This window comes from Pelophylax lessonae (assembly GCF_965119305.1).
Source record: "Pelophylax lessonae genome assembly, chromosome: 5".
NCBI classification, from domain to species: domain Eukaryota; kingdom Metazoa; phylum Chordata; class Amphibia; order Anura; family Ranidae; genus Pelophylax; species Pelophylax lessonae.
In genome coordinates, this window is record NC_138772.1 from 111,207,243 (window position 1) to 111,712,967 (window position 505,725).

At 43.7% G+C, this 505,725-nt stretch overlaps 1 protein-coding gene across 9 annotated transcripts; it reads left to right on the forward strand.

The window, feature by feature from the left end:
* Positions 1-11,879: 11,879 nt before the first annotated feature.
* Positions 11,880-460,408, forward strand: KMT2C (lysine methyltransferase 2C). Of its 9 annotated transcripts, none has more exons than XM_082258361.1 (61): positions 11,880-12,335; positions 106,363-106,451; positions 119,144-119,282; positions 134,344-134,529; positions 181,743-181,888; positions 184,532-184,641; positions 222,710-222,872; positions 230,238-230,409; positions 233,119-233,233; positions 234,072-234,244; positions 236,841-236,989; positions 240,010-240,120; positions 241,414-242,138; positions 261,892-262,011; positions 268,418-268,531; positions 279,201-279,302; positions 280,626-280,730; positions 284,100-284,281; positions 286,248-286,412; positions 286,986-287,095; positions 291,593-291,646; positions 292,893-293,105; positions 296,270-296,398; positions 298,014-298,133; positions 298,845-298,975; positions 307,341-307,518; positions 309,275-309,331; positions 318,506-318,610; positions 318,887-318,934; positions 332,285-332,422; positions 334,651-334,683; positions 334,790-334,933; positions 349,005-349,143; positions 349,398-349,612; positions 350,079-350,152; positions 351,817-352,005; positions 354,790-357,156; positions 357,777-358,105; positions 359,374-361,058; positions 370,039-370,147; positions 374,477-374,555; positions 374,694-374,757; positions 375,121-375,353; positions 377,258-378,796; positions 381,106-381,321; positions 382,961-383,125; positions 391,393-391,531; positions 391,625-391,772; positions 403,816-403,994; positions 405,620-405,756; positions 411,787-412,033; positions 412,382-412,521; positions 412,730-412,834; positions 414,899-416,021; positions 421,273-421,409; positions 423,292-423,434; positions 423,664-423,832; positions 425,032-425,148; positions 427,476-427,549; positions 449,686-449,794; positions 458,489-460,408. In XM_082258361.1, exons 1-61 carry the CDS (start codon positions 12,208-12,210, stop codon positions 458,579-458,581), a joined length of 15,117 nt encoding a protein of 5,038 aa, XP_082114487.1. In that variant the 5' UTR covers positions 11,880-12,207; the 3' UTR covers positions 458,582-460,408. The 9 variants fall into 9 exon arrangements, with proteins under 9 accessions (XP_082114487.1, XP_082114489.1, XP_082114488.1 ...); XM_082258363.1 differs by having other exon boundaries at positions 351,817-351,996; XM_082258362.1 differs by having other exon boundaries at positions 291,596-291,646.
* The last annotated feature ends 45,317 nt before the right edge of the window (positions 460,409-505,725 follow it).

Genomic DNA, 505,725 nt, shown 5'->3' on the forward strand with positions numbered 1-505,725 from the left:
AGGCCTTAGAATCGCACCAAACCGCAGTTTCCTGCCTTGTTATGTGTTTTGGTGGCCGCAAACTTGCCCGGGGTCACCTGAAAAACAAATGGATAATCGCAATTTTTTATTTTTTTTTTACTTACCTGGTTTAGAAGAAAATATACTTACCTTACTTCCTCCCCTCGGCGGCCACGGCGATTCATCACTTCCTGGCTTGCAATGATTCCTGGGAGCTGAACGTCATCGCTCCCAGGAATCAATGCGCCTGCACCGGCCCCAACGTCAGTTCCGGTGCGGGCGCCGTCATACCTTGCTTAACAGCTTCTGGGCTGCGGCACCGGAAGTGACGGCGGGCCGTTGCAGTGCATCGTGGGACCGAAGAAGACGGAAGAGGACACAGAAGAGGATCGCGCTGGCTTCAAGCTGCCCACACCTGAGATGGCAGCGCTGGACAATACTTTTTCAAGGTAAGTATTTCTTCTTGCAGGTAAGTGCAACCCGGGACAGATCAGAGGCTATCCATTGTGGAATGTACTAGCCCTAACTGTCCCAGGGGTATTTTTATTAAAAAAAAGCTTTCCCAAGGTGGAACTCCGCTTTAACAATTAACATCACCGTCACGCGTCCTAAACCTAGTACACGCGGTGACGCGGGCCCAATGTCGGGCGGCATCCGTGTGTACTGGAGTCAGTCCAACAAAAGCCGGCTTCTGTAGACGGTGCATGACCGAAAAAGGACTGCCAATTGGCTCCTGATTAATGCTCTCTGCCAATGGCTGGGGGGCATCCCCCCCTGTCAGGACACCAAAGCACAGCAGGGGAGATCGCTGTACTAACGTGGGGTTGTTGGTACAGCAGCTCCTCCTGAGCTGTCAGTTTTTTGGGCTGTTCAAAACTGTAAATGCCAAACTACTTGCTTATTGCACATACGGACTGCACGTTGGAAGCATGCCTCCACCTTTATAACACTGTAGTCACTTTATATACAAGATATTATATGGGTATAAACTCAATAATTTATATATATATTGCATACTAAGGGTAATAGCGCCTCACTATAACACATCATCTTATTTAAGCATACACTTAACTTGACGGCGAAATTACCAAAATGAAACATTAGAGCTGAAGGGTAGAGCCCTGTATTTCATAGCACATCCCATACTTCAGTGCGACTACAAAACGACTATCAGTGTGATCTCATGTGCGGCTTGCTAACATTTCTGTAACTTCATTTAACAGATGTCAATGCAATTCACACAGAAATTGTGCAGGACCTTTTTCAAAGTCACTGCAGCTTGAGTCGCAGCAATTTGATTGGTTCTGTTGCCACAAATGGGGTGCGACTTGTCATGCAAATTTAAACTGTCAAGTTGTATGACAAGTCAGACTGGTGTGAACCAGGGCTTGGGCTCCATTCACATTAGCACATTTCCAAAGTGGCACGATTTCCAGTGAGACTTTGGAGCGTGACTTTAATCCAAGTTTACTTTCTAAGGTCGCATCAAAAGTCGCACCAAAGTAGTGCAGGCACCTTTTCCAAGTCACTGCAACGTTAAGTCGCACTGATTTAAATGAGTGCCATTGAAAAGAATAGGCTGCAACTAGTCATGCGACTTTGATGTCTTTCATTGATGTGTGCAAGCCTCCTGTGCATGGCTAATCAGGAACACCTATCCATACCCACCACAGAAGTGCTCTAAACTGGTGACGTACAGCCCTCATCTGCTGTGTACACGAGTCTTTACAATGAATATATCATTCACCTGAGTTTTACAAAGTAACATTTGAATTGCCCTTCCAGTTACATGGCAAGTGTGGATGAATAAAGTCTTCATGTGTCACAATGTAGATGAGTTGTATCATTATTGTATAACTTTGTATCATGAATGTTCTGGTAAATCAGCTAAATACATTCCACATCTGGACTTTCATCTTTGAGGCTAGGTTCACACCTGTGCTGGAGGTTGCGGGTGCGGGACAGCGTGTAAATCGCACTTGTTCCCACACCTTCAACCACCCACAACCAAAGTTTGCAGGTCCTTTGTAGATGTGCAGAGCTGCCATCCATTCTTAATTGCAGCCCCACGCATCTGAAAACACAGCTAGTTTTTGGTTGCAGGAAATCGCATGGTGCACCATGTAATTTCCCTCCGGCTGCATTTTAAGAAAAGTGCAGGAACCTTTTTGAAACGCGAATGAAATATATAGGCTGCTGTGCCCAGACAGACGCGGCTCACAGAGCCAGTTAGGTGTGAACCTAACCTGAACACACAGGGCCCTAAACTCCGGTACCTGCCATAGCCTACCATAAGCTTTGACAAGCTTCCTGTAGTGGGGATGGACGTTGCACCCGTTCCTTCTGGGTGCGCTAAAACAGCTAAAATGAAGCACTGTAGTTGGACTGCCTTGTATGCAAGGGGCCTAAAGCAGTCACAACCTGATTAGCAATGCCTGGACTGTGCCTGAACATCTCACAACATTCAGGATACTCAGCGTTCCCAGGATCTCACCAGAAGGAACTTGACATCACCTTCACTTAGTGCCATTGGGGGGCACTATTGCTTCCACTGATATAAACAATGGGCACTATTTCTCCTAATGATATAAAGGACGGCATTACTCCTCCCACTGATATAAACGGTGGGCACTATTCCTCCAAATGATGCACACTATTCTTCCCACGGATATAAACCATGGGCACTATTCCTCCCACTGATATAAACAATGGGCACTATTCCTCCCACTGATATAAATGGTGGGCACTATTCCTCCCACTGATATAAATGGTGGGCACTATTCCTCCCACTGATATAAATGGTGGGCACTATTCCTCCAACTGATATAAACAATGGGCACTATTCCTCCCACTGATATAAATGGTGGGCACTATTCCTGCCATGGATATTAACAGTGCGCACCATTCCTCCCACTGATATAAACAATGAACATTATTCCTTCCACTGATATAAACAATGGGCACTATTCCTCCCACTGATATAAATGGTGGGCACTATTCCTCCCACTAATATAAATGGTGGGCACTATTCCTCCCACTGATATAAATGGTGGGCACTATTCCTCCCACTGATATAAATGGTGGGCACTATTCCTCCCACTGACATAAACAATGGGCACTATTCCTCACACTGATATAAATGGTGGGCACTATTCCTACCATGGATATTAACAGTGGGCACCATTCCTCCCACTGATATAAACAATGAACATTATTCCTTCCACTGATATAAACAATGGGCACTATTCCTCCCACTGATATAAATGGTGGGCACTATTCCTCCCACTGATATAAACAATGGGCACTATTCCTCCCTCATATTTAACTGGTGGGCACTATTCCTCCCACTGATATAAATGGTGGGCACTTTTCCTGCTATGGATATTAACAGTGGGCACCATTCCTCCCACTGATATAAACAATGAACATTATTCCTTCCACTGAAATAAATAATAGCCACTATTCCTCCCACTGATGTAAACAATGGGCACTATACCTCCCACTGATATAAATGATGGTCACTATTCCTCCCACTGATATTATTATCATTATACAGGATTTATATAGTGCCAACAGTTTGCACAGTGCTTTACAACATGAAGGCACGATGTAAACGATGGGCACTATTCTTCCCACTGATATAAACGATGGCCACTATTCCTCTCAGTGAGATAAACGATAACCACTATTCCTCCCACTGATATAAAAAATGGTCACTATTCCTCCCACTGATATTATACAGGATTTACTGTATATAGCAGCAACAGTTTGTGCAGCGCTTTACAACATGAAGGCACAATATAAAAGATGGCCACTATTCCTCCCACTGATATAAACGATGGCCACTATTCCTCCCACTGACATAAACAATGAGCATTTTTCCTCCCACTGATGTAAATGATAGCCACTATCCCTCCCAGTGGTATAAATGATAGCCACTACTCATCCCACTGATATAAATGATAGCCACTATCCCTCCCCTGATATAAACAATGGGCACTATTCCTCCCACTGATATAAACAATGGGCACTATTCCTCCCACTGATATAAACAATGTGGATTATTCCTCCCACTGATATAAACAGTGGGCACTAGCCCTCCCACTGTTATAAATGATAGCCTCTATCCCTCCCAGTGATATAAATGATAGCCACTATTCATCCCACTTTTTTAAATGAAGGGCACTATCCCTCCCACTGTTATAAATGATAGGCATTATTCCTCCCGCTGATATAAACGGTGGGCACTATCCCTTCCACTGATATAAATGATTGGCATTATCCCTCTCACTGATATAAATGGTGGGCACTATCCCTCCCACTGTTATAAATGAAGGGCACTATACCTCCCACTGTTATAAATGAAGGGCACTATACCTCCCACTGTTATAAATGAAGGGCACTATACCTCCCACTGTTATAAATGAAGGGCACTATACCTCCCATTGTTACCAATGGGAACTTCATCCTCCTACTGACCCATACTGAGCCATTTTCTACTTCCTCTGGGCACAGTCTGCCCCCCTTAAGGTCTGAAGGACAGTAAATCCTTATGCCTCATACACACGATCAGATAATCAGAAGAAAAAAACGCTTTCGAATTGATCACACGATACACTGATCGTTAGTACACAGCTTTCGACAGCTGATCACGACAGTTCGTCCAACATTATTCGAAGGGACGACTATGAAAACTTTTTTTGTACAATAGCCTAGCCATAGCAAGAGGGGATTACGAGTGTACCACTATCTGGATGACATCCTTCTCCTAGCCAACAGTCCGGCTCAACTCATGTCCCACAGGGAGGTGCTCCTGCAGTCCCTAACGGAACTGGGTGGGCTCATAAACCACGGCAAGAGTCAACTATCTCCCCCTCAGCAGATGGTCTGCCTAGGTGTACTTTTCAACACACAGCTGGGAACTGTGTCATTGAGATCATTATTCAGAGGATGATGAGGGTCATGAAATCTTCCCATCTGATGGCATTCCAATGCCTGAGCCTCATAGGCACAATGTTGTCATGCATTCCCATAGTCCCTTGGTCCCATTGGCACTTGAGATACTTCCATATGGGCTTCTTGTCACAATGGAGAAGGCAACGACTCTCCCAGAGGATCCTGCTGACCGCTTGATGCGCAGAAGCCTGCATTGGTGGACGGATCTGAGGAACCGTCCCAACCCTCGTCATCTAGGCTCATTTTCCTGGATCACAGTTACATCTCACCCCAGTGGCCTAGGCTGGGGTGCCCATTGCGAAGGAACCAGGGTACAAGGAAGATGGTCATGTCCCATAAGAGGAGTGGTCTCCAATATCCTGGAGATGAGACCAGCCTTCCTGGCCCTGACTTCGTTAGCACTGTTGGTGCAGGGACAAAGAGTGATTCTCCATCTGGACAACAGGGCGGCGGTCCCCTACTTGCAAAGGCAAGGCGGAACACGCAGCAAATCTCTCCTCAGGGAGGTGGAACCAGTTATGCTGTGGGCAGAGAGGAATCTCCTGAACCTAAGAGCAGTATACCTCCCGAGCAGCTCGAACACGGAAGCAGACCGGTTGTCCAGATCATTTGTGAACAACAACAAGTGGTCCCTTTCTCCCCATATTTTCGACCAGATCGCCAGACTTTGGGATCCCCCTCAGGAAGATATGTTTGCCAGAAAACACAGGGTTAACACAGGGCTAACAAGGTTTTTCTCTCACCTTCCCAATCCTCAGGCAGAGGCAGTGGATGCTCTATCATGCCCCTGGACTTTCACCACAGCCTATGCCTTCCCTCCCTGTTCTCTGATGTTGAGGTTCCTTCAAAGACTCCTCAGAGAACCTGTTCAAGTTCTGGCGATACTACCATTTTGGCCGAAAAGGCCATGGTTTCTTTTGGCTATGGACCTCTCTGTGAGCCCTCCGGTCAGAATCCCCCTCTTTCCTTATCTCCTGTCCCAAGGGGGGGCTGACCCACCTGAGTCCCCAGAAACTGGACCTCCGAATCTGGAGATTGAGGTTTCAGGCCCTAGGCTGTTCCTCTGAAGTTTTATCTACTTTATTGAAGGCTAGAAAGCCTACTACAAATGCAGTATATTCGAAGATTTGGAAGTCCTTGTCATTTGCGGCAGGTCACGGTGTGGACCAAGGCTCCCCTTCCATATCTAATGTACTTAGTTTTCTTTAGACAGGCCTTGGCCTGGGACTTGGTCTAAGCTCTCTCAAGGTGCAAGTGGCAGCCATTTCCACCTCAACTAATAAAAGATGGGCTGAGGACCCTCTAGTGATCACCTTTTTCAAAGGAATTTTGAAAATCAGACCACATGTCAGACGCCCCTTTCCTCAGTGGGACTTGGCCTTTGTACTCCAAGCTCTATCTAGTCAGCCGTTTTCCCTATCAGAGGAAGCATCAGTCTGGAATCTAACCCTTAAAACTGCATTACTTTTAGCCAACTATTCTGGAAAAAGGATCTCAGAACTTATGCCTTAGGGATAGGTGATGACTACATTTCCTTTTTCCCCAGAGTGGAACTTCGTCCTCTTTGCAGTTTTACACACAAAATTACAAATCCGAGTCATCTTTTGGAACCTTGGGAGTTGCCAGTATTCTTGGATTCAGACTCCGGCTCCTGTCATGACTTGGACATCTCTAGGGTACTTTGAGCCTACCTGGAGTCTACCAAACCATTCACAAGCTCTGAGATACTTTTTTGTGGTTCCCTTTGGCAGAAACAGGGGTAAGGAGGCAACCAGCAGGACTTTGGCCTCTTGGGTCATGAAGCTGATTCAGAAGGCCTACAAGATGAAAAACATGGTCCCTCCTTCATGAGGGAATGCTCATTTGGCAATCTCAGCTTCTTGGGTAGCAAGGACTAATGTTTCCTTGGAGACGGTATGCAGGGCCGCCACCTGGTCTTCACGCCATACGTTCCTTAGACACTACCATATTGATCCAGGTGCTCTCACGACTGTGGAATTCTGTAGAGGCAATCCAAGCGGCTATGTCTTTACCTAATTAAAATACTTATTTTCAGCATTAACCCACCCATCGGAGCTAGTTATTTATCACCTGTATGCTGCCATGGAGGCACCAGGAAAACAGAAAATTGTATCATACTTACCGTAATTTTCCTTACCTAGTACCTATCCATGGAAGCATACGCTCCCTCCCTTGGTATACTATATTACTGAGAATGATGTGATAGGGGGCTGGCGTTTCTTTTATGCTATTCACTAGTCCTGGGGGAGGAGTCAAGGCGGAGCTCTTTCACCTGTATGCTGCCATGGATAGGCACCAGGAAAGGAAAATTACGGTAATTATGATACAATTTTCCGTTTTTTTTTAAATTTTTATTTCCGATAGGGTGGAGAGGGATTAGAACACCTCTTAGGTTTTTACTGCTGTTTGTACCCCTGTTAGGGAGAATCACCCTTTCTGTTTCTCCTGTTTACCATTATCGTTATAAGTGAAAGTAAAAGAAAACCCCATATTTTGGGTTGTCCCCAGAAAAGTAATAGAGGGGAAATCTTCCAATGGGGACACTAGATCTGGTGACCTGGGGGTCCCCAAGGAATTCCCTTGCAGGCATTTCCTCTCACTTCCTGTTTGGTTATAGGACAGGAAGTGAAGGGAAATCTCCTCAAAGGGACAAAATCTGACAGGGGTAATAACCTTCCCGTACTCAATCCAAAATGAAAAAAAAGTTTTGCCTATAGTTCTACTTTAAATCTCAATTTAAGTAACAGCAGCTCAATATAACTGTATATTACTTCATTTTTCCATTTGGCACAGATCCTGCTTTTCTTTTAAAAAAAAATTATAAATAGTGCATTTTATATACAACTATAAAGACCAGACCAAAAATGGGGGACAAATGAGGAGGAAAGAGGGACAGAGAAACATTGTTCCAAATCAAGGACAGGTGAGAGCTATGGATGAGAAAAGCCTCCCATCTGTGTCATTGTATTCTGACAACAGAAAGACGACCCTGCCATCAGAATACACTGATCAGTGCTTAGGTTTATAACCAGCAGTGCTGATTGAGAAGAAGTTTTCCTACAGATAGGTTGCACAGAAGTCGATTTGTACATCCACCTCTGTACAACCACAGTGCCCATACATCGATGAAAATTCAGCCAATCCCTCCTGAACTGCCCAAATTTTCGATCCATAAATGGGTAGCTTAAAAGAGAAGTATGGGATTTTTTTTTTAAAATGATACTTACCTAAGTGTTCCCCGCTGGCTCTAAGGTGGAGACCTGAGCGATCAAACACCAATGAACGCTTGGTTCTCACAGCTCCATGAGTAGAGAGAGAGCTGGTCTGTCAGTCACCGGCTCTCTACTATAACCGCCCCCCACGGGGGGCTGTACTTCCTTAACCACTTTACCACCGGAGGATTTTGCTGTCTTCCGTCCAGGCCACTTTTTGCGATTCGGCGCTGTGCGACTTCAACTGACAATTGCGCGGTCGTGCGACGCCGTACCCAAACGAAATTTACGTCCTTTTTTTCCCACAAACAGAGCTTTCTTTTGGTGGTATTTGATCACCTGTGCGATTTTTACTTTTTGCGCTATAAACAAAAAAAGAGCGTTTATTTTGAAAAAATAACAATATTTTTAACATTTTTTTATATGAAATTCCCCCCAAAAAAGATGTAAAAACCAATTTTTTAAAAAATTTTTGGCCAATTTGTTTTCTGCTACCTATGTTTGGTAAAAAAAATCGCAATAAGCGTATTTTGATTGGTTTGCGCAAAAGTTATTGCGTTTACTAACAAAGGGAAAGATTTCTGTCATTTTTGGTGTTTTTTTTTTAACGCGTAATGGCGGCGATCTGCGATTTTTTTTGTGGGACTGCGACATTGCGGCGGACAGATCGGACCCTTGACTGACATTTTTGACACTTTTGGGGGTACCAGTGACATTACTGCAGTAATCAGTGCTATATATATGCACTGTTACTGTAAAAATGACACTGGCAGGGAAGGGTTAATTTTATTGGAGAGGGAGGGGTTAATGTATGCCTGGTGCTTACTGACGTGTAGGGGGGGAGGTGACTGAGTGAGTCATGGACAGATCGGATGTCCAGCTATGCTGAACAGTCCGATCTGTCACTCCCTGTCACTATGGAGATCCGCCCGCTTGTGTTTACACAGGCGGGCGGATCTCCACACTAGATCCCCGGCGATCGGGGCAGAGCAGCGGCGATCGCCGCTGCTCCTCCCCTGGCCCGACTCCCGCTGTGAATGAAAACAGCGGGAGCGAGCCTCCGGCGGCGCGCAAGCGCCGCCCAGAAGGGGGAGTGTCTGACGACGTTAATACTACGTCGTCAGACGATAACGAACCACTTTGCCGCAGTAGTATTACCGTACTCAGACGGCAAGTGGTTAACTGTACAGACCATGTACAGGTTTCACAAAGCCAGGCTAAACAGGTATCATTGTGAGTGATCAGTGCCATCCTGTGTATATAATTGGATGGTTGGTACAGTAAGCACCTCCCCATCATCATAGCGCATAGCTCATGTAACAATTGTCCACAATTCCTTACATGTGCATGTTTAAAATGTGCAGTTTTATCACACAGAACAATGCCACAGATGTCGCAAGTTTTGAGGGAGCGTGCAATTGGCATGCTGACTGCAGGAATGTCCACCAGAGCTGTTTCCCGTGAATTTAATGTTCATTTCTCTACCATGAGCCGTCTCCAAAGTTGTGTTAGAGAATTTGGCATTACATCCAACCGGCCTCACAACCGCAGACCACATGTAGCCATACCAGCCCAGGACCTCCACATCCAGCATCTTCACCTCCAAGATCGTCTGAGAGCAGCCACCTGGACAGCTGATGCAACAATCGGTTTGCATAACCAAAGAATTTCTGCACAAACTGTCAGAAAGCGTCTCAGGGAAGCTCATCTGCATGCTCATCGTCCTCATCGGGGTCTCAACCTGACTGCAGTTCATCGTCGTAACCAATTTGAGTGGGCAAATGCTCACATTCGATGCCACTTTGGTGAGGTGTTCTCTTCACGGATGAATCCCGGGTTTCTTAGATCTTTGAGTTCAGCTCATGAAAAATGGGGGCAAAAACAAGTGTTGGGTTTATAATTTTGTTTAGTATATATACCTAGTATATAATCCTGCATATCCAGGTCTTGGGCACGCGTGATTAGACTCAGCGGCAGCTGATTGGCGGATATGGCGGACTCATTGCCCACCGGCACCTGCCCGATGCTTTGGTACACAGACAAAACGGTCTGTCAGAACAGAAGGCATTGATCCTGTATCTCTGCTAAGCAGGAACACTGATCTATGCCTTCCCCTAGTATTAGCACCTCCCCCACAATACACAAGCACTACTCAGGCACACATTTTGCCCTTTCATTGCCCCTGACGTTAACCTTTTCCCTGCCAGTGTCATTAGTACAGTGACAATGCATATTTTTTAGCACTTAACACTGTATTAGTGTCACTTGTCCCCAAAAAGTATCAGTTAGGCCCCTTTCACACTTGTGCGACTTGTCCTGCGATTTTGGACCGCAAAATTGCATGACAAGTCGTTTTCCATTATTTTCAATGAGCCCCATTCATATCTGTGCGTTTTGAAGTCGCACAGACTTCAAAGTAGTTACTACTTTGGGCTGATTTTAATGCGTTTTGAGGTATATAGCCATAGGCAATGCTTTCAAAATCGTGTCAAAATCGCGTCGCAAAATCGTGTCGCATAAGTGTGAAAGGGGCCTTAGTTGTGCAATTTTGCTGTAACTTTGATGCAATTTTGACTGGATTCGAAGAAATGCCTGTGTAATCCTGAGGTCTATGGACCTCAAGTTACATCAAAGTCGGACCAAAGTAGTGCAGGGACTACTTTGAAGTTGCTGCGACTTGAAGTTGCACAGATATGAAGGGTACTCATTGGAAATTATAGGGTATTACTTGTCATGCAACTTTGCAGTCCCAAGACGCAGAACTATGAAAGGGGCCTTTGTGTCCCATTTATCTGCTGCAACATCGCAGTCTCGCAATAAGTCGTTGATCGCCGCCATTACTAGTAAAATAAATAAATACATAAATAAATCTATTCCCTAGTTTGTAGACGCGATAACTTTTGTGCAAACCAATCAATATACGCTTTTTGCGATTTTTTTTACCAAACATATGTAGCATAAAACAAATTGGCCGAAAATGTTAAAAAATTTTGATTTTTACATTTTTTTTTTGGGGAATTTCATATAAAAAAATGTGAAAAATATTGTTATTTTTGCAAAATTGACGCTCTTTTTTTGTTTATAGTGCGTGATTAAAAAATCGCACAGGTGATCAAATACCACCAAAAGAAAGCTCTATTTGTGGGAAAAAAGGACATCAATTTTATTTGGGTACAGCGTCGCCTGACTGCGCAATTATCCGTTAAAGTAACGCAGTGCCGAATGGCCTGGTCATGGGGGGGGGTAAATATTCTGGAGGGCGAGTGGTTATACAGGTTTAGTAAATTTTAATAAAGATTGCACAATGAAATGTCATGGTGTACGACCAGCAGGGAGACGATTGTGCAATCAGATTGTATTATTCCGGGGTTCAGCGGTAGGTCGGCATGTGTGTAAGGACAGGACGGGGGTGAATGGTGAACAGACATCTGATCGCCTTCCCCGTCTCCCTTCTGCTGACAGGAGATCGGATGGGACGGCTCGGCTCTACGTGACGTATTTCGCAATCCACAGAGGAGATTCCTCTCCTCCGGCTTCCCCCGATCCCGTGACGTCCATTTATCCGGCTCTCCGGGTTTTCCGGCTCGCCGAAGCCTCCCACCTTCTGCTGTCAGTGTGAGGGGCGGGTTGATGGGGTAATGGCGTCACTAGTCGCGCGCCCTCCCTCCCCCTCCCGGGTGCGCGCATGCGCGGAGGCAGAACGGGAGCCCGCAGGGAGGGGGAAGTGAGTCACACGCAGCTTGTCGCACATCCAGTGACTCGGCTCGGGATTGGCGCTGACCGGACAGCCTCAGAGAGTGAGAGCCTGGTGAGGCCGCGGTGTACGGTGTGAGGAGAGGCCCCGGGAGGGGCGCTTCACCCTTCTCCTCCTCCTTTGTTGTTGTTGTTATTGTCCCCGGGGGGTGAGCCTGGCCTCCTCCGCCTCCGCCACTCCGTCCCTCCCCGCCCCCCACTGTCACCCGAACGATGCACCGGCCTGAGCCCGGGGACGATCCATGCGGCCCCCACCTTCCCTAGGATGTCATCCGAGGACAAGAGCCTAGAGTCCGCCTGTGAGCAGCCCGGGCCCCCGGCCCCAGCCAGCCCGCCGGCCGCCGCCGACAAAAGACCCCGGGGCCGCCCCCGCAAAGATGGAGCCCGCAAGAAGTAAGTGTGCTGGGGGAAGGGGGGCTACATACTGCACCCTGTGTATTGTATACTGCCCACTGCACCCTGAGTACTGAATACTGCCCACTGCACCCCAAGTACTGAATACTGCCCACTGCACCCCAAGTACTGAATACTGCCCACTGCACCCTGTGTACTGCCCACTGCACCCTGTGTACTGCCCACTGCACCCTGCACACTAAGTACTGAATACTGCGCCCTGTATACTGCCCACTGCACCCTGAGTACTGAATACTGCACCCCGAGTACTGAATACTGCCCACTGCACCCTGTGTACTGCCCACTGCACCCTGTGTACTGCCCACTGCACCCTGTATACTGAATACTGCCCACTGCACCCCGTATACTGCCAACTGCACCCTGTATACTGAATACTGCCCACTGCACCCCAAGTACTGCCCACTGCACCCCAAGTACTGAATACTGCCCACTGCGCCCTGTATACTGCCCACTGCGCCCTGTATACTGCCCACTGCGCCCTGTATACTGCCCACTGCGCCCTGTATACTGCCCACTGCGCCCTGTATACTGAATACTGCCCACTGCACCCCAAGTACTGCCCACTGCACCCCAAGTACTGTATACTGCCCACTGCGCCCTGTATACTGCCCACTGCGCCCTGTATACTGCCCACTGCGCCCTGTATACTGCCCACTGCGCCCTGTATACTGCCCACTGCGCCCTGTATACTGCCCACTGCACCCTGTATACTGCCCACTGCACCCTGTATACTGAATACTGCCCACTGCACCCTGTGTACTGCCCACTGCACCCCAAGTACTGTATACTGCCCACTGCGCCCTGTGTACTGCCCACTGCGCCCTGTGTACTGCCCACTGCGCCCTGTGTACTGCCCACTGCACCCTGTGTACTGCCCACTGCACCCTGTGTACTGCCCACTGCACCCTGTGTACTGCCCACTGCACCCTGTGTACTGCCCACTGCACCCTGTGTACTGCCCACTGCACCCTGTATACTGAGTACTGCCCACTGCACCCTGTATACTGAGTACTGCCCACTGCACCCCAAGTACTGCCCACTGCACCCCAAGTACTGAATACTGCCCACTGCGCCCTGTATACTGCCCACTGCGCCCTGTATACTGCCCACTGCGCCCTGTATACTGCCCATTGCGCCCTGTATACTGAATACTGCCCACTGCACCCCAAGTACTGCCCACTGCACCCCAAGTACTGCCCACTGCACCCCAAGTACTGAATACTGCCCACTGCACCCTGTATACTGCCCACTGCACCCTGTATACTGCCCACTGCACCCTGTATACTGAATACTGCCCACTGCACCCTAAGTACTGAATACTGCCCACTGCACCCTGTATACTGCCCACTGCACCCTAAGTACTGAATACTGCTCACTGCACCCTAAGTACTGAATACTGCTCACTGCACCCTAAGTACTGAATACTGCCCACTGCACCCTGTATACTGCCCACTGCACCCTAAATACTGAATACTGCTCACTGCACCCTAAGTACTGAATACTGCCCACTGCACCCTGTATACTGTATACTGCCCACTGTACCCTGTATACTGTATACTGCCCACTGCACACTGTATACTGCCCACTGCACCCTAAGTACTGAATACTGCTCACTGCACCCTAAGTACTGAATACTGCTCACTGCACCCTAAGTACTGAATACTGCTCACTGCACCCTAAGTACTGAATACTGCTCACTGCACCCTAAGTACTGAATACTGCCCACTGCACCCTGTATACTGCCCACTGCACCCTAAGTATTGTATACTGCCCACTGCACCCTGTATACTGCCCACTGCACCCTAAGTACTGAATACTGCCCACTGCACCCTGTATACTGCCCACTGCACCCTAAGTACTGAATACTGCACCCTGTATACTGCCCACTGCACCCTAAGTACTGAATACTGCCCACTGCACCCTGTATACTGCCCACTGCACCCTAAGTACTGAATACTGCCCACTGCACCCTAAGTACTGAATACTACCCACTGCACCCTGTATACTGCCCACTGCACCCTAAGTATTGTATACTGCCCACTGCACCCTAAGTATTGTATACTGCCCACTGCACCCTAAGTATTGTATACTGCCCACTGCACCCTAAGTATTGTATACTGCCCACTGCACCCTAAGTATTGTATACTGCCCACTGCACCCTAAGTACTGAATACTGCCCACTGCACCCTGTATACTGCCCACTGCACCCTAAGTACTGAATACTGCCCACTGCACCCTAAGTACTGAATACTGCACCCTGTATACTGCCCACTGCACCCTAAGTACTGAATGCTGCCCACGGCACCCTGTATACTGCCCACGGCACCCTGTATAATGAATACTGCCCACTGCACCCTAAGTACTGAGTACTGCCCACTGCACCCTGTATACTGCCCACTGCACCCTGTATACTGCCCACTGCACCCTGTATACTGCCCACTGCCCCCTAAGTACTGAATACTTCTCACTGCACCTTGTATACTGCACCCTGTATACTGAATACATCCCACTGCATCCTAAGTACTGAATAATGCCCACTGCACCCTGAATAATGCCCACTGCACCCTGAATACTGCCCACTGCACCCTGTGTACTGAATACTGCCCACTGCACCCTGTGTACTGAATACTGCCCACTGCACCCTGTGTACTGCCCACTGCACCCTGTGTACTGCCCACTGCACCCTGTGTACTGCCCACTGCACCCTGTGTACTGCCCACTGCACCCTGTATACTGCCCACTGCAGCCTGTGTACTGTATACTGCCCACTGCACCCTGTATACTGCCCACTGCAGCCTGTATACTGAATACTGCCCACTGCACCCTGTATGCTGCCCACTGCACCCTGTGTACTGAATATTGCCCACTGCACCCTGTGTACTGAATATTGCCCACTGCACCCTGTGTACTGAATACTGCCCACTGCACCCTGTATACTGAGTACTGCCCACTGCCCCCTAAGTACTGTATACTGCCCACTGCGTACTGTATACTGCCCACTGCGTACTGTATACTGCACCCTGTGTACTGAATACTGCCCTCTACACCCTGTATACTGCCCACTGCACCCTGTGTACCGAATACGGCCCACTGCACCCTGTATACTGTATACTGCCCACTGCACCCGGTGTACTGAATACTGCCCACTGCACCCTGTGTACTGCCCACTGCACCGTGTGTACTGTATACTGCCCACTGCACCATGTATACTGCCCACTGCACCCTGTGTACTGTATACTCATACTGCCCACTGCCCCCTGAGTATTGCCCACTGCCCCCTGTGTACTGCGTTCTACGTAGTGTATTCTGCCCACTGCACTGTATACTGCCCATGGCACCCTGACTATGGTATACTGCCTACTGCACCCTGAGTACTGCCCACTGTAAACTGCCCACTTGCCTCCCCGAGTACTGAATACTGCCTGCTGCACCTTGAGTACTGCCCACTGCACCCCTGAGTACTGAATACTACCTACTTCACCACTGAGTACTGTACACTGTTGACTTCCCACCTAATACTGCCCATTGTACCCTGTGTACTGAATACTCTACACTGAGTACTACCCACTGTACCATAAATACTGTACACTACCCGCTGTATACTGCCTTCTGCACCCTGAGTACTGTATACTGCCCACTGCCCCCTGAGTACTGTATACTGGCCATTGTATACTGCCCACTGCACCCTGAGTACTGTACACTGTATACTAACCACTGCATACTACACCCTGAGTACTGTATACTACCCGCTGTATTCTGCATACTGTAGCCTGAGTATTGCACACTGTATACTGCCCCCGATTACTACCCTGTGTACTGAATACTGACCACTGTATACTGCCAACTGTACCCTGTGAACTGAATACTCCACACTACCTACTTAGTACTGCACTCTGTGTACTACCCATTGTATACTGCCCACTGCACCCTGAATACTGTACACTACCCACTGCATACTGCACCCTGAGTACTGTACACTGTATACTACCCACTGCATCCTGAGTACTGTATCCTACCCACTATATACTGCACCCTGAGTACTGTATACTGCCCACTGTACCTTGTGTACTGAATACTACACGCTGAACTATACTGCTCACTGCACCACGTGTACTACACGCTGCATACTGTCCACTGCACCCGAGTACTGCACGGTTTACTGCCCACTGCACCCCGAGTATTTTCCACTGTACACTGCACACTATGTACTGTATACTGCCCACTGCACCCTGAGTATTTTCCACTGTACACTGCACACTATGTACTGTATACTGCCCACTGCACCCTGAGTATTTTCCACTGTGTACTGCATACTGCACCCTGAGAATTTTCCACTGTATGCTGCCCACTACACTCTGTGTACTACCCATTGTATACTGCCCACTGCACCCTAAATATTGTACACTACTTACTGTATACTGCCCACTGCATTCTGAGTACTGTACACTGCCCACTGCACCCCTAAATACTGTTCACTGTGTACTTCCACTGCACCCCGTGTACTGTCCACTATATACTGTCCCCTGCACCCTGAGTATTGCCCCTGTCATACACCCCCCCCCACACACACACACACCCCCCTCACCTGTCATATATATATACACACACCTGTCCTTTATACACCCACCCACACCTGTCCTTTATACACACACCCCACCTCACCTGTCATATATACACACCCACACCTCACCTGTCATATACACACACCCAGACACACTTCACCTGTCATACACACACATGCACCTCACCTGTCATACACACACACACACACACACACACACACACACACACACACACCTGCACCTCACCTGTCATACACACACCCACACCTCACCTGTCATATACACACACACACCCACACCTCACCTGTCATATACACACACACACACACACTTCACCTGTCATACACACAAACACACTTCACCTGTCATACACACACACACACACTTCACCTGTCATACACACACACACACACACACACACACTTCACCTGTCATACACACACACACACACTTCACCTGTCATACACACACACACACACGCACACTTCACCTGTCATACACACACACACACACGCACACTTCACCTGTCATACACACACACACACACGCACACTTCACCTGTCATACACACACACGCACACTTCACCTGTCATACACACACACTCACCTCACCTGTCATACACACACACACACACACACACACACACACACACACACACTTCACCTGTCCTGTCCTACACACACCTCACCTGTCACACACACACACACACACACACACACACACACACACACACACACACACACACACTTCACCTGTCATACACACACACTTCACCTGTCCTGTCCTACACATACACTCCCCTCACCTGTCATACACACACACCTCACCTGTCATATACACACACACACACGCACACTTCACCTGTCATACACACACACACACACGCACACTTCACCTGTCATACACACACACGCACACTTCACCTGTCATACACACACACTCACCTCACCTGTCATACACACACACACACACACACACACACACACACACACACACTTCACCTGTCCTGTCCTACACACACCTCACCTGTCACACACACACACACACACACACACACACACACACACACACACACACACACTTCACCTGTCATACACACACACTTCACCTGTCCTGTCCTACACATACACTCCCCTCACCTGTCATACACACACACCTCACCTGTCATATACACACACACACACACACACCTCACCTGTCATACACACCTCACCTGTCATACACACACACACACCAACCATACCTGTCATACACAGCACACCTATCACACATACAACACATTGCACACTCCTCACCTCTCACACATTGTACACACATCACATATTAGGCACAGAAGGAAACCTGTGGCAAAGAACACACAAGTGGCCTTGTAAGCATGGCTCCCCTATCCTAGCACTGTCTAGCACAGATGTCATCCAGTGTATACAGTATATAGTGAAAGAGCGGGGTGCATGTCACTGCACAAGTTTGGGTTCTTGCATAACCTTTCATCTGTCATGTGGGTATATGCACACCGTATGTGTATGCATCATACTTGTCACACACACAGTGTCACACCCATCCTTGTCCACTGCAGATCACCTGTCATGATACATGTCTTATCACATACACAGCACATATTGCACCTCCATATTTTCTGCACCATTTCTGTTGCGTGCGGTGCTCTCTATTCCTCTACACCGGCCACATCTAGGAGAACACCTTTCAGACATATGCTGGCTCAACGGGCTGTACTTTTCCCTGAAGTTGGTAAAGTGAATGTGTAGCGTAACATTTTTTTATTGTTCAATTGTTGATAGAGTTAAACTTGTACTGCATTTCACCTGCAAGATTATTTTTTACTGTCTGTGTATAAGTGGGGAAATTTGCCGTCACTTGTCCCAAGGATGCATCAGGAACGTGGGTGAAGCCTATAAAAGTGAGGGGAATCCCCCAGAACAGGTGTCCCTTGTAAAAGATTTGCCTTCACCTCTTGTTTTGGAGACAGCTGTAACATGTTGGATTTCCTCTTGCTTTTTCTGTGATTATGGTCACCACTCCGAATAAAGGGTTCTATTTCCCCAGTAGGAGAAACAAACTGCAATAAAAAACTTCTCTGTTCTATCCAGAACTATAAAAAGGCGTTATATTCTCATATATACTTAGGGGCTTATTTATAAAGCAGTGAATACAACATTCACCAAGCATTCACTGCAGGTGAGTCTTCCATTTTGCATGTGCCAATGTCTGAGCAGCAGAGAATCTTTATTGAAAGTCACATTCACTGCTTTATGTAGACCCCATGTTGTCCTGTCTGCTGCATGAGTTTTTTCCTTCCGTTCAGTTTGAATGTTGAAGAAATAGAAATATTCTTTACAAGTTTGTTTTCAGGTGCTTTTTGTTTGCTTTATTGATGTCCTTGTTTTTGTGGATTATTGGCTATAAATGATACGTCTGTCTGCACAATTCTTTCCTGAATACTTCTGTCATTTCCGAATGCAATCTTAGAAGACAGGTGTTGACTTTTGTGTCAGATTTGTGCTGACTTCATCCTTGTTTAGTGATCATTGACACTTCAGCAGGATGCTGACATAACGGCTGATTCTTCAACCAAACACCTTGGTCATTTGTTAACACAGGTCCTTTTGACCCCTGTGCTTATGCGGGCCAACTCTATCCAACGCAACAGTCTCTCCATTGTACTAGAACAGACTATTCTGTTAGCTTTCAACACTGATCTCCTTGTACTAAGATTAGGCCTCCGAGACCCCCCTGTTTCTGTAAGTCTTGTGTTTCCAGGATCCTCTATGTGCCACTATTACATGCCTTTATGTTATCGGAATCATTTGAAACAAGTGGCCTAATTGAAGAAATGATGTCCTGCTCTGTGCATTGATACTTCTAATTTCTGTCATACTTTTACAGAATCACAGTTTGCAGTGCGATTTAAACCCAAAAACAAAAATAGTAATGCGTTGCAGTTTACCAATCATTGAATGGGGGTGGCTGCATTACTTTTTCAGTATTATTTCTTTTATTTTTCCCTGGTGAACTGATCAGTAACACACTTCTGTTTTGCGGTGGCTTCTTTACTCCTCTACTGTATTTATAAAGAAGAAATGTGGCCACCCTTGGCAACAAAATCACCAACCTTTGTAGAGGGGAGTGTTAGATGGGCGATTTTGCTTCTAGGGAAAAATGGCAAGCAGTGGGATTGCCAAGAGGCTGCCTGTCTGTCCCGGTGGAACTGCGGTCTCTGCAGTTGAGATAGCGAGAATGTCGCTCAAAATTCATCGGCGTTGGGGCCAGTACATCACTACCTCAGCTACTGAGGGAGCGAATCCATAGACACACCAGCAGTATCATTCAATTCTGCTAGCGGTAGAATCCCTCATTTGATATCAGCCATAGACCTAAATATCTAACAAACTACAGCCTAGTTCCAGCTAACACTGCAGTTACAGAAACTTTGTTTTCCTTTTTTGGATAAAAGTTTGAACAAAATGAATGAAAACTGGCTGTTGTAAGCACCCCTGTCACTGTTGAAGTGAAAGTAAACCCTGCAAATACTCCCCTCTTCTCCAATAAACTGACGTTTATGAGGTCCCCTGCCGGGGCTGTCATCTTTTTTCCCCAACTCCTTCAGGTTGGCTTTTTTGATTGCCAGGCGTGCGGTGATGTAACTCCAGCGTATAAGGGGATTTCATTCATCCCGACGCACAGCCTCTGTGTTGAGAATGTACCCTGACCTGCGCATATATATATATATATATATATATATATATATATATATATATATATATATATATATAAACAGTAAAACCTTGGTTTGAGAGCGCTTTGCAAGACAAGCATATTTTTTTTTAAATTTTGACTTGGTATACAAACGATGTCTTGATATACAAGTAGCGTAATGTCACAACTGGGTATAAAAGAGAAGAGAGGCGCCTCTAAGTGTAGCAATATGGTTACATTTAATGAAGGTTCAATATTTAGCAACTGACATGGTTGATGATTAAAACAGGCACATCTAAGTATGCAGGCATCCAGGGGAAAAGCTGTCCACATAGACCATCCTCCGCACTGCCATCTTCATCATCCCTTCCCCGCTGCGCTCCACGAGCGATTCAGTCTCGCTTTCAGATCACTCTACTGCAGGGTAGTCTTCCCAATCACAATTGCAGACTGACATCGGTGGTGAGAGCCAGTGGTTCAGAAGATGGTCTATGTGGAAAGCTTTACATCGGATGCCTGCATACTTAGTTGTGCCTCTTTAATCATCAACCATATGAGTTGCTAAATGTTGTACCTTCATTAAATATAACCATATTGCTACACTTAGAGGCGCCTCTCTTCTCTTTTATACTCTGTAGCTCCTGCTGGATTTTGCTTATAATCCCCTTGTGGAGGCGCCATTTGTGGATGGACATTTTATGATGACACAACCTATCACATTGCTATAATCTTTGTATGTAGACTATAAACTGAAAGACGTAAGAATAATTGGTTGTGGAACTAATCATCTGAGTTTCCATTATTTCTTATGGGAAAATTCGCTTTGATATAAGAGTGCTTTGGATTACAAGCATGTTTCCGGAACGAATTATGCTCGCAATCCAAGGTTTTACTGTGTGTATGTATATATATATAATATATATATATATATATATATATATAATATGTATGAGTGTGTGTGTGTGTGTATATATATAATATATATATATCACACCACTTTCTCTTCAAGCTATAAAACGCTGAGGTGTGAATGGGGCCTAACTCACCAGATCACCAGGTGAAAAAAGCATAAAAAGGAAATCTAATTGTTTGGCTGCAATCATTTTCATTTTTTGGGGGGTATTTATTGTGTTTTATACTTGTTTTAGATTTGCATGGTCTGAAAGCTACATTGGGTACTATGCTGCATGTTCATATAGCGTTGTCTTTGATTAAAAAAATGTTGGTTGCTTTTACTAGCTTCTTGTATTTTTTTATATCCTGTGGTTTTTATTTGTGTTATATTTAAATTTTGATAGCGTCAGTTGTCATGTTTACTAGCATGTGTTTAAAAATATTGCTTTAGTCAGTAAACCTGGCCACATTGTGAGAATTGTAGTGGATTTTAGCATAATGTTTAACAGACTTTGTTGGTGGCAGTTTATTAGGTTTATGCTTAATTATTCATATCCTATTTTCGAGATGGCTTTTGATGTGATTAAAAAATAAGTAAATGAGTAAACAAAGAATATTCTACCTCTTTCAAACAACCATACATATTTACTGGAAATCTGCAATAATTAGCTGTACAAATGATTAGGTTCTACTGTGATCTCGTTGGAAGGGTTTGAATTTCTTTGATTAAAAGTTTTTGATGATATTTAGTCGCCTAGTGTGCAGGTTATGTACTAACAAGATTTTAATTTAGAATGGTTCAAACATTATATTTCCATGTTTTTTTACACAGAATTTTCAGTGTTCAAAAACTTTTGTTTAATGTGTCTGATGACCGTTTTATACTGACGCTTTCACTAAGGTTCTATTTGCCTATTAATGTGATGAGTAAAGTTTTAGATATTTGGGTGATGTAAAGAGTACCTTTTGCATCTTCATTTGTTTTACATACATCTGTAAAGCTAAGTGGTGTCTGGATTTTTTTAGTAGGAGGTTTCCCCATACATAAGCTGATTGTTGCACTTGATGATGGATGAAAATCGCAGCCATATTCTGTCACTTTCTTGCTCTCATTCATATGCAGAAATACATGTGTTTGACATTCATTAGTGCATGCAGTTATGTGCATTTTTGTGTGTTTTGTATACTTGTAGAGTAGGTTTGTTTTTTTTTTTTGTAAGTACACTAAGTCCCCGTTCACACTAAGGCGACCTGTGAGGCGACCTGGTCGCCTCACAGGTCACCTTCCATAGGGAAGCTGCGGACCCGTTCTAATAGGAGCGACACAAGTCGCTCCGACTTAGAAAAAGGGTCCGGAGCTTCTTTGGGGCGACCCGGAGGCGACCGCCATAGACTTCAATGTTGTGAACGGGGCCTTATTCAGTGTGAGGGGGAAACATAAAAAATATGGATTATTAACTTTGTCAAAAATGTACAAAACTGTGTTATAGTTGTTTTTCATGCATTTACCATCGTTTCAGTTGGTATCCTAAATGTCCATTAATACATACAAATTCAGTCTATCCTACTCAATGTGATAACCAGCAGCACATATTTGTGAATTGGCCATTATAAGAATTATTATACCTACCTAAATTTTTAAGTTGTTTTATGCAGTGAAATGCAAAAATTAAATTGCAGAAACCCAGAAAAGGGTGAACCGGCCCCTAAAGGGCCTTACACACTTGACGAAAATCGGACGAAATATCCTCCGATTTTTTTTCTCTTCTCAGCGTTCATTACCGTTTTTAGTCGACAGTGCATAAATGGTCACAAAATTTCTCGTCCGATTTTTCTTTTTTTTTTGGGACATTTGTCCCTAGACTTCCGGGTTGTCAGCAACTTCAGATCATGCGCGGTCTTTCGTATCCGATTTTTCACGGACGTACTGCATACACATTAAACGAAAATCAGTCGTTGGACGGACGAAAAAAATTTTGGTGTTTGTCCCTCCGTTTTTTTTTTTCGTTGAAAATGTCGGCATCAGCTCCTGAAAGTTGTGTACATACTAGCCGAAAATCGGATTTCACATCGGGCGGGAATTTTCGGCAGATTTTCTACTAGTGTGTACCCTGCTTAAGCAGGCCTTAGATTATGCAATTTTCTTTCTTGCAACCACAGTCGGTGTTGATGAGGTACCGTAATCCCTCTCGCAGAGCTATTGTGTTCTCCAAGTGGGGGGTTGGAGGGGGGACATCCATCCCTGCCGGGAGAACACAATATTTGTTGCTAGTGGTTATAGCTGTTGGCAATAATCGCATGCTAAGAAATCTCACCTATCTCAGGCTGCAGGGCTCACAGGTGGGCAAGTTAGAAAATGTTCCTTTTAAATGTCTATTCCTAGGCAACGCTTTCATTTTCCCATCCCCCTCTCATACTCACTGCTTGCCCATTCAACAGATTTAAAAAAAAAAAAAAAAAAAAAAAAAAAAAAAAATGGACCTTGTGACACACCATGGAAATAATGATTAGTGGACCCGGCGTTGTCAGCCGGTGTTCATCATGTGCATTGTCCATGTTCCCCCCCCCCCCCCCCTTGTCCTTGTTTCCCTGTTGTCACTTTTAGCACTTTGAGATATGCATGGTGAAATGACTGCTTTGGTGCTTGGGGTTTGGCCCACAAAGGTGCGGGAGAGTCCACAGTTGAGTGTATGCTTTGACTCCATGTTACACCGGGCTTTCTTCCTTCACTTCGGGGCAGCGGCATTTCAGTGAAGCTGTTCTGTTTTTATTTTGTTTTCCTGCATGGTTCGCTGCAAACTAATAAAAAAAAAAAAAAAATATATATATATATATATATATATATATATATATGGTTTTAAAGAGGAAGTAAAGCTTCCTTTGTAACCTGTACCTATAGGTAAGCCTTATCATAGGCTTACCTATAGGTACTGTAAATATCTCCTAAACTTGCATCGTTTAGGAGATATTTACTTTGTATGCCGTCACTGACACATGCTTTCTGAAGGAACGGCCGCCCTGTGCCCCGCGTGCATGCAAACCTGGAAGGAAGACCGGGTATAGATGGACCATGGACGCCATGTGAACGGTGAACTGGCCATTCTGTGGGGGCTTTGTTTTAAGGTATTTCATAATGAGCTAGTATGCGATGCATACTAGTAATGTAAAAATGTTAACCGCGCTAAAGGAAAAATACAGTGAACAGCAGCAACTTCTAGTGTGACCACACCCTGTAGAATATTGTAAAAATAAGTCGCGCTATAATATGATCAATGGAGATGTAAAGTCCATACAGTCCAAACATAAAGTAAAGATGTAATCCAGGACCAGGAACCCCAAAGGGTATATGCTTACCAGATTGAGGTAAGGTAAAGGCAGTTTCTTTAGATAAACTTGTCACCTTGATAGTAGATCCAGGTCCACGTGAACGGTTTGCTCAATGGTCATAGGATCATGGAAGTAAAGGTAAAAGCGCAATAGCGTAAAACCTTACAAACTAAATTATTTGGACACCACAGTGTTCGTGAAAAATGAATTCAATTGTGTAAAAGAATGAACCTCCACCAATAAAATTGATCACTGATGACAGTGAATAAAAAAACATGCAAAAAATAAATAAAAATAAAATGATGGGTACCCCTTACCAGAGGTGATAGAGGTAAACACCAAAATTAATAAACGTGTTATGGCTGAAGTCGCCTCTTACCGGACAACGTTAAAAGGAAGGCAAAAGTGTGAGATTTGCGTGTTGAACCACCACCTTTTATACCTAGATTCGCCTCTTACCAAATGGGATAAGGATTAAAACAAACGTGCAGATCACAATTCAGTGTGAACCCGGAGCCAATAATAAGATATACCAATAGGGGTCGCCTCTTACCAAAAACAAATATTGTTGAGCCTGTATGGTGATCAAGCATCCAAGGACCCGACCCTTAATCTGGGGTGCTGTTTTCCTCAAATGGCGGAGGTATTGTAAGTGTTCACCCACGTAAAGAAAAGAGAGGCTCCCATAGCGTAAAACCATAAAAAATTTATTCACAAATAAAATCGAAAAAACTTACAGCAAGACCAGGAATGAGGAGCAATGTTTGTCAGCCGCCGGCCGGACGGCTTCGCTCGCCCGCACTCTCCGGTCGCAATCCGATGACGTCAGTACGCCGTGACCCGACGACGTTTCGTCACAGATGACGTTTTCACCTTTGGACCTGGATCTACTATCAAGGTGACAAGTTTATCTAAAGAAACTGCCTTTACCTTACCTCAATCTGGTAAGCATATACCCTTTGGGGTTCCTGGTCCTGGATTACATCTTTACTTTGTTTGGACTGTATGGACTTTACATCTCCATTGATCATATTATAGCGCGACTTATTTTTGCGATGCATACTAGCTCATTATAATTTTTGGTTTTTATTTTTTACATTTTTTTTTTTTTTTTTGGGGGGGAGGTTTACAACCTTTTTAAGCTTTATTCCAGAACAAGAAAAATTTTCAGCAGAGTATAGGAATTTTACATTTCAAAATTATATATAGGTGGAGATTTACTAAAACTGGTGCACTCAGAATGTGGTGGGTGCAGCTGTGCATGGAACCCAATCAGCTGTGCGTGGAACCCAATCAGCTGTGCGTGGAACCCAATCAGCTGTGCGTGGAACCCAATCAGCTGTGCGTGGAACCCAATCAGCTGTGCGTGGAACCCAATCAGCTGTGCGTGGAACCCAATCAGCTGTGCGTGGAACCCAATCAGCTTGTAACCTCAGCTTGTTCAATTAAGCTTTTGCAATAAAACCTGGGAGCTTATTGGTTTCTATGCTGAAGTGAACCCTATTTTTCACTCCCGCTTTAGTAAATCCCATAATGTGTTACAAACAAGGTGCTGTAATACAGGTTGATAATGGGCTTGAGGAACACCTTAGCAGCCAAGTAGTCTGTGTCTTTCTGGGTTATTCCAGAATGTGTCTTGAGATTGAGTTTGTGGGATACAGGTGTCCTGTAGAAAAGAACAGAACTAGAGGAGCAAGAAAGGAAAGGGGGTTATTGGGGAGGTTGGTAGACAGAACCAGGCATGGGTTAAGGAGAAGAGGAAAAGGCGTTAAAGGGAAAGAGGATGAGGGAGAAAATAGATGGGCAAACTTTCAGGAGGGCACTTCCATTGCTATACTGAAAACTTGTCGAAATTGATCAGATGACAATCCTACACAGTAATGTGCACAATTGTACTGAAGTGCAGAAATATGCACTGTGTATGTGTTTTTGTTTTTTATTAAAGGATAAGTTCATCTTTGTAAAAATGCTCATCTTTTTTTGCAGGTAAAAAATGTGCATTTTTTTTTTTTTTTTTTACTTTATACCTGCAAAGCATTGCAACCATGATCAGCAGATCATGGGTGCAATGCAGGGCTCCTGCAGACTGCCTGTGTAAGCTGTAGGCAGACAATTCCACTCTGATAGACTCTATGAACTACCTAGAGAGCTTAACAGCGCTCTGGTAGTTGTTTGAGAACTACAAGCTGATGGGTGCAAAGGCTGTCAGTATTTGGTAGTTTTCACATTTACAGAACACTGTGAATGATGCGGGCAGAGCCCACAGCGAGCAGGGGTAGAAGATCCCTCACTCGTTGTCAAAAAGGGGGATTGGGGGAGGAAGGGGTGGGGCGCTGGTACATCTGTAACATGTTACACTCTGAATATGAGTGTAACATGTTACAAAAGGTGAACTTATCCTTTAAGCATTGGTTCACACTACGGCAATCCGACTTAGGGGGCGACCTGTGAAGTCGCGTGCTCCGCGACTTCAACACGACTTGCACGGACTCCATGAAATGTAAGTCTATGCAAGTCGCTCCAGGTCGCCCCAAAGTAGTACAGGACCCTTTTTCTAAGTCGGAGCGACTTGTGTCGCTCCTATTAGAACCGGTCCTGTACTACACTATGGGACGCGACGGTGCGTGACTTGTCAGGCTGACCAAGTCGCTTGACAAGTCGTACCAGTGTGAATGGAGTCCTATGCCTCGTACACACTCATCGATAGTTGGCCGTGAATTTTCGGCCAACGTCCGATCGGCCGATTGTCGGCTTGTTAGTATGATGCTTCCGACAATCGACTGCGACTTTTCGGCCGAACAAAATCTGGTGTGCATGCTATAAAATTTTTGTTGGCCGTCAACAGAACGGCCGATTTTCCGTCAGTCAGTGCAGATTTCGTCAGACAAAAATCAGATGAGCAAGACTGGGCATGCTCAGAGAAGAAAAAACACAGGGAAAGTAAACCAGAACATGACATCACTTCTGCAGTTGGTTGTTGTTGGCCGAGAAAATTTGTGTGCAGTCTAGAGCACATTTCAACCAACACAACAACACTGGACAAAAGTCGGCCGATCGGTCGGCCGATAATCGTTGCGTGTGTACGAGGCTTTAGTCTCTTCTTCTCAGACCATTTACTTGTTTATAAGCAGAATCTTGCTGGCAGAGGCCCGCAGAAAGATCCTGAGTAAAAATTGTAATGTAATCCTTGCATTTATGGGTGAATTACTGCACTGAAACCTAAAATATTCAATTGTTTTACAGCTCTGAAAACATCACTCTCTATTACGGATTTTTACTCCGTTGTGTGCATTGTCCCATAGATGACAATTAACCTGTGTGCAGATTCATAAAAATAAATGCTACATGGCTCCAAACGTGGCACTAGGGCTCCTTTACACCACAATCCTTGCATTCACTGTCTTTCTGCGTGTGCGTTTTACATGCATTTGCAATGTTTCCCTAATGTGTTTACTTGCGGTTGAATTGCTCTTCTTTTTTTTCGTTATTTTTTGTCTTTTTATGAGTTTTATTTACATGCCTTTGCAGTGCATAAAAATGCAGAATGCTACCCCCCCCCTCCCCCACATCTCTTTACCCCTCCTGTGTGCTGAACCTGGTTACAGTTTTTGCAACATCACCTTAAAACGCTATTTTTGTTTAAAGCGTTGTTCACATACTGGCCTATCAAAACGCGGGCAGAATCGCCACGATTCTGCCTGCGATCCTGAATCGTTGCAAATTGCGGGACGCCCGATGGATTCTCGTGACTTGCAATGGCAGCCCACGTGCGGCGCGATTTTTGCCACGATTGTCGTCTCGACGAATCGTGGTAAAATCGTGCAAACAGAATCGCGGGATGCCTGTCACCCAAAAAAGTACAAGAACTTCTTTTGGGCGACCGGCATCGTGTGTTCTGTTTCCACGTTTTTACAATGATTCGTTAGGCGGCAAAATTGTGCCACAATTTGGCTGCCATTGCAAGTAACGGGAATCGCACTGATCGCACTGATTGCAATGATGAACGGAGCCTTCTAGTTGATTTGTAACATGTTCTAACATCCTAGTGAATACTCGGATATATTGTATTTATATTTTTATTTTATGTTTTTTGTTTTTTCACAATGCTTACATTTTAACAGCTTGCAGAAAATTGTGTTTTTAGAAGTACCCAACAGGTTTCCTTTTCTGATCTCAGCAAGTAAACCCATTAAAAATCCATATCTATTGCAATATTCTGGCCTTAGCTACGCAGCAAATAACCAACACAGCCTGAACAAAACCTAAGCCCCGGTTCACACTTCTGCGTGTGCGGGGTTCGCATGTAATGTCGGAGCGCACTGCTCCGACATTACATGCGATCAGCTGTGCGGTGCGAGTTTAGCCATACAGTATGTATGGCTAAATTCGCATCGCACCCGCAGCAAACACGCACAGGAGGCATTTTTGCTGCCGCATCAGGATCGGATCGCACAGTGGTTCACACTTGTGCGATCCGCTCCTGTGCGAAATGCACGATCGCACTGAGATATGCGATCAAACTGGGGGTGTCGTTAAGATTACATTGACACCCCCAGCGTATCGCATATGGCAGTGTGAACTGCCGGGGGTGCGTGTGCGATGCGGGAAAAGGCTGCGAATTCGCAGCCTTCCCGCATCGCATATATGTGAACCGAGCCTTAATCTAGCTAGTAGATTATCAAACAAAAGTTTGTACAAAGTTTGTACATGGAGGAGAGGGTGAGGTCAGTGTGTGTGGAGGGGGGGGGGGGGGCACTCTCTGAGCTCATACTGCAACCCTCCACACACTCACTACTAAAGTGGAATATCTTGAGACCAGGGCTGAAGGCGCTAAATACAGAAACAATCTTTGCATCTTGGGCCCCACTGAGGGGGCTGAAGATTGTGACAGTTCCGTTTTTTGCTGAGCAGCAATTTAGATCACTAGTTCCCTACTACGGAGTTCTCCAAGGACTTTGCTGTTGAGAGGGTCCATCATATGACACCACAGTCTGGCCCTCCTACAGTTATTCGCCACCCCCTTTTATACTTAGAATTCTCAAGTTCAGAAACGGGGATCTTCTTCCCTTGGAAGAAAGGCTTAAGGAAGACCTCCACCATGAGAATGCAAAGCTGATGATCTATCTAGATTAGACTGTGCATACCCAGTGTCAACGGCGATCCCTCCAAAACTTTAAAGTGCCAAAATATTAAGTATGGCATGCTGCTCCCTGCCAGATTGTGAGGTCAGGATTGAGAACGGGTTCTTTCCGGTTCCAGAGTCTGCTTCCACCTGGCTGGACTCACAAGGCTGCATTTGCTGAACTCTTATCATCTTGAATCTGCCTCCCCTCTGCATCTGCATAATTTCTGGCATTTATTTCTCCCCTGCATGCTGATACCTGGATTTGTTCCTTTACTACCTTCTCCCCCCCACAGAGGTGACCCAACATGCTCCTCCTGCTGTGTACTATATGAGAGCAGTCAGCCATGCCCCACCTCTCTCTCTCTTATGGAGGGGGAGGACTAATATGGCACTTTTCCACTGCATGGAACCGAACGGTACGACTCTCTAAAACATTACCACCTCGATTGTGGTTCCAAGAGGTACCATACCCGATACCATATCCCACAATCCTTTGCATGCAGTCACTACTAGCCACTGATTGGTCAGAGAATCGTTGTTATCCCACCCACTTAACTTTAGTACTACTTTAGTGGAAAACCAAACCATACCAAACCATACCAAATCGTACCGAACCGTTCCAACACCGTACCATGCGGTACCAGCAGTGGAAAAGCAAGCAGGGCCGAGTAGATCCGAGCCGGTGCTTGCAGTGGAAAAGTGCCAATAGTTGCTGCTTTTTTCTGCATGTGATAAGTGGCGTACCAATTAGTCTATTTACTGCTGTTAAAGTGTTTGTAACTTTACCTATATGATGTACACCAATTTTTTTTTTTCCTCTTGTTTGCTGATAGGCTGCATCTTCCTCACATACTTTTATTTTTATAACCCTTTTTTTCTATTGCTGAATTGTTGATTCTGGTAGGTTTATGGGTTATACTCCTCCAGGCACATCTGGTACCATGTTTTTTTTGTTCTGTGGATTGAAGCATCCTCCAGTTCCCCAGAGGATGCCAGGTACTTCTCTGGGTATACCATCAGGCTTTTTGTTGTCTAGTTGTATCAATTTTTTTGTCTATCTGTTCCTGCTCTGTACCACATTTCAAAATGTTATTTCATTTTCATGAGTTCAGCTACAGGACTTTACTCCTTTATCCCCTTCCCCTTTTTCATATTTATTTTTAAGTGAACTTATCCTTTAACACAGCACAGTGTTTCTCAATCTTTTTTTCAGTTGTGGCACCCTTTTAAAATTCTGCACAATCTCAAGGCACCCCATTCTAAAATTCTAAAAAAACTAAACTAATAGTTTTACATATAGCAGCAACATCCAAACACATGGGCCATCCAACATTAGAAGTGATTTATTCTTCCACAATTGCAAACTGGTACTGACTAGTATTCTAGTGTTTCTCCTCTCCATCAGCTTCTCTTTCTCTACTTGCCAATGTGACCCCAGCGCTGATGGAGAGGGGAAGAGTAAACTAGGATGCTATGCAAGCACCCGTCGTTCTCCCCATCAACCAGTAATGTAATTGGTTGTCAGGATGCCAGTGGCTTGATCTACAAGGTGCCCAGGGTTGTAAAACTGCAAAGTTAAAATCTGTGTGCAATTTATAGGCATTTTGGCAAGCCCAAAGAACCCATTCTGGCACCCCTGAAGAACCCAGGAAGCACACCAGGGTGCCACGGCACCCTGGTTTAAAAAGGCTTCTTTAACCACTTACTGCAAAGTAACGTATATTTACATCGGCAGACTTTGCGGGGTTATACCAGGATGATGCCTCTAGCTAGAGGCACCATCCCAGTACCGTGGTTTAGAGCCGACGGTCGGCTTTCCATCAGTAACGACCGATGCGGCTCGGGAGCCGCTCGATCGTTACCCGGGTGAGCGTTACCCTCCCGCCGCCTCCCGTGACTTTGCCTGGGTCTCCTGTCCCACCGGGAGACCCGAGCACCCAGCCGGCGCGTCCGCCGGCTGGATGGAGTCCCGATCTAAGCCGGAAGCGGCTTAGATCGGGTCTCCGATGACGTCCCTTCTGGGTTACTCTGCTGCAAAAGGCGACAGATTTAAAAAATGACTGTATGCAAAAATGCAGTTTTTGGCGTTTTCATACATGAAAGTGTAGTGGAGGGGTCTAGGGTGTTTTAGACCCTCAATCCTTCCATAAAGAGTACCTGTCACTGCATGTTGCTGTCACAAGGGATGTTTACATCGCTTGTGACAGCAATAAAAGTGATCAGATTTTTTTTTTTTTTAAAAACCTGTAATAAAGTTAAAAAATAAAATAAATGGGGGGGGAAAAAATTCGAGCCGCGAATGAAACCACTGTTCAAACCACACATGTGAGGTATTGCCGCGATCGCCAGAGTGTGAGCAATAATTTAAAAAAAAAAGAGCTACACTCCAACTCTAAACTGGTAACCGTTAAAATGTTTTAAACTGTTGCCTATTGAGATTTCTATTGACCGTAGTTTGTCGCCATTCCACGGGTGTGCGCAATTTTAAACAGTAACATGTTGGGTATCTATTTACCCGGCGTGACATCATCTTTCACAATCTACAAAAAAATGGGCTAACTTTACTGTTTAGTATTTTTTAAATGCAGTGAAATGTGATTTTTCGTAATTTTTCCAGAAAAAAATTGTGTTTTTAAAGACCGCTGCGCAAATACCGCATGACAAAAAATATTGCAATGACCGACATTTTATTCTCCAGAGTCTTTGCTAAAAAAAAAAAAAAAAAAATATATATATATGTTTAGGGGTTTTAAGTAGTTATCTAGGAAAAAATACTGATTTTAATTTGTAAACAAAAAGTGTCTGAAATAGGCCTGGGGCTTAAGTGGTTAACAAATGTAATTTGAAAGCAGTTCAAAATTTCGATTACATTTAACATTCAATTTTGGAATGAATGGATTTTACCTGAACAAAAATCACGTTCGCTGTTAGGAATTTGTGCATTTGAGAGAGATTTTCTGTCCTGCTCTTTTAAACGTTTTCATCACTAGTCAAAAGCGAACGTTCATTTGACCCCATTAATGAATTAAGAGTCGGTTCACACTGAGGCGACACGACTCCTTACTACTTTGGGGGCGACTTGTGCATTACCATGCACCATGACTTCGGAGCGACTTGCATGGACTTCACATAATGGAAGTCTATGCAAGTCGCTCCGAGGTCGCCCCGAAGTAGTACAGGACCCTTTTTCTATGTCAAAGCGACTTATGTCGCTCCTATTAGAACGGGTCCTGTAGCAGTCAATGGACCGCGAGGGAGCGCGACTTGTCAGGCTGACAAGTCGCGCTAGTGTGAATCGAGGCTTAATGTTCCTAAAATGAATGGGATCTTCTTCCCCCGCTAGCTGTTACAGTCTGAGTACAGATGTAAACAAAAGCTGATTATTGCCATTGCTAAGTTATGACTTTCTACAGAGGCTGGGGAAAGTCTGTTATAAAAGTGTAGTAGTCTGACAGCTCAGGTTATTTAGTGTAGTGCACCCAAAATATGTTTTTTTTTGGTTTAATACGTTTTTATTGAAAAGAACCGACAAAGATATTACAGGTACACTGTAAAAAGATGCTATAAAAAGGTAGCAAGCATAGGAATCAATTAACATAACATTTGAATGAACACGGAATAGGGAACGGTCCCAGCAGAACAACTTTGTAGGTTCTAGGTAAACATGCAATGGACACACAGTGAGTATGTAGAGTTTTGAATCATAGAGCAGAGGAAGGGGAGTGAGTATAAAGATGGATAGATAGTAAGAAGAACCTAGAAGGGATGGAAAAGTGTGAGTGAAGAGGAGAGAAACAAAATATGTGTTAGATTATAATAAATAATCAGCAGTTTGTGGCTCTGAGATTTTTAACCCATGGGGTTGTGCTGGCCTGGTTGCTGTTGCCAGATATCTGATGTACATGGTTCCTGTGGTGACTACATTATCTTATAAAAAGGGAGTGATAGCCTTCTAGCTTTTTATATTTTCTTTTAGTCATGCCTGTTCAGATAGGCTACTCAGCTGAACAATGTATGTTGCATTTCGGAGTGCACAGGAATGCACATAATGTGTGAAAGGTAAACTGCAAGGGAGATGTATAAAATGTACATATGGAGGTATACTGGTGACTGTCACCCAACAGCCTTTCTCAACTTGGTCCTCAGGGCACACTAATGCCCCGTACACACGTTCCGATAATCGTACGATAAAACTCGCTTTCGACCTGATCGCACGATAATCTGATCGTTAGTACACAGCTTTCGACAGCCGATCACGACAGTTGGTCCAACAAAATCTGAAGGGACAAACAGGAAAACTTCTGTTGTACGATAGCCCCGCGAACGACAAATACCGCGCATGATCAGAAACACTAAAATAGCACGGAAAAAGCCTGGCTGCCATTGTTTTGTTTTGCACCATCTGATACGTAGCTAAGCAACCAGGTAGCTTTTCCCGAATCGTTTGACAAAAATCATACGGTTTGTACGCATTGTTGAATTCGATGTTAGTATCATGCAACAAAATGCGAACGATAAGTCGTCCGATTATCTGAACGTGTGTACGGGGCTTAACAGGCCAGATTTTAGGTATTACCTTGGGGAGATGCAGACTAGAATACTGCAATCACTGAGCAGCAAATGAGATCACCCGTGATGTATTTGTTTTCTTGCAAACCTGGCCTGTTATGCCCCGTACACACGTTCCGATAATCGTGCAAATTGTTGCATGGTACTAAAATCTAAACCAACTCTGCGTACAAACCATCAGATTTTCTTTGTTCGATTCACTGACCAAGTGTTTTTTTTTCGTAGCTGTTCGGTGGGTATTGTTTACTTTCTGCCATCTCCTTCCGGATTATTTTACTGTTTCCGATCATGCGTGGTATTTGTCGATTGATTTTTAGTGGACGCATACTGTCGTTCGATAAGCTGTCGTACGACAGAAGTTTTCCTGTTTGTCCCTTTTGGATTTTGTTGGACCAACTGTCGTGATCGGCTGTCGAAAGCTGTGTACTAACGATCAGATTATCGTGCGATCAGGTCGAAAGCGAGTTTTGTCGTAAGATCATCGGAAACGTGTGTACGGGGCCCTGAGGACCGGAGTTGAGAAAAAGAATTACACCTTTTTATTATTTTTTTTAGGATAAGTTTAGGCCTTCATTGGTAGTAAACGTAAATGGATCTCTCCTGATTTGTATATTTATTATATATTTATACATTTAATTATGGCTGTATACTTTCATGCCATTTCCATTACTTCCCACCAAAACGTGCCTGTAAAGTGCAGAATGTGCGAGTAAATTAGGACTGGTAAACCTGGACACACAAGCTTTTTATTTACTATATAATGTATGTTTTAACAGGGTCTCGTTTGCTGTAATGTGATTTTTGGAAGGGTTTATTTGACTCTTTGGGACCTGTGATTACCACTATTTTAATGCAAGGGAGTAAGAATAACCATAGACAGAGTGATTGTCATGTGATCATGTCAGTTGCAGTTGAACTGAGCTATTTATTTATTCATTACAGGTACTTAAATAGTGCCGTCAATATACATAGTATTGTACATTCACATCGGTCCCTGCTCTCAAGCAGCTTACAATCTTAAGGTCCCTAACTCACATTAATACTTGGGTCAATTTATACATGAACCCGTTAACCACCAGAGTGTGGGAGGAAAACCCACACAGGCATATGAAAGGGATGTATGGGATGTGTCTGTATTGTGCCAGGAAAATCTATGGGTTGTGACTAAATCAGCTGTACACTGATTGCTTTTGTGCTGTGTAGTGAGCCCGTTTTGGGCTCAGTGAGGGTTAAGAAGCTCAGGTGTAACAGATAAGGCACTTTGGGCTCTATAAAACCCCCAGGCCGCTTGAGCAAGGGGCTCCATCCTGGAACCAGGGCATGGCAGGCTGGGGAGCAGCAAGACCTCTGAGTGGTGAGATTAAAGCAGAAGTACAGCCTAATACCTTAAATTCTCCCCTGCAATCATTGTGAGCGGAGTTCAGCTTTGTGTCAAAATGAAAAAAAAAATCCCAGTTTTTCTACCTGAATTCTGCAGTTTTCAGTGCGGTCACATGACTTCAGTTCCTCCTGTGTCCAAGAGAAGCAAGTGGGTGTGGTTACTGAAAGCTATTCACATCCCTTCCAGGGAGGGACACTGTTCCGGTGTCGCTGGTGGGGGGGGGAACGGTCAGTGTAGATGGGAGTACTCTGGGGTCTCAGCTCAGCCTACAATGATCATAGTACAGGCAACCACACCAAGTCAATGTTTCCACTAGTGCGAATCAATGACACAGATTCCCATCTATGCGACTTAGAAAATCAGCGACCTTGAAAAGGTACCTGCACTACTTTGATGCAATCTTTGATGCGACTTTGATCCTGAAAGTGTAAAGCTGGATCAAAGTTGCATCAGTTGCGCTCTAAATTGCAATAGTGGAAAAGTGGACTAAAGCTCAGTTTCCACCAGTGCAAGTTATCATGCGACTTTGGACACATTCGTTACACAGGCAGAAAGGCAGTCTGCCTATGTAAACAAGGCAGATTGCTGTTCTGTCAGTAGGGAAAGCATTGATCCTGTTTTCCTGCAAAGGAGGGACACAGATCTATGCCTTCCCCAAGTAAAAGCACCTTCCGTTTTACACCGAAACGCTAGCTAGGCACACAACCCTTTGATCCCCCCCGATGTTAACCCCTTCCCAGCCAGTGTCATTAGTACAGTGACAGTGCATATTTTTTAGCACTGATCACTGTATTTGTGTCACTGATCCCCAAAAAGTATCAATTAGTGTCAGTATGTCTGTAACAGTATAGCAGTCCCTCTATAAGTTTCTTTTTGCCACCATTACTAGTAAAAAAATAAATAAAAAATATTCCATAGTTTGTAGACGTCTTTTGCGCAAACCAATATACGCTTATTGGGATTTTTTTTTTTTTTTTAACCAAAAATATGTAGCAGAATACATATTGGCCAAAATTTATGAAGAAATTGTTTTTTTTTTTTTCAATTTTTTTTTTTTTAATGGATAGGTTTTATAGCAGCAAGGAAAAAATATATATTTTTTTTAAATTCTGTCATTTTTCTTGTTTATAGCGCAAAGAACAAAAATCGCACAGGCGATCAAATACCACCAATAGAAAGCTTTATTTGTTGGATAAAAGGACATTACATTTTGTTTGGGTACAGCGTCGCATGTGCAAGTCAGGAAGGGGGAGGGGGTAAATCTCCCAGGTGTCAAGTGGTTAACTTTGCTAGTTTTGGTCACAATTTTGAGGAGCACATCTCTCTAGGTGTATGTAAAATATATTTGTGTCTTTCACTTAAAAAGTAATATGTTAAATGGTTTCATTCATTTCTGTGGCTCTGTGTCCACCTCAGCTCTGTAGTTTGGGGATTTTTTTAACACACAAACAAAATTGAATTAGTTTTCACTTCTACTGGGATGGATTGAAAGCTGCATGTCTGTCATGTTCTGTGTGGTTTTTCTTTTTCAGTGTGAATAGTCTTAAAGTAATATTAAACCTTCGTTTTTTTTTTTTTTAAAACTAAAATATCAAACTTGTTATACTTACCACCACCTCTGTGCAATGGTTTTGCACAGAGCAGTCCTGATCCTCCTTTTCTGGGGTCTCCCGCCAGCGCTCCTGGCCCCGCCTCTTCGATGAGTGCCTTTCCCTGGGGCACCCATGCGTTCTCGCTCCTGAGCCGCCCAGTTTGTGTCCATTAACACGGACCGGACGATTCGGCCCTGCTCCCTTGTCACAACATTTGATTGACCGCAGCTGATGCCAATGGCTGCTGCTGCTACCAGTCTGCCAAATGAAGAGGGAGACGGTGCCAACAGCTGCTGCTCTCATGCACATCGCTGGTTAGGGCAGGTAGGAATAAGGTGTGTGTGGGGTGGCTGGGGGGTTCTTGCAGCACAGAAAGTATTTTTTTTTTTTTTTTTCTCTTGAGGAAGTAAACTTTTTTTTTTTTTTTTTCCCCTTACCTGCAAAGTAAAGGCATAATGCATTGCATACTAGCACATTCTGTGACACTTACCTACAAATTAAGCCCTCATTGTTTCCGCTGGGGGCCGCATCCATCTTCCCCCATCTTCCTTCCGGGTTCGCGGACTCTGGCTTAGGGCTGCAACTAACGATTAATTTGTCTGTCGACTAATCTATCCAATTTTTTTTACGATTAGTCGACTAATCTAACGATTATTTAAATTTTTTGTTTTTTTGCTTAATTTAGTGTTTTTTTGATTAGCTAATTAATCCTGTAATTAATACAGACCCCTCAGTAAGCCTCCCTCCCAGTACAGACCCCTCAGTAAGCCCCCCTCCCAGTACAGACCCCCACAGTAAGCCCTCCCACCCAGTACAGACCACTCAGTAAGCCCTCCCATCTAGTACAGACCACCTACTAAGCCCCCCCTCCCAGTACAGACCCCTCAGTAAGCCCTCCCACCTAGTACATACCACTTACTAAGCCCCCCCCAGTACAGACCCCTCAGTAAGCCCTCCCACCCAGTACAGACCACTTAGTAAGCCCCCCTCCCAGTGCAGACCCCTCAGTAAGCCCTCCCACCTAGTACAGTATGTACTGGGTGGGAGGGCTTACTGAGGGGTCTGCACTGGGAGGGGGGGCTTACTAAGGGGTCTGTACTAGGTGGGAGGGCTTACTGAGGGGTCTGTACTGGAAGGGGGGCTTACTAATGGCGCTTTTCCACTGCATGGAACCGTACCGGTTCGGCACCCTTTTGTGCATTTCCACTGCTGGTACCGCATGGTATAGGGTCGGAACGGTTCGGTACGGTACGGTATAGGTTTGCTTTTCCACTGCATAGAACCGAACGGTACGGTACGGTACGGCTCTGAAAAAACAGTACCTACTCGATTGTGGTTCCAACAGGTACCAAACTGGTACCATATCCCACAATCCTTTGCATGCAGTCACTACTAGCCACTGATTGGTCAGAGAATCCCACCCACCCCGTTGTTATCCCACCCACTTAACTTAGTACTACTTTAGTGGAAAAGCAAACCTATACCGTACCGTACCGAACCGTTCCGACCCTATACCATGCGGTACCAGCAGTGGAAAAGCAAACCGGGCCAAGCAGGGCCGAGTAGAGCCGAGCCGGTACTAGCCGGTACTTGCAGTGGAAAAGTGCCATAAGTGGTCTGTACTGTACAGACCACTTAGTAAGCCCCCCTCCCAGTACACTAGTACAGACCCCTCAGTAAGCCCTCCAACCTAGTACAGACCCCTTAGTAAGCCCCCCCTCCCAGTACAGACACCCCAGTAAGCCCTCCCACCCAGTACAGACCCCTTAGTAAGCCCCCCTCCCAGTGCAGACCCCTCAGTAAGCCCTCCCACCTAGTACAGGGCTTACTGAGGGGTCTGCACTGGGAGGGGGGCTTACTAAGGGGTCTGTACTGGGTGGAAGGGCTTACTGAGGTTTGCACTGGGAGGGGGGGGCTTACTAAGTGGTCTGTACTGGGAGGGGGGGCTTACTAAGTGGTCTGTACTGGGAGGGGGGGGCTTACTAAGGGGTCTGTACTGGGTGGGAGGGCTTACTGAGGGGTCTGCACTGGAAGGGGGGCTTACTAAGTGGTCTGTACTGTACTTAGTAAGCCCCCCTCCCAGTACACTAGTACAGACCCCTCAGTAAGCCCTCCCACCCAGTACAGACCCCTTAGTAAGCCCCCCTCCCAGTGCAGACCCTCAGTAAGCCCTCCCACCTAGTACAGACTGTACTAGGTGGGAGGGCTTACTGAGGGGTCTGCACTGGGAAGGGGGCTTACTAAGGGGTCTGTACTGGGTGGGAGGGCTTACTGGGGGGGGTCTGTACTGGGAGGGGGGCTTACTAAGTGGTCTGTACTGTACAGACCACTTAGTAAGCCCCCCTTCCAGTGCAGACCCCCCAGTAAGCCCTCCCACCTAGTACAGACCATTACAAGCCGGTGTAGCGCCGCAAATGTGACATGTCTAAGTAGCTGGGTGATCGGGGGAGGATGGCGAATGTGTGTTGCGGCAGAAGCTGTGGCAGTACAGGGGTGCTGGAGACGGGTCAGCGCTCACCTCTCGTCTCCGACGGAGCCCGGCGGGGGAATTTCACCCGGCCGGCAATGCTTCAAGCGGCGCGGCGGCCGGCCGGGGGCGTGTGACGTCACGCGTTGACGCGTCGACGCATTTTCCGCATGTCGACAATTTTTGTAGTCTACTACGTCGACAAGTCGTGGCAGCCCTACTCTGGCTGTGTGACTGGCCAGGGCTGCGTGACGTCACTCCTGCACATGGGAATCATCTTTCACAGTACAGGGCTCCGAAGAAACGATATGGGTGGCCATTCCTTCAGAGTGCATGCCCCAATTTTGTCATTGCCGCAGTATACAGTAAATATTATCTCCTAAACGGTGCAAGTTTAGGAGATCTATTTACTGTACCTATAGGCAATCCTTATTTATAGGCTTACCTATAGGTACAACAATAGGACGTTTACATGCTCTTTAATGTATAGAATGCATTAAGGTAAAAAAAAAAAAAAAATACCTTGACACTTTAGGACCACTTTAAAGTGATTCTGTCATGAGAAAAATGTAGGGTCTTCCATTGCTGGTCCTCCTTTTAAAAATGTTATTTCCCTGTATGAGCCTGGCCCCAATATTTGAGTGGCAGACCCCAAACAATGCTGTAAATAAGTGTCAGAAAAAATATTTCCTTATCTCTAGTCCTATATTGCTTCAGGCCAGTGACTCAGAAAGCCAATGCATCAGCATGTCAGCCTGTCAAAGCATATATTGGTAGCACACATAGATCTTCAAAATGGCATCCAAAAATCTATTAAAGCAATCACATCATGGCAGTAAATTGCAGTGTTTCGGGGCCATGCAGGTCCCCTTTATCAGGCATGTGTACATTTCTGCAAGCTATTTTGAAGATCCACGGTGTGCCGGCGATTTTATATGCTTTGAGTTGGTAAGTTGCTACAACACCCATTTGCTTCAAGAGATTTCCAGGAATGAGTGTGTATTCTACTTAGCATGACAGTCAGGAAACTAAGATTCTCAAAGCAGAAGTTAGTGATGGCAACTCCCAAACTTCTCATGGCGGGGTTTTGCTTTCCATGAAATCTGTTAGCAGATAAATACAGGAACTACTCTAGATGACTTGTTTTTGAAGGTGTTTGCTCCAGGGCTGCCACCCTGACTCTGGCTCCACCACTTTCAAAGCCTCTGACCTGGAGTAAAAATGTGCATTTCAGGTGTCCAAGTAGTTAGGAATAAGAATGACAGCCCTCATTTTTCTAGTATGCTAAATGGGGTATCTATGCTGAAGGTATTTTTAGCTTATGAATTTATTAGATGTTGACAATTTTTAAAGCTACATGTTTTCTATAGACCGATATGAAGGCTTTTTTTCTATGTATAAATATATTTCATTTCAAATGCTATTAAGTGGCCCAAATATAAATATAATTTTGTGGTAAAAAAAGTTATACCAGGTACTTAGGATGTTCCAAAGATCAAAAGTTTGTATTGTATCTACAAGAGAGCATTTTCCACCCTGTAGACCATGGGTGTCCAACTTTTTGGCCTCTCTGGGCCACATTGAGTGTAGAGAAATTTTCTCGGGCCGCATATAAAATGTATACTATAGTTAAGGCATTTAATAAAATGCCGCCGCACCCCCCACACTAATTAAACACAACTAGGGGATGATCAAATTAAATGGAATCATTATACAGAGGTTTACTTCTTCTGAGAGACCATAAAGGAACACTCTAACAACCATGACCATTTCAGTGATTTGAAGTGGTCATGGTGGTAGGAGTCAGAAACACTGCACATGATCGCCTCCCCCCCCTCTCCGGCAGGTCCCATGCTGCATCCTAGGTAAGTAGGATTAAAAAAACAAAAATATCTCTTAATTTTTAGTTTGATCCCAGTCTCTGTATTTCATGGATTAGTTGTGGAATGTCTGGCCTGTAGGATGTTGATTTCAGCTGCACACACTTCTGAATTATCTGTTGTAAATTGGCCCTACAGCTTCATTTACAGATCCAAATCAGCCCTGGATTCTTTACCTTCAGACCTGATCAGCCCAAATACAATGCTAGAAACCAATAAGCAAAATAAACGATTGCAATGTGTCCGCCGCTCCTCTCTGTCAAGCCCTCCACTGGCTTCCGCTCACCCAACAAATTAACCACTTGCCTTCTGTGCACTTAAACACCCTTCCCATCCAGGCCAATTTTCAGCTTTCAGCGCTGTCACACTTTGAATGACAAAAGCGCGGTCATGCTACACTGTACCCATTTGAAATTTTTATCATTTTTTTCACACAAATAGAGCTTTCTTTTGGTGGTATTTAATCATCTCTGGGTTTTTTATTTTTTACAAAAAAAAAGAATAAAGACAAAAAATTTTGAAAAAAAAAAAAGTTTTTCTTATTTTCTGCGAGTAAATTTTGAAAATAAATTTTTCTCCTTCACTGATGTGCGCTGATGAGGCGGCACTGATGGGCACTGATAGGCTGCACTGATGGGCACTGATGAGGTGGCACTTATGGGCACTGATGAGGTGGCACTTATGGGCACTGATGAGGAGGTACTAATATGCCGCACTGATAGGCGGCACTGATAGCCGGCACTGAGAGGCGGCACTGATGAGCACTGATAGGCGGCACTGCTGGGCACTGAGAGGCGGCACTGCTGGGCACTGAGAGGCGGCACTGCAATGGTGGCACTGCTGGGCACTGACAGGCGGCACTGATGGGCACTGAGAGGCGGCACTGATGGGCACTGAGAGGCGGCACTGATGGGCACTGGCGGATGGCATTGGACACTGACGGGTGGCACTGATGAGCGGCACTGATAGGGAGCACCATCAGTGCCCACACTCAGTGCCCATAGTGCTGCCAGTCAGTGCTCATCAGTGCCTAGATGAGCAGGCACTGATGGGCACTGACTAGCAGCACTATGGGCACTGATTGTGGGCATTGATGGGGGCACTGATGGCGGGCACTGTGGGCACTGATGGGGGGGCACTGTGTGTGTGTTTTTACCTTGCAGTAATCAGGGCACTGGTGATCGGTGCCCTGATTACATTGCTGTGTGTCCCCGGCGCTGTGAGGCTCCCCCTCCTTCCTCACACTGCAGGCTCCGTGTGAGGAAGGAGCGCCGGCGATGAGAGATGATCTCATATGTTTACATATGAGATCATCGCTCATTGGACGGCCAGATCACGTGGTGAATGGCCGCTGTGATTGGCCATTCACCACGATCTGTGATCGGCCGTGTCCAAGGGACACGGCCGACACAGATTTTCCCCACAGCGCGCTCGCGGGAGCGCGCTGGGGGCGTGTCACTGGGAGGCCGTTTAAAAACGGCCTCCCGAAAATTCGAGTCCGCGCTGCAGCCGTATATAGGCTGTAGCGCGGACGGGGGGAGGTTAAATTCAAAATACTTACAACATCTTACAAAGCCATCCACAGCCTAGCCCCCAGCTACATCACTAGCCTCATCTCAAAATACCAACCTAATTGCTCTCTTCGTTCTTCTCAAAACCTCCTGCTCTCTAGCTCACTCATCACCTCCTCCCATGCTCGCCTCCAGGACTTTTCCAGAGCCTCTCCAATCTTATGGAACTCCTTACCCTTATCTGTCCGATTATCCCCCACTCTATTAGCTTTTAGGCGATCTCTGAAAACCCTCCTCTTCAGAGAAGCCTATCCTCCCAACCCCTAACAAATGTACCTCCTTTTTCTCCATCAACCCATCCCCCACAGTTATTGCCTTTTTGTTTCACTTGACCCTCCCTTCTAGATAGTAAGCTCTAACGAGCAGGGCCCTCTAGTTCCTCCTGTTTTGAACTGTATTGTAACTGTATTATCTTCCTTCACATTGTAAAGCGCTGCGCAAACTGTTGGCGCTATATAAATCCTGTATAATAATAATAATAATAATACCATGACATAAAATATACCAGACTGGACTGTGGCAGGAGGAGTGGATATAGCAAGGCAAGAATCCTTTGCCTTGATCTGTCTCCGTTTCTACAGTAGCAGCAGACTACACCATCATCTTGCCTGCTTCATTGCCTCTGCACAATGCACTGGGGCTGTGTGCCTGCCATTCCTGCATCCTGCTTCTCTCGCTCCCCCCTTAGAGACTTATCGCCACCCTCTCCCGTCACATGCTGTCTCCCTGTTCCATCTCAATGTACTGTACACATGCTGCTGTTCTCAGGGAGATTCTGATGGAAGGGGGAATGGTCCCTGACAGGTAGGCTGTAGGGGTGCTGGCTGGCCAGTGAATGGGCTTCCTCGGTGCAAAAGGTGGCATTGCCATGTCTTCATAGGATTTTCACTATGTTGCACTGTGGTTTTGGTTACTAAATTGTGTCTACAGTATATGGTACTTTAGGGTAAGTTCACCTTAAAAAAAAAAAAATATAATAATAATAAATGCACATATTTTTTTTTTCTTTTTTTTTTTTTTGGGGCCTGCAGAGCCAGGATCCTGCAGAATCTCATTATAGCGGTCTGCCTGTTCCTCCTGTATGGGTAGACAGTTACCGTTTGAGAACTACAAGCCGTCTACAGCGGTGGAAGACGGTAGTTGTTCATTCACAGATCGCTGTGAATGAATGACGTGGCTGTGTGGGTGGATTCGCAAACGAGCACGCTCTTTTTAAATTGTGGCAGCGGGGTGTGGAGAGAACCCTTGCCCGCTGTCACAGTGAGGGATTTGGAGGGGTGCAGGCAGGTGCTCTTTGGTCATTTTTTATATTGGGAGAGTGCATGTGATCAGCACAGGGCCAATCAGCACTGTCCAGACAGTCAGGGGAGAATAAAAACTCCTCCTACAAACTTTGAGCAGACACTGATAGAAGTCACAAGGCTGCTATATACTGCTGATGAGAAAAGGTATTTAGCAGTTATATTTGCTAAAACTATTGCATTTCCATGTTCTGTGCACTGTGGGAGACCAAACATCGTCTGGTGCATTATTTTTTTTTTTTTTTCGAGCCTGTAAAGCATTACACCTGCGATCAGTAGATCGCTGGTGCCATGCAGGTCCCCAGCAGATTTACCAGTGTATCTGCTTCCTTGTTATACATCCCATATCTGACAGGAAGAAAGAATGAACTACCATGTCCCTCAACAGCGCCATTGAAAACTACAAGCCGACAGCTGCAAAGGCTGAGGGACCTTTTTGTTTTTTCATTCACAGAACACTGTAAATGGATGACACGGCTGGGTGGGCGGAGCCCCTCATGGCTGTGTTGTTGCAGAGTATGACAGCTAGCAGGGGGGGAGAGGATTGCCTGATGGCTGTCAGATCAGGGGGAGGGCCGTGCATCTGTAACATGTTACACCGTAAACATGGGTGTAACCTTTTACAAAAGGTGAACTTCTCCTTTAAGGAGGGATATCCATACACCTTGAAGTATGGGGCATGATCCTCTGAGTAATTACAAAAATAAAATGAAATGGAATTCTCTGCCACATTTAGAGGATAAGTTCACTTTTTACAAAAAAATTATAAATGCACATTTTTTTTTAATTAAAAAAAAAAAAAAAAAGTGCATTTAGTTATATTTTTGGAGCCTGGAAAGCATTGCACCAGCGATCAGCAGATTGCTGGTGCCATGCAGGTCTCCTGCATATCTTTCTGTGTATCAGTGTGCCTGTACATCCCGTATGGGCAAGCAGATGCACTGACAGGATGAATCCGTGAACACAGAGCTACAAACCGACAGGCACAAAGTGTTGGGACTTGTAGTTCATTCACACACACGGCTGTGCTGATTTCCAAAAGTGACAGCTAGTACAGGGAACTTCTCCCTGTCACAGGGAGGGGGGAGGGATCGGGCAGCATTGGGAACGTGCCACATGCAGGTGGAGCAGGTAACATGTTCCCAAAGGTGAACTTCTCTTTAACCTTAACCTGCAATCAAAGAGGAGAATGTGTGAGTAATTATTAGATAAAAACAGCAGCAAAATCTTACTATTTGTAACTAGCTTGTGTGTTTGTGATTAGCAAATACTGTATAGATGTATAAAAGGAAACGTTTATGAATTTCTTGGAGCTGTTCTGTTTCTAGCTACCCAAATATAAAGAAGCCAAGGGAGTGAAGTCATTTGAAGGCATACTGGTACCTAATAGAACAGTCAATGATCAATTTGACAATATAGCGGAAGGGCTATGCATACATGTTGAGAAATACAATGGCGGTCCCTGGCTGTAAAAATTTAACTCCTGAAAAGGTCAAGGATGACAACTCAAACTGGCCAATCAACAGCCAGATTTCACTTTTCTTGCTGTTCACAACTGACTACGCAGATTTATGATTGGGTAAAGGATAGAACTTCATCTCTGTTCTTGGTAAATAGTTACAATGATGTAACTGGACCACTGTTTGTTGTGTACAGTGTTCTCTCCTAGTTTCAGTGGTTCAGTAAGAATTAAGCCTTTTCTATCATTAACAGGCATGGTGTGAGTCTCCATTAATGTTCTGCTGCATAGTTTTGGGTTTAGATACACTGAATTCTAAGTGTAGTGAAAGATGCATTCCTCATCCTCCTTCCATGGCTATAGAGAAAGCAGGGACAGAGCGTTTTTTTCTTCCTAGCAGCAGCCTGGCTGGAACAGTGATGTGTGTGGGGAGGAGGGTGATGGTGGGGGTGGGGTGGAGGTCGGTCCCACCCCATCACATCACACAGAGCTGAGCAAACATGGTGCCTCAGCCAGCTGAAGTACGCACATTATTCTCTAATCAAACTACAAATGTGTTTCTTATATTTAGTATATTTAAAAGTCATTGTCATATGTTCATGTAGTATAGATGCAAAGAAACTGTCAAATACATTACAGTTGACCGGCTGGATTCATACTATTGGAAAAGCAAACAAAAGCAAAGGATTCAGGAAGTAGTAAGAGAAGTCTGTGTACAATAGTAGCCAAGAGTTAACAAAAGCTTTGATACTCGTTCCATTTTAAATAGTTTGTGCATCAGATTAAATTGAAAATGAAACAATAAGGCGGCAGCTCATAGACTAGTAGTTTTTTTTGCATTCAACCAGTAGGTTGGATGCTAATAAATGATTTGATTTACCCATTCATACATTCAGTGTTGATGGGGAATCCTTGCTGAGCTATTGTATTCTGACATCGGGAAGACTGGCTATATAACCTGCAGCGCTGATCAAGTCAATCGGTAGAGGGACTTCTGTACAACTTCCCTGTCCATTCATGGATTTAAATTGGGCCGGTCTCTGCAGTACCTGCCTAATCTCAATTTATAGTGGAACTAAAATTCATCTAAAATAAGGCAAACTCCCCCGTTCATCCATGTCTCCATGCTTTATTTTGCTGATAAATTGACTTTGAAAGACACCCCTCTAGCAGATGATTTGTGTAGCATTTACTTCCTGGAATCCATCTGCACTTGGCTCAGGCGTGCAGACAGGTATGCTTAGCTGAGAAAACCCCTCCTCCTCTCCTGAAGTCTCCTGGGATATATGACCTCATTGGTCTAGGCCTGGAAACCAGGAAATAGCTGTTGAAATAAAAAAAAAATAAAATTAAAAAAAAAAATCACTATAACGTGCCATCCTATCAGTTTACTAATGCTAGCAGCATAAGGATTAAAAATAGTTATGTTAAATAGTAAATGTTGATTGAAAGAGTAAAATTGCGCTTTAAAAGGTTCTGTTCCACCTCCTGTATGGGGGTAAAACGTTTCTACTCCTTTCCACGTTCCCCCATGTTATCCTCGCCGGTCCTCTTCTGTGGTATGGCGCTTATCGTCATTCCGCTATTTCCTGTGAGCCCAGGCTGTCCTAATGCAGCCCGGGCTCACTGTAGAATTATGCAATGAAATCTGTGTCCAGTCACACACGGGTTCACCAGTCCACTACACTCTGTTTACGTTGTTAAACTGGCAATTTTGGATTATGCCTGTTGGCGTATATATAGAACTGTTGGTACACCCTGTTAAAGTGGAATTCTATCCTAATCCTAACTAACCTTCAAAATGTCACCTCTCCACTCTTGGCATTTAAACACGGTTAACACTACTGCGGGTGCGCTGATCGCATGTAATTCAGAGCACACTGCTCCTTCATTAAATGCGATCTCCTGTGCGCATGCGAATTCAGCCATACACTTTGTATGGCTGAAATTCGCACTGCACCCGCACCAAAGACGCACAGTACCCTTTTTTTTCAGCCGCATCAGGATCGGATCGCGTTCACACTTGTGCGATCCGATTCTGTGCGAACTGTCAGATCGCACTGCGATATGCGATCAAACTGGGGGTGTCGTTATCATTTAATTGACACCCCCTGCATATCGCATATGGCAGTGTGAATTGCCAGATGTGCGGATGCGATGCGGGATCACGCTGCATATTCGCAGCCTTCCCGCATCTCACAAGTGTGAACCGGCACTTATGCTGACTAAGGTGTAAATATTATGTATATACTTCCCTGTTTTTAGCCCACTGCAGTCCGGTCATGTGATCTGGTTCCCCTGTGTCAGCCAGCAGCAGCTGCAGGGTAGAGGACAGAGTGGCAACAACGGAGCCTATGAGTGACCCCACCACTCCAGGCTTTACCAGCTGTTGTCAGGCTCTCTTCTCTCCCCTGGGGCAGCTGCCTGACCTAGGCAATCACGTGACCGTAGCGGGCTGAAAATGGGGAAAGTATATGCATCTTCTATACACAGGTTAGTCAGCATAGGTGTTAAGAGGGGGAGGGGCTATTTTAAGGCTGGTAAACTGTCTCACAACCAAGTCTGTACATTATTGGGACCTGACAGCGGGGGGGAGGGGGCAGTTTACACAAAATCTGGTGGCTGCAGCCACTGGGATTGTGTGTAAAACTAACAGGCAGACTTCTTCCTGTCAGGTGAAAGTATTCGGGCTTCCACATACCCCAGGTAACTGCACGCCCCCGCCATGTATTCCAGGCTGCGCTTGCCCATCTGTGACCCGGGACCAACATGGTGGGTGGATGAAGGGAGGAGAGCAGAGCGGGCACAGGTCCACTCTCCTCCTCTTCTTGTTGGTGACCCGGAAAGCGACGTGTATGACATCAATTCCGGGGCACCCTGTCACTTTGCTTGGCTATCGTAGCTGGGATTTGCATTGCAGTACATTTAGTGGGGCCCAGAGGAGCTCCACATAAAATCCTCTCCTGCCCCGAATAGTTTTGAGGCTCTTGACATGTATGCATGTATGCACGTAAACACGCATGAAAACGTCGAATGCAATACACATATTACATATCGCTGCGCACGCTGGAGTGAGCAATATTTCTAGCAGAAGACCTCCTCCGTAACACTAAACTAATGACTTCTAGGGGACTTTTGAAGCGTTGCCTATAGAAAATGTAGAGTACTGAAGTTTCGTCTTTGTCCTGTTTTTTTTTTTTTTTTTTTACTGAAATTTTGCATTCCTAGACCCTTGTGGTAATACAGTGTGAGATAAAAAATTGGAACCATCACTTTTTTATTCTCTAGGGTGTCTGCTTATAGCCAATTATATAATGTTTTGGGGGTTTTGTCTAATCATCAGGCCTAAAATTATTTTTTTAAATGTGTGCAAAAAATGCAAAAATGGCTCTGGCATCAAAGTTTTAACTGTTTAACAGCCACAAATTAGATTAAAGGCTGGTTCTCACCAGAATGCAATGCTGGAAAGGTGCATTACCTGCACCACTTTCTGCTATACTGCATTCCCCATGATTAAGTGGCCAGAATGCTAACCACTGTAACTGAAGACCCATCAACCGGTTGACAGGCTGCAGATAAGCTTTCCATTTTAGCCTGTGGTGTTTAGGTTGTGCATTTGTTGGTAACACAACGACTGGATTCCAGAATAGGCTTTGTGTCCCAGTATAGACTCTTCTCATTGCTACATTGGAGCATATCGTTCTGCACTCCAGTGACCCGTTTTCAGTCAAAGTCCTCTGTCGGCTGACGTCACTCAGCCGAGCCAGTTTCGGGAAAGATCCTGACTTTACAGTCGGGATTAACCCAGATGCCTGGACCAGCAGCTGGCTCAGCCTCTCAGTGAGCCACTGAGAAGCGAAGCCAGCTGCTTCCACCCCTTCCACAGCCCAGCTCTCCAGTGAGCACTGGAGGGGCAGGCAGAGACTAGGAGATTGATAGTCACCAGCTCACTGAAGGCTAAGAATCGAGCGGTCAGCAGTGTTTGATCGCTTGGTTTTCAGTCTTAAAGCTGGTGGGGGGTCGATGCTTCATCCATCTAGGCGAGCATAAATATCTTTTTTTTTTTTTTTTTTTTTAACAAGCCTATACTTCTCTTTGAATCAAAAATAGACCCTTCTATTTAGCATATGCATTGTAGGTACAGAACCAGGTTCTAAGAGTTTTGAGATAAACATTTACATATGGATGGAGGAATCTCCTCTGCCAGCTATTGTATTAGCAGTCGTTACAATGCAGCTGTCTGAATACCAGAACAGCGACTGCACTGGATAGGATGCAATCGCCATTTGGCTGATAACTTTCCATCTAGCTCAGTCAATTTTTTAATTGACTTTTGACCATTCTTGCAGGGCCACTCTCAGCTCAAATGTTGCTGTATTTAGCAGGAACACAACAAAGTTCAAGCCGTGTATGGCCAGCAGCTTGGGTGCTTGTAGAACTGTCTATTTATGAGGCTAAAAGTAAACAAAATAAAAGTACGTTCAGAAGGGGAGAATTAACTTAACGTAATCCTACATAATTAAAAAAAAAAAAAAACACAAGTTATGTGCAACAGTACTTGAAAACAGCTTTTTTCATTAATTCCAGAACTTTCGATGCACTTATCTCCCACTCAAGCCAGATGAACAACTCCTTCCTGCGCCTATACATACTGCACATCCTCCCAGAAGGAACAGATTGTACACCAAGAGATTGATTCATTTTACACAACTCCGATATAGCTATGTATTGAAACTAAAAGTGATGTTCTATAAAAGGAAAGAATAGGTAAAGTCAAAGTAAACTAAAGCATACAGTGCCTTGCGAAAATATTTGGCCCCCTTGAACTTTGCAACCTTTTGCCACATTTCAGGCTTCAAACATAAAGATATAAAACTGTAATTTTTTGTGAAGAATCAACAACAAGTGGGACACAGTCATGAAGTGGAATGAAATTTATTGGATATTTCAAACTTTAACAAATAAACTGAAAAATTGGGTGTGCAAAATTATCCAGCCCCTTTACTTTCAGTGCAGCAAACTCTCTCCAGAAGTTCAGTGAGGATCTCTGAATGATCTAATGTTGACCTAAATTACTAATGATAAATAGAATCCACCTTTGTGTAATCAAGTCTCTGTATAAATGCACCTGCACTGTGATAGTCTCAGAGGTCCATTTAAAGCGCAGAGAGCATCATGAAGAACAAGGAACGCACCAGGTTGGTCCGAGATACTGTTGTGGAGAAGTTTAAAGCATGATTTGCATACAAAAGATTTCCCAAGCTTAAAACATCCCAAGGAGCACTGTGCAAGCGATAATATTGAAATGGAAGGAGTATCAGACCACTGCAAATCTACAAAGACCTGGCCGTCCTTCTAAACTTTCAGCTCATACAAGGAGAAGACTGATGAGAGATGCAGACAAGAGGCCCATGATCACTCTGGATGAACTGCAGAGATCTACAGCTGAGGTGGGAGACTCTGTCCATAGGACAACAATACTGCACAAATCTGGCCTTTATGGAACATTGGCAAGAACAAAGCCATTTCTTTAAAGATATTCATAAAAAGTGTCGTTTAAAGTTTGCCACAAGCCACCTGGGAGACACACCAAACATGTGGAAGAAGGTGCTCTGGTCAGATGAAACCAAAATCGAACTTTTTGGCAACAATGCAAAACGTTATGTTTGGCGTAAAAGCAACACAGCTCATCACCCTGAACACAGCATCCCCACTGTCAAACATGGTGGTGGCGGCATCATGGTTTGGGCCTGCTTTTCTTCAGCAGGGACAAGGAAGATGGATGGAGCCAAATACAGGACCATTCTGGAAGAAAACCTGATGGAATGTGCAAAAGACCTGAGACTGGGACGGAGATTTGTCTTCCAACAAGACTGATCCAAAACATAAAGCAAAATCTACAATGGAATGGTTCACAAATAAACATATCCAGGTGTTAGAATGGCCAAGTCAAAGTCCAGACCTGAATCCAATCGAGAATCTGTGGAAAGAACTGAAAACTGCTGTTCACAAACGCTCTCCATCCAACTTCACTGAGGTCGAGCTGTTTTGCAAGGAGGAATGGGCAAATATTTCAGTCTCTTGATGTGCAAAACTGATAGAGACATACCCCAAGCGACTTACAGCTGTAATGGCAGCAAAAGGTGGCGCTACAAAGTATTAACTTAAGGGGGCTGAATAATTTTGCACGCCCAATTTTTCAGTTTATTTAACAAAGTTTGAAATCTCCAATACATTTCGTTGCACTTCATGATTGTGTCCCACTTGTTGATTCTTCACAAAAAGTTAGTTTTATATCTTATTGTTTGAAGCCTGAAATGTGGCAAAAGGTTGCAAAGTTCAAGGGGGCCGAATACTTTTGCAAGGCACTGTATGTCATCCAGATTCCAGCTTTCAAACCTGCCCAGGTAATCTGCAATCCTAATGTTCCTATTGGCATCTAACATACGTCTCTACCTAACCCAATAAGGTGGCACAAGTGCACCATCCTTAGTTCCGGTGTTGAGCAGTTTTGTAACTGGTTCTATATACCAGATCTGTAGCGCCAATGAAAAATGACATGCTTAAAATATATTTTTGTGCAAAGAATCAGTTGATCACTATGGTGGCCCCTTTGTTGTATTTACGTTCTGAGATTTTCTTGGTCGACACTGGATCTGCAGTTAAGAAATGTGATTTCTGTCCCAATACTTCTGAAGTATTTGCTCTTTTATCATGTGAACATAGTAGTGTCTGAATTGTCTGACTAAAGAACTGTCTATTTTCCGGATAAAAACAAGTCCTCTTTGCTTTTCTTCTACTAGGCAGAAAATAGACATTGCTTCAGTCCAAAACTCTTCGTATGTGAGATCCTAGTTATATAAGCATCATTCATTTTCTTAAATTACTGAGGAATTGCACATCCATCCTGGTGGTGAACCTTGCTTTTAGCTACTCCCAAAATATATCTTGCAAGTGAACTGTAAATTGACCCAGTTATAATTAATGCATGGATTAAGCTCCAAGTGATACTTATGACAGTATAGGTGAGCTGTCTGACCTGTGTAAAGTGTCACAGCTTGATGCAGAAGGGCTATATGTGATCTAGATAGAGGGTGCATGTCGGACGTACTAGCTTTTCCATCCTTGTCAAAGTGAATAAATTCCAGTCTTTTATTAGGCCGTGTATAATAATGCATGTATATTTACATTTTTTGCATAAAGATTATTCATGTAAAAAATAGAAATTATTTTCAGTTTTGTTGTTTGTACTGAGAATAGTCTAGTCAGTTTGTGCTTTTTCCTAGAAAAAAAAAACTAGTTAAAATGCTTATTGTAAAAGTATTGGCCCCCTTGGACTTTACCACATTTTTATAGTATTAAATCCTGGAAGTGATTTTATGCCACTAATCCACACAAACTAGCTTTGTAATATGGAGAGAGAGAGAACATTTTCTAACTTGTTTATAAATAAAATGCCAAAAGGTCCTTTATTCCAGGTGTTTCCCCCATTTTTATCAAATCCATAAAATTTGTTAAATATACCTTGATGTCTATAGGGCTCCTTTATATTAAAAAAAAGTCCACAAGTAGAACTGTTTGTGTTGCCAAAGCAACCAGTTTCTACAACCCTAATTAAAAAAATAAGTTGGGACGCTAGAGCTGCACGATTAAATAAATATTACAGCGCTTGCTACACGAATAAATATAAAGTGACCAAAGTGCTAAAAATAAGGTGCCAAGTAAATACAATCCATATATTAACAAGATCTAGAGACTGTGCAAAGATGCAAAAAGTGAATCAAAATATCCTCAATTCATAATAAAATATACAGTAAAAAATAATCAAAAAGTCCATAAATAGTCAAAGAACGAGTGCAATGGTGCTCAAAACTGTTAGTGCTCCTTTGATTTCTTTTAAATAAAGTGCTCATCAGTGCCAAGGTGCCACACTCTCCTCATGTATCCCTTTTCACCAGAAATTAAGACCCTCTTTTGGTTCAGATGTGGCTAAGTAGAGGTGAGTGTAGAGTCCTGGATAACTTGTGAGGGTATCGTCCAAACGACCTGCTTGCTTCTAGTGGCGAATGCTACTTCCTTGGTGGGCTCAGCCCATTTGAAATTAAGAGATCATAGCATAATACTGTATGGATTGTTTATTGTAAAAACCTAATTGCATATACTCACCAGTGAGTGTAAATATAGGCAGTATATCTACAATAGAATACTTCCTGAAATGCTGGCTCACGTGCGCTCCACCGAGGAACAGGAAATTAGATGGTTAGGGTACATCGGAAATTACGTCTACGCGTTTCGCCCGCCTCCCCGAGCATCATCAATGGATCCATACAATATTATGCTATGATCTCTTCATAGCTGAGCCCACCAAGGAAGCAGCATTCGCCAGTTTTGAGCACCATTGCACTGGTTATTGAACTATTTATGGACTTTTTTTATATGTTTTTATTGAATTTTCTATTGTATTTTTTAATTGAACTTTTTTATAATTATTGATGAATTTTGATACACTTTTTGCATCTTTAGATTTGGGTAATATATGAATTTACTTGGCACTTTATTTTTAGCACTTTTGTCACTTTATATTTATTCATGTAGCAAGCTCTGTAATTTATTTATTTACTTTCCCTTTGGGTGAACAGCAGCTGCTTTTTGTTTTGTTTTCCTTATTAGTCATAGCGCAGGCTTTACAACAATATCTGGAGCTGCACGATTATTTGTTAAAAAAAAAAAAAAAACCTCTCCCATCCCTCACGATTTTAAAACTGCATGTCCTCGATTCTTACAGAGCCGTTCTTTGCTCACTCACAGCTGTCAAATGTCAAAATAAAATAAAAAAGACCCCCCCCCCCCCCGCTGTAAAGGAGGGCAGTTCAACCTCTTAAAGACCCAGCCTTTTTTCTGACAATTGCTGCTTACATGTTAAAATCAGTATTTTTTTGCTAGAAAATTACTTGGAACGTAAGTGAGTGATAGAAATTGCTCAAGGAACCACTAGCAACCTCTGGAGGAACCCTAGTTGAGAAACCCTGCCCTAGAGAATAAAATGGCGATTGTTGCAATCTTTTATGTCACACTATATTTGCGCAGAAGTCTTTCAAAAACAGTTTTTGGGGGAAAATTTACACTTTAATGAATTTAAAAAAAAACTAAACAGTAAAGATGGCCCAATTGTAGTATAATGTGAAAGATGATGTTACATGGAGAATCGTGATCTTTATTCTAAGCAAAAAATCGTGATTCTCATTTTAACCAGAATCGTGTAGCTCTATGGGACGCTGTGTAAAATCGACATAAATAAATGCGATGTTTTGAAAATCTCATAAACCCATATTTTATTCACAATAAAAAACATATTTAAACTGAGAAAATGTACCATTTTACGAAAATAATTTGGTAATTTCGAAAATTGATGGCAGCAACACGTCTCAAAAAGGTTGGGACAACGCTAAAAAAAAATTGGCAAAGTAAGTGGTACCAACAAGGAAGAGCTGTAAGAACGTTTTTCAACTAATTAGGTTAGGTTAATTGGCAGCAGGTCAGTAACATGATTGGATATATAAAAAGAGCTTCTTAGTGAGTCTCAGAAGTAAAGATGGGCAGGGTCTCGCCACTGAAAAGCGGCATCTAAAAATTGTCTAACAATTTCAGAATAATGACCATCAATGTAATATTGCAAAGACTTTAAATATATCATCTACAGTATATAATATCAAGAGAATCTGGAGAAATCTGTGCATTTGATATATTTTCTATTGTGAATAAAATTTGGGTTTATGAGATTTGCAAACCATTGCATTTTGTTTTTATGTAGGTTTTACACAATGCCCCAACTTTTTCGGAATTGGTTGTAGTTTAATTTTTTTTTTTCCCACCGTAACATGAACGGGAAAATCGTGTTGCTGTGGATGACACACTGTTGTACATTTTGTGGACTTAACAACTGCTCCGGAAGGTTGTACCCCCTTCAAGACCAGAGCATTTTCTGCTGTTCAGCACTGCTCTACTTTAACTGGCAATTGCGCGGTCATACAAACACTGTACGCAAATTTACTTTTTTTTTCCATAAATAGAGCTTTCTTTTGGTGGTATTTGATAATCTTTATGGTTTTTTATTTTTTTTGCGATATAAATGGAAAAAAGGCCAAAAATATATATATATATATATATATATATATATATATATATATATATATATATATATATATATATATATATGTGTAAATATATTCAATTTTTTGTTATAAAATATATAAAAAAAAAAAAATGTTCTTTATACATTGAGGCCAAAATGTATTTTGCTACTGGTCTTTGATTTAAAAAAAAAAAAAAACCCAATATGTGTATAATAATTGGGTTCCGCGAAAGTTATAGCATCTACAAACTGTGGTGTATATACAGTATCTCAAAAAAGTGAGTACACCCCTCACATTTTGGTAAATATTTAATTATATCTTTTCATGTGACAACACTGAGGAAATGACAATTTGCTACAATGTAAAGTAGTGAGTGTACAGCTTGTACATTTAATATCCCCTCAAAATAACTCAACACACACCCATTAATGTTTAAACCACTGGCAACAAAAGTGAGTACACCCTCAAGTGAAAATGTCCAAATTGGACCCAATTAGCCATTTTCCCTCCCCGGTGTCATGTGACTCGTTAGTGTTACAAGGTCTCAGGTGTGAATGGGGAGCAGGTGTTAAATTTGGTGTCATCGCACTCTCTCTCATACTGGTCACTGGAAGTTCAACATGGCACCTCATGGCAAAGAACTCTCTGAGGATCTGAAAAAAAGAATTGTTGCTCTACGTAAATATAGCCTAGGCTATAAAAAGACTGCCAAGACCCTGAAACTGAGCTGCAGCACGGTGTCCAAGACCAAAGAAGTTGAGTGCATGTGCTCAGCGTCATATCCAGAGGTTGTCTTTGGGAAAGAGACGTATGAGTGCTGCCAGCATTGCTGTAGAGGTTGAAGGGGTGGGGGGTCAGCCTGTCAGTGCTCAGACCATACGCTGCACACTGCATCAAACTGGTCTGCATGGCTGTCATCCCAGAAGGAAGCCTCTTCTAAAGATGATGCACAAGAAAGCCCGCAAACTGTTTACTGAAGACAAGCAGACTAAGGACATGGATTACTAGAACCATGCCCTGTGGTCTGATGAGACCAAGATAAACTTATTAGGTTCAGATGGTGTCAAGCGTGTGTGGTGGCAACCAGGTGAGGAGTACAAAGACAAGTATGTCTTGCCTACAGTCAAGCATGGTGGTGGGGGTGTCATGGTCTTGGGCTGCATGAGTGCTGCCAGCACTGGGGAGCTACAGTTCATTGAGGGAACCACGAATGCCAACATGTTCTGTGACATAATGAAGCAGAGCATGATCCCATAACCTTTTGGGGGGCAGTATTCCAACATAACCCCAAACACACCTCCAAGACGACCACTGCCTTGCTAAAGAAGCTGAGGGTAAAAGTGATGGACTGGCCAAGCATGTCTCAACCTAAACCCTATTGAGCATCTGTTGGGTATCCTCAAATGGAAGGTGGAGGCGCGCAAGGTCTCTAACAACCACCAGCCCTGTGATGTCGTCATGGAGGAGTGGAAGAGGATTCCAGTGGCAACCTAGGAAGCTCTGGTGAACTCCATGCCCAAGAGGGTTAAGGCAGTGCTGGAAAATAATGGCGGCCACACAAAATATTGACACTTTGCGCCCCAAATTGGACATTTTAGGGGTGTACTCATGTTTCTTGCCAGCGGTTTAGACATTAATGGCTGTGTTGAGTTATTTTGAGGGGACAGCAAATTTACACTGTTATACAAGCTGTAGACTCACTACTTTACATTGTAGCAAAGTGTAATTTCTTCAGTGTTGTCACATGAAAAGATAGAATAAAATATTTACAGAAATGTGAGGGGTGTACTGACTTTTGTGAGATACTGTATACTGAAATTTACGCAGCTTTGACACTATACTAGTAATTTTGGTGATCAGCGACTTTTAGTGGGACTTTGATAGTGTGGCAGGCAATCTGGCTTTAGCGGACTGTTGCTGGGAGGTACACTAACTGCCACTATTACATAGATCAGTGCTAATACTGTACACTAACACTGTAGTAAGGACACTAGCAGGGAAAGGTTAACATCTAGGGGCAATCAAAGGGTTAACTGTGTGCCAAAGGATGTGAAATGTGTGCTGTTTTTACTTTTCTTTTTTTCCCCCCTCACTGCGCCGGGAGAAGAAACAAGCAGATCGCTGTACACAGTTTTGTGTTTTTATTGACCGAATTTTGTGTGATTGGCTCTCAGATGACTTTACAAAAACCATTGGCTGAAATTAGCTGCCAATCACAGCACAGATCGGCAGGGGGTGCACACATGCGTGCCCCAAACGTAGCAGCCTGCAGCTGCCGCCCGCTCGTAGTACAGCTACTGTGGGTGGGGGGCAAGCCAATAAACGTGACGCCCACTCTGTTTAGCATGTTTTACTGGAGCGATCAGATTGACAGATGGGATGATAGTGGGATGTAGTTTGCTCACATGATTCCATGTATCTCTCAGCCGGTACGGTTTCCTGGCCTCTGAAATGTTGTTCTCCTCAGCATCTCTTTGTATAATAGTACAATGATCAGAACATGGATGATGTATTTTTTCTGAAATAACATTGAGGGGAGTGGCGCAAGTTTTTGCAACCTGTTCATTGCATAACACGTTCTGTGGAACTGTGTATTACTGGGAAGCCTCTGAAGCTGTACAGCAACTCTGATGTTCTCTTGTGCTACAAGTAAGCTTGGAGAGCTTCACAATTTTCTTCACCAAGTACTATATTTAAGCCGCTTAACCGCAATAGTAAATGGGCTAGTGTGGAGCCGTTAATAAAAGATTATAGGAGGAATGTTGGTTCTTGTGTTATTTTGCATACCCTGCTGGGTGCTGCTGTCACTTTAATTTCATATGAAAGGTGCAGGCTCAGCTGTGGGGTGGCTCCGGCCCTCCTCCTTCACAATGACGCTCTTCTACTGTATCCGAAAGTGAAAGGCACTGCATTGTTTCACGGGAGCTCACATTGTCTGCTAATCAAATGATGTATACTTTCCAGGGGTCACCGGAGTCCAGAGTGCATGCTGACTGAATATTTTCTTGCAGGGAATTTAAGGCTAATTATATCGTCTTTCGCATATAGAACCCTGCATTCAGGCAGGTGCTACTCCTGAAAGCGTGACCCTTCTAAGATGACTTTCACTATTTTAGGAACGTTAACCACTTAAGCCCCGGAAGATTTTACCCCCTTCCTGACCAGGGGGTATTTTGCGATTCGGCACTGCGTGACTTTAACGGACAATTGCGCGGTCGTGCGATGCTGTACCTAAACGAATTTGACGTCCTTTTTCCCCACAGAGCTTTCTTTTGGTGGTATTTGATCACCTGTGTGATTTTTTTTTTTTTTTTTTTTGATCATGCGCTATAAACAAAGAGCGTCAATTTTGCAAAAATAACAATATTTTCACATTTTTTTAATATGAAATTCCCCCCCCCCCAAAAAAATGTAAAAATCAAAATTTTTTTTAACGTTTTCGGCCAATTTGTTTTCTGCTACATATGTTTGGTAAAAAAAAATCGCAAAAAGCGTATTTTGATTGGTTTGCGCAAAAGTTATCGCGTTTACTAACAAAGGGAAAGATTTTTGTCTTTTTTTTTTTTTTTTTTTTTTAACGCATAATGGCGGCGATCTGCGGTTTTTTTTTTTTTTTTTTTTTTTGAGGGACTGCGACATTGGGACGGACAGATCGGACCCTTGACTGACATTTTTGACACTTTTGGGGTTACCAGTGACATTACTACAGTAATCAGTGCTATACATATGCACTGTTACTGTAAAATGACACTGGTAGTGAAGGGGTTAACTTTATTTGAGAGGGAGGGGTGGTGTGTGTCCCTAGGGTCGTGATTCTAACTGTGATTGGCTGTGGCTTGAGCTGTAGGAACAGTGATCAACGGTCCTACATAGTAGAACCGTATGATCATTGTTTCTACACAGGGGAGAATGACAGGCGGCTTGTTTACATCAGCCGCCTGCCTTTCTTCCTCTGTCACGGACGATCGTGAGTGCCCGGCGGACATCGGGTCCGCCGGGCAAACGCACGGGGGGGTCCGTGACCGAGCGGGAGCGCTCCTCCGGCGGCGCGCGCTCGCTCCCCGGAGCCTCACAGGCTAGTGACGTACCCATACGTCACTTTGCCTGTGAGGGGCTGACCGCCGCAGTATATGTACTTGCGGCGGTCGGCAAGTGGTTAAACAGAAGCTTCTTGTTTCAAAAATAAGTTAACGTGGACCATGTTAAAGCGGTAGTAAACTTTGAGGGAGAAAAAGAAAAAAACTCTCTCCCTGAAAGGTAAATTCATATTGTGCCTTGCATACTAGCACATTATGAAAGACTTGCCTTGAAACGAAGCCCTCCAGTGGCGTGCTGTCACTGCTGCAGAGGCTTCCATCTACACCTGTTCTTCCTTCCAGGTCCCTGGGCTGCGGCTGTTTGAATGGCCGGGCCATGATATTGTCATTCCCGCGAGTCTCAACCACAGCACACAGGTATGCCATTCTTTCAGAGGGCATGTGCCAGTGACGTCAACGGCTGCCGCTAACTAGAAAATATCCTAAATGGTACAAGTTTAGGAGATATTAATTTAATCTACAGGTAAGCTTTATTTATAAGCTTACCTGTAGGTAAAAATAAAATAATGGTTTCCTTTTGGGTTAAATTTTACTTTAAGCATGTTCATTATCTAACTGGACAAGAAAAGACTGCAGTTCAGACCCTTTTACTGAAGTAATCAATGGTTTCTTTCAAGCAAATATGATGTCCCCCCCCCCCCCCCCCCCAGAAATTAAAGATGAATTCCAGGTGTGAATATTTTTACGAAGGTACATTGGTCCAATAGAGAACTATACATATACCATACCTGGCTGATCCCTCTGAAAGCTGGAATCCTTGTCGTAGGCACAAACTACCCTTAGTGATCTCTACTAGCTTTGGGTCCCATTCCATTAGTGAACACGGTATTGCTCCCTCTACATGGGCGGCCATTCAAAGAGCGCTTTGCATTTTCTCATTGCATGCAAAGCGTTTTCGGTGAGGTGGAGACACTGATTCTCCGCCCTTCCTCTCCACCCCTTCAAATCGGAGAATTTGCATTTAATGAGAGAATACGATCTCTGAATGGCACCCATGCTAACTAGGTGACCCCCTGTGTTTACAATGCAGCCGCGTAGCTGCTCCGCAAGGGACCCAGAAGCCAGTGGAAGATCACTGTAGTCGAGGTACTTACTAATTTCTAGCTTCCACAGGTATGGCATACACATATAATATTACATTGGACCAAAGTAAATAGGTAAAAATTGCGCACATCTTGATCGAGTGTCGGCACTTCAGTTAAATCCACAAGCAAGAATCCTTTGAGAGTAACAAAGCAAAAATCTACACAAAATGACCAACGTGTTTTGGCCTTAATCATGGCTAAAAATATTCATATGTGAAAATTCTTTTAGTAGAATCTCTTGCTGCAGGTACCCTTTTCCTTGGCAAAAAAAAAAAAAAAAACATGGGGTTCGGTTATTGAAATGGCTTGTCAGTATACCAGTTTTATTACTAGTGTTTGTTGCATCTCTTTATCATGATCCTGGTTGTATGTAACAATGATAGGCAGCTTAACCACATGGTGTGTAACACCCCTCATCCCTCCCCAACTGCAAGGGGAAACGAGCCCTTTGTCCCCCATTTTTATTTTTATTTTACAGAACAAATTCTGTTGAAATGGCAAATTACCTATGAAAAGAACTGTTACTTTTGGCATATTTTTAGAAGCACTAATTGGAAGACAGTGGGAAAATTGGTATTTTTCAAGGGAATTTTTCCTTGACTCCGTGATTGATGTGAAACTTTTCTGACTCCCATGATCAAAACGTGCAAACATGTTTTTTTCCTTGCACTTGATTTGGTTCTTTGTATAGTGAAATTTCACCACATTCGCTAAGCTCTGGGATAAAAGTCCTTGCAAAATGAACCCATTTGTCTTTAGTAAATCAAAACCAGTGCACTGATTTATGCTGTGCTTTGTCTTTTATCTTTCTTTCTTTTTATTTCAATACTGCTAAAAGCATAAAAGTTGAACAAACCTTTCTCTTTGCATTGCAACACTGTTATCCAATGCAGACTGGTGAGCATGCTCAGTTGGTCAGATTAGAGCCAAGTACTTGTGATGATCACATACAAGTATTGGGTAAGTTTACAGCAATCTTCCTTAGACTTTTTATTTGTGTTCCATTATATATTTAAGTTGCTACATTAGTGCTAGATTGCTGTACACCCGGTACCAGTGTCACAATTGTCCAAGTACATGAAATTATTTGTTGCAGCATGGATTTACAGATTTGATGTGTATGAGGTGGAATAGTGGTTGACATAAATTCTAGAATTTAGGAGGCACTTAGCCTATTCTCTTCAATATGTCACTTCACTGATGTCCATGGAACGGACTCCCAAATTTCCGGAAAATATAGTCAAGAGGTGCACTGAGAATGCGCAGTGCGCCATGGCCGCAAATCGTATTTGTTTACTAAAATCAGGTTGTTAAATGTTTTTTTTTTTTGTAATGGGCTATAGCTTTATTGAAATGACTATACAGATGTTGGTTTTGTGTGGTCCAGAGACTGGAGTATGTTACCCCTAAGCTGTATTGATGGGCACAAGCCACCATGCCCTGTATGATCATCTATTCTATAGGAACTGGTTCCCTCTAGCAGTGGCGTCGGCAGGGGGGGGCTGACCGGGGCTATAGCCCCGAGTGTGCCCGCAAAAAGCCCCGGGTCTCCTGTTGCTTATATAAAATGATTAGCCCCGAGTCCCAAAGCCTGGAACTCGGGGATAAATATCTCAGCAGTCCATCCACCATCCAGTGATTGGAGGGCAAGCCAGGGGCGCAGGACTCCGGCAATGATGAGAGTGAGTGGAGCTGTCAAAATGATGTCGGGGTGGGCGGGGCCGCACGCCCGGCGTCAGCATAAGGAGCGGTAAAATCTGACACCCAATTCCGCAGGAGGAGTGCCGAGGACTGTATAGCCCCTGGGACCGCCCCTCTCCGTTCTGCAGTTCAGTTAGGGAGAGGGGCGGTGCATGCTTCCTGGACACTTTTCGGCTTCTTCATAGGTTCCAAAGAGTTCCTGTACAAAGTAATCACACGTGGGCGGGCTTAAACCCTCTAGGTCCGCCCTCAGTGTGCACTGCTGTCTGTCCTCTGATACACACCAGGTAAGAAGATGAGGGAGGATAATATTTTCACAGGTGTGCTGGATGGGGGGGGGTGATTGGAGGCATAGGTGGGTGTGCTGGATGGGGGGGGGGGGGGGTTTGGAGGCATAGGTGGGTGTGCTGGATGGGGGGGGGGGGTTGGAGGCATAGGTGGGTGTGCTGGATGGGGGGGGGGGGGTTTGGAGGCATAGGTGGGTGTGCTGGATGGGGGGGTTTGGAGGCACAGGTGGGTGTGCTGGGTGGGGGGGAGGGGGTGATTGGAGGCATAGGTGGGTGTGCTGGATGGGGGGGGGTGATTGGAGGCATAGGTGAGTGTGCTGGATTGGGGGGGGGGTGATTGGAGGCATAGGTGGGTGTGCTGGATTGGGGGGGGGGTGATTGGAGGCATAGGTGGGTGTGCTGGATGGGGGGGGGGTTTGGAGGCATAGGTGGGTGTGCTGGATGGGGGGTGATTGGAGGCACAGGTGGGTGTGCTGGGTGGGGGGGAGGGGGTGATTGGAGGCATAGGTGGGTGTGCTGGATTGGGGGGGGGGTGATTGGAGGCATAGGTGGGTGTGCTGGATGGGGGGGTGATTGGAGGCATAGGTGGGTGTGCTGGATTGGGGGGGGGTGATTGGAGGCATAGGTGGGTGTGCTGGATGGGGGGGGGGGGTGATTGGAGGCATAGGTGGGTGTGCTGGATGGGGGGGGTGATTGGAGGCATAGGTGGGTGTGCTGGATGGGGGGGGGGTGATTGGAGGCATAGGTGGGTGTGCTGGATGGGGGGTGATTGGAGGCATAGGTGGGTGTGCTGGATGGGGGGTGATTGGAGGCATAGGTGGGTGTGCTGGATGGGGGGGTGATTGGAGGCACAGGTGGGTGTGCTGGATGGGGGGGAGGGGGTGATTGGAGGCATAGGTGGGTGTGCTGGATGGGGGGAGGCCCTCCACCTGATCCCTGTTCTCCTCTCCTCTTCTCTCCTCCTGACCCCCTGTTCTCCTCTCCTCTTCTCTCCTCCTGACCCCTGTTCTCCTCTTCTCTCCTCCTGACCCCCTGTTCTCCTCTTCTCTCCTCCTGACCCCCTGTTCTCCTCTTCTCTCCTCCCCTCTCCTCCTGACCCCTGTTCTCCTCTCCTCTTCTCTCCTCTCCTCTCCTCCTGACCCCCTGTTCTCCTCTCCTCTTCTCTCCTCCTGACCCCCTGTTCTCCTCTTCTCTCCTCCTGACCCCCTGTTCTCCTCTCCTCTTCTTCTCTCCTCCTGACCCCCTGTTCTCCTCTCCTCTTCTCTCCTCCTGACCCCCTGTTCTTCTCTCCTCTTGACCCCCTGTGCTCCTCTCCTCCTGACCCCCTGTGCTCCTCTCCTCTGTTCTCTCCTCTCCACCTGACCCCCTGTTCTCCTCTCCACTCCTCCTGACCCCCTGTTCTCCTCTCCACTCCTCCTGACCCCCTGTTCTCCTCTTCTCTCCTCCTGACCCCCTGTTCTTCTCTTCTCTCCTCCTGATCCCCTGTTCTCCTCCTCTTCTCTCCTCCTGATCCCCTGTTCTCCTCCTCTTCTCTCCTCCTGATCCCCTGTTCTCCTCCTTCTCTCCTCCTGACCCCCTGTTCTCTCCTCCTGACCCCCTGTTCTCCTCTCCTCATCTCCTCTCCTCCTGACCCCCTGTTCTCCTCTTCTCTTCTCTCCTCTCCACCTGACCCCCTGTTCCCCTCTCCACCTGACCCCCTGTTCCCCTCTCCACCTGACCCCCTGTTCTCCTCTCCTCTTGACTCACTGTTCTCCTCTCCTCCTGACCCACTGTTCTCCTCTCCTCCTGACCCACTGTTCTCCTCTCCTCCTGACCCCTGTTCTCCTCTCCTCTTCTCTCCTCCTGACCCCCTGTTCTCCTCTCCTCTTCTTCTCTCCTCCTGACCCCCTGTTCTCCTCTCCTCTTCTTCTCTCCTCCTGACCCCCTGTTCTCCTCTCCTCTTCTTCTCTCCTCCTGACCCCCTGTTCTTCTCTCCTCTTGACCCCCTGTGCTCCTCTCCTCTCCTCCTGACCCCCTGTGCTCCTCTCCTCTGTTCTCTCCTCTCCTGACCCCCTGTACTCCGCTCCATAGCACCCCATGACTGACCCTTGACTGAGGGGGGCGTTGGGTGGCGGTCATTTTTAAATGTAGGAGGAGCTTGGGCGGGACTTTAAAATGTGGGAGGGGTTATCAAATTTATCTTCGGGCTGAAGCCCCTGGTCTTTTTCCCACCTAGCAACGCCCCTGCCCTCTAGACAGGCTATACACACAAGCTGCGGTCCCAGGGTCCAGTGCACATGACAGCTCCTCTGCACCTTATGAACTCAGGGCACAGTCATATTGTACTGGTGACATTGATACATTCCATCTATTCTTCCTCTTACTGTAGTGGATTTGGTAATGAATGTTGTGTTCAGTAGCTGTATGGATGATTTGTGGGCACATAGCTCACATGGATGGGGTAGAAATCTTTCCTGACATTACTGAAAGGCAAGTAAACCCATCTGTGATAGGAATACAACTGTGTTCTCCACCCCAAGCCTGGTGGGATCTGCTCGCTCTGCTCTCTCCTCCTGCCTGGTGGGATCTGCTCGCTCTGCTCTCTCCTCCCCGCTGGTGGGATCTGCTCGCTCTGCTCTCTCCTCCAGCCTGGTGGGATCTGCTCGCTCTGCTCTCTCCTCCTGCCTGGTGGGATCTGCTCGCTCTGCTCTCTCCACCAGCCTGGTGAGATCTGCTCGCTCTGCTCTCTCCTCCCGCCTGGTGGGATCTGCTCGCTCTGCTCTCTCCTCCCGCCTGGTGGGATCTCCTCGCTCTGCTCTCTCCTCCAGCGTGGTGGGAGGTGCATGGTGGATATCGCCCCCCCCCCCTCCCATGGTGGATATCGCCCCCCCCCTCCCATGGTGGATATCGCCCCCCCCCCCTCCCATGGTGGATATCGCCCCCCCCTCCCATGGTGGATATCGCCCCCCCCCTCCCATGGTGGATATCGCCCCCCCCCTCCCATGGTGGATATCGCCCCCCCCCCTCCCATGGTGGATATCGCGCCCCCCCCCTCCCATGGTGGATATCGCGCCCCCCCCCCTCCCATGGTGGATATCGCGCCCCCCCCTCCCATGGTGGATATCGCCCCCCCCCCTCCCATGGTGGATATCGCCCCCCTCCCATGGTGCTGAATGGTGGACCCCCCCCCTCCCATGGTGCTGAATGGTGGACCCCCCCCTCCCATGGTGGATATCCCCCCCCCCCTCCCCTCCCATGGTGGTGAATGGTGGACCCCCCCCTCCCATGGTGGTGAATGGTGGACCCCCCCTCCCTCCCATGGTGGACCCCCCTCCCATGGTGGTGAATGGTGGACCCCCCCCTCCCATGGTGGGGTGCACGATGGATCCCCTGTCCATGGAGGTGGATGTGTCTCCGGTCACTGTGTGTAGTTTATGTTTAATAATAAAAAACAAAGCGAAGTCCCGGCTAGGTGATGTGTAGTGTGGTCCCCTCCCCCTCGGTCTTTGTGTATAGCGGGGATCAGGTCGGGGTCCCCTATGGGGGGTATTGTGTGTGTGAGTTCTCCGGGAGCGGAGCGATCCGGACCAGGATTTGGAGGCAGCTCTTGCCGGATCTACTTCCCTTTGCTGGGGGTGGGGCTGCGGTCCTGTTGCTCGGAGGGATCTGCTGGGGCTGCGAGTTGTCGGCGGCGGTGGAGAGTGCGGGGGACAGCGGCGGCGGAGCACTACAAGTGTCCTGGGGCCCGGAGGATCGGCGGAAGTGGATGGTGGTGGAGCCGGAGCGGAGGTCATGTGACCAGAGCCTGGCACACAGGTGAGCGCTGCCACGTCCATGGAGTGTGTCACTCCGCGCCCAGCTGACACTGACAGCCAGAGGGAGAGGAGTGATGTCACCGGGGTTAACCCGTCATGTGCTCCCTCCCTCCCATTCCCGTACACACGGCACCGTCCCGCGGATTAACCCCTTATCTTCCCGCCTCCGATCAGCACTACTCTTCTCACTGATATCTCCAGGACTCTCCCCCTCCCCCCACTAGGTCCAGACACAAAGTTACAGTGTGTGTAATCCCACAACAATCCACTGCACAGCACCGGTCCCTGGATAGGGGGCGCTGTTCCCGATCAGTCCTCTGCTCATCCTGCCAGTGATAGAATGACACCTTTCTGTATTTCTATAGAGGAGCACAGGGAAGGAAATGTTAGGACTACAGGACACCCCCCCCCCAATAACACAAGGGGGAGGTGATCTGTATGTTCTGTAGAGATGGAGGGGATCAGCGCACAGGATTTCTGGCAGAATCCACAGGTACTCTTCCCTGTCCTAGTCAGCAGATCACTAAGCAAGGCGTACTACTATGGCCGTTCACACTGAGCTGGCAGTGTGACACACACTTCCTTTATTTTTCTTTTTACACAACTATTTGAAGTGTTCCGAGTGACACTGTACTCCTTTCCCTGTACAGCAGCAGCGTGGTGCATTGCTGTGACATGCGATCCAATGCTGCATGTCTGCGTTTTATCACCGCTCAGTGCAGCTCCAGGCTGTTTTGCAGTGTCAATAGGACTCATAGAATGCAATTGTTTTCTGTGTGTCCTAGCGGTGACTGGCATTCCAGTGCAGAAAAATGCCCTTCACTCCACTGTATGAGAGCTGACCCATAGGATTTCTTCTCTCTGAGGGGGGAGAAAGGTCAGAAGCTACAAATTCTTTAGCTGCTGACTTTTATTAAAAGGACACTTACCTGTCCAGAGGTCCAACACTGCCCTCACCTGGGCTAGGCCTTCACTAGCCTTCAGGTTCCTGGCACCGACATCTTAACTGTGGGCAGCCAGCCGTGCTGCTTGTGGCTTAACAGCCAGCTGCCCACTGTGCATGCTTCGGCCGAGCAGGCAATCTGAGTGGGAGTGGGAGTGGGTACCCACTCCTCCCCCCACCCCCAAAAAATGACATGCAATATGTGGCAGAGGAGGGGGGGGTGAGGAGGACTTAAAGGGGAACTTCCCCTTTTGGAAGAAGCTCCTTTTTTTAAAGCAAACCTTCGCCCTCTGCCTAAACTTTTTGTAATATCCATCTCTTCCCCCCCTTACTTTTTCAGAGAAAATAATTGTTTTTGTTGTGTGTGTAAATACCTTTTATTTTTTAATGCAGCCCCGCACTCCCTTGTTTTCTTGCCCAGGCGATGATGATGTCCCCATGCTGCCTGCAGCCTCCTGAGATACGATTGTCACATCCCAGGAGGCTTTAGGGCCATGCACAGTAGTTTTTCACCAGGGGGCTGGCTGTAAGAACCCAGAAGAAACAGTCTGCTCAGTGACATCATAAATGAAGACTGGCAGTAAAAGCAGATGGTTGAGCTGCAGTTTTACCTCTCCCTGCCCACCTAAACAAAGACACGCAGCTGCAGCAAAGATGGAATTCCCTGTTGCATTTAGCCAGCAGTACCCCACTGAAAATGTCCTATTAGGGTAATGGGGCCACGCCACAGTATCCTTGCAACTACATGCAATGCAGGTGGTTGTGGTGCTGTAGTTTGTACTATTCATAGTTAAACAAGAGGTGAGGAGGCAAATGTGTGAATGAGCCCTAAGTGTAGTCCTTGTAGAATGAGCCCTAAATGTAGTCCTTGTAGAATGAGCCCTAAGTGTAGTCCTTGTAGAATGAGCCCTAAGTGTAGTCCTTGTAGAATGAGCCCTAAGTGTAGTCCTTGTAGAATGAGCCCTAAGTGTAGTCCTTGTAGAATGAGCCCTAAGTGTAGTCCTTGTAGAATGAGCCCTAAGTGTAGTCCTTGTAGAATGAGCCCTAAGTGTAGTCCTTGTAGAATGAGCCCTTGGTGTGTAGTTCTTGTAGAATGAGCCCTCGGTGTGTAGTTCTTGTAGAATGAGCCCTCGGTGTAGTCCTTGTAGAATGAGCCCTCGGTGTAGTCCTTGTAGAATGAGCCCTCGGTGTATAGTCCTTGTAGAATGAGCCCTCGGTGTATAGTCCTTGTAGAATGAGCCCTCGGTGTATAGTCCTTGTAGAATGAGCCCTCGGTGTATAGTCCTTGTAGAATGAGCCCTCGGTGTATAGTCCTTGTAGAATGAGCCCTAAGTGTAGTCCTTGTAGAATGAGCCCTCGGTGTATAGTCCTTGTAGAATGAGCCCTCGGTGTATAGTCCTTGTAGAATGAGCCCTCGGTGTATAGTCCTTGTAGAATGAGCCCTCGGTGTATAGTCCTTGTAGAATGAGCCCTCGGTGTAGTCCTTGTAGAATGAGCCCTCGGTGTATAGTCCTTGTAGAATGAGCCCTCGGTGTATAGTCCTTGTAGAATGAGCCCTCGGTGTATAGTCCTTGTAGAATGAGCCCTCGGTGTAGTCCTTGTAGAATGAGCCCTCGGTGTATAGTCCTTGTAGAATGAGCCCTCGGTGTATAGTCCTTGTAGAATGAGCCCTCGGTGTAGTCCTTGTAGAATGAGCCCTCGGTGTATAGTCCTTGTAGAATGAGCCCTCGGTGTATAGTCCTTGTAGAATGAGCCCTAAGTGTAGTCCTTGTAGAATGAGCCCTCGGTGTGTAGTCCGTGTAGAATGAGCCCTCGGTGTGTAGTCCTTGTAGAATGAGCCCTCGGTGTATAGTCCTTGTAGAATGAGCCCTCGGTGTATAGTCCTTGTAGAATGAGCCCTCGGTGTGTAGTCCTTGTAGAATGAGCCCTCGGTGTGTAGTTCTTGTAGAATGAGCCCTCGGTGTGTAGTCCTTGTAGAATGAGCCCTCGGTGTGTAGTCCTTGTAGAATGAGCCCTCGGTGTGTAGTCCTTGTAGAATGAGCCCTCGGTGTGTAGTTCTTGTAGAATGAGCCCTCGGTGTGTAGTCCTTGTAGAATGAGCCCTCGGTGTGTAGTCCTTGTAGAATGAGCCCTCGGTGTGTAGTCCTTGTAGAATGAGCCCTCGGTGTATAGTCCTTGTAGAATGAGCCCTCGGTGTGTAGTCCTTGTAGAATGAGCCCTCGGTGTGTAGTCCTTGTTGATCCAGTTAATCACATTTTGTTGCTTCCAGGTGGATTGGCCACACAAGTAATACATTGGCCTTCTGTAGGGGCTGTGACAGTCGTGTCTTGTGGTGTTTTTTTTTATTTTGTAATTTAAGGAAAGTTGTTTAAATATTTCTTGCACTGCCCTCTGTATGTGCTGCTTTAGTTATGTGCTCCTCAAACTGGAATTAGTAAACTTTCTTCATTCACTTGGCTTCTAGCTGCTGCTACATGTTATCTCCATTCCCAGAAATGTGTCCTCATATCCTGAAGCATGGCCGGGTTTTGTGCTGTTCTCTGTTGATGGGCTGCCAGGTCAGACTGGTGATGGGTGCTTATCATGGATTTTGTCAGCACCCAGGTACCAGAAATAGTGCAGAGCTGTAAAGTGTGAATTGAGAATATAGAGGGAGTGATCTACATCATGCTATAGTGCAGCGCTGTGTTATCCTCCATGAACCTAGTTGCTTTCTCACATTGTACTCATTTCTTATTGCAGTTTGGTAAATGTATCTATTATAGGCATTTATATAATGCTGACAGTTTCTGCAGTTCTTCGTGTGTGTGTGTGTGTGTATGTATATATATATATATATATATATATATATATATATATATATATATATATGTGTGTATATATACACATACATTTACATCAGTCCCTGCGCACTAGGAGCTCACAATCTAAAGCTCCTGTGTGTGTCTCTCGCTCCTACGCATGCGTTTACACACCCAAAAAGAAAAAAAATGATAGTGTGTACTAGGTTTTACACACACACACTCTCACACACACAGACTCACACGCTTACACACTCACCCATACACCTACCTGCATGTCTATGGAGTGTGGAAGGAAACCCACCACTAAGCCACTGTGCTGCATTCAGAATTTGTGATCTTTCAATGTACATTTGGGGTAATAACTTGGCTGGATGGTGTTCAATGTAATTGTTGTACCCAAGATGATATGCATTTGATTTATAAGAAAAGTACAAAAAATAGCAGACCCTCATTGTATAAGTTGAAAACAGACGGGGTTAATCATGTCAAACTATAGTAAATATCATTTGAATAAACTGGCAGTGGATTGCTAGGATGAAGTTAACCCTTCATGTCCAATTGTTTTCAGATTGGAAAGTTCATCTGCATTTTCCTAATTTGAAGATGTATTACAGATGAGCTCAGGTTATATCTTCTATGTCATCTGCACTCTACACATTATTCCATCCTACTGACTTGTGTCTTTTTTTCTGCCTCAGATAGGAAATGATGGGGAGGTTTGTTCAGTACTTTGCTCTTTCCCTCTGTCAGCCAGTTCACACCAAAGAAACGCAGTCTGGATGCACATTTTTGACTTGTGCATTTTTTCCTCTCTCTTTTATTCTTAACCTTAAATAAGGACAGGCGTTCCAGTACGTTTTTGATGCATTTTACAGTGTTCCAGTAGAGTCCAGTGCAGGAAAAATGCAACATGTTCTGCTTTTTTTTTTTTTTTCTGGAACTGCAAGCACTGGTGTGAACTATACCATTTGAAATCATATGACCTACTTTCCATGTGTTTTTGATGCAGAAAAAAAATGCACTGGACTGCATGTGGTGTGAACTTGCCCTTAAAGAGGAAGTAAACCCTCCTCTGACACTTTTACCTATAGGTAAGCCTATGATAAGGCTTACCTATAGGTACTGTAAATATCTCCTAAACATGAACCGTTTAGGAGATATTTACCTTACATGCAGCCAGTGACGTCACTGGCGCATGCGCTCTGAAGGAACAGCCGCTGGTGGCGTTTCTTCAGAGCCCCGTGCTGTGACTGTCACTCCCGCGCGCGCGACGTCACCGCGGCTCCAGCCAATCAGATGGCCAGAAGACGGGCGACTGGACATGTCACCCGTCATACAGGTGAGCGGGCGGCACAGCGCGGGCTCGTTCTAAGGTAAGTATTTCATAATGACCTAGTATGGGATGCATACTAGGTCATTATGTGTTTCTCTTACAGGTTGCAAAAAAAAAAAAAGTAATGTGGGTTTACAACCTCTTTAATCATCAGCTGTAATTAGGAGTGTGCAGTTGGGTTTATTTCTGTGTATAATGTAGCTTTCTTGTTGGTAAATGTAAAACAAACTTGCTAAAATGTTTTTAAAAATGACAACCTCCACAGAATACATAACGTTCCACCATGTGACTTGTCCTAAAGGCAAGACCTGCATTTTGAGCTCACCTGACGTTCTGACTGATATACAGAATGAAGGAGGACTGGATGGCTGCCAGCCTTGCAGCTGTTTTAAAGGCAAGGGGGCAGGGCTGCTTTAGTCATCAGCCCCCCTTAGGGCACAATCCTTTTGTGGGTTTAGTTTCCCCCTGCCACCCACCTTTAGGGCCCATTTCCCTTTGTACTGTAATACACGTGTGTAGGCTGCTTTAATGCTGCCCATTGAAATCAATGGGCTTCCAAAGCATCAACCTTAAAAAAAAAAAAATGGAACGTTACAAGATTTTTATCGCAACACACAATGGTGCTTTGCAGCATATATTCGTTGCCCTAGTTTGTTGAAGTACTATTCAAAATAACTGATACCACACAGTAATTGGTGTTTTCTACCCTGCATTAAATACTCTGAACCCTTTGTAATGGCTGCTGTAGGTGTTTAGTACTGCAGACTCTCCACCAAAGTCCCTACGATTGACAGAAACAATTTATGGCATGCATTCCTACAGGCAGCTAGTTTTTTTTTTTTTTTTTTTATCAGTAAAAAGTTTTTTTTTTTTATTATTTTTAGGATTTTTTTTTCTTTCTCAAAAAATGTGCTATTTTGGATGTGAATATCATATTACAAAGTTGATCACACTTGTTTTTCTAGCTTTTCCTAGCTGCCGGCTGACTTTAATGACTTTGTTGGGACTTTTTTTTACAGCAACTGCCAAAAACTGAAATTTAAATTCACAATTTAAATTTTATCACACACAATAAAATTCTGATATTTTGTACTTTGCTTGTTGGACAATGTGGTGTGTCCTTGCTGCGTACGTCCATGTTGAGGCTAAAACTGAGAATTTGTAATCAGACATTTCTGAACCCTTTTCAATCAGTTTTATTGTTGTTTTTTGTTATGTCCCTTAGACACGAGGGTGTTGCTAGCAATGCTGCCAGTATCTGCTCAGCAAGTTACACACAGGCTGGATGTACTTCTTAACCAGGAGAGCTTTATCACTCACTCAGACATGCTGACATGACGAGTCATAATATAACAGCTTCTGTTCCTAACAGATGTAATTTCTTCTCTGTACCTTGCTGCTGCTTCCAGGCTCCACACACTGTGTCTGACTTCCTGGTACAGCCCCTTCCCCATCATGCATCAGGAGAAAAGGGGAAAGGTCACAGTTATACTGCACAAACATCACATTTTTTCAATAAGATGATTTGTCCTTCCTGTCCTAGTGACCATCTAAAGCTGGTCATAGACGGATCAATTCGCAGGCTGGTTGTACTGAAGTCAATCCATTCAGTACAACCAGCCTATTGGTTTTCTTCTTATGATTGTTGCGGGCAATGATCATTGAATTCTGATGGCATGGAAACCTCCTACTGTCAGAATACAATAGCGCAGTGGGAGGGATTCCCCCATCACCACTGACTGTTGATGGGGGAATCAAGCAATTTTCTTTCCTTCAGCCTGTGATTGAGGGAGAGAAAATTGCCTAATCTGTGGCGATCCTTAGGGACACCGCAGCAGTAGAAGGCTGAGGTTCTTGTTGGGTCTCTTTTGGAGATTTCTCTTGTCTTTTTCCCAAGATAAACATTTTCACTGGGAGGCGAAAACCTTCCCAAAGGGACCACAGAGCGCAGAAAGGAGTGGCAGAGTCTTTGCAGCACCTGGGCACAGATCTGTGTTGATAATTTCATCATGCAATTTCTGTACTGCTAAGGATTTATTCACATGTGCGTTCAAAATTGTGCGGACAGATGCGTACAGCATGTAGCTCTGTATCTGCAGCAATACAGATCTATGGATCTAGTCTGACAACTGCATTTGGCAGTGTAATGTTGCACTGCATTCAACGGCATTAATGCACCCTATTGGCAGCTGCCGCTGTGTAGCCAGCGGCGCTGATCACATGCTGTTGATGTTGATCCTGAATGAGCCTTCCATGCGGCAGCCACATGTGCAAAGAATACCCTTGGTTGATTGTGAATGACCAGAGGCCCAGTTAATTTTGTGCATGTGCCTGCACCGCTGCTGCATGAATGACTCAGGGCTTACATGCCAACATCGGTAGAGCCTGATCCGCAGCACTGGCTACACATTGTTGACATAGACTTGTTAACCTTGAGCAGCGGTAGCACAAAACGGTGCATTATAGCATTATATAACAAACATTACATGCATACAGTTTTAAATGCAGGATTCTCCTTCTGAAGGCATCTACCAGCAAGATACTGCATTTAAAAAGAGTTCAGTAATTACGTACGCTCGTCTGCATGACCCCATAATGTAATGTCTGTGCAGCTAGTTTCTGTAATGTGTTAGGGATTCAAAAGACACTAGCACTGCTGAACTTTTTTACTTCTGATTATACAGAAATTTAAAGGATAACGCCACTTTTGTGTGAAAAAATACCAAATATATATAATCTCACAAAAGTGAGTACACCCCTCACATTTTTGTAAATATATTATTTTATTCTATCTTTTCATGTGACAACACTGAAGAAATGACACTTTGCTATAATATAAAGTAGTGAGTGTACAGCTTGTATAAAAGTGTAAATTTGCTGTCCCCTCAAAATAACTCAACACACAGCCATTTAACGTCCTAAACCGCTGGCAACAAAAGTGAGTACACCCCTAAATGAACATGTCCAAATTGTGCCAATTAGCCATTTTCCCTCCCCGGTGTAATGTGACTCATTAGTGTTACAAGGTCTCAGGTGTGAATGGGGAGCAGCAGGTGCTCTACATAAAGATGGCCTGGGCTATAGGAGGAGTGCCAAGACCCTGAAACTGAGCTGTAACACAGTGACCAAGACCATACAGCGGTTTCCCAAGACAGGTTCCACTCAGAACAGGACTCGCCATGGTCAACCAAAGAAGTTGAGTGCACGTGCTCAGCGTCCTATCCAGAGGTTGTCTTTGGGAAATAAACATATGAGTGCTGCCAGCATTGCTGCAGAGGTTGAAGGGGTGGGTGGGGGGGTGGGGGGTCAGCCTGTCAGTGCTCAGACCATACGCTGCACACTTCATCAAATTGGTCTACATGGCTGTCATCCCAGAAGGAAGCTTCTTCTAAAGATGATGCACAAGAAAGCCTGCAAACAGTTTTCTGAAAACAAGCTGCCTAAGGACATGGATTACTGGAACCATGTCCTAATGTCTGATGAGACCAAAGCAAACTTATTTGGTTCAGATGGTGTCAACGGTGTGTGGCAGTAGCCAGGTGAGGAGTACAAAGACAAGTGTGTCTTGCCTACAGTCAAGCATGGTGGTGGGAGTGTCATGGTCTGGGGCTGCATGAGTGCTTCCGGCACTGGGGAGCTACAGTTCATTGAGGGAACCATGAATGCCAACATGTACTGTGACATACTGAAGCAGAGCATGATCCTCTCCCTTCAGAGACTGGGCCCTAGGGCAGTATTCCAACATAACGACCCCAAACACACCTCCAATACGACCACTGCCTTGCTAAAGAAGCTGAGGGTAAAGGTGATGGACTGGCCAAGCATGTCTCCAGACCTAAACCCTATTGAGCATCTGTGGGGCATCCTAAAACAAAGTGGAGGAGCGCAAGGTCTCTAACATCCACCAGCCCTGTCATGTTGTCATGGAGGAGTGGAAGAGGACTCCAGTGGCAACCTGTGAAGCTCTGGTGAACTCCATGCCCAAGAGGGTTAAGGCAGTGCTGAAAAATAATGGTGGCCACACAAAATATTGACACTTTGGGCTCAATTTGGACATTTTGACTTAGGGGTGTACTCACGTTTGTTACCAGCGTTTTTGGCCATTAATGGCTGTGTGTTGAGGTATTTTGAGGGGACAGCAAATTTACACTGTTATACAAGCTGTACAATCACTGACTTTTTCTGTAAAATGCAATATGGTATCTGAAGGTGTTCTATAAACAGATGGTGTACAGAACACCCCCTGAACATGTCATTACCGGCTTCTGTGATTGGTTTACTGATTTTCCTAGAAGTCTGCACTCAGATACAAGTCATATTTTGAGCATCCCCTGCAACAAAAATGTCATTTTTGGTGAGATCCTCCCAAAGGGAAACCACGTTTATAGGGATGCAGACCCTGACACTCTCTCATTAAAGCCCTGTAGGTGCAGCAGCTGTTTGCTTGTTTTGTCTGTCTGTATTTATACAAATGGCTATTCAGACTAACAAAAAGTAGGAATCTGGATGATCGATGTACATTGCAGGGATAACAAACTTTACTGCCGAGGGAAATGTTTTTTTTTTCTTTCTCAACAAAAGGAGTTACTTTTTAAACTCTGCCGTATATCATGTATGTTAGAATACATTTCAAACATCTTTGGACCCAGGTAAAGATAAAATGAATGTATATAGTGTTCATTTGAATCCAGTAAGAAATATTTGAGTACTTTTTCCATGTTGAGAAAGCAAGGCTTTGTACACATGACACTGGATGTGGGCAAAAATCTTGTCAGTTTTGTGTGTTTTGGTGTTCCAAAGTTCATCTCGGTGAGGGAGGTCAGTAAACAGGACCTGTAGTATACAAGGGTCATGATTGTCTGAGCGTCCATGTTCATGCCTATGCTAGCAGGAAAGTGAAATGCAACCAGGCGCCCCCCCTCCCCGCTTATCTGGGGGAAAACAGTAGGGACTGACCGAGAATGCCCAGTACAGACGGTCCCCGGGTTACAAACAATATGGGGACTGTAGGTTTGTTCTTAAGTCGAATTTGTAAGTCGGAACAGGTAAATTTTTTAAGTGTAGCCCTGGCCAAAAGAATAATTATTTATTGTATTATTTTTTGGATAGCATAGGGCAGTGATTGCAAACCTTGGCACCCCAGATGTTTTGGAACTACATTTCCCATGATGCTCATGCACTCTGCAGTGTAGTTGAGCATCATGGGAAATGTAGTTCCAAAACATCTGGGGTGCCAAGGTTCGCCATCACTGGCATAGGGAATGGTTAACACCCCTGTACCATTTGTTTTGCTGTCTGTGCCCCTGTTAAGATTTCCCCTCACTTTCTGTCCATATGACAATTGGATTTTGAAAATTTTGGGTTGTTGTGGAAACAATGATTTGTGATAAATCTTCAGTGGGGAACTCTTTCCCTTTCTAGGGAGAGATTTTTCCTTCCTTCCGGTTATCTCCCTCCGTTTGTAAGTAGGAGTCGCTTGTAACCCCGGGACCTCCTATATAACTGCCATTTTGTCTGAGGTTGTTTGGGTGGGGTGCAAGCAACCCATAGGCTTAAAGATCATATAAGGATCCTGGAAAATCTGTCTGCATTGGGTATTGATTATTTTATGTCTGTGGCTACCTTTAGAGTTGAAATCCATGTTCACTGATATGTTACAGTTGAAATAAATGTGAGCTGTTTTACCTTTCAAAATGTAAAAATTCCTTCCTCTTCGGATTCACAGACCTGCCGCATCTATTTCCTGATTTAGCTTTGCAGCTCCCATTCACCTCTCCACCTCCAGGCTGCTCACTTCTGTTTAATGAGTAGAGAGGTGATCATGGAATCTGTGAAGGCCCATTCACACGTGTGCTTTGTGACCGTGTGCGGCGCGCTATGCTATGATGCAAGATGCATTGCCACAACGCAGGACAATGGACAATATACATGCTAGTGAGTTGCTGTACCATTCATTGGGATTTGCACTCCAACTCACTTTCCGGTATTGTGCAGTACACAGCACACATACTATGTATTGTGGTGTGCTGCGTTTTTGAAATGGGTCATACATATTTTTTTTATCTGCTATGGTGCATTGACAGCCCATTCATAATGTATGGACTAAACAAAAAATTAAAAATGCTGCGCAACACCTTTTGTGTCTCAAACTTATTACCCCTACTTGGCTATTGTGGGGGCCCCAATGATTAAATAAAAAGTAAATAACACTACTTCAAGAGCCGGTTCACACTGCCGCGACCATATGTCGTCCCATGTCGGAGCGTCTTTTTACCGCGACTTGTGAATTATTTTGCGCGACTTATGACAGACGACTTTGTGTTTGGCCAATCAGAATATGATGTGTTGGGACCTAATTCCCCTTTTCTGTTTTTTTTTTACTAATTTCCTCATTGCCCACCAGTGCCACATATCAGTGTCCACCAGTGCCACTGCCCACCAGTGCCACGTATGTGCCCACCAGTGCCACTGCCCACCAGTGCCACAAATCAGTGCCACATATCAGTGCCACGAATCGGTGTCCATCAGTTCCACATATCAGTGCCACGAATCGGTGTCCACCAGTGCCACGTATCAGTGCAACGTATCGGTGTCCACCAGTGCCACGAATCAGTGTCCACTAGTGCCACATATCAGTGCAACGTATCAGTGTTCACCAGTGCCACGTATCAGTGCCACAAATCAGTGTCTATCAGTGTCCATCAGTGCCACGAATTAGTGTCCATCAGTGCCACGAATTAGTGTCCATCAGTGCCACGAATTAGTGTCCATCAGTGCCACGAATTAGTGTCCATCAGTGCCACGAATTAGTGTCCATCAGTGCCACGAATTAGTGTCCATCAGTGCCATGAATCAGTGTCCACCAGTGCCACTTATCTGTGTCCACCAGTGCCACTCACACAGACCAAGCAGAGATAATGGAATATATATACCATTACATATACCATATAGGCATGGCTGCAATGTGGGGAATGCCTGGCTAATCTTTCTTCTTCCTGGAAAGTCTGATAACAAGTCGCTTCAATTAAGATAAGGAGGCGACTCCCATTGAAGTATATGGGACAGTCGGATCACAGGTCGCCTCAAAGTAGTACAGGACCCTTTTCTGAAGTCGGAGCGACTTCAGTAGTGCCAATTAAGACGGCACTGATTGATTAACATTGCTTTTGTTATGTCAAGCGACCTGGGGCAACACAAGTCGCCTCACAAGTCGCGCTAGTGTGAATGGGCTCTAAATGTACAACAAAATGCTCCAAACAGCCAATCTCATTGCTGTATTTATCAAATAATGATACAGGCACCCATTTACATTGATGAGTGACAACACTGATCTTTCAAGTGACAAAAACAATAAAAATCACATAAAGATGTCCATCACATATGTCTCCAATTGTACCTTCTCTGAAGTGATAAAAAATGCTACTACTTTAAGGCCTCATGCACACAGGGCATTTGAAAAAAACGAGCTGCAAAGCCAGTTCTGATGTCAGGAAAAAGCAGCTGTAAAAACGTGCTTTTAGAAGTGTTTTGTATTGGCATTAATACACATTTTACCCATGTTTAGCAGCCTTTCTCTGCCCTCTTCTATTTTTCAGAGGTGGGGGACTTGAGTCACATGACTTGACTTGAGTCAGACTTAAGTCACCAGTTTGAGGACTTGAGACTTGCTTGACTAAGATTAATAAAAGACTCGACTTGACTTTGACTTGAGACATATTACTCAAAATGACTTCACTTTTTTAATTCATTAAATATTTGCATTTTCTCAAGATGTGTTAGAGCAAAATGAATGTGCTGTTATGTTTCTGACACCACAGTCACTTAAAACACCTCAGTGTGTTCTGATTTTTAGGACACTGGCTATTTAACAATGGAAAAACATGTTTTTAGTGACTGTGGTGTTGAAACATGACCGGACGAAGGATTTTGGGCTGTTTTGGCTTTCAAATTGTTTCTTTAATATGCCAAGAAAAAAGCACTAAGCAGTTTTGTTAATGTTGAAAATAAAACAAAACCTTTTCTGACCACTGACTTTTAACTGATTTAAAGGTGAAAATTGGGGTAGATCAGTATTTTGACTTGACTTCTAGCAGGGACTCGACTTGACTTGCTTGCTTTTCGCCACAGTAACTTGGGACTTGCGTGAGACTTGAAGGTTAAGACTTGAGACTTTCTTGTGACTAATGCCCCGTACACACGTGCAGATTATCTGAAGACTTTTGTCTGCAGACTTACCAAAACCATATAATATGAGGTCAAACCTAAACACTTTCAATTTGTGTGCAATCCGGCAGGCCCTTGCACTACATAGAAAAGGTAAATCTGAAGACAAAAGTCTTCAGATAATCTGCACGTGTGTACAGGGCATTACTCCCATGTCTGCTATTTTCCAACCTCAAATCCAACTACTATGGCTTAAAAACTTCTGACGTAGCCTAACGCTGTATGTAGTAAGCAGCCTTTAGCAGCATCAGGTGTTTTTACAGCTTAACGCTGCTGCTGCTCCAGAACATGCTGGCCCTGTGTGTGCATGAGGCCATAGAATAATATGGAGGGCATTTTTAAGCTGCAAAAAAAAAAAAGGAAATCCTCATGCTCCTGATACAAGTCACAAGATTGCTCAAACTGCTAAAGAGAAAAGTCCTTTTTGAAAGTACCTTTATCAGGAGAGGTGTCTCTGGCTTGGATATCCTATACTGAAGGTCTTAGCGGAAAGAGGTTCCCTTATTTCCCCCAGGAGGGTACAACGCTTTATACCCCTGTAGGGGTGTGAGCTAGATCGTGAGGGGAGCACATTGTATTCCTCACCTGCACCCCTGGAAATAGACCACCCTAAGATCGATTCAGTTTTTGGGAAACAGAATCCACAGCACCGAATGTACTTTTTACCCATCACCTAGTCACCATTAATTGTATGATTTATGTTTGGTTCATATAGCACCATTCACCTTATCCATATCCATATTGTTTATGGAAGACCACTTGGCTCTATTTATTGATTTTGTCACTTGCTAATTTATATTTTTAATTTTATAATTTATAACTACAGTCACTATCTCACAGTGTTTCTATTTTATTAGATTCACTTGTTCATTGGCATTGCTTTTCCAATATACCAATTAGGTGTTCACCTTGCACCTTATATATTCCTTTTGCACTTTTTTGGTCAAATTTGAGTACCACTTCTATATATTTATCACGCATTATTCATTCTTTGACTTTTCATCCATGCTAGTCACTTTATTTAGTGACACCCATTTGCCAAATACTTATTCAGCGTTCATTTTGCACTTTATATTTATTCCTTCACACTTTGCACATTTTTGTGTTTATATTTATTGCTGTGCAACTGTATACTGTACAATATCATTATCTATTTCCGTTATTACTTACCAATTGTTTATTTAAGATATACTATCTATTATAGGCAGCGCCATCTACCTCACCTTCCCCTATATATTAAAAGTAATACAAACTGCGCTGTTTCTGAGATATTACCGTTGTTTGTGTCCGCGACGTCACTCGCGCATGCACGTTTTGTCCCTCATTTACGGCACACTCAGCAAGACGTCAGTCTGTGCATTTATGTGTCTTGCCTCTGATTGCAAAGGTACACGTCATTACAATCCCACGAGATACCGGTGTTCTTGAAACACCCCATGTGACTAGCTACGTCACAGGGGGTGTGAACAATGACATTCATGGTTAACACAGGGAGGATATTTACATGTGTACTCTTATTGGTTTGCTGGGCTTTGTCGCCAAGGTAACGGTATACTAAAATTAGGCTTGGTTAATTTTTACTGAGCATGCACGGGATTCTGGCTGTGACAAAGAGGAAAGGGCAGAAGTACAGATGAGGCTTGAATCGGAAGGCAACCACAAACATGGCGCTGGCTTCACCCGGAAAAGATAAAAAAGTAACTAAGCTGCACAATCAGTAAAAAAGATCCTGTAAGGCTAATTCATATCCTGGTGAGTTTTAGAAATGATATACATGGTGGCCATATGATTACTGGGAAACTTTCTTCCTCTTTAAGACTAGAATACCTCAGCAGCATTACCTATTTCCTGCAATCCAGTGGCATTTCCGGGTTGACGGAATCAAAAAATAGGCCATGCCCTGGCATGTTTCGTCACCCTCTGGTGACTTTATCAAAGGGTTATGTGTAGGCTGCCTTGATGTAATGCAGGCCATAAAAGTATATTCAAGCAGAGCTCCACCCAAAAGGGGAAGCTCCGCTTGTTTGCACCCCCCCTCCCTCCACTGCCACACATTTGGCGCTTTTTGGGGTAGCTGGTACCTGGATTTGACAACATTTCTGGCCCCTTCTCCTTTCTTGGCGTCCTTCTGGGACCTGTGTGATACCCAGAAGATGGCGGGACCATTCAGAAACCGCAGCGCAACTCGCCGGTTTCCTTTACTCGCAATGCCGACACCCGAAGCCGATGGACACCCGAAGCCAGCTTGGGGTGCCGACGTTGCGGGATCCCTGGACAGGTAAGTGTCCTTATATTAAGTCAGCAGCTATAGTATTTGTAGCTGCTGACTTTTTAATTGTTTTTGTTCAGACGGAGCTCCGCTTTAACACATTGCAATGGATCACTTTAGAGTGAATGGGGTCTGAAACTGAACCTAAAATAATTTTTTATTGAAGTGATGTGTCGAGCCTAAAACTGGTCAATCTGAATTACATCTCCATTGGAAGGTTATAAACAGTATAGCTATCAGTTTGGAATCTGTAAAGAAAAGAAAAAAACCTAAATCGTGGAACTTGTCTTCATTGTTTACATCCTGCAATGTTTCAGCATCCTTTTGGAGTGTTGCATGTGTGGGCCTGGACAAATGCCTGTATTGGTTACACGTACAGGATCAGAATGAACAGAATTTCTTTGTTTGGACCCAACTGAATTGTCTTCTCAGAATGCAAAAACACTGCTAAGTGCAGGATATTCTGCAGCAAAAATTCCGACTTGTTTTTACCTAAAGCTTGTATTTTTACTTTCCAGATTGGTGTTCTTATAATATTTAGAGCCGGTTCACATAGGCACGACCCGACTTGCCGGGACGACCTGTGTAGTCGCGGTGCGCAGCTCGCACCGCGACCTCGGAGCGGCCGGAACGGACTTCATATCATTGAAGTCAATGCAGGTCGCTCCAGGTCGCCCCAAAGTAGTACAGGACCCTTTTTCTAAGTTGGAGCGACTTGTGTCGCTCCTATTAGAACGGGTCCTGTGCTAATCTATGGTAGGCGACCCACCTCGCCTGACAAGTCGCCCCCAGTGTGAACCGGCTCTCAAGGGGACCCATCGGTAAATTTGCAAGTCTGCATATATAAATTCATGACCTGCCACAATATATAACTGTAGCTTATACATAGCAAAAATGATTTTATGTAACAATAAGTTGGTGTACAGGGTATCCTTTTGGGAGAATGGTTTAATCCAAGTCTGCTGCAAGCAAGAGGAAGTATTTCTTTAGTGTGCCTCTTCTCTATTGATCTCTTACTAGGACTGTTCATTGTAATTTGTTGGCAAGTCAGAGTGAGGAGTTGATCGTAGTCTGTTGATTTTTGCACTGGCTAAAAGTATATCTAAAGGCAAACTTTATTTATTTTTTTGGATGGAGAGGGATTAGAACACCTGTTAGAGAGAGAGAGAGAGATTCCCCTTCTCTTGTTGTCCTGTTTACCCCTATCATTGAAAGTGAAAGAAAATCCAAGATTTGGGATGTCGCCAAAAAAATAATATAGAGGAAATCTTCCAATGGGTACACTAGGTCTGGTGACCTGGGGGACCCCAAGGGATTCCCTTAATTTGCAGGGATTTCCTCTCACTTTATGCTTGGTTTTGGGACAGGAAGTGAAGCAAAATCTCCATAATGGGACACATATGGCAACTAAAAACCTGACACGGGTTATAACCCTCCCTTGCTCTATCTAAAATGGAAAAAAATGTTTTGTCTATAGCTCCTCTTTTAAATGTGAGGTGAACCATGTGACACGGCTTTTACACACCCAGCCAGCAAGATAAAGGTTACTTTGCAGAAAACAGGTTTTACATGTATATAACCTCTAGAGCTTTTATCTGGGACCCTGGGGGGATGACTGAACAAAGATGGTACCGGTCTTCCAGGGTGAAATAAGGCCCATGTCACATACCGTTTGTAGCAGCTAAACAAGGACTCTCCTAATGGCCCGGTACAGGATAAGACTATGGAATGAATGATCGTCTGTTTTTTTTTTATTTGCATGTTAGTCTGATATAGCAAATGAAGAGTTTACTAAAAATTTTCATACGGCAGAATAAGAATTGTGTATTTTCGACCAACAACTGTACCAATAAATGAAAATTGTACAATCTGGTATCTTGTTGAAAAAATGTTGTGCTTGTCCCATCGAATAATTTTGCATGAATTGTGCCGTGTACTAACGATCTGATTATTGCACCATGGTTTCAAAAGCAGGATTTTGTGGGATCTCCTAAGGCTGATTGATACCAACTCAGTTTCTGAGCTGTGTGTGTGTTTGTATTATATATGCGTGGAGTTCACCTTTCAAGTGAAACATTACCCCCCCCCCCCTTTTCTATTTCTTGGGTAGTTCACAAAACACATCCAGCAATGTTCTGTTGGGATCCACTGCATTGCTGCTGTGTAGTCCCACTCCGCCATCTTCATCTGTGACCTCATTAGGAGGCCAGCTATGTCTTCTGTGTTCCTACAGCTAACCCCCCCCCCCCTCCACTGTACATCATCAGGGCGGTGGTAGGGGTGCTGTCAGGGAAATTGCATCCAGATTAGAACCAGGTGGCCAGTGGATAAATTGCAAATATTGCCTCGTTGCTTTGAAAGCGAACATGTCATGACCTGGCGGTACAACATAAATGTGCTGTTTGCATGTACATTTCAGGTGATTTTGGTCTGTTTGGGATGGGTGAAGCTTCCCCTCTTGTTCAGCATGTTGTATAAATCCCCTGAATATATGTGATGCATAGTTAGCAGAAACAAACATATTTTAGCAACAAAGCCCTAAGGGCTCTTTCACACGGGCGTTCCGATCAGATCCACCTGTCAGTTTTTTAGGCGGATCTGATCCGTGAAATCCGGACGGATGGAAACCCTATTTTCCATTTCCATCCGTCCTGGGAATCGGATCGCATGGGATTGGATGAGAGCGGACAGGCGGTCCCCTCTCATCCGATCCCCCCATAGATAGCAGCGGGGGCTGTGACATCTCCCTCTCCGCACTGCAAGCGGAGATGGAGCTGTCATCCGCCGGCTCAGCGGGGATCGCGGATCGATCCCCGCTGAGCAGCACGGATCCGCCTACGGAGGCGGACCGTGTTAAAGAGCCCTTAGACACCACACTACTCACAATAAATGCCCCCCAAAACACCTTAATGTCTGGTATGGTAGAATGGTAGGACTGCTGATCTCTGCAGACTATTTCCAAAACCGATGCATTGTGTATGAGTGAATCACAGCCACATTGTCAGTATGTGAGCAACTCGCCTCCTTTAACTGTATACAGCAAGTTTTTGTGTCTGTGATGTCACACCTTCTCCTGGCTGAATTTGAAAGTGATATGACTTCCTGCTTCCTTTTCCTTGCCAGTCCTTATACTAAATCTCCCATGATTCTTTGAACTTCTGTAGTTTCAGGGCTGGTTGTGGGAGTCGAGTCCCTTGATGTGGGTGGGTCCTAGGGTTACTGTGGGTGTATCTAGGCCTTCATGTGGGTAGTGAATGGGAAGGAATGGAATTGAGTTATTCCTGCCCACACTCCATTCCTCTGTACAGTAAAGCGTGTGCTGTTCAGCAGGTAGGGAACACGCAGGAAATATAACTATCTGTAGGTGTGACTGGGAGGGATTAAATGTTAGGATGTATTCAATCCCACCCACTATCAGAGCTATGAGAGAAATGACATTTACAGAGTATGAAAGACTGCAAAGGGCACAGTACAGACTCTGGGCACTGCAGGAAGTGGCAGTGGAGGAAACAGGATACGCAGGGTGTCACATGACACAAAGCAACAACCAAATCCAGAATATCAGGGGATCACATGATAGAGATATGATCTATGCTGATATTGATCATTCAATTCTAGTGAAAAAAACATTGGAATTCGGCTTTAAGCCTGGTACACGTGGGCCGAATATTGGCTGTACTTGCATTGCATAGCTAGCACAGCAAGTTCACCTTTAGTACCCTGTTACACTTTTGTATATAGGGTGTGATCTGTTACTATGCAGCATCTCCACTCATCCCACTACACACACACGCACGACAGACCCCATCTACACATACGTATACCATATGAATTCCCTCAGCCACCCCTCCCTTCCCCAAGTCAGCTTTTGGCCTGAACTCAAAAAGTGAAGCTTTGCCTTATTCTAAGGAACATCTAGAAAAGTTTACCTGTGTCCTGAACAATATATGTTTTGTACAGATCTATGCTATGTATAGGTGTTTTTTTTTTTACAAGTCTATACATTTACTTTTAAATTCTTTGCTAATATCAAAAGTGGACGATAAACAAATACAAATATATTATAGAATATACATTGTTTTTTGCATGAATCTCGTTTTTTTATGCAAGGACATCTGTCTGCTTTCAGGGCATTGGGTGTGAGTAGGTGTGTCAGGATCCTATTATAGTATAGTGACCACATTATTTATTATGTTACAAATATTGGTTTACTTATCGCCCGGAAACCTCTGGTTCAGGAAATTATTCAGCTTGTTTGAGTGCTGAGTAGTGAGCGTTTAAAGGGTCTCTAGCTCCACTTAGTTTTTTTTCCTAGTTCCCCTTTGTCGGTTATTTATTATACTGATCATCCTTGCTTTTTTTATGCAGGAATTTTCTGCCATGAATCTGTTGTTCATACATCAGTACCGGGTGCAAGTACCCCAATATGTAACAAGAAGAGTAAAGGCCTGTACATACGCTAAGAAAATTGGAAGGAAAATTTCGTCCGACGAACGATCTGCCGATTTTCGAATTGTTAGTATAGTGCTTTCAACAGCCGATTTAAGAATTTTCAGATGACAAAATCTGGATGTGCAGGCTATAACATTATTATCGTATGGGTGTTTATACAAGGACTTGTAATAGGAATGTTCTTTTTTGTGAAGGCGCATGTTTACATTGAGATCTCATTGGCACAGCAGAAGTTTTGTCATTATTTTACCTTTCCTCATATCGGCTATAAAGCTGCTGCCAGTCTTTTTTTTCTGTTCGTTCTTTCCTGTTACAGTAGGGTGAAGGTGTGATAAACGTTCTGGCACATAATCCATAGAGAACTGTTCATTTGGAAAATGGCGGAGAAAAGGTGATGTATGTGATTGTGTTGTCACCTACATTCCCTATAAAAACTGGGGAATAGTTTTTAATGTCATGTGGAAGGCAAGGGTCTACATTGTGTATATTTGTATTTCCTTGTGCTCCATTTTGCAGGATTTCTTACATAAAAGGCCTGTATTTTATGTATGCACACATCCTTGGTACAATTAAAATTTGTTTTGGATAGTCTTAAGCCTCGTACACACGATCAGATTTTCGAACGATCTTGCATCCGATTTTTGTTGCATGCTAGTCTCGTATAGAAAATGAAGAGGTTACTTTGATACGAAATTTCCCATACAACAGAATTCAATTTCAGAAGTGATGTCATGTGTTGAATTGTTTTGTATGTGTTCTTTCATTTCTGAGCATGCCTAGTCTTGCTCTTACGAAAACTACTAATTAAACGAAAATCGGACATTGTGTTGACATACGATAAAAATTTTATAGCCTGCACATCCAGATTTTGTCATCTGAAAGATCTTAATCAGCTGTCGAAAGCACCATACTAACAATCCGAAAATCGGCAGATCGTTCGTCGGATGAAATTTTCCTTCCGATTTTCTTAGCGTATGTACAGGCCTTTTCTCTTCTTGTTACATATTGGGGTACTTGCACCCGGTACTGATGTATGAACAACAGATTCATGGCAGAAAATTCCTGCATAAAACAGCAAGGATGATCAGTATAATAAATGCCCATTTTTGTGCATTCACGCACACACGTGTGATACATGTCATACGCATGTATGCACATATTTACTGTTCTATAGGCTGCACATCGTTAATGGGCTTGTATACACACAGGGGAATAAAGTGGAACTTCACTCTCCCAATTACCATTGATTATTTTTTAATCCTTTATGCTGCTAGCAATAGTAAATCGATAGGAAAGTATATCATATTTACTTTTTTTTTTTTTTTCACATTTCTTTAGTTACTTCCTGGTTTCGAATGATGTCACGTCAAATGTCCTAAATCCCAGGAGTCTTTAGGAGGGGAGGGGGTTTCTCAGCTAAGCACACCCTCGTGCATGCCTGAGCTAGGAGCGTATGGCTTCCAGGAAGTAAATGCTACATGAATCATTTGCCCTTATAAAGAGGACCACTGGCAGAAATGCTAGGGGGGTGTTTTTCAAAGTGATTTACCAAAATAAAGCATGGAGACATGGGTGGATGGGAGCATTTGCTTTGAATATTAAAAGTGAATTAAATCGTGTTTTTGGTTTGTGGTGCTTCGATGCAGTGAAGATTAACTTTAAAAACAATTTGTATTTACATCTGTAAAAGAAAAAGCCAGTATGCCTAAAAAGATTGCGTTTTTTGGCGTCGGTGTGCAAGAGGCCTTGGCATATAAGAATAGGGGAAGGTATTCCTTGCTCTGTTCATTTTTCTTTTTATCTTATGGGGAGAGTTTCACCATTTCTCAGGATCTCTTTATGTAGTTCCACTTTTAGTTTTCGGCATTTCACCTATAGCCATTATGATCATGGGCTTTTCTAACCTAAAAAAATAAATCTTAAAGTGGTTGTAAACTCCTACATACCCAGTGAAGTCATACAGAGATGAAAAAAAATCCTCCTACATACATTTTTACCTGGTTATCTGCAGTCTTCTCCTCTTTACATCTGTTCAAAGTGCAGAATTTATAAACATTGTCTCAGCTGGTCAGATCTGGGAGCTGATTGCATGGAAAGGACTCACCCTCTTCATACAATACATTGGAACAGAGCTGAGGCTGTCAGTCACAGGCTGTGTCTGGAGATCCCTCCCCTGTCACCTTTTGTCTGTGTCAGGAAAACCTGTCCATAGAGACTAATGCTGATAACAGAGGAAAAGCCGCAAACGGAAATGACTCAGTGCTCTGGATTGAAGTACACACTATAGAGGGGTTCATAATTCATGTCTGAGTATTACAACCACTTTAAAGCGGTGTTCCAGCCTTTTCTGTGTTTACTAAAAGTCAGAAACTACAAAAAGTGTAGCTGCTAACTTTTAATAAACACACACTCACCTGTCCATGATCCAGCGATGCGGCCACCCGAAGCCTTGATCCTCTCTCTTGATCACTGATGTGACAGCTTACGGCTTCACAGCCGGGTGTGCATTGCGCATGTTGGAGTTGTGCTGCGCGTCTTGATTGGCCGGCAATCTTCTGGGACCTCTGACGTTTCCCAGAAGATTGCAGGGAGGGAGGGGGAGAGAACTTTTGCTTGGGCACCGTGGCGCTCTGAGCGGCAGTTAAGTGCGGGTACCTGTCAAAACTAGGTATCCGCTCCCCCCCAAAAAAAATGACATGCCAAATGTGACATGTCAGGGGGTTAGGAGTACTTAAAGCGGAAGATCCACTTTTTTAGTTTAGGATACAGCAAGAAAGTGGGCGGTTATTTTCCTGATTAGGAGACTCCCTCTTTCTTCCTATTCTGGTGATCACATTGGGGTTTATTTACTAAAGCTTGAGAGTGAAAAATCAAGCTCACATCTGCATAGAAACCAATCAGCTTCCAGATTTCATTGCCAAAGCTTAATTGAACAAGCTAAGGTTAGAAGCTGATTGGTTTCTATGCAGAAAAAGGCAGAAGTGAGCCTGATTTTGCACTCTTAGGCCCCTTTCACACATACTCCGTTATCGGTTCAGCATTGTCAAAATGTATCAGTGTTTCATCCATTTTTTTTTTTTTTTCCAACCGTTTATTTTTTACATCCACTACTAATGCAAAAACGGATGAAAAACGGACCGTTTGTCCGTTATACATCCGTTTTTCGTCCGATCCGTTTTTTTGACGGATGAAAAATAGGGCATTCATCCGTTCCAAAAAACAGACATTGATAGAAGCGGATGAAAACGGATGTTAACAGATGATCATCCGTTTTTACATAGAGATGCATTGATGTCCGTTTTTCATCCGTCAACGGATGGATGAAAAACGGACCGTATGTGTGAAAGGGGCCAAAAGCTTTAGTAAATGAACCCCACTGTGACCAGAATTGAGGGAAGATCTCAGATTAAAAAATGCAAAATGCATCAAAATTGCAGAAAAAATGCACTATATGCTTTTCTGCAGCTTCTTCATTGAAGTCTAGTGAACAAAAAAAACAAACCGTTTTGCATTTAAAAAAAGTCCCATTCCAAATGCGCAGCAGCTGAATAAAGCACAATATGAACATGTCCCGTAGAAAACTATGTTAAAGCGTTTGTTACCCTAGAAAAAAAAAAAAAAGATCCTGTCCCCTTAAAGCAGTGCTTGTGCTGTGTCATTTGGTCCCCTGTATCACCTAAAAAATAAAAACTTGGCTGATCCTGCCAGTTTCTACCCTCTCCTCTGTAAACTGACCACGGTATATCATAGCTGCTGAGCCCTGACACTGTGGTCAGTTTACATACCTCCGTCATCCGCATTCCTGCACTGTCCTCCTCTCTGCTCCTCTCCCCTCCCTGCCTGTCTGCTCATCAGTTCCCGCCCCTCCACTCCTGCTGCTCTTATGTAATTTAAAATGGCCCCATCCCCTCTGTAATAGAACAATAGGCGCTCCTGTGTTTGTGTTCTAGAAAAAATATGTGATCGGTACCTACATCGGAGCGGCTCCCGGCAATCACGTGACCGCTCGGCTCTCCCTCTTCCCCTCCTTCCCTACTGACGTCAGCGGCAGTGCTTGGGCCTGCCCACTGGAACTGTGAGCCGGGTAGAGACGAGAGCTGAGGTGGTCAGCTGAACATCGGGAGCCGCTCTGAATAAGGTAGCGATCTGCATATTTTTTTCTAGAACACAGGCACAGGGACACTGACTGTTCTTTTACAGAGGGGATTAGATCATTTTATATACAATATCTCACAAAAGTGTGTACACCCCTCACATTTTTGTAAATGTTTTATTATACCTTTTCATGTGACAACACTAAAGAAATGACTCTTTGCTACAATGTAAAGTAGTGAGTGTACAACTTGTATAACAGTGTAAATTTGCTGTCCCCTCAATAACTCAACACACAGCCATTAATGTCTAAACTGCTGGCAACAAAAGTGAGTACACTCTTAAGTGAAAATGTCCAAATTTGGTCCAAAGTGTCAATATTTTGTGTGGCCATCATTATTTTCCAGCACTGCCTTAACCCTCTTCGGCATGGAGTTCACCAAAGCTTTACAGGTTGCCACTGGAGTTCTCTTCCACTCCATGACGACATCACGGAGCTGGTGGATGTTAGAGACCTTGCGCTCCTCCACCTTCTGTTTGAGGATACCTCACAGATACTCAATAGGGTTTAGCTCTGGAGACATGCTTGGCCAGTACATCACCTTTACCCTCAGCTTCTTTAGCAAAGCAGTGGTCGTCTTGGAGGTGTGTTTGGGGTTCTTATGTTGGAATACTGCCCTGTGGCCCAGTCTCCAAAAGGGAGGGGATCATGCTCTACTTCAGTATGTCACAGTACATGTTGGCATTCATGGTTCCCTCAATGAACTGTAGCTCCCAGTGTCAGCAGCGCTCATGCAGCCCCCACTCTTGTTTGTGGGCTTCCTTCTGGGAAGACCGCACTGCAGACCAATTTGATGCAGTATGCAGCGTATGGTCTTAGCACTGACAGGCTGACCCCCCACCACTTCAACCTCTGCAGTCATGCTGGCAGCACTCATACGTCTATTTCCCAAAGACTGCAACTGGATATGACTCTGAGCATGTGCACTCAACTTCTTTGGTCGACCATGGTGAGGCCTGTTCTGAGTGGAACCTGTCCTGTTAAACCGCTGTATAGTCTTGGCCACAGTGCTGCAGCTCAGTTTCAGGGTTTTGGCAATCTTCTTATAGCCTAGGCCAGGGCTTGACAAATTTGCCTGAAATCTAGGAGCCAGCTAAAGTTAGGAGCCAGTTTTTTTTTTTTTTTAAACTAACAACCAAGCTATATTTAATAAAACGGATACTAAATTTACACATAAATACGACTAGAACCCCACTCTCCTCTATAGCGCAATTGGATGGAAACAGACTGTCTGTCTCTTTCCATCCGATGCCATCTGATCCGATCCACGGGATGGATAGAAAATAGAACCACCATCAATCTGTTTTTGGAGGACAGGATCAGATGGCGGCAGATTACCGCTCCATAGAGGAGAATGAAGGGTCCGATCAGGTCTGCCTGAAAAACTGACAGGCGGACCCAATCAGACAGCCCGTGTGAAAGGGGCCTTCGGCTGTGGCATGGCGATGAGAACATTTTTTTTTTTTTTTATATAATATAATATATATATATATATATATATATATATATATATATATATATATATATATATATATATATATATATATATATATATATATATATATATATATATATATATATAGAAAAAGGATGTTTTATTTTTTTTTTTTAATAATTAAAAAGAAAAAATTATTTAACTTTTTTTTTTTTTTAAATTTAAAAAATAAATTAATAATAATAACCACACTCCCTCTCCACTTACCTTTAAGCAAAGGTAACTGGACAGAGAGATGAAGCCTGCAAAAACTTCCCATCTCCTTCCAAAGAGCAGATGAGAAGGAAGGCATTGAGAACATGCATTACTCCCGGCCACCACAAGAGGGCGCCAGTTCCCCTAGCCTCTCATCTCACAGAAGAAGGCCGAAAAGCCGGGGCCTCAATTTATGGACGGCGTGGAAGTCCGTGCACTCGGGAAAGAAGGTGGGGGCGCAAAAGGGACAGGACACCTCCTGCAGGGCACCCCAGTTGCCAGGTCGCTAATTCTAGTCGCAAATGCGACCTGGCGCCCGGGGTTTGTTGAAGCCTGGCCTAGGCCATCTAGCAACAATTCTTTTTTTCAGATCCTCAGAGTTCTTTGCCCTGTTGAACTTCCAGTGACCAGTATGAGAGAGTGAGAGCGATAACACCAAATTTACCACACCTGCTCCCCATTCACACCTGAGACCTTGTAACACTAACGAGTCACATGTCACTGAGGAGGGAAAATGGCTAATTGGGCCCAATTTGGACATTTTTACTTAGGGGTGTACTCACTTTTGTTACCAGCGGTTTAGACATTCATGGCTGTGTGTTATTTTGAGGGGACAGCAAATATACACTGTTCTACAAACTGTACACTCATTACTTTACATTGTAGCAAAATGTCATTTCTTCAGTGTTGTCACATGGAAAGGTATAATAAAATATTTACAAAAATGCGAGGGGTGTACTCACTTTTGTGAGAGATTGCAAGTGGCTTAACAACCACTTTAAATGGACTGAGTGCATTTCTGCAAAAAGCACTAGAAAACGGATAGTTGTAAACCAGGCCTTCTTGCTGAGCAGAGAAGAGATTAAAGTGTAGGTAAATGTTGCCTGGGTACGGACTGTTTTCTCAGTCTCTTGTTACATACAAGTTGCTTTTTCCACAGAACGCTTTCCATGGTTGTATTACCCATTTTTGTTTAAAAAAGTGAGTGTATGATTTCCCCCCCCCTTTTTTATGAATGTTTTGGTAAAAAGTGATTGTCTTATTGAACATAGATGAAAGTAATATGTGAATAGGCAGAAAAAGACGTTTCTCTTTAATGGCTGGCTGCAAGTTAATAAAGGATGAGTGGTTCAGTAGTAGTTGCTCTTTCCCATAACTTTTCATGTGAAGACTCGTACGATAAGTAATCAGATGTGGCAGCTCGCACCTCTGCCAAAGGCTGCGACAGATGACCACAGTCTCGTGTTTATACAAATAACTCCCCAGCAACTCATATTGGCCTACATTGTGGTTAGGCAGAACTCTGCTGTATGTGTGTGTCTGCTAAGAAACGAAAACGCCAGCATTCACAGAAATACTCACATGGAGTTCAGTTATGAAAAGCTTTGGCCTCCTGGGGTTTGTGAATAGTTGTTGTAAATGTAGATATTAAAGTATATGTCTGGGCAAAACAAAAAAGAAAACAAAAACCCATGTAGTACACGCTCATTTGCCCATGTTTGGCATTGGTTGTCTTGGATGCACCCCAGCATTGTGAGTGAACAAAGAAAAGAGAAGCAGTGCAGTGATGATCTCCCCTCTGTCGCTCTCTCTCCTCCTCCTATCGGCATGCTTCTTCTCAGCACGTGAACAGATTGGTTTCTGCTGCATCATCTCACACTCCAGCTCTGCTGTACAGGGACTGCAAGAAGCTGATATCGGTCAAATTCAAGTACTCACATGACTTGTATTTAGAAAAAACAAGATCAAAACACTTTGTGTATTATTGCTTAGAGTTGTGTAAAATTGTGTCCTAGATCTGCCTTTTTGATGCACTTATAGGTTATTAGCAATCTGCAAACTGATACTTATAGATTATTGCAGGCTTCAGGCTTTTTGTGTACATAATTAGGGCTGCAACTAATTATTTTTGATCAAAACTTCAAAAAAAGTTTTTGGTTTATAATTTAGTTAATACAGTATGTAAAGTTTAAAAAAAAAAAAAAAAGACAAAACATATGTCTATGTAGTGGTAAATATTATTAGTTATATGGTTAGGGAACAAAATATCTAATCCACTCTGAGAATAACAGAAGAGATTATACAGTATTCACTATTGGTGTCGGTTCACACTATGGCGATCCGACTTAGGGGGCGACCTGTGAAGTCGCATGAACCGCGACTTCGGCACGACTTGCACGGACTTCATTATAAATCAATCTCTATGCAAGTCGCTCCAGGTCGCCCCGAAGTAGTACAGGAACCTTTTTCTAAGTCGGAGCGACTTATGTCGCTCCTATTAGAACGGGTCCCATACCACACAATGGACCGCGGTGCACGACTTGTCAGGCTGACCAAGTCGTACTAGTGTGAACCAGCACTTAGAGGTTGAATCTGGTACAAATCCTCAGACTCCAAGATTATACATTTTATTTAAAGAAACAAACTATGACCTGTTTTGCAGATTTTCAGAGAGGACTATAATATAATATTCTACATGACAGACTCCCTCGTCCTAGGCAGGTAGCTTGATACAACCTGCGCCTGCTGTCACTTATGCTGACCATATACAAACAATTTTTTCCTTCGAAAATTTTCATTTTAAAAACGTTCTTTCAATTTTCTAGTCATTCTGCAGCATCTCCATTGAAATCAATTGAACCAAAAAAGCAAAGAAAGCACGACTTAAGTCCCTCACCCTTTCCAAAAAACTACTGGTTGAAGAAAGCATAAATATGAGCCTGTCTTATAGGAAATAATGTTAAACTGTAGTGCGTTTCTGCAAAAGGCACCAAAAAACCCATAGATGTGAACCAAGCCTTAGGTCCTGTTCACACCTGAGCGTATTTCAGCTCGTAAAACGCACTTCTCTGAAGTTTCAGAATGCCCAACAAGCAAAATCCTATTCATTTTAATGGCTCCTGTTTACATCTGAGCATTTTGTCGCCCGAAGCTCAAAAAAAGTACATGAGCGTCTTCTTTGACAGATTACAAGCGTTTTTGATAGAGGTCAATGCCTGCCTCCAAACACCTGCAAAAAACGCCTGACAAAAACACCCAAAAAAAAAAAAACGCCTAAAAGCGATATGCTCAGGTGTGACTGGAGCCTTAAATAGAAGAGGAAGCTCTAGTGCATGGATTGCGTAGATTTGCATAGTCGTTACATTTTTGTAATGAGATCTGCAGCACATATTCTGGGGTATCTTTCTATGTTCTGGTGCATAATTATAAAAGTAACCGCTTCCATGTGATTTGTTATTGTGGTCAACAAAAAATTCAGCCTTAGTGTACGTTTACACCACAATCTCCGCATTCAAGGTGTAGTTTCACAAGTACTGTTACACGCATTTGAAATGTGTTTGTGGTGCATTTTTAGGCATTATTTATGCCTAAATGTATTTTTGGTTTGTGTTTTGTGGTGTGTGTATGTGCATTCACATGTGTTCTGGTATATTTATGTGTGTAAAAACAAAACATGAAATCACCACTATGGGCTTAGTGCAATACATTTATTTTATTTGCAAATGCATTCATAATGTGTTTTAAAAATGCATTCAACGGTATCTGGTGTAAATAACCCCTTAGAAAGATGGCTGAAATATATTGATGTATTAACAAGGTATTTTCTTTTCCATTATTTTTTTTTTTTGGGTCATCTTGAACAAGGCTTGTTAGTAATAGTATATACGGTATATTCTTTGAAAATTGTTTATTTTCTATGCAATCTAAAGACAAAAAGATGCAACAAACTGCACTTTTTTCTTCTAACTGGTGTTTTAAAACAATCGGGAGCATATTTATAAAACAGCTTGTATGACATTCTTGCAGGTGAATCTTCCCGGTACAGTTTTTTTTCTCTCTAATGACCGTGATTGATTCACCAGTGAATGTTTAGTATGAGTTTTTAACAATTATGTTTTAAGATTATGCCCTGTAGTATTATTGTATTAAAAAAAGTGCACATATTTGTGATTTTTGTCCTATTTATATAGTGGTTCTATCTACAAGTGAGAAACTGATGTTTTTTTTTTTTTTTAATTGTTTTTTTTTTAAATTGCTTTTTTAATGTGAAAGTAAAAAAAAAAAAAAAAAGCATACATGCTTTTCTTATTTGTTTTTCATTGTTCAGAGTTCCTCCATCTTATATAGTGTGGCCTTGCCAGTCCTCCACATGTGCACCCAGCAGTGCTTATTGCAGGGCTTGACAATTTGCTTTGAATCTAGGAACCAGCTAAAAAAGGAGCCAGCTGTTTTTTTTTTTTTTTTTAAACTAACAAAGCTTTATTTTCAATGACCAAACTCTTCTCTAACCCTGATGTGTATCTTTACAAATGCGTGACACAGGTTTACACAGAGTTATGCCTCTCAGCTTTTGCCTATTACCTTTCTTAGGATCCCTAAGATCTTAGTAAATTTAAATTCATAATAAGTGAGATACAGCACATGCTGGGACTTGTAGTCCTTTCATGGTCTGCAATGGAGGTACAGCACATGCTGGGACTTGTAGCCCCATAGCAGCCCCTGACCCAAGTGTACAAACTCCCAGGAGGTATCCCTGTACTATTGGCAGCACACAGGTGTGTATTACTCCATGATGGATAATAGAACACCCCTCCAGCCCAGTGCCTGGACCCCTGCCCAACTGTGTGCCACTCGCTCCCTTGTCAGAGACTCGGCTTCACTAATGACACCCAGGCGGAAGTGAGCGTCAGGCTCAGTCACCCCTGCCTCAGCCATTCCCTGCTTGGTTACTCCAGACTGGCCAAGTGTTCAGCCAATGGCGAGGTGCAGTGGGTGGGGGGAGCTGGCAGCAGCCTTAGTGCCAGGCTTGAAGCGTGTGAGGTGGTGTCAGCTCAGGCTGTGTGATTCCAGTGAATGGGCTGACAAACATCCCAGGCATCAGGATGCACTGTCTAGTGACCATGGCGACCTGGCGCCTGGGATTTGTCAAGCCTTGCCTTGCCTTATGGTACTGTGTTACAATGGCATTGTTTAAACAAAATGATTCTCCAATAGAGCGCTAGATGTACATGAGTGGGATTGTCAGCCCATCCAGTGCTCTAGTGGGGAATCAGTTTGTTTACAAGGTGCGCTAGTATAGGCAACAGAAGTGCCACTGGATTGGCTGTGCATTACTATGCTGTTACTATGGCAAAAGAAAACCAAATGCTAGGTGTGCTATGTAAGCTCTGCAAATCCCAACCATGCACACCCAGTACAGGTGATGTCATTTTCACCTAGGCAAGATATATGGAAACAAAAAGACATAAAATATGTGATTCTGTCAGAGGGCATACAAAATTGTATTTGGAATTTTGTAGGAAGGGTGAAGGTGTTCTTTAACTCTCAGGGCTCTTTCACACGGGCGTTCCGATCAGATCCGCCTGTCTGTTTTTTAGGCGGATCTGATCGGATCCTCCATGCAGCTCTATGGGGCAGCGGATGTCAGCGGAGACACCTCCGCTGTCACCCGCTGCCATCTGTATCCGATCCGGTCCGTGTAATCTGGACGGATGGAAACCCTATTTTTCCATCCGTTCAGGGATCGAATCGGATGAGCGCAGACAGGTGGTCCGCTCTCATCCGATGCCCCATAGAGAGCAGCGGGAGCTGTGACACCTCCCTCTCTGCACTGCAAGCGGAGACGGAGCTGTCATCCACTGGCTCAGCGGGGATCAGTGGATCGATCCACGCTGAGCAGCACGGATCCGCCTACGGAGGTGGACCGTGTGAAAGAGCCCTTAGTGCCAGAAAATTGTATCCCTTTAAATTTTGTGTGTTCACACTGGTTGGTTGCGCTTCCGTTGTGGTGTTAAAATCCTGCATTCTGAAATTGTGGACAGTTAAAAAAAAAAAAAAAAAAAAAGTACCAAAAACGCATCTCCCCGTTGAAATGCATTGAAAATGTAGCAAGAACGCATCACTAATGCACCTGTTAGGCTTTTGATGTGGTTTTTGAGTCACATGACCGATGAAAAACGCACCATAAGCTCAGTAAAATTGTGGTAAAATTGCAGCTTTTTCTTTGCCATTATCGGCAACTTTTTCGCTTATCTCAAAACGCTAACGATTTTCATCCTAAATTTCGGTGCATATCTAGATTTATCTTAGATTAATCCTAACAATCCTGTAAAAATGTGTGGATTTTATTTTTTTTGGGTGCAAGCACGTTCTTTTGCGATGTGTTTTCGGTGCAGCTAAAGAAAGCCAAATACAGCTTTTTCTGTGGTTTGCGTTCTGGAAAGAATAGTAATGGGGGGAGGGTAACCAATGTGTTCACCCTTCCTTACCTTCCCTATAGATGTGGAGGATTCAGAAAAGGTGATCAGGTGCTGTATAGGAAAAAATAATCAAAGTGCTCGGTGCTTTATCCTCCACCTATGTGATCAAGCTCTCGCCTTACATATTGACCCCTGTATCACCACAGGGGCAGATATAGCAGTTCCCCCTTATGGGATATATAAGGTCTGGTGATAGTGTCTGGTGAAAACACAGCTTGTGTTTTCAATGGCCAACTCCACTGCACTCAATCCCAATCAGCAATGTATAAAAGACACATCTAGTGCTCACAGATCTGTCCATATCTCCATTTGCACTGCAGGGATGCGGCCATTGCAGTTCACATGGTACATGCTGGAACAGCTCTCACTGCTCAAGTGCTATCTTTGTGGGTCATTTTCGATACATTGCTGATCGGGATTGAGTGCAGTGGAGTTGGCCATAGGAAACACAACCTGAGATATCACCAGACCTTATATATCCCATAAGGGGAACTGCTATATCTGACCCTCTGGTGACAGGGGTCAGAATGTAAAGGGAACGGCTTGATCACATAGGTGGAGAATAAAGCACCGTACATTTTTTTTTTTTTTTTGCACAGATGGTGGATGAAATTTGAATTCATTTTATATTAGCTTGGATTATTTATGGATGTTTTTTCACAATTTTTATGTACTTTTGGATTTATGTACTAAGATTTATGGTAATGATTTCTGGCGCAGCACTATTATTTGGTTTTAAGCCTCGTACACACGCAACGAATTTTCGCCTACCGGTCGTCCGTCTTTTCTCCAGAGTGGTGTTTGTTGGTTGGAATGTGCTTTAGACTGCACACGAATTTTCCCGCACGTCAGAATTCTACTTCAGAAGTGATGTCATGTGTTGGATTGCTTTCTTTGTGTTCTTTCATCTCTGAGCATGCCTAGTCTTGCTCATAAGATTTTTCCCCATCGAAATCTGTACAAATGAGACGAAAATCAGACGTGTGTTGACGGTCGACAAAAATTTTATAGCCTGCACACCAGGATTTTTCGGCCGAAAAGTCGGAGTCGGTTGTATCATACTAACAAGCCGAAAATCAGCAGATCGGTCGTCGGACGAAATTTCCCGGCAGAATTTCTACTCGTGTGTATGGGGCTTTATTAATATTTAGGTGTAGTGAACACACTTTAGTGAAACCAACCAGTCCTATAGTATTTTTGAATGTTTTGATTGGCGCTGATTATCTTTTGGTTATTAGGTGCTGTGTAGGATCTAAGATCTATATAATTGACTGGTTTCCCTTTATCTATACTTTGTTAACAATATATAATAGTGAGCAGACATTAGGAATTGGTTGTAGGGCTGCTAAGTGAGTGTTCTTTTTTGGAGATGATTTGCCTTTAAAAGGCTTTATAGATACCAGTGGCAGATGTGTGAGATCAAAAACAATTTTTTATAGAAAAATGTAATAATTTCCTAGTGACTCTTTGAGACCAAGGAGTATTGATAAAGTAATAAAGGTCACATTCTCTGCAGGTGAATCATTTAAAACACAACCCAGGATGATAAACCTTCATTTAGTTTTTAGTCAATGTTATATTCCCGTTTAAAAAAAAAAACCCCAAATGTATTTATGCTGGTATTATGATTTGGGATCTTGCATGCATTGCTAAATCTCCTTGATCTTTGGGCACAAGTGTCACCAGAGATTAATAAATGCAGGATGGGACCTTAGGGAAGGTGCCCCTTAAAACCCCCCCTTCCCCTTCACTTCAATTGATACTGATAAGGATTGTCATAGACATGGTAAAGTCACTCAGGTTGTATTTTCTGGCATATTTTACTGGCATGGCATTCCCCCTCAGACCACAACTGCCTATTAGTCCATCCTCCCTTTTGATGTGACCGACAGGTGCGAAAATTTGACAAAATTGTGCAATTCCTCTTTACTGAAAGAGAAGAAAGGTTGTAGCTTGGCCCCCTGGACATCCACTGGGTTTAAGGATCCTTGCTAGATCACCTTGTGAATGATTGGGCTCTGTGTTAACAGAACACCTTCTGGGCCTCAAATGATCTTTTTGGCCTTTTTTGCACCCCCAATATGTGTTCTAAATACACGTCTTTTAATATAAATGTTAACGCTTTGTGAATCACAGTAACGTACGTAATCTCAATCTGCCATTTGGGGTCCTGACTCCCAGGTTACCTATTTACGTTTCATCTCTGCTGCTGAACAGTGCCATTTAACATGCACTCTGCCTTCATTATTTTGCCATAAAGTGTGTTTTTTTTATAGCGGATAAAGGTAATCCTGCTTAATTATATCTGTTTTACTGCTGGAAACCCTGGTAAATGCTGGTTGCCTGGGATTTTTTACTGGGAAGTTGTTTTGCCTATATAGTGCAAACAGTGTTGTACGTTAATGGACGTGCTGTTTTTGTTCCTGTAGCCCTGTTTGTAGATCCTTACATCATGTTTAATGACCTATTACAAAGATGTAGTGGGAAAGCAGAAAACTCCAGTAGGTAAAACCAGCTTATATTGGGCAACGGTGCTTGCCTACCATTTGACAGCACAGCTTGCATTTTTTTTAGTTTTTCTGAAAAATGCAATGTCTGCTAATTATATTTCATGGCGCCATGTTTTTTCCCTCATAATATGCGAAGCGGGAAGGCTGCGAATTTGCAGCCTGTTCCCGAATCGCAAACGCACCCCTGGCAGTTCACACTGCCATATGCGATACGCTGGGGGTGTCAATGAAATGTTAACGACACCCCCAGTTTGATCGCATATCGCAGTGCGATCTTTACAGTTCGCACAGGATCGAATCGCACAAGTGTGAACCGCTGTGCGATACGATCCTGATGCGGCTGCAAAAAAGGGTCCTGTGCATCTTTGCTGCGGGTGCAGTGCGAATTTCAGCCATACAAAGTGTATGGCTAAACTCGCACCGCACAGCCGATCGCATGTAATGAAGGAGCAGTGCGCTCAGACATTACATGCGATCGCTGCAGCCGCACATATGTGAACCGGCACTTATGCATAGAAGGTGGCCTGGCTGTCAGTATTTCCCTCTATTTTATAGACCCCGTTTTTAGGCATATTAGTAGTTAAAACGGAACTGAACTGTATCTGAGCACCACAAAGTGAAAATGGTATATATGCTAAACATGGTGGTCTTAAAAATCAAGCTCTTTGGCATCAACTCAACTCACCCCAATAACACTATTCCAACTGTCAAACATGGAGGTGGAAACATTATGCTTTGGGGGTGTTTATCTTCTAAGGGGACAAGACAACTTCACCGCATCAAAGGGACGATGGGTGGGGCCATGTACCATAAACTCTTTGGTGAGAACCTCCTTCCCTCAGCCTGGGCATTAAAAATGGGTTGTGGATGGGTATTCCAGCATGACAAGGACCCAAAACACACGGCCAAGACAACAAAGGAGTGGCTCAAGAAGAAGCCCATTAAGGTTCTGGTTTGGCCTAGCCAGTCTCTAGATCGTAATCCCTTGGAAATTATGTGGAGGGAGCTGAAGGTTCGAGTTACCAAACATCAGCCTCAAAACCTTAATGACTTGGAGAGGATCTGCACAGAGGAGTGGGACAGAATCCCTCCTGAGTTATGTGCAAACCTGGTGGCCAACTACAAGAAATTTCTAATTTCTGTGATTGCCAACAAGGGTTTTGCCCCCAAATACGAAGTCATGTTTTGTGAAGGGGTCAAATACTTATTTCACTCATTAAAATGCAAATCAATTTATAACTTTTTTTGAAATGCATCTTTCCGGATTTTTTTTTGTGGCTATTCTGTCTGTGACTGTTAAAATAAATCTACCATTAAAATTATAGACTGATCATTTCTTTGTCAGTGGGCAAACCTACAAAATGAGCAGGGGATCAACTACTTTTTTTCCCTCACTGTATATGACTCCTGTATCAATCCAGCTCTGTGCCTGGCTGCAGATCGTCTTTCCCTCTCTTCTTTGTCTCTCAGACTTTGCTGAGAACAATGGAAGTCATTGGTTCCTGCTGCTGTCAGTCAAATCCAGGGGGGGGGGAGCGCTTATCCACATTGTGTGTCTATGTACACACACAGCCCAGCTCGGGAGCAGGCCCACTTGTCTGCCCTCATAGCAAGCGGCTTGCTATTGCGGAAGACACAGAAGTATTTATTTATTTATTTTTTTTTAAACAAAATCACTAGTTTATTTTCAGTGTGGCTCATCAGATCATTGATTACCAGTGCAGACCCGGGGGGGGGGGGGGTGCCACTAGAACCACCAGGCATGCCCACCCATGAACCCAGGGATGCCAACTATGGCAACCAGAGATGGCAATCAGTGCTGCCCGCCAGTGCCCTCCCTATTAGTGCTGCCCACCAGTGCCCATCAATGCCATCTATCAGTGTCGCCCACCAGTGCCCATTATTGCCCACCAGTGCCGCCTATCAGTGCCCATCAGTTTCCCGCCCGTCAATGCCGATAAGTGCTGCCTATCAGTGCCCATTAGTGCCCATCAGTGCCGCCTATCAGTGCCCACCAATGCTGCATATCAGTGCTGCCTATCAGTGCCACCCCATCAGTGCCACCTCATCAGTGCCTGTCTGTGCAGTCTCATCAGTGCAGGAAAAAACGTATTTATTTACAAAATTGTGTAACATAAACAAAAAAACCTTTTTTTTTTCTTCAAACTTTTCGGTCTTTTTTTATTTGTTTAGCAAAAAGGAAAAACCCAGAGGTGATCAAATACCACCAAAAGAAAGCTCTATTTGTGTGGGGAAAATGACATAAATTTGGTGTAGGTACAGTGTTGCATGACCGTGCAATTGTCATTCAAAATGCAACAGCGCTAAAAGGGGAAAATTGGCCTGAGCAGGAAGGGGGTGAAAGTGCCCGGTATTGAAGTGGTTAATTAGACATGCCCCCTCTGTTATAAGCTTTTATCATAGTAACATGCATGGCATTTTAGCAAATGTGTCTAAGACAGCAGAATGCCTCTCTGCAACTTTAGTGGAGCTTTTTTACAAAAAATTATCAGAAATATCTTTATATATACTTTGCTGTGTATGTTGTTGGATTTTTCTTTTTTTTAATTTGAAGGAAGTGCTATCTTTTTATCATTTGTAGGATCCTCTCTTGTTCCACTGTTTAGTCAGTTATGTCTATTATATAAAAAATACCTGCAGTGCATTGTATATTCCTGGACACATTAATAGGACCAAGAAACACACCATCTAAAACAGAGTCAATTATTTTACTTGGTGGTTAAAAACCCTTGCATATACCCAGTGAAGTGACTGGCCTCAGGTGATACACAGAGATGAAAAGAATATATAAAGAGTGTTTGTGCGCTCCCACCTAACCAAAAAACGCGACCATTCCATATTGCATGACAGGTTGCACCCCATAGTCGGCAATAGAACCATTCAAATTGCTGTAACTCAGAAAAGGGTTCCCTTCACTACTTTTTGCCGATTTTCATTGCGACTTGCATAGACTTCTGTTGTATTAAGTCGCAAGCCGCAATGAAAATGGCAGTGCAAATCGCACTGATGTGCGACTTTTAAATCGTGCTGAAACAGCGCAATTTCAAAGCTGCGCCGGTGTGAATGGGGGCTTGGTGCTTTTGAGACAAATACACAACGTAGATGGATATGCTTTTCTATTCATAATTGCTGCTCTGCTTTTAACCACTTGCCGACCGCCGCACGACTATCTACGGCGGCGGTCAGCCCCTCACAGGCAAAGTGACGTAGGTCTACGTCGCTCGCCTGTGAGGGTTTAGGGAGCGAGCGCGCGCCGCCGGAGGCGCGCTCCCGCGTGGTCACGGACCCCCCCGCGCGTGTGACCGGCGGACCCGATCGCCGCCGGCCACTCTGCGATCGGCGGGGGAGAGGGAGAAAGTCAGGCAGCTTGTGTAAACAAGCTGCCTGTCATTCTCCTCTCTGTATGAGAGCTGATCACATGGATCTACTATGTAGATCCATTGATCACTCTGCATACAGTTGAAGCCACAGCCAATCACAGTTAGAATCACGCCCCTAGGGACACACACAGCCCCTCCCTCTCAAATAAAGTTAACCCCTTCACTACCAGTGTATTTTTACAGTAACAGTGCATATATATAGCACTGATTACTGTAGAAATGTCACTGGTAACCCCAAAAGTGTCAAAAATGTCAGTCAAGGGTCCGATCTTTCCGCCGCAATGTCGCAGTACCGCAAAAAAAATCGCAGATCGCCGCCATTACGCGTTAAAAAAAAAAACAACAAAAATGACAAAAATCTTTCCCTTTGTTAGTAAACGCAATAACTTTTGCGCAAACCAATCAAAATACGCTTTTTGCGATTTTTTTTACCAAACATAGGTAGCATAAAACAAATTGGCCGAAAATATAAAAAAATTTTGATTTTTACATTTTTTTTGGGGGGAATTTCATATAAAAAAAAGGGAAAAATATTGCTATTTTTGCAAAATTTACGCTCTTTTTTTGTTTATAGCGCGTGATCAAAAAATCGCACAGGTGATCAAATACCGCCAAAAGAAAGCTCTGTTTGTGGGAAAAAAAGGACGCCAAATTCGTTTAGGTACAGCATCGCACGACCGCGCAATTGTCCGTTAAAGTCACGCAGTGCCGAATCGCAAAATACCCTCTGGTCGTTTAGCAGCCAAATCCTCCGGGGCTTAAGTGGTTAAAGGACAGGTTCACTTTTTTGCCCCTTTTTAAAACTACGCTCTATAAAACTGTCCACCTTTTAAGTAGCCAGTCCTTTGGTTCTGATGCTGTAGCTGACCTGGGGGATTGGTTGATTGGAGGTAGCCACCATTCTAGAATATATATCTGGTCATGCAAGAAACCACATATTAAAAGAAAAGCTTTCTGTGTTTATTACTAATTATTTTATCAAGTCCACACACAATCAGGGATTTATATTCTTTATTTTTTCTCTTGTAGGCCTCGGAGTAGAGGAAAAACAGCGTTGGAGGATGAAGATAGTATGGATGGACTTGAGGCAGCAGAACCAGAAAACACTGCAGACACAGGTTAATATCCAAATGATGCTTCATGATACTGAGTTATTACTACTAGCTTTTTCACACTAGCCCAGTCTGCTGTGGTGCATAAATGCATGCGGCTTGTCACACGTGTCATTGCACTAGGCCTGCAGATTCATTTGAGTTGGCTGCTTAAAGCACCACAACACATCAAAAAGCAAGCATGCATAATTTTTGGTATTGCAGTGCACTACATTGTGACACAGAGGTGCTGCACTGGAAAGGTGTGTTGGGTGCCATTTAGAATTAATGGCACAGCAGCGCACCAATGTGCATAACACTTGTTAACACACTGCAGTGGTGTAAAGGGGTCCCAGATTAGTGGGATTTTTTTTTTTTAAAGGAATTGTAGAAACCTGAACACTGCAGTGTGCGGGTATGCACCTCAGTAGTTAAGATTTCACGTGCTACATACTTTTACCAGGTTATTGACTGAGAAGGTATTGATCCCAGAGAGCCAGATAACTAGCATTTCTCAACATTTCTCTCATGATTGGTTTTTAGTAAAATATATATTTGTCTGACCTTAGATTGCTATTTTAAGATATCTGACTGGGGATTCACAAAAAATGACATAACTATGCTGTAAATATGTGTTAAAATTTTGTAGTAATTATCTTTAAATCTGTGAGATCTTCCTTTCATTAAGCAGATGAGCTACCCTACAGGCCCAACGAGCAGAATGGCTTCTTTCTGGAGTGATGGACTATGTGAATTTCTGCTTTACAGCATTACTATTAGGCTTCTTTCACACGGTCCGCCTCCATAGGCGGATCCATGCTGCTCAGCGGGGGATCGATACACAGATCCCCCGCTGAGCAGGCCAGTGTTAATTTTGGCAGCAAATTTCAATTTAGTTTTAGTTTTAGTCTTAGTCTTAGGACTAAAATGGCATTTTAGTTTTAGTCCCATTTTAGTCTTCTGCAAGTGTTTTAGTCGTATTTAGTCGACTAAAACTCCAGTACATTTTAGTCGACTAAAACGTCCTACATTTTAGTCGACTAAAACTCATTTTAGTCATCTATAATCGAATGGGTGTAGTTCAATTGTAATTTGTAATGCATTATTTAAGCATTTCTCTACAATTTCCAAACTCATTATATACTACTGCTGGTCCTGGAGTGAAAAATCTAATATGTTATTATTTATGGTATTAAGCTTTGAGCATGCACCAGTGTTAATTTTGGCAGCAAATTTCGATTTAGTTTGACTAAAATGCCATTTTAGTTTTAGTTGTATTTTAGTCTTAAGACTAAAATGCCATTTTAGTTTTAGTCGTATTTTAGTCATCTGAATTGTTTTAGTTTAGTCATATATTAGTCGATTAAAATTGTGTTCGTTTAGTCGACGAAAACGTTTTAGTCGGTTTTAGTCGACGAAATTAACACTGGAGCAGGCAGGTGACAGCTCCCTCTCCGCTCTCTGTGCGGAGAGGGAGGTGTCAGAGTCCCATGCATCTCTATGGGGGAATCGGATGAGAGCGGACCGCCTGTCCGCTCTCATCTGATCCGATCCCCTGTGCGGATGGAAAATAGGGTTTCGAATCCGTCCGGACCTGGTGGGGGGCCCCCATTGCGGTCTAAATGAACCTGGGAGTCCCAGGAGCCGCATGTAGCCACCATTTTGCTGTGGATGGCTGCTGTTTGTGTCGGCTGCCATGTTTGTGTAGTCCGGTGGCCATTTTCTTGTAGTTTCCCATTGCTATCAAAGGCGGCCGTTTGTTTGAAACCTATGGAGTGGTGAATCGGCGGTGTGCCTCAAGTGTCAGTTCCTGAACTTTTTTTTCTTTCTCTCCGATTGCTGCAAGGCATGCATCCTGGCACTCTGTCTCGGTACCTGAGAAGGGGGTGGTGAGTCCCTTTTGGGTGCTAAATGACTCCTTCTTTCTGCTATAGCGCTAACTGATATGCTCAGACTTGTGGTGCCGCTGGTGCAGCAGTGGGGGGGTACTTTACAGCATTTTCAAGATTTTTGTTGGTAGCCCCCAGGTTAACCAACGGAGTCCCATGAGCATGTGTCACCACCTGACCCCCTCTCAGAGGCTGTGGGGTCCACTGAGTCCCAGTCTGCTATGATGGCCGTCTTGCAGTCACTAGTGTCCAGGGTAGATATGGCCCTCCAAAATAGGACGAGCAAAAAGTGTCCTCCGCCTTCACCTGCATCCTCTGTCTCCTCAGATTCTGAGGTTGATTTGGCTGCCGTGGATGCGAGTCACCCTACTGGGTCTGTGTCCACGCATCCAGAGTGCTCTGATATTGAGGATAAAGTCTCTTCCACTACAGCCGCGCGTGAAAAGGCGCTAATGGATGCGCTGATTGTATCCGTGCAGGAAACTTGAAAATTGGAGGACACGGCTACTGCTGCGTTGGCTGCGCAGGTGCAATTTGGTAGCCGCAGAGCCTCTAAGGCAGCAAAGGTATTCCTCTTTCCCGCCTATTTCGACAGCATTGTCACAAGTCAGTGAGGTTCCCCAAAACGCATTGTCGGGGTAGCTAAGTGTTTCGCTAGAAGGTATCCTTTTAAGGAGTCCCTGTTAAACTGATATTACCACCTGTGGTGGTTTCCAGGTTGAGCAAAGCCACCCTTCTCCCGGTGGAGGACTTTCCGTCCTTTAAGGATCCTTTTGACAAGAAAGCTCAATCTATGGTCCAATACCTTTTTACCGTGGCCGGTTCCATTCTGCAGTCGGTTTTTTCCATAACCTTGGTTTCCCAGACCTTAACGGAATGGTCTAAGCTCCTGAGCCAGGATTTGGAAGGGGGACAGCTTCTTCCTGATCTGGCTGAGCTGGCGGATAAGTTGGTCCAGGGGTTACAGTATATCTGTGATGCCTCTCTGGATGCGGCTCCCTTAGCTTGCAGGGTGTGCGTGACAGCGGTGACTCTTTGCCGCTTGATAATGCTGAAATACTGGTCTGCGGACCAGACTTCCAAGAAGGTGCTGACTGATCTCCCCTTTGTAGGAGACCGCCTGTTCGAAGCTTCCATGGAGGAGATCATTAAGGGTCTTACAGGAGGTAAGAGTACTCTGCTTCCGCAAACTACCAGTAGCAGAGAGTCTTGTCGCAAACATGGCCCTTTCTTCTCGGCCCATAAGCGGTCCTTTCGTCCCTCGGGATCTAAGGACCAGGGATCAAAATCCACCCGTAACTCCGCAGGAGGTTCCAAGAGGCCCTGACCTGGTAAGCTGAGAGCGGGTTCCTCCGGGACCACAGACTAGCCCACTTCTGCCTGAAGGGGGGCGCCCTCACCCGTATCTGGCGTGGGGGGACATCTTTGATTTTTTCCGGATCAGTGGACCTCCTTGATTCAAGACAAATGGGTCCACGAGTTGATTCGGTCAAGTTACAAGATTGAGTTTCGGTCCTTGCTTCAGGCAAAGTTCTTCCCTTCCAACCTGCGCTTGTCCCCAGATTACCTACGAGGTCTTCTTGGGGCTGTACAGGATCTGCTCTCACAAGGGGTCATTGTATTGGTTCCAGAATCAAAGCGCTTTCAGGGGTTTTATTCAGACTTATTTACTGTTCCCAGGAGGGAAGGCAAGGTCCGTCCAATCGTGGACCTCAAGGCCTTGGACTGCTTTGTGCGGGTTCAGAAATTTTGGATGGAGTCCATTTGCACGATAGTGGCATCCCTTTATTAAGGGGATTTTCTGGCCTCTATCGACATGAGGGACGTTTGCCTTCATATCCCAATATGTGTCGGGCATCAGCATTTCCTTCGCTTTGCCGAGGAACACTACCAATTAGTGGCATTACCCTTTGGTCTCGCTTTGGCTCCTCGGGTGTTCACAAAAGTTTTGGGCATGGTGTTAGCGCTGCTAGGTCTCGGGATCCTCTGGCCGACGCCAACGGCGCTCCGGTGGCCAGTATCATCTGATATAGGCATTTCCTCCGATAACTCTTCTGCCAAGACACCTGCGAAGAATCAAGGCAGAGGGGATTCCGGTCATCCTAGTGGCTCTGGACTGGCCTCGCAGGTCTTGGTACACAGACCTGGTATGGCTGGTCACCAATGTCCCTTGGAGACTCCCTCTCAAGATCTTTGATCTCAATGGCCGATCTTCAATTCTGCTTTAACGGCTTGGCTATTGGAAGCCATGTGCTGATTATTGAGGGGTGTCTGAATCAGTGATTCCTACGCTGTTAAAAGCCAGAAAATCTACTTCTAGGAAGATTAATCATCGAGTCTGGAGGGCATACATTGGTTGTTGTGCGTCTCGGGGGGTTTCCCCTTGTTCCTTTTCGGTGTCTTGTGTCTTGGAGTTTCTCTAAAGAGGTGTAGATCAGCATTTGTTCTTGGGCACCATCAAAGGCCAGATTTCAGCCCTGGCGATTTTTCTTTCAGCACCCATTGGCCACTAATTCCTTGGTTCACACCTTTGTTCAGGGGGGGGTCCGCCACCTGGCTCCCCGGGTGAGGTCTGCTTTACCTCCATGGGACCTTAATTTGGTGCTTTTTGTTCTTCAGAAACCACCTTTTGAAAATATTTGTGAGCTTCCTATGCTTACTTTGTCACAGAAGGTAGCATTCTTGGTGGCTATTACTTATGCACGCAGGGTGTCGGAGTTAGCTGCGTTGTCTTGTCGTTCCCCTTACCTGGTGGTTCACAGAGATAAAGTTGTGCTTCGTCCCAGCCAGTCTTTCCTTTCTAAGGTTGTATCTGGTTTCCATTTAAATGAAGACATTGTGTTGCCTTCCTTGTGTCCTAAGCCTAAGCACCCAAAAGAGAATACCTTGCATTCTTTGGATGTGGTTCAGGCAATCAGGGTTTACCTGGCGGTAATTGAGTCGTTCCGAAAGTCGTATTCCCTATTCGTCCTTACAGATGGACCCCGTAAAGGGGTTGGCCGCATCTGCTATGACCATTTCCAGATGGATCAGGCAGACAGTGGTTCAGGACTACTCCATTAAGAGTCAGGATCCTCCTTTCCCTGTTAAGGTTCATTCTACGAGGGCACTTAGTGCCTCTTGGGCCTTCCGTCATCAGGCGTCAGTGGCACAGGTTTGCAAGGTGGCCACCTGGTCGTCCGTGCACACTTTCACAAAATCTATCAGCACACATCAATAAAGGAGAAAAGTTACCGGTTTGCAAAATTTTATAACTAACTATAAAAACTTTTTTTTTTTTTCCCCTCAAAATTTTGTCTTTTTTTGTTTGTTCAGCAAAAAAAATAAAAACCCTGGTAGTGATTAAATGCCACCAAAAGAACACTATTTGTTTGGAAAAAAAAGATAAAAAATTAATTTGGGTACAGTGTTGCATGACCGAGCAATTGTCATTCAAATTGCGACAGCGCTGAAAGCTGGGAATTGGCCTGGGCAGGAAGGGGGTTTAAGTGCCCAATAGGCAAGTGGTTAAAGGTATATTTAAAAGTTCAAAAGGACCATGTTAATTTCGTCGCTGAGAACATTTTCGTCAAAATTTTTTCGCCAGAGTCCTTTTTGCAGTGATAAAAACTAAAGAAAAGTTTATCACATTTCCCTCCCGATGACAAACTATGATGAAAATCAATACCGTTTTTGTCAACGAATGAAAACGAAAACGTAAGGGAGGGACTTTCACCCACCTGATCTTCCGGTTTCCCCTTAGCTCCGCCTGTGTGGAGCCCATGCGTGCTTCTGCTTCCAGCAAGCAAATCCGTAGCGTGCTTGCAGTTAGCACTTTGCAGCATTACAGGCCTCCTCAGACCACTGTCAAGAGCAGCACTGTGCATTACAGCTCACCCCGAGAGTCCCGACTCGTGACCATCCAAAGCAGAGCACTGTGAGCGTGTCCATTACAGGCCTCCCCTCAGACCACTGTCCGGAGCACTGTCCGCAATGCATTACCGGTCTCCTCCTCAGAATGTCCATGTCTAGAACGCTGTGTGCATTATAGGCCTCCTCAGAGTGCTGTGTGCATTATAGGCCTCCTCAGAGAGCTGTGTGCATTATAGGCCTCCTCAGAGCGCTGTGTGCATTACAGGCCTCCTCAGAGCGCTGTGTGCATTACAGGCCTCCTCAGAGCGCTGTGTGCATTACAGGCCTCCTCAGAGCGCTGTGTGCATTACAGGCCTCCTCAGAGCGCTGTGTGCATTACAGGCCTCCTCAGAGCGCTGTGTGCATTACAGGCCTCCTCAGAGCGCTGTGTGCATTACAGGCCTCCTCAGAGCGCTGTGTGCATTACAGGCCTCCTCAGAGCGCTGTGTGCATTACAGGCCTCCTCAGAGCGCTGTGTGCATTACAGGCCTCCTCAGAGCGCTGTGTGCATTACAGGCCTCCTCAGAGCGCTGTGTGCATTACAGGCCTCCTCAGAGCGCTGTGTGCATTACAGGCCTCCTCAGAGCGCTGTGTGCATTACAGGCCTCCTCAGAGCGCTGTGTGCATTACAGGCCTCCTCAGAGCGCTGTGTGCATTACAGGCCTCCTCAGAGCGCTGTGTGCATTACAGGCCTCCTCCAGAGCGCTGTGTGCATTACAGGCCTCCTCCAGAGCGCTGTGTGCATTACAGGCCTCCTCCAGAGCGCTGTGTGCATTAGAGGCCTCCTCAGAGCGCTGTGTGCATTAGAGGCCTCCTCAGAGCGCTGTGTGCATTAGAGGCCTCCTCAGAGCGCTGTGTGCATTAGAGGCCTCCTCAGAGCGCTGTGTGCATTAGAGGCCTCCTTGGACCATCCAGCAGCTACACCTGTGTCTGGTAGAGCATGTTCAAACCTTAATACCACAAATAATAATATGATTAGATATTTTTAATCCAGAAGTATTTAATGTGTTTGGAAATTCTGGAGAAATGCTTAAATAATGCGTTACAATGTAACTAAACTCAACGACTTCAGTTGACTAATGTCCTGGAGATTTTAGTCAACTAAATACTACTAAAACAATTGCAGATGACCAAAATGGGACTAAAACTAAATTTGCATTTTAGTCAAAAGACTAAGACTTAAACTAAATCAAAATTGTACTGTCTCCTTAAAGTGATTCCAAAGGATTTATTGTTTTAAGTAATAAACGTGTCATACTGACCCGCTCTGTATAATGGGTATGTACAGAGCAGCACTGATCATTCTCTTCTGGGGTCCCCACCGGAACTCCTGGCTCTTCCTCCCCCACCCCAATACCATCCAAGTACCCCCATAGCAAGTCACTTTCTATAGGGGCACTCATGCAGGTTCGCCCCCGAGCTGGGCTCTGTGTGTCCATTGACACACACAGAGTGGCTTGGCCCCACCCTATGCTCTCATTGTCTCTTCTTGACCGCAGCAGAAGCCAGTGTCTTCCGCTGCGTCATCGATCTCCAGTGAAGAGTGAGAGGAGTTGCTGCTCTCTGGCACAGTGCCGGAAAGAGACAGGGCTTAGGTAAGTATAAGAAGGTTTGCCACAATTGGCATGTCATTTTTTTGTGTACCTAGTTTTGACAAGTACCCGCTCCCACTTCCGCTCGGGCCGCCTAGGCGGCTTCGACTGGAGTTATCCTCTTATCCCCCCCTTGCAATATTCTGGGACAAGTCACAGGTCCCAGAAGATTGACCATCCATTCCAGAAGATTGCCCGTCCATTCGGGATGCGCAGCGCGACTTGCGCAGGTGAGTGTGTGTTTATTAAAAGTCTGCAGCTACACTTTTTGTAGCTGCTGACTTTTAATAAACACAAAAGCCAGTGGAACTCTGCTTTAAGAATATTCCAATATTTTCTTCTTAGACGTTCTTGGGTGTTTTTTAGGTGTGTTTTGGGTCATTCTGTTGTAGAATCCTGTGATTGTGACAGAGCTTTTGGACACTGGGTAGTACATTTTTCTCCAGAAATTCTGCAATGTTCTTGAGATTTCATTGTGCCCTGCACAGATTCAAGGCACCCCTTGACAAATGCAGCAAGGCACTTCCAAAACCAAGTCTTCTCCATGTTTCACGTTCATTTCTTTGAAAACTTCATTTTTCATCTGTGAACATAGAGCTGATGTGACTTGCCAGAAAGCTCCAGTTTTGTCTGATCTGTTGAAGATAAATTCTTGCAGAAGCATTGAGGCTTGTCAATATACATTTTACTAAATTCCAGTTGGGCTTTTTTATATTTTTCTTTAAACAGTAAAGTCCCCCCTGGGCCATCTTTCTTTAAGAACACAGCTCAAAAAGTGTTGGATGGTATGATCAGAAACTGATGTACCTTGACCTTGGTGTTCAGCTTGGATCTCTTTGGAAGTTTGCCTCCGTTCTTCATCTACCAATTTGCACTTTTCTTTTCAATCTCGGGGTTGACTTTATTCTTGCGGCCATGTTTGGGGCAGTTGGCTACACTCCAGGGGTCTTAAGGGAGTTCTACAATCACAGCATACGCGTTCATTCTATAACCTCCGCATTGTAATAGCAGAACAAACAATAGTTAGATTTGACAATTTCATATTTTATCTTTCAATTGCTGCCTGTCTGCTGGCCATCCAGTACTTCTTGGACAGACTGCATGCTCTGCAGCTTGTCCTCTGCTGTTCACATTTAATTTCTAAGGACTACATATCCTATGGTACCTTACTACCTGCATGGAGTGATTCCTGTACAGCCTCCTGTAACTCCTCCTCTCAGCACCTCTAGATTAGAAGGAAGGCTCTGTGAAATATGTAACACAGTATTACCTACTCACATACATATCACATAATAAATGCGTGGGGATCTTCACAAAGCAAGTCTACAGACTTCAAGATCATTCCGTTTAACAGGAGTAAGGTAGACATAATTGAAATGAATATATGATGCTACATTTTGACCTAGATAAACTTTTACATTTTTTAATCTACAGTGATTCATAAAGCAGAACTTCACTCTCTAAATCAGTGTTTCTCAACCTTTTTTCAGTTGTGGCACCCTTTAAAATTCTGCATCTCAAGGCACCCCGTTCTAAAATGTAAAAAAAAACTAAACTAATAGTTTTACATAACACAGCAACATCCATACACATGGCCATCCAACATTAGAAGTGATTTATTCCTCCACTATTGCAAACTTGTACAGACTAGTATTCTAGGGTTTCTCTTCTCCCTCAGTTTCTCTTCTAATTTGACCCCAGTGCTGATGGAGAGGGGATGAGGAAGAGTAAACAAGGATGCTGTGCAAGCACCCATCATTCTCCTTATCAGCCAGTGATGTCACTGGTTGTCAGGGTGCCAGTGGCTTGACCCGCACAGTGCCCAGGGTTGTCAGGGTGCCATTGGCTTGACCCGCACAGTGCCCAGGGTTGTCAGGGTGCCAGTGGCTTGACCCGCACAGGGTCCAGGGTTGTAATTCTACAAAGTTAAAACCTGTGGCAATTTGTTGACATTTTTGCCAAGGCACCCCTGAAGAACCCAGGAGGCACACCAGGGTGCCACGGCACCCTGGTTGAAAAAGACTGCTCTAAATTAACACTGACAATTTTTAATCCTTATACTGCTAACATTGGTAAATGTTTAGAGAAGGTACATAATCTTTACTTTTTTTTGTTTATATTTCTTTAGTTATTTTCTGGTTTCCAAGCATAGGCATCCAAGTGTCTTCAGGATAGGAAGGGGGAGGGTTTTTCTCTGCTAAGCATACCCATCTGCCTCCATGCGTGCGTGCGTTAAGGGCAGATGAATTTCAGGAAGCAAATGATTCATCTATCCTTACTCAAGATGACCACAGCAAGAAATGCTTGGGGTGTAGTTCAAAGTAATTTCTAAAGATAATAAAGCATGGAGACGTGGATGGATGGATGAGTTTGCTTTGAATATAAATCACTTGACCACCGGAAGGTTTTACCTCCTTTTTGACCAGACCATTTTTTGCTATTCAGCACTGTGCTACATTAACCTCTTGCTGACTGCCTACCACAATTTTACTGCAGCAGGTCCAATGTCCGCGGTCATTCCTCTTTAGGCAGAACGGCGATCTGCCTGGGTAAACAAGGCAGATCGCCGTTCTGACAGGGGAGAAGATAGAGATCTTGTGTTCTTGCTAAGCAGAAACACAGATCTTTCTTCATCCAGATCAGAGCAACCCCCACACAGTTGGCAAGCACCAGCTAGGCACACAGATAACCTTTAAAAGCACTGATCACTGTAATAATGTCACTGGTTCCCAAACAAATCTCAGGTATCCGATTTGTCCGCCGCAATGTAGCAGCCCCGCTAAAAATCACTGATCGCCACCATTACTAGTAAAAAAAATAAAGAAAATGCAATAAAAATAGCCTATAGTTTGCAGACACAATAACTTTTGTGCAGGCCAATCAATATAAGCTTATTGGAGTTGTTTTAATAAAAAATATGTAGTAGAATACATATTGGTCTAAATTCTACGAAGAAATTACATTTTTTAATTTTTTTTATTTTATTGGATATGTTTTATAGCAGAAAGCTATAGCATTTTTCTTCAAAAATTACGCTTTTTTTTTTCTAGCGCAAAAAATAAAAAACGCAGAGGTGATCAAACACCACCAAAAGAAAGCTCTATTTGTGGGGGAAAAAAAAGACATTTCTTTATTTGGGTACAGCATTGCACGTCTGGGCAATTGTCAAAGTACTGCTGCGCCATACCGCAGCACCGTATCACAAAAAATGGCCTGGTCATTAAGGGGGGTGAAATCTTCCAAGGCTAAAGTGGTTAACTGACAGTTGCTTGGTCATATAACACTGTACCCCCAATGACATTTTTATAATTTTTTTCACACAAATAGAGCTTTCTTTTGGTGGTATTTGATCACCACTGGGTTTTTTATTTTTCATTAAACGAAAAAATACAAAATATTTTGGAAAAAAAAAAACAATATTCTCTCCTTTGTTATAAAACATATCTACTAAAATCAAATTTTCCCATAAATTTAGGCCAAAATGTATTCTACATGTTGCAAATGCTGGCAGTGATTGGGGGCTGATCATGCTAATGCTTTTTTTTTGGGGACACTTTAATTTTGGGGGCTCTAGTATAGTTCTCATCATGATCAAGAACCTGATCTGTACACATACTATATACTAGTAAGGGCGGTGATCAGCGACTTGTAGTGTGGCAGGCAATCTGGCGCTAACTTACACTGGCTGGGAAGGACACTGACCTCGCTAGTGACACTAATACAGTGATAACACTGTCCACTGGCACTGTACTAATTGCACTGGCTGGGTGACGGGAGTGATCAGGAGGGCAATCAAGGGGTTAACTGTGTGCCCAAGAAGTGTATGGTCTGTTTTTACAAATGCTGAGATCTGTGCCGTGATTGGAGCCGCAACTTCCTGTATAAGCCCGGCTCACAGGCGGAGTGATATCAGATGCACTCCGCCTGTGACAGGAGGAGCCATACACAGGAAGCAGCGGCTTTGCTCTATACTGCAGCCGCATGCTTCCCAGGCTCAGCCACAGACACAGTGCCACTGCCTACTACAAGCAAATCTCTGCAGGCACCTACCTACCCACTATATATTGTCACTGTGTGTGTGTGTGTGTGTGTGTGTGTGTGTGTGTGTATATATATATATATATATATATATATATATATATATATATATATATATATATATATATATATATATAGCCTTAACCAGACACTGATAGAAGTCACAAGACTGCTATATGCTGCTGATGAAAAAAGGTTTTTAGCAGTTAATATATACTAAAATAATTGCGTGTACTGTGGGAGACCAGATATAATGAATGTAGAGTCCTGGGTTTAGTAACACTTTTCAGGAGAAATGCATCCTTGTTTCAGTGAGCTAGTAAGTATAGCAACAAATTTGTCCACTTCTGTCTGTATGTGTATGTCTGTTTATCTATCTCAGTCTTGTTTTAGACCCAATAATGAGCTACAAAATAGACTGGATATTTTAAATGAGTATTCTGCATGTAGATGGTTTCAGTTAATAATGAAAAGTTAAAGGTGTAATTTATTACAGTACCAGGTTTTCATTCAAACACTAGTACTTGTTCAACCTCTGTATATTTTACCCGTTTTGTGTGTGTGGGGCAATTTCATATAGAGCAGTACCTGTGCTGTGGTAGACTGCCACCAAACAGCAGAACCACATGACCAATGATCATGATTTTGTCACAAACTGCACCAAATCCATATTGCTAGACAATCGGGGTCTTTTATCTCTCTACATGTGTCATGGAGCAAAGTGAAATCAAGGCTGAAACAAACAAGTTCATAGCTTATAATCGACCTTTTAAAGTGGTTCTAAAGTCTATTCTATGCATGAAGGTAATAAACCTTGTGTGCAGCAGCCCCCCTAATACTTACCTGGGCCCTATCTCGATCCATCGATGTGCACGAAAGCCCCGGCTCTTCAGTGATTATCCCTCCTCATTGGCTGAGACAGTAGAGGGAGCCATTGGCTCCCACTGATGTCTATCTCAGTCAGTGAGCCAAAGAGGAGAGAGGGGGTGGGGGGGCGAGCTGTGGCTCGGGAGAGCCTGCTATTGCAAGCTGCTTGCTCTGCGGGCACTCGACAGAAGGGAGGGCCAGGAGCGCCGGTGAGGGATCTGAGAAGAGGAGGATCGAGGCTGCTCTGTGCAAAACTGCTGCACAGACCAGGCGAGTATAACGTTTGTTATTTTTAATATATAATTTTTTTTTTTTTTTAAAAAAAACCTTAATATAACTTTAAATTTCAATACAATTTCATTTGCGTATCAAAATACTTAAAAAAAATAAATAAATAAATAAAATAAAAAAGGCAAACCGCTAAATCTTTTATTTTTTTCAGATATTAAAGAAAAACCTGTGGAAGAGGGTGCCCAGAACGAAGCACCGGACGCTGATCAGCTAACACCCATCCTTCAGCGCTCTTTATCCGAGGAGTCTGAGCACTCCACTGCCTCTGTGGGAGTTGAAGCCAAAAGCAGGTCTGTGTGCACTGAGTCGGGGCTGGAGGAAGGGCCTCTGTATAGGGGTAATAATTGGGCAGGGAATGCTGGGAGTGGGATCTGAAGCATTAGCAGGCTGCAAAGAGCAGCTGCCAAACTAGATCCTGGATGTCTTAATTATTGAAAAAGAGGGTGATAGAGAATGATGCATTCAGTGTCCTTTAGATAACAGTTGGATAAAAGGTTCCTAGGGTATGAACATGTAAAACTGCTTTTTTACTGGCTCCTGACATATTGCTTTAAATTGACAGGCAGCAGTTTCCTTTTTTTTTCTTTAAGCAATTGTTACGGCTTAATTAACTTTAATAGTCTTTCAAATCTGGCCTGGAATCCTCTAATACTTTGGCTTGTGTGATATATCGCAGAAACAAGAAGAAGAATGGTGTAAAGACTTGTTTTGTAGAAAATGTTAAGAATACTCAGCTTTTTGTAAAAATATTTTAGCAAAAATGATACAGCGCTACAATGATTTTAGTAGATTTTTACATCTATTATTAGACTATACTGCAGTATCTCTCCTGCTTTTAAATCAATTGAATTTGTCTTTATGTAATATAACATTTGACGGTATAACAAGAGTAGTGTAATTTACTGCCAACTGTCAGATGTCTCTAGTAACAGAAAGAAGGAAGTAGCAGAAGTTTCAGTGTTTGACGTCATTTACCTTTTATGGTTTTCTCACTCTGCTAAGAAACACACATGATTAATGATGCAAAATATGTAGCGATTGCATTTAGAATGAAACTCAGCTAGCATGATTTCCGAAAGACAAATAGTACAGGTGGATATTTACTATGGATTTTCTTATATATCATTTCAGCTCTTGCCCTTTTTATTCCAATTCCCAGCCTAATTTGTGAATCGCATCAGAAATTCATGTAGCTATGAGATTGTAATGAGTATTTGCAGTCACACTCGTTTCCTATTGGAAAATTTAGATCCTTTTAGAGAGATGTGCCCACATTTGTTAGTTGACTACAGGTAGTCCCCGGGTTACAAACAAGATAGGGACAGTAGGTTTGTTCTTACGTTGAGTTTGTTTGCAAGTTGGAACAGGTACTTTAAGTGTAGCTCCAGCCAAAAAAATAATTTTGTTGTTTGGATAGCATAGGGAAGGGTTAACACCTCTGTACCATTTGTTTTGCTGTCTGTACCCCATTCAGAAGATTTCACCTCACTTTTTCTATCCCTATAACAATTGGATTTTGAAAGTTTTGGGTTGTTGTGGAAACAAGGATTAGTGACAAAGCTTCAGTGGTGACACCTTTTTCCCATGAGAACTCTAACAGGAGTGAATTTTCCTTCCTAGGGGGAGATTTCTCCTCACTTCCTTTTGTCTTCCTCTGTTTATAATTAGGAGTCGTTTGTAAGTCGGATTTTTGTAACCCGGAGATCGCCTGTATTTAGAAAGATTTAGTCAACTGTAATGTCCAAGTCTCTAAGGCCCCTTTCACACTTGTGTGACTTTAAAGTCGCACGCTTTTACCGCGATTTTGTTGCAGCAGTTTTGATGCTAGTTTGACTGGGCTTGAATGTCTTTGCACTTCAAAACGCATCAAAATCGTGCCAAAGTATTGCAGGGACTACTTTTGAAGTCAGTGCGACTTCAAGTCGCACAGATATGAATGGTACTCATTGGAAATAATGGAGAACGACTTGTCATGCGATTTTGCAGTCTTGAATAACAGGATAAGTCGCACTAGTGTGAAAGGGGCCTTACAAACTGTTTTCCACCCTGCAAATGCCGTTTTAGGCTTTGTCACATTGCTGAAAGGTGATCTTGTGTCCCAGTTTCAACATTGTTCTTCGTTCATTTTCATCCTGATTTGCCATGTACCAGTTTTAGCTGAAGTGTCTCCTGACTTGGGCTCATGTTAGGCCTATTGAAAAATAATGGATTTGTCATATTAAGGCTTTTTAATTAGCAGATTGTTCCTTACAGTCTTAGAATCCTTGACCTTATAGTGAGCTGTGCAGAGAAATGCTGTTTATTACACCTGCAGTGAATCTATCACCTGAAATGAACTGTGTACTGGCTGAGATTCCAACTGTGTGTGGGCAAGTTGATTGATCAGGCAGCTTGGGTACAATCAGCCTGTTGGATTTTACATGCGAATTTTGCCAGCAGCTATTAATTCCCCCCCCCCCCCCACGCGCACGCACACACACACACACACACACACACACACACACACACACACACACACACACACACACACACACACACACCTACCTTCCAAGGTACATTTCTCTTTATTAATTATTCTGGTAGTCACACAGGCAGACAATCTCATTGCATTGGGCATGTGAATGTGCTGTGATATAGCGCAGGGCATGGGTTCCCAGGTGATATCTGTAGTGTAGACCTGATTTGGGGCCTCCCATGGAGGAACAAGTCTGAAAAAAATATTTTATGTACATGCAGATACTTTGGGAATGAAAATGTGTAAATTACTCCTGTGCTGACACCCTGTAATTTAAAGCGGTAGTAAACCGTAGCAAAAAAAAAAAAACCTGGGCCCCCGGGCAGTTTAAGTTGCATAGTAGCACCACATACTAGCATATTATGACAGACTTGCATAAAAACAAAGCCTTTTGAGTTTGTGGGCTTTGGCGGTATGAATGGCTGAGCCGTGATGATGTCACTCCCATGCATGCATGTGGCAGTCATGGCAAAGGGCTCTGAATGAACTGTGCGGGTATGATGATCCTCCAGAGAGCATGCATAGTCACCGGCTGCTGCCAGAGTAAATATCTTCTAAACGGTGCATGTTTAGGAGCTATTTTCCTTATCTATAGGTTAGCCTTATTAACGACTTGCCTATAGGTAAAAATCATACAAGGGAGTTTACTCCCACTTTAAATCTTCAAAGGCAAAATGTTGTTCATAAATGTCACTGGGTAAATAAGCTGTTTGCTAAACAATAACAGGACTTGGATACCTGTGTTTTATATCTTTGGGTGTCTGATAATTCCTATAGACTTTGCTGAGAAGGGGATACAAGCCAGTGTGACTGTAAGGCTGGTCATACACAAAGCGCATTTCTTTCCCGCAACCATAGGTTGCAGGAAAGAAATTTGCTCGATTCCCCCATCAACAGAGATGGTGTTGATGTGGGAATCTCTCCTGCCAAGTCACTGTCCTAATCGCAGGTAAAACCCAGCAGTCTGGTTGTACCCAAGTTGATCGATCGATCAACTTGGTACATTCAGCCTGCCCACACACTGTTGGAGATTCAAACTGTGTATGGCCTGCCTAAGTTGGCAATTCGTTTTTTAAACTCTACAATTATCTGGTTCAAAGATCCCAGTTTGGTGGATTTATCCTTTTAAGGGGCCCTGAGATAATATTTTATTTGCTCAGTAAGCAGCATAAACCCAGAATATCCTTATCTTAATTTTTAAGTTCGGCCCCAACATTTAGCTTGTATTTTCCTGGAATTCCAAAAATAACAGAGCTGAATATTACTCACAAGCCCCGAGGAATTGTGCTTTAAAGGGATTAAAAAAAAAATATATTGGATCATGAAAAGAAAATTGCATTCTGGTATCTGTATGCAGTTATTACATGTAAAGATTGCATTCAATTTATTAATTCTGTTTTGATTTTATATGCTGTTCCTTATCTTAAGCAGTTACAGCTATTTTTTTATTTAGTTAAGATTTTAATAACCAGAATAAAAGGTAACTGATGTAATTTATGCACATTGATAGATTTTTTTTGTCTCATCCCTTGTCCCTGTCACTTTATCTGGGCAGTTTGGCTTTGCAGTATAAATTATTCTTTTAACTGAGGGCTTTATAACCAGATTTAAATGGAACTCTCACTCTTTATGAAAGCCAACCTCGCCAATTCATTGGGCAAACTGAAGATCCGAGACCCCAGTCAGTCCCCTCTGCAGATGCGGCAGTATAGCCACTGACAGTTTTTAAGCCACCCTATTTGACTCCTCTCTAAGGATGTAGGTTGTTTCATGCTAAATGCATTGTGAATAGTTGCAGCATATTTGCAGTATAGGCTTTGTACTTCCACACTTCTATTGCCGTATTAACATCGTATCTACTGTCATTAAGTAGACCTAGCACTTAATGCGCATCTTAATTTTCCTTGTGATTTCATTACTTGTAGTTCAGGCAACTATGTAGTGTAAGGGCCGACTGATTGATTTCAAATTAAAAGTGTTTAGGGTTGACCTCCATAAGGTTTTGGTAAAGCTTACGGAAAATTGTAGAAGGAAATTGTGTAATATATGGCCAGCCTAATGCCGGGTACACATGGGCATTTCAAGAACTTGTTTTCTTCAGTCAATCCAGCGAACTGAACGAAAAAGACAGACGAGGAGCTGTAGACACAGGTTGAAAGTCAGCAGGGTAACTGCCAACTGACTGTTTTCAGCCTGTGTGTGTTCCGCTTTAGCCTCTGTCCACTTTGTATTATTTTGATAATTAATAAAAATTTGTTGAGGGGAAAAAAAATGATTTACTGGATCTGCTTTGCAGTATTGTTTGTTCTAGATTAGTGTTCTCCAATCCTTTTAGTAGAAGGAGCACATTGTATATGATACAAATATTCCCAACCCGAAAAAAATTAGTTTTGTAAATGCATAATTTAAAATATTGGGTTTGATGTGGCCCACAGTCTCTAGCTTGGAGACCCCTCTTCTAGATATGAGCAGTCAATATAGAAGAAATGGCCGCACTCCAAGATCCATCAAAATTCGTGTTTAATGAACGAACATCCCAAATGTACAAACGGTGCAAAGAAGGTAGACGCATTTCACACACTAACAGGTGCTCTTAATCATTACTTGGTGGGGGGCGTGCAGAGCAGCGATCGGTGCTGCGGTTTGTCACTGACGTTGGCTCTTTACCATGTGACCAGCTGTGTCCAATCTTTCTGCACTGGCAATAAGAGCATTAATTACCATGACCCCAGGGATGCCCACCATGGCCACCAGGGATGGCAATCAGGGCTCAGGGAGCTCGCCAGTGCCATCCCCATCAGTGCTGCCCACCAGTGCCCATTATTGCCCATCAGTGCTGCCTATCAGTGCCACCCCATCAGTGCCTGTCAGTGTGGCCTCATCAGTGCTCATCAGTGCAGGAAAAAACGTATCTATTTACAAAATGTTATAACCTAAACAAACTTTTTTTTTTTTTTTCAAACTTTTCGGTCTTTTTTTATTTGTTTAGCAAAAAAGAAAAAACCTTGCGGTGATCAAATGCCACCAAAAAAAAGCTCTATTTGTGGGGAAAAAAATGACATAAATTTGGTTTAGGTACAGTGTTGTATGACTGCGCAATTGTCATTCAATATGCAACAGTGCTAAAAGCTATAAATTGGCCTCGGCGGGAAGGGGGAAAAGTGCCCGGTATTGAAGTGGTTAAGCAGTGGTCAGCCACCCTTGCTTGTGAAATAGATATATCCTCAACTAGAGTCCTCATGCACAGACTGCTTACCCGATAGATTTGACCCCTATTACAGGTAGTCCAATCAGGCACCAGATATACAGATTTCGATTTCCCTCAACAGGTCCACACATCAAAGCCAGCAATCAGAAGAATTCATTTAGTGGATGTAAGAGATAAAGAAACTTCTCATGGTGTAGTAGATCAAATATACGGTTTATATAAACCTATATAAACTTACAGTTAAAATTTCCTCATTCAGCCGGCTGGCTAGGCTGAAAAACTATTCTCAAGCAGGGGACACCGTTCCGTGTTCCACCTGCGTACCAAGTAACCAGAAGTGACGTATAGCGTTTCGTCAGCATGTATCTGATTTCCTCAGGGGTAAATACACTTTAATGAATTAAAAAAAAAAAAACTAAACCCCAAAGTTACCCCATTTTTTTTGTAGAATATAAAAGATTATGTTACGCAGAGAATTGTAATCATTATTCTAAGCAAAAAAAACGTAATTCTCATTTTATACAGAATCCTGCAGCTCTAATTAGCACTGTAGTGGCACTGATGGGCACTGTAGTGGCACCGTAGGGTACTGATGAGCACTGTAGTGGCACCGTAGGGCACCAATGAGCACTGTAGTGCCACAGTATGGGCACTGATGAGCACTGTAGTGCCACAGTATGGGCACTGATGAGCACTGTAGTGCCTCAGTATGGGCACTGATGAGCACTGTAGTGCCTCAGTATGGGCACTGATGAGCACTGTGGTGCCACAGTATGGGCACTGATGAGCACTGTGGTGCCACAGTATGGGCACTGTGGTGCCACAGTATGGGCACTGTAGTGCCACAGTATGAGCACTGTAGTGCCACAGTATGAGCACTGTAGTGCCACAGTATGAGCACTGTAGTGCCACAGTATGAGCACTGATGAGCACCAATGGTGCTGAGGGCACTGATGAGCACCAATTGCACTGATGAGCACCAATTGCACTGATGAGCACCAATTGCACTGATGTGGCACTGATGTGGCACTGTATGGGCACTGAGGGTCCTGCCAGCTTGCACTGCTGCAGTGTTTCTATCTCCTCTCCTTACTATGATACAGCGTGTAGGTAGAGAGAAACCACGCAGCAGTGTGAGCTGAACCGGCTATGAAGCCCGTTTGTTGACAAGTGATCTCTCCTTCATTGGACGGATCGATTACGTGGTAAAGGACTGCTGTGATTATCCTTTTACCCCAATCCGTGATGCGCTGTGTCCTGAGGACCCAGCCAGCACAGACAATTTCGGCTTTGCGCCCCCTGGGGTGCACGAGAAGTGCAAACTCGGGAGGCCATCATATGACGGCCTCCCAGAACTAACTGGCCACACTGCAGCCGTCATTCGGCTATAGCGAAATCAGCTGTGGTTAAAATGGTTGTAAACCTCAGACATGAAAAATGAACAAAGCATGTCCCTCTATAGTGTGTGCTTGTCTTGATCCAGAGCACTAAGTGTAATTTCTGTCCGTTTTCTTGTTCATCTACTATAAGCCCGAATCACTTCTGACAAATTTTCCTGACACCAAGGGAAAAATGGTGATGGAGAGGGAACGCCAGTAGATTGACAACCTCAGTTCTGTTTCTGTGAGCTCTGTGAAGGGGGTGTGTCCCCTCTCTCCAATCCGCTCTCCTTCAGCTCTCCGGGCCGCCCTTTTCAGAGATGAGATCCTGTTTAAGTTTTGCACTTTGGATGTAGGGGAATGATGGCTATAAATAAACGGGTACAACCTACCTTCACTGGATTTATGTAATTGTTTACAACCACTTTAACATGATCCTCAAGGACTTCAACACCTCAGGCTTTGCTAATTATATACTAATGCTGGCCATACACTAGCCAAAATATTGTTTGAAAATCTGTCAATTGGTTTGTTCATTCGTATTTCGTCCAGTTAAACCAGTCCAGGGCACAAATAGAAAATCGGTTTTATCTTTTCAGAGCTGAAAAATTGAATGAACAGTTTGGAAAATTCTGCAGAAGGAACGATAAATTGAAAGGTTAATGTGTTCCTCGCCTGAACTGTTTGCACTAGGCATATGTGATAAAATCAGGGCTTGACCAATTTGCCTGAAATCTAGGAGCCAGCTAAAAAAGTTAGGAGCCAGTTTTCTTTTTTTTTTTTAAACAACCAAGCTTTAGTTAATAAAACGGATACTAAATTTACACATAAATACGACTAGAACCCCACTCTCCTCTATAGCGCAATTGGATGGAAACAGACTGTCTCTTTCCATCCACTGCCATCTGATCTGATCCACGGTCGGGATGGATAGAAAATAGAACAACCATCCGTCTGTTTTTGGCGGACAGGATCAGAAGGCGGCAGATTACTGCTCCATAGAGGAGAATGAAGGGTCCGATCAGGTCTGCCTGAAAAACTGACAGGCGGACCTGATCAGACAGCCCGTGTGAAAGGGGCCTTCGGCTGTGGCATTGCGATGAGGGGGAAAAAAAAAGATATATATAATTTGTTTTTAATAATAATAATTGAAAAAAAAATACATTTTTTATTTTTTTTTAATTTAAAAAATAAATTAATAATAACCACACTCCCTGTCCACTTACCTTTAAGCAAAGGTAACTGGATAGGGAGATGAAGCCTGCAAAAACTTCCTTCTCATTGCATTGAGAACAGGCAGTGGAAAGTCATTACTCCCGGCCACCACAAGAGGGCGCCAGTTCCCCATTGGAAGCCTCTCTCACTCACAGAAGAATGCCGAAAGCCGGGGCCTCAATTTTTGGACGGCGCAGAAGTCCGTGCACTCTGGGAGGAGGAGGTGGGGACGCAAAAGGGACAGGACACCTCCTGCAGGGCACCCCAGGTGCCAAGTTGCTAATTCTAGTCGCAAATGCGACCTGGTGCCCGGGGTTTGTCGAGCCCTGGATAAAATGAAAGAAAAACTGATTCATTTAGGTTCATTGCACGATTTATCGATCAGAATTCGGTCATTACATGATGGCGTGATTGCTCTCATTTCCGAGCATTTGTTTTTTGAAAAATGATTTTTCATATACTGTATGGCCAGCATAAGGATTAGTGATGAGAGAATTTCTGTTGAAATGCAGGGAATTGCTGAATTGCACGTATTTTCAGTTTTAGTTGAATATGTGTACAGTTTTGTCAAACATGTCATGCGTTGAGTGTCTGCATTCCTAAATTGTGCAGTTTGTTGCAGATAGTTCTGAACTCCGTATTATGGAATATTAGTATTAGTCTCTCTTGATTGGTCATCACTATCGCCTTCTCTCCTTTCCAACAGTCGGATATGGCTTCATTAGACCACACTAATAATTTTGTCCATATTTCTTTGATAAAGGCTGGAAATTGCGGTGTTGACTTGAAGTTAAACAAAAACATTGTTTTAGACGTGAGCATTTTTCAAAATGTAGCTTTGCAGTTATTGCCCAAAAAAAGGTAAAGAAAAGGCATGATCAGTAGGAGAACCTTGCTGCCGATATTGTGTTTAAAGCCCTGGGTTAGCTTTGACCTTTTATATTCAGTTGGGGGAATTTTCCATGACTGGAGCAGCCAGAATCTGAAGCAGTTTTGTATAGCAATAAATGTTTCTGTCGTTCAATTTCAGAGCTTAACTGAGCAAGCTGCAGCTGGAAGCTGATTGGTTACATTGCCCAGCTGCTTGGATTCTGTCTGCTCCAGTTTTTAGCTTATTCCCCCCAGTGTGTTTTGGGCAAAAAAAACAAACAGTTGTGTTGTCACAACAGGAACCGGTTATTTACAGCTGTGGGCTGCTCCTATGCTGTGGTGGCTAGGTCCATCGTAGAGCCAGTACATTCATTTTTTATGTTTTTATTCAGCCATTCTAGACTATGCCACCATGTGTTCTGGGTTGGCCACAATGTGACACGGCTAGGCAAGAGTTCTTGCAGTGATAGCAGCTTACCTAGTACATGCACAAAGATGTTTTCCCTGAACTAAAACAATAAGAAATCAATAGTAATTACTCTGCCATCGCCATTCTTCAGCTCCTATGATTTGTTTTAAATCATATGAGTCACGATGCAGGTCACTGAGCCAGTACTGAATGCTGCCGCCTCATTTACTGGTGACTAAGATTGGATCTCCGAAAATGTACACATCGTTCTATGCTTAATGACCATATTTAATGGAAATGTAGTTAAAGGCGCACTGTTGCTTTGTAATAAATATATATATATATATATATATACACGTTTTTCCGCGATTTCACAGTGATTTTACTGTGATTTTGTTGTGATTTTTACCAAGATTTTACTGTGCTTATGGTGTGTGATTCATAGGTCATGTGACTCACAAACTGCATCAAAAACTTAACAGGGGTGCGATATTGATGTGTTCTTGCTACGTTTTCAATGCATTTCATTGGGAAGGTGCGTTTTTTTTTTAAATGACCGGAAATGCAGCAAGCAGGATTTTTAACACCACAACGGAAGCACAATGGACCAGTGTGAGGACATGCGTAAATGTAAACACTTCCCGCCCGCCCTATACGCAAAAGGCGGCGGGAAGATGGTTACATTATCCTGACCGGGCATCATATGACAGCAGCAGGATAATGCGCTCTGCGTGCCCCCTGGCGGCGATCAGTGCTGCGGTGTGCCCACCCATGACCCTAGAGATGCCCACCATGGTCACCAGGGATTGGCAATCAGGGCTCAGGGAGCCCACCAGTGCCCTCCCCATCAGTGCTGCCTATCAGTGCCCATCATTGCCATCTATCAGTGCTGCCTATCAGTGCCCATCATTGCCGCATATCAGTGCTACCTATCAGTGCCGCATATTAGTGCCTTTCAGTGCGGCCTCATCAGTGCAGGAAAAAACATATATATTTACAAAATTTTATAACTTAAACAAAAAACTTTTTTTTTTTTCTCAAAACTTTTCGCTCTTTTTTTATTTGTTTAGCAAAAAAGAAAAAACCTTGCGGTGATGAAATACCACCAAAAGAAAGCTCCATTTGTGGGAAAAAAAATGACATAAATTTGGTTTAGGTACAGTGTTGCATGACCGCGCAATTGTCATTCAAAATGCAACAGCGCTAAAAGCTATAAATTGGCCTGGGCGGGAAGGGAGAAAAGTGCCCGGTATTGAAGTGGTTAAAGGGTTACACTTTTCTTGAGATTTCTTGCGCTAAAGGTGCCAGTAATTCATATTCATTTAAATTCATGACAATAATTAAAAAGTTGAATATAATACAATTATATATAAAAATATATATATATTTTAAAAACTGTCATTTTCAGTTTTGGTTTTCTGGCCAAGTGCATCCCTAGAGCCTCACAGGCTAGCGACGTAGTACTGCCTCACTTTGCCTGTGAGGGGCTGACTGCTGACGTAAATCGTCGTTCGGCAGTTGGCAAGTGGTTAAAATCAATACCAAACCCAAAGTGTCTCTGGATTGTGGGGGACCCTCAAGCCGTTTTGCTTTGCTCATTTTTGACATTCTGCTGACAGCTGGGAGGAGTCATTGGTTGTAAGGATGCCGGCTCCTAACAACCAACACAACGCAGGCAAAAATCATACCAAAAACGCATGTACGTGTGTTTGGTGTGATATGGAAGGCAAAATCTTGCTGCATCTCACTAAAGTAGCACACGTACCTTCCATAAAGTTGCATTGCAGCTTCGTAGCATTGATGTGAACAGGCACCATAGAAAATCATGTGATTTCCTTCCTTGTAAAATCACACAAGTGTGAACCAGACCTTACGGAACATAAGCAAACGTGTTGATTTAAAAATGTGGGATATCCCGTGCTAACTTATAGATAATGATAAATGGCTTGTCTTGTGATGGGTGGCTGCATACAACCGAATTGTGTTCCCACAATGTGAATCAAATAATGAGTGTGTTGTTGCGCCTAATGCTCTTCATGGTGTCGGTAAAAGTTTTGTGTTTATAAAACCTACCTCATTCGTGTCCATGGTAAATGGTATTGGTGAATTCACAAATATAAGTGGATTATTATAAATATCGATGTAAAGTCAAACGCTAGTTCCTAGATAGACTCTAATAAAGTGATTATAAATGTGAAACACAATATGTACTGTGAAAAAATCGCAAAAAATCTCCTAATTACAATATCGCAATATAATCGTATAAACGGGAAAAGTCCTTATGAATTGCATATACATGTTGCACTTTTAAGTGAGTCCATAATTTTGCCAAGTACAAGTGACGGTGATGACACGCGTAGGGTGAGTCAGGTGACACTGCTGCACAGAGGAAGAGCTACGAGAACCTTGGTAGTCTACTGTCCATTACAGAAGCTGGTTGTTTTCAATTTAAATGTAAGTTACTACTTTTAAATAAATATCTACTTTGAAGTTACTACAGCATGAGGACCCTTTTTTGTATGAATCTTTATATGGAGGAAAATCTGCTGTTTTTAAATGGCCACGCATGGAGGAGGACGACTCCAGAGGAGCTCACCATGTATATCCCAGCACATAGGGCAAGGCGTATTATGACCTAGTAAGAGAGGTCACACATAGAGGTGAGCGCATTAGTTGAGATGTAGTGGGTATTACCGAAGCACTAGCACTTTTCTGATTACCGATTAATATTATTATGAACTCACTTATGAATTGCATATACATGTTGCACTTTTAAGGACTTTTTGAGTTTGTGATTATATTGCGACATTGTGAAAAACATGCAAAATCACATTACACATTGTGTTTCACTTTATTTGCACTATTAATCACTGTATTAGAGTATATCTAAGAACCAGGGTTTGATTTTTTTTTTATATCAATATATGATCCACTCATATTTCTGTATTCACCAGTACTACGGTATTTAAAAAGGACATTAGGGAGGAAGGCTTTAAACTTTGTTTGCTCTTATGCTTTGTAGTATTATGGACTCACTTATAGCATATACATATTGCACTCTTAAGGACTTTTTCAGTGTATGCGATTGTATTGCGATATTGTGATTTTGGGATTACGCCATTCAGTTGCAATTTTTTTTTTTCCACAGTACATATTGTGTTGCACATTTATAATTACTTAGAGTCTATCTAGGAACCAGTGTCTGATTTTATGATATCGATATTTATATATGATCCACTTATATTTGTGTATTCACCAATACTGTTTACCAAGGACACTAAGGGCTCTTTCACACGGTCCGCTCCGTAGGCGGATCCGTGTTGCTTGCAGAGCTGAGAGGGAGGTGTCTCAGCCCCCGCTGCCCTCTATGGGGGATCGGATGAGAGCGGACCGCTTGTCCGCTCTCATCAGATCCGATCCGCTCCGATTACTGAACGGATGGAAAAATAGGGTTTCCATCCGTACAGATTTCAAGCACAGGATCGGATGCGGATGGCAGCGGGTGTCAGCGGAGGTGTCTCCGCTGACACCCGCTGCCCCATAGAGCTGCATGGAGGATCCGATCAGATCCGCCTAAAAAACTGACAGGCGGATCTGATCGGATCGCCGTGTGAAAGAGCCCTAAGGAGGAAAGTTTTAGACTTTGTTTGCACTTTTTAATTAAACACAATTCTTTTGCTGCCTCCATTAAGGGCCTTGGGCGCAACAATGTACACTCTCAAACGTGTTGATTACTGGCTTTACAGTAATTGAAAAGAAACAAGTTTTTCTTTCTGTTATTAAATTTTGCAAATACTTTTTTTCATATATTTAGGCCAACATCTATTCTGCTTTATTTCTTTGGGAAAAATAACCCAAATTAGTGTATAATATTTAGTCTGATTGAAAGTTAGTCTTCAAACTATGGTGTGTGTGTGTGTGTGTGTATATATATATATATATATATGTGTGTGTATGTGTGCCCATTCACACTAGGACCTCCATGTGAATTGCAAAGGAATGCACGACAATGCCTCATCACTACCTGTCAAATGTTCTCTGAGGAGCAAGGATGTATAGTGACACAATGACTGCGTGGTCAAGGACACTAACTAAGTGCATTGGTGATTAATGACACTATAAAATGGGTGGCAGTGACTAGGAACATTAACTGGTTAGAGTATGTAAAGGGAAAAAAAAACCAACAAATTAATATATGTGTATGGTCGAGAGTGTGTATACATATACATACATTTTTTTTCTTTTTTTCCTAATTTCTTTTTATATACTGTCGCCAGACTAGTGCAGTGTCACCATAGTGACACTGTACTACTCTGGAAAGGTGATCGGGTTTTATTTTTGACTATGACACTATTGGCAGTATGATTGCCTTTAACAGTGATTATCACTTCAAAAGCAATTGTTTTAACTGTCATAAATGGCTTTTATTTGTTTTTTTATGCTTACACTTCTGATTGGTCACAGCTATCCCATGGTAAAGGGCCGCTGTGATGGGCCTTGTATCATGTGATCACTATGACCATTGACAGATATTACAATAATTATCAATGCTATCCTGAATGAAAGTCATTCATGATAGTTATTTACCTGTGATCACTGTGATCGATCACAGCAATCGCATTGTACCTGTGCTAATCAGTGTCCCGGTACTGAGCACCATGAGCTCATGTCCGGTAGACACAGCGGTCACGGGACGTGCCACTGCCCACACCTTGAGACGTGCGAAGCTGGAGGATGTATGTTTATCTACATCGGCTGGGGGGGAAACAGTTAAAGAATGGTGAACTGATAGCACAGGCTAAATCTCTTGGTTTTCTGGAAATGTAATGTCATCATTATCCCCTCTTCCCTTGCTCTGGGGATTCCCTTCTTCTTGGAATGTGATTTAACGGGGAAACGATTTGTCTTTTTGCTAATTTTGGCCCCTTTCACACTTATGCAACACGATTTTACTCTGCGATTTTGACGTGACTTTGCCGCGATTTTGAAAGCTATGGCTCAAAACGCAATCAAATAATGGCAAAGTAGTGCAGGAACTACTTTGAAGTCGATGCGACTTCAAAACGAACTGATATGAATGGGGCTCATTGAAAATAATGGAAAACGACTTGTCATGCGATTTTGCGGTCCTAAATCGCGGGACAAGTCGCACAAGTGTGAAAGGGGCCTTAAGCTGTATGTGTAAAAGAAAACAACAAAAAAAAAAAAAAAAACAGCTTGATGTAAAGATGTGAAATGAAAAATGTGAAATGAAAAAGCCAGCAGATAGGTTGCATTAACAACATGAGATTTTTCCAGTAAGCAATTATTGGATTGTGCTAATCTGACAAGCCCTGGTAGTGTGAGACCAGGGTCTGCTTTCTGAAGATATAGAGTGTTTGGAGGTTTTAACGAATCTTCAGGCCTAAAATGTTTTTTTTTTAAATGTGTGCAAGAAGTGGTTTGGCAACGAATGTGTCAATGCCATTTGTTGTAGAGATGAGAAAAGTGGGAGTTTTTTAAGTAGTTCAGAAAAATGGAGCAGGACTGGCACCATTAAAAACACAACATTGTTGAGCGTTGGCATCCCACAACAAGAACTTAGTTACTGAGTGCATTTCTGGAAGATCAACAGGAATTTGCTTTACTTGCAGGGTCTTCAAAGAGATAAAAAAACATGGTGGGGATGTGTGTGTGTGGCATACTGCAAATGTTTTTTTTTTTTTTTCTTTTTTAAAATATAATTTGTCCTGACATACACTTTTTTTTGTTGCAGTGAACAACTTTGTGCGTTCTGTTACTGTGGTGAAAGAAGTCTCTTGGGGCAAGGGGAATTAAAACATTTCAGTCCATCTCCTGACTTTATCCTGCCATGGAAAACACTGACTGAGAATAAAGATCCTGATGGCAGTGATGAGATTTTAAAAGCCGCCGAAAAGACCACAAAACGAGGGCATCGAAAGTGAGTATGCATGACAATTGTGTATGTGTTAGGGTTGTCTTTGACATGTATGCCCCCCCCCCCCCCATATATTCAATAAATGTTGTTTAAATGCTGTTGACTGAATGTTGACATTAAATAAGACTTATTTTGCAATAAAATGTTCATATTTAGAACTGTTGCAGTTGCTACCTTATATATTGAAATGTAAAACCATATGAAAGGGGGGAAAATATTTTTTTTTCTTAAAGTTTTTGTAAAGACTTTTTTTTTTTTTTTGTAAAGAACAAACATTTTATACTTACCTGCTCCGTATAATGGGTTTGCACACAATAGCCCCAACCTCCTCCTCTTTTTTATGTTTGGGGCTCTTGGCTTTTCCTCTTCTCCATATGCCCCAATAGCAAGCTGCTTGCTATAGGACCGCTAGTGCGGGCTCAATCCTGAAACAGGCTCCCTACTCACATGTCGCGGACATTGACTGACAGCAGCATTCCGGCAGCCAATGACTTCCACTGCTGTTATGTCTCCTGTGAGAAGAGAGAGCGGGCCTAAGAGCTGCTGCAGACAGGAACAGAGCTAGATTAAGTTCAGGCTCAGGTAAGTGTTAAGGGTGGGGGAAAGCTTTTGAAAACATTTTCCCCTTATTCAGAGAATGCATTAGGGTAAAGAACAAAACCTTTTACCTTTTTACAACCTACTTAAAAATTAAAAAAGATCCACTTAATGCAAAAACTTGTTTGATTTGTTAATGTATGAAAAACTGTTCCTGTGTATAGTTTTTAGGTATGTATGGTAGGCAACCGGTTTACTTGCATATGCAGGTGTGGCTTGTATCTCGCTTGGTCCATTTATATCCGCAAATGTTACAGAAAGAATCTCCCTAAAACAATAGACTTTTTGCCATCTTTAATCGTTTGAAATAACCCAAATGCTTCTGCTAGTCAGAGGGGTTTAGATTACTGAATGTTCCTCGCCCAATAAAATATTTACTGTGCAAAGTAAATGTTAGTCAATAACTTGAACCTGTGTTTTCTTTAAAATACCCAATCATATGTGGGAGATAAAAAAAAAAACAGGATATTTGCTATCACAGGGCTCGACAAAGCCCAAGCGCTAGGTCTCCATGGTGACTAGAAATTCTGTCCTGGCGCCCTCCCTCGAGGTTTTGCTGGAGCAGGCTGAGGGAGTCAGCGGCCCGGCTCAGGGATGTTGGGGCTCCGGAGTCCGTTCTTTCCCGGCACCAGAACGCCCTACTCCAGTGGCATAGCATGGCGGATGTCAGCCACAGAAGGCAGCGGAGGGAATGGAAAGAGAGCAGGCACTGGGAGTGGAGTTTGCTGTTCATGCTATTCAGATAATCAGAGCCAGGGGGCCGAGTGGAGAGATCATTGTCGCATCCATCATCCCTCCTCTACAAAAGTTGTGTTGTGAGTGGGAAATTACCTGAGCTCCAGTGACTGGGGGTAGGTTAGGAGATTTAATGTTGGTAAAGGTTCCATCTGTGTTATTGTGGTTGCTACTGTGAAGGAAGGAAGGGTGTGTGGGGGGTGTGGGCTCATCTCCCAGTTAAGATCTGATGGGGGGGTGGGGGAGAGGAGTGCCACTATCTAAATCCTACCATCCTGGGGGGGGGGCGGGTGAGGAGATGACTGGCAGGATTGTCTGTCCGATGTTTTGTGCCAAGGGGTGCAGCTCCACCTGCGCCTTTCCAGCTTGCTCACCTGAGATCTCCTCTCTGCTTCTTCTCTCTGCCACAGCATGGATCATATTATGAGATTCTGAGCTTGACCAGCTCACTGGAGCAGGATCCCAGTATGACAGGGTCCCCCCGAGCCTGTGATCTTCAAAAGGTCCTGTGCTGAGCAGATTGGATCTCCGACATTTATATAATATAGGACCAGTCTGTATACTAGCAGCTATCACAATGTCCTTAACTAGATGCATGTCTCATTCGGAGATCTTGCATGGAGCCTAGAGGAAAAGGTAGGGAGGCATTCTGGCGGCGTGAATGGAGTGTTGAGGGTGTGTGGTCATTGAAGAAGAGCGTGAGCAAAACCAATAGGAAAAAACTATTTCTAAAGCCACAAGGACTTTGAGAAGGAGGTGACAATGGAGAATTGGCAATCCCGGAAGTCAGAAGAGTGGAAATTCAGGTGACATTAAAGCGGAAGTGAAAGAAGTATAAGAGACCTAAATGTGAGGTAATGAGCAATGTAGTTAGGAGGAAATATCTCCAGAGATCAACACAAGTGTATGAGACCAATGGTAAGAGGACTAAACTGAGAAGGAGAGATGCACTATATCTGGACTTGGGGCTCTGCTTACTGCTTGTGAGCTGTGGATGCTATTTACGCCCACAGTGGGGGAGTGCAGACAAAGAGGGGGAGCACGAGTGAAGACACTGCCACACCGAATGTCTTTTCAGGAACGCACAGGAATAAAAGCACAAAAATGGCACTTTATTTATGGACTTATGAACTATATTTTTTACTGCTATTAATTGTTTGCAGTAGGGATTGTAACAAGCACTTGGTGCTTTACTAAAATTTAGCACTTTTTAGATATGCGTCTTTTAAGTCTAATTTTAACATTGAATAAATTTACTCTATTGTTAAGATTTTGTATTTATTAGTTGTATTTGTGTTTTTTTTTTGCACTTTATCACTCAACATAATTAGTAGGTTGACAATATTGAGTATGTAAGATGCAGTCCAAAAGGGCTTCACAACCAGAACCATCTTTGTTTAGATTAATCATATTTGCTCACTTTATGTACAGTAAAGGAAGATAACTGCACTATAATACACCACAGACACTAGCCCATTAAAAGCAGTGCCAATTTACTCCCAATTATCATTAGTTCTGCATCCTACCTATAGTAGAAAACGAAGTGGAGGAAGCAGCGGTATAGTTTGTTCTTGGCCTTAGCGCAAAACTATTTTCCATAATTTTTAACTTTGTATCCATTTACTAATGCTAGCAGTAAAAGGATTAGAAATAGTTAATGTTGACTGAGCGAGTTTATATCAGTTTTATGTCAAGACAAAGTGAAGGAAAACCTAAGCAGGTCATCTTTACAATGCTTGAAAAAAATCCTTGTGCTTTTCCCCCCCTTTAAAGACCCTGCATGTACAGATAAATACCTGTTGATCCCCCTGAAATGTGCTCAGCTCCTAATTTTCTATTGTGGCCTGAAAACACACAGCTTTATTTTGAGTGTAGACAGCCCTGCCCAGTTCTCTTATGCTAAACAACTTAATCCATCCAACTATCTTTTATTTCAAAGCTTAGGCCCCATGCACACGGGACGTTTTTAACGCCGCTGTAAGCAGCGTCAGGCGTTTTCTTTTTGCAGCCTAAAAACGCCCCTCCATGTTATTCTATGGCCTCATGCACACTCAGACGTTTTTGAGCTGTAAGTGGCTTAGACGTTTTTAGGCTGCAACAAGAACCCACCACCTGCGCGTTCTGAGGACCAGCGTTACAGCGTTAAAAACGCCTGACGCTGCTAAAAGCTGAATAACTTTGCTATAACGTTGCTTAACGTGCGTTAAGCCACGTTATACGTTTTTTTTTCTTCTATTCAAAATCAATGGTTCCCTATGGGATCCTATTGATTTGAATGGAGGTCGCACCGCAACACCGCAAGTCGGATCCGACTTGCGGGGTGACTTGCGCTGTGGGAATCTTGAGGGGGAACGCCACGCCAAAATGGGAAAAAAACGGCGTGGGGTCCCCCCCAGGGTTCCAAACCAGGCCCTTCGGGTCTGTTATGGAATTTGAGGGTAGCCCCATGCCGAAAAAACGGCATGGGGTCCCCCCCCAAAATCCATACCAGACCCTTAACCGAGCATGCAGCCCGGCAGGCCAGGAAAGGGGAGGGGACGAGCGAGCGGCCCCACCCCCCCTGGACCACACCAGGCCACATGCCCTCAACATGGGGGGGTGTTGGTGCTTTGGGGCAGGGGGAGCTCTGCACCCCCCACCTCAAAGCACCTTGCCCCCATGTTGATGAGGTCAAGGGCCTCATCCCCACAACCCTGGCCGGTGGTTGTGGGGGTCTGCGGGCAGGGGGCTCATCGGAATCTGGAAGCCCCCTTTAACAAGGGGGCACCCCAGATCCCGGACCCCCTCCCTATGTGAATGGGTATGGGGTACACTGTACCCCTACCCATTCACCCCATAAAAGGCAGTGTATGGAAATAACGACAAGAGACGTTTTGGAAAGTTTATTAAAAATCTTCATCCGACTCTTCTTGTCTTCTCCTCTCCGGGGTCTTCTCCGGGGTCTTCTGCTCTTTTGCTGTCCGCCCTTCTTGTCTTCTCCTCTCCGGGGTCTTCTCCGGGGTCTTCTGCTCTTTTGCTGTCCCCCTCTTCTTGTGTTCTTCTCTCCGGGGTCTTCTGCTGTCCCCTCTTCTGCTGTCCTCTCTTCTTTTCTTCTCCTCTCCGGTCTTCTGCTCTTTTGCTGTCGGCTGTCGGCTGTCTTCTTCCTCCGGTCCTCCTCCGACGACGTCTCCGCTGATTATGCCTATCTCCGGTCTCTTCAGCTTATTATATAGCCATTAGGGGCGTGGCCCCGATGACGTCATCTGGAGGCCCCGCCCCCTCATGTCACATATGACGTCATCTGTGACATGAGGGGGCGGGGTCTCCAGATGACGTCATCGGGGCCACGACTTGCGGTGTTGCGGTGCGACCTCCATTCAAATCAATAGGCTCCCATAGGGAACCATTGATTTTGAATGGAAGAAAAAAAAACGCTGCTAAAAGCAACGTGTCAAAACGTGCTATAACGCCAATGGAAAAAGCTACTGAAAGCACGTTTTTACAGCTGCTTTTTCCGGCGTCAGAACTAACTTTGACGTACGTTTTTTCTAACGCCCCGTGTGCATGGGGCCTTAGGCACTAGTTAACTTGTGGCACTTTTCCACTGCAAGTACCGTCTCGGCTCTACTCGGCCCTGCTTAGCCCGGTTTGGTTTTCCACTGCATGGTACGGTGTTGGAACGGTTCGGTACGGTTTGATATGGTTTGCTTTTCCACTAAAGTAGTACTAAAGTAAGTGGGTGGGATAACGATTCTCTGACCAATCAGTGGCTAGTAGTGACTGCATGCAAAGGATTGTGGGATAGGGTACCGGTATAGTACCTCTTGGAACCACAATCGAGGTGGTACTGTTTTAGAGAGACGTACCGTTCGGTTCCATGTAGTGGAATAGCGCCGCCGCACTGTACCGAACCATTCCAACACCATACCATGCGGTACCAGCAGTGGAAAAGCACAAAAGCGATCCGAACCATTCGGTTCCATGCAGTGGAAAAGCCCCATAGTAGTACCAAGAAAAGAATTGGGGAAGCTCTATAGACGCTCTGAGATGACACAAAGTGTGAAGAGTACACTGGACATCTCTGCATTTTAAACAAGGTCAACCAGTATATTTTCTTATATAGCATAACAAAATGCATTCAATGGCATATTAACAGACCATAATTTAGCTGATAAAAGAAGGCCATTGTTGAGGTTTACCTAACATTTTTGAAGAATAAAATAATGTTCCTAACATTGATTTAGCTTTTCAGTTACTGACAGGAGATGAGAGAAAATCAGCAGCAAGGGCCATGTCACACTAGCAAAAACTTGCCAGCAACAGAACCACCATGAAGAGCAGAGAAAACACCACCTACCCACCTCTGTGTCCCTCCATCGCTGACTGGATGAACAAGTTGTCACCGGGATGTGACATTCTGCAGCATTTCCCTCAACAGCCAAATGTTGGCTCGCTTATCTGGATAGCGAGGGAGGGAACAACGCATTCTGTTGCTAGTGAGTGGTCATCAGTGTGACATGGTGAGAAATATTTTTTTGTAATGTGGGGGGACACTGGAACACCGGTCGTCATTTAGTTTTTTTTTTTTTTTTCTTCCCCTGTGTTCCTGTTGTGGATTTTTCCTCACCATGCCCGTTTAGTATAACCTTTGTCACCATGATGGGAAGCAAGGGTAAATCTCTAACTAAGCCCTGGATATAGAAGATAAGAATGTTGGCTTGTCTTACACTTTGACATACCTTTTTTCCTTTTTTTCATGTATACATGCATTGTGACAAGCTAGAACAAAGATATTCTTTTATTTATTTTGCAAGTTGAGAATTTATTTTGTTACATTTACAAGTTAAATAATAAACAGAAGACAATATTTTTTTCTAAGTGAAGTTCCAGTTTTGAAAAGTGAAATCCTTTCTCAAAATATCTTGAAAGTATTATCTACCTTAATACATAAAAATCCCCTGGTGGTTCGTGATAAGTGGCAAGTCCTTATACCTGATTTATCATGTGAAGACTGGGATGAGGCATGGTCTTCCCATTTTATTTGTCTGACCGGCAATTAACCATAAACATATTCAACTCTACATGTTCCATTAGTCCTATCTTACTCCTGTATGGTTACATGCCATGCATCGTATACCAACTTCTGCGTGCACTAGATGTACCTACTAACGAGGAGATTATGCTCACGTAATGTGGTCATGTTCTGTGATAGATGAACAGTGGCCTAGATGCACCGGAATTTTACTTTGGGGGAAACGTTTTTTCTGGCCCGTAAAGCCATCACACTTAAATGAAATCAGTCTGTTCCCCCGTCTGTTCGTCAATGGATACAGATGGTGAACCAGATACTCCCTTATGAAAAACTCTTTGTTGAGCATAGGGGTTTTCCACACAAATATAACAAAGTGTGGGACATTTGGTGCTCCTTGTCCCTTAATATCACCAATACTTGAGAGGTATATTGTGTACAACTATTGTATGGGGTTTTTAACATGTAAATGTTTGTATATATGTGGGCTTATACAGTTAATAACCTGGCTCTAAACGATTGGAAAGTACGGTCTTTATTTCCTTTGCCACATTTGCTCAGTTTAAATAGTTCATATGTACAGTTAGGCTCCTTTCACATGGTCCGCTGTCCGGTGTGGACCGTTTCACTGAGCAGGTGGATGACCGCTCCGTCTCTGCACTGTGTGCGGAGAGGGAGTTGTCAGAGCCCTGCTGCTCTCTATGGGGGAATCAGATGAGAGCGGACCGCCTGTCCGCTTTCATCCGATCCCATCCCCTGGACGGATGGAAAAAGGGTTTCCATCCGTCCAGATTTCACGGACAGGATCGGATGTGGATGGCAGCGGGTGTCAGCTGACATCCGCTGCTCCATAGGGATGCATGGAGGATCCGATCAGATCCGCCTAAAAAACGGACAGGCGGATCTGATCGGATCGTTCGTGTGAAAGGAGCCTTATGCTCATAAGTTTACATAGCCTGGCAGAATTTGATTTCTTGGCCATTTTTCAAAGAGAATGAATCATAACACAAAAACTTTTCTTTCACTCATGGGTAGTGTTTGGCCGAAGCCATTTATTATCAGTCAACTGTGTTTACTCTTTTTAAATCATAATGACAACAGAAGCTACCCAAATGACCCTGATCAAAAGTTTATATACCCCAGTTCTTAATACCGTGTATTGCCCCCTTTAACATCAATGACAGCTTGAAGTCTTTTGTGGTATTTGTAGATGAGGCTCTTTATCTTCTCAGATGGTAAAGCTGCCCATTCTTCCTGGCAAAAAGCCTCCAGTTCCTGTAAATTCTTGGGCTGTCTTGCATGAACTGCACATTTGAGATCTCCCCAGGGTGGCTCAATGATATTAATGTCAGGAGACTGAGATGGCCACTCCAGAACCTTCACTTTATTCTGCTGTAGCCAATGACTGGTCAACTTAGCCTTGTGTTATCATTAATAAAAGTTTAGCAAAGGCGCCTAGCCCTTTAAAAAAAGATGTTAAAACCTGCTGCCCTTTTAATTGTTAAAAACAATAAATAGGTGTATATAATTGGTAAAAAGGAGCTGGTAATCTTTTTATAGTGCTAAATACAAATACTAAATTATTTTCATAAAAATCCAATAAAATTATAACCTATATAATCAATATTATAGTAAAAGTGCACGTGCTATACTGTACTTAGTGCAAAAGAGTTATTGCAAATCAAAGTGCTTACTAGTGCATCAACATAATAAATTAAGGTGCAAGTGCTAACCTTTACTTGTGCAAAGATTATTGCAAATCAAAAAGTGCTTCCTAGTGCATCCACAAATAAATTAATAAATTAAATCACAAATGATATATATCCTTAAATTATATCAACATTAGATTATTCATGCTCACTATTACAGTGCTCCAAAAAATGTGATTAAAGTGTCTATAATATTTGATAGTCCTGAGCAATTCATGCAACAAAGGAGTGCTTGTGTAAACTTGATTGCTTAGATCTATAGTGCTCCAGGTGATGGGGTGTGCCACACGTTGCCTCTTACCAGATTACGGCAGGTCACAAGGACCCCCAACGCCTGTGATCCCTTTAAATGGGTGGATCAGACCGCTCCTCGGCTTCTTTTCCAGAATATCCTGCTCCTACGTTACTCGTACATGGACAATACAGTCCGCACATATAAAGATATGGAAGATAGCCACCAATAGTGAAATACTGTTTATTGTATTAAAATTACACAATAAAGTAACAATTGGTTTCTTACATTTCGTTGTGCCCTCCTGGCACTGGGCAATTCGGCAGTTAATATCGTGCGGGTATTAGGAAGACACCGTCCGAAGATCTGCAGTACCCTCCTGTATCTCCTTTCCCCTGTTTACTTTCAGCGGTCGGCGTGCGTCCCAGCCACTGCTCCGAATGCCTCTACTTCCGGGTTTAGCAGAGACCACAAACCCGGAAGTAGAGGCAAGTAAACAGGGGAAAGGAGATACAGGAGGGTACTGCAGATCCTCGGTGTCTTCCTAATACCCTGCACGATATTAACTGCCGAATTGCCCAGCGCCAGGAGGGCATAATGAAATGTAAGAAGCCAATTGTTACTTTATTGTGTAATTTTAATACAATAAACAGTATTTCACTATTGGTGGCTATCTTCCATATCTTTATATGTGCGGACTGTATTGTCCATGTACGAGTAACGTAGGAGCAGGATATTCTGGAAAAGAAGCCGAGGAGCGGTCTGATCCACCCATTTAAAGGGATCACAGGCGTTGGGGGTCCTTGTGACCTGCCGTAATCTGGTAAGAGGCAACGTGTGGCACACCCCATCACCTGGAGCACTATAGATCTAAGCAATCAAGTTTACACAAGCACTCCTTTGTTGCATGAATTGCTCAGGACTATCAAATATTATAGACACTTTAATCACATTTTTTGGAGCACTGTAATAGTGAGCACGAATAATCTAATGTTGATATAATTTAAGGATATATATCATTTGTTATTTAATTTATTAATTTATTTGTGGATGCACTAGGAAGCACTTTTTGATTTGCAATAATCTTTGCACAAGTAAAGGTTAGCACTTGCACCTTAATTTATTATGTTGATGCACTAGTAAGCACTTTGAATTGCAATAACTCTTTTGCACTAAGTACAGTATAGCACGTGCACTTTTACTATAATATTGATTATATATGTTATAATTTTATTGGGTTTTTATGAAAATAATTTAGTATTTGTTTTTAGCACTATAAAAAGATTACCAGCGCCTTTTTACCAATTATATACACTTGTGTTATCATTGTCATGTTGGAATGTCCCAAGTACGTCCCATGCGCAGCTTCCGTGCTGATGAATGAAAATTTTCCTCCAGTATCTTTTGATAACATACTGCATTCACCTTGCCATCAATTCTGATCAAATTTCCTGTGCCTTTTTGTAGCTTACACATCCCCAAAACATCAGCGATCCACCTCCGTGTTTCACAGTAGGAATGTGGTGTACCTTTCATCATAGGCCCTGTTGACTCCTCTCCAAATGTAGCTTTTATGGTTGTGACCAAAAAGCTCAATTTTGGTCTCATCACTCCTAATGACTTTGTGTAAGAAGGTTTGAGGCTTGTCTATGTGCTGTTTGGCGCATTGTAAGCGGGATACTTTGTGGCATTTGCGTAGGAATGGCTTTCTTCTGGTGATTCGACCATGCAGCCCATCTTTCTTCAAGTGCCTCCTTATTGTGCATCTTGAAACAGCCACACCACATGTTTTCAGAGAGTCCTGTATTTCACCTGAAGTTATTTGTGGGTTTTTCTTTGCATCCCAAACAATTTTCCTGGCAGTTGTGGCTGAACTTTTAGTTGGTCTACCTGACCGTGGTGTGGTTTCAACAGAACCCCTCAATTTCCACTTTTTTTTTTTTTTCCTTTGAAAAATAATTTTTATTCGTTTTTTAAAGAAGACAATAACAGTGTAACGGTGTATGTTTAGGAGATATTTATAGCACCTATAGGTAAGCCTGAATATAGGCTTATCTATAGGTAAATGTCAACAAAGTGGGTTTACAACCACTTTAAGGGTAAGCTGCATATCCGTTACATAGGCAGGGCGTAAGATGTATTGTTTCTGTTAACAAACCGTGTGTTCAATGCTTTTAAAAGCAACAATTGTAGCAGTTTTAGGCCCCTTTTACCCAGAGCGAAGCCTGCTTCAATCAGCAGGGGATGAGCAGATCCCATGCTGATCAGAGCCAAGTGGGACGGATGTCTCATCAATGCCTGTTTATGTAGAGTGGACATGGGCAGAACCCTCTGAGCTCTATGGGTGGCCAGGTGTTAAAGGACTCAACTGTCCATTTATATCAGTCTGCCTTTGATTCGTTCTGCCAAGTGAAAAAGTTTGCAGTCCTTTTTCTGTTTTTTTTAATAGATCTGATCAAATCTGTAGGCTCCTTGTACCTTCCGATGAGGTCTGCATGAAAAATTGACAGACAAACCTGATTAAAATGCCCGTGTGAAAGGGACCTAAGGCCCCCTTCACAGCAGCGGACTGATTGGTTCTGCCTGTCCATTTTTCTGGTGGACCCGATTGGGCCACGCTTTGTTCTCAATGGGGCGTAGGATGTCAGTGGACTTGTCTGCTGTCAACTGCTGCCATCCGATCTGGTCCGCTAAAAACAGATGGATAGGAATCAGTCTGCCGTTTGTTGGATCGGATGAGAATCGGATGGAAACAAATAGGCAGTCCGTTTCCATCCAACTGCCCCATAGAAAACAGCGGGCTGTGTCTGTCTGTCTGGACCTGTCATCAACCTACTCAGCGGAGAGATCCCCCAGCTGAGCAGGTGGATCTGCTTGGATGGATTCTGCTTTGTGTGAAAGGGTCCTTAGAAAAGTGTGACAGCAGCAGATTGAAATTGTTACTTTAAAATACAATTGCAGAATGGCTGGTGTAACAATTATATATTAACCACTTGAGCTTCCAGTGCGGTTTTAAATGAACACTGGGAACAGCTTCTGTTTGCAGGCCCCTGCCAACACTAGTACTTTATTCACTGGCGGCCAGTGGCAGCCAGGGTCCAGCACTAAGCCCAGGAGGGAAAACTTTCCGGTGCTTCAAAATGTAAGTAGAAGTGGGTACATATGCAGTGTTTGTGTTTTCTTTACATCAGGAGTGTAGCCATGTTGTGGCATTTCTTGTCAACCCAGAATCTTGGGCAGAGCTGTTGCAGCAGTATATCACAACTTTGTATAGTTATCTTTTGCTGGCTGTATTTCTACTTTTGATGACAAATTAACCCAGTCTGTACTGTGTTCACAGTTCCTCACTATCCGCTTTAAACTAGATTTAAAAGCTCTCCTAACAAAGGGTTAAAAATTTAGACACATCCCTCCTGCGTTGTATGGTATTGAGGGATAATGTGGGGACAAATACACTTGAGACTGTTCAAAAATGTTTCATTTCCACTATGACACCTTTTATTTAGGCTAAAAGGTAAGACATTTTTATCGTTTTTTTAGGTATGCGATTTGAATGTGAACATATAATAAATAATGTAGGGTTTTTTTAAAATTTGACTGCAAAAGTGGAAATACAATTTAATGGATTGGTGCGAAATCTGTTAACCATTCAGATTCTCCTATTGTTAGAGCAGGCCAGGATTTGTAAGGGAGACACTAGTTGGTTGCACCCTTAGTAAGAAAAAATTAAAGGTCCAGAGCTACAAATACTGCAGCTGCTGACTTTTAATAAAAGGACATCACCTGTCCAAGAATCCAGCACTGCCCTCCCCTGGGCCAGTTCTTTGCCAGTCTTTGGGCCCCCGGCATGTTTAGTGGGTGAAGCTGTAATACTTTGTGGCTTTTTCGGCTTCAGTGTCAGTCTCTCCACCGGCGAAAAAGGCAAAGGTTGAATGGGGGGGGGGGGATGCTGAAAAACTTAACTTCCCCTTTTGGGGGAAGTGCCACTTTAAGTGTGTGTTTTTTTTTTTTTTCTCGCAGAGATGTCTTTCTGAAATCACACTGGTGAAACCGTGTACTTCCCATTTACATGCATGTTTGATCTTAATTTTTGTTCATGCAAAAGCTGCACTGTCAATTCAGTGGTAAAAAATGAATTGTTTAAATCAAGTCCTTGAGCAGTGATAAATGAAGAGAGTAAATGTAATCTTTTTCTTGGTTTTGTGTCAACATAGATATTTACCATTGTTTCCTGTGCAGTCCCATGCTTTATGAAATTACTTTCCCCCTTGTGTTGGTGGTCAGTTGAAGAAGGGCCCACTTACATTAGTGTTCAATATTAGAAGGAACTACTTTCATTTCATTTCAGAATGCCCCCTTAAGGACCGCTGACGAGATAATTGGTGCCATTGATTGTTTATCTGGGACATAAGAGTAGAAGTTATATTGGTAATAGAATGCTGGCTCTGCCAAATGACATTGGTACTTGAGCTGCCATCAAGGCATGAAGTGGACTCCTCTCTTCTCAAGGAAGCCAGGGGAACGCTAGAGTACCATTCAAATATGGTTGAAGAAGATCACAACATCCATAGGGGGATTCTGTACAGTTTGGCAGTAACATCCATAGGGGGATTCTGTATGGTTTAGCAGTCACATCCATAGGGGGATTCTGTATGGCTTAGCAGTCACATCCATAGGGGGGTTCTGTATGGTTTAGCAGTCACATCCATAGGGATATTCTGTATGGTTTAGCAGTCACACCCATAGGGGGGTTCTGTATGGTTTAGCAGTCACATCCATAGGGGGGTTCTGTATGGTTTAGCAGTCACATCCATAGGGGGATTCTGTATGGTTTAGCAGTCACATCCATAGGGGGATTCTGTATGGTTTAGCAGTAACATCCATAGGGGGGTTCTGTACAGTTTAGCAGTCACATCCATAGTGGGGTTCTGTATGGTTTAGCAGTCGCATCCATAGGGGGATTCTGTATGGTTTAGCAGTCACTTCCATAGTGGGGTTCTGTATGGTTTAGCAGTCACATCCATAGGGGGGTTCTGTATGGTTTAGCAGTCACTTCCATAGGGGGATTCTGTATGGTTTAGCAATAAATTACCATCTTGCTGGTAGTCAGAGCCAATTTGTCAAAAACACTTTCACAAATTAAAAAAACAAAACACTAAAGTTCGCCCCAATTTTTTTGTATAATGTGAAAGATGATGTTACGCCAAGCTAATTTTTCACAAAGTGAGATAATAAAGTATTCCATTGATCATATCTATTTATGATAACTCACAAATACATTTGTAATAATAAAGTGCAAATTCTTCATCTCTTTAATTGTTCTTGGTCAATTAATCTGTATTGAAGCCAAAGCTTCAGCATGACGACCAAGTAACCTATTGATATCGATCAGAAATGGCGGCCCACATTTTTCTCATGACAAGTATACTTTAATCTAAAATGATGTACCCAAAGTGTTGGAGTGCCCTGGTGTAGGCCTCGTATATCTCAGAAGAAAGTGTTTATATGAGGACAAATAAAAAAGCTTCATCACATTATCACATGTATTCATGTATTGGCATAAGGATAGTTCTCTAACATTTAAAAAAATAAAAAATAAATATGGTTGTAATGGAATATAAGGCATACAATACAACTTTGTGAGTTTGATAAAGCCAGTCAGCTCCTATCAAGGTTGAATTTGTCTTTTCTGTCATTTCTTTATTACATTCTTAACAATCGGGGTGTTTGTACTATTTGTTTTCTGTCCTGTTAAAGTGGTTGTAAACCGCGGCTGGTGTAAAAACAAAACAAACAACCTGTATGTAAATTGTGTAATGTGCTAGTATGCATCGCATTATGGGATACTTACCTTAGAAAGAAGCCCTCCCGTGGCACGCTGTCACTGCTGAGAGGGATGGCATTTTCCCCGGTATTTCTTCTGGGTTTGCACAATTGGGCTGTGTGACTGACTAAAGCCATTAAGGCGTCCCTCCCGCCCATGGTTCTGGCATGAAACTCTAAAGTTCCAGCACCTTCAGGGCTCATGTGCCAGTGATGTCTCTGGCTGCATGCAGGGTGAAAATCTCCTAAACTGTGCGTTTTTTAGGAAATTTTCATTTTACCTGCAGGTAAGCCTTATTATAGGCAAAAATCACAGAGCGGTCTTTACTACTGCTTTAGGTGTCTGTATGTTACATTTGATGAAAATGTCAGGTTTTCATTTTGTTGGGGGGCCTTACAAAAAATTGGAGGTTTCTGTTTTAAACCAATAACAAATCAGAGAATCTCAAGGACTGAGATCCCACCCTGCAAGTTGTGCACCAGTGGTGTAGATTGGGCTAGTAAGAGGCAATATTCCTTTCTTTACACTGTCTAGTTGACATCAAGCTGTTCAGACAGTACACACCATAAGATTAATCCAGCCAATACAGAAGCTGAAATTTGCCTCTGGCTAATCCACCTGCTAATAAAACCCCAGAGGCGTAACATGAGGCCGCTGGGATCAGATGTAAGAGGTTTGTGTATTTGGCAGCTGTTTCAGCCTCTTCACCATAGGGAGTGGTGAGGTATTGGGATTTGCCAAGAAAGTGTCACGGTTTTTCTTGCTCACCTGATGTGTCAGCGTTTCTGCATTGTGCTGCTGATCCTGTGACAGGTTATTGCTAGAGGATAGGTGGGACTCCTTTATGTCGACCTTATAATGAAACGCTTTGATATCTATCTGTATACTGATGCTAGTCTTGGTCTAGATGCTGCTTCACCATAAAGTGACTAAAAACTGATCTATCCCATTTAATATCAGAATTGGCTGGATACATCTTTGTGCTCCAAAATAGTTAGGTCCATAAACATTTGGACACAGGCACCGTTTTCATACTTTGGCTCTGTAAGCCACCTAAATAAAACGAATAAAACTAAGACGAAACAATCTAAATGAATTTGAAGTGAAGACTTTCAGCTGTTAATTCAAGGGGTTGAACATATCAAGTACACATTTTAGGCACTGCAACCATTTTTATACACAGTCCCCCCATTTTCAGGTGCTCAAATGTAATTGGACAAATTAATGGAATCATAAATAAAATGTTTATTTTTTAATATTTTGTTGAGGATCCTTTACTGGCAATGACGGCCTGAAGTTTGGAACCCATTGACATTACCAAAAACTGGGTTTCCTTCTTTCTGATGCTTTGGCAGGCTCTAACTGCAGCTGTTTTCAGTTGTTCTTTGTGGGTCTTTCTACCTTTTAGTTTTTCTTTCAGCAAGTGAAATGCATGCTCAATTGGGTTGAGATCAGGTTATTGACTCGGCCATTGTGGATTATTCCACTTCTTTTCCTTAAACCACTTAAGCCCCGGAAGATTTTACCCCCTTCCTGACCAGGGCCTATTTTGCGATTCGGCACTGCGTGATTTTAACGGACAATTGTACGGTCGTGCGTAGACATATGCCGGTTTTCGGTAATTCGATATATCGCGGTATTGCATAGCCACGGTATTGTTATTGTGGCATTTTTAAAATACCGAGTTTCTCTGTCAAGTCTGCCTGACTTGTGAATTGATACATTTCAGTGAGCTGGATGACTCATTCACTCACACAGCTAACCCCTTTCAGCATTAAGTCTCCCAGTTAACTATAAACAAAAATGATTACATTTGTATCTTTTCCTTCCCTCTGCCAGGGAGAAAGGAAGTTTAACCTCTTAAAGACTGGATCTTTTTCTGACACTTGTTGCTTGCAAGTTAAAATCAGTTTTTTTTTGCTAGAAAAGTACTTAGAACCCCCAAACATTTTATATATTTTTTTAGCAGAGACCCTACAGAATAAAATGGCGATTGTTGTAATATTTTATGTCACACTGTATTTGCGCAGCAGTCTTTCAAACGCAATGATTAGACTTTAATGAATAAAAAAAAAAAAAAAAAAACGTAACAGTAAAGTTATCCCAATTTTTTTTTTTTGTTACACAGAGAATCGTGAGAGAATCGTGATCTTTATTCCAAGCTAAAAAATCGTGATTCTCATTTTGGCCAGAATCGTGCAGCTCTAATAAATATATATATATACACACACACACACACGCATAGCAGCCCACATTACATTATTATATAGCCATCAAGCAGTGTCTAAAAAAAATGCAGAAAGCTTGCCAGAGCAGGAACTGCAGGTTAGTCGCATGGTGCAAAAGCAGGATGGATTTCAAGGCCACTGAATTTTAAAAAAATGCTGCATGCACCTTTTTTCTGCGGAAAATGAGGGCATAGCAGCCCATTCAAATCAATGGGCTGCTATGCCTGTGCAAATGTGGGCCGCCAACCCGCATACATGTGAACCACCAACCCGCATACATGTGAACCAGGCCTAAAGCAATAGTAAAGTCATTTATAAACAACACCTCCTTCAGGCTTAACCACTTCTTGACCACAAGGATTTGCCCTCTTAATGACCAGGCCATCGGATCGGAGCCGAGCGCCAGGACCAGTTATCACCAGTTAGGCCAGACACTGCTTGATGACCTATTTTAGGCCTGGTTCACAGAGTCTGTACTGACTGACTATATAATAATGTGCATAAGTGAACCAAAGCCCCTAAATTCAGCAATGAAATTGAAGTGAGGTGGAAATTTAATAATTTAAATTTAATAATAGAATACCGTGATAATACCGTATACCGTGGCAAAACCTTAATCAATTAATCGCAGCATGAAAATCTGATACCGTCACAAGCCTAGTCGTGCGATGCTGTACCTAAACAAATTTGACGTCCATTTTTTCCCACAAACAGAGCTTTCTTTTGGTGGTATTTGATCACCCGTGCGATTTTTTTTTTTTGATCATGCGCTATGAACAAAAAAATTTTTTTTTTGCAAAAATAATATTTTTCACATTTTTTTTTTTAAATGAAATTCCCCTCCAAAAAAATGTAAAAATCAAAATTTTTTAACATTTTAGGCCAATTTGTTTTATGCTACATATGTTTGGTAAAAAAAATCACAAAAAGCGTATTTTGATTGGTTTGCGCAAAGGTTATTGCGTTTACTAACTAAGGGAAAGATTTTTGTCATTTTTGTTGTTTTTTTTTTTTTTTAAACGAGTAATGGTGGCGATCTGCGATTTTTTTTTTTTTTTTTTTGCGGGACTGCGACATTGCGGTGGACAGATCGGACTCTTGACTGACATTTTTTACACTTCTGGGGTTACCAGTGACATTACTACAGTAATCGGTGCTATACATATGCACTGTTACTATAAAAATGACATTGGCAGGGAAGGAGTTAACTTTTTTTGAGAAGGAGGGGTTAAGTGTGTCCCTAGGGGCGTGCTTCTAACTGTAATTGGATGTGGCTACTGGTGTAAGAACAGAGATCAACGGTCCTACATAGCAGAACCGTATGATCTCCATTCTTACACAGGGGAGAATGACAGGCGGCTGTGTTTACATTAGCCGCCTGCCTTTCTCCCGCTGTAACGGTTTTTCTTTACCATAGTAAGGATTCTGCAATCATCTACCACTGTTGTCTTCTGTAGACCTCCGGGCCTTTTTTATGTTGCTGAGCTCACCAGTGCGTTCTTCTTTCCTCAGAATATACCAAACTGGATTTGGGCACTCCTAATGTTGCTGCTATCTCTCTTATGGATTTGTTTCATTTTTGAAGTCTTACAATGGCTTGTTTCACTTGCATGGACAGCTCCTCTTAAAATGTTACTAAATCCACAACAGTAAAATCTGTCTGTGAATGCAGAATAGCACGCTTGTTATACTCGCTGTGTAACTTACGTGAATAATTCTCTGCATTGTGTAAAAAGGCTGTGTGATCCTTTTATGCACAGATCCTCCCCCTCCTGCACGTTCACTCTGGGCAAGTTCAGATAAGACAAAGTATGTGTAGTTTAGCGGCACATGCTCAGTTTGGTCTCTATTGCTGGAAAGAAAGCTTCCTGGTTTGAGTTAAACTATTCAGGTCACATGGTTTTAACATCACACATGTGGGCATGTATACAGATCCTAAATGACCGCTCAGTTCCTCCCTCCTCCATTTCCAGTAACTTAAAAAGAACACAGTGGGTCACATCTTGATTGATATTTGATCCGTCTCCCATAAAAGCATGAGGACACAGGCTATAGAGGATTTCAACAAGAGAGAAAGGAGAGCAGCGCCATCTTAGTGCAGTATAAAAGAGGTCTTCAATAACGACAGACAAAAGGTGCAACAATGTTATCAACTTATAACACAAAATCAACTTATAACACAAAATTATAATCAACTTATAACACAAAATTTTGCACCTCCCACTCCACCTTCTACTTAGAAGTGAAGTTAGCGGCTCTGAGGGACACCGCATACCTGGAAGTGCTGGGAGCCATCAGCACAGCTGGAACCAGCTAAGATTCTCTGGATTCCCACTGCTCATCCTCCCACTGGAGTGGATGAACCCTTTATATGCCGGTTTGTCATGCCCATCTTGTGAGTTTGCATTTGTCTGTTATTGAACACATTTTTTATACTGCACTTAGATGGCGCTGCTCTAGTTTCTCTCTTGTACATTTCCACAGAATTCCTTCTAGCTCTTATCAGAGCCTAAAGCCTTCTACAGCCAGTATTTCTCCATTGTCCAGCAATCCGCCCATGCATGAACTTTGTGGACATTTCAACCAGAACCTACTCTTGCATATGCCCTCCTCTTCTCAGCCTATAGAGTGCTTATGTCTTTGTTGTTTGTGCTATAGAGGATTTCAAGAGGCAGTGAAATCTCCTCCTACATGAACATTGTGGAACTGGGAGGAACCAGAGTATCACATGACCGGGGTATACAGATCAGCTAACCAGGTATATAGCTGGGGGGGGGGGGGCTGATGAACATTTATCATTTTTTATATTATTGTGTTTGATAACACTTTAAGAACTGTAATTCCTAAACCCTTGCTCCGATTTTGATGATTTTGATGTACATACCCTCAAATTAAACCTGAGTGTGTGCACTTTGAATCCATGTCCAAATCCATTCATAACTATAACTTGAATATGCTTTGTTAAATACCTGAAAAAATCTAAAATTGTGCTTGTCCAAATAAATATATATGTGGACCTAACTGTATACACAATGTACTTTGGCATAGAATCCTTTCTTCAGGTATGGTTGTTGCTGTATAGTGACATTGGTCCAGAGTGCACCAATGTAAGTATACATTTTCCATACCTTAGGGACTGCTTTAGAAGCAGAGAATCACTGTAGTGATCATTGCTGTCTTCCAGGTCTTGGCTGCCCTTTTGCATAGTGAACACAGGGGAGACTTACCCAGCTTGACGCAGCTGCCATTCATAGAACATCTTGTATTTTTCAGTGAATATGAAATTTTTTTGATTGGACAAGCTGTCCACCTCAGTTCAGAGATTTCCATTCAGGAGAGGAGCCTTGTGAGCATAAACGCCTGACGCACATAAACAAGGGTAAATGCGTGAAAAAGCATCTAAACATACGTTTTTTTCACTTCAGTGGCCAGAATAAATAATAATCTGGCCAATGAAATACCCAAGCGCTTGATGTACCTAAAGGCATGAAAATGTGACTTAAGAACATGTTTGCAGTTGCTCTTCTCAAGGAGAAACCAGTTTAGAACATGGGGCTTCATTCTGTTTTTAGTGGCATAAAGTGGTTTTCATTGCAGACCTTCAAATAGTGCTCATAGTGAGATTACATTGTCAAGTGTTTATATATAGTTGATAAACAGTGTAAGATAGAATTTGGCCCCAGCTAATATGGGACGGCGGCATAAACAACATGACTGACTTGGGTAAACAGTCATTTTCTCAGCAGATGATTAGGTAAATGGCGCTGTTATTTTCCACCAAGTACAACCAAGTAAAAAAGGGAAGAAAAGATGAAGGAGTTGCGGCCTATTTTAGCTGTGTGATTTGTTACTATAGAGGAGGCGGCTGTGGTGTATTTCATCTCCTTGCAGCAACTATAACTGTGCACCAGTAATAGGGCTTCTCTCTACCCACGGGCACCAACACTACTTCAGTCCCTTCATTTACTTAACACCAGTTCCTTTAGTGATATCCAGGTAGAACTTTATTCTTATTTAAAAAAAAAAAAAAGTGAATTTGAAAAATGATTAGTGCTGAGATTTTGACTTTGCATGATTAGAGGAAAACCAAATCCTCATTCACACTTGCCTGTGTATTTTTTACCAGATACGGTTCCTCTTGAAGTAAATGTAGACCAATGAAATCCTGCATCGACACACAATTAAAGTGATATTAAAGGCAATCTTTTTTTTTTTTTTTTTAATAAACGTAGATGATTTCCCCTCTATTACTTTACTGGGAATAAGTCAAAATTCTGGATTTTGTTTACTTTTACTTTTGCTTTCACTTTCAATGATGGTAAATAGGACAGAGAGAGGGGGGTATCTCCTTAGTGCCGGTTCACACTAGGGCGACCTGTGAGGCGACCTGGTCGCCTCTCATAGGGAAGCTACGGACCCGTTCTAATAGGAGCGACACAAGTCGCTCCGACCTAGAAAAAGGGTCCGGAGCTTCTTTGGGGCGACCAGGAGGCGACCGCCATAGACTTCAATGTTATGAAGTCCGTGGCGGCCGCTCCGAGGTCGCGGCGCACTGCTCGCACCGCGACCTCGGAGGTCGCCACCCAAAGTAGCGTCGCGGTAGTGTGAACCGGCGCTTAATGGGGGGACAGACAGCAATAAAAACCTAAAAAGTATTCTTATCCATCTCCACTCTATCCAAAACGTAAAAAAAAATGTTGCCTTTAGTTATACTAACGTATATATAAACTCAAGAACTAAAATGCAATAAGGACAGTTTACTAGTCCTTAGATGTGGTGGATGCTGTAGTTTTCTTTTTTCGGGCTAAGAGTATTTTCTGCAAGCACAGATTATACCCATTAAATCCCGGTAGAGAATGAATGTCTTTATAATTCCGTGTGTACTCAGAAGTTGATAACATTGTTGGAGATTTCAGCTAACAAAATCAGCTGCACTTAGTCATATAGCACTCGTATACAAACTAGCTACCAGCACAAGTATGCAGGAATAATAGCATAAAAGATACAAATAATACAGACAAGTGCAGCGCTGCATTCTTCTGTATTATTTGTATCTTTTATGCTATTATTCCTGCATACTTGTGCTGGCAGCTAGTTTGTATACGAGTGCTTTATGACTAAGCGCAGCTAATTTTGTGTTATGTTATACGGTTTTGGGAATTTATTTTGTGTTGCAGCTTGGTTTGTTTGGGAATGGACATTTTCGTTTTTAGATCCTCTTATAGGATCAATACGGAGGATGTATTGGTTGAGACGATTACTTCTCAGGATGATCGAAGTGGCATGTTTTTGAGGTTGAAAAATTGTTAACTATGTCAATTGGGATATAGCCTTTTTTGAGAGATATCTGATGGATGGTATGATACCTCGTAGTTTGAGGTGGGAGGTGGCTTCTCAAAGCGACATCCCAGATCTCTCTAAATGATTTCAGTATTTTAAAAAGGCAGGTCTGGCATTACTAAAAAAAAATAGAGCTGCACTTCTCTGTTTTAAATGTTATCAACTTGCCAAGATATCGTGTATGAAGTACAAAACTCTTATGATGTAATAAAGAAGAGTGGAAGGCGGGTGTTCTGCAGTCCTGACTTAAGCCTCGTACACACGCACCGATTGTTGGCCGACCGATCGGCCGTCTTTTGTCCATTGTTGTGTTGGTTGAAATGTGCTCTAGACTGCACATGAATTTTGTCGGCCAACAACAATCAACTGCAGAAGTGATGTCATGTTCTGGTTTACTTTCCATGTGTTTTTTCTTCTCTGAGCATGCCCAGTCTCGCTCATCTGATTTTTGTCGGCCGAAATCTGTACTGACTGACGAACAATCGGCCGTTCTGTTGACGGCCCACAAAAATTTTATAGCATGCACACCAGATTTTGTTCGGCCGAAAAGTCGCAGTCGGTTGTCGGAAGCATCATACTAACAAGCCGACAATCGGCCGATCGGACGTTGCCCGAAAATTCACGGCCAACAATCGGTGTGTGTGTACGAGGCATTAGGGTAACAATTGTTGCTCTTGCATAGATATAGTACAATGAGTGTGTATGTAATTTTTCTTTCCATTGTATGAAGTAGCCAGGTAGTTGGTTGTCTTGTTTTGGCAGGTCCACAGTTTTTCATGTCTTCATCGAATATAATCCTACTTAGCGGCATAGTACTCCTACCCCAAACAAATCCATTCCTATTTTCTGAGCACCAATTATTTAGCCTACTGAGGTCTATACCTCTGTTTTCTCTCATATATGATAGCTTGTATACAGTTGTTATGGTTTTGCAATTTGTCGTCAACCACCTTACTAGCCACTGGCACTTGTCAGTGATTGGATTTTTCTGCTCTATTTGCGGTGTACTGTCCAGGCCCCTGTAAATGTAATCATTCTGCTGTATTTTTTTAAAACCCTTCAATAAAAAAAATATTCAAACATAATATAATCTTACTTACAAGGTGACATTTATGAGTATTATGGCGTGCAGGGACCACTTGATAATTTCAATTCATTTTGATCCTTTGATTTTGTTCTTCCTAGATGTGATGAATACTACATCATACAATCGACTAATTATTTGAGATCTGTTCCCTTTGTGAAATCCTCTGCTTATGTGTGGCAGCATTTCCAAATAATTTACTCCTAAGCTGGCTATGCATTAGAGCTGCACGATTCTGGCCAAAATGAGAATCACGATTTTTTTGCTTGGAATAAAGATCACGATTCTCTCACGATTCTCTGTGTAACATCTTTTACATTATGAAAAAAATTGGGATAACTTTACGGTTTTGTTTTTTTTATTTTTTTATTCATTAAAGTGTATTAATTGCGTTTGAAAGACTGCTGCACAAATACAGTGTGACATAAAATAAAAATTTACAACAATCACCATTTTATTCTGCAGGGTCTCTGCTAAAAAAAAAAATATATATATATAAATGTTTGGGGGTTCTAACTACTTTTCTAGGAAAAATAAACTGATTTAACTTGCAAGCAACAAGTGTAGGAAAAAGGTTTAGTCTTTAAGAGGTTAAACTTCCTTCCTCCGGCAGAGGGAAAGAAAAGATACAATGTAATCATTTGTGTTTACAGTTCAGTGGGAGGCTAATGCTGATAGGCTTTTGCGGGAGGCTTTTTTTTTTTTTGACAGCTGCTCCCTCACAGCTATGTAAAGAATCGAGCAAGTGTCATGTTAAGATCGTCAGGGGGAGTGAATCGCGATCTCAATTCTGTTATGATTAATCGTGCAGCTCTACTATGCATTGATCAAAATTTGGCTGCTTCGGCAGGGACCAGCTGAATTTCAATTCATGTAAGGGCAGGCGGATTGTACCCAAGTCAATCTGTTGATCGACTTGGATACAACCAGCTTGTTTGATTTTTCTACATATGGTTACTGTAAGTGGCTTTAGCCGCTATCATTATTCATTGTATTTGGCTGAGCCAGTGTATCTCTGGATCGAGCCCACACAAGTGCCCCCACAGGAAAGGAAGCCCACCTTCTCCAGCGAGATGTTTAGTGATGGTGCTTGAAATGCTGCTTGACTGTAACACCATAAATCCTCATCCAGGGCATGGATTAACCAAATAACATTACTGGTGAAAATATGATTAAAGCCCAGTTAAGTCCTAGAAGTAGATATGCGATCAGATGGACACTGATGATTGTCCTAACTAATAGACACCAGAAAAATAGTGGTAATGGTAATTTAAACAGACCTGGTTTGATAACGTCCATTTGCTCCTTCTCTGCAAGCCAAGTCTTTGTGAAGAATCAACTATGCAAGCACAGTAGGTGGAAAAGGAAGCAGAATTCCAGGGAAGAGAAAAAATTAATTTAAAGCTTCATGACTGGTAGGGGTACAGGACTATTAAAGGGTACCTCCGCTTTCGCGGGTAGAAGAATAGCAAATGAAAAAAAAATATAACGTGTACAATTGCAAATCAAGTCATATTACCTTTCCTTTTTAGGCCTCATGTACACTGCTACTTGTAAACGGACGTTTTGGAGCAGTTGGGCGTTTTTTCAAAAGCCCCTGAACCCTCCTCTATGTTATCTTATCTGTCCATGTACACAGGGTCGTTTACAGTCATTTAGAGGCAGTTGAGTTCAGTGTTGTTTTTTGGAAAGCAATTATTTGCATTCAGGATGTTCAGAACGTGTGTTTACCGGCGTTTCAAGCGCGATCACCCGCGTTTAGCGGTTGCGGTTTTCTATTTTAAAGGGGAATGATTTTTTGACCTCTAAAAACGGATACGAGCGCAAACGCCCTCTAATCGCGGCTGCAAACTCGACACCACAGACGTTTTAAACGTCCTTTACATAGCTGTAAAATTCCAGCGTTCAAAGGACTTTTTAAAACGTCCCGTGTACATGTAGCCTTAAACTGCAAGTGCCGTCATTTTCTGTAAAATGCAATGCAATATGGCTACCTGGTGGTATTCTATAAACAGTGTTCAGAACGCCCGCTGAAAATATAATTTCTCTGTCGCTCATTGACAGACGTAGTCCTCGTTGATTAATAACAACTCGGGTTATACTGCCCTCTACAGGAGTAGGACTAGACAGGAAAGAAAACTTTCTGGCCACACCCTAGGGGCAGTCCCAGAGGGTATATCCTCTCACTTCCTGCTACAGCAAATCAGTTTTTTTCTGTCTAGTTAGGAGTAAGGACCTAGATGCCTTGCTAGGATCTTCTGTCCTGGCAGGATTTTTTTCTTAGAAAGATTTTTTAGACAGCTTTTTTCTCCAGTGTTCCTGTGAGATCTTCAAGCAAGAAAGCTGGAACTGGGCGACGGGCTGGATGTTGAGATCCAGTGGTCACCCCAGTTCAGCCTACGAGCGCGTGCAGGCCATAGCTCCGCGCTGGGTCGGCCGCGACATAGTCCCACTGGACGGGGACTGACCCTGCGAGTTAAACGTCTCGCTTAAAACGCCAAAGACCATGAGTCACGGCGTCCGTATTGGTCGACAGCCCTCCCACCCCGGTGGAGAGGGGTACTGTCAGGAGTTGGCGCCCGCCTGGTTCCGGTATGGTGAGTAGTATGTTCCCCCTTTTCCCCCTGACGGGTTTGTGGTGAACGCGGGCCCCTCTCTAAATGGTAAGGATGGGTCTCCCCTCTATCCTATAACAGGTCACAGATCCCCCTATTTGAGTGTGATTTTTGTGAACAAGAAACCAGGAGGCTTGGTTTGGGAGCTGACAATCTGTCATTTCAAAACTGTAAAGATGACTGAAGTCAGTGGCAGTACTAGAATATTACTGTGGTAGCATAAGGTATCCTACCTGTCAGAGGTGTTCACAGGGCGATGTCTATGCATGTATAACTGCAGTCCAGATCGCATTCCTCCAGCAAGGGCAGGCTGCCTTCCGACGGCCCACGGACCGCATGCGGCCCGCCAGGGTCCGGTACCGCCGGCCAGGCTGATCACCATCCAGGGTGAAGTTTGGGGGGCCGATGCACTCCCGCAGGCCGCTAGGCCGAATACAGCATCCCGCAGGCCGCTGCTAAGCCGCCGCTATCCTACAGGCCGCCGCCATTGTCTTGCAGAGCACACGAGGCCGCCATATTGGCGTAGTCTCCAGCATGGGGGCGGCCATGTTTGAGGAGACCAAACACCTCGTGGAGCCAAAGGGAGGCGCCGGAAGGCGTGTTAAGGGGCGGAGCCGCCTCCTTTACCCAGGAAAAAGGGCCAAAGACTTCCTGTCTGTAACAGGACAGCACTGAGCAAGCTGATCAAAAATTCTGTGCATCAGGGATAAGCCTTGGGGTCTCTCTCTCTCTGTGGGGTCCAAAAAGGCAGGTAACACTGAGGGGCGCTGATGCGACTGGGGGATACAAAAAAAAAAAGTTTTTTTACTTTGTCATTTTTTGTCGCTGGCAAATGTCTTGTATAATCATTGACCCTGCCGCATAGGTATCCCCACCTGATCCCCTCAAGGTGGCCGCAGGACCCTCCAGTATCCCACTTGTTTTTAATGCATTATCGGCAGTTTTGGAGTCTTTGGTATCCCGGGTGGAGGTGGCCTGTCAGGAACGGGGGTCAAGAAGCGACCCCCGCCTACCCCTATTTTTTATCTGATACTTCAGATACGGATTCGGAGCTGGGCAATGCAGCTGCAGGTCCCTCTTATGGGGCTGTTGTCTCAGGTAATGTCTCCTCAGCAGTGAGGAGAACGTTTCTGCCTCCGCCATAGCACAAGAGTGGTGGATGCACTAGTTGTGTCCGTCCGGGAAACCTTTAGTCTTGAGGTTACACCGGCAGAGGTAGCTGAGACTGAAATTCTTTGTTTGTACTTGTTAGCCTACCAAAAGGGCGAAGGATTTTCCTTTACCCAAATGGGGTCGTTTTGAAACGAACCCCTGTTATTTCCTAACGCATGGCTAGGCGCTATCCGTTTGAGGAATCCCTCTTTAAAGGATAGACGGTACCACCTGCTGTCTTGCCACAGACTGTTAGGATAAAGAGGACCTCGTAACCAACGAGGACCTTCCCTTTATGCTCATAAAGAGTTGTTCGTTCCGGGAGGGCGGGCGATAAGGCGAAACCCTCCAAAGCCCTTCAGAGGGTTTTTCAAAGGGCGCTGGTCGGCTAAACAAAAAGTCCGGCTCAGCCAAGCCTGAAGAATACAGCCTGATGCGCCCCTACCCATCTCTGGGGTGGGGGGATGTCTTCACCGGTTTCCGGATCCATGGCTTGCCAGAACCCAGGACTAAGGGGTTCGCGAGGTCATACGGTCAGGATACAGGATCGAGTTTTCGATCACTTCCACCGGTACGATTCTTCCCTTCTAACATTGAACGGTTTCAGGGGTTCTATTCGAACCTGTTCACAATACCCAGGAAAGAGGGCAAGTTGCATCCAATTCTGGACTTGGGGAAAGATGGAGTCCATCCGAACAGTGGTGGCCTCCCTGCATCAGGGGAGTTCCTGGCGTCCATAGACATTTAGGATGCCTATCCTTATATCCTCATCATCGCAGGACATCAGCGTTTTCTTCGCTTTCCCAAAGATCATCCCTGGTTCCCACCAGGAGACTGAACTATCTGGGCCTAATGTTGGATACATCCTGGGCAAGAAAGTTTCTCCTTGCGGAGAAACTCCAGAAGGTTCAGTCAACGATTCGGATGTTGCTGTCCGTCAATTGGCTGGGACTGATGGTGGCCTTCTTAGAGGCAGTACCGTATACCTAGTCTCATACCCGAATTCTCCTGAAGGAGATTTTTTTCTAATGGAATCAGAATTCCGATTTCCTGGACAATCGGATCCGGTTAAGCGAGCGGACCAGGAAGTCTCCGATGCTCAACCAGGGGAAGTCATTCCTTTCCGATAGCATCCAGGTTACCAATAGGGTATCGGAACTGAGAGCGATCAGATTTTGTCTGATTTACTGGACCGAGCAGCTCTAGAGCAGCCCGATTCGGATCCAATCGCACTATGCCACGGTCGTGACTTATGTCAAGAAAGGGGCACTTAGAGTGTCCTGGTGGCCATCGAAACGACTAGCATCTTTCATTGGACGGAACGGTTTGTTCCGGATCTCCCCGCAGTGTTCACTCCGGGGGTGGGAAATCGGCAGGCAGATTATTTCAGCCATCAGATTCTGGATCAAGGGGTATGGCCTCTTCATCCAGAGGTTTTTCACTAGCTGTCCCTTCATTGGGGCACCCCGGATGTGGATCTGTTGGCACCTTGGCTCAACAGGAAGGTGCGGAGGTTTGTAGCTCGCACCCGCGATCCTCTAGCGGACGCAGCAGAAACGCTGATCGCCCCGTGTGAGCAGTATCAGCTACGGCATGCCTTCCATCCTCTCAAGTTACTGCGGGAACTTCTTCGCAGGATAGAGGTGGAGGGAATTCCAGTTATTCTGGAAATTCCGGACTGACCTCGTCGAGCCTTTTACGCCGACTTGGTGAGGCTAGTCGCGGACGCTTCCTGGAGACTTCCTCTCAGGGAGGATTTGCGGTCTCAGGGACCGATCTTCCATCTTGCTTTACAATCGCTGGCTTAATGGCCTGGCCATTGAGACCCAGGTACTGAAGGACAAGGGAGTGTCAGCTTCAGTTATTCCTACCTCTAGTTAAAGCAAGTAAAGCGACTTCCAGCTAGACATATGCCGGTTTTCGGTAATTCGATATATCGCGGTATTGCATAGCCACGGTATTGTTGTTGTGGCATTTTTAAAATACCGAGTTTCTCTGTCAAGTCTGCCTGACTTGTGAATTGATACATTTCAGTGAGCTGGATGACTCATTCACTCACACAGCTAATGCCTATCAGCAAAGTCTCCCAGTAACTATAAACAAAAATGATTACATTGTATTTTTTCCTTCCCTCTGCCAGGGAGAAAGGAAGTTTAACCTCTTAAAGACTGGATCTTTTTCTGACACTTGTTGCTTGCAAGTTAAAATCAGTTTTTTTTTTTTGCTAGAAAAGTACTTAGAACCCCCAAACATTTTATATATTTTTTTTAGCAGAGACCCTACAGAAAAAAATGGCGATTGTTGTAATATTTTATGGCACACTGTATTTGCGCAGCGGTCTTTCAAACGCAATTAATAGACTTTAATGAATAATAAAAAAAAAAAACGTAACAGTAAAGTTATCCCAATTTTTTTTTTTTTGTTACACAGAGAATCGTGAGAGAATCGTGATCTTTATTCCAAGCTAAAAAATCGTGATTCTCATTTTGGCCAGAATCGTGCAGCTCTAATATATATATATATATATATATATATATATATATATATATATATACACACACGCATAGCAGCCCACATTACATTATTATATAGCCATCAAGCAGTGTCTGGCCTACCTGGTGATGACTGGTCCTGGCTCTGATCCGATGGCCTGGTCCGAAGGGGCAAATCCTTGCGATCCAGAAGTGGTTAAACCTGCAGGAGGACCGGTGTTTTTATCTGTTAATGACTTTACTATTGCTTTAGGCCTGGTTCACATGTATGCGGGTTGGTGGTTCACATGTATGCGGGTTGGCGGCCCACATTTGCACAGGCATAGCAGCCCATTGATGTGAATGGGCTTGAGCTGCTATGCCTGCGTTTTCAGCTGAAAAAAGGTGCATGCAGAATTTAAAAAAATGCAGTGGCCATGAAATCCATCCTTCTTTTGCACCATGCGACTTACCTGCCGTTGCTGCACACGCAAACTGTTTTTAAATGCCGTGCCCACGTATACAAAAAATGCAGAAAGCTTGCCAGAGCAGGAACTGCAGGTTAGTCGCATGGTGCAAAAGCAGGATGGATTTCAAGGCCACTGAATTTTAAAAAAAATGCTGCATGCACCTTTTTTCTGCGGAAAATGAGGGCATAGCAGCCCGTTCAAATCAATGGGCTGCTATGCCTGTGCAAATGTGGGCCGCCAACCCGCATACATGTGAACCGCCAACCCGCATACATGCAAACCACCAACCCGCATACATGCGAACCAGGCCTAAAGCAATAGTAAAGTAATTTATAAACAACACCTCCTTCAGGTTTAACCACATCTTGACCACAAGGATTTGCCCTCTTAATGACCAGGCCATCGGATCGGAGCCGAGCGCCAGGACCAGTTATCACCAGTTAGGCCAGACACTGCTTGATGACCTATTTTAGGCCTGGTTCACAGAGTCTGTACTGACTGACTATATAATAATGTGCATAAGTGAACCAAAGCCCCTAAATTCAGCAATGAAATTGAAGTGAGGTGGAAATTTAATAATTTAAATTTAATAATAGAATACCGTGATAATACCGTATACCGTGGCAAAACCTTAATCAATTAATCGCAGCATGAAAATCTGATACCGTCACAAGCCTACTTCCAGCACATGGAAGTCTTATATGGCGTGGTGTGAATCTTTTGGATTTCCCCCACATACCTATTCAGTGACCCGAATCTTGGTCTGTCTGCAACAAGGGTTTGAGCAGAAACTGTCCTTGAGCACTATCAAGGGTCAGGTTTCAGCGTTAGCAATCTTCTTTCAGAAACCTTTGGCTAATCATTCCTTGGTGCGGAATTTCATCCAGGGGGTGCGACATCTGGCTCCGCCAGTGCGCGCACCCTTACCGCCTGGGATCTTAATTTAGTGTGGTCGGTTCTTCAGAAACTTCTCTTGAAGATATTAGGGAGATTCCCTTGCTTACATTATCCCAGAAGGTGGCCTTCTTGGTGGCCATTACTTCTGCACGCAGGGTGTCAGAACTGGCCGCATTATCTTGACGTTCCCCATATCTGGTGGTTCATAGGGATAAGGTGGTTCTTCTTCCAGATCCATCCTTCCTTCCTAAGTGGTTTTCAGAGTTTTCATCTGAATAAAAATATTGTGTTACCTTCCCCGTGTCCTAAGACTAGCCATCCTTGGGAGTTTGCATTACACTCCTTGGATGGGGTTCAGAAGGATACACTTGACTACTACGAACTTGTTTTCGTAAGACGGACTCACTTTTTGTGATCACGGATAGCCCTTTAAGGGGGTTGCCTGTGTCTGCCGCGACCATATCTAGATGGACCAGTCAGACGGTGGTACAGGCTTATTCTATTAAGGGTCGGAATCCTCCGTTCCCTGTTAAGGCGCACTCTACTCGGGCGCCTAGTGTCTCCTGGGTCTTCCGCCATCAGGCGTCAGCGATCCAGGTTTTCAAGGCGATGACTTGATCGTCTGTTCATACCTTTACAACATTTTATAAAGTTGATGTGATGGCATCGTCCGATGCCTCTTTTGGCCACAAGGTTCTGCAGGCCGCAATCTGAGGAGACTGTTGGTCTACCTCAAGGGTTTGTTGGGTGTTTCACTTAGGTCTCATCTTTTTGCTCGATGAGTCCTTGATGCTTCTGGTTGGCTCCGGTTGGGCCTTCTGGATTTTGATTTCTGTTATCCCACCCCTCATTTGTGGTACTGCTTTGGGACGTCCCGAGTTGTTATTAATCAACGAGGACTACGTCTGTCAATGAGCGACAGAGAAAAATGGATTTTTGTAAAATCTTACCATAAAATCCTTTTCTCTTAAGCTCATTGACAGACGTAGTACCCGCCCTTCTGTTTTTTTGAGTTGGATTGGGTTAAATTCTCTAAACACTGCTTTGTGACATAACTGATTTGCTGTAGCAGGAAGTGAGAGGATATACCCTCTGGGACTGCCCCTAGGGTGTGGCCAGAACGTTTTCTTTCCGGTCTAGTCCTACTCCTGTAGAGGGCAGTATAACCCGAGTTGTTATTAATCAACGAGGACTACGTCTGTCAATGAGCTTAAGAGAAAAGGATTTTACGGTAAGATTTTACAAAAATCCATTTTTCCTGCTTTCATGATTGGATTTACTGACTTTCCCAGAAGTCCGCACTAAGATACAAGTCAGATTTTTGGAATCCCCTACAATAAGTCATTTTTGGGAAATCCGGTCTAAAGGGATTCAGCCACTTTCTGAACTAAAGTGCAGCAGCTGATTGATTGTTCTAAAACCACTCCCATACAGATTCACACTACACATGCACACAAACCGCTATTTTTTCCAAAGATTGTAAGGAATCTGCAACAATTTTTAAAATCCTTGAAATGTACGTAGATCACCCAGAGGGTAATGTTTTTTTTTTTCTCAACAAAAGAGGAGTTGCTCATTAAGGATGAAATGTAGTGGGAGATAATTGGGTGGTAAAATTAACCACTTGCCGCCAAATCCCGTACCTGGTACGTCATTTGACTTCAAGTGGTTGTATCGAAGTGTGGCCCGGTAGCATTGTTTAGAGCAGAAGGTTGGCTGTCTTGTAATAACAACTGGTGTGGCTAAGCAGCCGCTCGGTTATTACAAGCAGCGGGAGGGGACGCCCCCCCCTCATCTGTGTCTTTACCGTCCCCCCTGGAAGACCTGAGTGACCAGCCGGCAGGTTCGCCAGCTGACCAGACACTCCAAGCAAGCAGCGATCAGCTTTGATAGGGTCTCAGATATGGTAACCCCAAAGCGATGTCATGACATCACTTACCGTTTACTGGAATCTTAAGGGCGCCAGTTTTGAAAATCGAAAGTATTAAAAACCGCAGATTTTGGCGTTTTCAATGCTTTCAAGTGCAAAGGAGGGATTTGGGGTTTTTAAAGACCCCCAGATCCCTCCATAAAGAGTACCTGTCATGTGCCTTTTGCTGTCACAGGGATGTTTACTTTCCTTGTGACAGCAATAAAAGGGATAAAAAAAAAAAAAAGAAAAATTTAAGAAGGACGCATCCACACATCGCTCTCTGTTCATTGGCTTCTGTGTCTCAGCCATTAAGAGAGACCTGCAACAGCTGATGCTCCCATGCACATCATGGGATTGAGGAGGGGGCTCAGGTAAGTATTAGAGAGGGGGTGGGGGAACAGGGCACAGAAGGTGTGTTTTTTTTTTTTTTTTTTTTAAACTTCATGCATAGAATGTATGACGATAAAAGACCTTCAAGTGATATAAAAGGCATTTTTATACTTGTTCTGTGAAGTGGTTTTGTTTAGAGACACCTTCCTCCTGCCGAGTGTCCCCAGAGCAAGCAGCTTGCTATGAGGACACCCAAGCAGGCTCCCTCCCAGGCCACTGCTTTGTGTGTCCATTCACACACACAGCCATAGCTCAGCCTCACCCCCATCCCCCCCTCCTCATCGACTCACTAGTTGTGATTGACAGCAGCGGGGGGCTGCTGCACAGAGAGAGTTTTTTACCATCATGCATAGAATGCATGAAGGTAATAAAACTTGAGATTTGGAACCACATTTTATCTTTAAAATCTGCAGATTGAATAGTAGAGCTTAGTACTAACCAGCAGGTTGATCATAAGCTCTAAAATGGAAATTCCAGGTACTAGGACTACTAGTTCATTTACACTATAGCAAGTTATGTAAACTTGCTGTTTGTTATTTAGTTACTGTGGACTACTTATTCTAAAATTTAGAAAATGGTTACCAGCAGGTGTAGTTGGAGCATTAGCTAAAGGAAGGGGCCATTGAGTTTCCCCCCAGCTATGGAGCCAGCCCACACGGGTCTGGGGCAGCCATGGTCCGCATTCAAAAAGGGTCCTGTGCGTCTTTGTTCCAGTTCAGGTGCGAATTCAGGCAAAAACTTTGACCTGATTCGTACCTGAACCGGTAAAAGGGGACGTACAGTACCCCATGCTTGGAACCCCTGCCGCTCATATGTGAACCTGGCTTTAAAGGAGTTGTAAAGGCAGAAGGTTTTTTTTATCTTTCTGTATTCTAGGATAAAAAGCGTTCTGTGTGCATCAGCTCCCCTTAGCCCCCCTAACACTTACCTGAGGTCCCTCTCTGTCCAGCCATGTCCACGAGTTTCTCATTGGTCTGAGATTCTCCCTCCTGCTGCTGTCAAAGTCAGATAGCCAATTAGGGGAGAGAGGGGAAGGTCGAGGCTCAGTGTCAATGGACACAGGGAGCTGAGACTCTGCTCGGGTGCCCCCTATAGCAAGCTGCGTGCTGTGGGGTCACTGGACAGGAGGGTGGTGCCAGGATCACTGAAGAGGGACCACTGCAGCAGAGCAGGTAAGTATAATATGTGCGTTTATTTTTATAGGAAAAAAAACGAGACTTTCCAATCACTTTTATGGAACCACATAGTAACAAGCACTGCCAAGCAGAAGTAGGGTGTTGATGGAGCCAGATTTATTTCCTCACTCTATGCTCAGAACTTTTATTGCAGATGAAGGTAGGTGCAGACAACTGAATTTTGCATTTCACCTGGAGATATCTGCTAGACACGTTCTAGAAAGCAGCTTCCATTTCAATGTGCTAGTTGCAATTGTGTAGGCTTAAATGTAAGCTCTGTGTCCCTGGAACATTTTGGGACAGATCAGTTTCTGCTGTTGTCCCTCATGATGAGAGTTGCCCAGAGTCTCTCTGTAAAGAGCCAAATTGATTTATCTTGGAACAGCTCTAGAGTCCCCCTGTGCTGCTGATGTAATTTCTCCCAGCTCTGCTGTGGCCAGTGGCCAAGGCCCAGCACTAAGCCTCTGTTGTGCTGCATTCATCTGATTGGCTAGCAGAGGTGGCAAGGAGCCAGGGTCCTGATCAGAAGGGAAGTGGAAGACAACAATAACAAAAAAGGACCGCTTCTCCCGAGTCCCACGTGTAATGCCTACTTTTATTTGGTTTTTACCCTTTGTGTGACAGTTAATGCTTAGAAGGGGAAGGAGGGGGCCAGCACAACCCAGACTTGTTTATTTAATTATCTTTTTTCTGTCATCATTCTGAATGATGTAGCTTATTCAAAAAAGGGAGTACCGAAATGTATGCTAGCGTGCAGTTCTGTAAGCCATAGCAGTCCAATTTCAGTTCCATAGTTATAATTGGCTGCTTTGTTGTTGCTCTTTGCATGTAATCCTCTTTTTTCTATTTTGTCTGTTTTCTCAAATAGGACACTATGTCCTGGAATATATCCAGAGCAGTTCTGGTGTATGTTTTGTTAGTGATGGGGTTAGAGTGGATCTACAAACTCTTTGCTTTGCTCCAGTACTGAGTCACCGCAACAGCCACTGGTTTGTGCTGGGAGTACAAAGTGCCAATCCCAAAGCATTGAATTTTTTTTTTTTTGTTAGAACTTTATTGCAGTGTTAATTTCGTCGACTAAAACCGACTAAAACGTTTTCGTCGACTAAATTAACACAATTTTAGTCAACTAAAATACGACTAAAACAATTCAGATGACTAAAATACGACTAAAACTAAAATGGCATTTTAGTCTTAAGACTAAAATACGACTAAAACTAAAATGGCATTTTAGTCAAAAGACTATAACTAAAACTAAATCGAAATTTGCTGCCAAAATGAACACTGGTGCATGCTCAAAGCTTAATACCATAAATAATAACTTATTAGATTTTTCACTCCAGCAGTAGTATATAATGAGTTTGGAAATTGTAGAGAAATGGTTAAATAATGCATTACAAATTACAATTGAACTACACCTATTCGATTATAGATGACTAAAATGAGTTATAGTCAACGAAAATGTAGGACGTTTTAGTCGACTAAAATGTACTGGAGTTTTAGTCGACTAAATACTACTAAAACTAAAACACTTGCAGAAGACTAAAATGGGACTAAAACTAAAATGCCATTTTAGTCCTAAGACTAAAACTAAATTGAAATTTGCTGCCAACATTAACACTGCTTTATTGACATATCACAAGTGACTTATCAATAAGTTCTGTTCACCACAGTGGTGTTGGGATGAGGTAGTTTCCATCCCAACCCACTTCACTGAGAAAATGTACTGCATGCAGTATTTTTTTATTTTTAATTTTTTCAGTGCAGACCACCACAGTATTTTGATGTGAACTTATACCATAGAAAACAAGGCACATTACTTCGTCTTTGCGTTGGGACTGTGCTGTGCAACCAAATACAAATGGTATGAATGGGCCGTTTTTATTTCTGTCTGTGCCCCCATTAGGGAGATTCCTCCTCTATTTGTCCTTTTTACCATTATCATTGAAAGTAAAAGAAAATCCTTAAATTTGGGTTGTCCCCTGAAAAATAATAGAGAGAAATCCTTTCAACGGAGACACTAGTTTCTGGTGACCTGGGGGTCCCCAAGGAATTCCCTTAATTTGCAGGAGTTTCCTCTCACCTCCTGTTTGGGCTACGGGACAGGAATTGAAGGGAAATCTCCACAATGGGACACAGATGGTGAAAAAAAAAAAAAATCTGACAGGGCTTCTTACCCTCCCTTACTCTATCCAAATGAAATGGAAAAAAAATGCCTATAGTTCTACTTCAAATCTTTTTTTTTTTTTTTTATAAAAAAAAAAAAAAAAAACACCTTCAGTTTCAGCAAGTCACTCAGAGCACTAGTGGTCTCTGAGACGCTGACTTATAGCTGCATTTTCGGTATCCTGAAAAACATCATTCTAAATTTCCCCATTGCTAGGTTAACAGCAGATGTGGTACATCCCGGATCTTGTACACAAATTAGTTAGGAATGTTGGCTCCCTTGCCACATTGAATCCCCTAGTATTTTGTGGAACACATGGGGAAATCACCAGCTAATTGTCTTGGCTGTTTAAAATCCATCAGGAATTCCGAGGAAATGGAGGGAGCCTCATGGCAATAAAGCTTTCATTACCAATTTGCATTAATATTTTTTTAAATGGTCATGGTGTAATATTCAAAGAATGAGAGCATAAAATTATGCTTGGCTACCACAGCTTGTAATGCTATTTTACGAATTGTGAAACACAACAGTATCGCAGGAGTGCTAACTGATGGCATGTCCGCTTTAGGATATTTGTGGGATTTTATAAAAAAAATCACAGTAATTCAATTTTGAGATTTCCAAACTGGGGACAGTTTTGATCTTCATGTAGTAGAAAAGCACAACTTCCTTCTCATTTGAGACTCATAATATTCATTTAGTAGTAAAGCACAATTTTTCTCGTGTTTTGAGGAACACAGGATTCAGAGACAGTTGGGTGATTCTGTCACCCACAGAAAAATTTGTATACTGCCAAAAGAAAAAAAAAAAGCCTGGTGTAGCTCCTCACACTCTCAGCATGGGTTTTTTGCTAGTGTCCTAGAAGGATGGATGCCTTTTCTGCACTGCACTGGGAAAAGTTTAAACCAGCCTCCTTTTTTTTTTTTTTTTTTTTTTTTAGAATTATTATTGAATCAATACTTCTGTCTCTTTATACAGCTATCCATATTGACCTATGCTCAGCAATATCTTTAGTCAATGTACTGAGACCCCTTTTAGACTGGCCGATTGCGGTGCCTACCTAAAATGTGACCTTTGGTACTGGGCTCTATAATTTGGCAGGTTTCAGACCTTTTTCTACTGTTTTAGCGGCCGAGCTCTTTCCAGGTCCAGGGCTGAGGCACAGATTCTGGTGTTGTGAGTAGGCCCTGTGAGATACTTTATTGGATCTACTAGGAGCCATTATAATACCTATATGTTACTTTTCTTTGTAAAAGGTTAAAATGTTGAGGGACTAAAGTGCAGCATCAGTAGGTTGAGTGTTGCACATGAACACGCTCTCTTGTTCCTGCTATTCAGTGTGTTTTTGCAACTTCCTGCCATTGCTCTCTATCTCAAGAGAGACACAGTTCCACCTCGGTTAGGCTTTGCTGCTGCCTACAAATGTCCTGTATGGAGACTTGGAAGCTCCAAATAAAACGGTTTATAATTAAGCATTTTTAGCTTTTTGCAGTCATTTGAGAAGCCTTTATTAGGAGTGGGTAGTTCGCACTGTTCCAGCAGTGCCCAATTTTAATAAAACATTGATTTCTGTAGAGGATATGCCAGTGTTTAACCACTTTCCAACTAGCCGCAGTACTTATATGGCAGCAGTTCGGCTCTGTCCTGCAAAACAACGTACTTGTACATTGTTTTTCGAGACCGCTGGTGGGGGCATGCGCACGTGCCAACTGGCTACCAAGGGAGCCGATCAGCGGGTCCGGTAGCCGCGATGTCCGTCGAGCACCCGCGATCGCTCCCCGTGGAGACAGAACCGGCGGTCTGCCATTGTAAACAGGCCGCTGTTCTGTCAGTAATGAACACAGGGATCCTGTGTTGCTCTTATTTAGGAACACCGATCTCTGTGTTCATTCAGCAAGCCCATCCCACACAGAAAGCATGTCCTAGGGACACATTTAACCCTATGATTGCCCCTGGTGTTATCCCCTTCTCTGCCAGTGTCGGTACAGTAACAGTGCATATTTTTAGCACTGATTACTGTAGTAATGTCATTGGTCCCCCCAAAAGTGTCAAAACGGTCAGTTAGGTGCCTGATCTGTCCACCGCAGTGTTGCAGTCTCGCTAAAAATTGCTAATCGCAGCCATTACTAGTAAAAAAAAGAAAAGACTATCTTTTCCCTTAATTTTTAGACATGATAACTTTTGCACAAACTAGTTAAAAAACTAAAATATTTTTTTTTGGGTTACCAAAAATATGTAGCCGTTTACATATTGGCCTAATACGATGAAAAAATTAGATTTTTTAATTTTTTCTTTTTTATTGGGAATGTTTTATAGCCGAAAGTAAAAAAACAATTTCCCCCGAATTTTCGCTCTTTTTTTTTTTTGTTTTGTTTATAGCGCAAAAAAAAAAAAAAAAAATTGCAGAGGTGATCTAATACCACCAAAAGAAAGCTCCATTTGTGAGAAAAAGGGACATCAATTTTATTTGAGGACTGCACAATTGTCACTTAAATTAACACAGTGACGTATCGGAAAAAATGGCCTGGTCATTAAGGGGGTAAAACCTTCCGGTCCAGAAGTGGTTAAAGCGGATCTTTGCCTCCTCCAGGTGTGTGTTGGGCATATTTTTTATACTCACCCACCCAGAGGATCCAGCATTATCCCACTGAGATCTTCTTGTCTTCTACCACCACTCAGTCCCGTGCCATCATGTTTGTGAAATTATCGAGAGGCCCACCGGCTCCTCGGAGTTCAGCCAGTGTGTCTTCTGATATGGCTCCTCATTTGAGAATGGAATGGCTATGCCTCATTTGATATGTGACATGCGTATCCCAGGAGGCACAGCGAGCACTGTGCATGTCATTCACCTAAAAAAAAAAAGTAGAGAAGGGGTGGATTGGAGGGAAGGTTATCCTGAGGGTGAAGAATCCCAAAACCTTGTTTTCTCTTTCAGGCCCTGCATTGCAGCCTGCCTTGGTCATGATGTTGCTTGGTCCGATATTATGGAAATGGGCTAGACTCATTGGACATACTACTTTTGGATGTCCCAGTTGTCTTTGAATCCTGTGTTCAATGAACAATGAATGAAAATTGGATTTTGGTACTTAGTGTAAAATTATTTTCTTGGCATTCATTAAGAGACTCCGGCTCCACAACTGTGCTCTTGTGGCACTTTTCCACTGCAAGTACCGGTTCGGCTCTACTCGGCCCTGCTTGGCCCGGTTTGCTTTTCCACTGCTGGTACCGCATGGTACGGTGTTGGAACGGTTCGGTGCGGTACAGTATGGTTTGCTTTTCCACTAAAGTTAAGTGGGTGGGATAACAACGGGGTGGGTGGGATACTCTGACCAATCAGTGGCTAGTAGTGACTGCATGCAAAGGATTGTGGGATATGGTACCGGGTATGGTACCTGTTGGAACCACAATCGAGTAGGTACTGTTTTTGAGAGCCGTACCGTTGGGTTCCATGCAGTGGAAAAGCGCCGCCGTACCATACCGAACCGTTCCTACACTTTACCATGCGGTACCTGCAGTGGAAAAGCACAAAAGCAAGCCGAACCGTTCGGTTCCATGCAGTGGAAAAGCGCCATTGGTCTTGCTCTTGGTACTTCTTGTTAGAAGAACTAAGGCATGATGGGAGTTGGTCTCCCAGTTTGATCCCCATTATAGGAGGTGGGGTATCCCTATTGTGCGCATTACATAAAATGTAGGAGCAGTAGACCTTTTTAGTTTTAGATGTTTTGAATAGTCCCTTTAAATGTGCAGCTGGCTGAATTTATTAATTTGGACACCCCTGAGTTTCTCACTACAGCCTGCTGTGTGTTTAGGCTTTTTTCCCCTCTTTTCCTGCAGCAGTTCTTTTCCATTACAGAAGCAGAGGTCTGAAGTGAACTATGTGTGCAGGTATGCAGCATACCATTTACTCAGCAGGCCCTGCTAATTCTTGCCTGGCACACACCTGGTCATAATCGTTTTTGCAGATTGAGCAGCTTTCCCACATTTCTGTGCTCTGAAGACTGTCCAAGCAATAAAAGATCCAATTAATTTCCATCTAGCACACAAAGTAGCCTATTATCTTTGAGGCCTGTCGATTTATCTTGTTCTGTAAAATGATTGTTTATTTTTTCCTCACGATGTGCCATTCTTGATGGGTAATCTTGTCCTGGCTCCAGTGAAGCAAGTCATGTCCCAGGCTGGTGTGGTGACAGTGACAAACCATATCTGACAGCTTGATAAACTTGCAGTGAAGAAGGCAGTATTACCAAACAAACATTTTCTTCCTAATTGAACACTGCAAAGAAATGCTGAATGACAAAATTTCTCACCAAAAGGATTTTAATAAACTTGCCTTTTTATCTATCATTCCCTCTTGATGACTAATCCATTTAAATTTTCAATTGAAATATGAATTTTTAGACTTATTTAAAGTAGAGCTTTTAGTTTGGCAGCAAACCTACAAATAGGACCTTTTTGTTTACCTACCAATAGATGTACACTCAGCGGACACTTTATTAGGTACACCTTGCTAGTACCCTGTTGAACCCTCTTTTGCCTTCAGAACTGCCCTAATTCTTTGTGGCATAGATTCAACAAGGTGTTGGAAACATTCCTCAGAGATTTTGGTCCATATTGACATGATAGCATCACGCAGTTGCTGCAGATTTGTCGGCTGCTCATCCATAATGGGAATCTCTCCTTCCACCACATCCCAAAGGTTCTCTATTAGATTGAGATCTGGTGCCTGTGGAGGCCATTGGATTACAGTGAACTCATTGTCATGTTCAGAAACCAGTTTGAGATTATTTGAACTTTGTGACATGGTACATGATCCTGCTGGAAGTAGTCAGAAGATGGGTACACTGTTGTCATAAAAAGATGGACATGGTCAGCAACAATACTCAGGTAGGCCGTGGTGTTGAAATGATTCTTAATTGGTACTAGGGGGACCAAAGTGTGCCAAGAAAACACCCCACCCCCACACCATTACACCACCATCAGCCTGAACCGCTAATACAAGGCAAGATGGATTCATGCTTTGATGTTTATGCCAAATTCTTACCCTACCATCTGAATATCGCAGTTGAAATCAAGACTCCTTAGACCAGGCAATGTTTTTTCAAACTTATATTGTCCAATTTGGGTGAGCCTGGTTAAATTGTAGCCTCAGTTTCCTGTTCTTAGCTGACAGTGGTAGCACCCGGTGTGGTGGTCTTCTGCTGTAGCTTATTGGCTTTAAGGTTTGATGCGTTGTGCATTCAGAAATGGTATTCTGCATATCTTAGTTTGAGTGGGTATTTGAGTTACTTTTGCCCTTCTATTATTTCAAACCAGTCTGCCCATTCTCCTCTGACCTTTGACATCAACAAGGCAATTTCGTCCACACATCGCTGGATGTTTTTTCTTTTTCTGATCATTTTTTCTGATCATTTTCTTTAAACCCATTCTCTTTAAACCCTAGAGATGGTTGTGCGTTAAAATTCCAGTAGATCAGCAGTTTTTGAAATACTCAGACCAGCCCGTCTTTCACCAACAGCCATGCCACATTCAAATTCACTTAAATCCCCTTTCTTCCTCATTCTGATGCTCGATTTGAACTTCAGCAAGTGGTCTTCACCACATCTAGATGCCTAAATGCATGGAGTTGCTGCCATGACTAATTAGCAATTTGTGTTACCAAGCAATTGAACAGGTGTACCTAATAAAGTGGCCGTTAAGTGTATATTGTATATGGTCTTGTGACCTCACCCACTTTGGTTGTGTTTTTATAGTTTTGTAGCATCAGGAGAGTCACAGCTTGTTTAAGAGCCCATTCAGACAGGGGCGACACGACTTGCTGGGGCGACCTGTGAAGTCGCGGTGCACAGCAACCTCGGCGCGACATGCACGGACTTCATATAAGTAGTACAGGACCCTTTTTCTAAGTAGGAGCGACTTGTGTCGCTCCTATTAGAAAGGGTCCTGTGCTAATCAATGTCGGGCGACCGACCGCGACTTGACAGGCGACCGAGTCGCATGACAAGTCGCGCTAGTGTCAATGGACCCTCACTGCCACATCTTTTGCTTGCTCTCTCTACTATTAGTGAACATTGCCACGCTGAGCTTCCATCATTTTGTATCTCCTTGTAATCCGTCTACAGAAAAAACAAACAACTGAATATATGTGCCTATCTATAGAAAAAAAAATCTGATAAAAACATGTATAATTTTTAAAATGTAATTTGTTCATATTTACGTCAACGTGTCAGTAGATAAGTTGCCTAATAATTGAATTGCAGTATCCTGCTTTATCACATACAGAGTATATACGTAGAATGTGGTTTTTATCTTGCAGCGGTACCCTTTGGCAAGGTTTTGTCATTGTCATTCCCTTGTCCCTCATGTATTAAAGTGGAACTTCACTCTCTCGATCAACATTGCTTTGTTGTGCTCCTTCTGTTGCTAGCATTAGTTAAAAGATAGGAAAGTATTTCATTTTTGCTTTTGCTTGTTTTAAAACTTTGTTTTACAATTCTTCAGTTGCTTCCTGGTTTCCAAGCCTAGACAAATTAGGTCATATATCCCAGGAGTCTTCAGGAGGGGAGTAGGGGTTTTGTCAGTTAAGCACACCCTCCTGTCTGCATGTCTGAGCTAAGGGCAGATGGATTCCAGGAAGTAATTGCTACATGAATCATCTGCCCTTACCCAAGATGACCATGGCCAGAAATGCTAGGGGGTGTTTTTCAAAGAGATTTTTGGGGAAAAAAATAAAGCATGAAGCTATGGCTGGATGGGGGAGTTTGCGTTGAATATTAAATCACATTTTTGGTTTGTGGTGCTTAGATGCAGTGTAGTTATTTCTTTAATCCCTGTTGTCTGATCGTTGGAGGAGAGCAGGCTGAGTTCCAATCACAGCTAGAGAACTAACTATGGTTTGTTATCATGCTTTGTGTGCTCAGTTTTTAATGGAAAAAGCAGAGGGACTGGCAAACACCAGGGGTTTCCCACAAATGAAGCAATATAAAGAACAGTATACTTTTTCATACAAGTACATGGTGCAGCAGGCACTTATTAGGAATATCAAATGTTTGGTTTACGTATTCTTTAAGTTGGCTTTTACATAGCAGCTGTCAACCTCACCATATTAACAGCAGCAGCTTTGGAGGCTGTACTGGGACCTTGCTGGACTGGAGGATTTTTAGGGCTTTGCCTTTGGGCATTGGGTTTTGTTTTTTTGGAGCTTTCCAGACCTTAGTTGACAGATTGGTTAGCTGCAGAGAGCTTGCGGGTCCAGCGCTGTGGCGCAGCCTCTGATATGACCTTGTCTATGACATTTCACTTGTGAATAGTTGTGTGGGCCCAGCATCAGCAGCTACCTCACTTATTGGTTTACTGAGTTCCATTTACAATACCTATTTTTTATGGGTTTACCATGGAAGAGATTAATGCTAAAGGACTGAGCGCTGACATCATCCACTAGGTGGAGTGTCTAGTGTGCTCTGTGCTCAATTCCCTTCCAGTCAACATTGAGGAAGCACCTTCACGCCACTGCTCTTGACTCTGCTACTGACACATGGATCTTTCTCAATTGGTCTTTGCTGCCCACCTTCAATGTCCTGCTAAAACCTCTACTGCCATCAGCTGCTGGTTTTGCAAGTATTCAAGGCCTAGACTCGTGTCTAGAGCTACATTGCTTCTGCGTTACTGTACAACGTGTCGGATCCCAAACACGTGGCTCCCTCTAGCTCAAAGTCCATTGTTTCCTGCACTGCCTGTAGTTCTCCCCCTGATGGGCCTGGTACTGACTGCCTAGATTTTTGTCCTCCTGCTCGAACCCTTGCCTTTAGAGTCTCCCTTGCTTTGTTGGATGTTTTTTCCCCCCCTCCTCGGCTTTATACTGGGAGGATTTTTACTATACTAAGGTGTTGCTAGACCTATATCACAGGTGGGGGATGCCAGATTTAGACTTCTAATCTCTTGATTCAACAACAAACTGGACCAGTTTTTCTCCAGGTACAGGGATCCTATGTCTGAATGCAGTGGAAGTGCTGGTTGCTCTATGTGATCAGTACAGCTCTTATATTTTCTCCCCTGAAACTCCTTTCTTGTCTGCCCTGCAGGATCAAGATGGAGGGCATTCTGGTAATCCTTGTTGCTCTGCGATTTTCCAGGCAGATGTACTACTCTGACCTAGTCAGACTCCTGACGGCTACTTTATAGACTCATCCAGATTGTCTAGATCTTCTGTCTCAAGGGCCAATTTAAAGCCCTGCTGCAAAGTTGCTGACTCTTCCAGCATGACTGTTGAATCCCAGGTCCTGAGAGAAAGAAGCATCTCTGAACCTGTGATCCCTACAATGCTCAAAGCTGGGAAGTTGAATTTCTAAAAAGGGATGGATTCTGGATTTTTTGCAGTTTGCTCTAAGGCTGCTCTGGACCAAAAACTGGCCTTGACTTCCATTAAGAGACAAAAAGAGGCCACAAAAAAAGGAAATTTTTATATATATCCATTTATATTAACAAAATATGACTTGCCCACCTAACACTCCTCACATACCAATGTGCCAGGTAACAGAAGATGAAAGGGAAAAAAAAAACAATTAGCGTCATATGACCAAATAATTCTAAAATGCAAATCCACAGGGGGATAGTGCAAATAAGCCATTACTTATAGATCCCCTAAAGCATAAGCAAACAAAATACTAATCAACACCTACAATAGATCATAGTAGATCCCTAAAACCTCCAAGGTTAAATATAATGTGCGAAAGTGTGTGACTAGAAGCAAAAGTGCGTATACCTGCAAGGAGCACCTACCTCCAAACAAATCTGCAATAAAAGTGTGCAAAAATAAATACTGATTCCAGAAAAAGGAACCCAAGTATCAAACAAAACCTATATAGTGAAAATAATCACTTTAAGTAGGGTAGCAGTAAACATAGGTCTACCCAATGACAATGAAATTGCCCCAAAGCATATCCAAGACACCCAGATGTCAGATAAAAAGGCTGGCCACTTTATTCTCCACCCCTATGGCTCCTGAAGCAACTGCTGATCCGACCGATGCTCCGAACCCTGGCGAGACCCCCCCCCCCCCCAGTTAACACCCAAAAGTGATGTTAACCATGCCGAAGCCTCCCCCCGAAGACCAGAAAGCAACATAGCAAGCATCCCTGCTTGCCACCCGGACTGGAGGGGGCACCCACAACCAAAATCCCACCCACCACTAACAAACCCATAATGTTCCCCATCATGCTGCATATAGACTGATCTACAACACACACATACACATCTACAACAAATATAAAATATCAAACCCAAACAGAAATTAACCACCAACGACCACAAGAGACCAAAAGAACGCAGACCCGATAGGGAATAAATTAATCCCTGAATTCAAAAGTCCACAACCAAGTGCTTTAAGTTAAACTTCAATGTCAAATCAACCTTGTGTTCCTGACAAGCGTCTTCCACTTTCCAGTGAAAAGAATTGTGTTACCACCACCAAACCACATTATGGAGACCTCTTACCAAACTGCCAGGACCATTTAGTTATAAATGGTCATTAACGCATGAATGAGCCTCCAAATACGGTATTCCGGCTTGATCCGACCATCCTGCATGGATCACCTCCACTTGTAAAGCCTTACTCATTTAATTGGTGAGAATTCTAAGACATTAAGTCTATAGTACATTCCAAATGATCAAAATTGTCTGCAAAGATAATGCATTCCCCATTTTGATATCGTCATCAGCATCAGCTAAGCTGTTCAATTCATCAAAAAGTGAAGAACCTCGAGTTTCCTCGCTCTGAATTCCCAATAGGGAATACATCTGAAACAAAAAAAAAAAAATGGTGAACAGGAATTGGTTACCTTGGGGGACCCAGACTGGGAACAATGACCCCTCCCCCCCCATCCAAAATGGGTAAAAATATCAGATAGAACAATAATATATACAGGGTTTGTACGGTCATGAAAAACCTGGAAAAGTCATGGGATTTTAAAATGGCACTTTCCAGGCCTGGAAGTGTTTGAAAATTAACTTAACCGAAAAAAGTTTTGTAAAAGCCATGGAAATTATTTGTTGCATATGCAGAAAAGAGAGAAAGGCACCACTCAGTGGAGCATGTAAATAATTTTATGGACACATAATTAAGAAATTACATGGAGGTGTAAGCGTCTATCATAGCTTGGCGTCCTTCCGTGTCAGCGGTGTTTCCGTCCCAGGCTGGCCAGCAGCCGGGAGAGGGGAGAACCAATCAGGGGGCTCAGTGTGATTGAGCCAGCGCAGTGGGATTAAAGTCAGCGCAGGCCTCTACCAGGAAATTCTAGATCACTTCAGATTTCCCTCTGCTGACCAGCTTGGAGATGTTGGTTTATTTTTCCAGTAGGACATGGCACCTGTCCACACTGCCAAAAGTACCAATACCTGGTTTAATGATCATGGGATCACTGTGCTTGATTGGCCAGCAATCTCGCCTGGCATAAAGCCCATAGATAATCTGTGGGGTATTGTCAAGAGGAAGATGAGACACCAGACCCAACCATGCTGATGAGCTGAAAGCCACTTTCAAAGAAACCTAGACTTCCATACCACCTCCGCAGTGCCACAGGCTGTGCCATGTGATTGGCTGATTAGCAATTTGTGTTACCAAGCAATTGAACAGGTGTATGCCAACGAATGTATATCAGGAGAGTGAAAAGCAGCATAAGGAACCAGTAAGCTTTGCTAAAGCGCAATAAGCATGCTGATATGGAGAGCAAAGTGATGGCGAAATTGTGAACTACTTACCCTTTCATGCTGACATACCCAACCACAAATGGCTTTAGCTAGAGTTTTACTGTGCACTGCTCTATTCCTGTGTACAACTTTCAGTAACCCAATTGTCTTCACACATGTTCACACTGCTACGGATGGATCTTTGTATTATGTCCTCTTTGAAAATGGCTAAAAGGTTCATTATCTTGTAACTGTTTTGACCATAACTGTCATAGAGATAAATTCCTACATTTCTGTTCAGTGATTCTCTTTTCCATGTGTACAGTTATTGGAAGTTTCTATTTGTAAAGTATGCATATGCTCTCAGCTAGTCTACTAGATGCATTTCTGTTTTCAAGCTACCAGTACCGCATAATCAAAGAGAAATAACAGATCTAATACATTGAGTACTTATGGAAAAAACATACTGTATGATTTATTCTGTAAATAATATATTTTCGGAATACCTAAAAGCTTTTTTTCCCCCACAGAATAAAATCTCCACAACATAATGTCACATATGCAAGTGTGGGAACCCAAACCGCATTGGAAGAACAAGGCAGTAAATTTTGGGATGAACTGTGTCAAGTTGGCCTGACCGAAGATGTCCATATCCAGTCCTTTTTTGAGCCAACAGGTAGGATTATTTTATTACGATGTGTAGTGCTCCCCCGCAGGAGCTGCTAGTTTGGAATAAGTGGTTGAATACCTCTACTACTCCGACACACCATTGTGAAAAATAAAACACACCAGGTTAATTTGTCATACGACTATATTATGAAATACATTCGGTCAATAATGGTAAAGTTATAAACTTGTAACACCCATGCTTTACATTGCCACATAATAAACCTGACTTCAGAGAATAACACTAAAGGTAACTGGGTCCAGATTTCACCACATATACAATTTAATTTCAGTTATTACAAGACCACCCAGAAAATACAGGCAGCAAAGCAAAAGGAAAACCATGTGTAGGTATTCAAAAGGCCAGGCTGTCCCTAAGACTCTAAGGTCCTGTAAAGCCCAAATTTGCCTACAGGGCTTTGTTGTGAAAAATATAGCACCCCCCAATGATTTAATAGTGGGACCAATACCAGTATTAAACAGAATGGAATAGTCTCCAGATATTTACTTTTGCTAGCTTGAATATGGAACTGAGGCAAGTTGTGTTTTAAAAAATGATAAAGTAAAAAAAGGCATATATTCCAGCAAGTTGCCCTAGGACTAGTGAGTTAATTATATCCTAAGATTTACGAATAAACAAATGCAATATCCGTCCTTACCTCTTGACCAAGGACACCAACAATGGTGGGGTCCCTCATAAATTTATTACTTAAGCTTTTCAGTTTACCTGAGTTGAGGCGGAAACACCAGGAATGTAAGATGACTAGAAATATTACTCTGATGTGCTGAGAAACTTTGGGAGAACTGACACCGATAAACCTACTCATTACTGTAAGCTGCAGTAATGGCTACCAACACTTTCATAGGATACTATAGACTGTTTGAGGCAGCCTGTGGTAGCTGAAAACCGCCTGAGGTGACTGGAAGAATGTTTGAGGTAAAGGGCCAAAGACTTGTCTGGGGTGACCAGCAGATTTTATAGATCTTTCGAAATGGCTTGCATTTCTACCCGGAGAAGCTGAAGACTCCCTATCCAGAGAGGTAGGCCACACTGGAGAACAGAAGATCCCCCCAAACTTGGAGCTCTAGGTCATCACATCCTCTCCCTCTTGTCTCACGTGCCACTAAGAACCTTCCAAGAGCCACTCATTGTTTCTTTCCTCTGCCTCACCCCTGGCCGTAAATCCATATTAGAGCTGTAGTTTCTTTTTGGGGGTGGAGCAGTGCGTTTTATCAATCCCAGAACTGTGCCTTTCATCTCTGTGTCTTTTCCCTGCTGTGTCTCTACCCAATGACCCAATAGCAGCTAATAAGATGAGATAATCCAAACAGTTCACAGAGATTGAGCTAAGTCTTGCTGAGATTATTGTCCCTCAAACATTTCTAGAAAGTTCAACTACAACCCAGCTATATATACATATAAATAATATAGGTAAACATATATACACACACATATAATGCAGATATTACAACTTTATTTATGGCATGGATACATTTATATATTATATAAATTCCCAGTTCTTCAACTGCAGACTATTATGACTGGATAATGACAGAAATTTAGGCTCTTTTTCCACCATAAAATGGCTGCCTCGCCCTATGGAGAGGTTTTTCTATGCTTAACTAATTTCTTTATTTTGAGTTCTTTAATCAACTCTTCATTGCCATCTATAGAAGTCGTGCTATCTGGATCAGTGTAACCCAGTAATACCTTGGGAACCATACCTGAACCCCATGCTGTGGTGGCAGCTTCTAATGTTTCTTTGAGCACTGGATCCTGCTTCAGGGCTCATTTTGTTACTTTAAATGCAATTAGTGTAGTTAGCCGCAGGTGCAATACAGGTCCAGGGCTGTGGTCCATTCCTATTGTTCCTAAACCCTGAAAAAACCAACAAAAAGACAAAACAAAATGAAAAGTTTATACTTTCCTGCTTTGTGCAACAAGATTGCACAAAGTGCCCCCTTACCTCCTCTTTGGTGGTCCACCACCTTTTAGCGGGTGACCCAGTAGCAAGCACAGTGCTACTGGGGTACCATGCAGGCTATGTGTGTCTATAGACACACAGTGCTGCTTAGCAGTGCCTCTTGCTTCCTGCTCACTGGATTTGACCGACAGTAGCAGGAGTTGCTGTTGCCTTTCTCCTGTGAGACCAGGAAGTAAAGAGAAAATAACTGCCGCCAAGACAGCGCTGGATCGTGAGAGGACGCAGATAAGTGTTAGCATTTAGCACCACTTAAGTTACAAGGAGTTTTCACTTACTCTGAAAGTTCAACACCTTGGGAAACCGTATAGCACACAGACCCCCTTCCCTTTCCTGTTTCTATGTTACTCTGCATTGCTTTTTAAAAACCTGTGGTCTCACAAAGTTGGGGAAGGTTACAGAGGTTCCCAGAAAATGTTTTCGATGTCCAATCGCCTTCAGGTGGCAGCCTATAACCCAGGGTCTATGAATATCCAGCTGGTGCCCTGTACTATACTCCAAGATTATTGCTTAGTTTATTAAAGGTGGTCATGCACTGATCAAGAAAGGGACCTTTGTTGGTAAGAAAGGAGTTGATTATTTCCCGATCAGTTTTTAATTTTGTTTGGTTAAAAGATATTCTGCAGGACAGGTGGCATTCTAATATTACATTTTATTTTCATGTCTTACAGGTCACTGTTGGGCTCATTACCGCTGTGCTGAGTGGTCACCAGGAGTGCACCAAACTGCAGACCGGGAGCTGGTCAACGTGGACAAAGCGGTTGTCTCAGGGAGCACAGAAGTGAGTCACTGTTCCCTAAATAACCTTTTAAATGCAAATAGAACTGCATTAGCTTTAAACACAGTGGGCTTGTCTGGTACTTCTTGACCTGCATTTACGCAGCCTTGTTTTTTTTTTTTTTTTTTTTTTTTTTTATGAAAGAAGTTCAATTTTGCTTCGTGGAATGTTGCTTTTTTGCACTTTCCAGTATAACTTATTTTGAAGATGCATACTTTTTAAGTTGTGTTTTTTTAGGTGTTTTCTTGTTAACGGGGCTTATTCTGACAAGGGGTTTTCAGCTTGCAGCAGTGTTTGTTTAAATTGAGGCGTAGAAAGTTTTGTGTGTGTAAAATAGAACTCCTGGTACCTTACACAATTCAGTAGCAAATGGGAGAGCAGATTAGCAGTTAAGTTAGGTCCAAAGCAACCTATAAGCCATCTGCTGAACTGCTATGATGTACAGCCTTGCCTTCTGTAAATAAAACTATAGCCTCTCTACAGTGTTTTAGATTTGTGATTATTTTTATATAATTACATCACATCTTTTTTCTCTTTGTTAGTTTAGAATTGGTATCTGGGTAAACCATGTTTCTTCAAAATGAAATATAACCTCCCCTTTAGAACTAAACACATATCTGCCACCTTTACCGTTTTGTAATTTAATATTATTAGATACATATTTTAAACAAACTTTTTTAGTTTTTAACAATGTTTTTTCTCTTTCGTTCATTGATGGACATAAAAAGAATCTGGCTACGCCCATGGGCAGTCCCAGGGGGTATACTCCCTCTCCCTGCTATAGGTACTCCGTTTTTTTTTTTTTCTACCTAGTCAAGAGTTAAAACCTAGTTCCTTGCTGGGATCTTTGGTCCTGGCAATTTTTAGATAGAAATTTTTTTCCTTTTTTTAATTTTTCTTGTGAGATCTACAATCAACTGCCGGACTGGGCGACGGGCTGCATAATCTAGATCCAGTGGTCAACCCAGTATGGCCAGCAAGCGCGCGCAGACCTCAGCTCCGTGCTAGGTCGGCTGTGACATAGCCCCACTGAACGAGGGTTGGCCTGCGAGTTAAACACCTCGCGAGGTCGCATACGACTGGGTCTTGACTCCGTTTTAATGGAGAGGGATTCTGTCTTGAGCGGTGCCCACCCAGTTCCTACCATGGTGAGTAGCTGTCCCCCCCTTTCCCCCTGGAGGGTTTTAGGGTGGACGTACCCTCCCCAGGTTCCTTTCCTTCCTGTCAGGCACCCCCTTTCATCTGTACCCCATTCCCCCCCCTCCACTTATGCTGGGGCTGTTTATGTGGTCTGGTCCACCTTCTGGGGTGGGGCAGAGCGCTGTACTGGCGATGGGGGGGGGGGGGGGTGGGGGTGCGCCGCAGGTGACTGGATGATCGACTGTGCTGGGAGGGGTGTACCTGGTGGGGGCTCCTGCCAGGGTCCCCTGTCCTGCCTGCGTCTGTCCCTGAGGCCTAGGGATCCCTCCTGGAAGCCTTGTGGTGCTGCCATTTTGTTGAAGTCTGTGTGTGTCTATGCACAGCGGCCATGTTTGTGTAGTTCGGTGGCCATTTTGCGGTGGCTTGCAATTAAAAATAGTGGCGGCCATGACAGTGGAGCCCTGTGAGTGGCGATTTCGGCAGTGAGAGCCCCTCCTCTTCCCCTGGTGCGGACTCCTGGATCTTTTTACTTCCTTTTAGCTGCGCGTGCAGTGCAGAATATCCTGCTGGCTACAGGTGCCTGTTTCTGCTTGGTGGTGAGTCTAGTGGGGTTCTCTCTCTCTCTGCTGAGTATTGCTTGGGGCTTTGTGCCTGGAGACCAGGTGGTGCTGCCAGCGTGGTAGGAGTTGTCCCTTGCAGTGCTTTACACATTTTTTGTGGGTCTCCCCGATGACTCTTGGAGTCTTTGGAGCACATCTCCCCACCTGATCCCCCTCTCTGAGGCTGTGGGGCCCTCCGGGTCCCAACCATCCATCAATGCACTGACGGCGGTCCCGGAGTCCTTTTGTGACCCTGGTGGAGGTGGCTTTCAGGCAAAGGGCTAGCAAAAAGCGCCGTGACGTGCACGAGGGAGAACAGCACCCCCGCCCTTTGCTGAGTCTTTGGAGCAGCATAAAGTTGTGTCCTCACCCCTATCGGGGGTGGACGGGGGGATGTCTGGTTTTTGGACCCATGGACTTCCCTGGTACAAGACAAGTAGGTCCACTAAGTAATGTGGTCCGACTGCTAGATCAAGTTTCGCTCTTGTCCCCAGCAAGGTTTTTTCCTTCCAACTTGCGCCTGTCCCCGGACTTCTTACAGGGTATGTTTGGGACGGGCCAAGACCTGTTATTTCAAGGGGTGATTGTATTGGTTCCGACTTCAGAACATTTTCAGTTTACGAGTTTTTACTCAAGGCAAAGTGTGTCCAATCCTGGAACTCAAGGCGCTGAACTTCTTTGTGTGGGAGCAAAAGTTCAGAATGGATTCTGTTCGCACAGTGGTGGCATCCCTGCATCAGGGGGATTTTCTTGCCTCTATTGACATCAAGGATGCTTACCTTCACATTCTGATATGTGCTGGTTACCAGCACTTCCTCCTCCTGCCCCGGGGGAGAGGAGCACTATCAGTTTGTAGCGTTACCCTTTGGTCTCGCCTCTACTCCTCGGGTCTTCATAAAAGTGTTAGCCCCCATGTTAGCCTTGCTACGCCAATGGGGGATCGCGGTACTGGGCTATTTGGACGATCTCCTGCCAACGGAGTCTCTCTCTGCTCCGGTGGACAACCTGGAGATCGCAATCAGGACTCTGCGGGAGTCCCGCTGGATTCTGAACTTTCAAAAGTCTTCTCTGGTTCCGTCCATGAAGCTAGACTATCTGGGCCTGACTCTGGACTCCGCCTTAGCCAGAGTGCTCCTTCCTCTGAACAAACTCCAGAAATTGCAGGCTTCAATTCGTCTCCTGCTGTTCAACAGATGGTCGTCCTTCTGAACTTGCATGCGGGTGCTGGACCTGATGGTGTCTACCTTTTGAGGCGGTTCCGTGTGCACAGTTCCATACAAGGTCCCTGCAAAGGGAGATTCTGACCAAAGGGGACAAGACTCCCCAGTCGCTGGAATATCAGATCCGGCTGTGTCGGGGAATGAGGGAGTCCTTTATATGGTGGCTTCATTTTCCCCGACGCACAAGGGGGCACAAGAAGTGTCCTGGTGGCTCTGGAGGTAGCAGGCATTCTAAGGTCGGCAGAACGGTTCGTTCCAGCCTTCTCCGCCGTACACATTCCCAGGGTGGAAAATTGGCAGGCAAATTATCTCAGTCTGCAGGCGTTGGACCATGGGGAGTGATCTCTTCATCCAGGGGTGTTTTATCAGCTATGTCTCCAGTGGGGCACTCCTAAGGTGGATCTGTTGGCGTCTCAGCTCAACAGAAAGGTGCAGACGTTTGTGGCTTGGTCAAGGGATTCTCTGTTGGTGGCCCCATGGGGTCAGTATCATCTAATCTTCACCTTCCCACCCTTTAGGTTATGTCCAGACTCCAACGCAGGATCGAGGCAGAAGGGATTCCGGTCATCTTAGTGGCTACGGACTGGGGTTTATCTGAGTCTGTGAATCTTACCCTGTTAAAAGCTAGGAAATCTACTTATTGGAAGATCTACCATTGTACTTGAAAGACATACATTGCATGGTGTGAGTTTCTTGGGGTTCCTCCTCTCTTTTTCGGTTGATTGGATCTTAACCTTCCTTCAACCGGGATGGTTGAACAGAAATTGGCCTAGAGTACCATTAAGGTCCAGGTGTCGGCTTTGGCAGTCTTCTTCCAATGACCTTTGGCCACACACTCCCATGTGTGTACCTTTCTTCAGGGTCTCCGACATTTGGTTCCTCCTGTGCGGGCTCCGTTGCCACCTTGGGATCTTAATTTGGTGCTTTCAGCTCTGCAGAAGCCTCCGTTTGAAAAAATTTGGGAGATTCCCCTGCTTGCGTTGTCTCAGAAGGTGGCCTTTTTAGTGGCTATCACTTCTGCGCGCAGGGTGTTGAAACTGGTGGCGTTATCCTGTCATTCACCCTACCTGGTGAGTCACCGGGATAAGGTGGTTCTTTGCCCCTGTCCGTCATTCCTTTCAAAGGTTGTCTCTGATTTTCAATTGAATGAAGACATTGTGTTGCCTTCCCTGTGTCTCAGGTCTAAACATCCAAAGGAAATTGTCTTGCATGTCTTGGATGTGGTCTGGGCAATTAGGGTGTACCTGGCAGCTATGGAATGTTTCAGGAAGTCAGACTCTTTGCGCTCATGTATGGACCTCGAAAAGGGTTGTCTGCTTCCTCTACGACCATTTCCTGATGGATCAGACAGAGGGTAGTTTAGGCCTATTACGTCAGGGGTCAGGTTCCTTCTTTCCCTGTCAAGGTGTGCACTCTACTGGGACGCTTAGTGCCTCCTGGGCCTTCCTTCATCGGGCGTCAGTGACACAGATTTGCAAAGCGGCCGCCTGGTTGTCGTTGCACACTTTTACAAAGTTTTATAAAGTGGATGGGTTGGCATCTGCAGATGCTTCCTTTGGCCGCAAGGTTTTCCAGGTTGCTATTTAAGAGAACATGATCCTCTGAGCGTGTATTGTTTTTTTCATGTGGCCTCTGGCTGAGCCCCTGTTGCCTTGTTGGCTAATGTTTAGCCTTGGGAATTTTATGGTTGTTCCCACCCCTCATGTTTAACACTGCTTTGGGATGTCCCTCGACACGCGTTAGCGCTATCTATATGGACACCAAGTTTGCTTGTCCTAATTAAGGAATATGGTCCTGCGGTCTCTTGATAGTCGAAGGAATCCTTTGGTTTTATGCTTTTATATAGCATACTCTTGTGAGTATAATGTATGACATGGTTTTAACACTTTTCCAATAAATGTTTTATGGTATTGCACTGGGTCGGTGTGCCCTTCTCTTATCTTTTATGCTTTCAGTTTGTGTGGATACCCATCATCCTGAGAGGGCAGCAAGACTTCAGATGCCAACAATTAAGCCACCGTCTCTTTAGTTTTTACGCAACATTTGAGCGCAAGAGACATTTACTGGTCTTTTTTGCATCACGATTACTGCCTGTGGTTTTCTTTAAAATAATTCAAGCTATCAGATGAACTCCATTTTTTTTATTTATCAGATGAACTCCATTTAGCAAAGTCTGAACACAACAGACCACAACAGTTTTCTTTTTTAAAACCATAAATACGAAATGGCACAGCCCCCTTTAGTACATTCCACAGCCCCCCTGCACATTAAACAGCCCCCCATTTACATTACACATCCCACCATTTGCTTTAGATGGCCCCCCCCATTGGCATTAGACAGCCCCCCCCATTGACATAACACAGCCAATTTACAATATATAGCAGCCTTCCCCCCCATCCTTGCACTCCCAGGACAGCCCTGCAGTGCACTCTAAAGTTAAAACAAAGTAGTGTCAGTGACTCAGTTTCAGTTCCTATAGTGTGTAAGGGTTAATGTAAACTGATGCCTGATTATTACCTTATCTCCGATCTTTTCATTGCAGCCTGTCTCGTGCACTCCACCGCCAGGCAGTGGGGAGGAGGAGATCGGCGGCCAGAGGGCACGTGACTTTGATGGCAATGAAAAGATCGGATATAAGGCATCCGTTTACATTAACCCTTACACTGTAGGAACGGAAGGATCCCTGAGACCGAGTCACTGACACTAATTTGTTTTAACTTTAGAGTGCACTGCAGGGCTTTCCTGGGAGAGGCAGGGGGAGACGGGATGACTTCATCCATGCATTGATGCGGCTGTTCCTCAGCATCGTATTCAAATCGTTCAAGGCTGCATCGCGATGCATCAATGCTGCAATTAATTTCAACACCCCTACTGTCTAAGCAGCATCTTGATATGCCACACCTGTGAGGTGGATGGATTATCTCAGCAGAGGAGAAGTGCTCACTAACACAGATTTAGACAGATTTGTGAACAATATTTGAGAGAAATGGACCTTTTTTGTACATAGAAAAAGTCTTAGATCTTTGAATTTAGCTTAGAAAAATGGGGGCAAATACAAAAGTGTTACATTTATAATTTTGTTCAGTGTATTCAAGATCAGAAATGGTATTGGGTGCGAGCATTTAAATTACTACTTTAAAACTTTCAAAATTTGAGTACTGGTCAGAATTCATAAAATAAAGTTTTTAGCTCTATGTGCTGTTTCCTTAGTTCCAAAATAAAAAGTAATCCGTATCCAAATCTTTATTTTGTCTTGCTTTTCATTCTAAAGAGTGTATGTGCCATCACGATTTATATGCCTTTTAATGGCTTTCTACCTTTTGGCAAACTCCCAATATGTTGCCAGCTGCAGCAAAAAAGCCCACGTGTCAGAAAGCAGGTTATAAAAATGCACAGAACTCTCTAGAAACTAAACCTGCTTCTCAAATCGTTAAGTGCGCTCGGTTTGCCAAGACAACTATTTACAGTGATTTAAACAGGTAGGGAAACAGATGAGCATTTTGCAAGCATTAGTAGAACAGCTGTTTTAGAACAGAATTTTGTGGCAAGTACATGGGCACCATATTGCTTTTAATGACCCTGTTTTTTGCGCATTAAGGTTACTATTCTAGAACAATTTAGGTTGCAAGGTGTTGAACATATCTTGCTCGTTCATGGTGATGAGGAAGGGTGTTAGGCAGATCTATTTTTGCAGAGATGTCTTTTTGGAGATCAGGTACAGTCCAGAAGCCAGTTTTGTTTTTTTTCTTGCTTTAGCCCCGATGGATTTTTTTTGTTGACTGTAAAGCCGCATATACATAAGAATATCGGATTATTGATTTTCCGTTTTTTTTTTTTTTTTGCATGCTAGTCTCTTATCGATAATGAAGAGCTTGCTAAATTGACAAAAATTCTCGTACAATAGAATACAACTTCGGAAGCAATGTAAAGTGTGGTATTGTAATGTATTCTTTCGTTTTATGAGCATACGTGGTCTTGCGCTTGCGATTTTTGTCAAAAAAAAATTTGTACTGATTAAACGAAATGTGTACGATCCTGTATCGTACAAGAAATATTTTCGTGTTTGTTCCTTCGGATAATTTCGGGTTAACTGTTGTGATCAGCTCTTGAAAGCTGTGTAGGAACAATCAGGTTATTTTATGATCACTTCAAAAAGTGGTATTTTTCGTTTGATTTTTTTGATCGTGTTTACTAGGATTGGGTGGGTTATTGGGAATCTAATAACTCAAAATACCAGGGAATATGCTGTTTCTAACTTTTTATTTTTATTTTATTTTTTTTATATATTTTAGTATAAATAAAATGAACAATAACCAGATAATTATTTGCCTTGCACATAATTCCCACCCATAATAATGGTGGAATAGATCTAATGCCATAATATGATACTTGGCATGACCCACGCACATTGTTTTGAGATACAACATTGTACATCAGCTGATGTGTTAAACAAAATTAATACAGAATGTGTTGCTTTTGGCAAAGAAATCAAAATTATTACATTTTTAGAAGTCCCTGTTATGGATTTAAAAGGAAGATAAATATTCAGTTTTGAATTCCTGCAATATCTGCATACATAAAGTACATATAAAGAGTATGACATGTCAGATTTCACTTTTATTGAACATCCCTGTAGAATTTTGACCACTTTGTACAAAAGTAAAGCTGTTTTTTGTTAATAATTTTCAGATATTTGTCAAAGGATGCTTTTTTATTTTATTTTTTTCCTCCTTGGGGGCCATTTATTCGAAGTGTCCAGGCAATTTTTTTCTGATTGAACCTTTATTATCAAAATCACAAAGACATGGCATGGTGGTTTTTATTCACTCCAAGGAGATGGAATGAAAATTGCCCCAGGCGAATGTGACCGAGAAAACACTTCAGTGTTTTTATAATCTGTTTCAATTCAATCTTTTGGTAAATTTTGTTCAAGCTGTCAATTCATACCACAGTTTTGATATCACAATCTGCAGAAACCTGGTGGTGAGTCAAATCTGTTGATAATAGATTGCTTTAAGTGCAATTAAACCCACATCATTATAAACTTTTAATAAATGCTGTATTACATGCTGTTCATACTCCGTCAAAATGGGATTTGTTTTCTGTATTCGACTTAAAAACTAGTTGATCCTCCTGTTCTCTGTTCCTCCCTTCTGTCCTTGTCCCCACTGCAGCTGGGGTTTCTACAGAGCAGCGGTTGGCATCTAATGCACACGCTCAATTTTCAATGTGTTTCTAAACTATTCATTTCATGCTTGATCACATCTGAGCAGCCAATGTGAGAATATAGTCACACATGGGTAAATACGCTGCGATAAATTACAGCTAAACATAATGGGACCGGGATATTACACCTTGGCTGATGGAGGCCTCACCTCCCTGTTCGAAGACACAGGCTGGAGGCACGTACGTGACACAGCCTGTGATTGGCAGAAATCCACTTGCACCATGGTATTTTTCAAAAATAATAGATTTGATTTTAAATATATATTTGTATACCAGTTTAAAACCCTTGATTGATGATAATAAATTTTACTCTGCATTCCAAAGGCTGTTTTTTTTTTTTTTTTTGGGGGGGGGGGGGGGGTTGGTACATGTGACCAGCAGCAGAGAATTAGAAGCTCCTCCTGCATATGTTTCCCTGCAGACAAGCTGGGGAAGATCTGGGTCACGTGACAGCTTTATATCGATTTAGGGAAAAGGGTGCTTCGATTTTTCTTTTCTATTTAAAAAAATTACAGTGCCATCATCCAAATACGGGAAGAGGAGGGATAATGTAAATTAAACAGTGTGTGTTTAGTATTGTTTTTAGTTCCAGCAATTACTTGTAATTGAATTTGCAAATCCCAGATTCAAAAGTGGTTAAAATTGACAAAAAAATTCTAATGTGTACTTCTACGCACTGTGACTTCTAAAGCAATTTTCTTTTTCTTTTTATGAAATGGACCAGCAGATGAATTAAACTAACCACAAAAAGGTTTTCTTGAAATTAGATCTTAAAAGTTTTCTTGATTTCTGTGATTGTTTTTTGCCACTCAAAGCTAGTAAAATGTGGTTAAAGTTGCCTAAAACATTGTCACATATGGCCAGTACTGGGCAGGCCATGTGTGAATCTATGTCTCACTCCGTATAGACCACTGGAGATGACAAAACCCTCACATGGGTTTTCAGATTACTATTTTAACTGCTTCTTTTAGCATGGGGAAAATGTATTGCTTTTCTCTGGTTCTTAGACTCTGTGTATATCCAAAGGCAGAACATAGACCAAAAACAAGTGCCCATAATAATGCAGGTAAATCACCTTTTTAATAAATAAAACGCATTTTCAAAATGAGGAATAGGCATGGCAAGCATACAACCAAGGTAAGTCTCCCCCCTGGAATACCAGGTCACATATACAGTTGCTGAACAGTCCACTCTTACCAGGCAACCACCAAAAGGAGAGATTGAAGCAAAGATGAACCCTTCAGTAACTACAGCTCTTTCCACAAAGACACCTGTGGATGGGGATCCAAATTCTACTCTGGAAGAAAAGGTACCTCCAGTTTCAAGTTAAGGCCCCATCCACAGCTTTTATTTATTTTTTAATTTGTTGGCACCACAATGGATGTTTATTAGCGAACACTCCACAAGTGTAAGATCCCCAGTATTTTCCCGTGCCCAGGAAGCTGCGGGTTTTATCTACAGATGCCAATTTAAGTACATGACTGTACACAGCCATACTCATGTAAATACTGATCGCTTCTGCATCAGTGTGTACCCACAAATGCACGTGTGGTGTATTTCCCCAAATGCAAAAGTGGTGCTTTTGAGCAATACATACTATGCGCATGCCTAGGTAATCACTAGTGCAGAAGTGATAAGTGTTTACACAAGTATGAGTGTGACCACACACACCTATTAATGTTTAGGCCAGTTGTACACGGGGGTAAAAAATTTGTGATGTTTATACTCAGAATTTTGTTGACAGAAAGCTCCCGGGTAAAATGTTCTGTAAAGACCTTGCATAAACATGCATGTTGTTCAGTTGTTTAGTCGTGTCTGACTCTTCGTGACCTCATGAACCAAAGCGCGCCAGGCTTTTCTGTCCTCCACTGCCTCCTGGAGCTTGCTTAACTTCATGTTCATTGTTTGATGATACTATCTATCCATCTTGTTTTCTGTCTTCCTTTTTCCTTCCAGGTTTCCAATGAGTCCTCTTCGCATTAGGTGGCAAAAGTATTTGTATAAACATGTATTTAGTATACATAATACATGTTAATATACAGATGTGTATATATATATATATATATATATATATATATATATATATATATATATACATACATACATATACACATATATATATATATATATATATATATATAGAGACACAGACACAGTATCTCACAAAAGTGAGTACACCCCTTACATATTTTATTATCTTTTCGTGTGACAACACTGTATAAATTACTTTGCTACAATGTAAAGTAGTGAGTGTACAGCTTGTATAACAGTGTAAATTTGCTGTCCCCTCAAAATAACTTAACACACAGCCATTAATGTCTAAACAGCTGGCAACAAAAGTGAGTACACCGCTAAATGAAAATGTCCAAATTGGGCCCAAAGTGTCTATTTTGTGTGGCCACCATTATTTTCCAGGTGTACAGACCTTTTTTTCTGATTACTGAACTGTACTAGTGTCCCCAATAGTTTAGTGTTCCCAAAAACACGCCGTTGGCAGGATCAGCCCTGACACCTGCCAGCACCTGCGTTTAACCCCTTCGCCCAGCCCCCATGAAGTTCATTATCAATAGGTCACTGTCGCATCCAATACACAGCACGCACAACCAGTGTTTGCAGTCAGGCCTGATCTCTGCTAGCACTAGCAGTTTTTTTTTTTTTTTTCGTAGTTGTTAAAACAGTCCTTGACAACCAGGTGCTTTTTTACCTGTGAGTCACACCAGTTACCTGTAAATTTGATGGCCAAAATGTTAGATGAAAGGTACACTATTGAAGAGGCCTACAGGATACTGAGCCTGACAGATGAGAGCAATGGGGAATCCTCAATGTCAGAATCAGGCTCAGTATACGAATCTTTAGCGAGCAGCAGCACCCTGACAGATGGCTATGACGATGGAGTAGAGATCTCTGCTAAGGTTAGGCGTACCCGACCCCGTTTTTCTGTTGCCGAGGTGCAACAAATGCATGATTCTCATATGCAGCAGAGTGTCGTTACTAGTGCCTCTCAACCTTCTGGTGAGCTCTAGCGGCCTAGTACACCCTGGTCATAGACAAATCAGCACTGCAGTTTCACTTGGTGAAGTGGTGAGTCCCATAAGTGCAGTTCAAGCTGGTGCGGTGGCTAGCACAAGTAGTGGCCAGCAGTAACCAAGAATTTGAACGTAGGCCCATAGAGCCCATAGCTCCCTTCCTGATACGCTTACAAATCCTGATTGGCAGCCCACAGATTTTACAGTTCCCGTACTCGCCCTTAATCCCGCCCCCATTCACTGGCCAACACGGAATTCAGGTGGAAATAGCGAATTTTACTCTCCTTTATTTTTTTTGTGCTGCTTTTCACGTAAGATCTGTACAGATCTATTGTGGACCAAAGCCATTTCTTTGCTAATCAATTTATCGCTGAAAATCCAAATTCGACCCTTGCCAGACAATTTGGCTGGAACCCTATACCGGTTCCCGAATATAAAACCTTTCTGGGCCTATCCCTCAACATGGGTATTATTAAAGGGTGAGTTGCGGTCATATTGGTCCACTGACCCAATTCATCACATGCCTGTGTTCTCTGCTGCCATGGCCAGGGCTCGATACGAGCAAATATTATGGTTCATGCACTTCAGTAACAATGAACTCTGGTGTCCTCCAGGGTGACCCTTGATATGACCGGCTCCACAAGATTCGGCCTTTTGTAAACCACTTCAGTCATACATTTTCAGCCTTGTTTATCCCCCAACAAGAAGTCTGCGTTGACGAGTCTCTGATTAAGTTTTCTGGCCGCCTTGCTTTTCAAAAAGTTTCTCCCCAGCAAGCGTGCCAGATATGGGGTCAAGATGTATAAGCTCTGTGACAGGGCAACAGGCTATACATGTAGTTTCCTGGTTTATGAGCTAAAAGATAGCAGTGTGGAGTCCCCCAGCTGCGCAAACTACATGGGGAGCAGCGGCAAGTTTGTTTGACTTGCTGTCACCCTTATTCAGAATTGTGTACCATTTATGCATGGACAACTTCTATACAAGCGTGCCACTTTTTAGACACCTCTTTAATTAGGAATTAGCTCATGTGACACAATGCGATTACCAGGCTTGTAAATGCCCCACTTAGTCAGGGGAGAGAGCTTGCTTGAGGTGCAATGAATTGCTTGCAGTGAAGTGGAGGGACAAACAGAACTTCTAGGGGTGGATTTCAATGACCAGATGATGGGGCCGTACTTAGTTGCCCGTAGGGCCACACGCTGGTACAAGAAAGTGTCTGTATACTTATTCCAATTGGCTCTTTTCAACGCCTATGTACTATACAAAGTGCCTGGAAGAAGTGGATCCTTCCTAAAATTCAAGGAAGAGATCATTACAGCCCTTCTGTATCCAGAAGGTGCTGTGGCCCAATTTACCAATCAAGATGCAGTGAGCCGGCTGCATGAGAGGCATTTTTCAGATGTCCTGCCTGGTAACCATACCCAAAGAACACCCCAAAAAAGATGCTGTGTCTGTAGCAAGCGCGAATATAGGCGTGACATCCGCTATTTTTGTTCCTCCTGTCCTGGCGAACCTGCTCTCTGCACCGGGGACTGTTTCCGTCGCTACCACACACTAGTAGAGTATTAGTATATAGGAACAGAATGGCACAGTCTAGGGCACACTTTCACACAGGGTCTCCAAAGTTGTTAGATGGCGATCACATTTTGAAAGACCCTAACCTGGAACGTTTTAAAAGTGTAAAAAAAAAAAACCACACAAATAAATGAAGAAAAAAAAGCCAAAATAGTTGTTGTTTTATTGTTCCTACTGTTTTACTCTATTTTATGCTATACTGTTATGTTTTATTGTTACTGTGTTTTATTGTTAACCATTGTTTGCAGGTATGCCATTCAGCTGCAGCACTGATTTGCTTATTTTGACAGCAATATGGTTTGCTCTCGCAGTATGTAAAATCAGCGCCCTCAGCACTGTAGGAGGTTATTTCACCACCACAGTTAAAAAAGCATATATAGCGAAGCATAGGGGCAGGTGTGGACATAGGGGCGGATACATATTTTTTACTTTTTTTTTTTGGCACTGATTGCAATAAAAAAAAGTTGTTTTATTGACACTGTTTTATCGTTAACTGTTGTTTGCTTTGCAGGTATGCCATTCAGCTGCCGCACTCATTTGTTTGTTTTGACAGCAACAGTGTTTGCTCTCACGATACATAAATCTGTGACTCCGGCGCTGTAGGTTGTGATTTCACCATTGCAGTTAAAAAAAAATAAAAAATAAAGCATATATGCTAAAGCATAGAGGATGGGGGGGGGGGGGGTGTACACAAAGGAGCGGATTTCCCTTATGCTTCGGCATATATTTTTTTTTTCACTTTGATTTGCAGAGATTTCTTCATCCATGTTCGATGTGAATGGAGGTATCGGTTACGTTCTTTTTTTTTTTTTTTTTTTTTTCATTCAGCTCATGGGCTGAACAAAAAAGAAAAAACAGTGCATGTATGCCAGGTGGATGCAGGGCAGTTTTCTGAAGGTGGGCATACCACCAATTGATGTGAATGGAGGAAACTGTTCTCTTTTTTCGTTCAGCCCACAGGCAGCATAAAAAAAAGAACTTTACAATATATGCCCAACAAGGACCAGCAACATACAGATATTGCTGGACTTTGAGTGATGCCTGCAGGTTTAGACATCATCTTGGTATCAATGTTTTCAGCCAGCGGTCAGTTTTCATGTTAAAGCAATCCTAGCGGCTAACTAGCTGCTAGACTGCTTTTACAAGCAGTGGAAGGGGACATCCCTTCCATGGTTTTCTCTGGCTCTCCTGTCCCACTGGGGAACCCAAGAATTCAGCCAGTGGTTCTGCCAGCTGACCATAAAGCTGATCGGAGACCAGAAGGGTTCCAATTAAGGCCTAAGAAACCGGAAGCTACGAGTATCTCATGACTTCAGTTTCCCTGCATATAAACCGTGCCATTGGAAAATTGGCAAACCAACTTATCACACTGATCTTGATGTGGTCAAATGTTTTAAGAGCAGAGGAGAGATCTAGAGTCTAATAGACCTCAAATATTTCAAAAAAAGACTACCTGTCACTACCTATTGCTATCATAGGGGATGTTTATGTAGCACTACTTCCTTGGGAGCTGCTGGTTACGGGTTCCCCTGGGTTACCAATAGCAACAGCACGAGAGTTCAACATACTCCAAGTGTTTTTGGCTCAGTCAGGAAACAGTCTAGGAGCTTTGGTTTTTGTGTGTTTTTATTGAGAACTTGGATGGGAGAACGAAATGAGTGGGGTACTCCAACTTATGTAACTATGCACAATTAGCTGGGACGACTGAATAATGCTGAGTGCGGCTAGGCTGCTGCTTCACTTTGTCAGTAGCAGTGAAGTAGTAAGAAATTAACTGTCTGAGGTGTACTGTACTGCAGAACAATCTTCAGGGCCCTTCCTGGCACTCCCTTTGTTCCTATTCTTCAGGGTCAACTACACGGCACCCCCTTTACTGTTACACTTCCTGTGTGAGCTAGCTCCTCGATCCCCTTGACTTCTCTGGAGTGGTCCCCCTTCCTGGGCCAGATCCTTTGGCAGGTCCCTCAGTACTCACAGACACTGTTTTTTCCAAGAGACTCTGCCAGCAGCTCCACTATCAGCACTCTGGATCCTCTGCAGCTCAGCTCCACACCTGGTCCATTAGGCCGACCGCTTAAGACCCCCTTTCTCACACCTTGCACGAGGAGAGACCAGCTGTCTGCCTCCTCCTGGGACTTTGCTTCCCGCCAAAGACACCCTGTCACATGTCCCCTCCGTGTTTATGGTCAATCCCAGGATGCATAGCAGGAATGCCCTCCCACTGGGACTGCCATAAAACATAATGTGTCACTGGCTAGGTTTCCTCCTCCATCCAACAAGCTCCCTTATTGGATACAGTGGGGACACTCCCTCAGACCCAGTGAATCACACCTGGAAACATGTGACAGGCAAACTAACAGATCAGGCTCCCCTGATAAGCAGAAGGAGCAAATAGATGCTTTTTCCTAGCACCTACCTAGGATGGTGCTACATTTACATTCCCTGTTATAACAATAAAAAATGATAAAAATAATAAAATTAAAGGGACAGTGTAAAAATAAGCTAAAAAGGCAAAATAAATTAAAGCACTCCTGTCTCTCTGTGCTTGCACGCAAAGGCAAACGCAAGCATCCTTCTCATATGTCATATGTAAACCGCAGTTGCACCATGCATGTGAGGTATCACCGCGAACGTCCGATCGAGGGCAGTAGACCTCCTCTGTAAATCTAAAACGGTAACCTTCAAAGGCATTTAAATGCTTTTAAAAATGTATGTAGTTTGTCGCCTCTGCACGGGCGTGTGCGATTATAAAGCATATCGTGTTTGATACCTATGTAATCGGCATAAGATCATTTTTCATATTTTACTAAACATTTGGGCAATATAATGCGTTTTTGTCTATTAAAATTTGATTGCATTTGTAAAATCGCTGCGCAAAAAATAGATACCCAAAGGAATTTGCTAAGGCATGTTGAGCCAATTGAATATTTCATTTTTTTGTTACAAGTGATTGAAAAATGGCGAAAAAAAAAAAAATGTACACAGTTATTACTGAAATTATATATTTCCCACATATGCCATGGGTATATGTGGAATTACACCCCAAAATACATTCTGCTGCTTCTCCTGAGTATGTGTGAGACTTTTTGGGAGCCTAGACATGTACAGGACCCCCGAAAGCCAATCACCAGGCTTTCTAAGGGTGCAAATTGCGCATTTTATTCCTCACTATGGAAATGTCAAGATAACACAAACCCCCCCCCCATAATGAACCCATTTTGGAATGTAGACACTCCAGGCTATTTTCTTTTCATAAAGTTGTCACTTAAGTGATACTCAAACATGCTATTAGTATATGTGAAATTACACCCCAAAATACGTTCTGCTGCTTCTCCTGAATATGGGGATAAGCCATGTTTGAGACTTTTTGGCAGTCTAGCCGCATACAGACCCCGAAAACCAATCACCGCCTTCAGGCTTTCTAAGGGCATAAATTGTTGATTTCACTCCACATTACCTATTGGTTTCGGAGGCCATAAAATGCCAAGATAGCATAAACACCCCCCCCCCCCCACCCAAATTACCGCTTTTTTGAAAGTAGACACCCCAAGGTATTTGCTAAGAGGCATGGTGAGTATTTTGCAGCTCTCATTTGTTTTGAAGAATGAGTAAAGAAAAGAAAAATGTATTTTTTATTTTTTCAATTTTCAAAACTTTGTGACAAAGGGGCGAGATCTTAAAAATACTCAACATGCCTCTCTGCAAATAGCTTGGAGTGTCTACTTTCTGTAAAGGGGGAATGAGGGGGGGGGGGGGTTGTGTTGTTGTGGCATTTATTGGCCTCCTAAACTGTGATTGGTATGTGGAGTGAAATCCTCAATTTACGCCCTTACAAAGCTTGAAGGCGGTGATTGGTTTTTGGGATCCTGTACGCAGCTAGACTGCCAAAAAGTCTCACACATGTGGTATCCCCATACTCGGGAGAAGCAGCAGAATGTGTTTTGGGGTGTAATTCCACATATACCCATAGCATGTGTGAGAAAAATATAATTTCAGTAATAACTGTGTCAAATTATTATTTTTTTTTGGCATTTTTTTTTATAGAATGTGAGCAATATATCCTATAAGTGACAACTTTTTAAATTTTTTTTTTATTTTCACAAAACTTGTGGCAAAATAAATGAAAAAAAACTCCATGGACTCACTATGCCTCTCGGCAAATAGCTTGGGGTGTCTACTTTCCAAACTGGGGTAATTTGGGGGGGTTTTGTGCTATCTTGACATTTTAGGGCCTCCGAAACCGTGCTAGGTAGTGAGGAAGTTAAATGAGCATTTTACACCCTTTGAAATTCTTTAGACGGTGATTGGTTTTCAGGGTCCTGTACACAGCTAGGCTCCCAAAAAGTCTCACATGTGGTATCCTCATACTCGGGAGAAGTAGCAGAATGTATTTTTTTTTAATAAAAAAATTAAATATTCAATGGGCTCAACATGCCTCAGCAAATTCCTTGGGGTATATTTTCTAAAAAGGGTTAATTTGGCGGCAGGGGGGGGGGGGGGGGTTGTACTGCTCTGACATTTTAGGACTTCAAGAAATTAGATAGGCAGTCATAAACTATAAAAGCTGCGTAAATTCAAGTAAACGTGCCATAGTTTGTGGATGCTATAACTTTTGTGCAAACCAATAAATATACGGTTTTTGAATTTTTTTTTTTTTTCCTGTGAGTCATGTGGCTGCATACATTTTGGCCGAAATGTATGACAAAAATTTAGTTTGATGGATTTTTTTTTTTAACAAAGTAGAAAATATTTCTAAAAATAATTTGCGGCCTTTTTTTCTTCAAATATTGTGTTTTTATTGAGAATTTATCCAATTATACATAACATTTCTAATATTTTCAGCAATTCTATCTTAACACATGTTATACTATCTCATCTTTTCCTCTTGCTAATTCTTTAAATTCCCCTTTTTCTATTTCCCCCCTCCCCTTCCCCTCCCTTTCCACCCTCCCGGCTCCCCCCCAAAAAAAAAAAAAAAAAAAACAGAATATAATTTTCCTCTCCTCCCACCTCCCCTCTCCTCTCCGTCTCTCATCCTATATCGTAAAAGATGGTAGACACTTTTCCTCCTCTATTTTCCTTTCTTCTTATTTTGTTTCATTTTGCCATATGTTGTCTCCCTTCTTCAGAATTTATAAATTGGTTCCACAGTTCCCAGGTTTTCCTGTGTCTATCTTGCCTATTCTGTGCCGTGGCCACCAATTCTTCCAGTCTCCTGTTGTCCTCCACACTATGTATCCACTCGGAGACCGAGGGTGGTTGTGTTTTTTTCCAGGATCCTGGGATGCATGTTTTTGCCACATTTACCAAGAAAGGAATTATCGATCTCTCTATTTATTTACTGGTATATCAGATAGATTTAGCAGGAAGAGGCCTGGATTCTCTTCTATTTCATATTCCGTAAGCTTCTGGACTATGTTTCACACCTGTCCAGTATGTTTTTTTCTTAGGGCAACTCCAGAAAATGTGGTATAATGTACCAACTTCTCTTCCGCACCTCCAACATAGATTAGTTTCATTTTTGAAACCAGTTATGGAGCTTCTTGGGCGTGACATACCACCTCGTTATAAGCTTATAGTTCATCTCTTGTATTCTGGTACATCTAACTGGCCCAAACGTAAACCTCAGTATCCTCTGGATCTGATCATTTGACAGTTCACTGTTCAAATCTACCTCCCACTTTCTTACCCACGATAATTCTGGTTGTTTTTCTGGGTTTGTCAGTAGACCATAAGTGATTGACAGGGTTCGTTGTAAATTTCCTGGTTTCACGCATGCTTGTTCAAATTTTGTTAATGCTCTATCAAAGTCACTTGGGCTTGGTATAGATGCTAAAAAGTAATGCAATTGAATTGCTTGCCAGAATGGCATATTAAATGGTCCGTCCCTGTCAATCAATCCGGTCACCGAAGGCCACCTTTTGTTTATTAAAAAAGATGAGGCCTGTTCCTGTCCTTTTTCCCTTAATACTGTGTACTGTCTGTAATCCATTCCCGGTAAGAACCGGGGGTTACCTAATATTGGGAATAAGGGAGATCTGTCTGTTGATAATTTAGAGTAAATATTTGATCTTGTACAGATACGTAATGTGTTTCCGATTATTATTAAATGGTGTTTCAATTTTTTAGGTATGTCTTGGTAGCACCACATAGCTCTCTTCAAATTTACCTCTGTTTGGGCCAATTTGCGGTCTTTTTTCCTTTATTATGCAAACAATAAAAATCCCCATTGTGATCAAATACCTCCAAAGGAAATCTCTATTTGTGAGGAAAAATTACTGCACAATTACCAGTTAAAGCAGCACAGTGCCAAATTGCAAAAAGTTCTCTGGTCAGGAAGGGAGTAAAACCTTCCGGAGCTGAAGTGGTTAAAGTTTGACAGCACTGAAAGCTGAAAATTGGCATGGGCAGGAAGTGGTTGAGAGTGATCTGTGTATTGAAGTGGTTAAGGCACCCAAGGAGTCCCACTTTTTTTTTTTTTTTTTTTCTATAGAGAAATGTGTTGCTTCTTAACTGTCCACAAACTCCAAAATGTGAGCATGGGCTCTCCCAGTGCTGGGTGTTTGAAGTATGTATTCAGCTATATTTCTCAGTATGTGCAGTGTTTACCTTGTTCTGCTCCAATGAATGAGCGTTGCAGCCTCAAGCCTCATCTGGCTTTGAAGCTGCCTGTCTTTTCTACACCTCCCATGGGTTCTCCCCTGTCACCACTTGGGACAATATTTGACTGTCAGACTAACATCTCCTGTATCAATTTTTTCAACCCACTTTTTGTTCTACTTGGCTTAGTCTCCTAGATGGAGGAACTAGCTTGCAAACTGTAATATAAGCACTGTGTTGGTGGGAGAACAAGACAGAATGCTTGACGAGAACAGCAGAATCTGTCACATCAGATTGTGACACCATTTGTTTTCTGTTTCAAGCAAGGCTGTTTGATGGATGGTTCTCTGTGTAAAGGTCAGAGCAGGCACAGTGTTTATTCATGTGAGAGACATAAAGGTTAAAGGAGGGAGAGTTAGGTGAAACTGGAAGCAAAACAGCCCAATCATATGCTTAACAGTTATGTTGTCCTATTAGGTGCAGTCATATTCTCAGTTCATTTAGCCAGGCTCTGAAATGTCAGATGGACCAAATCACTGGGGCTTATCGAACAATTTCTCTCCTGTCTACTTAGCTTAACTTTTTAATTGGTATATAGGCTCTATGCTGTGCTTTTCAGCTGTCCTCCCATGAACATAGGAAATACATGTATATGGCAAAACCTTTTGTCATGTGCTGTGGTTTTGGGATGTTTTCTTACATGCGAACATGTTTAAATAGATAATATGCATTAACAGCTATGTACAGTTAGAGGAACTGCAGTCTGCTCACATAATTTGTGATTAAAACATATTTTCCATTCTGAAGCTTCCCTCCAACCACTTTGCATATTATTTTATATATAAATATACTGTGATTCTGTACTTGCCAAATATGCTGCAGATCTCTCCCTCCACTAAGTCTGGCGGCAGCCATCTTAACTGTGGGCATCTGAGGCTGCTGCCTGTTCCCTTCCTGGATTTACACAGACCCACAGAGCTTTGCAGCTATCATTGGCTCTCCTATCACTCACCCCTTCTCCCTTGCTGGCAAACTCTAAGGAGAGTTAGAGAGAGAGAGAGCTGTGCATAATGTCATTAGCCTAGGCAAATTGCCAGACAAGGAGGCAATTGGCTGTATAAGGTATTTACTTGTAGAAAAAAAAAAATGTTTTAATATCCAAAGTTAAAAGGACAAGGGCACAGGATTTTATAGATGGAAAGATGAAAAAATGACTGAAGAGCTGCTTTAAGCCTGGTACACATGGGCCAAATGTCAGGCGGCATCGGCTGGTTCAGTAGAAAGCAGCCAACATTTGGCCCGTGTGTACGGCAGCTGGTTCAACAGAAGCCGGCTGTTTGGCCCGCTTCTTTCAAAGGATCATGACTGACAAAAGGTCTGCCAACCAGCTCCCAGTCAGCACTCACAGCAAATGGCTAGAACTTGACCGGAGTGTTCTGGCGGGAGAGACCTCCCCCTGTCGGAACACAATAGAACAGCAGGGGAGATCACTGTACTAACATCAGATTGTTAGTACAGCGGCTCCGACCTAAGCTGTCAGGGTTTTTTCAGATTGAATGAAAAATGACAAAAAATAGTAGTGTGTACAAGGCTTTATAGGTGCACTCTTGTCATTTGTGAACGTTAATATCTTGCCAGACTAATCAAGGTTTCTGGCCTTTCTTTTTCCCCTCGCTAGGGTAAGGCTGGCCATACATTATACAATTTTCCTTTAGCTTTACCAAAACCATATAATAATGTCAAACCTAAACACTTTCAATGTGTATGCATTCAGGCATGCCCTTGCACTATGAAAGAAGATGTACACTGCTCATGTGGATCTATCAATCAGCTGTGGGTCGGATCGCCACCGGGTAACAAGAACATGAAGAGAAAGTGGCCGAACACCAAACGATGACTTGATAGTAGAAGATTTATTGTACAAAACTGGATACAAGGTACAACAGAATGGAAATGGTAGATGCATTTCACACGACCAACAGAGTGTTTGTTCACTAACTGACTAAACAAGCACGCTGTTGGTCCTGTGAAACGCGTCCACCATTTCCATTCTGTTGTACCTTTTATCCAGTTTTGTACAATAAATATTCTACTATCAAGTCATCGTTTGGTGTGCGGCCACTTTCTCTTCATGTCCTTGCACTATATAATTGAAATAAATTGAACAAGAGAATTGTATAATTTATGGCCAGCCTTAGAGGGGAAGTTTGACAATACAGTGAAATGTTACAAGAGACTGCAATCCACCCCTTTCCTTTAGACAAACCTCCTGAATCTGACTTCAATTTAGTATAAATTCAAGGTCAATTGTGTAGTTTACAGTGTTTACTGGATTGCTCTAACATTTTATATACTTTTACTTTTTATTTGGAATTACTTATTAAAATTAACACGTTTGTAGTCAGTGAGCTTCCAAAATCTTTAGCTTATAACTTCCATAGTGTTAGAGAGTATTATCCGTATTTGGGAAAATAAATGTCTGTATCATTTCATAGCAACCATTCAAATTTAAATTTAGGCTTTTCTTGAGTGTAGAGTATTGATTGTATACTTGAAGACTGTATTGACCGTTCTTTCAGAGATGATTATAAATAAGCCTAGCAATGATTTGAGGCAGAGGGGTTTATTTACTAAAACTGGAGAGTGCAAAATCTGGTACAGCTGTACATGGTGTAGCCAATCACACAAACCAAAAACACCATCCAGTGCTCAATCCGAGGACTTCCCCAAACAGCACAATGGCAGGCAATGGTTTCAGCGATGCAGCCCTCTTCAGGCTGGGCATCCTCCAAACACTGCAAAAACTTACACAGGATGGCACAAATGCCTAGTGCATTACGACCGAAACCATTTATTTAAAGCACATAAGAGTGTGATACTCATAAAGTAGGAATAAAATCAAACTGGTCTTAAAAGATGCTCCAGCTTTTGAGGTGGGTGACTCTATGGCCACGTGGTGGAAAACTTAGGCATTTTGGGGGACAAACCCCCTTCCTCAGTCACCCTGCTCACCAGCTGGGACATCGTTTTTTGTTTCTTTGATGAAGTAGTTGGGGGAAGGGATGTGTGGTTGGTTTGGCATATCCCTGTACCAAACTCATATTTTTTCCTTATAGGACTAGTTTGATTTTATTCCTATTTTGCAGTTTTAACACTGTTATGTGCTTTCAATAAATGGTTTTGGTGGTAATACACTTGGCATTTGCTTATGGTTGCCAATCCGCTTATAACGTCAGCATGTACAAATGGGGCCAATTTCTACTATCTGCGGTGATGGGCATTTTACTGTGTGGTAAAAAGTCAGTCACCACAGGGGGACATAAGAAATAATTGTTTCTTTTGTGGCCTATTCACACTGCAATAAAGCCTAGCGCTGCAAAAAAAATGCAGACATGCTGCATTTTATTGCAGCGCACCAGCCCGAATTAGACTGCATTGTCAGGCACCGCAGGGTATTGCAGTGACCGGCATTGCAATGAATGTTGTATACTTCAAATAAAGCTAGTACAAACGAAAAATAAGGGATGGTGCTGTGCGTTGAATTGTGCACCACACTGACCCCTAGCCAGCCTGAAATGCGGAGCGGCCAGAGCACTGAAATACTCGGGCTTCTCTGCGATTTTACGGCTGACAAGTGTGAATTCACCCTTAGGCTTTGACAAAAAAAAAAAGCAATAAAGTTGATTAGTTTCCATGCACAGCTGTTCCAGATTTTGCACTCTCCAGTTTTAGTAACTCCACCCCATGTTAGGTTTGTTTTGACAGCTGTTCTTGTCCAAATGCTGCATTTGCTATTCAGATGCATGCATTAGAGTGGCAAATGCAGTACTTGAAAGGAAAAGCTGCATTTGATCTGTTTTTCAAACGCACCTCAATAGGATTTGCTGCATACAAAGAAATGCAGCACTGCGCAAAGCAAGTCAAACGTGGCCTCTGAATTGCCATCGTGTATTCGGTTTAAAGTGGTTGTAAAATCAGAAGGTTTTTTTATCTTGATGCATTCTATGCATTAAGATAAAAAGCCTTCTGTGCGCAGCAGCCCTCTAATACTTACCTGAGGTCCATCTAGATCCAGGGATGTTGCAGGAGAGACTCGGCTGTCAGAGACTCCCCTCTTCATTGGCTGAGACAGCAGTGCGTTGCCATTGGCTCTTGCTGCTGTCAAAGTCAGTGAGCCAATGCGGAGAGAAAGGGGTTTGTGCATGGCTCAGTCTCCGAATGGACAAAGAGCTGCGCCTTGGCTCGGATGCCCCCGTAACATGCTGCTTTCGGTGGGGGCACTGAACAGGACAGAAAAGCCGTGAGCACCGAAGAAGGACCCGAGAAAAGGAGGATCTTTGCTGCCCTGTGCAAGACCATTGCACGGAGCAGGTAGGTGTGTCCTGTTTGTTAATTTTAAGGAAAAAAACCCCAGAGATTTTAGTATCACTTTAAGTCAGTGGAATTTTGCTGACCAGCAGTTCACATACATTTCAAACATGCATGAAATGCTGGAAAACAGCACCTTTTGCCATGTGCCCTCCCAGTGATATGCCTAATTCTGTGCATTCTAAAGGCTGAATTATCCATCAAGCATGAAAATGTCTCTGCATTGTGTAGGCTTTGGGTAAATGTTTGAACAACATTGCTAAGAACTTTCTTTAGGTCAAAACTGGCTAAATATTATCACCACTGTGCAATCTTAGAAAAGACAACCTGACCTTGGACAACGACTGGCTCTTCATGGAATCTGCAATGTGCCATTAATGAATGGGTTGATGTATGTTTACTTTTCCTCCCTTTGTAGCTTCTTTTTAAGATTTTACAGCCAGCCAATTAGACAATTCCGTTCATTGAGGACAGAAGGCAGAGAGCATGTTTTTACTCGTCGGCATACTAGCTTTTTTTTTTTTTTTTTAATACCCCTTTTCCATTATAACAGAGTTTCCTTTTAACTAAAGTTTACAGAACTGAGAAGGTGGACCTGATAGAGAAAGTTGCAGGCATGGAGAATGTGCCAAACGCTTTAGGTTCAAGTTGACATATGGCTTAAAGCATTTTGCGAGTGGATAATGATTGAGGGCGAGTGTGTGGCTGCCTTGGGTGCCCTTCTCCCAGCGATCGCCCAGGGGAAGAGCGAGGAGAGGAAGAGGAAAGCTGGCCGGATCATCACAGAGTGGGGATCACCTCGTTGTAACCGCTTTCATTTAAATTGCCAGGCGCGCGCCGTCACACACAGCACCGCCTCCTGGCCCGGCTACTTTGATAGACAGAACACCGGTTCAATGCCGGGATATGTGACGTCTGTCATAGGAGCTGATCCAAGATGCAGGACTGTGTGATGCTGAGCGCCCGACAACTCAAATAAAAGCTGTTACAGCGGGTTGATCCCCGCTCTGTGTTTATCCGGTCGGCTTTCCTCTTCCTCTCCTCTTTTCCCCTGCACTTGTCAGGCTGCATTGATGGGCTCGGGTGAGGCTGCGTTGACGGGCACGGGTAAGGCTGCGTTGACGGGCACGGGTGAGGCTGCATTGTCGGGCACTGATAAAGTTGTCATTATTTTTGTAACTTCTGCATTCATGCAAAAACATTTAACAGTGTCATTTTATGAGAATTTGAGGGCGTTTTTAGGGGCGGGGCAGGGTAGGGTTTAGGTGGGGCAACTGGTGGCGAGTAACCCTTAAGGCCTGGCTAGTAGCTCAGGACTTTAAATTTTGAGCCCTGGCTTAAAGGACAACGATTAAAAACACAGAATATGGAAATATTTTTACGGTAGTTGTTCAAACTGTTTTTTTCTTTTTGGGACTAAAGTTCTTTTTAATTGAATCATAATTTTCATTGCTGCATAGAAAGCTCACTTGTTTTCTTCCTTTTGGACCTGATTCCCATGCCAGCTCCATACAAGAAGAAGAAGAAGAAAAAAAAAAAAAAAAGATTATTAGTTTAACGTGCAGACGAAGCGAATGTTGAATTAAAAAGCAGATGGCAAAGAATTATTATGTCTCTTCTTAATACTGGCTGAGTAGATTATGCATAATTGTAAAAATGTCATCACACTTTGTAAACATGAAGGCGAAGTGTGTTTGCTGGGCTGCACATCTGTTTTGGGACATTGTTAAATGGTTAGAAAAATCAATGCTGATCTGAGCTAAGCATATTAATCTGGGGGATCTAATTAACTTAACAGTTATGACTCCTGGTAGATACATGACTCATGCGTCATAAAAGACCTGACAAGGATTTGGCAGGTGTAGCTGCAATAGTGTTGTAGCTTTTGAGCTGTAAACTTTTTTTTTTTTTTTTTTTTTTTTCTTTTCAAAATCTGCATTAAAGGTGCGTTGATAGCTCTAAAGCTTTAATAATGCTAATGTTGTACAGCTCTGTTGTATTATTAATTTGGCAAAGTTCTACATGTGCTTACACGTAGTAGAGAATTTTAAGCCTATATTAACTGCAGTGGTAAGGCCCGTACACAGACTGAAATTATCGGACCAATGATCGTACGTTTTTTTTTTTTTTTTCATACTAGTTTCATATCGAAAATGAAATTTCTCGTACAACAGAATAAAACTTTGAAAGTCATATATTGTATGGTAATGTGTTCTTTTGTTTCCAAGCATGCATCTGGCGTATCGTACAAGAAAAATGTTTGTTTGTCTCTTGGGATAATTTTGGATGAACTGTCATGATCAGCTCTTGAAAGCTGTGTAGAAAAAGCACAGGCGCCAAACTAAATGCAGCATGAAGGGTTAATTAAAATAAAAACACAAGTCATGGTACTCGCAAACAGGAGTAATAAGCATAATCCGTGGTATATATAATAAGGATTGTCAATCCAGTGCTATTCTCGGGATGGCCTCCAGCGGTCACGGCTCCTGTAGTCTTTGTGGTAGTGTTCAGCACTTCCTCTGGCCGTGGAATGCACAGGGGCTCCTCCTGACGTCACTTCCCGAAACTGACGTAATGGCGCAGGCGACGCGCTTGCGGAGCATGCGCTCCTTCAGGCCTATACTGCGCCATTTTAGGTAAGGGATTTTAAAGGGCTAGTCAGGAGTCCTAGACGCCCACGGTTCCTCTGGAGTATAGCAATGCAATCTACATCCCTAAAGTTTTGTTGGGCTGTAATAATATGGACAATGTGCATATAATAAGGTAGGATATGATATTAAAAGTCCATAAAGTGCACAGCAAAATAGGAGGTCTCCAGTGCAGGAAAGGTAAGCGATGAGAACACCACTAAAGCCGTGACTCCTTCACCACAGGGTATAAAAGCCTCTCACCTCCAACTTTCGACCACTAGGGGTCACTATGCCATGTGTAATCACTGCAGACAGCAATCTTCATAAGTGATCCCAGTTTAAAGCAGACTTTTTGCAGACATATCATCCAAAAACATAAAATAGAGAAGATCTAATGCTCTCTGTCATTTGACATTTATTGTTAAAAGCATAAAAAAAACACTTAGACATGGCACTGACACAGTGCTCAATGCAGGCATGTAATACAGTCAGACCATCGGGCGGACGTGGGTGACGTCAGACTCCTCCCCCCGTGCGCGTTACATCAATTGGCGTGACTTCGTCAGCGGGGTAAGGAGACGTATCGTACCCGCTCTTTAAGTAAGCTGTCTCATAGCAACCGGACACCACAGCTAGACTACAGGAAGAGAGGAAACAACACCATTGCTCCTCTTTACTGCCGGGACCCGCCCTGCTTCCTGCAGACGACAGAACCAGAAATAAAAGCCTGCTAATACATGTTACAGGGGTATGAGCAAGGATTAACCCATAAGAACATATAACATATTAATATAAAAATATAAATAATATATATGCATAAAAGGGAGGATTGCTCCATCATTCATATGGACTAGATATCTGCTTACCAGAAGCAAGACATCCAATTATTTCCAGATATATTCCCTCATATAATAAAAAATGATTGATAAAAAGCACATACAAAAAATATTCAGAGTGTGACGTTCACCGCGGCTACCCGAATTAACATAATGGACAATGGAAATTAACATAAAAAAAACAAAAATTTTAACATAAATAACCTAAAGAAATAAATATAAATAAATAAAAAAAATCCTATTAGAAATAAAGCAATTTAAATCAAAATCAACCTTCAATCCCCCAGGTGTCAGTACATGTGTGTGGTAGATCCAATAGGATTCCCTGCGGCTTAATTTACGCACAAAGTTGCCACCCCTCCAGTGACGTTCTACCTTTTCTAAGCCCCAGAATTTTAATCCTGTAGGATCGCGCTAATGACATTTTTTTGAAATGTCTAGGGACGCTATGATTAACCTTGCCCTGCCTGATCTTACTAATATGCTCTCCAATGCGCACATGGAGTGCCCTAGTGGTTCTCCCGACATATTGTAACCCGCACCCACACTCGAGCATATAAACTACACCCCGTGTGGTGCAGGTTACAAAATCTTTAATCGGGTGAACCTCTCGAGTAGCAGTGAATTCCCTTCTCTTTTTCAAGTTGGTCTTGGAATTCTTGCATGCTGCGCATTTGCCGCACACATAAAAACCCTTCAAGAAAGGGAATAGTCTATTATCCACAATCGCTGGTGGATCCACTACCCCTGGTGCCAAACGATCTCTTAAGGATGGGGCCTTCCTGTAAATAAATTTTGGCCGCACAGGGAGGGCAGGGCCTAAAATTCGATCATGCTTCAATATGGGCCAATATTTAGCAATGATGTTCTCAAATTTTCTATATTGGACATTATAGTCCAATATTAGACTGAATTCATTGCTAGGGGCTACCATACGCGTTCCTGCTAGTATGGTTTCTCTTTCAATCGAGCCAACCCTCGCAATTTCATTGTTGATATGAGAGGGATCATAACCCTTGTCAAGGAACCTGGTAGCTTAAACCTGTTCCCAGTCACAGGTTTTAGCTACCAGGTTCCTTGACAAGGGTTATAATCCATCTCAAATCAACAATGAAATTGCGAGGGTTGGCTCGATTGAAAGAGAATCCATACAAGCAGGAATGCGTATGGTAGCCCCTAGCAATGAATTCAGTCTAATATTGGACTATAATGTCCAATATAGAAAATTTGAGAACATCATTGCTAAATATTGGCCCATATTGAAGCATGATCGAATTTTAGGCCCTGCCCTCCCTGTGCGGCCAAAATTTATTTACAGGAAGGCCCCGTCCTTAAGAGATCGTTTGGCACCAGGGGTAGTGGATCCACCAGCGATTGTGGATAATAGACTATTCCCTTTCTTGAAGGGTTTTTATGCGTGCGGCAAATGCGCAGCGTGTAATAATTCCAAGACCAACTTGAAAAATAGAAGGGAATTCACTGCTACTGCCACTCGAGAGGTTCACCGGATTAAAGATTTTGTAACCTGCACCACAGGGGGTGTAGTTTATATGCTCGAGTGTGGGTGCGGGTTACAATATGTCGGGAGAACCACTAGGGCACTCCATGTGCGCATTGGAGAGCATATTGGTAAGATCGGGCAGGGCAAGGTTAATCAATAGTGTCCCTAGACATTTCAAAAAATGTCATCAGCGCGATCCTACAGGATTAAAATTCTGGGGCTTAGAAAAGGTAGAACGTCACTGGAGGGGTGGCAACTTTGTGCGTAAATTAAGCCGCAGGGAATCCTATTGGATCTACCGCACACATGTACTGACACCTGGGGGATGGAACGTTGATTTCGATTTAAATTGCTTTATTTCTAATAGGTAGTTTTTTATTTCTTTATATTTATTTCTTTGTTATTTATGTTAACATTTGTTTATTTTATGTTAATTTCCATTGTCCATTATGTAATTCGGGTAGCTGCGGTGAACGTCACACTCTGAATATTTTTATATGTGCTTTTTATCAATAATTTTTGATTATATGAGGGAATATATCTGGAAATAATTGGATGTCTTGCTTCTGGTAAGCAGATATCTAGTCTATATGAATGATGGAGCAATCCTCCCTTTTATGCATATATATTTATATTTTTATCTTAATATGTTATAAGCTCTAACGAGCAGGGTCCTCTGATTCCTACTGTATTAAAGTGTATTGTATTTGTACTGTCTACCCTCAAGTTGTAAAGCGCTGCGTAAACTGTTGGTGCTATATAAATACTATATAATAATAATATGTTCTTATGGGTTAATCCTTGCTGATACCCCTGTAACATGTATTAGCAGGCTTTTATTTCTTGTTCCGTTGTCTGCAGGAGCAGGGCGGGTCCCGGCAGTAAGGAGGAGCAATGGTGTTGTTTGCTCTCTTCCTGTAGTCTAGCTGTGGCGTCCGGTTGCTTTGAGACAGCTTACTTAAAGAGCGGGTACGATACGTCTCCTTACCCCACTGACAAAGTCACACCCATTGACGTAACGCGTACGGGGGGAGGAGTCTGACGTCACCCGCGGCTGCCCGATGGTCTGACTGTATTACATGCTTGCATTGAGCACTATGTCAGTGTCATGTCTGTAAGTGTTATTTTTATGCTTTTAACAATAAATGTCAAATGACACAGAGCATTAGATCTTCTCTATTTTATGTTTTTGGATGATATGTCTGCAAAAAGTCTTTGATCTGGGATCGCTTATTAAGATTGCTGTCTGCAGTGATTACACATGGCATAGTGACCCCTAGTGGTCGAATGCTGGAGGTGAGAGGCTTTAATACCCTGTGGTGAAGGAGTCACGCCTTTAGTGGTGTTTATCACTTACCTTTCCTGCACTGGAGACCTCCTATTTTGCTGTGGACTTTATGGACTTTTAATATCATATCATACCTTATTATATGCACATTGTCAATTTTAGCGCTGCACTTTTGTATATTTTTTTTTGCTTATGTTATGTTTAATCTATCCCAGTGTCCAGCTGCTTTTTGCTCCATGTAATTTTAACGCTGAATCATTTTCCTGCTATATCTGTAACAATATGGTACAAATTCAGAGGTGGAGGTGGCTTGCAGGCGATGGGCTAGCAAAAAGCGCAATCTGTCTCATCAGATCTTGAATCTGATTCGGCTGCCGCGGATGTGGGTCACCCTGCTGGGTCTGCGATCAAGCGCCTGGAATCCTCTGACAGTGAGGATGATTCCTCCATGTCTGCCACCGCGCATGTAAAGGCGCTGGTAGATGCACTGATTGAATCTGTGCGTGCCTGAGCGATGGAGGACGCAGCTGAAGCTGCGATGGAGGCGCAGGTACCCTTTGGCACTCACCAGCCATCCAGAGCTGCAAAGGTGTTTCCTTTCCCTGCCTATTTTGACAAAATTTACCCTTTAGAGTGGGGAGGACCAAAGCGTTACCGTGGGGTTCCTAAGCACTTTACTAGGCGTTTTCCCTACGAGTCCCTCCCTAAGATGTGGACTGTGCCACCGGTGGTGGACCCTCCAGTTTCCTAGTTAAACAAGGCAACCATGATTCCGGTGGAAGAGTCCCTGGCCTTTAAGGATCCGGCTACCTGAAAGACTGAGGCTGTGGCCCTCATTATGTACACCTTGGCATTGGGGCAGGTATTTACCATTGCCCTAGTGTCGCAAACTCTGACCGAGTTGCTAAGGTTCTACGCTGTGACCTGGAGAGAGAACAGCTCCCACCTGCCTTTGCTGAGCTGGTGGATCAGCTGGTCCATTGGCCGCAGTTTATCTGTGATGGCTCTTTGGACGCGGCTCGCCTCTCGGTTTTGGCGGTGGTATTTTGGCATGTCTTTTGATTCAAAGACCGATCTGCGGACCAGACTTCTAAAAAAGGCCTTGAATGATCTTCCTTTTAAAGGAGATCGTTTGTTTGGAGCTACCCTAGATGACATAATTAAAAGTCTCACAGGGGGGAAGAGTACCTTTCTTCCGCAGGCTTCTAAGGGCAAGGAACCTCGTCTTAGATGTGGGCCTTCCTTCTCGGCTCAAGAGGTTTTTTTCGTCCCTCAGGGTCAACTGACAAGGGCTCAAAGCCTTTCAGGGCCTTTTGAAGAGGATCCAAACGAACCTCGTCTAGCAAGCCAAGATTGGGCTTCTCCAGACCCGTGGACAAGGCTCCTTCAGCATGAAGGTGCGCCCTCACCCGTATCAGGGGTGGGGAGACATCTTCACTGGTTTCCCGACCCGCTGACTTTCCTGATGCAAGATAAGTGGGTCTGCAAAGTCATTCGGTCCACCTACAAGTTCGAGTTTCCCTCTGGTCTCCTGGCAGGGTTTTTCCCTTCCAACCTGCGCCTGTCCCCAGACCGGTTACAGGGTTTGTAGGGGGTGGTACAAGACCTGTTCCTTTAAGGGATGATTGTCCCGTTCCAACTTCAGAACATTTTCAGGGTTTTTACTCAAACCCGTTCGCACTTCCCAGGAAGGGAGGCAAAGTGCATCCAATCCTAGACCTCAAGGCGCAAAACTGCTTTGTGCAGGTACAGAAGTTCAGAATGGAGTCCGTTCGTACTATGGTGGTGGCACCCCTGTGTCAGGGGGCTTTCTTCGCCTTTATAGATATCCTCGCCTTTATAGATATAAAGGATGCCTATCTTTACATTCCAATATGTGCCAGTCACCAGCGTTTCCTCTGCTTCGCCGTGGGAGAGGAGCATTATCAGTTTGTGGCTTTACCCTTCGGTCTTGCCTCCTCGGGTGTTCACAGAAGTGTTGGCTCCGGTGCTAGCCTTGCTACGCCACCAGGGGGTCACGGTACTGGGCTACCTGGACGATCTCCTTCTGTGAGCGGAGTCTACTTCTGCTCTGGTGGAGAACCTGGAGATCACAATACAAACTTGAGTTCAGCTGGATTCTAAAGTTTCAGAAGTCTGCCCTGGTTCTGTCCACGTAGCTGAACTATTTGGGCCTGACTCTTGACTCAGCCGTAGCCAGACTGCTCATTCCTCTGGACAAACTCCAGAAATTGCAGGCTGCAATTTGCCTCCTGCTGTCCATCAAGTGATCATCCCTCCGGAAGTGCATGCGTGTGACGAGCCTGATGGTATCTACCTTCGAGGCGGTTCCATACGAGGTCCCTGCAAAGGTAGATTCTGACCAAATGGAACAAGACCCTGCAGTCTCTGGATAATCCGATCCGGCTGAGTCGGGAACAAAGGAGTCCCTGATATGGTGGCTAAGCTCTTCGGCGCTTCGGCTGGCTAAAATCCTTCCTCCCCCTGCATTGGACAGTGGTTGCCACGGATGCAAGCCTGTCAGGCTGGGGAGGCGTCCTCGGCAAGCATTCTGTTTAGGGGATCTGGACGATGGAAGAGTCCAGACTACCGATCAATGTCCTGGAACTCCAAGCAATAAGACTGTGTCTGGATCATTGGACGGATCGTCTTTAGGGATGCCCAGTGCGCATTTAATCGGACAGTGCCACGGCCGTGGCTTATGTCAATCACCAAGGGGGCACAAGAAGTGCCCTGGCGGCTCTGGAGATAGTCAGCATTCTAAGGTGGGCAGAATGGTTCGTTCCAACCCTCCCAGCCATACACATTCCCAGGGGGGAAAATTGGCAGGCGATTACCTCAGTTGGCAGGCATTGGATCAAGGGGAGTGGTCCCTTCATCCGGAGGGGTTTCATCAGCTGTGTCTCTGGTGGGGCATCCTCGAGGTGGATCTGTTGGCTTCTCTGCTCAACAGAAAGGTGCAGAGGTTTGTGGCTCGGTTGAGGGATCCTCTGGCAGACGCCACAGACACGCTGCTGGCCCCGTGGGGTCAGTATCATCTGATATACGCCTTACCTCCTCTCAAGCTTCTGCCCAGACTCCTATGCAGGATCGAGGCAGATGGGGTTCTTTTCATCTTAGTGGCAGCGGACTGACCTTGCCGGGCCTGGTACGCCGATTGCAGACGTTTCATGGAAGCTTCCTCTCAGGGAGGATCTGCTGTCCCAAGGACCGATCATCCATCCTGCTTTACAGTCACTGGCTTTGACGACGGTTTGTGATTGAGTCGGTGATTCCTGAGTTGTTAAAAGCTAAGAAATCTACCTCTAAGAAGATCTACCATCTTACATGGAAAATATACATTACGTCGTGTGAGTCGGGTTCATCCTCGCTCCATCTCGGTGGCTCGTATTTCAACCTTCCTTCGATGGGGGTTTGAACAGAATTTTGCCTTGAGTGCCATCAAGGGCCAGGTCTTGGCCTTGGCGGACTTTTTCCAATGACCTTTGGCCACACACTCCCTGGTGCGTACCTTTTCTTCAGGGTGTCCAAAATTTGGTTTCTCCAGTGCGGGCGCCGTTGCTGCCTTGAAATCTTAATTTGGTGCTTTCAGCGCTACAGATCCCTCCCTTTGAAAATATTCAGGAGATTCCACTGCTTATGCTGTCCCAGAAGGTGGCCTTTTTGGTGGCTATCACTTCTGTGCACAGGGTGTCGGAACTGGCGGCGTTATCCTGTCGCTCACCTTATTTGTTGATTCACAAGGATAAGGTGGTGCTTCCCTCATTCCTTTCTAAGGTGGTCTCTGACTTTCATTTTAATGAAGACATTGTGTTGCCTTCTCTGTGTCCCAGGCCTAAATCTCCAAAGGAAATTGGCTTGCATACCTTGGATGTTGTCTGGACAATTAGTGTACCTGGCAGCTTCGGAGTCTTTCAGAAAGTCAGAATCTCTATTTGTGCTCACGGATGGATCTCGCAAAGGGTTGTCCGCTTCCTCTGCGAGCATTTCCAGATGGATCAGACAGGAGGGGGTTCAGGCCTATTCCATCAGGGGTCAGGTTCCTCCTTTCCCTTTCAAGGCGCACTCTACTAGGGCGCTTAGTGCCTCCTGGACCTTCCGTCATTGACGCAGGTTTGCAAAGCGGCCACATGGTCGTCGGTGCACACTTTTACAAAGCTTTATAAAGTGGATGTGTTGGTATCTGCAGATGCTTCCTTTGGCCTCAAGGTTTTGAAGGCTGCTGTCAAGTGGACCTGATCCTCTTTGAGGGTGTATTTTTTTTTTTCAGGTTGGCTCCAGTTTTGGTTGAGCCCCAGTTGCCTGGTTGGCTTCTAGCCTTGGGAATTTTTTGCTGTTTGACACTGCTTTTGGACGTCCCAATGGTCGAGAATGACAGGAGCTGTGTCCATAAATTAACATCAGAGAAATCGCATTATATCACTGAGGGGTATATTAATAAATGTTTTCACAGAAAATACACAGAAATCTTACCCAATATTCACACATTTTTCTAATCAAATTCCATTGAAAAATGTGAGTCCTGGGTGAAAGTTGTTAATCTTGTGTAAAAAATATTTAAAAATAGAGCTCTTAAGTGTATTTTTAAAAGCAGCTTGTGAAAATATCTGGTATTGGCCTAATGCAATCCTCTGTACATCATATTTGAGACTTGAAGAAAAAAAAGCAAAGCAGCTAGTCAATTGTGCTGCAGTGCTCATGCGAGCAGTCAGCACACTGTTAGAGCCTGTATGCATGGAGAAGCATGAAACAAGCAATGTATATACTTTTGCCTTAACGGGCAAGTTCACCTTTAGAACATGTTACACAAATATATAGGGTGTGATAAGTACACTCTTAGTCTGTTGATACTTCCTCCTGCTTTCTAACGAAAAGCCCACACAGAGGTATGGGCAAATAGCTGGAGGACTTTTCTGCAGGAACCTGACATTGCACGCTTGATCTTATGATCTTATTTCAAGTGCAATGCTTTGTGCATTTTAATATTTTTTTCTGTAATGGCGAACCTAGCCTTTAAATATATTTTCTTCTGTACTGTACAACACTGAAGTAACTACTGTATCTGTACCTGAGAATTGGACCATTCTACAACTCCAATTCCAATAAAGTTGGGACGCTGTGTGACATCTGTATTTTTATGAAACCCATATTTTATCTACGATAGAAAATAGGAAACCTATTAAAAGTTTAAACCGAGAAAATGTACCATTTTAAGATAAAAATAAGGTTATTTTGAAATTGATGGCAACAACCATGTCGCAAAAAAGTTGTGACAGAGCAACAAAAAGCAGGCAAAGTAACTGTTACGAACCAGGAAGAGTTTGAAGAAAATTTTGCAACTAATTAGGTTAAAAGAGAATCTTAGACAGTCAGTGTCTCTGAAAAAAAGATAGGCACAAATCTGTGAAAAGCTGTGTCGAAAAATTGTCAATCTCAGAATAATGTTCCTCAATAAAAAATTGAAAAGACTTTAAATATATCATCACCCACAGTACATAATCCTAAAAAGATTCAGAGAATCTGGAGAAATCTCTGTGCGCAAAGGAACAAGGCTGAAACGCATTATTGGATTGGTTGTCCGTGCCTTAAAAATGGCAGTGCAGTAAAAACTGCAGTGCAATAAAAACAGACATGATTCTGTAATGGACATCACTCCAAAAATCACGATCTGTGAATACAGTTTGCCATGCCATCCAAAAAAATGAGAAAAGATAAAGCTCTATTATGCAAAGAATAAGCTATATCTGAACATCCAGAAATGTTGCCATCTTCTCAAAGTCAAAGCTCATTTAAAATGGTCTGTTGCAAAGTGGAAAAAAAAAATCTGTCTTCAGACAAATCGCCCCCCCCCCCCCTTCCCGCCGCCTTCCACGGCTCTGCCCGGGTCTCCCGTCCCACAGTGAGACCCTAGCAACCAGCCGGCATGTCACAATTCGGCTTTGTTTGGATCTCTGATGTAGTAACCCGGAGGTGGTGTGATGACGTCACTTCCAGATTATTCGGCGGCCAAAGGCGCCGAATTTAAAAAAGTGACCGTATTCAAAATGCTGAAATCTGCATTTTTGAACACATTGAAGTGCAGTGGAGGGGTCTGGGTCTTTTATGGAGGGACCCACAATCCCTCCATAAAGAGTTTTTATTGTAACAGCAATAAAAGTGATCAGATTTTTATTTTTTTTTAAACTATGCTAAATTTAAATTAATAGGGAAAAAATGTTTAAAGCGCCCCCGTCACTGTGAGCTGGCGCACGAAAGAAAACGCATACGGAAGTTGCACCCGTAAAATTAAAGCGCTGTTCAAACCACACATAGAAGGTATCGCCGCGATCGCCAGAGTGAGAATTATGATTCTAAGAAAAGCACTACACTAACTAAACTGGTAACCATCGCCTATGGAGATTTTTATTGACCGTAGTTTGTCGCCATTTTCTGCAGGTGTGCACAGTTTTAAACTGTAACATGTTAGGTATGTATTTACTCGGCGTGACATCCTATTTCACAATATACAAAAAAATAGGCTAACTTTACGGTTTAATAAAAAATGGTTTTTGAAAGACCGCTGCGCAAATACAGCGTGATAAAAAAAAATATATATATATATATATATATATATATATATATATATATATATATATATATATATATATAACAACCGCCAATTTATTCTCCAGAGTCTTTGCTAATATATATATATATATATATATATATATATATATATATATATATATATATATATATATATAATAAAATGTTTGGGCGTTCTAAGAAATTTGGTAGCTAAAAATACAGGTTCACTTGTAAACATAATGTGTCAGAAATGGGCTCGGTCAAGAAGTGGTAAAATCTAACATCTCTGATGGTATGGTGGTTGATTAGTGTGTATGGCATGGACAGCTTGCATATTTGGAAAGACACAAACAATTCTGAAAGATATGTCTAGGTTTTGAAGCAGCCCATGCTGCCATCCAGACAACAGCATGGCTTTGTAGTAGAAGAGTCCTAGGTGCTTAACTGGCCTCCAGGACACTTCTCTACTGCTGGATAGCGTGATGGCGCTTTTGGCTCTGAGGAAGAGGGTCCTCCCTAGAAACGTGTAAGCCACATCAGGTTTTGAGGACGCCATCATGCTATCCAGCAGTAGAGAAGTGTCCTGGAAGCGAGCGGTGCCCATTTCCTATATGCTTGTTCATATGCTACGTTTGTGAGTATATTGTACGCTACGCTACTTTTAAGTGGTAATGCACAAGGTCGGTGTGCCCTTCTCTTATTGTTTTCTTGTAGTGCCTTTTGGATACCCTTGGTCCTGAGGGGGGCAGCAAGACCACTTCATTTGTGTCATAAAACCGCCTAGAAGATTCACCTTCCCGCATACCACTCGAGTGCAGGAGAGATATTGTTGCTTAACTGGCCTGCCTGCAGTCCAGACCTTTTACTAATAGAAAATATTTGGCAAATTTTGAAACAAAAAATACGACGAAGAAGACCCAGGACTTTTTGAGCTGTTAGAATCCTAAATTAGGAAAGAATGGAACAACATTCCTCTCTCAAAACTTCAGCAACTGGTCCTCCTCAGTTCCCATATGTTTACAGATTGTTAAAAGACAAGGGGATGCTACATCGTGGTAAACATGGCCTTACCCAGCTTTTTTGCCATGTGTTGCTGCCTTCAAAATTACTTTATTTTATTCTTAAAATAGTATATTATATCGGTTTAAACATTTGATATGTTTGCTAATTTCGATTGTGAATAAAATATAGGTTTGAGATTTGGAAATCATTGCATTCTGTTTTTTTTTTTTTTTTTTGTTTTTTTTTTTTTAGATTTTACAGTGTCCCAAGTTTTTTGGGGTTGTATTTTAAACTGTATGAGCACTATAACTGGTTTAACATCTATCAACATATGTCAACTTTTGTTAAGATTTTAGTTTATCAAATAATATAATTGCTAAAAAAAATTTGTGTAACAAAGTGAAGATGTCTCTCAAATGTATTTATCATCTGATAATTGATATCTGTCAAAAGAAATATATGTATAAGTAATGTAGCTTTCTTATGTTTCCAGCGATGTGCATACTGTAAGCACCTTGGAGCTACAATCAAATGCTGTGAAGAGACATGTTCGCAGATGTACCATTACCCCTGCGCTGCTGGATCTGGCGCCTTTCAGGATCTCACTTGCTTTTCTTTGCTTTGCCCAGAGCACATCGATCAGGCTCTTGAGCGTTGTAAGTTTTTTTTTTTTTTTTTTTTCAGACCATGCAAGCCTTCTGAGCATCAATGAAATGGTTTAATCTCCTAGTCACAGAGGAGCCATTCACCCTGGTCTATGCTGAGAATGCTTTTATATGGAGTGTTTTTTGCTTATTGATTTTTTTAATGTTTTTATTTATTTATTTTTTTCAGTGATTGGGTGTCTTGTACAATACACAACCTGTTTGCTCTAGAATAGTTTAAAGTAGTTACTAGTGTGTTTGTGTGAGCTTTATTTTGGCTGTAATGGTTACACAGATTGTGCAAGCAGCCCCCTTAAAAGTTAAAAAAATACATAAAAGGTACTCACTCCTTTTAGTGGATGACGCTTTGGGCGGTTATATTACAGCGTACAATTCTTGGCTTTAAGGACCTCTATTCCAAATTATATTCACAGGAATTCAGCAGCGCACTAGCTTCACTTTTTCTGATGTCATTGCCTTAATTTGTTTTCACCAGATTCAAAATGCTGCCATTTCAGTAGCTTTGCCAAAACATGCAAAAGACTCATCTAAAAATTTATCTGTCAGCGCTTAAGTGGTCTGGAAAAAGCAGCATGCAACGTGTAAATATATAAACACAAAGAAAAAAGCAGCGCTGTATGAATAATAGTGAATACTCTTCTCAGTGAATCACCATCTGTGTGTTGCCTCCACCAAATATAAGAAGTGCACACTCACCAGAACCAGTTGATACCAATGTTATTGGATAGCAAAAGCGCATTCATTATTCAATGGTCTTCCGTATGAAGATACATCTGACACTCTATGGATGTGGAGGCAACACACAGATGGTGATTCACTGAGATTGTTGAGTAATAACACTGGAATTACAGTTGTGCTCATAAGTTTACATACCCTGGCAGAATTTATGATTTCTTGACCATTTTTCAGAGAATATGAATAACACAAATTTTTTTTCACTTATGGTTAGTGTTTGGCTAAAGCCATTTATTATCAACTGTGTTTACAGTACTCTTTTTAAATCATAATGACAACAGAAACTACCCAAATGACCTTGATCAAAAGTTTACATACCCTGGTGATTTTGGCCTGATAACATGCACACAAGTTTACAAAGGGGTTTGAATGGCTATTAAAGGTAACATTCCTCACCTGTAATCTGTTTTCTTGTAATTAGTGTGTGTGTATAAGGCCCCTTTCACACATGCTGTGCCTTTGTCCGTTTTTCATCCATCCGTTGACGGATGAAAAACGGACATCAGTGTATCTCTATGTAAAAACGGATGACAACGGATGATCATCAGTTAACATCAGTTTTCAACCGCCTCCATCAATGTCCGTTTTTTTGAACGGATGAATGCCCTATTTTTCATCCGTCAAAAAAACGGATCGGATGAAAACGGATGACAACGGATGAAAAACTGATGAAAATCGGATAACAACTGACGAAAAACGGATGACAACTGGCGAAAAACGGATTAAACACTGATGAAAAATGGATGAAAAACTAATGGAAAACTGATACATTTTGACGTGACTGAACTGATGACCTGAACGGACCGTATGTGGGAAAGGGGCCTAAAAGGTCAATGAGTTTATGGACTCCTGACAGACCCTTGCATCATTCATCCACTGCTACCTTTGAGTCGTGGGGAAAGCAAAAAAATTGTCAAAGGATCTGCGGGAAAAGGTAGTTGAACTGTAAAAAAACAGTAAAGGGATATAAAAAGACATCCAAGGAATTGAGTATGCCAATCAGCAGTGTTCAAACTTTAATCAAGAATGGCTTCTTGATTAGAGTGGCTTCAGCCAAACACTAACCATGAGTGAAAGAAAAGTTTTTGTGTTATCATTCATATTCTCAAAAAAAATGGCCAAGAAATCATAAATTCTGCCAGGGTATGTAAACTTATGAGCACAGCTGTATTTCATTTACACTTATGGACTTTTATTCACATCATTGTGATCTATTTTATTTGATTTAAAATTCAGTTTTATGTACATTTGTATACTTGTGGAAGAGTATCACTATTATTTACACAGTGCTGCTTTTTTCTTTTTTATGCAAAAGATTCAGTTCATTCTTAAAAGCTCCACTCTATAGAGAGTGACTTTTTTCTGCACCAAATAAAGAAAAAATGTCCTCTAGTTAATAGAAAACTGGAGTTAAGTTGGTGTACAGAGACACCGAGTGTATGTCTCTGTATGCTTTGTAGCAGGGTGGCATGTTTGATGCTGCTACCCCCTCCCTTCTCCACTTGTTACTGGTTGTTAAGACCAGTTTGGCTATACAACCAATAGGCTGTGAGCAACTAGAGACCCAAACAGTGTACAGACCTGATGGGGAAGCTTATACAGCAATTACCCATCAGGTGTGTGGTCTCCTGTTGATTGACAGGAAGTAGAGGGTGCACTCTTTAGCTAATAGCAGGCAGTCGGTTGGCTATGAATTTGAGCTTCCACACGTGGGGCATGCCCAAAATTCATGTAGCTGTTTCCAACAGATACACAAATCTGTCTCCCACACTGACATTTGTCTTGTGGAGGCAGGATGGAATTCTAAAGAGTGTTCTAGACACTCTTCAAGTTCCCTCAATTGTGTTCTGATAACTGTATGTGATTTACACATGTATTGCTAGTGTTCAATTTAGTAATTATTATTTTTTATTTTATTTTTTTTAATTTCTCATTCGTTCACTGACAGACACAGCTTCTTAGGCTTATGCTGCTCTCTTTTCATGTGTTCAATATCCACCCGTACCTTCATGGGTGACTCTAAGAGACCCTGGAGTGGTAAGTCAAAAGCGGGCTCTTTTGGTTCTGCAGACAAGCCTTCCTCGGCCTGAAGGGGCGCCTCACCTGTATCTGGGGTGGGGGAACGTCTTTGTTTCAGGACAAATAGGTCAACGAGTTGTTTCGGTCCTTGCCTCCAGTAAGATTCTTTCCTTCCAACCTACGCCTGTCTCACAATCGGGTGCAGGCCTTTACGAGGCGGTGCAGGATCTGTTGGCACAAGGAGTCAGCGTGCCGGTTCCAGAGTCGGAATTTTTTCAAGGCTTTTATTCAAATCTGTTTACTGTTCCCAGGAAGGAAGGCAAGGTCCACCCCATCCTGGACCTCAGGGCTCTGAACCCCTTTGTGCAGGTTCAGAAATTTTGGATGGAGTCCGTACTCACGGTACTGGCATTTCTTCATCAAGGGGATTTTCTGGCCTCTTTTGATATCAAGGAAGCTTACCTTCATATCCCAATATATGTCCAGCATTTTCTTCGCTTTGCCGTGGGCGAGGAGCACTATCAATTTGTGGCTTTGACCTTTGGTCTCGCCTCAGCTCCTCAGGTGTTCACGAAAGTGTTGGCTCCGGTGTTGGCCTTGCTCAGGCAGAAGGGCATCACGGTGTTGGGATACCTAAATGATCTGCTTCTGCGTGCAGTGTCTTCATCGGATCTAGAAGGCGATTTGGACATTACTGTGCGAACTTTGCAAATGTTCGGCCGGACACTAAATTTTCAAAAATGAGCTCTGACTCTGTCCACCAAGCTGGACTACATGGGCCTGACACTTGATTCAGGCTTGGCCCAGGTGTTTCTTCCGCAGGCGAGACTACTGAAGTTGCAGGATGCAACTCCGCTCCTGTTGTCCAACCGTCGGTAGTTTAAGACTCGCATCCAAGTGCATGAGCTTAATAGTTTTCACCTTCAAAGCGGTTCCGTTTGCTCGGTTCCATACCAGACCTCTGCAAAGGAAGATTTTTGCAAAATGGAACAAGGATCCACAGTCGCTAAACAATCTGATCCTGTAAAGCTGGGGTACGAGAGGCTCTTTAACTTGGTTGTTCCGCTCTCATGCGATTTGTTTAGCGAAGTCTTTTCTCCCCCTGTATTGGACAGTGGTTTCCTTGGATGCCAGCCTGTCCGGGTGGGGAGATGTCTTAGGCATTTACTCAGCTCAAGGAGTTTGGACTCGAGAGGAGTCCAGTCTGCCGATCAACATCCTGGAGATTCAGGCTTGGTCTGTCCCAGTGGATGGATCGCCTGCATCGGTGCCCGGTAAGGGTGCATTTAGGCAATGCCACGGCTGTGGCATGTGTCAGTCATCAAGGGGGCACAAGAAGAGCCCTGGCGGCCCTGGAAGTAGTCGGCATCCTAAGTTGAGCAGAACGATATGTTTCGGCCCTCTCTGCTGTGCACATTCCGGGGGTAGAGAATTGGCAGGCGGACTACCTCAGTCGGCAATCGTTGGGTCAGGGTGAATGGTCTCTCCATCCGGAGGCATTTCCTCAACTCTGTCTCCTGTGGGGGACTCCCGATGTGGACCTGTTGGCCTCCCGTATCAACAGGAAGGTGTAGGAGGTTCCTGTCAGGGTCTCGGGATCCTCTGGCCAACGCCACAGACGCCCTGGTGACCCCTTGGGGTCAGTATCGTCTGATTTATGCTTTTCCCCCCAATACAACTTTTGTAGAGACTGCTACGCAGAATCGAGATGGAAGGGATACCAGTCATTCTGTTGGCACCAGACTGGCCTCTCTGGTCTTGGTACGCAGGCCTAGTAAGGCTGGTAGCCGACGCTCCTTGGAAACTTTCTCTCAGAGAGGATCTTCTGGCCGATCTTCCATCCTGCTTTACGGTCGCTGGCTTTAACGACAGACATGGCTATTGAAAGCCAGGTGCTGAAGGACAGAGGGCTGTCGGAGTTGGGGATTCCTACACTGTTGAAAGCTAAGAAATCTACTTCCAGGAAGGTTTATCATCAAGTTTTGAAGACATACACTACTTGGTGTGAGTCGTGTGGGGGGGGGGGGGGGGTTCTGTGTCTCGCCTGCTGGATTTTCTACAACTAAGTGTAGATCAACGTTTGGCTCTGGGCACCATCAAGGGCCAGATTTCCACCTTGGCCATATTTTTCAAAGGCCGTTTACTGTGAATTCCTTGGTTCACACTTTGGTGCATGGGGTTCGCCATCCGGCTCCTCTGGTGAGATCCCTGGTACCATCGTGGGATCTCAATTTGGTACTGTCGTCAAACGCCTCCTTTTGAAAATACTTGTGAACATCCTCTGCTCACTCTGTCACAGAAGTTGGCCTTTTTGGTGGCTGTGTTGTCCTGTTGGTCACCTTACCTGGTGCTTCACAGGGACAAAGTGGTGTTACTACCCTGTCCAGGCATTCCTTCCTAAGGTCGTCTCAGGGTTTCATTTAAATGAGGATAGTGTGTTGCCGTCTGTGTCCTAAGCCGAAACATCCTAAAGAAATTGCCCTACACTCTTGAATGTGGTTCGGGCAATCAGAGTGTACATGGCGGCGACTGAGTCGATTCGTTAATCTGATTCTTTGTCTTTATGGATGCATCTGCTGCTACTCTTTCCTGATGGATCAGGCAGTGGTGCAGGCCTATTCTATTAAGGGTCAGGTTCCTCCTTTCCCTGTCAGGGCACATTCTATGAGGGCGCTTAGTTCCTCCTGGGCTTTCTGTCATCAGGCATCGTGGTTCAGGTGTGCAAGGCGGCTACATGGTCATCTGTACACACATTCACAAAGTTTTATAAGGTGGATGCTGCGTTCGCCTGCAAAGTTTTGCAGGCTGCAGTTGCAGAGGCTCCTACCTCTTAAAGGTGTATTTTTTCCTGGTGGTGAGCTCCAGCTGTTTCTGGTTGAGCTCTTGGTTTACCTGGTTTGCTATGTTTAGTCCTTGTTGGGAATTATATCTATTGCTGTGTTTTTCCCACCCCTCATATTGACACTGCTTTGGGACCTCCCAAGGGTCAAAGAAGATATGGAGCGGTGCCCGTCAGTGAACGAAAGAGAAAAATTTGATTTTTGTCTTAATGTAAAATCCTTTTCTGTGAGGTTCACTGGCGGACACAGCACCTGCCCCTCTGTTGGTTTGAGTTATGTATTCTTCTGACACTGCTTGTTACAAACTGAAGTTCTATAGCAGGAAGTGAGGGTATACCCCCCCTGGGACTGCCTCAGAGACGTAGCCACATTTTCTTTCTGCCTAGTCCTACTCCTGAAGACAGAGCAGCATAAGAAGCATAAGTTTAAGAAGATATGGAGCTGTGTCCATCAGTGAACCTTAGAGAAAAATTTTTTTACGGTAAGCAAAAAAATCTATTTTTTCTACATTTATAAACAAAACAAGTTGTGCAGCAAAAGTAATAGTGACTGGGTTTAGGTCAAACGAATGTCAATGGCAGAGGTGCATATCTTTTACTCATATGGTTTAAGCGTTGGAAAAGAGAGAAAAGCTTTTTACTTGGTCAGTTGAGTCAACTTGGTATGAATCAAATATGGAAAAAATATGCACAAGGCACGTAAAAAATAAAATATACTGGGTATGATTTTTACATATCTTAAGTTTATTTTTTGTGCTAGCAGTCTTAAAAAAAAAAAAAAGAGAAATTTAAAAAGGTTATTAAATCCCACAGGAATCCTGTTCCATTTCTAATCTGTGTTGTGGATTAGAGCAAATTGTCCTTTTTTTTTTTCTTCAAGTCTCCTGTTTATTGCAGACTGAGCGTAAACCCACCACTTGCTATTCAGGGCGTACAGAGTAAAACTTTCAGTTTATAGTGTTAATGATTGTATGTGAAGAAGTACACTTTAATTCACAAAAGCACAAGCAAATAACTGCACAAGCCGTCTACTACACTTGTCCAAAGTAGAGAACACAGGCAGGCATCTTCACTTTCTGTGGGGCCACCTACTCCACAACTGCTACCCTGGTTCACCTGCACAGATTTAAACATGGACAACTGATTTGTGCACAAGCCTGGAGCACTTAACCTTTTTAATACTTCTATTTGAGTTGTGCTATTGCAGGAATTGAAACAGTAATAGCTGTGCAAGCATTGAACATATTCTCTCTGGAGAAGACGCATGAGAGGGGATATGATATCAATGTACAAATACCGTACTGGCGACCCTAGCATAGGGAACAAACTTTTCAGCGCAAGGGAATTTAAAAAGACTTGGCCATTCACTAACATTAGAAGAGAAGCAGTTTAACCTTTAACTTCGTAAAGGGTTCTTTACTGTCCGAGCGGTAAGGATGTGGAATTCTCTTCCACAAGCAGTGGTATCAGCAGGGAGCATCGATTGTTTCAAAAAAACTATTAGACAGGGACCTTAACGGCAGCAACATACAGGGGTATGCGATGTACTATTGTCATAAACACTTATACACACACACTCATCATAGGTTGAACTGGATGGAGTGGTGTCTTTTTTTTTTCAACCTCACTATGTAACTAATAGTTCAAATCTGCTTAGTTAAAATTTTATGAATGGCTCTGGTAAACACTTTAAATCTATCTGAAATAGGTTTTTTTTTTTTTTTTTTTTTTAAGTTTTCATCCTAGTCTTTCTGTTTTTTCAGTTAAGGATGAAACTAACTGTGCACTGTGTGACAGCTCTGGAGACCTGCTGGATCAGCTCTTTTGCACAACTTGTGGTCAGCATTACCATGGGATGTGTCTGGAGATAGTGGTGACCCCTTTAAAACGTGCTGGCTGGCAATGCCCGGACTGCAAAGTCTGTCAAAACTGCAAGTAAGTAAATAAAAAATAAAAAAATTCAGTTCCTTTTTTAGATTTCACCAAATAAGAGCCAGCTAAATTATATTTTTTTTCCTAATGCACAGCGAGTGAGTGTTACCCTATGACAGTAAATGTTTGTGGCAGAATTCACATTATCTGAGGATGGGATACTTGCAGCTTTTTAAATGTTTGTTCTTTGGTTTAGATGCACTTTAAATTGTATATTTTATTTTATTTTTAAATGGGTTTCTTTTAGGTGTTCTGTTTTTTGTCCTAAGTCAGTGCGGGTAATTGGATGATAGCTGTATATAAATTCAGGAAATAAATAATAGCTCCTCTACTGCAGTTAAAGTGTTTGTTACCCCAACATTTTATATTTCTAAGATGTACTTGTATGAGAAAGTATCCTGTTCTCTTTGTTTTTTTTTTCTTTTCCTATGTGGGAAATTCCTGGTGTTCCTGCTAGTCCCTCTGCTTTCCTAATAAAAACTGACCATGCTAAGCAGGGGAGCACACTGGTCAGTTCTCTAGCTACACTGGGATCTCAGTATACTTGCCTCCAATGATCAGATTTGTCCTGACATGCCCCGCTGCACAGCCATTCACTGGGAAGTTCAGTGTACTTCTGCTCCCCTCTCAGTTCTTATGCAGTTGAGAACAGAGAGAATGTGATTATTATTTTTTTTTTTTAAAAGGGAATTTTTTTATATCTATACAAAAATGTTTTTTTTTTTTTTCATTTCTATTTTAAACTGGGTTGTTTTACAAGGTGATCGTTTACAATCACTTTAAGCCTTTTTTTCTAAATTCTTTATAAGTATATAGTACAGTAGGAAACCAGCTGTGAAGCCACATGGCTGCCACTAGCGGTTTCCCTTACTTGCGATGATGACGCCTGCACCCAAAGCTGATTGAAGAACTGGCTCATGCGAGGGCATCGCTGAATCCCTGGACAGGCGTCCGTATATTAAAAGTCAGCAGCTACAGAATTGGTAGAATTGTGTATATATAGGATGCATCTATGATGCTCAGTCTACAGAGGATGCTGGACTTTTTAATAGGAAAACCCAGCAACACCTTCATGGCAGACTTCATATTGACAAGCACTGCATAGAAAAAAATAGAGGCATCTATTTCTAAACAAGAAAAGTTTAGACTGAAGAGAAGTTTATATTGTCCCTTTGATTTGCCGCATAATTGTTCCAATCTTTCTCAGCTCAAGTTTCCTTTAAAGGATAACTAAACACAAAACAAGTATGTTATTGTTGCCATTGCTGCTTTCTGTGAGCTGAACTGAAAGCACCCCCCCCCCCCCCAAATCTTCACTGTAATGTAGAGATGAAGTTTGAAGTCCAGCCATGGCTCCCTCTATAGATGCAGTAGAATGCATGAGGATTGCTACCATAGGATAGGAAGTGTCATTTGTAGGATAACTAGTTTAACCAGTTCTGGACCAGAAGGATTTGCCTCCCTAATGACCAGGCCATTTTTTATGATTTGGCTCTGCGTTATTTTAACGGACAGTGGCGTGGTCGTGCGACGCTGTACCCAATTAAAATTTGTATCCATTTTTCCCACAAATGGAGCTTTCTTTCGCTATTGTTTATTGACAGACGCAGCTATATATTCTTCTTGACCATTGGGTTATGCTGCCCCCTACAGGAGTGGGATACTAGGCAGGAAAAAATCTTTACCACGCCTATGTGGCAGTCCCTGCAGGCATACATCCACACACTCTGCTATGGGCTTCAGTTTGTTTCTGCCTAGTTTAGGAGTAGGACCTATTTCCCAGCTGGGACTTCGGTCTTAGCTTGCTTTTTTGCTGTTTTATTTTAAAGGGAACCTTTTTGTTAAAATTTTTTTTTAGCTAGTTATGCATCAATTTAAAAAAAAAATCTGCCCTGGTACCATCCCTAAAACTGGATTATCTGGGCCTTACTCTGGATTCTGTTTCAGTGAGGGTTTTTCTTCCCCTGGACAAGCTGCAAAATTTGCAGGTGGCCAAATGTTTGCTGTTATCCAGCAATCTGTCTTCTCTGCGGACTTGCATGTGGGCCTTGGGTCTGATGGTGTCAACCTTCAAGGTAGTTCCGTTTGCTCAGTTCCACACGAGACCCTTACAATGAGAAATTCTTGTCAAATGGAACAAAGATCCAAAGTCCTTGGACACTATGATTCGGTTGAGTCACAACACAAAGGCTGCTCTTCTATGGCGGCAATCGGTGCCGCCGGTCCCGTGGATCGGCATCTCTGCTGTCTGAGGGCGGTTACTCGCCCCCCAGGACCGCTCCTGCGAACCAATGTACCCATACGTCAATTGACGCAGCCGACTAAGCCTGCCACTGTATATCTGCGGCGGGCGGTCGGCCGGCAAGCAGTTAAAAAAAGTTAAATAAGCATGGAAAAAGAAATCAAATGCAGACCTCGCATCTAAAGACTGGTACACTGCACTATATTAAATAATGTGTCTAGATATACTTTCATATTGATTTATTACTGAACATAAGAAATATCTATATTCTCTCTATATCTTCCATTTAAAATGCAATTGCATATACAAATGTCAAAAAACAAACTATCCTTTCAGATCAGTAATCAATAGCCGCTAACCAGATTTAAACTTACTGTAATATGATTTTTGAAATTACTTGGTTACGTTATGTTTTTTTGCTCTTTTTCTACAACATGATCCATGTTGAAAATGTGATTTTTGTACACTAGGGACTGTGGAGATGACACCAAGATACTTGTCTGTGACACTTGTGATAAAGGTTACCATACTTTCTGCTTGCAGCCAGTTATGGACTCTGTTCCAACAAATGGTTGGAAGTGTAAGGTGAGTTAATGTTATAATGGGTTATGTTGAGGAAAGATGTATGTCATAAAATGGCCTATTGTTGCAATGGCTTTACATTTTCTCTAAATTCCTAATTTTTCGAATCTTTTGCTCTGTTAAAAGCAAAAGCTGATTTCAGGTATCAACCTAGGTACCTGCACATACTTGTAGCAGATTGCAGTTCCTGTCACTATTGCCAGTTATCCTTCAATTCATATTGGGCAAAGGTGTGGAGCTCCTGGCAGTGTTGAAGCTTATTTAATATTTTTTTTGACCACTCGGAGCTCAGCAATGGACAGATAGGAATGTATGGGAGGCAAGATAAAGCGGGCAAGCTTCAACACTACCAGGGCATGTGCACAGAATTCTGCGATAGTGACAGGGACTGTTGGCTCCTGCAGGTATGGACAGGTACTTCTAGGTTTTGACATCTAAAACAATATATCTTCTGCTGTGCAAACATTGTAAGTGTTTTATGGGCTAAAAAATGTTTTCCCTTTAGTAGAACAGCACTGCCTACACTACTACTGTGTAATGAACTTGCTGTTATATAAATAAAGCCATAAAAGGCAAATACTATCAGATAATTACCCCTGTCTGGTTGGATTTGTTGCATTGCTATACTGCCCCATTCAGGTTTTCTGCCATCAAGCATTCAGAAGTGTGGTATGGGAGATTTTTGTAAATTCTGGGTCTAGAATGTGCCTGACTGAATCTGCCTCATCACATTCCATGCAGGAAAAGAGGTAATGGTTGGAGATGGATGCCATTGAGGGACATTAGAAATCCCATGTAGAAAACAGCTGCTTCCTTTAAATTTTTTTTATTTCTTTTGTAGAACTGTAGGATATGTGCAGAATGTGGTACCCGGACCAGTCACCAGTGGCACCTGAACTGTTTGATATGTGACAGTTGTTTCCTGCAGCAAATTAGCATACCCTGCCCACTTTGTGATAAGCCTCTCCAGCCTGAACTGCAGAAAGACATGCTGCATTGTCAGATGTGCAAAAGGTAACGTTTACTTTGTTTAAGTTCACAGCTTGTCTAAAGGTGTCTTATTTGTTCTTTTAAAGCATCTTGTGCTCTTTCCGTTTTGCTGTCAAATGTTGCACAACATTGTAAAGCTTCTGAAGTGTCTTTGTGGCATAATTGAAGAACTGTGGCTCTATTGCTGAATTCCACATTACAGTTGTGGCAAATTGTCTGCTGAACGTATGTTCTATTCGTTGTCTTCCTCACAATACTATAATTTGGTGGTAGGTTATGTAAAAGTACATGCTTATGTTTTTAAACCCAAAAAACAGGTTAGGTTTATTAAAAGATGGAATTAAGAAAACTTACTACAGGAGGCTGTAGGGCGACCTTTTTGATGTTGGCATCACAGACCCAGGACAGAAGTTCAGATATCTTAATTGTTCATAACAGTACACAAGCAGAGTATTCCTAAACCATGGGTTATATGTATGCCTTCAGGTGATTGGACACTGGCAAAGCTTTTAGAGCACACAGGCACCTCCCCTATAGCCCTATCCCATTCCTTAAGCCCTCTATTTTGTGCTAGTGTCTGAAGGCGATGGACCTTTTCTTTGAAGGGAGAAAAATCACCTTTAGCCTATTTTCTTTATTTTAAGATTCTTTAATTAGACATTCACTGTTTCCTAATGCCCGCATAGAAGCAGTGTATTCCGATCAGCATAACCTCTGTAAAACCTTGTGAGTTGCATCCAGACCCAATGCCTGTGGGGAAGGCCTACAGTGTTGCTTTTGGTACCGGATCATGCATGTGAACTTACCTTGGTACTTGGTGCAACATGATGAGTTATCCGCAGGGTGCTATACAGGTTCAGGTTTTTTGGAAATAATTTCAAAATCTTCTAGAACACCCTCCACTAACTTCTGAAGGTTATCACTGGTGTGATGTGCCTGAGTGTCCTTTAGAGCCGGTTCACACTGCCGCGACCATAAGTCGCCCCATGTCGGAGCGACTTTTTACAGCGATTTTACCGCAACTTCAGCGCGACTTGTTTGACCAATCAGAATATGATGTGTTGTGACCGAATTCCCCTTTTCTGTTTTTTTTTTACTCATTCCTCATTGCCCACCAGTGCCACGAATCAGTGTCCACCAGTGCCACGTATCAGTGCCACGAATCAGTGTCCACCGGTGCCACATATCAGTGCCACGAATCAGTGTCCACCAGTGCCACATATCAGTGCCACGAATCAGTGTCCACCAGTGCCACGTATCAGTGCCACGAATCAGTGTCCACCAGTGCCACATATCAGTGCCACAAATCAGTGTCCACCAGTGCCACGTATCAGTGCCACTAATGTGTCCACCAGTGCCACGTATCAGTTCCACGAATCAGTGTCCACCAGTGCCACGAATCGGTGTCCACCAGTGCCACGTATCAGTGCCACGAATCAGTGTCCACCAGTGCCACATATCAGTGCCACGAATCAGTGTCCACCAGTGCCACGTATCAGTGCCACTAATGTGTCCACCAGTGCCACGTATCAGTGCCACGAATCAGTGTCCACCAGTGCCACGTATCAGTGCCATGAATCAGTGTCCACCAGTGCCACTTATCTGTGTCCACCAGTGCCACTCACACAGACCAAGCAGAGATAATGGAATATATATACCATTATATATATATATATATATATATATATATATATATATATATATATATATATACATACCATATAGGCATGGCTGCAATGTGGGGAATGCCTGGCTAATCTCTTTCTAATTCCTGGAAAGTCTGATAACAAGTCGCTTCAATTAAGATAAGGAGGCGACTCCCATTGAAGTATATGGGACAAGTCGGATCACAGGTCGCCTCAAAGTAGTACAGGACCCTTTTCTGAAGTCGGAGCGACTTCAGTAGTGCCAATTAAGACGGCACTGATTGATTAACATTGCTTTTGTTATGTCAAGCGACCTGGGGCTACACAAGTCGCCTCACAAGTCGTGCTAGTGTGAATGGGCTCTTAATCCGAGGGTCCGTGTTATTATTTTGTTTTCATCCACAAATCTAACATTAATAGCAAAATAATTGACTCTGTGACGTGTGCATGCATCCATCTTAAGGAAGACAAAACGTCCTTTCAGAACTTTCTGTAGTTCTTCCTTTTTACATTTGGCCTTCTCAATTATAAGTTTCCTTATACTAAGTCATTAATTATAACTTTTTGAGAATTGGGACATTTGAACTAGCTTTTTTTTAAATTACAATCTAAATTTAGTAGGAATCGGAGTCGGTGCATTGTTTGCCGACTCAGACTCCAGATACCCAAAATTTCCTCTGACTCCACAGCCCTGGTTATAGCAGAGAGAGGGAGTATACCCCCTGGGACTGCCTATGGGTGTAGCCAGAGTTCTTTTCTGCCTAGTGTCCTATTCCTGTAGGGGGCAGTATAACCCAATGGTTATAAATACCAGGAGCTGTGTCCTTCAATGAACATCAGAGAAATGGATTTTAGGGTAAGCCCAAAATGTGATTAAAACAGCTGCTAAAAATGCTTAAAAAAAGCTTACTTTTAACTTTTAAATGTTGATAAATATTCTGTTAAAATTTGTAATATCTGTTCTGGTTTTCAAGGTGGATACATCTAGAATGTGAAAAATGTGCAGATTATGCAGATGATCCACTAAAAGACGAATACATCTGTGCGATGTGCAAACAGCTGGAGCCAGACGATGATGGAGGGGAAGAATGCATTGGGATGGAGGTTTCAGAATCCGATGCAAGTGAGTATTCTGTAAAATATGTGTTCGAATGTTTTTTTTTTTTAAACTAAATATGCAATGCTTTAAAGAATGTAAAAAGTAGTTAAAAAAAATTGCAGCCAAAATTTTTTCTTTAAAATTTTGAATAGTTTGTAGAAGTGCGTGGAAACCCACATTTGACGGTTGTCACTGGGCCAGGTTTCACCACCTAGAGACTTTTCTTCATTTGCTCTGTGACATTTGTCAGTGGTGTTATTTCTCCTCATTGTTTTATCCCCGTGACACAGGGAAAGTGATGGGAAATTGTGTTGTCTGACTACAGACAAGAAAACTCTGGTGGATGTTAAAACAATGCTCACCCTGTCCAAAGCCTTAACATTTTGAATATGATTATTTTTAATTTCATCTCACTCAAGTGGTTTACATTTTCTTTATAATTTATTTTAATTGGCTCCCCTGTTCATTATATCACTGTAGTTACCACTGTCCTAATTATCTGAATGGCAATGAATATGTCCAAGCAGAACAACCTCTTGTAATTTACAAAAAAGGGGAAATGAATAGTACAGAATCATGTGGCAATGATTTTTGATTAAAATGTGTTGTAAACATTTGTATATGTAAAATTGTGGGTATGTGCAGAATTAACCACTTGCCTACTGAGCACTTTTACCCCCTTCCTGGCCAGGCCAATTTTCAGCATTCACTGGTAAGCACTGATGAGGCGGCACTGATGAGGTCTCATAAGCAGCACTAGTGGGGCACTGTTGGGACTGCACTGATAATCAGGACACTGGTTAAAAAACACACACACACACACACAGCTCTGCACACGTAAGAGGTCCCATGCCTTGAACAACTGGCAGAAAGCCTAGTAAATTGTTTGCCAAAAATAGGGTTTTGTGGCTTGCACTGTATTAACCACTCGAAGACCAAACTGTTTCACATTCTTTCTGTCCAGGTCTTTTTTTCAGTTTTTAGCCCTGTTACACTTTGAATGACAATCATGCAACACTGTAACCCACATGAATTTTATATTTTTTTGAGACAGATGGAAACTTCTTTTGGTGATATTTAATCAACTCTGGCTCTTTTTTTTCTGCTTTGTAAGCAATCTTCCTCCAATAGATTTAGGCTACAATGTAATCTGCTATGTTTAAAAAAAAAAATATGGTTTATATTTAGTTTGCGTGAAAACTATAGTGTGTACAAACCATGGTAAATACATGCAACAAATTGATCAGTACTCATGTTCTGACTGGCTTTCTCATTTCTTGAGGCCCTAAAATGCGAGGAAAGTACAAATACCCTCTAAATTACTCATTTTTGGAAAGTAGACCATCCAAGATATTTAGTAAGACGCATGGTCAGTTTTTTTTAATTTGGAAGTTTTTGTTTTTATAGCAGAAAATAAAGAACCCAGTGGTAGTTAAATGCCAACAAAAAGAAAGCACCATATGTTAAAAAAAAAAAAGTGATGCATGCCTGAGTAATTGTCATTCAAAGTGTGACAGTGGTGAAAACTTAAAAATGCCCTAGGCAAGGAGGAGGTAAAAGTGTCTGGTATTGAGTTGGTTAGGAGTATGTAAACCCCAACAATAAACTTCTCTTATTGTTTTAAATATACCATTGAAAGAGTTTTGTTATAGCTGTTCGCGAAGTGCAAAAATTGCTGATTGATCTAACAGAAATCCAGTACTGTCCATGTACTTTAGTTCAAGCAGTGTTACCGGCCCTGGCCAAAGGACCTCAGGTTATCCCCCAGGTTATGGAGATTAGGCGAGAGGGCTTTAGTCCACGGGGTGACACTGCTGCTTCTTCCTAGATATAAACAGGATGATAAGAGAGCATGGTCACCCAAAGACAGAAAATGTTACTGTCAGGATCACCAGGTGGAAATATAATTAAAAAAGATGTAGTAGTTAGCATTAAATGACTGGTGCGAATGCAGAATATTACATCTTATTCTTTAGTTTACATACACTAAAAGTGTTGCATTAAATATAACGCAGCTGCTTTTTGAGAATGTTGGTACAGGATACATTGATACTATTGTTATTTTTTAGGCCGTTAGGCACTTTAATTGCTGACACTGTCAAAGTGAAACTATGCTATTTCTTTTATATGGAGATTATATATATATAATTATTATTTTTCTTCTTTTTAAGGTTTGTTTTGTTTTTTTTCCCCAGGTATTTCTACAAAATATTTAGTTAGCAAATTGTTTACTATGGAGCAAATGTAGCACCCACATACAGACTGCTGGAATGCTGGTCTTTCCACTAAGAAAGCCAAGCACTGATTACTTCTATGGATTTTTTTACAGTCATTTAGCTGTGTGTAATCTTATCTCCTGCCTCTAAAGCTTAAGGGAACCGTTAAAAAAGCGGCTCTGCTGCTTTTTTTTACCGCCCTCCCCCCCACCACAAGTGTTAAATTAAGCCTAAGGGTCGCGGTGGGTCGCTCGCCATTGAATAGTACAGGACCCGTTCTAATAGGAGCGACACAAGTCGCTCCGACTTAGAAAAAGGGTCCTGTACTACTTTGGGGCGACCTGGAGGCGACTTGCATTGACTTCAATTATATGAAGTCCGTGCAAGTCGTGCCGAGGTCGCGGTGCATGCTGTGCACCGCAACTTCACAGGTCACCCCACCAAGTTGTGTCGCCGCAGTCTGAACGGGGGCTACATGCAAAGCTGCTGTTATATATAGCCTTGAGTGTGCCATGTTCTGACATGGTAAATATGAAATATTTGTGTGCAGTATTTTACTTAATTAAATTCTAATACATTTTTAACATTTTTAATTTTAGCGTTCATTTGAAAAAAATATAAAAAAATAAATAAATATAGATTGTTTTGTGTATTTAACCAATTAAAATATTCTACATTTCTGTAGAGAAAAGTAAATCTAGTTTCATAGCTTTCCTGAATATTCTTTGTGGCCCCCTATTATGTTCAATTTGGCAGTGGCTCACATTTTTTTCTCTCCACACAGTAATAAGTTTGTCACTTTATTAGACTTGACACCATTTTATTCAGTTTGCACAGATGAGACTGAAGTGGATACAGGTGGAAAAATTACATTTCAAGGTGAAGCACTTAATCACAATGATATTGTTCCAGATACAGCAGCTGTGTGTCTTGATGATGGTATGTATTTCCCTCTGTATAATAGTATTACTCCTTACTCTTTATTACAGCTCTCCTAACTCTTAACTAATTTAATTTAAAGTGGGATTTTAGTCAGAAAATTAAGTCCTGCTAGATCACTTCAGGCTGGCCTTTTTTTGCAGGTATAGCTATGTAAAAATGAGTGTCTATACTGTTTAAAATCCAGTAGTACACTGTCTCACCCTGCTCTGCACATGCTCAGTTGCTCTCTATTTTTAGGCACTTTTAGGCATTGCCAAATTTGTAGAGGCCAATCTGCTGACAGCCTTAAAGCGGAATTGAACCCTCCCATCCTTTACAAGCAAGGAAGCACATTCTCTTTTATCTGCAACTGCCATGGTGCTGTACATGTGATAAGTTATGACACTGGCCATTTGATGGGTTGACAGTGTGGTGGATGACAAGCAAATATGACATTTAGCAATCCCCGCATTACACTAATGTAACTTTTTTGAAACTGTTAAACTGAGTGTTCGGTTTTTATGATTTACTGCTGTTCAGGGGCTCTGAGCTTCAGCAAAATTGCAGCCTCCAGCAAGAAGGAACAGGAGCAATGCTGGAGGCAATTTACAGCACACTCTAATGTTGGTGGCAAAAATAATGTGGAATGTATGTTCCTTGCTAACGAACATTATTTTTATCAAGCTGTTATGGGTTCCACTCTACATTAGTAAAAGTAATTAATTTGGGAATCTATAGAGAGAGGCTGACCATTATTTTTGGAGGCTGTACTTCATGCTTACACTGTGTAAGATTAATTTGTGAGAAGTAGGTTAAAGCCCCCTTTTTAACTTCTCTTTCTCTTACAGGTCCAAGTGCCCAGTCTCTAAAACAAGTGTTTGTCTTGTGTGCTGTATGTGCCCTGGGACGAATGCTTAGAATGCATACTGCACTAAACAAGTATCACTCTGTGCACATTCCCGCCCTAGTAGCTATCAGTCTCTCGCTAAAGTTTGACAAGCTGATGACAGCGGGGCTGGATTGTGCACCTGTACCTTCCAGTTATTAAACCTGTTTGCCATTTTCAGGGCACAACAAGCATCACACGTACCTGAAAAAGAAATGTCTGTTCATAGTTTTTAATTTTAAGTGGCTGTAGATTTAGGCAACATATGTGAAATGTATATGTAACCCAGATTTTTTCCTGTTACATTTCATGTCTGAGTTCTGTCTAAAAAGGTCATTATTATACTCATAAGCAGTTGGCTTTGAAGAGACCTGGTAATAAAGATATATTTTTTCACGTGTATGTTTATCTATTTAATATTATAGATACTACAGAGAATGATGTCAAACCTGATATGGAAAGCAAGCCACCCTTTAAAGCAGACACGGACAGTATGGATGTGTCCCATTCAGACATGGCACACATGCTGTCCAATGACAGAACAGATAAGGTTGAATCTGAAAAGAGTATGTCACCTCATCAGCCACTGTGTCTTCAGTCAGAAGAAAATAGTCTTCATCCACAAGTATTGCAGACTTCATCCAGGAACATATGTGATTCACAAACCTTTTCACATGTCATGGAGAATTCTTGTAAATCACCTTGCAAAGTCAAATGCACAGACGATGCTTATGTACAGTTAGATGAGCACTTTGATTTGAACAGAGGCCATGATCACATTTCAACAAAGAAAGAGGATCCTCTCATTTTGGAAAACATGGACGTTCAAGACATGGAAGCCACTCCCAACAGTGAGACATCTACAGAAATGAGCTCACCTTTAGGACTCAAAATTCTTAAGTCTCCCACAGGAATGGATTCCCCTGCCACCTCTGTTGACACTAGTAAGACCAGTGTGTCATCCTCACCAGCAGTATCTATTGACTTTCATTCTTCGAATGAGCTGTTTCAAAGTCAAACTCCGGCACATAGTTTTAGCACAGCAAATGCCTTTTCCACCACATTTATATCTGTAACACCAAAAATCGGCATGGGTAAGCCAGCTATTACCAAAAGGAAGTTTTCTCCTGGCCGGCCACGATCTAGACAGGTATATTTTTTTCTTTTAATGGCTTATATTAAACTGTTAAATATCCCACAACATAAACCACTAATATATAAGGCTGTAATGTGAAGGTTTGTGGTTTTAGTCACATGAGGCTTTTTTTATAAATGGTTGTAAACTTTAAGTGTTGACCAGCAACCTAATACTTAAAATGGTTCTAAAGATAGGTTTTTTTTTACCTTATTCCATTCTTTGCATTAAGGTGAAAAACCTTCTGTGTTTCACTGCCCTGCAGTCCCCCCTAAATACTTTCCTGAACCCGATCTTAATCCAGAATTGTGCCTAAGTGCAGTAGCTCTCTCTACGCTCCCTCTCTCCTCACTGGCCATGGAGGCAGCAGCAGGAGCCACTGGCTCCAGCTGAGGTCGATCACATTTGTGAAGCAGGGGCATGAGTGTCCCCATAGCAAGCAGCTTTGCTATGGGGGCACTTAGAAGGGGAGGGGGGGAGACCAGAAGCGCTGGCAGGGTACCTAAGAATTGGAGGATTGGGGCTGCTGTGTGCAAAATGATTGCACAGAGCAGGTAAATGTGACGTTTGTTGCTTTAAAAAAAAAAAAAAATCACAACCCCTTCACGCCTAAGAGTAAAACAAATGTTAATGCCTAAGCACAATTCTGCAACTTTGACATGTGTTAATAAAACCGTACATATCACATCTACTTTGTGCATCCAGGTAGATAATACCTTCTTTTCTCTTTCATTCATTGACGGACACAGCTCCATATCTTCTTGACCCTTGGGATTATGCTGTCCCCTACGGGAGTAGGACACTAGGCGGAAAGAAAATTAACTACGCCTATAGGGCAGTCCCAGGGGGTATACGTCCTGTTAAAGGTCTTCAGTTTTTTCCTGCCTAGTCAGGAGAGCCGGCGAGTAAACGCCTTGTGAGGACGCGTAGCCTTGGTCAAGACCTGAGTCGCAGCATGCCTGCAGATCCTGGCGCAAAAGCTTTTCCCACTCCGTTTAAGTTTGGGACACCAATGCTATAGTGAACACCGCCCTAAGGACGAATCCGGCCACAGAAAACTTGTGGCGGACCAAAGTCTCGGCTCTCCTGTCAGAAGGATCTTTTTAAAACCGGAGACTCCTCCAATGGAAATAGGGTGGATCTATTCAGCCCGGAGGCCTGAGAATCTACCACAGGTGGAACTGCCCAATAGAGACTCCTCAAGAGATACGCCTATAGAAATGCTTAGGCACCGCCATAGAGCTTTTAGGACAACACAACTGACCCCACGGCTCCACCTGGTCCAGGCTGACTATATGGCCCAGCAGGTCACAGGCCATGGCCTAAATTTCAGTGGAGGCCAAGCCACATTTACCCGGATTTATAGCCAAGCAGATGCCCAGGGAGAGAGTTGGGGGCTTCAGCTAAACCCACTGAGGCTGCACCCCAACGGCGACGCCCAAAGTAGCCGCGTGGCCTAGTAGGCCATGGCCTAAAGTTTTCAGGGCGCCCAGCCGCCAGGAAGCGAGCCTAGGGAAGCTGACCACCCAGGGCAGGTTGGGGACCAAAAGATCCACAGTGACAGTTTAAAGGGGTTGGAGGGGAACCCGGGAGTCCGACCATCCCAGGGAGAGGCCCACGTCCAAAAACCACCAAGGGAGAGGGGTGGACACTACTTGGACCACACCTTGGAACTGGGTGGGCACCACTCCAGGCAGACCACCGCACATTCTTTGGACATGGTTCGGGCAATTAGGGTGTACTTGGCGGCGATTGAGTAGTTCCGAAAATGGGATTCCCTGTTTGTCTTTACAGATGGACCCCGTAAGGGGCTGGCCGCGTCTGCTGCGACCATTTCTAGATGGATCAGGCAGACTTTGCTGCAGGCCTATTCTATTAAGGGTCAGGATCCTCCCTTCCCTGTAAAGGCGCATTCTACGAGGGCACTTAGTGCCTCTTGGGCCTTCCGTCATCAGGCGTCAGTGGTGCAGGTTTGCCTGGTCGTCCGTGCACGCTTTTACAAAATTGTATATGGTGGATGTGTTGGCATCTGCGGATGCTGCCTTTGGCCCCAAGCTTTTGCAGGCCGCTGTTGCAGAGGATTAGTCCTCATTGAGGGTGTATTTTTTTGTCAGGTGAGCTCCAGTTATTTTCTGGTTGAGCTCCTGTTTTACCTGGTTGGCTACGTTTATCGTTTGGGAAGTACGTTTATTGCTGTGCTCTTCCCACCCCTCATAGTGGCACTGCTTTGGGATGTCCCAAGGTTCAAGAAGATATGGAGCGGTGTCCGTCGATGAACAAAAGAGAACTGGATTTTTGTCTTACCGTAAAATCCTTTTCTCTGATGTTTGACGGACACAGCACCCACCCCTCTACTGAGTTGGGTTATATGTTCTTCTGACACTGCTTGTTACAAAACTGAATACCTATAGCAGAAAGTGGGAGTATACCCCCTGGGACTGCACTATTGGCGTAGTCAAACTTTTTTCCGCCTAGTGTCCTACTCCTGTAGGGGGCAGCAATAAACCCAAGGGTCAAGAAGATATGGAACTGTGTATGTCAATGAACATCAGAGAAAAGGATTTTACGGTAAAACAAAAATCTTTTTTTTTTTTTTTTTTCATGACAAATTAGGCTTTTATTTGGTAGTAAATGCTTTTGGATATCTCGTGATTTTCTTTTTATTCTCAAAGGAAAACTGGCCCAAAATAGTAAAAAAAAAAAAAAAAACATTAATTTTAGCTGTATTTTTCTTAATACTAAAATAACCATCACCAAAGAACAACCCAAAATTTTTTTCCCACTCCTGATGATCGCAGCAATACCACATATGTGTATGTTGTTTGTACCCACAGTATAGCCCAGAAACAATAGTGCGTATTTTGCTTTTATTTTCCTTTGTCCTACCTAAAACACACTGATACTAATTTAAAAAAATAAATAAAATCCTGGCCAAAATATACTGACTTTGACTTTTTGACCCTAATACGAACCCTGTCACTGACCTATATTAAACTTTAATCTAGATTTATTTTCTTTCTTTTTTTTTTATTTAATTTTTTTTATTTTTTACTCACCATCTTTCTTCTCCATTCACAGAGAGAGAAACGAAAGGGTGGACTTTACAGTGACTGATCACTGTGGTAGCCAGTGAGATTCTACCACAGTGATCAAGTGACCCCGATCGACAGTACGGGGCCTGGGGCTCCCAGTGAGACCCCAGTCTCTGTGCTGGGAACATGCTATGCAGCACACTCCCAGCACAAAGGGATATACGCACACAGTATCTCACAAAAGTAAGTACACCCCTCACATTTTTTTTATATCTTTTCACGTTTCAACACTGAAGAAAAATTACAGTGTAAATTTGCTGTCCGCTCAAAATACCTCAACACACAGCCATTAAACCGCTGACAACAAAAGTGAGTATGCTCCTAAGTTAAAATGTCCAAATTGGGCCCAAAATGTCAATATTTTGTGTGGCCACCATTACTTTCCAGCACTGCCTTAACCCTCTTGGGCATGGTGTTCACCAGAACTTCACAGGTTGCCACTGGAGTCCTCTTCCACTCCTCCATGATGACATCACGGAGCTGATGGATGTTAGAGACCTTGCACTCCTCCACCTTCCATGTGAGAATGCCCCTCAGATGCTCAATAGGGTTTAGGTCTGGAGACATGCTTGACCAGTCCATCACCTTTACCCTCAGCTTCTTTAGCAAGGCAGTGGTTGTCATGGAGGTATGTTTGGGGTCGTTATGTTGGAATACTGCCCTGCGGCCCAGTCCCCGAAGGGAGGGGATCATGTTCTGCTTCAGTATGTCACAGTACATGTCGGCATTCATGGTTCCCTCAATGAACTGTAGCTCCCCAGTGCCGGCAGCACTCATGCAGCCCCAGACCATGACACTCCCACCACTATGCCTGACTGTAGGCAAGACACACATGTCTTTGTACTGCTCACCTGGTTGCCGCCACACACACACGCTTGACACCATCTGAACCCAATAAGTTTTTATCTTGGTCTCATTAGACCACAGGACATGGTTCCAGTAATCCATGTCCTTAGTCTGCTTGTCTTCAGCAAACTGTTTGCAGGCTTTCTTGTACATCAGCTTTAGAAGAGGCTTCCTTCTGGGACTACAGTCATGCAGACCAGGTTGATGCAGTGTGCGGCATATGGTCTGAGCACTGACAGGCTAACCCCTACCCCTTAAACCTCTGTAGCAATGCTAGCAGCACTCATACGTCTATTTCCCAAAGAAAACCTCTGAATATGACGCTGAGCATGTGCACTCAACTTTTTTGGTCGACCATGGCAAGGCCTGTTCTGAGTGGAGCCAGTCCTGTTAAACCGCTGTATGGTCTTGGCCACCGTGCTGCAGCTCAGTCTCAGGGTCTTGGCAATCTTCTTATAGCCTAGGCCATCTTTATATACAGCAACAATTATTTTTTTCAGATCTTCAGAGAGTTCTTTGCCATGAGGTGCCATGTTGAACTTCCAGTGACCAGTATGAGAGAGTTAGAGCGATAACACCAAGTTTACCGCAGCTTCTCCCCATTCACCCCTGAGACCTTGTAACACTAACGAGTCACATGACACTGGGAAGGGAAAATGGCTAATTGGGCCCAATTTGGAATTTTTCCCTTGGGGGGTACTCCCTTTTGTTGGCAGTGGTTTAAACATTAATGGCTGTGTATTGAGTTATTTTGAGGGGACAGCAAATTTACACTATTGTACAAGCTGTGCACTCACTACTTTACTTTGTAGAAAAGTGTAATTTCTTCAGTGTTGTCACATGAAAAAGTAAAATAAAATTTTTACAAAAATGTGAGGGGTGTATTGGGGCCGCAAAAATGTTACGTCGGCCTCAAGCAGTTAATCTTGAACACACATCCTTTTAGATGTATGCAGTAGTGAAGGTTTGGATGCTCAACATATATATTGCCAACCAGTAGGCTCGAAGCTGATGTCTGGCTGTGGAGAGAGCAGTCTCACCATCTTAACTTTCATATATCACATTGGAAAGATAAATCTATATGGCAGCAATATGACAAAGCTTAAATTTTTATTTGCTTATTCGCAGTTCTATACAATTTTTTTTTTTTGCGGTCTCTGTCTTATTGGGAAGAATAATCCTCACTTTCTGTTCTGGACAAACTGTAGAAAGTTGGAGGCAGTCTTTTCAAGGCAATCCTTGGTTGTCACCAAACCAAGTATCCCCACTTGAAGGTGTTCCCTTTATTGTCCTCCTCTGGCAATAATCCAAAATGTAGAATGGTCACCAGGACAATTTGAGATGATTAATTTCCCCAGTGGAAACCTAAATAGGAAAATAAACTCTAGTTCTAACTCCCTCACCACTCCATCTAAATCATGATATAAGTGGTGTAAACAAAATGAGGTTGAAGGATTGTAAGAGGTGCATGAAAGTCAGCCAGCCCCCAGTCTGATGTACTCACCCTCCAGTCTGTCACCAACCAAATAAAACCTGTCTCTTGGTACAAAGAACAGGGGTTTAGTTGACACACATTTGCAAACGCATGTGAAAGCTGCAGAGCCACTTCACGGCACCCTGTTTAAATCTGCAGTCCTACACTCTTAATTTAGTGTCCTCACACTGGAGGCACATGGCCGCTAATGGGTGGATGGGGAACAGGTGAGAGGGAGACAGCCCAACCTCCCCCAACCCATCCCCATGCACGACTGGCTGTGGTCTCAAAAGCTCAAATAATTAGGTTATAATATAACCATGGTGCAAACTGGAAAAGACCAGCTGAAAAGCATTACACCTCCATCCCCTTGGTGGATGCAGTATATGGATAGGAAGGGATTTTATGTATGGGGCATGGCCTGTAAAGCACACTGCCTTTGAAATCCCTAATTTCCTTTGGGACTTTATATGAGACAAGCAGGTCATGCTATTGGTCTCCATCCCTGTATACGGAAAACACTAGGGTCAAATCAAAACTGCATCCACCAAAAACGCACGAAAATCGCACGGTGGGACTTTAGATGAGGCACCAAGCTGTAAGCAAGGCGTCTCCATCCCTGGTTGCTTTAAACATATTGGACTAGGTGGGACTTTAGATGAGACCCAAGCTGGTGTTGCCCGGCGTCTTTATCCCTATAACGAGAAACAAAATGAGGTTGAAGGATTGTAAGAGGTGCATGAAAGTCAGCCAGCCCCCAGTCTGATGTACTCACCCTCCAGTCTGTCACCAACCATTGATATAAGTGGTGTGGCTCTTTAGAGCAAGACGTAATAAACAAGGATAAAATTTCATCCCCTTTCAGGCCAGTTTTTAGGTGTTTGGTTAAAATCTTCTCACCGCCTTGTTTCCTCCAGAAGTGTATAGTTTACAGGTGCTAAATATTTTTCGTATACAGACTCTCGTAGGCAGTTTTCTTATTACATTGTTAAAAAGTGGCACATGAGCTCTTGGAGGTTGATACTTAGTTTTGTGCACAGGACTTTTGTAGATTGATGGTGTTGTCCAACACTACCTTTTTTATTTAAATGCGAAATACTGCATGTGACCGGTTTTGCCTGCAGTGCAAATGCATCTCAATGTTTTTTTGCTCAAAGAAGTGCAAAGCTGGTCGTATACCATTTCAGAACTGTCCACGCTGAGGTTATTAGGAATCTGTTAAAGCACATGTCAAAGGCAGGACAATAGAAACTGAACAGAAACCTGTGAAGTCCTGTTTAAATCTAAACTTGCCCTATAACATAGCTCCAGTCCAGTTCATAAAATAAATTATAGCAGAATCTTGATACCACCAGGTACACGTGGAAGAAGTGGGAAAAAATTATTCTGGGTGTTGTCTGTCTTGTTCAGCAATTCATACAGAACCAGCAAAGAAACTGCTCTGATGTGTGCGGTTATTCATAATTATATAGTAGAGGATTGATATGGGGACAAATACAATTTTTTTCAATGTGTCAGGGCCCAGTCTGTGTATTAGTTGCTCTTACATTGAAAGGAGAGGAGATTAAGCCAGAATTTAATTTATGTAGGGACTTTAACAGCTCCTTTTCTTAAATATTGTCCGGTTTCCTATCTGGCCTTTTGGATTAGAAGTTGAAGTCGGCTATTAATTTAGATGAAATTCAAATAACATAAATTCTTAGAACTTGTTGTGATATACAATTTCAGACAAATTTGGCATTGACAAAAGCAAAATATAATTAAAATTGCCAGATCAACTATTAGGGCAATTTCACACCAGTGCATTGATCTGCATTTTAGCACAGCTTTAAAACACAGATCAACAGAAGGACACCTGAAAAACAATTTCCAATGTGTCCTATTTACACCATAATGTGTGCATGCATGTCAGCGGACACCAAAAATGTATGTCAGTGGACATAGAGAAGCCATTCACACTGATGCGATTAACAATTGCGACTTTGATATGACTTTGGATGCGTGTGACTTTGTTACAACTTTGGCTTTGACCAATGTGATTGTTTTGTTTGTGCTTTACGAAGTCCTCAGACGTGCAGAATGGAAAAATTTGTTTAGTTTCGTTGTTTTCTAACAAATTTCACATTTTCAGAACAATTTGAATTTGCATCGGACATAAATTGATCAACTGATGCGAATTCCGTTTGAAGAATAGCTAGTTAAGGAGCAGTGGGGAAAATAATTATTTGCTCCCCTGCAGATTTTTATCATAGATGTATTTAAAATGATAGAGACAGAATATCAACCAAAAATCCAGAAAGAAAGCGTGATGGAAATGTTATGAATTGAGTTGAAGTTCAGTGAGTAAAATAAGTATTTGAGCCCTAAGCAAAGCATGACTTAGTACTTGGTGGAGAAACCCTTGTTGGCAAGCACAGAGGTAAGACATTTCTTGTAGTTGGTTACCAGGTTTGCATACCTCTCAGGAGGGATTTTGGTCTACTCTTCTTTACAGATCTTTCCCAAATTCTTAAGGTTTTTTGGCTGTCACTTGGCAACTCAGTTTCAGCTCCCTCCATAAATTATCCATAGAATTAAGTTTTGGAGACTGGCTAGGCCACACCATGATATTATTGTGCTTCTTCTTGAGCCACTCCTTTCTTGTTTTGGCAGTATGAAAAAGGTTCTCATCCAAGATTTTACAATACATGGCCCCCGTCCATTGGCCCCTCAATGCCGCAAAGTGGACCTGTACCTTTTAGCAGAGAAACTGCCTCAAAGCATAATGTTTCCACCTACGTGCTTGACTGTAGGGTTGGTGTTGTTATGGTCATAGTCTGCATTTTTCTTCCTCCAAACACGGCGAGTCAAGTTAATGCTTAAGAGCTCAATTTTGATCTCATCTGACCACAGCACTTTCTCTCAATCCTTTTCTGAATCATTTAGATGCTCATTGGCAAACTTCAGACGGGCCTGTACATGTACCTTCTTGAGGAGGGGGAGCTTGTGGGTGCTGCAGGATTTCAGTCAATGGTGGCGTATTGTGTTACCAGTGGTTTGTTTGGTGACCATTTACATGCTTCTCCCATGTAGTTATTGGCTGATCCCTCACTTTTCTCATAATCATCCTAACCCCATGAGGCGAAAGCTTGCATGTAGCTCCAGACCAATTGATGGTTATTTTGTATTTCTTCCATTTGTGAATAATCGCTCCAACAGTTGTCTCCTCAACAAGCTTCTTGCTGATGGTCTTGTAGCCCAGTGTTTCTCAACTCCGGTCCTCAGGGCACACTAACAGGCCAGGTTTGCAAGAAAACTGAAATACATCACAGGTGATATCATTTGCTGCTCAGTGATTGCAGTACTCTAGTCTGCTTCTCCCCAAGGTAATACTTAAAATCTGGCCTGTTAGTGTGCCTGAGGACCGAAGTTGAGAAACTCTATTGTAGCCCATTCCAACCTTGTGCCTGTCTCCAATCTTGTTCCTGACATCCTTTGATAGCTCTTTGGTCTTGCCCATGATGGTGGGTTTGAATGGAAGAAAGAGATTCTGTGGGCAGGTGTCTTTTATACACATAATGAGTTGTCGGAAGCAATTGACAGGACTGACCTGTGTACCACATGAGCACGTACTATATCCAGTCTGTGGGAGCCAGAATTGTTTGTTGGTAGGGGATCAAATTCTTATTTTACTCACTGAACTGCAACTCTATTTATAACATTTGTATTAGGGTTTCACCGATACTGGTGCCAATGCTAAGCATTTGCACGAATACCGGTACTTGTGCAAATGCTCCGATACTTTAAACCAATACCTTCATGTTAATTTTTTTCAGCTGTCAACAGGGGAAAATAACACAAGAATGCCGTCAATTATCGGTTGTTAAGGAGCGGGGGCCGTTTCATGCTTAACAACCGATGACGTTTTCAGCTGTCCCTCCCTCCTGCTGTCACATCTGCCCTTTGCCTCCTCCTTTCCCTCTGCCAGCTTTGCCGGGTGCCTTCCCCACTTCCTCCTTTCTCTTTCTCCTTTCTCTTTCTCCAGCTAAGACAGGTGCCTTCCCCATGTCCTCCTTTCTCCAGCTAAGACAGGTGCCTTCCCCACTTCCTCCTTTCTCCAGCTAAGCCAGGTGCCTTCCCCACCTCCTCCTTTCTCTTCCTCCAGCTGCAGTTTTCTCCTAGCTTCTAGGGGGTCTGTCATTCTGCATGGTCCGATGGCTTCCTTGTCAGCAGCAGCTGTGGGCGGCTCTCCTCATCTAGCTGCTCCTTTTTGGAAAAAAAAATATATATCTTAATACACACACACTCTCTCTCACAAAAAAAAGAGTACACCCCTCACACTTTTGTAAATACTTTAGTATATCTTTTCATGTGACAACACTGAAGAAAGTACACTTTGCTACAATGTAAAGTAGTGAGTGTACAGCTTGTATAGCAGTGTAAATTTGCTGTCCCCCCTCTAAATAACTCAACACACAGCCATTAATGGCTAAACCATTGACAACAAAAGTAAGTACACCCCTAAGTAAAAATGTCCAAATTGGGCCCAATTAGTCATTTTCCCTCCCCGGTGTCATGTGATTCGTTAGTGTTACAAGGTCTCAGGTGTGAATGGGGAGCAGGTGTGTTCAATTTGGTGGTGTTGCTCTCTCTCTCTCATACTGGTCACTGGAAGTTCAAAATGGCACCTCATAGCAAAGAACTCTCTGAGGATCTGAAAAAAAGAACTGTTGCTCTAAATAAAGATGGCCTAGGCTATAATAAGATTGCCAAAACCCTGAAACTGAGCTGCAGCACAGTGGCCAAGACCATACAGCTGTTTAACAGGACATATTCCACTCAGAACAGGCCTTGCCATTGTCGACCAAAGAAATTTAGTGCATGTGCTCAGCGTCCTATCTAGAAGTTGTCTTTGAAAAATAGACCTAGGAGTGCTGCCAGCATTGCTGCAGAGGTTTAAGGGGTGGGGGGCAGCCTGTCAGTGCTCAGACCATACACTGCACACTGCATCAAATTGGTCTGCATGGCTGTCACCCCAGAAGGAAGCCTCTTCTAAAGATGATGCACAAGAGAGCCTGCAAACAGTTTGCTAAAGTCAAGCAGATTAAGGACATGGATTACTGGAACCATGTCCTGTGGTCTGATGAGACCAAAATTAACTTATTTGGTTCAGATGGTGTCAAGCGAGTGTGGTGCCAAGTAGGTGAGCAGTACAAAGACAAGTGTGTCTTACCTACAGTCAAGCATGATGGTGGGAGTGTCATGGTCTGGGGCTGCATGAGTGCTTCTGGCACTTGGGAGCTACAGTTTATTGCGGGAACCATGAATGCCAACATGTACTGTGACATACTGAAGCAGAGCATGATCCCCTCCCTTCGGAGTCTGGCCCGCAGGGCAGTATTTCAACATAACGACCCCAAACACACCACTACCTTGCTAAAGAAGCTGAGGGTAAAAGTGATGGACTGGCCAAGCATGTCTCCAGACCTAAACCCTATTGAGCATCTCTGGGGCATCCTCAAATGGAAGGTGGAGGAGCGCAAGGTCTCAAACATCCACCAGCTCCGAGATGTCGTCTTGGAGGAAAGGAAGAGGATTCCAGTGGCAACTGTGACGCTCTGGTTAACTCTTTGCCCAGAAGGGGTAAGGTAGTGCTGGGAAATAATGGTGGCCACACAAAATATTGACACTTTAGCCCAATTTGGACATTTTTCACTTAGGGGTGTACTCACTTTTGTAGCAAGCGGTTTAGACATTAATGGCTGTGTGTTGGGTTATTTTGAGGGGACAGAAAATTTACACAAGCTGAAGGCTCACTACTTTACATTGTAGCAAAGTGTCATTTCTTCAGTGTTGTCACATGAAAAAGATATAATGTATTTACAAAAGCGTGAGGGGTGTACTCACTTTTGTGAAATACTGTGTGTGTGTATTATATATAATGTTTTTTGTTTTTTATCTGAAACTTTCCTCAAGTTCCACCAACAGCTATACTATTTATTCCCACTTTGACATTACCTGCAAAGTATGCATTTGTGTTTTTCGGAAGCTGACCTCAGCATTTGAGTTTAAAACTGATTTAACTCTGCGTTCAATACTATGGAGCGTGAAGTATGGTTAAATTATTTTTTTCTCTTTCTTTAATGGGTGTGGAAAAGGAAGGGAAATCTCTCCAATGAGGCATAGATGGCAAAAAAAAAAAAAAAAATTACAGGGTTTGTCACCCTATGCTATCCAAAATGAAAAAAAAAAAAAAGTTTTACCTTTTATTTCTATTTTAAGTAAAACTACAGACAGACCATTTCTTTTTCCATTTTGAATAGAGCAAGGGAGGGTTATAACCCCTGTCAGACTTTTTTTCGCCCTCAGTCCCTTTGTGGAGAGTTCCCTTCAATTCGATGTTCTGTCGACTACTGCAGATCGTCGCATAATGCCTCCGACGATCTGTGCATGCGCAGTAGTGGCGTCACTCCAGCTGATACTGTGCATGCGCAGATCTTTGGAGCCATTATCAGATGATCAGCAAAGCGTGTTCTGTCGATTACTGCAGTTCGTTAGATAATGCACAGAGAGAGCGAGGCAGAATCTGACCAACAGTTTCTGCTTCCGCGCTTTACTGATTGTCAAACGATCTGCGCTTGCGCAGTGTTGACCTCTTGCTAGCTGATTGGCAGAACAGGCATTATTCAACGATCTGCAGTATTCAACAGAACACCGGTCCCATAGCCAAACAGGAAGTGAGAGGAAACCCATTCAAATTAGGGAAATTCCTTGGGGTCCCCCCAGGTCAGCAGAGCTAGTGTCCCCATAGAAAGATTTCCCCTCTTCTGGGGATAGCCCAAAATGTGGGAGTTTCTTTTACTTTCACTTCTAATGACAAAAAGGACAAATAGGGCGCCCTAATGGGGGCACAGACCACAATAAAAACTGAAGGGGGTTCTAATCCCTCCCCACTCTATCTGAAACGAAAGAGTTTTGCCTTTATCCTGGCCATACACGTGTTGAATTCCAAATGATTTTTCATTCGAAAATCACACCTTTGAATAATAGTTTGATTTTTCAACCATTAGTGGGGCTGCAGCTACAGCCAATTTTCATGCAGTCATCGAATTTGAGTGATCAGCACGTTGAAAATTATTTGAAAAATGAACAAATTTCTTCACAATGATGGGGCAATCGTTGGAGAAATCCAATCGAAAATCAAAAACTCATGAGCTGTGACCTGGAACAAAATAGGATTCCCGGCAACAAATTTTCTTTTCCGTAGCAACATGAGGTGAAATTGAATGCTTGCTTGGTTTAATTTCAAAATAAACGGTGGCATCATCGGAAACGCACACATTTTCTATTGACAAATTTTTCACAATTTGACTCCTGTATGCCCTGCATTAGTCATACTTTTAGCCCATGTATCCAAGACGTATTCAAGGCAGCTAAGTCCTTAGCAATGTTGTGTAAAGCCATTGAATAATTAGTTGAATGTGCATGCAGAAATACATACACAGAAATACTGACAGAAACAATACAGGGAATTGTGTAATCTCCGGAAACTGAGACAGCAGAATTATCATTCCCTTTTATTGTTAAACTCAACCAAAATCTATAATTTTTTTTTTCCAGCAACCTGTGAAGTCACATGTGGCAATTTTATGATGAGATCCGTACACCTTATAGAATTTTGAATAATCTTTTATTCCATTATGTTTGTTCTGTTATGGGTTTAATGGCTTGTAGGGTTTTAAGGCTTTAAAATAGCGACCATCTTTCTTCAAGGAGTATTCCTCATCTAATGTTCATGTTTGATTCAGCCTTGTTTGACCACAAAACTTTCTTGAGGCTGTAGGGTTTATTGGTCAGAAAAGCAGAATAGTCTGCAATAACAAAATTGAAAGTTGTGGTTTGTATCTGGGCTGCTGTTTATTTTCTTTGTTCAGTTGGTGGACCTATCTTGTTTTCCGGTTTTTGGAAGTATTCGATTTTTAGAAGGTTGGGGTTATAGCAACCGTTTGAATGTCATGTTTATAAGTGAAACACCAAGCAAAATGTCTTAAATAGAGTCGGGAAACAATGTTTGTTTTTGTTCTTCTCCCCATAGTGGTGATTCCTATCATTTCCTGTCCTGGTAAGGGGTTCACTGAGATATGAATTGAAGGGTAATTTGTTCATTGGTTACAGGCAGCAATAAAAACACGTTAATAGTGTAATGGGAAAAGGTTGACACCTCCGCTAGATTATTTGTTGCTGCCTTATGCCGCCATTAGAAGCTTTCTTCTTTTTTCCTGTTTTAGTCACAGGAAAAAGTAATCGGATATCTCCCCAATGGGGTTACAGGCAGCAGCAGAAAAAACGCCAGGTTCCAGCTATTGCTCACATAGGCAACAACTTGATAGTAAAATTCCAGCTGACATTCCCCCTGCACCTGATCCTAGTACCTGTTTGCAGAGGATAATCCTACCACTTTTTTATTCCTTAGCCATTTTAAATCTGCTGTATTTGCAGTTTGTGATTGGACTGTATGGATGAGAATTGTTTGTTTAACCACTTGCCGACCGCCAGTAGTACATATGCTTTGGCAGGTCGTGTCTGTCCTGCAAAACTACGTAACTGTACGTCACTTTGCGGGACCGAGAGTGGGGGCGCATGCGCGCCTATTCTCCACAGGGGAAGCTGATCTGTGCATCCGGCGCCCGCGATATCTTACCGTGGAGACAGAACGGCGGTCTGCCGCTGTACACACAGCAGACCGCTATTCTGTGAGCAATGAACACAGGGCTCCTGTGTTCCTCCTATGTGGGAACACAGGTCCCTGTGTTCATTCAATAAATACATACCCCACACAGTTAGAAAGCACTCCCTAGGGACACATTTAACCCTTTGATCGCCTCTGGTGTTAACCCCTTCCCTGCCAGTGTCATTAGTACAGTAACAGTGCATATGTTTAGCACAGATTACTGTAGTAATGTCATGGGTCCCGCCAAAAGTGTCAAAAATGTCAGGTGTCCAATCTTTCCGCCGCAATGTCGCAGCCTGCTAAAACACGTTTTTCGCTTGCGTTTCATGCGTATCACTTATAGGAAGCTATACTGTTTATATAAAAGCTTTTCTTAACATTAAGACTTTGTACACACTTGAGCGATCCAGATCGTGGGCGGAATCGCCACGGTTATACCTGCAAACCCAAGTCGCCACAAACTGCGGGACGCTTGTGTGATGCTATTTTGATGCGATTGTCGTCCGGCAAGCGAGGATTGTCGCTCAAAAAGGAGCAGGAGCTTCTTTTGAGTGACAACGTCATTCGTTCTGATTTGCCACAATTTCAGCATGATTTATTGCGGCAAAGTCCCGGCGTGATTGGGGTGCTATTAAGAAGTAATAGCATCGCACAAGCGTCCCTCGGTTTGGCCGCGATTTAAATTCCTCATTTGTGAACGGAGCCTAAAACCCCTTTTCACACGGGCATTCCGACTATCTGTTTTTCATTCCTCCATTGATGACTGCAAAATGTAAAGGAATGCATTTCTAAGGCAGCACAGTGGCTAGGTAGTTGGCACTTCCGCCTAGCAGCTCTAGGGTCGCTGGTTCGAATTCCAACCACAGCACTACCTGCCTGGAGTTTGCATGTTCTCCCTGTGCCTGCGTGGGTTTCCTCCCACACTCCAAAGACATACTGGTAGGTGAATTGGATCCTGTCTAAATTGGTCCTAGTATAAATGTGAATGTGTGTTAGGGACCTTAGATTGTAAGCTCCTTGAGGGCAGGGACTGATATGTACAATATATATATGTGAAGCCCTGTGTATATTGGCGGCGCTAGATAAGTAACTGTAATAAACCAATAAAGGTAAAATATGGGTAAATGGATAATTATCCATTTACCGTACATCCACATCCGTTCAGGTATATTTTTTTTTTTTTCATTTTTACAGAGTAGGTCTCTATCCTGTCTGTTTAAATGGACCTGAATGGAGGTAAATGGACAATGTCTACTTTTGCATTGGTTGCTAAGGATCCGGCACCCATCAGCCTCCTAACGACTGTTATTCATCCTTGCTGTCAGTGGGGTAGGTATCCTCCCCCCGAATGTTATCAAGAGTCCAGCTAAAAAAAAAAAATTGTGCAATCCCCCTAGAATCCATACAGACCCTTATCTGAGCATGCAGAAAAGGGTGAACAAGTGTTCTCCTACTCCCCTCATCCATACCAGGCCACCTGCCCTCAATATTTGGGGGAAGGGTTGGTGTACTTTGTCAGGGGTAAGGCACCTTGTCAGACAGTCAGTAGTAAGTAAAACCACAAAGGCAGTTTTTGACAAGTCCTTTATTTAAAAAAATATCAATAAATGAATAAAGGCCCCCTGATGTACGTCCTTCGTCAATCATGATGAATGACTGCCACCGACCCTCAGAGAAAAAAAAAAAAGCCACGTGGCTGCTCTTTGCCTGCTTCCCACAGCACGAGATTGCAGTGTCAGTCGAGGGAAGGTGAGCAACGGAGCCGTTGGGTGTTGGCAGATAACAGATTTATTTATTTATTTTTTCCCTTCTTTCTCTGTGGGTGTCAGCTGCCGCCTTTCATCATGATTGATGATTGAGGGGGAGGGCATTTATTTATATTAGACTATTGACTGTTTTTTTTGTTTGTGTATTATGTACCCCAAAATCCTTCACATATGGGGGAAGGGGGGGCAGGGAGCAGTAAGTGGGCTTCCAATAAGTCCCCCTCCAGAACCAAGGGTATCCCTCCCTGACAGCAGGGATGAGTCATGGTTGTTGACTGGATGCCGACAGGTGGATGTAAACTGAACTGAAAATGGATGTAAAACCGAATGTAAACTGAATCCATTTTTTCTCTGAATAAACATGACTGAATGGTTGACGCCTATGTAGAAGGGGGCTTAGGGTACAATTCCTGTATGTTTAAGATGCATTATTTACATTCCTGTATCATATATACCATATAGGAAGGGTCAAGTTGTTCTGATTCCCAGGCCATATCTCTTTAGCCTGCTACTGCCATTGACCTTAAAACCTGAGTTGTGATTGGCTCGTCTTGGCCTATGTGTTTGCTACATCTCTGCATGAGCACTGAAAGTATTGTGGACAGCTTTGCCATTCCCAGCCTCCACACATCATCTTTTTACTGTGCTTCCTTTGCTGTGTGTTATTGTCTGCTTAGCAGTGTATAAAGTTATTTTTGCTTTTATTTTCCTAAAATGTTCACTTGGCAGGCCATAGAAAGGGGTAGGCAACCTCCGCACACTAGTTGTGGTGAAACTACCATCATGTCTCTGATAGCCCTGTAGCGGTCTCAGGCTTGCAATGCCTTAATGGGGTTTGCAGGTTCACCACAGCTGGAGTGTCATGGTTGCTTGCGTGCCTCTGACATAGAACCATTTAAAAGAGATGTCTTATAGTAGGTCCCTTTTTATAAAACAGTTTTTTCAAATCTTTGCCATCTGTTTCCATTGTTGTTTTTTTATTAGTGTAAATTAAATCAAGGTTATATGCAAAATGTCTATAACCATCTCTCCAGCACACGTTTTTGGCCAAAAACTGGAAGATGATTCAAAGATGCAGTGCTCAGAGGACAGCATAGAGAATAGTTCTGTAGGCAAGCCATATCTAGTCTTCCCACTGATCTCTGTCTGGGCAGAAAAAGCTCAGAAGAAAAGCATCGTTTGATTTTCTTTTTCTTTGATGCTTCTCCGTTCAGATGAATATCTGTGGGGACGGGAGATCCAACACTGGAGAGAACTGTTACTCTCTGTGCATTTCTGTTCCTGAACAGACCTTGCATCAAAATGCAAGGTCTGCTTGTTTTGCAGACTCCCACTTGTACGTTTAAAAAAAAAAAAAAATGTAAAATTAAGAAAAAATAAATAAAAAGCTGCAAAATAAATCACCATTCACTCCAGCTTCTGGTATGCACACATTAGAGAGGCTGATGTCAGTGGGTCTTCCCTTGTGATCCTTGAAAAGTGGAGCTTTGAGAATCTCCTGAAGACACTTCTAAACTGTGCTGGATTGGCTTTTTGCAAGGTCTGGGCTTCCCAGCTTTTACAGAAGAAAACGCAGTGACCTCACCCCCATTTATTAAATGCTGGGGTGTGTGGCAAGTAGTTTTACTTGGGGAGTGAGGTGTCCCCTTTTCTCTCAATTAAGCTTCATGGACCATTGAGTCCATGTCCATTTCTTCCCCATTCATTCTGTCCTATTATTCCTGTTAAATTTTGGTGGCTCAGTGTCTTTGCTTTGCCTCCCTGGCAAACTAGCAGTTGTCTGGTATTGGTTTGATGCAGAAGAGCAAAGCTGGTACCATATGGTATCACAGTTATCTGAATTTTGACACTATACTGCTAAGGCTCCTCCCTGCTAATTTCTCCTCTTCTGATTTCCTGTATCACTGGGGCTAGAGCCACAAGATTAGATTGTATTTCTTATTATAGTTTAGCCACTTGGGTCCAATGGTGCTAAGTACGCTTAGATCTAAATGGTTGTAATATGTCTGCAAGGAGAACAGCAGAAAGGTCTGAAGGAACATTTATAAAAGCTGAATGTAGAGACAAAAGCTGTTTTTTTTTTTTTTTTTTTAAACTTACTGCATTCTTTACAGTAAGGTAAAAAAAAACTCCTGCATGCAGCTTGCCCGCAGCACCCCCCCCCCCCCCCCAATTGCATGCCTGAGCCGAGCCTCAATCTAGTGATGTGCTCGAGAGCCGAGGCTCTCTTTCTCTTCATTGGCGCAGATACAGCAGCGGGAGCCTATGGCTCCCAGTGCTGTCAATCAACGCCAGGGCCAAGCTCCACTCTGTGTCTTTTGGACACACAGAGCAGGGCTTGGGAGCGAACACGCATGGGTGCCCCCACAGCTAGTAGCTTGTTATGGGGCGGCACTCAGTGGGGGGGGGGCAGGAGCGCCAGCGAGGGGCCTAAGAAAAGGAGAATCGGGGCTGCTCTGTGCAAAACCACTGCACAGAGCAGGTAAGCATAACATGTTTGTTATTTTAATTAAAAAATTAAAAGTTTTACAATCACTTTAGGAATGACAGTAATCGGTAATCATGCCCTGCCCAAGCTTTGTTGTGGCAAGATCTGTCAACAGGGTTGGATTTTTCCACCTGAATTCTGTAGTTTTCCACCAGTGAGTCCACTGTCAAAGATGTCTGTTAAGCCTTCCCTATCCTCTCTGCTCCTCACAGGCATGCATGTAAACTTGGTTGAAGGGCATGTTTGTACCACGATTGCTTGTCTGGCTACAGAATTATGCATGATCTTGCAGCCTAATTGTAAATGCCAGTAGGTAGCCTTAAGTATAATTTAGGTCAAAACAAAATGTTCTTAGTGTTAAAAGTTGTGGAGAATGGTTACAATCTTTGTCAGGTGTTTACTCCCATGTGGTGTCCTGTTAGAGAAATTTCCCTTACTTTTTTGTCTTGGTGACAGCTGATTTACCAGACTGGAAGTTTTGGGTAAATCTCCAAAAATAATACAGACCGAAGTAAATATGTCCCTGTCGCAGATTCATCCTCCCTTCCTGTCTGGTAATATCATGGTTAATGTCTAAGGCCCATTTCACATGTGGCGGACTCAGCAGGGAATCTGTACGCTGATTCCTACTGAGCAGGTGTATGGCTTGTCCATGTCCGCTCCACTTAATGCAGAGCGGACACAGACACAGCCTGCTGTACTCTGTGGGCGGTCGAGTGTAAACTGACCGCCTGTCCATGTCTACACCCAACAGCCATCCGATCCGCTAGACGAATGAAAAATGGATACCCATCTGTCTGTTTTTAGCAAATCCAAAGTTGACGGGTGTCAATAGACACCCGCTGCTCCATAGAGGACAATGAATGGTCCGATCGGGTCTGCCTAAAGAAACTGACAGGTGTACCCGATCGGCCCGGCTGTGTAAAAGGGGTCTAATGAAGCCCTGGATAGCAATGAAAACTAGATAGGTCTCTCTAAAAAAAAAAAAAAAAAATCAAGACAGAGTACTTTTTAGCTGCAATACGATTTAAAGCTTGGTATGAGATAAGTTGGTATGAGTGGTTTATTATGACCCTTTTGGAGGTTGATGTTTGAAAATTCCCCTGAAAATGTTTAGTTTTTCCCAAGTTGTAATGGGTAAGAAGAGGAGGAACAAAATCGGAAAATACTGCAGGTTATACTATGGGTTGTAACAGCTAATGCCAAGAAGTCTCCTCTAACATGGTCCTTATAGCCACAAGTCTCATGTCTGTGCATGTTGTAATATATTTCAGCATAAATGCCGCAGCCTTGTTGTCTACATTTGCTTGGCTTATCTAACATTTTATGTTGCTGGCTTTATTTTTCTGTTGCTGAGTTTATACATGTATTTTTTCACCTGCCATGTCTTAGGCCTCTTGGAGTACCCATAATACAGTGAGCCCACCTTCCTGGTCAGCTGATGGCACAGAAGGTTGGGACACTTTTAAATCCAGACAGCTTCTCGGCAATCCATTATGGAGCATCAAAGTGGTAAATAAGTTGTATTTCTACTTGTGTGTCATTTCCCCCTCTCTCTTTCCTGTGGAATCAATGTCCTCTTTACCTGTAGATTTAGATTTGTGCATTTTAGATTATTAGGTGCTTGTTTTTCTAGCTTTGACCACATTGCCTCAAGTAATCCAGTTTGCAAAGTGATTTATGCATTACCCTATGATTCTGTTCTACTGTGGCTAGTTTTACTTTCTGTTTTTGAATTCTAAATGTGTGAGTATTACAATCGCTTTCCCTTTCACTACAATTCTGTTTAGTTCATCTTCTGTATCTGACCTCTCTTACTTGCTGTTATAACTGTAATGCTTTTGCATTTTATTTTATTTAGCACCAACACGTTAGTATACAGTTACCCTAACAATTTGCTTTGTCTTTTAGTAGCAATTTTGTTTGCAGGCATGCAATTACACATTTATCTTACTGTTGTTTTTTGGGTAGATGAAAAAGTTCAAGATTAAACATTTTTTCGTTTTGGGTATATTGCGGAAAGGTTGGGACCACTGGCAGGTTTTAATGCTGCCTGTGTCCTCACTGAGAAAATCACTTTCTCTCCCTGTTGCGTTGTCATTGGGGCAATAAGAAGAGTGGATCTTCCCAACAGGTATACAGACTGTATCAAGAAAAACTGACAGGTTCTTACCTGCCCTAACTCTTTAACGTCAGAAAATCCACTCGGTTTAGGTATATTCAGAGTTTAATCCCTCTGCCGTGTTTATTATGGCATATTATCAGGGTGCTTGAGGAAATGTGGCTTACCAACAGTGCTACCATTATGTCATGAATTCATATTGCCAGCATTATGAACATTTGGGTCTATACCCTTCCTATTAGGAGAAGTTCTGACTTGTGCACCTAGATACTCTAACGCCATACATATGGTTGCCTGATCCTGGCTTCTCAGAGCCCTTAAAACAGAGCCTGTTCCTTCTTCATAGCTGAATATAGTCCCTTCTGTGTGGCTGCTGCCACCTCCACCTACATTGAAGCATGAAAGAGAGGTCACTTAACACAATATTGTGATCAGTGGCTGCAATCTTATCTAGAAGGTCTGCTAATCGGTTTATAAAAAAACTTGTTGAAAAGTGAGTTGAGTGGGCTTTTGAACTTAAAGTTCAGCTTCTCCCAATCAACATTGATTATTTTTAATCCTCATGTTGCTAGCATTTGTAAATAGACAGGAAAGTATATCATATTTACTTGTTTTAATTTGGTTTTTGTACATTTCTTCAGTTACTATCTGTATTTTTGCTTAGGGAAATGATGCCATAAATACCAGGAGTCTTGAGAGGGGAGAAGGTTCTCAGCTAAGCACAATTTCCAGCATGCCTGAGTTAAGGGCAGATAGATTCAAAGAAGTAAATGATACGTAGATAAATCATTTGCCCTAACTCAAGATGGCCCAGGCCAAAAAAGCTAGGGGGTGTTTTTCAAAGTGATTTGGCTACAAAAAAAAAGCATGAGGACATGGATGGATAGGGAGTTTGCTTTGAATAATAAAAATTCATTCAATTGTGTTTTTGGTTTATGGTGCTCAGATGGAGTGACGATCTGCTTTAAGCACAATTGCAGTACTTGGATAGTGTTAGTGGTTGCCTGGAGTTGCTTTATTTAATTCAACCATTAATTGCAGCATTATTTCATGGGCATTTTTCATTTCCAGTAATTTTTAGTAGTTTATGAAATGGTCATACAAAATACAAAACTTGTATATGCTTATGCAGCCTATTTTTTAAATAAACGAAGAAAAGGTTTCCAACATGTTCCTGCAACACATACTCCGGGTCATCACCATATTTGAAAACCTTTGCTCGTGTACCTTAGCGAAGGTGGAATGATAAAGTAAGTAAATGGTAAAAAGGAAGAGGACTCTGGTGTGAAAAAGCTTGTGATGACCTTTACGGTGCTAATGCAAACTGTAGCCCATAGGGGCAAATACTGTAGATATAGGGAGGAAAAAAACTAGGAAAGATTAGGGGAGAAGAAAAAAAGAAGAAAGAATGGGGGAAAAAACAATGAGATGCTTCTTCTCTCTCAGTCCTGCATTGTTCTCCTGAAAGGTAATGTATTCAAGGGTCCCATGTTTTTTTCAAAAAGGGGAATCCTATCTTGTAAAGTCCTTGACATTTTCTCATGTATCATTATCCATAATAACTTCAAATGTATCATTGTAAATGGGATAGACAGAGACCTCCATGACCTAACTATTGCTATCCTGGTAGCTAAAAATGTAAGAGTCTTGGTCAGAGAGTATAAAAATCCTAGACTGGAATCCAAAATCTTAAGACTCACGGCCATGTCTACCAAATATGGTAGTCTGTGCCACCCTGCCTGCATCTCCTAAAGCTCTTGGGGAGGCGCAGGGGGAAATATGATGCTAATTTCATAGGTACCATATACCATCATAACAGCACTTTATAGTTGGCTTCCATCATGTAGGTACTTATAAGGGATTTGGAGGCCTTTTGTGCCAGGTTGTGCCATTCTGCTAAATCTAGGTTCTTGTCCAAGTTCCCCTTCCACTTCACCATATAGGGTAATTTGTCTAGGTTTGAGGTCAGAGTGCAACATATCGCAGAAGTGTAAACTTGGATTTTGTTAGGGGCCAGGATGCTATGGGGAGATTTAAAATGATGCCCCCTGGTCAGTTTGTCCCAAAGGCCCAGTGATAAAGACGAAGATGGGCATAAGATCTAGTTTTGCTCGGCAACCGCATCAAGTAGTCAACTCTTTTAGGGGTGCAGAAAATTCTTCTTGTTCCATCCATTTGGGTGCTCTATGGTTCGAAGGGGCAGTTGAACCATATGAAAATACTTTAACAGATCTGATACTTCCAGGCCTTCCCTTAATTTAGGAGTGTGTAAATTTCTTCTGTTGACCCTGGGTCTTTTATCTCCACATATTAAGTTGAGTATCCTATTTTGAAAGGCCTTGAGATCATGGCTGGAAATCTCCATCGGTAAAGTTCTAAACAGATATAAAAGTCTAGGCAAAACATTTATTTTTACAGAATAAATTCTATCAAACCATAAAGCATGGGCATTTTTCTGTTATCATTTTTGTCTTTTGTCACAGCAGGTGAACTCTATTAAACATATAACTTATTTGTGGATGTTATTATATAGAGAAATCCCAATGGACACTGTGGTGTTCTTTTATGATGGTGTGTTGGTCGTTAGGCTCGCTAGAATAAACACTTTCAGTGCCTGTCTAAAGGCTAACTGAGTAGGTAATAGCTGGACAAATTGAGATAGAGAGTTCCAGAGGATAAAAGAGGCTCAGGTGAAGTGGATGACAAGGTGCTAGAGGGCACGAGGATCAGGACGAGAGTTTGGGTGATATTTTGGGTTAAAGTTGGTGATGTAGTTTGGGGCAGAGTTATGGTTGGCTTCCAGTGGGAAGGGTGGCAGACACTGGCCAGTTGCTAAGAACAGTTTTTTGTTGGGTGATGTAAGACTCCAATTGTTATCTCACGTCTAGATAAATATGCTCAGCCAATAGCGATGGGCTCAGGAATGTTTGGATCCTAGCCCCAACCCACCTGAACAATCCCATCAGGAAGCCCTCACTGCACACCGAAAGTCATAGGCAGTGAGGCATTTTCTGGCCCACAGCTCCACATACACACGCTGCCTGTGTATGGCGGTGTGCAGTGAGGGCTTCCTGGTGGGATTTCTCTGGTGGGTTGGGACTAGGATCCGAACTCGCCTGAGCCCATCCTTATCAGCCAAGAGGCAGCAATGCTGTACTGAAAGATAATTTAGCTCTTCCTGTCCATGCCAACAGCCATACTTCACACACTCAGTGCCTAGACAGTATGAGTCTAGGACCATGTTTTAATACTACAGTTTTAGTCTTTTATGCACACGGGTGATTTGGCCCAGCAATGTGAAATCCCTTTTTTTAGGCTCTCGGGAGGCACAGGTGCAGCATCCAGCCCTGCCTCCCGCAGCCTATCAAAATCTGTCGCAGGCTAAAATACGCAGCGGCTGGGAGCAGTGCCAAGCAATAGGTTTAGGGCTGTATGCATTCAGGGATGTATACTTTGAATGCAGGACTTCTGTATTAGGGACATATGTCCCTGAACGCATATGGCCCTAAAAGGGAATACTACTTGGTACAGCTTACAGCCTCTGCACATTTCCTAGAAGTTGACAGGCAATGGAATTTGACAGGGGCCAAACCGCCCTTGTACAAGTAGCCTTACACATCTTATCTGATGTAGACAGTTGGTATTATAGAAGTTTTGGTTATTACCAAAAAGACACACAAGCTGAGTGATGATTTCCCATAATTTCCTGATACAAATTAGTCTTTTTTTTTTTTTTCTATTTTTAAATTGTGTATTTTTTCTTATAAAAGAAAAACAGTAAGGGTCCATTCACACTGGTACGACTTGTCAGGCGACTTGGTCAGCCTGACAAGTCGTGCACCGTTGCTCCCATAGTGTAGTACAGGAGCCGTTCTAATAGGAGCGACACAAGTCGCTCCGACTTAGAAAAAGGGTCCTGTACTACTTCGGGGCGACCTGGAGGCGACTTGCATAGACATTCATGTTATGAAGTCCGTGCAAGTCGCACCGAAGTCGGAGCGACCTAATGTGAAAGGGGGCTAACTGTATCAATGAAGTGTGGACCATTGAACCTTTTATTTTTTATATGGTCTAACCAAAACACAGATAGTGTATGGTAATTTGTGTAGCTTGAAATATTTGCTACTGGCTGGGGCATAATTTAGTTTCTGAAAAGATTCTTAAGAATTCTCATTGTGATCTACACATAAAATTACTTTGCCATATGAATGAAGTTTGAGTGAGACATGATTTGTACAGCAATGTAACATAACATGTAACAGAACAATTTATGGGCGTTTCATATGTCAAATGTTTTAACAATTTTGTATTGTATATATAATAAGACAAGAAAAGCCTTTAAACAATACTGTACAAACCAGTCTCTGGTATTACAATTGAGGGTATGCATCTTGAATGTCTGGACATGTAGTTTGTTTTATTTTTATTTATTGTGTTTATGGGATGTGGTGCTAGTTGACACCCATTCAGTTCCGAGTTTTAGAATATTAATGGTAAAAGCGCAGAAAAACGCTGAATGAACCAAAAAAAACCCTGCTATGGCACACACAAAAAGTTAAAACCGACTAAAGGCTTTTAAGTATGCTAAAGCAAAATTTTCTGCATTTTCCTGTACTTTTATCATTTTATTTCTATTGAATAATAAAGTTATCCTTTTTCTATATTTTCTTCAATCTTCTAATTCATTGGTGCTGTGTATAATTTGGTTAAAGCTCTTTTGGCTGTACTTTTCCTGTGGAACACAGGAGTGCAGGTCGTTCTGCATTCCTGTGGCCCGTTTTTAGCAGACAGCAGACCTGAAGCCCGCTGTCGGCTGATGTCCCAGAGCCAATCCAAGCTCAGGGAAGATGGCAACAATGGAGTCGGGGTTCGCCCACCTGCCTGGACCAGCACCTGGCTCAGCCTCTTAGCGAGCTGCTGAGAGCCTGAACTAGCCTCTCTCGCCCCCTCCACAGCCCAGCGCTTCAGTGAGTTGGGGGGGCAGGGCAGAGAAGAGAGCTGTGAGAACCAAGGAATTGGCGGTGTTCGATCGCTCGGTTCTCAGTGTTAGAGGCGGGAGACAGATGCAGCATCCACCTAGGTAAGTATGAATGTTAACAAAAAAAAAAAAGGGAACAAATTATTATTTGAATGCATATTTACTCTTGGGTACATTTGGCAGACTGATGAAAAAAGATATGTGGCATGTGCAAATATGTAGACAGTTGAGAATCACAATAAATCTTTTATCATTGGTACCACGTTTTTTTGCATATGACTGTAAGCACTGAGATGATTTTAATGTTTTTTTGTTTCTACAAACGAGTCCAAAAAATACATTTTTATTTTAGGGGGAAAAATGGATTCTTGGTGGATTTTGATTTTTTTTTTTTTTTTTCTAACTTGTAAATTCTAAATAACCGTGTGCAACTGCATGTAAGAGTTTCAGGTCTGTGGTGGTTATTTCTAGAAAAGTTTTGACATAGTTATGAATGGTAACATCATACAGGACTGGGTCTCTGCTACACAACATGTAAGTTTCAGAGTATAACAGAAAAATAATAATTAAAACAAGAGGAAAATTAAGACCTAGAGGGGTTGGTTGTAGTTTTCCATACTGCACTAAAATAATGAGTGACGATATGTTTTCTGTGATCATAGCTGACACTTTTTCCTTTCTTCTCATTCTTTCAATTCCCCCAATAATACTTTTCCCCCCTATTGCCCCTTGTCTCCCCCATCCCCTGTAATATATATGTTGATTTAGTCTTGTATTTGCAAGAATTTGTTTATTCTTTTTTTACCTGTTATTTTAAGGGTCGAGGCTCCGGATTTCCGAGGAGGAGACCAAGAGGTTCTGGACTCTCTGGTCGTGGAGGAAGAGGCAGATCTAAATTAAAAACACCTATAGGCAACTATATATTTCCAGGGGTACAAAAATTCACTTTTTAGTTTCTTTAGTAGGGTGCATTGATCCTTTAAGATAACTGTCATGCCAGTGTATAGAAAATTAAAATGTATTTGGTAAAGTTTTTGCATTAGCACCTCTGTAGAGGCTTTGTCCTTTTTGAAGACTTGTGCATGTGTTAGCAGCACATAGCAAGCAATTACATTACATTCCTTTGGATAGTCAAAGCAAGCTAATGTCTAGCTCTTTATAAATGAGCCATGTTTTGACCTTAATTTGTAAAAAACAAAAAAAAAAACGATTGGTTGATTTGCAATTCCTGCTTAATTTTTGCATCAGTAACCCATAATAAAAAATATAGTTGCATTCTGTAGATGGGGCTGAATTTTATTTTTTCTCTATCGTTCATTGACAGGCGCAGCTCCATATTCTTCTTTCCCATTGGGTTATGCTGCACCCTACAGGAATAGGACACTAGGCAGGAAAAATCTTTACTACGCCTATAGGGCAGTCCCTGCAGGCATACACCCACTCACTCTGCTATAGGATTTAGTTTGTTTCTGCCTAGTTTAGGAGTAGGACCTAGTTCCCGGCTGGGACTTCAGTCTTAGCTTGCTTTGTTATTTTAAAGGGAACCTTTGTTAAAAATTTAATTCATTTAGCTAGTTCTGTTCCTGAGAGAACTGCAATCAACAGCTGGCCTGGGTTTCGGACTGGATATCCTAGATCCGTAAGGTCTCCCAGCCTGGCCAGCAAGCGCTAGGCTTCGCCACGACAGAGCCCTAATGGACGGGGGCTGGCCCGCAAGTGAAACACCCCGCTGGGACGCACACGACCTGGTTCGGCCTGAGTCCCAGCGTACCCATTGGCCGTCAGCACCCCTACCCCGAGCGGAGAGGCAGTCTGTCTGGAGTGGTGCCCACCCAATATCGTTGGTATGGTAGTAAGTGTCCCCCCAAAACTCTGACGGTCTCGGAGTGGATGTGGGCCCCTCCCTGGGAAATTTGGACCCTCAGGTACCCCTCATTATCCCTGGCCTCTGGGTAGGTACCAGGCTCCCCCAAGGCCTCCCTCCCACCAGTCATAGAGGTACCTACCTCAGTCAACGATGATGTGGTCCTCCGGGGTGGACATGCCGAGGCCGCTATAGCGGATCCGCTGGGGGGGGGGGGGGTAATAATAGTAGGTGTCCCTGCCGGGGACCCCTGATGCCACTTATCTTTTGGAACTCTTGGGGGGGGGGTCCTGAAGACCGCATGACCTACATTTTGCTGTAGAATCGTTCAGCCTCACTTTGCAGACTCCTCCATTGAAATGCATGGGTGGCCATGTTTTTGTGGTTTTCCCATAGGAATGCATTAGGCTGCCATTTTCTTGGGGTCCGCAATTGCTAGACAGCAGGGAGCAGCTAGGCCTTTACTCTAGTGAATGACCCAGGTATTTCCTCTTCCTATGAAGATGGTTTATCTACACAGCAGAAAGATCCTGTTCTCCTCCATAATGATTGGTGGTTTGTTTGTTGGGGTCCCTGTAGGTCTTCCTTGCTCACCCTATCGGCAGTGCTAGTGGCTGGGACTTGTAGTGCCGCTGGTGCAGCGGTGCGTTCCGTTTTTGTGCAGTTTTCTTAAAGTGATGGGTTCATAATGGAGTCCCAGGAACAAATTTCACCTACAGATACCCTCCTTGCGGTTGTGGGGACCTCCGGGTCGCAACCCTGTCTGCCTTAACAGCGTTTTTGGAAAACCTGGTGTCAAAAGCTGATTTCGTTTTAAAGAAAGGCCACTAGTAAAAAGCACCCTATGCCCTCCCCTGCCTCTACAGTATCCTCCTATTCTGAGGTAGATATGGCCGCCACGGACGCATGCCACCCTGAGGAACCTGCGTCATCGGACGAAAGCCTGCTGGTGGAGGCACTTATAGTGTCAGTGCGGGGAAACTCCAAAAATGGTGGATGATTCTGCAACGTCTGGGACGCAGGTGTCTTTTGGCACTTGCAAATCCCAGAAGTCGGGCAAGGTTTATCCTTGTCCGGAACTTTTTGACAAAATTGTCAATGAACACTGGGGATGCCTCAAACAGATGTTAGTGGTGCCGAAGCGTTTTAAAAGGCGCTACCCATTCACGGACGCGGTTCCTGCAAGATGGACCGTTCCACCGAAGGTGGACCATCCAGTCTCCAGACTGAACAAATCTACTGTGGTCCCAGTGGAGGATTCCCCAGTTTTTACAGACCCCATGGATAGATGGATTGAGTCTCTGTCCTGCCACGTGAGAGCGGGTTTAATACTTAAACGTAATACTTAAACCGATCTTCGTGATCACTCTGGTGTCCCAGACCATAACGAAATGGCCAAAGTTACTGAGAAGTGACCTAGAAACATAACGGCTTCCTCCGGGCCTAGCAGAGCTAAGGGAAGCAAAGTGGGCCAAGCCCTACTATTTATTTGTGATGTGTCGCTGGATGCGCTCCCTCTTGTAGCCAGAGTATCCAGGGTGGGGGTAGCTATTAGATGCATGGTATGGCTAAAAAGCTGGTCTCTGGATCAGGCTTCAAAAAAGGCTCTATCAGATCTCCCCTTTACAGGAGAACGTTTGTTTGGATCCTCATTGGACGAATTAATCAAAGGACTCACAGGCGGGAAAAGTACTCTTCTTCCTCAATCAGCCAAGGGCAAGTCACCGTGTAATTGACGGAGACCTTATAGCCCACAGCCGGCCCTTTTCATGCCTCTGGCACGCAGGAAAAAGGATCTAAGCCATTTAGCTCTACTGGGGGTTCCAAGAAGACATGGTTGGGTAAGCCGAGAGCAGGCCAATCTAGACCTGCAGACAAATCCCCCATCTGCATGAAGGGAGGCCCTCACCCGTGACTGGGGTGGGGGGATTTTTTGTCATCTTTCCAGAACCATGGACTTCCTTGATTCAGGACAAATGAGTCCACAAACTAATCCGATCGGGTTGCAAGATCGAATTCAGGTTCTTCCTGTCCAATCTAATCCTATCTCCAGTTCGGTAAGGGACCTACGAGAAGCGGTATAAGATATGCTGTCGCAAGGGGTGATTGTGCTGGTTCCCTCTCGGGAATGCTTTCGGGGGTTCTATTCAAACCTGTTCACTGTGCCCAGGAAAGAAGGCAAAGTGCATCCAATCCTGGACCTCAAGGCTCTGACCCGCTTTGTGCAGGTACAGAAATTTCAAATGGAGTCTATTCGCATGGTAGTGGTGTCCCTACACCAAGGAGACTTTTAGGCCTCCATCGATATCAAGGATGTATAGCTACACATCCCTAGTTACACTGGACACCAGCGTTTTCTTAGCTTTGCTGTAGGACAGGAGCATTATCAGTTTGTGGCATTACCCTTTGGTCTCACCTCTGCCTCCAGGGTCTTCACCAAATTGTTGGTTTCAATATTGGCATTACTGCGACAATGGGGGATTGCGGTACTGGGGTACCTGGACGATCCCCTCTTAAGAGCAGACTCGCATTCAGTCCTGTTGGGCGACTTACAATCACTGTATGGACTCAACAAAAGTTTGGTTGGAACATCAATTTTAAAAAAATCTGCTCTGGAACCATCCTCAAAACTGGATTATCTGGGCCTGACTCTGGACTCTGCTTTGGCAAGGGTTTTTCTTCCCCCAGAAAAACTGCAAAAGTTGCAGGGGGTGATTCGTTTGGATTCGTTTGCTGTTATCCAGCAATCTGGCCTCTCTGCAGACTTGCATGCGAGCCTTGGGCCTGATGGTGTCAACCTTGGAGGTGGTTCCGTTTGCTCAGTTCCACATGAGCCCCTTACAAAGGGAAATTATTGTCCAATGGAACAAAGATCCAAAATCCTTAGACACTATGATTTGGTTGAGTCACAACACACACTGTTCGTCTATGGTGGCTTCGCTTGTTAGATCGGCTGATCTATGCATTCCCTCCGCTGAAAAACTCCTGCCGAGGCTTTTGGGCAGAATAGAGGTGGAAGGGATTACGGTCATTCTGATGGTCCCAGACAGGCCTTGTCGGTCTTGGTACGCAGATCTGGTAAGGTTGGTCGCCGATGCTTCTTGGAGACTTCCTCACAGGGAGGATCTGCTGTCACAAGGGCCGATCTTGATCTTGCATCCTGCTTTACAGTCGCTGGCTTTAACGGCTTGGCTGTAGAAAGCCAGGTATTGAAGGATAGGGGTCTTTCTGAATCCATGATTCCTACACTGTTGAAGGCCAGAAAATCTACTTCCAGGAAGATCTATCATCGTTTGTGGAAATCGTACATCTCATGGTGTGAATCGCTAAAGGCGCATCCTCCTCTTTTTTCGGTGGCTAGGATTTTGACCTTTGCGGGTGCCTTGGGCACTATAAAAGGCCAAGTGTCGGCTTTGGCTGTGTTTTTCCAACGTCCTTTAGCTACGCAAGCCTTGATTCCAACTTTTTTACAAGGGGTTCGCGATATGGCTCCTCCGAGACGATCCTTGTTAGCTCCGTGGGATCTTAACTTGGTACTGTCTGTTCTTCAAAAACCTCCTTTTCAGAACATTAGGGAGATTCCTCTGCTTACACTGTCACAGAAGGTTGCCTTTTTGGTGGCTATTACTTTTGCTCGCAGATTATCTGAATTGGCGGCTCTATCCTGCCGTTCACCTTATCTGGTGGTCCACAGAGATAAAGTGGTACTTCGACCTAATCAATCGTTTCTTCCTAAGGTGGTTTCTTATTTCCATTTGAATGAAGACATTGTGCTGCCTTCACTCTGTCCTTTGCCCAAGCATCCCAAGGAAATTGCCTTGCATCCTTCGGGCAATTAGGGTTTACCCTGACGGCTACTGAATCTTTAAGGAAATAAGACTCTTTGTCCTCACGGAAGGACCTCAAAAAGGATTGACTGTGTCTGCCATGACCATATCCTGATGGATCAGGCAGACTGTGATACAGGCTTTTTCACTGAAGGGTCAGGTTCCACCTTTCCCTGTGAAGGCACATTCTACTAGGACGCTGAGTGCCTCTTGGGCTTTTCGCCGTCATGCGTCAGTAATTCAAGTTTGCAAGGCGACAGCTTGGTCATCTGTGCACACGTTCACAAAGTTCTACAGAGTAGATGTGTTGGCATCTTAAGAGAGAAGAGAAAATATCCTCTGAGGGTGTATGTTTTTTCTAGGTGAGCTCCAGTTGTTCCTGGTTGAGCTCTAGGTTCACTGGTTGGCTAAGTTTAGCCTTTTTGGGAATTACGTTCTTTTTTACGTTGTTTTCCCACCCCTCATACAAATACTGCTTTGGGACGTCCCAATGGTCAAGAAGAATATGGAGCTGCGTCTGTCAGTGAACGATAGAGAAAACATTTTTTTGGGGGTTTTCTTACAACGTAAAATCTTTTTCTCTTAAGTTCATTGACAGACGCAGACCCACTCCTCTATATCGCAGTGGGATGGGTTTTTTTCTTCTAAACACTGCTTGCAACAAAACTGAATCCTATAGTAGTGTGAGTGGGTGTATGCCTGCAGGGACTTCCTCACAGGCGTGGGAAAGATTTTCCCTGTCTAGTGTCCTACTCCAGTAGGTGACAGCATAACCCGATGGTCAAGAAGAATATGGAGCTGCGTCTGTCAATGAACTTCAGAGAAAAGGATTTTACGGTAAGTCAAAAATCCAGTTATTTTGTTCTTTGAGACTCACCATTGTGATTGGACACTTTTGCTTTCCCTACATTTAATTCTTGCGGGATTCCCTCCACTATAAACACCATTGGTTTCTGCATCTGCAATCCTAAATAACAAAAAAAAAAAATCTAATTTATTTCCAGTTAAATTTAGAAATTTGCATCCTATCCCTGGCAATCACTGGGAATTTATGGTTGGAATTGCTACTTTTGTAGGCACCTATTCCATATTTTGTTCTTGAAGCTTACCATTGCAGTGGGAATACGATGGGTTCAATTTACAAAGCTTTCCACAGGGACTATTTTAGCTGTTTTTTTTTTAAATCTCATTGATTTTATCCTAGTGCATTAGCTCTGTGAATTGAGCTTCACATGTTTTGATTTTCAGAACAGTGGCAGACTAATGGTTGCCAGCAGTGTTAATTTTGACGTCAAATTTCTATTTGGTTTTAGTCATAGTCGTTTGACTACAATGGCATTTTAGTTTGTTGGATTTTAGTCATTTGAATTGTTTCTTATTTTAGTCAACTAAAATTTCCAGTACATTTTTGTTGACTAAAATCGACATTTCTCTTTCTTTTATTGACACACAGTTTCAGATCTTCATAACCATTGAGTTATACTGCCCTCTACAGGAGTAGGACACTAGGCAGAAAAAATGTCTGGCTACGCCCATGGGCAGTCCCAGGGGGTATGCTCCCTCTCTGCTATAGGCACTCTTTTTTTTTTTTTTTTTTTATGTTCTGCCTAGTCATGAGTAAGGACCTAATTCCTTGCTGGGATCTCTGGTCCTGGCAATTTTTTCTTTTTAGATAGAATTTTTTTTTCACCTGGATTTTTCCTCTGAGATTTACAATCACCTGCCGGACTGTGCGATGGGCTGGATAACCTAGATCCAGTGGTCACCCCAGTCTGGCCAGCGAGCCCACGCAGACTTCAACTACGCTCTAGGTCGGCCGCGACTTAGCCCCACTGGACGGGGGCTGGCCTGCGAGTTAAACGCCTCAAGGATCGCATACGACTGGGTCTCGGCCCAAGTTGCAGCGTTCCTCCTGGCTGACAGCCCCCCATTTCGATGCAGAGGGGTTCTGTCTGGAGAGGTGCCTGCCTGGTTCCTGGTATGGTGAGTAGCTGTCTCCCCTTGTCCACTGGAGGGTTTTGGGGTTGATGTGGGCCCCTCCTTGGGACGGTTGGACCTCCGGGTTCCTCTCCTTCCCATAAGGAACACCCCCTCTTGTCATCTGTTCCCCCATCCTACCCCCCTCCCCCTCCACATATGTTGGGGCTGTTAGGGTGGTCTGGACAGGGCACTATGCTGGCGATGGGGGGCCAGGGGGTTCGCCGCCGGCGACAGGACAATCATTTATGCAGGGGGGGGGGGGTTGGACCTCGTGGGAGCTCCTGCCTGGGTCTGTCCTTAAGGCACCTGGGTTCCCTCCTGGGTCCATGTAAGCCTCATGGTGCCACGCAGGGTCGCAATTTTGTTGTAGCCTGTGTGTTGATATATACGGCGGCCATGTTTGTGTAGTCCGGCAGCCATTTTGCAGTGGTTTGCCATAAAAAGTGGCAGCGGTCAGGACAGTGGATTCCTGTCAGTGCCTTTGGGCAGCGATTTCGGCGGTGGGAGCCCCTCCTTATCCCCTGGTGCTGACTCCTAAATCCTTACTTAGATGACTCAGATTATACTGGTGACTGCAGGTGCCTTTTTCTGCTGCGTGGTGAGCCTGGTGGGGTTCTCTCCCTCCCTACCAAGGATCGCTTGGTGCTTGTGCCTGGCGACCGGGTGGGGCTGCCAGCGCGGTGTGGGCTGTCCCTTGCAGTGTTTTACACTTTTTGCGGGGCCTCTCTGCTGACTCATGGAGTCTTTGGAGCACGTCTCCCCACCTGATCCCCTCTCTGAGGCTGCAGGGCCCTCTATCGATGCACTGATGGCTGTCCTGGAGAAACTTGTGTGTCTTGGGTCGACAAGCTAGCAAAAAACGCCCCCCGCCTACCTTCCCCTGCCTCTTCTGTCTCATCAGATCCTGAATCTGATTCGGCCGCCGCAGATGTGGATCACCCTGCTGGGTCTACAACCATGCACCCGGAATCCTCTGATAGTGAGGTTGAAGAGTCCCCGCCTTATAAGGATCTGGCTGACAGGAAGACGAAGGCTGTGGTCCGCAATATGTACACTCTGGCTGGTTCGGCACTGAGGCCGGTATTGACCATTGCCCTGGCCACGTGTCTTATTGTATTCCATTTCTCTGAAAAGTTTATTCTTTATGCTAGGGTCGCCAGTACAGTATTTGTACATTGATATCATATTCCCCCTCAATCGTCTCTTCTCTAGAGAGAATAAGTTCAGTGCTTGTAGTCTTTCCTCATAGCCGATGCCCTCCATTCCCCTAATTATGTTTGTCGCCCTTCTCTGGTCTCTCTCCAGTTCCAGCACATCCTTCCTGAGGACCGGTGCCCAGAACTGGACAGCATACTCCAGATGTGGTCGGACCAGAGTCTTGTAGAGAGGGAGAATAATCTCTTTATTTCTGGAGTGAATCCCCTTTTTTTTTACATCCCAGCATTCTGTTTGCTTTGCTTGCAGCGGTTTGGCATTGCATGCCACTGCCAAGCCTGTTGTCTACCAGTACCCCCGGGTCCTTTTCCATCCTAGACTCACCCAAAGGTTCCCCCCCCCCCAGAGAGTAACTTGCTTTCGTATTACTGATGCCCAGGTGCATTATTTTACATTTTTCAACATTAAACCTCATCTGCCATGTAGTTGCCCACCCCATTATTTTGTTCAGATCCTCTTGTAAGTTTTCCACATCTTGCATAGAAGATATTGGCATGCTTAGTTTAGTATCGTCCGCAAATACCGAGATTGTGCTGGATATCCCCTACTCTAGATCATTTATAAATAAGTTAAACAGGATTGGCCACATGACAGAACCTTGGGAGACCCCACTTTCCACACCCGCCCAATCCGAGTACTCCCCATTTATCACCACCCTCTGAACTCTCCCCTGGAGCCAGTTCTCTATCCAGGTACTCACCTTTTGGTCCATACCTACCTTCCTTAGTTTGTACAGTAAGCGTTTGTGGGGAACAATGTCAAAGGCCTTTGCGAAGTCCAGGTACACCACATCCACAGGCTTACCTTTATCTAGATGGCAACTCACTTCATCGTAGAAGGTTAATAGATTGGTTTGGCAAGAAAGATTTTTCATGAATCTATGCTGATTATTACTAATAATACCATTTTCATTACTAAAGTCTTGTATGTGGTCCCTTAACATCCCCTCCGGGCCTTGCATGCCTTAGATGTGGTCCAGGCAGTTAGGGTGTACCTGGCAGCTACAGAGTTTTCAGGATGTCAGACTCTCTCTTTGTGCTCATGGATGGGCCTCGTAAAGGGTTGTCTGCTTCCTCCATTTCCAGACGGATTAGACAGACAGTGATTCAGGCCTATTCCATCAAGGGTCAGGTTCCTCCTTTCCCTGTTATGGCGCACTCTACTCGGGCGCTTAGTGCCTCCTGGACTTTCAATCATCAGGCGTCAATGATGCAGGTTTGCAAGGCAGCCACTTGGTCGTCAGTGCACACTTTCACAAAATTTTTATGAAGTGGATGTGTTGGCATGTGCGGAAGCTTCTTTTGGCCGCAAGGTTTTGCAGGCGGCTGTTGAGAGATCTGATCCTCTTCGAGGGTGTATTGTTTTTTTCAGGTAGGCTAGAGTTGTTTTGGTTGAGCTCCTTTTTTGCTGGTTGGCTACTGTTGAGCCTTGGAATTTTTTTGCTCTTCCCACCCCTCATGTTTAACACTGCTTTGGGGCATCCCAAAGGTTATAAGGAACTGAAGCTGTGTCCGTCAATGAAGGAGAAAATGGGATTTTTGACTTACCGTAAAATACATTTCTCTGATGTTTGACGGACAAAGCATCCACCCCCCCTGTGGAGTTGTAATTTTTCTGACACTGCTTGTAACTAAGCTGAGTGCCTATAGCAGAGAGAGGGGACTGCCCATGGGCGTAGCCAGACTTTTTTTCTGCCTAGTGTCCTACTCCTGTAGGGGGGCAGTATAACCCAACAGTTATGAAGATGTGAAGCTGTGTCCGGCAATGAACATCAGAGAAATGGGTTTTACGGGTAAGTCAAACATCCCATTTTTTCTCAACTTAAACGTACATTTCGGTCAACTAAAATCTGTTACATTTCAGGTAACTAAATTCTCTTACATTTCAGTTAACTAAAATCTGTTACATTTCAGTTGACTAAAATCGAATAGGTTTAGTTACTACTATGCATTAGTTAAAGATTTCTCTGAAATTTCCAAACTCTCATACTCTAACATGTAGTGGGGAGGGGGAAGTAAATAGGAGTGAAAGAGTTCACAGGGCAGAGAACTGGTCTGGGGTGTCTGTTATTTTACACAGTGCTAAGCACTGCTTCCTTGCTGGGAAGGGAGGCACTCACCTTGTGGTTTAAGGGGCTTTTTAGGGGGCTGGGGCTTTGACAGACACATTCTAAGGAAAGTGGAAGTTTAGGTGGGTACACATGTCCCTCCCTTACATTTTCATTCCCATTTTCATTCGTTGACGAAAATTGAAGTTGATTTTTGTCATAGTTTTTGTCAATTGACTTATTTTGAATTTTATTTTCATTTAGTTTTAGTCACTGAAAACATGCAGCTGACGAAAATGATGATGAAAATATTTTCATCTATGAAATTAACACTGGTTGCCAGAAAAGTGCACTCTGTTAATTAGGCCACCTTTAAAATGGAATGCCTTCCTGTTTAGCCTGCCAATTCACAGTCCACCACTCTAGTAAGTGAATTTGTATGTAGGTCATGTAGAAGGCAGGCAGTCAGTGTAAAGGCACATATTCACATTATCATTCTGCTGAAGTTACAGTTCACAAGGTACAAAACTGATGTGTGGTTTGTGTTAGCACTGTAGTGACTACTATTACAGAAAAGCTTGGAAAGTTTTGTTAAGGAAGACGTGCTAATGTTGGAACATGCTGCATAATCCTGAGAGACCTCTAAGTGTTCTTTGTTCCTGCTGCAGATAACCACAATTGATCTTTCATCATACAAGGAGGAGGAAGAAACCTCAATGCACAACACGGTTGTTTTATTTTCCACAAGCGACAGGTTCACCTTGCATCAGGTTGGCAATTATTTTCGCATGGAGAGTCAAATTAAGTTCTCGTTATGTTTAAAGCCTGAAAGGAGCAAAATAGTTTCATACCTCATGAAGCCTGTTTATATTGTATATTAATGTCTGCAGCCTTTGCCCTACACAAAGCAAAACTCCAGGCAAAACACAAAAGAAACATTTGAACTGTTTTACTGCCAAAGGATTTGTAACTGAAAAAAACAAGTCTAACAAGCTCCATAGCTCAAGTTGAAGTTTACCCACATAACTGAATAGTGCAGAACTGAACAGAGCAATGACTCAACCCCCTCCTTCCTACGTTTTTGAAAGATTTATTCATAAATAGTCTAAAAGGCACTAGCTTCTTCTGGACTCCCTCTTTACCAGTAAAAGAAAGATTTCATTAAAATGATAAAAAATAAATAAATAGGTAAAAGGGAAAGTAAAAACAGCTATAATAAGAAAAAGAGGTTTAGAAGAAGTTTTGGACATGCACAAAGAGATGAGGAAAGGAAGATTGGCTGTTCATGTAGAAGGAAAAGATTTCGGTTTGTGCCTTCTTGTCCTAGAGAGATTGCCATTATTTGTTTTTTTTTTTTTTTTTAAAAACAGTGAGTTTTATTAAATTTTCGGTACAATACAAACCCATTATTTGTTTTACCAGTATCAGTGGGACAGGACAGGAAGTAAAGGAAAAACCCCCAGCAGGGAAACAACACTTCAAAACCTGAAAGTGTTGACTACATTTGCATTAGAATTTTGCCCTGGTGCAGCGTGCATCAAGCAATGATCGCTACAGGTAAACGCTGGCTGTGCGAACAGTTACAAATAGGTTTGTCTGCCGCAATTTGTCATTACAATGTATGGACTTCGCGGACGTAGCTGGCCACTCACAAATGTCAAAAGCAGTAGCAGAAAATTCCTGCCACTGCTGTTCACTCCAGGGCAAAATACCAGTGCAAATTTAACCACCTACTATGCTGCCTCTATCCAAAAAATTAAATAAGAAGTTGGCTGGAAGTTTCTTTCAAAAATAGAACTATCATATTGTATTTTGTGTAAATAGCACAGTGATAAATGCTAGTGCTTGATCAATGGTAGTGCTTCTGATCTTAATATGTACGCATTGATATAAAGTTATACAGGCTTGAATTTTGAAAAGAATATATTTTATTCATTCATTTTCAGGGACTCCACTTTTAGGGTATTTTGTAATTGTACATCATGTTTTGATTATATGCGTGAAACAAGCTTTCTTGTGCATGTATCACCACTGTATAAATGTTTTGTGTTATGGGAGAATAGCCTCACAAAGTGTGTTTTTTTGGCTGGCAGGATATGTGCGTGGTGTGCGGTAGTTTTGGTAAAGGTGCTGAAGGAAGACTACTTGCGTGCTCACAGTGTGGGCAGTGCTACCATCCATACTGTGTCAGTATTAAGGTAAATAAAGACCCATGCTATAAATATAAGATAAACCTGTCCAGTCTTCAGGTAACAATTACCGTGTACGTTTTCCAGTTATCTTTGTTTTTTTGTGTTTTTTTTTTTTTAAACACCAACTTTAAGGCTGTTTTTCCAGGTCGTATTCTGCATATTTGCACTAATACTTTGTGGTTTGTTGAGATTTGTTAAAACATGATTTTACTGAGTTTTTTTTTTTCTCTTTTTTTTAATGAAAATTACCTGGTGATAAATTCTGTTCTCTCGCCTACCTCCATTCACACTGCTATCTACATCTGTATTCAGTGAAATAGCCTTGAGTGACTTTACAGGAGCCGAGTTTTTATTTCATACCAAGCTGCGAATCGGCACTGTTTAGTTCAAACGGTGATCTGTGGCATTCACCTTATATCAGAGTACGATGGCTGTCATTTGATTTTAAGTCAGTGCATTAAACTTTGCAGCGTGCACATTACTGTATAGTTTATCAGTCCAAGTTATTTTCCTTATTCTATTGGTTGGCCATTTCACTGGCATATGTAATAAGTTAAGATTGATGACCAATATGACTTTGGAAATGCTAAATCTTACTAACAAACAGTCTTTCCCAGAATACAAACAAGGGAAGTGCAACTGAAAGCAAAACACAGATTTATAGGGAAGCTTCTGCTCTCTTAAAATGTTTGAGCAAAAAAAGAAAACAGAAAATTCCACTGCATCTCTGCAATACGTGCCTATTTCTCCAGGTTTTGTCTTTTTAAAAATTCTGAAACATACAATGAGATTTCCCAAGTAATGATATCTGCCCTGCCTGAGGTCCCCTCTGTGGACTACATATCCTGCTTTTTATAACACCCTATTGCCCATTGTACTGTTCACTGCCAACTGGGCTGGGTCTGCTACCTGTTGGGTACCTGTGGGAACTTTTCAGCATGCCGAAACACTGGACTAAAAACAGTACTATGCCTTTAGGCAGCCTTTTTCAACGAGTGTGCCCAGGCACCCTGGAGTGCATTGAGATTTTTTCAGGAGGGGTGCCTTGGCATAATGCCTTAAAATTGATCAAACCTATACAAGCCAGCAGGTGGACGAAGCCTGCCTTTTACTTAAAGCCACGGGTTTTCATTATGCACCAACATGACTTTCGAAGACACTGACATCCTAACAACCACTGACGTCATAATTTGATAAGGAGGAAGGATGTCTGTTGCTTTCACAGCATGTTTGTTTGACCCTGCTGTTCCCCTCTCCCTCAGCACTGGAGTGACATTAACTAACTGATGGAGAGAAATTGAGGGAGAAGAGAAACATTGGAATATCAGTCAGTACCAGTGTGCAAAATTGCTTTGGAAGAAAAAATCACCTCTAACTTTTAGTGTCCTACGTGTGGTTGTTGCTGCATTGTGTAAAAATATTAGAATAATTTTTTACATTTTAGAATGGGGTGCCTCAACTCTGTCCATAATTTCAAAGGGTGCCTTGAGATTGTCTATAATTTTAAAGGGTGTCTTGACTAAAAAAGGTTGGGAAACACTGTCTTAAGGTATAAGTATAGTCCTGGTTTGTTAGGGAATGAGAGGTTGATGTGGGAGCATGTGATCAAGTAAGTGCTGGAGTGCTCAAGAATAGGTTCTGGACATGTTGCACCTTTATTTAGGTTTAACAAAGGTAAGTGGACAGGGAGATGAAGCCTGCAAAAACTTCCATCTCATCTCCTCTTGGGAAGGAGATCGGCAGGCATTGAGGACAGGCAGGGGAAATAGAGCCATTAGTGACTGCTTGTCAAACTCCCGGCCACCACAAGAGGGTGCCAGTTCCCCATTCTCTCACTGTAGAAGGCCGAAAAGCTGCGGCCTCAATTATCGGATGGCGCGGTAGTCCCTGCACTCGGGGAGTGGGTGGGTGGGGGCGCAAAAGGGACAGGACACCTCTTGCAGTGCACCCCAGGCGCCAGGTCGCTAATTCTAGTCGCCAATGCGACCCTGGCGCCTGGGGTTTGTCGAGCCCTAACCAATCAGCTTCTAACTTTAGTTCAAATAGGCTTTGACAATAAGCCCTCGTTCACACTGAGGGCGGGTTTCAAATCATGTAAGTTCAGCTGAACTTGCACAATTTAAAACCTGCATTTCAGTGCGAGTTATGGGGCGGTGTGACAGACATCTGTGCAGGTTATAGCAAAGATCTATATTGAAATTGCCCCTGAAGTCGCCAAAAGTAGTGCAGTAACTACTTTTGGGAATTGGTGCTTAACCGGTTGCCGACCGCCGCACGACTATATACTGCGGCGGTCAGCCCCGGCCAGGCAGAGTGACGTATCGGTACGTCACTCGCCTGTCACTGACTTGCGAGCCTATCGCGGGCGGGCTCGTTCACAGACAAGTCAGTGCGTGTGACCGGCGGACTCGATGTCCGCCAGTCACACTGCGATCGCTCCTGTGAAGGGAGAAAGACAGAGCAGCTTGTGTAAACAAGCTGCCTGTCAGTTCTCCCTGTGTAAAAGTGAAGATCTGTCCGTTCTACTATGTAGAACGGTTGATCTTTGCTTTTACACCAATAGGAATGTCCCTACACAGTTAGAATCACGCCCCTAGGACACACTTAACCCCCCCCTGTCCAATAAAGTTAACCCCTTCCCTGCCAGTGTCATTTTTGCAGTAACAGTGCATATGTATAGCACTGATTACTGCAGTAATGTCACTGGTACCCCCAAAAGTGTCAAAAATGTCAGTCAAGGGTCCGATCTGTCCGCCGCAATGTCGCAGTACCGAAAAAAAAATCGCAGATCGCCGCCATTACGCGTTAAAAAAAAAAAACACCAAAAATGACAAAAATCTTTCCCTTTGTTAGTAAACGCGATAACTTTTGCGCAAACCAATCAAAATACGCTTTTTGCGATTTTTTTTTACCAAACATAGGTAGCTTAAAACAAATTGGCCGAAAAATGTTAAAAAATTTTGATTTTTACTTTTTTTTTTTGGGGAATTTCATATAAAAAAATGTGAAAAATATTGTTATTTTTGCAAAATTTAAGCTCTTTTTTTGTTTATAGCGCGTGATCAAAAAATCGCACAGGTGATCAAATACCACCAAAAGAAAGCTCTGTTTGTGGGAAAAAAAGGACGTCAAATTCGTTTAGGTACAGCGTCGCACGACCGCGCAATTGCCTGTTAAAGTCACGCAGTAAAAAATCGCAAAAAAACCCCTGGTCCTTTTAGCAGCCAAATCCTCCGGGGCTTAAGTGGTTAAACCTTGTGAACGGGGGCTTAAACCTAGAAGCTGATTGGCTACTAAACTGCATTTTTTTTTCATTACTACCTGCTTTGTTATTAGAATATAATAATGGATGTGTCGTTCTTGTTACATTTTCAGATAAGTAAAGTCATCCTTCGTAAAGGCTGGAGGTGTTTAGAGTGCACAGTGTGTGAAGCCTGTGGTAAGGCCACAGATCCTGGCCGGCTGCTGCTTTGTGATGATTGTGATATTAGCTACCATACGTACTGCCTGGATCCACCTTTACAGACTGTCCCTAAAGGAGGATGGAAGTGTAAATGGTTAGTTTTATTAATTGCTAAAGTTATTGTTTTTTAGTTTGATACAGCTCCATTTGTTTCTACTGCTGTCTATTTTTCATTTATTAGAATAATTGTGAATACACTTTTCTTTTGAGAGGAAGACTTAATAAGGTATTCAGATGTACAAGCAAAGTAATTAAGTGAGGCTCCTACAACATTCACAACTAGCCCCCCCCCCCCATGCTTATTTGCATATTGTGTATAAATTAACAGTTTAAATAAATCTTAAAGAACACTATGAAGTCACAAAAGGAAAGTAGTGTGGGTGGTAAGCGCAATTAATTATTTTGACGCCTGCCTCCACTGCATATTTGCTGGGAACTGAACTGTCTCTCAAATGTGCCCTTATGGTCCAGCGATTTCTTTAGAGCCTAATAGACTGCTTTGGGTGGACTTCTGCCATTCAGATTAAAGGATTTTCCCAAAAGTGTGCAGTAACAGTACTGAAACACTGAGATAGGTTTCTTCCTTGACTATGGATGCAGTGGAGGTTACTGTAACTACCCATTACACTACCCTTTGCCTCACTTAATTTGTGATTTTTATGAGGTGGTTCTTTAAGGTAGAAATGCCTGGAGTCAATCCACCTAGGGGGTTTCTAAAATGACAGGAAAAGATATGATCTTCATCTGAGGTCCCCATATTATTTTTTTTTATTTTTAATGAAGATGTAGCTGCATTAGATAGTGTGTTTTTTTTTTTTAATGCCCAAAGTTCACCTTTAGGCTTTAAAGTGTTTGTAAATGCTAGATTTTTTTTAAAATTTAAATAATAAATATGTTATACTCTGCTGAATGGTTTTGCACAGAGCGGTCCCAAGCCTCCACTTCTGGGGTTACCCGCTGGCACTCCAGGCTCCTCCTCTTCTCTGTGTGCATCCATAGCAAGAGGCTATGGTTTGTTACCAAACCAGGCTGTGTGTGGCTCAGCCCCAGCCCCTTCTCTTTGCTCACAGGATTAAGCCTAGTACACATGGCCAAATGTCAGGTGGCATTGGCTGGTTCAATAGAAACAGGCCAACATTTGGCCCTTGTTTACTGTCGAAGGGGCATGACCAAAAAAGGTCTGCTGATAGGCTCCTGATCAGCACTCTGTCAGGGCCTGGGAGCGGTGACCAAAGTGTTCTGCCAGGGGGGCCGTCCCCTTGTCAAAACCCAATAGCACAGCAGGGGAGATGTACATCAGATAGTTAGTACAGCCACTCCTCATGGACTGTGAGTTTTTTTTTTTCTTTCAGCCCTGCTGGTTTGGAAAAAAAAAAAAAAAGCTGGTAGAGTGTACCAGGCTTAAGACTGACCGCACTGACCACGTTGAGTAAACTTTGGATCAATCAAGTTTCTCAAACACTTAGGGATCTATTTATAAATGTCACACAATTTGCAGAACATTCACCCATGATTAGATTACATTGGGAAAATTAGTAAATCTTGCAACACGTGTGTTGAAGCATGTCAAAATCAGTGGCAATGCGAAAATACACTCAACATGATAAAGCAAAACATCCTATCCCAAAGGTGTGTTTCAGCCTTTAGAAATAGACACATTGGTTTAAGTCCGCTAAATACATTCTAGGTGCTCAAAATCAAAATTCTAAAGTACATTTTTTTTTTTTTAAAAGCAGCCACAGCCTGAATAGAAAAGCCTTTCCCCTGCGAGAAAGCTGCACGATGAGATCCTTGCTCTCTGTATGGAAGCTGTGATTTCTGTGGAGAAATCCAGACAGTCAGAGCAAGAGCTCTCCAATCAGCAGGGACAATGAACTTTGCTGATGGAAGAGTTATCCATACAGGTTAGATATTTTGAATGGCAGGTTTGAAAGTAAACAATAAAAATCGCTTTTACCTTAAAGATGCTTTAATAAAAAAAAAATCACTATTCACATTGTGTAATCCACATAGATTTCTGTAAACTTCTAAATGTCACATGTCACTTTTTTTTTAACCAGGTGTGTATCATGTAACAACTGCAAAGCAATAACACCAGGGCTGCGGTGTGAATGGCAGAACAATTACACACAGTGTGCTCCATGTGCTAGTTTGTCTACCTGCCCAGTGTGTAGCCAGAACTACATAGAAGATGAAATCATTCTCCAGTGCAGGCAGTGTGACAGGTAAGTACTTTGCTTGATTCTTAAAAGCAGTAAAAAAAACAAAACCAACATGTTTTTAAATTGCAGCTTACCTATTCTTAGATGTGATGGCTGCCTTAGTTTTCTTTTTTAGGCTGTTTCTTTTTTCATCTGGTGAATCTGCTATTCTGTTTTCAGCTTCCTTTAATAGAACAAGCTATCCAGACATAGTGTAATTGTGTAAGTTAGAGGGTTGGGGCAAACCATTTACCACTGACAAAGGGTACCTATAATGATCAGCTTTTATTCATTTGTGTAAAGCCTTTATCCCAGGACTACAAAAAAAAGCCGTTGCTGTAACTGCGTCCAAAGTGTTAGCTGGAGTTTGACTTCAATTTGTTAGTGTATCTAAATCTGCTACCTCTGTGCACTGCGATACCGGATGTGTGTTACTGGCTTGAATACCAGGTGAAAACAGAGGGGGGGGGGGGAAAGCCTACAAATGAAAATTAAAGCAGCCACCACATCTAATGATTGGTAACCTGCAATATATTAAAGTTTTGATTTTGGTTTTAATTCCGCTTTAAATGATTCTTGTTCATGTTTTGTATTCAGGTGGTCTCATGGCACCTGCCAGAACCTGAACACAGAGGCAGAAGTAGAGAGTGCAGCCGATGGTGGATTTGACTGTGCAATGTGTAAGCCATTTGTAATACCAGCTCAAGGTAATTGCACTGTTGTATTTTCTACATATTTGTACATTCTGTAAATAACAAGCTTGTCCCCTGTATAATTTCCATTTGCGGCATTTTCAGTAACAGCACATTTTTATTTTAGTTTCCATAACAGCACATATATAGCACCTACAATTTATGCTATTGTTGCTTATTGTGCATTCATAGAAATCCCTGCTGTAAAGAAACTTAAAATCTGAGGTCCCTACCCTACATGCATACATACAGCAAATTGGGCAAACGTCGATTAAATATCAGCATGTTTTTTGGAGTGTTGGGAATACCAAAGCACCCAGAGGAAACCCACACATGCACAGGGAGACCATGAAAGCTCCATGCAGGTTATGACCTGTTTGGGAACCAAGCCAAGGATCTTATTGCTCTGAGGCAGAAGTGCTACCCACTAAGACACTGTTCTGCCCATATGCACATTTTGAAATAAAATAAAAAATACTCCCTCCATCAGTACAACCGCAGTTAAGGATACTAGTAGTAACAGTGTTTTATCCCTAATCCACCTTCTTATCCTTCATAATTGCTCTGCTCCTTGTTCCTTCTGTTAGATACTACTACTGACACTCTTCTCCCACTTTTTGGATTCCTTGTGGTATGGCAGAGTGAGTCTCGTTCCTAATAATACAAACTCCATAACATTAATGAAAAATCCCAGGGTTGGTAAGAGCCCCTTGTAGCTTCTGTGACAGTTGAAAGGAAATAGGAACTCTAAAGCAAACATCTTATTTAAGTATCTAGCAACTACTAAAAACTAGAACTGAGTGGAAAATTGGACTCTTGGCATTCATCTCCAGTGTCTTTTGCTATTTTAAGTGTAGCTTCCCAAGGCAGAATAACGGTAGCTATCACTACTGAGTTAGGCTGTCACAGGTTCAGAGGTCATCTCAAGTCTGACAGCTAAGCTGCCTGGCATCACAATGTATCCATTATGAGTGTGCATTATGATAGGTCAGGCAGCAGCTTTAGTCTTGAGGTGACCCGTGACTCCCCTCCCTCATACATGAGCTATAGTTTCTTGCTTGAAAAAAGCAAGTAAAGGGGATCTATCCCCATTCCCTTTTTTCTTATGTTTACTGATTTGTGTGTCTGACACACGTACACATACACTTACCATAAAGAACATCTCAATACAAAACAGTTCACATCCAAAATAATAATTCAACAAAATTACCAAATGAAACAATATTACAGACCCTAATCTATCATTCTCTTTGATCTAAAGTAAAGTTCAAACTTTTTTTTTGGACATTTCACTCTTTCATAAGTCAGACTGCACTTTTATAATTAATATATCCACAAATCAACAGAGTGTATGTATTATGTTTTTTCATGGCTAGTTAAATTTCTCTGCCCCCCTCCGCCTTTCCCAATTCCATAGGTGAATCCAAGTCATAAAAAGATGCTTTATAAATCTATTACTAGGAAAATTTTTACGATAAAACATTTTAAAACTTTTCATACTTTCAACTGAAATTTACCACGAGTAATGTGTCAAAATTGGAATTTAGGAGCAAAAAACTGCAGGATTGGCATGATGCTATAACAGCAGCAAATAACTTCCTTCTTCCTTTTTTACATTTACAGTAAACCCCCCTCCATTGCGGGGGTTACGTTCCGGACCCAGCCATGAAAAGTGAAATTCCGCGAAATAGAAAAACCCCTATTAAAATGCATTGTAGGCATGTTTTTTTTACTGTCACTGTACATGTAAAAGCATTTTAAGGTCTTTAAACACACTTTTAAAACAATAGAAACTCATTTAAACACATAAAAGATACTAAGAGACATAGCAAGAGCTATGGAAAACACAAAAATATATCAATTTTAATGATTTATATAGTAAAATAACATTACAAAAAAAAAACGCGAATTACCGGGACCGCAAAAACTGAACCGCGATGGAGCGGGGGATTACTGTAACTGATTTTTCTAGTACTTTCTCCACAAATGTGGCTCTTTAGACCTCAGATTCAAAAATGTAACCCATTGGCCCTGGTTGTACTCAAATATGTGGCCTCTCAGCAGGTGAGCCTTGGTGCCAAGCAGCCTCAATACAGTTGGGCAAAAAAGTATTTAGTCAGCCGCCATTTGTGCAAGTTCTCCCACTTAAAAAGATGAGAAAAGCCTGTAATTTTCATCATAGGTATACTTCAACTATGAGAGACAAAATGAGAAAAAGAAATCCGAAAAAATCACATTCTGATTTTTAAAGAATTTATTTGCAAATTATGGTGGAAAAATAAGTATTTGGTCAATAACAAAAGTTAATCTCAATACTTTGTTATATACCCTTTGTTGACAATGACAGAGGTCAAACGTTTCTGTAAGTCTTCACAAGGTTTTTACACACTGTTGCTGTTAATTTGGCCCATTCCACCATGCAGATCTCCTCTGGAGCAGTGATGTTTTTGGGGCTGTCGCTGGGTAACACGGACTTTCAACTCCCTCCAAAGGTTTTCTATGGGGTTGAGATCTGGAGACTGGCTAGGCCACTCCAGGACCTTGAAATGCTTCTTACGAAGCCGCTCCTTCATTGCCCAGGTGGTGTGTTTTCGATCATTGTCATGCTGAAAGACCCAGCCACGTTTCATCTTCAATGCCCTTTCTGATGGAAGGAGGTTTTCACTCAAAATTTCACGATACATAGCCCCATTCATTCTTTCCTTTGCACGGATCAGTCGTCCTGGTCCCTTTGCAGAAAAACAGCCCCAAAGAATGATATTTCCACCCCCATGCTTCACAGTAGGTATGGTGTTCTTTGGATGCAACTCAGCATTCTTTCCCCTCCAAACAAGACGAGTTGAGTTTTTACCAAAAAGTTCTACTTTGGTTTCATCTGACCATGTGACGTTCTCCCAATCCTCTTCTGGATCATCCAAATGCTCTCTAGCAAACTTCAGACGGGCCTGGACATGTACTGGCTTAAACAGGGGAACACGTCTGGCACTGCAGGATTTGAGTCCCTGGCGGCGTAGTGTGTTACTGATGGTAGCCTTTGTTACTTTGGTCCCAGCTCTCTGCAGGTCATTTACTAGGTCCCTCTATGTGGTTCTGGGATTTTTGCTCACCGTTCTTGTGATCATTTTGACCACACGGGGTGAGATCTTGCGTGGAGTCCCAGATCGAGGGAGATTATCATTGGTCTTGTATGTCTTCCATTTTGTAATAATTGCGCCCACAGTTTATTTCTTCACACCAAGCTGCTTGCCTATTGCAGATTCAGTCTTCCCAGCCTGGTGCAGGTCTACAATTTTGTTTCTGGTGTACTTCAACAGCTCTTTGGTCTTGGCCATTGTGGAGTTTGGAGTGTGACTGTTTGAGGTTGTGGACAGGTGTCTTTTTTACTGTTAACAAGTTCAAACAGGTGCCATTAATACAAGTAACAAGTGGAGGACAGAGGAGCCTCTTAAGGGCCCTTTCACACGGGCGCTCCGTATGTCCGCAAATCATCCTATTTTTTTTTGGATGATTTACGGACATAATGTATGTCAATGGCATTGCGGATGTCAGCGGATGACCGTCCGCTGACATCTGATTTTCTTCCTTTCAGTTCTGTTCCGTTTTTTGGACAGGAACAGAATCCTATTTTTCCTCCGTTAAAAAAACGGAAAGGAAGCAAAATCGGATGTCAGCGGTGTCATCCGCTGACATCAGCAATTCCCATAGACTTACATTATGTCCGTATATCATCCGCAAATGGATGGGATGATATGCGGACATACGGAGCGGATGACACAAGTGTCATCCGCTCCGTGAAAAAAAAAAAAAGGAGCGGAGCCAAAAAACTGAACGGCCGTGTGAAAGAGCCCTAAAGAAGAAGTTACAGGTCTGTGAGATACAGAAATCTTGCTTGTTTGTAGGTGACCAAATACTTATTTTACAGAGGAGTTTACCAATTCATTAGAAATCCTACAATGTGATTTCCTGGATTGTTTCCCCCAATTCTGTCGCTCATAGTTGAAGTGTACTTATGATGAAAATTACAGGCCTCTTGCGCTCGAATGCTTTCTGATCATGTGACTGCCATGACAGCCAATCATGGCGATCACATAGTCATAAACGCTGCCTCCCGGCATCCTAATCCCCTCAAAGAGCTGGGAGGCGCCAGCTCCAAGGGGTTAAATGGCAGCGTTTGATTCATTCTGTACTTCATTTTGAGAAAGTCAAAGCTTGCTCAGGGATCTCTGTGTGTTTTTGCAGCAATTTGTGGTGGTGGGATAAATGCAGAGACATACAGGGTTTGCTTAGCATTAACAAAGTACAGGTTGTTTTCATAGAGCATTAAGTGTGTTTCGGGTTATTATATTTTGTTTTTTACATCTGTGTGGGAATGTACTACCTCCTTTTTTTTTTTTTTTTTTTTTTTCTGATGGGATGGGTTAAAATGGGTTGCAATGTAATAGTTCTAGGGCATTCTGATTTTCTTTTTTTTTTTTTTTTTTTAATCTATCTTTTTATCCATTTTCTTTTTAGAAGAAATTGAATCTCCAGTTGATGCCCAGATTGTTCCAAAAATTAGAGAACCTGGTAAGAAATGTTTCAATGTCTGTTTATGTTCTGCTGCAAAAAGACACATTACTCCGATCATTGAAGTGTATAATCTCTCTGATGCCCAGAAATTGCAAAAAAAAAAGAGTAGCTTTCCATTTTCTTTCTCCCATACTGGGCTAGGAGAAAGAAAGCTCTCGTTGGATCTGCCCTTTCAAGGCGATCGCATTTTAGGGCCTCAAGAAATTTGATAGTCCATCAGTACATTAGGATCGATCAGTTTTCAGATATATACTATAGTATTTGAACTCTCTTACTTTCACACAAACAAAATAATAAACATTTGCATAGCAGAATACATTTTGGACTGAATTTTTAAAGAATAATTATTTGCAAAATTTTATAACCGAAACGACGAAAAACGCATTTTTTAAAATTTTCAATATTATTATTTATTTTTTTTTTTAGCAAAAATCAAAATCCCAGTGGTTAATAAATGCCACCAAAAGAAGGTTCTATTAATGTGAACAAATTATAAAAATGTAGTATGGGTACAGTGTTGCATGACCGAGAAATTGTTATTCAAAGTGCGACAGTGCTAAAAGCTGAAAACTGGCCTTGGCAGGAAGGGGGTGAAAGTGCCCAGTATTGAAGTGGTTAAATATCTCACTCTGCTGATTAAAGATGTTCCTTCTTTCAAAGATTCTGCAGATAGAAAGTTCAATATTCCATTAAAGGGTAATCCCACCTTTAAGAACACGTTCCACCCGTTTTTAGCAGTTTTCATCAGATATGCTCTCTGTCTGCTGAAAACAGGTCACAGGAGTGCAGAACGAACTGCACTCCTGTGATCCATAGGAGTACAGCCTAAGAAGCTTTGACTGTATTTCTCCTTTTAAACATTGCAGCCTGCATAGCAACCCATTTAGTGACATTGGCCTGTTTGCTTAATTAAGAATTTACAATTGCGTTATTGTTTCCAGACAGATAAATAAACGAGGCCCATTTTCAGACTTCAGCATGACTGGATACAAATTTTATAGAGAATCTTAGTGGACATTTGTTTTTGCACAACTATGCAAATGGAGCACTAAACAGGGACTAACATATATTCACATTTTAACCATGTAATATATAATTGTCACAAAGCAGCAATAAGAAGAGCTCAACAGCTACACAAAGATATAAAAGTATAAAAGCTTTATTTTATTTATTTTTTTACATATGTCATTTTTACTGTTGCATGTCAAACTTAAGTTTTATGCTTTTTATTTTTTTTTCCAAGATGTGTTCAAAACCTTCACCCAGGATGGAGTGTGCTTGACAGAGTCTGGACTTTCACAGTTACAGAGCTTAACAATCACCGCACCGAGGAGGAGGCGATCAAAACCAAAGTTAAAATTAAAAATTATCAACCAGAACAGTGTAGCGGTTCTACAGACACCTCCAGACCCCCAGTCTGAGCATTCCCGTGATGGGGAAATGGATGATAGTAGAGGTAATGTCTTCTTACCATCACTGTGTTGTCCTGCTCTTGAAGTGGATCTTCACCCTGAAAACAAACTTCCCTCCTCTCCACCCCTCTTCCACTCTACTGTACAAATATAGCATTTTTTTTTGGCTTGTTTTTTTTTTTTTTTTTTTTTTTTATGAAGATTTTTCAATCCCACCCCCCCATGCTCGTCACTTGCCTAGGCGAATAATGTGCACTGTGCTCCCTATGCCTCCTTGGTTATGCACGTCACATATCCCATGAAACAGTCTTTCATTCAAAAAATGAGGAGGGTGCGTGCCTAGTGGTATATCATCCGTAGGCCCGCCGGCTAAGCCGGCAGCCTCCCGATGACGTCACATAGACACATGGCGTCGTGGGACCTGAGCATGGCAGAAGAGAAGAGGACCTCAGTAGGACAATCCTGGATCCTCTGGGTGAATATCCAAATTGTGCACAACTTGTTTAGCAGGGTTGGGTGAAGATCCTTTTTAAGTGGATTGATTTTAGTTCTGACATTAGGATTACAAATGTTAAGCTGCAATGTGCATGGTTCTACACGGGGTGTTCAACATGTGGTTTTGCAGTTTGTGTCCACTATTTAGGAGGAGCAGGATAATATTTAAACTGAATACACTATATTATATGTGAAATCAGTTTTGTGAAAAAAATTTTATTACCTACCTTAAACTTTTACATGCCTTTTTTATATATTTTTACAAGATATTATTTTACATTATACAGTATCTCAAAAAAGTGAGTACACCCCTCACATTTTTGTAAATATTTTATTATATCTGTCATGTGACAACACTGAAGAAATGACACTTTGCTACAATGTAAAGTAGTGAGTGTACAGCTTGTATAACAGTGTAAATTTGCTATCCTCTCAAAATGACTCAACACACAGCCATTAATGTCTAAACCACTGGTCACCACCATAGAGGAGGAAATGAGAAACTTGGGAAAAGAGGTTACTTTAGGCTGAATTCATACTATAACTGACAGCTGCCGTTTTTCTTTTGACTTTTTGTCTCACCTCTTGTTTTGTAACAGAAACATGTAACAGGGTGTTCACAAATTTGACTACAATAGTGGAAACGCAATTTAAAGTAGAACCATTGGCAAAACTTTTTTTTCATTTTGAATAGAGTAAGGGAGGGTTTTTTACCCTTCATTTTTTTTCCAGCTGTGTCCCATTGGGGAGATTTACCTTTATTTTCTGTCCCCTAAACACAACAGGAAATGAGAGGGAATTCCTTCAGATTAACCTGTTCTTCTCTGCCTTATAGCAGGGCGGCACTTGTGTGCCAGATCACGTATATATTTGTATATATTCGTGATCTAAAACTGCTTCCATGTAGGGGGCGCACATGCGCACCACCGGCTTGCTCCTGCTGTGATTTCACACAGACTGCGTCTGCCGGCACCCGCTGAATTGTGAGGGAAAGACACAGAACTGCGATCTGCCTATGTAAACAAGGCAGATCACCATTCTGACAGGAGAGAATGGATGAAATTTGTGTCCCTGCAAAGCAATACATTCCATCTCTTCCCCTTGAAAAAGAAAGCACCTCCCACAGTACAGTAAAGTATTGGCTAGGCACACGTTGACCCTTTGATCACCCCTGATGTTTAACCCCTTCCCAGCCAGTGGCAGTGCATATTTTTAACACTGATCAGTTTATTAGGTTCACTGGTCCCCAAAAAGTGTGAGTGTCAGAATGTCTGCCACAGTATCGCAGTTCCGCTATAAGTCACTGATTGCCATCATTACTAATAAAAAAATAAAAATATCCCATAGTTTGGTTTGCGCAAATATTATAGCATCAACAATCTATATACGCTTGGGTTTTTTTTTTTTTTTTTACCAAAAATATGTAGCAGAATATATATTGGCCTAAATTGGTTATAATTTTTATTTTTTTTTACATTCAGGTTTTATAGCAAAAAGTAAAAAATATTTTACTGTGGGTTTTTTTTTTTTCTCAAAATTGTTGGCAATTTTTGGTTTTATAGCCCAAAAAATAAAAGGCACAGAGGTAATAAAATGCCACCAAAAGAAAGCTCCAATTGTAGAGAAAAAAAGACATACATTTTTTTTTTTTGGGGGGGGGGGGGGGGTACAGTGTTGCATGACTGCACAATTATCAGGTAAAGTAACACAGTGCCATATCCCATAAAATGGCCTGGTTATGAAGGGGGGTAAATCTTCCGGAGGTCAAGTGGTTAAGGTAACCCTTTGGGCTGTCCAGATCACCAAAACTAGTGTCCCTATTGTAACATTTCTCCTGTGTTACCTTACTGGGGACAACCCAAAATTTGAGATTTTCCTTTACTTTCAGTTTTGATGATAACTGTAAACAGGACAAACAGGGCGAATCTCCATAACAGCCGACAATAAAAACCTAATAGCTCTAATCCCTCCACTCTGTCCAAAGCAAAAAAAAAAAAAAAAAAGTCTTAGGCCCCTTTCACACATGCTGTCCGTTTGTCCGTTTTTCATCCATCCATTGACGGATGAAAAACAGACATCAATGTATCTCTATGTAAAAACGGATGACAACAGATGATCATTAGTTAACATCTGTTGTCATCCGCTTTCGTCAATCTGTTTTTTTGAATGGATGAATGCCCTATTTTTCATCCGTCAAAAAAACAGACGGAGAACGGACGGAGAACTGATAGATTTTGACGTGACTGAACTGATGAAGTGAACGGACCGTATGTGTGAAAGGGACCTTATGTGTTTTGTCTAATTTAGAGGACTTCTCTGAAATACAGCTTGGAGGTATATGGGAAAAAACAAAGTAGCTCCCTTCATCACAGCTACAAAGTAATTGAATTAAGAAATTTAATAATTATATATTATATAAACAAAGTTTCTAATGTCATTTAGATTAAACTAATTCTGGACTCTACACTTTTCATTGATGACACTTTACTCCATACACTTCTACACTCTTCCAGTAATTTTTCACTTTCTGTCTCCGTAACAAAAACTCAATATGGTTTTTAATCCTTCTCTACTTGATCAAGATAATAAAAAGTTTAGCTATACTTTGAGCTATAACCATATGGATATTTATGTTGATAGACTGGATTCATTTACTTTGTATATAGTTGTTTTTATAGATATGCAGCATTTAAATAAGACTTTTATGTTATAGAGGGAGATCTTATGGACTGCGATGTGAAGTCCGACTCTAGTCCTGAGCGAGAACCTATTGATGATGGGTTGCATGGTGCAGAAGTGATGGATGGAATTAAGAAAAGGAAAAGAAAACCATACAGACCTGGTATTAATGTTTTACCTGTCCTAAAGTTGATTATATGAACTATTACTTCTGAATATTTCATAATTAGCCCTTGCAGCCAGCAGATAGCAAACCACAAAATCTTCGTTAATTTTACAGCCCTGCTGTGAAATATATTTCAAAAGTAGTTCAGAATTAATGTCCTGCATTGTGAACTCGAAACAAATGAAACTGACCAAAAAACACACTCAGCACTTGTGTGGCAAAGTTATCACAGTGTGCAATCGTGACAAAGTTAGCATGTGTACTATTGTAGCATCACCAATAATGTCTTTAAGTTTACGTTTCTTGGTGCTAGTAACATCAGTTTTCAACCGGTGATAACTGTTGAACTGTGAAACCTTTACACGACTTATAGTATTCACTGCTTTCTCTTGAAAATTTCTGTTTTAAACCAGGGGTATTGAATTAAAATTCACAAATGTCCAATCAGTAAAATCTTTTTCCAGCTTAGGTCTGAATCCTATGTTTGATTCTTAATGGCACCTCTGTGCATTGTAGCAAACTGCACGTTTTTGCAAGTGCCAAACTACATGGTGCCACAATACCATAAAGCTCGGTACAGCACAATTTATAAAAATGTCAGGGACTTCTTTCTCTGCGTTTCTGCATATAAGGCAGCCCACTGAAATAAATGGCCCGCCTACATGCATTACACAATGATGTGAACCTAGCCTCTGATCTTTACATCACAATCCTTTTATTACATCAGTGTTCTCATGCTCTCATTACACGTTCTAACTTCCTGCACATTACAGTCCTCAGCCCCCCTTCTCATTCTTATCCTCGGCCCCCCTCTATATCACAACCTACTTTAAATTGCAGTTTCCAGCCCCCCTTTATATCATCCACCTTTACATTCCTGTCCTCACCACACTTTATAGCACCCCTCCTTCACATTGCAGTCACCAGCCCCCTTCACATTTCTATCCTCACCCCCTTGGCCATATCCCTTCACATTCCTGTCCTGGCCTTCCCCCCTTCTTTATATTTGCCCCCCCCCCTTCACATTACAGTTTCTGGACCCCCTTTACATCACCCCAGCTTCCTCTGTCTTTCATAGTAGTGACAGAGCCCTCTTCCCTGTCCTGCTCTACACAGGGCGGAGGGCCGAGAGGCACAGGTGGTCTATAGCTGATTTTGGAAGCACAGCACAGCGATGGACAGAGGGCATGAGCTACCCCAGTTAACTAATTGGTTGCTAGGATGCAGGGCGGTCCTAGCAATCGGTCAGTTAACTGGGCCAGCTCCTGCCCTAAGTCCATCACTGCTGCCTCCCGATGCCAGCTCTGCAGAGAAGACAGTGCTAGCGGCAGGGGAAAAATCGGCTTCTAAATGGCGTGACCATGGCAGATCTGGATGGGACATAGACTTTTTCCGGATCTGGACCGCGGTCAGCCATCTGCCATTTAGTGATCCCTGATTTAAACGGTCATATTTTGTATTGTGCTCGAAGACAGGTACATTATTTTTAAAATGTTTTTGTACCAGAATTTCTGCATTCACGGAAGAAATTAATTTATTAAAACTCGGAATTCTGACAAGCCTTAGAATACAGGATAAATAAGATAAACTGATCAGTGTAACCTCCCTCCAGGTATTGGTGGATTTATGGTGCGCCAAAGAAGCCGAACAGGTCAAGGGAAATCCAAGAGATCTCTTTCCAGAAAAGATTCTTCTGGCTCAGTTTCTGAACTTGTGCCAGGCAAAGATGATGGTACGTCCATTTTTATGCTACATTATCGTAGTAAGCCTAGCACACACGTGGCCCTTGTTTATTAAAATGTCTAAAATAAGAACTGCCTGTGTTGCCTCCTAGCAACCACACAGATTCAAGCTTTCATTTTCCCTGCAGGTTTGATTCTGACTGGTTATTATGAGGCAGTGCAAAACTGGTCATGTAAAAGTGGATTTCCAGGACATATGGAGATTCCCTTTTTGATTTTATTTAAAATTGGGGGGGTTCTGCAACTCCCACAGCAAGCTTGTAAATAGGTGGTTGGTTACATTATTTTACAGACTGGAGGTTGACCAGTGACTCCCATAGAGGCGGTGGCACTGAAATTTCCACGTGCCACTCTCTGGGATAGGTTTGACTCTGTTACTTAAATTAGAAAACCAAACAGGATTTCCTGTTATCCTGGAAAGCACATGTGAAGACACTTTAATAAATGAAGCCGCATAAATTTTATTGCTGGAAAGTTATCAGTGTTTCCCTGTGCAGTGAGCTTTAGATCTGTGTGGCATTTCTGGTGTGCTGAATGTATTTCCTAATAATACAACACAGCACAACGCTGTCTGCTATCTGCTACTATTAAATATTTTCAAGGTAATATTTTATCTTCAGGGTCGCATTAGTTTTGCCATTTGCTATGATGTAAACATACAATTTGTTGTCTTCTAAATTACATTCTGTGTACATCCTAAGCCTGGAATGAACCGCTGCCTGATACTCCAATGGATGAATTAGCTCCTAGCTCCGAGAACACAGAAAAAATTAGGAAACGTTACCGGAAAAAGAAAAACAAACTTGAGGAAACCTTTCCAACATATCTGCAGGTAATTGCAATTGTCTTTTAATACATTTTGGACCATTTAAAACAAACTTTCCTAGGCACACAGAAACCATTGCCAGGCATGTATGTTTCTCTGCCCAGTCTAAAATGTGAGAACAAAAGAAACCACACATATGCTGCTCTATAGTTAGGAGAACTTTTCCGGTTGCTGAAGGAAGATTAAATAATGCTGAACATTTACATGAAGCAAATTAGTAGATCTTTATTAAAATATCTAAGCACTAAAAGCCGATGTAATTTGGTAGTTGTGCATGTCCTTCAACAGGGCTGGAAACAAGCTAAGGGGTTGATTACTGAAGGCTAAAATACTGTGCCCTAAATTGCAGTTGCTTCAGAGCTTCGTAAATTAGGTAAAGCTTCAAGCTTCACTTTGCAAAGAAAACCCAATCATGTGCAAGGAAAATAAAAAAAAAACTGCATTCTTGCTTGTGCATGATTGGATGATAGAAATAAGCAGAGTTTCCCATCCTTTACTAAGATCTAGAGCAACTTGCAGTGCATAGTATCTTAGCCTTTCGTAAATCAGCCCATATATATATATATATATATATATATATATATATATATATATATAAATATATATATATATATATTAGTAATGCATATTGGTACAAATTATAGGAAATACTTTTTTTCTGAATGACTCTGGGAAAGTTAAAGCAGGATTAAACCTAAAAGCAAACATTATATTGCAATTTACCACTTTTTAGATGTGATGGCTGCATTCATTTTCGTTTACGCTTTCTTTCCTTTATTTTTACCTGGTGACCCTGCCAGTAACAGAAAAAGCTCTCCTGCAGATGTATCAGTTAAGAATGTTGAGACAAACCTTTTACCACTGACAGGGGTGCTTCAATAATCAGCTTTTTTAATTAATGTCAAACCTTTTTCCCAAAAGAAAAAAAAAATCTGTTTCTGTAATTGCTTGTGTAAATGCAGTGTGAGCTAGAGTTTCATACAAATATTGTTACAGTGCAGCGCAACCCAAAATCACCATAAAAAGTAATATAAGATGTGTCATCAAAGTCCTTGTAAATATCAAAAATTCATGAAAAAAACCTCCCCCCAAAAAAAACATAGTCCATTATAAAAATAAAAAGTGATCCACCGCAGTGTTTTTCAGTCACCCTTCACTTAATGAGACCAGAAAGAGCACACCACCACCTACTGGAAAACCTGCTCGCCTCAAAGATGAGATCAATCAGCTTTGTAAATAATCACTCCTGTTAGGATCTCCCCTCCAGGCATCAGACTCTGTAAGCTCCTCTTACTGTTCTGCGAACATCATGTAATCACAAAAGGCAGACTACATAGTGCTCGCCATTTAAATAAAGGTTATTCAAAATGCCCCTATAAAACACACAGTTACGGAAAATAAGATAAAAATCGCTTTGAGTGTCTATCACGTATGTCTGCTTACCACTCAGCACGAATCGTGGTGGCTGCGTGACGTCACAGGCTCGGCTCCTACCTCCTATGAGAGGGAGGAGCCGAGCCTGTGACATCACAAGGGTGTTTTTTTTTATTTAATAAATTTTTTGATGTTTACAAGTATTTTGACCCACCCTAAATTACTTTTTATGGTGATTTTGGGTTGTGCTGCACTGTAACAATATTTGTAGTTAATTTGTGTGCTTGAATCCCTAGGAGTGTACAGCAGCAACATAATATAATTAATGAATACATTGAAATAAAATTTCTCTTACGTCCTCCGACAGTCGCCGCCCATTCACAAGTCTTCACCAATGGGTATTGACCTTTTCTCCGCAGGAGTAGCTAGGCAACAAGAATTGTTAATAACAAAAGCTTTTAGCATAGACACACCCCTAGGGGCTGTCCCCTCAGTCAATACCTCCCTGCACCAGCATTCCCAACTCAGTTTGATCTTGCCTAGCTTAGGAGTAGCAGGCTTTCCTGTGCTGGGGCTTCAGTCTCAGCCTTCTACCCTTTTTTGATTTTATTTCAAGTATTTTTCTTTAACTAGCTGTTATTTTTTGTCAGCTTTAGTTTAGGGTTCTTCGGATGAAGATGTTCATGCGGAGCTGGGTCTCGGACTGGCCGCCCTGGATCTCAGGGCTGAGTGCCAGATGGATCCCCAGCCTGCCATCGAGCGTTCAGCTTAGGTTTGCCCTGGCACATTGAACGACCCATCCCTGTTCGCTGCAGGGATGCTGCCTGTGAGGTGGCTACCTCACTGGACGCCATGCTGCGGTCTATGGCTGCGATCTACAGGCGTCCTGGCTGCGGCACTCCCTGTCTGCCTTGATAGCGGTTTGTCGCTGGAGACGGCTCCCCACGCCATCCGGTACGGTAAGCACCTTCTGTGGGGGGACCTTCTGTGTGGGTGTCAGTCTGTGGCTGTGTAGAACCCCCATGTCTGTGAAAATGCGGGCTCCCTGTCAGATCCCTGTATGGATGCATTGCCTGTGGGCTGCGAGGGGGGGCCATCCTGCTCTGCTGTGAGTTCTACTCTGGGTGCAGATATAGGTACAGACATGTGTTGTGCGGCGGCCGCTGCTGCGATCCGCCATTTTTTTGCATATATGCTGTGACCGGCCCTGTCCCTGTACAGCGCCGTGTTTTGGCGCCATTCGCCGCCATTTTGGCGGGCCGCGATAGTTCGGGCACATGTCGGCGCCATTTTCCTGTAGCCTCATCCCTCAGCCGAGCGGCCATGTTTGCGGAGCCTACATAGGCTATTTCAGTCAGCCAGCTATTGCATCACTTCCTCTTCTCTGGGACAGCGATCGGTGGCAGAAGCCTGTTTGTGCTCTCTCCAGGTATTTACCTTCTTTGTCCTGTCATTCCTTGCTCGGTGTCCTCTATCCCTGCGGGATCGGTGCATACAGTAGTTTACGGTGGGCTGCGCTCAGGTGGATCACGCGGTGGCCATTTTGAACAAGGCTACTGCGGTTCCTTCTGAGGATACCCCGGTTTTCCGGGACCCTACGGACAGGAGGCTGGAGTCTCTTGCCCGTCATGCCTATATGGTTGCTGGATCTATGCTGAAGCCTATTTTTGCTTCTATTATGGCGGCCCAGGCTGTTACAGATTGGACGAAGGTGCTCAGGCGCACCCTGGTGGCTGATTCGGCTCCGCCTGCCACGTTGGCTATGGTGGATCAGATCCATCAAGGTGTCATGTACTTGTGTGATGCGGATTTGAATTTAGCTCCCTTGGCTGCGCGCCTGTCCAGCGTGGCGATACTGAACCGTCGTCTGATATGGCTGAAAAGTTGGATCGGTCGACCAATCTTCTCGCAAGACGCTGGCGGATTTTCCCTACGCGGGATCTCGCCTTTTTGGCGAGGCTTTGGATGCTCTGATTAAAGGAGTTACGGGGGGCAAGAGTAATCTCTTACCCCAGTCTCACAAGCATAAGTCCTTCCGTGGTAAACGGAATTCCTCGTTTAGGCCCTCTCAGGGGTCCTTTCGTGCCTTTCGGTCGCAATCCAAGGGCAAGCCCTTCAAAGGCCAAGGCTCCCAGAAGAAGCCGTGGGCAGGTAAGCAGAAGTCCGGCCAGTCCGGTTCGACTTCCCATGCCAATTCCGCCTGAAGGGGCGCCCTCACCCGTTTCTGGGGTGGGGGGACGTCTGCGCGGTTTCCTACAACCTTGGCTGACCCACATTCGGGACAGATGGGTTCAGGAAATCGTTCGATCTGGTTACAAGATCGAATTTCTCTCTCGGCCGGCAGGCAGATTTTTTCCCTCAAATCTTCAGCGGTCTCCGGAGCGCTTGCAGGATCTGCACCTGGCGGTGCGGGACCTGTGGGGCCAAGGGGTGGTTGTTCCGGTGCCTCATCGGGACAGATTTGGGGGGTTTTACTCCAATCTGTTCACTGAGCCCAGAAAGGAGGGCAAGGTGTGTCCGATTCTGGACTTGAAAGCTCTGAAACGATTTGTGCGGGTTCGCAAGTTCCGCATGGAATCCCTGCGCTCAGTGGTGGCTGCCCTGAGTCCGGGGGAATTCATGGCCTCCATCGATCTGAAGGATGCGTACCTACACATCCCCATTTTCGAGGGTCACCAGAGGTACCTTCGATTCGCCATTGCGGAGGATCACTACCAATTCGTGGCGTTGCCTTTCGGTCTCGCTTCGGCTCCACGGGTTTTTACCAAGGTGCTGGCGCCGGTTCTGGCCCTGTTACGAGCACAGGGCATTGCTGTCTTGGGGTATCTGGACGATATCCTGATAAGGTCAAATGCCAGTCAGTGCCTGGTGACCGACCTGTCCACCACGATGCGGACACTGCAGGAGTTCGGTTGGACCATAAACATTCCGAAGTCGACTCTGTGTCCTTCGGTTCGCCTTCCCTACCTGGGAATGATTCTGGACTCTGTCCAAGCGAAGGTCTTCTTACCGGAAGACAAGGTTCGGACACTTCAGGACGAGGTCAGGTCCCTCAGGGACAACCGGCACTCGTCTCTCCGGACATGCATGAGATGTCTAGGTTTAATGGTCTCGTTTTTCGAGGCGATCCCCTTTGCCCAGTTTCACACGCGTGGTCTCCAAGCGGATATTCTTGCCGAGTGGGACGGGCGGACGCAATCCCTGGATCTGCGGATCTCGTTGAGCCACAGCACCAGAAGAGATCTTCTGTGGTGGCTCCAGTCCCCGGCAGTGTCGGGGGGCAAGTCTTTTCGTCCATTATTGTGGACGGTGATCACCACGGATGCCAGCCTGTCGGGCTGGGGTGGTGTTCTGGGCGTTTTGTCCGCCCAGGGAACTTGGTCGGAGGAGGAGTCCTCCCTTCCAATCAATATTCTGGAATTGAGGGCGATAAAGCTTTGCCTTCTGCGATGGACGGACCGGCTTCGGGGCCGTCCAGTTCGGGTTCAGACGGACAATGCCACCGCGGTGGCCTATATCAACCATCAAGGGGGCACCAGGAGTGCCCGGGCGGCTCAGGAAGTGGCCGACATTCTGTCTTGGGCCGAGACGCACGTCCCGGCGATAACGGCAGTTCACATACCGGGGGTGGAGAACTGGCAGGCGGACTATCTGAGTCACCAGACCCTGGACCAGGGGGAATGGTCCCTTCACCCGGATGTCTTTCAGATGTTGTGCGCGAAGTGGGGTTCCCCAGATGTGGACCTGTTCGCGTCTCGTCTAAACAACAAGGTGGAAAGGTTCGTAGCAAGAACGCGCGATCCTCGGGCGGACACCTCGGACGCGTTGGTGGCGCCCTGGCATCAGTATCGTCTGATGTATGCCTTTCCCCCGATTCAACTACTGTCCAGGCTGATTCGCAGATTAGCCTCGGAACAACATGCAGTGATTCTGGTGGCACCGGACTGGCCTCGCCGGTCTTGGTACGCAGACCTCGTAAATCTGGCAGTCGACGTTCCGTGGCGCCTGCCGCTTCGGGAAGACCTTCTGTCTCAAGGGCCGATATTCCATCCTGCTTTACAGTCGCTGGCTTTAACGGCCTGGCTGTTGAAAGCCAGGTCCTGAAGGATAGGGGTCTCTCCCCTGAGGTCATTCCCACTTTGATAAAGGCTAGAAAAGCCTCTTCAGGAAAAATTTACTACCGTACTTGGAAAGCATACTTTGCTTGGTGTGAGTCCAGGGGGTATTCCCCTCGCTCATACTCGGTGTCGAGAGTGTTGGCTTTCCTCCAAACTGGAGTGGACCAGCGTTTGGCGCTGGCCACGATTAAGGGTCAGATTTCTGCGCTGGCCGTTCTCTTTCAACGCCCTGTGGCATCTAATTCATTGATTAGCACCTTTGTTCAGGGGGTGCGACATTTGGCCCCTCCTAGGAGGGAACCTTTGCCTCCATGGGACTTGAACTTAGTTCTGTCCGTGTTACAACAGATCAGGGAGAACTCGTTGTCTCTGTTGTCCAAAAAGGTTGACTTTTTGGTGGTGATCACTTCGGCTCGCAGGGTGTCGGAGCTGGCGGCTTTGTCCTGCAGCTCTCCCTACTTGGTGCTTCACAAGGATATGGTGGTCTTGCGACCTAACTCATCCTTTCTTCCGAAAAGGATCTCGGAGCTTCACCTTGATGAAGACATTGTCTTGCCTTCGCTCTGCGAGAAGCCTAAGCATCCGAAGGAGGTTGCCTTGCATTCCTTGGATGTTGTCCGGGCTATCAGGGTTTACCTGTCGTCCACTAAATCTTTTCGCAAGTCGGATTCCCTCTTTGTCCTTCCTGAGGGACCTCGGAAGGGCATGGCGGCGTCGGCTGCGACCATCGCCAAATGGATCAGACAGACCATTGAGCAAGCCTATGCCTTGAAGGGGAAGGTTCCTCCCTTCCCTGTGAAGGCGCACTCTACCAGATCTTTGAGTACGTCTTGGGCTTTCCGGCATCAGGCTTCTGTGGCACAGGTGTGTAAGGCGGCGACTTGTTCGTCCGTTCACACCTTCTCAAAATTTTATAAGGTGGATGTTCAGGCATCGGCCGATGCCTCCTTTTGGCCGTAAAGTTCTCAGTGCGGCAGTTTCTTAGGGACCCTTGTTTTTTTGGGCCCTTGGTTATTGGGGTGTTTTACCCCTGGGTTACTTGTTTTCCTGGGTTGTTGCTCCTGTTGAGCACGTGTTCCTGTTGCCCAGTTGGTTCTCTTACTATGGTAAGGTTCCTTTCTCTGATGTGGGTACTGCGTTGCCTTTTCTACGGTTGCGTCTCCCACCCCTCATGTCTACACTGCTTTGGGACATCCCATTGGTGAAGACTTGTGAGTGGGCGGCGACTGTCGGAGGACGTAAGAGAAAACTGAATTTTTGTAAAATCTTACTGTAAAATTCCTTTCTCTGAGTCCTCCGACAGTCGCCGCCCCCCGCCCCTCTTTTGGGGTTTTTGTGTACTCCTACTGCTATGCTACCAAACTGAGTTGGGAATGCTGGTGCAGGGAGGTATTGACTGAGGGGACAGCCCCTAGGGGTGTGTCTATGCTAAAAGCTTTTGTTATTAACAATTCTTGTTGCCTAGCTACTCCTGCGGAGAAAAGGTCAATACCCATTGGTGAAGACTTGTGAGTGGGCGGCGACTGTCGGAGGACTCAGAGAAATTAATTTTACGGTAAGATTTTACAAATATTCCGTTATATAGACACAGTATTGGGTGGTAAAAGTGAGAGGTAGCGCTGATTGTAACCTACACACTGAGCTATAGTTTGTCTTCGATTTGTTGGTTTAACTAAATCTGCTAGTTCATCTAACACAATCCTCATCCCAGACTGATGATGTCAAATTTCCTGGAGTTGAACCTTTACGTAGATGTAAGTCCAACCATTGAAAACTCCTAAAACTTTAATGTATGGTATATTAATTTTCATTTTTTTTTTTTTAATTTGCTTTCATTTAAATCGCTTGTTATCCTACAATGAAGGTCCTTTTTAGGCACTTTCTATTGAAGGGTGCAAACTCTGTCCCTGTCTCCCAATTGTGCTCTTTCTGAGAGACTACCAGTGCCCATTTTAACACACAGGTATGGAGCACTATTATCACAATCAAGAAATCCGCCTTGAGAAATACCACTTAGTCATTACTAGACCACATGCTTGTAGATAGAGGCTGCAAGCAATCAGCATCACTGTGATTTGTAACAAAGGATTAGAAATGGAAAACTGATGTTTGTTTTCTCCAAGGGCTTTAAAGAAGAACTCTGGACACATTCCCCCCCCCCCCTCCTTGTAATGGGACTATGCTCGCACTACCTGGGCTAACTGCTTGTTTTTGTCTAGGAGATTGCAGAGTAGAGATATACTTAATTAATCCACTCACCCTTCAAATGCAAGACCGGTCCCTTCCTCTCCTACCCCTCCGCATTCTAGCGGTCTTGTGCATAGACTGTTCCTGGCGTCATCACGCCCATAGACTGGCTCTGGACGGGAGGACAGCAGGAACAGTTCACCACTGAAAGTGGGGGAGTGCTGTTTTCTGAAGCATAGGATAAGTATAGCCTTTTGGTGTGCCCCTAGATAAAACGAGCAGTTAACCCATGCAGTGCAGGCACAGCCCTACTGCATAGGAGAAAAAACATTTTTCATGGAGTTCTTTAACAAACTAAATGTCATTCATTTTGGGTTTGCATCTACTATAAATATATATTTGAGTTGCCCCACTGTAATAAAATAGATCCAAACCTGACCCTTATTTTCTAGAATTGATCCATACACACTCATGCGGTTTTCTTTCCATGTACAGTATATAAAATAGATCATTTCAATTATATGAAAATTATAATTGCACTTGGTAATTACCAAGCTTCAATGTTACCATTTGAAAAGCAAAGTTTCTTTTGCCATATCTGAAGTGCAGTTTTCACCTGATAGCTATTGTTTTGATGCCTCCTAAAGATTTACGTGGTTTTAGTCAATATAATGTGTCCATCTTTTTCACAGGAAGCTTTTTTTGGGAAAAACCTTTTGGATACCAGTCGACAAAACAAGCCGAGCATTGAGAATTTGTCTGAGGATACCGCTCAGGTGCCGTACAAAGCCAACATTAATGCTACCTTTCTGGATCCATCATCTGACCCCCTGCTTAGCTCTGCTGCAACACCCTCCAAAGCCACAGATGGTAAGGGTGAGCAGTATTATCAAGTGTGAATAATTGGAGGCCTCCTTCGTAGCCCATTTTCACCAAAAGCATATTATCATGCATATCAGGTGTTTTAAAGCATGTTATGGATTTTATTATTTCAGTATTTTTTATTGAAAGTTTTTAAAAAGTGTGTAGAGGTTACCTAGTTAAGCAGTTTGTACAGAGAATGCATAAGTAATACAGTTTTGTGTGAGTTTTGCATGATCTTAAACTACATGTGGTTAGTGATGGTTGTGTCATATAGTGCAATCAGTTTAGTAATATTAAAGGTAGAATTGGGGGGGGGGGGTCTAGATATATGGGGTAACATGGTTCTCCAGGTATGTAGGAATGTCTATTTTTATATAGCCTCGGATACATGTGGGAGGGTTACCAGGGGTTACAAGCACCAGTGGGTTGGTACCAGGTTTCACCAAAGCAGCACTTTACAATTATTCTCCACTACTGTAGAAATGCATGAACAAGATTTAGTGGTATCCTAAATTCCTGAAAAACATTCCAATTTTATTCCTAATTAAGACGTGTTGGACTATATTTAGATATCAGGGTGATATAGGGTAGGGAAATTAACCCTGGAGAATGTGGGTTGAATGCTCTAAGTGTCAATCTCTTGTTCAAAAAATAAGCAGTAGTAGACCTAGTGTTTGCCTGGTAGTCTTTGTGTAAATTTGGGAAGGGTTTCACACATTTTGGAGTTAGAAGACTTTGGAATCCGGCCACTCCAAAGTCAATCCAGTGTTTTAAATCACCTGATTCTTCATGTCCTGGGAGAAATGACGGGTTGAAAATTTTGAATAGGAGGGGTAGTTGTGGGGAAAGTAATTCACCAAAATATCCCATGGGAGCAGAGAGTCTGATGATAGGATTGGAGAGGGAGTTTCTGTCATGAGGGTGAAACTAAGGATGATTATGTACGGACAAAGAGTCAAAGTCAACCGCTTCTAGGATGACCTAGAATTGGGTTTCAGTAGTGGAGTGGTATTTTGTTAGTTGCGTTATTTGGGCTGCCTAATAGTATCTTAGGTGATTTGGAACACCTAGGCCACCCGCTAGGTCTAGTTTGAAATGTGCTTGAAAAGTCTTGGTTTGCAAACCAGCCAAACTGCATTACTTTGCTTCGAAGCCTGGAGGCCCCGCTTCTGAGCCCTGTAAAGTGAATAGGCAGCTGTGAAGCAGCTTTAATTACTTTTACATAAAAGCCAATTACTGGCTTCAAAAAAACATTACCAGGATCGTGGCTTCCTGTCCTGGACGTGTATATATATATATATATATATATGTACACTAGATGGGAAGCTTGAGAGAGCACCAAAGTACATAAGGAATTCATGGAGATTTCTCAGAGATGAGTGGGTTAATAATGAGAAAAACGTCTGTGAAAAGGCTAAATCTTTCATGTTGCCCAGCTGTTTTCACACCAGAGATATTGGGGGAAGCTTTTATAACTTGTGCTAGAGGCTCAATTTCCAAAGCAGATAAGAGTGGGGATAATGGGCAGCCCTGTCTAAGGCCGGCCATAAACAATATCCGCTGGTTCAGCAGGAACCCAGCCTGCTGGATTTACTTGCGATTATCGCTAGCTGCTGCTCTAGCCTCTAGCAATAATCACGGTTATCACCCAGCAGGAAAGGCAAGCTGACAGTAACGTTTAAAATCTATGTTTAGTTTACAGAACATAGCAGTGAGATGGATTTATATCAGGGTCAACCATTTTTTTTTTCTGTATTTGCAGAAAATGTACTTAGCTGGGAAAAAAGAAAACGAATGCAGACACCACATCTAAGGATTGGTAAGCTGCAAAATATATTTTTGTTCTTGGGATTTTATTTATGTTGACCTCACCTGCAGGCCTACTTTTGCTTCTCTGCAGATTCTCAGTTGGTCATGTTGAGACACAAATAATAAGCACTTAAGCACCAATGTTGAAGCCTTGCAGGGCCATTAACCGCTTGACCTCCGGAAGATTTACCCCCCGGTTGACCAGGCCACTTTTTGCTTTGCTGGTCTGTGTTACTTTACCTGACAATTGTGCGGTCATTCAATGCTGTAACCGAATACATTCCACCCCCCCCCCCCCACAAGTGTTGGTGTTATTTGATCGTTATTGCTTTTATTTTTTGCACTATAATCAAAAAAAAAAAAAAAACAACATTTTTGAAACATACTTTCTGCTATAAAACCTATCCGATAAAAAGAATTGGGGAAAAAAATCGTATTTTTTCATAAATTTAGGCCAATATGTATTCTTTGACATATTTTTGATAAAAGAATTTCAAATAAGTGTATATATTTATTGGTTTAGGCGAACGTTATAGCGTCTATAAACTATGGGATATATACTGGATATTTAATATTTTTATACTATGGGGTCATGAAGCAACTTCTAGCGGCGGGCAATCAGACACTAACTGACACTTGTCAAATTTTGCTGGAACCAGTGACACTAATACATTGATCAGTGCTAAAAAATATGCACTGTCACTGTACTAATGTCCCTGGCTGGGAAGGGGTTAAACATCCAAAACGATCAAAGGGTTACCTGTGTGCCTAGCCAGTGTTTGTGTGCTGCTTTTACTAGGGGAAAAGATGGATTTGAGGAAACACAGAATCCTTTCCTTCCCCCCTGTCAGTATCAATCTCTGCCTTGTTTACATAGGCAGAGCTCTGTTCTGAGTCTCTGCCCAACTATCAGTGGGTGTGGGCGGACATAGAGTTCCCGGCACCTGCAGAACAGCTTTTGCTGCGAATATTCACAGCGGAAGCGGTGCAGGATTACATATATATACATGATCTGGTGCACAGCTGCCACCTTGTAGCAGTAAAACTGCTATAGGGCAGTCAGCAAGTGGTTAATTAATCATTTTCCTGTGTGGTTTATGTATCCTTAAGATACTTATGAAAAATATTTTACACTTTTTCACGCATTTATCATAATTGCCCAGCTTTCAGTTTTGTTTTGCTGGTTATAGCCAATTCTTTTGGCTTATACCTTTCATTTTTGTTATGATTGCTTAAATTGATTCCCTTATTAATGAGATCTAGCGAAAACTGGTAAAGTAAGTAGACCTGATCCTTCGAGGTCACTCTAGGGTACAAAGTCTGTTATTTGTTTTACCTGCGAAAGGTTTTATGCAATTCTGTGAGGCCAGACTTCTGATTGACACATATCGCACTGCCAGTGATTAAGCAAAACCAATCCACCACCTCGCACTGCGTCCGGTTGAACATAATGAAATGTCAGTGTGACATTTCAATAAAGTTTTGTTTATAAAGCAAAAAAAGAAAACTGCAATCGGCACTGCTTCCATCTTACCTGTGAGCAAGATCCTAAACATTACTTATACTGTGAATGTACTCTCAAAAAGCAGTGACTAGTCCCCATAGGCTACCTATAGGCTCCCTGCAGTTGATCTTTTCCCTATACTGACTTGGCATGTCCTGTTCCACACTGTGGAATCTGCCATCTTGGTAGTGGGCAGGGCTTTGCTTCTTCATATCAAAGCTTCTATCATGACTGGTGGGTTGATGATCAAGAAGCAGCAAGAGCATTGGCAAAAGAGCCACAGAATGAAAGAAACCGATGCAATTAGATCCTTGCACTGCAGGTCCTCGGGTACAGCTTTCTCTCCAGCAAGGAGAACCATGACCAGTATTGTAGGGACATCACCAAATCTCACTCCAAATCCTGTTAGACTAGCAGCGAGAGGCAGAAATGCCTTCGATCTCACGTGGCAGATATATAGCTATGAGGCTACAAAACAAGGCTACCCAAGCACAAGAAGTGCACTGCTATTTTTCAGAAGGAAGTTGAGTCAAATGGTATACCTTTTAGTATACTGCTTAGGAACAATTAACGTTTCTAGATATTCCCATTAAGATAGCAAAGCATCACTTTAGGTTCAGGCCTACTTTAAAGTGTACCGGTAAACTTTGTTTTAAGTAGAGTAGGAAAATGACACTCCTTGTCATGGTTTTCCTTTGCTGTCTGTGTCCAGTCCCAAGAGATTTTCCACACACAACAGAAAATAAGAGGAAATCTTTCTAACGCAATGGGAAAATCCCCTCCTAAACAGTTGTCACTGAAATAGGTTTCCCGTTGAGATTTCCACTCATTTCCTGTTGCTGTGACAACTCTGAAACTTTGCATCTCTCATCACTTTTGGGTCAGTGGTCACAAGGACAAATAGAAAGGGTAAATCTCCCCACTAAGGGATACATGAATGAAATCCTGGCTTTTAAAATTCCTCACATTATTCATACATATCCCTTTGGGCCCTTTCACACTAATAAGTTTTTTTTTTGCTTTTTCACCTTGCAAAAAAAATGTTCCCTTTGAATCCTATTGGATTCCCATTGAAATATATGGAAATTGCTATAAAAAAACACACTGTGATGTGCGTTTTCAAGTCGCGTCCATTTTTCACAGGTGCAACCTAAAAAATGCAGCAGCAACAGGTAAAATGATCTGAAACATAGAAAAATTGTGGAAAAAACGCATTTGCGTTTTTACCATTGTTTTGCTGCAGAGCATTTTTTTTATGGATACTAAGAAATTTGTTATGCTGTAACAATTACTGTGCGTTAAGAAACAGAAATTCGATACACCTTAGTTACAAGCACTGTTAATTTCTCTTTTGTTCATCATCTGGCACAGCCCTACATTAATCATGACTATAGGGTAATATTGCCTCCTACAGGAGTAGGACTAGGAAGAACAAAAAACTCTTGGCTACGCCCATGGGCTGTCCTCAGCTGGTATATAACCCTCCTCTCTACTCTAGGTATTTAATTTTAATCTGTCTAGTCAGGAGTAAGGATAAGGACCTAGGCTCCGTGCTGGGATCTCTTGGTCCTAGCATTTTTCTTTCTTCTTCCTTGCATCTTTTTTGCTTTTTTGTTTTGGGAGATCTAAAACCAACTGCTGGCCTGGGTGATGGGCTGGATAATCTAGATTCAGTGGTCCCCCCCAGCCCAGCCAGTGAGCGCATGCAGACCGCAGCTACTCGCTAGGTCGGCTGCGACATAGGCTTATGGATAGAGGCTGGCGTACAAGTTAAACTTCTCGCAGGGTCACATATGCCTGGACGCTGGTCCGAGTCAAACGCCCCCTTGGCTGACAGCTCCCCTACTTCAGTAGCAAAGAGCTCAGTCTGGAGCGTCACCCGCACTACGGAATGGTAAGTACAGTCCCCCCTCTCCCCTTTGGGCTGTTTGGTGTGGGCGCAGGTACCCTGCCGGGATGGTTAGGCCTGCCTGCAGGTTCCCTCCTCCTATTCTAAAGTCCCTCAATTGAGCTGGGCTCCCCCTGTGAATGTCCCGGACCCTGGTGGGTGTCCCAGGGCAGAGGATGCAGCAAGAGAACCCCGGTGCAGCAGGGTCTGGGGAGTGAGCAGGTTCCTGTTGCTTATGTTGATTTAGTTGACAAAATCGTCCAGGGGCTGCAGTTTATTTGTGATGAGGCTTTGGATACAGCTCCTTTGCTGTCCAAGCTTTCTGTTTCAGCGGTGGTGATTAGGTGCGTGCTGTGGCTTAAGAATTGCTTTGCAGATCAAAACACCAAGAAAGCTCTAATTGATCTGCCCTTTCAAGGTGATTGCCTTTTTTGGGCTTCTCTGGATGACATCATTAAGGGTCTCTAATTGGGGGGGGGGCCTCGTCGCAGACAGAGGCCCGCCTTTTCAGCCCATAGAAAATTCTTTCATCCTTTCAGGACTGCAGACAAGGAAAATAGATCTTTCATGTCTTCCCCAGGAGGTTCCAAGCAACCTTGGTCTGGTAAACCTAGAGCTGGCTTCTCTGGACCCGCAGACAAGACCCTTTCAGCATGAAGGTCTGCCCTCACTCATAACTGAGGTGGGGGGACATCTTCGCTGGTTTCGGGCCCCATTGACCTCCTTCGTGAGCTGCAAGGGGATCCACAAAATTATTCTTTTGGGGGTACCAAAAAAGGAAGTTCGTCCATTTTGGGGTTCTTTGGTGCTGAGTCTCCTTGTGCTGATATAATTCCTGAAAAGGTTTGTGTAACGTCCAAACGACTTAAGGTCCCCCCTATCCCTGTCCAAGAAATTGAATTGCCTAAGTCTGGTTTTAATTCTGACCAGGGTGGTCCTTCCTCTGGACAAACTTAAGTAGCCACAGGCATATGATTCACTGGCTGCTGTCACACAGACAGTTCTCTCTCCCGAACTGCAGGTTCTTGGTCTGGTGATGTCCACCCTCAAGACAGTTATGTTTGCACAGTCCTACATGCAGCTTCAGCAGGTTTGGCTCTGCATGAGGTTTGTGGTGAGGTCACAGGTTACTCTGGCAGATGCCACAGGCATCCTAGGGGTACTGTAAGGCCAGTATCATCCTCAGCTCAAGCCACAGTTCCTGCAAAGAATGAAGGAAGAGTGGCTTCCAATCATTCTGATGGCAGTAATTGACGCTTGGGCTTGGGTGTTTCCTCTCAGAAAAGACCAGTTGTCCCAAGGGCTGACCTAGCATCCTTCTTTACAGTTGCTGGTTTTAATGGCTTAGCTATTGAAAGCCAGCTACTGATAGAGTTTCGTCTTGATCAGTGATCCCTACAATGATAAAGGCGAGGAAATTGACCATTGTACGTCGAAAGTGTACATTTCTTGGTGTGATTCAATTGGCGCTCATCCTCTCCTTTTCTGTGGCTCAGATCTTAACCTTTCTTCAACGGTGGTTGAGCAGAAGTTGGCCTTGAGTACCATCAAGGGCCCGGTGTCTCCCTTGGCAATCTTCTTTCAGCGACCCTTAGCCACGCACTCTTTAGTTCGTACCTTCATTCAGGGGGGTTTGACATGTGGCTCCACCTGTAAGGTCACTTTTGCCGCCTTGAGATTTAAACTTGATGCTCTCGGTTCTCCAGAAACCTCCATTAGAGAATGTTCCCTTGCCAACGTTGTCCCAGAATGTGACATTCTTGGTGGCTATTACATCGGGTGTCAGAGTTGGCAGCATTATCCTGTCGTAGTCTCCATTTGGTGGTCCTTAGCGATAAGGTGTTTCTTCGTCCCTGTCCACCGTTCCTACCTAAGGTTGTCCCAGACTTTCATTAGAATGAGGAGATTGTCTTGCCTTCCTAGTGTCCCAAGCCTGCTCATCCCAAGGAATTTGCTTTGCATACCTTGGATGTGGTTTGTGCGATTGAAGTGTATCTGGCAGCTACAGAGTCCTTTTCGGAGGTCAAACTCGCTCTTTGTGGTCACACAAGGACTAAGAAAGGGGTGGCTGCTTCTTCTGCTACCATCTCTAGATGGATAAGACAGACGGTGACTCAGGCCTATTTTATTAAAGATTAGGTTTCTCCTTTCCCTGTCACGGCGCATTCTATTCAGGCTCTGAGTACTTTTTGGGCCTTCTGTCATCAAGCGTCAGTTTCTCAAGTTTGCAAGGCGGCCACTTAGTCCTCAGTGCATGCTTTCACCAAATTCTACAAAGAAGAAACTTTGGCATCTGCGGATGCTTCTTTTGGACGCAAGGGTTTGCAGGCTGCCATTTTAAGCTGGGTTGTTCCTTTTAGGGGTGTTTTTTCTTTAAATTTTAGAGCAGAGATGGGGGATTATATAGCAGCTAAAGAGGGCCCATGGGCTTAGCCAAGTGTTTTTTGTTCTTCCTAGTCCCCTATAGTCAGTCATGATTAATGGAGCACTGTGTCAGTTGATGAACTCAGAGAAATTAATTTTACGGTGAGTGTAAAAAAAAAATCCAATTTTTAACGTCAAATTTCGATTTCATTTTAGTCTGTCTTGTGACTAAAATGCTATTTGAGTTTTAGTCAACTGAACTAATTTTTCTTGACTAAAATATAATCGATTTAGTTGAATTGTAACGCATTATTTAAGCATTTCTCTAGAACTGCCAAACTCATTATACTCCTAGAGTAAAAATCCAATACCATATTATTATTTATGTTAAGGTTTGAACATGCACTACAGACACAGATTTAGGGTTTGAACACACTATAAGAAAATCAGGCAAAAGTTTCGTCCAAAGAATTTTCGTATAGTGTGCATAACTTTCTACAGTCGATTCTGAATTTTTGTATGAAAATTGTCAAAGGGACAAACTCCAAAATTTTTCTTGTACGGGAAAAAAAAAAACTAACGATTTTCGTTTAATGTGTACTGTTTTCGTATGATTTTTGTACAAGAAAAATCTGAAAAGAAAGACTGCGCATGATCAAAAACAGTAAACCAAAAAAAAAAAATTGTTGTACGAGAGTTTCTGTACGAACTTTTGTTCATAGTCTCCGATTTGCTGTGAAACAATGAGGCAAATCAGACGACCGTTTGCCCGATTTACTTATAGTGTGTACTAGGGATAGACCGATATGGTTTTTTCAGGGCCGATACCAATATTTTGGTCACAATGTATTGGTATCGGCCAATATGGGCCGATATTTTGAACATTTAAAGGTTTAAAAAATAGACAATTTTTGACACAAATCTGGTACCGAGCGTGTTAATTTTTGTTTAATGCTTAATGGCTGGCTTGCTGGCACCCTGTGGTGGCTGTCTAGCACCCTGTGGTGGGTGGCTGGCTGTCTGGCACCCTGTGGTGGGTGGCTGGCTGTCTGGCACCCTGTGGTGGGTGGCTGGCTGTTGTCTGGCAGCCTGTGGTGGGTGGGTGGCTGGCTGTCTGGCACCCTGTGGTGGGTGGCTGGCTTGCTGGCACCCTGTGGTGGGTGTGTGTCTGGCTGCTACCCTGTGGTGGGTGGGTGGCTGGCTGGCACCCTTTGGTGGGTGGGTGGCTGGCTGGCACCCTTTGGTGGGTGGGTGGCTGGCTGGCACCCTGTGGTGGGTGGCTGGCTGTCTGGCTCCCTGTGTCGGGTGGGTGGGTGGCTGGCTCCCTGTGGTGAGTGGGTGGCTGGTACAGGGCTTGTGGGTGGGTGGCTGGCTGGTACAGTGCCTGTGGGTGGCTGGCTGGTACAGTGCTTGTGACTGGCAGGTGCAGGGCCGGTGGTTGGGTGGCTGGCTGGCTTGCTGGTATAGTGCCTGTGGCTGGCTGGCTGGCTGGTACAGGGCCTGTGGATGTGGGTGGCTGGCTGGCACCGGGCTGTTGTGGGTGGGTGTATGGCTGTGATACACTCCTGCGAGACTAGTCCCGACTCCAGACGAAGCTGTCCAAGGCGAGGGAGGCAACCTAAGAAGGACGTCACAAAAATATCGGCCAGTTCCGGGGGTGATACCGATATATCAGGGAAAGTGCATATCGGCCCCCAATATATTGGCCTTTCCATAGTGTGTACCCCACTTTAAGCCGTTGTGATATATAACGTCTTTAAAAATAAAACCACGTTTCATAAACAAAAATATTGCTTTTCTAAAAAAAATTAAAAAAAAATTTATGGGGAAAAAAAAGTGGACTTTATTGGCTGTAATGCCATTGCACATATTAGCTGAATATTTTATCAATATTAACCACTTGCCTACCGGGCACTTTCACCCCCTTCCTACCCAGGCCAATTTTCAGCTTTCAGCGCTCTCACGCTTTGAATGACAATTGTGCGGTCATGCTACACTGCACCCATATGAAATTTTTATCATTTTTTTCACACAAATAGAGCTTTCTTTTGGTGGTATTTAATCATCTCTGGGTTTTTTATTTCTTACAAAAAAAAAGAAAAAAGACAGAACATTTTGAAAAAATTAAAAGTTTTTCTTATTTTCTGCGAGTAAATTTTGAAAATAAATACATTTTTCTCCTTCACTGATGTGCGCTGATGAGGCGGCACTGATGGGCACTGATAGGCTGCACTGATGGGCATGATGAGGTGGCACTTATGGGCACTGATGAGGTGGCACTGATGAGGAGGTACTAATATGCCGCACTGCTGGACACTGAGAGGCGGCGCTGCTGGACACTGAGAGGCGGCGCTGCTGGACACTGAGAGGCGGCGCTGCTGGACACTGAGAGGCGGCGCTGCTGGACACTGAGAGGCGGCGCTGCTGGACACTGAGAGGCGGCGCTGCTGGACACTGAGAGGCGGCGCTGCTGGACACTGAGAGGCGGCGCTGCTGGACACTGAGAGGCGGCGCTGCTGGACACTGAGAGGCGGCGCTGCTGGACACTGAGAGGCGGCGCTGCTGGACACTGAGAGGCGGCGCTGCTGGACACTGAGAGGCGGCGCTGCTGGACACTGAGAGGCGGCGCTGCTGGACACTGAGAGGCGGCGCTGCTGGACACTGAGAGGCGGCGCTGCTGGACACTGAGAGGCGGCGCTGCTGGACACTGAGAGGCGGCACTGCTGGACACTGATGGGTGGCACCATCAGTGCCCACACTCAGTGCCCATAGTGCTGCTAGTCAGTGCCCATCAGTGTCTAGATGAGCAGGCACTGATGGGCACTAACTGGCAGCACTATGGGCACTGATGGGGGCACTGATGTGGGCACTGATGGTGGGCACTTGTGTTATTTTATTTACCTCTTTTGTAATCAGGGCACTGGTGATCAGATTGGCGACACAGATTTTCCCCGATGCGCGCTCGCGGGAGCACGCAGGGAGCCTGTTACTGGGAGGCCGTTTAAAGACGGCCTCCTGGAAATTAGAGCCCGCGCTGTAGCCGTCTTTCGGCTATAGTGCGGGCCGGAAGTAGTTAAGGGGGAAAAGACACTTTTTCTTAAATACTTCTTTCAGCTGCTTAGTAGATACCCAATACTTATTCTTATGTGGTAGTGTAGTGTTAATTTTGACATCAAATTTCAATTTAGTCTTAGTCATAGTCTTTTGACTAAAATGCCATTTTAGTTTAAGTTGTTTTTTAGTTGTATTTCGGCAACAAAAATATTTTAGTCTAATTAAACACTGGTTACAAGTATAATTCTTTTATCCTAAAAATATAACTGTGAAAAACATGAAATCTGTGTGTTGTGCTAATAATGAAAATAGTTTTTGTAGCATTCCTATAAGCGTTGTGTTTGGACATCTTTTCTGCTCTGTTATTCTCGAAGGTTGTTCTCAGGATCCTCTAGCAGATTTGTCTGAAGTTTTGAACACAGATGATGACCTTTTCGGTATTATTTCTGATGCTCTTTCGAAAACATCAACTCAGACTGGTAAGTTTTTCTGCATCCTTTTCGCTTTTATTAATGGTCTCCCCCAGTGTTTCCTATTACTTCTCACTACTCGAGTTCCTAAGTAAACATGTTTGGTTTCAGCTGTTATTTATCTTACAATATGTTGTATAATTTGCTGCTTTTTTTTTTTTTTTCTTTACTTTGGACACATTTTAAGCATGTTGCCTGACAAATTCACCTCCACCCTTTCTTTATTATCACATCCTCTTTTTCTTTATTATAATCATTCATTTTATCTGGTTTTGGGTTCTGTAGGTCTTGATTTATGCCCTTTCCAGGTTGAAAATTCATCTTCTCCTTTTGGTAAGATAGACAAAGTAAATCCTGCTTCCTTCTTGCTAGACATCTAGTAGCTCTCTGTCTGCTAGCCTTCTGTATGCATGAATTACTCTTTACTGCTTTTGTGTCTTGTCATTGTTGCGTGTTTCTCATTGGTAATAGAAAACTTTGCTTTCTATTTAGGAAGGAACGGTTTGTGCTTTTTTTTTTTTTTTTTTTTTTTTTTTTTTAGTCCAGCACCTGGAGTTAGGTTTAGGACAGCATTTGGCCAATAGAAGCTTTCTCTATGAACCTCAAAGCGATATTAAACTCAAACCCAAAAAATGCAATATATTGCAACTTACCAATCATTAAATTTGTTTTCTTTTTGTATGCTTTTTCTTGTTTTCACCTGGCCAGTAACACACCACCTGTGTTAGAGTGCCCCCACTCTAGAAGAGTGAGCAGAGGGGGCACTTTTGGACAGCAGTATTGACAGTCTAGGGGAAATGCACTAGCAGATTTAAATACACTATCAAACTAAAGCCTAACTCCAGTGCAGTATATTGCAGTTACACAAGCAATTACAGCAAAATGTTTTTCTGTTTTGGAATAAGGGTTTTTCATTTAGAAATAAAAGTTGATCATTCTAAGCACCCCTGTCAGTATTAAATGGTTTGTCTAACTGTAACATTTGAAGCAAAGCTTGTTTTGTTGAAAAACAATGGACTTACTACCTGGTTCACCAGATGAAAAGAAAGATAGCCTCAAAGAGAAAATGAATGCAGCCATCACATATAAGAATTTGTAAGCTGCAATATAATGTTTGCATCTGGATTTATTACTGCTTTAATACACAATTCTACCTACTCTTTTTGGATATATGTATTTGAAGACTTTTTTTCTTTTGTTTTCATGAACATTTTTCTTCTTGCTTTGTAAAATGAAATTGGTAGTCAATTTAAAAAAATACATAAATGTAATATTTTTCAGTTTACCAGTTCTTAGATCTGATGGCTGCATTTGTTTATTTTTTTTTAATTATTTTTTAATTTTTAGGCTTTGTTTCTCTATTTTCGCCAGGTGATCTGGCCAGTAAGTCTGTTTTTTTTGTTTTTTTTTAATTCTTTTAACCACTTCAGCTCCAGAAGGTTTTACACCCTTAAAGACCAGGCCATTTTTTGCAATACGGCACTGCGTTGGTTTAAGTGACAATTGCGCAGTTGTGCGACACTGTACCCAAATAAAGTTGATGTCTTTTTTTTTTCACAGATTGAGTTTTCTTTTGGGTGGTATTTGATCACCTCTGCGGTTTTTATTTTTTGTGCTATAAACAAAAAAAGAGCGACAATTTTGAAAAAAAAAAAAAAAACAATTTTTTTTTACTTTCTGCTATAAAACATTCCCATTTAAGAAAATCAAATGTTTTCATTAATTTAGGCCAATATGTATTCTGCTACTTATTTTTGGTTAAAAAAAATCCTAATAAGTGTGTTTTGATTGGTTTGTAAAAAAGTTATAGCATCTACAAACTATGGGATACATTTGTGGACATTTTATTTTTACTAGTAATGGCAGCTATCAGCAATTTTTAGCAGGATTGCGACATTGTGGCGGACAAACCTGACTCTAAGTGACACTTTCTGGAGACCAGTGACACCAATACAGTGATCAGTGCTAACAAAAAAAAAAAAAAGTTCTGTTACTGTATAAATTACACTGGCAGGGAAGGGGTTAACACCAGGGGTAATCAAGGGGTAAAGTGTTACTAAACCCAGGATCCTTCATTCACTATATCTAGTCTCCTACAGTACACAGAACATGGAAATGCAATTATTTTAGTAAATATAAACTGATACCTTTTCTCATTAGCTGTATATAGCAATTAGCGCAATCTTGTGACTTGTATCAGTGAGGGCTGGTAGTTTGTAGGAGGAGTTTTTATTTCTCCTAGGATTGTCCTATCAGGCTTCGAGACCCTTCTATGTGTGAACATGTCTGGACAGTGCGGTTTGTCCCTGTGCTGATCATCAATCAAGATGTGACATCCCACCCACTGTGTTCCTTTTTTATTTACTGGACATGGAGGAGAAGGGAGGGACTGGGCTGTCATTTAGGATATGTATACACGCCCAAATATGTCATGTTAATTCCATGTGACCTGTATAGCTCAGCTTAAACCAGGAAGTGTCCTCTGAGCAATAAGGACAAAACTGAGCATGTGCAGCTGAAGTACACTTAATGTGCTTATCTGGACTTGTCCAGAGTGAACTTGCAGGAGGAGGAGGAGGATCTGTGCATACAGGATCACACAGCCTTTTTACAAAATGCAGAGGATAAATCACTTAAGTTACACAGTGAGTATAACAAGCATGCTATTCTGCTTCTATAGACAGATTTTACTGTTGTGGGTTTAGGAACACTTTAAGTGTGCTCCTAGGGAGTGCTTTCTAACTGTGGGGGGAGTGGATGCACTAGAGGAAAAGAGAGATCTGTGTTTCAGCTGAAACACAAGATGAATCTCTCTCTCACTTCCTGACAGAACAGCATTCTGCCTTGTGTACATAAGCAGACCGCCATTCTGTCATTCCGCCGAAGGATCGGCGGGTCCGACATCTCATGCACAAAGTCACATACATGTGGTCCAGAAGTGCTTAACAGGCCAAGCAGTCCTTTAAACGTGGCAGTTAGAGGGTTCAGTCAAACAATTTAACACTGACAGGGTTGCTCAATAGTTAGGTTTTACATAAATTAATAAAATCTTTCTTGCAAATTAAAAAAAAACTGTTGCTGTAACATATTAAAGTACTAACTGGAATTCAGCTTTAACTGCTTCCCGCCTGGTCTAGTGTGAAACGACGGCCGGTTGGAAGCCCTATTACCCTGGGTGGATGTCCTATGATGTCCTCCCAGGATCTTGCCTCACATAGCCCCCTGGGCTGAGCTCCGACGCAATCTGTCACCCGCTGTGTCCACCGAACACAGTGGATGATTGATCAGTGTACCAGCCCACTACTGAGAGACCATGTGATCCCTGTGATTAATCACAGTAGATCAGATGACAATTGTACACAATGAATCGCTTTGATTCATGCCATTCATTGTGTACGATTGTGTTGAACTCTGTGATTGATCACAGTGATCACATGGTACAGACAGGGCCAATCAATCACAGCCTATCCGTACCATGTGATTAGCTACTACTCACAACTAGATATGGGCTCAGGAGTGTTCAAGATCCTATTCCCAACCCACCTGCCCCATCCCTCCAGGAAGCCGACACTGCACATGGCTAATCACAGGCATTAAGACTTTACTCGGTCTATGCAGCTGGGGTGCAGTGTATAGTGTCCGCTTCCTGGCGGTATCGGGCAGGTGGGTTGGGACTAGGATCCTGAACACGCCTGAGCCCATCTCTAATCACAACAGTATACGCTGAATAAATATTTAATTCAGTAAAAATGGTTGTTTATAACAGTAATATTACGTGTGTAAAGAGAGAAAAAATCATGATCACTTCTCCAGAGTAGTACAGTGTTACAATGGTAACACTACTATTCTGGTCACAGAATGTAAAAAAAAAAAAAAAGGAAAAAAGTTTTCACCAGTCCTTGATTACTGCCACACTAGTTATTTAATGACGTTGTACTGACAGTATGTATAAAAATAAAAAATTGTGGTAAAAACATTTTTTTTTTTAATTTAATTTCTTTATTTTCCGGAAAAAAAAAAAAGACAAAAAATTGTAATTTCAAAAAACTCGGCATGCCTTTTACTCAACACCTTTGACTGTCTACTTTCCAAAAAGTCGTCATTTGGAGGATTTGGATGAGATAGGCAGTCAGTATATCAGGATTGATCGTTTTTCAGAATAATATACACTGATTTGGGTTATTTTCACCAAAGAATTGTAGCAAAATACATTTCGTTCATTGACGGACACAGCGCTCCTTAAATCATAACTACTTGGTTATATTGCTTCCTCCAGGAGTAGGGCTAGGCAGAACAAAAAACACCTGGCAACGCCCATGGGCCATCCTTAGCTTATATATAACCCCCCCTCTCTGGTCTAGGTAATTAGTTTTAATCTGTCTAGTCAGGAGTAAGGACATAGGCTCTCTGCTGGGATCTTCTTGATCCTAGCAATTTTTTCTCCTTCGCCATCTTTTTTTTTTCTCTTGGGAGCTCTACAATCAACTGCCGGCTGGGCGGGGGGCTGGATAATCTAGATCCAATGGTCCCCCTCAGCCAGCGAGTGCATGCAGACCCCAGCTATGCACTAGGTCAGCCTCCACATAGCCTCATGGACATAGGCTGGGCCGTGAGTTAAACGTCTTGCAGGGTTTGCATATTCCCGGGCGTGGGTCCCTTGGCTCACAGCTCCCCTACTTCGGTGGCAAGGAGTTCTGTCTGAAGCAATACCTGCACCATGAAAGGGTAAGTACAGTCCCCCCTCTCCCCTTTTGGCGTTTTTTTTTAGGTTGGACATGGGTAACCTTCAGGGACGGTCCCTCCTCCCATCCTGAAATCCCTCATTGAGCTGGGCTTCACCCACTCCCTTTGCCCCCTGTCCAGAACTGGAGTCTGGTGGGCGTCCCAAAGCAGAGGGCACAGGAAAGATTCTGGCAGCATGCTTCCGTGTCTTGAACTGCCAGCAGCCATGTTGGCGAAGTCTGATGACGTCATTGGCCATGTTTGTGTAGCCGGTGGCCATGTTTGTGTAGCCCGATGATGTCAGGGGGGCCATTTCCCCTTAGTCTGGGACACACTGGAGACGACTGAAGCCTCGTGGGGATTCCAGAGCTTCTCCTCCTATGCCTGGGACATATGCAAAGGGATGGCGTCCATGGTGTTGCTGGGTCCAAATTTTTGGCACTCCCCTGGTGAGTCTTTTGGGGTCCCTGTTATCTCTCTCTCTCTGCTGATAGGTACCCTGAGCTTTGGGGGGATCCTTTTAGTGATTCTGAACCAGATGCTGCCGTGGACGCGGTCCGCCCAGGGGGGCTTAATATCACACCCCAGATCAATCCGATAGTGAGGATGATTCCTCCCATCGTCACAGCAGCAAATGAAGAGTGCTGGTGGTAGACGCACTTATCACTGCAGTGCGGGAGACTTTAAAAATGGAGGATGCGGCTGATGTAGCCACAGATGTGGCTGTGTTGTTTGGTACCCATAAGTCACCTCACACTCCAAAGGTGTTTCATTATGTGCCTTATTCTGACAGGTTTCCCTTTAAGGAATGTGAACAAACAAAAATTACCGTTTGTGGTCCACAATCGTTTTGCCGTACGTTAAACTTTTGAGGATTCACTTTTAAAGAAGTGGACTAGTCTACCAGTGGTGGACCTTCCTGTTTCCAGAATGAATAAAGCAACCATGATCCTAGTAGAAGAATCCCCGATCTTTAAGGACCCGGCTGAAAAGAAAGTGGAGGCTGTGGCACGCAGCATGTTTACTATGGCTGGTTCGGCATTGCTGCTAGTCTTTGCCTAAGCCCTGGTGGTGTCTCAGACCCTTACTGAATGGGCCATGCTTTTGTGCCAGGGCCTGGATGGGGTGATCAGGTCCCTGCTGCTTATGTTGATTTAGCAGACCAGTTGGTCCATGGGCTGCAGTTTTTGTGATGCAGCTTTGGATACAGCTCCTGTGCTGTCCAAACTTTTTGTTTCAGCGGTGGTAATTAGGCGCGTGCTGTGGCTTAAGAATTGGTCAGCAGACCAAGTCTCTAAGAAAGCTCTCATTGCTCTGCCCTTTCAAGGTGATCACCTCTTTGGGTCTATCCTGGATGACATCATTAAGGGTATCACGGGTGGGAAGAGTACCTTCCTTCCACAATCCAGGAAAGGGAAGGATCCTCGTCGCCGACAGGGGCCCTCCTTCACAGCACATAGAAAATTATTTTATGTTTCTGGTTTCTGGGACGGAGAATAAGGGAAATGGATCTTTCCAATCTTCCCCGTGAGGTTCCAAGCAACCTTGGTCTGGTAAGCCTAGAGCTAGCTTCTCCGGACTCGCAGACAAGACCCCTTCAGCATGAAGGTCTGCCCTTACCCATTATTGGGGTGGGGGACATCTTCGCTGGTTTCCGGCACCATGGACGACTTTGGTGAGCATCAAGGAGATCCACAAAATCCTGCAAAAGTTCAGGTGATGTCCGAACTACCTAAGGTTCTCCCTATTCCTATACAGAGAATTGATTTACCTAGGTCTGATTTTAATTCTGACCAAGGTGGTCCTTCCTCTGGACAAATTTCAGGAACCACAGGCCGTGGTTTACCAGCTGCTGTCACACAGACAGTTCTCTCTCCCGATTTGCATACAGGTTCTGGGTCTGGTGGTATCCACTTTCAAGACAGTTCTTGGCATGATCAAGGGTTCCTCTGGCAGACGCCGTCCAAGCGCCTTGGTAAGGCCAGCATCATCCTTGGCTCAGGCTTCTTCCGCAGTCCCTGCGAGGAATCAAGATTGAGGATCTTCCAATCATCCTGGTGGCTGTAAAGTCCCTTGGGGTGCTTCCTCTCAGAGAAGACCAGTTGTCCCAAGGGCTAATCTACCATCCTGCTTTACAGTCGCTGGTTTTAATGGCTTAGCTATTGAAAGCCAGGTACTGAGGGATAGAGGTTTGTCCGGATCAGTGATCCCTACTATGGTGAAGGTGAGGAAGTCATCTGCCAGCAAGATATACCATTGTACGCGGAAAGCGTACATTTCTTAGTGTGAGTCGATTGGCGCTCATCCTCGATCCTTTTCTGTGGCTCAGATCTTAACCTTTCTTCAACGGGGCATTGAGCAGAAGTTGGCCTTGAGTACCATCAAGGGCCAGGTGTCTGTCTTGGCAATCTTCTTTTAGCAGTCCCTAGCCAAGCACTCTTTAGTTCGTATCTTGATTCAGGAAGTGGCTCCACCTGTACGGTCTCTTTTGCCACCATGGGATTTGAATTTAGTGCTTTTGATTCTCCAAAAACCTCCATTTGACAATATTCGGGAGATTCCCTTGCCTACAGTATCCCAGAAGGTGGCATTCTTGGTGGCTATTACCTTGGACCACAGGATATTAGAGTTGGCGGCATTATCCTATTGCAGTCCCTATGTGGTAGTCCATAGGGATAAAGTGGTTCTTCGTCCCTGTGCATTCCTGCCCAACGTTGTCTCTGATTTCCATTTGAATGAGGACATTGTGTTGCCTTCCTTGTGTCCCAACCTGAATCATCCCAAGGAATTTTTGCTTTGCATACCTTGGGTGTGGTTCGTGCGAATCGGGTATGTCTGGCAGCTACTGAGTCTTTTTGTAGGTCAGACTCAGGACAAAGAAAAGGGCAGGCCGCTTCTTCGGCTACCATCTCCAGAAGGATTAGACAGACGGTGACTGGGGCCTATTCCAATAAAGGTCAGGATTCCATCTTTCCGTCATGGCGCATTCTACTCAGGCGCTAAATTGCTTCCTGGGCCTTCCGTCAGGCTTCAATATTGCATGTTTGCAAGGCGGCCACTTGGTCGTCCGTGCATACCTTCACAAAATTCTATAAGGTAGATACTTTGGCATCTGCGGATGCTTCTTTTGGCCACAAAGTTTTGCAGGCTGCTGTTTAAGAGGGGCTGTTCCCTCTTGAGGGGTGTTTTTTTCTTTAAACCTTTATTTTTCAGACGGGGCTCCGGTGACCTGGTTAAGGCTCCTTTGTCCTGGTTAAGGGCACTTATGTTTAGCCTTAGGTTATTTTCCCCACCCCTCATTTTCCTTTTGGCACTGCTTCTGGACATTCCACTAGTAATGATTTATGGAGCTCTGTGTCCGTCGATGAACTCAGAGAAATGGATTTTATGGTAAGTACAAAAACCCAATTTTGTTTTTGTATTTTATCTTGTAAGTGATCGCATAGTTTTGTTTCTTAGCTGTATAATGAGCTTAGAGAGTTGCTGTGGCAGCAGCAGCTTTAATGGAGCACAGACACAGCAGGGACAGAAATACACTTTGACAGCTGGGCAGGGGGCGTGTCTGCAGAAGGCAGAGCGACAGCAGTACACTGATCCTTCCTGTGGAGAGCTGTGCAGGAAGGTGTGTCAGCACCAGTCTCGCCACTGGACTACAGGCAGGCTGTGTTCCCAAGTAGAATGCCAAAAAGCAAACTAACCATGCTGGGTTGGATGTTCTTTCATGCCCTGCTATGATCAGTTTGAAATTGGTAAGCAGAGGGACTGGCAGTATTGCAAGGTATTTCAGAAAGCAAAGAGACCAGGATCATTTTTTTACAGACACACATTACATTATTGACAGGCCTCTAAACATTGTCTAAAAACGGTTTGAGTTCCTGAAATGTAAATTGGCTGATCTTGTAATCAGACACACAGAAATTATTATGCTTTCAATGTGTCATTAGGAGACTTACTGTTTCTGTATCATTTGCCCAACACATGCAACTTTAACATGCTTTAATATGCTGAGAATGCTCAGTTGTCACATGTGCTATGAGCAGACTTGTATAAAGTACTCGAAATTTCTACTTGAGTAAAAGTACAAGTGCTCGATCAAAAAATTACTAGAGTAGAAGTGGAAGTGCTCGCAGAAAAAGTTACTTAAGTAGAAGTACTAAAGTATTCAACATTTTTTTTACTTAAGTATTGCAAGTAGTTTTTTCAAAAAATTTGCTACTTAAGTACTAAAAGTAAAAAGTACCAGTAGTTTTGAAAAAAAATTTCTACTCAAGTACTGAAAGTAGAAGTACAAGTACTGTGTTATGTAGTTATTAAAGAAAGAAGTCAAAAGTATGAACATATTGTTTTTATTATTTCAAATGATTTATTCAAATGATTAACCTGTGTTTGTTAGTAGTTTCTTGATGCACTTTAAGCGCTGTAGCACCATTTATTTGTTTGTTTCATATTTTCTTTTTATTGGAAAGATTTGGTATAGCAGCTTTTATTATACACAGCCTTTATTTTCGTATGCGCTGATTTACAAATGACATTATACACATTTTTTTGAGCTTTATGCAACCTGCCATCTACTGTTCTGGCAGTGGTAATTTTTTTAAAAGTAACGAGTAACTATGCAGCACAAAAAAAAAATACTTGAGTAGAAGTATCGAAATCATCGAACAAATGTAGTGAAGTAAAAGTAGAAGTAGGAGAAAAAAATTCTACTCTAGGAAAGTACAGATACCGCATTTCGGTACTTAAGTACAGTACTTAAGTAGTTCTACTTCGTTACTATACATCTCTGGCTATGAGTAGTGAACATTCTGAATGGATAAACAACTTTTTCTCAAAGTGATTGGTGCTGGCCTAAGATTTATTTAGGCCCTGCTCACAAATAAGCGATTTTCTGTTTGAAGCTTGCAGCTCTAAAACACTCAGCAACCCAAATCCCATTCATTTCAATTGCCCCTGTTCACATCTGAGCTTTCTGTTGCCTGAAGCAAAATGCCTGTCACTCAGAAAAGTACATGAGCTGCTTTTTAGCAGATTAAAAAAGTTTTTGGCCTCATAGACTTTAATAGAAACGCCTGACTTGAGCATTTTATGAGTGTTTTCTGCTTAAATAGCAGCTCTAAACCCCTAATTTCCCCTCCCTCTAGTGCTTTCTATTAGCTGAACAAAAAGGCCAAAAGCTGTAAAACACTTTAATATAATTTTAAAATGCTTGTAAAAAGGTGCAAAAACGCTGTGTAAAAAGCCCAAAAAATTGCTAGTAAATCGCTGTGCTCAGGTTTGCATGGAGCCTCAAGGAAACAGTGGTTAAATGCAAGTACCTGTGTCTTAGGGTTCATTTCTGTGTTCCCTTGGATCCTGAGCCCAGGCTGTAAATTGGTCTTTGACTTTGAAGTTTAAAGTGACAGGAAAGCTGATTGTAATCTGAGTGGAGGGAATGGACACATCTCCCTTTGCACAGTCTGATAGGGAAACATGCACAACAAATGCTATCAATCCCCTTATGTGTAATGGAGGAGACGGGTCATCTCCCGAGACTTTTTGGTATCGAGGACTTTTTGGTATCGAGACTTTGTGGTATATTGGCATGACATGTCAGAATTGTGTCATGCAGATAGCAGATGAATAACAGGGGAGACAGAAATCACACTGGGTGCTTTGTACTGAGGTATGTACAGCAGAAGGATATGCTTTCTTCATTTATCATTTCTGAGGTTTACAACCACATTAACATTCAGGTTATACTGCTGTCTTCCGGAGTTTGGGACAAACAAAACAAATTAAGTCAAACAAAAAAATTATGCCAACCACATATAACCCTGCCTTCAATCATCATGCTTTAGGTTGGACGCTTTTTCCTCAGTTGTGCAAAAAAAATCAGATTTTTGCAAGCCTTTCTACTGTTTGTTTTTTTTTTTGTATTTTTCTTCAAGATACTGTGTACACTGTAGATATTTTTTCTTTGGTTACTTTAAGGTTTTAGGGCCCATTCACACTGTGCAGTAACCTGCGTTTTTCTTCATGGGGGAATGACCTAAAAAACTGTTGTTTTCTGTTATGTTTAGACCAGAACGTTCCAGAGAAGTGTGATCTTATGCAACATGGTTGCATAATATCGCACCTTTCTGCATGGTCCCACATGTCACTGCTCAGCAAAAGCAGCATACTGCTCTGCTATGCATTGACATGAATAAAGTGTCCCCTTGTACACTTCATAAAAGTTCTGTTTGAAAATAAAGGTGGGGGGTAGTGAAAATACGCACATCACACTGCCCCTGGCATGCATCTCTGCAACACAAAATGCAGAATGGGCAGCAGCAGTTTGGGCTGCAGGGCAGTGTGATTGGGCTCTTATCCATGCTGTGAAATGCAGGAAATTAATGCTGCGCTATGGTGAAATAGTGGTGAAATGAACAACTCAAAATGCTGCTGTGCAAAAATCGAATGCAATTTTCAAAAAGTGACAGTGCAAGTATAACAGCGCAAAAAGGTTGTGACTCATAATATATAAATAATTAAAAATAGAAACAAAATCATAAATTAGATATTTGTGCGGTGCAATCTGTGCAATTAACCAATCATATATATATATATATATATATATATATATATATATATATATATATATATATATATATATATATTACCATAAATACATATAAAACTAGTGAACAATAAATAAATATAACGTGAAAAAGTTCCATATATAATTTCATAAAAGTTCATAAAAATACTTCAAGTAGCCAGTGAAAGAAAATCCCAAAAAAGTGTTGAGAAATCCGTGCAGAATCATGCCAGCAATGTGATGTGTTATTGTGAAGCTCCACTCCCATAGGATGTTCCACTTACCAGACCCAATGGACCCCTAGACAGTAATGTGTAAGGGTCATTCAAGCATAGTCCGGTAGGGAAGCCTTAGGATATCCTTTGAGGGCTGCTGTAGGATGTGATATACTTCCAGCGTTGTAGCTCAACCAAGTTGCAGGACCATAAAGGGAAGAAAGAGCTTGCAATAGTGTAATACTGGTAATAATGTTTATTATCAAAGGAGATGATAGTTACACTCACATTTGGAAAGATAACATCAGGCTTTGTAAATAGTGCCGGTGCGCTCGGGGCTGGCGCTTGGTCCCAGCGTGCGTTCCACTGCTCCAGAAAATGACGTCACTGCAAGCGTAGGGCCGGAAATTGCGTCAAATGATGTCACAGCAAGCGTAGGGCCGGAAATTGCATCTGAAATGACGTCACAGCAAGCGTAGGGCCGGAAATTGCGTCAAATGACGTCACAGCAAGCGTAGGGCCCGAAATTGCGTCTGAAATGACGTCACAGCAAGCGTAGGGCCGGAAATTGCGTCAAATGGCGTCATAGCAAGCGTAGGGCCGGAAATGTACCAGGGACTGGGGTGGGGAGGGTGTACAGTGTTCACCTTTTTTCTGTTGTGTGTGTGTGTTTTTTTTTTTGAAAGGTGAACTTACACATTTAATGTTCCTTTACCTCCTCTCCATTTGTATTTTATGCCACGAAAGGTGGCGCATCCACAGATGTCTCTTAAAAGGTTAGCTGTTTATCAAGTAACATCCTTTTTGATTTTGGACCTCCATTTTCCTGAACGTTAAGGGTTGGGAGTATTCAATGTGAGCCTCCAGCTGTTTACTGGTTGGTCTTTTCCCTGGATATTTTTTTTGTCTGTCCAAGCTAAGCTTAGTGGTTAGGTATGTTGAGCCTAAATCCTGGTACACACCACCAGTTTTTTTTTTTTCGTTCACCCAGCAGGTTGAACGAAAAAAAAAAAAAAAAATTTGACAGCTCTGGTCAGAGCCGCTGTATTGAAAATCTGACGTTAGTGCAGCAATCTCCCTTGCTGTTCTTTTGTGTTCTGACAGGGAGACGGCCCCCATGCCAGGACTTTCCGGTCAGTGCTCTAATGCCTTGTACACACGCAACGATTATCCGACTTTTGTCCAAGTTGTGTTTTGTTGGTTGGAATGTGCCTATACTGCACACAAATTTTCTCGGCCAACAAAAATCTACTTCAGAAGTGATGTCATGTGCTGGTTTACTTTCCGTGTGTTTTTTCTTCTCTGAACATGCCCAGTCTTGCTCATCAGATTTTTGTCTGCCGAAATCTGTACTGACTGACGGAAAATCGGCCGTTGTGTTGACGGCCAACAAAAATTTTATAGCCTGCACACCAGATTTCTTTCGGCCGAAAAGTCGGAGTCGGTTGTCGGAAGCATCATACTAACAAGCCGAAAATCGGCCGATCGGACGTTGGCCGAAAATTCCCGGCCAATCGACGCGTGTGTACGAGGCTTAAGCCATTGGCTGGGAGCGCTGATCAGGAGCCGGCCAGCTGCTGGTTTTGCAGCATGCTCGTCCAGCAGCAAACTGCCGGCTGCCATATACACGGGCCCAATGTCGCCCAACATTCAGCCCATGTGTACTAGTGGCTTATGTTTTCTTGAGGTTGTTTGAATGGCTCTTTATTATTGGCCATAACATGTCTGTTGATGGATCTCTTGGCGACTATTATTTTCAGTTATAGGAGGTGTCTGGTGGGCACCGGCTGCCACCTTATATCTTTTTGGGACTTGGTCATAAGACCTCCGTGAGGTTTAGCAGATTCTCACCCACTCTGGTGGCCTGCTCCTGCTACCCATATTGTGTTTTTTGTAGTATAAAATAAATGACAATCCCATTAGGGATATTGGTACCCCTGTTTAGTTTTTGAGTTAGGAATGATGATGCGAGTGCAGAGAGCTCGTCACAAGAAATTGAATGGTTTAACAACTCAGGTTTTACTAACATTTTTTTTTTGGGTGGATCTTTCATTGTGTATCTCTTCTTATTGTGGTCAGATATTTCCTTAAAAGGTTTATTTTGTCAGTCAGGGACTGTATTAGGAAGACATCTTTTTATTGTGAATAAAAATAATAATGGTTGCTTGTTTCTGTTTGTCCCTGCAGCTGGACTTGATGTAGGTACAATATCAGATGATTCATCATCGCTGCCTCAAGCCAGTGTTTCCCAGAGCTCTCGGCCATTATGCGAGGATCAACTGGATGGGATTCTCAGCCCAGAACTAGACAAAATGGTTACAGATGGTAAACCTTGCTTATGCTGTTTCTTGTTTTATTAATTGCTCCATTGTTCCAGTGGGGTGGGCTTAAAAGGCCATGTCAGGTTTATTGCAGTCTGTCCCCATTGGGGCAATTTTTTCTCTCTCAATATTTCCTTTGAAGACTGGAAGTGATGAAAATTTTCTCCAATGTGTACACATGCTGCAAAAAAAAAATATGCAATGGGTCAGAACCATTTTCAAGTTAATATTACTGCTTGTGATCAACTGTCCCAGTGACAATTGCTCCCCTCATTGTTTGTACTGCTGTCACAGAGGGACTGGAATTGCGATTTAATCTACCCAACAGGCTCTCATACATTAAAATTTATCATAAGTATTTTATTTTTCTAAATCTACCCTAAACTAAAAAAAGGAATTAAAAAGTCTTGGGCTTTAACTTTTGTCAGAACAGCTGCATTTTATTTTTAAACATGTTATTGAAGCCATGACATGAAGCCAAGGATCACAACCAGAAGTGAATAACTAGATCTAATTCTCATATTTGCCTTTAGTTGGGGAAAACTTGAGTTACCTCCGCTCCTGTCTCTAGACATCCATGCCACACAATGAGCCTTGTAGGGATCTCTATAAACAATCTGAATTGTAATTTTGAAAAGTGTTTACTTGCTCACATCAGTGTATGGGGGCCTTACAACATTTCTGAGGTACAATGGGTATAGAAAAGAATTACCTCCCTTTAAAATAATCACATTTTATTTGCAGCCTGAAATGAAGACACACACTTTTCGTTTTAGTCAGCTGTATTTACCATGCCATAACCAACATGTCCTAAAGAAATAAAAAAAAAAAAAAAAAAAAACAGAATCACCGAGTTGGAAAAACTAATCTATCCCCCCCCCCCCCCCCCCAAAAAACAAAAATGACTTATAAACTAAATCAGGTGTAGCTAATTATCTCTATGGCACTGTGATCACCTCAGCATGAAAAGCGCTTTCTTGGAGCATTTCAGTCCCTGGTACTACAACTGAAGCAAACCACTATGGGTGGCAAGGCACAAGTCAGGAGATTAATACAAAAAAATTTCAAAGGTTTTATCAATGCCTAGAAGCAGAGTGAGGTCTATTATTAACAAGTGGAAGGTATTTGGTGTACAATACAGACCCTCCCTGGACTAGGATGTCGCTCCAAACTGGATGAAAGAGCCAGGAGGAAACTGGTCAGAGAGGCTACCAAGAGGGCCTACAACAATTCTCAAGCAGTTGCAGAAATTTAGGACAGTGTGATCATTGTGTGCATGTGACAACAATATCACAAATTCTCCACAAGCGTGGCTTGTATGGGGGATGGGTTGTAAGAAAATATTCACTAAAGAAAGGCCCCACATACAGTCACGATTGAACTTTGCCAAAACGCACCTTGAAGATTCTGAGGCCATATAGAAAAAGGTGTTATGGTCAGATGAGACTAAAATTTAATTACTTGGCCTCAACACCAAACGATATGTCTGGCGGAAATCCAATACAGTTCACAATGCAAATAACACCATTCCTACAGTAAAGCATAAAGGTGGTAAAATCCTATTATCGGGGTGTTTCTCTGCAGCAAGAACTGGAGCACTTGTCAGGATAGAAGGAAAAAAATGGATGGGGCAAAATACCGTCAAATTCTTGCATGGCCAAGTCAGAGCCCAGACTTAAGCCCCATTCTAAATCTGTGGAATGACTTGAAGACTGAAGTCCACAAACACTCACCATCAAATTTAACTGAACTAGAGCAGTTCTACAAAGAAGAGTAGGCAAATATTGCAAAGTCTAGATGTACAAAGTTATTAGAGGCACATCCCAATAGACTAAGGACTGTAATTAAAGCAAAAGGTGGTCCAACAAAATACTGACACAAGGTAATGATCCTTTTTCCAACTCATTGGTTCTGTTTTTTAATTTTTTGACATGGTGTTATATCTTTCACTTGAATGTTATAGGTTGCAGCTGGATAAAACAAAAACTGTGTCTGTCTTAATTTCAAGCTGCAAAGCAAGAAAATGTGGTTATTTTAAAGGGGAGATTATTTTCTATACCCACTGTATATTAAATTACTCTTCTTGTGTGTAACAGCCAAGTTGATTTTTCTTTTTTCTTTTCTTTTTTTTTTTTTTTGCTCCTGGCATTTCCACTTGTCATTACATTTGCTTGTTTAGACTTTCCCAGTTGTAGTGTTTACCAACTGATTTTTTTCCTTCCCCTCCATTAGGTGCAATTTTGGGAAAACTTTATAAAATTCCAGGTAAATATAACCATCCTAGGTTTACACAATAAAGTCGCTCCAGATACTTTTCACTGGAATACATCTTTTAAATATATGGTTCCTGCTCTTTCTGTTGGGTTTGCAGAACTTGAAGGAAAAGAGGTTGAAGATTTATTTACTGCTGTGCTGAGTCCTGTAGCCACCCATCCGCCATCTTTGCCACAACCGCCACCACCTTCAGCTCATCCTCATCCTCCACATACACAGCTCTTGCCTTTGCAAAACCAGGGTAAGTTTGAGTCCTGGTTCCAGCCTTTTGTTCTACTTTAAAGGCTTGGTAAAGATGTTTCCCAAAATCTAGATTCACATACGTTGCCCACTGTCATATTTTTATTCTTTGGTTGCCTCTGCAACATGTTTTACCAGCAGCTGGGTCTTGAAAAGCATAGAAGTTTATGGTCAATTTTAATATTTTTTACTCCTTTCTAAAAAAACTTTTTTTTTTTTTTACAAATATATGGCACCTCCATAACACTCGCTTGCTAAACCTGTGCAAAGCTGTATACCGGTCAATATGTCCCAATACTGCTAGGGGGGAGGGGTGTTTCCCACTTTTGGGAGTTATTCTGCAGCATGTGTAATCTAACCTTCCTAGCATTTTAGGTCCATTTAAAAAAAAGTTAGGTGCTGTCTTTGCTTGGAGCTTGCCATGTGCAGCCTTTTATTGGTCATTATTTATATGCAATATTTTACATATACCTTGTGCAGCTTGTGTTTCTTAGAGCAGGCACCTCCAAACTGCCGTTATTCGAGCATCTTTTTTACACCATATATTAATAAACAAACCCCTGGGTACAAATAATGACCAAAAGCTTTTTAATCATTCTAGTGGCTTCCTCTTTTTTGCCCTGTACTCCTTAGTGTTGTGCAATAGTTAAATTTTGTAGAATTTGGTGATAAATAGGCTCTGAAGAGGGAAATAGGTGGGCAAGAAGTGCAGTCAGGTAATTGTGTTAGCTATTTTCATTCCTAGTCTTTGGAATTCTAAAATGCGGTAAAGATGATTATTAGAAGCTGGCACCTGCTTTTTGCATTTTGGGAAGTACGAACCACGCACAGGTTTCCTTCAAAAAGAAAACCAAAAATTGTGACCTGTTCTTTAAATATATAAATGTTCAGTCCTAAACATATTATATAAAATTAATAAACCGTGTAGTTTTCCAGAGAAGTTTGCTTGGTGCATACACTTTTAAAACTGCTTGTGTATCAGTTTTCTAGTGAACTTGTAAACTTGTATACGGTTTTCTCTTTTTTTAGTACCTAAACCAGCGATGGTGAACCTGAGCACCCCAGATGTTTTCGAACTATATTTCCCATGATGCTCAACCACACCGCAGAGTGCATGAGCATCATGAGAAATGTAGTTCGAAAATATCTGGGGTGCCAAGGTTCACCATCACTGGCCTAAACTGTGAAAGCTAAAGGCAGATTAAAATCCCCCCAAGCAGTTTGAGGCCCTATGGACGTTAGGTTTAAAAATTACACAAAGTAGAAGAGTCCAATTTCCTTACAGTGCTTGCATTCGCAATTTCAATCTCATTTCTGATAGACATGGAATTGTGGGAAAGGCATATAGATACATTCAGTTTTTATGTGATAATTCTAGTGTTATTTGAAAGCAGTAACAATATGAAATTATTTTCAGAGAGGCATCCAAAAGATTTTTTTGTATGTCGGTGTCTTTTCTTAGTAGTTATACTACTGCTATGCAGAAGAGATTATGCCGCAACCCAACATGAAAACACGAGAATACCGATGCATTTTGAGCCTTAGGCCTCGTTCACTCAGGAGTACTAAGGCATACACCTGTGGAGGACTGTGTTTACCCGCACAGGTGTTCCCTCCATTCCTGTGCAAACAGTCCCATTTATGTCAGTTGCGGCACAGCCGCTGCAGAGAAACAGTTGCTGTTCCCAATCTGAAATCTGTGGATGCAGGGCCCTAAACGCGCACTCACACCCATGTTTGATTTAAAATAGATACAGCTTCTGTTTTCATGCTGCCGTTGCATCCTACATGAATCCTACATGATGGGACTGCCTTCACAGTGATGCACAGAACACCTAATCAAACCTAACCAAATCAGGGGATACTCTTGCACTACAGAATTGGTAATAGGTCTGAAGACTATTGTACAGTCGCATAGTGTATGTCAGCTTAAGCTGCATCAACCTGCTGGAAAAGAAAGCCTGTGAAATAGAACTGTGCAAATGAAGGCTATAGGTTGTAGAAAAAGAAATAGCCGCACATCCAGGGATTCCAATAGGTTTCAAATACCTTTATTTCCAAAAAGTTGCAAGTGATGACACCAAAGACACCAGCACGAAGACACCAGCATAATGATTAAGCACAAGATGTATGTGTGAAACGCGTCTACGAGACTTCATGCTGGTGTCTTTGGTGTCATCACTTGCAACTTTTTGGAAATAAAGGTATTTGAAACCTATTGGAATCCCTGGATGTGCGGCTATTTCTTTTCCTACAAGTGTTCCCACGGAGGCGGGACGGGGCCAGCACCTTATTGGATATCCTATCTCCTGGCAATCACCACACACTATACACCTGGAGCAGTGTCTTTCCTTTCTTCAGTATCAAGGCTATAGGTTGGTTGTGTCCCAACCATATGCTGTTAAATTTATGGTATCAATAAATATATATAGCATGAAAAAAACCAGCACAAAAATCTATCATATTTTCTATTTACTGCACAGAATGTCTCTCTGAATATTGACTGTTGTAAAGATTTGCAAGACTGGCATATGACATGCATTATTTTCTTTCTCATTCATTGAGGGGCACCCGAATTCATAGAATGTTAAGTGATATAGCCATCTATGTGAGGAATACAGTGGCAAACACAAAAAATTGGGGGCCAGCCTTGGATAACCCCTCCTACTCCTAGCCTCAATTTGGGGCTAGTGTTCTAGGAGGTAGAAAGCTGTTTTATTAATCTCACAGTCACAATTCCTACACCACTTGAGCTACTGCAGACTATTCCTCCAGCCCAGGTTCATAAAGAGGTACGGACTTTTGTTTAAATGAATGGATAACATGCCAGTGTACTAAAAGGGGGGAGACGTCACTACAATTGGGCTCCATTTGAGATCTACATGTCTCTCTACTGCAGTGGAAGGTGGGACTTGTAGTATTTTCATTTGCAAGACATGTGAATGAATGCAAATGTGCTGGCGCTCCAGGGAGAAGAAACCCAAGATTCAATGAGGGGTAGCCTGGGGGTGGGAAGCAGGAAACTATTTTGGCAGGTAGGGAAAGCAATATTTTTACTGATTAGAGGTTGAAATCTCTCCTTCGGTCCCACTTCTGCTCTGGCAGATTCTACCCTCAGTCCTAGGTTGGCAGTGACATTTTGCCAGTCTGTGGCTAAGTGGATTAGACCCCCCTCATACGAAAACTTTCCAAAGCTGGGGTGGACACCTCTTTAATTAGGCAATCTGACTAAAGTGCTCAGATGTTGATATCCCTTTAAAGAGCGTCTGATTTGCCTATCCTTTTAGGGTCGACGTTTCTCTGGATCAACTCTGGATACAACATTTTTAATCCTTTTGTAGATTGCTTCAACACAGGGAGGGCTTGGCTGAGCCTCACCTATTTCATTCGTCCACTTTTATGGTAGGTACCCCTAGGCCCTACTGACTTTCATACTGCTCTCAGGACTAAAAGTCTTGCCATCAGCAGATCCCCTTGAGTTGTTTCCATTGGGACACGACTGAGAAACTACTGTGTCTTTACTACTGGGAATGGTTGGGTTCTTGCATCAGGAAAAGTAGTCAGGTCTCTGCACTGGCCCGTACTTTGAGTACTGTCCTCATGCACATTGATTCCCATAGGGAAATTCACCGGTAACACCATGACTTTCTGGATGGTCAATAGGCAGAAAACATAAGTCTCCTGCAGCAGGAACTCTCAGAAAGGCATGGGGAGACCTAACCAACTAGGGTTAGGTCCTCTTTGTTTGACGGATTCAGAGCCTATGGGGGAAGGACCTCTTCCCTTGTTTTAATTTTTAATCAGGTTGCACAAATATGTCTCCTGTTCCTTGCTCTTTAAATACTGGTGCTCTTTGAAGTTTAGGAGCATTCCTAGATGTGGCTAGTTAGCTAGATCAGGCAGAATTTCTCTTCAGCAGGGTTCCTCTGTGGTTGCTCTAGGGGTATTGCTCCCATTCCAGAGATATTTTGAACTGTCTGCTAGGTACCAGATTATACTTGGATATCCCTTCCCTTGCCTACCCTTCTGGAGGTACATCCTCACAGCCTACTTCCTCAGTTTTTTTGATTCAGTGGGACAAGTTCCTGAGCCTTTTGTAATCTAAGGACATACCTAAGCAATCCATTCAATTTCAGATGGGCCCTTTTTTCTCTTCATGGGTATTTATCATTCTCCTGGTTTTGGTGGGCTCTGGTTGATCAACTGCTAGCTCGATTCAGGTTGTGGGTTTCCTACTGAATGGAGTAATCCCCCTCTGACAGTTCTTCCTGGCTTTGAGTATTAAGCTATTTCTGTGGATCTCTTCCAGACTGGTGTTCCGCCTCTACAGGTTTTGGATTAAAGCGTCGGTTTTTCAGATGGCCCTTGGGCTGCTGGCTTTTCCAAATCCTGTTTTGTTGGGCTTGTGGGAGGTTGTTTTCCCACTCCTCGATTGCAATGCTTTTGGATGTCCCAACAGTCTTCTTGTATCCCTCAAAGAGAAAGATAGATTTTTTTTTTTTACTTACTATAAAATCCTTTCTTTGAGGATTGTTGAGGGACACGGGTCACACACACCTCTGTTTATGTTCATGCAGTTGGTACTGCTTTGATACAAAGTAGAGGCAAAGTAGGAGGCAGTATCCACTCCTCCTGTAGCTGTTATTTCAACTGTCTACAAATTCCTGTGTCCCTCAACGAATTCTGACATAGGCGTGCGCACAGGGTGTGCCTGGGCACACCCTAATCACCTAGGGCACATTAGCATTATTGCTCTGTTTGCCAGTGAGGAGATGGGAAAGATCTCCCTCGGACCTGCTCTGCCATAAGAGAAGTGCCACACACTTCTATTTCACTTTGCCAGCAGGAAGAGTAATGTATCGGGGCCATGTACATGTAGGCAAACACATGCATGTGTATTTAAACTTTGGGGTGCACACCCTAATGCAATAGGCTGCGCACACCTATGAATTCTGATAAATAGATTCTATGTTAAGCGCAAAAGTCCAATTTTTTACATGTTGCAGAAAATACAGTGGGTGGAAAATAGCTGCTTTTGGTAACCAGAATTGTGCTGTCCCTGAATAAGAAAGGAAAGAACGAAAAACTTTTTTTTTTCTCTTGATTTTATAAATCCGCATTCATTGTGCAGTCATCAGCCACCCAATCACTTTCCATAAAAACCAATTCCACCTAAAAATTAAGTTTTCCATTTTACATAGCAGTTGTCAGGTTGAAAAGTGCTGACTTCTTATATTTCTCAGAGGTTGCTAATGAGATCTGTCCATTGAATTTCCCAGTACTAGTACTTTACAACTGTTGCAGTCATTACAAATTTACCTTTCCAAAAGTGGCTTGTCCATAAATAACTTATCCAGTAGCACTTCTTGTATTGAATTTGACGATTTGGAGTTTTCACAAATAATCGTATATCCTATATCTGAGAGAATGTCTGTTGCCTTTGCAAAATAAAATAAATGGTTTAGAAAACATTTAAACACAATGAACCAGTATTGGTCTTTATGCACACTGGACTTTTTTTCAGTTGCTCCTAGGGGCGTCTGGGGTATTTTTTTTTTTTTTTCTGCTTCTAAACACCCCTGCATGTAGTCCATGCACACATAGTCGTCTAGAGGAGTTTAGGGGAAGAAAAATGCTTGACTCGTCTAAATACGCCTTAATGCTTGGCGCCTTTAACACTTGAGCATTAATTCATTTCTTTGGGCAGAATAAATTATTAGTCCGGCCAATAAAATGAATTAATGACTAAATGCTTGATGCACCTAAATGCATTAAACATGTTTACAAGCATCCAGCGGGTTTTTCTGCCAAGATTCTGCTGCCAGGAGGAAAGGCATCTAGTAGAAATAAAGAAACATCAAATGTGCATTAGGCTTTAGAAATACATTTGTATATTGGGGTCACTTAAAGGAGAAGTACAGCCAAAGCTTGTTTGGCTGTACTTCTCCTATGGATCACAGAAGTGCAGTTCGTTTTGCACTTCTGTGACCCGTTTTCAGCAGAGAGCAGGCTAAAGTCCAGTCCGTGTCATCATGACCACGGAGTCAGGACCTGCCTGGATCGACGCCCAGCTAAGCCTCTCGGAGGACCGCTGAGAGCCTGAGTCGGCGGATCCCGACCCTTCCACAGCCCAGGGCTCCAGTGAGCGAGGAGGGGACAGAGCAACAGCTCTCTGCTCATGGAGCTGTGAGAACAGAGTGATCGGTGGTGTTCGATCGCTTGGTTCTCAGTGTAGAGGCGACGGGGACAGATGCAACATCGGATCAATGCTGCATCCACCTAAGTAAGTATGAATTAAAAAAAAAAAAAAAAAAAAAGCTATACATCTCTTAAAATAGAACTAAAACTACTCACTATTATATTATCCAAGAAATATAAGAACTCACACACTGAAACCTGTAACCTCCCATGAGCAACTCTTCTTTATAGATGTAATATTTTAGAGATTATATTTTTCTGATTTGTGTATTTGAAGTAAAAGTTGACATCATATGTAATCTGCCATACCTGAAAGTACTAGTTTTGTGGCTGACATTCTAATCCTCAAGCTTCAGTACTTTGAATCACTGACCTAACACAAGTATGCAGGTCAGTAGTTCTGGCTTTATGTACTGCCTGCTTTCTGGGTCAGTAAAATAGAAATTGTAAATGCTGTAAGTTCAACATGATGACCCAACAACTAGTTACCCAATTGAGTTCACCAATAGCAGTCCCTGTATTTTTGGACCGATCAACTCATTTGGCCTGTTTTGATTGTAGTTATATAGTTTATTTAAGCAAAAGCTGATCAGCAAATAAAGTAGAATTCTTGGGGATGATGACCAGTCCTGTTTCTTTTTTCATCATCTAGAAATCAAACTAGGTTTCTCTATCGCTCATTGACAGACGTAGTCTTCTTGATTCTCAAGAGCTGGGTTATGTTGTCTCCGCAGGAGTAGGACTAGGCAGAAAGACAAAACGTTCTGGCTCCACCTTAGGGGCAGTCCCTGAGGGTATATCCTCCCTCTCTCTGCTACAGGGAATCAGTTTTTTTCTGTCTAGTCAGGAGTAAGGACCTAAGTTCCTTGCTGGGATCTTTTGGTCCTGGCAAGACTTTTTTCTTTAAGAAAAAGACATTTTTTAGGTAGTTTTTCTCCAGTGTTTTTCCTGTGAGATCTTCAAGCAAAAATGCCGGACTGGGCGACACTTGTGGTCACCCCAGCCGGCCTACGAGCGCGCGCAGACCATGGCATTGCGCTTGGTCGGCCGCGACACATTCAAGTAAGGGCCGGGCGACGGGCTGGATGTTGAGATCCAGTGGTCACCCCGGTTTCTGCCTACGAGCGCGTGCAGACCAGAGCTCCGCGCTGGGTCGGCCGCGACGGAGTCCCAGTGGAGGGACTGACCTTGCGAGTTAAAAGTCTCGCTTGGACGCCAGGAACCAGAGAGTCGAGGCGTCCGGAGTGGTCCACAAACCCCCACCCCGGTGGAGAGGGTATTGTGAAGAGAGGGTGCCTGTCGGTTCGGTATGGTGAGTAAACGTTCCCTTTTTTTCTTTCCTCGTTATGAGGCAGTATGAATTATGGGCCCCTCCATATATGGTCAGTATATATCTGATACTTACAAGTCCCCCTTGTAATACAGCTTGTGTTGTGGGAAGTGGACTTGGTTTGAGAGCTAACACTCTACCCAGCAGACTGTAACATTACAGCAGACATAGGAGGTATAATCCTACCTTATTTGTAGTGTATCTCCTGTAAATCCATATATCGCCTCTTAGCAGAGATGCAGGTGGATGTGCTGGGAAAACGATTTCGGCGGTCCGCCGCCATTTTGCCGTAGACCAAGTGCATGTATGTCCTCAGGTCACGCCGGCCGCCATGTTTTTGGAGTCTTATGTCTCTTCTATGGGGGCGGCCATGTTTCGTGAGCCCAGCTACCTCGTGGAGAGCTGGGAACGCCGGAAGGCGTACACAGGGGGCGGAGCCACGTCCTTCTACCCGGGAAAAAGCAACAGCTCCTTCCAGTCTGTAAAAGACAGACGCTGACTGCAGTTGGTTGGAAACTTCACTGCATCGGTTGGTGAGCCTTGGGGGTCCCTCTCTCTCTCTGTGGGATCGAGAAGCAGGTACTCTGAGGGGCGCTATTGCGCTAGGGGGAGACACACAAAAAAAAAAAAAAAAAAAAAAAGTTTTTTTGTTTTGCTGGCAAAGGTGTCCTGAATTAACATGGACCCTGCCACTCATGTATCTCCTCCGGATCCCCTCGAGGGGTCTGCAGGATCCTCCAGCACCCCACTGACAATTGAATCATTGTCAGCTATTATGGAAACTTTTGTGTCCCGGGTGGAAGTGGCTTGTCAGGGACAGGGCGCAAGAAAGCGACCCCCGCCTAACCCCTTATTATCTGAAACCTCGGATTCAGACTCTGAGCCTATTTCTGCAGTTGCAGGTACTTCATCTGGGATTGGTGTCTCGGGTCCTGTCTCTTCAGACAGCGAGGAGGATGTTTCGGCATCCGCCATAGCCCGAGAGGAAGCGTTGGTAAACGCACTCATTGTATCTGTTCAAGAAACCTTAAGGTTACAGGGTATTCCATCGGAAATAGCTGAAACTGAAATCCCTTTTGGGACTAAAAAACGCATCAAAGTGGCGAAGGTTTTTCCATTGCCCAAATGTTTTGGCAATCCAATCGAAGAAGAATGGCGTCTGCCAAAACGCACTTTTACTATTTCTAAACGCATTGACAGGCGTTATCCGTTTGAGGAAACCCTCATTAAGAAATGGACAGAACCACCTGTGGTGGATTCACCAATTGCTAGATTGAATAAAGCCACGGTTATTCCCCTAGAAGACGCTCCGTCTTTTAAAGATCCAGTGGATCGCAAGATAGAAGCTATGTCTCGCACCATGTTTTCCTTGATTGGATCAGCTTTCAGACCTATAATAGCTATTGGTCTGGTTTCGCAGGCTGTAACTGTATGGACCAAGTGGTTACGCCGGGACTTAGAAGAGGTCCCTCAGGCGGTATCAGATTTGTTGGAACAAATGATACAGGGGTTACAGTTTGTGTGTGATGCGGCGTTAGACGCCACTCCATTATTGGCGCGAGCATCAGTCTCAGCAGTGGTTCTCAGGCGTACACTGTGGCTAAAAGGTTGGTTAGCCGACCAAGGTTCCAAAAAAGCATTGGCTAATATCCCCTTTTTAGGAGAGCGTCTATTTGGAGCCAACTTAGATGAGATCATTAAGGATCTCACGGGTGGAAAGAGCACCTTTTTACCGCAAAATTTTAAAGGTAAAGGAACTCGTCAAAGACGAGGGCCTTCTTTTTCTGCTCACAAGAGGTTTTTTCGTCCCGCGGGTGAAAAAACTAAGTCCTCCAAAGCTCCTGCAGGAGGCGTCAGGGGTCGTTGGTCGGGCAAGCAAAAGCCCGCCCCCTCCAGACCTGAAGATAAACCGTCCAAAGCCTGAAGGTGCGCCCCCACCCATAACTGGGGTGGGGGGACGTCTTCGCCGGTTCCCGGATCCATGGCTTTCCAGAATCCCGGACAAATGGGTTTGCGAAGTCATAAGGTCAGGGTACAAGATCGAGTTTCGATCTCTCCCACCGGCGCGATTCTTCCCTTCCAATAACCGACTATCCCCGGATCGTTTAGAAGATCTGCGGAGAGCAGTCACAGATTTACTACAACAAGGAGTGGTAGTCCACGTTCCTTGGACAGAACGGTTTCAAGGGTTTTATTCAAACCTATTTACAATACCCAGGAAAGAGGGCAAAGTGCGTCCAATTCTGGACTTAAGAGCACTCAATTCTTTTGTCAACATAAGAAGATTCAGAATGGAGTCCATTCGCACAGTAGCAGCCTTCCTGCATCCAGGGGATGTCCTAGCGTCCATAGACATCAAGGACGCATATCTTAACATTCCCATTTTCGCAGGACATCAGCGGTTTCTACGCTTTTCCGTAGAAGAGAACCACTATCAGTTTGTGGCGTTACCTTTCGGTCTCGCCACGGCTCCGCGGGTCTTCACGAAGGTGTTGGCCCCAATGTTGGCACTTCTGCGCCAAAGAGGCATATCGATCCTTGGTTACCTAGACGATCTTCTGCTTCATGCAGAGTCTCCTCAGACCTTGCTACAAAACATAGAAATTACTATGATTTCTTTACAGGAATTCGGGTGGCTGGTGAACCAGCAAAAGTCATTTCTGGTTCCCACCCAGAGGCTCGAATATCTGGGTCTAATTCTAGACACAGTCAGGACAAGAGTTTTTCTTCCGGTAGGGAAACTCCGAAAGATTCAATCAGCAGTCCAGTTGTTACTATCCAACAGCTGGTCTTCTCTTCGAACTTGCATGAGGGTTCTGGGGTTGATGGTGGCTTCCTTCGAAGCAGTCCCATTTGCCCAGTCCCATACCCGAATTCTTCAGCAAGAGATTCTTCTCAGATGGAATCGGAATCCGGAATCCCTGGACAATCAGATCCGATTGAGCAAACAGACCAGAGAGTCTCTGGTCTGGTGGCTTCGGTCTCCGATGCTCAGCCAGGGAAAGTCATTTCTGCCAATATATTGGACGATAGTGACCACGGATGCCAGTCTATCCGGATGGGGAGGTATTCTCGGTCAGTTATCTGTCCAGGGACTTTGGTCCCCGGAAGAATCCAGGTTACCGATAAATGTATTGGAACTGAGAGCGATCAGACTTTGTCTGATTCACTGGACCGGGCAGCTCCAGGGCAGCCCGGTTCGGATCTAGTCGGACAATGCCACGGCCGTGGCTTATGTCAATCACCAGGGGGGCACCAAGAGTGTCCGAGCGGCCAAAGAAGTGGCTTGCATTCTTCGCTGGGCGGAACGATTTGTTCCAGCAATCTCTGCGGTGTTCATTCCGGGGGTGGAGAATTGGCAGGCAGATTATCTCAGCCGTCAGACTCTGGATCAGGGGGAATGGTCCCTCCATCCAGAAGTTTTCCACCAGTTGTGCCTACGGTGGGGCACCCCGGATGTGGATCTGTTGGCATCACGATTCAACAGGAAAGTTCAGAGATTCGTGGCCCGCTCCCGCGATCCTCTAGCAGAAACCGCAGACGCACTGATCGCCCCGTGGGGGCAATACCAGCTAATGTATGCCTTCCCTCCTCTCGCGTTACTGCCAAGACTTCTTCGCAGGATAGAGGAGGAAGGAATTCCAGTAATTCTGGTAGCTCCGGACTGGCCTCGTCGAGCTTGGTACGCCGACGTGGTCAGACTGGTGGCGGACGTCCCGTGGAGACTTCCTCTCAGGGAGGACCTACTGTCTCAGGGACCGATCTTCCATCCTGCTTTACGATCGCTGGCTTTAACGGCCTGGCTATTGAGACCCAGGTGCTGAAGGACAAGGGATTGTCAGCTTCAGTTATTCCTACTCTAGTTGAAGCAAGGAAAGCGACTTCCAGAAAGATTTATCATCGCACATGGAAGTCCTACATTGCATGGTGTGAACCTTTGGGGTTCCGTCCTCGGTCTTATTCGATTAGTCGAATATTAGCTTTTCTGCAACAAGGGGTTGAGCAGAAACTGGCCTTGAGTACTATCAAGGGTCAGGTCTCAGCATTAGCTATCTTCTTTCAGAAGCCTTTGGCTACTCATTCCTTGGTGCGGAATTTCATCCAGGGGGTGCGACATCTGGCTCCGCCAGTGCACGCGCCGTTACCCCCCTGGGATCTGAATTTAGTGTTGTCGGTTCTTCAGAAACCTCCCTTTGAAGATATTAGGGAGATTCCTCTACCTACGTTGTCCCAGAAGGTGGCCTTCTTGGTGGCTATTACTTCTGCACGCAGGGTGTCAGAACTGGCCGCATTATCTTGTCGTTCACCATATCTGGTGGTTCATAGAGATAAGGTGGTTCTTCGTCCGAATCCATCCTTCCTACCAAAAGTGGTTTCAGAATTTCATCTGAATGAAGAAATTGTGTTACCTTCCCTGTGTCCTAAGCCCAGTCATCCGCGAGAGTTTGCTTTACACTCCTTGGATGTGGTCCGGGCGATCAGGGTATACTTGAAAACGACAGACTCGTTTCGCAAGACGGATTCACTTTTTGTGATCCCAGATGGACCCAAAAAGGGGTTGCCTGCATCTGCCGCGACCATTTCCAGATGGATCAGACAGACGGTAGTACAGGCTTATTCTATTAAGGGTCGGGAGCCCCCGTTCCCTGTTAAGGCGCACTCCACTCGGGCACTTAGTGCGTCATGGGCCTTTCGCCATCAGGCGTCAGTGGTCCAGGTGTGCAAGGCGGCTACCTGGTCGTCGGTGCATACCTTTACAAAACATTATAAAGTTGATGTAATGGCATCGTCTGATGCCTCGTTTGGCCGCAAGGTTTTGCAGGCCGCAATTTGAGACCAGTGGTCTACCTCGAGGGTTTTTTTCCGTTGGAAATTTTTTCTTTAGTCTCATTCTTGTTTATAATGAGCCTTTAAAACTTCTAGTTTGGCACCGGTTGGGCCTTCTAGATTGGATTTGATTTTGTCAATCCCACCCCTCATTTGTGGCACTGCTTCTGGATGTCCCAGCTCTTGAGAATCAAGAAGACTACGTCTGTCAATGAGCGATAGAGAAAAATGGATTTTTGTAAGATCTTACCGTAAAATCCTTTTCTCTTAAGCTCATTGACAGACGTAGTACCCGCCCCTCTATCATTGAGTTGGGTTGGGTTAAATTCTCTGTTACTGCTTTAGAACAGAACTGATTCCCTGTAGCAGAGAGAGGGAGGATATACCCTCAGGGACTGCCCCTAAGGTGGAGCCAGAACGTTTTGTCTTTCTGCCTAGTCCTACTCCTGCGGAGACAACATAACCCAGCTCTTGAGAATCAAGAAGACTACGTCTGTCAATGAGCTTAAGAGAAAAGGATTTTACGGTAAGATCTTACAAAAATCCATTTATCATTTTACTCCATATGGGTAGCAGCTTCACTTAAGTTCCCCCATATGTCTTCTACATATTTAGGGAGCACACAGGAAGGGAATGTCTAATAAATACAGAGGAAGAAGCTAAGCAAATCAAAGAAGAGCATTTAAAATCACGGGCAGTCTGATTTTAGTTCTGGTAATATCTTATAAGGCTGATGCCCATGTAGGCAAATTCTTATTGTTATACATATTATTTTCTTATAAATGGCTTTGAATCTGAGCTTTCAGAAGATTAGACAAATGTGTTCCTTAAGCCTGGTACACACAGGTAGTATTTTTTTTTCAGTCAACCCAGCGGGCTGGCGGAAAAAAAGACTGTGGAGTTTGCGAGGAGCTTACTATACTATACTATGTGATGTTCGTACAGCGAACTCCCCATGGAGCTATTGTGTTCTGGCAGGGGGGACTGTACCCCGTGCCAGAACACACCAGTCAGCACTCGCAGCCAGTGTCGGACGGCTGATCGGCTGCTGGTTTTCCAGCATGCCTGTTTAATAGAAGCCAGACAGGCTGTTGTACACCCTGGCCAAATGTCAGCCAGTTTCTGCTGAACTGGCCAATATTCAGCCAGTTTACCAGCCTGTAGGTTGTGCACCACCAAGCTTACTGCAGCTCTTTTAGCACAGTGGATCAGAAGAGGTTTTGTACAATACAAAATCATGACCAGAGTCTGACATTCTGTTTGCTATGTGTTTCATAGTACTCAGTTTAAGCCTAAAGTAAACCAATAGTCATATCCTATTAAGTAAAGTAACACCTTAAGTAGGCATCATTCAAATTTCTGTGGCCTGACCAAATGACTGTTCACACAGTTACCAGTTGTTGGGTTGGATGTGTATGTGCGCCTCATTGTTCTGAAGGTTCAGAATTTCCAAAGATACAGCAGTGACTGAAGGGAAAGGTGCTATTGCTGTACACCACAGACATTTTATCATGACTGTGTTTGCATCATATCCTCTAATTACAAGTTTCCTATCCTCTAATTACAAGTTTACTTTCTGTTGAGTTCCTAACCTTGGCCCAGTGCAATAGTTTTTGCCTATCAGATATGCTAAAATTAATATGCATATTTAATATATTCATGTTGAAGTTCTACTTGTTTAGCAGAAAGATACAGTGTATTGTTTTAACTTTTTAAGGTGATGGTCTTTTTCCAAGAATGCCCATTGTGAATGGCTTGTTGCCACCCAATCCTCACTTACCACACAATCCTCTTGGCCCTGGACGTGGACTCGGCCCTTTTCCTCCCTTAACACAACCATCATTTCCAGACAACAGGTACTCTGTTTACAAAACCTAATTTCTTTGTCATCATTCAGGAAAGAAGCAGTGAAGCATAGAATACTTTATTTCTTCTCTCCCTTCTGTTAAAATTGATCTTCATTTATGCAGTGTTGCCAGTATTGTTTTTATGTATGAATGTTTATTTTAATGTCATATGTACAGCTCCTGTTGGTCCTTATTCTGTGCAATAATTTGGAAAATGTTGGCACCATATAATATAATACTAATAACCGTTTATATGTAAACAGGGATAAGAACCCGGTATACCATGGCATAATAAATGACCCTACAAATGTGTGGCCAGCACCAGCGCCGGTTATGGAGCCAGAGGGAGACACCATGTCCAGTGCCCAAAGAAGCACACAGAAATGGGAGAAGGAAGAAGCTCTTGGAGAGATGGCAACTGTGGCCCCTGTTTTATATACCAATGTTAATTTCCCACATCTAAAGGAGGAGTTTCCTGGTAAGACACCTTGAAATCAGCATTAGGGAAGACCATGGGTTGTAGGAAAGGAATTTGCATGATTCCCCCATCAACACAGGTAGTGCTGACAGGGAAATTCCTCCTGCAGACACATTGTATTTTCCCGGAGGGAGAAGACAGTGATCATTGCTAGCGGCTGTAGCAGCCGCTAATCACAAGTAAAATCCAGCAGGCTGGTTGTATCCAAGTTGATTGATCGATCAACTTGGTAATATCAGCATGCCCATTCACTGTTCTTGGACGCTTCCTGCTTAACCAGATGGGATTTGAACTGTCTATGGCCGGCCTTAGTTTCTCAATCAAAAGGGCCTGAAGGAAATTTTCCTGTGTTTTCTATGGACAGCTGGAACAATCTTGCTATAGATACTTTGGTCACAAGGTTGCCTTTTTTTCTTAGTCAGTCATTGCCCACAATTAGTTATGACTAATTTTCCTCTTTGTTTAGATTGGTCTACACGAGTGAAGCAAATTGCAAAACTCTGGAGGAAAGCCAGCTCACAAGAAAGAGCCCCATATGTGGTAAGTGGGTCTCAAATCTCATATGTCAATAATTGGAGTTGGCAGAGAAGAAGAAAGTAACAATCACAGTGGAAGTGTCTACTAATCATGCAGCATCTATACAAAATGGTAAAAATGGATTTGCAACATATGCTACATGGATCCTCTGTACATATTTTATGCAAAGTAAAGGTTAACCTAAGGCCCCTTTCACACAGGCGGACCGTTCAGATCCGCCTGTCAGTTTTTTTTTCGGATCTGAACGGTCCCCCCATGCATCCCTATGGCGCATCGGATGTCAGCGGAGACATGTCCGCTGACATCCGATCCGTCAAATCTGGACGGATGGAAACCCTATTTTCCAATCGTCGATGGGATCGGATGAGGATGGACCGACGGTCCGTTCCCATCTGATTCCCCCATAGAGATGCATGGGGCTCTGACAGCTGTGTCTCCGTACACAGTGAGGAGAACAGCTGTCATTCTCCTGCTCAGCGGGGGATCGGCAGATCGATCCCCCGCTGAGATAAACGGAGTCCGTCCTATGGACATACTGTGTGAAAGAGCCCTTAAAGTGGAAGTAAACTCCCTTGTATGATTTTTACCTATAGGTAAGCCTATAATAAGGCTTACCTATAGGTACAGTAAATATTTCCTAAATGTATACTGTTTAGGAGATATTTAATTAAGATGCAGCTGGCGATGTCAATGACGCATGCGCTCTGAAGGAATGTGTGCACATTTTTTCCATTTTGGAATGAGGGTGTTAAATAAGTAGTCAATAAAGTATAATCAGTGTAAGCATCCGTTAGTGTTAAATGGTTTGTCTCATCTCTGTAACTAATGCATTCCAGTGGAGAGGTTGTTCTTTTGAAAAACAAAAAAAAAAAAAAATACTGGCTTGTTCAACAGGTGAAAATAGGAGAAAGTAAGTCTAAAATAAGAGAACAAATGCTGCCATCACATCTGTGAGATGGTAAGCGGCAATATAATGTTTGCTTTTGGGTTTAATACTGCTTTAAGCTTAATGTTAATTTTAAAGATCAGGTGTCATCGTAACATTAAAGGTTAAAGCTGAATTCCTAACAAAATGACTAAGTACACAGTTAAAAATCTTATGGGTACTATTTTACAATGAAGTATATACCTATACTCTTCATTGAAAGAGAAGCATCATACTCAACAAAGTCATCTCTTTGCACTCTGGAACTGTTAGCATGTTAATTTTCAGCATAGGCACCAGTATTGGGAACCAATCAGGCTCTGCTTTATACTGATGTTCTGAAAGGAGCAAAAGGAGTGATTTACATAGAAGACTGCTTCTTAATCCAGTCACAAGATGAGGACAGAAAAGTAACCAAGTTTCACTGCCTAAATGCAGTTAAAAAAAGTAAGGGCACCAACTTAGCTGGGTGGTTTGATTACTAGACTGGCTACAGGGAATTATGAATTCTTTTGGCTAGTAAAAATTGGATGATGGCCTGGAACTCCTTTTTATGGTTTAGGGAAAGAGCCAAAGGTTAGGTTAGAAGCCGCTGAATTTGCAATATCTGAGCGGTTACTACTGCAAAAAGACAAAGCACTCAGGCCTTACGCAAGGTATATTTAACCTTTTTTCAACTTACAATGAACCCTTTAGATTTTATTAGCCTTGTAACCATAATGGTACTCATTTTTGTTTTAAGCAAAAAGCCAGGGATAACCGTGCAGCACTGCGAATCAACAAAGTGCAAATGTCAAATGACTCGTTAAAGCGCCAACAGCATGAGATCATCGACCAGAGTACTCGAATCGATTCCGATCCATTCAAAGATCCCTTAAGGCAGAGAGAATCTGAGCATGAACAGGAGTGGAAGTATAGACAGGTAAGACAGGTACAGGCTTTCTTTATTTTTTTGTCTGTGTATGAAACGTGTGAAAAACATTGTTTGATTGGATAATTTCTATGTACAATTTTTTAGTCACTTGTATAGTGTTTTGATTCATGTTAGAGCAGCATTCTTGGTCTCAGAATATTATTCAAAGAGCAAGAGAACCCCCCTTGGGTTGGCAACAACACCTCCAATAGTATAAAAATATAATTTTATTCAGTACAGCTGTCGGTGACCTGCAGACAAGCCTAGCCTTGGTACTATCGTGTGCCACACCTTACTCTCCAAGGTTTTGATCCACACATATACTGTGTCCCTGAAATATGTGCTAACATTGCTATGCCATTCAATGTAGCTTTTCAATAGAGTACCACATATAATTTAAAGACATAGACACAGATACCCTTACTCTACTCATCAAGGGACAACCGTTTGACCAATTTATTGGGATCCTTATTAGACCCCCAGGGAATAAAACGGTTGTTATCCACCTGTCACCTCCTTGCAGGCAATGCCACCCCACAGGCATTGTCACCAACAGCACACTCTCTCCTCTATCTGCTCTCTACAGCTTTTTACTGTATACGGCCATCTTGCCGCCTCGAACATTAATCCAGAAATCCTAATACTCTATCTACATACCCCTGAAGAAAGGTATCCCTACCTGAAACGCATTGGGTTTGAAGTATTTCCATATGCCAATTCACATTTCGTGATCTACACCGTATACTCGCTGTTATTTTGCTTTTATCAAATATTCTAGGTTTTATACCTTATACTTATCTACATGTCTGTTTTGTACTACATATTCTTTTGTGTTTTTGTATATTATGATCTATTGATCCTTTTAATGTACTGAATAAAATTATATTTTTTATACTATTGTAGGTGTGGTTGCCTACATAGTCCCAACCCAAGGGGAATTCTCTTGCTCTTTGCACCAGTTTAGGGACGACAGCAACCCACATCCCGGTTTCGAATAATTAGGGACTCTCCTACATCAGAATATTATTCATTGTACAGTGTACAGCATAAAATTGCCCTGGTATTTATTTAAAAACAGTTGTTCAGGTTAAAACCTACTGCCCAAAAAAACTGCTTGTGGAATCAGATGTTTCCTGCAGTTCACCTTTGGACCAAATAGGGTTTTAGCACAGTATGGGTGAATTTGTCTACACCTGCGGATTTCTCTTGCTTCAAAAGAAGACTTTGTTAAAGGAAATCAGCCCTAGAAGTTGTTAGAAATAAATGCATGTTGATGTCTCTGTAAGCATGCTCATACTTATATGGTACAGCGATCAAGTAAAAACGTAAAGGCTGCATCTGTAATGAACATGTACCAGTAACAACTTAAATAGTGCAAATGTATTTAAACTTCCCTTTAAACTGAGAATGTCTTGTTTTTAGGGAATCAAACAGACATTACCAGTGAGATGCAAGCAATGTAAGGTACCCACATACAATATATCTTTAGCTTTCTCCAGCTTGTTTTTTTTTTTTTTTTTTTTTCAGAAGCTCCCAAACAAGATGTATACTGCATTCAGGGCATTCTTGTAAGGCTGTCTGAGGAGCACCATGGCATAATAGAGTGCCAATGCATGCCAAATCTTTTGTTTAGCTAGTGTAAGGCCCTGGATGCAGAGTGCTCCTTTGGACCAGCACCTGGTACATTCACACTCTCTCTGTACTTTAAAGTGGTTGTAAACCTCAAACATGAAATGGGAACAAAACATATCCCTCTATAGAGTTGGTCTCAATTAAGAGCACCAAGTGTCATTTCTGTCTGCTGCTTAGTACCTCTGCTATCAGCATGAATCACTTTGGTCAGGTTTCACCAGTGCAAAAAAAAGTTGACGGGGGGGTTCACCAGCTTATTGGCAGCCTCAGCTCTGTTACTGTGAGCTGTGTGAAGGGGGATGCGTCCCTTCCCTCCCATAAGCTCTCAGAGCTCTCCTCGCTGAGCTCTGCAAAGTGTAACTTCAGCTCTCTGTCCCCTTTTTCTGAACTCTCAGACAAACTTTAAATATTTAGCACTGTGAACGGCTCTAGAGAAAAGTAGACTGCAGATAGGTACAACTTAATTTTAAAGGATTTTTTCATCTCTGTGTATCACCTGAGGCCAGTCACTTCACCGGGTATATGTGTAAGGATTTACAACCACTTTAAAGTGGTTTTCACCTTATTGTATGCAATGCATTAAGGCAGATCTGAGTCCCGCTGTCTGTGTCAATGGACGCAGCAGTGGGACTCGGGAGCGAGCCCACTCGGGTGCCCCCAGGGAAAGCGGCTTTCTGTGGGGGCACCAGATGAAGAGGAGGGGCCTGGTGTGCTGACGAGGCACCCCAGAAGAAGAGGATGGGGGCTGCTCTGTGCAAAAGGATTGCACAGAGCAGGTAAGTATAGGCATGTTTGTTATTTTTATATAAAAAAAATAAAAAGAAACCGGGTTTACAACCACTTAAACTAAATTCTCAGTACAGGAATGAGTTTAATTTTGAGAAAAAAACAAGTTGTTTCATCCTGATATTACTGCTATCATCATTACAGGTGCGTGCTTGACAGTCTATATCAGCAGGCAAACACACCTTTTTAAAACAAGCACCTGAGGCAGAAAACAAACCACTCTTGTGGAATTATTAGCAATCATCTGTTTAAACGCAACTCTAGCTGAGTCATATATATATATATATATATATATATATATATATATATATATATATATAATAACCTTTAGTAACCCTAATATGTAGAATCGCAATGTAATGATTTTTCTTTGTAATATTGCAGCAAATGCGTCAGAAAAGCAAACAGCAGGCAAAGATCGAAGCGACCCAGAAACTTGAGCAAGTAAAAAATGAGCAACAGCAGCAGCAGTTTGGGTCCCACCATCACTTGAGTCAGTCAGGAAGTGATACTCCAAACAGTGGCAATCAGAGCCCTTTAACACCTCAACAGAACAGTGGCAGTATGTCCCCGATTCAGCAGAACTTTAATAAAGATACATTTACTAAACAGACATTGCCTGGAGCACCTGCATCATTCTCAGATGATGTTTTTCTGAAACCACAAGCTCCACCTCCCACACCCACTAGAATACATTTGCAGGATCCCCTCCAGTCTTCTCAACCACATTCACCACAGATGTTTTCTCCTGGATCATCAAACTCTAGACCATCATCTCCGTTTGATCCTTATGCTAAAATGGTAGGGACACCAAGACCTCCACCTGCTGGTCAGAATTTTCACAGAAAGAACTGTGGGTCACCCATGGATATTTGTCCTCCTAGACACATACCTCCGAGTGAGTCCTCTGATGCTAGACCATCTCCCATAAGGGACTCTTGTTCATCCCCTTCCGGCACTGATCCCTCATTAAAGATAGGAGATGTTCAAAAGAACCTAGTCCCAGCTGATCCCTTTTCTAAGCCATTAGGCCTTTCACGCTTGTCTCATAACACAGATCAGATGATGGATGGTTTGCTGGGTCCAGTAAACAGTGACTCTTTTACGAAGCATTCTTCAAGATCTGAAATGTATCAAAGATCACAAATGCCACCAAAAGTGGATCCCTATTCAAGAGCTCCTCTCACCCCTACATCAGGTGTTTCACCTGGCAGCCCTGCACCTTTTAAAACTCCTTTGCGCCCACCTCAATCGCCACAAGAATCTTACAATTTACTACCTACAACACCACGACGTATTTCTACAGACCCATATGAAAGACATGTTTTGACTCCAAGACCTGCTGAAACTTTTTCACATGATCCTTATAACCAAGCACCTCATGGTAATCGTACTATGAATGAACCATTTGCGCATCCCCCTAGACTAATGCGACAGCATAGCGACCCTCAGTCAGCCTCTCTGTCACGCTCAAATGTCCAGGATCCATATGCTCAGCCTCCGGGAACCCCACGTCCAGCAAATAACCCATATTTAAAATCACCAACTGCGTCAAGACCTACAGCGGTAGACCCTTATCTTCAACAACCCCCTACTCCAAGACCACCTGTGCAAGCAATGGATCCATATAGTCAGCCTCCATCTACTCCCAGGCCAGTTATGGGAGATGTATTTGTTCAGCCATCTATGAATAAGAGACACCTTGATTCCTTTGCAGCTTCACCTGTAAGGAATAGCATGGATCCATACTCACAGCCACCAGGAACCCCAAGGCCAGCTCCTTTAGATTCATATGTGCAACCGCCTAATACGCCAAGGACTGTGCCTTTAGATCCTTATTCTCAGCCACCTGCAACCCCAAGGCCAGTTTCATCAGATATGTATGCTCAGCCACCTGCAACTCCAAGGCCGATACCCTCAGACCCATATGCCCAGCCACCTGCAACTCCAAGGCCACCCCCATCAGATCTATACTCTCAACAACCTGCAACTCCCCGACCAGCTCCTTCAGATCTGTATGGACAGCCAACAGCACCTCCAAGGCCAGCCCCCTCAGATCAGTACTCTCAGCCATCTGCAACCCCAAGACCAATGCCCTCAGATTCATATACTTTGCCACCTGGAACCCCAAGGCCAATGCCTTTAGACCCCTATTCCCAACCTCCTAGTACTCCACAGCCAGTACTTGCAGACCCTTATTCTCAGCCCCCTGGAACACCAAGACCTCTTCCTACAGACTCCTATTCTCAACCTAATCGAACTCCCAGGCATGTCCTTTCTGACCCTTATGCTCAGCCACCAAGAACTCCAATCCCTAGTGGACCTGAAAACTTTAATCATTTATCAGTGGTTCGCCCACCGTTGATATCCAATCAAGAGGCGTTTCTGCAGAATACACAAAGCAGGGGAGCCCCTTTTAGCAGAATATCAGAGGGAAACTCCCAAAATCCACGATTAACAGGCCCAGCTTCAGTAGACTTGTTTAGTCATACGTCATCTGGCCCTAACCAGGAACCTTATGATCAGCCTCCAGGGACACCTCATATACAGACAGGGGAAGGATTTGCGGATTCCCATGACATTGGTGATCAGCAAAGAACTTTTACAGAGGAAACTTTTGGTGGGTCTTCCAATATTGCAGCAAGCCCTCAAGGTCAGCAGTTTGGTAATATGCCACAATTGCCTGGCTTACCAGATGCTCAGAATTCATTAACCCTACCTATGGCAGAATCTGAAGAGAAAGCAAGACAGGTATATGCTTCTTTCTTTACTCCATTATAATTTTAACTTTATTAGATTATTTTTTTTTTATATACTTGGACGTTTTTAGGTTTAATGTGTTTTAATGTTAAGACCCACATTTTTATTAAGATGTGCTGAGGGGGCACCCCTGCGCTTGAGCCAGGCTGTATGCGTACATAGACACATCCACTGCTCTTGTCACAGGATTCGACTGACAGCAGCTGGAGGCTATGACTCCCACTGCTCTGAGACTCACGTGAAAAGAGGAAGAGAAGGAGAGTGGGGCTGCAGCTAGGCACAGCGGTGGATCGTCAGAGAACTCAAGGAGGGGATGTTGGAAGGTTTTTGACCTAAATACAGAGAATTCATTAGGGTTAAAAAATAACTTTTTTTTTTGTTAGGAACCAGTTTAAAAACGTTTTGATCATTGTACATTTATCTTGGTAGTTGTAGGGCCCCAGGCAACTCTCTTTATACATATTCCAAAAGTGATATTTTTCAGTGTCTTCTAAGTGTTAGACCACATCAGTAACAGAAAAAAAAATTTGAGCAAAGATACATTGTGTATATGTAATAAGTAATGAAAACATGGTGTTTTATTTAACATAATATTCTAACTCATATTACAGCGTCAAAAATTGAGGGAGATGATACTAAGACAGCAGCAAACCAAGAATGCTGTTCGACATGAGAAGGTATTGGATCCATTGCAGATGACTCAAGGTGCACACCCCACCCAGTGGCAGCAAGACATTCCACATAGGCAACATGAGGTGTTTAACAGACCTCCACCTCCTTATCCTGGAAATATAAGAGCCTCAGTTGGTCCTAAAGGGAACCCACGATTTTCTGCTTTCCCCAAAGAGCAGCGTACTCCGTTCCCTGGTAATGCCCAGTTTAACAGACCGCCGTTCACTGGAGATATTAACATTGCTATGAGACCACCTCCTGGTCACAGGTACACTTACATTTTGTTCTTTGCTTTAAAGATGTACGTCTGTTAACAAAACAGTAGCTTTCCTCAAAGAGGCAAGCTCTTTTAACTTCTGTTTTGAGCGTTCAGAGACTCCATATACTGTTTTTTAAATATTGTTCTAATGAAAGATAAGAAAAGGGGTGTAAGAAAATATTTACAAAACAGAAATTAGGCAATAGTAAAATAAAACGGTTTAATAAAGTGAAAAGCACTTAGAAAAGTTCACCTGATATGTGTTTTAGAGCAGTCCAATCCAATTGCTGAGTAAGTCCAATATAACGTATTAGCCACAGGCTTTCATTAATGAATTTTAGTATTTCTTCATAGTTCTGCTGGCAAACAGTAATTCCAGAGTTGCAATTATATCCAGATTTCTTGCCCCTAAAATGGGTATTTACATAATTAGCAGAATGGGAGTTGAAGTTTTATTGTACTCCTGCTAGCACCTCCTTCTTAAACTAATGCATGCATATTTCATAAAGGGTAACTGTAGAAATAAAAAAGTAAGCTGCCATTGCCTGCCGAGTAAGTTGCCTGGCTTTCATGTCAACTCTTCTTGCTTTAAAATGTTAAATTGCTCGCCTCGATCAGTTGCACAAGTATGCAGGTCTAACTTTAAATCTGACAGACCTACATATTTGTTTGAGGTAAGTGACAGCAAGGCATGTAGCCAACTCTCATTGTAAACCCCAGCTCCAGCTAAAGCACATAAATTGTGGGGGAAATATCCTAGCTGACACACAAGCAGCAATAAAGTCACACCTTTCGTTTGGGGTGTGGAATATTGTGAACCTTTGTCAGGATTGTATTGATCTATGCCCCATTTTGAGAGCGGAAAAGTCTATTTTGGTGACACAGACAGCATTTATTATCTTATAAATTTCTCAACACCATCAAATGCTGCTTTAAATTTTAACAGAAGTTACAACTATTGCTGCCACTATCCAAAATTGTATTTGAATGAAAAGTTTTGGCTGTAGTTGAGCTTTTGCTGGTCTCTAAATTGTCTGTGCACTGGGTTTTACATTTGCTTGACTTAGTACAACTGTACAGGTAGTTTGCAATCTGCTGTTCTTTATCATTAATTTTAAGCTCAATAAGGTATATTTTCTGTATCTTTCGGTAGATATGTTTCCAGTATCCACCACGTATGTGTAGCATTTTTAATAAAATATGTCATCCGAAATATACAATTTAACATTTGTATCATTATTTTAGTAAAAATGTAAATGTCTGGTTTTGTTTTACAGATTTGTCTATCCCATGTCTGGTCCTGGTTCTATCTCTGGTCGTGAGCCCTTTATGGGTCCTCCTTTACAAATGCAAGTTACTGTAATGCCTCAGCAGATGAGAAGAGACATGTCCATGGAGCTGTCCCGGTCTTTAAGCAGCACACAAATAAATATTCCCGCTGGACTCCCTCCCCAATTTCCTCCACAGGCAATGCCAGTTCAACAGCATAATATATCAGGTCAGGCATACATTGAACTTCGCCATAGGCCTCCAGATAGCAGACCACGAATTATTTTAGGTCCACCACCTAATATGATGGACCCATCGGCACAACATCAGAGACATATAAGTTATTTTCCTAAGCCAGAGTTTCAAGGTCCAAGACTTATGGAGCACGTGCGAATTCAACATCCAGGTCTGTCTAATCATGTTCAAGTTCCTCCAGGCTTAGAACACTTGATTCCTACAGAGCAACAGCCTCTTATGATGCATGGAATTGATGAAATGCAAACCAGTGAGAATTACTTACAAACACCATTGTCTGATGATAACATGGGGAAAGAAACAACAGTTCTTCCACCTGAAAATCCAGAAGCTAGTGGTTTGGAGGAAAAGTTGGATCCTGATGATCCTTCTGAAAAAGATCTTGATGTAAAAGATTTAGATGGAGTTGAAGTCAAAGATTTAGATGATGAAGATCTTGAAAACATAAACCTAGACCCAGATGATGCAAAAGGAGATGACCTTGATGGGCTGGATAATCTAGAAACAAATGATCCTCAGCTTGATGATCTCCTAAGATCAGGGAAATTCGATATAATTGCTTACACAGACCCAGAGCTTGATCTTGGGGATAAGAAAGATATGTTTAATGAGGACCTTGATCTCGGTGTACCGATTGATGATAAATTGGAACTGCAATGCAAGCCTGAAGAGGAAAAAAGTTGTGAAGAAACTGCTAAAATATCTTCTCCTGGACCTGCTTTGCCAGGGACAGCTACTGCTGTTGTCAGCGAAAAGAATCCTGTATTAGATTCACCAACAGATAAAGCATTGGATGTTAAATCAGAAGTAGCAGTAGCCTCTACTGCACCTGAGCAACCAAAAAAAGACATTGCCTCAGCACCATCAACGAACAGTGACCAGTCAGAAATAAATGATAAAGAGAATGCGCCTAAACCTGAGCATCCTAGTGACCCAGTGCTGCTGCCTGCTCCAGATGCTGTAAGTGCTTGTGGCATGCCAGAATCTGTTCCAGCGCTTACCAACTTGTTAACTAGTGAGAGTCCAGAGCTGGATAAATTAGACTCTCCGCAGACTAATTCAGTGCCAGTTATTCCAGAGAGTTTATTAACTGCTCCTAATCAAGTGATAGAGCCACCTTTAAATCAAGGTGTGGGACCAAGGCCTAACAATGGCTTTGCTCAGGAGTCCTCTTCAAACGCTGTATTTTTGCCGGATCAGCAAAGTGGCCATAATTTTGTTCCAGGAGACCCCTTAAATCAAAGTTTGCCTTGCCCCTCGGGCATGCAAACTGCTCAACAAGGGATGCTTCAACAGAGTCGAGAGAGACCACTCCTTCTGGAAGAACAGCCTCTCTTACTGCAAGACCTTCTCGATCAAGAAAGACAAGAACAGCAACAGCAGAGGCAGATGCAAGCTATGATCCGCCAGCGTTCAGAGCCTTTTTTCCCCAACATTGGTATGTAGAGATGCTGGCAGTTTGTAATTAATTTTTGTGTTTGTATAAACTAGAAGGCACTTACAACCATCCCAGGCACCAACCTTGTGATCCATTTACAGATTCTCAGGTGCCCATCAACGAGGGCACCACCAAAAGCAATCAAGAAATCCAATTTTCAAGGCTATTGCACACAAACACTATTAGACTGTGGTAGCTTCATTTAAAGATGGGTTCCCAGCTTGTTGTAGGTGGAAAATGGGTCGTATAAGGAAATTGCATAAAAGAAATGGACCTCTTCCAAATCTGTAAAAAAAAAAAAAAGCCGTGACTTGATCTCACGGGCCACAAAACATTTCCAGTGTGGTATCTGTGTAATTAATTTTCATCAAACTGGTAATGGGCTTCCACGTGACTCTTTTTGCATAATGGATTATTTGTGCCACACACTAAGTTAGAGATGGGAAGGTCTGGAAATTTTTTTAAACAAATTGGGAAAAAAACAGGCTTTTTTTTTTTGTTTTTTTTTGTTTTGTTTTTTTACTCTAAAGCAATTTTTTGTTTTTTTTATGAAAAAAATTGAAACAAAGTGGAAAGTGTGTGGGATCTGTTGTTACAATGATAAATTATATATCTATGATATGGTATCCAAACTATATAACATAAGTTATATAAGACCTTAATGGAAGAGTTCTGAGACTAAATGTAAAGTCCTAAATTATTGTATGTTCTCTCAGCTGAAGACCATCAATCCCAGAATACAGCTCTAGTAAAACTGTATTTCTCTATCGCTCATTGACAGACGTAGTCCTCGGTGATACAGCACCTTCGGGTTATGTTGCCTCCACAGGAGCAGGACTAGACAGGAAATTAAAAAGCTCTGGCCACACCCTAGGGGCAGTCCCAGAGGGTATATCCTCTCTCTCTCTGCCTCAGCAAATCAGTTATTTTCTGTCTAGTTAGGAGTAAGGACCTAGATACCTTGCTGGGATATTCGGTCCTGGCAAGATTTTTTTCTTAAAAGATTTTTTAGACAGCTTTTTTTCTCCAGTGTTCCTGTGAGATCTTCAAGCAAGAAAGCTGAACTGGGCGACGGGCTGGATGTTGAGATCCGGTGGTCACCCCAGTTCAGCCTACGAGCGCGTGCAGGCCATAGCTCCGCGCTGGGTCGGCCGCGACAAAGTCCCATTAAGGGACTGACCCCGCGAGTTAAACGTCTCGCTGAAACGCCAAAGACCATGAGTCACGGCGTCCATATCGGTCGACAGCCCTCCCGCCCCGGTGGAGAGGGGTACTGTCAGGAGTTGGTGCCCGCCTGGTTCCGGTATGGTGAGTAGTATGTTCCCCCTTTTCCCCTGACGGGTCTTGTGGTGAACGCGGGCCCCTCTCTGTATGGTAAGATAGAGTCCCCCTCTATCCTATAACATGACACAGATCCCCCTACTTTGAGTGTGATTTTATGTGCAAAAAGCCAGGAGGCTTGGTTTGGGAGCTAACAATCTAATTGTATACATGTTTAAAAGATTGTAATCAGTGGCATTCTGGGAATCTTTACTGTGATAAGAATAAGGTACCTACCAGTCAGAAGCCACGGACATGTAGACTGCCTTCCTAAATCAGATCTCCAGCTATAAGCAGGCCTCCCGAACGGCCATGCGGTCCGCCAGGGCCGGTACCGCCAACCACGCCAAATCCCCATGCAGAGAGAGTGTTGTGTGCCCTGCAGGACACCGCTATTCAGTACAGGCCGCCGCCATTTTTTTTGCTGGATCGCACGAGCCGCCATTTTGGCGTAGCCTCGTGTCTCCAGCATGGGGGCGGCCATGTTTGAGGTGATCCAAACACCTCGTGGAGCTAGGGGAGGCGCCGGAAGGCGTGCAGAGGGGCGGAGCCGCCTCCTTTTCTTCCTGGGCAGCCAGCCAAAAGACTTCCTGTTTGTCAAGACAGCGCTGTAACCTGTTGCAGTTAAACTCTGAGCATCAAGTGGTGAGCCTGGGGGTCTATCTCTCTCTCTCTCGATCGATAGGGATCCCTAGCAGGTAACACTAAGGGGCTTTTGTGGCGCTGGGGGTCTGAAAGAAAAAAAAAAAAAAAAGGTTTTTATTTTTGAATTATATTATCCAGGAAGTGACTGGAATTATCATGGACCCGGCCACACATATTCCCCCACCTGTTTCCCTCGAGGGGGCCACGGGACCCGCCGGTGCACAGAGTGTAGAGGCATTTACAGCAATTTTGGAGTCTATGGTGGCTCGGGTGGAGGCGGCCTGTCAGGGATGGGGGTCAAGGAAGCGACCCCCGCCTACCCCTATACTATCTGACACCTCTGACTCAGATTCAGAGATGGTCACTGCAGTTGCAGGTCCCTCTGCAAGGGCTGTTACCTCAGGTAAAGCTCCCTCAGACAGTGAGGAGGAAGTTTCTTCTCCCGCTATAATTCAGGAAGAAGCATTGGTGGACGCACTAGTTGTGGCAGTGCAGGAAACCTTAAAACTTGAGGTTTTACCGGCAGAGGCAACTGAAACAGAGATTCCTTTTGGTACTAACAAGCCCATCAAAACGGTGAAGGTTTTTCCTGTACCCAAGTGTTTTGGTAATAAGATTAAAGGAGAATGGGAGCATTCTAAACGTACCTTTACTATTTCCAAGCGTATTGCTAGACGCTATCCGTTTGAGGAATCCATCATTAAGAAATGGACGGTACCACCAGTGGTGGATCCACCTATTTCCAGGCTGAATAAAGCCACGGTTATCCCAGTGGAGGACACTTCGTCCTTTAAGGATCCGGTGGATCGAAAGATGGAAGCAGAGTCCCGCACCATCTTCTCTCTGATAGGGTCAGCATTTAGACCAGTAATTGTTATTGGTCTAGTTTCCCAGACACTTACGGAATGGGCGAGAATGGTACGCCAAGACCTTAGGGGAAAAGATATTCCCCAGGAGACATCTGATTTGATGGAACAGATTATACAAGGGCTACAGTTTATCTGTGACGCAGCCTTGGACACTACTCCCCTATTAGGGCATGCATCTATGTCAGCGGTCATCCTCAGACGTGTGCTGTGGTTAAAATGCTGGTCAGCTGACCTAGGTTCCAAAAAGACCTGGACAAATCTCCCCTTTCAGGGGAATCGTCTATTTGGGGCCAACCTAGATGAAATCATTAAGGATGCCACTGGGGGCAAGAGCACTTTTTTGCCACAGGCTGCTAAAGCTAAGGGACCTCGCAACAAGCGAGGACCTTTCTTTACCGCCCATAAAGGGCGCCAGGCTGGAACAAGCGGGAAAGGCAAGACTCCTCCAGGAGGGTTCAAGAAGGGCTGGTCGGACAAACAGAGGACCAACCCAGCCAAACCCGAAGCAAAGGAGTACACAGCCTGAAGGTGCGCCCCCACCCGGTTTCAGGGTGGGGGGACGTTTTCACCGGTATTCAGGACATTAGATCGAGCATCAACCACTACTACCGGTGCGATTCTTCCCTTCCAACATTTAAGTACTACAGGAAGCGGTAGTTACCGTTCCCTGAATAGATCTTTTCCTTTTCCTAAGATTAGTCCCTATGCCTCACAGGAATCGGATCTGGTTGACCAGACAGGCCAAGAAGCCTCTAGTCGGGTGACTTCGGTCCCTGAGGTTCAACCAGAAAAGATCACCCTTCCTGATAACAATCAGGTATCTGATAAATGTGTGGGAACAGAAAACGACCAGACTTTCTCGGATGGTCGGGGCCAGATACCTCTAGGGACGCCTGGTTCAGATCCAATCAGCGCCAGTGGTCCTAGAAATTCTAGGCTGGCCTCGTCAAGCCGGCCTGGCCGACTTGGACATGCTAGTCGCAGACGTTCCGTGGGAACTTCGTCTCAGGGAGTGTCTGTGGTCTCAAGGACCAATTTACCATCGTGCTTTACAGTCGCTGGTTTTAATGGCCTGGCCATTGAGACCCAAGTACTGAAGGACAGAGGTTTGTCTACTTCAGTCATTCCTACCCTTATTAAAGCAAGGAAAGCGACTTCCAGCAAGGTCTATTATCACACATGGAAGACTTATATTGCATGGTGCGAATCTTTAGGATTTCCTCCACGTACCTATTCGGTGACTCGAATATTGGCTTTTTTGCAACAAGGGGTTGAGCAGAAGCTAGCCTTGAGCACCATCAAGGGTCAAGTTTCAGCATTAGCAATCTTCTTTCAGAAACCTTTAGCTACCAAGTCCTTGGTGCGGAATTTCATCCAGGGGGTGCGGCACCTGGCTCCACCAGTCCGCGCGCCCTTACCGCCCTGGGATCTTAATTTGGTTTTGTCGGTTCTACAGAAACCTCCTTTTGAAAACATCAGGGAGATTCCCTTGCTTACTTTATCCCAGAAGGTGGCCTTCTTGGTGGCTATCACTTCTGCTCGCAGGGTGTCAGAACTGGCTGCATTATCATGCCAGTCCCCATACCTAGTGATTCATAGGGATAAGGTAGTACTTCATCCTAAGCCATCTTTTCTTCCTAAGGTGGTTTCAGATTTTCATCTGAATGAAGATATTGTACTACCTTCCTTGTGTCCTCAGCCCAAGCATCATCGGGAACATGCGTTGCATTCCTTAGATGTGGTTCGGGCAATCAGGGTATACCTGAAAGCTACGGAATCATTCCGTAAGACGGATTCACTTTTTGTGATCACGGATGGCCCCAGAAAGGGTTTGCCTGCATCTGCCGCGACCATTGCCAAATGGATTAGACAGACGGTGGTACAGGCTTATTCTATTAAGTAAGGGTCAGAGTCCTCCGTTCCCTGTTAGGGCGCACTCCACTCGAGCGCTCAGTACTTCCTGGGCCTTTCGCCATCAGGCGTCAGTGGTCCAGGTATGTAAGGCGGCCACCTGGTCGTCGGTACATACCTTTACAAAATTCTATAAAATTGATGTGACGGCATCGGCGGATGCCTCATTTGGCCGCAAGGTTTTGCAGGCCGCAATTTGAGGAGACCGGTGGTCTACCTCGAGGGTTTTTTTCTGTTTGAAAAAAAAAAAAAAAATTTTTTCTTTTTTGTTTGAGTCTCATCATTAAGGATGAGCATTGTAAACTTCTAGTTGGCACCGGTTGGGCCTTCTAGATTGGGATTTGATTTTCATTTTCCCACCCCTCATTTGTGATACTGCTCTGGGACGTCCCGAAGGTGCTGTATCACCGAGGACTACGTCTGTCAATGAGCGATAGAGAAAAATGGATTTTTGTAAAATCTTACCGTAAAATCCTTTTCTCTTAGCTCATTGACAGACGTAGTCCCCGCCCCTCTGTTTTTTGAGTTGGGTTGGGTTAAAATCTCTAAAGACTGCTTTTTGACATAACTGATTTGCTGAGGCAGAGAGAGAGAGGATATACCCTCTGGGACTGCCCCTAGGGTGTGGCCAGAGCTTTTTAATTTCCTGTCTAGTCCTGCTCCTGTGGAGGCAACATAACCCGAAGGTGCTGTATCACCGAGGACTACGTCTGTCAATGAGCTAAGAGAAAAGGATTTTACGGTAAGATTTTACAAAAATCCATTTTTCTCAGTTCAGTTCTCAAACAAGAGAAATATGCATTTCTGCCACTAGGGGGCACTGCAGGGAAAAGTAGAGAATAGAGGAGTGTAGCGCTACCCTAAAAAGTAGCTGAAATATGTGACCTTAAAACAAAATTTGGGCAGTGATCAATTAATGTGAAACCTTTACATAATTGACTTACAGTGAAAATGACTTCCAGTGATAATAAACAGTAGGCAGGGTGGCACTCAATATCTAAATTAAAGCGCACATGCAAATATGTAACCTTGAAACAAAATTAGACAGTGATCAATTAATGCGAAACCTTAACATAATTGGCATACTGTGCAAACTATGCATAAAGTGTCCAGTGCAACAGTGCAAATAAGGATGGGGGTGGGATGTGCAACAAAGGGGTGATACAACAATGAAATTGACTTTCCAAAGTTAGTAAACAGTAGGCGGGGTGTCACTTGAAGTCTAAAATAAAGTGCCACGTTTAAAAAAATATATATATACAGAATGACTGTGATTTAAAATATCATATAAAACAGTAGTCCATTGAGAAAAATATAAAATAGTCCTTAAAGGGGAGTTCCGGCCGTCAAATCGTTACTCCCAAATTATTATTTTTTTTTTACTTGTTTCAGAAGAAAATATACTCACCTTTCCTTCAACTTCCTCCCTCTGTGGCCGCGGCCCGTGCCGTCACTGCCTGTCCTGCAATGCGTCCTGGGAGCTCTTACTCATCACTCCCAGGAGGCAATGGGCAGTGACGTAGGCGGCCTGCCGCTCCTCTCATCGTGTTATTTGAAAACAGGAAATGACGCGATGATAGGCGGAGCCGAGCCGTCCCTATGGAAACCCTTACTATGCCGATCGCATAGTACTGGGCATGTGCGAGATTTCGCGCTGCATTCATCGGCCCCCTCCAGGAAGCAGGGCAGGCATTTGCATACTGCTGCTTCGGGTGACCAGGACAAAGATGGCGGCTCTCAGCAAACTTTTTATAAAGTAAGATTTTATGATTGCCAATCCATTATTAAACTAAATGTCTAAAACCGGATTAGCGGATGTATGAAGGGCGGGGGATCACTCTTTGGGAAGTATTTACAAAAAAAAAAATTATTCTGTGGCCGGAACTCCGCTTTAATATGTGCTCTCCTGTGTCCCTTCACCAGTGTGATCAACTGGCACCAAAGTGCTCTCTAGCAGCTCACCTCAAAATTTCTTGAATAAACTCATAATAGAAGTGCATCCATAAAGTGGTCATACTCCTATTCCACCACTAGATGTCCTTGATAGGTCCGTACCCAAGGTATATATGGCCAGCCCTATTAATGGTAGGTGATGTCCGTAATAATATGGATCCTCATGTGCTCATAAAAGGGGGATGGATGGAAAGGAAGCTCTCATAGTATAACAGGTCAAAATAATTTATTAACCAGACAGCATTAAAAGACTCACATTTAGGAATAAAAATATATATTTTCGACACATTGTTTACATTGCATCCCATGTGATTGGCCTTACATATAGTGACAGCGCGAGAATACTTTATTTCCCAACTGCAGAGGAAAGGTTCCAATTTAGTTTGCCTACAGTTGGGCGAACTTGACCTCCTACAGTTGGGTGATTTTTGGGTTACAGTAGAAAATGGTTTCTGTCCTCTCGGGCCTTAATTGTCAAATTAGTTTATCTTTTTTAACCTTGGTGAGACTAACATCTAGAGTTTGGAAACATTTCCACAGTGCGGTTTTTGTTGAGAATAAAGCTTTAGTTTGCAAATATTTTGAAGAAATCGTATTTTGCAATTGCTACAACGATGACAAAACACATCCTTGCCATGCCAGAGGTGTCCTAAAGACTAAAAGTTTTTATTCCAGAAACACTTTCTGCTGCTTCTGTATTTTCACAAAGTGTTTCCCCACCAGCAGCATCCTCAATTGTGGAAGTGTTGCAAACCACTGTCTCACAAAACTACACAATTCCTTCATTTATAGCTAAAATGACACCTGACAGTCAGGAGAACATTGATGTAAGAGCAATATCTGTACAATTTCTTGGAAGAGCAATATATGTTTCTGAATAAGCATAGTCAATTACTGAACATGCATATTGGCAGGAAGCTTTTACCTTATTATTATTAGGCAAAGGAGGTGGTAACCTGTTCTTGTATAGGTGAAATGTTCTTAACATATACAGTCCGTGTTGTTCCATTTGTAATAAAAAATAAAATTTAAAAAGCAAGTTTATTTACTAAATAAGCTGTACTTTCAAGCATTATACTTTTGTATGCACGGCATTTCGCATTCCCAGAGTGTCAAAATGACTGTCAATATTTAAAATTCCACACTTACTGGCAAGAACCTGCAGTTGCCACTGACTCTTATGCAAGCATGATATTGTGAAGTTAGAGGTTGTAAATCCCCCCCCCCCCCAAAAAATGAAAAAATAAAAAAACCCTGTAAGACAAAGGCATAAGGAGCGAATATGCATCGCATACTAACTCATTATGAAATACCTTGGATCGAAGCCCCCCCGCAGTGTCGTCTGCTCACCAGGGACACGGCTGACATGTTTGGCCATCCTGCTTCCTGGTTCTCGTCCTCTGGCCATCTGGTTGACCGGAGGTGCGATGACATCACTAATATAAAAGGTGTAGTAGCGCCAAACACTGTAACTAGATATTAAACAATGTAGAGTGTCCACAATAAGTCCCAACAGTCCAAGAGAGATGAGAAGTAGTGGAGACCAATTCCCAATATCAGAGCCGTGCGGATGAAAAGAAGCCAACACCCAAGCGTGGAAATATGCCAACTGCTTACCAGATATTAGATGGATATGGGCGATGCAATAAACTCAAATTGGGCCATCAATGACAGACAGTGCCAACGGTATAACTCATCGATTCCCAGTGTCTCAACAGATCATGGTTAAGGGCAATGAAGGCTCAAATCGTACCACCAGACAGAGTAATGATCTCAGCAATATTCAATTCACTTCTCCCTGGCCTGGCTGTCGGACGGTACGCTGTTACTCTTGCCTTTGGCGTACATGCTTGCAGAAAGCTCCGATTGTCACACACCTGTCAACCGATCACAGCCTCCCCGGGAACAACCCCGTCACTCCCCTGCATGCGCGCAGGGGCCGCCATTCGCGGCACAGGGCTCTGAAGGAACGGCAAGGATGGCCGTTCCTTCAGAGCGTATGCGCAGATTAAGTCATCGGCTGCATGAAATGTAAATATCTCCTAAACGGGGTAAGTTTAGGAGATATTTACAGTACCTATAGGTAAGCCTTATTAAAGGCTTACCTTTATAGGTACAAGTTATAAGAGAGGGTTTACAACATCTTTAATTTTTACTGCTTATTTGTGTTTAAATGCTTATGCACTAAATTATCATGTATGTATTACATTCATTGTATTGAACAGTTATATATAATAAATTGTATGTACTGTATACTGACATCTTTTTTATGGTAATTTCAGATTTTGATGCAATCACTGATCCTATAATGAAAGCGAAAATGGTGGCTCTGAAAGGAATCAACAAAGTAATGGTGAATACCATGGGGATGTCACCAATGGTGATGAACAGGTAAGATCACGTGGCTATTGTATATGCTAGAATAGAGATAAGACACAAGTGATTCATCAGTTTGCATTGTTAATATTGACATACAAATCATAGCTTTAAATTAGAAATGTTTCCTTTTTAACTACTTTTTAATTTTTTTTTTTTCAACACACATTAAAATGCATTTTTTTCCTAGAAATCACTTTAAACCCCCAAACAATAACACTGCTCAAAAAATTAAAGGAACACCTTTCACACAGGGTATAGAATCAAGTCAACTCCTGGGATATTGATTTGGTCAGTTAAGTAGCAGAGGGGGTTGTTAATCATTTTTAGCTGCTTTGGTGTTAATGAAATAAACAAAAAGTGCACTAGATGGGCAACAATGGGACGACCTCCAAAACAGGAATGGTTTTACAGGTGGAGGCCACTGACATTTTCTTTCCCTAATCTTCTGACTGTGTTTCACTAGTTTTGCATTTGGCTAGGGTCAGGGTCACTACTGGTAACATGAGTTGATACCTGGACCCCATAGAGGTTGCATAGGCAGTCCAACTCCTCCAGGATGGCACATCAATACGTGCCATTGCCAGAAGGTTTGCTGTGTCCCCCAGCACAGTCTCAAGAGCATTAAGAAGATTCCAGGAGACAGGCAGTTACCCTAGGAGAGCTGGATAGGGCTGTAGAAGGTCCTTAAAGGAGTTGTAAAGGCAAAAGTTTTTTTTATCCTAATGCATTAAGATGAAAAGCCTTCTGTGTGTAGCAGCCTCCTTAGCACCCCCTAATACCTGTACCCCAGCGATGTCCACGAGTCCCTCTGCAATCTGGGACTCTCTCTCCTGATTGGCTGGGACACAGCCGTGGCGCCATTGGCTATCGCGGCTGTCAATCAAAGTCAGTTAGCTAATCAGGAAAGAGAGGGGCGGAGCTGAACGGCAGCTCTGTGTCTGAATGGTGCCCCCATAGCAAGCTGCTTGGTGTTGGGGCACTTGATAGGAGGGAGGGGCCAGGAGAAGCAATGAGGGACCTGAGACGAGGAGGATCCAGGCTGTCCTGTGCAAAACCAACTGCACAGAGGAGGTAAGTAGGAAATGTTTGTTATTTTGTTTTAAAAAGAAAACAAGACTTTGCAATCACTTTAAGTCCCGGTTCACACTGAGGCGACCTAGGCCGTAGGTCGCCTCCCATAGGGAAGCTGCGGACCCGTTCTAATAGGAGCAACACAAGTCGCTCCGACTTAGAAAAAGGGTCCGGAGCTTCTTTGGGGCGACCAGGAGGCGACCGCCATAGACTTCAATGTTATGAAGTCCGTGACGGCCGCTCCGAGGTCGCGGCGCGCTGCTCGCACCGCGACCTCGGAGGTCGCGGTGCGAAGTAGCGTCGCTCGTATGTGAACGGGCAATTACCCATCAGCAGGACCGTTACCTGCTCCTTTGTGCAAGGAGCAACAGGATAAGCACTGCCTGAGCCCAACAAAATGACCTCCATCAGGCCACTGGTGTGGATGTCTGACCAAACAATCAGAAACAGACTTCATGAGGGTGGCCTGAGAGCCCAACATCTTCTAGTGGGCCCTGTGCTCACTGCCCGGCACCTTGGAGCTTGATTGGCATTTGCGATTAAACACCAGAATTGTCAGGTCCACCACTGGTGCCCCATGCTTTTCACAGATAAGAGCAGGTTCACGCTGAGCATGTGACAGACATTAAAGGGTCTGGAGAAGCCGTGGAGAACGTTTTGCTGCCTGTAACCTCATTCAGCATGAACTGGTTTGATGGTGGGTCAGTGATGGTCTGAGGAGGCATATCCATGGAGGGATTCACAGACCTCTACAGGCTCGACAATGGCACCCTGACTGCTAATAGGTATCTGGATGAAATCCTTGAACCCATTGTCAGACCCTATGCTTGTGCAGTGGGTTCTGGGTTCCTCCTGGTGCACGACAATGCCCGCCCTCACGTGGCGAGAGTATGCAACCAGTTCCTGGAGGATAAAGAAATTGATATCATTAAATGGCCCCCAGGCTCGCCTGACCTAAATCCAATAGAACCTCTCTGTGATATTATGTTTCAGTCCATCCAACACTGCCAGGTTGCACCTCAGTCTGTTCAGGAGCTCAGCGATATCCAAATTTGGGAGGAAATACCCCAGGGCACCATCCGTCCTCTCATTAGGAACCTTCCCCCAACGTTGTCAGGTATGCTTACAAGCATGTAGGGGCCATACAAACTACTGAGTACCATTTTGAGTAGCTGCAATGAAATTTCAGCAAAATGGACTAGCCTGCTGCATCATTTTTTCACTTTGATTTTCGGGGTGTCTTTAAATTCAGCCCTCTGTAGGTTGATAATTTTCAATTTCATCAAACAATGTGGCATCCTTTTGTTCCTAACACATTACTCAGTCCATATCAGTATAGATATCCAGCATGATATTTTTCTCCTTAGAGATATGTGTTTTCAAAGTGTTCCTTTTATTTTTTTGGAGCAGGGTATATATTTTCTGAAAGCAGAGACCCTGTAGAATGTAATTTTGGCAGTTGCAATTCTCTGTTGTAAACACTTTCTCAAGATAAAAAAAAAACACTAAAATTAATTTTAGGACAAACAAACACTAATAACCAGGTTTTAGTAAAAGGAGGCTGTGTTGAGTAAATCATTATCTAACACATCAAGCCCTAAAACTGCATGCCCATGAAATCACAAAAAATTATGGTACCCAAAGTTATCTTTATGCAGCACTTTGTTTAAAAAAAAAAAAAGTTTTTTTGGGTTTAACAAACAAGACCAAGCAGTAGTGGTACATTGTCTCCATCAAAAACAGTAAATACAATTTGTTAAATACAAATCTTAGAAAGTATTACTTTACTGAAAGGGTAGTTGATGCTTGAAATAAACTTGGACAAAAAAGTTAATGAAAAACGAGAAAAAAAAAATACAAAACATGTATATAAAAAAAAAAAAAAATGGGCAGAGTCGATGGACTACTCCGGGTTTTTTTTTCTGCCGTTACTTTTCTGTTTCTGAAAGGAAGGATCAAAGCACATTTGGGTCTTAAGCAAGTCATAGCAATGCGAATGAGGCATAAGAAGAAAAGACATAGACCCGTAGAGGCCTAATAGTGCATACATACCTCACAGTAACGAACACATAGAACGTTACAGCGTATATCCTTACAAGGGCAGGGTGGAACCATAGGAAGGTAGTAGGGGATGGAAGAAGGAGGGTAAGGAAGAAGGAGGGTAAGGTCAGAGGGCTAGGGGAATATCATCTACTTACATACTTTATCCCAATTGGGACAAAAAGGATCAGGACTTCTGCAATTCAAAAGCTTAGCAAAGGCAGTCCTAAAGCGGTCTAATCATAGGGTCTTTCTTTGGGCAGTTACTTCACAAGTATGTTAAATTATAGAATTATAGGGCTGCATTCACTATAGTCCGCCACATTTCCAGAGTTGAAGGATTGGGCGTTTTCCACTGAAGTAAGATTGTTTTCCTGGCATAGTGTGGAGTATGAAACACAAAAAATTTCTTACGATGTAGCATCATATTCCTTATGATGGGTAGCATCTATGGTATCCCTTATTCTTTATGATGGGTAGTGTTTATAGTGTCCCATATTCCTTATGATGGGTAGCCTCTATAGTGTCAAATATTTCTCAGCAGCACTTCAAAAGCCTTTGGAAGTTACCAGTTTAGCGGTAACTAGGGATGGGTTCAGGCATGTTTGGATTGTAGTCCCAACCCACCAGAGCAATCCTGCAAGGAAGCCCTTACTGCACACCTCCAATAATAGGCATTTCCCGTCCCAGGGCTGTACGTACATACATACACTGCCCATGATTGACTGTGTGCAGTGACGGCTTCCTGGTGGGATTGCTCAGGTGGGTTGAGACTACGATCCGAATATGCCTGAGCCCATCCCTAGCATTAACCATGAATTATGGCTCTAGATTTATAGTTTTCACTTCATCATTCTCAGGGATACAGAGCTTCTGCTGTCAATGTTTGAGTCGTTTTTTTGCAGTCGCAGGCTTCCTGGAGGAATAGGAGAGCCTAGGCACCACCACTGGTGCTGGTGGTGATGAAGGCAACTTTGGAGATGTAACTGCCATGCCTCTCCACCTCTTTCATTTACAGAATGCTTTGCATTCTTTGAGAGAGTGCAGTATTCTTCGTATGGCGCCTGTGCTGAGCAAGTGTTTTACCGAAATAAATAAAAAGAATTTCCAAAATTTTAATAGCTTTTATGTATCTTTTATCTCAATTTCCTATAACTTTGTACTGAGAAACTGAAATTTCTTTGTTGAACTTCTGAATTTAAGCATGCACCATACATACCTGTCTTTTAGATTTCCCTTCGTGGGACAGCAGATGCCAGGGACACAGCTGATGGAAGCTCAGAACCTTGCTCCCCCTTCTGTCCCACAGGTATTGTCTTTTCCAGACAAAGCCAGCTTTGGTTTTCAAGCAACATCTTAGATATTTATAAATCATTTATTATCTTTCTGTATTACATTTTTTTTTTTATGGTGTAGTACTTTTAACAAGACATTGTTTTGTTCTCAGGATGGGAACATAGCACCACAAATGATTAGACCCAATCCTCCAAATTTCGGTCCAGGATTTGTCAGTAAGTATTTTTTTTTTTTTTTGCTTTTAAAATATACTTGCATATCTCACAAACTGACTGCATTGTGTCTTATTGGGTGTTGTATACTATAACAGAATGCTTTTTTGTGTGTCTCAACTTCATCAGTACCAAATCCACGCTCTCGATATTGCTCCATCCAAAAACATCCTGTGCTGTGCACTGTTTATAAAAATTACAAGGAGCACAGGGTTAATGGTTTCTGGTTAGAGTCTTTGCATGTCTCTCTTTAAAAACATCTTTTCTAATTTTTATTATTTTTGCTCTGCACAGCCATATCCCAAGGTAATGCTGTGCCATAAATGAGGGGAGGTTGTTTTCATGTCTTTCTTTGTATCACCTTAGATGACTCTCAGAAGAAACAGTATGAAGAGTGGCTCCAGGAAACTCAGCAACTTCTTCAAATTCAGCAGAAACTTCTAGAAGATCAGATTGGAGCTCATAGAAAATCTAAAAAAGCCCTTTCAGCTAAACAGAGAACGGCAAAGAAAGCTGGGCGTGAATTTCCAGAGGAGGATGCTGAACAGCTGAAACATGTTACTGAGCAGCAGAGCATGGTGCAAAAGCAGCTGGAACAAGTAACTGATTTTCAATCTGCTTTCATATACTTGAAATGCTATTCATCCTCTTCTCTACCAAACTGCCTTCCATCCACTTCTATGCAAATTTGTCTAGACTCTATACTGTGCGAGTTTGGAATGAACCCCCCCCAAACCCGCTCAGGACCCTTTCCTTTTTTTTTTTAACAGGATCAAAATCACTCTGCATAGATTTGAACCTCCTTTTATAGAAAACAATGTATTTTGAGATGCTATGCATATCTTTGTTTTCGAGTCGCATCAGTGTGAACCGAAACTTAAACCTAGTACACACTATAAGAAAATTACACGGTTTTCCTCGGTTTTACAGCAGGTCGAAACTGAGGATGGTACTAATTGTATGAAAATTCTCAAACAACAAAGCATTTTTGTTTATGGTTTCTGATAATGTGCAGTCTTTCATATCTGATTTTTCTCATATGAAAACGGTACACATTAAACGAGAATCGTTCTGTTCACACATGAGAGATATTTTGAAGTTTGTCCCTTTTTGGAAATTTTCATTTTGGTGGGTCGGAATCGAATGTTCAAAGTTGTGTACACACTAAGCAAAGATCGAACAATATGTCCAAATGCGGAATTGTTGGTCCGTTTTCTTATATTATGTGCTTCACTTAAGGCTCCATTCACACCTGGGCGCTTTGGGATTGCGGCAGAATCCTTGTTATTCTACTCCGATCTTAAAAGGCACTACAGTCGCTAAACCGAGATTCTGGTAAAATTATTTTCAATGACCCCTAAAACGCTGTGTGGTTTTGCTGCGATTGTCACACGGAAATCACACCAAATCACATTGCGTGAAGATTGTTGCCTCAAAAAGTAGCGGGAGCTTCTTTTGGGTGACGAGCTTCATGTAATGTGATTGTCGCATGGCAAAACCACACTGCCTTTTAGGTGCCATTGAAAATAAAGACACCTGAACCCGCTATCCCAAAATGTTCAGGTTTGAATGGAGCCTCACAAAGCAGACACGTGAGCTTGATTTGTCTGCTCAGCATGTGCTTGTACAGAGCACCCAAGTGCTTCCGTATGCAAGGGTAACCTGAAGAAATAACGTTTTTTTAGGTGCATTTCTGCTGAGCGTTTAGAGAGCCTGGCACTCCCCTTTCCTGATGAGCACCAAATTGGTGCTCATTACACTGCAAGTCCTCTCTCCTCGCTCCAAGCGCCCGGTTGCGGTCCTGGACATAGACAGGAGGGAGGTGAGTAGGAGATAAACAACGCAGTGTTAAAACCTTATTTAGATACGGTTTTGGTTAAAATAATTTTATTTTTCATCAGGACAAGTAGATTGTCATAACAGACAAGTCAGATTCTATGAGCACAGTTAAGTAAATCTCCCTCCTTTTATTTTTATCAATGAATACAATGCTTCCTCTAATTGGATGAGTGGGAAAGGCAGGCGAATGATGTCACAATCGCTACCTCAGCCAATAAAAGGAAGCCTTGGTTTCATTGATAAGATACAAGGCTTCCGCTGAATGGCTGAGGCTGGGTTCACACATGTCCGGCTGCAGGTTGCAGTTCGAAGTCCGGTGTGTTTGTCTTCACTGGTTCAGGTGCAATTCAGGACTGAATTTTTCCCTGAACTCGCACCTGAATCAGACACAAAAACGCACAGGGCTCTTTTCCAAACCACACTGTGGCCGCCCGGACATGTGTGAACCGGCTCCATTGAGACCTGGTCACATTCACATGTCATGCGAATTGGATGTGGTCTAAAACGCATATATGCAATCCAATTCGCATATATGTGAACCCAGCCTTAGTGTCACAAAAAGCATTACTTTGGTAATCTGTCATTCCTAGACAGTGACTTAGCTGTATGTTTGCTTTATAATTTCTAGTATGTCTACTACTTTTTTTTTTTTTTTTTAAACTAGATTCGAAAACAACAAAAAGAACATACTGAACTTATTGAGGAGTACAGAAACAAACAACAACAATTTTCAGTTGCGCCTCTAATGCCTGGAGTTGTACCACAGCAAGCACTCATGACTGGAGGACCACCACCACCTATTAACCAACCAAACTTTCCAATTCCACAAACCCTACACCCACCAGGACCAATGATGCCTTCACAGCCAAGAATGCCAGGATGGCAGCCTCCCCATGCTCCTAGAAACCCTGCACATCCACCAAGGATGCAACGTCCAGTTGGTACTGAAGTAGCAGGCCCTGCTGCTCATGAAAATCCCAATGCTCCACCGAGAGTTGAGTTTGATGACAACAACCCCTTCAGTGAAACGTTCCAAGAGAGGGAACGCAAAGAGAGACTGAGAGAGCAGCAAGAACGGCAAAGGATACAGCTCATGCAAGAGGTTGATCGTCAGCGAGCGTTGAAGCAAAGAATGGAAATAGAACAGCAAGGCATGGTTGGTCCGGACATTAATAACAGACCATTGTCACAGATGCCTTTCTTTGCCGCTGAATTACCAAATGACTTTATGTCAGTTCCACAGCCTCTTCAGCAATCTCCACAGCATCAAGCACAAATGGGACATGTTATACCCCACCAAAGCATGGGAAACTCTCCTCCCACTGTACCTTTTATACAGAGCTCAGGTAAAAGGTCATTGGGGCTCTCTCCGTATTCACAAGAATCTCAAACAGGCTTTCCCCAAGCATCTTGTCAACCCTCGTTTATGCCAAACAACACCTCGGCATCACCTGTTGCTGATAGTGGACGTTCTATTGGGCAGGACAGGCCAGTAAGTGGCACAGGTTTTCAAAGTCCAAGTCAATCCCTTATACAGTTATACTCTGAAATCATTCCAGAAGAGAAAGGAAAGAAGAAAAGGCCTCGAAAGAAGAAAAAAGAGGAAGATGCTGACTCGTTAAAGTCTCCACCCTCAACACCACGGTCTGATACTACAGCTCCACTGACTCCAAGTATTTCAGAAGCCTCAACACCAACTGTTACTGTCCCTAATGATGTTAGTTATCAAGGGGAACATGTGGCTGACCTAATACGTTCATCTACACCAAATACTGCAAACAGCAACTCTGTTGAATTGGAAGATCCTCTTGTCATTAAAGATCTGAAAGGAGCGTTTGAGAAACCCAGGGTGGAGGAAGACAATGGTCAAGCAGGCTTGAAAGAAGAAGGTAGCATTCAGGAAATAAAACTGGAGAATACAGAAGGAGATCAGTCGCCACAGCAAGCTGACCCAAAGGTGAAAAGTTCATCAGTGTCGCTAAAGACTGAAGAAGCCACATTGCACAATGCACTTTTAATGGAAACCGGCTCTTACCCTGCCTCTGGACCCTCAGGAAAACTGGAATCTGGCAATGAGTTACTAAAACATTTGCTAAAAAACAAGAAACAGCCTGTCATGTTGCATCAGAAGTCTGAGGAATCTTTACAATCAGATGATTGTCCTATTGACGTAAAGTCTGCTGGAAAGCAAGCAGATGCACTGGTGAGTTTGGTCAATGCTCTGTAAAGCCAATAGCATTTAGGGAGGATGAATTTATGCCCACTGTTTTAAGTGTTAAGGTGATATTAAAGTTATTGAACTTATTAAAAAAAAAAAAGTGGTTATACTTACCTGCTCTGTGCAGTGATATTGTTCAGAGCAGCCCCTTACCTTGAGTCCCCCACCGGTACTGTTCACTTCTTGCAGGTGCCCCCATAGCAAGCCATGTGCTATGTGTGCACCCACGTAGTTGTGCTCCTGAGCCGGGCTGTTTACATTCGTAGATACGCATAGTGTGACTCGGCCATGCCCCCCCCCCCCCCCCTCCCTCATTAGAGGCTTTGTCTGACATGACTCCCGCTGCTTTCAGAGTCTCAGGCCAGGAAGAGTTAACAGCAGCACTGCAGATGGGAAGGGCACAGCGCTGGATCGAGAGAGTTTTGTGGGGGGGGGGGGTGTTGTCAAGTATTGAAAGGTGTTTTACTTTCATGCAGAGAATTCATTGGGTAAAAAAAAAAAAAACTTCTAAAGTTAGAATTACTTTAACTCCTATATTTAGCACAATATTCCAGGTAAAAATGCTTACTCTAAGGCAGCTGTTTTTAAAAAGCTGTGGACCTAAGATTTGAGTTTCACCACTTTTCTGTTTTCAGTGTAATCTGAGGAATTTGGTGGTTTTGTGAATTATGCTTGCAGTACTCTTTAGTTAGCTAGTGTACATAAGAAATCTAAACCAACCTATATTAATTGTATAGTATAGGACACTGACTTAATATTCAAAGACCCTGGATAATAGGCTGGTACTTTCAGGTGTTCGAATTTTGGCGATGCTTTCAAGCTTATTACCGCCTATTACTCTACCCCACTCTGACAGTCTTCAGTTTTTTTTTGTCTTTTTTTTTTGCTACTTTTCTAAGGTGATGGACGACTTCTCCCTTATGAAAAAATCACTCTTAGTTTAACTAGTTTATTATTTTACTTTGGATTCCTCAATCAACTCCTCTCTTTCTTCCAAAACAACAATAGAATCAGCTCATCCAGATCAATGCATCTTCAGTAGAACCTTGGTATCCGTACCCAGCCCCCCCCACAGGTGCAGCCTGTAATTATGCTTCAGGTTCTAGATCCTGCTTGGGTGCTAACCTCAGTATTTAGCCATCAGGGGCCATGTAGGTCCAGGGTTGTGGTCCATCCTTTGGAGCACAGACCCCGAAGTCCCCTTCGATAGTATGCCCATTGATGGGTGAAGCGTAGACTCAATATATAAAAAAGGTTAGAAGTGTCACATGGGTTAAATAGCTGCTCCATCCCTTTACAAATGAGAATGAAAATAGGTATCTCCCATGGGATTTTGTTGCAGCAAAGAATTCAAACCAACTATATTTCTTTATAAAAATAGAAAACAATTATTTTTTTTCTTATACAAAAACAGATTTAAAATATTGGATCCTGCTCTAAACAGTCCAATTCCTGATCTATGTATATGACACAGGAAACGTGCTAAATCTGTTGTATAGCCACCAAAATTTCCAGCAAGTTTCTAGACTAGAAGACTAGATAAAGTCTTCTTCAGGTCGACTCACAGAGGATCATAGGTGATCAGGTGAAAGCAGTCACAACAATCCCACCTTGCACGGCCAGTTGTTGATAGATGGGTTAATGCAATAGATGCTAATTCTGAAAAGATGACCATATGAAGAGAGGTAAGCTGTATTTAGAAGTAAATAAGCCCCATAGAGTCCTTCCGTAAGACCACCCTAACAAGTGATGCTGACTGCAGCTGTAAAATGCCTCTTTCCTTGTAAATTTTACTACTGGGTTTACCATTAGTTTGTCTAACCGTGCATTAAGAGAAATTATTTTTTACATCTGGAGGTGAGAGCTTGGCTTTAAAAACCCCCATAGTTGCTTTATTGTGTTGTCTGTTAAATCAGGAGAAAGTGCTCTCTGGCGACAGTTTCCATTTTGCATTTGACCAAATATGTCTCCTTTGTACTACATGATTGGCTGTTTGTTTACTGTTGCTAGTAAGCTTATCGAAAGCCAATCACAGGACAGTAAAGAGTAGGTCTTTCTTTTGCATCCTGCCCATTGATGTAGAAAAAAATTTTAAAATTTAAACTGGAATAACCCTAAAGTATCATTATGCAGGAAACAAAGAATTTTCCTATACAGTACACAAATTATCCTTATTATATATATAATATTTTGTCAGCTTTTTTTTTTTTTTTGCAAATATTTTAAGACTTGATTCATACAAAAACTGTACTGATATAATAAATATGTTTTATACCTTTTATTTCTTCTCTCAGCACCACTCGGAGAATAAGGAGCTGGTCAATTTTAATATTAACCAGAACCTACTCTCAAGAACTGATTTTGATATGGATAAGAAAAAGCCAAGGAATAAGAGAGTTCAGAGAAGTGCAGAAAAGGCTGCTGCTCCTCGCTCCAAGAAAAGGAAGAAGGAAGAGGAGCAGAAGCCCCCTATATTTGCTTCTTCTGAGACTTTCACTCATATAAAACAGGTAAACATACATGTTGGATTTTCTTTCAAAGTCCATTATTTTGGAATATTTTTAAAGTGATTGTAAAGCTTTTTTTTATTCTTATTATTATTTAAATGATGAACATGTCATACTTACCTGCTCTGTGCAAAGCCCTGATCTTCTTTCCTCTTCTGGGTCCCTGCCAGCGCTTCTGGCTCCTTCCCAAACCTCCCACGATTCATCCCTATTTAAAAGGTTAAAAACCAGTTTGTAACCCCGGTGATCTATAATAATCTTTTAGGGCCAATTTACATCTCTGAAGCAGCATAAATCCTCCCCTTGAGTACCCCCCTAGGAAGCCACTTCGTGTTAAGGCATTCTTGTATTCTTGATCCTGAGCCGTTTGCGTCTATTCAGACATGCAGTTCAGCCCCATCGCTGTTTACAGGTTTTGACTGACAGCAGTGGAGGCCAATGGCTCCCACTGGTCTTAGCTAAGCCTGTGAGAGAGGGGAGAAGAGCTGCTGCAGACGTGCACAGCACTAGATGGAGATGGGGTTCAGGTGAGTATTTGAGGGGGGTTTGGGGGGCTAGTAAGGGAGCTACGAGTAAAAGGTTTCTTTACGTTCATGCAGATAATGCATTATCGTAAAAAAAAAACCTTTTACCTTTACAACCACTTTTAAACAGGAAGTATTGGCATTAAGTTTGGTGGCTATCTTCTGATTGTCTGTCATTTTTATTATTATTATATTTTACAGTTACAGGTCCTCCCTCACTGTATGCTTATGGTTTCCTTATTTTCCAAGCTAAAGAAAATAAAGCATTATATTGCTTCTGCTAAGATATGTCATTAGTGGGTCTAGTAACTTCACAGATCTGTTGGAATAAGGTATTTTAAACAATTACTGGGAGCAATCCCACCAAGCAAGTCAGTTTGCAGTATGGAAAATGAGACCTAATTTAAGATTAAAAAGGCATACTAAAGGCACTGCGTGTAAAAACTGCTAATTTTCAGAGGGGCTAGCTGATTTAATAGAAATACGCACCTAAAACACACAAATCACCACCTTGGTTAAAGAAAATTTGCGTTAATAATAGGGACGTCTGTTGGAGTCCCTTATGTTGCCAGCTTTTGTAGAATTTGGGGCTACTTATCCAGGCGACAATCCTTAAACCCTGTTCACATTGGAGCGATCTGTCATGCGATTTGACAGGTCAAATCGCATGACAAGTCACATCCTGTTGCCGGCAATGATCATGTTCAAATTGATGCGACGCTGATTTTGCAGTGCGCCATTGATTTGAAAAAGTTGTACATGCACTACTTTTGGCAATTTCAGGGGCGATTTCAATGGACATCTGTGCATGAAGCCACACAGATTTCTTCAAAGTCATTCCCAAAGTCGTACTGAGATGCGGCTTTGAAATCGTGCAATTTCAGGTGAAATCTCACAATTTCAAAGCCGCACTCAATGTGAACAGGGGCTAATACTTCAGAAACTTAAGTTATTGTCTTAGTTTTATTCTCAAGTTTCTCCGGTCATGTGCATGCTACCTGCACTTTATTTTCATTTTAAACCTCTTCATCTGTGAACTTATTTGAACTGTAAAATTAGCAGATTGGTTCTATTCACTGTAATACATTTTAGATTTTACATACTTATTTTCTTTTCAGCAACTCTCTCTCCTTCCTCTAATTGAGCCAATTGTGGGAATGAATTTTGCACAGTTTCTTCCTTATGGCACTGGCCCAATAAGTGCTGGGAGTCGCCTTCTGGGGACCTTCGGCTGTGCTTCTCTTGATGGTGTTTCAGATTATTATTCCCAGTTGATTTTCAAGGTTTGTGCATTAATAGAATATACAAGATTTACAATGATTTTGCCTACTTTGTCATGATTTTGAATTTTTTGATTTTACGAGATTCTAGCTTGCCCTATTATTCTATTAGCCACAAGAGGATGTTAATGAAGATTTACTTGAAATGTGTAGTTATGTCTGCTTTTATCTTTATACATAAGTGGAAAGATATCCTCTTTAGGATTTTTTTTTCTAGATAAATGAAAAGACATAGACCAAATTGAATCCTAAATATATCAGTCAAGTCTAAGAAGTAATCAAAAAGAGCAGTCCTATGCAAAAGTGATATTTCAGATACTACTGGAGTTTGAATGAAGCCATATGCTGTTTTTTTTCTTGAAGGTTGCAGCTGCCAAATCTCAGTTTGCAACAGTTCCCTGCTCTTTCTGTTCATACTGAATCATCTTCTCCTATTCCAGGAGATACATAAAAATAAACTGATTTAATTCTCCAATATCTACCAAAAACCTAAATATTCGTTTTAAATGTACTGACCTATTTACCTCCAGAATTGTTTTCTCTTTCGTTCATTGATGGACACAGCTCCTGAACTTCATAACCATTGGGTTATATTGCCCTCCACAGGAGTAGGACACTAGGCAGAAAAAAATGTCTGGCTATGCCTATGGGCAGTCCCAGGGGGTATACTCCTTCTCCCTGCTATAAGTACTCTGGTTTTTTTTTTTTTGCCTAGTTTCTTGCTGGGATCTCTGGTCCTGGCAATTTTCTACTTTTTAGATAGAAATTTTTCTTGTTTTTTTCCTGTGAGATCTACAATCAACTGTCGGACTGGGTGACGGGCTGGATAATCTAGATCCATTGGTGACCCCAGTCTGGCCAGCGAGCGACCTCAGCTTCATGCCAGGTCGGCCATGACATAGCCCCACCGGACGGGGCTGGCCTGAGAGTTAGACATCTGGCGAGGTCACATACGAACGGGTCTCGGCCCGAGTTGCAGCATTCCTCCTGGCCGACAGCCTGCCCCATTCCGATGGCAAGGATTTCTGTTTTGAGCGGTGTCCGCCTGGTTCCTGGTATGGTGAGAAGCTGTCCCCCCTTTCCCCCTGGAAGGTTTTGGGGTGGTCGGACCCCCAGGTTCCCCTCCTTGTCAGACACCCACCTCCCTCTGTCCATCCCATCCCATCCCCCCCCCCACACTTAGGCTGGGGCTGTGTGGGTGGTCTGGCCACCTCCTGGGGGGGGGGGCGGTGTGCCGTTGGTGAATGGACACCCCTCCTCTTCCCCTGGTGCTGACTCCCGTATCCTTTCCTTTCCTGACCGTCGCTCGTGCAGTGCACATTCTCCTGGTGGCTGCGGTGCCTGGTTTCTGTGGGGTGGTGAGTCTAATGAGATCCTCTCCCTCTCTGCTGAGGAATCGATAGGTGCTCTGTGACTGGCAACCGGTTGATGCTGCCAGAGTGGTGGGGGTGGTCCCTTAGCAGTGTTTTACACTTTTTTGTGGGGTCCCCTTGGTGACTCATGGAGTCTTTGGAGCACATCTCTCCATCTGATCCCCTCTCTGGGGCTTTGGGGCCATTTCGGGTCCCATCCCTCCATTGATGCACTGACGGCTGTCCTGGAGTCCCTTCTGTCCTGGGTGGAGGTGGTTTTTGGGCAACGGGCTGGCATAAATGCGCCTCCCGCTTTCCCCTGTCTCCTCAGATCCTGAATCTGATTTGGCCACCCCGGACCACGGGTTACCCTGCATCCTCAGATAGTGAAAATGATTCCTCCGCTACTGCAACTGCGTACGAAAAGGCGCTGGTGGACGCACTGATTGTATCTGTGCTTGAGACTTTAAGTTGGAGGATGCGGCAGCGACGGAGGCGCAGGTTCCCTTTGTCACTCACAAGCCACCCAGAGTGGCAAAGGAGTTCTCTTTCCCTCCTATATTGACAGAATTGTCACTGAAGAGAGGGGACGACCAAAGCGTCCCCTTGGGGTCCCTAAGCGAGTTTCTAGGCGATACCCCTATGAGGAGTCCCTTCTTAAGAAGTGAACTGATTAAACAAGGCAACCTTGATTCCGGTTGAAGAGTCCCCGGCCTTTAAGGACCCGGCTGACAGGAAGGCAGCCCGTAATTTGTACACCCTGGCTGATTGGGCACGGAGACTGATATTCACAATAGGCCTGGTGCCGCAGACTCTGACCAAGTGGGCTAAGCGTTTACGTTGTGACTTGGGAGGGGGAGTAGCTCCCCCCTGCCTTTGCTGAGCTGGCGGACCAGCTGGTCCAGGGGCTGCAGTTTATCTGTGATGCCTCTTTGGATGTGGCTCCACTAGTGGCTCGCCTCTGTTTCGGCAGTGGTCCTTTGGCGTGTCTTGTGGCTCAAACGCAGGTCTGCGGACCAGACTTCAATCAAGGCCTTGACTGATCTTTCCTTTCGAGGTGATCGCCTGTTTGGTGCTCCCCTGGATGGCGACATTAAAGGTCTCAGTGTGTAAGAGTACCTTTTTTTTCCGAGGCTACTAAAAGCAAGGACTCTCGCAGATGTGGGCCCTTCTTCACGGCCCGTAGGAAGTTGTTTCGTCCCTCAGGGTCAACTGACAAGGGATCGGAGCCCTTCGGGGGCCTCCTCTGAAGGATCCAAGCAAACTCGGTCTGGCAAGTCAAGTGTGGACTTCTCCAGACCCGTCGACAAGGCCCCTTAAGCAGGAAGGTGCGCTCTCACCCATATCTGGGCTGGGGGGATGTCTTCGCTGGTTCCCGGACCCGTGGACTCCCCTGGTACGAGAACAAGTGGGTCCACGAGGTCATTTGGTCCAGCTACAAGTTCGAGTTTCGTTCTTACCCTCCGGTAAGGTTTTTCCTTTGGACGTGCGACTGTCCCTGGTCCGCTTACAGGCTCTTTTTGGGGGTTGGTACAAGACCTTTTCTTTATGGGTGATAGTCCCTTTTCCAACTTCAGAACGTTTTCAAGGGTTTTACTCAAACCTGTTTACAGTCCCCGGGAAGGAAGGCAGGTGCGTCCAATTCTGGACCTGAAGGCACTGAACCTCTTTGTGCGGGTGCAGAAGTTCAGAATTGAGTCCGTTTACACGCTGGTAGCTTCCCTGCATCAGGGGGATTTTCTTGTCTTCATCTACATCAAGGACGCTTACCTTCACATTCCCAATATGTGTTGGTCTCCAGCACTTCCTCAGCTTTGCCGTAGGAGAGGAGCATTATCAGTTTGTGGCGTTACCTTTTGGTCTGCCTCTGCTCCTTGGGTCTTCACGAAAGTATTGGCCCCAGTGCTTGCGTTGTTATGCCAATGGGGGATCGCGGTACTGGGCTACTTGAATGTCCTCCTTCTGCGAGCGACGTCCCCTGCTGCTCTGGTGGAAAAACCTGGAAATCACCATACGAGCTTGAGGGAGTTTGGCTGAATTCTGAATTTTCAGAAGGCTGTTCTGGTTCTGTCCACGAGCTGGACTATCTGGGTCTGATCAGCCTTAGCCAGAGTGCTCCTTCCTCTGTACCGACTCCAGAAACTACAGGCTGCAATTTGTCTCCTGCTGTCCAGGGTCATCCCTCCGGACATGCATGCGGGTGCTGGGCCTGATGGTGTCTACCTTTTTGATGCGGTTCCGTTTGCACAGTTCCATACGAGGTCTCTGCAAGGGAGTTTCAGGCCAAATGGGACAGGAATCCCCAGTTTCTAGTTCCTAGCCTTGTATTGGACAGCGGTCACCATGGATGCCAGCCTGTCCGGTTGGGGAGGCCTCCTCTGCAAATATTCTGCTCAGGGGATCTGGACACTGGAAGTGTCCAGACTACTGATCAATCAGGGTTCATACGGTCCTGGAAATCCTGGAAAAGTTTTGGAATTTTTAGATGACACTTTCCAGGCCTGGAAAGGTCATGGAAAATTAGGAAACACACTAGGTTTTGGAAAAGTCATGGAATTAAATTACTATGGAGGAGCGGGGAGCGGATGCTTAATTATTTTATGATAATTATATTGCCACATACTGTACATTTCGCTGTATTAGCGTCCTTCCAGGTCCGCGGTATGCGCGTGCTGTCATTGGCCAGCAGCAGCCGAAGAGATGACCCAATCAGGCAGCGGGGAGGGCCAGCCGCGGTTTGCCTGGAGACACTGTGACTGGCTAGCAGCAGCAGCCACTAGATTATCAACCAATGAGGCAGCGGAAGCGTCACTGGAGGGCGGGCCGGCCGCATGAACGTGATGATGACGCGGAAGGGGGCGGTAACCGTTTCAGTTACCGCAACCCCGCGTCATCACGTTCATGCGGCCGGCCCGCCCTCCAGTGACGCTTACGCTGCCTCATTGGTTGATAATCTAGCGGCTGTTACTGCTGCTGCTAGCCAGTCACAGTGTCTCCAGGCAAACCCCGCTGCCTGATTGGGTCATCTCCTCGGCTGCTACTGGCCAGTGACTGACAGTAAGGGCAAACTGCGGACCCGGAAGGACATCTAACTGTACCAGTGCTATACGCTGAATGTAAAAATGCCCCCCCCCAGTGTTCTTTAGCCCCCCCCCAGTGTTCTTTAGCCCCCCCCCAGTGCTCTTAGTCCCCCCCCCCCCAGTGCTCTTAGTCCCCCCCAGTGCTCTTCAGCTCTCCCCCCCCATGCTTTATGGCTCCCCCAGTGTTCTCCAGCTCCCTGGCTCCCCCCTCAGTGATTTCCAGTTCCCCCCAGACTGTGCTCTCTATCGCCCTGGTTTTCCATGCTCCAACCCCCCTGCAATGCTTTCCAAACCCCCCCCCCCTCTTAATTCTCTCCAGTCCCCCCCCCCCCCCAGTGCCCTTCAGCTCCTCCAGTGCTCTCTGCTTCCCCTGTGCTCTTCTATCTTCTATCATGTCCGTAGTCTCTGACCCCCTCCTGTATCATGTCCGCAGTCTCTGACCCCCTCCTGTATCATGTCCGCAGTCTCTGACCACCTCCTGTATCATGTCCGCAGTCTCTGACCACCTCCTGTATCATATCCGCAGTCTCTGACCACCTCCTGTATCATGTCCGCAGCCTCTGACCACCTCCTGTATCATGTCCGCAGCCTCTGACCACCTCCTTTATCATGTCCGCAGCCTCTGACCACCTCCTGTATCATGTCCGCAGTCTCTGACCACCTCCTGTATCATGTCCGCAGCCTCTGACCACCTCCTGTATCATGTCCGCAGCCTCTGACCACCTGTATCATGTCCGCAGTCTCTGACCACCTCCTGTATCATGTCCGCAGTCTCTGACCACCTCCTGTATCATGTCCGCAGTCTCTGACCACCTCCTGTATCATGTCCGCAGCCTCTGACCACCTCCTGTATCATGTCCGCAGCCTCTGACCACCTCCTGTATCATGTCCGCAGCCTCTGACCACCTCCTGTATCATGTCCGCAGCCTCTGACCACCTCCTGTATCATGTCCGCAGCCTCTGACCACCTCCTGTATATATTAGTAAAAATATGCTGGGTGTGACATGGATTTTCTTCTTATTTAACATGTATACATAGACATTTCATTAAACATTAGGTCATGAATATTTACGGGAAGTCATGGAAAAGTCATGGAATTTTATTGGTGAAAATGTGTATGAACCCTGTCAATGTCTTGGAACCCCGAGCAATCAGACTGTGCCTGCAACATTGGACGGATCATCTTCAGGGATGTCCAGTGCGTATTCAATCGGACGATGCTACAGCCGTGGCTTATGTCAGTCACAGGGGGGACAAGTGTCCTGGCAGCTCTGGAGGTAGCTGGCATTCTAAGGTGGGCAGAACGGTTCGTTCCAGCCCTCTCCGCTGTATACATTACATACAGGGGAGGGGGGAAACTGGCAGGCGAATTACCTCAGTCAGCAGGCGTTGGACCAAGGGGGAGTAGTCCTTCATCCGGAGGCGTTTCATCAGTTGTGTCTCCGATGGGGCATCCCCGAGGTGAATCTGTTGGCTTCCCAGCTCAACAGAAAGGTGCAGAGGTTTGTGGCTCGGTCACGGGATCCATGGGCAGGCTTCACAGATGCGCTGGTTGCCCCGTGTGGTCAGTATCGTCTGATTTTCCCCTTCCCTCCTCTTAAGCTTCTGCCAAGACTTCTATGCAGGATCGAGGCAGAAGGGAATTCCGGTCATCATAGTGGCGCTGGACTGGCCTCGCGGGGCCTGGCACGTCGATTTGGTGCAGCGGGTCGCTGATGTTCCATGGAAGCTTCCTCTCAGAGAGGATCTGCTGTCCCAAGGACCAATCTTCCGTCCTGCATTACAGTCGTGAGTCGTGTTTCCAACGCTGTTAAAAGCTAGGAAACCTACTTCGAGGAAGATCTACAGTAGTATGTGGAAGACGTACATTGCGTGGTTTGAGTCTCTTGGGGTTCATCCTCAATCTTGTTCGATGGCCCTTCCTTCACCGTGGGTTGAGCAGAAACCTTACCTTGAGCACTATCTTGGGTCAGATGTCGACCTTAGTGGTCTTATTTCAACGGCCTTTGGCAGTGCTGGAAAATAATGGTGGCCACACAAAATATTGACACATTGGACCCAGTTTGGACATTTTCACTTAAGGGTGTACTCACTTTTGTTGCCAGTGGTTTAAACATTAATGGCTGTGTGTTGAGTTGTTTTGAGGTAACAGCAAATTTACACTGCAATACAAGCTGTACACTTACTACTTTACATTGTAGCAATGTATAATTTCTTCAGTGTTGCCACATGAAAAGATATAATAAAATATTTACAAAAATGTGAGGGGTGTACTCACTTTTGTGAGATACTGTAGCCCCACTGGATGGGGGCTGGCCTGCCAGTTAAATGTCTCGCGAGGTCGCATACGACCTGGTCTCGGCCTGAGTCGCAGCATTTTCTCCTGGCCGACAGCCCCTGGGTTCAATGGCGAGGAGGCTGTCTGGAGCGTTGCCCGTCTGGTTCCCGGTATCATGAGTAGCTGTTCAACCTCCCCCCCCCCCCCCCCAGAGGGTATTGTGGTGGACGTAGGTCCCTGTCCCTCCTTGGGGAGGTTGGACCCTTGGGTTCCCGTCCTTCCCATTAGGCCTTCCTGTATTCTGATGGTCCTTGGGTCATCTGGCCCCCCATCCACCCTCCACGTGGACACCACGAGTACTATCCTGGTGCAGCCTGTGCCTTTCTGGTGGGGTGGCGAGTCTGGTGGGGTCCTCCCTCTCTCTGCTGCAGGATTGTGGGATGCTCTATTGCTGGCAACCTGGTGGTCCCTTGGCTGTGTTAGACACGTTTAAGACATCAAGGATGTTTACTTGCACATTCCAATCTGTGCCCGCCACCAGCACTTTCTCCACTTTGTTGTGGGAGAGGAACATTATCAGTTCGTGGCGTGTCCCTTTGGTCTCACCTCCGCCCCTCTGGTCTTCACAAAAGTGTTGGGTCCGATTCTGGCGTTGCTATGTCAGCGGGGAATTGCAGTACTGGGTTACCTGGACGACCTCCTCTTGCGAGCAAAATGCTCTGTGGTTCTGATAGACGACGTGAAGATCACTATACAGACCTTGAAGGAGTTCAGTTGGCTTCTGAATTACCAGAAGTCTGCTCTGATTCCATCCAGAAAGTTGGATTTTCTGGGCCTTCCTCTGGACAAACTCCAGAAGTTGCATGCTGCGATTCATCTCCTGCTGTCCTGCATATGGTCGTTCCTTCTGACTTGCATGCGGGTGCTGGGCCTGATGGTATCTGCCTTAGAGGCAGATCCGTTTGCACAGTTCCATATGAGGTCCCTGCAAAGGGAGATCTTGGTCAAATGGGACAAGTGTCCGAAGTCTCTGGACAACCTTGTTACGTATGAGCTAGGAAACTAAAGGGTCCCTGGTCTGGTGGCTTCGCTCTCCAGCTCTTCGACAGGGAAACTTGTTCCTCCCCTTATATTGGACAGTGGTCACCACAGATGCCAGTCTGTCTGAGTGGGGAGGTGTCCTGGGTCGGAACTCAAAAGTAAGTCAAAAATCCCTTTTTTTAACGTGTGTGAGAAATGTCAAAATTGCCCTTGGTGGTAGGTATAGAGCGACATGAGGTACCATATCATACCTGCTATTTAACCATTTCTGTACCCTGCACTTTTTACAAATCATTTGTAGTTTTTCTGAAATGTGCACTGTTCATTATGCTTAATTGTGTTTTCTTTTTCCTTTGTTTTCTAAATTGGTTTTCTTCGTGAATCACTTGTAGAGATACAATTTTTTTCTGTAGAAATTAAATTTTAGGCTGCAAACAAATATTTTTCTTATGTTTGCTTTTTTGGTTTTCTTTCAAGAACTGTTTTATAACAAAGTCATATCATTTGTTTTTTAACAGCAAAATAATCTCAGTAATCCACCCACACCTCCAGCCTCTTTGCCACCAACTCCACCTCCAGTGGCCTGTCAGAAGATGGTGAATGGTTATGCCACCACTGAAGAGCTGGCAGGAAAAGCTGCTATTCTTGGAGGACATGGTATATTTAATATTGCCCATTACATAAATACATATTGTCATAATCTGTGCATTGCTGTTATCATTGCATTCATGTTCTACTTTTACATTTCAGTTACCAAAGCTCTGGGACCCAAACAGTTCCACCTGCCTTTCAGGTCCCAGGATGATCTTTTGGCTAGAGCCATAACTCAGGGACCTAAATCAGTGGATGTCCCAGCCTCATTACCCACACCACCACACAATAATCAGGAGGAGTTGAGGTAAGCTGGTCTCTATCTTAATGAAACACCTTATATTCCAATAAATCAGAGTGAAGGAAATATGGAACTCTAGTGTTCTACCCAGAGGAAACAAATACATATATAAAACTATGCCTGCTTTATTATACAAGTAAAAAGAAAAGGACAAAATCCATTTCAAATCAATAAAATACGGCCATCTGCAATACATTTGCTTTTGAGGATGATATTCCATCAGGGGCAGCCTCCCCTCGTTGGTAACCCTACGCAACTGGACTGTTTGTGCTTGTGCTTTCCTACTTCCCAACACATTTCAAAGGAATGAGCATCTTTTTCAGGGGCAGGCAGCACACTGCTGACTACTTTCTATTAAGATCTCTCTTGTTCCTGCCCACTAGTAATATTAGCCCTTATACTCACAGACACTAAAAGGTGTGTTAAAACTCAAATTCATATAAAATATATACCGATAAAAGTCATAAAAAAAAACCTCTATAATTGAGGGGGTCTTGACACATTATACTAAACACACATTTGCAACTATGCATTATATATAGGCTATTCATAAACCTACACATAAAAATATCCACAATATACTGCAACAGGGCTTATAAGAAAGCAATTAAGATTGAATTAAACATTTATCGCTTTAGGATAAAAGCTCATTCTTTTATATGTCCATTCACTTTCTGTTTGATCCAATAAATTATTGATGTCACACCAATTGGTTTTAACTTAAATGAATAGTTCAAAAGGTGAGATTAGGTTTCCTATGACATGTTCTAATATCCTCCAGGACATGGTGGTCTTTTAGCTTTTCATAATATTACATATATGTATGTTTCATATGGCCATTATACTTTAGCCCGCAAGAGCATTCAACAAAATGGATAACATTGGTGAATTCATAAGTTAAAAATTGTTGTACCTTAAAATTTCTACCTCATATTAGACTAAAAACAGGGGCTAGATTGGGCAGTGCAGTGATTTCTTGAATTGTTACTACTCTGGCAGTTTGGGAAGAGCTGACTTTTCTTGTGTTTTTTTGATTGTAAGGTCTTTATCTTATTTGGCAAGTTAACTCCTCATTCATGATCAAACCATAGATTGCAAAGAACAATTTTCAACATTCATAAAGGATTAGGATCTATATACAACAGCTTTATTACAATTTTTGTAATGGTTTATCTAAGGCCAAAACATTAGACCCTGTCGGGTATATACTGCAGTCTATTATTACCTATGGGGATATTTACCCCATCTATTTGTCCTGGTGATCATTGTCACTAGGACTAATAGTGGGGAAAATCTAAAATTTTAGATTGTCACCAGAACAGTAATAGAGGAAAAATTTGCTCAGGACATTTAAGTGATGACTGAGGTCATTTCTGTTATTTTGGAGAGATTTTCTGTTGCTTCCTGATATAATTTATGGGACACACTAGAGCCATAACAAAGTAGAAAAGTTAACTTTATCCTGGAAACATCCCAAGCAAAAGTTTAATCGATCCTGGACACATTTCAAGCAAATGTCTCCCAGAAAAGAAAGTTGTTTCTCAAAGAGTACATGTTTGAGTAATTGGATGCAAGAGACATCCCACATTGAAATTTCCCATGAGAGTTTCAGGCCTAATGGTAGCCTCCTTTTATAGAAGTACCATTCGCCCAATTCCATTCCAAGAACTCTTAAACAGTACAGCTTGAAAAAGCATGCTCCTTCTCTCGATTTTGCCCATGCTCCTTCTCTTAATTTTGCGCATGCTCCTTCTCTCGATTTTGCCCATGCTCCTGTCCAGCCAAGCAAAGAATTCCCTATCTTGGTGGGTCACCACCCCAGCCTTTATGGTGGGGAAGTCCTTCCTTCCTTATCACTGTAAAGTTGTTACAACAGATGCAAGTCTCTCAGACTGGGGATGAATGTTGCAATCCCTAACAATCCAAGTAACATGGCCATTGAAGGAAGCCAAGCTCCTCATTAAAGTCTTGGAGCTCAGAGCAGTCAGGTTAACCCTGCAGAACTAGACCCCACTTCTGAAAGGGCACCCTAATAGGGTGTAGTCAGACGATGCCACGGCGGTGGCCTTTATCAACTATCAAGGAGGTGCCAGGAGTCTGGCTACCTTGAAGGAAGCAAACCAGATCATCTCTTATCCTGCAATCTCTGTGGTCCACTCCCCAGGATTGGACAACTGGAAAGCAGAGTATCTCCGCTGCCATTGCCTGGATCTAAGGGAATGGGCCGTTCATCCAGATGTCTTCAATCTTAAATGCGAGAAATTAGGGATTCTGGATGTGGACATCCTAGTCACCAGATTCAACTACAACTACCTCTGTTCATTTCAAATCAAAATCTCCTCCTGGGCTTTCCAGCACTAAGCCTCTGTAGCATAATTGTGTAAGGCTGCTGCCTGGTTCTCTTAATACTTTTTCAAAGTTGACTAGGTGGACATCAAATCTTCTGCTGATACTGCTTTTGGCCACAAGTGTCTTGCTGCAGCTCTCTCTGGTCGGGCCTTCTGACCCTTGTTGGGCTTATTGTTGCCCCCTGTTCCTATTTATTGTTTGAGGACATCCCATGGTGTATGGATATTGTATTCTTTACTATACGATTAAGATAATAGGAGTTTTGACTTGCACATTGCATACCGTAGAGTACAGGCCACACTCCCTTCCATTCCTTGGTTTACTCTCCATTGCTTGCTACAAAATCAAGACCCCACAGAGTATGGTAGGGTTAAAGGGGAGGAGCCTATACTGTACTTTGTCCTGTACTGTACGCCAAGATTTGGAATTTACAGGTCAGTCAAATTTCCTTTTTTTTTTTTTTTTTTGCTTTAGATATGCTTGAAATCACCTGCCAATATCTTATGAGTCTGAGATTCCAGCGGTAGGATTTATTAGCAACTATTCCCAGGTCCAGAGCAACCATTTAGTGGTTGTCCGACTATTCCTGATTTTAATTTTATATTACATAGACAATGCACCAAATGGAAGATGGAGCAACACTTTTTTAGCCTTAGGAGATGGGGATCCCACATTGGCCATGGAATCCCTGCAGTAGAAGCCTGAGATAGATTTGGCCTATCAGACTCCACATAAAACTGTCATGGGTGGAGAAAACTATGTAAGCTGCCTACACATGTACAAGCTTCTTAACACCTTCACACCTGTGGTGAAACAAATGTTAATGCCTAAACGCAATTTTGACGTGTTAGGAAAACTGTATATATCATCACAACTACTTTGTGCATCTAGGTGGATTATACATTCTTTTCAGGGCAAATTGGCCTTTCATTTAGTGGTAAATGGTAATGGATAGCCCCTGATTTTCTTTTATCATCATAGGAAAACTGTAAAAAAAAAAAAAAATCATATAGCTGTATATTTCTTGTTACTACCATAACCTACCACCAAGGTACAACCCAAATTAAATCCCCCAGCTCTGGATGATCGCAGCGATACCCCAAATGTGTATGTTGTATGCATGTACCTGCAGTACAGCCCAAAAGCATTAGTACGCGTTTTGCATTTCATTTTTTTTTTTTTTTTATCTTACCTAAAACACGCGGACACTGATACCAATTTAATAACTTTTTTTTTTTTTTTCATTTCTGCCCAAAATATGCTAACCGTGATCTAAACACTGACCTAGGTCAAACCTTGATCTAGTTATTTTTTTAACCTCACAATTGTTTTTTCCTCTCTGCAAGGATCAAGAGGGATACAATGGATCTCTCCCCTCCATTCACAGAGAGCGAAACACAGGGGCCTGCTTCACTGTGACTGATCACTCTAATGGCCAATCAGAGGCTATCGCAGTGAACAGGTGACCCGGACCCAGTAGTTTGAGGTACTGATTGTTCGTACAGGACCCAGGGCTCCCGCTGAGACCTCAGTCTCTGTGCTGGGCGCTCTCCCAGCAGAGACAGATGCGCAGATATGCAGTCCCACAGAAAAAAAAGCCCAGTCCAATGAGGCCGTATATATGCGTACTGTTGGCGTAAAGGGGTTAAAGAGGAACTAAACACTCCCATCTGCATTAAAAAAATTCACATCTTGTGTCCCAAAATGCAACCTAATTGAATCCAGTCCTGGTAACCCCTCTGGCTGCACAAGCCAGCGTCAATTTGGGTAAATTGCAGCACTCCTCTTTCTACAGCTACCACCCTCCAAAATGAATTACATGCATGTACACTACCAAGACTAACAAGACCTGTGACTATGCAGATTGAGAGCTTGTGCTGATGAAGAGGTTCAGTTGCTGGCAGGAATAACAATGACCTCTTGTGTTACACATTTCATAGAACAGTGATTGGCATAATGTTTTTTACCTTATTGAATACACTTTTATATCTCTAGGAAACCTTTTTTTAGTTTTGTATAAAGTGGGAAAGGGTTCCTTTCAAGTTTTTATTGCTGTCTCTCCATTGGGTAGATGCACCCCTCTATTTGTACTGGTGACTAATGTCGCTGGGAAAAAAAAAATGAGGGGAAATACAACAATTTGGAGTTGTCCCCAAAACAGTAAGGGGAGATTGCCCAGTGGGGATACCTGATCCGGGGACAACGGTCTAAGAGGAGAATTCTCACTTTGGGAGATTTCCTCTAATTTCCTAAGGCATCTCTGGGACAGGAAACAAAGGGAAACTTCTCTATCGTTCATCGACAGACGCAGTCTGTGATGCATATCAGTAGGGTTAAGCTGCCCCCTACAGGAGTAGGACACTAGACAGAAAAAAGGTTCTGGCTACGCCTATGGGCAGTCCCAGAGGGTACACCCTCTCTCTTCCTGCATAGGATGTCAGTTTTAATCTGTCAGTCAGGACGCATTCTACTCGGGCTCTTTGAGCTTCCTGGGCTTTTTGCAATCAGCCATCTGTGGTTCAGGTTTGCAAGGTGGCTACCTGGTCGTCTGTTCGTACCTTAACTAAATTTCATAATTTTTGGACTTGATTTTGGCACATAAACTATTTTTATGATATGTATGTTTTAAGGGCACAGCTCTTTTATAAGTTTTAGAGAATTTTAGAGTATATTATATTGCAATTTTTTATTCTCCTAGTCTCCTGCACATATCAGCAAGCGCTATATTATCCCATTTAGTTTGGGATTTTCTACACATTCACTTTATAGCAGCTGCTCATCTATACATTAAATTATATCCAATAGCCACATCACCTACTTGATTAGGCACTCCTAGGCGCGAGGAATATATTTTATTGAATATATTTACCTACAACAAATTTCATAAGGTTGATGTGCTGGCATCTACAGATGCCTCTTTTGGCTACAAAGTTCTGCAGGCTGCTGTTTAAGGGGGCTTCTTTGCCTTCCTTAAGGGTGTTTCATGTTTTTTTCAGGTGGGCCTCATCTTTTGTTTTGATGAGTCCTATGTTGCCTGGTTGGCTATATTTAGCCTTGGGGACTTAATTTTCTGCTGTTCCCACCCCTCATTTTATGGCACTGCTTTGGGACGTCCCTACTGATATGCGTCAGAGACTGTCTGCACCTGTCAATGAACGATAGAGAAAACTGGATTTTTGACTTACCGTAAAATCCTTTTCTCAAGTTCATTGACGGATGCAGTACCCGCCCCTCTATTTTGGGTTGGGTTGGTATTCTCTGACACTGCTTTGATACAAAACTGACATCCTATGCAGGAAGATAGAGGGTGTACCCTCTGGGATTGCCCATAGGTGTAGCCAGAACTTTTTTTCTGTCTAGTGTCCTACTCCTGTAGGGGGCAGCATAACCCTACTGATATGCATCAGAGACTACGTCTGTCATTGAAGTCAAGAGAAAAGTATTATATATTTGGCACCTGGGGTAAACAATGTTACCTTGTCCTGTGGGGTCCTTTTAGGTGGATCCCTAAGGTGGCCTCATGCCTGGGTCCTGACTGTATGGCAGCGATTCTGGCCGACCATCTTAAGTGTGGGCACCGGCTCTCTGTGTGTAAGGTACAGCGGCCATGTTCCCTGAGCTTCCTATGCTTTTGCATTGGCACCATTTTGTTGTAGCCTGGAGCTACACAGGCAGTTCGGCCTCTTGTGCTTCCAGGTCACTACCTGTGAGACGTTTCATTTGCTGAATCTCCATGCTGCAGAGCTGCTGAATACACTGTGAGGTGGTACAGTATAGGGATATTGCTACCTGCTGCTATTTAAGGGTGACTCCGGTTACCAATGGAGTCCCGGTGCATCCGGATCGCAATCTCTCATGTCTCTTTCAGCAGCATTAGAAAATCTGGCATTAAAGGTGGATTTTGTAATGAAACAAGTCACTAGCCAAAAACATCAACTGCCTTCTCTGTCCTCTGATTCAGAGCCTGATATGGTCGCCACGGACAACCACCTCCTTGAGGGATCTCTGTCCTCGCAGTGGGATGGTGAGAAGGATATGTCCTCGGCTGCAGCGCGGGAACGCGCTGTGGTGGAAGCACCGATTTGTTCAGTAAGGGAGACATTAACAATGGATGATGGGCCCACATAGTCAGTAAAGTGGGTAGTTTTTGGCTCCCGCAAAGCCCAAAAGTCGGGTCAGGTGTTCCTTTTTCCCGCGGTTTTTCACGATATTGTGAATGAGCAATGGCGGCGCATTAAGCACGTGCTAGTGGTGCCAAAGCTCTTTAAATGCCATTATCCCTTTGCTGACTCAGTCTCGAACCGCTGGACGGTGCCACAAATCTACTGTGGTGCCGTGGACAGACGGGTGGAATCCCTTTCCCGCCACCTACATCTTTTGGCGGGCTCGGTACTAAAACCGATCTTTGCGTCCGTTCTGGTTTCACAGACTTTAACGGAATTGCTTAACGTACTTAGGGGTAACTTGAACACTGACATAGTTCCCCGACCCTAATTGAGCTCACGAACCAGATGGCCCAGGCCCTGGTGTTCCTGTGTGATGCGGCCCCTCTGGTTGCCAGAGTGTCAGCGGTAGGGATTGCCATACATCGCATGGTGTGGCTGAAGAGCTGCTCGGCGGACCAGGCCTCTAAGAAGTCCTTAACAGATCTCTCTTTGGGTGAACATCTGTTTGGAGACTCCTTGGATGAGTTAATCAAAGGATTAAAGGGGGGTAAGAGTACTATTCTCCCCCCAATCCTCAAATGGAAAGGCGTCCCGCAGTAGGCAGGGACCCTGGTTCACGGCTCATAGGCAGTTTTTCATGCCTCGGGCGCAACAAAAAGGTAAATCATTCAGAGCCTATGGAGGGAACAGAAAGGCTTGGTTGGGTAAGCCAAAGGCTAGCCAGTCCGGTTCGGCAGACAAATCCTCTTCTTCACGAAGGGGTGCTCTCACCCGATTCTTGGGTGGGGGGAATTCTGCATTACTTTCAGGAACTCTGGACATCTCTGATTCAGGACAAATGGGTTCACAGTTTGGGATATAAGATCGAATTTCGGTCTCGCCCAGCAGACAGATTCTTTCCCTCAAATTTTAGTCTGTGTCCAGATCGCTTGCAGGATCTCAAGGAGGCAGTGCAAGATCTTATTGCACAAGGAGTGATTGTGCCCGTTCTTCAGCAGGAACAGTTTTGAGGTTTCTATTCAGACCTGTTCAAAGTGCCCAGAAAGAAGGGTAAAAGGTGCGTCCAATTTTTGACCTCAGGTCACTGAACTGCTCTGTGCAGGTGCAGAAGTTTTTAATGGAATCCATTTGGTTGGTGGTAGCCTCTTTGAATCAAGGGGACTTTCTATCCTCCTCGAATCAAGGGGACTTTCTAGCCTCCATCGATATCAAAGATGCGTGTCTACACATCCCTATATACAGGGGACATTAGAGGTATCTCTGTTTTGCAGTAGCAGAGGAGCACTTTCAATTTGTGGCATTACCCTTTGGTCTAGCCTCCACTCCCAGAGTCTTCACCAAGGTTTTGGCCCCCGGTGCTGGCTTTGCTACGCAGAAAAGTGATTGCGGTCCTGGGATATCTGGACGGCCTCCTGTTGAGAGCAAGCTCTCACGCAGCCTTGTTGGGTGACCTGTCAATCCACGGTTCAGACCCTTCAGCAGTTTGGATGGACCATCAACTTCAAAAAATCTGCACTGACTCCGTCGGTGCGACTGAATTACCTGGGACTGTCTCTGGACTCCTCTCTGGCGAGGGTCTTTCTTCCCGGGGACAAACTTCAGATGTTGCAGGGAAAGATCAGGTTGCTGATGGGCAATGATCTCTCATCTCTGTGGACTTGCATGAGAGCCCTGGGGCTGATGGTGTCGACCTTCAAGGCAGTCCCATTTGCTCAATTTCATTCCAGGCCTCTGCAGAAGGAGATTCTTGTCAAGTGGAACAAGGATCCACAGTCCTTAGAATATGTTTGAGCTGACTTACCAGGTAAACGCTCTTTTGGTGACTTCTGTCGCCCACCCTGAGCCAGGGCAAGTCCTTTATACTGCTGTTATGGATGGTGGTCACCACGGATGCCAGCCTGTCGGGCTTGGGTGGAGTGCTGGACAATCTCTGTGCCCAGGGATTCTGGTCGACAGAGGAGTCCTCTTTACCGATAAATGTTCTGGAACAAAGAGCAATCAAGCGTTGCCTGCTCCACTGGATGAATCAGCTACAAGGTTCCCTGGTTCGGATTCAATCGGACAATGCCACTGCTGTGGCCTACATCAATTACCAAGAGGGCACAGAGAGTGCCCGGGCGGCCCAGGAGGTGGTTTAGATTCTGACTTGGGCCGAGGAACATGTTCCAGCTCTCTTCGCAGTTCACATTCCAGGAGTGGAGAACTGGCAAGCAGATTACTTGAGTCCTCAGGTTCTGGACCAATGGGAATGGTCCCTGCATCCAGAGGTATTTTATCTTCTTTGTGTCTGGTGGGGTACCCCGGAGGTCGACCTCTTTGCGTCTCGTCTGAACAAAAAGGTGCAAAGGTTCGTGGCCAGGGCTCGAGATCCTCTGGCCGACGCCACACACACTTTGGTAGCTCCTTGGAATTAGTATCAGCTGATTTATGCCTTCCCTCTGATACAGCTGTTGTCGAGGTTTCTCCACAGGATGGCGGTGGAAAATGTTCCAGTGATTCTGGTGGCCCCAGACTGGCCTTGTCGGTCTTGGTATGCAGACCTGGTAAAGATGGTCATCGAGCCTCCTTGGCGAGTGGCTCTAAGGGAGGACCTGCTATCTCAGGGGCCAATCTTCCATCCTGCTTTACGGTCGCTGGCTTTAACGGCATGGCTGTTGAAGGCCACGTGTTGAGAGACAGAGGTCTCTCTGAGTCTGTGATCCCTACCCTGTTGAGGGCTAGGAAAGTAACTTCCAGAAAGATTTATCATCATACATGGAAGATGTATATTTCCTGGTGTGAATCGCAAGAATTGCACCCTCGCTTGTTTTCGGTTGCAAGGGTCTTGGCTTTCTTGCAGAAAGGAGTTGAGCAAGGCCAGGTGTCGGCCTTAGCTATCTACTTCCAACGCCCGTTGGCTGCTAATTCCTCCATCCTCACCTTTAATCAAGGGGTGCATCATCTGGCTCCTCCTAGAAGATCCCCTTTGCCTCTGTGGGATCTGAATTTTATTTTGTCTGTTCTTCAAAAGCCTCCTTTTGAGAAGTTTGGGGACATATTTCTGCCTTTGTTATCTCAGAAGGTTGCCTTTTTGGTGGCTATTACTTCTGCCCGCAGAGTATCTGATTTGGCGGCGCATTCTTGTCCGCCTTATTTGGTCGTTCACAGTGATAAGGTGGTTCTCCTACCTAATCCAACTTTTCTTCCTGAGCATCCCAAGGAAATCACCTTGCATTCACTGGATGTGGTTTGGGTGATGAGGGTTTATCTGACGATAACCGAGTCCTTTAGAAAATTCGATTCTCTTTTTGTCCTTACTGAAGGATCTTGTAAGGGTTTGGCTGCATCTGCTGCGACCATATCCAGATTGATTAGGTTCCTCCTTTCCCTGTGAAAGAGCATTCTACTAGAGCGCTGAGTGCCTCTTGGGCTTTTCGCCATCAGGCGTCTGTTACTCAAGTGTGTAAAGTGGCGACTTGGTCGTCCATGCATACTTTTACAAAATTCTACAAGGTAGATTTATTGGCATCGTCAGATGCCTCCTTTGGCCGCACGGTTTTGCAGGCTGCTGTTTAAAGAAACTTGTTTTTTTCTCTTTAAGGGGTTGATTTTTTTTTTTTTTTCTTTCATGGGTAAGCTCCTGTTACTGGTTGAGCTTTTTTGTTACCCAGTTGGCCTACGTTTTTAGCCTTGGAAATAGGTTAACCGTTGGTTGCGTTTCTTCCCACCCCTAATGCCTATACTACTTTGGGATGTCTCAATGGTAAAGAAGCATAGCTGCTGCATATGTCAATGGACGATCGATAAAACTGGATTTTTTACAAGAACTTAACATGAAATCCTTTTTGCTAAAATCCATTGACAGACGCAGCACCCGCCCCTCTGTTAGGGGGATGGTTTGTGTCTTCTTTTCACTGCTTGCTACTGAACTGATTTGAGAGCACAGTGTGTACGGGGTTATGCCGAGAAGGATAGCCCCTATAGGTGTGTCAGTGAATGTTTTTCACTGCCTAGTCTACTCCTGTAGGTGCATAACCCAATGTTAAAGAAGCATAGCTGCTATGTCTGTCAATGGACTTCATAGAAAAGGATTTTACGGTAAGTTCTTACAAAAATCCATTTTTCTTTTTCCTCCATTAAGCTGGATACACGCTATACAGCTTTTGTTCTATTTCCTTTAGATTTACCTTCAACTATATAGTGCAAGGGCCTGCCTGATTGCATACAAATTGAAAGTGTTTAGGCTTGACCTTGTATTATATGGTTTTGGCATATCTAAAGGAAAAAAATCGAAAGAAAATTGTTTAGTGTGTATACAGCTTTAGTATGCAGACCACAAAAAAAAAAAAACAACCTGTTAAAGGGTTCCACCCCTCCTAATCTGTCCAAAATTGAAAACACAATTTTGGCTGCACATACCCTTTATTTGACTCAGAAAGTGCTAGGGCAATCTGCTTTAAAGTAGAACTTCACCTGTAAGAGCTTGATAAAAAATAGTGTTCTTTAGCAAGGAACATACATTCTACATTATTATGCTACCAAAATTAGTGTGTGCTGTAAATTGCCTCCAGCATTGTTACCATTTATTCTACTTTGCCTCTACAAGTTTTGCACAGTGCCTTAAAATAGAGAGCAATTGAGCACGTGGAGAGCACAGTATGGGCACTCATTTTTACTGTTTTACATAGCTATACCTGCAAAAAGGGCCCAGGATCAAGTTACCTAGCAAGACTTAATGTGGTTGTAATCCTCAATCATGAAATCTGAACTAAGCCCATATATCTGTAGTGTTTACTTCTCTATCTCCAAAGCTCTAAGTGCCATCTCTCTGGTGCTTTGTTCCTCTGTCATCAGCATGTGTCACTTCTCAGTTTCCCGGACACATGAGCTAAATGTGTGATGTGGAGGAAGCTCACCACAGAGCTTGCCTATTCAAAACAAATCTCTGCATCTTCCTTCGTTCCTGTACCTTGTGGAGAGGGTGGGGGGTGTGTCTCTTTCCTCCAGATCTCACACACTGTAATGCCAACTCTCCACCATCTCCTCTCTGCTCCTCACAGATGCGTTTTATCACAAAACTGCACTTTTGAATGGATGTAGATAAAAGAAGACTGCAGATAAACAAGTAAAGTTTATATAGGAGGATTTGTTTCGTCTGTGTATCATGTGAAGCAATTCACTTCATTGGATATGTGAGAAGGTGTACAAACACTATATTTTTTGACTAAAGTTCTACTTTCACCAAGCAGTACTAAGCCATGTCTTGTATGAGATTTTTGTTTAGTTTATAATGTTTATGGATCTATTTTCAGAAATTTCTTGTAAATTAGAATAAAATTGGGTAGTTGTTGTCACTGACCAATCATCTCTCTGATTCTGATTGCAAATCATACTGCTCTCTCTTTAAGGCTTTGGGCTGTAGGAGTATAATCACCACCAGAGTGTACATGTTCAGTTTAAATTCTGATACTTTAGTCGTATATATTTATAAATATGATCATTTGCCTGGTTGACTTATGTATTTAAGCCATTTATTTTTGTTTAATGTTCAGCAGGGTTCAGGATCACTGTGATGCCAGGGACAGTCCTGACAGCTTTGTGCCCTCCTCTTCTCCTGAGAGTGTGGTTGGAATGGAAATTAGCAGATACCCGGATTTGTCACTAGTGAAAGAGGAGCCTCCAGATCCAGCACCATCCCCCATCATTCCAATGCTTCCCAGCAGCACAGGAAAAGGTGCTATTTTCTCTTTGTACAGTTAGCATAGCATTCTTAAATAATAAAAGAGCTAATCTATTTAATTTTAAGTCTCCAGTTTAAATTTTTTAGTGTTGAGTCTCCAGTTTTAAAACATTTCAGGTGCATCAAAACAAAAGGTGGGAAAAGTCTAACAGTTTAGTTTCTGAAGAAATCAGTCACAGCCTAGGTATAAAAGCCTGTCTCCTGCTAGCATGCTTTAGAGAAGGACATTTGCACCCTGTGTGGATGCAATGATCTCTTTGCTGTGGTCCAACACTCCCTCTGCTGCATCAAAGCCAGAGCTTCCGTATCAGCTGGGAGCATGGGTTTTGCTGATTGCAGAGCTATGGGTTTGATTCAGTATGGGACATGTTAGATTTCGATGCACATTGAATGTATTCAGCTGATTTAAACTGAAGGTTCAGTTGAGCTTTTTTTTATAATACTGTAGTTATTCAACAAAGAATCATAAGTTGCCTATACTGCCTTCGCTTGCTTATATATGGTGGATTGTACATTTTCTGCCAGCCATGCAAACAACATTTTGATGCTTCAGTAATCTCTTGAATTGACTAGAACAGTGTTTCTCAACTCTGGTACTCAGGGCACCCTAACAGGCCAGGTTTGCAAGAAAACTGAAATACATCACAGGTGATATAGTTTGCTGCTCAGTGATTGCAGTATTTTAGTCTGCATCTCCCCAAGGTAATACTTCAAATCCGGGCTGTTAGTGTGCCCTGAGGACCGGAGTTGAGAAACACTGGTCTAGAATTTTGAATGGTTTTCATTTTGCTTTTTAGATAGGTTGAGATAAATTGATAAAAGTGGGCAATCTATTAGAATGGTAAAGTCTGACCATGCTGCTCGTAATGCTTAGCAAACAATTGTAGCTACCAAATGCTTTTTCAAATCCCAGATATTACCTTGTAACAGAGTGCAGCAGTAAACGATCTTTATTAGAGTAAACTCCTGCACAGAGGCGAAGTGCAGGAGTTTTTTTCCGATGGATACTGCATTTATCAGAAAAAAAATAAACAAACACCAGGATTCAGATGGGAATACACAAGTATCTTGTAGTTAGAGAATACTTAGCCAGAGTTTCAGCGCTAAAATAAACTTTGAGTATGAAAAGTATGTTGTAATTTGGATTGCCATCAATGTGAATGTAAGGGATCATAACTAGCATATAGATCTGGTCATTTTGATTCGTAAATTCAATGATCAACTAAACTTCTTAATCTCTGTGTAGTGGATTGTCTCCACCACTTGGACATGTGTACAATACATTTTCCATATTAAAGCTGTTATTCCTATGTCACACTAGTGATCATGTTGCCATACAAGCAGGTGAGTGTTTCTCACTAGCACCGTGTGTCCTCCAAAATTATCCTTCAGCTGCCAAGTCCTTGCCAGTAACCGGATCACCAGTATGACATTGATGATTCAACCATTAATGGAGTACATTTTTTGGCCTTGTACTTATTCAGTGTCCAGATGCCCACTATCCGCAGTTACCAGAGGTTTTTTTATAAAACTTTTTTTTCGTTACATACTGCATAAAAGGTAAGGAAGATTAATTTGTCCCTGATCTCTAACCTCTCTGTGCTTTGATTTATTCATAGGATCTGAGGCCAGGGACAATGGAATGAAAAGGGAACCTGGCACCTTGTTTTTTGGCTCACACTTTAGCCATGCACCAAATGGGCCTAAATCTGACTTGATATCCGTGGCAATCACCTTGCACCCTACTGCCGCTGAGGTAATCAAGCTTTGATATGTTTTTTTGGCCTGCATTTGTTATCAATATCTGTAATCACGATTTGTAAATCTTAATGAAGAGCCGAGTATGAATTTATCAGATTTGCTCCTTTGTTTGAATACTGAAAGGAAGGTCCTGGTTGTTCTTTATTTACATGCTTTCCTAGGCATTTTTTCCCTCACTTTGAGAGCTAAGGACCAGACCTACACAAAGTTTTTCTGTATGCGGAACAGTGGAAGTCTTCATCTTTTGGGTATTGCTACAAATAATACGACCTCTACAACCGCAATATCCAGCAAATCAACAATTTGTACAAACCCTTGTAATGTGAAATGCAGCTTTAATTAAATAAATATATTGTATCCACATATACAAATATGTGCTGTGAATACTAAATGCAATGTTCATATCCACAATTGTTCTGGCTAAATTTTTCATACAGCACACACAGAATGTCCTTGGAAATGCATCGTTTACCTTTAACCCTTCTTCCTGTCAGGGCCGTTTTTGTGCACAAATTTATCAAAATCATTTTAGGCCTAAAGATTTGGTAAAACCCATGGAGAAAAAAAAAAAGTGTTAGGTTCAACTTCTTATGTCACACAATGTCAGTACAGCGGTTTATCAAGTGCAATATACAGTAATACTCTAAAATTTTATTTCGGGCACACAAATATAATACATCGCTCAATTTTTTAATAAAATATAAAAAACAAGATTGTATTGAGTAAGTAAATACCCAGCATGTTGAGCCTTAAAACTGCACGTGTTCATGAAAGAGCGACAAACTATGGTACCCTTAATTTCTCCTTAGGCAATTATTTAAAAAAGAATCATGGCCAAAGCTTTTTGGCCATTCTACTGTTCTGGGTGGCAGGGGTGCACTTACTTATGCTCTCCTGTTACTCAGAATCAGCAGACAGCGAGCTAAAGCCCATTGTCAGCTGATGTCACAGGGCCATGGCTCTGGGTGGTTCCCGATCATATTGTCAGGATCCACCCAGCTGCCTTATTGACAGCTGGCTGAGAGCCGTAGTCTCCTGTATATAGGTAGAACCATCAAACCCTATGAAAAAGGTTTCTTGAACATCTCCGGTTTGTATAGGATGGCAGTACCAAACACAGTGTGATGAGACACTTTGCTGAGTTTCACAAATACTGAGGCTGGGTTCACACTGTTGCCATAGGGGAAATCCTACAAATCCTGTGCGGGTTCCCGCATCACACCTGAATCACAAATGGTTCATACTGACATCTGTGAAACGCTGCAGTTTCAATGTAAAGTTAATGACACCCCCAGATCGGTTCGCAGTGCGAACTGTAAAATGGTACAGGAATCAGATCGAATGGGTGTGAACAGAACGAATCGGTCCTCAGGAAGAATGTGCTGGAACTGGAGAGAGTCCAGAGAAGGGCAACAAAAATAATGAGGGGAAGGGAGGACATCAGCTATGAGGAAAGACTAAAAGCACTGAACTTATTCTCTCTGGAGAAGAGACGCATGAGGGGGGGATATGATATCAATGTACAAATACTGTACTGGTGAGGACCCTAGCATAAGGAACAAACTTTTCAGAGAAAGGGAATACAATAAGACACGTGGCCACTCACTAAGACTAGAGGAAAAACGGTTTAACCTTAAAATACGTAAGGGGTTCTTCACTGTGATAGCAGTAAGGATATGGAATTCGCTTCCACTAGCAGTCGTATCAGCAGGGAGCATCGATAGTTTAAAAAAACTATTAGATGGGCACCTGAAAGACCACAACATACAGGGGTATACAATGTACGGTTAACAGCAAACACACACAAATTATAGGTTGTGATTAATCTAGATCCAGAGGGGTCCCCCCCTGTCTGGCCCTAATGATCAAGAAGATAAGGAGCTGTGTCCGTTGATGAACGAAAGAGAAAATGGGATTTTTGACTTACCGTAAAATCCATTTATTCTTCTGATGTTCATTGACGTACACAGCACCCACCTCAATAGCTGAGAGTGGGAGTATACCCCCTGGGACTGCCCCATAGGCGTAGTCCAAGCTTTTTCCTGCCTAGTGTCCTACTCCTGTAAGGGGCAGTATAACCCAATGGTCAAGAAGATAAGGAGCTGTGTCCGTCAATGAACATCAGAGAAATGGATTTTATGGTAAGTTAAAAATCCCATTTCTCTATCGTTCATTGATGAACGCAGTCCTCTGATGCATATTAGTAGGTATTTTTCGTTGGGCAGAGTGCTTTGTTACAGCTCTCTCTGCTGTTCACATTCCAGGAGTGGAAAATTGGCAGGCGGATTACCTCAGTTGACAGGCCTTGGATGCAGGGGAATGGTCCCTCTATCTGGAGGTGTTCCAGCAGTGGTGCTTTCGTTGGGGGCACTCCAGACATTGATCTGTTGGTGTCTCGAATCAACAGAAAAGTGCAGAGATTTGTGGCCCGCTCCCGGGACCCTCTGGCAGACGCGCTGATGGCCCCGTGGGGTCAGAATCAGCTGATATATACCTTTCCTCCTCTCGAGTTGCTGCCGAGACTTCTTCACAGGATTGAGGCGGAAGGGATTCCGGTCATTCTTGTGGCTCCGGACTGGCCTCGCTGTGCCCGGTACGCCGACCTGGTCAGGCTAGTTGCGGACACTCCTTGAAGACTTCCTCTCAGGGAGGATCTACTGTCTCAAGGGCCAATCTTCCATCCTGCTTTACGGTCGCTGGCTTTGACGGCTTAGCTGTTGAAAGCCAGGTGCTGACAGACAGGGGGTTGTCTACTTCGGTGATTCACACTCTGCTTAAAGCGAGAAAACTACTTCTAGGAAGATCTATCATCGTAAGTGGAAGTCGTACATTGCGTGGTGTGATGAGTCTCTTGGGGCTCCCCATCGGTCTTACTCGGTGGCGCGCTTGGCTTTCCTTCAACGGGGAGTTGATCAAAAGTTGGTCTTGAGTACCATCAATTATCATTTTTCGGTCTTCGCAATTTTTTTCCAAAGGCCATTAGCCACCCATTCCCTGGTGCGTAACTTCACCCAGGGGGTACGGCTCCTGGTACATCTGGTGCGACACCCGTTGCTTCCTTGGGACCTTAATCTGGTGCTGTCGGTTCTTCAGAAGCCTCCCTTTGAGAGTATCCGGGAGATCCCCCTTCTTACTTTATCTCAGGTGGCCTTGGTGGATAGCACTTCTGCGCTCAGGGTGTCGGAACTGGTGGCATTGTCCTGTTGTTTTCCCTTATATGGTGGTTCATAGAGACAAAGTGGTACTTTGTCCGGATCCATCCTTCATTTCCGAAGGTGGTTTCTAGTTTTCACTTAAAAGAGGACATTGTTTTACCATCTTTGTGTCCTAAGCCCAAACATCCTAAGGAATGTGCTCTGCATACTCTGGATGTAGTTCAGGCAATCAGGGTGTACTTTGCGACTTCTGAGTCTTTTCGTAAGTAAGATTCACTCTTTGTACTCACAGATGGCCCAAAGAAAGGGCTGTCTGCGTCTGCTGTGACTATTTCCAGATGGATCAAACAGACAGTGGTGCAGGCTTACTCAAGGGTCAGGTTCCACCTTTCCCTGTTAAGGCGCATTCTACTCGGACGCTTAGTGCTTCCTAGGCTTTTCACCTTTAGGCATCTGTGCTTCAGGTTTGCAAGGCGGCTACCTGGTCGTCTGTTCACACCTTTACCAAATTTTATAAGGGGGATGTGCTGGCATCGGCAGATGCCTCTTTTGGCCGCAAAGTTCTGCAGACTGCTGTTTAGGGGACTTTTTGACCTTCCTTGAGGATGTTTACTGTTTGTTTCAGTTGGAGCTCATCTTGCTGTTCTGGCGAGTTCCGTGTTGCCTGGTTGACTGTGTTTAGCCTTGGGGACTGTTTTTTTCTGCTGTTCCCACCCCTTATTTTTGTGGTACTGGCTTGGGACGTCCCTACTGATATGCATCAGAGGACTGCGTCTGTCAATGAACGATGGAGAAAACTGGATTTTTGACTTACCGTAAAACCCTTTTCTCTTAGGTTTATCGACGTATGCAGTACCCGCCTTTCTATTTTGAGTTGGGTTGGTATTGTTTTCTTTGACACTGCTTTCACACAAAACTGACATCCTATGCAGGAAGAGAGAGGGTGTACCCTCTGGGATTGCCCATAGGCATAGCCAGAACTTTTTTCTGTCTAGTGTCCTACTCCTGTTGGGGACAGCATAACACTACTGATATGCATCTTTAGCGCTCCCGTGACCACCCGCCTCTCTCCTCCTCCTCCTGGATGACTTCAACGGGGGATTATCATCCCCTCCAGCTGTAGCTGTCAGATCAAGAGAGGCAGCCAGTCATGTGAGCGGTGCTATAAAGTAATTTATAGGGCGGGTTATTTTTTACAAAACACATACACTAGGTCGCATTTGATATACTAGACGAGATTGTAGCAGGAAGGCACTGTGCCTTAACCACATAAATGACATTGGCTGTATGTTTGGGGTTGTTGTCCTGCTGCAGAATAAATTTGGGGCCAATCACATTCCTTCCTGATGGCATGGCAGGATGGATAAGTATCTGGCTGTATTTCTCAGCATTGAGGACACCATTGAACGGGCATCCTTGAGGATTGTAGACGCAGTGGTCGGCCAAGGAAACTTAATGCAGCAGATGAAAGACGCATTGTTCTTCCCTACAACATCAGAAGATGTCCATCAATGCCATTAGCACAGAACTGGTAGAAACCAGTGGGACTCGGGTACATCCATCTACTGGCCAGAGAAGTCTGGCCAGAAGTGGTCTTCATGGAAGAATTGCGGTAAAAAAGCCATACCTACAACGTGGAAACAATGCTAAGCGACCCAACAATGCGTGAAAACATAGCAACTAGGGTGCAGAAAAATGGCAGCAGGTGCTCTAGACTGTTAAAAATTTGATTTATCAATTTTTGGCTTTAGCAGGAGGCAGCTTGTTCACCAAAGGGCTGGGGAGCGGTAATGTAATGAGTGCTTGCGGGCAGCATTGAAGCATGGCGAAGGTTCCTTGCAAGTTTTGGGCCTGCATTTATGCAAATGGAATTTGGAGATTTGGTCAGGATCAGTGGTGTCCTCAGTGCTGAGAAATACAGGCAAATACTTAACCATCATGCCATACCATCAGGTAGGTGTGCATGATTGGCTTTAAATGTATTCTGCAGCAGGACAGTGTCCCCAAACATACATAAAGCATCATCTTCAGTGTAAAGAAGAACAAGGACTCCTGGAAGTGAGGACTTGGCCCCCACAGCGCCCTGATCTCAACATCATGGAGTCTGTCTGGGATTATATGAAAAGACGGAAGGATTTGAGGCGACTTACTTCCACAGAAGATCTGTGGTTTGTTCTCCAAGTTGTTTGGAACAACCTTCCTGGTGAGTTCCTTCAAAAACTGTGTGCAAGTGTACCTAGAATTGATGCTGGTTTGAAGGTAAATAAATATTGATTTGATTTAGATTTTTCTTTCACTCCCTTTTGTTTTTGTAAATTGATTAAAATAAAGTAACAATTAAAATACATTATATATTTTTGGAAAGCATTCTTTCTGGACTTTACATACTTCCTTCACAAATGCCTAAAACTTTTGCACAGTATTGTATGGTACTGTGAAAGTAATTATTCTTAATACAGAGTTCTTATTCCTGAATGCTAGTTTATTGATGTGGTTAACAATAGGAAGAAAAATTCATTCTCCCCAAGACAGAGCAGTTTAAATGGCTGTTATTGGCAACTCAAAAACTTCAGATTGGCTAATAGTAGTGTTCTGTTATTCCACTGTTGAAATGGTATTTAAGAATATTGGCGAGTAAGGCTGAATGTAATAAAGCAGTGTGATTTACAATTTAATGAACAATAAACTATTAAAAACTGTGTTTGTCATTTTTCACATAATATAAGACCTCAACAGATATGAGTTCCAGGGGTATGCCTATCCTCATAAGTAAGATGGTCAATGGTACATTTTATGTCACATTTACAGTTGTTGAGGTAAACTTAACATCACTTCATGTTTTGTAACAAGTGAACATTCTTTCTATATAGAACATCAGCGGGGTAGTTTCAGCCTTTGCGGATCTTCTACAAGTCCACATTCCCACCAGCTATGAAGTGAGCAGTGCTCCAGACTCCGCTTCTGTCATCCTAATGAATGGACACAGTATGCACTCTAATATGGAGTACCGACATCAGCTGTTTCGCCAACGTTCCAGGCCTGGCATTATACCTCCTGCCAGGCTTATCGGACCTTATGCCATGAAGGCTCACCACTTGCCATTCATGCCAAATAATGGTGAGTCCTGAACTTAGGAATGTGTATTGTGTAGCATAAAAACATTTACCTTGTATTCCTTATAGTAGTAATAAATAACAGTGATTGCCAATATGTAGGATAAGGTACCAGGAACCCGTTAATTACTGTTCTCGAGCTAATGCTTTGGCTTTAGTATTTCAGACACTGACCCAGAACAATTCTAGAAATACGGAATTCTGATCAGCACTAGTAGCATTCATATTTTACTGATGGTAGAAGGTATTTTTTTAAGATATTGTAGAGTGAAAATGAGAAGAGATATCTGAACATGTAAGCATAGCATGAATGCATTAGTGTTTTTATTGGCTGTTCTAAAAATTTTCCCAGGTATGCCAGGATATAGGCATCATCCCCCCAGTTTGGGAGATTCTGCAACCCTTAGACCATCATGGTGCTGTCATTGCAAGGTTGTGGTCCTAGGAAGTGGTGTCCGAAAATCTATGAAGGATCTCCGTTTTCTTAAACGGGTATGCATCACACTATTGTGTTTTTACTGTTTATTGATTATTTCATGTATACTGATGGCTGTTAATTCCATACTATACTGTAGCCCTGAAAAAAGCATATCATTAGACAGTTTTTTGGGTTTTTTTTTAAGGATAATTTCTTAATGTGCTAAAGGAACTGTTAATGGTTTTGCTTTACTCTTAGCTAACCAATATTTGTGTGTCACAGGAGTTTCTTCCCAGCCCTGGACAGAGGGACGGCGAGCTTGTCTTCTGCAGCAACAACTGCTTTTTGCTGTATTCTGCAGCACAGGCCAAGTGCAGTGAAAACAAGGTAATTCAGATGACAGGCAACAAACTAAAATAAGTGATTGTTTTATAGGGCACTGACAGAATGTTTTCTATCAAGTATTGTACACTAACCTTGAAAAGTGACAAAATTCAAATGAGAACAGAAGCATGCACTTGTTCAAGTTGAGTGCCCTGAAATCAGTTTAAAGCGGTAGCATACTCCGCTTTTTAACTTTTACCTACAAGTAAGCCTATAACCACTTACCGACCACCCGCCGCCTATTTACTGCGGCAGGGTGGCTCTCCTGCGCAAACCGACGTAGGTCTACGTCAGTCGCGCACGGGAAGCTAGGGGGCGCGCTCCCCCCCACACTCGGCAGTGGGGGAAGCCTATGCACGGGTCAGGCGGCTCCGATTGCCACCTGACACCCGCTATCACTCCCCGCTCAGAGAGAAGGACGGTCGGCTGTTGTAAACACAGCCAACCGCTCTTCTCCCTGAAATGATCACAGAGCTCATGTGATCCTAAAAGGATCACATGTCTCTGTGGTCATCTCAGAAGCCACGCCCCCCCACAGTTAGAATCACTCACCTAGGGTCACATTTAACCCCTTGAGCACCCATAATGTTAACCCCTTGATCGCCCATAATGTTAACCCCTTCCCTGCCAGTGTCATTATTACAGTAACCGTGCATATTTTTAGCACTGGTACCCCCAAAAGTGTCAGTCGGTTAGGAGTCCGATCTGCCTGCCGCAATGTCGCAGTCCCGCAAAAAATCGCAGATCACCGCCATTACTAGTAAAATACCAATAAAAATGACATAAATCTTTCCCGTAGTTAGTAGACGCGATAACTTTTGCGCAAACCAATCAAAATACGCTTATTGTGATTTTTTTTTTTTTTTTTTACCAAAAATATGTAGCAGAAAACAAATTGGCCTAAAATGTTAAAAAAATTTTGATTTTAAAATTTTTTTTTTGAGAATGTGAAAAATATTGTTTTTTGTTTTTTTTTGTTTTTTTTTCAAAATTGTCGCATTTTTTTGTTAATAGCGCAAAAAATAAAAATCACACAGGTGATCAAATACCACCAAAAGAAAGCTCTATTTGTGGGAAAATTTTATTTGGGTACAGCGCCGCACGACCGAGCAAGTGTGCGTTAAAGTAACTCAGTGCCGAATCGTAAAAAGGGCCTGGTCATTAAGGGGGCAAATCCTTCCTGTCTTAAAGTGGATAATAAGGCTTACCTGTTGGTAAAATTAATATCTCCTAAACCTGCACGGTTTAGGAGATATTCGCCCAGCATGCAGCTGCTGACACCAGCAGTGCATGCGTTCTGAAGGTCTGGCGGACCTTCAGAGCTCCTCGCCGGAAGGTGAACCCCCGTGCGGATGCGCCGACACACCGAGGGAAGATGTCAGCGGTGTCCGAGCAACCGTGTCGGCGCTTCGTTCTAAGGTAAGTATTCCATAATGAGCTAGTGTGCGATGCATACTAGCTCATTATGCCTTTGTCCTGCAGGGTTTATTTGTTTTTGTTTTTTTTTTTTTTTGAAGATACAACTGCTTTAAATACACCTCAACACAATCCAAAGCTGAAGAAGATTTATACATCTCAACTGTGTTAAGTTGCATTCCTTTAAGCTATTTTTAAAATTGATAGCCCCTGTATATGAGATCAACATTCTGTTGCTTAATCAGTTTGCTCACTTTTGAAAAAGTATCTTCAGATATTCACAGGGTTTGTTAATTTTCAATTTATGCAAACCTAGGAAAATTTGAATTACTTTTTGCTAAAATAGTTATTTCACTTTTGTCACATTTATTATACTTTTATGCCTTGCAGTCGTACGTCTCAGATCTGTCTGGTCCAGTCTTTTCATTATAGAACCAGTGCACATAAATGGTTCAATTTACATATAGAATCAATGAACAGAATCTTTACATACTGTATGTGCAGCAGCTGTATTTGCATTTGAAGCCTAGTGGTAAACGAAGGAAATGGGTATACACCAATTCCTAGCATTACCAAGCTGTGACTACAATATTGCTACTTTTTAATTTTCCGAGGGTGTTTAATGCCTTATTTGTAATCCTTTTTTTGTAGAATCAGGACCGTTCCTTAACTCTTCCATTGTTAAAGGAGCCTCAACCAAAGTCTTGCCATCAGTACAGTAACAACACTTCCACCCTGGATGTTCATTGCCTTCCTCTGATGCAGGAGAAGGCCTCGCCACCTTCATCTCCTCCTATATCTTTTCCTCCAGCTACTTTTGAAACGGCTAAAGTCGAGGCAAAGCCAGATGAACTGAAAGTCACTGTAAAGTTAAAGCCGCGGCCCAGAGCTGTGCACAGTGGTTTTGATGATTCCCGTCCTTTCAGTAAGAAATGGAAAGGAATGAAGTGGAAGAAATGGAATATTCAGATAGTTATTCCCAAGATGCCTTTCAAGCCTCAGTGTGAAGATGATATAGATGAATTTTTGAAAAAGCTGGGGACGTCACTAAAGCCAGATCCAATGCCCAAAGATTTTAGAAAATGTTGTTTCTGCCATGAAGAAGGTGATGGAATAACAGATGGACCCGCAAGGCTTCTCAACCTTGACCTTGACCTTTGGGTCCACTTAAACTGTGCTCTTTGGTCTACTGAGGTCTATGAGACACAGGCTGGTGCCTTAATAAATGTGGAACTGGCGTTAAGACGAGGTCTGCAGATGAAGTGTGTATTTTGTCATAAAATGGGAGCCACCAGCGGTTGCCACAGGATAAGGTGCACCAATATTTACCACTTCACCTGTGCAATAAAAGCACAATGCATGTTTTTTAAAGACAAAACTATGCTTTGCCCCATGCACAAGCCAAAGGGAGCTCATGAGCAAGAACTGACTTATTTTGCAGTCTTTCGTAGAGTTTACGTTCAGCGTGATGAGGTGCGACAAATTGCAAGCATCGTACAACGCGGTGAACGTGACCACACTTTCCGTGTTGGCAGTCTGATCTTTCACGCAATTGGTCAGCTGCTGCCACAGCAGATGCAGGACTTCCACTCTGCAACAGCACTGTTCCCAGTAGGATACGAAGCCAGCAGATTGTACTGGAGCATGCGCTATGCAAACAGACGCTGCCGCTATCACTGCTACATCGAAGAGAAAGATGGATTACCATTGTTTGTCATCAGAGTAAATGAACAGGGCCATGAAGACCTGATTCTGACCGATTCTACACCAAAAGGTGAGGGGAATGTTAACAGGTCAAGGTAAAAAAAAAATAACAAACCACTGATAAAATATGTAATTGACATTTTCTGATAGATTCTTGTATTAAATTGTACCTTCACATTGCACTGGACCCACTAAATAGCACCCTACACTTTTAAGACCTCCATCTTCCCAGACCTGGACATGTCCTCGCCTTGTCCCATGTGCCGATTGGCCCATCGTTATATTGGTTCGCACCATTAAACAATAATATGGAGCATACCTCTTTTACTGTTTTGTAACTGTACTGTCTCCCTTTTATATTGTAAAGTGCTGTGAAAACTGTTAGTGCTATATATATCCTGTATAATAATAATAATAAGGGGACAGGATCGGCTAGCAGTGCCAACAACCAGTAAGCGATCTGTACTTCCATGAAATAGCTCTCAGGGTTTTGCTCATGCAGCCGTACCATGGAGGGGGACTGATTGAGCCTGCAGGGATCACCATCCTAATCCTGGCTTCACTGCATACTGAAGTACTGACTTAAAACTGATGAAGCAGAACTAAATCTTTTATCGTGGTGTAGTGTATGTGTATCGCAGTGTATTTTCATATTACAGCAGACTCGCTGGCCAGAGGGATTGCTCCAGCTCTTTGTCAAGCCACAATCTCTCTTGTCGTTCCATCACTGCTCCAGACATGTTCGCCCAGTGTCCTTTTGGGTTTTGCTTCTTTAGCCATCTTAATTGGGTCTGCCAAGTTGATATTGTGCTCTGTGCTGTGCATGCATGGCTCAGTGTACATTAAAAATAGCATATAATTGTTCATATTACGCTTATTCCACGCCTAAGTAATTATACTTTTTGTATCTACTTTGTTTTAATGTGGTTGGTCAGTATAGTGGGGTCATGTTGCTCTCACTGCACTGTAACTACACTGATATCCAAAATTTGTCTACCCCACTCACTGCAGACTCAGCCTACAATTAAAAGAACATTGCTGGCAGGCAGAAATTAACTTTTATTACAGAAGGGACATTCAGATTCTCCTCTTCAAATAGGCGACCCCCCCAGCATTTTTTTAAGTTATTTTTTAGTTTCACTTTGAAACCTTAGTGGCAGCATGCTTGTTCTGGGTCAGTGACTCAGTAAATAGTGGAGTCAGGATCATGATGACAGCAATGAAAACTTTCACTTTTAAGAACAAGCTAGCGATGGCAGCTTCTATATTTTTCGAAAATCTATTGTTGCATTCGATTGTCTCCTAATCAAGCAATTTAGTCATATTTGTGCGCCTTCAGATCAGAACACCAATTATTTTTCTGGGGTATATCATATCATATCCTGCCAAAGGGATTTTTCTAGCCAATTTCTGTTTCCTTGGGGCTCCGTTCACATCTTGGCGTCCCGGATTGCGGGCAGAATCGCTGTGATTCTGCCCATGATCCAGAATCCCTGCAAGTAACGCGAACCCGGTCACTTCCAATGGCCCCCCAAACGTAGCGCGATGTTGCCGCAATTGTCGCCCGACTAATCGCGGTACAAGCCCACAAACAGAATCGTGTAACGCCTGTTGCCCAAAAGAAGCACAAGACAGAAGTGGCGGGAATCGCACAAGCGTACCGCGCTTTGCTGTGATTCCAGATCGCAGGCAGAATTGCAGCGATTCTGCTTGTGATCTGGGACACCAAGATGTGAACAGAGCCTAAGATTGGAGCACATTGTAAGTTTGTACTTTGTATTTATACGTGCACCTTCAAATAGAATTCCATAATTTGGCTTAATCCATCCACCAATCATAGGAAGTCTTGTATTCATTGATAAAATACAAGGTTTCTCCTGAATGGTGGAGAAGCATTCAGCCCTAGACTAATTCCAGGCAGCAGACGGGAAGTTGTCCATACTGCTGCCTGAGCACAGCACCGCTTAACATAGCTAATGCTGCTACAATAGATTACAGCGCACAGCGGCTACATATTTATGTAATGGAAATAGTTTACTAAATATAATACAATGAACTTCTGTGTCGTTCGCTGCTGTACACCTATTGCCAAATGGAAAAAAGTAAAGCAGTATAAATATAGATGTGTTGGTGCATCGCTCTCTACAAAAACATATACTAAATTCAAATATACTGAATGAAAAAGTGCTAGAGGTGGTTGCCAGCTATTACCTTGTATAACTGTGGACTAAAAGATCAGTGGCATGTGTGAAACAAAACCTAAATAAATGGTAGAAACCTTGCTGGCGCTATTTGCATTCGATTGTTTTTTTTGCTGTTGGTGCTATTTGCATACAACTAGTAATCTGCTGTTGCCAGCGATTACCTTGTAAACTCCAACATAAATCATAAATGTATATTCGCTTTAAATGACATACAGTGGGTATAGAAAAGAATCGCCCCACCCTCCCCCCTTTTCACATTTTATTTCCTTTTCAGCCTAAAATGAAGACAGTTTTTGTTTTATTCAGCTGTATTTGCTAGTATTTATTAGTGCAACTTATTACATCCAAGTCACAGATATCACGATGACATGTCAGAAAAAAAATAAAACCAATCCTAAAACGGAATGACTGAGTTGGAAAAAGGATCACCCCCCTTGTCAGTTTTTTGTTGAACCACCTTTTGCTTTAAATACAGCTTTTAGTCTGTTGGGATATGTCTCTACTAACTGCACATGTAGACTGCAATATTTGCTCATTCTTCTTTGCAGAACTGCTCAAGTTCAGTTCAGTTAAATTTGATAGTGATTGTTTGTGGACTGAAGTCTTCCAAGTCCTTCCGCAGATTTTCAATGGGGCTTAAGTCTGGGCTCTGACTGTGCGCTTTGGGTCATTGTCATGTTGAAAGGTAAACCTTCTTTCTATTAACCACTTTCTGGCAGAGGGCAGCAGATTTTCCTCAAGCATTTGACGTCATTTTGCCCCATTCATTCTTCCTTCTATCCTGACAAGGGCTTCAGTCCCTGCTGCAGAGAAACACCCCCATAACAGAATATTACCACCTCCATGCTTTACTGTAGGAATGGTGTTATTTGGATAGTGAGCTGTATTGGATTTCCGCCAGACATATCGTTTGGTGTTAAAAGAGATGTATGTTTTTTTTTTGTTTGTTTCTTTTTCCCAATCATACTTGCCTAGGTGGATGCAACATCGGTCCGATGCTACATCTGTCCCCTGGTGGCTCTGCACTGAGCGATCAAACACTGCCGATCGCTCAATTCTGAAAGCTCCCGGAGCAGAGAGCTCCTCACTGGACCGCTGGGCTGTGGAGGGGTGGGGAGTGGCTTGTATAGGCTATAAACGGCCGGCTCAGGCTCTCAACGGCTCGCTGAGAGGCTGAGCCAGGTGTCAGTCCAGGCACTGCGTCATTAGGAACATGAAGTCTGGATCCGTGACTTCAGCAGAGAGCGGACTTCTGCCTGCTCTCTGCTGAAAAAGGGTCACAGGAGTGCAGAACGTACTGCACTCCTGTGATCCATAGGAGATGTACAGCCAAACAAGCTTTGGCTGTACATTTCTTTAAGGCCAAATAATTCAATTTTAGTCTCATATCTGACCATAACCCCTTTTTCAATGTGAGAGCGGTTCCAAGGTGCGTTTTGGTAAGGCTCAGTCTAGACTGCATGTAGCCTTTTTTTTTTTTTCAAACTTTCCCTCATAGAAGCCACATTTGTGGAGAGTTTGTGATGTTGGTGTCACATGTACACAATGACCACTCTTTGTCCTAAATTTCTTCTACTGCTTCATAGTTGTGGTAGGCCCCTTGGTAGCCTCTCTGACCAGCTTCCTCCTGGCTCTTTAATCCAGTTTGGAGCAACGTCTTGATCCAGGGAGGGTTTGTGTTGTACCAAATACCTTCCACCTCTTAATAATAGACTTCACTGTGCTTTTAGGCATTGATATAGCCCTTTTTTGTATCCATCTCCTATTTGTATGTCTAAAACTTTATACCAGTTATTGAAATGCTCCAGGAAAGCTTTTTTAATGCTGAGCTAATCACAATGATCACATTTGATCACAGTCAAAGGTCAAATGACTTTGTGTGCCATTGAGAAGGTAATTTAGCTACACCCGATTGAGTTTGCAAGGCCTTTTTAGAAGGGGGTGATCCTTTTTCCAACTTGGTGTTTCTATTTTTGACTTTTTTTTTAAATACAGCTGAATAAAACAAAAACTGTATCTGTCTTCGTTTCAGGCTGCAAATCAACAAAATGTGATTATTTTAAAAGGGGTTGATTCTTTTCTATACCCACTGTATGTACGACAACTAGAAATCCAGTCCTTATTGTATAACTTCTCATCATCCAATATATAACCAGTCCAAATAGAAATGCTTCCATTATTGTGCTCTTCCACCATGCCAAGTGCTTTTTACAAGCCTTTCACCCATTACTTAAATTTTTATTTTGGTGGTATTGGGGTTGGGCGGTTCTAATGCTTTTTTTTTTTTTCTTTCTACCTTTTACCTTTTAGATTAAACACTGATCTAATAATCCTCTCACTTTCCCTTCTTGCACTTCTGTTGTTCCACACATTAAAAAACATAGCGTGGAGCCCAAAGTCTTGGGGAAGTTTGGGGACATTTAATTCTCAAATGGGCAGATGGAGTTTTAGTGCTTGATCTTCACATTTCTGTTGTAGAAATAAAAGTTACTGAGGTGATGACTGCTTTAATAGTGACACAGTTTGAAATGGGCATAGATGTTCACTTAGCAATATATAGTCTTATACATCACCAAGTCAAGAAGCAAGATGTAACCCACAGCAGCCAATCATAGCCAAGTTAAAATCGTATTAGAAGAGTGAATATTTTTGTTTTCTAAGGGCTAGGTGCACTCTTTACTTCTGCATTGCTGCTTTTACTAGTCTTGTACCTGCAAAGGGAATGCTTACTCCATATTAAAGCGGAGTTCCACCCAAAAGTGGAACTTCCGCTTTAAGCACTCCTCACCCCCTTACATTCCACATTTGGCATATATTTTTTTTTTTGGGGGGGGGGGGATGCCGGGGAGAAGAGTGGGAGAGCCAAGCTTCGGGCGGCCGCATCGCTGGGTCGTGGAACAGGTGAGTATGTGTTTATTAAAAGTCAGCTGCTACACGTTTTGTAGCTGCTGTCTTTTAATAAACCTAAAAACGACTGGAACTCCACTTTAACACCTGTTTTGAGATCGGATATCCAACAAGCTTAAATAGGTGTGATGGTCAGGTGTCTGGCTATACAAGGATGTATATGTTTTCTGTAAAGGTTGCTTGATCATACTCTGTTACATTGTTTTTCAGGAGTTTGGGACAAAATTCTGGAACCTGTTGCAAATTGCAGGAAGAATTCAGAAATTCTCAGGCTGTTTCCAATTTACCTTAAAGGAGAAGACCTTTTCGGTTTAACTGTATCTGCAGTTGCAAGGATCGCAGAATCGGTATGTTTTACCAAGGAAGTTCTAATAATCATTTCCTTAAATGCAGTAAATTTGTATTGATCGACTGGTTCTGCTGCAAAAAAAACAGATTGTGTATCTGATGTGCATGCAGCTGACGCCTCCAATAAAGGTGGAGTACAGCCAAAGCTTGTTTAGCTGTACATCTCCTATGGATCACAGGAGTGCAGTTCATTCTGCGCTCCTGCGACCTGTTTTCAGCAGAGCAGGCTGAAGCCCAATGACGTCACAGAGCTGGGGAAAGATTGCCACCATTTGGTCAGGATGCACCCAGATGCTTGGACTGGTACCCAACTCAACCTCTGAGCGAGCCGGTGAGATCTTAAACCAGCCGCTCCAACCCTCCACAACGCAGCACTCCAGTGAGCGTGGGGGAGCAGAGCACAGAGCCAATAACTGACAATCATCAGCTCTCTGCGGAGCACTGAGAAGCGAACGATCAGTCTTGTTTGATCGCTCGGTTCTCAGCCTTAGAGATTCAGCATCAGACCTAGGTAAGTATGATTTCTCCAAAAAATAAAAACCTTAATTTCACTTTTACCGGTTTCCGCAAACCGACATACCTGTACGGCGGCTTGAAGAAGTAGTTGTGCCGAGGTGATGCCTATTTACTCAGCGTGACATTATCTTTCACAATATACAAAAAAAATAGCGTTTGAAAGACCGATCCGCAAATACCGCATGACAAAAAATATTTCAACCACTGCCATTTTATTCTCCATAGTCTTTGCTTAAAAAAAATATATATATATATATATAATGTTTGGGGTTTCTAAGTCATTTTCTAGCAAAAAATATTTATTTTACCTTTTAAACGTGTCAGAAATAGGCTTGGTCCTTCGGTGGTTAAAGCTGTATTTTAATTTCATACATATACAATTAAGATGTGGCACCATTTCAGCTTCTTTACAGTTAAATACTTTACCGCTTTAGATTCAATGTTCATATGTATATATTAACAGTATTTATATTTTTTAAACCCTATTACTAAATGACTTTGAAGTATTTAGGTTTCTCAGTCAAACTCCCCTTTCTCCTGCTGCTCTTCTTGCCTCTTAGGATTCCTCTTTGAAATCAGTTGCACCCACATATGAATCAGGCTGGGACAATGTCAGCAGCTTGGGGGAAGAATGCAGCTTGTAAAGAGTGTAGCTAAAAAAAAAAAAAAATTACTAATGGGTTATACTAATTACTAAAACAAAGTTAATCGTATTGGAGAAAGAAAATCTTAAAGTGGTATTAAACCCAAAAATGTAATCTATTGCAGCTTAGCAATTATTGCAGTATTTTTTTTCATAGGCTTTCTTCTCCTCTGTTTTCACCTGGTGATCTGGCCAGGAACACACCTTCCTGTATCAGGGTGCCCCCACTCTGGATGAAGGAGCACAAGAGGCACCTTTGAGCAGTAGTATTTTCAGTCTGAGGGGAGGGAACTGTAAGATGTACTAGTAGAATTAGATACAATAAGAAATTGAAGGTAAACTCCAACTCACACTTTATAAGCAGTTACGGCAAACAGTATTCCACTTTTGGGAAAAACGTTTAACAGAAATAAAAGTTGACCTTTGAAAGCACCACTGTTAGAGTAAAATGGTTTCTCTCAACTCTGTAAACTGATACTTTCTACTGGAGAGCTGCTTCTGTGGAAAAACAACAGACTTGCTTGCCAAATCACCAGATGAAATTAGAAGAAAGAAAGCCTAAAAAAGAAAATGAATGCAGCCATCACATCTTAGAATTAGTAAGCTGCAATATAATAAACGTTTGCTTTTGGGTCTAATATCGCTTTACATTTTAGAATACCTCTATACAGAGGTCCCTTATCTCATAAATGTTTTTTGTGGTTTATGTTTTAATTCTGCAGCTCCCAGGAGTTGAGGCATGTGAAAAATACACTTTCCGTTATGGGCGGAACCCGTTAATGGAGCTCCCTCTGGCCATCAATCCCACTGGGAGCGCCCGCTCCGAGCCCAAGATGAATAATCATGTCAAGAGGTTCGTGTTAAGGTATTTTCTTTTCATTTCACATTGTACAGCCCAGGGTTTAAGGGGTCTCTACTGCTGTGTGCTCTTGTGCTTTGTTTCCAGACCCTGTTGTCTTTTGCTGTGTATCAGTTTGCGTGTTTATACTGTTGTTGTCTGCCCTGGCTTGCTTTTTATTTACACTATACCTGAAGCAAAAGTAATCTTCAGTGTTCTCTGTTCTTTGTGTGTTGTTTTACGTGACTATCCGCAGGCCTCACACCTTGAACAGCACCAGCACTTCAAAGTCCTTTCAGAGCACAGTTACAGGAGAACTGAATGCCCCTTACAGCAAGCAGTTCGTCCATTCTAAATCCTCTCAGTACCGGAAGATGAAGACTGAATGGAAGTCCAATGTCTACCTGGCTAGGTCTCGGATTCAGGTTGGTTTTATCTCTGCACAGAAGTGTGAAGGCAAGAAAAAATGTAAACATATAACATTTCTGTAATTACAAGCCTACATTATTAAATTACTGACAAGACACAGTACAGGGCAACAGTATCATTGAAAATAAGCCCTATTCTTTAAAAGAATATATTGAGCTCCAGTCTAGGTTAAGCTGATGGCATCAGTCTGCTGCAAGCAGGAGGAAGTCTTCTCCTGTGATCAAACTATACAGCCTAATTTTGTAACAAAGTGAGAAGCTGCTGAAGGAGTTTCAGACATTTGTAACCTGCACAGGCATCACGATTTACATGATAGTGTTGTCTTGGCATCATATACTAGCACATTATGAAAAACTTGCCTTAAAACAAAGCCCTCCAGCAGCACACTGTCACTGCTGCAAAGGCTTCCATCTTCACTCTGTCTTCCTTCCGGGTTTACGGGCTTCGGCTGTTTGACTGGCCGAGCCATGATATCACTCAATCACGTGCATGGGAGTCACACTCATGACACGGCTCTCTCAATGCATGTCGCCAGCTTCTGTTCTAGTAAATCTCTCCTAAACGGTGCACATTTAGTAGATATTTACTGTAACTACAGATAAGCCTTATTTAGGCTTATCTGTAGGTACAAGAAACAATAGGGACTTTAGTACCACTTTACCGTGATCTTGTCACTACAGGATTAAAACCACAAAAAAAAAAATTGTACTATAAAAGGAAATTAGACCGTACTTACCTTTCCAGCAGCTCATGTCTTGGAAATGCACTGCAACACTGCTCCTCAACCTCTGCAAGTACTTTAACAGTCAGATGGACCAAATGCCTGTATCCCCCACTGCACTCAGTGGTTCCTCCCACTAGCGTGTATGTCCTGTAGTGAGGTACTAAGCAGCATGACGAACCACATCATGCAGCGGGAGTAGAAGGTATTCCACTCACCTGAAGGAGTACCTGCAGTGGCCAAGATGCATCATCACTGTGTTTCAAGACAAAGGCCATTGGAAAGGTAAATATTTAGTGCTGCTTCTTTTTACAGGTATCAGTTTTGCTATTTTAAGTTAGTAGTGACAGAATCACTTTAATAAAATAGTTTATTTTTTTTAATCAAACTTACCAGATGATTTACCGGTTCAGCTAATTTGTTTACTTTATGTTATCTAAGATTAAATTTTTTCTCCATGTTCTTTATTTTCAGGGTCTGGGGTTATATGCTGCTAGAGATATTGAAAAGCACACTATGGTGATTGAGTACATTGGAACCATAATACGCAATGAAGTAGCCAATAGAAAAGAGAAGCTGTATGAATCTCAGGTATACTATCTATGTAAAGTAGTTTTAAGTAAATCTTAAACCAGTGCTTTGAAATCACTCTTGGCATCATGCAAGTAAAACCTGATTGATGCATGTTTTACCACAAACAACTTTCTCAAACACGTTTTTACTCATGTTTCCCAGTGATCACTTGACCACTATTGCACAGCTTCTCTGTCTGCAGGGCCAGGGTTAAGAGATAGGAGAACCATGGGATGTCTCTGCATAGGCAAAGACTTCGGCTTCCATATTCATGTGCTGCACTGTGAGGAAATGCCCTCCATAAAGCATAACAGAAGAATGCAGGTAGCGTGGGCAGGGCTGATAAGCCAGCTGAGCATTGACTGCAGGCGCATTGGTGGGGCATTTGTAGTCCTGCACATGGCAGTGTGAGAACACTACTGCTGTATTGAAGATGCAGTGGTTTAGCATTGTCATCCTGTAGCGCAGGGGTCTTCAAACTATGGCCCTCCAGTTGTTCAGGAACTACAGTTCCCATCATGCCTAGTCATTTCTGTGAATCTCAGAGTTTTACAATGCCTCATGGGATGTGTAGTTTCGCAACAGCCGGAGGGCCGTAGTTTGAGGATCCCTGCTGTAGCAGGAAGCCAAATGGGCAGTCCACTAACTGGCAGGATCTCCAGTTAAGAACTGGGAAAAAGTACTTCACACACTTAAATTAATTTGGAACTCCAATCACAAATGTTTGCTGCATTATATAATACATGTTCAAATTTAGATTTACACTTTAAAACTAAAAAAAAGTGTCCTTCCATGTACTTGAAAGGAGTGGAGATGAATAATGTATCTATAGGAGATTCATTACAGTTTTATGATCTGTATATTTAGTAGTATTTCAGTATTCATTCTAAACAAAAAAACAACAGGACAGAGCGCACAACCACCCTAGTGTATCACCGTTTATTGATAGATTATGAAGCCATAAAATCAGGTACTCAAGCATAGAAGGTATCATGCACAAAGATGTTATCCCCGATATGACATAGGCAGAGCACTCTCCTCTCTGTACCACCGGCTCGGCTGCTCGTCCTGCACTGTCGGACCTTGACTTCCGGAGTGAGCCTTCTGCCTCGGACTGTGTGTAGTGCGCTTGCGCAAGGTCCGGCCGTCGCCGCACACACTCTGCAGGGCTGGATCGAGTAGCCGCTCAGTGGAGATGCCAATGCGAATGGACAGAGGGGAGATCCTCGATCGGGTCCCTAAGCATGACACCACAAAAGTTGCCAAGGACTACACTTTTTGGAGGCGTGGCCTCCTTCAGGTCTCAACCCCCTAAAAATTGCCCTTACATTTATATAGCAATGTAGCGGCTCCTCCCCTCAAAATTTCTTAAAGGGAAATGGCCGCAAATATCTCATTATCAGGGGCAATTAAAAGAAAGCAAGTAAAAACATATTCTAACTTAAATTATCATATCAGAACATGTAAACAAATATGAATCTCAATTATAAAAAGAATAAATAAAATATTTTGCAATATAAAATTCATTACACTGTAGAAACAGCTCAGAAAAAAAAAAAAAAAAGGCAGATGTAATATACCTCAAAATGAATCCTAAAACAATACATGTGCGCATGTGTCTCAACACGCACCTGCATATAAACACTAGGTGCGTAAAAGAATCACACATATATATTTAAAAAGAAAATACTTTAAAAAATATTCTCTAAAAAATATTTTTCAAAAAACATTTTTTAAAAGATTAAATGAGAATGCCAACCTCCAATTCCTCATTCAAACCCTCGGGGGACATGGAATTAAGTGTAAAGATCCAATATGTTTCGCGCATACATAGACGTGAAAATCTTTCGCCTTCCAATAGTGTTATAGGGATGGCCTCAATGCCAAACCACTCCAATCCCTCCGTACTGCCCCCATGTACTTGGTAAAAATGGCAAGGGACACTATGCTTATCTTTCTTTTTGTTCTAGAAGCCGGCGATGCTCACCAAACCTGGTTCTCATAGCCCTGACTGTTCTGCCCACGTAGAACAATCCACATGGGCACCGCAGACCATATACAACAAATTTGCGTACTGCAGCAAATGAACTGTTGGATGTTAAATGTCCGCCCGTCTTTATTAGTGAAGTTCTTTTTCCCATGGTGCATGAAAACGCAGGCCATGCACCTCCTAAGTCTACATCTTTAGGAGCCTACCATATTCAGAGACTGAGGGATATTTTTTACTAACTGTTGTTTTTTATTTGGCTAGGTGCCACAATATTTCTAATACTTCTAGCCCGCTTAAAGACCACCTTAGGTTGTATTCATTCTAAACCCATCTTTGCCTGAAACTTTTGTTGCAGAATCGTGGTGTGTATATGTTCCGTATGGACAATGAACATGTAATTGATGCCACATTAACTGGAGGACCTGCAAGGTTTGTAATACATTAAGTACAGTTTTCTAGCTCTTTGGTACTCTTTGCTTTGCAGTAAAGCTACCTTTGTTCTAAATAGTAATGCAGAAACGCAATGTTTGGCTGCGCTGTGCATTTTTGACATGTTAAAATACTGAAAATGTATTTGCCATCACAAAACAAGGTATCATGAGTTATATCTCAGCCATATAGTGTTTTACATATAATTTAATCATTAAAGTATCTCTAAAGCACTGTGTATGATAAACAAATTAAATTTTTTTCTCTTTTTTTTCATAAATGACCATTTTCACATTTTTTCCCTCTCCCTTTGCATCTCAGTGCTTCTGATCTTGTCCAACCACTTTAGTTTAGCCACTTCTGACTACATGCTTTTACTCAAGCATTGGCTGCGCATCAGTTTCCTAATGGTGGCAAAAGTAAACAGTGCCTGCAAAATCAATAAAATAGGTGCAATCAGCGCTACCCACAACTCCGTGTTCCCTATACCAAATTGCGTCACACCATATATACATTAAAATTTATATACAAAAACTCTAGTGCTAGTAAAATGTAATGTGCTCAAAAAATCATTCAGTTGCCGCTGAACACTAAGTGATTTCACTACACCAAAAACCTTATATGTAACTCAAAAAGTGCAGCGCTACTGAATAATAAACTTATAGTACTCCTTCCTTCCCTTCTGGAATAGAGCAATCTTTTCTAAACAAAGTTTCTCATACGAACCACATGAAATAGAAACGCAACTGCATAGTACAGTTTATTAAAAAGCCCCCTTATTTCAAACCACTTACAAGAAATATAGTACAAAATCGCTCATATAAAAACCTGTCAGCTAGCTCACCCCTCCGCTCTGCTCACAAGGGGCTACGTGACATCAGCTGGCTGGGCTCTTCCTCCTATACGCATGTTGTCCTGTGATTGGGCTTCTTCAGTAGGGTTGAGCAGCCGCCCAACCCGACCCCTCTAATCAGCGACTGTTGTTTTGGCAACCTACTAAGTGTCTCCTCAGCAATCCAGGCTCCGTGTGCACCTATCCACTTCCTGTGAACAACGGAAATAACAATATACCAAATTCTACACTCTGGTACCCTCTCTGCGCACCTACTATTTCATAATGCCATTATGTGCACAACAGAGTCCTCTAAACTGCCTTAGATCCTACTCAGTTACATTCTAAAATATATTCGTAACCATGTACTCACATTAAATACATTTTCCATTCCAATATGATATATTCCTCCCTATCTGAAAATATTTTCTCTCTTTCATTTGACGGACACAGCTTCTGGTATTCTTAACCATCGGGTTATACTGCCCCCTACAGGAGTAGGACACTAGGCAGAAAAAAATTCTGCTACACCCATGGGCAGTCCCAGGGTGGGTATACTCCCTCTTTCTGCTATAGACAGTTTTTTTTCTGCCTAGTCAGGAGTAAGTTCCTTGCTGAGATCTTTGGTCCTGGCAAAATTTTTTGTTAGATGGAAAATTTTTTCCTTCTGGATTTTTCCTGTGAGATCTACAATCAACTGCCAGACTGGGCGACGGGCTGGATAATCTAGATCCAGCGGACACCCCAGTCTTGCCAGTGAGCGGGCGCCGGCCTCAGATCCGCACTATGTCGGCCGTGATATAGCCCCAGAGGACGGGGGCTGGCCCTGCAAGTTAAATGTCTCCTGGCCTCGGCCTGAGTCGCAGCGTTCCTGGAGAGGAAAATCTGTCTGGAGCGGTGCCCACATGGTTCCTGATATGGTGAGTAGCTGTCCCCCCCTCTTCCCCTAGAGGGTTTTGTGGTGGACGTGGGCCCCTCCATGTGAAGGTCGGACCCCCGGGTTCTCCTGCTTCCTTGCACCCTCACCCCCTCCACTATTGGGGGGTCTGTATTGGTGGTCTGGACACCCCCTGGGGTGGGGGCCATGCTGACAATGGGCGACCGGACGATCAGCTGTGGGGGGGGGGGTATACCTGGTGGGGGCTCCTGCCAGGACCCCTGTCCTGCCTTGTGCCTGTCCTGTGGCTAGGGATACCTCCTGGGTCCCTGAGAGCCTTGTGGTGCCGCCATTTTCTTGCAGCCCATAGGCTACAATGCAGGGCGGCCATTTTGCAGTGGTTTGCCAATGAAAAGTGGGGCCCCGAGGGCGGCATTTTCACAGTGGAAGCCCCCCATCGTCCCCTAGTGCTGACTCCTGGATGTTTTTTCACTTCCTGATCGCATACACGTGCAGTGCTGATTCTCGTGGCGACTAGCGGTGCCTGGTTCTGTGGGTGGCGAGTCTGGTGGGTCCTCTCCCTCTCTGCTAAAGGGTTGATTGGTGCTACCAGCGCAGTGGGGGTGTCCCTTAGCATTGTTTTTACACTTATTCTGTGGGTCCCCCTGGTGGCTAATGGAGTCTTTGTAGCACGTCTCCCTACCTGATACCCTCTCTGAGGCTGCAGCGCCTTCCGGGTCCCGACCATCCCTCCATTCACCGACAACGGTCCCTGAGTCCCTTGTATCCCGGGTGGAGGTGGCTTTCGGACCACGGGCTAGCAAAAAGTGCCCCTCGCCTTCCCCTGTCTCATCTGTTTCATCAGATCCTGAATCTGATTTGGCCACCGCAGATGTGGGTCACCTTAATGGGTCTGCAACCACGTGCCCTGAATACTCAGATAGTGAGGATGATTGCTCCACGTCTGCAACCGTGCATGAAAAGGGCGCTGGTGGACGCACTGATTTGTATTTGTGCTTGAGCCTCTAAAAATGAGGGACACAGTTGCGACTGCAACAGGGGCGCAGGTTCCCTTGGCACTCACAAACTACCCAGAACGGCAAAAGGTGTTTCCCTTTCCCCACCTATTTTGACAGAATTGACGCGTCCCCTTGGGGTCCCTAAGCGGTTTGCTAGGCAATACCCCTATGAAGAGTCCCTTTTTTAAAAAGCGGTCTGTTCCACCGGTGGTGGACCCTCCGGTTTTCCAGGTTAAGCAAAGCAACCAGGATTCCGGTTGAAGAGTCTCCGGCCTTCAGGACCTATCTGACAAAAAAGGAGAGGCTTACAGAGGCTGTGGCCCACAGTAAGTTCACCCTGGCTCTGCATTGACGCCGGTGTTCACCATTGCCCTGGTGTTGCAAACTGACTGAGTGGGCTAAGCTTTTGCGCCGTGACCTACTGGGAGAACAGCTCCCACCTGCCTTTGCTGAGCTGGCGGACCAGCTGGTCCAGGGGCTTCAGTTTATCTGTGCTGCATCTTTGGATGCGGCTCCCCTAGTGGCTCGGCTCTCTGTTTCGGCAGTGATCCTTGGCTAACATGCTGGACCAGACTTTATTTAAAAAAAAAAAAACCTGGCTGTTCGCCTGTTTGGAGCTACCCTGGATGACATTAAGGGTCTCACAAAGGGAAAGAGTACCTTTCTTCCACAGGCTACTAAGGGCAAAGAATACAGAAATAATTGACAGATGCTGGACCAGCGCTATTAAACCCACAGTGTGAGGGGAAAATTTTAAAAATGAATGTAAACAATAGATATAAAAGCAGATATAAAGAATCAAAAAATATTGATAAACACAATGATAAATGTTTCAGGTGTATATAGATGCAAAGTCCACGGAGTAGAGTCTATGTACAGATGGATGGCTGGGTGGCCGCCGGCTCTATCAGAGTTAGGAGGAGACTCTGTGCATGGTAGATAAATAAAAGAGAGAGAACAGAGCAGCGCCACCTGAGTGTAGTATTAAAACAATACTTTATTCGCATAAAAGGTAATGCACTCACATGAGTGATAGGAAAGCAGGCTTTACAGCAAGTCATCCGATCCACTGCAGGGGAGGCAGGAGAGGTGTAGACAGCCCTGGGTCCTGGCTGTGTCAGTGGCTTCTGGCACTTCTTGGCGTCACAGCTTCTCCCTAATCACATCCGGTGGATGCGGGGTGGTGCTAGCGTTCGAGGCATGCATGCCTCTTCGTCAGGCATTGTAAGGGCAAGGACCCTCGTCGCAGATGTGGGCCCTCCTTTTCCTGATGGATCCAAGCAAACTTGGTCTGGCAAGTCGAAAGCAGGCTTCCCCGACCCACAGACAAGGCTCCTTCAGCATGAAGGTGCACCCCCACCCGTATCTGGGGTGGGGGGACGTCTTCACTGGTTACTGGACCTGTGGACTTCCCTGGTACATGACAAGTAGGTCCACAAAGTCATACGATCCGGATACAAGATCGAGTTTCGTGCTCACCCCCAGGAAAGGTTCTTTCCTTCCAACATGCAATTGTCCCCAGTCCACTTACAGAGTATACCCTGTTTAGAGCAATGCAAGATCTTTGCTTCAAGGGGTGATTGTCCTGGTTCTGATTGCGGAATGTTTTTTAGGGGTTTTTACTCAACCTTTTTACATTTCCCAGGAAGGAGAACAAGGTGCATCCAATTGTGGACCTCAAGGCGCTGAACTGCTTGTGTGGGTACAGAAGTTCAGGATGGAGTCCTTTTGCACAGTGGTGGCTTCCCGGCATCAGGGGAATTTTCTTGCCTCCATAGACATCAAAGATGCCTATCCTCACATTCCAATATGTGTTGGTCTTCACCGCTTCCTCCGCTTTTCAGTGGGAGAGGAACATTTTCAGTTTGGTGCATTACCATTTGGTCTCGCCTCCACTCCCCGGGTCTTCACTACAGTGTTGGCCCCGGTACTGGTAATGTTATGCCAGCGAGTGATCGCAGTCCTGGGCTATTTATCATTCTCTTCTGTGAGCAGAGCCGCCTTCTGCGCTGGCGGAAAACCTGGCGATCACCATACGACCTCTGAAGGAGTTTGGCGGGATTCTGAATGTTGGGAAGTAAGCCTTTGTCCCTTCCATGAAACTAGACTATCTGGGGCTGACCCTGGACTCGGCCTTATAGTATTGCTTCCTCCGGAAAAACTTTAGACACTGCAGGTTGCAGTCTCCTGCTGACCAGCAGATGATCGTCCTTCTGGACTTGTATGCTTTTACTGGGCCTGATGGTGTCAATGTTCAGGACGATCTGGTTTGTGTAGTTTCATGCGGGGTCCCTGCAACGGGAGAGTCTCATCATATGGGTTAAGAATCCGCAGTCTCTGGACAACCAAATCCAGCTGAGTCGGGGTACGAGAGAGTCCCTGATTTGGTGGCTTAGTTTACCGATGCTTCGGCAAGGCAAGATCCTTCCTACCTTTTGTGTTGGACAGTGGTCACCACGAATGACTTCAGCAGAAGTTCTGCTCAAGAATCCAGACTACTGCTCAATGTCCTGAGTTACGTGCAATCCGGCTGTGCCTGGAATATTGGATGGATCGTCTACAAGGCTGTCCAGTGCGCATTCAATCAGACAATGCCACGGCTGTGGCTTATGTCAATCTCCAAGGAGGCACAAGAAGTGTCCTGATGGCTCTGGAGGTAGCCGCCATTCTCAGGTGGGCAGAATCTTTTAGTTCCAGCCCTCCCTGACATTCACTTTCCGTGAGTAGAACATTGGCAGGAGAATTACCTCAGTTGGCAAGCGTTAGACCAGGGGGAATGGTCTCTTCATCCAGAAGTGTTACCTCAGTTGTGTCTCCGGTGGGGCATCCCCGAGGTGGCTCTGTTGGCATTTCAGTTCAAAAGTAAGGTACATAAGTTTGTGGCTCGGTCACTGGCTCCCCTGGGAAGCCACAGACGCGCTGGAGGCCCCCGTGGGGTCAGTATCATCTGATTTTCGTCTTCACTCCTCTCAAGCTTCTGTCAAGACTTCTACAGGCTCGATGCCGGTCATTTTAGTGGCCCTGGACTAGCCCAGCCTTGTACACTTCCTCTCAGGGAGGATCTTCTGTCTGAAGAGCCAATCTTCCAGCCTGCTTAAGTCGATGGCTTGGCTGTTGAAAGCCAGGTGCTGAAGGATAGGGGATTGTCTGAATCTGTGATTCCTATGCTGTTAAAAGCCAGGAAATCTACTTCTACCATCGTATGTGGCAGACTTACATTGCGTGGTGTGAATCCCTTGGGGACTCTCCTCTTTCTTTTTCGGTGGTTTGGATCTTCACCTTCTTTTAACGGGGGGGGGGGGGGGTTTGAACAGAAGTCGGCCTTGAGTACTATCAAGGGCCAGGTGTCTGCCTTGGCATTTTTTCTTCCAACAACCCTTGGCTACATCTCTGCTGTGTACCTCTCTTCAGGGTGTTTGGCACTTGGTCCCTCCAGTGTGGTCTCCTTTGTCACCTTGGGACCTTAAATTTTGGTAATTTCTGTTCTCCAGAAGTCTCCTTTTGAATATCTTCCGGAGTTTCCCTTGCCTACGCTGTCCCAGACAGTGGCCTTTTTGGCGGCGATCACCTCTGCGCGCTGGGTGTTGGACCGGTTATCCTGTCGTCCACCTTATCTGCTGATTCACAGGGATAAGGTGGGCCTTTTCTCCTGTCTGTCATTCCTTCCTAAGGTGGGCTCTGATTTTTATTCAGATATATACATTGTGTTGCCTTCCCTGTGTCCTAGGCCTAAACATCCGAAGGAAACTGCCTTGCATGCCATGGATGTGGTCCGGGCAATTAGAGTGTACCTGGCAGCTACGGAGTCTTTCAGGAAGTCAGACTGTCTATTTGTGCTGACGGATGGCCTCAAGGGTTATCCGCTTCCTCTGCGACCATTTTTAGATGGAATAGGCCTGAACCACCATCTCTCTGAGCCATCAGGAGGTCAGATTTCTCCTTTCCCTGTCTGAGCGCACTCTACTAGAGCGCTTATTGCCTCCTGGGCCTTCCGTCATCAGGTGTCAGTGACGCAGGTTTGCAAGGCGGCCACTTGGTCGTCGTGCACATTTTTACAAAGTTTTATAAAGTGGATGTGTTGGCATCTGCGGATGCTTCCCTTGGCTGCAAGGTTTTGCAGGCTGCTGTTTAAGAGGACCTGATCCTCTTTGAGGGTGTATTGTTTTTTCAAGTGGGCTCCAGTTTGGTTGAGCCCCTGTTGCCTGGTTGGCTAATGTTTAGCCTTGGGAATTTTTTTGCTGTTTCCCACCCCTCATGTTTAACACTGCTTTGGGACGTCCCAATAGTTAAGAATACCAGAAGCTGTGTCCGTCAGTGAACGAAAGAGAAAATTGAATTTTTGGTTTGCCGTAAAATCCATTTCTCTGCTGTTCAATGACTAACACAGCACCCACGCCTCTGTGGAGTTACAATTCTTCTGACACTGCTCGTAACAAAACTGAGTTACTCTAGCAGGGAGATGGAGTATACCCCCTCGGACTGCCCATGTGTGTAGCCTGAAGATTTTTCTGCCTAGTGTCCTACTCCTGTAGGGGGCAGTATAACCCAATGGTTAAGAATAGGGTTGAGCGAACACCTAGATGTCCGTGTTCGACGGGTTCGGCCGAACTTTTAAAAAAAGTCCGGGTCCGTGTCCCGGACTTTTACCGAACTTTTCCCGGACACCGAACCCCATTGAAGTCAATGGGGACCCGAACTTTAAGGCACTAAAATGGCTCTAAAACACCAAAGGAAAGGGCTAGAGTGCTGCAAATGGCAGCAAAACGTAATTAAGAGCATGGCAAGTGCTCTGCAAACAAATGTGGATAGGGAAATAACTTAAAACAACAAAAAAAAAACAGAAAAATAAAACAATGTTCTTCTTCATCTCTGAAGGACGAGGCCCATATGGAGTAGGAGGGAGGTTGAGGTGGTGGTGGATGTGGCGGTGACATAGGCGTGCGCACAGGGTGTGCTGGGTGTGCCTGGGCACACCCTAATCACCTAGGGCACATAGCATTGCCAGTGAGGAGATGGGAAAGATCTCCCTGGGACCTGCTCTGCTCTATTTCTCCTTGCCTACAGGTACATGGCCCCGATACATTATTCTCCCTGCTGGCAAACACATGCATGTGTATTTCAACTTTGGGGTGCACACCTTAATGCAATAGGCTGCGCACACCTATGGGCGGTGTAGGTGGAAGCGGCGGTGGAGGAGGACCAGGGCCGGATTAACAGCATCATGGGCTTGGTGCTGAGGATTTTGAAGGGCCTTAAGGGCCGTGCCTTGCCATGCACCCAGAGGAGGAAGGGTGCAGCCATGCATGCCTAATTCAACATGGGATGCTGTCTCTGAAGCCCATAAACACATCCATGCATCGCCAACTGTCCCTCCTTGTCCGGCCTTCACGCTGTGTGGGGAGGTTCTGAGGGTGCTGCCTGGGGAAGCGAGCATAGAAGCCAGACTTCTGTGTTTACAAGTGACAGAAGAGCGGTAACAGTGAATATGGCCAACCCGGGGCCTATATAAAAGGTAGGGGCCTGGAGCTGCAGCTCCAATAGCCCCTACATTAATCTGGCCCTGAGGAGGAGGACGAGGTAGCCAACACTGCTTCTTTTCAAAAATTTTAAATGAGGGTACACCCCAAAAGAGTGAGAAAGAGCAAAAATGGAACAATGGGTGGGTAAGGTCGGTATCCATTGCTATTCTGCATAAGGTACGGAAAAGTCCCGTGGGATCCATGCCTGGTTCATTTTAATGAACGTGAGCTTGTCCACATTGTCTCTGGACAGGCGGCTGCGCTTGTCTGTTATAACGCCCCCAGCCGTGCTAAATACCCGTTCAGATAATACACTGGCTGCAGGGCACGCCAGCACCTCCAAGGCGTAAAGGGCAAGCTCAAGCCATGTGCCCAATTTGGAGACCCAGAAGTTGAAGGGGGCAGACCCGTCATTCACTACATGTAGGCGTGTGCACACATACTGCTCCACTATGTTGGTAAAATGCTGCCTCCTGCTAAGACGTTCCATCTGAGCTGCTGGTGCTGCTGTTTGTTGTGGCGTGCTGACAAAGCTTTTCCACATTTCGGCCATGCTAACCCTGCCTTCTGAGGTGCTGGCGGTGCCCTGGTTGCGTTGGCGACCTCCTCCTCCTCCTCCTCTGCCTTGTGCTTCCACTGTGGCCCCGCTGTCAGATGGGAATGCCAGCAGCATGGCGTCTACCAGCGTGCGCTTGTACTCGCGCATCTTGCGATCGCGCTCCAGTGAGTGAATTAAGGACGGTACGTTGTCCTTGTAACGGGGATCCAGCAGCGTGGCCACCCAGTAATCAGCACAAGTTAGAATGTGGGCAACTCGGCGGTCGTTGTGGAGACACTGCAGCATGTAATCGCTCATGTGTGCCAGGCTGCCCAGAGGCAACGAAAGGCTGTCCTCTGTGGGAGGTGTATCGTCCGTGTCCTCTGTATCCCCCCAGCCACGCACCAGTGATGGCCATGAGCTGGCCTGGGTGCCACCCTGCTGTGAACATGGTTCCATCTCCTCCTCCAGCTCCTCCTCCTCCTCATCCTCCTCATCCTCCAGAACTGTGCCCCTGCTAGACAATTGCGTCCCTGGCGTTTGCGTGTGCAGGAACCCACCCTCGGAGCCCCTTGCGAATGACTGCCCTGAAAGCCTTGGAAATGTTACCTCTTCATCCTCCTCCTCCTCCTCATCCTGTGCCACATCCTCTTCCATCATCGCCCGAATTGTTTTTTCAAGGAGGCATAGAAGTGGGATAGTTAAGCTGAGAACGGCGTCATTGCCACTGGCCATGTTGGTGGAGTACTCAAAACAGCGCAACAAGGCACACAGGTCTCGCATGGAGGCCCAGTTAAATTAAATAGCGGAATAGAAAATATGATCCAAAAAAAGTGTATGTATATCACACGTACACAACCACACTGGGCCCCAATTACTATTGTTTGTACCCCTAAAAGGCTAGATGAGGAGTAGGGGGAGTATGGAACAGGCAGCACCCTCAAACCTTCAGAAGTATGAGATGAACCCCAACAACTTGGAAAGGTGGATCTCTCTCACACGTACCGACACAGACTATCCCGCAATTCAATTGATCCTCAAAGGTTTTTATTGAATAGCGGAATAGGAAATATGATCAAAAAAAGTGTATGTATCTCGCACGTACACAACCACACTAGGCCCCAATTACTATTGTTTGTACCCCTAAAAGGCTAGATGAGGAGTAGGGGGGGTATGGAACAGGCAGCACCCTCAAACCTTCAGAAGTATGAGATGAACCCCAACAACTTGGAAAGGTGGATCTCTCTCACACGTACCGACACAGACTATCCCCCAATTTAACTGATCCCCAAAGGTTTTTGATTAAATAGCGGAATAGAAAATATGATCCCAAAAAAGTGTATGTATATCACACGTACACAACCACACTGGGCCCCAATTACTATTGTTTGTACCCCTAAAAGGCTAGATGAGGAGTAGGGGGAGTATGGAACAGGCAGCACCTTCAAACCTTCAGAAGTATGAGATGAACCCCAACAACTTGGAAAGGTGGATCTCTCTCACACGTACCAACACAGACTATCCCCCAATTTAACTGATCCCCAAAGGTTTTTGATTAAATAGCGGAATAGAAAATATGATCCAAAAAAAGTGTATGTATATCACACGTACACAACCACACTAGGCCCCAATTACTATTGTTTGTACCCCTAAAAGGCTAGATGAGGAGTAGGGGGAGTATGGAACAGGCAGCACCCTCAAACCTTCAGAAGTATGAGATGAACCCCAACAACTTGGAAAGGTGGATCTCTCTCACACGTACCGACACAGACTATCCCGCAATTCAATTGATCCTCAAAGGTTTTTATTGAATAGCGGAATAGGAAATATGATCAAAAAAAGTGTATGTATCTCGCACGTACACAACCACACTAGGCCCCAATTACTAGTTTGTACCCCTAAAAGGCTAGATGAGGAGTAGGGGGGGTATGGAACAGGCAGCACCCTCAAACCTTCAGAAGTATGAGATGAACCCCAACAACTTGGAAAGGTGGATCTCTCTCACACGTACCGACACAGACTATCCCCCAATTTAACTGATCCCCAAAGGTTTTTGATTAAATAGCGGAATAGAAAATATGATCCCAAAAAAGTGTATGTATATCACACGTACACAACCACACTGGGCCCCAATTACTATTGTTTGTACCCCTAAAAGGCTAGATGAGGAGTAGGGGGAGTATGGAACAGGCAGCACCCTCAAACCTTCAGAAGTATGAGATGAACCCCAACAACTTGGAAAGGTGGATCTCTCTCACACGTACCGACACAGACTATCCCACAATTCAATTGATCCTCAAAGGTTTTTATTGAATAGCGGAATAGGAAATATGATCAAAAAAAGTGTATGTATCTCGCACGTACACAACCACACTAGGCCCCAATTACTATTGTTTGTACCCCTAAAAGGCTAGATGAGGAGTAGGGGGGGTATGGAACAGGCAGCACCCTCAAACCTTCAGAAGTATGAGATGAACCCCAACAACTTGGAAAGGTGGATCTCTCTCACACGTACCGACACAGACTATCCCCCAATTTAACTGATCCCCAAAGGTTTTTGATTAAATAGCGGAATAGAAAATATGATCCCAAAAAAGTGTATGTATATCACACGTACACAACCACACTGGGCCCCAATTACTATTGTTTGTACCCCTAAAAGGCTAGATGAGGAGTAGGGGGAGTATGGAACAGGCAGCACCCTCAAACCTTCAGAAGTATGAGATGAACCCCAACAACTTGGAAAGGTGGATCTCTCTCACACGTACCAACACAGACTATCCCCCAATTTAACTGATCCCCAAAGGTTTTTGATTAAATAGCGGAATAGAAAATATGATCCAAAAAAAGTGTATGTATATCACACGTACACAACCACACTAGGCCCCAATTACTATTGTTTGTACCCCTAAAAGGCTAGATGAGGAGTAGGGGGAGTATGGAACAGGCAGCACCCTCAAACCTTCAGAAGTATGAGATGAACCCCAACAACTTGGAAAGGTGGATCTCTCTCACACGTACCGACACAGACTATCCCGCAATTCAATTGATCCTCAAAGGTTTTTATTGAATAGCGGAATAGGAAATATGATCAAAAAAAGTGTATGTATCTCGCACGTACACAACCACACTAGGCCCCAATTACTATTGTTTGTACCCCTAAAAGGCTAGATGAGGAGTAGGGGGGGTATGGAACAGGCAGCACCCTCAAACCTTCAGAAGTATGAGATGAACCCCAACAACTTGGAAAGGTTTATCTCTCTCACACGTTCCGACACAGACTATCCCCCAATTTAACTGATCCCCAAAGGTTTTTGATTAAATAGCGGAATAGAAAATATGATCCCAAAAAAGTGTATGTATATCACACGTACACAACCACACTGGGCCCCAATTACTATTGTTTGTACCCCTAAAAGGCTAGATGAGGAGTAGGGGGGAGTATGGAACAGGCAGCACCCTCAAACCTTCAGAAGTATGAGATGAACCCCAACAACTTGGAAAGGTGGATCTCTCTCACACGTACCAACACAGACTATCCCCCAATTTAACTGATCCCCAAAGGTTTTTGATTAAATAGCGGAATAGAAAATATGATCCAAAAAAAGTGTATGTATATCACACGTACACAACCACACTAGGCCCCAATTACTATTGTTTGTACCCCTAAAAGGCTAGGAGTAGGGGGAGTATGGAACAGGCAGCACCCTCAAACCTTCAGAAGTATGAGATGAACCCCAACAACTTGGAAAGGTGGATCTCTCTCACACGTACCAACACAGACTATCCCCCAATTTAACTGATCCCCAAAGGTTTTTGATTAAATAGCGGAATAGAAAATATGATCCCAAAAAAGTGTATGTATATCACACGTACACAACCACACTAGGCCCCAATTACTATTGTTTGTACCCCTAAAAGGCTAGGAGTAGGGGGAGTATGGAACAGGCAGCACCCTCAAACCTTCAGAAGTATGAGATGAACCCCAACAACTTGGAAAGGTGGATCTCTCTCACACGTACCAACACAGACTATCCCCCAATTTAACTGATCCCCAAAGGTTTTTGATTAAATAGCGGAATAGAAAATATGATCCCAAAAAAGTGTATGTATATCACACGTACACAACCACACTAGGCCCCAATTACTATTGTTTGTACCCCTAAAAGGCTAGGAGTAGGGGGAGTATGGAACAGGCAGCACCCTCAAACCTTCAGAAGTATGAGATGAACCCCAACAACTTGGAAAGGTGGATCTCTCTCACACGTACCAACACAGACTATCCCCCAATTTAACTGATCCCCAAAGGTTTTTGATTAAATAGCGGAATAGAAAATATGATCCCAAAAAAGTGTATGTATATCACACGTACACAACCACACTAGGCCCCAATTACTATTGTTTGTACCCCTAAAAGGCTAGGAGTAGGGGGAGTATGGAACAGGCAGCACCCTCAAACCTTCAGAAGTATGAGATGAACCCCAACAACTTGGAAAGGTGGATCTCTCTCACACGTACCAACACAGACTATCCCCCAATTTAACTGATCCCCAAAGGTTTTTGATTAAATAGCGGAATAGAAAATATGATCCCAAAAAAGTGTATGTATATCACACGTACACAACCACACTAGGCCCCAATTACTATTGTTTGTACCCCTAAAAGGCTAGGAGTAGGGGGAGTATGGAACAGGCAGCACCCTCAAACCTTCAGAAGTATGAGATGAACCCCAACAACTTGGAAAGGTGGATCTCTCTCACACGTACCAACACAGACTATCCCCCAATTTAACTGATCCCCAAAGGTTTTTGATTAAATAGCGGAATAGAAAATATGATCCCAAAAAAGTGTATGTATATCACACGTACACAACCACACTAGGCCCCAATTACTATTGTTTGTACCCCTAAAAGGCTAGGAGTAGGGGGAGTATGGAACAGGCAGCACCCTCAAACCTTCAGAAGTATGAGATGAACCCCAACAACTTGGAAAGGTGGATCTCTCTCACACGTACCAACACAGACTATCCCCCAATTTAACTGATCCCCAAAGGTTTTTGATTAAATAGCGGAATAGAAAATATGATCCCAAAAAAGTGTATGTATATCACACGTACACAACCACACTAGGCCCCAATTACTATTGTTTGTACCCCTAAAAGGCTAGGAGTAGGGGGAGTATGGAACAGGCAGCACCCTCAAACCTTCAGAAGTATGAGATGAACCCCAACAACTTGGAAAGGTGGATCTCTCTCACACGTACCAACACAGACTATCCCCTAATTTAACTGATCCCCAAAGGTTTTTGATTAAATAGCGGAATAGAAAATATGATCCCAAAAAAGTGTATGTATATCACACGTACACAACCACACTAGGCCCCAATTACTATTGTTTGTACCCCTAAAAGGCTAGGAGTAGGGGGAGTATGGAACAGGCAGCACCCTCAAACCTTCAGAAGTATGAGATGAACCCCAACAACTTGGAAAGGTGGATCTCTCTCACACGTACCAACACAGACTATCCCCCAATTTAACTGATCCCCAAAGGTTTTTGATTAAATAGCGGAATAGAAAATATGATCCCAAAAAAGTGTATGTATATCACACGTACACAACCACACTAGGCCCCAATTACTATTGTTTGTACCCCTAAAAGGCTAGGAGTAGGGGGAGTATGGAACAGGCAGCACCCTCAAACCTTCAGAAGTATGAGATGAACCCCAACAACTTGGAAAGGTGGATCTCTCTCACACGTACCAACACAGACTATCCCCCAATTTAACTGATCCCCAAAGGTTTTTGATTAAATAGCGGAATAGAAAATATGATCCCAAAAAAGTGTATGTATATCACACGTACACAACCACACTAGGCCCCAATTACTATTGTTTGTACCCCTAAAAGGCTAGGAGTAGGGGGGAGTATGGAACAGGCAGCACCCTCAAACCTTCAGAAGTATGAGATGAACCCCAACAACTTGGAAAGGTGGATCTCTCTCACACGTACCAACACAGACTATCCCCCAATTTAACTGATCCCCAAAGGTTTTTGATTAAATAGCGGAATAGAAAATATGATCCCAAAAAAGTGTATGTATATCACACGTACACAACCACACTAGGCCCCAATTACTATTGTTTGTACCCCTAAAAGGCTAGGAGTAGGGGGAGTATGGAACAGGCAGCACCCTCAAACCTTCAGAAGTATGAGATGAACCCCAACAACTTGGAAAGGTGGATCTCTCTCACACGTACCAACACAGACTATCCCCCAATTTAACTGATCCCCAAAGGTTTTTGATTAAATAGCGGAATAGAAAATATGATCCCAAAAAAAGTGTATGTATATCACACGTACACAACCACACTAGGCCCCAATTACTATTGTTTGTACCCCTAAAAGGCTAGATGAGGAGTAGGGGGAGTATGGAACAGGCAGCACCCTCAAACCTTCAGAAGTATGAGATTGTGTTCACTGTACCCCACAAAGATTGAGTTCACTGCACCCCACAATGATTGTGTTCACTGCACCCCACAAAGATTGTGTTCACTGTACCCCCCAAAGATTGTGTTCACTGTACCCCCCAAAGATTGTGTTCACTGCACCCCACAAAGATTGTGTTCACTGCACCCCAAAAAGATTGTGTTCACTGCACCCCAAAAAGGATGTTGTTCACTGCACCCCAAAAAGGATGTTGTTCACTCCACCCCAAAAAGATTGTGTTCACTGCACCCCACAAAGATTGTGTTCACTGCACCCCAAAAAGATTGTGTTCACTGCACCCCAAAAATGATTTTGTTCACTGCACCCCAAAAAGGATTTTGTTCACTGCACCCCAAAAAGGATGTTGTTCACTCCACCCCAAAAAGATTGTGTTCACTGCACCCCACAAAGGATTTTGTTCACTGCACCCCAAAAAGATTGTGTTCACTGCACCCCAAAAAGGATGTTGTTCACTGCACCCCAAAAAGGATTTTGTTCACTGCACCCCAAAAAGGATTTTGTTCACTGCACCCCAAAAGGATTGTGTTCACTGCACCCCACAAAGATTGTGTTCACTGCACACCAAAAAGGATTGTGTTCACTGCACCCCAAAAAGATTTTGTTCACTGCACCCCAAAAAGATTGTGTTCACTGCAGCCCAAAAAGATTGTGTTCACTGCAGCCCAAAAAGATTGTGTTCACTGCAGCCCAAAAAGATTGTGTTCACTGCAGCCCAAAAAGATTGTGTTCACTGCAGCCCAAAAAGATTGTGTTCACTGCAGCTCACACACAGAAAAATGGATGTGGATCACTGACACCTGCCTATCTCCAATCCCACACCACACAGCAATATCGATTGTAGTTTGTAGAACACAGTTTCCCTAAAATTCAGCAGACTCTGTCCCTAACAGGATTGAGAAGAGATCGTAGATCAGGATTGAGTGCAGATTCACCCCACCCCCCACACAGCAATATCGATTGTAGTTTGTAGAAGACACTGACCCTATAATTCAGCAGACTCTATCCCTAAAATGCCTACAACTCGCCCTGCCTAAACACTCCGACCTGTCCCTCAATTCTATCCGGACACAAATGGTTTTTTCCTGCCTATCTTTCCCTAATCAGCAGCCAGCACGTTGATGTGTGCTCTGTCCCTGAATCTAAGCAGCATAATGACGCCGCTGCGGCTGCCTCGAACTTATAAAGACTTGGTCACATGCTTCAGACGGCCAATCACAGCTACTGAGACATTTGCAGGCATGGCTGGGATGGCTTAAGGCACACCAGTTAAACGATTGTTGATTGGCTGTTGAAAGCCCACCATGAAAAGAGCGCCAAAGCATGCAAAACCCGGAAATAAAACGACCGAACACGGATTTTTACCCGAACATACAGTAAAGTGTCCGTGTCCGTGTTCGGGTACAAAAAATCCAATTATTCGGTACGAACACGAATAATACAGTCCGTGTTCGCTCAACACTAGTTAAGAATACCAAAAGCTGTGTCCGTTGAACATGAGAGAAATGGATTTTAACTGTAGGTCAAAAATCCCATTATCCCTCACTACCTGAGTGGATTGAGCAGAATAATCGTACTCAATATTCACCCATAATATATTTAATAAACCTATTATACATCCCACATATAAAACTCCATTATTATTATCCTCTATATTAGGTACATTAAAGGATAGGTTTAACAAAAAAAGTGTACATTTTTTTTGCAGGTTAAAAAAATTTGCATTTATTATTTTTTGTTTTAGGAGCCCTAGAGAGTATTGCACCAGTGATCAGCAGATTGCTGATTCCATGCAGGTCTCCTGCAGAATGTCAGTGTAAGCTGTCTGCCCCTACATTGTACAGATAGGTAGTTTCACACTGACAGGCAGAATCAATGCACAGCACAGTGCATTGAGTGCATTGCTCAACAGCACAGTGGTAGTTGGTTGAGAACTACAAGCTGACTGCCGCTAAGGCTGTTGATAGTTGTGTTTCACTCATTCACAGAACACCCGCCCAGCCACGTTTTCTTTAGATGGTGGCAGCGAGTGGGGGGGGATGATTACCCGCTCAATGGCAAAAGGGAGGAACGGGAGGGTGCTGGGGCCTAGACATTGTTAAATGTTAAACCCAGAATATGAATGTAACCTGTTACAAAAGGTGAACCTGTCCCTTTAATCGGTTTGCCTCATTTAACCCACAACAAAGGTACCAATACACTTTGGATAGTACATACATTTTCGAATGACAAAATCAAACCTGCTGCCATTGAGGGCCAATTCACACTGACGTACAGTAAAATGCATGTATATTTCCATCCATTTTAGTCTCACTTTAACGCGCACTAACATCCATTGACATATATTTTGACGTCTGTTGACCTGCATGCACAGCATTCTAGTGTGAATAGGACACATTGGAAAATATTGTTTCTCCTTTGTTCATTGACACACAGCTCCTGATCTTCATAACCATTGGCCCCCTACAGGAGTAGGACACTAGGCAGAAAAAAAGTCTGGCTATGCTTGTGGGCCTGTGGGTTTCCTTTCCCTGCCTATTTTGACAGAATTGTCACTGAAGAGTGGGGACGACCAAAGCGTTTCCTTGGGTTCCCTAAGCGATTTACTAGGCGATTACCCCTATGATGAGTCCCTTATTAAGAAGTGAACTGTTCCACCGGTGGTGAACCCTCCAGTTTCAAGACTAAACAAGGCAACTATGATTTCAGTTGAAGAGTCCCAGGATCTGGCTGACAGGAAGGCGAAGGCTGTGGCCAGCAATATGTACACTCTGGCTGGTTTGGCACTGAGGTCGGTATTCACCATTGCCCTGGTGTTGCAAACGCTGACTGAATGGGCTAAGCTTTTACGCCGTGACCGGGAGGGAGAACAGCTCCCCCCCTGCTTTTGCTGAGCTGGCGGACCAGCTGGTCCAGGGGCTGCAGTTTATCTGTGATGCACTGATGCCTCTTTGAATGCGGCTCCCCTCCCCTTGTGGCACAGCTCCCTGTTTCGGCAGCGGTCCTTCGTGTCTTTTGGCTTAAATACTGGTCTGCGGACCAGACTTCTAAAAAGGCCTTGACCTCCCCTTTCAAGGGGATCCCCTGTTTGGGGCTACCCTGGATAACATCATTAAAGGTCTCACAGGGGGAAAGAGTACTTTTCTTCCGCAGGCTACTAAGGGCAAGGAACCTCGTCTGAGACGTAGGCCTCTTTCTCGACTCCTAAGAAATTTTTTTAACCCTCAGGGTCGACTGACAAGGGCGTCAAAGCCTTTTAGGGCCTCCTCTGGAGGATCCAAATGAACCTGGTCTGGCAGCCTGAGAGTGGGCTTCTCCAGACCCACATACAATGCTCCTTCAGCATGAAGGTGCACTCTCACCCAATCCTGGACCTCAAGGTGCTGAACTGCTTTGTGTGGGTGCAGAAGTTCAGAAAGGAGTCCATTCCGCATGGTGGTGGCATCCCTGCATCAGGGGGGATTTCCTTGCTTCTATTGACATCAAGGATGCTTACCTTCACATTCCAATATGTGCCAGTTACCAGCACTTGCTCCTCGGGTCCTCACAAAAGTGTTTGCCCTGGTGCTAGCTTTGCTTTAGCTAGAGTGCTCCTTTCTCTGGATAAACTCCATGGTGGCTTCGTTCTCCGGCGCTTTGGCTGGGCAAATCCTTTCTTCCTCCCCTTGGACAGTGGATACCACGGATGCCAGCCGGTCCGCCTGGGGAGGCGTCCTTGGCAAGCATTCTTCTCAGGGGATCTTGACACTGGAAGAGTTCAGACTACCCATCAATGTCTTGGAACTCCGAGCAATCAGACTGTCTGGACCATTGGACGGATCGTCTTCAGGGTTGTCCAGTGCGCATTGAATCGGACAATGCCATGGCCGTGGCTTATGTCAATCACCAAGGGGGCACAAGAAGTGTCCTGGCGGCTCTGGAGGTAGCCAACATTCTAAGGTGGGCAGAACGGTTCGTTCCAGCCCTCTCCCCTGTACACATTCCTGGGGTGGAAAACTGGCAGATGAATTACCTTAGTCGGCAAGCGTTGGACCAAGGGGAATGGTCCCTTCATCCATGTTTCATCAGATGTGTCTCTGGTGGGGCACCCCTGAGGTGGATCTGTTAGCATCTCGGCTCAAATGAAAGGTGCAGAGGTTTGTGGCTCGGTCAAGGGATCCTCTGGCGATTGCCACAGACGTGCTGGTGGCCCCGTGGGGTAAGTATCATCTCATTCACGCCTTCCCTCCTCTCAAACTTCTGCCAAGACTTCTACGCAGGATCGAGGCAGAAGGGATTCTGGTCATCTTAGTGGCTCCAGACTAGCCTCACCGGGCTTGGTACGCCGATCTGGTGCGGCTCGTCGCCGATGTTCCTTGGAAGCTTCCTCTCAGGGAGCATCTGCTGTCTCAGGGACCAATCTTCCATCCTGCTTTGATGGCTTGGGTGTTGAACGCCAGGTGCTGAAGGATAGAGGTTTATCTCCGTCAATGATTGCTACACTGTTAAAAGCTAGGCAATCTACTTCTAGGAGGATCTACCATCATACGTGGAAGATGTACATTGCGCGGTGTTAATCTCTCGGGGTTCATCCTCGCTCCTACTTTGTGGCTCAGATCTTGACCTTCCTTCAACGGGGGGTTGAACAGAAATTGACCTTGAGCACTATCAAGGGCCAGGTGTAGGCTTTGATGGTTGTTGTCTTCCAACGACCTTTGGCCACACACTCCCTTGTGCGTACCTTTCTTCAGGGTGTCTGACATTTGGTTCCTCCAGTGCAGGCTCAATTGCAACCTTGGGACCTCAATTTGGTGCTTTCGGTCCTCCAGAAGCCTCCCTTTGAGAATATTCGGGTGGCCTTTTTAGTGGCTATCACCTCTGCGCTCAGAGTGTCGGAACGTGCGGCGTTATCCTGTCATTCACATTACCTTGTGGTTCTCCGCCCCCGTCTGTCGTTCCTTTCAAAGATTGTTTCTGATTTTCATTTGAATGAAGACATTGTGTTTTCCTTCCCTGTGTCCCAGGCCTAAACATCCGAAGGAAATTGCCTTGCTGCATGCCTTGGATGTGGTCTGGGAAATTATGGTGCACCAGGCAGCTACGCAGTCTTTCAGGAAGTCACTCTCTTTGTGCTCACGGATGGGCCTGGTAGAGGGTTGTCTGCGACCATTTCCAGATGGATCAGACAGACAGTGATTCAGGCCTATTCCGACAAGGGTCAGGTTCCTCCTTTCCCTGTTAAAGCGCACTCTACTCAGGCGCTTAGTGCCTCCTGGGCTTTCCGTCATCGGGTGTCAGTGACGCAGGTTTGTGAGGTGGCCAGAGATGTATAGTAACTAAGTAGAACTACTTCACTACTGTACTTAAGTACCGAAAGGCAGTATCTGTACTTTCCTAGAGTAGAATTTTTTTTCTCCTACTTCCACTTTTACTTCACTACATTTTTTTCAATGATTTCAATACTTCTACTCCAATATTTTTTTTCTGTGCTGCATAGTTACTCGTTACAATTATAAAAATTACCACTGCCAGAACAGTAGATGGCAGGTTTCATGAAGCTCAAAACATGTGTATTATCAGCGCATACGAAAATAAATGCTACTGTATGTATAAATAAAAGCTGCATTTGAAATAATAACAATATGATGTTCAAACTTTTGACTTCTTTTTTTAATAACTACATAACACAGTACTTGTACTTTTACTTTCAGTACTTGAGTAGCAATTTTCTTTTCAAAACTACTGGTACTTTTACTTTCAGTACTTGAGTAGCAACATTTAAAAAAAAAAACTACTTGCAATACTTAAGTACAAAAAATTTTCAATACTTTAGTACTTCTACTCAAGTCACTTTTTGATCGAGCACTTCCACTTCTAATCAAGTCACTTTTTGATCGAGCACTTGTACTTTTACTCAAGTATGGGTTTTGAGTACTGTATACAACTCTGGAGGCGGCCACTTGGTCGTCGGTGCACACTTTAACAAAGTTTTATAAAGTGGATGTGTTGGCATTTGGGGATGCTTCTTTTGGCCGCAAGGTTTTGCAGGCTACTGTTGAGAGGACCTGATCCTCTTTGAGGGTGCATTGTTTTTTTCAGGTGGACTCCAATTGTTTTGGTTGAGCTCCTGTTTCTTTGTTGGCTAATGTTTAGCCTTGGGAGTTTTCTTTTTTTTTTGCCAATCCCACTCCTCATGTTTAACATTGCTTTGGGACATTCCAATGGTTAAGAATACCAGAAGCTGTGTTCGTCAATAAACGAAAGAGTAAATGGGATTTTTGACATATTGTAAAATTTCTCTCAATTTCATTGACGGACACACCCCCTGTGGAGTTGTAATTCTTCTGACACTGCTTGTAACTAAACTGAGTGCTTATAGCAGAGAGAGGGAGTATAACCCCTGGAACTGCCCATGGGCGTAGGCAGACTTTTTTCTGCCTAGTGTCCTACTCCTGTAGGGGTCAGTATAACCCAATGGTTATGAAGATCTGAAGCTGGTGTCCATCAATGAACATAAGAGAAATGGATTTTTCGGTGAGTCAAAAATCCCCTTTTCTAAATCTGCCTCCGTTGATCTGCGGTTTACAACTGTGCTAAAATGCTGAATGTGAATTGGCCCTGAAACTTTGCACAGTTGGACTGTAGGTCTTTGAGACATAGTCCATCATCCCTTTAAATTGTTGATTGCTGATAATGGTAAAGTAAAAAGCCAATGGTGAGATATGAACATTTTGTGTGTAGATACGTAATTATTAGCAATTTTCTCTGAATACATTTTCCCGGAGGTTCATGTAGCTGTCTAAACCACTCGCTTTATTTTATGCTGTCCCTTTTGTGCAACAGCTAGTAATGCTGATCTTATGTTTTTAGGTATATTAACCATTCATGTGCGCCTAACTGTGTGGCTGAAATGGTAACATTTGAGAAGGGGCATAAGATAATTATCAGCTCTAATCGCAGGATACAAAAGGGCGAAGAGGTATTGTATTTTAATTTTATACTTTATAGTATTTTATTTACTTTTCTAGATAAGTGAAAGCATTCAAAAAAACGACCTGCCCTTTTTTACTGGAAGCCTATTATTTTTGCCCCATCCTATAAAAGTGCTCAAGTTGTTACCTGTAAGCAAGATTGGCTTTCTTATTCTTCAGCACTTGCTGGGTATATCCTTGCCTTTAGGCAGAATCTTTGTGAGGGAGAGACTGTGATTGGCTTATTTACACAAATGCTGAGCAGCACCTGTAACCAGGAGTAGCCAGGATGTAACTGCAGAGCACAAATCCTGCTTTATAGGTATTTGAGTGTTTTTTATTGACACACTGCTTAGCATGCAGCAAGATAAATTCAGGGCTTGTGACTTTTTGTGAACCTTGTGAATAAAGGTTATCTGTTATGGTCTTTGGTCAAACTACTTTTTTTGTTGTAAACTTTTGGCAATTTTTTTCCTTATTGTAGGAATTTCTTTTCTTGTCACAATTTAAAAAAATAAATAAATAAAAAAATGTGAAAAATAAGCTTTTTTTTTATCACCCACTGGGTACACAGAGATGGGTACACTGGCAAAAAGAATAGTAATAAAGCAGCACTCTGATAGCCCGCTCCTCTACACAGCATCTCTCAATTTTTTTTTGGCAAAGTGTCCTAGGAGGGTTGGATGCCTTTACTTCAGCTTTGATGAAAAGAAGTCCAATTTTCTTTTTTGCTAGCTCTCTAACCTTCTGACTTCAGCCAGGATATTTTTGCTACACTGCTGTAATGTAAAGACTCAAATGAGTTTAACCACTTACCCACTGGCCACTTAAACCCCCTTCCTAACCAGACCAATTTTCAGCTTTCAGTGCTCTCATATTTTGAATGACAATTACTCAGTCATGCAACACTGTCCCCATATGAAATTTCCATCCTTTTTTTCACACAGAGCTTTCTTTTGGTGGTATTTAATCATAATTGGGTTTTTTATTTTTTTGCGCTATAAATGAAAAAAGACAGAAAATTTTGTAAAAAAAATGCATTTTTCTTCGTTTTGGTTTTAAATTTTGCAAATTTAGTCATTTTTCTTCATAAAATTTGACTAAAATTTATACTGCTACATATCTTTAGTAAAAATAACCCAAATAAGTATACATTTTTTGGTCTTTGTGAAGGTTATAGGTGCCAATCATTGAAAATTGATCACACCTAAAGTATTGACGGCCAATCTAATTTCTTGAGACCCTAACAAGTCAGGACAGTACAAATACCCCCAAAATGACCCCTTTTTGGAAAGTAGACATTCCAAGGTATTTAGTAAGAGGCATGGTGAGTTTTTTGAAGTTGTAATTTTTTCCCACAATTCTTCGCAAAATGAAGATTTAAAAAAAATATATATTTTTCACAAAATGGTCATATTACAAAGTTATTTCTTACACACTGTATAGGCATACTTGCAACTACACCCCAAAATACATTCTGCTACTCCTCCTGAGTATGGCGATACCACAGGTGTGACACTTTTCCACAGCCTGACCACATACAGAGGCCCAACATCCAAGGAGCACCGTCAGGCGTTTTAGAAGCAAAAATTACACATATAATTTTCTGACGACCTATCACACTTTTGAAAGTCCTGGAGCACCTGGACAATGGAATTACCCACAAAATGACCCCATTTTGGAAAGAAAACACCCCAACACATGATCTAGGAGGCATTATGAGTCTTTTGAACATCTCATTTTTTTCCACATGTTTTTGGAAAATGTGGAAAGAAAACCAAAACTAATTTTTTTTTACACAAAGTTGTCCATTTATTAGACATTTCTAACACATAGCATGTACATAGCAAAAATAACACCCCAAAATACATTTTGCCACTCCTCCAGAGTATGGCGATACCACATATGTGACACTTTTCCACAGCCTGGCCACATACAGAGGCCAAACATGCAGGGAGCACCGTCATTTCCTGACTTCCCATTACAATTTTGTGAGACACTGTAGGGCACTGATAAGCATTGTAGTGGCACTGATGTGTCCCGGATGAGCACTGACGTGGAATGGATGTGGCACTGATGAGCACTGACTTGGCATGGATGTGGCACTGATGAGCACTGATGTGGGATGGATGTGGCACTGATGAGCACTGATGTGGCATCGATTAGCCCTGATGTGGCACGGATGAGCACTGACGTGGCATGGATGAGGTACAGATGAGCACCCTGACGTGGCATGGATGTGACACAGATGAGCAGTGACATGGCATGGATATGGCATTGACGTGGCATGGATGAGCACTGACGTGGCATGGATGTGGCACGGATGAGCACTGACGTGGCATGGATGTGGCACGGATGAGCACTGACGTGGCATGGATGTGGCACGGATGAGCACTGACGTGGCATTGATGTGGCACGGATGAGCACTGACGTGGCATGGATGAGCACTGACGTGGCATTGATGTGGCACGGATGACCACTGAAGTGGCACGGATGAGCACTGACGTGGCACGGATGTGGCACAGATGAGCACTGACGTGGCTTTGATGTGGCACGGATGTGCACTGATGTGGCACGGATGTGCACTGATGTGGCACAGATGAGCACTGACGTGGCACGGATGAGCACTGACGTGGCACGGATGAGCACTGACGTGGCATTGATATGGCACGGATGAGCACTGACGTGGCACGGATGAGCACTGACGTGGCACGGATGAGCACTGACGTGGCACGGATGAGCACTGACGTGGGATGGATGTGGCATGGATGATCACTGAGGTGGCATGGGCGGGCACAGATGTGGGATGGATGAGCATGGATGTGGCATGGATGAGCACTGAGACAGCATGGGCAGGCACAGATGTCGCACAGATGAGGCACAGATGTGACACGGATGAGCATGGATGTGGCATGGATGAGCACTGAGGTGGCATGGGTGGGCATGGATGTGGCATTGATGAGTACTGAGGTGGCATGGGTGGGCACGGATGATGCATGGATGAGGCACGGATGATGCATGGATGAGGCACGGATGGGGCACGAATGAGGCACTGATGGGGCATGGATGAGGCACTAATTGGGAACAGTTGAGGCAGAGGAGGCGTACAGCTGCAGTTTCTCTCCTCTCCTCGCACGCTGTACCGATTGCTGTGTACAGCGTCCGAGGAGAGGAGAGAAATGAACCGGGTATGCGCTGGTTTGTTGTGACGTGATCGCTCCGTCATTGGACGGAGCAATCACGTGGTAAAGGACCGCTCTCATTGGCCCTTTACCATGATCCGTGATGCGTCGGGTCCCCGGGACCTGGCGAGCACGGACACTCCCGTGTGCATGCCCCAGGGGGCGCGCGGGAGCGCGATTCTGGGGGGACGTCCATGTACGCCCTCCCAGAACTATACAACCACTTTGCGGCCGTATTTTTACAATGGGCCGGTCGGAGAGTGTTTAAGACCAGTTGGGCTGAAGCAAATGGAGCTACAGTGCCTTCAAAAAGTATTTATACCCCTTGAAATTTTTTGAAACATTTGTCTTGTCATGTTAAAACCAAAAACGTAAAGGGATTTTATGTGTTAGACCAACTAAGTGGCACATAATTGTAAAGTGGAAGGAAAATGATAAATGGTTTTCAATATTTTTTATAAATGCATGCATTTGTTTTCAGCACCCTTTACTCTTATACCCATAACTAAAATCTAGTGGAACCTAGTGGAACCAATTGCCTTCAGAAGTCACCTAAATAGTAAAAAGTGTCCATCTGTGTGTAATTCAGTCTCAGTATAAATACAGCTGTTCTGTGAACCCCTCAGAGGTTTCTTCGAGAACTTTAGTGAACAAACAGCATCATGAAGGCCAAGAAACACACCAGACAGGTGTGGAGAAGTTTAAAGCAGGGTTGGGTTATAAAAAAATATCCCAAGCCTTGAACATCTCACAGAGCACTGTTCAATCCATCATCCGAAAATGGAAAGAATATGGCACAACTTCAAACCTATCAAGACATGTCCGTCCACCTAAACTGACAGGCCGGGCAAGGAGAGCATTAATCAGAGAAGCAGCCAAGAGGCCTTTGGTAACTCTGGAGGAGCTGCAGAGATCCATGTCTTAGGTGGGAAAATCTCTCCTCAGGACAACTATTAGTCATGCACTCCACAAATCTGGCCTTTATGGAAGAGTGACAAGAAGAAAGCCATTGTTGAAAGAAAACCATAAGAAGTCTAGTTTTGCAGTTTGCGAGAAGCCATGTGACGGACACAGCAAACGTGGAAGAAGGTGCTCTGGTCTGATGGGACCAAAATTAAAATTTTTAGCCCTCAAAGCAAAATACTGCGTGTGGCGGAAAACTAACACTGCACATCACTCTGAGTCTGAACACACCATCCCTGCCATGAAATATGGTGGTTCCAGCATCCTGTTGTGGGGATGCTTTTCTTCAGCAGGGATAGGGAAGCTGGTCAGAGTTGATGGGAAGATGAATGGAGCCAAATACTGGGCAATCTTAGAAGAAAACCTGTTTGAGTCTACAAAAGACCTGAGACTGGGGCGGAGGTTCACCATTAAGCTGGATAACGACCCTAAACATACAGCCAACAGCTACAATGGAATGGTTTAGATCAAAGCATATTCATGTGTTAGAATGACCCAGTCAAGGTCCAGACCTAAATCCAATTGAGAATCTTAGGCAAGACCTGAAAACTGCTGTTCAGACTCTCTCCATCCAATCTGACAGAGCTTGAGCTATTTTGCAAAGAAGAATGAACAAAAATGTCACTCTCTAGATGTGCAAAGCTGGTAAAGACATACCCAAAAAGATTTTCAGTGAAAGGTGGTTCTAGAAAGTATTGACTTAGGGGGTTTGAATACAAATGCACGCCACACTTTTCAGATATTTGTAAAAATAATTGAAAACCATATATCATTTTGTTGGTCTATCACGTAAAATCCCAATAACACACATCCACGTTTTTTGTTGTAACATGACAAAATGTGGAAAATTTCAAGGGGTATGAATACTTTTTTAGTACCTCACTGTTCCATTTTAAACTTCCTTGTTTTTCTGTGCTACGGTTTAAGACTGAGGGAAGGAGTGCTAACATCATTCGTTGGAGTTATTCTTCTGCGCACGTCATCTTTTTTTTTTTTTTTTTTCTGCCATTCCGCCTAAAGAAAGCATCCCCTGAATACTGCTCCTGCTTTTAAAGCTCTGTGCAGATCTCCAGTATTTTCTTGATTTCCTAGAATGACTTGGTCAACTGCAGCTATGTAAAAATCCCTCATTCAACACCTACTGCACACCTAATGCGTTTTCATTTTCTTTCCACAATTTCCAAAAACTTGTGGGAAAAAATGACATGTTCAAAAGACTCATTATGCCTCATAGAATATACGTTGGGGTGTTTGCTTTCCAAAATGGGGTCATTTTGTGGGTAATTCCATTTTCCTGGTGCTCCAGGGCATTCAAAAGTGTGATAGGTCGTTAGGAAATGTGTAATTTATGCTCCTTGAACACCTGACGGTGCTCCTTGAATGTTGGGCCTCTGTATGTGGCCAGGCTGTGTAAAAGTCTCACACGTGGTATTGCCATACTCAGGAGGGGTAGCAGAATGTATTTTGGAGTGTAATTGCAAGTATGCATATACTGTGTGTAAGAAATAACTTATGACAATTTTGTGTGAAAAAAAAATTATTTCTTCATTTTCCCAAGAATTGTGGGAAAAAATTACAACTTCAAAAAACTCACCATGTCTCTTACTAAATACCCTGGAATGTCTACTTTCCAAAAAGGGGTAATTTGGGGGGTATTTGTACTGTCCTGACATTTCAGGGCTTCAAGAAATTAGATAGGCCGTCTGTACATCAGGTGTGATCAAATTTCAATGATTGGCACCATAGCTTGTAGACTCTATAACTTTCACACAAACTAAATAATAACCACTAATTTGTATTATTTTTACCAAAGATATGTAGTAGTATAAATGTTGGCCCAAATTTATGAAAAAAAATTACTTATTTGCAAAATTTTATAATAGAAACTAAAACAAAATGTTTTTTTTTTTCAAAATTTTTGCTCTTTTTTTTACTTATATCGCAAAAAAATAAAATCCCAGTGGTGATAAAATACTACCAAAAGAAAGCTCTATTTGTGTGAAAAAAAATGATAAAAAAATTTGATTGGGTACAGTGTTGCATGACTGAGTAATTATCATTCAAAGTGTAAGAGCAAAATTGGTCTGGGCAGGAAGGGGGTGTAACTGCTCTGTATGGAAGAGGTTAAAATGGTACATTTTCTCAGTTTAAATATTTGATATGTTTTTCTATTGTGAATAAAATGGAAGTTTGAGATTTGCAAATTAAATCAATTCAGTTTTTATGTAGGAATAGAAATGTCCCTTTAAAATGTAGTTCTTATGGTGGAAGTCTACTCGGAGGTTAGAGTTTGCGTTTACCTCCCTAGCCCAACAGTTGTAACTACTTCACTCAGTATATGTGAACTTCTTGGCAATAGGTTTAGAATGTACGTACAGCCATGGCCAAAAGATTTGAGAATGACACAAATCCTAATTTTCACAAAGCATGCTGCCTTTTATGATGGCATTTTGCATTTACTCCAGAATGTTATGAAGAGTGATCAGATGAATTGCAATTCATTGCAGAGTCCCTCTTTGCCATGAAAGTAAACCTAATCCCATAAAAAACATTTCCACTGCATTTGTGAAGGCTTCAGAACACACAAGAAAGTCCAGCAAGTGCCAGGACTGTCCCCTACAGTTGATTCATCTGCATGCACAGTGAGGTGAAGAGAGCCAGAGAGAGAAAGGAATGGAAAGAGAGAAAGGAATGGACAAAGAAAGGAAGAAAGAGGGGAGAAAGAAAGGGGAAGTAGAAATAGATGGGAGGAAGAAAGAAAGAAAGAAAGAAAGGAGAGGGAGAAAGAAAGGAGAGGGAGAAAGAAAGGAGAGGGAGAAAGAAAGGAGAGGGAGAAAGAAAGGAGAGGGAGAAAGAAAGGAGAGGGAGAAAGAAAGGAGAGGGAGGGAGAAAGAAAGGAGAGGGAGGGAGAAAGAAAGGAGAGGGAGGGAGAAAGAAAGGAGAGGGAGGGAGAAAGAAAGGAGAGGGAGAAAGAAAGGGGAAGGAGAAAGAAAGGGGAAGGAGAGGGAGGGAGAAAAAGGGAGGGAGAAAAAAAGAGGAGAGGGAGGGAGGGAGAAAAAAAGAAAGAGGAGAGGGAGAAAGGAAGGAGGGAGAAAAAAGAAAGAGGAGAGGGAGGAAGCAAGAAAGAAAGGGGAGGAAGAAAGAGAGAAAGGAGGGAGGGAGAAAGAAAGAGGGGAGGAAGAAAGAGAGAAAGGAGGGAGGGAGAAAGAAAGAGGGGAGGAAGAAAGGAATGGAGAGAGATGGAGGAAGGAAGCGGTGCCCCTTACCTCAGATACTCACTGGGAAGCAGAAGAGGGATGGGATGGATTGATCAGGTGCCATCTTTCCTCTTCTGTTTTCTGGTCTACAATCTTCCCGCCCACACTCCCCGACGGTTTTCTCCCCAGAGAAGATGATGTGTGGGCGGCAAGCACAGGAGGAGAGGGTGGGAGGAGGAGGAGCAGAAGCAGCTCCTCCCCCATCTGTGGGGGAGGGGGAACTGTCAGCGCAGAGCTGTGATCCAGAGCGGTCAGTGAGTGCCTGATCACAGCCCCGAATCGTAGCGGATAGTACCGCTTACAGACCGGCCGGGACTCGGGACTGTGCTAAAGGCAGGGAGATCCCTGCTGCCAGCCTCAGAGGCGGCTCTTTAACTAGGCAAATTAGGCGCCCGCGAGGACCCTGTGAGCGTGAGGCCTTAGGCGACCGCATTATTTGCCTAATTAAAGAGCCGCCTCTGCAGAGAAGAAAAGGTGAGCACTCCCATCAGTCCTGTGTCATGCCAACAGTAAAGCATCCCGAGACCATTCATGTGTGGGGTTGCTTCTCAGGCAAAATTGTGAGTGAGCACACTCCCTTGGCTTAGAACACAGCCATGAATAAATAATGGTACAAAAACATCCTCCGAGAGCAATTTCTCCCAACCATTCAAGAACAGTGTGGTGAAGAGCAATGCCTTTTCCAGCATGATGGAGCACCTTGGCATAAGGCAAAAGAGTCAGCTAAATGGCTTGGGGAACAAAACCATCAAAATTTTGGGTCCATGGCCAGGAAACTCCCCAGACCTTAATCCCATTGAGAATTTGTGGGTCAATCCTCAAGAGGCAGGTGAACAAAAAAAAAACACAAATTCTGACTATCTCCAAGCATTGATTATTCAAGAATGGGCTGCCATCAGTCAGGATTTGGCCCAGATGTTGATTGACAGCATGCCAGGGAGAATTGCAGAGGTCTTGAAAAAGAAGGGTCAACACTGCAAATATTGACTCTTTGCATAAACTTCATGTGATTGTCCGTAAAAGCCTTTGACACTTACAAAATACTTGTAATTATACTTTAGTATAACGTCGTGAAATCTGACAAAAATTACTAAAACACTGAAGCAGCAGACTGGAAATTAATATTTGTGTCATTCTCAAAACTTTTGGCCAAGGCTGTATATAACAAAAGCACATAAGACACTGTCCCTGTTTATTTTATGAAACATATTTGTACTCAATGTTTTTTATGCGATTACTGTAGTTCTGAACATATATGCACTTTTCAATCAGAATTGATTGCTTTGTCTTATCTTTTCAGCTCTGTTATGACTATAAGTTTGATTTTGAAGATGATCAGCACAAGATCCCCTGCCACTGTGGTGCCGTTAACTGCCGGAAATGGATGAACTGAAAGCATTCCTTGCTACTCCATGGTTTTACTTGTCCCTGAGATGTGATTAAACATGCTAGCAAAATGATACATTTGTGTCTTCAAAACCTGCTTAGCAAGTGAAACTAGATGCTGCCTAAGGAGGAGGCCACTGTCACGCCTCTCTGGAGTGTTCTGACCAGGCAGCTGGTTTCTGAGCGAGTCCAGTGCTTTTGCTTCGTGTTCACTGAAGAAAATGTTTTACTGGGTCAAGAAACACGTCAGCAAACGGGCAAATACCTGAATGTAAGACTGAGATCACCAGCGAAAGAAGATGCCCAGCGTGCTGGCCACAGCCTTATATGAAAAAGGGGCAGGCCCTCTAATAAAGAAAACTTAATAAATAAACGTAGACACCACTGAACAAGGAATGTACTGAAACGACTTCCTTAGGGATAGAGCTAAGGGAAAATAACTTGCACTAAAATACATTTAAAATACTTGATTCCATGAGTCAGTTTATTGTAGTTTTTTTTTTTTATTTCTGTAAAATAAGAGAAACTTTTTGTATTTATTATTGGATAACTGAATGAAGCTATTTTTTAAAAGAAAAAAAATAGAAGAAAGCCAAGCTGCTGCTGTTACTTGCAGAATTAACAAAAATTATGTTACTTTGTACAGATGTGTAAATAATTTGAAAATATAATACATTATAAAATAGTGATTGACCAAATGCTACCAGACTCTGCAGCAGTTTGGGTGCTAATTTTGAAAAAAAAAAAAAAAATATATTAAAATAGGGATGTTACAATGTGATTTTGTTTTTTGTATCCTATAAGAATTTATATTTTTTGGTTCTTACCAAAACTAAACAAAAAAGTTTAGAGAAAATTGTGGTATTTTTGTTTTTAATTTGACTAGTCAGAATGGCATGTATTTTTTTTTTTTTTGGTTTTACATTGATCAAGTTTGGTCCTGCTTGTTTTTGATTTCACATTTCAAGTCATATTGTAACATCCCTGTTTTTTTTTCGAGTCAGGTTCTTTGTGCTTATATTTTTTGATAACTGTGAATAACTGCTAAAACTACCCAAAAGGAGGGCTGTGCTTTTTTTTCTTTCTTTTTTCTTTTTCCTATCAGCATACATATAAAAAAGCAAAAAAAAATGTCAGGTTTAGGTCATCAATTAATAAATGAATCATGAGAAAGGAAAATGATTCATGATAGCATTTTTGCTATTGTTAAATTAAAAATAAAAAAATAAGATTAATTGTAGAATACAATACTTGCAACTGCAGAACTTTGGAGGTAGGGTTTGGAAAAATTAATTTAAAACATTTGTAAGAATTTTTGTTTACATTTCTTAAAAAAGATACAATTTTTGTTTGCTTGTAGAAAGGTTGCTGTTGAATTTTTTCTTTCTTTTTTTTTTTTTTTTTTTTTTTACTTCAAATTCCGGTACTGACACTTCACAGGCTGAATATAAAAAAAAAAAAAAAAAAGCTTTTTATTTGTGTGCACAATGGAAGTCGACTGTATGCTCTTGATCTATTCAGTCACACAGTCTTGAACTTGTAATGTATATGGCATGATGTATTTTTTATCGTACAAAAGAAATTAATTGTATATATTTTTTTTCTCTTGGTAAATAGCTGTATGAAATTGTTTCTTGAATATTTTTCTTCTTGTAAAATATCTCAACATCCTACCAGTATTTGTCCTACAGTTCATTTTTTTCTGTCCTGTAAAATAGTATCTAATGTTGGCAAAAAATGATTTTTGGAGTATACAGAGTGTTATGGGTTTTGGAATTTGTGGAAGCAGATTTAGAAGATCAGCATTTACAAATAAAATATTTTACAACTATAACCTTTTTGTGTGATCTATTTTTCAGGCCACTTGTGAACTGCAAAAGGTAGCTTAAATACTGGTGATCGCCGAATACACTATGTGGCTAAAGGTTTGTGCACACTTAGCCATCACAATTTTATGAGTTTGTTGGACATCTCATTCCCGAAATAGGGCATAGAATCACAAGCACAGCCATACAATCTCCATTGAAAATGTTATGTTACTAAAACGATTGTGCCCTTCCAACTTTGTGTTTAACAGTTTGGGGAAAATCAGTTTCTGTTCCAGCAGAACCGTGCTCCTGTGCACCAATCTAGCCCCATAAAGACATGGGGGGAGATTTACTAAAACTGGTGCACACAGAATATGGTACAGCTGTGCAAAGTAACCAATCAGCTTCTAACTTCAGCTTGTTCAATTAAGCTTTGACTATAAGAGCCGGTTCACACTACTCCGACTCAGTCGCCCAATGAAGGAGCGACTTTGTTGGTGGGGGAATGCCTGGGTAATCTTTTTCTTCTTCCTGGAAAGTCTGATCACAGTCGCTTGAAAATGGATAAGGATCTGACTTAGAGGCGACTCCCATTGAACTTTATGTGCACAAGTCGGATAGAGGTCGCCTTGAAGTAGTACAGGAACCTTTTCTGAAGTCGGAGCGACTTCAGTAGTGCATATTAAGACGGCTCTCATTCATTTACATTGAATTTGTAATGACAAGAGACTTGGGACGACTTGAGGGCAGACAAGTCGCGTCCCAAGTCGGAGTAGTGTGAACAGGCTCTAAAATCTAGAAGTTGATTGGTTACTAAGCACAGGTGCACCAGATTCTGTTCGCACCAGCTTTAGTAAATCTCCCCCATAGTTTGACCAGTTCATTATGAGATAACTTGAGTGGCCTATAATCAGGCCTGCTCTCAACCCAATTTGAATACAGAACACTGATTGCAAGCCAGGTCATCTTGTCCAACATCAGTATCTAATATCACAAAGGCTATTTTGTCAGAATGAGTGGGATGGTTAGAACGCAAACAGGGGTCAACTCCATGGTGTAATGCTTATGGTTTTAGAATTAAATTAAATGTCCAGATGTCCAATAATTTGATATTGGTGTGATGGTCCGGTATCCACAAATTTTTGACTATATAGTATACTTTTGCAGTTGTAAAAAGTGCAAGACATTTTGGGGTCAATTTACTAATACTGAAGAGTGCAAGATTTGGTGCAGCTGTGCATGGTAGCCAATCTGCTTCTAACTTCAGCTTGTTCAATTAAGCTTTGACCAGAAAAACCTGGCAACTGATTGGTTTCTATACAGAGTTGCCCCAATTTTGCATTCTCCAGCTTTATTAAATCAACCCCTTTGAGTCTGAAAACATTATTTTACATTTACAAATATAACAGGCTGTAGCGCTGATTGTAGATCATCTGGAATTTCATGCTTGTTGGATTGACCACTGCTGCACTCAGGAAACAATAAATCAACAGGACACTACTTGTGGCTGCATGTGTTATTTATCACATTTTCAGTCCTTAAGAACCACTGTTGTTTCACTTTAATATTTGGGACATGTGGGCGAACCTAGGCCTGCTATCTGTTAGAATGTCATAGCAGCCTTTATACAGAGGGAAAAATAATTTTCTCTTACGTCCTCCGACAGTCGCCGCCTCTTCATATTCGTCACAATGGGGTAATTGACCTTTGCTCCGTAGGAGTAGCTAGGCAACAGAATATGTCAATATTAAAGCTTTTAACATATCCCACCCCCAGGGGGTGGTCCCCTCAGTCAATACCCTCCTACTTCCTGTATCCATACCTCAGTTTCATTGTCTAGCTTGTCAGGAGTAGCTGGATGTCTCTATGCTGGGGCATTTTGTCTCAGCCTTTATCTTCTCTTTTGATTTTATTTGAGTTTTTTTTTCTCTCTCTTTGCTTAGCTGTTACTTTTGTCAGCATTAGTTAGGTCTTCTGATGAAGAGGATCACGCGGGCTGGGTCTCGGGCTGGCCCCCCTGGTCGCAGGTTGTGGGCCAGTGGCTTCTCAGCCTGCCATTGAGCGTTCAGTCAGGTATTTTTCCTGGCATATGTGAACGACCCATCCCTGTTCGCTGCAGGGATGCTATGGTGAGGTGGCTACCTCACTGGACGCCATGCGGTTTCGCACTGCAGTTCTGCTGCGTCCTGGCTGCGACTGTCCCATGTGCAGTGGCTTGATCGCTTGTGCGGGTTCCCCACGCCATTTAGGAGGTAAGTGTATCTGTGTGGGGACCTGTCTGTTTGGGGGTGTCAGTCTGGGACTGTATAACCCTGCCTCTGTTCACACTATTGGACTCCCTATCTGTCTTGGCTGCATTCTGTGGGCTGCAAGGAGGGGGGCTATGCTGCACTGTTTCTGTGTCAGACCGTGTGTTGCTTTTTTACTGTGTGGCAGGCTGTATGCTGCGGGGCATGATTGGATCGTGTTTATGCATACACGAGGCGGCCGCTGCTGTGGTCCGCCATTGTTTTAATATACTGCACGTGTACTGGTGTTTTCACTGTATGTGGGGAGCGGCGTTTTCGGCGGCGATCGATCCGGCCTCATGCTAACACTGCAGGCGGCCATTTTTTTGTAGCCTTCCATAGGCTTTAATAGAGCGGCCTGTATTGCATCACTTCCTTTTTCCTGGGCGCACCAATCGAGGCAGCAGCAGCAGTGGTCTCTCCAGGTTTTTTATCCCCTCTATTCCTGTAATCCTTGCCTGAGTTTGTGCTTTTCCCTGTGGGGGTCGGCTTTGTGCTGGTGTGTGTGTGCGGTGGGCTGCGCTCGCCGCGCTTTTAAAGGGGCAGTTACCCTTTGTTCTTCTGCAAACTTTTGGGGGCATGGATTCTCAGGAAAGCAAATTTCCTCTCACTTTGGTGGGAGGCCAAGGGGCTGCTGTTTCCCCCCCCCCAGGGGGTGATTTGGCTGCTGTTGTGGCTAACCTTGCTGCTCAGGTGCAAATGCTTGTGGCTGCTCAATCCACAAAACGGCCCAGAGTTTAAATTTCCTCTGATTCAGAGGGTGATGGTGATGGGGCTGCTGTGGCTGGGGTCTCCTTATCGGGGTCCCGTTCCTCCCTGGATATTGTGGGGTCTGAAGTGGAGGCTGAGGTTGAAGGGGTTGATAATTCCCCCCCTGGCTCGTCTGAAGAGCTTGCACTCATGGATGAATTGGTTGCTTCTATCAAACAAACACTGCGTTTGCAGGATGAGCCATGTCCTCCTGCTCCTCTAACTTTGGTGGGAGGCCAAGGGGCTGCTGTTTCCCCCCCCCCCAGGGGGTGATTTGGCTGCTGTTGTGGCTAACCTTGCTGCTCAGGTGCAAATGCTTGTGGCTGCTCAATCCACAAAACGGCCCAGAGTTTAAATTTCCTCTGATTCAGAGGGTGATGGTGATGGGGCTGCTATGGCTGGGGTCTCCTTATCGGGGTCCCGTTCCTCCCTGGATATTGTGGGGTCTGAAGTGGAGGCTGAGGTTGAAGGGTTTGATAATTCCCCCCCCTGGCTCGTCTGAAGAGCTTGCACTCATGGATGAATTGGTTGCTTCTATCAAACAAACACTGCGTTTGCAGGATGAGCCATGTCCTCCTGCTGTCCTGTTCTGGCTTTGTTGAGAGCCCAGGGCATCTCTGTCCTGGGGTATCTGGACGACATTCTGGTTCGGTCTGCGACCAGCCAGGGTCTGGTGAAGGACCTGTCCGTCACGATGCAGACTCTGCAGGAGTTTGGTTGGACGATAAACTTTCCAAAATCGATGCTGTGCCCGTCGGTTCGTCTACCCTACCTAGGTATGATTCTGGACTCGGTCCAGGCGAAGGTCTTCCTACCGGACGACAAACTCAGGACTCTTCAGGAAGAAGTCAGATCCCTCAGGGACGTTCCGTGCTCGTCCATCCGGACGTGCATGCGCTGTTTGGGATTGATGGTCTCAGCTTTCGAGGCGATTCCCTTCGCCCAGTTTCACACGCGGGGTCTCCAATCGGAGATCCTATCCAGGTGGGACGGGCGACCGCAATCTCTGGATCTCCGGATTTCGTTGAGTCATCGCACCAGAAGGGATCTTCTGTGGTGGCTCCAGTCCCCGACGGTGTCGGGGGGCAAGTCTTTTCGTCCTCTCTCATGGACGGTGGTCACCACGGATGCCAGTCTATCGGGCTGGGGTGGTGTTCTGGGCGTTCTGTCCGCCCAGGGAACTTGGTCGGAGGAGGAATCTTCCCTTCCGATCAACATTCTGGAATTGCGAGCGATAAATCTCTGCCTTCGACGTTGGACGGCCAGGCTGCAGGGCCGTCCGGTTCGGGTGCAGACGGGCAATGCCACGGCGGTGGCCTACATCAACCACCAAGGGGGCACCAGGAGTGCCCAAGCGGCTCGGGAGGTGGCCGACATTCTGTCTTGGGCCGAGACACATGTCCCGGCGATAACGGCGGTTCACATTCCGGGGGTGGAGAACTGGCAGGCGGATTATCTGAGTCGCCAGACCCTGGACCAGGGGGAATGGTCCCTCCACCCGGATGTCTTCCAGATGTTGTGCGCGAAGTGGGGTCTTCCGGAGGTGGACCTGTTCGCGTCTCGTCTGAACAACAAGGTGAAAAGGTTCGTGGCAAGGACGCGCGATCCTCGGGCAGACGCGTTGGTAGCTCCGTGGCATCAGTACCGACTGATGTACGCGTTTCCGCCGATTCAACTGCTGTCCAGGTTCCTTCGCAGGTTGAACTCGGAACCGCACGCGGTGATTCTTGTGGCACCGGACTGGCCTCGCCGGTCCTGGTACGCAGACCTCGTGAATCTGGCGGTTGACGCCCCGTGGCGTCTGCCTCTTCGAGAGGATCTCCTGTCTCATGGACTGATATTCCATCCTGCTTTACAGTCGCTGGCTTTGACGGCCTGGCTGTTGAAACCGAGGTCCTGAAGGATAGGGGTCTCTCCCCTGAGGTCATTCACACTTTGATCAACGCGAGGAAGTCTTCCTCGGGGAAGGTCTATTACCGTACTTGGAAGGCCTATTTTGCCTGGTGTGAGTCCAGGGGGTATTCCCCTCGCACGTACTCGGTGTCTAGGGTGTTGTCCTTCCTTCAGACGGGTGTTAACCAGTGTTTGGCGCTGGCTACGATCAAGGGTCAGGTGTCTGCGTTGGCCGTTCTTTTTCAACGTCCTGTGGCATCTAACTCCTTGGTTAGCACTTTTGTTCAAGGGGTGCGACATCTAGTCCCTCCGAGGAGGGAACCTCTGCCTCCTTGGGACTTGAATCGTGTTCTGTCCGTGTTACAACGTGCTCCTTTTGAACAGATCAGGGAGATCTTCTTGTCTATGTTGTCCAAGAAGGTCGCCTTTTTGGTGGCGATCACTTTGGCTCGCAGGGTGTTGGAGCTGGCAGCTTTGTCCTGCAGATCTCCGTATTTGGTCATTCACTTGGATAAGGTGGTCTTGCGACCTAACCCTTCTTTTCTTCCGAAGAGGATTTCGTAATTTCACCTCAATGAGGACATTGTCTTGCCTTCGCTCTGCGCGAAACCTAAACATCCGAAGGAGGTGGATTTGCACTCCCTGGATGTTGTTCGGGCGATCAGGGTTTACCTGAAATCGACTGAATCTTTTCGCAAGTCGGATTCCTTATTTGTCCTTCCAGAGGGTCCTCGGAAGGGCATGGCGGCGTCGGCTTCTACCATCGCCAAATGGATCAGACAGACCATTGAACAGGCATATGCTTTGAAGGGGAAAGTTCCTCCTATGCCTGTGAAGGCGCACTCTACCAGATCTCTGAGTACGTCTTGGGCCTGTCATCATCGGGCTTCTGTGGCCCAGGTGTGTAAGGCGGCGACTTGGTCGTCCGTTCACACCTTCTCAAAATTCTACAAGGTGGATGTTCAGGCATCGGCAGATGCTTCCTTTGGCCGCAAGGTTCTCAGTGCGGCAGTTCTTTAAGGTCCCTTGTTTGGACCCTTGGCTGTTTGGGATGTGTTTTTATCCCTAGGTTATTTGTTTTTTCCTGGGTTGTTGCTTCTGTTGAGCAAGTTTTTTCATGCTGCCCAGCTGGTTCCTTCCTTTGGTAAGGTTCCTTTCTCTGATGTGGAGACAGCGTTGCATAGGCGCGGCTGCGTTTCCCACATCTCATGTTTGCACTGCTTTGGGACGTCCCCATTGTGACGAATATGAAGAGGCGGCGACTGTCGGAGGACGTAAGAGAAAACTGAATTTTTGTAAAATCTTACCTGTAAAATTCCTTTCTCTGAGTCCTCCGACAGTCGCCGCCCCCGCCCCTCTTTTGGGGTTTGATTGTATACTCTACTGCTATTCTACTGAAACTGAGGTATGGATACAGGAAGTAGGAGGGTATTGACTGAGGGGACCACCCCCTGGGGGTGGGATATGTTAAAAGCTTTAATATTGACATATTCTGTTGCCTAGCTACTCCTACGGAGCAAAGGTCAATTACCCCATTGTGACGAATATGAAGAGGCGGCGACTGTCGGAGGACTCAGAGAAAGGAATTTACAGGTAAGATTTTACAAAAATTCCGTTATTTGATCTCCTGCAGATTTTGTAAGTTTTCCCACTTACAAAGAAATGAATGGTATATATTTATCCTTTATAATACACCTAAGATAAAAAAAAGAGACAGAATATCAACCAAAAATCCAGAAAAAAACACAATACAGATGTTATAATTTGAGTTCCAGTTCAGCGAGTAAAAAAGGTATTTGTTCCCCAAGCAAAACATGACTTAGTACTTGGTGGAGAAACCCTTGTTGGCAATCACAAAGGTAAGAGGTTTCTTGTAGTTGGTTACCAGGTTTGCACACATCTCAGGAGGGATTTTGATCCACTCTTCTTTACAGATCTCTAAATTCTTAAGGTTTCTTGGCTATTGCTTGGCAACACAGTTTCAGCTCCCTCTACAAATTTTCTATAGGATTAAGGTTTGGAGACTGGCTAAGCTACTCCATGATCTTATTGTGCTTCTTCTTGAGCCACTCCTTTGTTGCCTTAGCAATATGTTTTGGATCATTGTCATGCTGGAAGACCCATTAATGACCCAGTGTTCTGTCTGAGGGAAGAAGGTTCTCATCCAAGGTTTTACAATACATGGCCCCGTCCATTGGCCCCTCAATGTGGCAAAGTCAGCCTGTACCCTTAGCAGAGAACCCCAAAGCATAATGTTTCCACCTCTGTTTGACTGTAGGAATGGTGTTCTTAGGGTCATAGTAAGAAAGGAAGAGTAGTTGGAATCGGCTCTACCTTTTGAATACATAGTAAAAACCAGCGGTGTGTCCAGACCATAAAGTATCACTTAAAAATATGTGCGGAATAAAGTGCCAGTGCAGAGATATGTGTACTCAAGAAAAACGTGCGGACAAAATATATATTTCTCTTACGTCCTCCGACAGTCGCCGCCACTTCATAATCTTCACTAATGGGGTAATTGACCTTTGCTCCGCAGGAGTAGCTAGGCAACAAGATTTGTTAATATAAAAGCTTTTAGCATATCACACCCCTAGGGGGTGGTCCCCTCAGTCAATACCTCCCTGCTTCCTGCATTCTCAACTCAGTTTCTAATGCCTAGCTTAGGAGTAGCAGGCTGTTCCTGTGCTGGGGCTTTTCAGTCTCAGCCTTCTATCATCTTTTTTGATTTTATTTTGAGTATTTTTTCTTTCTTTTACTTAGCTGTTCTTTTATTCAGCATTAGTTTAGTTTCTTCTGATGAAGATGATTATGCGAAGCTGGGTCTCGGACTGGCCACCCTGGATCCCAGGGCCAGGGGCTTCCCAGCCTGCCATCGAGCGTTCAGCTCAGGTTTCCCTGGCATATTGAACGACCCATCCCTGTTCGCTGCAGGGATGCTGCCTGTGAGGTGGCTACCTCACCGGACGCCATTTGCGGTTTCGCACCGCAGTTCCACTGCGTCCCGGCTGCGACACTCCCTGTCCTCAGTGCAGCGGTTTGGTCGCTGGAGAAGGCTCCCCACGCCATCCGGACTGGTAAGTGCACTTCTATGTGGGGACCTGTCTGTTTTGGGTATCAGTCTGTGACTGTGTGACCCTGCATGTCTGTGTATGTGCTGAGCTCCCTGTCAGATTCCTGTGTGGAATAGTTGCCTTTCTGTGGGCTGCGGGGGGGGGGGGGCTCTTCCGCTCTGCTATGTGAAAGTATGGGGCAGACTGGGCTTTGACATGCTGTGCGGCGACCGCTACTGCGGTCCACCATGTTTTTGCGGCAATTTATGGTGACCGGCCCTGTGTGGTACGGCACGGTGTTTTGGCGCCAAACGCTGCCATTTTAGCGGCGATCGCATACAGCCACATGTCGGCGCCATTTTCTCATTGCCTGAATCCCTCAGCCGAGCGGCCATGTTTGTGTAGCCTGCATAGGCTTCATAGGGCGGTCAGTCATTGCATCACTTCCTTTTGCTCTGGAACAGCGATCGGTGGCAGCAGCACTGTGTGGTCTCTCCAGGTTTTTACCTTTCTTTTTCCTGTATTCCTTGCCCAGTGTCTTTATCCCTGTGGGGGTCGGTTCATACAGTAGTGTGCGGTGGGCTACGCTCGCCGCGGTCTTAAAGGGGCAGTTCTCCTTTTTGTCAGTATTGCTGGGGCATGGATTCTCAGGATTGCAAGTTTCCTCCCAAACTGGTGGGGGGCCAAGGGGCTGCTGCATCCCCCGAGGGGGCTGATCTGGCTGCTATTGTGGCAAATTTGGCTTCTCAGGTGCAGATGCTAATGGCTGATCGATCCGCAAAACGGCCCAGATTGTCTATTTCCTCTGATTCAGAGGGTGATGGGGCTGCTATGGCTGGAGTGCCCTTCTCAGGGTCTCGCTCATCTCTAGACCTCGGGGGGGGTCTGAGGTCTGAGGGGGAGGCTGAGGTAGAAGGGGTTGATAATTCTCCCCCTGGCTCGCCTGAAGAGCTTGCACTCATGGATTAGCTGGTTGCTTCTATCAAGGAGACGCTGCATTTGCAGGATGAACCATGTCCTGCTTTGATGTCCTCTTATGGGACGCAAAGGAAATGCAAAACAACGCAGGTTTTTCCTTGCTCTGCGGAATTTCAGCGCGCTGTTGATGAGCAATGGCGCAATTTAAAAAAGCCCTTTACTGTGCCAAGTAAGTTCAAGCTGCGTTATCCCTTTACACCCACCGCGGATGAGCGTTGGTGTGTGCCGCCTCAGGTGGATCACGCGGTGGCGGTTTTGAATAAATCTACTGCGATCCCTGCTGAGGATACCCCGGTGTTCCGGGACCCTACGGACAGGAGATTGGAGTCTCTGGCCCGTCATGCTTATACGGTTGCTGGTTCTATGCTGAAGCCTATTTTTGCTTCCATTATGGCAGCCCAAGCTGTTGCGGATTGGACGCAGGTGCTCAGGCGCACCCTGGTGGCTGACTCTGCCCCACCGACCACGTTGGCTATGGTGGATCAAATTCATCAGGGTGTCATGTATTTGTGCGATGCGGACTTGGATTTAGTTCCTTTGGCTGCACGCCTCTCAAGTGTGGCGGTATTGAACCGTCGCCTGATATCGCTGAAATGTTGGTCAGTTGACCAATCTTCTCGCAAGACTTTGGCTAATTTGCCTTACGCGGGATCTCGCCTTTTTGGCGAGTCCTTGGATACTCTGATAAAGGGAATTTCCGGGGGTAAGAGCACTCTCTTACCCCAAACTCAAAAGAATAAGTTTGTTCGTGGTAAGAAGAATACCTCGTTCAGGCCCTCTCAGGGGTCCTTTCGTGCCTTTTGGTCGCACTATAAGGACAAGCCCTTCAAGGGCCAAGACTCCCAGAAGAAGCCGTGGGCAGGTAAGCAGAAGTCCGGTCAGTCCGGGTCCACTGGCCATTCCAATTCGGCCTGAAGGGGCGCCCTCACCCGTTTCTGGGGTGGGGGGACGTTTGCTCGGTTTTCTTCAACCCTGGCTGGCCCGCATTCGGGACAGGTGGGTTCAGGAAATCGTTCGATCTGGTTACAAGATCGAGGTTCTCTCTCGGCCGGCGGGCAGATTTTTCCCCTCAAACCTTCAGCTATCTCCGGAGCGCTTGCAGGATCTGCACCTGGCGGTGCGGGACCTGCGGGCCCAAGGAGTGGTGGTTCCGGTGCCTCATCGGGAAAGATTTCGGGGGTTCTATTCCAATCTGTTCACTGTGCCCAGAAAGCAGGGCAAGGTACGTCCGATTCTGGACTTGAAAGCTCTGAACCTCTTTGTGCGGGTTCGCAAGTTCCGCATGGAATCCCTACGATCAGTGGTGGCTGCTCTGGTTCCGGGGGAATTCATGGCCTCCATCGACTTGAAGGATGCGTACCTTCACATCCCCATTTTCGAGGGTCACCAGAGGTTCCTTCGATTCGCCATTGCGGAGGATCATTACCAATTCGTGGCGTTACCCTTTGGTCTCGCTTCGGCTCCGCGGGTTTTCACCAAGGTGCTTGCGCCGGTCCTGGCTTTATTGAGAGCCCAGGGCATCTCTGTCTTGGGGTATCTGGACGATATCTTGATTCGGTCTGCGACCAGTCAGGGCCTGGTGAACGACCTGTCCATCACGATGCAGACTCTGCAGGAGTTCGGTTGGACGATAGATTTTCCGAAGTCGACGCTGTGTCCGTCGGTTCGTCTTCCCTACCTGGGGATGATCCTGGACTCTGTTCAAGCGAAGGTCTTCCTGCCGGAAGACAAGCTCCAGACACTTCAGAGCGAAGTCGGGTCCCTCAGGGACATTCAGTGCTCGTCCCTCCGGACGTGTATGAGGTGTCTGGGATTGATGGTCTCGGCTTTCGAGGCGATTCCCTTCGCCCAGTTTCACACGCGGGATCTTCAGGCGGAGGTCCTGGCCAAGTGGGACGGGCGTCCGCAATCTCTGGAGCTGCGGGTTTCGTTGAGCCGCCTCTCCCGAAGGGGTCTTTTATGGTGGCTCCAGTCCCCGGCGGTGTCGGGGGGCAAGTCCTTTCGTCCTTTGTCGTGGACGGTGATCACCACGGATGCCAGCCTGTCGGGCTGGGGGGGTGTTCTGGGCGTTCTGTCCGCCCAGGGAACTTGGTCGGAGGAGGAATCCTCCCTCCCGATCAACATTCTGGAATTACGAGCGATAAATCTTTGCCTTCTGCGTTGGACGGACAGACTTCAGGGTCGTCCGGTTCGGGTGCAGACGGACAATGCCACAGCGGTGGCCTGCATCAACCACCAAGGGAGCACCAGGTGTGCCCGAGCGGCTCGGGAAGTAGCCGACATTCTGTCTTGGGCCGAGACGCACGTCCCGGCGATATCTGCAGTTCACATTCCGGGGGTGGAGAACTGGCAGGTGGACTATCTGAGTCGCCAGACCCTGGACCAGGGGGAATGGTCCCTTCACCCGGATGTCTTTCAGATGCTGTACGCGAAGTGGGGTTCTCCAGATGTGGACCTGTTCGCGTCTCGTCTAAACAACAAGGTGGAAAGGTTCGGGGCAAGGACGCGCGATCCTTCGGCAGACGCCTCAGACGCGTTAGTGGCGCCCTGGCATCAGTATCGTCTGATGTATGCCTTTCCACCGATTCAGCTGCTGTCCAGGCTCCTTCGCAGGTTGGCCTCGGAACCGCACACGGTGATTCTGGTGGCGCCAGACTGGCCTCGCCGGTCTTGGTACGCAGACCTCGTGAATCTGGCGGTCGACGCTCCGTGGCGTCTGCCTCTTCGGGAAGATCTCCTGTCTCAAGGACCGATATTCCATCCTGCTTTACAGTCGCTGGCTTTAACGGCCTGGCTGTTGAAAGCCAGGTCCTGAAGGATAGGGGTCTCTCCCCTGAGGTCATTCCCATTTTGATCAAGGCTAGAAAAGCCTCTTCGGGGAAGATTTACTACCGTACTTGGAAGGCGTATTTTGCCTGGTGTGAGTCCAGGGGGTTTTCCCCTTGCTCATACTCGGTGTCGAGAGTGTTGGCTTTCCTTCAAACGGGCGTGGACCAGCGTTTGGTGTTGTCCACGATTAAGGGTCAGATTTCTGCGCTGGCCGTTCTCTTTCAACGCCCTGTGGCGTCTAATTCTTTGGTTAGCACCTTTGTTCAAGGGGTGCGACACTTGGTCCCTCCTCGGAGGGACCCTTTGCCTCCATGGGACTTGAACCTTGTTCTGTCCGTGTTGCAGCATGCTCCCTTTGAGAAGATCAGGGAGATCTCGTTGTCTCTGTTGTCCAAGAAGGTTGCTTTTTTGGTGGCGATCACTTCGGCTCGCAGGGTATCGGAGCTGGCGGCTTTGTCCTGCAGCTCTCCCTACTTGGTGATTCACTTGGATAAGGTGGTCTTACGACCTAACCCTTCTTTTCTTCCGAAGAGGATCTCGGAATTTCACCTCAATGAGGATATTGTCTTGTCTTCGCTTTGCGCGAAGCCTAAGCATCCAAAGGAGGTGGCTTTGCATTCCTTGGATGTGGTTCGGGCGATCAGAGTTTACCTGTCGTCCACGAAATCCTTTCGCAAGTCGGATTCTCTATTTGTTCTTCCAGAGGGACCTCGGAAGGGCATGGCGGCGTCGGCTGCTACCATCGCCAAATGGATCAGACAGACCATTGTGCAAGCCTATGCTTTGAAGGGGAAGGTTCCTCCTTTCCCTGTGAAGGCGCACTCTACCAGGTCTCTGAGTACGTCATGGGCCTATCGTCATCAGGCTTCTGTGGCCCAGGTGTGTAAGGTGGCGACTTGGTCGTCCGTTCACACCACCTCAAAATTTTACAAGGTGGATGTTCTGGCATCGGCAGATACTTCCTTTGGCCGTAAAGTTCTTAGTGCGGCAGTGCCTTAGGGTCCCTTGTTGGGTCCTTGGCTGTTGGGGTGTTTTTACCCCTAGGTTACTTGTTCTTCCTGGGTTGTTGCTCCTGTTGAGCACTTTTTTCCTGTTGCCCAGTTGGTTTTCTTACCTTGGTAAGGTGCCTTTTTCTGATGTGAATACTGCGTTGCTTTAGGCGCGGCTGCGTTTTTCCCACCCCTCATGTCTACACTGCTCTGGGACGTCCCCATTAGTGAAGATTAGGAAGTGGCGGCGACTGTCGGAGGACGTAAGAGAAAGCGGAATTTTTGTAAAATCTTACCTGTAAAATTCCTTTCTCTGAGTCCTCCGACAGTCGCCGCCCCCGCCCCTCTTTTGGGGTTTGTTTATGTACTCTACTGCTATGCTACTGAAACTGAGTTGAGAATGCAGGAAGCAGGGAGGTATTGACTGAGGGGACCACCCCCTAGGGGTGTGATATGCTAAAAGCTTTTATATTAACAAATCTTGTTGCCTAGCTACTCCTGCGGAGCAAAGGTCAATTACCCCATTAGTGAAGATTATGAAGTGGCGGCGACTGTCGGAGGACTCAGAGAAAGGAATTTTACAGGTAAGATTTTACAAAAATTCCGTTATATATATATATATGGCTGGATAATTAAAAAACACAAAGTGCTGGTGAAGGTATTTAATTGTGAAGTGACAAAGTAGATATAAATATATAATCAATAAATAATGATAAACAACTGTGCTTAGAAAATAAATAAATAAAATAAATAGATACAAAGTGGTTGTGGTGAGCTATAAGTGCTTGTGTTCCAACTTTCCACTAGAGGTCGCACTCACCCTTCAGCAAAATTACCAATCGTGGCTGCAAGGGTATCCACAGGGGGGTGATGACAGAAACTCCCAGATCTGGCTCCTAAAAATCCTTACGGACAGGCGGATCCCATCTGGGTGTTCAAGCATAAAAACCCCATAGTGCAGTATGTAATTTTTAAAAATTACAAAAGGGAGATGCAGTAACTCACGGTGAAGCTGTAGTTGATCGACTCTGAGTGTATCGCAGCGCCGGGGAGCTTCCGCGTTCCAAACACGGCAGACTGCAGACCGGAAGTGACGTTGACGCAAGGTACCACCCTACGCGTTTCGTCATTGGACGTCTACTGGAACGGTGTCCGTCAATCAACCTCCCAGTCATTTTATAGCCGGAAGTATCTAAGCAACCAATGATGCGTTCACCTCCATATTGGTGCTCCAGCGCAGCAGACAGGAGACATTTTAGTACACCCAATATCCGCCGGCCAGTTTAAAGATACACAATCAGCGGCTTTACACATCATCATGTTCGATCAGACTACATCACAAATTCAATAGTAAAAATATTGATCCTTTTAATAAGCATGAAAAATATATAAAACCATGTTCATCGGTATATAAAAAAAAAAAAAAGAAAAAGAAACCACGAAACAAATGGATAATGTTATATGTTTGATCTTTTAAAATTATGTAAAATGGCAAGACTTATTATTTTATTTTATATATATGAAAAAAATAAAAGAGAGACCTACTCTTGATGTTAAAAAGACAGAGCAAAAATTTAGATTTAAATATATATTTAAATCCATAAAATATTTAATAAAATTTAAAAATTAAAAAACTGATGTTGGACGAGAAGGTCAGAGAAACATCTCTAAAGAAGGATGAGAAATGTCAAGTATTCCACTTGCATAGGTAGGTAATTACAGACCACACATTAAGGGGCTATATATGATGGAACATCATGGTGTTGGATGAGGAGGAGTATATTATTTGTATTCCACAGAATTACTCAGAATCAAAAAAACAGTTTGGGTCTTCAGTAAAGAGCAATTGTATGTGACATAGGCATGCGGATATCATTGCAAGACAAGATAATTATATGGAGGTAAATATTAAAAATTGTGGTATCAACCTTGGGAAGATGGAGGAACCTGAAAAATAGACTTGAAAAAAAAACTTTTGTACTTGATGCTGGATGATAAGGTCAGAGGTAAAAATTATATTAGCATTCATTATATGTAATAAGTGCGCATTAAAGTGATTTAAGAGAGATAAGGTCTTCTCTCTCCATTCTCCTTACAAGCTGTTTTAGGTGTTCTAACTCTTTCTTTATGTAGCCTTTTTCCAAAAATCTCTGGATCAGGATATCAGCTTGGATGTCAAAGTCCCGGATATCACTACAATTCCTCCTTATCCTGAGTAATTGGCCTTTAGGTATGTTGCCTAACCACTGATGGTGGTGGCAACTTTTTGTGGGTATATACCCATTTTTATCCGTCTTTTTGAAAAAAGTTTTTCTACATAATTTTCCATCTTTTTTAAACAGTTCTAGATCCAGGTATGAGATTTTGTTATCCCAATTTCCTGTGAAAGTGATCCCATAACCGTTACTACTGATTTCATTAAAAAAAAGACTGTAAAGATTCTGGGCTACCCCTCCATATTAAAATAATATCATCTATATATCTACGATAAAATTTCAGACATGGTCTCTCAACACTAAACACTTGTTCCTCCTCCCACTTTTGCATAAAAATATTGGCCACACTGGGGGCATATCTAGCCCCCATAGCTACTCCCTTGGTTTGTGCAAAATATTGGCCCTTGCACCAGAAATAGTTAGAATTCATAGCCATTTCAAGCCCCTCTAAAATAAAGTGCAATTGTGCCTGTTTTAAATCTGTAAAACTACTTAATGCCCATTCAACTCCATCTAGACCATCTTTTTGTACTATGTTGGTATACAAGGAATTTACATCAATTGTAACCAAAATATAATTTTCAGACGCCTCAAGATCCTTTAATTCATGTAATAATTGCTTGCTATCTCTTAAATATGATCTTCCATGGGGTACTATGGGCTGGAGGAATTTGTCCAAGTATTCCCCTAATCTAGAGTGGACTGAATTAATACCACTCACAATTGGACGTCCCGGTGGTTTGGTCTCATTTTTGTCTATTTTGGGCAAGTAGTAAATAACAAGGGTCCTGGCTGATTCCAATTTCAAGTATCTGGCTTCTTTCTTACTCGGTATCTTCATTTCTTTACCCTTTTCTAAAAATGTATCTAATGCCTTCTCAAACTTTTTCTTTGGATCACCCGTAAGTTTCTTATAAGTATCTTCCTCATTTAAAAGTCGTTCCATTTCTTCCTCATAGTCCTTTTGGTCTAGTATGACTAAGTCTCCTCCTTTGTCCGCTGGTCTTATCACAATCCCCTTCTTTTTCTCAAGTTTTTTGATAGTGTTCCATGTTTCTTCTTCTTTCCTCTTATGTATTTTCAGACTTCTAATTTCTGCATTTTTCTTCCTCCAAACATGGTGTTTCGAGTTAATGCCAAAGAGCTCAGTTTTGGTCTCCTCATATCACAGAATTTTCTCCCAATCCTTCTCTGAATCATTTAGATGTTCATTGGCAAACTTCAGATGGGCCTGTACATGTGCCTTCTTGAGGAGGGGGACCTTGTGGGCGCTGAAGGATTTCAATCCATTGATTGTGATTGTGGTCCAAACTTCCTTAAGATCATTCACAAGCTCCTCCCATGTGGTTCTGGGCTGATTCCTCTCTTTTCTCATGATCATCCTTACCTCATGAAACAAAATCTTGCATGTAGTTTCAGACCGAGGGCTATTGATGGTTATTTTGTTTGAGTTTTATTTGCGAATAATCACTCCCAACAGTTGTCTCCTTCTCACCAAGCTTCTTGCTGATGGCATTGTAGCCCATTCTAGCCTTGTGCAGGTCTGCAATCTTGTCTCTGACGTCCTTTGACAGTTCTTTGGTCTTACCCATGATGATGAGGTTTGAATGGAAAAAAGGGATTCTGTGGACAGGTGTCTTTTATACACATACCAAGTTGCCGTTAACCTCCCTGGCGGTATGATTCTTTTGGATTTTAGGTGCTGAAAGCGGTACCATTATTTTGCATGTAATTCTTGTTAATGAGCAGCCCAAAACAACTGTATACATTTATTATATATATTATATATATATATATATATATATACACGTGTGTGTGTGTGTATATATATATATATATATAATGTATACAGTTGGTTTGGGCTGCTCATGCACAAGAATTACGTATGTATATATATATATATATATATATATATATATATATATATATATATATATATGTGTGCGTATATATGTGTGTGTATATATGTATATACAGTGGGTACAGAAAGTATTCAGACCCCCTTAAATTTTTCACTCTTTGTTATATTGCAGCCATTTGCTGCAATATAATTTTAGGTTCATTCTTCTTCCTCATGAATGTACACATAGCACCCCATACTGACAGAAAAACACAGAATTGTTGACATTGTTGCAGATTTATTAAAAAAGAAAAACTGAAATATCACATGGTCCTAAGTATTCAGACCCTTTGCTGTGACACTCATATATTTAACTCAGGTGTTTCCATTTCTTCTGATCATCCTTGAGATGGTTCTACACCTTCATTTGAGTCCAGCTGTGTTTGATTATACTGATTGGACTTGATTAGGAAAGCCACACACCTGTCTATATAAGACCTTCCAGATCACAATGCATGTCAGAGCAAATGAGAATCATGAGGTCAAAGGAACTGCCTGAAGAGCTCAGAGACAGAATTGTGGCAAGGCACAGATCTGGCCAAGGTTACAAAAATATTTCTGCTGCACTTAAGGTTCCTAAGAGTACAGTGGCCTCCATAATCCTCAAATGGAAGACGTTTGGGATGACCAGAACCCTTCCTAGAGCTGGCCGTCCGGCCAAACTGAGCTATCGGGGGAGAAGAGCCTTGGTGAGAGAGGTAAAGAAGAACCCAAAGATCACTGTGGCTGAGCTCCAGAGATGCAGTCAGGAGATGGGAGAAAGTTGTAGAAAGTCAACCATCACTGCAGCCCTCCACCAGTCGGGGCTTTATGGCAGAGTGGCCCGACGGAAGCTTCTCCTCAGTGTAATACACATGAAAGCCCGCATGGAGTTTGCTAAAAAACACCTGAAGGACTCCAAGATGGTGAGAAATAAGATTCTCTGGTCTGATGAGACCAAAATAGAACTTTTTGGCCTTAATTCTAAGCGGTATGTGTGGAGAAAACCAGGCACTGCTCATCACCTGTCCAATACAGTCCCAAAAGTGAAGCATGGTGGTGGCAGCATCATGCTGTGGGGGTGTTTTTCAGCTGCAGGGACAGGACTACTGGTTGCAATCGAGGGAAAGATGAATGCGGCCAAGTACAGGGATATCCTGGACAAAAACCTTCTCCAGAGTGCTCTGGACCTCAGACTGGGCCGAAGGTTTACCTTCCAACAAGACAATGACCCTAAGCACACAGCTAAAATAACGAAGGAGTGGCTTCACAACAACTCTGTGACTGTTCTTGAATGGCCCAGCCAGAGCCCTGACTTAAACCCAATTGAGCATCTCTGGAGAGACCTAAAAATGGCTGTCCACCAACGTTTACCATCCAACCTGACAGAACTGGAGAGGATCTGCAAGGAGGAATGGCAGAGGATCCCCAAATCCAGGTGTGAAAGACTTGTTGCATCTTTCCCAAAAAGTCTCCTGGCTGTATTAGATCAAAAGGGGGCTTCTACTAAATACTGAGCAAAGGGTCTGAATACTTAGGACCATGTGATATTTCAGTTTTTCTTTTTTAATAAATCTGCAACAATGTCAACAATTCTGTGTTTTTCTGTCAGTATGGGGTGCTATGTGTACATTCATGAGGAAGAAGAATGAACCTAAATGATTTTAGCAAATGGCTGCAATATAACAAAGAGTAAAAAATTTAAGGGGGTCTGAATACTTTCCGTACCCACTGTATGTGTGTGTATATATGTATATACATGTGTGTGTATATATATGTATATACATATGTGTGTATATATGTATATACATATGTGTGTATATATGTATATACATATGTGTGTATACATGTATATATACATATGTGTGTATACATGTATATACATATGTGTGTATATATGTATATATACATATGTGTGTATATATGTATATATACATATGTGTGTATATATATATATATATATATATATATATATGTGTGTGTGTGTATATATGTATATATGTGTGTGTGTATATATGTATATATATATGTGTGTGTATATATGTGTATATATATATATATATATATATATATATACAGTACAGACCAAAAGTTTGGACACACCTTCTCATTCAAAGAGTTTTCTTTATTTTTATGACTATGAAAATTGTAGAGACACTTCAAGAGGTAGTCACCTGAAATGGTTTTCACTTCACAGGTGTGCCCTGTCAGGTTTAATAAGTGTGATTTCTTGCCTTATAAATGGGGTTGGGACTATCAGTTGTGTTGTGCAGAAGTTAGGTGGATACACAGCTGATAGTCCTACTGAATAGACTGTTAGAATTTGTATTATGGCAAGAAAAAAGCAGCTAAGTACAGGAAAACGAGTGGCCATCATTACTTTAAGAAATGAAGGTCAGTCAGTCCGAAAAATTGGGAAAACTTTGAAAGTGTCCCCAAGTGCAGTCACAAAAACCATCAAGCGCTACAAAGAAACTGGCTCACATGCGGACCGCCCCAGGAAAGGAAGACCAAGAGTCACCTCTGCTGACCAAGAGTCACCTCAGAAATCGCAGGTTAACAGCAGCTCAGATAAGAGACCAGGTCAACGGCACACGGTGTTCTAGCAGCAGACACATCTCTAGAACAACTGTTAAGAGGAGACTGTGAATCAGGCCTTCATGGTAGAATATCTGCTAGGAAACCACTGCTAAAGAAAGGCAATAAGCAGAAGAGACTTGTTTGGGCTAAAGAACACAAGGAATGGACATTAGACCAGTGGAAATCTGTGCTTTGGTCTGATGAGTCCAAATTTGAGATCTTTGGTTCCAACCACCGTGTCTTTGTGCGACGCAGAAAAGGTGAACGGATGGACTCTATATGCCTGGTTCCCACCATGAAGCATGGAGGAGGAGGTGTGATGGTGTGGGGGTGCTTTGCTGGTGACACTGTTGGGGATTTATTCAAAATTGAAGGCATACTGAACCAGCATGGCTACCACAGCATCTTGCAGTGGCATGCTATTCCATCCGGTTTGCGTTTAGTTGGACCATCATTTATTTTTCAACAGGACAATGACCCCAAACACACCTCCAGGCTGTGTAAGGGCTATTTGACCAAGAAGGAGAGTGATGGGGTGCTGTGCCAGATGACCTGGCCTCCACAGTCACCAGACCTGAACCCAATCGAGATGGTTTGGGGTGAGCTGGACCTCAGAGTGAAGGCAAAAGGGTCAACAAGTGCTAAGCAACTCTGGGAACTCCTTCAAGACTGTTGGAAGACCATTTCAGGTGACTACCTCTTGAAGTGTGACTCTACAATTTTCATAGTCATAGTCATGAAAATAAAGAAAACTCTTTGAATGAGAAGGTGTGTCCAAACTTTTGGTCTGTAGTGTGTATATATATATATATATATATATATATATATATATATATATATACATAAAAAGTACAGTAAAACTGCAGGAAAGGGCACTGGGAGGCAAACTAATGTGATTTTTTTTATTTTGAATGGTATCAAAATTCAAATTTTTACATTTGAATTTGCCACCGGTTCCACCCCCCTGCGAACGTCACGTCGCAGGAGACGGAAGCCGGGGCACGGAGATGATCGGGAGGAAGATCCGCCGTGAGACACCGACAAGACGCATTGCTGGATCCCGGTGACAAGGTAAGTAACCTCTTTTACAGGATCCAGCGATGCTTCTGGCGGTACCCCGAGTGTGGCTCGGGGTTACCGCTTTTGGCTCTGAAATGTAACCCCGAGCCACGCTCGGGAATACCGCTAGGGGGGTTAAGGGCACCTTTTTAAATTGACAGGACTAATCTGTGTACTACATGAGCACATACTGGAGCCAGAATTATTGTTGGTTGGTAGGAGATGAAATAATTATTTCTCTTACGTCCTGCGACAGTCGCCGCCCCTTCATAATCTTCACCAATGGGTATTGACCTTTGCTCCGTAGGAGTAACTAGGCAACAAGATTTGTTAATATAAAAGCTTTTAGCATATCACACCCCTAGGTGTGGTTCCAAGGCATCCTCAACTCAGTTTGATCTTGCCTAGCTTAGGAGTTAGCTGGCTGTTCCTGTGCTGGGGCTTTTCAGTCTCAGCCTTCTTTCCTTTTTTGATTTTATTTCAAGTATTTTTCTCTTTCTTTTACTTTGCTGTTATTTTATCAGCCTTAGTTTAGTTTTCTTCGGATGAAGATGATTATGCGGAGCTGGGTCTCGGACTGGCCTCCCTGGATCCCAGGGCTGAGTGCCAGGGGTTTCCCCAGCCTGCCACCCGAGCGTTCAGCTTAGGTTTTACCCTGGCATATTGAACGACCCATACCTGTTCGCTGCAGGGATGCTGCCTGTGAGGTGGCTACCTCACCGGATGCCATTTGCGGTTTCGCACCGCAGTCAACTGCGTCCTGGCTGCGACACTCCCTGTCCTCAGTATAGCGGTTTGGTCGCTGGAGACGGCTCCCCACGCCATCCGGTACGGTAAGCACCTCTCTGTGTGGGGACCTTCTGTGTGGGTGTCAGTCTGTGGCTGTGTATCACCCCCCATGTCTGTGTAACTGCGGGCTCCCTGTGTGGCTATACTGCCTGTGGGCTGCGAGGGAGGGGCCATCCTGCTCTGCTGTGAATATGCTCTGGGTGCAGTTTTTGTGTGCAGACGTGTGTGTGCGGCGGTCGCTGCGGCGATCCGCCATTTTCTTTGCCTAAATGCTGAGATGACTGGCTCTGCCTCTGTGCAGCGCCGTGTTTTGGCGCCATTCGCCGCCATTTTGGCGGGCGGTGCTCGGCCAAGCACATGTCGGCGCCATTTTACTGTAGCCTTCTCCTCCAGCCGAGCGGCCATTTTACCAAAGCCTTCATAGGAGATATCTGTCAGGCAGCATTGCATCACTTCCCTCTCGGGGAACAGCGATCGGTGGCAGCAGTCTGGTGTGTCTCTCCAGGTTTTTACATCCTTGTCCTGTCATTTTTGCTCAGTGTGATCTGTCCATGTGGGATCGGTGCAGGCAGCGGTGTGCGGTGAGCGGCACTCGCCGTGCTTTAAAGGGCCAGTGCTTTTTCTGTGCTGAGGCATGGACGCTCAGGATAGCAAGTTTTCCCCCCACCCTGGTGGGGGTCCGGGGGGCTGCTGCACTCCCCGATGGGGCCGATCTGACTGAATGTGGTGTTTTTTTCCTTGAGTGAATGCTGATGGCTGAACGATCCGCATACGGGGTCAGGGTGTCCAGTTCCTTTGATTCAAAGGGCGATGTGGCTGCTGGAGCTGGCGTGCTCTTCTGAGGGTCTCGCTCATCTCTGGACCTTATGGGGTCTGAGGGGGAGGCTGAGGTAGAAGGGGTTGTTACTTCTACCCCCGGCTCGCCTGAAGAGCTTGCACTCATGGATGAGTTGATCAATGGGGCGCAGAGGAAACGCAAATCAGCGCAGGTTTTTTCCCTGCCCTGTGGGATTTCATCACGCTGTTGATGAGCAATGGCGCAATTTAAAGTAGCCCTTTACTGTGCCAAAGAAGTTCAAACTGCGTTATCCGTTTGCGCCCTCCACCGACAAGCGTTGGTGTGTGCCGCCTCAGGTGGATCACGCGGTGGCCTTTTTTTGAATAAGCCTACTGTGATTCCCGGCTGAGCTTATATGGTTGCTGGTTCTATGCTGAAGCCTAGTTTTGCTTCCATCATGGCGGCCCATGCTATTGCGGATTGGACGCAGGGGGTCAGGTGCACCCTGGTGGCTGATTAAACTCCACCGACCGCTATGGTGGATCAAATTCATCAAGGTGTCATGTACTTGTGTGATGCGGACTTTGTTTTGGTCCCCTGGGCGGCGCACGTATCCAGTGTAGCTGGACCGTCGTCTGATGTGGCTGAAGAATTGGTCGGTTGACCAAGCTTCTCGCAAGCCGCTGACTATTTTTTCCTACGCAGGATCTCGCCTTTTTGGCGAGGCTTTGGATACTCTGATACAGGGAGTTTCCGGGGGTAAGAGCGCTCTTTTTCCCTCACACTCACAAGAATAAGTCTTTTCGCGGTAAAAGATGATCCTCGTTTAGACCCGCTCAGGGGTCCTTTCGTGCCTTTTGGTCGCAATCCAAAGGCTAGCCTTTTTAACCACTTTACAACCGGAGGATTTTGCTGTCTTCCGTCCAGGCCACTTTTTGCGATTCGGCGCTGTGCGACTTCAACTGACAATTGCGCGGTCGTGCGACGCCGTACCCAAACGAAATTTACGTCCTTTTTCTCCCACAAACAGAGCTTTCTTTTGGTGGTATTTGATCACCTGTGCGATTTTTACTTTTTGCGCTATAAACAAAAAAAGAGCGTTTATTTTGAAAAAATAACAATATTTTTCACATTTTTTTATATGAAATTCCCCCCAAAAAAGATGTAAAAACCAATTTTTTTAAAAGTTTTTTGCCAATTTGTTTTATGCTACATATGTTTGGTAAAAAAAATCGCAATAAGCGTATTTTGATTGGTTTGCGCAAAAGTTATTGCGTTTACTAACAAAGGGAAAGATTTCTGTCATTTTTGGTGTTTTTTTTTTAACGCGTAATGGCGGCGATCTGCGATTTTTTTTGCGGGACTGCGACATTGCGGCGGACAGACCGGACCCCTGACTGACATTTTTGACACTTTTGGGGGTACCAGTGACATTACTGCAGTAATCAGTGCTATATATATGCACTGTTACTGTAAAAATGACACTGGCAGGGAAGGGGTTAATTTTATTGGAGAGGGAGGGGTTAATGTATGCCTGGTGCTTACTGACGTGTAGGGGGGGAGGTGACTATGTGATTCATGGACAGATCGGATGTCCAGCTATGCTGAACAGTCCGATCTGTCACTCCCTGTCACTATGGAGATCCGCCCGCTGTGTTTACACACAGCGGGCGGATCTCCAGACTCGATCCCCGACGATCGGGTAAGAGCAGCGGCGATCGCCGCTGCTCCTCCCCTGGCCCGACTCCCGCTGTGAATGAAAACAGCGGGAGCGAGCCTCCGGCGGCGCGCAAGCGCCGCCCAGAAGGGGAGGAGTCCAGTCACGTTAATACTACGTGACTGGACGGGAACGAGCCACTCTGCCGCAGTAGTATTCCCGTAAGCGGTAGTAAAGTGGTTAAAGACCAAGGCTCCCAGAAGAAGCCGTGGGCGGGTAGGCAGAAGTCCGGCCCGTCCGGTTCTGCTTCCCACGCCAATTCAGCCTGAAAAGGCGCCCTCACCCGCTTCTGGGGTGGGGGGACGTTTGCGCGGTTTTCTACAACCCTGGTTGGCCCGTATTCGGGGCAGATGGGTTCAGGTAATCGTTCGATCTGGTTACATGATCGAGTTTCTCTCTCGGCCGGCGGGCAGATTTTTTCCCTCAAAATCTTAGGTTATCTCCGGTGCGTTTGCAGGATCTGCGCCTGGCGGTACGGGTCCTGTGGGCCCAAGAAGTAGTGGTTCCGGTGCCTCATTGGGACAGATTTCGGGGGTTTTTACTCCAATCTGTTCACTGTGCCCAGAAAGGAGGGCAAGGTGCGTCCGATTCGGGACTTGAAAGCTCTGACCAGCTGGTGCGGGTTCGCAAGTTCCGCATGGAATCCCTGCGCTCGGTGGTGGCTGCCCTGGTTCCGGGGGATTTCGGGGCCTCCATCGTTTTGAAGGATGGATACCTTCACGTTCCCAATTTCGAGGGTCACCAGAAGTACCTTCGATTCGCCATTGCGGAGGATCATTACCAATTCGTGGCGTTACCTTTCGGTCTTGCTTCGGCTCCGCGGGTTTTCACCAAAGTGCTAGCGCCGGTCCTGGCTCTATTGCGAGCTCAGGGCATCTCTGTCTTGGGGTATCTGGACGATATCCCAATTCGGTCTGCTGACAGTCAGGACCTGGTAACCGACCTGTCCACCACGATGTGGACTCTGTAGGAGTTTGGTTGGACAATGAACATTCCTAAGTCGGCTCTATGTCCGTCGGTTCGTCTTCCCTACCTGGGAATGATTCTGGACTCTGTTCTAGCGTAGGTCTTCCTGCGAGAAGACAAGCTCAGGACGCTTCAGGATGAGGTCAGGTTCCTCAGGGACATTCAGTACTCGTCTCTCCGGACATGCATGAGATGTCTGGCATTAATGGTCTCGGCTTTCGAGGCGATTCCCTTTGCCCAGTTTCACACGCGGGGTCTTCGACGGTGATTTTGGCCGAGTGGGACGGGCGACCGCAATCTCTGGATCTGCGGATCTCTTTGAGCCATCGCGCCAGAAGGAATCTTCTGTGGTGGCTCCGGTCCCCGGCGGTGTCGGGGGGCAAGTCTCTTCGTCCATTTTTTGTGGACGGTGGTCATCACGGATGCCAGCCTGTCGGGCTGGGGTGGTGTTCTGGGCGTTCTGTCCGCCAAGGGAACTTGGTCGGAGGAGGAGTCGTCTCTTCCGATCAACATTCTGGAATTGAGGGCGATAAAGCTTTGCCTTCTGCAATGGTCGGAACGGCTTCAGGGCCGTCCAGTTCGGGTTCAGACGGACAATGCCACAGCAGTGGCCTACATCACCCATCAAGGGGGCACCAGGAGTGCCCGAGCGGCTCGGGAAGTGGCCGACATTCTGTCATGGGCCGAGGCGCACGTCCCGGCGATATCGACAGTACACATTCCGGGAGTGGAGAACTGGCAGGCGGACTATCTGAGTCGCCAGACCCTGGACCAGGGAGATTGGTCCTTCCACCAGGATGTCTTCCAGATGTTGTGCGCGAAGTGGGGTCTTCCAGATGTGGACCTGTTCGCGTCTCGTCTAAACGACAAGGTGGAAAGGTTCATGGCAAGGACGCGCGATCCGAGGGCGGACGCCTCGGACGCGTTGGTGGCGCCCTGGCATCGGTATCGTCTGATGTATGTCTTTCCCCCGATTCAGCTGTTGTCCAGGTTCCTTCGCAGGTTAGCCTCGGAACCACACAGTGTTTTCTTGTGGCCCCGGACTGGCCTCATCGGTCTTGGTACGCAGATCTCGTAAATCTGACAGTCGACGCTCCGTGGCGTCTGCCGCTTCGAGACGGCCTTCTGTCTCAAGGGCCAGTATTCCATCCTGCCTTACAGTCGCTGGCCTTAACGGCCTGGATGTTAATAGCCAGGTCCTGAGGGATAGGGGTCTCTCCCCTGAGGTCATTCCCACCTTGATTAAGGCTAGAAAAGCCTCTTAAGGTAAAATTTACTACCGTACTTGAAAAGCGTACTTTGCCTGGTGTGAGTCCAGGGGGTATTCCCCCCGCTCATACTTGGTGTCGAGAGTGTTGGCTTTCCTCCAATCTGGTGTGGACCGGCGTTTGGCGCTGGCCACGATTAAGGGTCAGATTTCTGCGCTGGCCATTCTTTTCCAACGCCTGGTGGCGTCTAATTCGTTGATTCGCACCTTTTGTTCAGGGGGTGCAACATTTGGTCCCTCCTAGGAGGGAACCTTTGCCTCCATGGGACTTGAACCTTGTTCTGTCCGTGTTGCAACAGGCTCCTTTTGAGAAGATCAGGGAGATCTCGTTGTCTCTGTTGTTCAAAAAGGTTGCTTTTTTGGTGGCGATCACTACGGCCCGCAGGGTGTCGGAGCTGGCGGCTTTGTCCGGCAGCTCTCCCTACTTGGTGATTCACTTGGATGAGGTGGTCCTTCGACCTAACCCTTCCTTTCTTCCGAAGAGGATCTCTGAGTTTCATCCTAATGAGGCAATTGTCTTGCCTTCGCTTTGCGCGATGCCTAAGCTGCCTTGCATTCCTTGGATGTTGTTCCTTGGGAGTTGCCTTGCATTCCTTGGATGTTGTTCGGGCGATCAGGGTTCACCTGTCATCGACTGAATCCTTTCGCAAGTCGGATTCCCTATTCATCCTTCCTGAGGGTCCTCGGAAGGACATGGCGGTGTCGGCTGCGACCATCGCCATATGGATCAGACAGACCATTGAGCATGCCTATGCTTTGAAGGGGAAGGTTCCTCCCTTCCCTGTGTAGGCGCACTCTACCAGATCTTTGAGTGCGTCTTGGGCCTGTCATCATCGGGCTTCTGTGGCCCAGGTGTGTAAGGCGGCGACTTGGTCGTCCGTTCACACCTTCTCCATCTTTTTACAAAGTGGGTGTTCTGGCATCGGCTGATGCTTCCTTTGGCCGTACGGTTCTTAGTGCGGCGGTGCCTTAGGGACCCTTGTTTTTGGGCCCTTGGCTGTTGGGGTGTCTTACCCCTGGGTTACTTGTTCTTTCCTGGGTTGTTGCTCCTGTTGGGCACGTTATCCTGTTGCCCAGTTGGTTCTCTTACTTTGGTAAGGTTCCTGTCTCTGATGTGGGTACTGCGTTGCTTTGTGCGCGGCTGCGTTTCCCACCCCTCATGTCTACACTGCTCTGGGACGTCCCATTGGTGAAGATTATGAAGGGGCGGCGACTGTCGGAGGACGTAAGAGAAAACGGAATTTTTGTAAAATCTTACCGTAAAATTCCTTTCTCTGAGTCCTCCGACAGTCGCCGCCCCCGCCCCTCTTTTGGGGTTTTGTTTATGTACTCTACTGCTATGCTACCAAACTGAGTTGAGGATGCTGGAAGCAGGGAGGTATTGACTGAGGGGACCGCCCCCTAGGGGTGTGATATGCTAAAAGCTTTTATATTAACAAATCTTGTTGCCTAGCTACTCCTACGGAGCAAAGGTCAATACCCATTGGTGAAGATTATGAAGGGGCGGCGACTGTCGGAGGACTCAGAGAAAGGAATTTTACGGTAAGATTTTACAAAAATTCATTTTTTTCTCCCTGAACTGCAACTCATTTTATAGCATTTGTATTATGTTTTTTTATGGATTTTTGGTTGATATTTTGTCTCTGACATTTAAAATACACCTATGATAACAATTATAGACCCTTCTTTTCTTTGTAGGTGGGCAAACTTACAAAATCTGCAGGGGATCAAATAATTATTTCTCTGTCGCTCATTGACAGACGCAGACTTATTGATTGATATCAGTAGGGTTATACTGCCCCCTACAGGAGTAGGACACTAGGCAGAAAAAAAAGTTCTGGCTACGCCTATGGGCAGTCCCAGGGAACATACCCTCTCACTTCCTGCTATAGGATGCCAGTTTTTTTCTGACTAGTCAGGAGTAAGAACCTAAGTTCCTTGCTGGGATCTCTGGTCCTGGCAAGCTTATTTTAGATCATTTTTTTTTTTTTTTTTTTAGCTAGATTTTTTTTCTCCGGGTTGTTCCTGTGAGATCTACAAGCAATTATGCCAGATCTGGGCGACGGGCTGGATGTTGAGATCCAGTGGTCACCCTAGCCGGCCAACGAGCGCATGCAGGCCCTAGCTCTGCGCTGGGGCAGCCGCGACATAGTCCCATAGTCCCACTGGACGGGGACTGGCCCTGCGAGTTAAACATCTCGCCAGGTTGCATACGGCCGGTCTGAGCCCAAGTCGCAGCGTCCTTTTTGGCCGACAGCCCCCCCCCACCTCTGTGGAGAGGGGCTCTGTCAGGAGTTGGCACCCGCCTGATCAGGTATGGTGAGTAACATTTTCCCCCTCTCCCCCTGACGGGTTTTTGGCTGGACGCGGGCCCCTCCCTGGGATGGTCGGACCCTCACAATCCCGGGTTCCCCTCTGTCCAGTGACGCACCCAAGCCTGTCTGCCACTGCTCCCCCCCTCCCCCCTTCACTACTGGGGATGTTGGGATGTGACTCCAGGGGGCTGCATCTATAAAAATATTTTTGCCACTGTAAGTATATTTTGGTGAAGGTTTCTTAGATGAGTTTGAGGTGGAGGCAGATGTGTGATAGTTTCTGTAGTAGTTTAGGTCTGCCCCCCTTTCAGCTTTGACATACATTTTTGTATGGATGATAAACTCACCACGGCACACTGACCAGCTATGCAATTTTTAAACATTGCTTACTATTTCCAAAATACCTGTAATTTACAGTTTCTGAGCCTTTCTTCGGGCCAGTATACAGTCCACAAAACACATAGTTTTGTGCTAGAGCTCTGCAGTGACTTTCAATGAAAATGAAAAGAAAAAGAACAGGGTTTTGGTTACCTTTGTGTTAAGGCCTAACAAACCAAATATATTCATCAACTCACATATGGAACAGTTACGTACTCAGGGAATTTGCCCATGGAAAGTTTGAAGGTTAATGTTTCTTTACAGGGAGTCGGTGCTTTCACGTGGAGAAATCTTCATTCTCTTTTCACCCATAATATTTCTTGCCGAGAACAGTGTGTCACTCCTCATTTCCGAATCCAAGTGTGCCATCTTTCTTTTATTTGGTTTCCTTGTCCATGCATCCAAACTTAAACTCCTTGGAGCATTTAAAGTACTTAGCTTAAGCCAAGTTTAACTGTAGAGGGAAAACCTCAAAGACCAACTGAAACTTGGCTAAATACATGGCAATTGCATCAAAACAAAAGGTGTTCAAAGTCTTTTGATTTATATAAATTAGAAAGCAATCACAGCATGCGTAGAAAAGAACCCATGCTCACTGTTTGGAAGCAGTGATCTCTCTGCAGAAGTCAGACTTATTGCTCTGCAACCAGCAAATCCATACATCCTGCCAATTTAGAGAGCTCTGACTCATCCAGGGCTGTTGGACCTCTGCAGAGAGAGTGTTTCTTTGTCACATAGAGAGCAAGGATGCTTCTCCAAAGAGCGCTGGCAGGGTGGAGACTTTTCTACTCAGGCTTTCTGAAGAATACAAAAACTGTAAAGTTTCAGATGCTACAGATCTAAGAGGCATATTCATGAGGTTAAAAAATGTAAAGTCTAGTTAACATGGGTTTCAGCTAGTATGAGATCAATGTGAACAGCAAACTTTCAAGCAGCTTTAGGCCTCGTTTAGAGTTGTGGTTGGGGCAGCAAAAATGTGCACTTGAAGAGCAATTTTTCTGTCCGCCATCTGCCCACCCCCCCAGCTGCATTTGGGTGTAAATAAGGGTTCTTACATGCTGTGGCTGTAATGCTTCGCTTGGGTCCCATGGCAAAATGCTCCAGACTTGTAGCAATTGGTAGGCAGCAAGCCCACCGAGCGCTACACATTCAAGTAAATGAGAAGTGCTACAAACGCTTTTGTGGATTTTACGTGGTTGCAACATTTTTGTCAGCAAAAATGGGGTTAAATCAAGCGGTGAGGAGGTGTCTCATTGCTTCCTCACTGCCTATCAGTAGCCCCTGGATCATGATCTGAAGGTGGATCAAGCGTCAGCGGCAAGGGAGATTTAGACGCATGTCTAAATCTTCTTTTCTCTATCGTTCATTGATAGACGCAGCTCCATATTAGTTATGCTGCCCCTTACAGGAGTAGGACACTAGGCAGGAAAAATCTTTACCACACCTATGGGGCAGTCCCTGAAGGCATACACCCACTCTACTATACGATTCAGTTTGTTTCTGCCTAGTTTAGGAGTAGGACCTAGTTCCCAGCTGGGACTTCGGTCTTAGCTTGTTTTTTTATTTTAAACACTTTAAGACTGCTCACGTTGCTGCTACTGCAGCAATGCGGCAGCCCTGGGTCTGGCGACGTAGACCTACATCACCAGATTCCCCCCTCTCTTGGCGGCACACGCGCACTGCCGGAGGCTTGCTCCCACTGTGTTTAGACACAGCGGGAGTCGGGCCAGGGGAGGAGATGCGGTGATCACCGTCTCTCCTCCCCATTCGTCAGGGAAAGGCTGAGGAAATCCGCCCGCTTGTGTAAACAAAGCGGGCGGATCTCCTCTGTGACAGGCAGGGACAGATCACAGGATTCAGCATAGCTGAACCTGCGATCTGTGTCACACAACCCCCTCCCCCCACACACGTCCGTAAGCATGAGGCATACATTTAACCCCTTGATCACCCACAGTGTTAACCCCTTCCCTGCCAGTGTCATTATTACAGTAACAGTGCATATTTTTAGCTACTGGTCCCCCCAAAAATATCAGGGGTCCGATCTGTCCGCCGCAATGTCGCAGTCCCACAAAAAATCTCAGATCGCCGCCATTACTAGTAAAAAAAAAATAAACAATAAAAATTACATAAATCTTTACCGTAGTTAGTAAACGCGATAACTTTTGCGCAAACCAATCAAAACAGGCTTATTTTGATTTGTAAATTTTTTGGGGGGAAGGTTATATATCAGAATGTGAATTTTTTTTTTTTTTTCAAAATGGTCGCTCTTTTTTTCAAAAATAAAAAATCGCACTGGTGATCAAATACCACCAAAAGAAAGCTCTATTTGTGGGGGAAAAAAGGACATAAATTTAATTTGGGTACAGCATCGCACGACCACGCAATTGTCTGTTAAAGTAACGCATTGCCGAATCGCAAAATATGGCCTGGTCAGGAATGGGGTAAAATCTTCCGGTCTTAAAGTGGTTAAAAATACGTTCATTGAGAATTTTTTTGTCAAAGACATGTAGCTAAATACATTTTGGCCTGAATATATGACAAAAATTGAATATATTGGATATTTTTTAACTGTCAAAGTAGAAAATGTCAATTTTTACGCAAAAGTTTCGCTCTTTTTTTATTAATATCGCAAAAAATGAAAAGCACAGAGGTGATCAAATACCACCAAAAGAAAGCTCTGTTTGTGGGAAAAAAAGGATGTAAATTTCGGTTTAAGTACAGCGTTGTATGACTGCGCAATTGTCAGTTAAAGTCTCGCAGTGCCAAGTTGAAAAAAGTGGCCTGGACATTAAGCAGGAAAATCCTCCGGTCTTAAAGTGGTTACAGGGGATTCCGGCCATTCTGGCCTCACCGGTCTTGGTATGCAGATCTGGTGGATCCTTGGAGACTTCCTCTCAGAGAAGACCTGTTGTCTCAAGGGCCGATCTTCCTTCCTGCTTTACAGTCACTGTCTTTAACGGCGTGGCTGTTGAAAGCCAGATATTGAAGGATAGAGGTCTTTTTGACTCAGTGATTCCTACACGGTTGAAGGCTAGAAAATCTACCTACAGGAAGATTTATCATCGTACGTGGAAATCGTACATCTCATGGTGTGAGTCGATTTAAGGTGCATCCACGCTCCTATTCAGTGGCTAGGATATTGGCTTCCCTCCAAAGGGGTTGAGCAGCGGTTTGCCTTGGGTACTATTAAAGGCCAGTTGTCGTCATTGACGGTGTTTTTTTAATGCCCTTTAGCTACTCATGATCTTTGATTCGCACTTTTATCCAGGGAGTTCGTCATGTGTCTCCCCCGATATGGTCCCAGTTACCTCCGTGGGATCTTAACTTGGTACTGTCTGTTCTTCAAAAACCTCTCTTTGAAAACGTAGGGAGATTCCCCCGCTTACACTGTTAAAGAAGGTAGCCTTTTTGGAGGCTATTACCTCTGCCTGCAGAGTGTCTGAATTGGTGGCACTGTCCCTCCGTTCTCCTTCTCTGGTGGTCCACAGAGATTAAGTGCTACTTCGACCTAATCAGTCCTTTCTTCCTAAAGTGGTTTCTGATTTCCATTGAATGAAGACATTGTGCTGCCTTCACTCTGTCCTAAACCCAAGCATCCCAAGGAATTTGCCTTGCATTTTTTGGCTGTGGTTTGGGTAATTAGGCTTTGCCTGGCGGTCTTTCAGGAAATCCGACTCTCCTTTTGTCCAAACCTCGGAAGGGATTGGTTGCGTCTTCTGCGACCATATTCAGATGAATCAGGCAGATGGTGGTACAGGTGTCTAGGGATAGACCGATATGGTTTTTCCAGGGCCGATACTGATATTTTGATCACAACGAATCGATATGAGCCGATTTTTTTGTACATTTAAAGTTTTGAAAAATAAAGACAATTTTTGAGACACATCTGGTACTGTACATGTAAATGTTTATTAACATTTTTAACATTAAAGGCTCGTTCTTCACACCTTACCTGCATGAAAATTGATAGGAAAACTGCACAGCTTTCACTTGCAGGGACATCAGTTTCACATCATGTGATTGTGAATGATGCATAAACTGCTGCAGTAGTGCACTCACTGCAATGATTTTAAATCACTACTGCAGTCAGTGCAAAACTGCTAGAAAAGAAGATAGACAGTGGATTGCAGTGGACACTAGTACTACTACACTTTTCAATACTCCCAGTTAAGTAGAACAATATTATAGTGCAGAAAGCATTCAGCATGTTCATCTGTTAAACGGTTTCTGTTTTTTTCATATATTGCTGCTACTTCATTAACACGCTCACTTGGTACAGGAGAGAAATGAGGAGCAGATAGCTAGCATAAGAGGCAAGTCTTTTGTAGCGTGCCTCATTTTCTTTCCACCACCTGAAGAGGATCACCACTTCTTCTGTCAATTACTGGTTACTTCAAATAGAGATGTAGTTCATCATCCAGGCTGATTATTGCAGATTCAGAAGAATCCTCCGCATTAGGCCCCAATAAAACACTGACCATGCCATCAATTCAAACACGATGAAGAAGATCTTTGTTTTCTTTTTGGACATTTTTCTGTTTTTGCAGCATCCTGCTGCTCTTCCAGATTATAAAAATGCTGTTCTGGACTTGACTTTTTTCGGCAGGAACCTCCTGCACCTTCTGTTGAATATCTTCTGTCAGCCATGGTTTTGCCTTGGCCAATACATCATCAGAAGAGAAAGCATGGTTCTTGTATTGAAGATCCAAAAGACTTGCCAGCACAACATTTTTAATCTCTTCGTGCTTCTCAAAAAGTATATCAACCAAAGCTCTCTGGCTTGACAGACCATCATTTAGAAGTTGGAGGGTGTTGTGTGCCATGCAACTGAGGTCTGACACATCAGCAAGCCTCATTCCTTTCTGCATGTTTGCTCCACTGTCTCGAAGGAGCACAAGCATCACTCAGTCTTTGTTGATTCCCCAGTCTTCAAGCATGCCTAGAAACATTTCTCTAATGTACTGTGTGGGATCCTTGCATCACTTTTGTATTCAACATGAATTGCTTTTCTTTTCGAACATCACTGGACAAAGAGCCATAAATTATAACATATGGGTTATATAGCCACCTATAGGTGAAGGACACTAGCAACCAATCAGAATTGATGACCCCCTATATAACCCCTCCAATACAGGAAGTACCTAGTTTTTTTTGCCAGTGTCTAAAAGGTGAAGGCTGCTGTGGAGAGGTGCTCCACATGTTTATGTTTCAAAGAAGAAAGAAGATTATGCTATCATACCCCAAACAAAGATCACTGGATCTAAGGGGTTAGCTATAGATCCATCTAAAACAGTCAATGGACTAAAAGAATGGTACCCGAGCCTCGGGAAGCAGATACAAGGTTTTGCCTGTAATGCTGTCCTTTTTTGACGCTGGACCCTGGGATCCGGACCCTTGGAATACCAAACCCCAGAGGCACTACGTGCAGGGTGCTCTACAGGTCCAAGGCCGTGGCCCCTCTTATATAGGGGACCCAGTCCTTGAAGGTATTTAAGACCATGCTCACCGTGAAGAGTGAAGATTGGATTCTTGCTTATAGCAGTTTTCTCTATCGCTCATTGACGACAGACGTAGTCCTCGGTGATACAGCACCTTCGGGTTATGTTGCCTCCACAGGAGTAGGACTAGACAGGAAATGAAAAATGCTCTGGCCACACCCCAGGGGCAGTCCCCGAGGGTATATCCTCTCTCTCTCCGCCACAGCAAATCAGTTTTTTTCTGTCTAGTCAGGAGTAAGGACCTAGATACCTTGCTGGGATCTTCGGTCCTGGCAGGATTTTTTTCTTAGAAAATAATTTTTTAAGACAGCTTTTTTTTTTTCTCCAGTGTTCCTGTGAGATCTTCAAGCAAGAAAGCTGAACTGGGCGACGGGCGGGATGTTGAGATCCAGTGGTCACCCCAGTTCAGCCTACGAGCGCGTGCAGGCCATAGCTCCGCGCTGGGTCGGCCGCGACATAGTCCCACTGGACGGGGACTGACCCTGCGAGTTAAACGTCTCGCTGAAACGCCAAGGACCATGAGTCACGGCGCCCGTATTGGTCGACAGCCCTCCTACCTCGGTGGAGAGGGGTACTGTCAGGAGTTGGCGCCCGCCTGGTTCCGGTATGGTGAGTAGTATGTTCCCCCTTTCCCCCTGACTGGTCTTGTGGTGAACGCGGGCCCCTCTCTGTAATGGTAAGGATGGGTTCCCCTCTATCCTACAACATGTCACAGATCCCCCTAATTGAGTGTGATTTTTGTGTACAAGAAGCCAGGAGGCTTGGTTTGGGAGCTGACAATCTAATTGTAAAAATGTGTAAATGATTGTAGTCAGTGGCAGTACTAGAACTTTACTGTGATAGTATAAGGTATCCTACCTGTCAGTAGCCACAGGGCGATGTCTATACATGTATACTGCATTCCAGATCATTCCTCCAGCTAAGCAGCGGTCCGCATACGGCCCGCTAGGGTCCGGTACCTCCGACCACGCTGACCACTATGAGGGTGAAGGGTTGTGAGGCCGAGATCCTTCTGCAGACATGCCGCTATTCTGTGCAGGCCGCCGCCATTGTCTGGTAGATCGCACGAGGCCGCCATTTTGGTGTAGCCTCGTGTCTCCAGCATGGGGGCGGCCATGTTTGAGGTGACTCAAACACCTCATGGAGCCAGGGGGAGGAGTCGGCAGGCGTGTTAAGGGGCGGAGCCGCCTCTTTTACCCAGGAAATAGGGCCAAAGACTTCCTGTCTGTAACAAGACAAGCACTGAGCAAGCTGATGAAAACTTCTGTGCATCAGGGATGAGCCTTGGGGTCTGTCTCTCTCTCTGTGGGGTCCAAAAAGGCAGGTAACACTGAGGGGCGCTGTTGCGACTGGGGGACACAAAAAAAAAAAAAAGTTTTTTTTTTTTACTTTGTAATTTTTTGTCGCTGGCAAGTGTCTTGTATAATCATTGACCCTGCCGCATAGGTATCCCCACCTGATCCCCTCAAGGTGGCCGCAGGACCCTCCAGTACCCCACTTGTTTTTAATGCATTATCGGCAGTTTTGGAGTCTTTGGTATCCCGGGTGGAGGTGGCCTGTCAGGGACGGGGATCAAGAAGCGACCCCCACCTACCCCTATTGTTTGTCAGATACTTCAGATACGGATTTGGAGCTGGTCAATGCAGTTGCAGGTCCCTCTTAGGGGGCTGTTGTCTCAGGTAATATCTCCTCAGCAGTGAGGAGCACGTTTCTGCCTCCGCCATAGCACAAGAGTGGTGGATGCACTAGTTGTGTCCGTCCGGGAAACCTTTAGTCTTGAGGTTACACCGGCAGAGGTAGCTGAGACTGAGATTCCTTTTTGGTACTTGTTAGCCTACCAAAAGGGCGAAGGATTTTCCTTTACCCAAATGGGGTCGTTTTGAAACGAACCCCTGTTATTTCCAAACGCATGGCTAGGTGCTATCCGTTTGAGGAATTCCTCTTTATAGGATAGACGGTACCACCTGCTGTCTTGCCACAGACTGTTAGGATAAAAAGACCTCGTAACTAGCGAGGACCTTCCTTTTCTGCTCATATAGAGTTGTTCGTTCTGCGAGGGCGGGCGATAAGGCGAAACCCTCCAAAGCCCCTTTAGAGGGGTTTCAAAGGGCGCTGGTCGGGTAAACAAAGAGTCCGGCTCAGCCAAGCCTGAAGAATATAGCCTGATGCGCCCCTACCCATCTCTGGGGTGGGGGGGGGATGTCTTCACCGATTTCTGGAGGACACAGGATCGAGTTTCGATCACTTCCACCGGTGCGATTCTTCCCTTCTAACATTGAACGGTTTCAGGGGTTCTATTCGAACCTATTCACAATGCCCAGGAAAGAGGGCAAGGTGCGTCCAAATCTGGACTTGGGAAGAAATAGAGTCCATCCGTACAGTGGTGGCCTCCCTGCATCAGGGGGATTTCCTGGCGTCCATAGACATTTAGGATGCCTATCTTTATATCCCCATCATCGCAGGACATCAGCGTTTTTTCGCTTTCCCAAAGATCATCCCTGGTTCCCACCAGGAGACTGAACTATCTGGGCCTAAGGTTGGATACATCCTGGGCAAGAGAGTTTCTCCTTGCTGGGAAACTCCAGAAGGTTCAGTCAACGATTCGGATGTTGCTGTCCGTCAATTGGCTGGGACTGATGGTGGCCTTCTTAGAGGCAGTACCGTATACCCAGTCTCATACCCGAATTCTCCTGAAGGAGATTCTTTTTTAATGGAATCAGAATTCAGATTCCCTGGACAATCGGATCCGGTTGAGCGAGCGGACCAGGAAGTCTCCAATGCTCAACCAGGGGAAGTCATTTCTTCCGATAGTATCCAGATTACCAATAAGGGTATCGGAACTGAGAGCGATCAGATTTTGTCTGATTTACTGGATCGAGCAGCTCTAGAGCAGCCCGATTTGGATCCAATCGCATATGGCCTCTTCCTCCAGAGGTTTTTCCCTAGCTGTCCCTTCATTGGGACATCCCGGATGTGGATCTGTTGGCACCTTGGCCTAACAGGAAGGTGCGGAGGTTTGTAGCTCGCGCCACGATCCTCTAGCGGACGCAGCAGAAACGCTGATCGCCCCGTGGGGGCAGTATCAGCTACGGCATGCCTTCCATCCTCTCAAGTTGCTGCGGGAACTTCTTCGCAGGATAGAGGTGGAGGGAATTCCAGTTATTCTGGAAATTCTGGACTGACCTCGTCGAGCCTGGTACGCCGACTTGGCGAGGCTAGTCGCGGACGCTCCTTGGAGACTTCCTCTCAGGGAGGATTTGCGGTCTCAGGGACCGATCATCCATCTTGCTTTACAGTCGCTGGCTTAATGGCCTGGCCATTGAGACCCAGGTACTGAAGGACAAGGGAGTGTCAGCTTCAGTTATTCCTACCTCCAGTTAAAGCAAGGAAAGCGACTTCCAGCACATGGAAGTCTTATATTGCATGGTGTGAATCTATTGGATTTCCCCCACAGACCTATTCGGTGACCCGAATTTTGGTCTGTCTGCAACAAGGGGTTGAGCAGAAACTATCCTTGAGCACGATCAAGGGTCAGGTTTTCGGCGTTAGCTATCTTCTTTCTAGAAACCTTTGGCTAATCATTCCTTGGTGCGGAATTTCATCCAGGGGGTGCGACATCTGGCTCCGCCAGTGTGCGCACCCTTACCGCCTGGTATCTTAATTTAGTGTGGTCGGTTCTTCAGAAACTTCTCTTTGAAGATATTAGGGAGATTCCCTTGCTTACATTCCCAGAAGGTGGCCTTCTTGGTGGACATTACTTCTGTACGCAGGGTGTCAGAACTGGCCGCATTATCCTGTCGTTCCCCAGATCTGGTGGTTCATAGGGATAAGGTGGTTCTTCTTCCGAATCCATCCTTCCTTCCTAAAGTGGTTTTCGTAAGACGGACTCACTTTTTGTGATCACGGATAGCCCTTGAAGGGGGTTGCCTGTGTCTGCCGCGACCATATCTACATGGATCAGTCAGACGGTGGTACAGGCTTATTCTATTAAGGGTCGGAATCCTCCGTTCCCTGTTAGGGCGCACTTCACTCGAGCGCTCAGTACTTCCTGGGCCTTTCGCCATCAGGCGTCAGTGGTCCAGGTATGTAAAGCGGCCACCTGGTCGTCGGTACATACCTTTACAAAATTTTATAAAATTGATGTGATGGCATCGGCGGATGCCTCATTTGGCCGCAAGGTTTTGCAGGCCGCAATTTGAGGAGACCGGTGGTCTACCTCGAGGGTTTTTTTCTGTTTGAAAATTTTTTTGTTGAGTCTCATCATTAAGGATGAGCATTGTAAACTTCTAGTTGGCACCGGTTGGCCCTTCTAGATTTGGATTTGATTTCCATTTTCCCACCCCTCATTTGTGATACTGCTCTGGGACTTCCCGAAGGTGCTGTATCACCGAGGACTACGTCTGTCAATGAGCGATAGAGAAAAATGGATTTTTGTAAAATCTTACCGTAAAATCCTTTTCTCTTAGCTCATTGACAGACGTAGTACCCGCCCCTCTGTTTTTGAGTTGGGTTGGGTTAAATTCTCTAAGCACTGCTTTTGTGACATAACTGATTTGCTGTGGCGGAGAGAGAGAGGATATACCCTCGGGGACTGCCCCTGGGGTGTGGCCAGAGCATTTTTCATTTCCTGTCTAGTCCTACTCCTGTGGAGGCAACATAACCCGAAGGTGCTGTATCACCGAGGACTACGTCTGTCAATGAGCTAAGAGAAAAGGATTTTACGGTAAGATTTTACAAAAATCCATTTTTTTTGCAGCAGGACTGGTGAGTCCATTTTAAATATTTACACAGCAAACAAAAACCTTAAAAGGTTAAAAATTGAAAATATTTTATGCACTGTTCCCTTTAAAAAGATTACAGAGACTTGTGCCAACTGTACTTCTGCTTGTATATACATTGTAGCAGGTTTATGCAAAGTATGTTTAAAGTTTGTTTAAAGTATATTGTTATACTGTTTCTTACCCTGAGCTAATTACCTGAAATGTTTCAGCTGTGACAAACAAGATTCAGCCTAAACTGCTCTCTCCCCCATTTGTTTGTTGTGTTAGCCCTGGCGCATAAGCGTACGCATGTTCGCCTCTTCTGGATCGCGTGTATATGGCGTACACCTATTCGCGCATGCGGGAATCTTTGCATTGAAGTACAGGCGTATGCCGCATGGTGGGTGTGTTCTAATGCAATTTGGCATCCACATGGACACCACACACAACGCCGCACATACATAAAAGGGCACGTTCTGCAAGGAACTGTTTCCAACACACTAGCCTCTGTCACAGGCTGAAAGGGACACAGAGCAGCAGCAGCTGGGTTGCATGAGTCACTGTGGGTGTATGTTACTGGCACTAATAGGTCCTGTGTCTTAGGTAATCAGTGTTGTGTGCATTAGGCTGTATAAGCTTAGCACAGAACTTGAGTACACTTTAACCACTTTACCGCCGGAGGATTTTGCTGTCCAGGCCACTTTTTGCGATTTGGCGCTGTGTGACTTTAACTGACAATTTGCGCGGTCGTGCGACGCTGTACCCAAATGAAATTTACGTCCTTTTTTTCTGACAAACAGAGCTTTCTTTTGGTGGTATTTTGATCACCTGTGCGATTTTTACTTTTTGCGCTATAAACAAAAAAGCGTTTATTTTGAAAAAATAACAATATTTTTAACATTTTTTATATGAAATTCCCCCCCAAAAAAATGTAAAAATCTAAATTTTTTTAAATTTTTGGCCAATTTGTTTTCTGCTACCTATGTTTGGTAAAAAAAAATCACAATAAGCGTATTTTGATTGGTTTGCGCAAAAGTTATTGCGTTTACTAACTAAGGGAAAGATTTCTGTCATTTTTGGTGTTTTTTTTTTAACGCGTAATGGCGGCGATCTACGATTTTTTTTTTTTGCGGGACTGTGACATTGCGGCGGACAGATCGGACCCTTGACTGACATTTTTGACACTTTTGGGGGTACAAGTGACATTACTGCAGCAATCAGTGCTATATATATATATATGCACTGTTACTGTAAAAATGACACTGGCAGGGAAGGGGTTAATTTTATTGGAGAGGGAGGGGTTAATGTATGCCTGGTGCTTACTAACGTGTGGGGGGGGGAGGTGACTGAGTGACACAAGGACAGATCGCATGATCGCCGCCGCTCCTCCCCTGGCCCGACTCCCGCTGTGACTGAAAACAGCGGGAGCGCCGCCTACAGGGGGAGGAGTCCAGCGACGTAGGTCTACGTCGCTGGACGATAACGAACCACTTTGCCGCAGTACAGTCAATGTGACTGGTCAGCAAGTGGTTAAAGGTAGTACCTCAAGTTTGTCTTGCTATAAAGCAATGTCTGCCCGAAAGAGGGCTGGAGGGAGCATAGTTCGAAAGGGCACCGTGATGCCACCGTCAGGCCCTGAAGGTCCTAGTCGTGTTTCCACTGTGTCTACTCCTCCTGATAAGCCAGAGGCAATTAGCCAATCTGAGCAATTACGGTTGTCAGGCATAGTAGCTACTCCGTGTACTTCTGCCACAGCCTTTGTTACCAAGGACGATTTGGCATCGGCATTAGCCAGCCTAGAGGGTAGGATTTCTGACATGATTGCAGCACCACATGGAGGAAAGAAACGGGTTAGATCCCCCTCTCCTGGGCCACCCCCTGAATCAGTTCAGGATTGGGCAGAGGATGTGTAAGATGTAGCTGAGGGTGACCCTATAGAAGGTCAAGCTGAAATTTCCACTTCTTGGGAGTCAGAGGAATCTCTATCAGCCTCTCAATCCCAGAGATTGTTTATCCAGTCTCTTGCTGAGATGGTCTGGGCTGAGTTTAAACTCCCGCCCCTAGAGACAACTGAAACCACTTTTTCCTCCCTAGGCTCATTGCGCCCTTCTCAGAGTCCTCGGTAATTTCCCATGCATCCACTCTTGAAGTAAGGTGTGTATAATGACTCGGATCATCCAGATAGGATGTTTGTTCTTCCTAAAAAGTTTTCATTGTTATATCCTATGGAGGATAAGTTTTCTAAGAGATGGAAAATTCCCACTGTGGATGCAGCCATTTCTTCGGTTAACAAGAGTTTAGCCTGTCCTGTGGATAATGCCCAGGTTTTTAAAGATCCAGCGGAATCTTGCCTCCTTTGCAGTTTCTGCAGTACAACCAGCAGTAGCAGCCATAGGAGTGTGTCAGTCTTTGAAAGAACGCATGAAGCGAGTGGCCAAGACAGTTCCTTCTCAAGAAGAGTCTGTGGATGATCTGTCAGATCTACCTCGCACTTTGTGTTTCGCAGTAGATGCTCTTACAGACTCCATAAGGCAAATGTCACAGTTTGCTCTGATGACAGTGCATATGCGCAGAATCCTTTGGTTAAAGAGCTGGCCTGTGGAATTACCATGTAAAATATTACTGGCTAGCTTTCAGGGAGAACGCCTTTTTGGTGATGATCTGGATAAGTGTATCCAAAAGATCTCGGGGGGGGGGGGGGGGAGAATACGTTGCTACCTGTGAAGAGGAAGAGCAGGCATCCTTCCTTTAAGATCCCCAGCACACATAATACCAGTGCTTCCAGTTCCAGGCAGTGGCGTTGACCTCAACCGCCTGCTTCCAGACCCAAGCCTTCAGGGCAAGGTCAGAAAAAGCCCTGGGCCCAGAGATCAGGCAAGTCTTCCTCCAAGCCCTCTCAGTGAAGGGGCGCCCCCACTCTTCTGGGTGCGGGGGAAGGCGCCTGCAGTTCTCAGGGGTATGGGTGGAGTTAATTCAAGACAACTGGGTTGTCTCCACCATTTCACAGGGATACAAGCTGTAATTTTGGGCGTTCCCGCATCCTCGGTTTGTGAGGTCAAGTATACCAACAGATCCCCTAAAAGAAAGATCTCTCTTTCAGGCATTGGACCAGCTGAGGCCTTAGAGGGTGATAACCAAGGTTCCAGAAAACGAAAGGTTCAAGGGTTTTTACTCAAACCTATTCGTAATCCCCAAACCAAACGGGGATGCGAGACCTATTTTGGATCTTAAGGCGCTCAATCAGTTTCAGAACGTTCATTCCATCTGCATGGAATCAATTTGTTTAGTTGTAGCCTCCCTGCAGGGAGAGAATTTCTAGCATCCATAGACATCAAGGATGCATATCTTCATGTGCCTATATTTCAGACCCATCAAAGGTTCCTTCGTTTTGCGATTGGAAACCATAATTTCCAGTTTGTGGCTCTGCCCTTCGGGTTGGCCACAGCACCAAGACTGTTCACAAAGATCCCTGCTCCAGTATTGGCTGTTCTAAGGTCCCGAGGAATATCAATTATAGGATGGCATATGGTTTAGTAGGAAAGGTTCCACCTTTTCCTGTAAAGGAACATTCTACCAGAGGAGTAGGTGCCTCTTGGGCACATTGCAATGAAGCCTCTATGCCTAAGATTTGCAAGGCCGTGACCTGGTCGTCGGTGCATCATACCTGCCAACTGCCCCATTTTTTGCAGGGACAGTCCTGGCAAATAGGACCCTGTCCCAGGATATTTAATTTGTCCTGGCTGTCTGCAAATGCCCGTAACGGGCAGCCAGTGCCCGTAAAAAAAAAAATGGTTGCGTAACGGAGCATGCACCGTTCCGACGCTTGGCTTGGGAAAGCTTGTACAAGCTCGGCTGGCTGGTGCCATTTTTAAATTAAAGGCACTCATTCTCGGCAGCGCCTCGCCGGCGCTGGCCGTCTCAGTCAGCTGCAGAGCAGAGAAGGACCGTCACCCGAAAGTGCTGCTGGACACTACTTTCCCTCATGCAGGGATGAACACAGGGCTGGTGCAAGGATTTTTGACACCCTAGGCGAAACTTCATTTTGCCCCCCCCCCCCTGGCTTAATGGCAGTGGTGGGATGGGTGGCAGCTGTGGTGGGTGGATGGGATGAGTGGCAGCTGTGGTGGGGGGGATTGGATTAGTGGCAGCGGTGGTGGGGGGATGGTATTAATGGCAGAAGTGGTGGGTAGGGGGGAATTGGATCAGTGGCAGCGGTGGTGGGGGGGGGATGGTATTAATGGCAGAAGTGGTGGGGGAGGGGGGAATCAGTGGTGGGGATTGGGATGTAATGAGTGGCAGCGATGGTGGGATGGGAAGAGTGGCAGCGGTGGTGGGATGAGTGGCAGCGGAGGTGGGGGATGAGATGGGTGGCAGCGGTGGTGGGATCGGAGGGGATGAGTGGCAGCGGGGATGGGATGAGTGGCAGCAGGGATGGGATGAGTGGCAGAGGTGGTGGGATGGGATGAGTAGCAGCGATGTTGGGATGAGTGGCAGCAGGAATGGGATGGGATGAGTAGCAGCGGGGATGGGATGAGTGGCAGCAGGGATGGGATGGGAGGAGTTACAGAGGTGGTGGGATGGAATGAGCAGCAAGGATAGTGGAACGAGTGGCATCGGTGATGGGACGGGCGGCAGCAGGGATCAATAGTTGAGCCACAATAGGTAGCTTCTAGCAAATCAGATGAGAATTATACATAAATAAAATTATGCAGTGATACACCACTACAGTATATAAATAGTACAAAATTGCAAAATAACTGTGCAGATTAAAGTCCAAATAGCAATGTTTAATGGGCCAAAAACAGTCCAATAGGCACCATCCAAAGAATGGAATATCAGAGGGATCCTGATCTGAACTTCTTGCGATAAAGACACCTCCACCAAACACACACAGACCACCCGGTGAGTCAAACCTTTTACCAGAGATGGTAGACCCTCAAGTTATAGGGGGTCAGTGAGAGCCTTTGTAAGATAGGGTTAAGATGGATATCCATTGAATGCCTCCAGCCAGGGATGAACCGTCCTCCTCAGTCTTTAAATCAGGATGCTTGACTCAAATGCATCATACAAACAGAAAAGACTCATGGTGAAGTACATCAGGTTAAAACAGTTTATTTAAGAGAATAACACTTACAGTGTAGTTGAATCAAATAGACGATAGTGACAAACAGCCGAAGTCTCGGGGAACGCCGCTTCAGCGTTCCGGCACTTGCGTTCCACCCGGAGCCCGGAAATGACGTAGAACGTAACGTAATGTGATCAGACGTCCCAACGCATTTCGTCAGCGCGCAGCTGACATTCAAGGGTCATATGGTGATAGTCTTTTCTGTTTGTATGATGCATTTGAGTCAAGCATCCTGATTTAAAGACTGAGGAGGACGGTTCATCCCTGGCTGGAGGCATTCAATGGATATCCATCTTAACCCTATCTTACAAAGGCTCTCACTGACCCCCTATAACTTGAGGGTCTACCATCTCTGGTAAAAGGTTTGACTCACCGCGTGGTCTGTGTGTGTTTGGTGGAGGTGTCTTTATCGCAAGAAGTTCAGATCAGGATCCCTCTGATATTCCATTCTGTGGATGGTGCCTATTGGACTGTTTTTGGCCCATTAAACATTGCTATTGGGACTTTAATCTGCACAGTTATTTTGCAATTTTGTACTATTCATATACTGTATTGGTGTATCACTGCATAATTTTGTTTATGTATAATTCTCATCTGATTTGCTAGAAGCTACCTTTTGTGGCTCAACTATTGATCACTTTATTTGTACACAGTTTAAGGTGGCACTTGGAGATAAGTGAATATTCATGCACTGGTAATTTAATTACTCACCATAATCCACTTTATTGTCATTAGTTTAAACACTATTAAGGGTTTACTTATTAATTTTTTCACGTTTATTTATTCACGAGATTTATTCAATTCATTTATTGGAGAGCGCGGCTATTATATATTAATATATAATTTTAATTATAAATTTTATTCATTCCTTGCGTGCTCTCACTTTCACGCTGCGGCTCCCATTCCTTTTGTTTTCCATTCACTGTGGATCATTTGGATTAATTTTTCATTGCGCAGGACGGTTGGTGCTTAACACCAATCACCTTTTTCAGTTTCCTATGATGGCACACCGAGAAAAGGGAGGAGCTAGAAGTGGAAGATTGGGTTCGCTCTGTGCAATTCCACTGCACAGAGCAAGTAAAGTATAACATATTTATTGAAAAAAAAACGCAACATGTGACTTTAACATCTGTAATAGTAAAATTGATAGAATCACTCCTAAAATGAAGGATCATTTAAAAAACACACAACTTGCTGGACCTAAAGCACCACGGCTTTCCTGGGAGCAATCATGACCGA

Bases quoted from the DNA above. Each gene is read 5' to 3' on its own strand.
- KMT2C (XM_082258361.1), top strand. From the start codon at position 12,208: ATGTCATCCGAGGACAAGAGCCTAGAGTCCGCCTGTGAGCAGCCCGGG. The intron at 298,976-307,340 runs GTAATTGCAATT...TCTTTTTCACAG, and splicing joins CCTTTCCAACATATCTGCAG to GAAGCTTTTTTTGGGAAAAA. The intron at 361,059-370,038 runs GTATGTAGAGAT...TGGTAATTTCAG, and splicing joins GCCTTTTTTCCCCAACATTG to ATTTTGATGCAATCACTGAT.